This window comes from Tenrec ecaudatus, chromosome 7 (assembly GCF_050624435.1).
Source record: "Tenrec ecaudatus isolate mTenEca1 chromosome 7, mTenEca1.hap1, whole genome shotgun sequence".
In the NCBI taxonomy this organism is placed as follows: domain Eukaryota; kingdom Metazoa; phylum Chordata; class Mammalia; order Afrosoricida; family Tenrecidae; genus Tenrec; species Tenrec ecaudatus.
Genome location: NC_134536.1, coordinates 101,471,229 through 102,047,944, shown reverse-complemented (window position 1 = coordinate 102,047,944; position 576,716 = coordinate 101,471,229). Strand labels below are relative to the sequence as shown.

Below are 576,716 nucleotides of genomic sequence, written 5' to 3'. Positions count from 1 at the left end.
CAGGGTAGTAAGAGATCCCACCGATAGGGAAAACAGCTTTCGCAATGACACATCAGACAAAGGTCTTATCACTGAAATCCACAATACTAACTCTCCACTGAAGAGGTGGACAAAGGAGCTGAACAGAAGTTTCATAGAAGCCAAAATCTGAATGGCCAATAAACATATGAGAAAATGTTCCTGGCCATTAGCCATAAGAGAAATGCAAATTAAAACAAATATGAGGTACCACCTAACACCCTCAAAGAGCCCAATTCAAAAAATCAGAAAGAACAAGTGTTAGAGGAGCTGTGGGGAGACAGGAACTCTCATCCACTGCTGGTGGATCTGTAGGTACGTACAGCCACTATGGAAATCAATCTGGCGATATCTAAAACAGATGGAGATTGAGCTACCATATGACCTAGCAATCCCCCTACTGGGCATATACCCAGAAGATGCAAGAAACAAACCACTGCCAGACATCTGTGCTCCAGTGTTCATCGTGGCAAAGTTCATAATTGCAAGGAGTTGGAAACAACCCAGCTTTCCATCAACAGACAAATGGAACAAAAAACGGTGGCACATACATACAATGGAGGACTACGCATCCCTACAAAGTAGCGATGGACTCGTGAAGCACATCGCCACATGGGAAGAGCTGGAGGAAATCATGCTAAGTGGAGTAAATCAAGCACAAAAGGACAAGTGCAACATGAGTCCATTGAGGTGAGCTTTCAAAAAAGGGGGACATAGATGGAAAGCTACTAAACATACATACATCCCCGGGGTGCGGTCCAGCAACTATGGCAGGGCCCAAACCCACTCCAGGCATACATACGGCAGCCAACTAAATAAAAGGGGGGTTGGGTTAAGAAAAAGAAGAAAAAGACTTGGGTGGGGGGTAGCACGGCACTAACCCACCCATGGGGCGGGTATTGTTTATATCTCTACAGCAGAGGAGAGAGACCAGGCTACAACCCAATGCATCAAGATGTGAATACAACATACATGCATGTACCAGGGAACCAATAGAGAGGTCTGCAGGCGGCCCCAATCCCGACTATGTGGACACCCCACCCCCCTCAGAAGAATGCACTTCAGAGGACAACACTGGGGCTACAGCTTGGGGAGAGGGGCACATCAGATGAGAGCACATGGGAGAAATCAAAAGGGATGGAGAGGGAGGAGAGGACATCCTGGCCCACCAAGCCCCAAAAACGGTGGTCCTACTCAGAGCAGACAACGCCCAGGGAGGACCGTAGGGCCAGCCCCACCACAGGACACGGCATCCCTCACTGAACCATGACACTGCCGGGGACAGCACTGGAGACACAGGGTGGGAATAGTGCAAGGTCTGGCCCCATCACGCTGGGCGAGGCACTGAGGGCATGCAGCAGAGCAACAGGGGGAGCAGAATGATGAAACCCCCGGAAATACCAAAAATAGACGTTGGAGATAGAGTGCAGCACCCTTCCTGCTTTTGAGAGAGCTCGTTTTACACCCCAATGGATGGCAAAAATGACTGAACCCTATGTTAAAGTTCCTATCACAATTGTGAGTTGACAATCACAATTAAACTTGTTACCAACCACAATTAAACCATATAATCTGTCAGTATCTTCCTCCACCTTCTCTTATCCAGACTCATGAGGGAAAAGGTGTGTCGTGGTCGTGAGATACACTCTGACTAGAAGAGCCTTGTCAACGTGCATTGCCACATCACAGTCCCCCTTTCCAGACTGTCCACCACTAGCCACAGACACTCAGTGTCCCTACACGAAAATGTTCTTCCCAGAAGTATTCGAAGTGTTTACCCAGATAACGTACATTTCTCTCTTTTAAACTAAGACTGCTGATCATATGATAACTGCAAACATAACTGAGACCTGATGACCTAGTGGTCCCTCATTGGGCAGATAACTGCAAGGTCAGCAGTTCAAAACCATTAGCTGATCTGCAATACAGAGAGAAAGTTTTCTGCTCCTGTAGAGTATCAGTCTTGGAAACCCACAGGGGAAGTTCTGCCCTGTTCTATAGGGTAACTATGAATTGTTCTTGACTCACTGGCAGAGAGTTTGGTCTGTTTTCTCTAAATATAACTGCCAAAAGTCAAATAACTCAAATTGTATTTTTGAGAGTTTAATTAAATTCTAAAATCACTAAATTGTATAAATGGATAGTAGGAAAACATCTGAATCAAATGTACTGTCTAGCCATCTATAGTATTTTAGTATCTAACATACATGTAAGAATCCTCAATCAGAATTTTTACCCTCCTCCTCCTCAGGGGTAGTAAAAGAAGAAGACTGATCTTTTAAATTGGTTCACCAGACATGCAAAACCAGCAATAGTCTCTCTCTCTCTCTCTCTCTCTCACACACACACACACACACACACACACACACACAGAGAGAGTCACACACACACACAGTCACACACACAGTCACACAGTCACACACACCCAGTCACACACACACAGTCACACACACAGTCACACACACAGCCACACACACACAGTCACACACACAGTCACACACACAGCCACACACACAGTCTCACACACAGTCACACACACACAGTCACACACACACAGTCACACACACACAGTCACACACACAGACACACACACAGTCACACACATAGTCACACACACAGCCACACACAGTCACACACACAGTCACACACACAGTCACACACACAGTCACACACACACAGTCACACACACAGTCACACACACACACACAGAAATTTGTTTCAGTTGTAGAAGTGGATGCTTCCACGCCCAAGTCACGGCTTCAGGTCCCAAACCTGGTTCCCATGCCCTTACTGATGGCAGCAAGGTTCTTTGAACCCTTCTGCCTGAGAAGTGAGGACTTGTACTCATGGTGCATACAACTTCCCTCCCGTCATTTTCCCTTCTGCTAACACAGGAAGCATATTAATTGGCACACATTTGGCTAAGCAGACTCCTATGCAGGGGAAGTAAGAGAGGAATTATGCATTTCTCACACAAAACCCACTGCCATTGGGTCGGCCCTAGTGGATAGAGTAGAACTGTCCTTGTAGGTTTCCAGGACTACAAATCTGTAAGAGGGCAGAAAGCTTCATTTTTTCTCATAAACTTCGGAAGAGAGCAAAAGACTTATTCTTCGGCCCTCTTCTGTTCGCCCTATCAATCCCTCAGTGATCTCATCTGGCTTCATGAATCTAAATACATCTATGAGTCTATAACTCCCACCTCGATATACCCATCCTTTCTGCTAAACTCTAGACACACATGCTTTCAGCTCCATGCTCATAATTGCTTCTTGGATATCTAGGAAGTATCTCACACTCAACATAGGCAAATTGAAATCTTGATCGTGCCCTTTCTCCCAAGCCAGAATTGGTCCATTTCAAGCCTCCCCAATCTCAGCAAATGGTATCCTTCCCCTTCTAATTGCTCAGACAAAAACCTGGTAGTCATCTTGGGTTTTTATCTTTTCCCTCCTCCTAAAACCAATCTGTCAGAAAATCCCATTGACTCTTGGGGGGAAAAAATCAGACATTTGGAACAGGAAAATATATAAATATAATAGTTCAACTTACACAAAATTGCTTTTTAAAATACTTTTTCTCAGTGGAACCACCGGACTGAAATATTGAGGCTATTCACACATTATGAAGAATGCGGCCAATGTCACTGAACAATTGGTGTAGAAAATGTTGATTGAGAACCTAACCTGCTGTGTAAACCTTCCCTGGAAACTTACTAAGATTTATCACAGAAAAAAACGAAACACTTTTTCTCAGGTGGGGAAAACAAACTAGTGCTGGTTATTAAGTTCTACTTCTGCTCGCTTTGCTGTGTAATTTTATATCAGATCTGTGAGCCATCAGATGATTTGGGCAGGCTCTAAAACATAATTTTGAAAATATCATAAATAATTTCTCAATCAGGTGACCCATTATAAAGCCATGATAATATACATAATCAGATCCACATTCAGAAACAAAACTTCATAGAATTTATGGAAATTTTATTCTCTAAGAGGGGAAATGCAGTTTCCAGGGAAAGTTACAGCAGGTTTGGGGGGACTTTTCTATATTAGAAATTTGTTCCTTTACCTAATGGTCACGGAAAGTAAATTTTAAACCCTTTCCAAAAATTCTCAGAACTTTGGAGCCATTTTTCATAAGAATTCAATTTTCTCCCAAATAAGAGATGCATTTTTTTTTCAGGAAAAAGGAGAGAAAAGTACTTTTGCCACTCTTATAAGGTCCATAACTAGCAGTTCCATTTTACAGGAGCTGTGTTATTTGCATAAGAAAAAAGGTAAAGTTGATATCACTTTATCTCAGGTTGTAAATGTTCACTTTATACCTTTTAAAAAGTCCCACAGCCCTTCTTGAAACTGAGATAGTCAACTTTCTCGTTGGCTGTCTGAAATTATTCATGGCAATCTTTAAAACAGATGCAATAAGACTCTTACACGGTCATCTTTACCTGATCCATGGTTTGCCTAAGCAGTAGCATCACACAGAACCAGAATGCATGCTGCCTCCTCTTCCCTTCCTGTCCCCTGGAGGAAAGGATTTGAGGGCCGCATCTGGCCTCCACCAGCTTCACTAGTTTGAGGGAGAATCCAACTCCCCACCTGTATAAAGTCAGCTCCTGCAAGACAGAGTCTAGACGTGCCTCCACCCACCAACCTTCTTTATCTTGCACTGGTACCCGCCGACTTAGCACTCTACTTCTTTGCTGGGTGCAATACTCTGTCTCAGTGGCCACACAGAACTCACAGATGATACTTAGCATTATAGGGGCTTAGTAGGGAAGCTTACAAACATTAAGGATATAGTTATTTTCATCTGCAGTACTTCTCAGTGATGCTTTCAGGTACCTCTCTCAGTCTGGACCACATGAGCGCTTGACCTTTATCCTGCTTGGAAAAGTGTGACAATGCTCCGGAAGAGCGACTAAATGCCCAAAGGGAGCCCGCTCTGCAATTCCGTCTCCTCCCTGAAGACACACAGCTTCACTCACTCCGTGAGTCAGGACCCTCACCACTCGGCGCCCTGGTCCACTGTTGCTGCTCTGCTCTGGCTCATGGTCTGGGTGTTGCCTCTCCACCTCTCCATTCAGGGAGCTTCCTGTACGTCACTCCTGGCTCTTCTTTCTTGGTCAGTGTAGTGATTTGGTTTCTGAGATGGCTCATTTTATATAACAGAAAGACAAAATGAACCAAGCTCCTCCTCAGAGTCCTCCATGCCTTATTTGCATGCTCTGCCAAGTCATTTGGTGGGAGTTACAAAGATGATGGCTAGAAGACCCATACCAAGTCATTTCAGTTCCCTGCATGCATCAAAATCAACCAAAATTTCTCCTACAAGTCTAGCCAAAATCTCAGTCATTGATAACTGAGTTTTCCCTCTTCTCCCCATGAAGGGGTCATCAGTCGAAGGCCTTCTACAGGTCATCTCACTTGATGCAGCTGGCAAGCCTGCAGTATAGTAAACCAGGAGGGATGCCTTATCAGCAACACTTTACACACAATCAGAGTAACATAAAACAAAACCCAGTACCATCAGGTCAATTCCAACTTAGGGTGCCCTGAGGGACAAGGTAGAAATGCTCAACGGGGTTTCCAAGGCTGTGGTTTTTAGAGAAGCAGATGGCCACATCTTCACCCCATGGAGCACCTGATGGCTTCTCACCCCACCTTTCCTTTAGCACTCAGTGCTCCCCGCCCCTGCACCGCCAGGACTCCTGGTGCTTAGCTAAAGCCACGAGGACCAACAGAGGACTGCGGTCACATCTATGGGCCAAACTCAGACGCTCCACAGTATTGCATCATAGCAACGCAGATGCGCATGACAATGGCTTTCTTTTCCTCCTTTGCTTGTTTGAGAGGAACTTGTTCATTACTAAAGACCCCAAATGCATTTCAATTGAACTTTCCTTCTCCTTTTTTTAAGGCCACTCAGACAGCTGGTTAGGGTTGAGGGACAAGGAAACTGGAGGGGTTTTGTTAGTTTACTTGTTGTTAAAGAAACATACAATATCTATTGACACAGCCCATCTCAAGAAATGAATTCGGCAGCAATATCCTATTACATCATCCTTATGTGTGGTTCTTTCCCTTCCCTCTCTCATCCTTCCCTCCCCCCTCAACAACCCATCCTTCCCTTCTCTGTTCCCACGCCTGCCCCTGATCTCCTAGAAGTCATCAAAGTCTTGACTATTGGTGGATCCATCACACTTCCTCATCTTTGTTTTTCCTTATAACAATGGTGGTATTAAGGATTCATCTTTGTAAGAGTGACTGAGTTTGCTAAGCATCATGTTCTCTAGTTGTATCTGTGTCTTTTAAACGGGTTCTCATTGTTTTTATTGATACATAATAGTAAAGATAATGACTGTGCCAGGACTATTTATCCTTTCTTATGTAATTGGGGTTTAGGGTTGTTTCCAATAATGACTTTCTTTTTCAATAAGCATGATTATATTGTGTAGATCACTCTACCATAAATATGGTGCAGTTGCTTAAGAGAAGAAACATCTGTCTCAAAGGACATCGTTTTTTCTATTTAAAAAATTATTAAATACTTTTTGGGGGGACTCTTACAGTTCTTATCACAATCCATACATTCATCCAGTGTGTCAAGCACATTTGCACATACGCCGCCATCATCATTTGCAAAGCATTCTCTTCCCACTTGAGCCCTGATATCAGCTCCCCATTTCTTCCCCTGCCCGCCCTCCCTCATGAACCCTTGATAAGAAAGATATGAAAATAATAAACTATAACTTATTTCTTCTATTTTTAATGGATGTATACTTGTTCTGTCTCACAGGGATAGTGTGGCTCTGGGTGTGCGTGAAAATAAAGAATATAATTGAGACTTAAAGCATAATACATAAAATAAATGTGAGAATTATTTTAATACATGAAATCCTCTGATGCAACAATTCATTGTAAAATGGTGTACCCTGAGGACAGTACGGAATAAGTGTCTTAGAACGACCAGTACTTTGAGGCATGGGTTGATGCATTTGACTGTGGCCTCTGACAGTTTTCCCACAGGAGTCCTCTTTCCTACCCCCTCAGCTCGTGATGGGGAGTATCCCAGGTGACTTCTGTTTGGATCCCAGGCTCTGAGACTCCCACACACTCCATGAGGAGACTATCTCAGGAACTCAGGATTACCTGCAGCCCGGGTTCTCCAGGCCTGGAGCTGTGCCATCCTCTTTAAGGTATAAACTCCTTTCTCGACTTCACATTTGATTACTCTTACTGCAGCTAGAAGATGAAACGGAATAAACCAAGACAAAGCATTCTAATAAATATGCAATTAAAACCTGACATAATATAGCTACTACTGAACCGCTGTTCAAGTTGTTCTCATGTTAAACACAAAAGCTATGGCAGTCAATGCTAAAGCATACTCATCTCGAGTTCATCACGAGAAAGGCGCGCAGTCAAGCCGTCATTATATGCTAAGGACCATGTCCTGAAAAATCGAGTGAATGTTGCACTATCTATAATTATGCTGCTTTCAGAAAACATTTCTCCTAAGATGCAAAAAGTAGTATTCCATCTGGAAAACTAGTCATTTCCAAGCCAGTATATTTGCTACTTATTATGGCATAGGACTTCTAAATATAGTTTTAGGGATTCCAAAAACTATTTTACGAATGATAAATTAACAACAAACACTTTTGTTTGTTACAAATTTCTGAATCATGTAATCTTTGTCTCTTAATGTTATAATTACTTGGAAAATACATTATTTAAAAATACAGATGGGGCTTAAGTTAGACAACTAACATAAAAATTATACAAGTAGGAACTAGAATGTGATTATTTAATTACAGAAAATAAATAAAACCTTAGCTTAGATCAAAGGTAGGCAAACTACTACCTGCAGACCAAATCAGGCCCACCACCTGTTTTTGTAAATAAAGTTTTGTAAATAAAGTTGGCTGCATTCATTTGCATTTTGCCTATGCCATTTTCTTGCTGCAGGGCAGAGTTGAGAAAATGCAACAGAGACCATATGGCTCCAAAGCCTAAAAGACTACCTGCATCCTTTCAGGGAAAGTTTGCCAGCCCCTAGCTTAGCTTTTCAAACAGGAGTGTTTTCAACAGTAGTTATCTCTGGTGAATACAGGAATTTTCTTGAAAAAGTTTCAGTCCACTTTCCCATACCTTAAACAAAAAAAAAAAAGCACCTATTATTTATGGAAGGGGTCCACCTATACATAGAATGACTCCAGAGCTCTGTGGCTTCTTTTGAATGCTAAAGGGCATCGGCTCTTATTCTACCAAATGATGACTGAAGACGCACCGTCCATGAGCCTGCACTGCGGCGTCTTGCTGTAGTTAAGGGTAGCCTGGCTGGTCCTTCCGCAGCAGCATGGGTTCTAAAACACACCGAGGGATGGGGCAGAGGTGACGAGCACACTGGCATTTCCATTTTAAATACTTGTTTTATAATACACACGTGAAGTCCTCTTGCTTCTTGCCTCTGTTTCATTTTCACACAGAGAATCTCCATGACCGGAGCAGTCCAGTCCCCCATCTCTGTGTTCCTGTAGCGAGGCTGCTGGGTAAATGCGACTGCTGGAGAAAAGGGTCACGTCAGGGCATCGCATCACACACTCTTGGTCTGCGACCGAGAACAGGTTCCCTTGGAATCCCATCCGTAACTCTAGTCATGGCTAGCTCCCATTCCCACACATGTTCTTTGACAGCCTTAAGAGTTGAACGTTACCTTCTCTTTTAAATCAACTAAGAACTTCCTTGATGCCTACTGTTACCTCCAGAAGGCATCCTCTCTCCAAATTCCGACCATTTATTACTTGCTTTTTGTTTAACATAGTGGAGAGGGCTACGGTGTTAAATCAGGCTGCCGTAATTCAAGTTCTTATAGATTACACAAAGTTAATAAGAATATCCAGAGCACAGCACCAGGAAACACGGATGAAATAAAGTCAGAGACTCCAGATCGTTAAGCCTAAAACACCTGCCCTTAGGACTTGTCTCCAAACTCACCCCAACAGGGCTTCCTACCAGTTGTCCCCTATTCAGGGGATACTTGGTCACTCACTAATCCTTTTCTAGGAAACCTTCTCCGAATGTGCGTCCAGGGGAAGCTTGTGAGCGTATGCATCCTTTAAACCCAGTGCTCAATGGCATCGTGATGCTGTTCTCATTTCATGCCACTTCCCCCTCTGAATCCTAACGTATAAGCAACTTGCAGAGATGTATTTTATTCTCTGAGCCATTAATAGACTGCCTGGAAAAAAAAAGGCCCAGATGCTTAATAAACGCTATTAGGAGCACACTAGGATAATGATCTCTGCCCCTGGTTCATGATGCAGTCACATGCTCTGAGAACGAGGTGCTGAGAGTGAGATAAGAGATGAGTGCAAATCGTTCCAGAAAGATCAGAGGGAACCCTTTCCTCTGGCTGCACAATCAAGTAGAATGTTGCAGCGGCAGAGGAGAAATAAAGGTACATCTTGAACAGAGAAAGGATTTTGCCAGAAAAATGTGTCAGACAGATAGAATATTGTATCTGAAGTCATTGCCAATTACCAATCTGAATACTCAAATAAAATGATGACGATTAGGTACCTCATGGGATAAATTATTCAAGTTTTAAGCTTTTGTTTAGTTGTGAAAAGCATCTGGTATTTCAGGATTTACAAAAGAAGTGAATTTAGACTAACATCTGTATTACTAGATGCTGAAAGTATTGTTAAAATTAGTGCATAGCTAGAGGACAGATTTTTTTGTGGCTCATTATGCAATGATTATTACAGATGTACTGTGAATTATCGATTTAGTAAGCAAATGAGCTTTCAGACCGGTAAGACTAAATACAAAAGTGTTTTATTTTTTTAAATGATTCATACATCAGAGTACACAAAACAGCTACATTTGGAAGAAAAACAAATATTTGTGTTAAATAAAGATGAAAACAAAATTCTCTGTCGATTGCTCTAAAGTTGATAGTGACCACAGAACTTTATGGTAAAACTTTCACCATGAAAACGGATTGAAAAGAGCTCAGGGTGGGGGTGGGGACAAATGACACACGAACTGGTTTTAGGAACAAGAATGATATTGAGTGGTTGATGCATAAGGGTACATCAGAAAGTATTGTTACTGGAATTTCAGTTCAAACAAAACTCCCTGCCATGGAGAGGATGAAGACCCATAGCGACCCTATAGGACAGGGTCTAACTAATCCTGAGCGATTCTGAGAATGGAACTCTTTGCAAGAGTAGAAACCCCTGTTTCCCTCCTACAGAGCACTGGTAGGTCTGAACTGCTGACCTTGCAGTTAGCAGCCCCACGCATAATCACTGTTCCACCAGGGGTCTCAGTTCACCCAAGCACAGGTTTATTGAAAACCCAACGCGATTAAGCACGTTTCTTCCATTAGCAGATGGCAGTTCTTGCGGTAAGAATTGTCTTAGTCTTGCTAGAGAGTCTTCAAAAGAAAGGCCAACAAAGACTGAAGCTTGTGGGGGATCTGCTAGGCTCGCTCAATCGAAGGCAGAGAAATCCGTTTTAAAGGTTATATGCTAGGGGCTTAAGTGGAGAGTGGATGTTTTGAGAATGATGAGGGCAATGAATGTACAGATGTGCTTTACACAATTGATGTATGTATGGACTGTGATAAGAGTTGTATTGGCCCCTAACAAAATGATTTTTAAAAAAGGCTATAGTGGCTTTTGTGGAGGATTTCAGGGGTTTAGCCTTAATATATTTATTTGATACACGTAGCATAATCAGAGAGAAAAAAGTGTCAAGAAAATTGAAAACTGCACTAATGATAAAATGACCTGGAAAGGTTTGCCGTGGAGTATTTTTGCCACCACAGCCTGTTTATTCTTCCCAGGTGTCAAGGGTGAGCCCAAGAGACTTCTTTGGGAAAACCTTACCCCATCCACACTGTAGCCCTGGCTTTGCTCCTTCAGACTTCTGTTTGTCCCCAGTTCTCAAAGAACATTTAAGAGAAACACAATGTGGGTCACTTGAATATATCCAGACTGCCAGTTTGACTTGATGCACGTGGGAGAGTGCAGAATTCTTCTGAGACGGGTTAGACACACAGAAACCCCACCTTCAGAAGTGTGCGTGCCTAGAGGGAGGCTATACCAAGGAACAATACCTTTATCATTTGGTACTTTTATATAATAAAGATGTCTATGATTTTGTTGCAATACCTTTTTGACTTCCTCTACATCCTTTCACAATTGGAGTGAATTGTAATTCCCACAAGTCCAGCTTTTCTGCCTAATGATCATTCTTGCAATTAAATACTCCTCACTGACCAAGCGTGGTGGACAAGTAGACAGAAGAAGATGTAGGGTGATGCCCAGATGTGATGGATGTTTCCTGCGCCGTAAGTATCTACCCAGACAACTGTTTGCATAGCCTTAGGTCCCTAAAGAAATAGCACAGAGCCCATAGGGACATTTCCATAGTAAGGAGGCCAGGCTCTGCCCAAGAGGATTCGGCATCCCAGGGGAAACCCGAGAGACAAACACAATGGGAAGGATGCTGAAGGTACAGAGAAGTCACCATTACAAAAGCGCAGGTAACATTTGCAAATGTCTAGAAGCACTTGTAATGGTCACAACTGGAGGGCACTACAGTTGTGTATCTAGTAGTCCTGGCCCAAGACACGACAAAACAAGGTACAGAGTGTAGGAAAGATGTGACAACAATGAATTATCCAGTCTTAATGTCAATAGTGCTGAGACTGAGAACTTTTGCACTAGGTTATTACTTATTGAAGTTTTGTTAAGGTTAAAAGCAAAAGAAATAAGGGTACTGATAGAATATCATCAGATTACTTTTTAGATTATAATGGGTAAAAATACTTTGAGTCGTTTAAGTGTTCTTGTGTGTATGAAATATGAAACATAGTGAATCTGGCACATTAAAAAGTTATAAAGGCGAAAAAGATCATTTGCAATCTCATGATCCAGAGATAATCATTTTAAACATTTAAAATTTATTTCAATTAATTATTGGCCTGAAAGTTTAAAGGGCCCTGGTGATGATAATGTACTGGCTCAAAAGCAAACAAACAAACACTGCCATTGAGTTAATGATGACTCATAGTTATTGGGTGCATTGGCTATTGTAGGGCATAGTAAAATTCATTCCCAGCATTTCTGAGGCTATCAACCTTTACCGGGTCAGAGAGCCTCATCTTTCCCAGAGAGTGACTAGTGGTTTCAATCTGGTGTTCTTGGGGTTAGCAGCCAAACACCTAGCCCACAGTGCCACCAGAGGCCAGGGTTCCTGCATTCTGCACTAAAGTGGCTCTGCTGTGTTACAGAAGAGTCAATTATCGGTGAAATACCATGAGAGAAGTTGGTATGCACAAAGAAGACATGGGCAGGTAACGAGACCTTGTGAAGAGGCAAATAAGGACCAGGAGGCTGCACGCTACCTCGAATGAAATGAGTCGCATCAAGGTGTCTGTAGAGGAGCAACTGTGGTCCAGTGGTAGCATTCTCATCTTCCCCAAAGGAGAGCCAGACTGGATCCCTGCCCAGCCATGGTCACAGGCTAGCACGCCTGTCGGAAATGCTCGAGTGACACCAAGAAGCTGGACAGGTTTCAGCTAGGATGCTCAGACTATGATGTCCTAGGAAGAGAAGTCTGACAATGTGCTTCCTAAAATCAGCCAGTAGAAGCCCTGTAGGTCACAATGGTCTGGTTGTCTTGGGCATGACATGGGTTTGTCAAGAATAGGGGCCAGCTCACAGCAGCCACACACGCACTGAGAAAACAAATTAAACCTGTGCCGAATGAAGTAGACAGTAGAAGCAGAGAGAGCTCTGCCACAGTGTGGGAGGGCAGTATGTTTGAGAAGGGAGATTTTGCATTTTGTACACATAAACTGGCTTAACTAGAGCTGTGTGGAAAAAAAGCAAGCAACATTCCTTTAAGGCATGCATTGGCTTCGGCCAGTGGTTTGTCTCAACCAGTGCCGGTAACACTAGCTCTTAAAAGCTCACATTTTTTCACCACTTCTATCTATCGCCCTTAATGCATAGATGACTTACATTAGGGGTTGTCAGGGTGTTTGTCTTCATGGTCTTTGTGAGTTGGTTTAGAATTAGAGCAATTCTAACAGTGACTGCAACAGATCCATCCTGTTGCCCAGAGGGGCTGTGATCACTGAAAGAAGTCATGGAATTGGTCTAAGGAGTAAGAACTTACACTGTGTGATGCACGTACGTTTAAATTTTATTATTCAAAAACTTAAAGTCTGCTTTCTTTCTCTTGGCTGTCCATTATGAGATTTTTCTCATTTCATTAAATTGTCTTCTAAGCAAGATCTTAGTCTTCTAAACACATAGGATTCATCACATGGTTTGCCCATTATTTGTTCAACTAATCCCCCTACTGTTGAATATATAGGCTGCTTGTAACTCTCCTGTCTCACAGAATATACCACACCAAGGATCATTGTATGATAAGTGTCGTTTTAAAAATGAAGCCCACTTGTAAATAAGTGGTATATGGACTAGAAACACATTTGGTGTTTTTGTGTTTAACAGCTTTGAAGTACAATTTACAAATTAAAATTAGTCTATTTAAATATATAATTCAATGACTTTTAGTATTTTGGAAGAGCTATGCAACCATTACCACAATGCAATTTTTAAACATTTCTATCACCCTAAAAATAAATTATGTGCCATTTATAGCTACTCTCTGCTCTATCCAACCCTACCAATCCTAAGCAAATATTAATAAATTTTCTGTCTATATAGATTTGCTTCCTTTCCCCTTTCATATAAATAGAAATATAAAACGCATTGCTTTCTGCGTGGCTTCTTTCACTAAGCATAATTATTTTAAATATTTTATTGAGATTTGGAAGCAAGTTTCCGGACCATATTGGTTTTCCATTCAACAATCCCTTCACCTCCTGTTTTCTCAAGCTGATTGTAAGCCTCACAATGTAACCATTTTCTTCAGAGTGCTTTCGCGTTCATTGTTATCATGTGGCTTCTTTCTTTCCTGTCCCTCCTGCCTTCTGCACTCTCTCCCCGAACAAATGCCGCCCTTTGGATTTTGTATAATTAATTGTTTGAAGGACTGCTACCTCCCTTGGGTTGTTGTTCACCTTGCTGGCCCGGCTGAGAGTTGAGAACAGGATGAGTTGATTCAAGTTCAGGCGTGAAGGGTGCCACAGGGCCCTTGTCTCAGGGGATCTCCCAGTGTCCATTAGAGCAGCAAGGATGCAATACTTAGGACTTCCTGCTTCCAGTGTGCCATCGTCACCTCTGCTCTCAGGGTCAGCGAGACTTAGTCCTTTGGACTAATTGTTTGACTTTGACTTTACGTTTTTTGCTCTGAGTGTGGAAAGGCCCATAGTTACCACCTAGATTGCCTTTTAGAAACGTTTGTGGCCCGGATAGGGTTCAGAATTTTTTCATTTGCTTGGACTGCGAATGTTGCTTCCATGGCTCTTGATGTCTTCTGACACTAGGGTCCTGGGCCACTCCTTGAGGTCCAGCCACGCCTTCCCTACAGGTATTTGACAGGGCTGGGAAGTGTTCATTTCTTTGCCCCCGTCTGCTCTACTATATTCATGGACACATTTATAGCACACACAAATACATATGTAGAAACATCCTCTGTCAGACTTATATGGATTTGTGGGTGTCGTGCCATTTACTCTCACATGTCTGGTCACCTTCTGTGTCTATTTATGCATCAACTCATCATTTTGTTATTACTGTTATTGCAACATTGGATATGTAACAGGATTTACCTTTGTTGCCTTTAGCTTGTGTGATGCTTCCGGGATATACCTTTGCCTTGATCATTTTGTATTGATCTCTCCCTTATTGTACACTTCCTTTCCTTTCATTCAAGTTAATATGCCTCCAGCACCTAGTTATTGATTTACTCTCTCTTCCCCTCCAGCCCCTAACAAAAGGGTAGGATTATCAAGCATGTTGCTCTCAAGTTGCTTCTGAATCATAGCGACCCTAGGTAGGCTTTCTGAGGCTACAGAAGCAGACAGCTCCAACTTTCTCCTAAGAATGTGATGGTGGGTTTGAACAGCTGACCTTTCTGTTAGCAGGCCAATGCCTACCAACAGCCACTCAGGCTACTTAGACTCTGGCTCCTAGTGAACTGGAAAGGATTTTGCTTTCTGCACAAACCTTTTCTTGACTTTTGACAATATGGATTCACACAATATCTGTCCTCTTGATTGACTTATTTCAGGTCCTTTTGGTTCATCCACATTATGATGTGTTTCTCAGATGCATCCTTATTTTAACTTGGCACAGTATTTTCCACTGCATGCACATATTATAGTTTGTTTTGCTCCCCCTGATGATTTCCCCCCTATTGTAGAAAATGCGGTCACAAACATGGGTGTGCTTCTACCTATGCGTGTTATGGTTCTTTTTTCTTAGGATCAACACCGGATGCCACTGATTTTGCTGGGAGTTTAGAATCCTTAGAGCCTATAAAAATGTTGTCTTCATATAGTATTTCTATTTCCAATTTTTGGAAGCCAACCATGTGCTAACATACATCAGCTCTTTATTTCCACACTGGATGATAAAAAAACTACCAACAGCCTATCAATAACATGCACCGTTTTTTTTTGTGTTTGGTTTGGTTTTTATTTTCTCAGATAATTTGATGAGGAAGCCACTGATGTGTCTCATTATCTAGTGTCAGGATTGATGACAGGTCTTGGCGGAGAGCCCACACTCCTCTTCTGCAACAGGACGTGTGGTTAGTGACTTGATTTAATATCAAGATGCAGTCTTGGTTTTCAGGATTTCTCTGTTCCTCCCAGCTGGAATGTACACCACCGGAGCCTATGATCCTTCTTTTCCAAAAGAGTACATCAGTCATAATATGACCATGCTAAATCTAATATTAATTGATAAAAGGATAAAAGATATTGATTTCTGATTTGCAATTGAAACTTAACAAAAATCACTCTGCTGGTAATTAGCCTGGGGTTTTAGAGAGTTAAACATGATTTTTGAAGAAGTCATCTTTTAAAGAGCCACTGATCAAAAGAATGTAAGTTCAAACTTATTGGAGTATAATTGTCTAAAACTTCATAAACAATAGAAGAAACACCACAAAATGGCCCAGATATGTTCCAAGGTGTCTGAGGGAAGAAGGTAATTTAAATTTGGGAATATTACCAAGTACCAGCAGTTCAATGATTCAGTTTCTAGAAAGATTTACAGACTTAGAAGCCCTGTGAGATATCTCTCAGTTGTTTTATTGGGTCACTATGAGTTGGAATCAACTTTATGGCACCGATTTTGGTTCGGTTTGGGAATCCTCAGACCTGGGAAAAGGTTGTCTTTCATGGTAAAATGAACGTGGCCCATGTGATTAAGGGAAGGATCTTAAGGTGGGGGTGGAGTACCCTGGATGATCTAGGTGAGTCTAATGTAATTGCAAGCGTCTTTATAAGAGGAAAAGAAGAGCCAGGAGACTAAACCTGGAAATACACAGTGGAAGCAGAGGACAGAACGATGTAAGGCCACAAGCCAAAAATGCAGGCTGAAGCTAGAAGCTGGAACAGCCATTGAATCTCTTCCAGAGCCTCCAAAAGGAATACAGCCCTGAGAACAACTTGATTTTAGCCCGGTGCAACGCAGTTTTAATTTCTGATCTCCAGACCTGTAAGACAATATATTTGTATGCTTTTAAAATTGCCAAGGAAGCCAAGGTGTTACAATCCCTGTAGGAAAGAGGGAGAGAAGCTTGACCTACATTTGGAGAAGAAGAATGCTGGGTGATCTCAAATTCAGATAGCTTCTGAAAGAGAATCTGGGGACAGTTCTCCTGCAGCTAGACCTTGTCCAGCCAGTGGAGTGTCCTTACAGAACTCTAACTGTCGTACAGCCTTCTCTTCGGCTTCCTGTCCCCACCCTAACGCCTTGCAACACAGACCCTCAACAAAAAAAAAAATCCCCGCCATTGCAGCCATGCTCACTCATCGCAACCCTACAGGACAGGGTACAACTTGCCCTGTGGGTTTCTGAGACGGTCACTCTTGACATGGGTAGAAAGCCCTTTCTCCTGTGGAGCTGGCTGGTAGTTTCGAACTGCTGACCTTGCAGTTAGCAGCCCACTGTATAACCACTATGCAACCAGACCTAGTTACCCCAAAACATCTAACTTCAATTTAACTTCAAGGTGGGGCTTATTGCCAATATAAATGACATCTGGATTGTGTTGTTTCGTGTTGTTAGGTGCCAGCAAGTCGTTCCAGCCCATAGTGACCCTGTGCTCAACAGAACAAAACACAGCAGGGTCCTTCACCCTCTTCACCATTGTTCTTCTGTTTGAGCCCATTGTTTCAACCATTGTGTTAATCCATCTCGAGGCCTAGTGGTTATGCATTGGGCTGCTAACCTAATGGTCAGCCATTCAAAACCACTGGCCAGTCCAAGGGAGAAAGACAGAGCTTTCAACTCATGCAAAAACTTACTGTCTAAGAAACTCAGGGGGTTCGTCTACCCTGTCTTTTAGGGTCACTGTGCATTTGAAGAGACTCAATGCCGGCAAAATATAACTTTGGCTTATATGTGAATAAAATTGGTATAATCTGACAGATTTTGTGGAGAATATTTCTTTCAGCCCTTTCCAGCTGGGTCTTGGTGGGCAGAAGCCTAACATAGCTCATTGTTGATGATTTCATCTTTAAAATGAGGAAATATTAGTAACTATTCATAGGGTTGCTGCTGAGATCGAATGAAATCCAATATTTGTTTCTTAGCTAGATATCAAAAACAGTACCAATTTCCTTATTATCCTCACCAATAGAAGTCACTTAGTGCCTGGCCCATATTTAATGCTACGTTAAGTGTTTGTGGTGAACACAACAGAGGAAGAGAAAACACAAGGAGAATTTCGGAACAAGTGACCCTGAAGACAAGTCTGTGAAGTTCCCAGACTACCCGAAGTTTGGCATTGCTCAGTCCCAGCTTTGCTGTTACAAATACAAGCTCCTCCCAGAGGTATTCCATCCTGCTGAGTGGGGCAAGCACTTACTTCGGCAACCTGTAAAGGAGATAGATGATTTTGAATAGTACTCAAAGAGTGTCCTTAAAGGAATTAATAATCTGATGGGTTTTTTTCCCTTCTGGATGACATTAAAAACGTAGTTAGAGAAAAATTATGACAAGTGTATTTTTGCTGCATAAATAAAATATGTATGTGTGAATAGACTTTTCCTACTTCCACGTATCCTCTCATTTCCCATGCTATTTACATTTAATTTCATATTACTGTGCATAGTCTTCTATCATGCGTTTAGAATTTACTTAGCTCATTTACTGCAGTGGAATGTAACTTTGCTATCAAGTGTATAGGAGCGAATAGGTTTTGTCCAATGATACACGCAAAAAAGCTGGACAAACCAATATGCTTCCCAGAGGAAATGTACTGGTCTAACCATTTGACCTGATGAAAAGAGCTAGTACCTGCTACCTTAGAAAAGTTTCTAATGCATTCACCATAGTGTACATCTTCATGCCTCCCCCACCTCGTCCCTTCGGATGTTGCTCAAATGCTGTCTTCTCAGAACCCCTTATGTGTTAGTCTGGGTCAAGTAGAGAAACACATCCACAGAAATGCATATATGTATAAGAGAGAGTTTCATATATAGGGTAAGTGTACATTCAGAAAGCATCCCAACCTCATCCAGTCTAAGCCCATAAGTCCGACTGAGCCCATATGTCTGACACTGATCTACAAAATCCTCCTCAAACTCACAAAACACACTCAATGACGCCGAATGCAGGAGGATCACAGGCCAGTGGGTAGAAAGTCTTTTAATTTAGTGGCGGTGTAAGCATCTCGGGGCTGGCAGTGGTCTCCACATGGCTGCTCCAGCACCCAGGGTTGCATCGGGGTAGGTCCATGTGGTTTCTCCTCAAGGATGTCTTGCAGGAAGCGAGACTTGCCAGCTAAAGCAGGGAACTGGCTAAGGAAGCTGTACCCTGGTCCAACCATCAGAAAGCAAGAGACCCAAGAACTAGAAAGGCCAGGCTTCCAGAACCATTTATCTCTCCGCCCTTCAGTTAATCCCACATGTGTTTATCAACCAGGTTGGCACAATAAACCTTAACTAGCACACTTTATTACTCAACCACCACATTATTTAATATTTCCCTACTCTGAACTCTTCCTCCATCAACATTCACTCTCTCCACTGTTTATTGTATTTTCTCGGATGTTGTTATATACAATGTCTTACTTATTTGATTACTTTCTCACCTCTCTCTTTCTCTCTCTCTCTCTCTCTATATATATATATATATATATAGATAGATAGATAGATAGATAGATATAGATGATATAGTTATAGATATATATCTCCTCCATGAGGACATAATTCTTATATTTTTTAAAAAATTCTATGTCACTATATCTTATAGCAGTACCAAGCACATTGCCAGCGCTCATAAATATCAATTGAATTAGCCCATTGCTCATTGTGCTCTGTGTTTTGTCTTGCTAGCCTGGTTCTCTATTCCTACAAGTTTGAAGTAACACTGCAAATGAGTCACAACATCATTCAAAGCATTTAGTACACTTTGTTTGAGGGTATAAGAGGTAGCCTGGCCATGCCACTTGTCCCCAAATAAATATTTATAAATCCCTAGGCTACAATCAAGGAATGGAGACATGATTGTCACTGTGCTTCAGAAGCAAGGCAGCCTGATTTAGGTTCCAATAAACCATCTCTGTGTGCCTTTCCTTTGAAGAGTCTATACCTGGAGTCAATGCCTCGCTGTTGTTAGTTGCTATGGAGTTGCTTCTGACTTTTGAAGTGTGCAGAATAGAATTGCTCTATGGAACTTTAACAGCAGTGATCTTAAGTAGATTGCCAGGTTTCCTCATAAGACATCATGGAACCACTAACCTTTCATTTCGTAGTTGAGAATTTAATCGCATGGGTCCGTGTATGGAGGTGTGGCAGTCAGAGGGAAGCTCAGAGCCCACAATAGGCAGAAATGCATACCGGTCCTTTCCTCATGGGACTTTCCTCAGCGGACCTAGTGAAGCCCTCCCTTCCTTCTCCACTAGCACGCTGGGGAGCTAAAAAGGGATGATGGCAGCACTAATGAGTGACACCTTCTGTTTACAATTCCTGGTAAACTGATCTCACCCGTGATTCTCTGTATTTGCCTCTGTCTCTATTCCAAGATTGACAATGTCCCCTGTGGATCTCAATTCATTGATAACTGTCTATCTGTTCCATTGTTTTTCTTATTGGGAAGATGAGAGTGACGTCTAAGCTCTTTACCTGCTAGAGCTGACTTTTGAACTTCTCCTGCAGATGCTAGTCAGTCCAATGACCTCCACAGTGAATTAGCTACCCAGCGATGAGCAGAGGCTCTCAGCATGCATTGATCATATCGAACTAGAGATTATTCATTACAACAGCATATAAACTGTAACCATTTTAACCCAAAAGAGATCCAAACTCACTTTCATCAGCCGATGCGGACTCATAGAGACTCAATAAGACAGGATAAAACTGACCCTCTGGGTTTCTGAGACTGTAGCTCTTTAGGGGAGTAGAAAGCCTCATCTCTCTCCTGTGGAACAGCTGGTGGTTTTGAACTGGTGACCTTGTGATTTGAAACCCTATGTGAAACAACTTCACCAGCAGAGCTCCTGAGAGCATCATTTTAGCTTCTAGAAAATGTTTTGATAAAATTACAGGAATTTATCTCCTAGCCTGGGAAAACAAGTATATTCTATTATTGCAAATAACAGGAGGACAATGATCCATTTCCTTCCAGGCAACTTCGATATTTAAGTAAATTGTACTTTTTTTTAGTTGCTGGATCCAAATACATTACCAAGGAAATCATACTGAGGCCTTTGTAGTCTGAGCACTGGCTTGATTTTGAAATTTTCCTTGGTAAAAAAATACATATTCTAAGAAATATATTTTTACAATTTGAGTATGATTCATCTTGCAGGGATATATTTATCATAAAGGATATTAAAGGTAGATTCTGGTAACCCAGTAAAGCCTAATCTTATGAAACAATGGCATTGCTTATAATGCAAGCTCATATTTGACAAAAATATAAGAGGAAAATGAGGGAAGAGAGAGAATAACGGAGGAAGGCCGGCAGGGAGAGAGGTACAAAGAGCTAGAGCGAAGGTGGGGGAGGGCGAGACAGAGTGTGTCGTTGAAGAGAAGAGGAGAGAAACTACCCTTTGGGGCTTGGACAAGTGACAGCACCAGAGAAAGGTGGAGATCCTGTGGTCTGAACTTGTGCTAAGACCTTCTATTTTCTTTTAATTCAGTTTTTTATTTGTCTGAATTTTTGAAGTTCCCTTGTAAAATCAAAGGTATCTAACAGACTATAGTTAAGCGAGAGGAATGAGGCTGTGGAAGCAAATCCGGGCAGTGAGTGGAGACAGAAAAAAAAAAGATGATTAAATCCAAGTTTGTTTCTGACAGATCATTTTCCTTCTTTCCCTCGATGTGGCTAGACAGCTGGGGGAGGTTGTCAACTGCCTCCTCTGCCCAATTCATTGCTGGAGCTCAAGAGATGGGTGCCAGGCCTCATTAATGAGAAATGGGGGATTGGTGACTAGAGAAATGATTTAAGGGTCATAATGAAATCCAAAGAGTTTCAATACTAGTAATTGTGAATCATACAGAAGCATAGTAATCTCAGACTTCAAAAATTGTCAATGTAACCAAAGCCAGTGGCCACTGTGGGTGAAAAGCAAATAAACTATCGACATTTGGGGCCGAGCATCTGAGGCCATTTTGCTGCTTTCTGTCTCGATTTGTTTTCCTAAGCATACACCACGCTATGCTTATCCATCTACCTCTACACATGGTCCACTATTCTTTTGCGCATGCCTCTGGGTATGAAGGATGGGGCGGAAAATCCGTGGACGATGAAAACTTACCCTGCCTTCATTGCCTACAACTTTCTGTGACTTCTCTTTCCACAGTTATAAAGATCAGCTACCCGCAAGGCCCTGCAGCATCTTCTATTAACTATTGCACATCTCACTTTATACAAACCACTTCAACAGTAAATACTCCTTAGAGAAACACTGTCCAACAGAACTTTCTTTGATTATAAAACATGCTAGAATCTGTGTATATGGTCATCAACATAGTAACCATTTTAACTAAAATTTTTAAAATGAAAAAACTCCTGGTTGTATTAATGACATTTCAAGTTCTCATCAGTCACATGGGAGTAACAGCTAAAATATTAGAAAATGCAAGTATAGAACATGTCCATCTAATGGAAAGTTTGATTAGCTAGCACTGATTATTTCTTATTGGATTATAATCTTTATTGTAGCAGAGTTTATGTGTGTAGTCCTATTTGGAGCAGATTACTCGACACATAGTGTATTGTCAGAAAAATTTACTAAAAATATGAATGACTGAATGAAGGAAAGATGGTTACAAAAGTTTGAAAAGAATGTTTACATTAATATAAAGTGTAAGGGCACCAATAAGAAAACTAGCTTAGGTAAGATGTTTAATGTTGGTTTGATATTAGACATTTTTGTCTTTATGGTGATGGCAGGTTGGGGTTACTCGGAAATGTGGAAACCCAGAAGAGAAAACAGCTGCAAATATGGAAGTCGTTTGCATTGATATAAGAGTTGAAACTGGGAATGAAATCTGTAATATAGTAAAAAGGTCACGTGTTAAAAACTGAATTCCTTGTGCCTCACACAAGATGAGAAAAGGTAAGTGTGAAACCATGGGCAGAAATGAAAGAGGTGGTGATCAGGGAGACGGAGCTACAGTATCGCCTCTGATCATGGAAACCAAGGAAGAAGGTTTTATGGAAAGAGTGACTTTCCAGCAGTATCACATGATGTTGCTGTTAGGTGCCAATTCCAATCGGATTCCAGGTGCCAGGTGAACAATAGAATCGTCCAGTTTCACTTGGAGGAAAATAAGGTGAAGGTTAGCCAGAGTTAATGAGTTGTACAGTCTAAATGGTAGATGCAAAAGGAGGCAACGTAGTCTACAGGGGAGGATTTTATCCCAGGGGGAAAGCCTGAAGGTCAAGGCCATCAGCCGTCACGCCATGTGCAGAGGGAGGAGTAGGCAGTCAGGGACTGGAGAGGCAGATGGGAAACACTGTCCATGAACTTCGGCAGGTGTGGTAAGTGTTATAGGACAGATGGGAGTAAACACTGACATTTCTATTTACTTGCCAGAACTATTTATTGTGGAAGGTTCTTGAGGTCAACATCTGAAATAGACAGGAAAAGCAAACTTTGATAGAGGGAAAAGTTGAACCTTAATACAGTGATTTGTAGCAGCAGTTTCAATCAATCCTATGGGAAAGTCTAACGCCGAGAAGGCCCTTTTAGAATTGTCCCCTAAAGGAACAAAAAGGAAGAGACATTTGCAGGCCTACAGATATTGTTTATGACCTCCCCCAGGTATGGCATAACCTTGGTTGAGGCAACTTCCTTAAGTCAATAGCAATTCCCAGAGATAGACAGGCTATGAGTCATTGGTAGTCAATATTCCCAGCACTTTTGAAAATGTATGCCTCATTCTGAAAAGGAGAATTGGGAGGCATCCTGGAATTAACTTCCATGCACTCTTTATGATGCTTGAATCCACTTGCTTCCTTTAGTAAGTTTACTCTGTCTTGGGGCAACACTTCCAGAATCATGGTTAATCTGCTTTGGGAAGAAATCTGTAAGAAAGTTACTAAAAAGCTGTTGCATTTGGTTTAGAGGATACAAGAGGTATTTTCCATCTCCACATTCTACTACTTTGACTATACTCTGCCCCCCCCCCGCGCCCCGCCACACACACAAAATGAAAAAGAGCTCCACTGGATGGAGCTTTTGTACTAAGCACCCCCACCTTCCCCCCTACCCCCCACTTCTCCCCCTACCCACCACCACTAGGCAAGTACCCAGCAACTCACGCTGAGTTAGTGCACCCAGTGGCTTCACCTAGGAAGATTCTCTGTGGTCATACTGATTTTTATCGTAAAAGCAGTTTTGCTCAAGCCTCATTTTTTTTTTGTGATGGCCTACTTAACCCTATAACACCTGAATTTTTAATTCCAGGAAGAAAATTTTTGGTTTTACTCTTTACTTTTATAGCTATCAATATATATATAACAACCAAAATATATTTAAAAATATAAATTTTGCAATGTATTTTAAATGCAACCTAATTGTCACATTTGTCCATGGATTTATAGTACAAGAATAAAAAAATGCACCTTCATTTATATATTATTTTTCATCTTATTTTATAATTAAATAAAAACAAACTGAAAATGTATTTTATTTATAAAATACAATACACAATTTATTTGTTTATAATTTTAGTTAGTGTGAAATTGAACAAGACATTTTTTTTCCTTTTGTGATACAAAGATGAACTTGACATTTGCTGCAGAAAAATACTGGTGCACTCTTGCAATTTACATTTTTGCATCTTCCTCTGTTTGTGACCTCAAGGAAATGGGGAAGACACTGCCACTAAATTTACTGTGATTCATTGTGACTCTGCATGGAGTTACTGAGAATATAAATTGATACAGTAGTAAAAAATGTCATCTTTTCCCAAGGAGTGGCTGGTGAGTTTGAACCACCGACCTCAGGATTAACAGTACAACTCTGATCCCACAGCTTCACTGGGCCTCCTATATTGATATAGCTGGGAGAATTAGTTATCTCCATAGCTCTCTGCAGGCCAGGATCCCCAGCTGCAGTTCCATTAACCATGCCGCTCCTTGTGATAGCTACATAGACCTCGTTTTTAAAAACTAAGCATCTCCTAGTCTCTTTTATTTTCTGACTCGGCCATCTCCATTGCTCCAGTCCAGTTCTAAGGCGGTCTCTCCAACCATGAACTCTGACCTAGAGCTTTCAAAGACACTTCTAAAGTTGCTGGCGCCCCTTCAATCAGCGTATTCTCTATTGTTTTGGTGAAAGTATTGTTCTTCAGGTTCTTCTTGAGATGATATTTGAGTTTTGGTTTATCCAGTCTTATATCATACATCTATTTGAGCTGGTTTCTTTCTCTGTGCTTTTTTTATTATCCCTCTCTCCATTATCTGCACAGCAGTTCTGCCGTTTCTAATTCACTTATTGTGGTCCAACACTTTCTGTATGCTTCTAAGAGTCAGCCTAAGAATTCTGCTGCACTATCTCCTACACAATCTTTCCTAAAATACCATTACCGTTTATATCATTGTGAGGTAATTGCATATTTATATCTATCAACTCTCCCTTATTCAACTTTACATTTCATTCCCATTGATCGAGGAAGTTCAGAATCGGGTCCATATGTACTCCCCGGGCTCTACTTGACGAGGTTCTCCGCTCCTTCAGGGTGTGGTCCCTGTTGCGTTTTCGTGGATGCAGCATTTCCCCGCTGCAGTATGTGGTGATGTAACCTTAATGATCATTGTTCTGATGACCAAGAAGGAAGAAGAAATGACTCCTTCTTGGGCTACCACATCTGTATTTCAGTAAGGGAAATTCCCATCCTTTACTACAAATGAGTGGGTCACTTTGACTACCACTGGGGACTCAGTCTTCTTGAGTGTATATTCTTAGATTTCATTTTCCCATGTCTGAGTGTGACAAGTCTTCTTAGGTCATGATCTTGATGCAGACGATTTGTTAGGGTTGAAAATGCAATCACCTAAGGGATTCTTCAGTTCTTATCATTAAATCCAGGAACTGAATCTCACCTTTCTATTTTTGGTCTTCCAGTTGGAAGAGGCAAAATTATTTCAATATTCTCCCAAGGAGGCCCTTTGATCTTCACATCTAGGCTTTAATTGGTGATGAATCACTCTCAGACTCTCATTGTGTTTCTACAGCACCTCAGGTTCACACAGTACCAACACAACAGGAGTGGTCTCACAGTCTAAATGGGTTTTCCTCTCGTAGCTCTGAAATGTCTCGTATATTGCATGCATTAATGGCATGTAGTCTCTTGACTCCCTTCCCCGCTCATGCCAACAAACGTTGCTGCTGATTGAGAGGGTGCTTCTGCTCTGCCTACCACCAATAAGGGGCTCTTTATTGTAACTGGTCAGCAGGTGATTCAGCTATAAAACTCCTAAACTTGAATCTGTTTCCTTGGTCTATGCCTGGTGGCAACTGTTGAAGAATGGGTTTCCAGGGAAACAGATTCTATAACTCTGTGATTAACAAACAAGTGATTCATTGTGGTGTGCTTTAGGGAACACCTGTAGAGGAGCCAGAATTAGTGAACTGGGCAAAGGAAAATTGTTAACTGGGACACATTCACATAAGTCAATTCACCAACAGTACACGAGCTCTAAGTTTCGGATGGAACTTCAAAGTTTCCCAAATTGAGGAAAAGACACTAGGTGTTTGTACTACTGTAACACTGAATGAAAGGTTCTGAAAAGATGGGTAACGAGACCTAGCAGCTTTCTTTGACTAAACACTGAGCTCTGAGCTGCAAACCATTAAACTCCCGGTATCAGGGCCAATAAGTTCCTCAATTCTGAAGAGAAATCTCAATGGTACAAGGCAGACTCCATTACAGGACACATGCCCCTGGATGCTGCACTCAGGAGCTTGGAAATACAGTCTATTGATAGACGTTTGATTAAGTAAGTGGCTTGAAGAAAAGATGCAGCAACTTAAGTTTAGCTAATGGAGGTGACATTATCATCATAGGTGCTAGCATTCCTAAGGATTTAGAGAGAACAGTGATTTGTATGACGCTGTGACTTCTTTGTTCTATTACGTTTTTCATTCTATTGAAATAGGATCCTTATCTTTAGGCTCTACTCATTACATATGCTGTACTATTATAATAGAGAAGGGATAAAATCTGTCACTTAAACATTGTGTGCTCCAATGTAGAATAAAATGATGTACCACCCTCGTCATGAACGCCATAAAATGTATCTATCAAGGTTCGCATGCCAGTTCCTGAATCATCCCTGTGGCCAAAGAAATATTGTGTGAACTCTATGACGGGGCAAGGGATTTTATGCTTAGCTTAGCCACTCTGCTCCCAACCCTCGTGCTGGAGTCCTAAAGTTGTGTGATGAAATGGGTGCAGATGAAACACCACTTGAGGAAGACAAGGAATATTATCAATTTCAATATTTATCTTGAAATATTTATAGACTCACGGAACTCTGACAAAATAGTTGGTAGCATCCCGTATCCCCTCTCCCCAGGTTCCTTCAATGGTAACATTGTATGAAACCGATGTAAGAAATTGATGACATTGGCAAAATAGTGTTACTAGAGATTATTGTATTTCCTCGTGTTTTACATGCATCCACATGTGTTTGTGTGTAATCATATCCCATGTAGGTTTATGTAAATGTCACAAAATCAAGATATATAACATTTCTATCACTAGCTTATACTCCACCTACACCCTTGTTTCCGTCCTGGCAATCAGAAATATGTACTCAATGTTTGTACTTTTGAGACTGTTTTATAAACAGAGTCATACAGTATGTGAAGTTTGGAGATTATAGAATCCCTCCAAGAGTCATCCAAGTTGATCCAGGAATCAATAGTCCTACTTTTTAGTTGACTAGGATTCTACTATAAGGGTATTAAAAGAAAAAAAAAAACTCACTGCAATAGAGTCAATTCTGAGTCTTAGAAGCGTTATTACCACCTACCATAGAAGAGCATTTGGATTATTTCCAATTTTGTCTATTATTTATAATTTTGCTCTAACCATTAGTGTACAGGCAGTTCCTTGGTTAAGGGCATTCGTTCCAGAACTCACACTTGTCTTTTAATAGTATGTCAATTTTCCCTACCTTTGAAAAGATTGAACCAACACGTATGTGTAACAGAAAAATTATTCATCACCTTCACTTGAAGCACATGCCGTTTACAATCATTAAAACGCCTTCCAGTCTTTCCTCGCACTAACCCCAAGCAAACCCACTGTCATAAAATTTGTTACAACTTACATCAATCCTGTGGTGACCTCAGATAAGCACAGTACTGTATGGCAGGTAGGCAGTTCAAACCCACCAGCTGCTCTGAGGGGGAAAAATGAAGCTATCTAGCTCTGTAAAGAACTAAAATCTCAGAAGTTTTTTCTATAACATCACTATGAGACAGAATCAACTCATTGGCGATGAATTCTGTTATGACAGATGAGATAGTTAAGGCTTGTTGTGCCAAGTGCCAACCTGGCCAAGAAACACATGTGGGATTAATTGAAGGGCAGAGAGATAAATGGCTCAGTGAGCCTCGCCTTTCTTGTTTTTCTCGGGTGTCTTGCTTTCTGATGGTCAGACTAGGGTGCAGCTGCTTTAGCCAGTTCCCTGCTTCAGCCGGGAAGGCTCACTTCCTGCGAGACATCCCTGAAGAGAAGCCACATGGATCTACACCAGTGCAGCCCTGGGTGCTGGAGCAGCTGTGTGGAGACCTCTGCCAGCGCTGAGATGCTCACACATTCACAGACTCGGCTTTCCTCCTGCAGTTGGTGTCATTGCTTGCGTTTTGTGAGATGGAGGAGGACTTTGTAGATTGGTGTCAGACATATGGGCTAATGTTGGAATTAAGGGCTTAGACAGCACTGGGTTTGGATGCTTTCTGAATGTACACACTTACCCTTTTTAAAAAGCTCTCTCTTACATACATATGATTTCCTGTGGATTTGTGTCTCTAAACCCAGACTAACACAACAGAGTAGAACTGCAATGTGAAATTTCCAAGGTAATGTTACAGAAGCAAACTATCATATCTTTCTTTCTCCTGTGGAGTAACTATTGGGTCCAAATCATACAGCCAACCTACTGGTTAGAACCCAAGTGCTGCAATCACTGCAAGGCTTCTTCTTGCCCCCTTTCCAACTTACTTTCCAACTTGACTTAAAGATGAATTTAGAAGTGGATTCATTCTTAACTCAGGAATTGTCTGTATATGTTTCTGTGTCGGTGTAAGTGATCATTTCTCTGGGCATAATACTCAAGTGTAATTAGTTTTATAAGAAACTGCCAGACAGTTCTCCAGATTACCTCTAACATATACATTTCCACCAACATGCATGCTTGCCAGCATTTGATATTATCATTATTTTCATTCTAGTTGCTCTGATAAGTGTGTAGTGACATTTCATTGTCATTTTATTTTTCTCAACCTTGATAGTTAGTGGTGTTAATTTGTTCAAGTAAATTGACTATGCTATTTCTGATTTTCTTCCATACATCTTTTCCAGTTATGAAATTTACTTCAAAAAGAAATATGCTATTAAATCCTGCCTGGCATATTATTATTTATACCTTTATGTACTTTGTAACATTACAGGCACTAGAACTTTAAAGAACTCTACTTTTTATATAGTAAGACACTGGGTCTAGATATGAGCAATTTGTTCAGAGTTGTCAGGTCTGGAACCACAATGAAGGCCACTCACCAGTTTCTTTGTTGAGCATCTTTTGACCCTCTCATTTCTTGATGTTTGGTTTCCCCAATGTGTTAGGTTGTGTTGTCTAGAGAAACAAAACTAGGAACAGAAAAAAACACCATTATATTAATTTTATATCAAGAAGACGTCCTAGCCCAGTCCAATTCAAGTCCATGAATCCAATCTAGTAGAGCCCTTTTCAGACTCACCTAGCTGCAGGCTGGTGAAACAGAAGCCGGGAACAGTGAGCTAACAGGCTGGTGGAAGCATGCAGGGCACCTACAGCTCCCAGGATAGGCAACCCACATAAGGTGCTGTTCCTCGAAGCAGACACAGAATCCAAGAAAAGGGGAAGGGAAAAGGCAAGAGAACACACACTTCCAGTGTCCTTCTTATGAAATCAAACTCAAAGCAACCCTACAGGTTGGAGTAGAACTGTCCCTCTGGCTTCCCAGACTGCACCTCTTTAATGCCCAGTGTCTCTCAAGCAGAGCTGTGGGTTGTTGAGAAGGCTGACCTTGTGGAGTGCAGCCCAGTGCATACCCACTACCCCATAATGATTCAGCACCACGTGATGGCAGGGAGATCGGTCTGGGTTTCTTATGAAACAACTACACCTCTAAGGAATACATTGTTAAGCTGCCATCGATGGACAGGTTAGACTCCACCTCTGCTTTCACACCGGTACCATCAAATTGGCATAAAATCCAACCACCACACCACTAAACCAGACGTCCAGGTGTGCATGTGGGCCCAGGTGTATATGTGTGTTTCTCTTTACCTTCCTATGCATCTAGTGGATTCTTCTGAACATAACAAGAATTCAAAATATGTTTACTAATAGGCTGAGAGTTAAAAATGCATCTCCTCTAGTATCATTTTTCAGACATTTTTTTTCCTATTCAGATGGCTACCTTGGGAATACCTACATCTTGCCATTCTCGTGAGATTCTTCATTCCAATGATAATCAACTTATTTTGTCTACTCTTTTTTCCATTATCTGAAGATCTATCTAGTTAGATTCCTGGGCCCGTGTGAAGTGGGCCAGGATGAAGAAGGATGAGTCCAGCTGGCAGACACGTGAATGGAGCTTTGAGCTCCTAAGGTATATGGAAGCAGAAGAGTTGGGCCAATGGAGGGCAGAAAGACGCCTGTAAAGTGAATGCTTGGCTGACTGTGCCGCGGGAAGGATTTAGCTCCTTGATGGTTTCTTTTTCAAACGACAGAGTAATGCACAGAATTTAAATTCTTTCCCTCATATTTCAGAAATCATGTTAGTTCCCCCATACTTTTGATTTAGTCTGATAAACACGTGAGCTTTGAAAACTTTGTAGAAAGATAGAATTACAAGATATTGAAAATTTTCCACATATATTTTGAAGCCCCTTTGTGCTCCTCTGTAAAGGTGAAGAAAAGAGAAGAACCAGGAACAAGTTAACACTTTCCCACCTGGGCGTTCGCTTCTATGGACAGGTTCTCATGTACTATCAATCAAGACACTGTAGAGTCTGTCACCTTTGAGTCCCAGTTAATCTTGAAGTAAGTGTACATGAGACAGAGCAGTGTGCCTGTTTCCCCTTCCAAAATTACTAGAGGAAACCCATATGGATGAGGAGAAATAGGACTTTTATAAAAATGAGTCATGGAATGCCATCTGAATAATAAGTAAAGTTGAATCAAACTGAAAGCATCAACTTCACTTATAAATCAGATTATAAATCTCCAAGTTGTCAAAGAATTGGTGGTGTGGTGTTATCATTAGTCAATGAGAGATAGGATTGAATTAACTAATCAAAGACTATGAAAATGGATATTGAATAGAGTGCATTTGAGAAGACTGACCTGTGAAGTGGTAAACATTGGCTCTTTCAATGGCTCTTTCTTATAAACATTGAAGATATTTTTCATAATGGCAGATTTGGGGAACAGGGAAGAATTGCTCTCAAATCTCAGGAAGAGAGGGGGAGTGACAAGGAAGTTGGCAGAATAGTACCAAGAGATAGGAGAGAGAGAGTTATGATAAAGTGCTATAAGCCAAGAAGTAGATGTTAAGGGAAAGACAGAATAATGATCCGGGAGCTGCGTTTAAGATATCAAGACAGATATGGCCTCTACCTCTTGACCTGGAAGAACACAGGAAATGCTGAAGTACAACGATCCATATTGGCCATGCTAAATAGTATCCTAAGAGATGTTGATTGTATCTGTCCATTGTTGGAGGAATTAAGTATGATGATGTCTGAAAGCATTCAGTACAGGCTGAGAAGACATAAACTATTCAGTAAACATTATAATTATTAGAACAGAGCAGGGACTATTTCAAAAAGATGAAATTGTTTGACAGATAAGGGAATGCAAACGCAGGGAGATTGGGGGACTTGCTGCAGGCTGGTTAGTACCAGAGTAAGGAATCAAATACTTGTATCTTTCTATCAGTTTTTCCACTTTGCTGCAGGAGTTATGCCAAAGTAGACAGAAGTGAATGGGCCGGGCTGTGTGGGGCTGGATTACCCTTCATTAATTTTGGAGTAAAAAGTGGGGGTGGGAAAGGGGCAAGAAGACTTGATAGTTAAAAAAAAAGTCTCATGAATTTAAGTTGGATAATTCTACAAACAAATGTTTGAGTTCTCCGTGTTTTAATAAAATATTATCTTAAAAGGAATTAATAAATACTAAAATCTAATGATGGTGTTTTTAAATTTACAACAGCCTTAACTACTACTAAAAATATCTAGCTTTCAATTATTATCCACACCCATTTTCCACTTGGAATGCTTTTAATTTAGAGGGCAGGTAAAAATATCTGGTGCTTCTTACAGAGTTTACTTACCCACTTTATTTAAATTGCATTCACATGTTCACAAAATAAAGTCCCTATATGTGCTTGAGACAAATACTCCATGCTTCTAACATGTTCATTACATGTTTCAATTTTATGTAAATTCAACCTGGTGTACTTTTTGAAACGGATTCATGACAATTAGAGAACTCACTGGTACATTTGGTCTATGTAGAATGGCATTAACACACCAGTATTTCATTATACTAAAAGCAAACTCAAGACAGTACTGGATGAATAAAACTAATAAATAGCTACAGCATCCAAGAAGAAAGCTCTTCCCATCACAAACCATCAAGGTTGAATGATATTCAAGAAATTACTCAATGCAAGAAGGAAACTGGGAGGAGGATACACGGTGGACAAATATTCTTAAACATTGCCAAAAAATCCTTGTAAGTTTGACTAATACAGAAGGTGATTAGGCTCAGAAAATTGGAGAGGAGGCTGTGAGACCTGACCTCGGATCAAGAAAGAAGTATTGCAAGGATCACATTTAAAAAGTAGCTGAAAATATTAATGACTTAAAATAAGCATCCCCAAAGCTTGTGGAACTCATAGGAGAACCTTCCATTTGGTTGAAGAACAAATGCATTCTTCCACATTGATATTTTATACGAAATAAGTGACAAAAGTGGAACTTGACCAAAAATAGGCATTTAACTGAATTGGAGCCAAAATCTGATACCCAGCTTCAGCCAAATATTTTCAGTGAAATCTCCTGAGAGCCAAATGTTCTTTGATGCTAGATAGACCATGTAGTTTCAAATTAATATAATTGTGTCTAAATATGGTGACGGTGTACTTTATCATTTAAACATGGATACTTTTAAGAGCAAAAAGAGATGTTATTGGTATGACTCTAATACCTAATGCACAGCTATAGGTGATCTTGGGCAAACGAGGACATGTGGTCACCTACAGATAAGCCATTCTCATGTCACATGTGGTGGCAGTTCTCTGGGAAATGGGTCATTGTTGTTATCAGGTGCCATGGAGTCGGTTCCGACCAACATTGACTTTATGCACAGCGGAACGAGAAACTCTGCCCCGTCCGGCACCACCCACACAACTGCTCCTATGCTTGAACCCATTCTTGCCACTGCAATGTCCATCCACGTCCTCAGGCTGCCCTCTTCCTCACCACCCCACTGCTTTACTAAACACGTTGTCCTTCTCCAGGGCCTGGTGTCGTGATCACATGTCCAAAGCATGTGAGACAAAGTCTTTCTGTGAAGATAAACTCTTGAGTCAAACTGGGTTGGAGCCTGTGCATTGACCACTATTGTTCAGTAACAGCTACTGAAAATTTTGATATTTGACATAGTCCAAATAATTCATTTAAGTTTTTCTAGAAATTATAAACTGGTAAACAACAATACATTGAGTATAGAGAATTCTAGAATCATAAATTGACTACTTTCCTATAGAAACGCATATTAAAGCAAACTCCTGTGAATTCTCTATTAGAGGGTTCTTCATTTTTCTCACTGTGGAGAGAGGGATGGAAGTTCTGTTAACTCTCAGGGTAATCGTCTACAAAGCAATCTTTAAAATAAAAATCATCTCCATGTATTTGGTTACAGGGTTCAATTAATAAATTAAATTCAAACATAGTTCTCTTTGTAAAATGTTCGATATTAATGGTGATGACCATCATGTAAGGACCTTACCATCTCTCCCACCACACTTACTATCCACACACAGTTTCTATTTCAGTTTATGAAATCACAATCCATTTATTTCTCAGACAAAAACAGGAATCATAACTGATAGCTTTTCTTTTCACATCATCAGTCAGTTGATCTCCAGTTTCTGCTCACAATCCATATCTCATTTGTGCTCCTTTTCCGGCATTTGTATGCCCATACTTATTAGAAGCCAGTGGGATTGCTCCTAGCCAGTTCCTAGCCACTTGCCTCGCTACCATCTAGTCTCTTTGCTTGCTGACAGTGAGGAAGACTTGAAACATCTGCTGATGAAGATCAAGGGTTGGAGTCTTCAGTATGGATTACAATCCAAGGTAAAGAAAACCCAAATCTGTGTAGGAGGCCTGGGCATGATCAAGAGTAATGTAACCAAGAGGAATTACTGAAACCCAAATAAAGACTGAGCATGATAGTGGGACAAGAGGAAAGTCTAAGGAAATAGAGGAAAGAGCTAGGAGGCAAAGGGCATTTATAGAGGTCTAAATAGAGGCATATCTATATGTAAATATATTTATACATAAGAATGGGGAAATAGATTTATGTCCATATATTTAAAGGTTTAGTATTAAGGTAGCAGAAGGACATTGGGCCTCCATTCAAATACTCTCTCAATGCAAGAATACTTTTTCTATTAAATTGGCATTCTATGATGTTCACCTTCCCAACACAACCACTGAAGACAAAGCGGGGGAATAAGCAAATGTGGTAAAGAAAGCTGATGGTGCACGGCTATCAAAAGATATAGCATCTGGGGTCTTAAAAGCTTGAAGGTAAACAAGCAGCCATCTAGCTCAGAAGCAACATAGCCCACATGGAAGAAGCACACCAACCTCTGCTATCACGAGGTGTTGAAGGGATCAGGTATCGGGTATCATCAGAACAAAAAATCTTATCATAGTGAATGAGGCGGGTAGTGCAGAGAAGAGACAGACCCAAAGCCCATTTGTAGGCCACTGAGCATCCCCTTACAGAAGGGTCTTGGGGAGGAGATGAGCTAGTCAGGGTGTGATGTAGCAATGACTAAACAGACAACTTTCCTCTAGTTCCTAAATGCTTCCTCCTCCCCCACTGTCATGATTCCAATCCTACTTTACAAATATGGCTAGACCAGAGGATGTACACTGGTACAGATAGGAACTGGAAACACAGAGAATCCAGGGTGGATGATCCTTTCAGGACCAGTCGTGTGAGTGGCGATACTGGGATGGTGGGTTGGAACCATAATCAATGCTCATGGACTCAGCAGTCAAGAGATCAAATGATATCATTCATTGGATAAATCTACAAGACCTCTGTGAAGTGTTGTAAAGCCAGGATTTGACTTTGAGGACTAAGGTGTGCCTGACCCAAGTCAAAGTATTTTCCATATGCATGGGAAAGTTGGAAACTGAATATTAAGGAAGACCAACGAAGAATCCATACATTTGAATTAGGGTGCTGGCAAAGAACATGGAAAGTGCCATGGACTGCCAAAAGGACAAACACACCTGCTTGGAGCAAGTACAGCCACAATGCTCCTTAAAAGCAAGGATGGCGAGACTTGATCTCACATACTTTGGGCATGTTGTCAGGAGAGTAGTCCGAGGAAGGCCATCATGCTTGGGAAAGAAGTGGGGCAGAGAATAAAAAAGAGACTTTCAACAAGGAGGACTGGCACCATGGCTACCTCCGTGGGTTCGAACAACACTGGTGACGATGGCACGAGACCTGGCAGTGTGTGGTTCTCTTGTACGCAGGGTCGCTGTGAGTTGGGATAGACTGGATCGCACAACGACAACAACTGATCAACCCACGTCATCTTTGGAAAGGTGGGCCCTTGATCCGGCCCCACTTCAATGATTTGCCGCCAGGATGTTACAATCTAGGCTGTTGAGTAAATAGTCAACAAGGTTTCCAATTTTAGAGAGGTTTTGAGAACCAATGATCTGGGCGTCTGAGTGGAAAGGACATAGAAGGAACTTTGCCTGTGTCGCGATTTCTGCCTGGTGTCCTGAATATAATAGTAGTGTTGAACTTAACAGCATTCAATATAAATCTCAGGAATTTAAGGTATTTTTTAACAGATTTCATTGGCTGAGGAAGAAGAATAACATTGGAAGTGCCAATGCTTCATTATCTGATTTCTTTGTCAACCAGACCCATAACCAGATTTTCCACCCCCCACTGTGCTGCCCCCCAAGACTCATCTGAGGCATATTTCCCCATTAGGAGAGAACTTAGTTCTATGGTCAAAGACATTTGGGACATGTCAGGCCAAAACCAGTAAAATAGATTTTTATACAGTTTCCTACCATTATTATTTCTTAAAGTTCCTGGAGCATTTCTAAGAGGAAGGTCTGGGCACAGTTTCCAAATTCATTGAACTTTTTTTTTCTTTCTTTTGTTAACTATCTACAGCAGCGGTTCTCAACCTGTGGGTTGTGACCCCTTTGGGGGTTGAATGGCCCTTGCACAGGGGTCGCCTGATTCATAGCAGTAGCAAAATTATGGTTGTGAAGTAGCAGTGAAAATAATTTTATGATTGGAGGTTCACTACAACATGAGGAACTGTATTAAAGGGCCGTAGCATTAGGAAGGTTGAGAACCACCCATCTACAGGAACCGGTCTTCTTTGTCACCTATTGTGAATGTTTACTTGGCGATCTAAGTGCACATAAATTTTGCTTTTCTTGAAGAGAGTGTATACGCCCATTTACTTGGTTTTGATAAACTGGCTTTGAACTCCTTCATAAGAGATGAGGCTCATGATAGAAGGGGAGACATCCAGGGGCTGCATCATGACAGTCCCTCACTTATTGGTCAGCATATTCCTATATCCCTCTCTCCATTCCCAATTCCACATATACTTACGGAGCCTAGGGAAATAGCTATAAACATAAAGATGACTGAGGCCCAGATTTCTTTTCATGAAGTCATCCGGAGAATACACTTCAATCATCATTTCCCAGAGTAATTCTAGTAAATGGAAATCACTGTTAATTGTTCGTTAGGTACCTGCCCTCGAGAGCTTTACTCGGCGAGTTGTTATGCCCACGGAGCCTTTAGCATTCCTTTATTTATAGTTTAGAAAAAAAATTCTTTAAAACCAGTTTGATTGGGAATCTTTTGAGGACAAGGCCATTGTCTGCAGAACACACCATCTACATTTCTACTCCCCTGTGTGCATACATAATTGAGAGATGGCCTGATGCATCTCTTGGAGAGAGCCAGAAATAAGACAGAAAGGGGAATACCAAGTATTAAGCACTTAGCTGGATGCTTTCGATAAGTCTTCTCATTGTACACTTCTCTTCACCTTCGAGCTAGATAGCCTCACATTTTACAAAAGAGGAAACAGGCTCAGAGGGAGTAAGTGATTCAGAGAACACATGCAATCACCGACAGAGATCATTTGAACTCAGTGGTTTCCCCTCCTGACTATATGCTGGGATGAGTGAAATAAGTATAATTTAACGAAGATGAATCAAAGGTGCCAATTTGAGAATTTTCATTAATTGCTTAATTAGAGGAAAGCAATCCGGCTAGGCAGCAGCTCTTATGGTGAAGCACTGCATGCATCAGTGGACTATGTGCCTGTTTATGGTGGCGGAGTGGGCTTCCAATCCTAAGGTCAGTGGTTTGAACCCACCAGCACTGTTCCCCACAGGAGGAAGATGAGCTTATCTGCTCCTGTATAGATTTAAAGTCGCAGAAGTCCAAAGGGGCAGTTCTATGATGTCCTATAAGGTCACTAGGAGTTAGAGTCCACTTGTTGGCAGTGAGCTTCTGGAGACGTGCTTGCTTCCTTCCATAACATCCTCTTAATTTCTGTGTCTACCAAAAAGTTTAGACCCTTCTTACGTTGAGCCAGTAATAACAACAGTTACTGGGTTTTTACTGAATATCGACTAAGCGCTAGGTGCTGTTCTAGGTTTAAAATATACTCTAGCTCTTAAAATTCCGCAGGGTCCAAGAAAAAGTGTATTCAAAGGCAAGTCACCAAAATAACCCAATGTCAAAATTGTGCCGTATGAACGACCAGCTGGATCATCTGAAAGTTTTACTCTGGAGAAGAGTGAAGAATGACCGGAGAGCTGTCTCGACTAGTTGAGGGATTTACGTACAGGGACGCAATTGATAAGGAGTGAGACTTTCAGGCTGGAGGTGTTCACAGAGATGTGTCCTGATGGAGCAACGTCTGAATTTGATGGTAAGGAAAGTAGGGAAATATTTTAAGTTTCTTGAAACTTGGGGAATTATATATACTTACTCATGAAAAGATAGGAATTTCCCAATTGAGAAACCTATCCACGCTTTCTTCAACATTATTAAGAAAGATATTAGGAAATGATTGTTCAATGCAGACCCTTCTCAACAGCGATTGTCTTGCTACTTTATATTACCAAAATTGCGGCTCTAGGTTTCAAAGCGACATTACCTATCTGGAGTAGATGGTCGACTTATTTTTGTGTGTAGCAGCAAGAGAAGTTCACCTTGGATCCCCATCATTGCGCCAGGGGTTTAGGAGAAACTCATGGAGTAAGGGTTGTTTGCTTCTGGGGATCAGTGTTTCTCCCGAGGTAGAGGCGTGATGATCTCTCCCCAGGAGTCCAGGACCCCAAGAAGGCAAGCCATTTGCAGGCACCAGGAAAGTTCAGTGATGTTCGGTGGCGCAACTACCTAGAGCCCCCAAAGACGAATGAACAGTGTCTTGGGAGATATCTTGGGGGCAAATTGGGATACATGGCAGAACAGTTATAGAGAACGTGGGTCAAGAAAAACAGTTATTAGGGGTGTGCGTGCATGTATCGAGATAATCATAAAAACGATTCCCGTGTGACCATGAGACTTCTGGTGGCAGGGAAAGAAATCAATGAAAAAACAAACCCAAACACCCCAAAGCCAACAAACCCAAAGATGCATGTCGAGGGTGTTCCACCCTGCTGTTCACAACCCTGTGGGTGCTGGAATCATCTTAATGGTCCTGCTGAAGAAGGGAGCCAGCGAGGCAGATGAAGCTGAGGAAGGCAACCCTGGAAAAACAGGGCCAGGGAGGGTGACAGCGCCCAGGGACCCGGCGCGGCCCATGAGTCACGGGCCAGGGGTACCTGGGGATAGGGCGCTGTGGTGTGTGCACGTTGGCAGCGCCGGGGAGCGGCCGCGGCTCGCGGGACCCGGGCGGTGGGCGGGTGGGTGCCCGTGGGCGGAGCGGCTCCGGGACGGCGTGGCCGGCTGGCGGCGACGTCTGCGAGCGCCGCGGCAGCACCCGGGAGCGGAGCCTCGGCGCCGCCGCCTAACCGACACCCCAACGCGCCCAGTGCCGCCCGCAGCCCCCAACCTGGAGGCAGCCGCGTCGGGGCGCAGCCCCGGGCCCGGCCCCGCCCCCGCCCCGCGCGCCCAGCCCGCGCCGCCCGGATCGCCCGCGCCCGCCGCCAGCCCGCGCCCGCGCCCGCGCCCGCGCCCCCTCGCCGCGCCCGCGCCCGCGCCCGCCCCCGCCGGCCGAGGCTGGGCTGCGGGAGGCAGCCGGGCGGCCCCGAGCCTCGCCCGGGCGCCCCACACAAAGGCAGCATCCGGGGCTGGGTGGAGGCTAACAGCCATGCGAGACTGGCTGCTCGCTCTGCCCGGCTCTGCTGCTGGCGCCGCCGCCGCCCGTCCTCCCGCGGCCGCCGGCCGGGCTCCGCTGTGAGGGGGCAGCCGGGGCGCAGCCGCGGGGCGCGCAGCGGAAAGGTGAGAGGCAGCGCGCCGGCGGAGGGGGCGGGCAGGCCACGAAGATGTCCTCGGCCGTGGGGCCCCGCGGTCCTCGGCCACCCACGGGGCCTCCCCCCATGCAAGAGCTGCCCGACCTGAGCCACCTGACCGAGGAGGAGCGGAACATCATCATGGCAGTGATGGACCGGCAGAAGGAAGAGGAGGAAAAAGAAGAAGCCATGCTCAAGTAAGCCCCCCCCCCATCTCGCCCCCACGGGCCGCGCCATCCGCGCCACCCGCGGTCCAGCCACCACTCAATGCCCCCCACCCTCCGGGCTCCGAGTGGGGGAGGGGCAGGGCAGGGTGCTGGGTGTGGGTGGAGGCGCCAGCCTTGGGGGGCCCAGGGCGCTGGACTCCTGCAGGGAGGAGGTGATGGGGCCAGGGGGGAGGCTGAGGTGCCACTGAGCCGGGAGGGGATAGCTTGAGATTGGGGGCCCACGGGAAGATGGGGTGAACGGGGTCCACCCTGGTGGCACATATGCAGAAGCTGGCAGGAGCCGATCCCACCCAAGTGCCAGGGCCCCAGGCTGGGAGCAGGTTAGGGGACAGGGGAGGAGCAGGATAAAGGGGAGGCGGATGAAGAGATGCAGAGAACAGCCCTTCTCTCTTCTTGGAGTTGTTGGGCAGGTTGGGCTTACCCCCCAGTGAAGGTGTCAGTATTTAGATAATAAAAGGGCTGGGCTTTAGTGCTCCTTTGGTACTCGTTCATCTCACCAAGCAAGGTTGGCTCTTTTTCTTTTGGGCAGTTGAGTTGCCATCTTTGGTAACCTGCCTGCCCAGCTTCTCTTTAACCTTTTACCCACAGTCTTCCACACCAAATGCCCATTCGAAGACCAGTTTTCTTACCCGTATAAAATCCATTGCCAATGCAAAGTTTTGTTTTTTGGTTATTTTTAATAATGAGAGAAACTGGTAGAGACGACTCTGGCCTGAAGAAAACAGAGGCTCCTGACACCTCTGGGGCCAGCTGTATTCCCAGTGGAAGCAGCGTAGAGGGGAGGCATACTTGCCAAGTCCCTTGTTAGAGTCAGTCAGCCGGCCCTTCACGGGGTTGCTGGGGATAGGGATGGGACAGGGCTCAGTGCTGGTGGTGCAGGAGTGTGTGGCATGGTCCCTGCTGCTGCTTCCCTAGCCTCAGGCACAACTGCTTACAAGGTGCTAGCATGGAGACTGGGTTTTCCTTAGCATTATCGGGGATGTGGAGTTGAAGGGACCGCCACACTGCCTTCCCTTCAGAGGTCTGCATGTATTTAGGAAAGTTTTCTTCTCTGTAGCATGGGAATTTCAAGTCCCTACCTAGCACCGATTCCTTGGTATCCCCTTCTTAGTCCAAAAGGTGTATCTGGGGGCAGGGGCTGGGCATGCTAAAACAAATAGAACCTGTTGCATTTAGAATGAACTGGCAGCAGAGAAGGGTTGGCCAAGAGGGAATAGAGGTAATACCTTGCATGGAGCTCACCTGGAATGGCCCCTCTTGGCTCCCAGACTTGCACCCTGGGAAGAGGAGACTGCCACAGAAGGTTTCTTCTGCTTCCCCTCAGTGCATCAGTGCCTCCCTCACAGGAGAAGACTGGAAGGAGGCTGCGTTCACAGGCCGAGCAGCCCCTGACCAATGTAGCTGCCACCCACATCTGAGAAGGGGCTCTGGAGGGATGCTGGGATACCTATTACTCAATTGGGTTACTGAAAATAGTGCACATCTATTCATTCCTGTCCTTACACTGGAGACTCAGCTAGGAGACTTCAGTCGGAAGGCCAGAGCTGGCCTAGGCTCTGTGAAGAGCAGCAGGTTTCTGAATTCCCTGCTCCTTCGCATCCCAAACAAACAAACAACAACAAAAACAAAAAACACAGAGAAGGGAGAGACACTCCTTTAAGCTTGCCAGTTTGAGGAAGGCGGTCAGACCCTTCATTATTTGCTGTCTGTCCCCAGTGGAACAGTGATCTCCCTGGTGCTGCAGGCTTCCCCTCTTCTGAGAGTGGAAGTAATGAATGGTGTCTGGTGGTGCTGCTGTCTGTCTGTCTGGTCGTCAGTCTGTCTGTCCTCCCTGGTCGCAGCTTTTGCCACCTCTCTCCTGGACACCTTTCCGCTGGTCAAGATATACAGGCTTCCTGCTGTTCCTTCTGATGTTCACTGCATCCAGCAGGTGGATGGAGGCGTCCAGCAGCCAGAGAAACGATGGCTTGCACTGCTGCTCCACAGCCTTTGGGTAGGAAGGGGACGGCTCAGCGCACAGTGGTGGCTGTCACGACTCTTCATTGGCTGTTTGAGGGATGATGGAGGGTGAGGGCCTTTAATGGGAAGAGGGTGAGTTTTAGGGCAGAGCCCCAAACCTGTTAATTTTCTAAAGACAGCGATGAAAAGACCATAAGGGCTTATGGGGGCAACTAGCCATTAGGAGCCCCGTCTAAATGCTCATACCTAAAATATCCTATTCTATTGCTGTTCCTGTGACTGCTGGCAAATATTGTACTTTTATTGCAAGAATTCATGAAATAATGCAGCATGTGATGGGTTATACAACAGTCCTGTGTAATCCCAGACCTCTGCATTAACTTTCACTACCAGCCTCCTCTGCTCCTGCTTCGGCCTTTGTGCCGTGGCAGAGCAGCGAGTGTGTTGAGACTTCCCGTTTGCTGCCGTGTAAGCATGCCGTACTGTCCACACACGGTGCAGCTGGTCTGTGCACTTCTTTCCCTCAGGTGCCACCTTATGCCTTAAAATATGGGGCCCGTGCGGGAATCTGTAGATGACATGTATGTATGGACACTTAGCGCCACCTGGCCCGAGGCGGTGATCTTGTCTAAACTGCATAAAAGTAGTTTGGAACCCAGGATGGTTCACATAGGACTTTGAACCATATGTTAAAGCAGAAGTAAGTTTCCTGGTCATGTTTGATCTGTCTTATCTTACATCTGAGAAATTACTTTCAGAAGCGGTTCTGTAATGGTAATGTGACAGAGTAATTAGTCTTTCCACTCACTTTTGTAATCAGTGCAAAGTCATCAGCCTGACCTGGATCCTATGCATGGCCTCTCCATGATGCATAAAAGTAGACATTCAGGAGGTGCTCAGAGAAAACGGGTGGGTGACCATGAAAACGCAAATGACATCCATTAAAATAGATTTGTATAGTTTCATAATTCTTGATGGTAAATTACACCTTGAATTATCTTTTGATAATGTCCTTAAATGTATGTCAGTTGAAAAAGTAATCAGGCAACTTTCGTCCCAAGATTTTTTTGGAAAAAATATGTGAAATCACAGTAAAAAATCATTCATTTTGTTGGCAAAGTGCACTCATTTTTAAATAGCGGTGCTATGCCAGTAAAAATAGTTGACTCCTACAAATTAATTTTAATGATTGATTTCATGATATGCATGGAGGAGATGTTTTCTTAATCTCAGTGTCTGTGTGTGTGTGTGTGCATGCATCTGTGTCTGTGTTCTGGTGGCTTTTTGAAACCTAACTTCCTCAATGAATACTCCTTCAGGTAACTGTCACCAGACACCATGAGCCAATATATTACATGGGTTAGAAACTGCATTATCTGAAACTTAAATCAGATAAGATCTCATTAGATCTGAATTATGTTCCTTTTTTTATAAGAGCTTCATAGAAAAAAGGAGTTACAGACTAGTAAGAGGGAAAAAAAAGGAGAGAGTTGAACGAATGGTTTGAGATTAGCACTCAGGAAACACGTGAATGGGGCTTCAAAAATTAGTGGAAATTTTTATTATCTTTCAGTTTTTTGTTGTTCCATGAATATTTGAAGCCCCTTCATAGGAATTGTCAATACAAATAACTGACATTTATTGATTATCTCACACTCAGCCATTAGTCTCGGTGCTATTTAACTTAATGCCACGTAGGTTAAACTTTACTCAATTGTATTTATGTATATATGTATAGTTTTTATGTTAAATATGTTTACATGTATATGCATATACATCTCGTTTGATTTTGAAAATAACTTGAGAAGACAGTATGTCAGGTGATAAATACTCATATGTTCGTCAAGGACTCCGTTCTCATCGTTTTCTAAGTTGGCTCACATAGCCTGGACTAACTCAGATTCATACCCAGACCTTGTTCTGAGTCCAAGGATCTTCCCACACAATGCATTGCCTTTCCATCCAGAGGAAGCTTCCATCTCAGAGCCTCTCCCTTAAATGCATTTTCGGTCTGTCTTCCATGTCAAAGAAATGGTTTGCAAGAGGTCAGGCTGATTCCAAAATCAGCTCCGGATTATCAGAATGCCTGGAACTGCACACACACTCCTTCGTGGAGGCTTCCTGTGCCGTGAGGGGACAGAGATTGGCTTCAGTTGAAAGATAATAAAAAGCCTCACGATGTACTGTTGAGACCATGGACTGTGGAGCCAGGGATTTCTGCATGCTGGTCTAGTTCCGCCACTTACCGTATGAATGTCGGCAAGAACATTTTATTGAGAATGCACGAGCTTCCATTTTTACTCGGAATCTGGCAACCCGTGTTGCTTGATTTATAAAGAATATTGACTTTGGGGATTCTCTTTCTTCTTAGCACGTAATATCGAATCATCTAGAAAGGCCACTTCCCTCGTGGGAGAGGAGACAACAGTTGGAAGGAGTCGGACAACCCTGTAACTTCTCTTGGTCCACCTCCCTTTTCTCCCTGAAATCCCGTTTAGCATCATGTATCCAGAGGCTCAATATGAGAGATGGTAACTAGTAGTTTGGAAAAAAGGGGGGAAAGGAGACAATGAAATTGAAAAGAATGAAGCTAGGGTCTGCAGATATACAAATATTATATTCTTTAATTTTAAAAAAGGCTTGTCTTATATCCCCAAACAGTCCATCATGTTGCATACGCAGGCATGAGTGGGAGGAAAAGGCAAACAGTTGTGAGGAGAAAGAAGGACACAGCTTGGGCAGGCGGCTAGCTACCCGTTCTGAGCTGCTGTACAGTGAACGATGGGATGAAATAAGATAAACATTACTTAATATTTACTCAGAATCTAGTGTCCTTCACATAATTCATGAAGAGGGTCAAACTCAGAGATGGCTCACCCTGCACCCCACTGGGTTTTTCCACTTTCATTTAAACAAACAAACAAACAAACAAACAAACAAACAAACAAGCAGTCTTAGTTAATGTGCATACCCAGTATTTCCTTGAGAGAAAATAAAGGGAAGGGTGGAAAATGAGTGATGTGAGGAGTTAGTAAAGAGAAGAGGGACAAGACATAGACATTAGTTTGGTTTTTGTTAACATCTGGAGTCCAGTTTTTGACTTGTAGTTAATTCTTCTTAACTAGAGGTAAGTTAGGCAAACAGTAGTTTAAGTCAACAGATTAGTAAATCAGAAGTGGATTGTAGAAACCAGTTGAGACGATATACTGCCTCTTTCTTGAATTATAAAAAGACAACACATTGGAGGTGCTCTTTGCTGAGCCTGTTAAGTGGGGTGAGTGGTTTATGTTACACTTGTGCAGTCAGTGAGCTTCTCCAAAAGGTGCCAAATCTGAATTGCTGAAATCATGTTTTCGCTAGCCCACACTTGGGATAAGCCGATGGAGGACGTTTCTCTACCGTGGATTAAAAAGTCCATCGCGCTGCATGCTACTTATCTGTACACACTATTGTAAGTATCATCCACACTCCGTGTGCGCTTCTTGGCCTCTGCTGCTGTGATGTAGGGCGGTTATGTTGTCACGGCGTCCAGGTTGGCCGTGAGGGTTGAGGTAAGTCTGACTGAGGCAGGGCACCCAGAACCCATCGATGTGGACTCCCGATCTTTAGTGCTCTTGGATGGCTTTCCAGCTGTGGCTATTGTGTTTTGCTCCCCTCTCTGCTGGGGAGGGCGTTAGCTTTTACTGAGTGCCAGCTATGTCTCAGCCACTGGGCTGGCGCCTTCGCATTTTATTCTGCCCCTTGCCTACCTCCTGACAGGATGCCTGTCCTCTAAGTTTTCTGTTTTCTAAGTGCTAGTGAATTGTCCAGAATTAGCTAGGCCCCCTTCCTGACCTTTGCTCCTGACCTTCCTTATCTTTAACCCAGGAGGTCCAAAGAACAAAAGGTTCAAAGAAGACAAGAGTTCATCTAGAATGAGCTAAAGGGAGAGGCCGCTAAAGGCCAGATGCCGACTCTAGGATGTTCACATTTCCCACCAATCCCCTCCACTGTGGGGTGCTTTCTTCTCCCAACTAATATGATTTGTTAGGGAAGCGCTTTCTAACCAGCTATTGGGTGATATTAAATTCATCAGTCAGACCATTGTTTAAAGTGTTAGAATTGGGTCAGGCACGGGGATGGTTGGGCAGAATGAAGGGAGGGGCTGCCACAAGCCCGATGCTGACTTAAAATCCCTTAGGGCAAGACAAAAGGAGGCGAGCATGCAGTAGCACCATGGGCCAGATTGTGCCCTCCTGTTAGCACTGCCTACAGGGGTGAACACCACTAAGTCACTCAAACGCCGGAGCCTCACCTCCTGCCAGTGCACACTGGACTTCAGAAAGGAGCCTGCTGACTCAATGGTGCAGCTCTCAGCTGCTAACCGAAAGGTCAGCGAACCTGTGGGGGAGAAGCGACGGTGCTCTTCTTCCCAGAGATTCTCACTGTGCAAGCCCCGCCGGCTATTCGGCTTTACCCCCAGGGTCGCTATGAGTTAGCGGCAACTTGACAGCAAAGTTTTGAAATAGTTAAAAAGAAAGCATGATTTCAAAATGAGAAGCGAAACTGCAGATGGATTTCTTCAACTTTTGCATAAAAAACACAAACACTTTAAAAAAAAACAATCTCTTTAAAACATTCTAGTGTTGTGGGATTTAATAAATTAGTCATCTTAGTATTAGTTGAATAAGGAGCCACATACTTGTCACATAATAGTTTTTATTTCATGTCAATTCTTCATTCATTGGGTGGTGTCATGGTAGTACATGCTTAAAACTTTTTTTTTTTTAATTCTGTGCCAGATGTTTTAGGTATGCTTCATGCAGATTTCCACAGTCTTGCATCAGGATTCTGTACATTTATTTTTATCTAGGTCTGTTTCCTGTGGATGACAAGTGGCAGAATTAATTTTGATATGCCTATCTTTGTTAATGTTTCGTGAAAGCACCCATCCACATAACTGCTTACTTAAAGATGAAATGCAGTTATTTAAACATAAGGTGACCCCACAAGCTGTTTTGCCCAAGATATTACCTCCTCATGCCTATTATCTTGCTATAATTAAGACTAGTGTCCCTTTCTCTCCATTTTGTATTTCAGTCTTGATGATAAATTGCAGGGCTGTCTTCTTTTTAAGTCTGGCTGTCTTTGCCTCAAATTATTTATTTAAAACTTCAGAAAAGAGCCAAGCAATTAAAAGTCGCGCATATAGCTTAGTAGTTAATGCAGGCAAGTTGGAGGCTTAAGAGCTTGATGATCCATGTTTGGTAGCTTGAAATGCTTTTGCCGATGACTTTCTTTCATGGTGTCTCAGTAGAAGGCTATGTCTTACAGCACAGATGAACATGACATTTGAAAACACCTTTTTTTTGCCCCCAAAGGACCGAACCCAAAACCCATTACTGTTAAGTTGGTTCTGATTCATTGCAGCCTGTAGGACAGAGCAGACCTGGCCCATATGGTTCCAAGGCTGTGCATCTTTACAGAAGCCGTCTTCCACTTCTTCGTTCCCTGGAGTGGCTGGAGGTTCGAACTGCAGAATTTTAGGTTAATAGCTGAGTTCTATAACCTCGGTGCGACCACGGCTCTTCTCCAGATGGCAGTAGCTCTTCTGACGTAGCTGCAAGGAGAGTGCTCTCCTCATGGCACTCTCCCGGGGGCCTGACAGAAGAGCATCCGTAGTTAAGATAAGGCATCACTCACGTGGGAAAATTCACCCAAGTGGATTTTAGAATATAATGTTTAGATAATTCCTCTAATTTTTAGATAGCAAAATAAGGTACTTTTATAGAAAGTAATTTCATTCAATTTGTAAGTAAATAACGTACTTAATTAGAATGTTAGCTATTTTAAAGAAGTACAGTGAACAAAAGAGATACCTTTATGTAATATAGAGGATGATACCTTACTAATGATTTGCGTATTATCTAATAGGTAATATGTTTACATTCTTTGTCATTGTATCGGGTACCTCTTATTTAGAAGATGTTATATTTGTACAGAGAAGGTAAGTTAGTTAAAAACCAATGAAGATGAATGTACAATTCTATAGATATTTTGCACTGCTGGGCTTTTAAAAATAGACTGTCATCCGGACTATGTATGCTCAGGCACAGTCGTAGTTGTTGATGGTATCTTTTAGCTGCCTTGGCCAGGCTTTATGTGCCCAGTTGGTTAGTTCCCTGCCTAAATTTCTATATTCAAAGCACTCTTGGTTGAGATTTAAAACGTGTCCCTTTCAGGAGTACTGTTATTTTAACAAGTTCTGGGTACGCAGCATGCGTTGTGTGTCACGCTCCTGTTCTGACCGTGTTCAGCAGGTGGTGGTTGTTGTTGGGTGCCTTCAAGTTGGTTCCAACTCATAGTGACACTATCGACCCCAGAACAAAGCAGTGCCCACTCCTGTGCCAGTCTTACCATCATTGTCATGTGTGCGCCCATTGTTGCAGCCCTTGTGTCCATCGGCCTTCCTCTTTCTCCGAGGTCCTCTGCCTTATCTAGCACGATGTCCCTTTGCAAGGATTGATCTCTCCTAATAACATGTCCCAAGTATGTGAGGCAGAGGCTCACCATTCTCACTTAATTTTCTGCAGAGCTCTTACATGCAACGAGAAACTATTGATGAGGGTGGCTAGCGGTTTACTTTTCCAATTGCATTTTTTACCTTTTCAAAAAATTAAGTAGGGTTTACCAAAATGACTCCAAGGCCATCTCTGACCCCACTTGCCACACAAAGGAGGAAGAGAATTCAACTGCTAGCCGCAAGGCAGGGGTCAGATATGGCTCCACTCTCCATCTCTCTTCACCCTATTCTGACACCGACCATTTCTCCCACACCTCTACCTCCCTATTGGGTGTGAAACCCATTGCGTTGGTCACACAGAACTCATGGGTAATAGTCACAATTCTGGGGGCTTATGAGAGAAGTTAGCAGGTTGCCTCAAGTCAGGACTGTGAAACCGTGAGCAGCCAGTGTATCTCCGGGTCCTCAGCCTCGTGGTCCTGTGCGCCCTTGGCCAGGAAGATCACCTGCTGCTCTGCCTCACAGCCTCAGAGTCTCCATGTGGTTTTATCTCATTGTCTGGGCTCTGCCTTATCTCATTGTCTCCTTGCCGGGCCGCTGGTCTCTGCTGGCCATGGTGTCTGCTGCCTCGGCCACTTCAGGCAGGGATTTTCAATGGTCTCAGCTGGTGCTTCTTTTTTCCCCGGATGGTCCTGGGAATTTCCTTTGCTTCACTTCTGAGATAGCTTTCTTGATCACCAGGAGAACGACCAATCCCCTCTATTAGTATTTCACACACTGCTTGCAGAGTGTCCCCCATCATTTGGTGGGAGTTACAGAGACACGAATGAAAGAGCCATATTACGTAATTTTGCCATAGGTGAAGTATGTAACCTGTGTAAGGAATACATCAAGCACTTGAGCAGGTTTAAGAAACCAAATCCATGACTGTGTAATCAATTCTGACTCATAGTGGCCCAGTAGAACTGCACCATTGAGTTTCCAAGGCTGCAGTTTTTTGTGTGTGCAAGCAGACCGCCCCATCTTCCCCCTATAAAGTGCTTGGTGGTTTCAAACTGCTGACCTTCTGCTTAAAAGTTAAGCACTTAACCACTATGTCACCAGGGCTCGTTAAATATAGGGCAGTAGATCCAAATATAGATGTCTGTCCAGGTCAGAAAGATTAGTTAGGGTGTTGGCAGAAAGAGATGAAAACAAAAGTCAAGTAGCCAAATGGCTTTCTTTCCCTTTTATACTTCACAGAGCTAAACAGACTTATCTTCCTTAACCATGTCAGTATTTCAATATATTGAAACCCGAGTCTCCTTTCCGAATGCTTCCTTTATCTTTCCTAGAGGGGGAAATGGATATGTTGCACACCTGGTGTATGAGTATAATGATATTGAAATGAGCTAGCTCGATGCGGGAATGGAAGGTTCAAAAAAGTCATTTGAAAATAAAATTACAACGCGATGGAATTTTTTTCATGGCTTCTTTGAAGCATTAGGTATTAAGTTTTTGGTAAGAGCAAAAATTATCAAGAGGTGAGACAGTGAAATGTTTCTTGATCATGACCATTTTCAAAGCAACATAATGTTGAAAAATAAAATATAGTAAATAACATCTTTTTTTAGTTTGCATTTGATTTGGATATTTACTTTAAAGAGCTGGGTGCTCGGTCGGGTAAGTCTTGACTTGTTAACCATGGAGTTGGGAGTTCAAACTCACCAGCTGCTCTGAGGAAGAAAGATGAAGGCTATTTAATTTCCCAAAGAGTTCCAAAAAGTCTTGGAAACCCTGTGGGGTCCCTGAATCGCAATCAACCTGAGGGCAATGGATTTGGTTTTCTGTTTGTGGAACTTAGGTTAAATCTAGCCACCCGATAGAATATAAACTTGATAAAAAATAAACACCCCTCCCCTCCCAAAACAAAAAACCTCCCAACTTACTACCGTTTGGGTTGATTCTACCTTCTAGTAATCCCGTAGCCCTGAGTTGACGTGCCCTTGAGGGTTTCCCAGGATGTCAGACTAGGTGAGAGCAGAAAACCTCATCGTCCATCCGTGGCGGATGATGGTAGTTTCAGACTGCTTGCTGATCTTCTGGTTAGGATCCCAGTTTACAACCCGCTACACCACCAGGCCTCTTTACAAGCTTGATCTGAAAGACAATAAGCCGAGCCTTGTTCTAGACACTAGCAGAGTTGAAAGGTATCCATCCCTCAGTATTTGGAGCTTCAAATGCCTGTTGAGTGGGATTATGGTTGATCGTCAGTCAAGTGGATCTCTAGTCCCTGCCTTCCACATATGCAGCGCAGTTCAAGAAGCTAGGAGGCCCACATTGTAGTAAAAAAAAAGTAAAGCAACAGAGAACACAAAGAACATGGTGAGGCAGTGAAAATTCTCATCAAAGTGATAGATGGGCTTTGCAAAAAGACTTAATAGACACAGCACAAAATAGTGCATGTGAATCGCCAAAATGAGTGGTAATTATAATAAGAGCTGAGAGAGTTTGTGAAGCTTTTCACTTGCTACTCCCTCTGTAATGCTGTCCCTTTCTGATTTGGCTTCTGCTTTTCTTAATGCCCCGTTTTGGTCTTCGTATGCCTCTTAAATGTCGATCTTTCCATAGATTCCACTCTTTATCTTCCTTTCTTCCCATTTACATGTAGCTCTTGGTGAATCTCCCACATCTCCCACCATGCTTAAATCTTAACACACCCCAAATCTATATTATTTTATTTGAATCTTCTACTAATTTCTGGGATCCATGTACCTATCCACCTGTAAAATATCACTATCTAGTTTTGAAATGTAAAAATAACAAAAACAAAAAATCCTCTTCAGAACAGCAGCTCTCAATCTGTGGGTGCTGATCCTTTGGGGGTCAAATGACCTTTTCACGGGGGTCTCCCGATTCATAACAGTAGCAAAATTACAGTTAGGAAGTAGCAATGAAACTAATTTTGTGGTTGGGGGTCACCACCGCATGAGGAACTGTATTAAAGGGTCGCAGCATTAGGAAGGTTGAGGACCACTCCATAGAGCCTGCCCATCGCACCCCATGTCTTACACAGTAGAACTGGTTCTCAGGGTTTCTTGGCTGTAATTTTTATAGAAGCGGATCACCAGGCCTCTGTACCATCCAGGCACTGGCTGAGTTAGAACTACTCACCATTCAGTTAATACTCAAGTACACAGCGCTTGCTCCTCCCAGGGACCATGGTAGGCCCTACTTCACATGTAATACAATATGAATGACTTTATTTACTTCTGCCTAAGAAAATTGTTTTCTCTGAGTTTCCTCTCTTTGTAGGTGACATCCACTGCAACTTCCCATTTGGTCCACAGTCAAAAGCTAAACATTTAGATGTCTTTGATGTCTTTGACTGTCTCTGTTGCTTTCCAATTCCATTGTCATTCGCTTAATGTAGATGGTCATCCCTATGCACTTGGATGCTTGCTTTGCCTCCTGATTCACTTTCCTGCTACCTGTGTGTCCTGCCCTCGTGTGAATCTTATGCTGCTGTCATAAGAATCTTTTAAATCATGAATCTGATCAAGTTCTTTCAATGAAATTCCTCTGCTCTCAGTGTACAGAGTGTCATAATCTGGGTCCCTGCTCCTTTGACCAGACTCATTCTGAAGGTGTCATTGGAGGCTACTTCACAATTTGGAGGCCTCGTGTGGCTTTTTCCTTGGTCAGAAATTCCTCAGTAATTGACCTAATTTTTCCCCAGCCTTTACAGTGATCTCCAGTGATGCCTCATTTGATACATTTTCTCTGACTTCCCAGATCAACTTTGATACATGTACTCAATGCACATCTTTTTCTCCAGACCCGTTTCACTTATTCTTTCTTCCCGCAGTATGGCATAAACTCCTGAAGGCAGGGTCATTCTTACTTAGAAATCGTCACATGCTTGTCAGTACAGTGCCTATAACCTAATGCATGCTGAGTTGGTGGTGGTATTTTGGGTTTGTTTTTCTTCCTTTGAACTGTGTTTGAATGAATGGACAGATCCAGGCGATGTGGACGGAGGAGTCACCTAGGGTGGGGTGGATTTAGTAGGTCATGAGTGGGTAGAGAGAGGGGAATGGTTATTCTACTCATGGGAATCCTGTTGGATAATACTTGAGGACAAGGAACGAGGTAAGTGTTTTAGCTATTGAGAGAACCAGGCTGATAAGAACTTAACATGAGGATATTTTGCATAGTGAAGATTAGAAGGAGAAATTGAAATACAATTTTTTGGTCTATTTTACTCCTGATACATGACTTGCTTTTTTAATCGGAGTGATGGTGTTAGATGTCGTCAGATAGATTTTGGACTCATGGTGAGCCCACGTGACAGTCTGACTGCCCCAAAGGGTGTCCTGGGCTGTACTCTTTAAGGGAGTGGCTCTCCATCTTAGCGCTCAAGGCGTGCTTAGAGGGTTCCTACAGCAATGTTTTGATTTGTAGCCAAGTGCTTAATTTTTGTACTGTCAGGCATTCTTATTTATGAGTGTGTGGATGGAGCATTTTCAAAGTGATTGAATACCAATGTGGGAAGTTGTAAAAAAGAACACAATCCACACATACATTAAAAAAAATAATGACCAAGATATGACAAAATAACGATGTATAAATTACCAAGGGCACATGAGGGAGGGGGGAAAGGGGAGGGAGGGGGAAAAAAAAAGAGGACCTGATGCAAGGGGCTTAAGTGGAGAGCAAATGCCTTGAGAATGATTGGGGCAGGGAATGTATGGATGTGCTTTATACAATTGATGTATGTATATGTATGGATGGTGATAAGAGTTGTATGAGTCCCTAATAAAATGTAAAAAAAGAAAAGAGGAGAAAAAAATGATTAGGGCAAAGACTGTACAGATGTGCTTTATACAATTGATGTATATATATGTATGAACTGTGATAAGAATTGTATGAGCCCCAATAAATTGTTAAAAAAAAATAATGACCATGGGTAGATACACATGGTCAATGGAAACATTTCTTTTGAATTAAGCCATCACCAACTTCAGGAAAAGTTGGAAGCATACGTATTTTATGATTTGATATTTAGAATTAGATCAAATGTATATGACCATAAAGGATATCACATTATTACATTTCTCATTTTAAAAATGCACAGAGTTTCAGTTAAGGTGTTCTCTAGAGTTCAACTCCCTGATGGAGGTATCCTACATTAATCATCTTGGTATTTCTGTAACTCAACCCCTAACTGATAGTGGGGCTTTGGTGTTTGCTGAACTGAATTGGACATCCTGTGTCCATAGGACAGCAAAGAACTGGCCTTTAACATCTCACAGCTGAATTGAACTGGAGCGTAGAGACCATCTAGTCAGGAGCAGCACAGTACTAATAAACGGCAGATGCCTTACACTCTTCCTTAGCGTCATGCTCTATAGGTCGTCATTTGAACTGAATGAAAGTCGGTGATCAGAAGGAAACATTTCAGCCACTAAAGGTGTATTCTAACTCCAATTTTGAGACTCTTTCCAGTTTTCATAACCAATGAGTGAGAGAGCTAGGTGTAACACCATAGGGCTTCTGTCTCGTAGTCCAGTGTCTTTCCCATGGTCACACTTGCTCCGGAGGCTTCCATGTTAACTACCAACACACTGGAATAATTACCCCCCTCCCCCGAGTTCACGTCTGATTTGCTTTCTCTATAAATTGCATCCTATTATAGGAAATGCAAAGAGAAAAAAAGAACCTCTAATTACTTTGTTGATTTTGAATTTGGTTCTGTTGAGTGTCATTTGAAATATGTGATCACTGCCAGGGAATAAGATATATTTTATTTAAATATTCTTTTAAAAATGATATTTGTTGTAATTACATTCAATCTACTGGCATTGAGTCAATTCCTACTCATAGCAACTACGTGCATATGATTGAATAGAACTGCCTGCCCCCTTTGGGTTTCTGAGGCTGTAAATCTGCGTGGGAGCAGACAGCCTCATCTCTTGCTCCCGAAGCAGTGGGTTGGTTCGAACTTGTAGCCCACTGTTTCAGACTCTGTGGAGGATGAAGAAAGAAGTTGTAAATGATCGAGGTGGCAAGTGACAGTGTGGATTTGCCAGGGAAACCTAGAGGAAACCACGTTGTGCCATGTGCAAGATGAACCCACAGACAAAGGCATGCAGATCACAGAGGCGCTTAAACCTCTGAGATGCCAAACTCAGTCATTGTGAGCCTGAGAAGCACATTTTTATCTCTTCCCTGTGTTCTCTTGATCTGAGTTAGGCTGAGTAGGTTTCTTCCGAGCAAAAGATACTAATGAGAACTTTAAGCACCTTTATTTCTACATGTTAGAATTAGACTATCTATATTTTGAGTTTTCATGATGAAAGAAAAGATAGGAACAGTTCAATAATACATAAATTCTTTTGTAAGTGTACGTACATGCTTATATGTATTAATCATTTAAACATTTTATTGGGGGCTTGTGCAGTCCATACATACATCCATTGTGTCAAGCACATTTGTACATTTGTTTCCCTCATCATTCTCAAAACATTTGCTTTCTACTTGAGTCCTTGGTATCAGCTCCTCACTTTTCCCCTCCCTCCCTGCTCTCCCTTCCCCCTGAACCCTTGATAATTTATAAATTATTATTGTTTTGTCTTATCTTACACCATCCGACGACGCCCCTTACCCACTTCTCCGCTGTCTGTCCCCCAGGGCGGAGCTTATATGTAGCTCCTTGTAATCGTTTCCCCCTTTCTACCCTACCTTCCCTCCACCCTCCCAGTATTGTCCCTCTCACCACTGGTCCTGAAGGGATCATCTGTCCTGGATTCCCTGTGTTTCTAGTTCCTATCTGTACCAGTGTACAACCTGTGGTCTAGCCAGTCTTGCGAGGTAGGGTTTGGATTCGGATCATGATAGTGGGGCGGGGGGGGGGGTGGGTGGACAGGGGGAGAAAACATTCAAGAACTAGAGGAAAATTGTGTGTTTCATCATTGCTACACTGCACCCCAACTTGCCCATCTCCTTCCCGTGGCCCTTCTGCAAGGGGTTGTCCAATTTGAATACATATATATGTATATATATTCCCAAACACATTTTTTATTTGTATTGTAAATTTTTACTGTATTTTTTTTGAACATTGTATTGAGGGCTCTTACAATTCTTATTACAAATGATATGTCAGTTGTATCAGTTATATTTGTACATATGTTGTCATCATTCTTTTCCAAATAATTAGTTTCTATTGAGCTCTTGGCATCAGCTCCCTTTTCATCTTTTTATTCCCTGCCCTCACGACACGCCCCCACCCCGTGACCCCTTGGTAGATTATAAATTATTATTATTTTCATTTCTCACACCAACCACGTCGCCCCTTTCTTCCCCCATGGTTTCTGTTGTCCTTCCCCCTGGAGGGGTGTGTGTGGTTGTGTGTCTATCATTAAGATCGGTTTCCTCTTCTTCCCTTCCTCTCCTACCTTCTGCCTACCCATGGTTCCATTATTCCCATTCCTGCTCCTGGGTTGCGTGTGTCCTGAGCTCTTATCTTTAATACTGGGGACACACAGCAGGGAGGAGATGCAGTCTGGACACCCCCTCACCCCACTTCAGCAGGACAAACCAATAAGGGAACATAACAGATCAGTAACTGGAGCAAAGCAAAGCCACAAAGCTCCTAAAGAGCCCCCTAAAATAGACGTCAGGCTAGGAGGGGGCAGTTCCTAGAATTCCCCCAGGACCAGTGGGGAGATAGTCCTAAAGGTCAGCTGACAGAACTGGAATTATGCCTTTTCTTTTTACCTTTTCTTTTTTTTCCATCGCATATTTTCTATTCGTTCGGTCTATGCCATTGTTGGTTTGCCTACTCACATGAGGCAGGCATGGGAAGCAAGGTCAAGGAGGGAACAATGGGGGAATTTGGTGGGAGAAGGGGCAAGGGAAGGGTATGGTTGGTAAACAACACCATAACAACTAGGGAAGAAAAATCAATAACAAGGAGGATGTAGCTGAGAGGAAGTACTACGAGGCAGAAGTAGGGATGGTGGGCCAGAAGGAAGGTAAAAGGAAAGAGAGGAATGATCTAGGAAGCAAAGCTTTGGATAGGTATAAGCATAGGTGTGTACATATGTAAATACATTATTCCATAACAATAGAGGGATTGGCCTATGTACATGTATTTATATGACAATACACAGAGGTAGTAGATGGACTTTGGGCCTCTGCTCATACCCTCCCTCAATGCAAGAACACTTTGTTCTAACAAATTGGCAATCTGAGATGCTCACCTTCTCGGCACAATTGCTGAAGACAAAATGGCGAAGTAAATATGGTGAAGAAGGCAGATGGTACCCTGCTATTAAAAGATATAGCATCTGGGGTCTTAAAAGCTTGAAGTTAAACAAGCAGCCAACCTGCAGAGAAACAACAAGCCCACAGGGAAGAAGCACACCAGCCTGTGTGATCATGAGGTATCAACGGGACCAGGTAACAGGCATCATAAGACCCTTAACAATCAAACAAAACCATATGGTTGAGAATGAGGGAGTTGGAGCAGAGACCCAAAGCCCATCTGTAGACAATGGGACATCCCCCACAGAGGGGCCACAGGGAGGGTTTGAGTCAACCAGAGTGCAGTAAAGCACTGATGAAACACACGATATTCCTCTGGTTCCTTGAGGCTTCCTCACCCCACCCCACCCCCACCCCACATCCCATGACTCCAGGGCTGGCTCTCACTTCAGACTAGACCATACACATTTTTATAAAATTTTTAAAATGAGCACTCTTATCATGAAGGTAAATTACTCCTCCCTTTTCATATATAACTTTCACCTATTTAGTGTAGGTTTCTGTCCCTCTCCAAGGTTGTTTATTTAATTTTAACCTGTGAAAGCGTCTGGGGGACACACAGTACAGCCTGGAAGTATTTACTTCAGAGCCTTTCTCGAGAAGGATGACAGTCTGCTAACCGAATGTGAGAGGAAATATTCTGATCATATTATTTTGACTTGCCTCCCAAACTCATAGTTGGAAAGTAATTTAAAATGTTTTTAACAGATTAGATCCTCGAGAAGCTGACTCTGAGAAAAAGATTTTTGTGAAAGAAGTTTATTAGGGCATGCTTTCAACATCAGCACTGGGGCAGAGGGAAGAAAACAGGTTGGAAAGAGGGATCCGTGTGGCTGAAGTATTAAGTACAGTAAGGCCTCACTCGGCCCATTGGGAGCTGTTATGTGAATGAACAGTGGTCATGTCTCAGTATTGGTCAATCACTGGGTTTCAGACACTTGGGGAATAGGACATGACCTTGGGAGATATGGCTCTTTTCAGCAATTTCTAAGGAAGGCTGACAGCTAAGAGTATCCCCAGCAGATGGAGAAGTATGTCTCTTTAGTCCTGAAAAAGTGAGTCTGTGTAAGTTAACATAGCATCCATTGCTTGCATGATTTCATGTCAAAAACAAAACTTTGAAAAATTAAATATTTCTCAATGACCTAGAAATTAAAGGCAGTTACAGGTTAAATATTAAGCCAATTAATAGAGCAAATGTAACATAAGGCTTGCTAACAGAATTGAAGATTTAAGTTGAATGCAAGGGCTGCCTGATTTAGGGCACTCTTTGGGATTGACAGCATCACTCCAAATCTAAAATTATAAATGTATCCAAAGAAGTATACTTGCACACAAGTGCTTGTGAGGCAATGATGTGTAGAAGGTCGTGAAACTGTACTTGGAAATTCATTTATCTGTCCAGTCTACATTTTATGGGAAAGATTCCTTTTCCTGAAAACTTTAACTCTGAGATTTCTTACCACCAATTACTGGTAAGCAAGGCAATTTACCTAGAACTTCAAGCAGGGTGGAAGGTTTGCAATAATGGGAATTTAATTCAGTGACCTGGGATTTGGGGCAGCTATCGCATATAGTCTTAGGGAATGGATCCCTTTCCATTTATAACATTGTTCCAAAATTATCCTTATTTTTGCCCTCTGAAGAACACTGAGCTCTGAAAACTCTCAGGAGGACAATGTAGGAAACATTGCCTTTTTGAAAGCCTATTCAGTGAGTCTGCCTCTACAGCTCAAGTAAACTGAAATTATCTTCTAGTGTTTAAAATTAAGGCACTCAATTTCCACATCCTAATGAAGAAACACAATAACATTTATTTCTTACTTATATAAAGTTGCATGTGGATTGGCTGGCTACCTTTTTCTTGAAGTAGACTTACGAATATATCACCACTTCTCTTTGACCATTGGCAGTTGCACAGAGGAAGAAAAATATAGGCGAGCCCATGGAATGGTTGATGCGTGATAACTTTAGAAATGCAAGGTGAAATAATTCAAATATCTATTAATTCAGTCATCAATTAATGATCATCTTCCTATTTCAAAAAGGGATAGTCTACTTTCTTTTTTTAACCTACCTGTTCTACAAAAATGCTTGTGAACATTTTATTTGCTCTGTGTGAAGGTTGACAAATTAATTTTCCGTTCATCATGCATTGGTTGCATCGGATGCTTTGCGTCAGCACTCTCCCCATTTCCATTTATCTGGTTTCTCTTCCCCTTTCTGTCTTCTCATATTTGTTTTTGGGTAAATGTTGCCTTTTTCATCTCGTATGGTTGATTGCTGTAAGGATACTTGATTGATACAGGAAGAATTTGCTTAAGGAAAATATAAATTAATATTTAGACTCCTGGAATTTGATCCAGAAGAAGCTTCAACATCCAGACCAATGGTTTCATACTGTGATCAATAGAGTTGTGTTAGGTAGACCAAACCGGCAGAAGGCATGTGGGACAGGATTCTATACTTCTGGAATTTATTTTGTTTGGGGGATTTGATTGGGGAACAAAATTTAATTTTTCAGCAAAGTAGATTATCTAAAACTACTTATCAATTCCAAACCTTTCCTTTTATAACAAAGGCACATTTATTTATTCATCAACTCAACAATATTTTTGAGCCTTTGATATGCCTCTGGCCTTGTTTCAGGCTGTAGGATCAGAGCCCCTGCTCTGCTAGAGTGTACACTGTGGCCTGTCTTTGTCTCCACTGGGATAGGAATAGAATCTGGAACCCGTTTCCCGGCGGAACCAGTGTTGCCATAGTGACCATCGTGAGCGTGAACTGGTCATATTCCATAGGCACTGGGAAAAGCCCAGTGTGGACGGAATCATCTGGAAGGTGGCTGTACGTCCAGCGCTGAACGGCTTCTCTTGGAGAAAGAGAGCACTCCTCCATGAAGGGGTCTCATTCAGAAACATGGACATTACGTAATGGGACTCACCTTATTGCCTTTTACCTTTCCACCGTCTAATTGGCCAACCAATAGTGTCTGTTCTTTTTCAGTTGATAGTACGCTTCCTCCACAACAAAGTATTATCATCAACATATTGAATTGGGAGCAAAAAGGACTGTGATATGCACACCTACCGAATTATAGCCCCACCCTGAGTCTTTGAGGTCAGTGGAAGATTTATTGCTGGTATCCTAACTTTAGAGAAAGTAAAACAGAGAAAAATTATTTAGGTCAAGGCCACACAGCACAAGTACTAAAGGTCTCATGGAGCTGGGAAATAAACCTAGCTCTTATGATAGCCAGATAATGACATGTAGGCCAAACAAGAGTTTCTCAAACGTTAGTTGTACCATTGGTAATTAATACGGGACACAAGGAGAGTCCCGGGTTCTACAGCTAGGGAGGTCTGAACTTGAATCCAAGACTTTACCACTTACTGATCTTCGGTGAGTCTTGTATCCTCCGAGGTCGTCCCGATTGTGAATGGGGTGTGTGTTCCAGAGGAATAAGTGAGATAACAGTAGTTACGTAACACCCTCCGCCCAGCTTCTTACCCCTAGGCGGCAATGAAAACCTTGCCTTTAATCATTGTGATGTTTTTTTCATAGCGTGAGTATAGGCAGTACTATGCACTCAGTACCCCATGTCTCAGAACGAAGACAAGTAGCTCTATGCTGTGGGAGCACTGTTCCAGTGTAAATGTACAGGACTGGCTGTGTTGATACTACATAAAGGAACTTTGAATCACAATTGGAGCTTTGCTTTTTATATTGTGCTAAGCGAGAATGCTCTTATTCATTGTAGTGAATTCAGCACAATGCAGTTACCTGAGCTGGGAACACACAGAAGAATTGGGGTGCTTTTTTATCAAACCAGGGTAATATCCCTTATTTTAGCAGCACATTAGAATAGATTTACCCTGCATTAGGCTTGCAGATTTAATCCTTCACTTTTGTTGTTTTACCAAAGAAACATTTGGCTCACCTCTGGTTTGTGTTCTCAGATGAATGCATAGGGATTTACATACATAATTCATAGGGCCTATATTCAACGGAAAGCATAACCTACCTTGAGTTTCTAATATGGAGGAGTACTTCCAGGTACATAGATTCAAACTCTTTTTACAGGAGTACATTATTTTAAAAGCCAGCACATTTTCCCCATAGTATTTATGTACCATTTGTGAGTACACATTCTTAATAAATGCTGAATGTAAGATAGAAGACACCCCATCACAAATATTGTTTAAGTGTATGACTCATGGATACATGCATCAGGGAGCTGCACTTTTGCTGGAATCAAAGGTGTGACAAAAATACCATCAAATAACCAGAGGTATAATAAGAGCAATTAGCCATCGCTGCTAATCTTTACACCTCCATAAGAGCATGCATATGACAGATGTCTAACTCAACAGAGGGTCCAGTTAACATCATACAGGACTGTCTTTTACTGATGGACCTTTACTGATTATTGGGATATGCTTTCTAGAGCATTTAATGTGCATTTTCTTTTCTTTTTTTTTAAAGCCCAAAACCTATTTCCAGAATTTTCATTGTACACCATATTAGCAAAGCCTTTAAATGAATCATGTAACAGAGAATTAGTCTTTAATTTTTTGCCCTCCAGTTTGGAGTTGAGACCACAGTGCTTGCCTTTATCACAGCCAGCACGGCTAGATCTTTCTCTGTGCACTTGTTAGGAGGACTAGATGGTATGAAAGTTGAAGATCATATTTCCATCCAACCTCTGGGGCACTTGGTTCAAGTAGAGAGGTGTCCTTTCCCCACCCAATACAAAGGAGGCTGTTCTTTGACTGCTACTTTCTGTCTTTACTTTCTTTAGGGAAACATTAATGGGCTTTGGGCAGGAACTTAGATACTTCCTCTTCTTGCTTCTTCTTTTTTTCCTCTGCTTCCCCTCCATACAGGAGACAGAAATAGGAGCGCCTCAGTGGGGAATTTTCCCCAAAGAGAGAAATGCAGCATCCCTTCCATTACCATGCGAGCCGTTTCTGGAGAGGAGTGCTTTCTTGTTTGGCCCTTCGGCTCTCCCCTGCCGGGTCACCCCTAGCTTAGTGCTGTCCCTCTCAGGGCAGTTCCAGGGAGACCACTTCTGCTGTGCAGAGTTGTGCCGAGAGGAAGAAGGGAACATTTTGTATGAGCCGCCTCGGGTTGACTCTGTCTTGGCAGGTCAGCCTCTCCGAGAGAAGTGAGCATCTCAGCGCTGCATTACCAGCTGCGCACAGGGCACTTGATTTACTTGTAGGCCCCGAGAAGTTGACAGTCAGAGCTACACTGTGGACGAGGCAGCACAGTGCATTTCGAAAGGAAGAGGCTGCTGCGTCGGCTGCACAGTCGTGGGTACAGTTTGAGCATCCCTGTTATTTTCCCTTCAGCATGATGTTACACTATGTTTTGTTCCAGCTTAAGTGAACCTTTTCATCTGGTAATTAACATTTTTACAATGTTTCTCCTACCACCATATATTTTTGTTTAGAAAATTAAGACCCAGAGCCAAAGTCAATGAGCAAAGTGTTTGTTTTCACAAAGCCTGTGCATTTAAGCCCGTAAGAGATGATTAGAGGGTAAAATGAAGAAATTAAAAGTCATTTCCTTGATTTCCCTGTTTGTCAATATTTTGCGCCTACTGCTCTGCTGTTTATTTATATGTATATTTTTGAAGAGGTTGCTGAAATTGTCTTTTGCTAACAGTGACACAAACAACCCGTGAGAGAGTTTAGTGACGTGCCTCTAGTGACATGCATTTTGGGGTTGATTTGTTTGGAGTTTGATTTCACAAATCCCAAGGTAACTGTGGAATTCCTGGACTGTAGTCCTGATTCCACTTTCCCTCACCTAACTCTCTAGGGTCTCTGTGTCTTTCAAGAATGTTTCATTCATTTTAATTAATTAATTGCTTAATTAAAATTATGTTTTGGCTCTGGCTTACATCAGGAAATACAGAGGTGCACTAAAATTACCAATGATTATGTGATTCCGGAAGTTACTGCTGCGCTTATTAAACTTTCACAAAGCTCTTTTTTTTATGTACATGTCAGAGCTATTTTTTAAAATGTTCTGAACTGGTTTGTAATGAGTGGTAATGCTGAAAATAAAATTTATACTGTCTGGATCACACACACACACACACACACACACAATTAGTGTAGCCTCAACCTTTGATTCAACACAATTTGGATTCTGAACTGTACTTCCTGACATTCCCATATTTTAGGTGTTCTGCTGTCTGCCGTCAGCTCCTACAACACAATGCTGCCCGTCTCTTTCCAAACACCGATCATTTTCTATAAGCCGGATGGTCAGATGAGTTCGGCATGGTTGCCAAGGTTTCTATAAAATGAAGACTAAACGGAGAGTGGATTTAGCAGTGGTCAAGCTATCTGAACGGCTGTGAGAACTAGAGAGCTTACTTCTGTTGTAATCGTTGGTTGTCTGCCTTGGGGGTCTGTTCTGACGCATAAGTAGCAAAGAAGAACTGCTCCGTGGGGTTTGTGTTGTTATTGGTGTCATTGAGTCTGATCAGAAGCAGATTGCGTGGCTTAGCCTTCCAGAGTATCACGGGGTGAGTTTGACACCATCAGTATTTAGCACAATCAGTCGCAGATTGGTTTTGCCTTTTAGGAACCATCCCTTGCCCCTGGCCAGGTGACAGTGAACAATAACTCCATTTGACAGACTCGCCCTCGGAAAAGCGGACCTTCTCAGGCTCTGGGGGAAATGTGAACATTCCACATTTAAAAATGACATTATTTTAGGACAAAGGGGGAGAAAGACACAGCAAAGGTTTTCGTGTATTTGTCCAATGGCGGAAGCTCGGAGACCCAGGGGAATGTTGTGCATTCTTGGTCGGGGCACATTTGAGTCAGTTAGCTGCCTGTGGGAACCCTGGGCTGGCAGCAGAGCCTGGCGTAGTTAATCAGGTCCACTTGGCACGCAGCGTCCACTTCGTCAGACACACTGGGCCGCGTTGGGCCTGTCCTGTATTGATTATTTGCCATTATCTATGATACATCGTTTTCTCATGTTTTCAGGATTTATTTATTAACAAAAATTGAAGATGATGAGGTGAGGGACTTGTGCTAATTAGGTTCATGTTGGCAAAATTCAATTAAATGCCTTCTCTATCAGCCAAATTGATAACTTGAATGTGCTCTTTTCTGACCACTTTCTTGCCTTTATTAAGATTCTGACCCTCTCTGCCCTGCGCTAGATCCTTTGGAGTCCAGGTTAGTTTGTGGAGCCACTGTGCACCCGCTTTTGTTGAGGTGTAAGGCCCGGGTTGCTCTGGAGTACCTTTGTGCATGCACCTGGGCCCTCCAGCGCAGCACAGGGCCAAAAGGAGTCCAGGAGATGTGTGTAAAGTTGTGTAAAATCTCACTGATGACTTGAGAGTTCACCGAGAGCTTAAGATTTTCAGTTCCCTTTGGTCTAGGAAGCAACATAGAAGAAATTGGGACTATTCAGAGAGTGAAATCAAATTTCACTCTGGCTTCAGAATGGAGTCTAGATTAGAGGAAGATTAGGGTGAGAATTTTCTTTTCCCACTAAACTTCCACCAGGTTAAAGATTATTGTGGAGTCAAATTTAATTGGAGTGTTAGGCTCTAGTGTCCGTACGGTCAGGCAACGTGAAGTTTGAGTGCTGTTAAACTGTGTGACAGCCCCTTTGAGAGGATCTACATGGAAGGCAAGCGCACCACCTCTGCTATGTCCTGCAGAGGCAGTCCGCTGACCCTCCAGGATGGAATGAGTCGGCTATTTATTTATTCACTTGATTTCTGTTGTGCACCAGGTTAGACGCTTATATAAGGGCTATGCTAGATGAGAAATATGTAGCTTTGAGTTCATGGTTTACCACAGTCTCAACTTGGAAAGATTCTCCAGGCTGGAGCACCTCCAGGGAACTGAGACTGCTCTTTAAGGGTGGAAGATTCTCAACACCCATCTCCTACTCACTCTGAGCCAATGCTGATGGAGAGAATTGGAATGGTGAGTAGTATCCTGCCCATTAGTTAAATCATTTTGTCATTTCTAGCCCTTTCACGTGGAGACGGTTTTGAATCTCATATGGTAAGTGCATGTGTGATACAGATGAAGGTCTTTGATGTCAGTGGGCTGCAGCAAGGAAAGCTCTTTAGCCCCAGATACACCCATTACTAACCCATCTCTTGGAGAGGTTAGCTCAGCAGAAATACGTTAGACTTGCTCCCACTGAATCTCTTTCACATTCAAAATGTGTAAAACCTTTGTTTACATAGTGCACATCCATCTAAAGTAGAAAAATCAAGGGACACTTATTTATCAAGTCTTTGGAGGCTTGTGAAGTAGAAGACACTATTCCTCTTGACTGTACACCTCTCAAATTTGACCACTGCACACCCGCTTATGACCACTGTGATTCAACTTCTATCAGTGGTGAAGAGAGGAAAGCATCCCCTCACCAGTGTCACAATCTGGTTCCCTTCCAAAGAGGGCAGCCTTCTCCCATTTCTGCTACTCTACCATGGAACATACTTTTTTATTAGATTTTACTATTTTATTAGATTTATACTATATTAAACCCTCAAGTTCATATCCTGAGACTAGTGCCAATTGAGTCCAGAAGAAATCTGGAGATAGACAAGACTTAAAAACTGGGGCTCCCAAAGACCAAGTCTACAAAGGTTAACAGAGAAGTAGGGAAGTGGGAAAGGCCCACTCGGAGGTGGTAGATGGATGGGGTTGCAGATGAAGCAAATGTGCAGAAGTGTTAACTGTAAAACTCACGATCTGCTCTGTAAGCCATCTTCCAATTCACAATAAAATGTTCAACAGACCAGCAAACAAACTTGGGTTCAAAGTTGTATTTTCTATAGTCTATTTTTATATCACAAATTTATGTCAGAAAGAATATCAGAACGTGCTTCAAGAGGGAAAGGCTATTATTCTGATAATAGATTTTTCAGTTAGTCCAAATGACTTTTGTTATGGAAACATTGGCAACCAAATGTTAATACTCCAATTAATTCTTCTCCCCCCACCCCATCATTCCTCCTTTCTAGCAAGCTCCTTTATTCCCGATGTTCCCGCCTCCCCAAGAAAGAAAAAACAAACCACTGATATTTAAAGTACTGAAACAGAATGGAAATAGTCTCCCTTTTCCTTGATGTTGCTACCATATTTAAACTTAATTTAATACTGTTGTTTATTTGTAAAGCCTTTGTGCCTTTAATAACGCTTCTTTTAAGCACTAATATGTTTTTAAAAAATATCATCACAGTGTGTGCAAGAATGGCCCGTAATCTTCCTCCAAGAGTGAATTGTTGCAAGACTGAGAACCTCGTTAGTGGTAACGAAGGTGCTCAAGAGGTCCCGATGAGACATTGGGTAAATATTAGACCTTAGAAATGAACACAAGCTTAAACATTCAATTTAATTGAACAAATATTTATTGGGTAAGTATAATGTAACAGGGACTGGATCGTATTGCCCAGCTGAACAATCTATTAGTAAAATAAATACAGGTCTAACGAGGAGAAGTCTGTGCCATCTTCTGTGGAGCGGGTGGCATGGCTAAGAATGATGTGATGTGTTAGTCTTATTTTGGACACCAAAGGCAGATACTTTTATGACAAATTCCTAGGCGGAAGCAGATGTGAAAATGGACTTCCTGCAAGCTTCTTGAATGTCACACATCTTCCTTTGTTCTGAAAATGATTGGCTGCAATCAGATATGGTTTGAACTTCTTAAAGGAAATGGACTCAGAACCACTGTTTTCCGTGTTGAATCCGAAGCTGCTTTGATTGAAGAGCACCATCTGCTCTGTGCGGTTGCCACAAGGGAACCCCAGAGATTTGAGCTGTGGGTTGTCTGTTTTTTTTTTTTTCATTAAAAACTTGCCCGGGTGAAATACCTTATCATGTCATTAAAACACTCATAATATAATTTTGTGTCTCAAACTATTTTAAAGCATGGGCCTTAGGAATAAAATATCCCTGGCGGGTGGTCCTGGATGATGGCTCTATAGACAAATGGATTAATTGACATACTGGCTAAGAAGCTAAGGGAAAGCGCTGAAGGGTTAGTTAATTGGTGGGCTACTGAGTTCTTTTCACTAAACGCTACATAATTTTTGGAGACTGTAAAATCATATTAGGAAAATACAGTTCTGTTTTAATAAATGTTATGATCTACTTAAATATGATTTAAGATGATTTCTCCTCTCTTTTCTCTCCCTTTCCCTCCCTCCCCTTTTCTGCTTTTGTCTATACTGGGATTTTCATAATGTAACACCTTTAAATAAAGAACAGTTGCTTCTAATCCTATTTCAGATGGTTGCTAAGGAATCATTCCTCGAAGCTTAGGAATGCTGCAGGAGTCAAGGGAAAGAGGGAAGGAAACAGAAAAGGAGCAATTCTATATAGGGTGCACTGTTTTGTGATTTTTGGTGTGTATGATAGGGGAGTCATCTCCAGTTTTTGAAGCTCTGGCCAGCCTTGAGCTTGGCACCTTCTCCCAGTCTGCTTCTCTCCTGCCCTCCTGAGGATTGTCAAGGAAGAATGGCTTTCCACAGTCGGTTTGGGATAAGAGGGGTCATTTCTCTTTCTAGACAATCCAGGTGTGGTCAAAAGTGACCTTCGGATACTACGAAGTTGATCTTACTTCTTTTGACAAGCTCCTTCAGAAGAGGAAGTAGGAAGTGTCATTATGGGGAGGTGAAATGAGGGAAATCAACCAGTTGATCTATTGCGCTCATTTCTTTAAGGTCTATTTTAGTCGCATACAGCATTCTGCAGAGAGCCCTGGTAACTTAAGGGTTACATATCGGACTGTGATGTGAAAGGTCAGCAGTTCTAAACCCTGCTGCTCTGCGGGACAAAGACATGCTTTCTACTCCCACGAAGAGTTACTGTTTCAGAAACTCATAGGTGAAGTTCTACCCTGCCCTACAAGGCTGCTCTGAGTCGGCATCCACTCGATGTCAGGGAGTTGGTTTGGCTGTGCTTTGCGTGTCTGGCTTGTTGTCCCGATTTCAGCATAAGTGTACAGTGTATATTTTTATAGTCATCTCTGGAATGACTTTCCTTTCCTTTGTGACTAGGAAGATACAAATCCCAGGACTTTCCACAGGCCATGTGGATTATGGTCTACTATAAACATTGTCTTTCATTTTTGGCCACTTGCAAACATTTAGAAGCTTATAAGATGGATTTTAAATATCAACCAAGACATTTTTTTAAATGAAAAAAACAGGACAAATCAAAGGAGTTTTTATTTTCTACCAAAAAAAAAAAAAATTAAGAGTGGCTACAGGGGCTTTTAATTGAAAACTCGCCAGAGATTTTTAGAACAAAGCGAGAAACTTTAAAAGCTAAATAATAGGGGGTTTATTTTCCAAACTGAAGTTGGAACTGAGGTGAAAATAAATATTAAATTTTTGCATTAAAAATGTCCAGTGTTTCAAGAGGAAAGTAAAAGGAAATAAAGGAAAAAAACTAGGAGGCAAAGGACATTTATGGAGGTCTAAATACAGGCATGTACATACGTAAATATATTTTCTATAACAATAAGGAAATAGATCTATGTACATATATTGATATGTGAAGCAGACGGGCATTAATGTAGCAGACGGGCATTGGGCCTCTTCTCAAGTACTCAACACAAGAACACTTTGTTCTAATAAACTGGCATTCAATGATGCTCACTTTCCTGACATGCATGATCACTGAAAACAAAATAGGTACATCAGCAAAGTGGTGAAGAAAGCTGATAGTGCCTGACTTTCAAAAGATATAGTGTCTGGAGTCTTAGAGGCTGATAAACATGCGGCCATCTAGCTGAGAGCAACAAAGTCTACATGGAAGAAGCACACCGGCCTGTGTGATCATGAGGTGTCCATGGGATCAGGTATCAGGCATCAAGGACCCAGAACAAAAAATTATGTCATTGGAATGAGGGGGAGTGCAGAGTGGAGACTCAAAGCCCTTCTGTAGACAATTGGCCATCCCCTTACAGAAGGGTCACAAAGAAGAGATGAGCCAGTTAGGGCGCAAGATAGCACCAACAAAACATACTTTTCCTCTAGTTCTTTAATGCTTCCCTCCTCCCCCCACACCCACTATCATGACCCCAACTCTATCTTACAAATCTGGCTAGACCAGAGCATGCACATGGGTACAGATAAGAGCTGGAAACACAGGGAATCCAGGACAGATAAACCCCTCAGGACCAATAATGAGAGTAGTGATACCAGGAGCGTAAGGGGAAGGTGGGGGAGAAAGGGAGAACCTATCACAATGACCTACATATAACCCCCTCCCAGTGGGAAGACAATAGAAAAGTGTGAGACATCGGTCAGTGTAAGACATGAAAAAATAATTTATTACTTTTCAAGGGTTCATTAGGGAGGGAGGGTGGGGATAGGAGGTAAAAAAAAAAAGAGCTGATACCAAGGGCTCAAGTAGAAAGAAAATATTTTGAAAATGATGATGGCAACAGATGTACAAATGTCCTGGACATAATGAATGCTTGTATGGATTGTGATAAGAGCTGTACAAGCCCCCAGTGAAATAAAAAAAAAAAAAGATTTAAATGTGCAATGTTTAAGACTATACAAAATATAAATAAACCCAAACCCACTACCATGTGGTGATTCTGGCATTGGGCATGCTTTGGGCCGCGAACAGCCAGGTCGTCCATTGAATTCCACCAGGTCCTCCGTGGGAGGAAAACGAGACTGTCTGCTCTTGTAAAGGTTTACAGCCTCAGGAGCCCCAAGGGGCTTTTCCACTCTGGACATAAGAACAAGAACATGACAGATATATTCATAAACCTGCACCATAACTGTGCTAATAGTTATATATTGATTAGAAATGTTGACTTTTCACTCCCCAGACCTACCCCCAAACAAATGGGAAAGTTTGTTTCCATCTTATTTTGCCAAATACCTTTGGCAGTGTCGGAGACACATGAATATATCATTTTCCTGTACCTCGTTGGGGGAGAAATGGCCTTCAGTTGCTAGCTTCTCAAATTCAAACAAATAAAACTCTAGGAAGCATAAAAACAGCTACAAATGTCTAGCTTCCTTTCTTGAATTTGTTTATATGAGGACCGGGTCTGACACAGATGAGTTTTCTATTTCCTAGAGTAGTGTGAGTGCTTGAGAGAGAGAAGACCTTCAGAAAATATGTGTTGTCCAAGAAAGTTTCAGCATGTCATCACTTACATTACTTTAATTGAGTTCATCATTTCGGAGCACAGTTCTTATAATATCAATTCACGAGGCAAGCAAAAATCATTTAATTATGCATTCCACCCTTACATGGGTGTGGATTATCTAGTTTTCCATATTGCGCTGGCCCTTACCCAAGTGGATGCCCACAGCTTTGTCCTCACACGCTGCCTGACTGGCGGTGTAGATGTGAACACCTGCTTTTCCTTTCTAGGCCTCACTCTATCCCGTCTCGGTTCTGTCGTCTACACTGCGTCTTTGTTTTCTCTTTCCTTTCAAAGAGGTTTAGGCTTCTTCAAAAGGAATCCAGTGACCTGCGAGCCAACCTGCCTTTCTTAGACCAACGTGGAGCCTAAAGTCAGCGCCACTGAATCTAGGTGCTCTGTGTAGGTGGTCTGAGCTACTTTGCAATTGTCCGCGTGCCTCCCTTTCAAACACAGGGGTGCCTTTGCTCTACAAACTTTGTTTCTACCCCTTCACATGTGATATTAGAACAAAGTGTAGTTATGGAGGCTGTCGTCAAGCAGGCTCTCCATGCCTTCTGATAAAAGTATTTTTAGCGGTTTCCCTGAGTCCACATTTATAAAGCACATCACCTAGTGCTTAGTAGCGCTATCAGATTGATCAAGGGAAAATGGGTGTAGAGAGTTGTTGACTAGTTTCCATGAACTTGATTCTGACTCTTGGCGATCTCCTGCGTGTCGGGGTAGAACTGGGCCCTGGAAGGCTTTTTTAGAAGCAGATCCCCAGTGCTGCCATGGAGCTGGCTGCAGATGCCCCTTGGGGCGGCCTGGAAGGCTTAACCTCCACCATTTGGATTAGGAGCCACGTTCACTAACTGTTTGTACCTCTCGGTGGTGTTATTCGAAAAGTGGGTCAGAAATTCCAGATTGCTAATGAAAGGTAGTTTCAGAGTTCTACAAGCTATAACCCGAGGAAGCTGAAACGAGCAGGGAAAACTGCTAAGCTGATAGTCAAGACATTTCCCGTTAAAGTTGGCCTAAGTAACCAGCATGCAGGAAGATCACTTCGTGGGTGAGACTTGAGGGAGGGCTTGTAATCTGTTTATAAGGCTACAGGGGACATTCCCACAGAGTCCATAACTGAAACTAGATCAGAAATACAATTCTACTTTTCCATATTACTCGGAAAAACCCACTTCCTGTTCTCCTGGTGATTAATGAGTCCCCTGAACCAATTCGTATTCTCATTTCCAAGAATTCACCCTATCTTTGAATAATTCTAAGCTGATTTTTAAATTGCCCTTAGAAAATTAGTATTACTCTAGATTTCTGAGTATAATATTAATTCACTTATCTGGATATTATCCATTTCAAGCATAATGAGGATCCGGGAATTTGTGTTAAAAAAATAATGTCTTGACATGCCAAAAGGGATGTTACGTAGCTGTATATACTTGAGTATAAGCCAACCCGAATAGCCGCTAAGGTACCTAATTTTACCACAAAAACTGCATTAAAAATGTGCTGAAAAACTCGGCTTATACCTGAGTATATACAGCGGTTACAAAATTTACCTCAAGAATTTTATTCCTGGGCAAACCTTTTTGAGGTTTCATATTGAGCTTGTTTATTAGAACTTGTTTAGATCATGCCTTTACTTATTTATCTCTTTCGGTAATAATGTATTCATTTCTGTATTGATTTAGTTCTTTGTCATTGCTGGTTGAGCAGGGGTAGGGCATGAATGGGGACAAGGGCATTCCAGAGGGAGACACATGAATTCACTCGTTACTTATCTGTTGAATATCTACACTTCATGGAATATAACCATGTATTGATCACCAGACAAAGTTTGTGCCCTTGCTGAACTTCCTTTCTGTTGGAGGAAATACAAAGTATGGCAGGGTTGGTGGCATTCATATTCTTATGATTAATGAAGGCTTATCATGGTGGCATTCATATTCTTATCATTAATGAAGGCTTATCATTGTGTGGCCATGGTGAACATTGTAACCAGTATGTGCTTCCATTTATCTATGTTCAAGTGGAAATAAGAACTGTATTTACTTCATAGGGTGGTCGTGACTAGTAGATAAGTTAAGAAAGTTTAAGTGCTTAAGTTGGTATCTACACGTTTGTTGATCAACAATAAGTGGCTCATAGCATTTGTTATCATTATTAATTCGTTACATGGCTTGATGGAAAACGAAGGGAAGAGCTAGAGGTGGGAGGTAAGCAAAGCAAGGAAACAGGGAGAATGATCCATTACCAGATAGTTGAATCAGACTTACATGGATTCTATAGGACAGAGAAGAGCTGTCCCATAGTATTTGTAAGACTGTACATATTTACAGGTAGACAGCTGTATCTTACTCCCATGGAGCAGCAGGTGTGTTTGAAGTACATCCATTTGGTTACAAGGTAAGCACTTAACAGTGTGCTTAGAGATAAACTGCATGCCATTGAATTGATTCTGATTTATAGTGACCCCAGGACAAAGTACAGTGGCCCCTCTGGGTTTCCAAGGTTATAAATCTCTATGGGATCAGAAAGCCTCATCTTTCCCTTGAGCAGCAGCAGCTGCTGGGTTGAAACCCCTGACCTTGTGGTTAGCAATCCACAGCATAACCCACGATGCCTCTACAGGACCAGAAATTCATGTTGAATCACGGGCTGTATCACATTGTAAGGTAAGGATGGAGAATAATACGCCAAGTAACAAGTCAAATGGGATTAATTTGTGAGACCCCAAAGGAGTCGATTGTAAATATTTTAATACAATAGGTAACACCTGAGGCCATGCTAGGTTTAAAGAGGGGATCAGTTCAGCCACTGGCCCTCTATCCTTCCTTTCTCTTTATGGCTACCAGTCCGGAGACTGCGGTGAAAGGACAATGTTACAAACCTCCTCCAGAACGTTGCCAGTGAAATGGGAGCCTTCTCTGCTGTTCAGCGTCTGAGGTCCTCCCATGCGGGGAGAAGGTTTTCCAGTGCTTTTTTTTTTTTAGCCAACAAATGACATTCTGTGTCATTCTGACGTGAACATGCCTGCACGCGACGAGCCTATCTGCTGTCGTCGCTAAAACATATTTTCAGTCCTGCGCTGGGCTAACTTGTACGAAGTTATAGTGTCTTTCTCCCATTCACAGAAGCAAGTGACTAACATATTCCCTTAGGAATGAAAATTCTATTCTGAGGTTCTTTCCTTAATTAGGTTTCATTAGCAAAATCTCATTCACCTGGTCCTCTGTTCAGTTCTTTCGGTTTCAGGGGCCAGCTGCTGAAAGCCTCCTAGCATCCCCACCTTTTGCTTCTGAATCAAACACGTAGACCTTGCAGGTTAATGTAATATGCCCCATTCCTGGTTAAGTGTACATGTCTGAATGATCAAAGCCTTAACAATGTCTGTGTTAAAGTAGCCTTAAAGTAGTTGACTAGCATTGGGTGACTTTCTGGGACTTCCATACTTGCTGCTCCTGGGCCATAGTATCAGCTAATTTATTTCCAATAACGTCCTCAGTTCATGGTTCCCATTTGGAAATGCATACCTGTATCTTAACCACAGCAATCCTCCAAGGTCATTGTAAAATGCCTCACAGTTCTGCTATGTCCCTCTCATTCTTCATAGGAAGAGATAGGGATGCCTGCCCCTGCAGAGGGGCAGCTAAGAGAACCCACTTGAGAGGATCTTTGAGCAACAACCTGAGGGACGTGGGAAAAAGAGCCCTGCTAATACCGGGGGCGGGGCGGGGTAGAGTTCCCGTCTGATGGCAGCGAGGACTTGGCGTGCTAACTACAACAGGTAAGCCTGTGTGATGGGAGTGAGTCCTCCAGGGGGCAAGCACTGGAATCAAAGACGGAAGAACTGGGCTTGGGGGCCTAGTGGAACACAATTTGTGGCCGTGGATTACATTCTAACTAATGGGTGAAGGGCTGAGATTAGAGTCTATGTGGAGAAAATACTGTAAAGACACGAGGGTGGAAGTGGGGAGACGACATAGCAGTCTGTCACAGAAATCATTACAGCTTGAACTAGAGCAGTACTCAGGAGGGGTTGATGAAAGGGGATTGAGTACAAGATTGAATTTGCGTTTCAAAGCTAGATCCAAAAAGATGTTCTTATCAAGGTTAAGGATGGAAGCAATAGACAGGAGCCAAGACTGATTCCTGCTTTTTACCTGCGCCCTCAGATGGTTGAGGAGCTATTGGCTGAGATGGGTGTACTTGGAGAGAAGATTCATTTGGAAGAAGGGTTCCGTTGAGAGTATGATAACTTTGAGATGCTGAATGACTGCCCAGGTGAAGGTACTGAACAGAGTGAGCTGAGGGCTGAGAAGTGCCCACTGGGTAAGGCGGTGTGGAAATCACTGGTACCTTTATCAAGAGCCCCCATCCTTTGACACACCTGGAGTGGGTTCAAGAGAAAATGGGAAACTACAGACATGGCCAAGAGCAAAGACGCATTGACAACATAACCACAGCAGCATCCGCCATAAGACAATATTCTACCGTCAGGGAAGGAAATGGAGTAAAAATATCATCAACATAAAAAGGTATTCATGCAAATTTAAAGCTGTCTGGGGCCAGTTAGTATAAAGATTCAAGAGGGCAACTAGGATCTGAATATACCCTGAAGGAATCCGTGAATCATGGCATAATATAGTTGATGATTATGATATTGAGAGAAGAGGTTTATTTTAAAAGATGAATTCACAACAAAAGAATTGGTTTAAAAATTAGTGGCTAAATGAAAGACTGTTTCCTCAATCGTGGGCGCAAACCTCAGAATAATTGTGAGGATGGCCCAAGACCAGGCTGTGTTTGGCTCTGCAAACACTTCAGGTCACTGTCAGTCGGGTCCAACTGAAGGGCACATGACACCAATAATCCTTGACTGAATCCTGGACTGGTAAAAGGATATTTGCGAGCAAACTGATGAGACCGAAGTGAGGTCTGCAGCTTAACGAATACTCATAGGCCAATGCGACTTTCTCCTTTGTTGACAAATATGCCTAGTGATATAGGATTTAAACATTCACGGGCGCTGAGGAAAGGGTACATGGAAACACTATTTTTTAGTATTTAGGAAACACTAAAGTTACTGTATTTGAAACTTTTTTGGAAACCAAAAATTATTTTTAAGCATGCTTATATAAGACAACTATATGTTACAAAAGGGTGATGCATGTAATTTGTATGTTGTTTTAATTCTCTTAGCCCTAACGTCTTTAACTACTTAAGATACTTCATATTTATGTGTGTTCCTTGCTAAGAATTTAAGGAGCAAAAAGAGGTATGTGCCCACAGTTTACAAATCAGTAAATAAGATGTTCTTTCCAAAAAATAGTGTTATTGCTTCATTTGCTCCTCTGGGGATATATTTCAGCTCAGTGGGTCATGATTTGCGTGGGTAACTCATTTTAACTGAAAAGCAAAACCATTTCTTAGATATCTTGGTGAAAAGATGCCCCTAGAGTCCCTATCTGGTTCATTCAGGAAGCTGAAGAGATCTGTAGTCAAACCTCTGTCCCATAATTCAACTCATTTCACTCTTTCTGCAACTTAGTTGCTGAAGGGTGTTAGCCTATAAAAACCTTGTTTTCCAATAGAACCTATTAACATTTCAAGATATTATCAGCCACCTTTCACAGCTTTCTTGGCATGGCTTGTGCTGGGCCCTGTGATTTTGGTTACTTATAGAATCACATTCACAGAAGTGCATTTTGCTGGTCAAAGTCTGTCAACTGTACTAGCAAATGTATAAGAAAACAGTTTATGAAAAAAGAGAAGGTGGTATATTGTCTAAGGTGTATGCTTTTCCAGGTATTGACTCATTGAATAGCTAAAATTTGTGTAAGTATTGCACATTATCTAGTGGGCATCACAAATATAAAAAGTGTCAAACAGCAACCGAAAGGAACCTGTCTTAGTCACAAATGCAGTTGAAGAAAATGGACACCGTATCACCTGGCATTTAGTTACTGAGACTCTCCGGTTACATGTTTTCTTTATTACCCACTCCTCTGTGTAAGCAGTGGATGATGAACATTGTTGTCTGGGCTGCCAGGAAAATCAAAACAAATTCTGCATCTTACGTTTAGGCCTTGCATGGATTTAGCATCATACGTCATGTATATTGACTCGATTTCAACCTATTTTCCTACTCCTGTTTTCACCTCGTTGCTGCTCTCCTTTGCACTCTTTTTTTATATTTGATGTGTGTCTTTTCTTTCTCAAATCATTTATAATTTTTAAAGCAACTACTCTCCATTACTTCTTCCCTCTGGTCCCTTAAGAAAACAAACACCCTTAAGTAAAAACCACGAATTCACTGCCATTGAGTCACTCCCAGTGCATGGTGACACTGAGGGACAATCGCTCCTGGTGGTGGTTTCTCAGGCTGTCAATCTCCATGGGAGTAGACAGCCCCGTCCCTCCCCCAAAGGACCAACCTGTGATTAAAAGCCCAATGCTTAGCCCACTATCCCACCAGGCTCCTTCCTCCAGCCCCCAGGAATTAGTCTACTTTGCACTGTATGCCTTTGCCTGTTTCAGATCTATAAATAGAATTATGCAATATTAGTCATTTTTTGTATCTGGCATATTTCACTCGTTATAGTTTCAAGGTCCATCTATATGGAAATATTTTCTATGAACTTTTAAAAGACCTCAAGGGTATGCATGCAGATGTATATGTGTCTATCTCATATTGTGTTTGAATCCCTGATTTCAGCTTTGCTGACTGTATCATGACTTTATGTTCATTTAACTTGGAGAAACCACTAAACTTTTTCACAGTCGCTATAGCATTTTACATTTTCCTTACTAATTGACACATTTTCCCAGTTTTCCACACCCTTGCCAACAGGCACTTCCACGAATTTTCTAATCTTTTTGAAACAAGGCAGTGTTGTGAGGAAAAGGTAGCCGGCTAGGTCCTTGCTGCCTTCTTCAAACTCACTACTGCTGAGTCGATTTCAACTCGGAGCCACCCTGTAGGACAGAGGAAAAATGCCCCTGTGGGTCTCTGGGCCTATAACTCTTCCCGGGAGGAAGAGCCTCGTTTTCCTCGGTGGAGTGGTTGCTGGTTTTAAACTGCTGAGCCTCGTTTTCCTCGGCGGAGTGGTTGCTGGTTTTAAACTGCTGGCCTGGCGGTTAGCTGCCCAGCTTGTACCCCGCTATGGACCAAAGCTCCCCTGGCATTCTTTGGAGGGATGAGGGTTTGGGAAGTAATTAGGGATTAGTGAAAATAAAAATTGAGTCATAGCAAAAGACTTGGATTCTAGTTTGAGTCTGCTACTTACCAGGTATGTGATCTGAGAAATCATCATAATTCTCTCAGCGTTAATGTCGCCGTGTGGCTTATAGAATCTAACTCACTGCTACCAAGCCTATTCTGAACCATAGTAAGTGTGCAGAGTTTTCAGGGCGGGGGCAGACCACCTCCTGTTTCTCCTATGAAACAGCTAGGGAGTTTTAACTGCTGACCTGCAATTAACAGTCTAACACATACCCGACAGCCCTGCCTCTGACATAAAACACATTAATGGGAATATGATTAAGATGTAGTAAGTGGAAGGAACACTGGTGACACACTGGATTAAGCATTGGGATCAGTTGTTTCCATGGGGGAAGGATGAAACAGATTTTTCGTAAAGAACAGGTCTTTTCTACACTGTACTGTCGTATTGAGTAGGAATCGACTTCATTGACTTACATGGGTTTGTAATTGAAGTGCCTGATGGCATAAATTAGTAAGTGACAACTAGTGACAGATTGGTGGTCTCCACCTAGTGTTAGTCTGGGAACTTTAGAGAAACAAACCCACAGAAACTCATGTATAAGAGAGAGTTTTATATAAAGGTTAAGTGAGCATAAAGGAAACATCCCAACCCAGTGCTGCCCAAGCCCACAAGTCCAACATTAACCCATTAACCCATATGTCAAATACCAGTCCACAAAGTCCTCCTCCATCCCACAAAACAGACACAGTAATGCCGATTGCAGGAGGAAAACCGAATCAATGAATGTGTAAGAATCTCAGCACTGGCAGGGGTCTCCACACGGCTGCTTCAGCACCGAGGGCTGGATCATGGTAGGTCCATGTGGTTTCTACTCATGGATGTCCTGTAGGAAGTGAGTCTTGCTAGCTGAAGCAGGGAACTGGCTAATGCAGCTGCACCCTGGTCCACCCATCACAAAGCAAGAAACCCAAGAACTAGAAAGGTGAGGCTCACCAAGCCATTTATCCCTGCACCCTTCAATTAACCCCACATGTGTGTATTGGTCAGGTTGGCACAATAAACTACTTCACATCTTGAGGCATTACCAGATGGAAGACCTGCTAATTTGCTATAGTAATGTTACATCTATTGAAAACCCCATAAAGCACAGTTCTATTCCAAAACAGAATACTCCTGTGAGTTGGAATTGACTCAATTACAACTATTTATTTGGTTGTAAATACTCCACAGAGGAGGAGACAGTGGAGCACAGTCGGGCCCACCAGGCCGTGAGGATGATGTTCCTGATTAGAGCAGCCAGTCCACAGAGAGGACAACATGGCTGATCCCACCATGAGACATGATGCCTCTCAGTGACCCATGGCGCTACAGGGGACAGCACCGGAGACACAGTCTGCGAGTTGCACCTGGCCTGATCCCACCACACCGAGGCAAAGCACTGGGGGAGTGCAGCGGAACAGCAAGGGAATGGAGTGGCAAGGTCCCCAGGGAATGCTGAAGGTGGACTTTGGGGCCAGGGCATGGTGCCCCAACAGACTGAACTGGAAAACACTCCTAAAGGCCAACAAAAAATCCTTGAACTAACTACAAGCTTTTCTTTCTTGATGTGTTTTGTTTTGTTCTTTGTCAGTGGTTTGTTGTTGCTGTTTTGTTGTCTGGTTGTATACTGTTGCTTTGTTTTCCTCTCTCTTGTTTTTGTGCATGTTATTATCTCCAGAGGTCTATCTAAATAAGACAGGCTGGATGAACTAACTGGAGGAAAAACAACGGGACCGACAGTTCCGGGGGGACTTGGGATAGGGAGAGGTGGGGTGGGGGTAAGGAAGTGATATTAACAAACCCAGGGACAAGGGAACAATATGGGATCCAAATTGGTGGTGAGGGGGGAGTGGCAGGCCAGGTAGGGAATGATCAAGGGTAAGGTTATGTAAAGAAGAGGTATAGCTGTAACCCAGGTGGGGACAGAGCATGATAGTGGGACAGGAGGAAAGTCAAGGGAAATAGAGGAAAGAGCTAGGAGACAAAGGGCATTTATAGAGATCTAGACAAAGACATGTACATGCAAATATATATATGAGGATGGGGAAATAGATCTGTCTATATTTATAGGTTTAGTATTAAGGTGGCAGAAGGACCTTGGGCCGCTACTCAAGCACTCCCTCAACGCATGAATACTTTCTTCTATTAAATTGGCATTCTATGATGCCCACCCTCCTGACACAACTGCTGAAGCCAAAACGGATGAACAAGTAAATGTGGTGAAGAAAGCTGATGGTGCCCGGCTATCAAAAGAGATAGGGTCTAGGGTCTTAAAGGCTTGAAGATAAACAAGCAGCCATCTAGCTCAGAAGCAACAAAACCCACATGGAAGAACACACCAGCCTGTGTGATCACGTGGTCCCAAAGGGATCAATTATCGGGCATCAAAGAACAAAAAATCATATCATTGGGTACACACCTCTATGATACGATCACCGAGGACAAACGGGTGCATAAGCAAATGTGGCAAAGAAAGCTGATGGTGCCCGGATATCAAAAGAGATAGTGTCTGGGGTCTTAAAGGCTTGAAGGTAAAAAAGCAGCCATCTAGCTCAGAAGCAACAAGGCCCACATGGAAGAAGCACACCAGCCTGTGTGATCACGAGGTGCCAAAGGGATCAGGTATAAGGCATCATCAAAAAAAAAAATCTTACCATAGTGAATGAAGGGGGAAGTGCAGAGTGGAGACCCAAAGCCCATTTGTCGGTCACTGGAGACCCCATCACAGAGGGGTCTAGGGGAGGCGATGAGTCAGTCAGGGTGCGCTGTAGCACAGATGAAGAATACAGCTTTCCCCCAGATCCTGGATGCTTCCTTCCCCCCAACTACCATGATCCAAATTCTACCTTGCAAGTCTGGATACAGCAGAGGTTGTACACTGGTGCATATAGGAGCTGGAGGCACAGGGAATCCAGGGTGGATGATACCTTCAGGACCAGGGGGTGAGGGCGATACTGGGAGGGTAGAGGGTGAGTGGTTTGGAAAGGGGGAACCGATTACAAGGATCTGCATGTGACCTCCTCCCTGGGGGACACAACAGAGAAGGGGGTGAAGGGAGATGCTGGATAGGGCAAGATATGACAAAATAATAATCTATAAATTATCAAGGACTCATGAGGGAGGGGGGGGCGGGGAGGGAGGGGGAAAAAAGAGGACCTGATGCACAGGGCTTAAGTGGAGAGCAAATGCTTTGAAAATGATTAGGGCAAAGAATGTACAGATGTGCTTTATACAAGTGATGTATGTATATTATGGATTGTGGTAAGAGTTGTATGAGCCCCTAATAAAATGCTTTAAAAATAATACCAAAAAGAGTTTTTGACTATGCTGGCAACCAGGGTCTGCCTCTTGGAAAAATGTAATGTGTTCTTAGACCTTTTATGCCCCAGTCTCAAGGTCTTTCTCCCATACCTTGATCCCTGACCCTACTCTTCCAGGTCTCAAGTGCCCTCTGCTCTTTTTGTAATGCCTTTTACAGTCATTTCAACCTGGGTCTAATTAGTAAACCTCTTTCTGAAATGTTCACCATTTATTTTTTTGGAATTCTACTCCTAGACATCCTTTATAGGTTGGCATGAGGTGAGTAAATTCATTTCATGGTATTACTAGCTAACAAACACATTTTAATGTAAGACTCTTAATTGTGTTGAATTCAAAGGAATGAGGATTCTAATGATTTTTAAAAGACTACCTATAAGGTGGTGAACTGGGGATATAGCCTTTCTCAATCTCTGTGAGCTATATTACATGGGAGTGATTGTGTGTGTGTGTGTGCGCGCGCGCGCGCCTGTGCATGCGTGCACTCTCCTTGGTGTGATAAGGACAGTCCCGTCACTAAGAGCCGTGGGCAGTTTCTAGGACACTGTGCAAAGTGTACTTTGGTGAACCCTCCTCCTCTCTGTGACTACTGAATATAAGGCTTTGGGAATCTCATTAGAATGAAGCCCTGGTGGCCTAGTGGGTTGTGAGTTAGGCTGAGAACCCTAAGTTCAGCAGTTTGAAACCAACAGCTACTCCATGAGAGAGAGCTGATACTTTCTGCTCCCGTAAACAGCTGCAGTTTCAGAAACTCACAGGAATAATTCTCCCTTGTCCTAAAGGGTCATCGAGTGTCAGTGAGTTTGTTGTTGTTCTGTGAGAAGTATTTCGATGCCTTTACTGGGGATAAAAGGAACCCCTGACTTGGGTTGGGGGAGATGAGCTGATCCTTTATTTCTCTTGAAATTTCAGCTAATAATCATCTATGTATATCCTTCCTGACCGTCTCCCTAAACCACCTTTCCTTGCTACTGTATTCTCCTCTTAAACTGCCTCCCCAAGCATTTTCTGTAAAATTAATGGGTAGTAGTTTGGTTCTGTTATGCAATTGCTCATTTTCTTCTTGAAGCAGTCTTACTTTACTGGTGGAGAAATTGTTCCACTGGAATGGTTTGGTAGCTGGGCACTAGGCTAGGGCAAGAATGCAATCTTTCAGTGTCCTCACTTCTCTTCAAAGCAGCTGGTAGACCTCGAGTCAAAGAAGTGTCATCCTAAAGAAAGCCAAATGCATATCTACCTTTCCCTTTAGGGACACAGGCTTTGCTGGCCCCGTAAGTAGTTTGAAAATATCATCTGCAGGAATTTATTCTCAGGTTCCTTCCTGTTAGAGGACTAAAGGACTTGCCACTGATTAGTTACTGGTTATGGCCCTTCTAGCTGTAGAATTTGTAATTCTCTCCCAATAACTAGATAGGATGATGCAAATGTTGCGGGTGGTGCAGTGGGGTGGTGTGATGGTATAGTCCACTAAGAGATTGGATAGTTTTCCAGTGACATAAAGAAGGCATTTGGCACTTTTGGGGTGGGATCATGGAGATAAGGTATATGGAATTCCACTGTAAGATGGATCAACTTTGCCATTCCGATATATTTAAAATGAACTATTCCAGGGGCAGAAATTGGGCATCTCACAACCCTCAAGAAAGAAGAGCCCTGGGGTAGAATGTGTCCATTAGACTTCAATCCCTGGGCTGAATCCCCGGGATCTAAGAGACATCTGTGACACCAGACCCGGAGGCAGCAGAGGTGACAGAATGAGTATGAGAGGGGTGTGGTTCCCCCCCACGGAAGAAGAAACCTGAGTGCCTGCAGGCAGGAGGCTTAGTGGGAGAACAGAATTCCCCCTGGGCATTTGGGGAGCTAGAAATGAGTACCATCAGGCTGAGACCTCAGCAGACTGGAATGCTCTTTGGATGTGTATTGCTCTTTGGATGTGTATTGACCGAGTCAAAAGAGCTTTGTACCACTGATCTTGTTTGTGAACCTGTTACTTCCTCCAGTAAACCTCATAATCATGAGTATTGCATGTGAATGGTGTGGCTGTTGACATGAGTTAGCAAACACATCAGGAAAGGAGAGTGTTGGGAAGGAAGAGTTGGTGTCGGCTTAGGTCACAACAAAAAGAAGTTGGAGAGCGAGCCCCGTGTGCCCTCTCAGCCTCACAGGGATGGGCATTGGGCTGACACCACTGAGTCTTCTCTCCACCCTGGTGAAGTCTGGAGAGTGCAGAGGACCACAGCCCCATGCCATTCTTACAGGACTTAATGATTGCGAGTTGATCATTTATCAATCAATACAGATTTGTTTCCTGGTCTTTGCTTTATCATCTTCCTCTTGTGTTTATATGCAAGAAAATATTGATGAAAGTCCCTTTGAGTGCATTGCCTTCACGATAGTGCAATGCTTCTCAGATAAATTTCCCTCGTTTTCAGAACATTCTGGAACAGTCTGAGCTTCTCAATGGGAACGTTGTGCCTTACTCTCTTGGACTATCAATTGCCTGCTAGTCAGTAGGTGCTTTGTGACTGGCCTCTACTAGGTATGCATAAATAGCTGCTTATAGAAAAATTGGACTATATTGTTTATAACGCTAATGAGTTGGCTAACTGGGAATAACTTGGGAGAATTGCTCTTTCTACTTTTGTGTTTCCTCTGTAAACTTTTACTTTGGGATTATAACACCTTTTACTAATTGATTATGTCAGTTGGGTGACTCTGTGTCCCCATCTGAGCTTGTCATACTCCTTGCTCTGCCTCCTTGGCTGCAACATCGTAGCATCTGTCTGATAATATCTGCCAGTGCTCCATCCATTATTGATAAAATGGAGATGGTAAGGTTTTATAGAGCCTTTATGAGGAAAGAAATTAGGAGAGGGTCGGGCATATCATGAATGTTATTTTTCCTTCTCTCTTGTTTGTATTGGGAATTGTAGGGGAAAGACTGATGGGACAAAGAGTTGTCCAAAGACTGCAGAGGAGGACGTTACATTTATAGGTAATTGAGAAAAATGGACAATTGGAGCTCTATTAAGTTGGGATATTTGCATGATGTAGTGTATAAAAACGACTACTTAGGTGAAATATTTAATAACAGTACTGAGTAATATTATAAATTACACCATCCTTGGGCAGAATTTGTAAGTGAGGCAAAAGCACAGAATTGACTAGCTGTTTAAGATAAATGATTGGATTTCTATATAATTTCGTATAGAAAAATTGAGAAAAATGTAGACATTTCAATGAAGTTAGTCTTCCTGAAAACACTCCAAGTGAAGCTAAATTAGCATTTATCAAAGTGGTTCTGACTTTGGTCAGCCGCTCTGTTATTTTATAGATATTATCTTCATTGGCTTCAGAAGTAATACTTATGATGCTTATATATTTTTTAGACACAAGCATAGATTCTATCATGCATTGAATCTTATTGGGGAGATTGATTTAAGTGCCTGATTTATTCAACCATTGTAGACACAAAATATGTATTGTTGACATCAAAATATATTTTCTTCTAGAGAAGCTTTCCATAGATACTGAAACATATGCCTTCCTGCTCAACTTCCTATGAATAATGTAGGCACCATTAAAAAACCCAATATTATCAAGTTTGGAAGGATAGAGCACACATTAAAAACACAACTACGAAGTCACATAAATAAAAGAAATGCAGTCTTTAGATGTCCACTTCAATATCTGGTCAGCAGCGGACAAACAAACCCCCCCGAACCATTTTATCATTTCATCAGCAGAATCTAAGACAATTATTGATCGCACTTCAAAAGCATAGTTCCTCACTGTCACCTGAGTTGAGAAGTCCCCCTTCTCATAGAATGCAAGGCACGGCAGCAGCTCAGACTCTCACCTTGACATCAGCCTGGTACCTTATTGCAGTCACAATGCGAGCTTTCCAGACATAGGCTTCACAGCATCACTTGGATATCACCCTTTGAGCCCACCACCTCTCGGTAGGAGAAACAGGCGGCTTTCTGGCTCTCTAAAGAGGTGCTTCCTCCAAAACCTAACGGGACACTGTGACTCTGTCCTGTAGAGTCTCCGTGAGGCTCAGTCCACTTAATGGTAGTGAGGAGAACGCCTACATCACAGGCAAAGTATTATTAAATCCACTTTATAAGAAAACTGAGTGAAGTTCAAACACTGTGAGGGGTGTGCACATGTTATATATTAAGTCTGTTTAGTTCCCAAGCCATTGTTATTTTGACTTTGTTCTATTGTCTGCACCCCTCCCCTCCCCCCTTCCCCCCCTCCACCGCCATTCTAAGCCTTACTGTATAGGAACTGCTTAGAGGTGGAGAAAGAGGCAGAAGAAGTTTGAAAAAGAGTGGATGATAATCGGTCATTTGTTTTGCATACATTTTCACTCTACGATGGGGGAATGAGGAGAAGACAGACTTCTTTCTCAATCCCCAGAGTGATGTTCCACCTTTACCTTCAGTTGACTTCTCTTTTAAACTGACAAAGCATGGCTATGTCTATATAAATCTGGAGAGTTATTCTGAAGGATAAAGACATTTGAAATGTTTAGACCTGACTGATTCACAATTCCCCTACTTGTTACTGCACAATTTTGTGCAATGGTTTGTAAAATTATTACAGCTAACTGCATAACATAATAAACTCAAAACAATGTTGAATATTTATTATGGTATCCTGTGATGAATAGAGAGGTGCAGTGAATTAGAAGTGAAGGGCTAGTTTTGGCTCACTAAAGGCACATGTTATTAATTGACTGATGAGACAAATCATAAGGGCTTATTGTTAAGATTATGTGACTGTCAGCTTGAGTGACTATTTGTTAGTCTGTTTTTTAAAAAAAATCTTATTACATAGTACAGAAATACACTGGGGGAAAATATGAAAGTGAAATATACTCTTTAATTTCCAGAGATAAATGCACTCAAGTCCCTGTAAAATAAAATTAGACACCAATTTAAAAATATTTGAAAATAGCAATTGAAAACAATTAAAACAATATCAATTTAAACTGCCAGGTGAGCAGAATAAATTTATAAATTGCCATTTGGCTAGCTTTTGAAGACATGACTGAGTTCTATATAAAATTTTACCATTGATTTTTAGTTGGCATCATGAGAGAGTCAGCTTACTTTCTTAAGCTAAGTTAGTGTGTTCTGCAGATAAAGGTGGGTATCTTGGACCCTGAAACTTTGAAATAAAATGGTGCATTCTATTCTTTTAAAAAGCTGATCAATATATGGGGACATGAGTGCAAAGTGGAGCTCTTCCTTCTACCTTAGTCACACCCTGCAGCCATCTCCAGACGTTCTCTGGAGATGGCTTAAATATATATGTTTATATATGCATTTATACATATAAATGCAAGCGAGGGCTAATTTTGTTCAAACTGTTCTGAAACTCGATTCCTTGCATATAACTGTACATCCTGGACATCATTTCTTTCAGAATCTAAAGAATGGCATACTTTGAAAAAATACCCCATTGTATGCACCTAACAGTGCTTATATAACCAGCCCTCTATTGATAGTTTATTATTATTGAAAATAATGCTCAAAAGAACATATTTCTACATATATCCCCTGAAGTGACTAAATTTGAATTTATTTTGTTCAACTGTTACCTGATTATCCTCTGGAGAGTGTATGAAAATCAATATGAATTGCTGCATTAGGGAAAAGAAAATATTCACCCCCAAATACCATTTCTATTGATATAGTGTTTACCTGTCCTACGTACTATAATCCAGCTAATGCACTGTTTCTCCGTCATCAAGTCCTTGGATTTCCATAAAGCAATGCTTCTCAATCTTGGGTGTATGTTAGATTTGTAAGATTTCGATTCCCTAGCTGCTTTGATGCAATTGGAGTCTGGGATGGGGGCTGCGGGTCTTGTAGGTCCTCCAGGTAGTTACAATGTGTAGCCAACTATTGAAAGCTACCTACTCAGAATGAAAGAATCAATTGGTCTGTCAGATGTTTCCTGGAAAGTAGTAGAGAGGAAGTAAAAGAAATTTCAATAAATCGGTCTTTCATCAAGAATATAATACACGTGTAAAAGATAATGGTTTTTTTTATAGGACTGAAAGTTCATTTGGAGGCTCAGATTGGTCAGTGGATAAAAGGGAAGGAATTGCAGCCTGCCACTGCGTGTGCGTAGAACTCAACCTGCTAAACTCCCTTGCAGCACCTCTCCTTTATAGCACTGGTCTCAGTTGCATTTTCTATTTATTAGTCAGTATTGCTCTTCAGTGTTCTGATAAGTCTGCTCCATGAAAGCAGGCCTCAGGTGGTGAACAGTTCAGGGCCACATCCCTCAATTAGATGTAGTGCTGACACAGTGGCACTTCCTCGATACTAGCTCCATGAATTAATGACTAGCATTTTAGTGCTTCAAAGTATAAATGGTAATCAGAGAACAGAAAGACAATGATGAGAGTTGATTGCTTTTGTCTTCCCACTTTTAAAATCTTATTTACCAGATAGAGAATAAATTACATTTTATTTGAAGTATCACACACTCTACACTCACTGCCATCCAGTTGATTCAGACTCATGCCAACTGACCCTGTAAAGCAGGATAGAAATGCCTCAGTGGGTTTCCAAGACTAGAACTCATTACAGGTGTAGAAAGCCTCATCTTTCTCCTGCAGAGAGACAGGCGGTTTAGAAATGCTGACATTGTGGTTAGCAGCCCAGAGCATAACTACTGTGCCATCAGGGCTGGTTTTTATTAGAAACAATATTTTGGGAAAAAGTAGTTTTGCATCATGTATAAAGGAAGGAAAATGTGAGCAGAATGTAATACAAGAATTAGGACAAAATGATATTTTATTTAATACGCTTATAAAATATTCTTTAGGAAAGTAGAGGATTCTTACGTGCTTTTCTATAAGCCTATCATGTATTTAAGTAAAAGATAATTTTATGTGAGACTTGGTTTCCATGAAAGTATATTTTAAATAAAAAGGGTAAATTTGGGGATCGAAGGAAGACAGTATTTAAAAGAATCTGGGAGCGTTCAGTTCAGTGCTGAACAGAGTTAATGAAAACACTAACTCGTAAGAAAATATTCTAAAAATTGTAATGAGACAGTTAAAGATATGAGCATTATGTTTAATATCTGATATTAAAATTAATGGGACTAGCATAGCACAGGAAAGAATAAGAATGAGTCTAATGTGCTCCAGGACTCTGTGAAGCACTGGTGTACGATATCTAATCCTGTCATCAGAGTACGTACAGAATATTTTAGTTTACACTCATAAAGTTCTATTTGTAGATCTATAGAATGTTTTAATGGTCTAAGAAATTATACAGATGATAATGCATATTGTCATATTCAGATAAGATTGATTTCTTGGTGTACAAATTTAGAAATAGGAAATTCGTAAACCTATAGGAATAGAGTGGGAATATATAAAGATATGAAGGTGTAAAATAGAAAAATTTTCATGTTTATAATGATCATTTACAGTAATATATTACTTATATTGATTATTTTTATAATCTAATGCTAATACTCCCAAGAAGTTTTAAATTTGTCATCAGCTAATATGTAATGGTAAAATGTTTTGATTTTTATAATTTTACAGTGTCCTCTTTTTCACCTCTTAGACAGTGTTTCTTTTGCACAATTACGTATTCTCATGTTTATGGTTATCATTATGAACACCTTCAGCTCTTGTGTATTCTTGTCGTTTTTGACATCACTATGAATGTGCGAAAGAAGCTTTATTCTGAATATCTTCTCTCACAGATAGAAGGATCCAGCTTTTTTTTTTTTCAAGTGGACATCTTGAAACAAAATTTAGGGACAGCACTGGCTTGTTAAATGTAATTATCTTCATAAAAAATAAAACTAGATGGCCTACTGAAGAATATTTAGTCAATTATTCTGTAGGATTTGCTTTTTAGTAATTATATCTCTTACATTGTGTCAACTGAGGACAATAACATTTTTATAATGTTAAATGATAGCATAAAGAAAAGTTCTAATTACAATATAGAAACATACTTGAAGACATTAAATATCTATCTTCCAACTTAACTATCTTGCCTTCCAACATTTTGATGAAGAATATACCAGAACAAACAAACCTTTCTGAAGAAATACAGCCAGAATACTCTTTGGAAATGAGGATGGCGAAACTTTGTCTCCTACACTTTGGGAATGTTAATAGGAACCAGTTCCCGGAGAAGGACGTCATCCTTGACGAGGATCTGTGAGAAGAGGCCGAACCTCGGCCAGGCTATGGACACAGTGCTGGCAGCAATGGCCTCCACAGGCCAGTTGTCCTTCAGGCAGTGGTTTCCTCCGCTGCGCGTGGCGGTTTCTGTGAGTTGGGATAGCACCTCATAACAACACTCTTCGAGTAGTTTGCAAAATCAGCCAGCCTAAATTTATGATTAACCAGGACAAAGATGTTTATAAAATCTGAAACCCAATGAAATTTGAATCTGGTATCATTTTCAATCTGATCGTTTCCCAGACTTTAGGAAACCTGAGCTAGCACAAACACGCGTTGACGCTGCCCCAAAGCTGGCTGTTGGAGTTCGCATCCGTAGTAACGGGCTTCACAGTGTAAGGCCCAGCGCTGTGCTTCCCAAACCCTGTGGAGCACGTCTCTGTGCTGGCATAAGTAGGGTCTCCAGCAGTTGGAATCGACTCTCGGGCAACTAGTTTTCTTTTTTTCTTTAAAAAAAAGTAGTAAAATCAGAAGATTATATTTTTACAATGCTGGTATAAAGATCCTAAAATTGTCACTCATTGCCATCAAGTCAATGCTGGCTCTTAGTGACCCACCGTGGGTTTCTGAGACTAACTGTTTACAAGAGTAGAAAGCTCAGGCTTTCTCAAGAGGAGCTGCTCGTGGTTTCTAACTGCAGGACCTTGCGGATCATCACAGTCCCGTAAATAGCCACCTCTCCAGAGGGCTCCTCCAGGAAGGTCCTAAGGACTGGTCGATCCATTCTGTACTAACATGAAAGCCTGAGGCCTAGTGTGTATGACTTATAGCTAGGCTCTCTTGATTTTAGTCCATTGCTCATTGGTATATTTTACTAGTTTTGAGTAAATTGGACCCAACTATTTTATCTCTAAGAGCTCCCCTTTCTTTTTTTTTTTTTTTAACATTTTATTACGGGCTCATACAACTCTTATCACAGTCCATACATATACATACATCAATTGTATAAAGCACATCTGTACATTACCTGCCCTAATCATTTTCTTTTTTTTTCTCCTCTTTTCTTTTTTTACATTCTATTAGGGACTCATACAATTCTTATTACAATCCATACATATACATACATCAATTGTATAAAGCACATCCATACATTCCCTGCCCAATCATTCTCAAAGCATCCGCTCTCCACCCAAGCCCCTCGCATCAGGTCCTCTTTTTTTTTTCACCTCCCTCTGTGCTCCCCACTCCCTCATGTGCCCCCGGTAATCTATACATCGTTATTTTGTCATATCTTGCCCTATCCGGAGTCCCTCTTCCCCCACTTCCCTGCCATCCCTCTCCCAGGGAGGAGGTCACATGTGTATCCTTGTAATCGGTTCCCTCTTTCCAACCCACTCACCCTCCACTCTCCCAGCATCGCCCCTCACACCCCTGGTCCTGAAGGTATCATCCACCCTGGATTCCCTGTGCCTCCAGCCCTCATATGTACCAGTGTACAACCTCTGCCCCATCCAGCGCTGCAAGGTAGAATTCGGATCATGGTAGTTGGGGGGAGGAAGCATCCAGGATCTGGGGGAAAGCTGTGTTCTTCATCGGTACTACCTCGCACCCTGATTGACCCATCTCCTCTCCTAAACCCCTCTATGAGGGGATCTCCATTGGCCGACACTTGGGCCTTGGGTCTCCACTCTGCACTTCCCCCTTCATTCAATATGGTATGTATATGTATATATATATATACATATACACATACATATACATATATACACACATATCTTTTTTTTTTTTTGCATGATGCCTTATACCTGGTCCCTTTGGCACCTCGTGATCGCACTGGCTGGTGTGCTTCTTCCATGTGGGCTTTTTTGCTTCTGAGCTAGATGGCCGCTTGTTTACCTTTAAGCCTTTAAGACCCCAGACACTATCTCTTTTGATAGCCGGGCACCATCAGCTTTCTTCACCACATTTGCTTATGCACCCATTTGTCTTCAGCGATCCTATCATGGAAGTGTGCAGCCAATGATATGATTTTTTGTTCTTTGATGCCTGATAACTGATCCCTTTGGGACCACTCGATCACACAGGCTGGTGTGTTCTTCCATGTGGACTTTGTTGCTTCTGAGCTAGATGGCCGCTTGTTTATCTTCAAGCCTTTAAGACCCCAGTCACTATCTCTTTTGATAGCCGGGCACCATCAGCTTTCTCCACCACATTTACTTGTTCACCCACTTTGGCTTCAGCAGTTGTGTCGGGAGAGTGAGCATCATAGAGTTCCAATTTAATGAAAGAAAGTATTCATGCATTGAGGAAGTGTTTGAGTAGAGGCCCAAGGTCCTTCCGCCACCTTAATACTTAACCTATGAGCTCCCCTTTCTTTAGCAAACAGTATTCTACTGTCATCATGAAAGTCAAAATTAGCCTCTCCCTCCAGTCTAACACTTGCCTGAAGACATAGAAATGGAAATGATGTTAGCATACTAAAAACTTGGATATAGCTTGTGTAAATATTTACAATATATTAAAGCAAAGGTTTGAATTGGAAATGTCAAAATGGATTGAAAACAGAACCAGTATGAGCTGAAACCCAGTAACCACTAAATATATAAAGCAATGATTGGCCATACATTAGTTCTTTTTATTATAAAAATATATAAATCCTAATATTATTAAATTGCCTATAATTGACAATATATTTGACCATGGGAATAGACTTTTGGAATTATAGCTTTATGGATTGTTCCATACCTTCTAAAACTTAAAACTTAACTATTTTGACCTTGTGGAACTTTATTCTCTCCAGTTAAAACATGGAAGCCCTAGGTAATTTTGTGAAAAGGTTATCAGGCTAGCCAACACTCATCTAGGGCCTCAGGAGAAATACTTGCTTAAAATTATACATTTATAGAATATTTATAGAAAACTAATTTACATATGCTCCTGAAACATAAAACAAAGAGCAAAAAGAGAGGATATCTTAGAAGTGGATCCAGAGAAACATAACCTTACTTTATAATGATAAAAGCTATGATAGTTGTCTTTTTGTGGGCTCTACTGTCTATAAAGAATATAGACGTTCACAGGCAAATTGGACAGTCTGTTACTTCCTAGTACTTGGTGACTTCTTTGCTGGTGATAGCTAGTGAATGCTATTTCAAGGTAGATACACTTTGATGTTTAAATGGTCTCCAATATACTGGGTTTTATTTCCCCTTGAAATTCATTTTTAAGTGGGAAGATTATCAGAATAGAAATTGTAAAAATTGTATCGAGCAGTATGTTAACGTTGTGGAAGTTTCATGAATAAATGAAAGAAACATAAGTTAAATTTGTTTTGGGGGCCCTTTATTGGGTGCCTATATTCCTATTTTACAACAGTCTTGATTGGGGTCGTATCTAGATGGTCAGGCATGTTCTTGACAGTGGAGGAGGTAACTGTGACTAAAGAAACACCTCCTGTCCTTGAGCAGCTTAGTCTAATGATGCGCACTTCTCCCTGTTAAGGTGTATCATCAGTGTCTTGCACATGTACTAAAACATTGCATAGTTGGGAGGAGAGTGGAGGAAAATGGGTAGAACAAGGAGTGACAACGAACAAGCTATAGGACAGAGAATGGCTCTGCCCATTGTGGAGCCTTCCCTAACTCCGTTCACTCTCGAGAGGTGCTGCTGTCCTTGGCTACATCATCCATTCCCACCCACTCCTGCCAGCATCTTACTCTGTTTTCCCATCAGTTGCCCCTTCTCTCCACGTTACTAATTGATCTTTGAAGTACCCCTGGGTGCCTGCATATAGTAGGCATACTATGGTATTTATTCAATTAATATGAATTGTAACCACCTGGCAAAGGGTTCCATTTTTGTGAAGAGACGGGTATTTCTGAATAGGGCTGCTGAGAATTGGACCGACTCAACTCCTGATGGCACCAAGAACAATATTTTTTACAGAAACAAACTGCCTCTTCTTTCTCGTTTGAAGCCATCTTTTGATTTGCAGCGGACACTTCAAGCACCACAAGGGCTTCTCCAGGGGTAGTTTAGGGGAGAGAACTGTAGCTCTTTCAGTGCCTTCTCCAATTCAGCTGTCACTTCTTAATCACAAACAATTACAATCAAAAGAGAACCAAAGCACTGCTTGCTTCAAAATATTCCCTTAGACCTTTCTCCCAATAATATTTCCACTCCAAAATAAGCATACAAGACCTATTACCATCAAATTACCATCTCTTAGGGGGAAAAATATCAAAACCTTAAAACCTTTTAATAAAACTTTTAATAATTTATTCATTTTGTGAAAACAACATGGGCCAAACAAAAACTCCACAACTGGAATCGCTCATTTTGTAGGCCTTCCTGATGATTAGAGGGACGTTAATATGGTGGAGGATACGGCGAGCGAAGTGCTTGCATTGTGCATGGAGAGCTCTGTGTTGGTCTCATTAACCTTCTCTGCTTGTATCTAGGTTCTAGTATCCATTGCAGGGGTTGCACACAGCTCACAGACAAGAGTTACGATTCAAGGCTTTGTTATGGAGGTTAGTAGGTAGTAATGGCAGTGAGAAATGTTCAGGATAGTTGTTGATCATCACTTGTCACAAAGTTCTTTCAGGTCTGCTAATGAATGCCTCAAGGGGCACCCCTGGCAGTCTCAGCCTTCAGGCATTCAGCACAAGCTCCATGAGTCAGCAAACCCAGCTCATTGAATTCAGGACCCAGAGGCACCCAGCTCCAGTAAGCCTCAACCTGAAGGCACTGAGTTTCATTTCTGTGGGTCAGCAAGCCTAGATTCCCCAATTAAGTGCCCAGTGACACCTCACTCTACAAGCCAGCCTCCCGCCCCGAAGCCCTCAGCTTTACTTGCTCTTTGGGTTGGGAAGCCCACCACTCTGCTCTGGCTTCTGGTTTTATTGGTCCACCTCTGATGTCACAGTTTATCTTCTGGGTCCACGAGGTTCACTGCACAGGGCTCTCTGGTCCAGAGGACATGCTTCAGTCTGTGCTCTTACTGGGTTAGAGATCCCTCCTCCTGCTCTTCAGAGGGCTCATTTTATATACAGCCGGATGGCACTCCAGGGAACGCCGGTCACAATTTCCCATAGGTGAGACCTCTCAGTATCCTTCCCCACCTTCTTACCAGAGCCATGTAAGGGAAGGTTGTTTGCTGAGAGCTAGGGACTTTGACTAGAAGAGCCACATTAAACAATTCACTGCCCCTGCAAAACTCGCCCACCTTCTTGCGTCTCCATGACAAGTATTGTTTTTAAGTTCTCACACAACTCTGTGCAGAAGATCTGGAAGGTGGGAGTAGAAGCATGAATGTCACTGTGTACTTAGTTCACACTGTTAAAATTAAATTCCAAAGCCCCCCAGAGGAGCTCTCTATCAACTTGACCCAGAGTCGCCTCTGGAATTTACACTGGAAAGATGAAAAACACACATACCTGTTGGCTTTGTGTTTCTAATCAGAGTTATTTGAAACTACTGGTCCCTAACATAAATGCCAGAGATTAAAATGAAACACATTAACACTGAATATAGGTTGTGATGAATCACAGTTTGTCAGCGTTCAAGTATTACAATTATCGACCTAAAAATACCCTACTGTACTCAGTCACCCTTCTTCCCCCGCTGTTTACCCTGCCTGCCACTTTAAACGCTTCTCCCGATTTTAGGTCTGCCTGTAGGTTGCAGTAGTGGTGCTCTTCAATATGTTTCCCACTTAACCATCATCACTTATTTACCATCTGTTTGTCTTTTGAGATAAATATAGTGGTCCACTCATGGCACTAGTTGTAGGTGGGCATTGGTAGTAATACTGAGATTTATAGATTAGTCACTGTGAGGAGGAGAGGGAGTTGATGTTAGTTGGATAATATTAGTGCTGGCTAATTGAAGAGGGCAACGACATAATGGAAACTTTGATTCTGGACGATGAGCCCTAGGAATAGCTGGAAAATGCTGTAACAGATTATATTTAATACCCAACATCTCAAGCATAGCATTGGCTTAGCAGTACACCTCTCTGATTATACGACTTAAAACACAAAACTCCATTTATATCTGCGATGCACTTGAGCTGTAGTAGCAGAAGGACCATTTCTCAATCCAGAATTAAAGTGCAGGTTTGTATGTGTAAACTGGTTTCACCTTATCCAAAGGGATGGGCTGAAACTCAGAAATAAAGCTCTGTGAAATTTAAATTTGGAAAAAGCATCCTGGTAGTACAATGATTATACACTTGGCTGCTAATAAAAAAGGAGCCATTTGAACCCCACTTAGCATCTCTGTGAGGAACTCTGGTGGCCTGAGTAGTGGTTACACGTAGGGCTTCCAACCACGTGGTCAGCAGTTCGAAAGCACCAGCTGCTCTGCAGGAGACAGCCCAGGCTTCCTACCCCTGTGAAGAGGAGACGTCTCAGAAACTCACAGGGGCAGTTCTACCCTGTTTTATAGGGTTGCTATGAGTTGGCACAGACTCAGTGGCAGAGTTTGTGGTTTTAGTATCTCTGCAGATGAGACGTTCTGATACCTCCTCCCATGAAGATTCTAGCCTAAGACACATTATGAGCCAGTTCTTTTTTGTCACATGGAGTTACTATGAATCCAAATTGACTTGGCAAAACCTAAAAATAACAACTATTGAGATCTGTGATAAAGTAAGAATAGACAATAAAAAGATAAGGTGAAATAACTATAGGGAAGTAAAAAAGAATAAAAGGAAAAACAGAATTAACCATTTTCCCTCACCTTTTAGATGAATGCTTAGTTTGGTGTTGTGATGAAACTCTTGAATTCCAACAGAGGCGAGGGGTGAATATTTTATCAAGGCAAGCAGAGTTCCACTGGTCAAATGGATTTTCTTTTCACCAGCCTCACATTTTATTCTGTAAACCAGAAGAAATAATTTATGTGCTAATTATACATGTGTCTGAGCACAATCTTACCTGATTTAAGTGCTATGGATTATTTTTCTGGTACTTTATTATTTCACTTATGAACTGCCTCCATTTTACCAAGAAATAAAGATGTATAATCACATAATTAACTTTTAGAAAAAGATGCTATCAGAAGCATATGGTTCTCTCAGTGAATTTATGCTTGGCCAAGACATGGTAGCCGAATAAACTGAAGGAAAAAGGCAACGTGTTCTTGCTGGGAAAGAACAGAGCCAGTCTTCCATATACATGCATCCGCCCTGACCCATTTGGGTATTTTTTTTTCTTTTTGCTTCTTTCCCATTTTATTATTACATCCTTTTGGTCTGAACTGAAGCCGCTCTGATCAATCCCTTAACAAAGCGGAAACTTACACGCCGTGACTCCGCAAAGCAGAAATTGGCTGCACAGTTTTCTCCCAATCTTGTCAACACCTTATCCTAAAAGTCAGAAGCAGGTCCTTAACTATGAGCAGTTTGGAAATCCCTTCTTCACCAGTTTGTCTCTCCCTGTAAACACAGTCACAGAACTTTCTCGGAGTAATCACTGTGAGCGTCAAGGAATAACAACTATAAGTGTCAGATGAAGTTTTCCATGGCTGTTTCTGGTGGAGATCAACCAGACAACCTCCCTAGGTCACGTGTTAGCCCCACATTCAGCTAAATCCAGTGATAACTCCTGGGCTGTGATGGCGCCAAGGCCCCAGTGTGAACAAAAGGAAAGTTGACCCATGGTTGCATGGTGCCAATAAGTGCCAAGAATGGTGGACTGGGTCTGCAGCTGTGGGTAAGCTGCCCAGTGCCTGCCTGTGCCACCTAACACAGAAATAACCATCCAGGAGGCTATCGTACCCCTGAACAAAGCCAACTAATCAGCTCAATTCTGGTCTGGGAATAATAAGTTAGAACAAAGAGCAGAAATCTCTTGGGAATGAAAGCAGAGCTTCCTTTTTAAAGCCTGCCCTAGATTCTGAGTTGGAATTTTAGCCCATGAACAGCAGCATTTCGAGTTGTGTGGCAGAGGAGGGATGCTCTAGAATGCTGGCGTCGGCTTTAGGGAAACATGTCTTCAAATGGCTCCTCCTGTCTAGTGCGTGCTAAGGCAACATTGCTAGACTCACTCCTCATGGGACGCCTTCAAGGCCCCACCTTTGTTAAAGAGGAAATACTATCTGGACAGCAGAAAATGAAAAGCCGCGCACTGAACCTTCTCTTTCACGCTCAGCTTTACGTGGTATAGTCGCCTGGCTTACAGTCAGGGAAGAATGATGCATTGAGTTTTCAGCACTCTCTAGTTATGCCATTGAATTCCCTAGGATCTGGGGAAGCCTGAACAAAGGTCTCACTCTTTAGCTCACACCTCTGCCCTGTTAGCTTGCATGACTCCGGACTGTATTCCTTTCTTCATGTGAGAAGAGGATCTATGACAATGCAGGGACAGAATCGGGGTGGGGGGAATAGGGAGGTCCACCACATCTGGCCTCCTCCAGTTCCCGTGACTGATGTCATCAGGCAGAGATCATCTTCCATCCCCTTTACTCCTGGGACTAGGTTTAATAACTCATGCCAAGGGCTACATGGATTCCGGGGTTTGTTACCACTGCTCATATTTATGGGGTTTCTTGGGGAAGTTACCAGTTGAGCGCTATTCAGGATATGGTTGGTCTGCCAAGATAATGTCTGCTCTCCAGTGTCAGCAGGCAGGCCTCTTTCTGGCGCTCAGTTTCTTGGCCTGGCATATGCCCTGCTCAAGCAATGTTTCAAAGCTCTTTTAAGGGCTACTAATGAATGCCCCAAAGACCTGCCACTCTTCTATAAGCTCCATGGTTCAGCGAAGTCAGCACTCCCAATTAAGGGCCCAGAGGCACCCCACTCCACACGCTAGCCTCCATCTCAAAAGCACTCAGCTTTACTTCCTGTGAGGCCTGTAAAGCCTAGCACTTTGTCCACTGCCCCTCTGCCCTTCCTCTGGGGTCAAAGCTTTCTCCTGCATCAAGGTAATTCATTCACTTTGCAGGAATCTCAGGGTCCAGTGGGGATGCACCCGACTCCTGACTCTTCTTTTTCGCTAGTGGTGAAATCCACTCCCCCACCCCACCTACATCTCTTTTTCTACCAGCAGGATGGCAATCACAGTGAACTCTGTTAACAATAACTCACCACTGAATCATTAATTCGAATCAGTATCTTCCCCACCTTCTTATTCAGACACAACAGGACAACGAAAGTGATCTGGTGGGAATGAAAAAGGCTACGGCTAGAAGTTGTTGTTCTTCATTGCCATTGTGTCGGTCTGACCCGTAGGAACCCGCATACAACAGAACAAGACACTGCCCTGCCTGCGCCATCCTCACAATTGTTCCTGTGCTTGAGCCCATTGTTGCAGTCATGGTGTCCGTCCACTCCATTGAGGGTCTGCCTCTTTTTCGCTGCCCCTCTCCTTTATCAAGCATGATGTCGAATTCCAGGGACTGATCTCTCCTGATGACATGTCCAAAGTATGCCACATGACGTCTCACCATCCGTGCCGAAAGGAGCACTCTGGCCATGCTTCCCCACGGCAGACTTATTTGTCCTGTTGATTCTCCGTAGTCCTTTCAGGATCCTTCACCGGCACTGGCACGCAAACACATCGAGTCTTCTTCAGTCCTCCTTACTCAGTGTCCATCTTTCACATGCATATGAACCCATTGAAAATATCCTGGCTTGGGTCAAGCACCCATCAGTCCCCAAGGTAACATCCCTGGTTTTCAATACTCTAGCAAGAGAGCTCAATATCAGCAGCAAAAACAAAGCTAGGAGATGTCTGTGGAACAGACAATCGTTTACTCTTATAATAGATCAGGCTGAAGCTGAAGAAAATTAAAACTAAAATACCACCTTGCCTCTACCCTCCCTGAAACTTTGAGAACATTTCAAGATGCTGCATTGAAGGGCTACTGCATTGTAGTTTTCATGAAATATGAGCAGGTATATTAATTAAGCACTCGATGTAGAGCTGTCATTGTTCACATTTCTCCCTGCTAGGGGGTTGATTCTGACTCTTAGTGACCATTATAGGAAGAAGCAGAACTGCCCCTATGAGTAGCCGAGGGGGCATATCTTTACAGGTGTAGAAAGTCTCACTCTTATTTCTTCTGCAGAGCAGCTGGTGGCTGTGAACTTATGATAGTGGCCATTAGACCACCAAGGCTCAGTTTTCATAATTAAGAACAGTGGTTGGATTTTTACCAGTTCAGCAGACTCCATCCCTAATTTTCTCTTGGGTTTGGCAAACTGGTTGTTAAAATGGCACTTTTAATCAGGGTGCTTTCTAAGGTGTGCTATTGGGTAGCTGCCCAATGTGGAAATCACCAGTCTACATTTCTTACACTTTTTAAACATTCATATGAGCAACAACGTATTCTAAGCATCTATAGCAAAGGTCATTCTGCCCATAGGTATAAAAAACTAGACAGAACTCTGCTTGTAATATTTTATTTACTCATTTTGTAAAATTCATTCTACTTTTGTTGAGATACTACATTTTTATTCCCTTGCTTATGTTACTTCAGTAAAGAAGCATATAATGTAAAGGGGGAAAGTGCAAAACAACCAGGGGTTGACACACCATCCTTCATTTCAGCTTTGCATTATACCCCAAGACCCCATGAGACATTATGAATGAATTATGCAATTCCTGAAAATGTTCAAAGAGCTAAAAATCATGTCCGAACAATTGCTGTATGTTCAGCAGAAACACAAAGGGACTTTCACAGTTGAACATATTATGTTCAGAGAAGTTGCCTGTTTCTAATCTGCCAAACACCATGACCATTGTCTAATTGACCTCGAAAGGAGTGAATTTCTACTTCTACAGTGAAAAGATGGTTAACTCACGCACAGTCAGGGATCTCAGCTAAAAGCGAAAAACATTACAGGTGAGAACGTCAGTCAGGAAGCCATATGGAAATATCTTAAAAAGCAGTTGTATAATTTGTTTTTCAGGTATTGTTTAATATTTTTCATTGATGTTTTAAAAATTATTCTTTTTATCAATGTTTAAGTTCACATTTTTTGTTTTGATTTTAGTAAATCATTTTATTGGGGCTCATACAACTCTTATCACAATCCATACATACATCAGTTGAGTAAAGCACCCTTATACATTCGTTGCCTTTGTCATTCTCAAAATTTGCCTTCCACTTGGGTTCCTAGAATCAGCTCGTTTTCCTTTTTTTCCCTCCCCGATTTCCCCTCCCCCCTGAACCCTTAATAGTTCATAAATTATTATTTTATCTTATCTTACACTGCCCGGCATCTCCCCTCACCCATCTTCCCATTGCCCACCCCCCAGAGAAGAGGTTACAGATAGATCCCCAAGATCTGTTCTCCCTTTTTACACCCCCTTCCCTTCCGGTGTCGCCCCTCTCACCGCTGGTCCTGAGGGGTTCATCCGTCCCAGAATCCCTGTGTTGCCAGATCCCTGCTGCACCGCTGTGCATCCTCTGGTCTAACCAGGTCCGCAAGGTAGAATTGGGATCATGATAGTTGGGGGGAGGAAGCGTTCAAGAACTAGAGGAAGGCTTTGAGTTTCATTGTTGCTACACTGATTATTCTTATAATCTACTTTTGTATCCCTTTTTATTCCTATCGAAGTGTTAACTCTATGAAATAATAAACTACCTTTCCATACATTGTTTTTTAATCGTTAATGCTTAAAATGGTCATGAGAGCAGCGAACGAGTTATTCGAATCCCACCACTGCTTAGGAGCTACTCTCATTGCGGTGTGTGCATCTGTCGACAGGCATTACGACTGTCATGCTGGATTCGCCCGTCGAATTGCATTGATGTTCTTGTGTGCCAGCTTTGCTCTGAAATGCTTTCAAGAGAGCATCCATTTCCAAGGTGGCAAAATGCCACTTCCTGCCAGTGGCAGTGCATGCGGAGGCTCTCTAGTGAAGCCGGGGTGCCCCGGAGTCCAGCTCCGACTTTCACATTGCAAAGTCTAAGTCTTGGGATTTCGCCGCTAAAGGCAGGAGCGTGAGGGGTTGCTTAGCAAGATCCCAATAGCTAAGCTGCCGAACCTCGAGGAATGCCCCAGAGAAGCCACTAGTTGAAGCGGAGAGGATGAGCCTGTGCCCAGGTGGTCACGTGGGTCATGTAATTAGCTGCCGACTTGAAGCTTCAAAGGTCAAGTCCACTCAGGTGCTTTGGAAGAAAATTTTGGTGATTAGTGTATGGAAAATAGGCCTTTGAAAACCATATGAAGTACGGTTCTATCACACACACGAGCTCTCCATTATCAGAGTTGACTTGACAGCAATAGATTGATCAGATGAGGCTTACTGTGCCCAAGAATAAAGTGCGAAAGATTCTGGCTAACCTCATTCTTCCTTCTTTGTACCTTGATATATCCATGTACATTTTTTGTTTATTAACAGCAAACTTACTTACTCCTAGCTACTTAAATGTAATTCCCCTTTAATATTTTTATAAACACGTGTGTCTGCTTTAATGTTAAAAAAGTACTGCATGTTTATTATAGAAACATATTGTACCTAAGGTAAGAAGAAGGAAATTAAATGTATCCACTACTCAGGTAAACACTGTTTGCCCTTTGTTGGATTTATTTTCAAATGTAATTGTATGATAATATTATCATAGTTCATATAACATATGCTTGGATACACAATCAATGCTTGCTGAAGCACTTGTAAAGAGATCAAATGACACATTGCATTGGGCAAATCTGCTGCACAAGACCTCTTTAAGGTGTTGCATTGTGACCTAAGGTGCACCTGACCCAACCATGGCTTTTCGATACCCTTCATGCATATAACAGTTGTACACGGACTAAAGAAGCCTGAAGAGGAATCAATGCCCTAGCATTGTGGTGCTGGCAAGGATTATTGGCAGTACCATGGCCCGAAGAACCAACAAATCTGCCTTAGAATGCGCCTTCGAAAGAAGGATGGTGAGATTTAGTCTCAAGTACTTTGGCCATGTGATCAAGAGAGAGGTCACTGAAAACAACATCATGCTTGATAAAGTAGAGGGGCGCTAAAAAAGAGGAAGACGCTCAGAGGGGACTGCAGCACTGAACCCAAACTTAACAACAGTTAACAACAGTTCTGAGGCTGGCCCCGTTCTGCACACTGCTTTGCTCTGCTGTACACTAGGTTGTTATGGGTTGGCACTGACTTGATGGCACTCAGCAACACCAAAAACAAGATCTAAATATTATGTCTTCATCATTGAGTACTCCACTATTTATTTCCATTTCTTTACTTGTGCTTTATTTTTTTAAATTAGAAATGACAAATAAGAGCATTCAATCAATACATAATGATTGAATACCAGCTTCTTAGGTTAAAGTATGTTAACATGCTTAGTAAATTATTTTACATAAATTTGTGTGGTTGAGAAACACATTTTCCCTATTTTTTCATAATTACTTTCTGACTTTTAAAAAAGAGCATTTTATTTGTTAAATAGAATGATGAATCTGGGACATGCTAGGTTCACAATAACAAGCAGCTACTATTATTCTGTAGCTTCATGGGAGGGCAGATGGTAAAGTAGATTTTGCCTTGAGACATTCCAAAATATTGCATAGCGGTTTTATTCCCGGGCATTTGTATAGTCTGTCTAAAGGTTTCATGGGCCACAGACTTCCACATTTAAAGGGATAACAGGTTCAGAACAAAGAGTGATTTTCTCTGGTTTCATTGTTTGTGGATCTGCTTGTCCTCCTTTGAACTTGCTGTCTTTCCCTTCTTTTCTTCCTTGGCAGAAGTCAGCCCTCTGATTTCTCGCCTTCAGAATAGGTCCTGTCCATTGTTTTGAGTCTTTTTGATTTATATTGTGTCTTCTCGGAATCATTTTCCCACATAGCTCGTTACTGCTTCTCTGCCCAGCCTCTTCTGATTAAATGGTTGTTTGAACTGTCTGCTTGAGTTTTTAAGGACATTATATTGTCTACGAGAACACACACACACACTCTCTCTCTCTCTCTTTTTTTTTTTTTTTTTAAGTTTTTGACTTGTTCTCCCAATCCAAGTCCAAGTCTTTTGACCCAAAACAGGGGTCTCAGTTCTGGGGAGGAGATTCATTGTAAGGTGATGCCAGTATTGTCCGGTAAGTGATTATGGTTCGATAGGACCATCCTTTCTTCTAGTTGACACTATGCATTTGCAAACCAAATAAGTCCTACCTTTTTGCATGGACACTGATCTGTCAAGTTACCTTTCCTTATGGGCTTCCTTCACTACCTGGTGAATGGCTTTGTGGTTTGAAAGAACCGACATTTACATTTACTTTCTCCCAGTTCTGGAGGCTAGAAAGTCAAAGTAAGGTCTTAGCCATATTGCTTCTTCCTTACTGGTAGCTCCAGGCTTTCTTTTGTTCCTTGCTGGTCCCTGACTTGTAGGCAAGCCTCCGGTCACATCTGTCTTCCTAGAGAGTTTACCCTTAGGTCTAACCTGATTTTTATAACTCAGATGTGATTAAGTTTAGAATCTACCCCATGCTGCTGTGGCCTCATTAACATAACAATAGAAGATGCCATTTCCAAACAGAATCTATATATATACAAATATACACAGTGATTATACCCCCCACCCCCCCAGCCAAGGGCAGAGTTGAATCCATAACAGGGACTCTCTAGGGCAATGCTGAGGCATGGCATTGTCTATAACCATGGAGCCAGCATGGAAGAGTCCAGAGCACTTGTTTAAATTATGAAAGGCTTTGTGACATTCTTCTCATATCCATGATCACATCATAAGATCATCATCTACTCTGCTTCTTTGTAAGGCCAGCCTTCTTGGTGTCACAGGCAACTCCCAATCTGCTCAAAGCTGAGTCAAGTAGGCAACTCATTCTACAAGTTATTGCTCTGTTATCATTGTGTAAATAAAGCGAAATAATCTTAATCCTTGAGTGGACTATATAACAAGGTTATAAATGGCACTTAAAACTGATCACTCCAAGTTTAATGAAAGATTTTAATAGATTAGATATCACATTACTCAATTAAACAGAGTATTCTGCAAACATGAGTTTATAGATTGTCCAATTATTCAAATTTATCATTTATGATTTTATTTTTTCTTGAAAATATTTAATTTTTTGCAATGTATTTTGTAGTTTCTGTTTTATACTAGATTTCATTGTGGTAGCTATCACAAAATAACCAGGCATAGACAACTTTCTAGATTCCTGGGGGGAATTTTTAAGATGGATAGTCTGTTGCTATTATCAGACATTCTGTGATATTTTGGAGGAGGCATCACAAGGGACAAAATATATATAACTTGGAATCAAAGATGAAACAGTTTCTGAAGCTATAAAATTTTAGATCTTTACAAATTTTACTCTTTTTCTAAATCTCTGTCTGAATGTTAGTGGCTATCCAGAGAAAGTTTATCTAAACATGTTTGCAGTGATTTAGCCCTCTAGTTTCACATAATATATATATAAATATATATAAAGTGCATTTATATATATAAAGTGTAAATGAAGGTGTCAATTAACAATAAACATTTAATTTTTAAAAATGTGTTTAGAATGTTAAAATGTGTATTAAGATTAGATATAAGCACATAGAACTGTTTCCCCACACTCTTATATAAATATGTATGCATATGTACATTCCAGTCTTTAGACCCCTGTAAATACTCTTTGTCACCTAGTTTTTTCCTCTAAAAGCCCATCGGTAATGGGTGAGTGCAGAATGGAGACTCAAAGCCCATCGGCAGCCAACTGGACACCCCCTTACTGAAGGGTTGTGGAAAAGAGATGAACCAGTCAGGGTGCAGGGTAGCAACGAAGAAACATATAACTTTCCTCTAGTTTTTAAATACTTCCTCCCCGCCCCCCCCCCGACTATCATGATCCCAATTCTACCTTACAAATCTGGCTGGACTAGAGGCTGTACATTGGTACGGATAGCAACTGGAAACACAGGGAATCCAGGACAGATGACTCCTCCAGGATCCTTGGTGAGAGTGGCGATGCCTGGAGGGTGCAGGGAACGTGGGATAGAAAGATTGAACTGATTATAAGAATCTATGTATAGCCTCCTCCCTGGGGGATGGACAGCAGAGAAGAGGGCAGGGAGAGACGTCGGACAGTGTAACATATGACACAATAATAATTTATGAATGATGAAGGTTTCATGAGGTAGGGGGGAATGGGGAGGGAGGGGTAAAATGAGCAGTTGATATTAAGGGCTCAAGTAGAAGGCAAATGTTTTGCAAATGATGAAGGCAAGAAATGTACGTATGTGCTTGACACAATGGATGTGTGTATGGATAGTGATAAGAATTGTATGAGCCCCCAATAAAATGATTTTTTTAAAAAGGTTAGATATAAGTCACTGGTACAGATAGGAACTGGAAATACAGGGAATCCAGGACAGATGATCCCTTCAGACCAGTGGTGAGAGTGGCGATACCGGGAGGGTGGAGAGAGTGGGGTAGATAGGGGGAACCGATTACAAGGATCTATATATAGCCTCCTCCCTGGGGAACAGACAACAGAAAAGTGGGTGAAGGGAGATGTCGGACAGTGTAAGAGATGACAAAATAATAATTTATAAATTATCAAGGATTCATGAAGGATGGAGTGGGGAGGGAGGGGAAAATGAGCTGATTCTAGAGGTTTACGTGGAGAGCAAATGTTTTGAGAATGATGAGGGTCACAAATGTACAAATGTGCTTTACTCAATTGATGTATGTATAGATTGTGATGAGTTGTATGAGCCTTCAGTAAAATGATTAAAAAAACAAAAGATTAGATATAAGTCCCAATCTTAATTAAAAAAAACATACTAGTATTTGAATGAGTCAAGGCACTATCTAGGTTACTTGTACATATTCTAATATACTGTCCCTACTCCTAAAATAGTATCATGATGGGATTGTTTCAAAAGATAAAACATTATCTGTCAGTGAATTGTAAATCATTAATTTTAATTTATAACTTGAGCTATTTAGAGGTGATTTTTCACCCTTAAATTTTAACTATAAATTTCAAATATAGCAATTCTCTTTTTCTAGCTAAGCTTAAGTATTTGAAGGCTGGTATTTATGAACAAGCATGTCAAGTTTTCTTAAAGACAGTGTTGCTAGTGTGTGTTCATTTTAATGCATCACGCAGTGAGTCTCTGTAACGTTTTCTTGTCTGCATATTCAGTACTCTTCTAGAGCAGAAATTTGGTCTTGGTGGGGAGGGTGTTCATTTAGGAGCTAGCCACTCTGAAAAGACCAAACCTTTCTCTTTATTTTGTTGAATTTTACCTGTGCTCAAAATTAGCATTGCTTTAGTAAGCAGTGATTCTAATCGTGCAGTGGTTCTGTACGTATCAAAGAACTGCCTGTTACTGTGGATGAAGCATAATGTGAGCTAGTTATTTAAGGGCAGTTAAACTTTGTTCATACAATATAGGCAATAAGCAAGTTTTCCTTCTCAAGAGCAGCCGTTAATTATTCTAAATGTCAAAATGGTAGCTGTCATGGCTGTTTTGTTCCCACATTGTTTGAGCGTATCAGCTTTTTGATGGAGCATGTGAACACCAGAGTTGTAATCTAGTCTTTGAGTTGCAACCCTCCAAATGTAAAATTGCCAACTCAAATTCTTAAATGGTTACTTAAATCCTTTAAATGATGAAAATTGCAAATGGAAAGACTTAAAATATTTTGTTATTCTACACCTGAAAATAGATTAGCGACTAATTTGATTGTACAAGGTCCGGAAGCATATTTATTTGACATTTTTGCTTTTACCTTCATGAAGGACATTGTATCTACACAAATTGTGTGTTTGATATGCTAAACAGTGCATAAAACGTGGGGCTAGTGCAAGATGGAAGTGATAGGGAGTAGGAGAGCCTGTCTTCCTGGGGTGAAACAGACCAGAGAGTGAGGGAGGCTCCATGGGGGGAAAAATAATGGGAAACAATGTGAAAAATGTATTTGAAAAATAGCCCAAAGATCTAATAACAATAAACAAAAACTATACTTCACATTTGAGTATTAACTCTATCTCATTTGATCTACCTAGAAATTATGTAAAAATGTCACCTTGCTAAGGTAATTGCTAAGGTAATACAAAGTCTGAACTAGAATCCAGGTCCTCAGTTATCAACATACCGTCGCTTGTTTTCAAGGATGCCCCACTGGATCCCAGTGACTTATGTCTATGTTCACCTGTGTGGAAGTGGTACAGATTTGGTCACATTGGGAAAGACGTCTATGTTTCTTTCTATATCTGAGGATAGTGTGTGCAAATTCTCAGCATTTCTACCAGAATTGTCTCTTACATCAGCAGTACTTGAGTAGGCAAAAATGCCATGACAAAAATAAGTAATTTAGAAAGAATCTAGCAAAGACTAACTACAAAGGTGCTAACTCAAAATTTTTTTTAAAAAAGCTCAGCGTTATCCATTGAGTTGATGCCAGTTCATCGTGACCCTATAGGGCAGGGTAGAGCTGCCCTTGTGAGTTTATGAAACTATAACAACTCTTAGGGGAGCAGAAAACCCCGTTTTTCTCCGGAGGAGCAGCTGGTGATTTTGAATTGCCTACCTTGTAGTTAGCAGTCCAACCACCACACCACCAGGGCTCCTGAAGGTACAGACAGTGTGTTGGGGGAAAACAAGCAAAAGATGGTGCAATAAATCAAAGCCAGGAATGGACCAAGTAAGGGGCAGCTGTACTACCCTGGGTTCTAGAAACAAAGAGAAGAAACTGTGCTGACGGCAAGGAGATCAGCAAGTACAGGGTCATCTATCAGGGGTTGTGGCTTTCAGTAGAGGGACACCACACAAGAGAGCCCGTTGGGTGCTGATAATGCTCTGAACCATGTTTTTCCCCTCCACCTGCCAGATCTCCTGGGGGTGTCTTCCTTGGGAAATCCAACCAATGCCAGAAAGGAATGAATCCCAGAGGAATGTAGACGGGGTAGACATTGGTTTGAGTGGAGCAAGCAATATGTCCAGCACACACGTCTTATTTGTGTATGTGTTCCATGTTGTTGTGTTTTTCTTATCCCCTCTCACTCCATGAATATAGCAACTTTGTCGTCTTCTTCTTGTCCTTCCAGTTCTCACAGCATTGCATTACACATGGTACGTGCTCAGGTATTTGTTCACCGAAGGAAAATCATTAATTGAACACATAGACTCACACATATACATACAAATATCACTCATGTTCTTGTTGGATGTTGTCTAGTTGGCTCTGACTCCTGTAAAACAAAACGAAACACTGTTAGGTCCCGGGCCATCTTTACAATGTTATGTTGGAGCCCGTTGTTGCAGCAGCTGTATGGATCTGGCTCATCACGGTTACCCCACTCTTTTGCGGCCCTTCTGCTTTATGATGGATGCCTGCTGTCCTTTTCTAGGGCCTAGTCTCTCCTGGTAACAAGTCCAAAGTACATGAGACACAGTCCTGCTATCGTTGCCTCTAAGGAGCTTGTGCTAGCTCTACGGTTCCCAATGTAAATGCAATTGGTCTTCTGACAGACCGTGGTACTTTTAATACGCTTTACTGGCATCATAATTCAAATGCATGTATTCAAATATCATCCAAACACATGTTTAATGAGACCTATATGATTTATATTATTTCTATATGCACAGGTTATATGTGTATCTAGTTATTCTAATCTCTCGGAGACAGGTAATATATATTACAACCAGTTTCAGGATGAATTGTGCCTGATAAACTAATTTACATACAGGTAACATCTCATCAAAATCCTGTTGTAGGATCATCAGTGAACATATTCAAGGTGGATAATTTAATGTATCTTTGGTAGTATAACTAATGGGATTGTTTTCATAAGCAACCAATTTGTCAGTATTATTTGCATAGAGTCACAATTTATATTGTTCATTTACTCAGCATTCATCAAATAAGCCTCAAGTATTTTGATAAATTCTAAGAGTATGAAATAAGATAGTTGTTAGTGGTGTTCATTAAATATCTCTGATTCTTTTTCGGGTCCTCGGAAGCTTAGAATCCTCCACTTGCTTAAGTTAGGCATGGTCATGTGATTTATCTGGCCCTTGAAATATGAGCTGAACTGACATTTAACACTTTTAGTGGAATCCTTGAAGATCCAGTTGCTACCTTCATTCCATATCCCTCAACAATTCATGGTGATCCTAGTTATTGACACTGCCACGTCTTGGAAGGCGAACACTGTGGAGCAGAGGCTCCAGCTATCGGAGAGGTGCATGGAAAATGAAAGTAAACAGCAAAACAACATTGCAGTCCAGTGGAATCAGTCTCAGCGTGACCGTGTAGCACCTGTGATCTCCAGTGCTGTAAGTTGGACAGAGCAGGTCACCACATCGCCTCCTGTGGAGTGGCTGAGGGGTTTGAACTGCCAAACTGTGGGTTAGCAGCCCAGCCCCTCATGACAGTTCACCCGGTTCCTTCACGTGGGACAGAGCAGGAAACAAGCTTGTATTATTTTAAATCACTAATAATTAGCAATTCTTTGTTTCATGATGTAATTTTTCAGATTAGCACACGATAGCAAAACACATGGGATTAAGTATTGGCTCTTGGGAATCTTAAATAGTGCATGGGATTAGCTTAATAGTGAATTATTATAAAACAACAAGTTCTAGCTAGAACCATCCCTAGAGACTGCCAAGATGAGGAAAGTGAAAGCTTCAAGGTGAGTTAGAAGAAATGACATTAGACCTTGGCCAGAAGGAAATGAAAGTGCGAGAGAAGCAGTCCTAAGGGAGGAAAAGCAGGAGGTCATGACGAGCTGGGAAAACGACAGAAAGCGCTGCCTTCCTCTTGGGACACGTGTTTGTACCCATGGAAGGGGGCTGGATCCGACGCGGGGCTTTGAGCACAGTGTTGCGACGCGGTGGAGAGAACGGCCTCCGGATTCAGACTGCCTGGTTTCTATTCAGATTTTGCAGCTATGTCTTCTTGCGCGTGCTACATAGTATGCCAAGACGCAATGTCTTACTCTGTTGATTAGAAAGCATGACAGAATAATTAGTCACAGATGAAGTCATGGAGACCAAACCACAATATCTGTGGCTCCCTTTAAAGGGCTTGACATAAACCTGGGCCAAGTATGAATTTGTAAATGTTAGTAAAACACTATAGGAAAAACTCATTGCCATGGAGTCAGTGCTGACTCCTTTGGACCCCTTTGGGTTTCTGAGACTGAGACTGTTTACAGGAGCGGACAGCCCAGTCTGTCTCCCTCATTGCTGCTGGTGGTTTTGAACTCCCCACCATGTGGTTCACTGCGCAATGATTAACCACTACACCACCAGGGCTCCATAAAAATACTATAGGGGCTAGAGTAATTTCATTGGTGGAGAGGAGAAAAAGTTGGGCAACAGATATGGGTAATAGCACTGACCTGGGTTTTTCATTTTTTTCAACTGCCATTCGGACGCAGAGCGACCTTAACAAAACAAAGTCGAAAGGTCGCTTGTGGGTTATTAAGGCCTTATGTCTTTACAGGAGCACAAAAGCGTCCTCTTTTTCCTACAGAGGAACTAGTGGGTTCAAACTACTGTCCCTGGGGTTAGCAGGCCAACTCGTAAACAAATATGCCACCAGTGTTCCTGATTGAATGAGAAAGTAGGGAAAACACCGCAGGCTCACGTGACGGGGGAACTCCTGGGATGTCCAGTGGGATGAGTAAAACATTGGTGCGGGGGTTTAGACCAGCTATCCCGCATCAAACTGGGTTTGAACTGAGGTGTGTGTGCGGATGAAAGGAAAAGAAAGAGCTATGTACAAAGCATGGGATCAGGAGGACTCCAATCTGATGGATTGAAGTCTCAAGTGTATTTGAAGCTTGATATATATATTCTTCTTACACAAGGGAATTGGTTACAAAACAAACATCAAAGAACTTAAACATTCCTAAACTTTTATCTATGCAAATGTTACTCAACTAGTCACAGTTTCTTAACTTTAGAATAATAAAAGCACTAGGTTCAAAGACAATCACAGGGATATGCAAGATTTAAAAGGCAACAGATATGGGTAATAGCACTGACCTGGGTTTTTCATTTTCTCAAAGAGATCATAAATAACTAAGTTAGCTCTCAATGTTTTTAGCAGCAAAGTCACAAATAACAGTCATTTTGCAATGCCTTTGCCTGCAGAAACACAGAGGTGCAGGGGACTAAATAGTCACCCATTAGTAAACACCTTGACCAGCTGGATGCTTCCTACACATCAGGATTGCTGAACTTGCCAAATCATATTCTCCTGTGTTTGTCGAGGCGTCCTCGTCTACCCCTCAAACCTACACAGAGCATGAGGGCATCAGTTCAGTCAGACCTATCAGGCAGAAGCAGAGAGCATTCACAGGCTGCAGGCACAAGCATCCTAGCCAAGAAAGGCTGCCCTGCCCCTGGTGTTAGACACGTGCCTTTCAAACTCGTTTGAGGACGTTTTGATAGTGTGAGGCTTAGCCCATGTAAGTGTGTATGGGTGTGTTTACATGCCTCTCAAGGGACTGTCTTAATGCAGGTTGGGGCAAGACTGGAATAGAAATTTAAGAATGAACCTGACTTGCAACTTCGATCGGTACCTTATCTTTGGATTGACAATTCCTTTGGAATGGCATTTCTGGGATCACTGGATCAGGGTCTAGTAAGTTAACAGAAAAAGTTTTCTATCATGTGAGTATCCTGTACTCTTTGTTCTCCAAAAGCCAGGAGAAAAGAGAGTGAGAAGCAGCAACTTTGCATCATTAATTATATTTTTAAGGCAACCGCCAATTGTTGTCTATATACTGCAGCAGTCTCTGGAATCAGAATTCCTAGGAAACATTCCTGATTCCTCACTTGTTTCAGGAGGCGTCGTGGTGGTGTAGTGTTTACGTGTTGAACTGTAAGGTGCATGGTCCACAGTTTGAAACCACCAGCAGCTTCGTGGGAGAAAGACTGAGCTTTCTACTCCCGTAAACAGTTTCAGTCTTTACAGTTTCAGAAATCCACAGGCGGGGGTGGGGCGTCTATATGAAGCAGCATTCATCGATGGCAGTGCATTTGGCTTTGGGGGTTGTGGGCAAGATAGCTTCTCTAAGCTTCAGTTTTTGTTTTCATCTGAAAAAATGAGGACACCCCTTTAGCTAAGAGGCAGAAAAATGAAATGAGCCGGGTAAGCACATATTCTCAATAAATGTTAATGGCAGCTTAAGTCAAATGACTCAGATGTTAAGTCATTATATGATCGATCACACATCCCATGATCAATTGTAGGGTTTTCACCTGACGGAGAAGGAAGGAGCACCCGGGACTTCGTAGCCTGCTGGAGGGACTGGAAAATCGCATCCTCACTTGAGGACACGTTGACATTTTGTAATAAAATTAACATACACTTTCTACATGACCCAATATGTCCATGCCTAGCTGTTTACCCAGGAGAAAGAAAATTATATTCATAAGGAACTGTAGTTAATATTCATAGTTATGTATTCAAATATCCCCAAATTACACATAGAAAGTGTGACTAGTACCTGTGAGTAAATAAACAGATTTTGGTGTATCCTTAAAATGGAATACTACTGAGCAATAAAAGGAATTGTTGATACATGTAATGACATAGATACATCTTGAAACCATTATGCTAAGTGAAAGAAATTTGACATAAGGGACTAAAGTCCTTATTGGATGATTGCATTTACTTGACATTCAAGAAAGTAAAAAATGTAGATATTTTAAAAATTGCCATGATGTGGAGGTAGATTTAATAACAAGATGGGATTAACTAGAAGGCCACTGAACAGATCTTGGCTGGGGTGATAGAAACATTCCATAGCTTGATCAAGGTGGTACAGCCAGGACTAGACACGTGTCAATGCATGTTTAACTGTACTCTTTAAATTTGTGAATGTCATTGTATGTAAATTACACCACAGTATGCAGTCTGTAGGCTTTGGCACTAAAATCTGTTCAACGTCTGTTAGAAAAAGAAAAACAAAAATAATAAAACTTGCTGTCCAAGCTTTCTTCCCAAACACATTTATTTTGAAGAGAGAGTTTCTACCTTTGACTAGTAGTTAACTGCTGTACTTTGAGGTTGTCTATCTAAAATGGTAGAGTCACATAAACTTTCTTTTTTTTTAAAAAAAAGGAAGTAAATTCAGAAGGGTGGTTTGCTCCTGTTCATGTTAGCTTTTCATGTTTCCATATTTTATTGGACTGCCTTTAGAAAGAAAGCCAGAAGCCTAAGATAGATAGCATTTACAATGAGAAATCATATTGCAAGTAGATGTAAAATTTGGCATTTACATTCTTTCTTAAAATCAGCATGCAAAAATCAAATACACTGTTGGTTGCCTATGGTAATATTGGAGGATTTTATTTCAGTTGCATCTTAGCTTCTTGTTGCAGCTAATTTCATTGTTATTTCTTTTTTGCAGAACCACCTGGCACTGACCACATGACAGTATTAACAAAAATGATTATATTTATTTAACATTCGCTTTTACATGCAACAAACATTTTTGAAGTACCTCTATTCTAATATCATATTTACAGTGGGTTCAAAGCATGCTTTTTAAAACAATAATATAGAGTATAATAAAACTCCCATGTCTTCAGGGTCTTATGTACACAATAGCTCATTTTTTACTGCTAAGAAGTGTGGCAGAGGGAGTCCAGAAATATATTATTATGCCTGCTGTGTTCAATGATCATGAACACAAAAGTTCCTTAACTAAAATTTCCCAGTCCATCAGTGGCAAGCTAAGCCAGAACCCTTCTGTCTTCTGATTCCTTGCCTTGTATATTTTCTGCTCTATTATATTGCCTTTCTAAAGTAATATCCCTGCTCCCTGCAATGATCATCGGACAGTTCGATTAGGTATGCACTCATCCTTTGTGCATCCAGACCTTCTGGGCTGAGATCAGATGGAGTGTTACAGTCAGGCCAGATTGGTGGCTATGTGGCAATTTCATCATATCCAGGCTTGACTTGACTTTTGCCGAGTGAGACGAATGTATAGTGTTTCATATTGCTGTAGGAACTGGGTGGGAAACCTACATGGATGGTGGACTTCTAACAATCCAGGAGAAGCCTTGTACCTCTGTGAGTCTCTAGCCAATCCTATCCCACCTCCTTTTCTTCTCAGTGCACCAAAGTTCCATAGTACCTCTGCTCCTTACGTTAAATGCATTTAATAGTTATTATGGTGTAACCAATGTTCTACCATATTTTTTCCTTTATTCAACATGCACACACACATATATTGAGTGTTTTTTTTGTGTCATCCAGTGATGTATGAATTTCAAAAATAACAGTGAGGAAAATAATCCATATCCCTGCCTTTATGGAGAATCTAAGAATTCTTGTCCATCTCATTATTAATTAGCTTCAGCTAAAATCAGAAACTGTGTGAGGACTTTCAGAAACCATAAAAGTATAGATGCAAGTGATCCATGGAGATAGGGTGCTTTTACTCTCCGAGAAGAGGTCAGGAATAGGTGTTTGCTAGGGAGTGCCTTGACAACTGGGGCTTAGACATTGAGTAGCCATAGGCTCTGTCATAGGCCTAATGATGTTTCTGCGAAAGAGGGGAAATGAAACATTAAAACTCTGTCGCATAGGCATTTATGAGGTGGTTTCAAAGAGCTCATGGCTTAACAAAAAAACCAGAATTGAATTGAAAGATAATGGCGTTTTTCCACAAGCTTTCTGAAGCCCTTACATAACGCTCAAGTGTTTGTGGGATGGCTGAATGTCCCTGCCAGGATCAGTTGGACTTAGAACTCCAGGTTGTCCGGTGGGTGTGATTTAGTCTGGGCTTGGCAAGGATTTGGGTTCAAGACACAGTGTGAGTTCAAGTTTACTCAGCCAGGCTGGTGCAGAGTCCTGTTTGTTTCAGGATAATGGCAGCTCAAGAAGGTCAATACCAACGCATCGGCCTATTTCAAGCTCTTTCTCGTATCATCTCTGCTAGCATCTCATTGACAAAAGCAAGCCCAAATGGTCAAGTCCAAAATCAAGGGCAAGGAAGTTCACTTGAGCCATCATGAGGCTGGAGCAAGTGGAATAGTCCAAGCTGATACCAAAACAGGGAAGTGGAGTAACTGGAAGAGAGCAACTATTTCTGAAGACTAATTTAATCTTCCAGGAGGGAAAATTAGAACTTAGTTAAGAGTAGAGTTTTAGGTCTGCTGACGTCGAATTGCCTATGAAAGCACTTTAACATTTTGACTGATTTCTCATTATTTTTTCCATTATTTCATTCCTTGCCATTACTACTGTTCTTTTCCGTTTCAAGATGTATTTCATTCCTTAATATAAAAAACACATTTCTTAGCATAAAGGTCCATTAAAATAACGTAATGTAGTGACTTCCAGCTGCCTCTCCAGGATCCTCTAGGCATCGAGGGCTGCGTCTCCACCGGGGGAGGAAGTCAAAGCGCACGCACCTGCTCGTCCATTGAGATCATTGAGTTCCAGCCGCTCTATCAGGATACCACAATTGCATCTCCCAGACTGTCTTCACGCTTCTCCCCAACAGCAAAGGCTGGCTGTAGGAGCGTTGCTTTTCACAGCACTGTGTTCAATTAAGAACATTGTCTTACCCTATTCATGCCTACAGAAGATGTTTAAAGAGTGGAGCACGTAGTGATGGGCAGCTTTCGCTTATTTACATAAATGTTAAAGTCACCGGATTCGCGGTGACTTTCATAACTTTTTGAATTTTTCAATAATTCTCTAATAAAAAATCATTAGAAAAAACCCCTCATTTGAGATGAGATTTTACTCTTAGGAACTGCCATTAACTTGTAAGAATCCCTGGAAATTAAATGCCATGTTGCCTTATCGTTTGACAGATGGCAAAAGCACATCTTTTAGCATCACACAGAATGTAGGCGGAGTCCTTCAGAATATCAGGTTCAGATTTTCCAGCCATAAATGCCAGCATAATTTAGTGTGGAATACTGTTCAAACACACCCACTGGCCTGAAGTCTGTGATCAATCTCAGTGACCCACAAGGACAGAGAAGAACTGCCCTGGAGGTTTCCAAGTCTGTATATCTCTGTGGAATCTGAGGGTCACATTTTTCTCCTGCAGAACACCTAGTGGAGGCAAAACACCAACTATTGAGTTAGCAACCAGGAACTTAACCACTATGCCACACGGGCTGCTTTTGTGTGCAATGCAGAGGCTAGATTGGTCTTCTACATGTAATTTATACAGGTCATTTTTAAAGGCAGGTCTCAGTGCCATGGTTTGGCCTTTTCCTGAACTCTTAATTTAAGAGGGTTTCGTGTACACTTAATAATTCACCCAGATGAAAATACCACTGCAAACATATGCTTAGGCGTTAAACTCTCTACCTTTATCCAGCTGATTATGACAAGGGGTAAAGAAATAATCATGTACTTTGAAAGGCATGTTAATGTTTTGATTTCTGGAGTCAGTCATTGGAATTATTGCCTTCCAAAGCACATTAAAGACGGCCTTCTGTACAGAAGGGAGAAGGAAGAACCGAACTCCATACCTGTGCAAGGATGGTTCCGGATGGGCAGAGTTCAAATTTGCCTACCGCGTCAACTCTCGTTCACTGTATTCCAACGTCCATGGCATGTTACTCGGCTGGATTTGATAATCTCGTGCAATGGCCACCCAAAACTCACAGATGAAAGCCATGATTATGAGCTTTATTGGGGAAAATCGTAGGTTACAAAATGTTAAGGATACAGTTCTGGTGTCTACAGCACCTTTGCTCAGCGATGTTGACAAGTAAGTATGCTTCTCTCTGGCCCTTGGCCGCTCAGCCAAGAAGTCTTTGGCCCCTACCCACTTGGGCAAGAATTACAAACCTCGCTTGGTTCGGATACATGCCAAAGGGCACCCAGTCTGCGTGCCGTCTCCTGGCACCCAGCTTTACTGATTCTGTAGGTGGAGAAGCCCCCACTGCACCTCAGGGTCTCAACGCTGTTCCTCTGCTCCGTCTCCTGGCTTGGTGCTTCTGTTCTGCGGGGATCTTCAGCGCTCATCACTCTGGCTGCTGCTTTCTTGCTGGTCTTGGAATTCCTGGTTCCTGCTTTTGAAATGTCTCATTTTCTGCCTACTGGGATGGCAAAACTGATCAATCCTTTCATGAGAGTTTCATGCATCATTTGGTAGGAGTTACAAAGAGTGACTCGAAGAGCCATACCGAGCCATTTTACTTCACCTCCCACATTAAACGATATCTACTTGCATAGAAGATAACGTATCTTGAAATTGCGAACGTTTTTACATCTTTATTTGAGTGAGCAATCATGTTTCATTTTTTGTTTGTAGACATAATTTACCTACAATAAGATGTTTAAAATGAAAATGCTCAGTTTGAGGATTACCGACACTGGATGGAGCCCCGGTGGCAAGTGGCTTACAAGTGGGGCTGCTAACTGCGGGGAGGCTGTCTTTTCCCTTAAAGATTTACAACCTTAGAAATTCTCTACTTTGTCCTGCAGAGTCAGTAAGAGCCAGAATTGACTTAGTAGCAGTGGGTTTGGGTGGAGAATTGTGTACACTTGTGTTACAACATCCCCTCCCTGAAGATAAAAAGCATTTATGTTTCCCTAGAAGTTATCTTCATGACGTTTCACACTAAACAACACATACTCCTCTCTCTCTCTCTCTCGTCCAGAAGAAACTACTTCTTTTTGGCTTCTGTCTCTCTTGGTTAATTTTTGCTCTGTCCTTAAACTTTACAAAAATTGAATCCTCAGTAGGAATATTGTGCCTGACTTCTTTGTTCAAACAGTGTTGATAATTTTCTTTCAAGCTATCCCATGTGACCAGACTGCTGTCCAGAGCATGGATAGCCTGTGATATTTTTTATCATTCATTTATTTTATTGATGGTGAACACCTAACCTGTTTTCAACTTTAGGCTGTTAGGAATGAGACTAATGTAAAGATTTTTATAGAAGTCTTTTTAAAGACATATGCTCATTTCTCTGGAGTACATACCTAGGGATAACTTTATGCATCATAGGGTAGGTTCTAGTCACTATTGCCTTATAAGAATTTTTAAAATATGTTCTGTATACAGATCTGTGAGATATATGTAGTATAAATATTTTCTTTCAATTGTGGTTTATATATTTACATTTTATGTTTACATTTAGAAATGAATTGTCACAGTTTTATTGAAATATAATTCACATAAATAATTAAATACGATCACATGATATTTTTTCGGAAGTAAACATTTTAATTTTGATACTAATTTTTATCATGAGTGTGGATCATTAACTCAATTTCAAAACTTAAAATCATAGTTCCAAAGGAAGGGATCATTTGAAGTATACAGCAAGTAAGTTATGGGTGAACTGACTAGAGAAGACTGTTATATTTTTTCTTCTCAGTGTTTATACTTTTTGGTTGATTTGTAACTTTATTTAATATATGCGAGATCATAGAACATTTTCCAATAAGGAGTCTTAAGTATTCTCTCAGCCAAGTGTAATGTACAGTTATTCATCTAAAAAAAATAAGCATGTAGATGAACAGTAGAAATGTTAAACACTTCCAATATGTTCTCTCTGCTATCAGGGTAACAGAGAACACCTACTTTCTGCAGTGATTACGTTATAATTCCTACACCTCTAACTTAGATATTGCAAAGAAAATGAATAAGGACACTAGAATTTGTTATGCCGCTCAGTTATCTCCCGTACAGTGTAGAGAGTAAACTGCTTGCCGCTGCTATAAAAACAAGCCAGCAAATCAAAGCAGCAACAGCAAGAAACACCCCTGAACTCTGCACAGAGCCTTGCTAGTTTAAGTCCACCTCTGTCCCTGGGGTGGATTTACGGTGGATGCTTGAAAGTTCATGCAGACTTTATATGTGTCCTCTGTGACGTTCATTTCATAAGAATGGAGCAAAATACATGCTTGAAAACTGTGCTGGTGTCTGAATTGGAAGATGCAGATTCTGGGAAACAAGTGATATATTTATTAAATGAAACAATATGTGAGGTTTTAGCATATGGAATGAGATCATGCTTAAAGACTAAATGGTAGTCAATTAAAGACTACCTACTCAAGTTTAAGCGCTGTATTTGTGATACTCCGCAGTCAGGACCAAGGAGTCCCAATGGCAAAGTGAGGTAAGTGTTGGACTGCGAACCAAAAGGCCGGCAGTTCATACCTAGCGAGAGACGAGGCAGTGCGCTGCTGTCAAGCTTTACAACCTGGGAGCCTTACGGGGCAGGTCTGCTCTGTCTTACCCACTTGCCCTAAGCTCGAATTGACTCCATAGCAGTGGACATAGTCAGTGTCTTCTAGGCTAACCTGGCAAGCTTTGATGCTATTCTTTTGAGAAGGCATATTTTTCATGGTGTGTAATTACTAAATATTATCACCTCATCATTTTTCAAACTGAACACTCTTCTGTGAAAAACTCTTATTTTAGATATCAACATGAATGCCAGCTTAAGGAGTCTGAAAAGTTGTGCCATTAAAAAAAATCCTTCAACTTCTTGAACTCAATATTTCTGAGATTTTCTTCAAAATGTTTATTTGACCCCAAAACCATTTACTTTCTGTGTCCTAATGTTTTGATTCCTATGGAATGTTTCCAGGACATATTCTCCCAGAAATAATTATTTATTATAGCATTTCAACTTTAGTGATATTATCATAAGAATTGCCATTAGCCTCACATCTATTAAGGGGCATTGGTGACTCAGTGGATTAAATATTGAGCTGCTAACCTCAATGTCGGGTTCGAAACCATCAGCCCCTCGAAAGGACAAAGGTGAGGCAATTTTTCCAGAAACATGTACAATATCAGAAACACTGGGGAGCAATGCTACTCTACCCTAGGATCACTCTGAGTTAGAAAACAGTGGCCATGGATTGACTTTTATATACCTATTGGTGCTATGGTGTAAGAGAAAAAAGATACAGGTTTGTATAAACTTTTAACTTTTCTTTCTCTCTCTAATTCTTTTTCTCAACAGGATTTGACATAAAATGTTAATAAAATAGCAATTGAAATGATGGTATGATCTGGTGGGTAAAAATCAGAGTATAAGCATACAGATGTCAGCCCAGTTGCTATGATACAATTATAGTTTTATTCTGAGTGATCTTGCATCTCTGACCTAATGAAATCATGACAAAATTTTTAATAGAAAATGAATGATATTTTTCTGGGTGCTAAATTTTGAAAAAAAATTTAATTTGGTTTTATAGAAAGGACTTAAAAGAGATGAAATAGTGATCTCATCAGTGTGTTACAGTCAGGCAGAAACAGATTTCATACAGCTATTTCTGGTATCGACGGGTCATAGAAGCTGAAGATGGAGCATGGAAATGTAGTTCAGGGAAAGCAGTTTTATGATGGGCCATGCTAGTGCGGTCCACATTATAGAGACTCTTGTGGTTTGGCTTCCTCTAAAGAAAGGATTGCGATGATCTAAGATAAATGGCTCCTTGCTTCTTCATCAGCACTTCTCAGACACCTGACTGGCCACAAAGAATCATCTGGGAGAGCCAATAATATCAAGCATTTCTACGTCCAAACCCCAGCTCTGTAGGTCTGGGCTCGAGCCCACACATTTGTCTCTTTAAAAACCTCTGTGGAGGATTCTGATGTGTGGCAAGCTTTGGAAACCACTCACAGATGATTCTTCTGAATATCACTTCCCTCGTTTGTCGTTGTATGTGACTGGTTACTAGAGACGGTTGTAACGTCTGAATTTGTATGCCTTCATATTGGACAGCCAAGGGAGTCAACTTCTAATTGGTTTATTAACCAAAAGAAGTATAACCAGGGGGATTAATTTCTCTGAAGCACATAGATAAAGGAAGATAACTGTGGGACAGGTAACAAAGAAAAGAGAGGTGTAAGGGACATAAAGCAAAAATAAAAAAAATAATATTAATATAAAATATTTGGAGAGATGGTCTAAAATGTTGCAAACCCATTCTTCACAACTTCGCAAGGGTAGACTAAGGAATCGTGTATGGAAGTTACATGTGGTCGATTTCAGTAAACATTTAAAAAGCAACATTCCAAAGGTCAGAAATAATAATAATTTATAAATTATCAAAGGTCCATGTGGGAGGGAGGGTGGAAAGGGTGGGAAAAAATGAGGAGCAGATACCAAGATTTCAAGTAGAAAGAAAACATTTTGAAAACGGTGATGGCAACATATGTACAAAAGTGCTTGACACAATGGATGGATGTATGGATTGTAATAAGAACTGTATGAGCCCCCCCCCCCCAATGATAAAAATAAATAAATCAGCTATCTCTAGCCTTTACATTTACCTATAATATAAGAATGAGTGCTGTCGAATATAGTAGCCTGAGTGGAAAGAGTAACAACTTCCTTTCTTAACATTTGACAACCGCTCAGGTATTTCTGCAGCCATGATTCTGTAAATCAGCACTGTCTGTAAGTAAAGCACAGTGAATAACGATCTACAACTCTGAAAGTCACAATAAGGAACATGGGGAACAGGAGTTTTATATGACAGCATGACTAAAAGTCATTTCAGAACTCTCGGAAACAGTAAGAGTCGTGGTAGCATATGTGTGGGGCTGCTAACCTTAAAGTTGGCAGTTTGAAACTACTAACTGTTCCTCCAGTGAAAGATGAGGCTTTCTACTCCAGTAGAGTCACAGGCTCAGGAACCTGCAGGGACAGTGCTGCCTTGTCTTAGAGAGTCACTATGAGTCAGAATCTACTCCAAGGCAGTGAGTGATTCTAGAATTTTATTCTGCTAAACAAATATGCCATTGCATGCTTAAAAATTTAGGAGCAAAAAAGAAAGCAGCCCTATTGCATTAATTAATTGAAGACTTGATCTTTTCTTTAACCTGTATTTGAAGATAATTAGTTATTAATATAAAAAAATCAATTTAAGCAACTTCAAGGAGGTAAAACGGCATACTAATAGAGTTCAGCTTGTAGGACTAATACTGTGACAGTTTATATTGGACAAGGCTTCATCAATGCTGCGTCAAATGATGCTTTTTAACCTTCCTACCACATAAGGTTGTTAGGAGGATCAAATGAGTCAGTGCAGATTCGGAGCTTAGAAGAGTCTCTGGCATGTAAGATACACGTGATAGATGTAAGGTCTTACTGTGACTTCTCTTGTTGTTGATGAACAGACCGCCTTGCTCTGAGGTTGTGGTCATAGCACTCAGCGGGTTGCCTGGCACTGAGCAGGTATTCTGCACCTGCTCATTGTGTACAGCAAGCAATTAGGCAGGGATTCGCAAAAAATGTCATGGTCATTAGTGTTTCCCCGCTGGGGCTGCACAACATGTTATTGTTGCATGGCGTATCTCCAAAGCAGACACTTCTTGAGCATCTTTCTCGTACTTGGGCTGCTGCTATTATACAAAGCCCCTCGTGCTTATATCAAACAAAACCAAGCCAAGCTCACTGTCCTCTCGTCAGTTTTGATTCATCTTTTACGGGAGCAGATAGCCTCGCCTTTGGATTGTAAAGGGTCAGAAGGTTTGACCCATCGACCGTGCATTTAGCAGGTCAACACTCACCTGGCAGTACCACAAGGGCTCTATGTGCTCTTATAAACAAAACCAAACTCGCTCATTGAGTCAGTGATGACTCATAGTGATCCTCCAGGACAGAGTAGAACTGCCCCTGTGAGTTTCTGAGACTGTAACTCTTTATGGGAGTAGAAAGCCCCATCTTTCTCCAATAGAGGGGCTGGTGGTTTTGAACTGCTGACCTTGTGGTTAGGAGCTCTACTCAAAGCTGCTAGGCCACCAGTGTTCCCATTGCGAATATAAGACCCATGTTTTTGTAATAGCTTGGTGAAAGTTTCATGAGAACTATTAGTATGGAACCCTGGTGGCACTGTTGGATAAGCATTACACTGCTGACCACAAGGTCAGTAGTTCAAACCCACCAGTCATGCCTTGGGGTACATATAAGGCTACCTTCTGTTGTAAAGATGTGCAGCCCCGGAAACTATGTATAGGGTGACTGTGAGTCTGAGTCTATTCAAAGGCAGTTAGGTTTGGTGGGGCTTTTTTTAGTTGTTGACTTTTTTTAGTATAGAAGGCTTCCTGGAGTTCTGTGCACTAGAGTTAGGTTTTTAAAAGACTGAAAATTAGTAACAATGGAAAATGAACCCAAACTCACCGTTATCTAATCGAAGCCGGCTTATAGTGACCGTAGGGGTCACGGTAGAATGGCCCCTGAATTCCTGAGACTGTAATTCTTTATGGGAAGAGAAAGCTTCATCTTGCCCTGCACAGTGGGGTTGATGAAATCGAACTGCTGGCCTTAAGTACTGCAGCTCAACTCATAACCACTATGCCACCAGGGATCCAGGAAGATAAAAAGGGGCAGGCAATATGAAGTAAGTACAATGGCTAAAGGAATGGAGATGAGAATGGAAAACTGATGCTCCACAACTATGAAATAGATTTACCTGAATTAAGAATTGGAATATATCAGTATTTAGAGGCTTATTGAATAAGGGAAGTGTGTTCTATAAAACATCCTGGAACTAGAGAGCTGTTTATGGATTGGATATGATGAAGAAGCTTCAAATGAGAAAATGGAGGAGCTGTGGAACACTGCTGAAGCCGTTCACATAGAGGACAAGTTGAAGCAGCTTACATAAGTAAGAAAGACTGACCATTCAAGGGCTCCTTCAAAGGAAATAGCCACAGGCTTGATTGGCTTATTGACCATTAAGGAAAGGAGAAGTCAAAATGGGCTCAGGGATGGATATAATTCATTGACTACTGTGCGGAAACTTGAGAGGGGGAGAAACATTAAGGTCAGTAGTTTGACCTGTTCAGGCTCCTTTGTTTGGTGGGAAAGTGGTGAGATAGTCGGTAGATAAGGTTGAATGCTACAGCTGGTATGACAGTGGCTTGTGGGACTGGTAATTGTGAAACCACTTGGCCCACAGTCTTCCAGGTGCAGGGAACGGGGGCAGGACAGATTTTCAACAGTGCTCTTGATTGCTAGTAAGGAGTTGAGGAAAGACCCCAACCAAGTTTCTGAAGACAATTTCATGTTCCTGAGATACTGGGTATTTTTAATATTTTTTTTTCTAAATCTGAGTCTTTAAAACACTACTAGAATAATTCATTAGACATAGATAAGCCTTATACTTAAGTTCAGTTTTTAAGAGCAAAACAAAAACTTACCTCAAATTTGACTTAAGTATTGGACCCAGTCATTAACTTTACAGGTGTGTATGGAAGAATTCATGAGAGTTGCTAGAAAATAAAAGCTTATTTAACTCCTGGCAATTTTTTCCTGCCATTACGTTTAACTGAATGTTGTCCTGCAACAGACACCACCTGTGAACGTAGCCGAATCTTTAGGATGATTTCAGAAGACTTACCTATTGGATTACCACCACCAGGGCTACATTTATGTGGTGGCACGGCCCAGGTGCGGTCCTTTTTTTACCACTCTTGGTGAAATACGTGGACGGAAATTAGACTTGTAATTCCAAATTCTCTGGTGGAATCGTATTGTTCTGATGATAGAACATTGTTAATAATGGAAAGAAAAATACCCCATTGGTTTAAATTAAACAAATCCTGAGACCAGTAGGAAAAAAAAAAGTAAGAAATGTTGTTCCCTAGAATGTCTTTTCAGATGTCAAGATACCCATTAGTATTTTCTTAAATATCTGTTAATGTGTTCATTACTTTAGATAGTGGGAATGAAAAAAATGCATAAGATTTATTTCCTTTTCTTAATTAAAGCATAAAAGAAAATCAAGACAAAGGAAAAACCTTATTCAGGTATTAAAATCACCATTGGAGTGTCAAATTGATTTGGTTTCATCTTCTGTCATTTTTAATTTTAGATAAAGAAGGCAATATGCCTCTTGGCAAAGTAAATATTCATTTATGGTAGAAAAGCGTGTATATTTCTTATATGGCAATGTAATGTTTTTGCATGATTAATGGTCCATATGTAAAACATTTTTGATATCTGATTGGTTCAAATTTCTTTTGCCTTCCTACAAGGTGAATCAGTTGAGAAAGTAGCTACAATTAAATAATTAAATAATGGTTCAAAATAATGCTTGAAATGTTTTATTAATGCTCTTTCAGGTTTTATTTACCCATTTTATTTTGTCCATTTAAAATCCACTTAAATCCCACCAAGGAACTATTATGGACCTTTCAGTAGATATTTATTTAGCTGTTGGCTCCCAGATGAGGGAGGAGAATGAATGCTTTGTGAAGAAAGGACATACTTAGATAAATAGAACTACCCTAAAACCACCATTCAAAAATCTATGTTTCTATAATACAAATAAAGAATAAAAATATCCACAAATTATCCTAAAGTACTGGCATTTATCTTGATTAATATCATCCATCCTCTTCTACCAAACTGCATTCTTTACCCTGGATACCTAGAGTGTGTTGTTATTTTTGTTGGTTGCTGTGGAGTTGGCTCTGACTCACAGTGATCCTATGTACAACAAGATGAAACACTGCCCAGCCCTGCTCCATCCTCACTCTGTTTGTATTAGAGTTGTAGCCACTGTGTCAGTCCATCTGCTTTAGAGTTTTCCTTTCCTTTTTTGTTTTCTTGACCTTCAGTTTTACTAAGCATGATGATTTCCTGCAGGGGCTTCATTTTTCTGATAACATACTTGAAGCCAAGTCTCTCTATTCACAATTCTAGGGAGCATTCTGACTATACCTCTTCCAAGATGTATTTGTTTATTCTTTTTGAAGTTCTTGGCATATTCAATATTCTTTACTGACACCATAATTTAAAAACATCATCTTTCCTTCAGTCTTCCCAATTCATTGTTTCGCATTCACACGCATTTGAGGCCATAGAAAATTCCGCGGTTTGTATCAAGTGCACCATAGTCCTCCAGGTGAGACCTTTGTTTCTAAGTATTTCAAAGTAGGCTTTGCAGCAGATTTGCTAATGCAATAATTATTTGATTTCTTGGCTGATGTTTCCATGGATGTTGATTTTAGATTCAAGTAAAAAATTCTTTGCCAATTTCAGTCTTTGCTCCATTTCTCAGGGCGTTGGTGATGGGCCCTACCTACTGTGCCATGTCTTGTGTTGAGGTATAATCCTCAGGGCAGATTTTGATTCATTCGTGAGTGCTTTCATCCTTTTCCACTGTGAGCAAGCAAGGTTGTGTCCTCTCCACATCGCAGATTGTTAGTGAGGCTATCATCCAGATTTTTGGATATTTGCTCAGCATAAAATCCTTCATGGATTCTTTGCTCAGCATAAATATGTTGAAAGAATGCAACATATTTAAGCATGGCTTTTCTGATTTTAAAGCCCACTATCCCTTTTTCCTTCTTGAACAACTGCTTCTTGGGCTAAGTGCAAGTTCCACATGAGCACGATTAATTAATTCTTCACAATGTCATCCACAGTACACCATGGGTTGCCCTGGTGATATCTGAAATCCTGGAAGGCATGGATCCCTGCATCCCAGAAACACACAAGCCAGCACACAAACTAACATAGGAGGTGGGATTTAAACTCTAGATAGCTGTGATCTGATTAGTCTCTGTGACTCTTGCTCTATACTGACGTGGGCCAAGAGGATGAAAAGTAGAAACCATTGCTTAAAATGTTCAGTTGTAAATGTGTGGCTTTTGCTAAAACTAGAATGAGATTTTTTTGGGGAAAACAAAATTGTTTTTGGAAATAAAATCAAATAACAGGTATTTTTAGTGTTGTATGATTTAAAAATGCACTTTGAGCTTCTGCAAAGAAATTTCAATATTTTACACCAAGCAAAGCCCAGGAGAAGTTGGGTATACACCCAATAAGTCATTAATCCAATTATTGTGTATATAGGTTTATCGATGCTGCATACATATACTGGAAATGATAACAATAAATAAATAAACCAGGTAAACCTCAGCCAACAAATAGTAAATATTAAAAACCAGAACAAATTTAAAGTAGAAGAATCTACTTTCCATTGTTCTCTGCACGATAGCAACGTTATTCATATCCCTGGTCCGTGGCAGAAGGGAATTCACTGGAGGCTCAACCCATGTGTATTCCACTGAAAGAATTTTTCATGTGAAACAATTTTTATGATCAAACAATTTTGATCAGGGAGATCAAGTGATAACATGTTGCATTTTAACTAATCTACATCTGAAGTGTCAGTTTTTAAATCATGCATGTATTATTAAGTATAATAATATGATACATGAGTAAATGAGATGAGCGTACCTCCTGTCTTACCATAGGTACCAAAACTTTTAGCTGATCCTTTTAGCTGTGATTTTCCAGTTTTGTTAGTGTATGCTTTTTTGTACTTATATGCATATTTGCATTTCCTGAAATTCATCCTGTTTTCCTGAATTACCTTTTCCAAGGAATCAAGAGCATTCTTACTTGAAGGAGACCTGTGGCATTTCACATTAATCTGCTGAGCACAAGGTTATTGGTTTGAACCAACCAGCATCTCTTCAGGAAACAGATGAGGCTATCTGGTTCCTTAAAGATTTATAACCCCAGCAACCTAAAGCAGCAGTTTGTTCTATCTTCTAGTGTTACGATATGTACTTGCATTATGAGTTAAACTCGATTTGGCGGCAGTGACTTTGGATTATAAGCTATGAGCCTCTCTCTGGGAATGTTACCACGATGTTTAACCTGATGTTGACAAGCCGATCCCCATATCGCACTCAGTTAAGTCAGCGATCATGCTCTAAGATTAGAGTGTACACTGAGCCTTTCTGGGGCACAGACTCTGCTGTCTAGCCTGGTCTTACTCACAGTGAAACTATAGGGCAGAGTAGAATTGTCCCTGTGGTTTTCTGCGACTGTCTTTATGGGAGTAGAAGCTGGTCATTTTGAAGTGCTAACCTTGAAGTTAGCAATCCGAAGTGTAGCCTACTAGGCTACCAGGCCTCTTCAGTTTAGAGCCCCCCCAAAACAACAACAACAACAACAAATGCCAACCTTAAAAGAACCATGGTGGCACCGTGGTGACTGGCTGGGCTGCTAGCTGCAAGACCAGCAACATGAACCCCAGCTGCCCTGCTGGAGGAAGACGGAGCTCTGGTGCCCTTGGAGAGGTCTACTCTGACCGGTAGGGTCACTATGAGTCAGTGTAGACCAGTGGTTCTCAGTTGAGCTAGCAGGTGCCAATCAGCCATAAGATGTGTTGGACCTGTTTTTCTATGAATGAAAATGGTGCTAATGTTTGTCAATAATTTCCTCTTTAAATAACTTAGGGTTAGTCTTTCAATACTACTGTCATTCTGATTTACGTTTAAGTCAATATACCTACTTCATTAGTTGAAAAGAAATGAGTGGGGGCTTACTTTGTGTAAATAGGAACCAAATTTTATCTCCCAGACAACAGCGCTATCTACTATCGATGTCAGAGGAACAGATCAGGTGGAAGCCACTGATTTAGACTATGTATCCTCCATTGCTAGAAAGAAGAAAGAAAGGAAAGAGAGAAAGAAAGAAAGAAACGATGTTTATTTTTTCACATGTTCTCCCTAATTACTGTCACTTGTCACTCTCCAGGAAAGTGGTTTTTGTTTTTAGAAATCATTCCAATTTTTTAAAATATTAATAAATCTTTTTATTGGGGCACATAAAGCTCTTATCACAATCCGTACATACATCAATTGAGCAAAGCACCCTTATACATTCGTTGCACTCGTCATTCTCATAATTCACCTTCCACTTGGGTTCCTAGAATCAGCTCGGTTTCCCTTTTTTTCCCCCCTCCCTCTCCCTCCCCGCTCCCCCATTCCCCCTGGTCCCTTGATAGTTTATAAATAATTATTATATCTTATCTTATACTCCCCGATGTCTCCCCTCACCCACCTCCCCATTGCCCATCTCCCAGAGAGGAGGTTACACATAGATCTCCAAGATCGGTTCTCCCTTTCTACACCCCCTTCCATCCTGGTGTCGCCACTCCTACCGAGGGTGTTGAGGGGTTCGTCTGTCCTAGATTCCCTGTGTTTCCATCATTCCAATTTTTAAAACACTGAATCTTCAGAGAAGCCTCAAATTTATTTACTTAAATTGCTGAAATGGACATTGCTTAATGAGAGAGTGAAAGGGGCATTAGAGATAAAAGCAGGCAGGACCTGCCTCACCCAGTCCTCCACAGGGGTGCTTCCTGCAGGAAATCTGGAAGCAAGGGAGGAAATGAAAGTGGAATCAAGGAAAGGAGGACCATGTCTACTTCCTCTTGATCTTGGACATGAAGATCAACACACCAGTGAAAACTTACCTGTGAGTGCTTGATGGTGGCAGGAGAGGGCACTCTCAAATATTTCACAGGTAAGGGTGAAAACAGGCTTTCAACAGAAGGCTCTGCCTTTTAAGAGCAGAGTTAAAAATATGGATGCAAGTGGAGAGATGATTTTTCTTCTCCCTAAATTGTTTCAAAAATGGATCTAATGGAGCATTAGTCCCACAGGAATCTTATTTGTAGAAAATGTAGATATGAGCAGTTTGGGTCAAATAATTTTGGGAAATAATTATCCCTGTTCATTTCATATCATCCCTGTCCATCTCCTCAGCAACCCCGTCTCCTCCCTACACTCTTTCCTTTGCAGTCCCCTCTCCTGTCTTACTATTTCTCTCCTTCTCCCTGTGTCGTCTCCTATTCCACTGGCCAATTTCCTGTCCTAGAATTGTGCCTGTACAGATAAAGAAGATCCTTTTTATATGTACCTTCATTATCCCTTTTGTTGATTAAACTCATTGACATCATTGTCTATATTTTTGCTTTCCATTTTTACACTCTCTTTTTTCCCCCATCAACACTCTGGAACTCTTGAGCCTCGTCTCTTATAAGTCTTGGAGAGTTCAAAACATCTCAATTGATGCCTGTTAGGACCCACCTTTTACCCCTCCCTCCAATAAGCATTGGGATACTAGGTACACATGGACACAATCCCATTTTGGAACAGGAGTATCGTTGTGGGATTAAGGAAGCTAGAGCTGTGTACTTTAAGCCAACAATCTTTGAATTATGAACAGAGGAGATTAAGTACAAAGAAGAAGCACAAAGGGAGGGAAAACACATGTCACCTGAAGGTGACCCAAAAAAGCCAGAGGAACCGAGGCAGGGATTTCCCCAGAGCTTACCAGCTTTTCCCTAGAGCTGCTGCCCTAGAATATGAGAACCTAAGCGCTTGTTTGTAAAAGCCACCCATCTGTAGTATTTCTGTTAGGGCAACACTAGCTAATTACATAAGCCCCCACCTTTGTTGTCTTTGGTTCTATTGACCATCCCCTCCCTTTGGAAATTCTTTATTCCCACTAGATAGATCCCTCCCCCACCGGCTTTGTGGAATAAGCAAAGTTTCTCCCATGTAGATTATAACAGGGAATGAGAAGGGAGTGAAAAGCCAAAGAATTTTTCCCACAAACTTATGTAAGCTTCCTTGTACATAGTACTGAGGCTTTCAGCAAGTTGTGTTTTAAAAAGAGCAAGTGGATTTTGGAGAAGGAAGGTAGGTTAGTTAATAGAAGAATGTAAACTGGAAAGTATGTGATGTGAAAGTATGTGTGGGAGAGATATCATTTCATAGGTGTTTAAATATTTCAAGAATTGGTCACTGGAGAAAGTCACTACATTGACAGAAACTGTAGATTGGATAAAAGGAGGTTAATTGGCCCCTACATCTTGAAAAAATATGTTAAGATTTGTAGAACTAAGTCTATTAGCATTCCAGAAAGAGAAAAGATGATAAACCAGGGTAGGTTTGAATAATCCCAAAGACCAGGGACTTGGCTTTTTACGTATTATTTTCTTTCCTATCAGTGTTTGAATGATTTGTTTTTCCCAAGTTTAAAAGCATTCATTAGTCTCTGTAAAGTTCTTTATCTGGTTATTAACTTAGTTTCCATCTGGATTGTGAATAACTTTCTGGCCTCTTCTAGGGAGGGTCAACAGCCCTCATCAGTCACAGTAAAAAATGCCCAACTACCTTTCCTTTCTTCTAATTAGGAGCCTACCTTGCCTGTCCTGCATGTCTTGTTTAAAATAAAAATGACTCGGGTGTGGTCTGTGAGGGTCCGCTGATGTACAGCAGGGAACTACTGGGTTGACTTGTGGTTGGTACGTCTGGTTCTCCAAATAACAGCCATCACTTTCCTCTCCTGTGGGATTTTCACTGTCTTGTCATCTTTTTATAGGTAAGATCATGCTCATTTGTTTACAGTGAAATCGATGTAAACACCAGGTAGTTTTCATTCGTTGAGTTTAAAATTATGTCTTTAACTTTTCCTCTTTTATTATTTGTGAATGGAAATGAGACATCAATTTGAAGACCTTCTTTGACAAAATATTTGAAAAATCCCTATCATTGTATTCCATTTGTCTTGCAGATGGATCTTTTATTATTTTATCTTGCTTGAGAATTTGTATCACATAAAAATTTTCTCTAAGGACCAGATGACTTGCCTTGCCTTAATTTTTTTGTAGAGCACTCAGTGATCTTATGGTCACCTTCTAATTGTCATTTAACCTGCTCAGTGTCCTGCTTTCTCCCTTGTTTTTCTGTGTTTAGAAAAGATGAGAATAATGTTTAAGGAACAATCAGTTATGTGGGCACATGTGAATATTTTCAACAATGTACATATACCATGGCATTCAAACTCATCTGAAGATACTGGCTTCTATCATCTAACCTGTGATTTTTATTAATTTTTATATTAAAATCAAGAGGTTGCATACGGTGGTTTGAGTCCAAATAGACTTTGATTCAAAACTTCTTTTTTTTTTTTTTAAACTATCAACACTTGTTATTTACCTTTGGACAAATAGTTGATCTCCCTCGACCCTCAGTTTCTTCCTCTGCCTCCTGGGACCATCCGGTCAACTATGTAAAACAGTGTTATGATTAAATGAAATACATTTAATCTGTGTAAATTTTGGAACATACAAGTGCTAAATAAATTAGAACTCTTTATTTTCTTACCTGGTTTAGAAAATAAGAAAAATAGAGCATTCATGTTCTCTCTTCACTATTAAGAAATTGCCTCACATGTATTTATTGTAAGGTTTTATTTCTTAAATTCTTGTCATGTGCGATGTTATGAAGTAGCCTACTGTTTTGAAGTAATAATTTGATGTTAAAGAGTCCCCTCCACTGAGTAATTCACATACAATTACCCTTGACAAGGGAAATACCCTTGTCACTGAATATTTCCTGAGGGGCCAATACCCTTTTATGTATTAACAAAGAAAATTAACCAAATCAAACCACATTTTAGTGGTGTTATGCAAATCATAAGCTCTATTGGTTATAATTAATTTATATCTTGCAGTTCTTTTATAGAAACATGCTATAATCTCACAAATAAATATCATCTAGAGATTACTCTAAATTGCATGTCTTAACATGCAATTGAGTTACTCAAGTTCGAAATCAAGTTTGTTTTCCTCTTTAACTTTATCCATTGACAAATATGTAGTGAATGTCTGTTTATGCCAGCTACTATTTTAGATACTTGGCATATGCCAGTGAGCTGAATAATGATAATTGCCTTTGAACAGCTCATAATTTAGCAGTCAGGACAATAAATTTTAGTAAATAATAGTCCAAGGTAAAGCACTAGAAGTATGTGTGATGTGGGGAACAGATTAAAAATTAAGTAGAATGATCAGGGTAGCAAACACCAATAGGTAATATTTCAGCAAAGATTTGAAGGAAATACCAGGTTTCCAAAAAGACAAACTCACTACCCTGGGGCTAATTCTGACCCATAGGGGTCCTATAGACCAGAGCAGAACTGCTCCTTTGGGTTTCCGAGTCTGTAAATCTGTATGGAAGCAGAAAGCCTCACTTTTCTCCCTGTGAGCAATTTGTGAATTTGAACAGCTGACCTTGAGTTGCAGTTAGCAACCCAACCAATATTAGAGAGCAGCGTTCCAGACAGAAAGAAGGCTGGTGCAAAAACTGCAATGCATCATCATGCCTCATAGGTTTGGGAAACAACCAGGCGGCCAATAGGGCTGAAGCAAAGTGGACGTGAGATTTAGGGGAGGCCAGATGCTAGTCTAAGGACTCTCACAATGTATTGTGAACAAATTGGGGAAACCATTGTAGAACTTTGATGACAACAGTCATGAAAAGAGGTATCTTTCAAACAAGTTCCTCTGATGGTGTGTTGAGAACAGTTGCTAGAGGTCTAACCTCTAGGAGGCGCATCAGTGAAAAGGAATTAGAAGTCTGTTATGGGAATCCAGATGAAAGCTGATGTTGACTCCAGCGGGTGAAACACATGAAACAAACAAACAAAAACAATCTCACTGCAGTCAAGTCAATCCTGACTCATACTAACCCTGGAAGACAGGATACAACTGGTCGTGTGGGTTTCTGAAACTAACTCTTTAGGGGAGTTTAAAGCCTCATCTTTCTTCTGTGGAGTGGCTAATGGTTTCCAACTGTTGACCTTCAGGTTAACGGCCCAACACGTAACCCACCACACTACCAGAAATAGTGAAGAGTCAAGAAACGGCGAGACTGTGCACATATTTTGAAATTAATACCAGTCTGGTTATCAAGATGTGGGGGAAAAGGAAGTGTTGGGTCTAACACTGTGACCTGAACAGATGGAAACATGGAATTTGCAGTCAATCAGGTTTGAGATAGTGCTGGAAACTCAAGTTTGGGGGAAAGAGATGAAATGTTTCATTGTACAAACATTAATTTTGAAAGGTGTTCTTAAGGGAAAAAATGCCCTGCATTAAAGCACATTCTATAAAGACCGCTTAACCCTTACACAGGACACTAACAAAACAAAGGATAAGGGGAACCGTCAGCACGAGGTAAACATGGAATCCAGCGACGCATAGCCGTGGTGCTAGTCACAGATGATTGGTCAGCATCCTGACTGGTCACAGGTCAAAGCGTCGCTGTTACAGGAGGCACTACTGAAGCCTGGGGCACACACAGTGGCTGATTTAAAAGCCTACAGGGTTGGCTCTGGAACTTTGCCCACCCAGCTAGTGCATGGTTGGGCGAGCCTCAAGACCAGGTGTTCCCTGATGCTCTTTTAGCCAACACGTGGCTACTTTTTGAAAATCATTGAGGACTCATCCATGCAGGTTTCCAGGTTCTCCGGGGAAGCCTGAGTGCAAAACTATCCCTCTCTGGGCTCTGGCAAAAATTTCCTGAGAGAAGTACTGCCACTTTAGTAGTGAACAGTTGGAAGGGATTCTAGAGCATCTAAATTTACGTCAAAACTCAAAACGGAGTAACGGTTCCCACTGTTATAAACTGCAGCTTCCCACAAACCAAGTACTTAGAACCGAAGGTTTGATACCAAGCTTCTTAGACATCTAAAGGACAAAGGTGGTATTTTTTTTTTGGTAGTTGTAAAAAGAGAGTTGTCCTGGAAAGATCTATTTGCATCTACTTTGGGTAGTTGTGACCTAGGCTCATTGAAGGGCTTGGCGCTCTAACATGGGGATGTGTACAGGTAACGGTGGCCAACTACAGTCTCACAGTCTACTCAGCCCCTTGCTGTGGTTTCCGTGCATGTTTAATCAATGGTCATCAAGTGAGAAGATTTCATACTTGCAAAACACTTTCTCAACCGTATGCTATTTTAACTGCCCCTGAATCCATCTAAGTATGTGGAATGTGGGCTAGTACAATGAGCATTACGGAGAAGCACAAACATACTCTTCTCCAATGGATAATAGCACTCTTGGAAGGTAGTCATCCCCATCGATAATAGACGTCTTAGTAAAATATACAAACCATAAGATTGAGCACAAGAATGTAAACATCGTATAATCTAATGGATGGGAGCTTCGTGTATTTTCTTCACATTAGCTATGAAAGAAAGTAATCAGATAAAGTTCAAATTTTGATAAAGTTGCATAAAATGGGGTTTTTGTTGTTGTTTTAAGGAGGGAAAGGGAAGAGGGAGACAGTGATTACAGGCACCAAAATGGAAACTCAAAAGAGAGAAAGTAATTATGCAAATTGTGTTTTTGAAGGCATTTAGAATTTTTGATTCACATACTCTAAGTATCTGGAAGCACATTTAGTTCCTGTATGGAGAGATGAAAGCCTCACCATCGCCTCATCTGCAGGCGTGTGGCGATTCAAGTTTCTCCCGTGTGTGCGTGCGCAGAAGAGTGGAAGTGGCTGAGTGGGCAGTTGGCAGCCATTCATCGCATTGATTGCACTCATTCATAAGACCCAGCCGCGCTGAGGGCGAAGGCAGGAGGAGCCATCCCCTGAGGTGTTTGCAGAATGCCTCGCATAAATTTTGAGTGATGCTTGAGTGAGAAAGGGATGCTCAACTGTAGCTGGCAGAACTCTAAGAAGCACTGCCTGATAAACCCCTGAGTAATTAAAGACGTTGCAAAGAAAGCGAGGTCAATTTCCCTGACCTCCCTGGTCCATTGCAATTCTGGGAAACGGGCTTTGTGGCAATATTTATGGTCTCTGTGTCTCGTCGTTGAAGGAATACAGCAAATCATAGGTAGAGATAGCATTTTTAAAAAGTACAACATGCTACATACCGTTATTTCCTTAAAGTATGAAGAGATAATAGTACCATTTTAAGTCTAATGCATGGTAGCTAGTAGAAATTGCTGGGACCAAAAAATGTCCATACATTAGAATGGTCAAAACCATTGTATTAGTCTGGGTACTTTAGAGAAACAAATCCACAGAAACTCGTGTGTAAGAGAGAGTTTTATATAAAGGTTAAGTGAGCATCAAGAAAACATCCCAACCCAGTGCTGCCCAAGCCCACAAGTCCAACATTAACCCATATGTCCAACACCAGTCCACAAAGTCCTCCTCCATCTCACAAATCAAACTCAGTGATGCCGACTGCAGGAGGAAAGCTGAGTCAGTGAATGTGTAAATATCTCAGCGCTGGCAGGGGTCTCCACAGGGCAGCTACAGCACCCAGGGCTGCATTGGGGTAGGTCCATGCTGCTTCTCCTTGGGGATGTCTTGCAGGAAGTGAGCCTTGCCAGCTGAGGCAGGGAACTGGCTAAGGCAGCTTCACCCTGGTCCAGCCATCAGAAAACAAGAGACCCAAGAACTAGAAAGGCGAGGCTCACCGAGCCATTTATCCTTCTGCCCTTCAATTAACCCCACATGTGTTTATCAGCCAGGTTGGCACCATAAACTATGTACCTCAACCATTCAGCTTTATTTTTTCTAACTCTGTTATACCAGATACAACAATTCAATTATAATTTTAAAGAAATGTTAATCCACACAGAATAACAGAAATTTGTTTCTTAGGAGTGTAGTGTATTTTCTTATATATCTTCAGTTGAACTTAGGTTGTTTTCTTATACATAAAGAGATTCAACTAGGAAGAAAGCAACTTAGAACGAAAGGTTTATGGAAAAAAATCCGTTATCTTTTTGTTCCATTTTTCCACATGTTGTTTAAGCCCCCTTGTGTACATGCGAGTATAGAACTTAAAGCATGTGTGTGGTAACATCCTTCAAATAAAAAACCCACTGCCACTGGGTTGATTCCGACTTACAGTGACTCTGTCAGACAGAGTTCAGCTGCATCTGTGGGTGTTGTGACTGTATCTACTTAGGAGCAGAAAGCCTCATCTCTGCCTCAGATCAGCTAGAAAGACTGCTGACTGTTCTTCGAGCAGCGAACATGTAACCCACCCCCTGCAAATTGGTGCTGTTTTCCTTCCTTGGTATATTAACGTCAGTTCTCAAAATACTGGTTTGAACAACAGAACCAGTTTATTCTTCTAACTTAATGAAACTTTAAAGTTCAGAAATCCATATGAAGTTTATTTTAGAGTTATTCTATAGTATATGCAGAGTGCGGGAGCATGCAAGCCATTAGTATATTGAACCTAAGCCAGGATGTTCTTGAGAATCAATCACAGTGCTCGTACATAGACATGGCCAACCACTCAGAACAGAGGGGGGAAAACCCAAACATGTCGTATTTAGAGGTTCACTGTTGGTGCTTGCTGGCTTCACACTGACTACAAAGTTTCCAAGGCACCAAGGCATGTCGAAGGACAAGTCTGACCGAGGGACATAGTTCTCTTATTTTAAAGCTTTGTAAATACTCGCGACCTGGGGTAGGTAAAGAGAAAGAAACCAAGAGAGAACGTCTCAAAATGATATAGTTCTTCTAAAAGTTTCCCAAAGTTGGTGTGTTTTCAAATATTTTCATAAACTAGTGCATTGTAAATTAAATATGCCGTTGGGGTACTATTTTTAGTTTGGCGAGACTTGCTCTCAGCATTTTCCGGGGCTGTGAAATTAAAGTCGCTGGCCGTTATACCCTGTATAGGTCAGATTGGTAGTTCCGCTTCCACAAATCTAGATGCATTACTGCTCTCCACCTGCCTCTGACTGCTGATGTCTGAGGGATCTTCTCCCCGTACACTGGAATGAAACCAGGAGATGTTTTTGTTTCTTATAGATGTTTTGATTCCTACCTCGTTACCAATCATTGAGAGTTTAGCATTGGCTCTGAGCACACGTGACCTTTCTCTACTTTGATCCCAGGGGGAAGGTGTGCTAAAGTTTTGAAATGCCACGGTTTTCTTTTCTCGTCCTGTGACGTGGTGGTTTTCCAGCCCCCACCCCCACCCCCCAGCCTTGTTTGGCGTGAGCAGTGTGTGTGTGTGCGTGCGTGCTTGTGCGTCGTGTCCATGTTTCCCTGTATCAGTTCTTTCAGAAGTGGAGAATTTTGCCATGCAGCTTTGACCTTTGGGGAAGTTACCCGCCACTGCCTCACGTGTGATCCACTTCTGGGGAAGCACAACGGGCCCCGAAATTTGAGGGGACTTCAAAACTTCATGGAAAAGTGGAATTAAAAGATACTAGAATTTTCTTACAGTTTTTGAAGTGCCTTCTTGGTAACAGTGTATTCAACCTCAACTCAGCCTCTAAGAACCAAATTCATCTTTTTAGGCACCTGGGGGCCTAAAGACATTCCCATGTAGCAAAGTCTGAGACAGGCTGCAGCTGGATAACCCTGGCTTTTCCGATGCAGGCTCTGCTTGAAAGCTTTTCAGGGGGAGGTAGACGTGGGCATCATGGAAGCACTGCCTCAGATGGGATTGTTTTCTGACATGCTCTTCACGTGAGGGTAAGAGTATTTACTCCAGGTGTATGCCCTTTGGAACTCTCATATTTTGTAACTCCCAGTCCTTTCTTTGTTCGCTGAAAGACAAAGAACTTTTGCCAGTTTTTCCAGTTTGGGAGATACCTTGTCGGCTTACTATACATGTCCTCACATCTACACGGGCTCAACATGCATGCACACACAGACACACACTGGAAATAGAGACGTTTCCTTCCAGTGCTTCCTCCTGTCTTAGATGGAAGGGACTGTTGAAGGCAAGAGGCGTTTTGAAATCTCTTTTTTTTGCAAAAAGAAAACTCTCCCATCTTGGAGTAAAAGAGACCAAGCCACAGATAACTCTGCCCATCTTTTAACATATTAACACAACTGCTCTTTCTGTTTTTAAGCTTGCCTATGTGGTCCAATGATGAGGCCAAAGCTTTCAGTGACAATTCTGCTGTGGAGAAAGCTGCTGGAAGCAATGTTATGGCTGCTAAAAGGAAAATCACACACAGAGCTAGCACAGGCTTGATTTGGGTATAATTGAGCTCTTGGAGACCAGGGTCAAAGATGTCCAACTCTAAATGATTCTCCAGGGCCCCGAAGCTAATACTGCAGGGACTCACAAGACTTTCCTTTAGACTGGGTGTTCAGTACCGTGTTTAATTTCCAGGTGTGTTATACCCTTTTTATAATTAATAGTGCGTTGTGCTGTCTATCATGCACCCCAGGTGTGTTGTCAGGGACATTGCGAAGCCTGCTGCCTGCAAAACACCAAGAAATGCTGAAAACCAGCCCCACCCACCTCCACCGTGAGTATGGCATTAGTTTTCTTGACTGAAAATGTCCCTTTTACACAGATCACGGGCGTTCCAGATTTATTCATTCACACTGCATGCGGGAGTGGGCACTGGCTACCCTGATGTCTGTAAGAGAAAGGCTGCGGTTATAGATAAAATGATCTGCAAACATGAGCTCTGCACGAAGGACCTTCATTACGTGGTGTCCCCAGTGCTCTACTGGAAGGACGCGAATGATAAGAAGGAGGCAGAGTGTTTAGGGCTGCAGAGTGGCACAGTGCTGCAGTTTTGGATTTGGATTTCATATGTCTTTAGAGACTTGCAGAGGCAAAGTAGAAGCGAGGACTGTCTCTAGTGTGGACCAAAACCAAAACAAACTAAAGCCCACTGCTGACTACTCAATTCCACATCATAACAACCCTATATAGGGTTTTGGAGACTACCTATTTATGGGAGCAGACAGCCTCCGCTTTCTCTCGTAGGGTTGTGATAGGTTTGGACCATCCACCTTGAAGTAAGAAGACCTGGTCTAAACCACTATTCCCTAAAAGCACCTGTGAGTGGGGATAGGAGCGTGTAACAGAAAACGCATAGGAAGTCTGTTATCAAACCTCACACTAAGTTGTTTAGAGGCAATAGACATTCTAAAGTAATGGGCTCTCCATCTAGTTTTGAATTCTACTGTTGGATCTTTAAGTGTAGACACTTGTGCGTAATTAAAGACAGCAGGGGACTAGAGGAGCAACCAGAAAAGTAAATTCTGAATTTCAAATGTGCATGTGATTAGAAAAAAAAATGCAAAGAGCTTTAAATTTCTATAGAGAGGGCCCTGTTATATCCCATCCTCTGAATAGAATGATGCTTCCAGTTAGAAGAAGAAAATACTTCAATTTTCTTAACATTTCTTAATAATGGAACTTTTCTTGTTAATCTATGGACTGATTACAGGCTCTGCTTTCCATTTTATGTTCTAGGCATTAGAGGAGTCAAGAAATTTCTAGGAAACTTCTTCAGAGAGTTTATATTGGTTTTAAAATGCTATGTTCCCTATGTAGAGTTTCTATTTTAGCTGATCTCCTTTGACCCGATATTTGTTTTAAGTTGGACATTATTCAGCATGAAGATACAAAACACAAATGACCATCCTCCCTACCCAGACTTTAGCGTATTGTTCACATTACTCTGTTTTAACTCACATTACTCCGCTGTACCTCTACAGCTTGAGGTGGACGGCTATTGCATTTTGTAGGCACCTAGTGGAGCGCTCCTGGTGGCCTCTCACATGGGGTGGCTGAGAAAAAGCTACGGAGTCTTTTAGGAGCCTCCCTGCTAAGAGTCCCTTTGCTAACTGTACACATCCGTAATTAAACTAGTGAGCCTCCTTCCGGTCACAGAGAACTTGAAGTTCACCGTTACTTCTCAATTGCTCCTATAACTCTCGATAGAGTGGTGTTTGTGAATTGAAATCTTCATATCCCAATAAATGCCTCTCTAGATGGATAGGAAACAGGCACAAGAAATTGGTAAGGGGGTGTTGAAGGATGGACTTGAGCCTGTAGGTCAATGTTTTAAACTTGTGGTAGTGATCATTTAGTGGTTCTGAAGATAATTTTAACGGTTTGTTAACCAGACTTCTCTTCTCTTCTACGTTTTCTAAAAAATGAATTCAATAGGAGAAAATATAAAATGTAACAGTTCATCCTGGGGTTAGTATTCTAAGATGAAACAGATTTTTGTTTTTGAGAGCTGACCAAAATATAAAACTTAATAAGTACTGCATTTAGTTAGATAGTTTAAGTTTTAATTAGGACAATGGAACAGTCAGATTTACACTAATTGTATATGTGCATATGTATAAAATACATGTTACTTATTTGATGGAACTAAGGAAAGTGGAGAATGAATGTGATATGGGAAAGAGACATGCAAATAAATTAACAGACTTCTGTTAATTACCAGGGAGCCCAGACATGTAGGTCCTGACCTAACGTAGTAAGAGGAGGTTATGGGGAAAAAGACATTAAAAAAAAAGATATTAAAGTAGCAAATAAAGAAGCAGCCCTTGACGGTCAATTGAATAGAGGCTTAAAAATAAAATATATTTCTTCTCACCAGTGGAAATATAGTTAGAAAAAATTAACATGGGGAGCCGTAAGTAAAACCGGTGCTTAGAGTGGATAAAGAAGACTTCCCAATGCAACTGAGAAATAAGGGTTGAAGAATTGGGAAAACCAGAAGCCAAGTTAGTAGTAAATTCAGATGAAATAGCCAACAGTGTTAAGTGCAGCAGAAACACGAGAAAATATGAGGAATAAAAAGTGTCCATTGGATTTGTCTATATGGAGGTCTTTGGTGGCATCTTGCCATAAACGTTTTAGCATACTCGAAGGTAGAAATATCAGATTTCCACTGTCGTCAGAAGGAATGGGGAGTTAAGAAGAGGAGGCGGCAAACGTGCACGTGACTATTTCACAGAGTTTTACTGAAGAGGAAAAGATAGAGGAAGGCAGTGGACACACAAGAAGCACGGTGGCAGTAACTGTACTTGTGTCCTATCATACAAATAGATTGACAGATCGACATGCCAGTCTACGTCATATTTCACAGCAATGTTGATAAACTACTCAAACCTTCCTTTTGTTTATTATTCTAGCGTCGCTCAGTCATAGTTTCAGTATGATGCATGAATTCTCACTTAATCAAGGTAATAAATAGAACAAAATATCTGCGAAGCTCCACAAACTGAGTCTCATGACTGCTATTCCTCAGGTTCAGATGCAGAGATAAAATGAGATGAACTTTCTCTCTTAAGGGTTCCCTCTCAAGTTAGAGAGAAACACAGTAAATAAATGGTATGAAATGATAAGTGAAACACCATGAGTATGTGAGAATAAAATGGTTACTGTCTGGAGGGAAGCTGGTGTGGGCACAGAAAGATTGACTAAGGCTTCACTAGTTGGCATGAATGTTGAAGTATTTTTTGTGGTAGGCAAGTTTGGAATGCAGCCTTTCAAAAGGGGAGACTATTTGCTTTGAGACTTGAAGTCATTTGAAGCGCGCGCGTGTGTGTGTACAGGGGGTTGGTTGGGTGTACAGGTGTGTGTGTGTGTGTGTGTGTGTGTGTGTGTGTACAGGGGGTTGCTTTCACTACTGTGTTTTACTTTGGTTTTGCCATAACTTTTATGTGTTTTTTTCCCACAAGTGATTATGAAATTTTAAAGTCTGAGAAATATTTGAATGCTTACCAATCCAAGTCATGAATGCTCCCAAGATTTGGTAGGAGAGGTAGGAACTAGGGCAGATTTGATCTGTTTTATGCTTAGTCTTAAGCATGATAATTGTTAGATGTATGAATGAATCAAAAAAAGGAAGGAAATGATAACTTTTTAGTTCAGGAGATTAAGTGAATGTGGTAAAATTAAGAAGGGAAGAAGGGAGCTATTTGAGGCTATAAAGAAAGTTTAGAACCATCATTAGGCTTGATATTACCTGCCAGACCGATTTCTAGTTGAAAAATACCCCAAAGATAGTTATTCAGATCTCAAATTCAGGAGGAATTGTATGTAATTACTTTATGATAAAGGTAATTGAGACAAATGAGATAGAACAGGGAGAAGGTGTGAGGTTAGGAAACAATGTGTAAAAGGTAGTATGTATCACCAGTACAATTTTACAAATAGGAATGGAGGAATTCACGGAATTATTTTAAGTCAGGTAATGACAAACCTGACTCAATTTTCATGTGACTAATGATACCATATCACAGGATCCACCTCTTGTGCCATTGTTAAGACTGCAGTATACTTGGCTAATGGTCGTGATAAACCTGGTGATATAGAATTGAAAATAAAGTTCCAAAAAGAATAATATAGCCCTGGAGAAAATGTTCTCAGACAAATAATGTTTGTATGTTAGTGGGAGGTGATATTATCAAGAATAGATTGAATACAGAGAGGCTAATGGGTCATAGTTCAATTAATTATATTTTGCTCTGTTTCTTGATTTTCTTAGTGATTGCTGCTTTAAAATTTTTATCATTCATACACCATACAATAAACCCTTTCAACTTCATAATCTAGTGGTTTCTATAAAGTTTTCCAAGAACCAGCACTGTTTCCAGAACATTTTCATCATCCTTATACCCATTAGTAATTGTCATTCTCCTATCCATTTATTCCAGCTTCAAGCTCCTGACAACTACTAATCCACTTTCTGTGTCTATGAATATGTCTAATCTGGACATGGAATCACAAAATCTGGGGCATTTTTTACTCAGTAGACTGTTTTCAAAATGAATCCATGGTCTTGCATGCATTAGTGCTTCATTCATTTCCATTTTCCAATAATATTCTTCCATGTCAATATACCACATTTAAAAAAATCTGTTCCCCGATTGATGGGCATTTAGGCGGTTCACACTTTGGGGCTATTATGAATAATGCTGTTATCAACATTTGAATACAAATTCTCACTCCTTTTGAGGATCTCTCTAAGAATGGAAGTGCTGAGTCATATGGTAACTCTGTTGAATTTTGGAGGAACTGTCAAATTGTGTTCCAAAGCTGTGTGGCATTTTACTTTTTTTTTTTTTTAGAATAAAACACATATACCTTAAATAAGTAAAATACCTTTACTACAATAAATAAAATACATGCTCTAGGATGGGAACATTTATTTTCTTGTTCAAACTTTGATTTTCCTCAGCGAGAACTCCAGCTCCTTCCGCTGTAGCACAGAGCCGTGGGCTCAGCCACACTGGCCTGGCCTCAAAGCTTGCCCTGCAGGAACTTCTGCACAAGGCTGCTGGTTTTGCATTCTGTTTCCTTTCACCACATTTCTCCTAAATTTTCCTTGATCGCTTTTTATTTAATATCGCTTCTTCTCCAGGCGTCAGTTTAGCCTCCTTTTTAAGGCCAAGGACAGTGCATCATGGGACTCGTACCACTGCCGGAATGGTGTGCTGACTGAGCACCATGCAGGTCTTCATGAGCATCTTGGTCCAGACTAGCTCATTCCTGGATACGTTGTACACAAGACAACATCGATGATTCTTGGTTGGCGGGTACAACACAAGGATCCCAGGATAAATTCCCCACATCCAGTCTCAGGCCCTTGTACTTGTTGCCTCCTCTCACACGAACTGTGTGGGTGAGGTGGGGACAACCTTGGTGTTGGCCGCCGGGCATCCCACCCCGTGCTGCGGCTTCTCTGGTGGGCTTCCTCTGGCCCCTGATGACACAGTCCTGCGCTGGTTGCACTGGCCCGAAGATCTCATGTTGCATTTCCACCAACAACAGATGAGAGTTTTAATTTCTCCACATTATTATCGATGTTTGTTATTTCCTCTCTTCTATATTATAGCTATGCTAGAGGGAATGCATCAGTATTTTATTTTGGTTTTGATTTGTATTTAATTAACTAAGAATTACATTTAACATATTTTATATGCTTATTGGCTGCTTATGTATCTTTTATGGAAAAATATCTATTTAGATGCATTGCCAATTTTAATTGGTTTCTTTGTCTTTTTATTGTAAGCTGCAAGAGTTTAAAAAATCATTTTATTAGGGGCTCATACAACTTTTACACAATGCATGCATACATTAATTGTGCAAAGCACATTTGTACATCCGTTGCCCTCATCATTCCCCCCAAATTTGCTTTCCACTTAAGCCCCTGGCATCAGCTTCTTATTTTTCCTTGCTCCCTCCATGCTCCCCTGTCCTTCATGAACCCTTGATAATTTATAAATTATTATTTTGTCATGTCTTACACTGTCCGATGTCTCCCTTCACCCACTTTTCTGTTGTCCTTCCCCCAGGGAGGAGGTTATATGTAGATCCTTGTAATCTGTTCCCCCTTTCAAACCTACCCTTCCTCCACCATCCCCGGTATCGCCCCTCTAACTACTGGTCCTGAAGGAATCATCTGTCCTGGATTCCCTGTGTTTCCAGTTCCTATCTGTACCAGTGTATGTCCTCTGGTCTAGCCAGATGTGTGAGGTAGAATTGGGATCATGAGAGTGGGGGAGGAAGAGAGCATTTAGGAACTAGAGGAAAGTTGTATGTTTCATCATTGCTACACTGCACCCTGACTGGCTCATCTCCTCCTCGCGACCTTCCGTAACAGGATGATGTCTAATTGCCTACCAATGGGCTGTGGGCCTCCACTCCGCACCCCTCTCATTCACAATGTTGAAGGATCCTGGATCTTTATCAGATACATAATTTGAAAATATCAAACAAAGCATTTACCAATATTTACTCCCATTTATTTTTTAGTTTTCTTATTAGTGCTTTTGAACCCAGATTTTTAATTTCGGTACTGGTCATTTTATCTATTTTATCATTGTTTCTTGTGATTGTGGTGTTTAAGAAATCATTGCTTGATTCAGGTGTGTGAAGATCTATCCCTAGGTTATGTTCCAAGAATTTTATAGTTTTAGTACTGACATTTAGTCCCTTAACCATCTTAAATTAATTTTTGTATATGGTGTGAAGAGTCCTACTTAATTTTTGAAAAGTAATTGATGTTATAACAACCCCATTTGTTGAAAAGACAATTCTCATTTTTGAATCACCTTGACATCTTTGTTGAAAATCATTTGACCATAAACGCATTAATTTTCCTTTGAACTCACAATTTTATTTACTTGTTCAATGTTTTGCCCTTATACTATCCCATCATTATAGTCACTGTGCATTGTAGTAAATTCCAGTATTGAAACATTTGCATCCTATAACTTTGTTCTGTTTAATATCATTTTGGTATTTTTAAACTTAGTTTACATTTTATATTTTTTAGTCCATTGTTTGTAAATCCTGAATTTAGTTACTAATTTCATTCACTTGACAAAAATTAATTTAGGATGCAGGAAAACATTTGGAACTATTTTCTTTGGGTTTTGCATCACCATCCCCATTGCTCTCTGTTTCTCTCTCTCTCTTTTTTTTTCTTAGCAATGATCTCTCTGTGCAATAATGATACACATCCCTGACTGGATCATCTTGTGCACCATCTGTTTTGAGGCTTTTGACATGCACATGTGTGTCATACTTACTCTTCTTTCACCCTTCTTTATAGCTCCAAATGAGTCAGCTGAGAATTGACAGGGAGGCTGCTATGCAAACATGTTCTTTTAGTAGATATATATTATTTCTGGTCTGAATGTCCTGGCTCCCTCCCCCCAACCTACCCACCCCCATATACAAATTTTGATGCATGTTTGTGTTTGTCTGAGTAGTCTAGAGAAACATCCGGGGAGACTCATGTGTATAAGAAAAGCTTTATCTAAGGGAACAGTTGACTATTGAGAAAACATCCCATTCCCAGTCCAGATCAAATCCTTAGTCTGATATTAGCCCATATGTCCTACACCAATCTAGAAAGTCCTCTTCAGACTCACAAAACACATGCAGTGACGCCAAATGCAGGAAGATCACAGGACAGTGGGTGGGAAGTCTTGCGTATCCAGTGGTGTTGTATGCATCTCAGCACTGGCAGGGAACTCTATGTGACTTCTCCAGATCAGGGCACTAGTGTAGTTCCACTATGCTATGTCTCTCAGGGAGTGATTCTAGAGAGAGGTTGTCTCCCCCTCCGAGGAGGAATAATAAGGAGTTCCCAGACTCCTCAGGAGGCCTTGCACACACAGAAGCCTCAATGACTATATTTGATTAACAGGCTAGACTCCATTCCTATGTAACTACTACTATGTAACTAGTAGTAGTTATGTAACTACTACTATGTTTGCTTATTCTATAGGTATGTATGAGGACCAACACATATGGGAGCAGAATGATTATGTATATGTAAAATGATAGTTTAAATTTAACCTAATTATAAACTAGTCAACTTTGAGTATCAAACATTTACTTATTGAGAAATGTATGATGATATCATTTCTTTCCTGTAGCATTATAGGAAATATTCATATAGCTTTACACTTGAAAAAACAAAATAAAAAACAGTGCATTTTTTATTGAGAAGAATGTTGTAAAGATTAGCTGGGATAAGTGCTTATTCCACAAATCAAAATTAATGGGAATGTCATGGAATTGTACCTCTTTTTCAGAACTTATGTAGAAAAGATGCAAATGGAGATCATTATTGGCAATATTATTATTAGAAAGTCACTGTGCATCAGGCCCAGTCTGGTTAGTCTGTGAGTCACCGCTATTTCCTCTGTTCTTCTACATAGTCTTTTGTCCTCAATGAGAACAGTCTGCCTGTGCCAAGAAAATAGATGGTTGTCGTGCAACAACAGGAAGCTCCTGACCAAAAGATAACCTGTACCCACTGGTTAGTCTCATGTGCGGTATCAGAAGCAAGGCAGTCTATAAAAAGAAGAGCTAATAGACAGCACTCCAGCCAGATTATGCCTCATGAGTGAATTTATATTGAGATTATTCCTGATGAGTGAATTTGCATTGCAACTCTGATAGTAGATTAATGAATGCATTCAACTCTCATGTCTGTAAGAATATGAAACATTGTGACTAGGTCCAGACTATAATGATTTAGTAACATATGCTTGAATTCATTGGGTGTAAGAGTGCAGGACACTACATACTGAAGAAGACCTTTTAACTTTTATTGTTTTTTTAAAAAATTATTTTATTGGTGGCTCATCCAGTTCTAATCACAATCCATACATACGTCCATTTTGTCGAGCACATATGTACCTTTGTTGCCATAATCATTCTCAAAACACCTGCCTTCTACTTGAGCCCTTAATATCGGCTGCTCATTTTCTCCCTCCCTCTCCACTCCCCCCTCCCTAATGAACCCTTCATAATTCATAAATTATTATTATTTGTTATATGTTACACTGTCTGACGTCTCCCCCCGCCCTCTTCTCTGCTGTCCTTTCCACAGGGAGGAGGCTATAGATAGATTCTTGTAATCAGTTCCCCCTTTCCACCCCACATTTTCTCTAACCTCCAGGCATCGCCACTCTCACTACTGGTCCTGAAGGAGTCATCTGTCCTGGATTCCCTGTTTTTCCAGTTGCTGTCTGTACCAATGTACATCATCTGTTCTAGCCAGATTTGTAAGGTAGAATTGAGATCATTATATTTGTGTGGGAGGAAGCATTTAGTAACTAGAGGAAAGTTATATGTTTCATCGTTGCTACCCTGCACCCTGACTGGCTCATCTGCTCCCCAGAACCCTTCAGTAAGGGGGTGTCCAATTGCCTACACATGGGCTTTGAGTCTCCACTTCGCAGTCACCTATATTTACAATGATATGAATTTTTGTTCTTTGATGCTTGATACCTGATCCCTTTGAGTCAGGACAGGCTGGTGGGCTTCTTCCATGTGGGCTTTGTTGCTTCTGAACTAGATGGCCACTTGTTTATCTTCAAGCCTTTAAGACCCCAGATGTTATATCTTTTGATAACCGGGCACCATCAGCTTTCTTCACCATATTTGTTTATGCACTGATTTTTCTTCAGCAATCGTGATATATCATTTTTATCTGATACTGAATATCTGTTGCACAAGGACACTTTACCATTAATCCATTTTTGCTCATTTGTTCAACAAATATTATGACTTAGAAAATGCAACTGAGATCATAAAGGCATGAAGATAAGCAAGCAGCCATCTAGCTGAGAAACAACAAAACCCACATGGAAGAAGCACACCAGCCTGTCCTGACTCGATCACTTAAGACAAAGTGGGTGTATAAGTCAATGTGGTAAAGGAAGCTGATGGTGCCCAGCTATCAAAAGATATAGTGTCTCGGGCCCTATAGGCTAGAAGATAAACAAGTGGCCATCTAACTGAGAAACAGCAAAACCCACAAGGAAGAAGCACACCGGCCTGTGAGATCCCAAGGCATTGAGGGGATAAGGTATCAGGTATCAATGACCAAAAGAGAATCAAGCATTGTGAATGAGGGGGAATGTGGAGTGGGGACCCAGGACCCCTCTATGGGAAATTGGACATCCCCTTGCAGAAGGGCCCAGTGGAGGAGATGAGTCAGTCAGGGTGCAGTGTAGCGGTGATGAGACATACAGTTTTCCTCTAGTTCTTGAATGCTTCCTCCCCCCCACTATCATGATCCCAATTCTACCTTACAAATCTGGCTGGACCGGAGGTAGTACACTGGGACAGATAGGAACTGGAAACACAGGAAATCCAGGACAATGATCCTTTCAGGACCAGTAGTGAGAGTGGCAATACTGGGAGGGTGGAGGAAAGGTGAGGGAGAAAGGGGAAACACATTGCAAGAATCTACATATAACTAGGGGACCAACAGCAGAGATGTGGGTGAAGGGTGACGTCGGATGGTGTAAAATATAACAAAATAATAATAATTTATAAATTATCAAGGGTTCATGGGGGAGGGGAGAGCAGGGCAAGAGGGGAAAAATGAGCTGATAACAAGGGTTCAAGTAGAAAGCAAATGTTTTGAGAATGATGAGGGAAACAAATGTACAAATGTGCTTGACACTCAGTGGTTGGATGTATGGATAGTGATAAGTGTTGTATAAGCTCCCAATAAAATGATTATTAAAAAAGATTCAAAAGGCATAAAAAAGAAAACACAACTAACAAGATGTCGATTATTTGAACTGACAAATAAGCATATAATTAAAACATGATGTGACCATAAGACAATGAAAGAGTTTAGAAATTGAGTTCATTATTGGCATCTAACTAAACATTGAAAGTCAGAAAATATGTCTTTGAGCCGATCCTGTTTGGCATTGTTTCCTACTTACTTTTTTAAAAAAACTTTTTTACATTTATATACTGTCCGATTTTTTGGGTATTGATTTAAAAAAATATATATGTATATATTGAGCACAATCTGTGTTCCAAGTAACATGACAAATGAATGGGTGAAGTGGACAATTTTCCTTTCCCCATAATATAAAGTATAGAATCTGCATCTAAGTCGTTCCTAATTTAGCTAAGGGATGAGAGATGAATGACTGCATGTATAGAGTGATGGTCAGTATTTTGGATGATGGATGGCCACATGGATGGAGAGGTAGTTGATTAAAAAATACAACTTTATAATACAATGATGTAAATTATAAAGATCAAGTAAATTAATTGAAAATAGAGATGGATGACTGGGGTAGTGTGGAATCAGGGTATGTAAAGGGAGGTGGGGGTGAAGAACATCTTTATGACTTTAGCTCTTTTTTCAGACCAGGTTGTAATTAGAAAAATATATTACGGAATTTGTGGCTGAAAAGAGCAGGAGTGACGTTCCAAAGTGAGAATGAAGAAGTCAGGGAAAAGGGACGTTGATCCTGAGAAGAAAAGAATGGTACTGATGGTTCTGGGAGGACAGGAGAGAGCCCGGGAGCCAATAAACCCAGGGACGAGGGAACAACAAGACATCTAAAATTGATCAAAAGCAGGGCATAGAATGCCTGGTGGGGTTCGATCCAGTACAATGTAACTTAGCAGAAGTACAGAGAGCTGAACGAAGGACAAACATGATGGTGGGACAGGAGGATAGTAAAAGGAAATAGAGGAAATAACTAGGAGGCAAAAGACATTTATAGAGGGATAAACATAGGCATTGGGCCTCTACTCAAGTACCCCCTCAACCCAAGAGCACTTTGTTCTAATACCCTGGTATTCTGTAATGCCCACCTACTGACATGATCACTAAAGACTAAATGGAGACATAAGCTAATGTGGTGAAAAAGTTGATGGTGCCCAGCTATTAGAAGGTACATCGTCTGAGGTCTTAAAGGCTTGAAGTTAAACAAGTGGCCATCTAGCAGGAAAACAACAAAGCTCACATGGAAGAAGCACACCAACCTGTATGATAGGTGTCGACAGCATCAGGTATAAGGTATCAGGTATTAGGCATCAGAAAACCCAAAACAAACAACCATTTTGAAGCAAACAAGGGGCATTAGAATGGAGACCCAAAGCCCATCTGTAGACAATTGGACATCCCCCTCCCAGAAGGGTCACAAGGAAGGGACGAGCAGGTCAGTGTGTAGTATAGCACACAACATTTCTCTAGTTCTTAAATGCTTCCTCCCCACCCCTACCCCAGCTCCCCAACTAGCATGACTCCAGTCTGGCTAGACCAGAGCATATGCACTGGTACAGGATAAGAGACACACAGAACCCAAGACAGAGAACCCCCTCAGGACCAATAATGAGAGTAGAGGTACCATGAAGATAGGGGGATGATTGCGGGAAAAGGGAGAGAAACGAGGAACCAATTGCAATGATTGACATCCACCCTTCGCCCCCCCCTTCCCCAGGGGGATGGACAACAGAAGTATGGGTGAAGGAAGACTGCAGATGGTGTAAGATATGAAAATGAAAATAATTTATAAGTTATCAAGGGTTCATGAGGGTGGGATGGTGGGCAAAAAAGAGGAGCCGATACCAAGGGCACAACTAGAAAGAAAATATTTTGGAAATGATGATGGCAATATATGTACAAATGTGTTTGATTCAGGTGATGTATGGATTATTATAAGTCATTACAGCTTCCAATGAAATGATGTATTAAAATGGAAAAAAATAGTAATTAAACACACACTCAAAAGGACATTGAATAGACAGTTTGGTTTGGGAAAATGGTTAGGGGAGAGAAACTTGTAAATGGGCAGTTTGTGAATGTTCTCAAGGCCAGCCCCAAGAGATGAGATTTTCCTCTGCAGGGAGACATGAACTTGTCTGGACTTGGAGCTCTACCCTGTTGAAAGAATGTTTCAGGATGAAGAATATCTGAGATGCCTGATGGATGACAACGGGGCATTCCCAGGGAGAAACTAATTAATGGATTATGAAAATAGTCCAGACCTGGACTATTAATAGATTATTAGATTAATTAATAGATTAAAATAGTCCAGACACGGTTAAAAATAGTCAGGAGAACGGCAGTGGCGACAGAAACAAAAAGAGGATGCCTGAGCTAAGTGAAGGGGATTTCAGTAGGCCTTAGTGACCAGTAAATGTAGCACATAAGGAAGCAAGGAAGAGGAAAGAGTCAAAGCAATTTGAGGGTTTTCCATTGGTGAGTTATCTATAGAACGTTAATGAAAAATACAGAAATGTATAAGCCGTGCAGTTCTCAGAAATTACATTCCCTGAAATGTATGTTGTTCGTTTCTGATTCTTTGGGGAGTCCCATAGGAAGGGAGACTTTGTAGCACAAAAGAGATATGTATCTCTTCTGGAGGCATCAGAACAAAAACAGCTCAGGCCTAAACCTGAAGAACAAAACCCATCTCACCTGCTTTAGCTATGCATATGATTGTGGCAGAAAAATGTCAAGTTTTAGTTCTCTGCATTAATGACCAAAAGGCAATTGTATTATTTCTGTTTTAGGCCTGCCATGTTCTTGTGGCCTCATAAAATGTTTATATTGAACTATTATTATCTTTGTTGTACAGATGAGAAAACAGGTGTGGAAAAGTTGCTTGACCTTGTGCTCCTACTCCATTGTCATGGATTGAATTGTTACGTGTGGATGTGATCCCATTGGGCAATAGCGTTTTCCTTATTATGTTTACACCATTTCCTTGTATTCGTTTTTTAAGCTAATCACTTGAGAGACATAGAGCAGATCCAACGCAGAAGCCAAGAAGCACAGATAGTGAAAATAAAAGCTACACCACATGGAGATCACCAAGGAGCCCAGGAACAAAGCCAGGAGAGAGAGAGAGAGAGAGAGAGAGAGAGAGAGAGAGAGAGAGAGAGAGAGAGAGAGAGAGAGAGAGAGAGAGAGAGAGAGAGAGAGAGAGAGAGAGAGAGACTTCCCTTACACTGGTGCCCTGGATTTGGTTGGAGTTTGTGGTAGTTACATAATCTGGTGCCAATCTGGGGTTTGAGAGGATTGAGAGTGAAGGGATGGAGTCTAGTCTGTCAATTAGGCCATAGCCAATGAGGCCTCCCTGTGGGCATGGCCTTCTCCTGAGAATCCTGGGAACTCTGGTGTTACCTTCTTGGAGGCGGGAGAGACTCTCTCACTATTTCACTTCCTTGGAGACTCTACTGACAAGGCTCACTCCCTGCAACATATCCCTGAGGAGAAGCCACATGGATCTACCCTGATACAGCCTGAACCCTGGACCTGGACAAGCCACTTGGAGATGATTGCCAGCTCTGAGATGCTTATCACGCCACTGGATCTGGAAGACTTTTATCCACTGGCCTGTCATCATCCTGCATTCGGTGTCATTGCATGTGTTTCTTGAGTCTGAAGATGACTTTAGTAAAGTGTGTGTGTGTGTGTGTGTGTGTGTGTGTGTGTGTGTGTAGTATAGGATTGGCATAGGACATATAGGCTTCTAATATTGGACTTATGGGCTTGGACTGAACCGGGTAGGGATTTTTTTTACTGCACAATTACCCTTTATATAAAACTCTCATATATATATATATATATGAATTTGTTTCTCTAGTCTACCCAGACTAGCACAGTGTTCTAGTCTCCCAAATTGTGAGAAAGTAAATTTCTGTTTCTTAAAGTCACCCACTTACAGTATTTCTGTGATAACTCTACTAACAGTCTAACCCACCCATTGGCACCAAGTCATTTCTAGCTCACAGCTATAAATCTTTATGGGAGCAAACAACCTCAAGGTTCTCCCTTAAAGCAACTGCTAGTTTTGAACTGCCCACTTTGGGATTAGTAAGCCAACTCCGAACAGATTTAAGCATCTGCTCATAGTGATGCCTGGCTTCAAAATCCAGTCTGACTCCAGAGCCTATGTTTTAATAAGTAGGCCACAATAGAGTTTTAGAGGAAAGGGTCACCTCTAGGAATTTGTTTGCCTCTGTCAATGTGTGGATCCCTCTTCTTGCTCAATCTTGGACTGCATTCCACAAGACTAAATGACAAGAATGGCACTGGGTCTTCATTCACAGAATTTGATTTAGTTGAGAGTGTGGTGGATATGCCTGCAGTCAGCGACGAAGGCAGAGTCTCTGCGGTCTTCACGGCAAGTTTTAGCACATTTATAGAGAAGATGAAATCTGACAGAAACCCAGAAGATGGTACAGAATTGTCAGTGATTTGCGGCATCTAAGTTTATTTATTTACAAACAAGCAGGCCCATCTTTGCCTCATTTGTGAAAGGGGGATGGATCTTAAAGTATGTTTCTAAAATACTTCTAAAAGTTCACTACTAAGTTGGCAATAAATTGTCCTCCATCTTTGGGTATGTTGTCTCTGCATGCCTTAGTTGTTATTGTAAATTATCCCAACAATTTTTTTCATTTGCTCCAATCTTGACCCTTGTCCTACAGGGTCCCTTCTTCAAGATATCATTTATGAAAGTTTGTGATCTACCTTAATACCTCATACTACCAAAATCAATTGTTCTCTTTCGAGGTAGAATAATTAATTAGGCCCCCTGAGGAAAGCAGGTTTTGGGCGGAAGACATATTCAGCCATTCATTCTAGTAAAGATTATCTGCTGCTTAGCAGGAAAGAGAAGCTATAAAAAGCATAAAGTAGGAATATGGCTTTAAAACAAGAGGCATTTTCTTCTTTCCCATAAACAGAATGAGGGCGAGCTCAGCATCCATGAACCGCTCTGGCTGTTTCTTAGAGAGGCAAGTTGTAAACAGTGACCTGACCAAAAACAATCATGCTACTTGAAAGAAGAGTGAGAATGAATGGTGAAGGGAAAGTTGAGGTTTGGGCCTTGTACCAAAATATACGTTTAGGCTTTGTCACATCACACAAGGAAGAATCCCCCTGAAAAGAAACAAACAAACCACATTCCATGGTATCCAGTCAATACTGACTAATGGCAGCCCCACGTGGGTTTCTGAGACTGAATCATTCACGTGAGTAGAAAGCCTGCTGGTTTGAACTGCTGAATATGCTGAGCGCAGCCCAACTCAGAACCGCTGCGCCACCAGGCCTCCTTATAAGAAGGGATAAAATGTATTTAATAGATTAGTTCCAACCCAGTACTTGTTTTATAGGGGGAAAACAACAAGGCATTAGAATTAGCAGGGAAATACCCAACATTTACTCCAATTTATCATATCTGTTTCCATGTTTCCATTTTTTATTACCTAACATTCTCTCATTCAGGCGTTTGAATTCCTTCTTTTTAAAAAGTCTCTTCTAAAAGTCAGACATTTCAATTTTATTTGCCCTAAGTACCTGATAAGTGCCAGTTGGTAAATAATGCCAACTTTCTCTTATTCGTCCTGGTAAGCCGTGGTCAACACGAGGAATTGGGTGTGTAGACAGTCAGGGACAAGAACGAACGCTTCTTTGCTGTTGTTTTTCTCCCCTTGATTTCTTCTAACTGCCTTTCTCTGAAATGCTAGAGTTATTTCCACCATCTGCGCTGCCTTTTCGTGTTGCAAGTGTTAAATTACTTGAACTGGTCCTTTTCAGTGCCGTGTGCTACGGTTCGTCAAGTGAGCGTGTGGCCACATGTAGAGGAATCGCTCAAGCTTGGCCACATATCACGTTGAGCTATATTTCTGGGTGTGTGCACGACCATAAAATGTGTTGTAGTATTATGATCAGTGGATATTTCTATCCTTTTTTTAGTTTTAGTGAAGAGGGGTATCATTTTTTACTGTATGCTTCCCAGAGGTACTAGCACGGGATCCATGTCTGATATGAATAAAACATAACTGGACCCCACACCCCTTATATCTTACCACACGAAACACATTCTCTCCTGTCCCCACTCCTCTCTCTCTCTCTCTCACACACACACACACACACACACACACACACACACACACACACACACATACACACCCTCCATACCTCTCTTCTATTTATTCCATTTCCATTCTCTCAGTCATCCAGATGGGAATCCATTGAGTCACCTTCCACCCCGCCCTTCCTTGTGCCCCTCCGTCAAACCCATTCCTGTATCCTGTCAGGTCCAATTCTAAATCATTTCTCAAGCCTTGATGGTCCTTCCCCTAGTCTCAGTGCCACCCTGCTGCATTCAAACCAACTCCCTGCTCTTTTGCACGGTGTTGCAAACACATTCGGCCATTTTCTCTCCCGTTTTCCTGGTGTCATTCATCCCACTTGCTTTGCTTACAGTTTTTATGCCAATGCTACCTTTTCCATCAATTACTATCCTACCTGTGCTTTCAGTCTCTGCTCAGATGTGGTTCTCTCTAAGACTTTCCTGGGTGTACCCTGCACCAAAATGTTTTCACCCACTGAGTTTTGGTTTTATGTAACTTCCTCCCTTATTTGTGTGTTTTGTATGCTGTTAGTTTATGAACTCTATTGTAAACATTTCCTACTATTCTTGAAGAAGGCAACCATGGTGCTTAACCAACTACTTGAAAGTGTGCTGACATGCACATACTGTTCCTCTCTCACTCGATTTCCCAGCATTTCTCTTTGGTTCTTAATCCTCCTCTCCTCCTGCCTCTTTTCCTCCCTCCCTCCCATTACTCTGTCATCCAGACAAAACAACTTGTGTTGTTGTTGACAGGAACTTAACTTATCCATTTTCTTTCAACATTGGCAACAATTTAATTCTAAGAAAATTGCAAACCTGGAGTGATGGGTCTCAGTTCCCAAAGCTAATGATGAGGAGCACCCAGCAAGAAAGATGACCACCCACCATGCGTTTGGTGTTTCCTTCCAGACTCATGCTCAGAGGAAGGCCAACCAGGCTGAGTTGTATTTTGCCATGTATAAATGTTATGTTTATCAACTAAAAATAAGTTTAAGTGACTAAATTTTGTCTGACTTTTAATTGCAACAGTAAAATAGCTGTTTAGGTAATAGCCTCCCCCCCATTGAAGACCCCTTTAAAGAAATTCCTTCCTAAATCCCATTTCCATCTTATTGTTTCATATTTTCAAAATGTGCTTGGGTTTGGTACACTCTAGCATATTGAACGAGCAATCTGATGTCTGGATTTCATCTTTAAGTTCTATGAAGGCTGTCTTCTTGGTGGGCTTCTGCATATATTGAATGACATGCAAAACATAAATCAAGTTAAGTTTTACTTGTTTATTGATTATAAGTTGATACACGTAATCAATTTAACTGCTCTCAGCACATGTAGTAGAGACAAGGAGGCTGTATTGGTAACCCAACATTGGGTTTTTGCATCACGGTCACGTCTCAGCTTGAGACACAGAAGGGAAAGGGGGTGGAAGGGTCCCAGACTTGCCCAGAAGGAAACCAGAATGGAAACTAATGCTAGGAGGGTGATCTTTCAGAAAATGCGACGGGTAAAAGAAAGGGGGACAAAACAGACAGCGTCATGCTGGCGTTACACTTACGAAACCAGCGATGTCTCTGTCTTGTACAGAAGCAGCAGATGGGCATGCTCTCCAAAAGATACGTGGGAATTGCAGGTTACTAACTAGAGTTGTTCTGGCAGGTTTACAAAGTCACGACCAAGTAAACCTTCAATCACGTTTCTTCCTCACGAGGACGAACTTATCATTTTCTCCTTTTGGTCTGAGGACGCCCGTGTTCAAGCTCGCTACCAGGCCATGGAAGATTATGCAGAGAGCAGGGCCTCTGACTTGAGTTGATCCTTTTGCCTCATTGCACAGAATGCGAGCTGGGCGCCGCCAGTTGGGCCAAGATGCTAAGAGCCCTCCCTCTAGGCCGCACTGGAGCACAGTTCTGCCGTGGTACACTGGGGCCACCATGAGCCAGAGTGGATTTGATGGCCGCTGCTGCTGCTGTGTAAAAGAAATTCCAAGTGCCTGGACCTGCCCTCGTTTCTCCGGTCCCACACACGTGGCGTTCACACTCCTGTCCTTGTGGTCATTCACAAAATCACTTTCTGTCCCACCAATGCCGACTTTGGTTCACCAACACACAGGGGGGTGGTGGAGTTAGCTCACATTAACCCATGGCAACCAATGCCTAGGTTTTGGAATATTGTGCAAGCTAGTTGTTTTCAAAAACAAGCAAAACCCCCCCCCTATTATTTACAATGAAACTATTTAAATTACAATAAGACAGACTACTTAAAATCCATATAGTAAATATTCTAAATCCACCCCTTCCTAATTATTTTGTTATTACATTCGGTGTTTTCAGATGGTGGGAATATTATATAATGGCATGTGACTGCACACATTTGACTCACTTCCAATTCAATGAGATCACTCTTGTTATTTGAAATTTGCCCTGATGAGAATATCAGCACGCCCTGCAAACCAACACTTTTTTCCCCGCTGAGAGATAGTTGCTAGGCGTATATCAACACACTGATGCAGACACAAGAACTCTATAAAGTATTGAATAGCACAGATGTTACTTTGAGGAATAAGGTATATCCAACCCAAGTCATGGTATTTTCAATTGCCTCATATATATGTGGCATAGTGATTATGCATTTAATTATTAAACATAAAGTCGGCAGTTCAAAACCACAAACTGATCCAAGGGAGAAAGATGATATTTTGTATTCCCATAAACAGTTACAGTCTGGGAAATCCACAGGGGAAGTTCTATCCTACCCTATTGGGCTGCCATGAGTCAGAATTGACTCAATAGCCGTGTACTTGGGGGTTTATTTCCTATGAAAGTTGGTTACTGAATAAGGAAGACCAAAGAAAAATTGATACATCTGAAATCAGTTTGATTTTGAATACTGAATGTACCATGTACTGACCAAAGAATAGACAATCTGCCTTGGAAGAAGTACAGCCACAATGCTCCTTAAAAGCAAAGATGGGAGACTCTGTCTCATGTACTTTGGACATGGTGTCTCTGGGGAAGAATATCGTACTTGGTAAAGTGGGGAGGCAGTAAAGAAGGGGAGAGCCTCAACTAGGTGGATTGACACAGTGGCTGCAGCAATGGGCTCACACTTCAGAACAATTGGGAGGATGGATCAGGACTGGGTGGGGTTTCATTCTGTTATAAGTTGGAACTGACTTGAAGGTACAACTGTAGATACTTTATGCTTTTCTCTCCTATTTCTGTAAATGCTTTCTTCTCTATCTAGAGTTTCTCTTTGTATATCAGGCACTCACATATATGTGTACACACACGGATAAACGCACACATTATCGAATGTTGTTGCAACCTCACTATCATCAGTCACATTTATTGGTCTTAACTCCTTTCCAAAGACTCCTTAGGCCTCCCAGACAGAGTTCATCTCCATCCTATGTAGTAGTTCTGTTATATGAATATATTTATTTCTAACATATATAATTGTCTGTTGTACTAAAGGTTGCCAGATTTAGCAAACAAAAATATAAGACACCAAATTAAATCTGCAATTCAGATTAACAATGAATACATTTTTAGTACAATAGCCCCTTTCAAATACCAAAGTCTATGGTTGTTCAAGACCCTGTTTAAAGTAGAACAGTATTTGCATAAAGTCTGTCCATATCCTTCCAAATACTTTAAATCACTGGGGTTACTTACAAGACCTAATACATTCTAAAGCTATATAAATAGCACTTTACACTCTCATAGCCTCTGAGGAATTGCTTCGACCTTTTCATTGCTCCTCCCTCCTTCCCCCTGAACATTTTCCATTCTTGGTTGGTGAAATTCACGGATGTGGAACTTGCAAATACTTAGAGCCAACTGCATTAGTAGATCCTATGGAATATTTGGGACTTATGCGAAAGGGGATTTATTCTGTAAATTAAATTAAGAAAGTATATTCTGAACTTAACTTTGGTTTATGCTTTATCTGGTTTACATATGTGTGTGTATGTGTATACTTTATTTTCTTAGTATATAGGTACGATGATGTTTTCCCCAAAGCATGTATCTACTGTGTAACAGAGAGAATGGCTCATTCTAGGAAACTTAAAAATATATATATATATATATATATATATATATATATATATATATATATATATATATATATATATATATAAATCTGAACTGCTATCCTCTCTTGTTAGGCATCTAATTTTATCAATCCTACATGTTTCTTTGAATGACACTAGGATGCATTTCTTTATGGGATTTTCAGTGACATGGCAATATTCGTGTTTTATAAAGGTAACTCATGATGCTAGGTGAATAATAGGAAGCCCTGGTATCATAGTGGTTAATTTTCGGGCTGCAAACCACAAGGTAAGCAGTTTGAAATAAGCAGCCACTCTGTGCAAGAAAGATGAGGCTTTCTACTTCTATAAAGAGTTACAATCTCAGAGAGCCAGAGGGGCCATGCTCTCCCTATAACAATCACCCCGGGTTAGAGTCCACTCTGTGGCAGTGCGTTTGTTTGTTAGAAGCTAGGTGAGTAAAAGTTTAGAAAGGGATCATTGTTGGATGACATCGATTGGATTCTGACCCATAGAGACCCTACAGGACACAGCAGAACTTCCCCTTGGCACACATCTATCATCCTTATTGTAGCAGATGGCCAGATCTTTCTTCCACAGAGGCTCTGAGTGTGTTTGAATGACCAACCTACTGGTTAGCAGCCAAACACTGAGGGAGATGGTAGAATCAGGGTGACAAGTTAGGTGACTACGGTGATAGAGTAGATGACTGGTAATATTGGATAAGCCAAAGTACTGACAAGTTACTGACTTTATATGGGAAAAGCACAAATGACATGAGTAAAAATCTAGGAGAAGAGCAGTCAGAACTGATCCCGAGATATAGCTGTGAAGTGAACAGAAAAGAGAAGTGACCCTGAAGTCTGTCATTTGGACAGTGGACTGATGACCATACCATTAAGAGAGAAATACAGGACACGCAGAAGATTGACAAGAGTGAGAATGAATGCTGGTGGGACATATGAACCACGATGCTCTTTGCCTAGGTAGGATGCCAAACATATTCAGCCATCAGTGTATACATTAGATTTAGGTGCAGTGAAAATAGACAAGCACCATAAGCAACTGTCTTCGAGTGTTTCAGAGAAACAGAATCAATGAGAAAAAGAGGTGGAAAGATAAGATATTTGCTTACACAGCTGTGGGGGACTGGGAGGCCTCAACTCCATAGATGGGGTGGCTGGTTGGAGTGTTTGGCCGGGTGTCTAGAGAAGCAAACCAGCAATGTGCATCTATGAACAAGAAAGAGCTCTGTGTTAAGAAGTAGTTTTGCATCCAGAAGGCGCCCCAGGAGAGTGCCACTCAAATCCTGCTCTGTGAATAGAGGAGATCACCAACGGTGTGGGTGAAGACACTGAGTGGGTCAGTGTTTGCAACACGGTGGAAGTAAAAATCATTAAAGGAAAAGAGCAGGTACTGTGTGTATTTGTCGGAGGTGGCTAACCATCTTGCTTCTGCTTTAACTGCCACACTTTTTCTGAAGGCCCATTTACTATGTGAGAACGGAACTCAGACACACCTGGGGGCTTCTGGAAAGTATCACAGTTCACAGGTATTCGGAGGCGTGCCCTTTTGTGCTCTGGAAAGCCACTCTTGAGTCCACCTGTTGGGTGACTGGGGATGCAGCGTTATTATCTCCGTGGGAAGGTTGTTGTTAGGTGCCATCCGGTCACTTCCAACTGCAGAGGGGCCCCGGGGCCAAACAGGACAGAACAGTGCCTAGTCCTGAACCATCCTTACAGTTGTTCTGATTGAGCCTTGATGGTTACCCACGGGCTGCTATGCACGTGGTTGGCAGTTTGAAACCACCAGCAGTTCCTCCTGAGAAAGACGGAGCTTTCTCCTCCAGTAAACAGTTACAGTGTGGAAACCCACAGGGGCCGCTCTTGAGTCCGCATGAGCTGCATGGGAAGAGTTTGGTTTGGTTCTGGTTACTGCTGCAGTCACTGCATGTCAGTCCCTCTCCCAGAGGGTGTTTTTCCCTGGCCCTCTGCTCTTGGGGGCATGATGTTCTTTTCCAGGGACCGGTCTTCCTGAGAACATGCCAGGCAATGTGACAGGAACGCTTTCCCTACTCACTGCTAGAACTGAAAACAAAGATGTTCACGCAGGGAGGAGAGCGGCATTAGTAGTCAAGATGTCAGGACCGATTGGCTGAAGCCAACTCTGATTCCGTCTAGGAAAGGCTCAGAAAGGCCTGGGACTGGAATTTGCTGGTGATGTGTCATTGATTGTGTCCTTAGAGGGCTTTTGCTGTTGTTATATTTCTCAAGCTTGATAATAGAAGCAATTTTGAGTTGATGAGGAAGCGTTTGCATCTGAACAGTGAGAGTTCTTCTGAGGCTCAAGGAGTCAAGGCGGCGAGCGTCCATATGGTCTTGAAGGAACACCACTCTCAAACATGTGTGGGTCAGCAGACGGCTCATTTCTTCTTTTTCCTCCTTGGATTTTGGGGGAAAAAATGCTTAATCATTTGTCTCATTATTTCAGATGTTACAATAATAATTTTAAAAATGGCTCTTTGCTTCCTAGAACAACAAATGTAAATCCTTTCTGTTGACGTTATGGCCCTTGCTGGCCCATTTTCAGGGGATGCACCCACCCCTCGACCAGGACCACATCTAATGCGCCCTTATTACACCCCCAAACACACCAGCTGAATGAGCCTGAGTCCTGCACTGTCACAGGGTACGCTATGTCGTTTCTTCCTACCATACCCTTGTCTGTGACATTCCTCTCACTCACGATCCCATTCACCTTCACATTGCCTGTCAGATTCTTTAGTGTCAACGAGATTTAAACGCATACATCCATGTTCTTTATTGTGAGATTTCTTCTCGAGGTAGCCTGTGTATTACCTGGGAGGGCAGTAGGCAAGACATGTCTGCTAGCAACAGCAACAGGAGAGGATTGGGCGAGTTGAATTCACTTTCCTCTCCACAGAAGGGACATAGTAGTCACTTTACATTCTTGGGAACCCTGTCGGCCTCCCCCACCCCCCGTTCTATGGGATCACTGTGAGTTAGAATTTATTTGACACATAATAAAATGTCCATCGATGAAGCAGTCGTTCATTACAATAAAGGCTGCTGGACTCGGGGGTAATTCTGGCAGAAAGAAGATCCCAGGATATTAAGATATGTGTATAAGCATGTCTACTGCAACACATTGGGAAAAGCCTGAATGCCCCCATCAATTGGTCAACGAACAAATTCTGGTACAGCTGGGTGATGGAATCCTTTTTTTCTTTTGCAGCTATTGAAAAGAATCAAATAAGCTCTCGTCTATCTAATGGGGAAAACAGTATACCAACACCTAGAGGACTATTAGGTTCAATAATTAAATTATAGCATGGTGAATAGCCCACGGCAAACGTGTAAAAAACGATTGGCTATTACTATTAACTATATAAGTATTTACTGTTATTTTTGAAGCTCCATCATATTACTATCATATCTGTTTTTTTAAAATGCATCAATACCATGTTTTTCAGTGACTCAAGCAATTTACATTGCCAACTGCCTGCAGGGTATAATTGTTAATACAGCAACAAAAATGCTATGTATCTGTGCCCAGGCAGGACTGAGTCAAATGACTGAGCAACCGTTGAATTGCTCAGGCAGCTGCCTAGCTGAAGGGACTATGACTCTGAGTTGGACTAGCTTGTAACCAGCTCAGTCTCATTCCTGTACATAAGAATCCATATATAGAGTCAGAAGCCTGGAAGAGTACACCGCCCTTAGCTTAAGCGCTTCCGTTATAGACATGGGATGACGCAGAGGAAGAGGAGCTTATTCTACAGTCCATCTCCTGTGAATTGCTGTCCTTCATGCATTCCTTTGTAAGTGAACTGACTCACATAAAAAAAGACCACCTCTACTACAATGGCTAAGGAGCCAGGGCGGAGCGGTTGCATGCTGGGCTGCGAACTGCTCCAAAGCAGGAACAGGAGCCTTTCTATTCCTGCAACGCTTTACAGTGTCAGAAACCAACAGGGGCAATTTCACCGTCCTGTAGCATCGCTATGCGTTGGGATCAACTTGAGAACAGCCAGTTTTTTTTGTTTTTTTTTAGTACAATGGCTAGCATATTGTAGGTGCTCAATAGTATCATTATGGTTTGCTCTGGGTCAGTAAATTTCCCCCAACAATCGTTTGTTTCTTTAGACAACATATGTAACATATGCAGCTTGCTTACAGTGTTTTTTGTTGCTTGAGCTAAGGTTCTTTTCTTTTCATTTTTTTTGCTCCAAGAGTAGTTTCTTCTAGTTCCAGGACCACATTTTATACTTGATTTAGTTCATCTTATAATACCAGAACATTGAATGACATGCAGAATGTTGAATAACAATCACACATTTATTTCAGTTGGATCAGAATTCATGATTACATTTGCTCGTGATCACTCATTGGATACTCAGTCAGAGACATAGGCTGAACAACTGCTGTGCTACAGAGACCGCACTAGGTGCCAAGCACACAGCAATGGACAATGTAGACAAGGTCTTTCTTGTCAAGAAGCTTGCATTCTAATGGGAGAGACACTCACTAAACAAATGAACCCAAGTATGACGATAACGGCAGAATGTAGGGGGTGGTTCTGGAAAGAACCTGCCATGCCTCTTCTGAATCTACCATTTGGCCTGTAATTTACCCCATTCCAGCCGGTGTTCCCAAACCAAACCCAACTCACTACTTCTGAGTTAATGCTGACTCATAGCCACCCTGTAGAGCAGTGTGACATTGCCCCTTTCAGTTTCCTTGACTTTAAATCTTTAAAGGAGTAGACAGCCTCATCTTTCTCCTGCAGAGCAGCTGGTGGGTTTGAACTGCTGGCCATATGGTTAGCAGCTCACAGCATCACTATCTTACACTAGAGCTTCTTGCACCCCAGATCACCACAACATTAAACACTTGTGTCTGTTCTTAGTTTGCTTCACGGATCATGACTGAGCTGGGTTGAACCCGTTTGAAGCCCTGCACCCAAAGTATTTGTGGTGAAACCTCGTAGTTTCCCTGAGTAGGAGCGCCTCTGCGTTCTTCCACCTTCCTGGGTAACCAGTGCCAATTTGCATCAAGATTGCTATGATAGAAACCGAGAATTAATGCAGAGTATATATGCTTTAGTCTTTTTTGGAAAAAAGGTCATATTTTATTTTAATTCAGTTTCTCTCTCTCTCTCTCTCTTTCTCTCTCTCTCTCTCACACACACACACACACACACACACACACACACACCTGCTTATGAGTGCATTCCAGGAAACAGCAACCCACTGTCACAGGGTAGAACTCCCCTTGTGAGTTTCTGAAAAAGCTCTTTTTGGGACTCAAAAGCCTCATCTCTCTCTAGTGGGGCAACTAGAGGCTTCAAACTTCTGGCCTTGAGGTTCACAGCCCAGTACATAACCATTGTGCCATAGATCTCCTTTTGTCTAAGCACGCAGAAAAGAGTAAAGGAGAAAGTGGCTTTGATAATGTCATTAAGATGTTGATAAGTTCGAGGTAAAGCTTCTTCTTGATGTCAAGTGTTTATTAGACCAGAATGTTCTTTCAAGAGAGGCTTCAATCTTAGTTTTAAAGAGGAGACACATAGATTGCTTTGTCTTCAGTTCTTAGATATTAACTTTGCCACAGGTCGTTAAGATCTCATTGATAGGTGCTTTCATGCAAGGGGAAAAACAAGTTTGCACTATGATGGAAGAGAAAGCTCCAGGTGGACTCTGTACTGACGGTGGTTTGTCCTTGATGCCAAAGTTCATGACAAGCAGGAAAAAGAACAACCCATAAACAGGGACATTGCGATTTTGGTATGATTGGCATCTTGACATCTTGTTGAAAATTTTTAAGTGGAAAGACATCCTGGGTGGAAATCAAGCCCGGTGTTAAGGTCTGTGTTCCTTCTTCCTGTCTTTGGGACAGAAGGACAAAGCAGCTACAAGTCAGTCTGCTTGAGGATGGCCGTCTGGGGCTTGTGCAGAGTGAAAGCCTTGCAGTGCGTGGCAGGTTGAACCTTTGGTTATCTTTGTCCCAGTTGATAGTTAGTTTCACAATGTGAACTTTGCTAGGTAGTGATTATGAAAATTTTCAGAAATTGCTGAAGCAAAGGACATTTCCTTAATGTTTATAAAATTGAGTCCCCTTAGAAAATGATGGCTCAAAAATTCCTATTTTATGTTTCTATTTCTATTGAATGCTCGCAAATTGATTTTTTAAAACATTTTAATCAACCAACTAAAGGGATGACCAGGAAGTTATAGATAATCAATGTGTCTATAATAAACCACATGTCAATGAGAGTAGAGAATGACCAGTGATGACTACAGTTTGTCTTATCGTGGTGACTTATGAAAGCTTGCCAAAGGGTGAATCCCCTCTGCTACTTTTGTTTATTTCCGCCTCCCTTGTCATTTTCTGCATGCATGATTCATGTACAGGAAGCAATTATTAAATTAAAATTGATCTTCAAAATATAAAGCAAAGGAGTTTGGCAAAACATTTTAATGGGAAAAAGAGAAACAATTTCTAGCAAATACATAAAATGGAAACCCTATTTGTTCCTTTCCCCCACCGGGTCCGGTGATGTCTCTTAATTGTGGTGAAGTTTGAGCGTCCGGGGCAGCCACTGGGCTACTCCATCACATGGAGGAGCTGACTCTTTTTTCGTTGACCTTCTTTTTTCATTTACCGTGCACGATGGCCTTTTTCTGGGACTGGCCTCTCCCTAAAACATCCCAAAGTATGTGGGATGAAATCTGGCCATCCTCGCTTCCCAAGAGCATTCCGGTTGCACTTCTCCAAAGACAGATTTGTTTGTTCTGGTAGTCCACAGTCCTTTTGATATTCTTGGCCAGCACCATAATTCAAATGCATCAACTCTTTGGCTGTCTCCCTTATTCATTGGGCAACTTTTTATATGCATACAAGGCTTATTGTAAAGGTGCAACACTTTAAACAGGTCTTATGCAGCAGGCTTGCCCAAATGCAATCAGTTGATTTCCTGACTGTTGAATTCATGAGCACTGATTGATTTGGACATAGCTGCTTCATATTGCTTCCTCGTGCTATCATGCCCCCCCCCATGGTTTTTATCAATATTATTACCTATACTTTAGAACAAAGCAACAGTTACAGCATTACCAATGGAATGGATATTAATCTTATACATAGTAAATTGATGTATTATAATCTCACCCTTGACTTACATTGCCTTGCATACTTATTTCCAAAGCCGAGCCATGAAAAGAAGTGCCCAGATAAGAAGAACAAAACATCATCATTCTGCTTGCGCATTTCACAGCTGACTTCACAAAACAGTCTTCACCTAGAAAATGATTTTCACCTGCAGGCTTTGTTAGCACAAACTATGTTTCCTGAATTATTTTAGGTTGCATCAATATCAAGAACTTGGCTAGGATCATAGAATTTCCTTCACAGGTAAAATGAATACTCTTTCTGTGATGGTTGGCTCTGCCACTGAGAAGAAGGGACAAACGATGTAGGGCAAACACATTAAGCCAGCCCCCAGGTTTTCTATGCTAAAAAGAAGGGAGAAATGGGACAGAACTCTGAAGAGTAAGCTTATACTTATACTTGAGGGCACCATTGAAAATAAAAAGGAAATAAATTTAAAATTACAATATCATTAATTCTAAATTTAAATTGATTTCCTAAACCATGTCTGCATAAAGCTACATTTTATTATTTCTGTGGACTAGACTTTTGAAATACAAACACTCATTTCTTATAAACCATGCAATATGAAGTTAGACAGACTGTTGTAGGTTATTCAGGGTCTGATCTGTAGGATGATGTATGATATGTGTACTGGCTAATCCTAGGAAATTAACATTTTGTTTATAATATATACTAGACCGTTATTTCCATGCTTATATCATAGACTTGGCTACAAATAATATTAATAGCCAAGTTCAGAACCATTTTCAAAATATTGAAACCTCCACTCCTAATTGATGTTCTGTACCTTTCTGTTCTTTGCTTTTATTATTATTAGTTTTCCTCAACTTTTCAACTAACAGACACAAGCATAAACAGACCCTAGAAAAGAGCGTGTACGTGACTGGGGACTCAAGGGTAACTCAAGAATGTCAACAGGACCTGGGATTTCACTTCCTAATTATGGCTTTATACCTTTGTCTTTCTGAAGCTGTGCTTCCTCTGCCAGCAGGTAGATAGATAGACAATGGCAAACATCCACTGAGCTCACGGTAACTCCTCCCCCGAGTCGCAGTACCACTGGTGGATGGTCTAGGATTCACTGGTGGATGGTCTAGGATTCATTGGTGGATGGTCTAGGATCCACTGGTGGATGGTCTAGGATTCACTGGTAGATGGTCTAGGATTCACTGGTGGATGGTCTAGGATTCACTGGTGGATGGTCTAGGATTCACTGGTGGATGGTCTAGGATCCACTGGTGGATGGTCTAGGATCCACTGGTGGATGGTCTAGGATTCACTGGTGGATGGTCTAGGATTCACTGGTGGATGGTCTAGGATTCACTGGTGGATGGTCTAGGATTCACTGGTGGATGGTCTAGGATTCACTGGTGGATGGTCTAGGATTCACTGGTGGATGGTCTAGGATCCACTGGTGGATGGTCTAGGATTCCTAGCCAGAGGGATTCGGCAGGGCTCTGCAGAAGAGGGGCCCAGCCTGTGCAATCCTTTGTAGGGATGGGGATGGAATTACATAGTGCAGCATGACCTCAGAGACCCATCTTGAGGACTGAGCCAATTTTTTGAAACGGAGAAATGTAACTACACAATCTACCCACTAAAATTGCATTCCAGGTGATTAATTCTAAAACATTCTAGTTAGCAACGAAATGAGTGGAGCTGATCATTAGAGAAGGAATAACTAATCAATGGGAGTAGCTGCTCTGTTATCATAAATAAATTACAATGCATGTGGAATGGCAAGTCAATTTGCATCAATGTAGTTTTGTTGGAATTTTTCATTTGTTTTCATAAATCATCTTTTCCTTAGAGCAATGGTGACATTTTTCCTGAAACACTTCTTAATGACTGCTCTGGATAGAAACTATTGTACTGAATTTAAGCACTTTGAGAGGGAGAAAAAGTTCACTTATATTTAATTCTAGAAAAGAGATAAATTTGGTCATATTAGTGAAGAGTTCTTTTTCCTACCCTTATTAAACCTGGACATGAGTTTTAAAGTTAGCTTCATTTTAGAATAATATAAGAGAAAACTCCAGACCATATTTACACGTTAGATATGTGCAGCAAGGTTTCTTTGAAGAAAGATTCCAAATTCCTCCTTATAAAAGGCAAACCAGCTAACATTCAAAAGGAACCATGAAAGAGCCATAAAATAAAACAGCCATTTAAAATATTTAATGAACTGTGAACAAAGCTTTGTACTTTAAATGGTTGTCCCTTTCATTAATGTCTTCCCTGAAACCTGAACAATTAGACTGGGGAATGTAAAAATGACTGCAAAACTTAAAAGGCACTTGGGGGAATGAGGTGTTTTGAAGAAGGTTTTATTGCAAAAAACTGCAGACATGTAAATTTTATATCATCTCACACACAGACAACAAACAAACAAAATACAAGGTGAGTTGTTACTTGGGTTGAGATAAAAATAGAAGAGAATTTTCGAAATAATTATGAGCAGCAAGAATCCGTAAGAGTATTTATAGTCTTAAAAAAGAAGCTGGCCCTTCCCCCTAGCTAATGTAGTCTTTTATTATAGAAACTTGGAATTTTGTAAATGTAAGTAACAATTGATAGAAAGTAAAACTGTAGCTAAGTTTTATTTAACCTGTCTCTTGTCCTGAGAGGAGCCCTGGTGGCGCTGTGAGTGAAGCACTCGGGTGCTGATACAAGGTCGGAGTGCAAGCCCATGAGCTGCTCTGGGGGAGAAAGTTGAGGCTCCCTGCTCCCATGAGGATTTGCAGTCCTGGCAGACCTCGGGAGCATTTCACAGTCTGTCTGTCCCACAGGGTGGCTGTGAGTGGCAGTCACACTCTTGGTGAGGAGTTTGGTTTGGTTAGATTATGCCACTCTGTTCCTAACAAGTAAAGTAAACTGCTTTTCTTGGAAACTTTGAATGGCGGAAATGTATGAAGGGACATAGGAGTTAAAAGATGTCATTTGTTTATCTACAGAGCTACAGGTGAAAAGTATGGCCACTAGGTGTTTAATATCACTGAGCAAAGTTATGATGGACACTATTGTAGGGTACACATGAGACCCCGCATCTCAAATAATCTACAGAGAACACAAATTAAGCCTTAAGCAGGACAAAGACAAGACAAAATGAAAGACATCGTCTCTATGAGGGAAGACCATTAGCAAGAAGTCAGAATGATGCCTAAAGGTTTGCTGAGGTAGAGAGCTTGAGGGGATGGGGGAAGCAAAGGAAACTCCCAAAAGCATAACTGGTAGCAGATCAATAAGTTATACTTTGGGGGGGACCAGGCAGTGGGAACAGAACCATTATTAGGACACATACATTATATTAGACAGAGCTTGCAAGATTCCTAGCAAGGCACTCGGGGCATAACTGATAGGGTTTGATTCTTAACTGCGTGACACCCACTTTGTTGTTCATCAAGACAAACACCAGCAGGCTCCTAAAGGAGCCGCCCCTACCCAGGCTGGCTGGGAAGGGAGTGGAGATAACTTTTTCCTGGTGCTCTCTGCCAGAGCACAAGACTGTTCACATCTTCAATCGGTGGTCAAAAGGCATGTAATGGAGACTTAATCCATGCCAGGACTCTGAAAACACATTTTGGGCTTCCATATCTTTCTGCAAATGGGGGATCAGAATTTAAGCTCTCATACCATCACCCCCTCTGATCATGGATTTTATTGTTAGCAATCCTCAGAAAGCACAGGCTGGTGTGTTTCTTTGGTGTGTACTTAGTTGACATTTTACTTTAGATGGCTGCTTGTTTTAAAACAAGCCTCAGACCCCAGGTTCTGTTCTCTCTGATTGCTGGGTAGCATCTGATTTCTTCATCACTAATATCGTCAGTCATCACTTCATGAGGGCAAGGATATATCACTAATATATATCACTAATATCTTCAGTCATCACTTCATGAGGGCAAGGATAGAGGAGACCCACATCACAAGAACTAATTATGATTCTGCGTGAACTGAAAATTCACTCGTGTATATGTTTACATATATCTGTGGTCTACTTCAGAGGCAGCAGTATCAACTAATGGGAATGGCAGAAGCAACCTCCTCGGGACGTTTGGTATCTATAAAATAGTACCATTAATCTAGCCAATGGTAGAGTGTGCCTTTGATAAAACACTAGTGAGAAAAGGAAAATACATACATGTAAGAAAACTTTTTACACTAAAATACATGGAATGTCCACTTATATCAGATTGAAAAAATAATAAACCTACATGACAAAATACTGCTTAAAAACAATGAGGGTTAAACACAAAGCAACCATCTCAGTAACTCTCATTCATTAAAGCAAAATTATGTGTCTGCAGAACAAACTATTTGTCTGTTAGAAGCATTTATCTACTTGTTTGAATGTTTAATATGTTAGCTTCTTGATGTTAACATATGTGTTCTATTAGGTCTCGTGGCTCAGCCATTTCTTCCCACACCCGCTAGATGCTTCCCCAGCGAGTGCCTGCCCTCCCTCAGCGATCTGTCCCAGCATCACTTGTCCATCCAGGCCTGCCCTGCTGCCTGTGTCTAGAGGAGGAGGCTTCCTCGCTGCTCCTTCTGGTTCTGTTTTGTTGTTCGTTATGTGCCTCGTCACTACCTTTATTAAACTGTCTAATCATTTGTCTACGATAAAATTCCCTGGCTATTCTAATGGAGGGTGACAAAATTATTTGTCTATGTTTTGTCACAACTGTTAGAATGTCCAGGGAATTTTCTCTGTTCACTGTTCTCTTCCCAAGGAGCCCTGGTGATGTGTTATTCATTGGTCTACTAAAGGCGAGATTGGTGGTTCAAGTCCACCAGCTGCTCTGAGGGACTGATGAGCCATTCTGCTTCTATAAAGATTGATAATCTGAATAAATCAGAATTGGATGGTCAGTGGGTTTGGTTTTTTTCTTTGGTTATATTTTGTTCTCTAACAACTAGACCTAACTATTATTGTTTGACAGGGGTCAGTACACAATATGTATTTTCTGAAGCCACGCGCGCGCGCACACACACGAGGGGGTACCAGAAGAACCACGGAATTGCGCGGGGCTGAGCGGGGCTTTCATAGTATGCATTTGCCCTGCTAGGCGAGCATCCAGCAACTCGCGCTGAGTTACTCACCCAGTGGCATCGACCGGTTCTTTGGTCACAGTGAATTCTTTTCATTAAAGCAGTTTTGTTTGGTTAGGGTTATGGTTATGATTAGTAAAGGAAAAAAAGACAAAATAACATGAAAATAAACAAATTAAAAGAAATTTTAAAAAAGAAAAACAGTTTTGTTTGAACCTCATTTTTAGTGATGGTCAATTTCAGAGAACGGCATATGGCTGTGAAATTTTGTTTCCTGCTTGGGAAAAATGTCACATAAACTGTTGTGTTGTTGAACACAGCTGACAAGGACAGCACTGTGGGAAAAACTCAAGTGTGCGCGAGTGGTTTTCTTGTTTCAAAAAAGGTGAAATGTTGGATTGATGACAAACCTCATTCTGGATGTCCATCAACTGCCTGAGAGGACAGAAATGTTGACTTGGTGTGCATTTGGAATTCATTCCACTGGGTCAGACTGTTAATCAGGCTTTCTATTTAGAGGTTCTGAAAAGATTGCATAACAGTGTGAGACAAAAAGCCTGATTTGTGTCTTTGAAAAAGAACTACTTAAACATCAGAGTGCAGTTCAAATATAATATCATTCCCCAATAACCATTTCTCTGTCATCTGTAGTACTTTGTTCACATTGCCATTTAGGATGGATTATATTATTATTTATTGCTACATTTGTCTGTTGGATCCTCACTTCTCCCTACCATCTCTACCTGATAGGATTTGTTAATGATAATAAGAATTCAATACAGGGAGAAGGACAAAGGCAAGTGTTCGTTCTAATGACTAGATTTAATGTAAGATCTTCACTCGTGAAATGCTCATTCTATGGCATCTTTGGGTACAAACTCTGGGCACTACGGTTGTTCGTACTGATGCGAGTAGATTCCTAGGTTTAAATGATCATCTATTTGTTTTCCTCATGGTTTAATGATGGCCATTAACTAAGAACCCTCCGTGGGCGTTCTGGTCAGTAGAAGCATATTGTTCTGCCCAAAATGTGGGGCAGATAACTCCACAAAAAGTGAATAAATGGGTAGATAGATAATAAATATTTAGAAATTCTCCAAAGAGCTCAAAAGTGATTTTTTTTACATACAACTCATTTTATTATTTTCATATTCCTTTATTGTAAGCTCATCAAATAATTTAATAGTCATTAAAAATGAAAGATATTGCAGAAGGGAAAATTGTTACAGTTTACCAGTCTGTCAGAGAGACACCAAGACAAGATCACCAATCCTCCATTTTCTGATTCTCACCTTGGTTCTGACAGTAACCTCAGTTGTAACTTGTAAACATTTCAGTGGGTCGATAACACACACACACATGCACACACACTCGATTTTGAAGAAATGTGGACTATAAAGACTTTTTGAAGTACCGTGAACTCCATACTGAAAGCAGCTGTCACTATATCATATATAGTCTTAGTGACAGCTGCTTTCAGTACGGAGTTCAGTATAGACTGTATATATATATATATATATATATATATATATATATATATATATAGTCACTCAGCCTATATATTATAGGAGGAAGAAATCATGTCATCAGCAAAAAGTTTTTTTTAAATGTTCTCAAACATCCGGACTGTGAAGGATGATATAGCAGCCGGCACCGTTATTGTCAGACTTGGCAATACTACTCTCAGAGTCTGGAAAAGGAATGTTTTTCAAAAAGGGTTGAAAATAGCATCCTAAAGATAAAACTGTTTAAAAATACCCCAGTGGGGCTGGTGAGAATAAAAGAACAAAGTTGCACGGTGGGGGTGGGGGGTGGGCGCTGAGCTCACATCAGCACATCCTCGCAGGTAGGAGATTCTGTGTGGCAGCTGGAGGTGGAAGCGGAATAGAGACAGTCAGATTTCCCGGAGCAAAGGCAAGGAATGGCCGCGTGCAGAGGCAGGATCACCAGCAATGCCCTGGGCACCCACAGAGCTGTGCGAACAAGTAACCCAGGGCAGAAGCAGAAGGATGCACCCAAAAGGGGATTGGGCACGATAATAGTGGTTTGCAGATGCTGGGGTTGAAACTCCAGGCTGCAGGAGAAAATAGAACTCACCTGGAGTGCTCTTACCCTTTTATCCAATGAAAGACAAAGGCTAAAGCTGTATCCCAAATCCTATCAAGGAAGAGACCCAGTGGAGTGAGTGTCCTCTGAAGTTGCAGTTCCGTGTGCCTGGAGTTTCTTGTCAGCTCTCTTTTTTCCCTCATCACCCTGCAATAGCAAGGTCACAGGTGTGTTTTCTCACCCCGGGTGAAACATTTGATTTCTTCCCCTTTTCTTCGCAGCAGCAGGGTGGCAGGGTGGCCGCATCATAAGAGAATCTGCACACCTCAGCGAGGGGTGAGGGGACTCGAAAATAGCTGCTGAGGTGATGAGGTCTGACCACTTGGTGGCCTGGAAAATGGAAGGGATGATCTCATTGAAACCCAGCTGTGTTTGGTCCTGTCGGTTTTATCAGATCCTTAAGGCCTTTGGCTAATATTGCTTCTTTTTAATGCTCTGCTCTCTTGGCATTCTTTCTTACGCTCCCCAAGCCCCTGTTAAAAATAGCTCTTTTACTTTATTGGCGGCCATTAGATTGTCAAGTCCATAAGGCAAGAGGGCATGACTATACGCCTGAGTGGAGGAATGACGAATGAATGAATCCTCACAGCCATCTTCCTACCATGGTTTCTATCCCCACTAACTCCTGATTTATTTATTTATAATTCTGACTTTTGTGAAAATTTATACTACAAGCCTGTCTTCCTTTCAGCCATCCGTATGCATTTTGTTTGGTGACATTAGTTGCGATTTCTTCAGTGTGATAACAGCCCTCCCTACTTCCTTGCTGGGTTTCCATGTTCTCATTCACGCTTTCCTGCCTGCTGGGCTTTCCATTGGCTGCATGCTGCCGTTTCGTCTTTGTGTGGTTTATTATTCTGAAAACCGCATCCTTCATAGGTGTATTGTTCATTTTATAGACCTGTTTTATTGTTATTATTAATTTGGTTGGAAGGTGAGCTCTAGGGAGTGAGTTCAGATCAAGATTTGAAGGGAGTCTAAGGCTCATGGTCTCTGGGATTGCATTGGTCTTTTATCAGTGGAATGGTCTTTTTCCATTATTTTGAATTTTGGTACACATTTTCTCCCACTTTGTCCAAGGCCTTCTGTTGTAATCTCAATCAGAGGAGTTGGTAGTTACACATGGCCACCATCTGGTTCTTCTGGTCTCAGGGTAGTAGAAGCTGAGGTTTACGTGGTTTGTTGGCCTTTGGACTAATTGCTCCCTCGAGTCTTTGATTTTCTCTGTTCTGTTTGCTCTGGGTGAAGAGAGACCAATAGTTGCAGCTTAGATGGCGGTTCACCAGCTTTTAATGCCTCAGTTGCTATCCATCAGGACAATGTCGAACATGGTCTTTGTGGGCTCTGTTAATGCCTATTAGCCTAGATATTCACTAGAACTATGGTCCTAAGTCCCGAAGCCCAGTGCCTCATTGCCTCAAGGTGTGGATATAGCTAGAGAGTTTTCATAACTTTTATAAGTTAGTCTAGAGAAAAAAACCCAGGAACACATCTGTGTATAAAAATGAGCTTAATATAAAAAAGCGATTATATATTATGAAGGTATCCCAGCTCAGTCCAACTCAAGTCCATAGATCCAACGGGAGCAAGACCTTCCTCAGACTTACAGAGATAACACTGAAAGGTGAAGTGGGAAGCAGGGACATCACAGGCTGGTGAGTGCAGAGTTTCTGGATCCATGGTCAGTTCCAGCAGCTGTCAGGGCCAGGTGGCCTACATGGGACCACCTCTGGAGGCAGATAGGGACCCAGTGAAGTCTCAGTGAGGGGGGCAGAGAAGGGGAAGACAGAGAGAGAGGTCATCTTGCTCTTATACAAAAGACTTTTGACATCAAGGAGTTATCATCAGGCTGTAACATGATTGACAGTGTTAACTCCACCCCTATGCAGGAATGTCTAGCTGACACAATCCCTAACCACCACATTGCTCTACTATTTACATGAATTAGCGTCATTTACAAATGCATCGGCATGCTCTCTGCCAATTCCACATATACTCACAGGCATACCCATTTGCCTTCCCACACCTCCCTACTTTTGCACTTACTAAAATTATGTTTGTCATTTTGCTGGTAGATATACAAGTATGTCCTTATGTGTCTGTTATAGAATTCATGTGGGTTATCCATTTATATTAACTCTGTGATACATCTTCCAGAAAAAATGGTCAGCTATGAATTAGATATGTCTACTTACTATAAATAACTCAGATGTTTAATTAACTGTCCACAATGCATTGTTCTTTTTATTCAATTAAATTCTCAGTAATTTTTGGAATAAGGCCATGACTCATCATCATTTCTCTTCATAGGGGTGAATTATACAGCTGATCAGGAAGTTTTTTACCGATTAATCAATTGCTGGGATTCAATTTAATGCTTGAGGTTTTTAAAAATAAATTTTCATTCAAGAAAATTTCATTGATTTTCCTCAAAGGCAGACCCTATCACAGTATGTAGACAAGACACTAGGGAGTGCCCTTCTTTGACTAGACTCTGTACAAGTCTTTCTGGAAATCAGGGCTTGTTGTGTTGATGTGGTAGGCTCTTGTAATCAATATTAATGTTTTTTAAATGGTTCACCTAATAATAAGTGCTTACAGTGAGCGTCACATTAGGGATCAAATAGTAAAACTACATAGACAGCTTGGCATCTGCTAACACATAACATGTATATTTAGGGAGGCAAACATACACAAACACCCTGAAAAAAGTGAATAAGAAATTGATTTACTGTGGATGTAGAACTTGGAAGGATGAAATAAATGGGAAGGCTGAGTTAGGGTTGGTCATGTATACCTGTTTGAGAAAATAATCTTTAATTGAGACAACCTGGGCATGTGCTCTGAGGCATGGAAGGTAGAGAGGTAGTAAGTTATTTCATAACAGTAAATATCAGACTAGTTTCAAGGTGTCGTAGTGGCATAATGGTCAATGGAAAAGATTGGGCTTCCTGCTCCTGTAGAGACTTACATTCTCTGAAACCCACCTGGGCCATTTGACCTTGTTCTATAGGTTTGCAAATGAGTTAGCATTGACTTGATGGCAGTGATTTGAGTTTCAAGAAGTTAGAAATTGAAGATGCCCCAAGTGCCCCTTCCATTTGGAGCCAAGATGTTACTGGGTTCTGAGATTAGCCTCAACATCCCACAGATGCTCACAAAACTTTTGAGCAAATGTCTCACATGGTGGTGGATGCTGTTGGTTAGGAGAAGGCGAGCCAGTGTAAGGTTCACAACCAGTAGCCAAAAATGGCCAAAAGCCGCAGCGGGTCTTCTTGTTTCTATTAAAGCTAAGACCGGGAAATAGAGGTCTGGCCTTCTAAGTGAGGTGATGAATGTGTGGAATTGTATGGTGGCACCATTATATATCAACGGAAAAAAGAGTGGGGCCTGGTTCCATCTTGTCTTCAAGGAAAACGAGTGTGGCTTGGTTCCTTTCTGGTTCTAACTCACTCACTCATTGCCAATGAGTCAATGCCGACCCTTCAGGACAGGGTAGGAATGACCCTGTGAGTTTCCAAGGCTGTAACTCTTTCTTTGTAGGAGTAGAAAACTCTGTCTTTTTCTCTTGGAGTGGTTGGTGGTTTTGAACTGTTGACCTGTGGATCACAGCCCCAAACGTAACAGCTCTGCCACCAGAGTGCCTAATGTAGGAAACAGAGTGTGGCCGATTCACATTCTCTGCTAACCACCGGTCTTACGATACTGTCTTCAGTAGAGAATGCCCTCCGGTATGGGACCACAGCCACAGGCGTGTACAGCCCAGAATTGTAATATAGCGCTGTATTAAACGACTCTTCCTCAGGGTACTTTGGCGTGTGCTGGGACTGGGGAAGAACGCGTTGAAAGCGTAGAGAGTAAAGGCAGTAGGGTTCCTGAAGAAGTTGAAGAGACAGGGGTGGCATGGTTATCAGACGCTCAGGAGCCTTGGTAAGGATTGTATTTAGAATGTGATGGTGTGAAGCATCTGAGACTTTGTAGCCATCGCTCACAATTGTTTGTTGTTTTTAATTGCTCTGTTTATGAGCTAAGGCAGTACCTTAGAGGTGGTTTGGTTACAGGGTATGCTGAGAGCTTCCACTTTATGAAAGCATGCATTCCAGTGCTATTTGGTTAAAGTATATTTTGTAAAGGCAGTAGGAATAAAATGCCTATGTTTAAATTTTGCTTCTCTGTATGCGTAGGTGATATTTCCCCAAATACTACTTTATGTCTTGATTTCTGTGATGGCTATTATTCCAGTGACTCTTAAACGTTCCTTCAAGCAGTATAGCTATATAAATCCATTCACATATAACATGTATATATTTGGCCATGTAGATCTATTCAGAGTGACTAGAAAAAGGAACCAGTATAACTTAATGTCCATCTGAAGATAGCTAACAAATCTTTGACTATTGATCTTTACCAAGGAAAAAACAGCAATGTAATTTGTAAAGATTATCTTACAAGTACAAAATTTGTAATTAAGGATTTTGAATTTTAATTTTGAATATTTCTACATTTAAAAAAATTCACCCTATCTATCGAATGCCCCAAGTCAGCAGTTCTGTACCACCAGCCACTACTTTTGAGGCAGACAGGGATTTCTATTCCCATAAAAAGTTACAGTCATGGAAACTCACTGGGCCAGTTCTACCCAGTCCTATTGAGTCATTATGAATTGGCATCATCGACTATGGCAGTGAGACTTGGAAAATGTGATAACAATACGTGGTGATTGTTCTGTAAAAATACAAGCTGGATATTTTAAATCTGAAAGAGAGGGAAACGGTTTTCCGAAGGACACAGCATTGACATTTATAACCCTTTTGTTATTTTCAGTTGCTCTGAAGTAGAGTCTGATGTATGTGTTGCACCGCAGAGTATGTTAGGTTGTTATCTTTGTAGCAGCAGATTGTCAGGCCCTATTGCACATCACTTGGGTTGGTTGGAAGCAGCAGTTTTAGGCCAGCATTCAGCTGCCAAATTTAGCTCCATCGATGGACTATTTTGAAGCCTTCGTGGTATAGTTGTTTACGAGTTGAGCAACCGACCACAAAGGTCAGCCATTCGAAATCACCATCTACTACGAAGAAGAAAGTTGAGACTTTCTGTACCTGAAAGATTGAATCTGGGAAATCCACAGGGACAGCTCTACTGTGCTGCATAGATTCGCTGTGAGTCAGAATCGATAAGATGGCAGTGAGTTTGGTTTTGAGTGTTTATGGACCATTTTATAAGGTCCACTAATTTTCTTGGCTCAGTTTCTCTGTGGGAAGTATATTGATTACGAATTCAATTCTTTCATTTACTAAAAAGATCTCCAGGTTTTCTTGAGTCGGTTTCCATTACTGGTGGTTTTCTAGGAATTTCCCCATTTGTCTAGGTTGTCTAATTTGTTTACACCTGTAGTTCCTACTTCCCCCCTATCAAGTTTCTGGGAGGTGCACAGGGTTGTGCTTGGCTGGTAATCAAAATGTTGGCAGTTTGCACCTACACATTGGTACCAGAAGAGAGACAGTTCTGGCAATCTGTTTCTGTGAGGCTCACAGCCAGGGACACTCGATGGAACAGTTCTACTCTGTAACATCCTGGGTCATACATCTACAACAAACACAGGAGCCACACGCTCTTTTTATTATAATGCTTCCTGCTTCTGCAAGGTCAGAAATAACTCGCACCCTTCTACCTGTCATTAGATGGTTTTACATTAATAACTACTCAATAACTGTTCTTTTATAATAGCTAGTCAATAGCTCTACTGTTGCGGATTGCCTAGTGTTTATAGCATATTACATATATAAAATATAGTTGTTTTGTAATGCTCGCCTATTTCAAATCGATTTGTTAAAGCTAAAATGAATAATTTTTTTAAATGAGAGAAAAACCAAAACCACTCTGATGACATCAATTCCAAATTGAAATGATCTTACACAGAGTTTCCTAGACTCTGAATCTTTACAGGAGCAGATAACCTCATCTTTCTCTCACAGAGGGCCTGGGAGTTCAGAACTCCTTACCTTGTGGTTAGTCGTCCAATACTTATTCAGTGTCCAACAACAGCCTCAGTAGATTTAGTCTTCTCTGATTTGCTTGCTCTTGAAAAAATATGTACACAGATACATGAAAGTAAATGATCTCACCCCTCCCTTCATGATTATGTCATCCTAAGGAGCTAACTGACTTTACAGCTAAAGTGAGATTTGAATTCTCTCTTAATTCTCTACTGAATGAGACTTTACAGGTAAGACCCCTCCCTTATTTTAAACAATGTCATTGGCATATAATTCACATGTCGTATACTGTAATCACTCAGAAGAGTTATGCAGTCATCACCACCGTCCACCTGAGAACATTTTCTTCTTGAGTCCATGGTTATTAGTTATGGGTTCCCCAGCCTCCATGCTATGCCCCCAGGCAATTATTGATCCACTTACTGTCTCTATAGGTTTAACTATCCCGGATTGTACATGCAGATCATGAAAAATACCAACAGCAAGCAAACAAAAATGGCACTTCGAAGTTGTTTCAATTTTTAATACTTTTCCATTGCAAACAGAAAATATTAAAAACTGAAACAACTTTGAAGTGAGTCACAAGGGAGATTTTTAACCTAACACTTTAAACCTAACTATGTCTGTTATACTTGAGTTTACTTTCCTTATTTTAAAAATAGCTCACTTATTTGTTTCCTTCTATTGAAATTAGAACACATTTCTTTATTGAAGGAAACTGTTATTTAGCACAAATGTAATTGAAGTTACTAATATTTTAGGTATTGAAACTTATGGGTTTGATAAACAAGCCTTGCCAGTGATATATTTTATCTAGTTTATAATAAGGATTTTAAAACATTTATTGTCTCTACTGTTTTTAAGTATTCAAAGGTGAATATGACACAGTCCCTGTCCTTGAAGCACTTGTTTAAACAAATAGGTACTCATACCACCACATAGAAGCTCCGCGATAAACTGAAGCCCCGAATGTTCTGAGGCTTAAAGGAAGAACACGGTATCAGTTGGGCAATAGAGAACACCACAACAAAGTGCCCCAAATAACTTCTCAGCTTCTAGAATGTGGGTAATATTTTCAGGAATGCAAGCTTCTCCTATCCTCCCACTCTTCTTGTATAGCTTTCATTCCCAAGATCACTCATGGTCCCAAGCGGCTGCTTCTGGACAGTTACTGTGGTTGCTGATATGTTATTCTGTGTACATCAAGCCCCCAAGGAGGAGGAAGGGTGAGGGCCAGATTCCCTCTCACCTACTAAGAACAATTTTCAAAAGCTGCCTATTGCCCATCTTGATAGATTGTTGATCAGAAAGTGGGCACATGGCTGTAAGTGTGTGAGGAAAGAGTTGGGAATAATCTTTATTTTAAGCAGTCCTGTGCCCACATAAAATGAGCGCTTACCTACAATAAAGAAGACAGAGATGGAAACAGAGGGCAGCGAACAACTTCTTCCAGAAAAATCAAACGTAGGTAGGAGTGGGAATGAAGGCAATTTTCAAGGTGGTGTTAATAATAAAATAATAGTGCTAGTGAATGACATTTTAATGTATCAGCTACATTGACGCTCAGCAAATATTTACAGAAACTCATAGTCCAATTGAAACTTCATTGTAACAAATGTATAGCCACCAACAGTAGAACATTCAAGTTGCTGGAAAATAAAGATGGAAGGATGTGGAGCGTACTACAGATGCACCTTTGCTGATCTCCCGTTAGGATGGTCTATTATATTTAACTTGCTGAAAATTGTCATACATTCTCAATATTGCCCTCAAATTATGCGATATAAAATTCTAGCGTGTATGGTGGTCTCTGGTTGGACTTCTTATCTCGAAGTCTGTGGGAGAACGATGAGATGGTCTGTACCTATAGAGACTTCCAGTTTTGGAAATCCTGGGGAGCAGTTCCACCCCATCCTATAGGGTTACTGAGTTGGAATCGACTTGAGGGCAGTGGAATATATGAAAGCCGAAAACTTGGTGAGGAAAACAGGTGTCTTAGTTTACTAGCATTTCCATCAGACAGGAAGAGAGGCAAACAGACAGGCACAAGGAAGGAAAGAAAGATGGAAGGGACATGAATGCATTATCTTACCTTTCTGAGGCTAAAAGTTAAAGATCAGGGTGTCAAAGGGGTATCTATGCCCAACCCCCCCCCACTCCAACTCTGTCTCCACTGCTTAAGTTTCTGATAGACCCAGACTTTTCTTTTAGTTCCTTGATTTGTAGGTGAATTTATACATGGGGTTTTGTTAGACCGGGTTGACTAAAGAAACAAATCCAGAGATACTCATATGTGTGTAAGAGAGCTTTATATCAAATTGTATATTAAGAAAACATCCCAGCCCATCCCAGAGCAGGTCCATAAGTTCGATATTAGCTCATATGTCCAATACTAGTCCATTAATTCCTCTTCAGAATCTTAAGTACATGCATTGATGGTGAATGCAGGAAGATCACAAGCCTGTGGGTGAAGTCTTATGGATCCAGTGTAGGTGGAAGCATCTCAGTCCTGGCGTGGGTTTTCATGTGGCTCCGGCAGCTCTCTAAGTGCGGCTCTTCAACAGAGAGATGAAGCAGAGAAAGTGTGGCCCACCTCCAGGAAGAAAGAGAGGAAGTTTCCAGAATCCCCCTGAGAAGGCCACGCCCACAGGAGGCATCTTCAGGCTGGGACCTGCTTCCCAGGCTAGGCTAGACTACTTAACACCCCTTCACTCTACCAATTTGATATGAGATTATCGAGCTACTCCAGGTATCTACCCAGCTATGTAGCAATTTTCATAGCTTGCCTTCTTTTTTATTCAATGACACAGAGAGGATTAGGGTTAAGACTCATCCAAGTCCAATGTGATGTATTTACTTTAACTGATTACAGCTGCAACTTAAAGCTCTCTTTCATGACGCCCCCCCCCCCCCACACACACACAAAGATCCATTCTGAAAGTTGGACAGCAGGGGCTACGACTTTATCATATATTTGGTGGGGACACAATTCAATCCTTGACAGTAGGCTACCAGTTCTATTATTTTCCTGCCCGTGTGCTTATGGAAGAAGCCCTGGTGTCTCTGTTGGGTAGGGGGTAGACTGCTAACCACAAGGCCAGTAGTTCAAACTCAATAGCAGATCATTAGGAGAAAGGTGGTAAAAATATACAGCCTCACAAACTAGACAGGATTGCTATGGTCAGAGTCCACTCGTTAGTAGTTGGTATGTACTAATAATATCCTCATATTTGCTGCCAGTAGAAGGAAAACATACTCAATTCTTTACTATATCATTCTACAGACAAAATATCTACTAGTAACGTAAGTATTAACTAGTTAGGAAATGTGTGCGGATTATTGGGTATATAAATGTTTCCTAAAAAAACAAACAGATTCACTGCCATCACGTCACTGCTGACTTATACTGACCCCCTCTGGGTTTCCAAGCCTATAACTGTTTCCTGCATTTGAAAATCCAGTCTCTCTCCAGAGGAGTAGTTTCAAACTGCTGATCATGTGGATTTCAGCCCAGCATGTAGCCCCTACACTACCAGAACTCTAGTGTTTTAATCATACTTTGTGAAAATTTATTGAGAATTTCTTTGGGAATTGAAATTTGTTATTATTTTTACTATTTAAAACATTGGAATATAAATGCACACTACCTGAAAATCAACTCATCGACAATAAGTTTGGTGTTTCATGGAAAATAATTTTAGGAATACACTAGATGCAAATAAAGAGGAATTATTCTAAATCATGACTCCTGGAACAGAGAGATAGGCTGGAAAGGAGACAAATTAGAAGGGATAAGATGTTCTTCTCAGTGTCCTAAATTTAATATTTTTCAATATTCAGTTGTTTCAGTATTCTAAATTCAATGTTCTGGTTTTAATATCAAATATTAAAAGATTTACTTTCTTTTAACCTTTTTGTATGGATTGGGTGAAGACTTACAGAGCAAATTAATTTTCCACACAACATTTCCTACACATTTTGTTTCTTGCCTTGCTTGTACTCCTCACAATGTCACAGCCTTACCTCACTGCCTCCTGATGTTTCTTTTCCATTTCTCCTTTCCTTCATAACCCTTCTGAGCTTGTCATTGAGGAAATGCTGCCTTTCGGATTCCTTGTAAGACGTGCATACTGTCATAGTGTTATTGCATCCCTTAGAGACAAATTATGTTTGAGTGAAAATTGAGAGGTGGGTGCGTTCTTTTTCCCGCTTAAAAGATGACTAATTTATTCACATTTGGCTACTTATTCCCATGCATGAATTTTCCATCAATTGGAACTCATGCATGAGAATCTTATAAAAGCACACCTCTTATTTTGGCGTGATTGTAATATATTTGCTTTTGACAGAGAAGCTAATTTTCTCTGGAGTGTGCTGAGCCTTTTTATTGTGAGTGGATTTTGAATTAAGTTAAATGTTTATGCTGTACATATATAGAGTATACTAGCAGATTTGACTCATAGTTATATTTAAATATATATTTATGTATGCACATCTTAGCTATCTATACACACATACATAAAGGGAAGTAAACATATTGCTGTGTAGTCATATAAGCCATTATTAAATGCACTTATCAAAATGTGAAGCTGTTATTTCTTGACATCTTTCACCTAGGTCTATACGCTTTTGAGGCTCATTTCCATCTCTACCCCCCCCACCCCAACCCCCAACTCTACATGCTTTGATTTAAACCATATCAAGAATAAAATACCTTAGAGTCAAATAAGATTGTTTCAAAGCCTGCCTTATGACCAGGAGTGTACTAGACATGACCTGTACCTGAACTTATTTAACTCTCAAAATAATTTACTCTTTGCTGAAAGGGAGAATTGAACAATGCCATTTGATAAAAGAAACTTGCCTATTTTCTTCTAAATAACCTGTAATAGAACTGAGATTTAAAACCCATGCTCCTTACATCTGTTTTATACTTTTATGGACATATCCTCTTTGGAATTGTGTTCTTTCAAGGACTCATCTGTAGGCGACTCAAGGGTTCTATGTTGAGCTGCTAACTGCAAGCCCAGCACTTTGAAACCACCGGCCACTCTGTGGGAGAGATTCGGAACTTTCTGTGCCTGGAGAGAGTTACCCAGGCAGCTCTACTGTGCCCAACAGAAGGCTTTCCTCCAGTATTGACTTGATGTCAGTGAGTTTAGTTTGGTTTTGGTTAAGGACTCCTTTTGGTAATAAGTAGGATACCATTTATTTATTATTGCTATTTTTTAAACATCTTATTAGGGGCTCATACAACTCTTATCACAATCCATACATATACATACATCAATTGTATAAAGCACATCCGCACATTCCCTGCCCCAATCATTCTCAAAGCATTTGCTCTCCACCCAAGCCCCTATTATTGCTATTTTTATTGACATAAAATTAACATACATATGCTTCAATAGTTTAGTCATGTTAAGTAGGATTGTATAATCATCACTACAGTCAGTTCTAGAACATTTTTCCCTTTTAATTATTTATTTTTTTAATTAAATTTTTTTTTCACTTTCTTCGTTCTTGTACTCATTGTTATTAGCTCACCATTCCCCTCCAGTCGTCTCTGTCATACCCCCGACAAAGGATTAATACAGCTACTGCCTATATAAATTGACCTTCCTGGATTTCATACGTTTAAAAACATTTTTAAAAAGCAAAATATGTAAAATAATGAAAGCATCAATAACAAAAATAAAGAAGGGGAAAACCTTAAATGAAAAGAAAACAAGAAATATTAAAAACTAGAGCACATTTGAAAACAGATACCATTACCCAAAAACAGACAGCAGAACTTCCATTCCAAAAAGATGGGTGGACTTTGTGGTCAGTCTTGGCTACTTCTCTGGCATGAAGCTGGTGGTTTCTAACAGTTTGTCTGCATCTCTGTGCGTTATGTTGTTGTCAGATGTCGCCAAGCTAACTGACTCATGTACAACAGAATGAAAAATTTTAATGTCTGTTATACTCTACCAGGTTATCATTGACTCAATTTTGTAAATATATGTCTAGTTCTTTCTTCTTAGTCTCTTATAGCCTGAAACCTCTGATAAAACTCCCTACAATGAGGGAGCCTGCTCTTATTTAAAAGGCCAGCAGCCTAGCTTCCAGCGTCATAGCAACACAAGCCACCAAAACATTTTTCTTCTTCCAGCCGTAGCTGAAATGACAACTTCTATATGAAAGCTCATCTCGTTAGGAAAGGGAAGTGTTCTCCCTTGTCCCCACAGCCAAACTATATGATGACACTTTAAATACACCACCTGGCATGACCATTCCTAAGTTCATATCTCTTCAGAAATACATCTAAGTACCTTAAGTACAGATGTAATTGATAAATTATTTTATTACTCCCAAATGTTTTGTTTTTCTTATTAAAGCAAATCATGTTCATATTAAACTATTTGGAAAAAATATAGAAAGTGGGATGGATAAAAAGCAAACCTCTCCATCTCACTGCAGTTTCAGCTTTAAGATCAATGGATAAGTTGAGAATAATACATGGAAGTGTTTTTAATCTTTCATACACATAAAGATGAATAATTTAAATCCATTAATATATTAATTTTGGCCAACTAATGTCCACAGGCAGGTTTTCTTATTATAGAAAGGTAACTCCTAAATTTGCTATGTGTTCTAAGACAAAATTGGCTTTTTGTTTGGTTCATTGTCTAGCCAAAAAAATCATCTTTACATCCAGAATAGATTATCTGAAAACCTGGACCTGGGGGTATATGTAGTTCATTAGTTGGAATTCTGGAATTGCCAAATAAGTCATGTGATCCTGTGGCTGGGTCAAAGGACATCGACTTCAATGAAGTCTTGGGGATAGGCTTGTGGTAAATTGGACCACATATCTACCACCCACACTCCTAAAGACTAATAAAACTCATGTAACCTGGAGTTCTTACTTTCCTCAGAGACTGTAAATAATATAAATCAAAAGCAACTATGCTATTACCTGAAAACTGTCTAGTGTAAACCCCTTCTTTTTTACATGCAATGCTCTTCCATCTCCCCATTGAATACCTGGAACATGACTAAAAAGAGATTATTTTGCACTCAGAAATTTTATACTTGCCTCTCTCTTTGTTAATAAAAGCCATAATAATTTTCCTTAGTCTTAGCATCTTTTTTTTTCTGTTAAAATCATTTTATTGGGAGCTCATACAATTCTTTTTTTTTTAATTTTAACAATTTATTGGGGCTCATACAATTCTTTTCACAGTTCATATATATACATACATCAATTGTATAAAGCACATCTGTACAGTCTTTGCCCTAATCATTTTTTTCTCTTTTCTTCTTTTACATTTTATAAGGGACTCATACAACTCTTACCACAATCCATACATATACATACATCAATTGTATAAAGCACATCTATACATTCCCTGCCCCAATCATTCTCAAGGCATTTGCTCTCCACTTAAGCCCCTTGCATCTTTTTATAAACAATTTCTTACTGTCATGAAGTTATCCCATTAAGCTATTTTCTATGCCCTACTAAATAACAATAACTACTTCTAATTTTTAGGATTTTTTTTAATGAGTAGAGAAGTTATTAGGAATGCTAGGATTATTTTGCTCAGTTTCAGAGAATCTTACTTGATGGATGTTTAAAGAAGTAGTTCTTGATTTTTATCTCTTGCTTTGCTATTGTGGTGTTTTATGTTTTTTTGGAATTAGAAACAGAGGTAACAGTTTTTATTTCCATATATATTTTCTCTTTCCCCAGGAAGAAAAATGTATAAAAATTACTTCTCTTTACAATTCAGGTTAAATATATGATTAAAAAATTAATTACCACCAGACTAAAGATATCAAAATGGTATAACAGAGAGGAGAACGTATTTTGCATTCTGACTGGGTGTGTCAAGTACAGTGATTTCTCGATGTTGTGAAGTCTGTAGAGAAACACAGAACAAAACACTGTCATCGATTCAATTCTGACTCCTTGACTCTAGAGGACAAAGCAGAACTGCCTCTGTACGTTTCTGATACTCTCTCTCTTCTCTGTGGGTGTTGAGAGATTCATCTTTCTCACATGGGGAGACTTGTGGTTTCCAACTGCTTACTGCTTTTAAACTGGTTGGCAGCCTAATGAGGGAGCTCCTACACTAGCAGGGCTCTTCCATGTAGCAAACCAGTCACCAAAAATGGGTCTTGTCTACTAATGGAACATCAATTTGGTAAATGGGAACTTTTAAGTACTAAATCTCTTGATCATAATATTTCGATTGCAATATTTACAAAAGAGATGTAATAAAGGATTAACCTACAAATATGTTATCAAACCATTAAATAAAAGTGACCTCAGAGTCTATATATAATAAGTCGGTGATTATTTTATTGTTATGCCATAACTATGCAAGGATATTTTTGACTTAAAAATGATGCATCTGTACCTCCATAGAAGCTTGAAAATATATTCTGTATTATTTGGCATTGTATATGTAATTTGAGAAGCTGCAACTCGCAGGATAGGCGAACAATTGAGCTTTAGTACTGCTTGACGGTCTTGTCCTAAATCAATACCATTTCAAAGTAATGGGAACTGAAGTGCTTCCCCCTCGGCGTCTGAATTATCTTCACATTGGTGATGAGTCAACGCATTTTCCTGCCACATCTCCACGGGACAAGATAAATGAAAGGAGAAATATCTTGAGGGTCGGTATTATTAGGTGAATTTGCATTTATTGAGGTTGAGTATTTTAAAAAACATTTTAGTAAAATATTAAAAGTAGTCATATTATATATGTGTATTCATTTTAACCAACATTTAGACTACTTCAGCAAATGTATAAAGAATGCTGGTCTTAAAACCATTAAATGGTGCTGCTAACCTAAAGGTTGGTGGCTTGAACCCACTCAGAAACTAATGAGTTTGGTTTGGGTTTGGTTGTGTATGGAGGTTAAAGATACTAAATTTGCTTTGCTTGAAGCAGAAAGCTTTTTCTCTCCGCTAGTGACATAGCCAGAAGCCCTAGTGGCGTGGTGGGTATGCTTTGGGCTGCTGATCAGGAGGTCAGCTGTTTAAAATCACTAGCCACTCCTCGAGAGTGAAGCACGGTCTTCTCCTCCTTGGACGAGTTACAGCCGTGGAAATCCACAGGGTCAGGCCTAACCTGTCCTACAGGGCGGCCATGAATTGCAGTCAACTCAATGGCAGCCCGTGTGGTTTTGAGAGGGAGAGAGCCATTTGAACACACCTGTTCAGAGTTGGTGAGAGCAAAGGAGTTTCTCATTGAATCCCCTGACATGTGCTCTCGAGGGGAAGGCGGCAGAAAGTGTACTGAAAAGGGGGCCTGACAGCACAGGGGGCTAAGCATTGACGAGCTGTCTGAAAGGTGGGTGGCTTGAATGAACCAACTGCTACTTGAGAAAAAGGGGGGCAGTCTACTTCCATAACACTTTGCAAGCTCTCAAATCTTTATAGAGTTTTGTTCCCCCCTTCCCTCCCTAACTCGCCCGATAGGGTCAGAATAGACATGGGAGCGGTGGGTTTGGGTTTCTTATTTTTGAATTTGTTTTTGTCTGTTTAGGTTACCCTAGAGACTTAGCATACAATTTCAAATGATGCACTTATGACTTTTTAAATTTTTTCTCAGAATATTAATATCAGTAATGCCTGCTAACTGCAAAGTCAGTGGTTCAAAAACCAGCAGTCCTTCTGTGGAGAAAGATAAGGTTGCCTGTTCTGGTAGAGATTTATAGTGTCTGAAAAACTATATAGGATCCCTATGAGTGGTAATCGATTGCATGACAGTGAATGTGGTGTGTGTGTTTTTTAATTATTCAGGTAGAAAAGCAAAATTTAATAGATGACGACTTTCGATTGTTAAACCATTTCTCTTCTAAAAATTTCCAAAATCGATCACAGAAAGTAAATTTAGTTTAAACTCTGATTGTTGAAATACTCCCTTGGAAAGGGAGCATAAAAACTAAATAGAAGTTGATGGACAACAGAAAAGTGGGTGAAGGGAGACATCAGTCAGTGTAAGACATGAAAAAATGATGGTTTATGAATTATCTATGGTTCCTGAGGGAGGTAGTGCAAAAAATGAGGAGCTGATACCAAGGGTTCAGGTAGGAAGAAAGTGTTTTGATAATGATGATGGCAATAATTGTACAAATGTACTTGACATAATGGGTGGATGGATTGTGATAAGAGTTGTACAAGCCCTCAGTGCAACGATTTAAATAAAAGAAAGAAAAAAAGAAAATGATGATGGCAACAAACATACAAATGTGTTTGACACAATGGATGGATGTATGGATTGTGATAAGAGTTGTATGTTCCCCCAATAAAATGATTTTTAAAAATGTAAATAGCACCGAAAGAGTTTAAATACCCTTTCTGTGTTTTTCAAACCTTTTTCCTGCTATTTATCTACTGTCCATTTTTCATGAATCTTATGAGAGGGCATTTAAATGTTGTTGGCATACAAGCAAAACTTTTAAAACCATTGCCGTATATGACACGAGAAGTAGGGCAAAATGAGACCATACTCAGGAGAGATATGATTGTATTCCTTTAGGTCACTTATGTGTGATGCTGATGATTTTCATGTGACCAACATTACAGAGCTCACCATCAACAGCAGTCAGGACAAGCTACAGGACAGCAGTTTGCGGGTACATTCAAAGAAGTGCACAAAAGAGATCTCACCCCTGGCTGTCCTGTCTGGGGGAAATGGGGGCTCTTCATTGCAGCACTTCCTGTAATATTTAGCAGTATATAAATGACTGAGCAATGCTTCTATTGGAGCACTACGCTAGTCTATATTTCCCAGCCCATCCATCTAACACAGGAGCTTCATTTACGGCCTAGAATAGCAATTTGTCTATCTGCAGTATACCGTAATTTGCCAGTGATTCTAAATAAGGAAGTGGTATTTTTGCCACTGAGATGTAAAATATAGAAAATTTTCCTCAATATGAAAAAGTATTTATAGAATTTAGTTGCTCTTGAGTTCATGTAAACTAGAATCTGGGGGAAATAATTGAAAAGGGAGAAGCTTCATAGGACTTGACCATCTGGAAGCAAGAAAATCTATGGCGTGATGATCCGGAGCGTCAGGAATGAGGATGAGGCATTGTGAGGTAGAGGTGAGCCTCCCATTCAGTATCCTGAAATCCATTCATTTCCATGTCATCATATATTTATAACTCAGACGTTTATTTATTGAGCATGGCTTGGGGGCACAACAACACCGTCCGCAGTACCACAGGGAGAAAGAGACGAGAAACTTCAAAAACTGTGACAATAGAGATGGAGTACACATGTAAAACTGCATTACCTAACCCAGGTGCATGAGCAGATGATCGCTAATAGTCCAAAGGATGAGATGTAAGAGAAAACACTGAGGCATGCATATTCAAGAGAGTTTGCTTACAAGGGATCACATTGGAAACCAATGATGCAGTCACTCGAGAAGATGAATTGAGACGTAGCCTCGTCTAGAGAGCAGTGTCGGTGAGACGACACATAGGTGTATGTGTAAGAGAAGGGTATGCGTGCATGTGCATGGGATTGCATTTGTGTGGAGGTATGTTTTTATGCATATGTGTATATGTGTGAATGTATTTCTGTGGTCATAGAAACAAAAAATCACCTGCACAGACTATATAAAACTCAAGTTGAACATATAAAATGTAAAACTCACAGCCATTTTGTCTATTCCAACTCACACGATCACTATAGGACAGAGTAGGCGTGCCCCTTTGGATTTCTGAGCCTGTCAGTCTGTACAGGAGCAGAAAGCCCCATCTACGTGGAAGCATTGTAGGGTAGAGCAAAAATACCATGGCGTTATAGTGACCCACGTAACGTGGCTTGTGCGGGTGCTTGTGACTGTGGTGACAAACGGTTGAAGATTTCTACACGAGGGACAATGGGTTTGGTTTCTAAAAGATGACTGGACATTTTCCAGGCATAGAAGAAAAACGACATTGTAGACTTGACTATCTTTTTTTTCATGGCAAAACTGACAGTTAAGGATCTCAGGCTTTGCCCTATTTCCTTGCCTACCTTAGATCCACAACTTCTCTGTCACTAGTGTCTTGCTACCATATATTCACCAACCATCCAGATAGTAGGTCATGTGCCTCATGGTGACATCAGTGATCAGTGTGGCTTTGCATAGAACCTGAACTTTATTTCACAAATAAACTCCTCCGTGATGGTTTCAAGTGAGACATCTAACCGTGGAGTCAGAAGTTCTGCTGGAGACACAAAGGGTTTTCTCCTCCTGTAAAAAGTTACAGTCTCGAAAACCCACAGGGTCAGTTCTACCCTGTCCTAAAGGGCCACTGTGAGTCAGAATCAACTTGAGAGCAGCCAGTTTTGGGGTGTTTTTGGTTTATCTTATCTCCAGAACGACTACAGGTGCCTCTTTGTGTTTCGCATAGACACTTGTAGATGTCATCATGCCAGCTCTGACCCAGAGTGGCCCCGCGTCCCCCCAGGTGGACACTGCCTGGTGTTGTGCTGTGGTCATAGTCATGGGTATGTTTGAGCCCATTGTTGCAGCTACTCTGCCCTGCCCGCTCGTTGACACTAGCCGCTAAGGGAAACCTACCAGGAGATTAAAAAGGACAGCGATTCTGCAAGAATTGATTTATAGTGTGTTTGAAGGGTAACCAGGAATGCACTGTAGGCTTTCCCTATATAAATGATCATTTGTGTTGGGTAGGCAGAAATATCTGAGAAACAAGAAGAAGAAAATGATACCTTAAGCTAGAGCTTTTCAGACGCACTCTCAGTGTTTGTGTAGGTTCAAATTATGTTCTTTTGGTTTTGTGCTTTCACTTCAAATGAATAGTTCATTTGGCTAACCAGATAGAGCTGAGAGGCCCGGTTACATTTAAATTTTAGTAAACATTGATTTTTTTTTAGTATATCTCTAAACATTTTACTCTAGCATACACTTGAACTAAAAACCCATGTCCCCAGTGAGACATACTAGAAGTTATTCTTTTTTATCTGAACTCCTATTTGAAATGGGCATTCTGTACACTTAGGGAACCAGCACTGGTGACGCCATCAGGCAAGCCCAGGACTGCCGACAGCAGGAGTGGTGGTTTGAACCCACCAGCCCTCTATGGGTGGAGGATAAGGCCAGCCATTCCCAGAAAGACATAAATCCTCGTCTGCACAAAGCAGCAGTTCCACTGCGTCCTACAGGGCTGATGAGAGTGTGAAGTGACTTGTGGCAGTGGCTGCTACGCCGGACTGGGCTCAGTGGCAGCACGCATGGATGGACTTGTTGTATATCTACTTGCTAAATCTGGCAAATTTGGTATTTGTCAGTAAAAAGGACTAACTTTACTCTTTCCCCAAATAATTTACAGGTAAAAGACATTTTTATTGTAAAGGCATGTATTTTTTTAAGTTTTATTTTCATAGGAGCGACTATGGAATATTTTTGGCAGTTGTCGGAAATTACATTTTTCCTTGAGCAGGTTTCTTCCTATCGCTCAGAGTTTGAAAGCACCCCGTGTACTAAATGGGGAAACTTCTGTAAAATTATGAATTGCTTTTCCACCATCAAGATACTATCCATCTGTAGAGATTTGGAGCTACAAGGAACATTAAAGGTCACTTAATTGATTTAATTTTTATAGTTAAGAAATTGGGACCTAGATTTGATAAGTGACTAACACACACATTATCAAGTGAGTGAACTGAGACTCAATCCCAAGTCTTCCAGCTCTCTGTCCTATACTATATTCAGGTTTAAAACATGCGAAGGAGTATGCTTTCTTTTCCAATGACAATTAACATGTATAATTGCTATGTAATTAAATGGAGGAAATTAATTTAAACCAATAACTTTCAAAAGTGCATTAACGTGGGCATTGTAGAGCATAACTAACAACTGCCAGCGGCACTAATTGGTTACTCAACCAGTCATCCATCACCAGGAGTTAAGAGCCAGGAGCCAGACTATTTAGTTTAAATCTTTTGCTTCACCATCAATTGGCTGTGTTCCTTCACGACACTTGAACTCTCTGAATCGCAAATCATTATCTGTAGAAAGGAGTTAGGATTATTGTACTAATGTCAAAAGACTATGAGGATAATCCATAAAGTAATCTGGGTAAATAATTTCTAACAAAACTTACACTGGGACGCATCCAGTAAGGGTTTCCAATTGCTCTTGATGGTGTTACAAATCATGTGGAGTAATGATTTCTGGACATAAAAACTGAAATTTAATAGAAATTTTCATGGTTTTTGGAAGATTCATGGGCATAACATAAACCACTGGGTTTTCCCCCCAACAGTTTTATTAGAATATAATTCACATATCATACAATTCAATAGTTTAATCACATCAAGAAGAACTGCACACTCTTTATTAGAATCAGGTTTAGAACATCTTCTTCATTCTTACATTCATTTTTATTAGCTTCCCACTTCCCCCAACCTCCCCTGCCAAACCTCCAAGGAGCCATTCATCCAGTTAGTGTCTCAACACACTTACCTGTAGTAGATTTCATGAAGAGGAAAAAATTAAAACAAACAAAACGAATTATACTAACCAAGTAAAACCGATAAAAAACCCTCCCCACAATTATAGATGTCCGAGTTCCTCTTTTGCTACTTCATTGGTACCTCAAGTGAGGTTTGACTCAACATTTTCTTTCATATTTTCATTATTAATTTGAGAAAAAAATGCTTACAGTGGAAGAGTAGTATGTGAAATTGTGAAGTTTGCAATCATTTTAGGGATTTTTAAAAAACAAAAGCCCGATGGTGATTTTAAGCATTCAGATTCCTTCGGTAAGTTCCCCAGAGACCCAATTATTAACTCATGGGAAGAAGAAATATAGTAGCTTCCCACTTCAGTTTCTGGTAATTTCCATTAGAGGCTTATAACCAGAAAAGTTTGGGATAAGTTTCCAAATTTAGTTGCTGCAGTGAGCTAAATTCCAGCATAGGAACCTGACAGAAGTTGTCTCGTCTCAGGTTCTTTGTGTGGCTACTAATGGAAAGGTTGGTGGTTTGAACCCATTCAGAGCCTCCCCAGCAGAAAGACCTGGCGCTGTGCTGAAGAATAAATATCACAACCTAAGAAAGCCTATGGAACAATTCTGTCGTGGCACATGGGTGGCTATGAGTCAGCATCTCCTCAATGGTACCAAACCACAACAGCGTACCTGAAAAGGCACTGAAGAACTTGCCTATGTATACCTGAAATACTCCGATTAACAAAAGTTGTCATTCTTATGAAGAGGCTTTTCCTCAAGCTAGAAATGAGAGTGGTCAATATGAGTTCACGGAGTGGAAGAATCGCATAGGTCAATAAATATATTTTAGCCCAAACCTCCTCCTAGGAAGCAGCGTCTCTAAATCAGGATCTCAGTCATACCAGTAACATCAACAATGATCGATGCACAGTGGATGAAGACATGGCGTGGGAGGACATGTCTGACCTCTGGCTTCTCAAAGGAGAAGGGGAATCTAACTCAGTATCAGCCCACAGGCAGAGGTCAGGCACACGTCTATCGTCATCCTTCATCACCCTGTTCTGACGCCAACCCTTCCTCCCATGGCACACTGCTTTTCCGCTGGGTCTGACAGTTGTTGCATGGCCACATAGTCCTCAGGAACAATGCTCATGCTTATGGATTTTATTAGGGGATCCAGCAGGTTTCAAAGTGTTAAGGGTACAGTCATTTTGTCTGGAACCCCGTTTCTCAGCCATGCTGGTAGCCTGTCTCTTTGAGCCCCAGCCACATTACTCCTTGACCTCTGCTGGATCCCTGGACCAGGAAGCCCCACACTGCCAGCCAGACACTGTTGCTCTGCCCGCCTCATGATTCCCGTACAGTGGCCTCTGTTACCTCAGCAGCGTCAGGCACTGGTCTCAGACGTGCTCTGCTGATGGTCCATCTTTCTTTGTGTTCCTTCTCAGAGATGGGTCACTCTTACAGCCAGTGGAACTGCAACACGGACCAATTCCACACTGAGAGTCCTCTACACCTTATTTACATGCTTCACTTATTCATTGGGTGGAACTACACCGACTGTGGAGACAACCATGTGAACAATTTTCTTCCCCACAGCGGCTTATTAAGATGAATGTTTTTCCAGTTATCCAGACCAGACCCTTTTACCGTAGCTCCATTTTGATTTGAGTTATGATGGTTCTCTTACTCTGTAGGCAGTTTGGAGGTGGGGTAGGGGTGATGGCAGGCAGCATTCTGTGTTGGCATAGGGCCGGGTTAGCAGCTCGTGGGTGGGTGTTTGGGGAGCAGGTGGCATTGAGAGAAGGAAGTGACTGTCAGGATTTGATGGCATTTGGGGGCGTGTATAGGCAGACATAAAAAAAGAGTTGGGTTCCTAAAAATGATTTGGTATTCTTGAAATTAGAGTTGTGCAGTCCAGGGTTTTTGATGTTCTCAGCCATAGCACTTCAAGTGAGTCGTCATGTGCAGTTTTAGGAAAAGATGACAGAGGGTTTTAAGATTAATAAAAGCAGTGTCTTCGTTATCTAGTGCTGCTCGAATAGAAATACCCCAAGTGTTTCTATTGCTTTAACAACCAGAATGCTATATTTTCACAGTTTAGGAGCCCAGTTGTCCGAATTCAGTGTTGACTCTTGGGAAAGGGTTTTGTGGATCTCTAGAGGAAGGTCCTTGTGCCTTGCCTGCCGTGATGACATAGTTGTGCTACAAACCACAAGGTCTATAGCTCAAAACCACCCCTCCTTTCAGTGGAGAAAGACAATGCTTTTCATTCTCATAAAGATTTATAGCCTCAGAACTCACCTGGGCAGGGCAGTTCTACTCAGTCCATAAGGGTGGAGAGGAGTCGGAAATCAATTCAGTAGCAATGAGTTTGCTTTGGAGTTACAGCTTCTCTGCCCATTTAATTTCTCTTTTTTTCTTATCTCAAAAGAGCTTGATTCAAGACATACCCTATGCTAATTCAGCCTCTTGAACATAACAAAGACAATCCCTTCCTCAAATGGTATTATCACCACAGGTATGCAGCTCCTTGCCATTGAGTTCATGCTACTCATAGGGACACATAGGAGAGGGTAGAGAGGCCAGTGTGTTTCTGAGACTGTAACTGTGTCCAGGAGTAGAAGGTTTGGGTGGTTTCAAACTGCTGACCTATTGGATTTCAACCCTACAACACTAGCGCTAGAGATTAGGATTTACCGCACAGGTAATTGTGAATCCAATCCAATTCATAACAAGTAGTAAGTGATTTTTAAGGTGTATTAAGAAAGCCTGAATGATTTTCATGTTGAGGCAATGCCTTGGCTAATCAATAGTAGGCTTTTACATTATCTTCTCAAACAGTAAACAGCTTTCACTATTTCTATTGTTTGTTCATTTGAATTGAAGCTCTGATACAATGTTCTGAGTGGTACCTTGAATTACTCATCTCTTAAGAAGTCTGGGCAGCGTCATGTGTAATGGGAGAACTCCTTCTGTCCCCTTTGGTTATTGGTGTTTACAATATGATCTCAGTTTCTATTGGGTTTGGGGTTGAATGAGAGTTTTGATTCATTTCTCCTTGGAAGAAACAAAAGGCGCACACAACAAAAGACTCACATCTCCTTTCCTAATTTCTAACGAGACTAGAAAATATGGAGTCAGGAAGGGTAAATGATAACGCTGTGAGAATCCCAAGGACATTAATGACAAACCCATTACAGATCTCTTTTGGGACATGGATGATAAGTATCTTCCAACAAGACTTTGGATAACCTGTGGTCATTTTAAAGCACGCTCATGTCCAATGCAGAAGCGTAAGTCTGGGAGCAGACAATGGCCGAGCCTGGGCTGTGGTAGTCAGGGGCCCTGGGGTCCATGCCGACTCGGGTGGCGCCGTGTGTGCAGAGTGGCACTGCTCCAGAGGCAGTATGAGCGTGGGGCTTTGGGGAACACGCCGTCAGGCCCATCTTCCATAGTACCTGCCAACGTTTGGGCTCACAGTTTAATATTTCACTTCTTATATTACCAGGGACTCCTATGGGAACCATTTAGGAAAGTAATTTTTCTGAGTTTGGGTCACTTCTCTAGTGGCAGCGCCCTGTGCTGCTAAATGAATGAATGAATAAAAAGCAAACTCACAGCCATGCACTCAATTCTCACTCGTAACTACCTTACAGGACAGGACAGAACTGTCCCCTGTGAGGTGTCTGGGATTGTAATCTTTTCTTTTTAAAATAAGTAATTTTATTGGGGACTCAGACAGCTCTTGTCAGAATCCATCCATCCATCCATCCATCCATCCATCCATCCATCCATCCATCCATCCATCCATCCATCCATCCATTGTGTCAAGCACATGTGTACATTTGTTGCCAGCATCATTTCCAAAACATTTTCTTTCCACTTGAGCCCTTGCTATCAGCTCGTCATTTTTAACCCTTGCTCCCCCACCCTCCCTCATGAACCCTTTATAATTGATAGATTTCCCCCCCCCCCCCCCCGTCTTACACTGATCAGTGACTCCCTTCACCCACTTTTCTGTTATAAATCCCCCTGGGAGATGGTTATAGCTAGATCATTGTGATCAGTTCCTCCTATTTCCCCCCACCTTCCCTTACCCTCCTGGTAGGGCTCCTCAATGTTGGTCCTGAGGGGTTATCTGTCCTGGATTCCCTGTGTTTCAAACTCTTGCCTGTACCAGTATACAGCCTCTGGTTTAGCCAGATTTGTAAGGTAGAATTGGGATCATGATAGTAGGGGGGCGGGGGGGGGGGGTGGGAGGAAACATTCAAGAACTAGAGGAAAGTTGTATGTTCCATTAGTGCTACACTGCACCCTGACTGGCTCATCTCCTCTCCACATCCCTTCTGTAAGGGATGTCCAGTTGCCTACAGATGGGCTTTGGGTCTCTACTCCACACTCTACCTCATTCACAATGATATGATTTTTTGTTCTGTGTTTTTGATGCCTGATACCTGATCCTATCGACACCTCGTGATCACACAGGTTGGTGTGCTTCTTCCATGTGGGCTCTGTTGCTTCTGAGTTAGATGGCTGCTTGTTTATCTTCAAGCCTTTTAGACCCCAGATGCTATATCTTTTGATAGCCAAGCACCATCAGTTTTCGTCACCACGTTTGCTTATGTAACCATTTGTCGTCAGTGATCGTGTTGGAAAGGTGAGCATCATGGAATGGCATCTTAATAGAACAAAGTGTTCTTGTGTTGAGGGAGTATTGAGTAGAGGCCCAATGGGACTGTAACTCTTTACAGAGGTAGACAACCTTGTCTTTCTCTCAAGGAGCAGCTGGTGGTTTCAAACTGCAGACCACCAAGACACCAGGCATCCAGGGCTCTTTTTCTGATTAAGCATATCTATCAAATGCTCATGTCATTCTACATGATGGGTCTCATAATTAAAGTTTCCAGTTTGAACTCATGTGTTAGGTTTCTAAGACTAGACTCATTCATTCAATAGCTCAAGGTGAAATGGGGCTCTCAGGGGGGTGGGGTTATCTTAGTTATCTGGTGCTGCTTCAACAGATCTACCATAAATGCATGCCTTTAAACAACAGAAATTTTTTTCTCACAGTTTAGAAGGCTGTGAATCCAAATTGGGGGTGCCAGTTCTAGGGGAACCTTTCTCTCTTGGCTGGCTCTGCAAGCACCTTGTTTTTAAAAGCTTTGGCTCTTGGGAGCTCTTCATGTGGCTTGACACCTCTCTCCCCCTGCTCCCCCCATACTTCCTTAATCTCCGTTTATATTTTTGGTACACTGCCTCAAGACACACCCTGTGCTAATCCTATCTCATGAACATGACAAAGACAACCATTCCCTAATGGGACTATTACCACAGACACCGAGGTTACGATTTGCTGCACATATTGTAGGGGACAGAATGCAATCCATTATGTAAGTAGGATTTAAAATAAGTAATTAATATTTTTATTAATCAGAAATATGAAAGGGAAAAGAATGTAGGTCGGTTATTTGACAAATCAACTGCTGTGTGGTGAAAGCAGTTTGGGTAACAGAGAGCTTTAACTGCCTATTTTTTTTTTTGGAAAGGAACAGTGCTTAGACTTTAAGTACACTGGAAAAACAAGAGCATCTCTTGCTGTGTTGAGCTTTGCGGGCGTCTCCTGGGAATGAAGTGTAGAATGTTTTGACGTATTTTGTGTTGGGATTTCTTCAAGTTATCTGTAATGAGGTGTTTTCCTATTGCCTGGAGATGACTAGACAACATGGGTATTTCTTCTGCAGTAATTGTCTAAAGGAATCTTTCTTTTAGGTGTCTCCTAAGAGGAGTCTCCTAATATATATCTATTTTGTAACTTAAAATAATCGTTTCTTTACACAAGCACTGAGAGATTTGAGATCGCATCGACTTGAAAAGAAAATGACCTTGCTTTGAATTTTCCTGGCTCTCTCAAAGGCGTTTTGCAAGCTCTTTTGTTTGTCATCGTTTCTTTCCCCAGAAAACACCATTCATTACAAAACACTTTCCAATAAAAATAAATGTGAATATATGTGTTTGTAAAGTACTGGTGTGTGTTAGCAACACACCTCTTTTGAATAATGCTTATTGCTAAACATTAGCTGTCATCATCGATGTCAAATATTATAGAAATCAATTTAACAAGAGATTTTTACCTATTTTTCAGCAATAAGAAGCAACTAAAAATGAGGCACATTTCTCTTACTGTCACAGACTCAGGGAGAAAAATGTGGCTTCTTTTCTGAAATGGGTCTTCCTTTCTACGTGACATTCATTTTGACAGTACGAAGAAACTGCAAATGGATTGACCACAGTATGTTGATATTTTAGTGGGTTTCAAAGGATCCTCGGTATTCAGGCAGAATCCGTGGCTTCATCTGCCAGTGAGCATATTGTTGAAATATTGAATTCTTCCCTGCCACTCTGAAAAAGGGTCTCTCATTGTGTTTCCTTGACAAGTCCTGCTTCTCCCAACTCCTCTCCAGGCCCAGAGACACTTAATGCGGCATCCAAAGTAGTTCTGAGATGGACCGTGTGTCTCGGGCACTATGACTTTAGAAGGCTTATGGATTTACCACTTAGAATGCTGATTCCGAAATACTAATGGATTCATTTTCATAGCCCGAATGAAGTTTTAACTCAGATGTGTTGTGTCAAGTAGGTTTGCTTAATGTTAGTACCATGCTTCAAAGCATTCACAGTGCTTAAAATACACACGTACAAACACACACACACACACACACACACATACACACACACCAAAATCAGATATTATTGTAACTAATGGGACCCTTGGTGTATTGGCTTCATCTGCAAATGAGCCATATTGTTACATTGGCCTAACTGGTCAGCAGTTCGAAACTACCAGCTCATCTTAAAACCAAAGTTGGGGCTTTCTACTCCTGTAAAGAGTTAGTTTTGGAAACCCAGGGGGCCATTCGAGCCTCTCCTCTAGGGTGGCTGAGTTGGCTTGCGTGGCAGTGAATTTGGTTTTGTTTTCTTTCTGCAACTGCTAAACCATTCTTTATTAAGTGAACTTCAGGAAACACTAATGAAAAAAATGTGAAAGAAGTAATGGGTGATGCTGATTATCACTGTGTTCCTATCAGGTTTTTAAATTCACTCCAGTTTGCATATCTAAAGATGTAAAAACCACAGCAAAGGATTTAAACCAGATCTGATAACTTAATACTCCCAGATGCAGCAAATTAGAATTGCTGACAGCACATATCCTTTAATATTAACACAAGGAGCATTCCATAGTAATAATCTGGATTTGTTACCGACATTCTCTGTGACATTGGGCGGACTCTTAAAATCTCTATGGAGTTCAGTATTTTCGTCTGCAACAGAAGGGTGCAGTGATAGTTCCATGATTTTTATGCCATTTTCATGTTCCGTTTTGTATTTTGCACGGCAATTCCATTGGGCGCCTATGGAAGACAGACCCTGGTGTCCAGTTACAGCGTCCTACCATCTGTTATTTGGAGCTAAGTGAGAGTAATAACGGGACTTAATGAATAGTAGTACAGACATTCCTGGGCAACATGACAATACTGTGATGTTTAGAAATGTCTGCCTAGGATTTGAATCCTAGCACCTAGCCAATGCTTATATTTCACAGATAGGAAACTTTCTCCTGGGAGAACTCTGCTGGACTCCAGTCGAAGCAGAGCTCTGGCCTTAGCATTTAGTGTATTCAAGGCACATAACTGACATTTTAAAATGCGATCTGCATTCCTTCGTGTTTTAATTATCATGATTATTGTATAAAATATATGGTTACTTGGGTCTGGGCCATCTAAGTGAACCGCAGAATCTATGATATAAGGCGAATCAATGCCTTATGTTGCACCTAATCATTGGACACAATTTACTTATGTAGAGAAGCTAAAATAAATTGACTACATTTTCCCTCTTTCTTCAGACCTATTCTTTTGTTGCTGTTAATGTTTTAACATATTTAACCCATAAAATAAATCATTTCAGCGTAATTTTAAGAAATTTGGTGCTTTGATTTCTTTTTCATGATTATTATCTGCATGCCTTGTTGTCCTGTGCTTTGCCTTATTGTGCTTCACAGATATTATGATGTTTATAAATTGAGGGTTTGTGCCAACTCTGCATCCAGCAAGTGTCTGGGTGCCGTTTTTCCCCAAGTAATGTGCTCACTTTGTGTCTCTGTGTCACATTTTAGAAACTCTTACCGTATTTAACACTTGTTAAGATAATAGTCATATACAACTTTTAAACTTCAAAAGTTTAGCTTGTCCATAACTTTTGCTAGTTTGGTTTATAAATAAAAGATTCTTTTATTGTCTCATCTTAATTTGAATACTCATTTATTTAAAATTTACCTTTAGATTTAGAAGTTGTTTGGATATTTAAAAATATGATATATTTTGAAAGAAAATCTTGATATTTTAACTCTACCTGAAAATCAATTTGTTGTTATCTAAATATCATTTTGGTCCTTTCAAAACAATTTTGGTCCCCTTATACATAGAGATGCCTCTAATATTTTTCTCTAGATTATTCAAACTTCATTCTAGGTGTGTGCGTGTATGTGTGTGTCTGTGTGTGTGTGAGAGAGAGAGGGGAAGAGAGAGAGAGAGAAAGAGAGAGAGAGAGAGAGAGAGAGAGAGAGAGAGAGAGAGAGAGAGAAAGAGAGAGAGAGAAAGAGAGAGAGAGAGAGAGAGAGAGAGAGAGAGAGAGAGAGAGAGAGAGAGAGAGAGAGGTGTATGTGCACTGATTTCCAGTATCCCACATCAACTTCATGTACAAGGTTGGTTTTTAACATTTTTTTTTTGGAAAAATAAAAGAGCCCAGCAGTTTGTACAATTTAAATTTGTGTCAGCTGGCTTCAGCAGAGTTTAGTGAAACCACCAAAGTGAAACATGTGTCTGTCTGTCTCTCTCTTTTAACTAAAAATCAAACTGACTCAATGCATTCTGGCAATGGAGCAAAACTGAACCCCTGGTTAAACTCACCAACGTCAATTGAGACTGTTTTTCAACTTTTACACTAATTCCCTTTCCTGCATGCAGATGCCAAAAGTAATCCTCCTGGATTTTTGTTCAATTTTGACTATTCATAAAAATCATGAAAAATTATATGGTTTTACGAGAAAGTGTCTCTGGATATGAGACAATTCTAAAGTCTCCTAACACACAGGACAGGATAAAATACTTTAAAATAGGCTCACAGGATTTTTCCAAGTGACATTTGAGAGAGATCTAAAATGACCAGTAAAATGACTTGGTCAAAGGAGGAGTCTGTCAATTTAGTGGATGGGAGAAGCACTGTCTTCTATCTACCTTTCCCAAGTACTCAGAAGAACTAGCCTTAACAATCAGAAATTACCTGAACTCTCATTTAGAATGACACCGGATTGAGACATGCAAATCGATGTCGACAGTCCCACTTAGCTTTTTTAGCTCTTACACTACACCCACTTGGTACTAATTATAATTGTTGCCATGTTTCAGTTTATCTTGGAATCTGTACTATGTAATGTCATCGTCATAGAATGCACATGTGTGCGAATGCACGGACATCTGCACAAGCAGACACTTGCAAGATCATCTGCTTAACTGATAAGTGGAATGTAATTAAGAGATTCCTGAAAAGGCAAGTTCTGTCCTATCAAAACTTTGTCAGATAGAGTCTGCCCTCTTAAAAAGAAAGATAGAAGTGAAAAGATAAGGAAATAGAAATAGTAATCATTGGTCATTTTTATATTCTACCCGAGATCAAGGGAAAGTATGCCTGGCAAAATGGAGTGACTGCTCCTGTACACCATGCATATATTATATGGGGACAGCAGAGCATTACCGGTGACCTATGAGTGTGAAAGGGTGTGATTTCACAACTAGAATCACATGCTTAAATTAACGATGTGCTCTTTTAAAAGAGTTGGCTTAACTCTAAAATTCCACGTCTGTTACTTTCGGACCATTCAATTTAACCATTAGATTGTCAGATATCCTTTACATTGCTTTTGCACTATGCTCCAGTGTATCCCCTGAAGTATTCGCGCTGACTTAAGGACATTTAAAATAAATGCACTGCCACTGGTCAGAGAGACCCTAAAGGGTACAACTGCCGGGTGGGGGGGGGGGGGGTCCCGAGAGTAGAACTCTGTACCGGAATTGAGTGGCGTGGCTGGTGGTTTTAATTTTACACCCACTGTAACTGAGGACATATTGAATGCAAATGCCAGTGTCTAAAGTGGACATTGTTATTATGAATACCTGTGAACACATGGAAGAAAATTTTAATTACCCAGGATATAATCTCTGATAGCCTCTGTTGTATATATTTTGGAATATATATACACATTTCTTTTGTCTGTCTGGATTCATTTTCATGTAATATGTTTTTGAATCATTTTATTGGGAGTTCTTATGGATATCATAACATTTCATAGCTCATTCACATCGAGCAGTTTTGAACAATTGCTAACACAATAGGTTTTAAAACATTTTCTTTCTTCTGTAACTTATTGATATCCTGTCATTAAATCTTTTATAAAGGTATTTACCGCAAAGTTGTTTGGATTTCTGAGCTATATTAAAAAGTACTAAAAACAAAATAGGGTTGTCTTGAAATAATTGTGAGGAAGCTACAAAGATGCCAAGATTATTAAATGTTAAAATAATAGCATCGCTAACAGTAGTGGTGAAGTAATTAGATTTTCATATGCAGAAAAGGAAATTTAGATGTGTACCTCACACCATTTCCAAAAACTAAATGGATCTTAGACATAAACGTGGGTGCTAAAACAGATTTCTTGGAATAAACACAAAAAGTACAAACAATAAAATGTTAATTAGATTTCATCGACATTAAATCTTTTATTTGAAAAATATTGTTCAGATAATGAATCAAACCACATATATGATTTTTTAAAATGGTATAACACATTTCAGACAGATGCTTTAGGTAAAAAAAATAACTCAGTAGTAAGATCTTAGTATATTTGTCTTCTCCTAAAATAGATACTTTATCAAAGAAGATAAACAAATGACAAATAAACTCATAAAGGCTGGGCCACATGTGTAGTCCTTGGAGAAATGCCAATAAAAACCATGGTGATGCGCTCCTTCCCATTCCCTAGAGTGACCACTTCCAAAGACAGACAATTCCAAGTGTGAACAAGAATGTGGAGGAATTTGAACATCACATATTGATGCTGAAAGTGAAAAATATCAGGCCACTTTGGAGCCTGTTACTTTGGAAAATAAATCCTGAAAAAAATGAATTTTTATTTAACTTTACCAATTAGACAATTTCTTAAAAGATTAAATGCACACAGCATATTAAAGAGCCATGAACCCCTCTGCTATCTATGCAAGAGAAATAAAACTCATGTCCACAAAATTACCTACCTGTATGCAAACGTTCAAGCAGTTTTATTTCAAATAACCAAAATATACAAAAATAAATTTAAATGCCTATCACCTGGTGAATGGATAAACAACTAGTAGTATATCTGTACAAATAAGGGATCAGAACAAACCACTAAATAATGCAACAGCTTTAAGGAATCTTGTAAGCCTAATGCTAGTAAAAAGAACCCAAGCTCAAAAGACTTCATTCTGGATGATTCTATTTCTATGGCATTCTAAACAGGTAACAATTTTAAGATAAGAAACCCATAGTAGCTGCCAGGATTTGGGGAACAGAGAACTACCTGACAGCAAAAGGACTTAGGAGTGTTTTGGAAGATTGAATCTTGAATGTCAAAACTCATCATACTGTAATTTATATTTTTAAAAAAAGGATTCTGTTAATTATACTTCTGTCAACTTGCCCTACAAAATAAATGTGAGAAACTATAGCTCCCTCTTGAGGATTCATGGAGCACATTAATAAATTAAAAGGCTGAAACCCGAAGAAACAAATCTTTATTTAATTTTAACCACCTGGGGAAATGAAGATATTTCGTTATTTAAAATATGCCTAGAATTTTAGAATTATAAAAAACCCCAAAATGCTAATTTATTTTAACAAATTCAAATATTCTGCAAACATTGAAGCTTTTGCCCTAGAATGACAATTTTCCTCTGGAAAGGCTCTGCCAATTATCCTGTTTATCATAGAGTGACTATTTCTACATAAAAATACTGCCCATAGGGTCCTTGTGGGTTGATTAAATCCATTTCAACTTTATAGGTAATGCTGAGAGGACTCGGGCTACATGATGTCACATTGTAGTAACTGCAGCCAATGAGATGAAACAAAATGAGTAATAATCGTTTAATGGAAAATTGACATGCTCTGTAAACTTTCACTAAATTCACACCCCAAAAGTTAAATAAATAAATTAAAATTCCCTTCTTATCTCATTCTCCCAAGCCCTCCCAGGTGCAGGCAAACAGACTTGCTAATTAGGTACATACAGAACCTGAAACTGGCTAGTAACTTCTGAGCTTTAGAAAGAAATGCCTGACCACTACAGTCACTACCAATCTAGTTAGAAAGCATGGTATTCATGAACCACAATGTTTTCTTGTGCCATACTGGTGGTAGGGATTCTTTAAAGCAAGCCAAGTCTACATTTTTTTCTATTAAAAACAATGTACTTAAAAAACCCTGAAATACAATATAATAAACCATAAATATTTTTCTTTTCAAGCAGCTTGAAATTCAATTAAAAAAAATAGACCCAGATTGTGGGTGGAGGGGCAGCTAGGGGACAGAGAACATCTGTAGAAAATTCAAAAGAGAAACAAATGAAAATGCTCAACAAAATCTGGAAGAATCCATAGTTACAAGTAGTGAGAGAACTTAAAATAACAAAAAAGAACCACTTTCTACTTCTGTTCTGTTCGCCCTTCTTCCGCAATCCTTCACCTTCTGCTTGGGTAAATGCTGCCTTTTTAGCCAATTAGGCTAGGGTCTGGGCACCTCTCTAGTGCTATTGTCCCTCGTATAGGCCTGTCTATTTTTTGCCTAAAAATTGAGCTATGGGCGTGAGTTTAGTTCCAGACCTGAGGGCTGCCTAAAGGCCATCGGCTTGGGGATTCCATCAATCTCTATCCAACCAGTCAGGCTGATTTTTTCTGTGCCTGAGTAATGCTCAGCATTTTTCTCCCAGCATCTCAAAATAACAAAAAGACCTAAACCAAACACTGCCATCGAGTCCATGCCAGCTCGTAGAGTCTCTGCAGGAGAGGGTAGAACTACCTCTTTGACTCTTAATGGAGTAGAAAGCCCCATCTTTCTGCCAAGGAAAGGCTGGTCATTTTGAACTGCTGACCTTAGACGGCTATCAGCTCCACACCTAACCCGAGGCCATCAGGGATCCAGGACCCACTAATGCTATCTCTTTCAAAACAGGTGGTAATGGTTTCTACTCTGTTCTGTAAGGTCAAGGTGGAATTGGCCTGAAGGCAGTGGATTTTCTTTGTTTCTTTAATTGTGCTTTTTACTCTGATGTTTTGTTGTTGAAGGTCATCAAGATGATTTCTACTCCTCCTTCTTGGCTATAATCTCTATGGAAGCAGACCCAAGGTCTCTTTGGAGTAGCCGGGCCAGTTGAGGAAGAGCGGGAACAGAGATAAGACAGGACTCCTTTGGGAGGAAACCTCCAGAGTGGCTCTGTTTATTTTTATGCAGAAAAGCAAAGTGATTTGCAATAAATTATGTATTTGGAGGTGACTAAAAAAAGATACTTTTGAAAATTTATATTATTTTAATTTTATTTATGAAAACAATTCTGGGGAAATGCATATTTACTTTGATATACTCTTTGTTTTCAATATTTGTCTCAGGTCAATAGAGCACATAAAATAAATATTCCAGACCCCTTTAACCAGGTTTACTAAGACCTATATATACTCCCTTGCCCTTGAACTCTAAACTATAGTATTTTGCTGCCCTCCTGTGACTCGAATTGTGGCACGACTTGAAATTAAAAACCAGGAGAGAAAAACAAGTGGGATACCCAAAGGCTGAGTATTGCCTTTTCATGTTATACTTACTTAGGAAGTACATTTTGAAGTTATAAGTCTTAGGAAAGTAAATTCCATCTGTTAAATAAATTGCTTAAATATTTCTGTTCATTGTGGGAAGATTTGCAGTTACAAAAGAATTTGTTTCTGTATAGGGTAAAATGGCATGCTTTCCTATTTAACGTTTTCTGTGTAAAGAGAAGGTGGACATTCTTTTTAAATCAACTCCAGATTTCTAGTTTTCGCTGCTCTTTGCCTTTGTGTGCGGCCCTCCGTACCTCAGAGGCCGATTTTCTATTTGCTCTCCCTTCTACAGTTTTGAGAACCTTTGAATAAGCTCGTCAGCCTTAACTTACTGGAGCTTTATTTCTAAGAAGCCACCTTGTGACACTCAACCATTCAAAATTAAATCTAAATGCAAATCATGGAATTTTCAGTTTCACAATTTCCTCGAAGCCCTTGTAAATACTACAGGATGGAGTTTGTGCTGGAGTAACTCTGCAAATGATCCTCGCATTGTGCTGGAGTAACTCTGCAAATGACACTGCTGAGCTGACATTTCAACTTCCAGTGGCCAGTCTTAAGAAATTTCTCACACTGTCTGATTGAAATAACTTGGTACCCCAAGCTTAAGAGGTGAATATGATAGTCACATGGATATCATATGAATGGACCTAAGGGCAAAACAACAAAAAGCACAACTCAGCTTTCAAAAGTTTATCCGACGTGTCTGCAAAGTGTAGGCTTTAATCAGCAGCTCATTTGGCGAGTTCAGAGTATTGTGGTTAGTTGCCTTTGACTCACTTCTGACTTATGGGGCGCCTGTGTGTCAGGAGGAGAACTATCCCATGGGGCTTTCAAAGCTGCCACGGAACTGTGTGCATAATCCATGCCAGTTGCTTCAGAAACACAAGCACCTCTAAACCAGGTTGATGAGAATTTGACTATCCAAATCAATTCAGTTATTCATACGAGACGCTTACACAATGCTGGCTATTGAGATACAGTGCTATTGAGGCGCCCTGGTGACACATTGGTTAAACATTCAGCCGCCAAACTGGAAGGTGGGTGGTTTGAGTCCACTAGCCATGCTGCAGAAGAATGGTGACACAGTGTGTGTCTATAAAGATTCACAACCTTGAAAGCATTGTGGGACAGTTTCCATGAGTCAAAATAAATGTGATAGCAACTGGTTTATAGATATAGATACAGAAAGGAAGCAATAATTATAGATTTCTTCTAGGAAGCATACTGTAAACAGCAGGAACAGATTTTAGATGAGCCAGTCTTCTACCCCTCTGAGGACACCCCTGTGAGGACAACATTCAGCATTCGGTGAGAGGAATCCACTTGTGTCTAAAAGAGGACCCCCCTTCCCAAATTACCCCTTTCTGTTTCTGTTTCCCTAGGCTTGCATTCCATGGCTTAGACATCAGTGGGTAGCTTTTTCTTTCGATTAGGTACAGTCTGGCCGTGTTTGGCTCTCTTTTTCTCTTCACCTGAGAAGGTCCTGTTTGACTCTAGCTCTTGTACTTGCTGATACAGCTGTGACAGTGTGGGTATCCCCTGTATGGATCTCTCAGCTGTGCTCCATTGAGCACCTCCTCCCCAGAGGGGCCAGCTCTCTTGGTGATGGTCTTCTGATGCACCCACCGCTGCCATCTTCTCTGTGGGGTGGCTGCCCACGGCCACCATCTGCTGGTCTTATGGTTTCAACCCTTTGCCCTGCTGCCACTGTTTCTCGGATGCTGCGCTCGCCTGTGTGCTGCCGTGTCCTGTGTCCTTGGTCTTCGGGCCTTGTCTCCGTGCCACAAGCCGTGGCCTGCGTCACAGCTCTTCCAGGATGTCCTCCGTACAGGCCCTATATTCGAAGAATGCATCCCCCTCCCCGATCCTTCCCAGACAGGGGCCCGGAAGACCTGGCAACTTACTGCTGAAAGGCCTTAACCTACAAACCCCATGAAGCAGTTCTCCTGTGCCTGTCCAGGATCCTTTGGTTCAGGATCGACCGACAACAGCAACTATACACAGAGGTAGAGGGAAGAAGTATATGGCAATTCAAAGGGGATAAAGAGAAGGCATGGCTGATTATTATCAATGTAGCAGGGCAGTGCTGACAGGCACTTTTTGATGTTTGCCTACCATCTTCCAGATGTTCCCAATTAGAAGTGAGTGTTGTAACCCTTAACCCACAGACCCATGGAAGGGGTGCCATTTGGGAACAGAGTTTTCTTTGTCATCACGTGAACAACCTTGTGTCAGCCAAGGTTGCCCCTTAGCCAATCACGTGCGAGGTGTCAAAGGACATTAGGCAGCAGGGGCACAGATGGGGAAGGAAAGTGCCAGGGCACATAATGATGGCCAGGGCGCGAGGGAACCGAAGCTGAGCTGCCAGAGAAAGAAGCTTGCCCTCCACCCCAGGCCTGGATTCTGATCTCTAGCCCCCTACGTTGTGAGAGAATGCGATTTTTTCTTTTTAAATCCACCCCTTTGTGGCATTTCTCTTAACGCTTCATGAAGAAATTAAAGCAACAAGCAGCATCTTTTTGACCTCCAAGGAGTTGTGAAGAGGCTTCAAAAAGTTCGTAAACCTTTTTCATTAGGTTTCAGTTTAACTTTTCTACATAATCTTTGAAGCCCCCTCCTACACTGACCAGAAAGAATACTATCAGACCTACCGTACTTAGTTCTACCCTCTTGTAAAGAACGTGTTCTTGGTGATTAATGACACCTTTATCACTTCAAAATGGGCCTCGCATCTAACATAGCAGGCAGAAAAGATGAACAGAGAGTAGGTCAGCGTTGTGCCCAAATGGAGCAGGGCGCTCGTGAACAAAGAGAACGCACAGACACCTGTGACGAAGGACACCAGCTGCTGGCCTTGCTGACTGCGTCAGGATCTTTCATATCCAGCATGGCTTCAAGGAACCAGATAGAGTTCTCCCTGGGCCATCCTAGCAGCCAGCATAATCTGTACCCAGCTCTGAAAGGGGTGGGCACCGTTTTCACTGGGCGTCAGTCAGTGACAACAGAGAGCTCTTTGGGCACCGAGAATGTCAGGGAAACCTGCAAAATGCTAGAGTTCAGAAACCCATCCTGACCAGCAGTGCCACTGTCATCTTCAAGGGGGTCGACATCAAGAAAAGGACTGAGGGTCTCCCCCAGGCCAAGAATCTCATTGGCTGGTGCACAGAGACCAAAACCCTACCGAGGCAAGCCGTCCTGGGCACCAGTGACCTGGACAAGAATTTTCTAACTGCCGCCATCCGCCCTCATGGCATCTTTGGACCAGGGCAGCCCAGTTGGTCCCTATCCTCATTGAGGCTGCCAGGAAGGACAAGAAGTTTGTGATTGGAGATGGGGCAAACTTGGCGGACTTCGCCTTCATGGAGAACATGGTCCAACGCCACATCCTGGGAGCAGAGCACCTCTCCCAGACTCAGCTGTGTATGGAAAGATCTTCCTCATCACCAATGATGATCCCATTCCTTTCTGCCCCTTGTCCTGATGGGCCTCAACTACCACATACCTTAATGGCTAGCCCGCTACCTGGCCCTGCTGCTGGCCTTGCTGTTGATGGTGGTCTAACAGGCTCTGGAACTGCAGCCCACCTTCACGCCCATGTGGAACTTGCTGGCCGGCACCCACCACTATAGCAGCTCCAGGGCCAAGAAGTTGCTGGGCTGCCGGCATGGTCCCCATGGAGAAGGAGGTGGAGAGGACAGTGCATAGCTTTTGCCACCTGGAGAAAGTCTGGGTGAGCTCAAGCTCTACTTGCCAGCGAGCTGCAGGCACACCTGGCTCTTCTGTGAGCCACCTGGGTGTGACATACTGCCCTCTGTTCCTCGGTCTGTCTCTACCACTGCATGTGTGACTCTCCTTCCCTCCCCTTGCCTCCTCTCCTCTCTCAGACTCCTGAGCACAAAGGTCACCTTGGCAGTTGTCCCCAGTCCTTGTTGGTGTCCTGGTTACAACTTGAAGAGATAAGACCTGTGAGGGACAAAACAGTTCATTGCTAGCCCAGCGGGATTTCTTTCATGCAAACCAATCCTAGAGTAGAAGTTTCCAGATGTTGTTGAAGAAACCATATGTTACAGATCTCTTAGAAGAAAAGTGAAAGCTATAAATGCACATGGATGAGACTTGAAATGTGGTTCATATCTACCCAGTGATGCAAAATGACCTTGGAAAAATCACATGCTTACATCTCGGGGAGGTAAACTTCCAAAGTCTATGTGCCCACAGGGGTCACCTTGTTCTCATGTGTCCACCCACCCTCATCAGCAGAGTCCCGGGGTGTCTGTGGCAGTGTGCAGACCAGCTGCAAGAGCTGGGTGAGGGGGGCTTCTTTACCTACTCGAGTTGGGGAAGCAACCCTTAAGATGTTTTAGCCCAGCCCACGGGAGACAAGAAAAAAGTGAGGATGCTGGACCTATTTCAAAAAGGAGTGTGTGTGTGTGTGTGTGTGTGTGTGTGTGCGCGCGCGCGTGCGGGGTGGGGGGGGCTGTCCTTTGTCAGTCAGTGCTCCCTGGACTATCAAGTGAACAAATAGGCCTGTCTTGAGCGGTATTGCTAAGAGTGCTGCTTAAAAGTCACGCTAGTGAGACTTTGTCTCATGACTATTTGGACTTGTTATCAGGATATCATGTCTGTTAAGGTGGGGGTGCAGTGGAGAGGATAAAGGCCCTCACAAGAAATGGATGGATAGAGCGGCTGCAACACCTGTGGGGCTAGCACAGCACAGGACAGCATTTCTTTCTGTTGTACAGCGCCCTGTCAGATGGAACTGACTCCACGGCACCCAGCCACAGCCACAGGGAGTCACGTCCACAAGCCTAGCAGCCCTCTGAGGTATGAGTCAGTGCCTCCACGCAGGCCACTCTTTCTCCAACTCGGAGCTGTCTCAATGGAGGCTGTTGCCCTCTGATTGGTCAAAAAGGTTGAGAAGGTGATACAGCTACTTCGCATCTGGAAATAGAAACTTCATTAGATTTTTTGTTTAGAATATTTTCTTTTCAAATATCTGAGAGTCAGTTTTGAGGTCCAGGCAATTGGGAGTAAAATGTAAAAAGATTAGCAGAGGGGAAAAAAATGGATTCAATGAATTTGTCTTATACCAAACCCAAAGACTCCGAACCATCAAGTCCATTCTGACTCAGAGTGACTTTATAGGGCAGAGTAGAACTGCCCCTGGGGGGTGTCCAGACTTTAAACCTTTAAAGGAGTACACAGTGTCCTCTCTTCTGCAGAGCAACGGGTGAATTTGAACCACTGACCTTGTTGGTTAGTAACTCAGTGTGCAGCTCACTATGCCACCAGGGCTCGTTGTGTCATGGTTTATTATTTTCCAATTTAAAACAATAAATGATCGATAATGTTTTAAAAAATAGTCTTACCCTGGCTATCTCTTACTATACTTTTTTTAAGTCATTTTATTGGGGGCTCGTACAATTCTTATCACAATCCATACATCCATCCACTGTGTCAAGAACATATGTACATTTGTTGCCATCATCATTCTCAAAACATTTGTCTTCTACTTGAGCCCTTAATATCTGCCGCTCATTTTCCCTCTCCTTCCCCACTCCCCCCTACCTCATGAACCCTTCTTCATTCATAAATTATTATTTGGTCATATGTTACACTGTCTGATGTCTCCTCCTGCCTTCTTCTCTGCTGTCCATCCCCAAGGGAGGAGGCTATACGTAGATTCTTGTAATCAGTTCCCCCTTTCTATCCCACATTCTCTCTACCCTCCAGGCATCGCCACTCTCACCGCTGGTACTGAAGGAGTCTTCTGTCCTGTCTTACTATACTTTTATAACTACCCTTTATATTAAGAATTAAACTTAGTAGGAATTCTTAGCTTGAAACTAAAGTGATAGAAATTCTACAATTCTGAAATTATGCTGTGATGTTAAGGTATGACATTAGAGCTTCTTCTACTTTTTTTTTTTTTTTTGAGGTTGTTTGAATCCAAGGTATTCCCAAGAAAGAAATTGTATGTCTTTAGTTTGGACTTCACTATAGCATGAAAAGTACTCCCAGGACATGTCTTCTGATACTCTTGAATAAGTTAGAGAAGATTGTCCTCTAAGCCTTTGTCTGGCGCCCTTTGACTAAAATAGAATATTTGTCAAGACACCTAAATCTGTGACGATCCATCCAGAGTGGTGAAAATATATGCATAGTTTGAGGTATGGTAATATTTTTAAGTAGGAATGATGGGTAATGAGGCAAAACATAAATGTTAAAAATATCTTTACTTGACATATTATACTTGGAGCTATTCTGACTCACAGTGTAAGAATCTAGCACTAAACTAGTAGCTTAGAGATTCTGGAATCCAAAGTGAAAGGATTCCCCACTGAAACATTTCAAAATAACCAGCTCATTGGTATCTGAGTGCTTCTGTCTCCCTCAGGGGAACAGCCTTACCCAGGTTTATTCAGTGTAGCTTCTGAGTGCCTGCCTCACATGAGCAGAGTCTCCTGAGTGGGCAAAAAGCATATTGTCTTTTATAGTTGACAGTAATATTTTCCTCATTCACCAAGGACTTTCAACAAAGTATGCCTTCACTTCCTTTCTTGAGAACTACATGATAGAGCTTATTTGATCATGTCCATAGGATGTAGGAAAGAAAATAGAAATCCTTTAGAGAAATCCTTTCTTTAAAATGAAAGTTACAGAAAGGAAACAAAAAAATATATTAAAATAATGACAACAAAAAACCCAAACCAATTGCCATCTGGGTGATTCTGACCCATGGATCCCTCAGGTGTTTTCAGGGTGGACTTGCATTGGGGTTTCAATAGATCTGACCTTTTGGGGGTAGATGGAAAAGCATTTCTTCTGAAACATCTCTGGGTAGAGTTCAACCTCCAATATTTGGGCAGTAACTGAGCCCGTAAGCGGTTATGCTATCTAGGATAAGAAGGAATGAACGAGCTGCTGTCTGGGTGAGCCATCTCTTGGCCACCTGTGCATAATAGTAAGCCGTGAGCTCACCCATACTTTCTCCAGGTGGCAAAAGCTATGCACCGTCCTCTCCACCTCCTTCTCCATGGGGATCAGTGGCCAGCAGCTCAGCAACTCCTTGGCCCTGGAGCTGCTATCATAGTGGTAGGTGCCAGCCAGCGCAGTTTGCATGGGCGTGAATGATAGTGGCATAATGAAGAAACCGAATCTGGTGGGTGAAATGCTTCCTCAGTAGCCTACAGGGAATGGGACTGAAGGTAGGATGCTAACGATCATAATAAATTATCATAGCTAAAGTTTTTTTCAGTTTTTTTTTCTTATCTTTTTTTTAAAATTTTAAAAAAAATTTTAACAATTTATTAGGGGCTCATACAATTCTTATCACAGTTCATACATATACATACATCAATTGTATAAAGCACATCTGTACAGTCACTGCCCTAATCATTTTTTTCTCCTCTTTTCTTTTTTTACATTTTATTAGGGACCCATACAACTCTTATCACCATCCATACATATACATACATCAATTGTACAAAGCACATCCATACATTCAGTTTTTTATTATGTTTAAAACTTTAATAATGCCAGTATTTGAAAAATAGAATTAGAGGAGAAAGTAAATTATTGCTCATACTCCAGATTCTCTCCATCAACTTGAATTTCACTGGATTGAATGTCCTTGAAGTAGGGATTGACAGCCATCTGCATGTTTGTAAGCCCCACATTATGTTGCTCTTTGGTTCCTGGCCTGCTGCTGTCATTCTGCTGTCCTTGTTGGGATGATTCAGCGTGTTGGCAGGTGGAAGGAGATAAATAGGGTGTCGTCAAAGGTTCAATGAAGGCGGGAGACTACATATGAGGAAAAGATGGAGGTCTGCCTAGAAGAGCACCAGGAAAACGCTGGAAGGAGGGAAACCCAGCAGTTAAAGTTCAGAATCCCTGAGAAGTGCAACCAACAATCAGGAAGACAGTGGAGGACATCAAGGGTCAAGTACAGGGAATCTACACTCAAGGCAAACAAGCAAGGAAACAGTAGCCACATTCAGGCAGCTTGGGATCCGGTGCTAGAGAATAGACCTTAGAAACTGCTGCTCTGCCACTGGAGAAACAGCTTTCTCTCCTTAAATGTTCGCTGAGTAGAAACCAGCCCTATATATGTAAAGCCTATAATGCAGAAATCTATCACCTCTAAACCCAAACTCCAAATTCACTATGCCCCTGGGCTGGGAATTGACTCCATGGAAGTGAGTCAGGTTCATCATCTCTAACGCAAAACCAACCCAACTCACTGTCTTCAAGCCACTCTGGCGCATAGTGATGCTAGCACAGAGCAGACTTCCCCTGCGGGTTTATTGTCACCAGGGCAGGAAACCAAGTCTTTCTCCAGTGAGTGAGAACTGCTGGCCTTGTGGCTAACAGTCCAACTTGTAACCACTACACCACCAGCTCGACTTTCACTTCTAGTCGTGGTTAATTTTGCTCCTTTGGACGGTACATACCAAGTGGCAGTCATTCACACAGAACACGGGACTACTGCATGGTTTAAAATCAGGAAAGGTAGGTGTCAGGCTTGTGTTCTCTCACTACATTTACTCAATCGGTATGCTGAGCAAATAATTAGAGAAGCTGCATTATGTGAAGAAGAATGTGGAATCAGAATTGAAAGATTTATTATCCATCTTTGATATGTAGATGGCACAGCCTTGCTTGCTGAAAGTGAGGAGGCTGTGAGCGCTTGTTGATGAAGATCAGGGATTGCAGCCTTCAGTGTGGATTGCAACTCAGTGTAAAGAAGACCCAAACCCTCCCAACTGGACCAAGAGGAAATGCCCTGATAAATGGAGAAAAGGTTGAAGTTGTCAAGGATTTTGCCTTGCGTAGAGCCACAATCAATGCTCTTAGAAACAGTCTAGATCACGCAACACATTGCGTTCGCTAAATCTGCTGCAAAAGACCTCTTCAACGTGTTGAAAAGCAAGAATGTTACCTTGAGGACTGAGGTCCTCGTGCCTGCCCCTAGTCATGGTATTTCCACTCGCCTCATCTGCATGTAAAAGTTGGACATTGAATAAGGATGACCAAAGAAAAATCAATACATTTGAACTATGGTGCTAGCAAAGAATACTGAAAGTACCATGGACCGCCCGAAGAACAAACAGATGTCTTGGAAGAACAGCCGGAATGTTCCATAGAGGCCAAAATGGCAATGCTTCTTTTCGAGTGACTGGGACACAGTACCGGGAGAGACCAGTCTCTGGAGAAGGATGTCATGCTAGATAAAGTGGAAGGCCCTTGATGAGATGTGTTGACCGAGTGGCTGCAACAATGGCGCTGACCAGATGGTGTTTCATTCTGCTGTCCATCGGGCTGCACTGAGTCAGCACTGACTGGAGGGCATCTCACAATACAAACACTCCTTAAGACGACTAATCACAAGGCCATCAGTTTGAAACCACCAGCTGCTCTGTAGTGGCCAACACAAGGCTTTCCACTCTCAGAAAGAGCTCAGGCTCAGAAGCCATAGAGGCGGTTCTACCTTGTCCTAGATGATCACTGTGAGTTGGAATAAACTCAGTGGCAGTGAGAGTTGAGTCTGATAAAGAAAAGGCCTTTCTTAAGTGCTTACCCAAGCTAACCCAAAGGTGGGTAGTTCAAACCACCCTGAAAAAAGACTTGCTGGTCGGTTCCCTGAAGATTATAGCCACCGGAACCCTGGAGTGCTGCTCTGTCCCATAAGGTCACTGTGAGTGGAAATCATCTCTGAGGACACACATCAGTACTTTGGCAAAGTGAGGTCAGAGGGCTAAGAACATCCTTTACAGAAGAATTGGCCAGCGTTGGCACCCAATTATAGCTTTTTAATTTTATTTTTTTAATGTAGTGATCTTAAGTGCAAGGGATGGGGCAGGAGGTGGCCTTCAAAATGTTCATGTGGAAAGCTCCATGATTCTTTCGTTCCGTTTTGCCACGACTCATTGAGGTGGCGTTGACTCTCAGTCATAGTCCCATGTGCATCAGAATAGAGCAATATTCCCTAAGCTTTTCAGAAGATGATTGTCAGCAATCTGCCGTCAAGCCTTTCATCAGAGGCACCTCTTGGTAGACTTGAACCTCTAATCGTTTCCTTAAAAGTCGTTCTGATTACAGTTTCCACCACCCCATATCTATTATCTAGAGCTGCCATAACACAAACAGCATGAGCGGGTGCCTTTCACAAACACAGATTTATTTTCTCACAGTTACGAAGCCTGCTGTCAGGAGGACATCAGCTCCAGGGGACGTCTCTATTGGCCCAGGGAAACACCTGGTCTCTTCAGCTTCCATCCCTTGGCTTCTTGGTGGCATGACACCTATCTTCTCCCACCTCTGGCTGGCTTGGTTACATAATCTTTTTTCATAGCTTAAAAGAGATTGGCTTAAGAGACATCCTGAACTAATAAGATCCGTTTTCAAATAGGATCATATCCTCTACAGGGGTTAGTGTTTACCACACATGTGGGGGACACAATTTAATCCATCATACCCAGGGACTCCAGCTTCAGTACAGTGGGATGTTCCAAACCGTGTAGTAGAGTATGAGGAAGTCAGAAAGGAGGAGGAGTGAGTGCCGTTCCAACACGTACGCGGCACAGAACAATTCCCAGATTTGGTCAGTCTGAGTTGTGCCGCGGTATGAGGTAAGGTCTGCAAACACTAAAGAAAATGCTGTGTGTTCTCTCGCTCCAGCCCTACATATACTCCGGGTAGAATCGGTGCTTTGTAGATAGATGACCTTCTCCGTGCTTCCATGTTTGACCCATATACCTATGTGTAGTCATTTATGCCAGTACTTCTTTACCGTTTCCCCTAGAGAAATGGCTTATTTAATATCATAGAGCTAACTACATCAAATCATACAATGGAGGTTGGTGATATCCTATCTGCCAAAAACACATCTCTCTCTAGCTCTCAAACCACTAAGAACCATGGCCCAGTAACGCTGACACACATCTTAACAGCCAACATTACTCTTGCCTGGTACCTTGCTGTTTTTTATACTAATGCACTTCACTAATGCATAAAATATTCACATAATACTAGTATTTTTACTACTTTAAATAAGAAATATCAGATAATGAGATTATGAGGAAGTAGGTATATGTCATTTAAAATAAAGAAAAAAGAACAATAATGTTTGTTTAAGGAACATGCTATCAAAGATTTTCTTTCTTAGTTGGATCCACAATCAATGCTCATGGAAGCAACAGTCAGGACATCAGGAAATGTTTTGCATTAGGTAAACCTGCTGCACAAGACCTCTTTGGAGCATTGAAAAACAAGGGCATTACTTTGAGGACAAAGGTGCACCTGCACCTGACCCAAGCCATGGCATTCTCCATTGCAACATATGCATGAGAATGTTCGTCATTAAAGGAGCACTGTAGAAGATCAGTGCATTTGAATTGTGGTGCGGGAGAAGAATATTTAGAGGCCCATGGACTACTAAGTGGAAAAATTGATCTGTATTGGAAGAAGTAAGGCCAAAGTGGTCCTTGAGGTTAGGACGGCAAGACTTGATCTTACGTACTCTGGACGTATTTTCAGGAGAGACCAGCCCTTGGAGAAGGACATCATGTTGTTAAATTGCAGGGGTGGCAAAAACGAGGAAGGCCCTTGATGAGATGGATTGACACAGTGGCTGCCTCATTGCGCTCAGACATAGACTTGATTGTGAGGATGGCACAGGACCATGCAATGTTACTTTCTGTTGTGCATCAGGTCACTGGGTTGGAGCCAGCTCGTTGGCACCTAACAACAACAAGGAGCAAGCACTATTTTCCCCAGTGAAAGCTGCCTCTGTAAGGCTCAGCAGGCTCTCTTTCCTTATGTAAATCCACCTCCCTTAAAGCCATCTCTGTCCAGTTCTGTCTCCCAGTAGTCACTGTCACTTAATAAGGATAAACTAGAGTTAAATGTGTTCATCTTCTTAAATATGTCAGCCTCATTTTGTTATAAAGTTTCTCCTTTCCACACCTTGCTTTCTACATCTTTGCTTCTTTGTGGGGACCTGTGACCCAGACCTCCAGTGGGGACTTGAGGCCTTGAGAATGTGGGGCATGGTCTGCTCTTCCTTCCTTCCTTCCTTCCTTCCTTCCTTCCTTCCTTCCTTCCTTCCTTCCTTCCTTCCTTCCTTCCTTCTTTCCATTCTTCTGCCCTGGCCCTCTGGTACTGGGCCTTGAAGGCAGGAGAGGGCTAGAGAATCATGCTGCATTGAGGATGTGTCTACCTTTGAGGACATGAAGAACAAGACCCTCTGACTGTGATGTAGAGATCGGATTTCCATTGGTTTAACCCACCATCACCTGCCCAGTAATTTTGCACCATTTTGTAGAAATCTTTGGGAGACACGGCAGTTAAGTACCCGTCTACTAACAGGAAGGTTGTTGGGAAAGTAGTTTGAACCTATGCGAGGTGGCACAGAAGAAAAGCCTTCCAAAAATCTCTCAACTTTGAACATTAAATGGCATGCACTTGAAATGGCATGAACTTGAAATTAGTGGTGCTTGGCTTGTGTTTTGTTTTAGGAGGAAGAAATGATTTCACACCTTTTTACAGTAATATTACATGTATTTGGTGGTCTTATTCTAGCACTTTTGCAAATGAGACCCCCAAAATATGAAGCCATTTATAGAAGGCAACCCAACTAGTCAGTAGCAGGGTTGGATGTAAATCTAGTGAGTCTGGCCCCAGAGGATATGCTTAATTACTCTCTCTTGAAGCTTGCATGATGTGGTACCTGGCCGTGGAGTGTCAGACATCTGGCTGTGGACCTTTGAAGTCAAGCCTGTGAATACACTACTTGCAATGAGACTATCAAGTCATAATGCTGTAAAACCTCTTTAAGGCTTGGTTCCAACTATAGGACAGTAGCAATCACTGACTACTAAAATGGGATGTTAATTAAAACAAAGTATCATTATTTCAGTTCATTCTCCTTTTATGGTCTAATTAACATTTTATTTTGCTAAGTCTTGTATAATTTAGTGACCATTAAAATTTTTCTCCATAACTCGAATGCACCCCTAGGTGATCAGCAGGTTTATTAGGTGATCAAAGAAGTTTTCTACAAATAGGGTGCTAACAGATTACTAAGGAGGCCTGGTGATGTAGTGCTTACGCATTGCCTTGCCCTGTAATCCACAGGTCAGTATTGGATACCAGCAGCTGCTCTGCAGGAGACAGATGAGGATTTGTAGTTCCATAAAGAGCATAGTCTCAGGAAGGTGGCTATGCCTCTGCACTGCCTTGGTGGCAGTGAGGCTGGTTTCTGTGCAGATTCGTAGTAGATGCAAGCAGAAAGGAAGCAAATGAAGGGTTTTCATCTACTTTTCAGGATATGTTTTGCTTTGCTACAGCTTTACAGCTGAGAGTAAATCTCACAAGAATTCTACCACTAGTTATTGGTAAGATCGTAATAAGCATAGTTAAATTTCAAATGGTGAAGAGTATGTAGAATTCCGATCCATCAGGGCTGCTTTCTACAAGTGAAGTGCTGGACCACGGCTTGAGAGTGTGTTCTCTGGCGGCAATGAGAGTCTCTCCTGCTTGCAGCGCTACCAGGGAAGAGTGCGCTGTCTCAGCAGCTTATTTTCCGTGGCCAAATAGAGACCCCAATCTGGACTGCTTAAGAGATACTCGTATCCTAGCACTCTAGTATCTGATCGCTAGATCCTTTCAGAATTGTGAGGATAAGAAGGAAGAGGACCCCGAGTAACAGAAAGGAAAGGGACTAGAGGACCCTGAGAAACCCTGGTAGGTTTTGCTTCTCATCTAGCTTCTAAGCCATTTTGGATAAAGAATTTAAACTAGCTTCCTTATGTGCAAACGTAATTCGCAAATTATAGCGCGTTCGTGAGACTTAAGGAGTCTCTTGGTGGACCTCCAACCCCAAACCAAACTGACTGTCATAAAGTGTATGCTGACTCATGGCGAGCAGCCGGCAGGGCAGCCAGGGTGTAATTTCTCCTGTGAGTCTCTGAGACTGTGGCTGTCTGTGAGTGTAGCAAGTCCGTTTTCAGAGTGGCTGGTCATCCCAACTGCCGACCTAATGCTTAGCAGCCCAGTGTGGAATCACGAAGACACCATGGCTCCTTGGGAGACACTAGCAGTCACCGAAAGGTTGGTAGTTTGAATCCACCTACAAGCACCCCAGAGCACTGGCATTTCTACCATGCCCTATAGTATTGAGATGAATCAGCATCAACTGGATAGCAGAGAGAGAGAGAGAGAGAGAGAGAGAGAGAGAGAGAGAGAGAGAGAGAGAGAGAGAGAGAGAGAGAGCAAGCTAAGAAGCAAGTGTATCATTGAAGTGCCTCTAGTAGGTGATCTGCTTTGAAAAGTCACAATCCAGAAAATCTTGTGGGGCAGTTCTCCTTTGCCTGAGTGGCGTCCTGCTAAGTGGGGGTAAACTCAACACTGAAGAGTGAGGCTTGAGTAAGTAAGGTGCTCCACGTGAAACATCCAAATCACTTGCCCATGTGACACTCTCCCTTGTTATCACATAGTTTCTTGACTGAAATCATGGAATAATTATGCAAGAGTAGAGCACTTTACCCACGCAGGTGTTTGCGAATTAGCACTTTTATTACAAAAAGGGAAACCACAAGGATCACACCAGCAGGCTGGTGAGGCTCTTGTTTCTGTGAGGGTGCAGCGCTTGTTACACTAGATGTGCTGCTTCGTCTTATCTCTAATCAAAGACATTACGAACTCTATGAGCATTGCTTGTGAAACGCCTAACACAGACTCTATGTCAAACACACAGTGATGCAGGAAGATTAGCCCCTCCCCCACATGCACACAGACAATCCATGGAAAGTGTGCCTTTGGTCTGAAACTATTAGTTAATGTAGTAACAGTTGTCCTCGTTGACTCTCTTACATGTCTTCCCATTGAGGCTACTGCCTTTTTCTGCCTTATTTTCTGCTGTTCCCATGAGGTATCGGTGTGCTGGTGACCGTGCCACCACTCCCCAGCTTCTCAGGTGTTCCTCTCCTCACCCCTCTGCACTCTCCCCATCCCAACCCTCATTTGGACACGAAGTGCCGTGGAGGATGGAGTCAGTGCTGACTCATAGCGACCCCTGTGGGTTTCCAAGACTGTAAATGTTTACCGGAGTAGAAAGATCAGTCTTTCTTCTTTCTTTTTAAAAATCATTTTATTGGGGGTTCATAGAACTCTTATCACAATCCATCCACATCCATTGTGTCAAGCACATTTGTACATATGTTGCCCTCATCATTCTCAAAACATTTGCTCTCCACTCAAGCCCCTGGCATCAGCTCCTCATTTTCCCCTCCTTCCCCACTCCCCCCTCCCTCATGAACCCTTGATAATTTATACATTATTATTTTGTCATATCTTACACTGTCCAACGTCTCCCTTCACCCCCTTTTTCTGTTGTCCGTCCCCCAGGGAGGTGGTGAGCTTAGGCCTCCACTCAACTATTTCCTCAATGCAAGTACACTTTGTTCTGTTAAACTGCCATTCCATGATGCTCACCTTCCGACACAATCACTGAAGACAAAGCAGGCACATAAGCATATGTGGTGAAGAAAGCTGATGGAGCCCAGCTATCAAAAGATGTAGCGTCTGGATATATCTTTGACTTGAAGGTAAACAAGCAGCCTTCTAGATGAGAAGCAACAAAGCCCACATGGAAGAAGCACACAAGCCTGTGTGATCACGAAATATCGAAGGGATCAGGTATCAGGCCTCAAAGAACAAAAAAATCATGTCATGTGTGCTCACTTCCCCGAAAGGCCAGTCTTGCTCGGAGCTGGTGGTGGTTTCGAACTGCTGACCATGTGGGTCGCAGCTCTGTGCCACCAGGGCTCCTTCTCTAGGGACACTACCAGCCCTTTATATGTCTAAATCAGAAGATATTGCTGTTAGTTGCCGTCAACTCACGTTCCTGGATATGGAACTAGAAGTGGGAATGTCATGGAAATGGAACTCCAGTTCATGGAATTCCACATCCTGGACTGGCCATGAGGCTGAGCACCACTCCATCAGGGTTGAGGCTGACCTTTTCCGAGGTCCCCCCCTGTGTGTTCCAACTGCCGACACTCCGGCTGGGAAGGTCACATGGGAATTGCATCCCTACTGAATTGCCAGGAGGAGAATGCTTCTTCCCCCCTTTGTACTCATAGCATGGATTTGTCCACCTCCCAAATCACTGAGCTTATATATGCTACATTGAAATTACCTGTGACAAAACTCAACTACAGGCAGGTTCAAATTCTTGTTTGGGTTGAATCCCACATGCAGTTAGTCTAATTCCTCACAATTACCAGATAGTCAGTAATTATTTGTTTAATGATGAAAATTTTGCCGTTGTCCCAATATACTTCATGTAGTTCTTATAAATCCTCTAAGGCAAATATGTTGATAATTGTTGTATTTTTTTAATTAGGTCAATGATATTTTGTGTATTTTAAATCTTTATTTTGGGGTGGGAAATGTGATTATAAATCTAGAGTTTTGTGTAATTAAATATTTGACCTTCATGTTTAATCTTTTTATTTTTCAAAATAACCCCGAGGTAGCTTGGTTAATCTCTCAATCCTAGTAAAATAATTCAGAAGTGTTATAGTACCAATTCTAAACCATAAGTAAAAAATATGAATTCAGAAATCACATTATAACGTTAGGATTCAATGTGAACTCTGCCTGGAAATTTTTTAGTTCGTCAACCTAAGTCAAACCCATTACTGTCAAGTTGATTCTAATGACCAAGAAGATAGGGGCCCTCATCTGGTTTTAAATGATGCAGTCTTAACAGAGTAACAGATGCAGACGGCCACATCTACCTACTGTGGAGCCGCTGGGGGAGTCAGACCAGAGGCCTGTGGGTTAGCTGCAGGGTGCTGAACCACCACACCACTGGGCCCCTATTTCAAAATGTTATGGCAATTTCTATGAAATAATCCTTTACTTTGCATTACTTGGCTTAATAGACTAGACTCGTTGTTGGTCATTGCTCTTAATTCACAAACTAATGCTTACGTTTAGAATTCGTTTCATGTACAGTATGATTTGACAGGCTCTTGTGTTGTGCTTGAAGTCTGTTAACAGACACCTGACAGACCGGCCTGACTTCTCAAGCTTGTTAGACATCTGACTCCTTCCAGTGTCAGATACTTCCAGCTTCCTGATTTCTGATCCGCTTCTGACTTAGCTTCTCTCTCTCTCCAAAGCTTATACTTTGTGCATCTCCCCACTCTTCTTTCCCTTTTTGAGGAGCCCATAGATAAAATGATACTTAGTGTCTTTTTCTTACCAAACCTTATGCCTTAGACATTTCCCCCAGTTCCTCTCCTTGTTTGGAAGAAAGACACAGCGATGGTGCAGTGGGAACCACAGAGGCTCCCCGGTGCCCTGGATTTTCCTCTAGGTTTCCGCTAAGCCTGCCCAGCATTTCAGAGAGAATGCTGAATTTCAAGATGAAAAGAGCTGCTGGAATTGGTTAATGTGTACAGTGATACATTCAAGGAAATATGTTTATTTTCATTTTTAATAATTTTTACAGCAATTCTAAAAAAGATTCACAATGTAATAACAGTTTTGCTTTCCCCCTCGAGAGAAGCTTTAATTGTTTTTAAGACAAACAATTGCCTTCTCATAAATATATTCATTGCAATGTGCATAAATATAATTATTCAGCACAGCTGTGTCAGCAAGAGCTATAGGGAGAACATGTGCTTGACCTTTACCTGAAGTAGAAAACACTTTATGTTAGCACTTAACATCTCTCTATGGAGGATTGCCATGTAAGAGCTGCAATACAATGCTTACTGTACACTAAATAGCATCTAACAAGGCACTTAAAAGTGTCCGGAAATTTTATATTGGGGATTCAGGCTTTTTTCCCCCTGTTTTTTACTATCCATTCTTAGTGGTTCTAATTTTATTAAAAGGAGACAAAGACTAAGAAGGAAAGAGAGTATGACAATTTTGTCCTTCTGACACCACCATGACCTAGCCATTCCCAAATAGTAGTCCCATTTATTAGTCCTATTTATTTTTCATTCATCCAGTTTTACATGCAGTCCACTACATGGATACTAATAACTATTTATGTCATTTCTTCCCCCATACCTCCTTTTCTTCTCTCCCTTTGTCCCTTCCCAAGCCTTTATTAAAGATGAACTATATAGAGAATGTTTTGTTAGCTAACCAGAAGGGTATGAAACCACAGAATGTTCTGTACTTTTTTCTAAAAGATCTCACAAGTTAATCTGGGAACTGTATCTTGCTTAAGGAGATCCGGAAATAAAAATTAGGGCCCAAGTAGCTTAGTTTGGAGATAAAGTCCCCAGTGGTAGGGGAGGAGGGGGATTGAGAAGACAGGAAGAGATGAAAGACGGAGTGTCAGCTCAATCCCACAAAAGAAACCTCAGAAGCAAACGGTGAAAACATGAGTCCTGGAGTTGTCCTACTCAGTGGGACAAGTGGGAAGGATAGATATTTGCAAACCCTTACCCATCATTGAAGAGCCCGTAGCTGCTAACCCAGAGGTCAGCAATTCAAATCCACTCCCTTCTCTGGGGAAGAAAATGAGCTCACTCTTCCTGGAAGAATCAACAGCCTTGGAAACCCAAAAGGGCTACTCTAGTCTGTCTTACAGGGTGACTACGTCTCAGGATCAGCTCCACCGCAGTGAGTGACCCATCATGGGGAAGGAAGTGTAGTCCCCTTTCTTCAGGATTGCTTTCTCTTTCAAGCAGAGCAAAGCAGACCCCAGCAGTCAGAGAACCCCAGTAGACACAGATAGATAAGTGTTGGGAGTCAGACGTTGTAGCCTGTCCTGATGCAGTAAAAGTGAGAAAATAAGCGAGGGAATCCACAGCCTGTCATACTACCTGAAAGAGTAAGTGAAAAACCATGTCACATGAACTGTACTAAGGAAATTCGAAGCAAGTTACATATGGGGATAGCAGATGTTCACCAGAGGAGGGCTCTGAATGGATGTATCTTTAGGTACTGAGGGAGTTGATGATTGCTGTCAGCTAGTGAGAAGTCATCCAAGGAAAGCCAGAAGACCTAAGGGCTGCAGAAAAGGGAGCAGTTCTTACACAACCGAAGAAAGGCAGACCTTCCCGTATGTTGTGTTGCCGCACGCCGGCCAGTTGACTCATCTCTGTGCAGGTGAAAGGCCACATTTCTTCATATGACTTGTGATGATTTTGACACTATTTGCTGCCGGAATCTCTTCTTTCACCTTTGCCTCTCTTGGACTTCACTTCGGCCTCCTCAAGTCTCTCTTGGACTTCACTTCGGCCCTTCCATTTCCTAAACTACCTCACCTTTTCTCTCTTGCATAGGTTACTCCTTAATGCCAGGGAGTCCTCCCCTCCCCTCTTATCAGATCCTAGTCATTCGTCAAGTTCATTCCTTCATCTTATGTATTTCCCTCCTATTCACCCACCACATTTGTTTCAGGGTCCCTTCTGCTCGCTCCTTTTGGAACTCTCTGTGACACTAAGTCAAAAAGTGTTGCTTTTAGGGTTCGACTCTTTTCAGGTGCAGGTTTCACGTTCAACAAATCTTTATTTGATCCCTGGAGGCTGCTAATGAGTATTCTTCGTCATCTGCTTGTCTTAGTCTCATGGGGTGCCTTGAAAACAGATCTTATCAAAGCAGCCTCTTCTAAGAGGAACTGGTGGGCCAGTGCACTTCAAGGCGAAGATAAGCTCAGAAGGTTACGTGACTGTTTTAGGGGGGGGGACCCCAAAGAGGTTATCTAGATATATTTTCTCAAAGGACATAGAACAATTGCAAGTGTCTATTATAAAGAGAAAATTTTAATTTGGAAGATTAAAACTAAAATGTCGAGGAAAAAGTTTAGAAATTTGCACCAAGCAATAATTTTCCATCACAACAATGAACCTGCTTATTCTTTGAGGATGGCAAGGATTAGTCTATGAGAATTCCATTAGGAAACCATAACCCTGTAGGTCTGATCTTTAGCCCTTCAGATTTTTATTTTGTTGTTTTTCAAAAACTCAAGGAACATGTCACAGAAATACAACCTGAGTCCCTTGGGGAGTCCAAAACGGCTGTTGTGACATGAGACACATCTTACAGCCCAGAAGAGAAGTAGCATATGTTCTAGAATATAAGAATAGGTTAGTTAATGAATGATCCGAGAGAAAGAAAGAGTGCAAGAAGATGAGCCCACTTGCTAGAAAGATTTGAATACAAGGCTTTGGCAGGAACATCATAGTCCCCATCATAGCTAGGCGTGTCACTATGTAGAAGAAATTTAATTTTATTGGACGTTATTTGGCAAGTTATTTGGACGTTATTTGATATTATTCATAGTCTCTATTAGGAATATGAATTAATTGTAAGAATAATGTTCACTAAGAATATTTGCCTGTAATGTTCTTTCCTAATCCCTATGATGCTGAAGTCTCTTTCCCTCTCTCAGCTGTTGAGTGTGAGTTTCTGATAAGATCAGCGGCCTGGCCTATGAAGGACCACCTCGAGCCTCTTCAGAAATACAGTGAGAGATTGCTTGAAAGAAAGCGTAAAGGCAGACTTTGCTTGGGAGTATAGTGTAGATGTTAACCCCTACACTGTGTTTCTGTTTGTACTGTATGTGCCTGTGGGAGAAACAGCGTTTGCTGTAACATATGCACGGTGTATGTCTTCTAATACCACAGTCACCTTTATAAAAATAAACATCCGTTATTCATTTCCAGTATTTAGGAGAGAGCAATGGTAAGAGTATCTATTTGGAGGCTTCTTAAATATCTGTTCATGTTTTTCATATGAATCATAGTAATACCATCTGTTATGCATTCTCTGGGGTCAGACTACCTTGGTGGAAAGTCCCTGGGAAGTCTTCTGTGTGTGAACATGGTAGAGCGTCACTGGGATCCCTTTGTGTTTCTGCCCCTAGGAGTGATCTCGTGTGTCTAATGGGCAGCCAACACTCGCCAAGTCTCACCTTTCAGTTATACCCAAGAGGGCCACTAAGTCGGCAGCAGAGAGAATTATTTTGTGGAATATTGTGTCATAATACCCCATTGGGGTCCACTGAAAATACATTTGAAAGCAGAACTGATGATGCCTAATTTGAATAATAAAAATTATAATACTTTTGTCAAAAAATGCTGTAAGTGTGAATTTTGATACTTGTAATTTAAGAACATTGCATCAACTCACTAGTTAATTATTTTATCTTTTCCTTTAGAGAAAGAGGCAAGGGGCAAGTGGTATTTTAAGAACTAGAAAAATAGCCGCAATAATGTTAATCATAGCAATTACCTTTATCGGTCATGTGCCTTATGCCAGGAACTGTTTTAAGGAATTTATCTGTATTATCTTACTAATGCTCAAGTAATTATCTAAGGAAGACTCGGTTATTATCTCTGTTTCAGAGGTGTATTTTCATGAGTGCAGGGGAAGATGTATGGCGAGCTCTTGACCACAAGCTGGGGAAGATTCAAATATAGTTTGTCTGAATCTAAAAACTGTACTGTAGGATATAAAAATTTACTCTAGTCTATAATGTATATTAAAGTACTATGTATAAGAAATAGTTTATTCACACACATATGAAATAGAAAACCAACCGAATTTTATTGGTAAGTAATAACTTATTGAAAGTGAATCAGGAATTATGTTGAAATAAAATTATTTGGATTAGAAGGTGAAGAAAGGTAATGTTGGATACTGATAATACCACTGAATTTGTATTGTGATGGGAATATGCCCGAATTATTGTCCTTTCTATTCAACTCATTCTCAAGGGTGAAGATGTGTGTAAGCAAAAACTATTACACTGGTGCTTAGACAGACTCCTTTTTTGAAATATTTAGGTGCAGCTCAGAGATGCACAAGTGTGGCAGATGCTTCGTGGCTCTTTTCTTGCATATTTATGGATCCCAGTGTTCCTTTTAAATCAGTGGTTAGCCAAGATGACACATCGCTTGCTTCTGTAATTTGCATCAGTGCTTTCCAGGTACATTTGTGGCAGATTTGGAACTGTTGTCTGTGACATGATTAAATATTTCCTCGTGTTCTCCTGCCTGCAAAGCCGGACTCTTCCTTCCTGTTCAGGTCTTCCAGTACTACAACTAAAGCTGTGCTGGAATCGGGGCCAGTGCACAGATTGTTCCGAAATGAGGCATGTTCTGGCTTTTCCTATTGACTGTGCTTAGATTTTTTAGCTCACAACCCCAGGTTGAGAAGTATAGCTATTTATAAAGAAATCCTTTAGGCCCTTCTTGTCTGCTTTGATTGCGTTTCTTTGTGGTCCCAAACAAATTATTCGAATCATTTTATTTTGTCTTTTCTCTTCTCCAACACGGAGCTGACAATGACTGCTATAGCTTAGTCATGTGAGCAGTAAAAAGGCTATATGTTTGTATCTGTAACCTAAACCGTTACTCATTTGGTGTCATCTCTTGGATTTCTCTCTGGCATCTCCAAATCACTCTGTCTTAGGCCTTACCAGTGGCTATTTTTCCCTTAAACAGGATGTTCCTACGATTTTCTAGTCTCAGAAATTCATCACATTATTTGGGTCAAAACTAAGGAGTCATCCTTGATTCTTCTTTTTCCTCCTTTTTGGCCAAACCAATAATAAGTTCTCTGAGCTTAACATTCAAAAGAAACCCTGAATGGGACTGGCTTTCATGGCCTTCCCCGCTGTCATCAAGTGCAAGTCACCACCATCCTCACCAGGGAAACTGCATTCCCTCCCTGATGGGTTTCTTTGCCTGACTCTTGACTCTATGAATAGGTTTTCCTTCCAAAAGCAGATGGAGTGATCTTTGAAATCCTTAAATTAGATCATGTCTTCTCCTTGCTTAAAATATTCCAGGCTATTCCCATCCCGGGAGAGAGATGAGGCTTTTACTGCAGCAAAGATCTATAGTCTTGGAAACCCACCAGCGCCCTTCTGTGAATCAGAATCAACTTGGTGGTGGCAAATGTATTCCCATCCCATTAATAATGAACTTTCTTCATTCACTTACCTGCCTGGTGTTGCTCATTCCTGACTCAGGAATTTTTCACTTGCTCCTCCACCCCACCCCATCTAGAAAATTCTCCCATAGAAATCCCCGTGGCTGGCTTCCTCACTTTGTTTAAGTCTCTTTTTAAAGCTACTTCCACATAGAGAGTCTAAGTCAAGCCTTTTAAAATGACTTTTCTACAGTAGTGAGCCCTGGTGTCATCGTGTTGGGCTGTGTTGAGCTGTGAACCTCAATGGCCAGCAGTTTGAAACCATCAGCCAGTTTTCTGGAGAAAGATGAGGCTTTCTACTCCTGTAAAGAGTTCATCTCAGAAATCCACTATGACAATTCTTCCCTGTCCTGGAGCATCACTATGAGTCAGAACCAACTCGGTGGCAGTGATCTGAGTTTGTCTTATCTAAAACAATCCTCCCAGATCCCCAGCCAGTCCCTGTCCTATCACTCAGCTACCACACACAAACTAGCCCACTGCCATCAAGTCAATTCTAATTCTGAGCAACCCGGGAGCAGGCAGCCTCCTTTCTCCTACAAAGAGGTACCATGGAACTTACTATTTACATGGAATCCGGGAATAGGAATTGGAAGGTAGGGGGGAGGTGGGGAGAGGAGAAGAGGAAGGGGAAACCAATGAAAGTGATAGACCACTCCCCAACCCACCCCCTAGGAGGACAAATAACAGAAACCATGGGGGAAGGGAGACAGCGGTCAGTGTGAGATATAAAAATAATAATTTATCAATGGGTCATGGGGGGTGGGGGAAGGAGATGATACCAAGGGCTCAATAGAAAGTAAAAGTTTAGAAAATAATGATGGCAAAAAAAGAAAAAAATGATGGCAACATATGTACAAATAGGCTTAATATAATTGATGTATGGATTGTTATAAGACCTGGAAGAGTTCCCAATAAAATGATCTTAAAAAAAGAACTTACAATTTACGATGTAGCGTTCCTACTTCATAAGTCTTTTCTCCCTCTAGAATGCACGCACTCCTTGAGTGCGGGGCCTGTATTGTGTTCAACACTGTGTGTTCAGTGCCTGCTATAGACCATGGCACGCGGCAGGTTCTCAATAGAGATGTGTTAAACAGATGAATCAATGAATAGAAAGGACATGGTCAATGTTGCCTGGAGCATACTGAGACCTCATAAACTTATCTCTCACCCTTATACTCTTCTAATAACACATATTAGGACATAAGAACTTATTATATCATCCAGTTATATGGGTTAAGCTATTTTTTAGCGGTATTTGTATATTTTTCACAAAATCTGCCAAGCCAGTGCTCCTGTTTCACAGGTGAGCTTGCTGAGAACTTAGAGCTAGTGTAAGTTGATCGTTGGGAAAAGTTCAGATCCAATACAATGACTGTGAGTAAGGCGGTATAAGTGACAGATAGCCCAGAGTGATGCTTTGGCTGAGACCAATCTCTTGCTGCAACGTGCTCATAATCTGAAAGACGGCAAGCCTCCCAGCCAGCAGGAATTGTTTGGAGATGCAGGGTAGCTAACACACCAGAACCAGACTTGTTCGACTACCCAGTGTGGACCTTCTTTTGGCGCAAGTGCCTCTGAAGTTCTTTTTCCTTCGGGAGAAACATTTCTACTGATTTTCGATCTGTACAAATAGGAACGATTAATTTTTTCAAGCAATTTGAAAGAATTTTGCTCACCAAAATTCGCTGCATTTAAGCACCGGTAGATCAAATCCTTCCTTTAGTCTTACCCCTCATTGTGTGTCTGCTTGGATTGTCTTCAAAGACAGAAAACAAGAGTGGGAGAGAAAGCAGGTAGCAATGGACCCCGCAGATGTGGAAGGGTAGAGAGACTGAAATGAGGGTGGCAGTTTGGAGAATGACGAGAGCATCGGCCATGATGTACACAGGACGGCACCTGAGGCAGCTTTCTGCATGAAATGCTCTGCCAAGCCCCAGTCTAGGGCAGCGCTGAGGGGACGGAGAGGAAGGAGCAGCAGCAGAGAGTGCTAGAATGATGACAAATGCACAGAGTAGCCCAGGCTGTAGTACACAGTGAGGAGTTGGGAGTAATACAATCAGTGAGGTACAGCTGAGGCTAACAGTGTTTGTAATAGCCGGGGAAGTGAATTGCCGTGCTGTAGAGGCATGGATTTAACACTGTACTGAGTGGGGAAGAAACGGGAAGCTGGATTTCATTTTCCCTGCTGCTGATTTTTGTTGCTCTATAAGAGGCCAGAGGCATGTCATAGGTGCTTTGCTGCTGTTAACCCAGCTGTGGGGGCCGGGTGCTGGAATGGCAGCAGCTTCCCTTGTGGCAGTGAGTGCAAAGGGGGACAGCAGCTGAAGGCCCTGCATGCACGGCTCAGCCCTGAAACCATCCTGGTCCGGGTGCTGTGTGGAGGTGTCTGCTAGACACCTGGAGTGGTGTTATGAGGCTGAAGGGGAAAATTGTGTGTGTGCGTGTGTATATATATATATATATATATATATATATATCACACACGCACACACACTCAAGATAAAACAGATGGAAATTATCTGAGGAAACTCTAACTCATGTATCATATGATGATTCTGGTCAAATTATTCAAGCTGTAAGTTCTCAGGTAAAAGGAAAAATCTGTTTCATATTTTATCAAAATGAGGCACTTTCATGAATATTTGCATCAATCATTGTTTCCCGAGTGCATGCATCTGTATAGCTCACCCTGTGACCTTGCTGCTTAAAACCTGCATTCTCCCCAGTGCTCCTGGGGGAAGAAGGGGAGGGCGTGAGGAGAATGCCCGGATGGCCTTGTACAGTTCCAAAGGGCTAGACTATAGGGATAAGGTAGTGGCTCATTTGTTTTGCAAGGTTTTTCATGGCAGTTTTCTCTGTGCATAGGGACCAGCCCCGTGATTTTAATTTTTATACTGGTACACTGAGAGAGATTGAAATGTAGATCAATGAACTCACCCAGGCTATGCCTTTGCTTTTTGTGTGTGTTTGTGTGTTTATTTTGGTTTTCATCACCCTTGATATTACTTGGTGGGTTGTGTGGGTGTGGTCGGGGAGGTGTGGAGGACATACTGCAATCAACATGTACGTGCAATTTTTCGCCTAGGAAATATATACTGCCCTTTAAACGTGCTTTAAAAGTTTTGGAACAGTTTCTTCTGGCATACGTCTTTTAATGATCACATTCTCATTTGCCCCTTTGGAATTTACCAATAGTTCTCATATTCATTTTTTCAGTTAGTTAACTGGAATGCCTTCTCTGTGTCCAGCAGGGTTTGGAGTTCTGTGATGATAGGCAAGCAAGTGTGTGCAAAAATTCATATTTGTAGATAATTTTATAAAATAAGTCGATCTCTGCTAATTAGGGATAAATAAAGCAGAATGGAAATATTAGGAATTACTTTTGATGGAGTTCCATTCACTAGCATCTATGGAACTCTGATTCTGAATGATACAAGGTCTCCATAAAAGGTAACTCTGCAGAGGAGTCTACAAGGGGAGGTACCCTACCTGTCTTACTATGGTGATCTCAGTGCCGCATCATGAAAGGGGTGCTTGTCAAAAGGAACTCTGAAAAATTCTTGTTCACAATATAACCAGGATCCAGAACTGCTGCGTGCGTAGGAAACCGCCAAGGCACCTTCCCACCATCCAGACCCCGGAGTCTCTCTTTTACCTGTGGAACCAGGATTGTTTTTAAACCTTCTGCGAGGTAGTTTTATTTCTGAACTCTGGTCATGAGGGACTGACTTAGAGAGCCATTTCTCAAGACAGGCTTTGACCTAGATCCTGGCCTGAGTGTCACTCTTAGTAAATTTAAATTAGGTGTCAGCAGACTTCCTCACATGATCCGAATCCAGCCTGCCTCACCTCTTTTTGCACAAATTAATGAGTCAAGAATGGTTCTTACCTTTTTAAGTGGTTGGAATCATCAAGGGAAAAATAAATTTTAAAAGAATAATTTTATTGGGGGCTCATAAAATTCTTATCAAAATCCAAACATCCATCCATTGTGGTTGTCAAGCACATGTGTACATTTGTTGCCATCATCATTCTCAAAACATTTGCCTTCTACTTGAGCCCTTAATATCAGCTCCTCATTTTCCCCCTCCCTCAGGAACCCTTCAAAATTCATAAATTATTATTTTGTCATATTTTACACTGACCGACATCTCCCTTCACCCACTTCTCTGTTGTCCATCCCCAAGGAAGAGGTAATACATAGATTCTTGTAATTGGTTCCCCCTTTCCACCCCACATTCCCTCTACCCTCTAAGCACCGCCACTCTCACCACTGGTTCTGAAGGAGACATCTGTCCTGGATTCCCTGTGTTTCCAATTCCTATCTGTACCAGTGTACATCCTCTGTTCTAGCTAGAATTGTAAGGTGGAATTGGGATCATGATAGTGAGGGGAGGAGAACTAGAGGAAAGTTATGTGTTTCATCATTGCTACCCTGCACCACGACTGGCTTATCTCCTTTCCACAACCCTTAAGTAAGAGGGTGTCCAGTTGCCAACCGATGGGCTTTGAGTCTCCACTCTGCACCTAGCCTCATTTACAATGATATGAATTTTTGTTCTTTGATGCCTGATACCTGATCCCTTCTACGCCTCATGGTTACACAGGCTGATGTGCTTTTTCCATGTGGACTTTGTTGCTTTTGAGGTAGATGGCCACTTATTTATCTTCAAGCCTTTAAGACCCCAAATGCTGTATCTTTTGCTAGACGGGCACCATCAGCTTTCTTCTCCACATTTGCTTATGCACATGTTTGTCTTCAGTGATCATATTGGGAAGGTGGGCACCCAATGATACGATTTTTTGTTCTTTGATGTCTGCTACTTGGTAAGGGAAGAATACATTTATAACCCACCAGCATGACATGGCCTTTAAATGTTATGTGGGTGAGTAAAGTTGGGTAGAACACCGCGGCTTGCCTTTGCGTATCTATTGCATATGCCCACTGTCTTGCGACCATCACAAAGGTCTGCGGTCATGGCAGGGATGCACTGGCCTGCAAAATTTAAAGTGTTTACTGTCTTGCTCTTTATGAAGAAAAAAAAAGTGTCCTCAGTCCTCTGGAGATACAGGGACATTCATCACAGTTCTGATAAGATAGGAATTTGAGAGAAATAGTATGTCATATAAGACATCCACTCTCCGAAACGTTCTGGTCACAATGGAATGATGAGCCAACTCTAGCAAGAGCAAACAGACTGGGTAGGATTTTAATGTCCTACAGGTTAGCCTAAATGGAACAGCCACACAATTATGAGCAATTTAGCTTTTGGAAATATAAGAATGTCATGGGAACTTTAGTTGACAGTAACCTCAAGTAAGTGTCAGTTGTGTGATTTGGAGATACAAAATCAGAATGTGATCTGGACCTAGAAATAGAAATACAGTATGTAGAATAAGGAATGGTAAGAGCTACCTAAATAATTGATAGCAGTCTTGAGTGTCCTGATTTCAGAATGGGATAGATAACTGGGGAGCTTTCAGGAGGAGCTATTCAGATGCCAGAGGGACACAAAGTGATGTCAAATGATAAATTATTTAACTTGAGGACACGATTCAGAAGGGACATAGCAGGAAGCAGTCTTCAACCATTTGCATGAACGCCATATGGAACAGGGTTAGGTTGACTTCATGCGAGCTGAAGGGTGAGCAATGTATGGAGCTTGAGCATACAGGCAGGATGGGCTTAATGGAAATAGCTACTCACCGTCCTTATTGTTCACCTACAGAACTATATGCTTCAGAAGATGTGGACAGAAACTGAGCTCTGTGCCAGGGTATTGGTGGAATTCATTAATCAGAAGGGAATTTGGATAAATTACACTGAAGCTCTCTTAACACAGTGTCTCAAATAATCTGTCTTATGATATGTATACATTTTAATGTGAATGAAGCAGTCATGGATTATTGCCCATATGTAGAACATTCTGTCTGTAATGGTGAATGATATAAATGGTCTCTATAATTTGAGAGAAACAAATAACCTTGCAAATAAGACACAAACATGATATAAAGGAATGGGTTAAATAAGCTAGCAAGGACAAAAGGGGAAGCTACATGCCATATGTTCACCAATGTATAGAAGGGGAAGAGACAGCAAAGTGATTTTTCCATCAGAACTAGTGCCCTGAACCTGGACTTCTAGTCTGCTGAACTGTGAGAAAATAGATTTATGTTCTTTAAAGCCACCGATTTGTGCTACTTCTATTTTACCAGCACTAGATAAGTAAGCACAGTGCAAGTGTCAATTACCAGGGACAGACAGGAGGCATACATGGAGGGAAATGCTGGTGGGACAACATGCAGTCTTTAACAGCAAGCAGCTTTTATTCATTCAACATTTAGTGCTCAGCTACTACAGAAATCAAAATACAAAGCAGAGGGGTTAAAAAGATTGAGAAATAAAGATTCCTGCCCTCAAAGGGATCCCAGATCAGTAATAAGAAAATGTCCACATATTTATACAGAGAATTAATTCCTGTTTATTTCATCTAGAAGATGAAAAGCTAGAAATTTCTGGGACAATCTTCTGCCAGTTAAAAAATAACATCATTAACATTCATTCAACAAATATTAATGGAACTTCTGTACTGTGTTAGCTGGGTGAGATATATCAGGGAGCAAAACAAACAAAGCTCTCACACTGAACATATTTTTTTTGTTATTCTCTGGCCTTTCAAGAACATAAAGCATTATTTATTGTTTTACAAATGTTGGGAGAGAAAAATCAATAGAGAAATATAGTTGGACTTTCAAAAGGCTATTTTGAGGCCTGGCTGCTAAGAAAAGGACTTGGAACCCTCTTTGGTGTCTCTCAGTGGATGCTCCTTTCCAGAGAAACATCCGTGTTTTTGTCATCCGTGCCCCTGGTGTGTGTGCGTTTCCTTTTTAACACCTGCGAAATTTAAGCTGGGAATGTTCAGTCTTTTATATCTCAGCACTTGTCACTCCAAACATCTCTTGTTGTGCGAATCAGTATTGGTTCTTCTTACAAATAAAATGCAAATCATCTTCTTGCCAGAACTAAACACTTATCTCAATGAAATCAGAACAAATACTTGAAGGTTAAAACTGAGATTCACGGCTTAGCAGAAGAGAGAAAAGCACTGAATGCAACATGGATTTGCCACCGAGATGAATAAAAAATACAAGCCAGAAATTCAGTTGAGATAAAAATACTTCTCATGCTAAATGATGGATTTTTATTTCTGTAGCTGGATATCAGTCTTAGGCCTTGGCTGTTTGTCTTTCACATGAAATTGAATACTGAGCATCTCATTGATTCCCATTGTTGAACAATGCTGTATTAAATTTCACAAAGGAAAGCATGCTAACTCTGGTGTCTGCATCAAATGCCTATCCAAACGGAGTTAGTGCCTGGTCAATCAAACAGAATCCAGTATTGCACATTGGTGGCCTAGAGGCCTGCGTCTTGGTCAGCTCTGCCTGTATCCGGGGGGCTGGTTTCTCTGTTGATTCAAAGAATCCGTGACTATTGCTGTGTGTAAGCAGTACTTTTGACCCATAAAATAAATATTGGTAGTTTTTTTCTAAAATAACATTCCCCTTATGTGCCCAAGAATTCAAAGAACCGCATATATTGACTTCTTAAACATTTTAATAAAATGTTCACCATAATTGGTTTCATTCATGACTGTTTTTAATTGGCTTTATTGAACCAAAAGGAATACATCATACAACTCAGCAGCTTAATCGTATCTGTTAAAGTGGGTTGTGCCATTATCACCACAATCAACTCTGGAACATGTCTTCTTGTGCCCATTGATGCTCTCTCTGTCTTTGTTGATATATGCTTACAAACACTAATCATGAAATAACTCAGAGACTTCAGAACTCATCATCACGGATTTTACTGCTGAGGCTGTGGGGCACCACCTCTCTTCTAGTCTCTCATTGCTTTTTACGTCAGAATAAGACGTCAAAGCCAAACCTACACAGCAACAGTCATGTGCACACAGGACTATGTCCTGTAGTTGGTATTCCTGGTTATTTTTAAATGCTCGGGTATCATACTGTTTGTTTTAAATCTAGTGAAAATAATCACGTTTAAGTGGATTTTTGACTATCTTTAAGTCAAGCATCATGTCTGTTGGCAACCCACCATTTAGAAAGGAGGGCGATGGTATGGAAGTGGTGATACTGTCTCTTCAGTTGCATTAGCGCTTAGCTGTGTGAGCAGTATTTTCCCCGGGGTCAAAGCGGAGTTCCTCCCACTCATCTGCAGGTTGTCATACTACGGTGGCTTGTGTGTTGCCCTGAAGCTGGTTTCAGCAGAGCTTCCAAACAGAGAATAGACTTTGAAGAAGAACAGACAATGAAGAAGGAGTAGGCTGTTTACTTCTGAGGGATTGGCCACAGAAAACTTTATGAATAACAGTAACACATTGACAGATATAGACAGAGGATGAGCTCATCACATTGGAAGGCACTCAAAATATGACCGAAGGAAGGGGTCTTTTCAAAGGAAAGTTGACATAATGACAAGAATGGAGTAAGGTTTCAGTACCTTCATTTGCTGATGGGGCACGACTCATTTAGTAATAATCAGAACCTGTTCTGTATGAAATGTGTGTCTATGAAAATGAAATGGAGTCCATAAAAAATTGATATCCTTGGCATGACTGGGCTGAAAGGCATTGGTTATTTTGAATCAGACAGTAACATGGTTTCCTGTGCTGGGGCTGATGTTCAAGAGGAATGCCATTGCATTGACTGTCACAGAGACCGTTTCAGGCTCAATCTTGAAGTACAATGTTATTTATAAAAGAGATCCAGTTAATAGAACTATTAATATAAATTTACACCACAACTGCTAAGACTCCAAAAGCCAAAGTCACTGTCATCGAGTTAGTTCCAAATCACGAAGATTCTGTAAACAGGGCAGAATGTTCCTTGTGGGCTTCTGAGGTTGTCACTCTTGGTGGGAGTAGAGAAAGCTTCAGCTTTCTCCTGTGGAGTGGCTGGCAATTATGAACTGTTGTTCTTGTGGTAAGCAGTCAACACATGCTCTACAATGAATTCTACCAGCTTCTTAATCAGAAAGGATCAAATATGCCATCAATATGCATCGATAATTATTGGTGATTGGAGTACAAACGCTGGGCACAAAAATGAAGGAACAATAGTTGGGATTATGGCCTTGGTGATAGGGTCAAGATCACAATCTTGCAAGACCAACAACTTCTTCATTGCAAGTATCACTTATCAACAACCTATCAATGTATAATTTCCCAGAGGGAATGCACAGGAATCAAATTGATTACATCTGTGAGACGAGGTGGTTGAGAAGCTATCAGAAGCCAAAATAAGGCCAGAGACTGACGAATAAGCCATCTAATGCTCTAGCATAAGTTCAGGTTAAAATGGAAGAAAATTAAAACGAATCCATGAAATAAAAGCTGCAACCCCGAGTATATCCCACACCTGAATTTCAAGAACACCTCAAGGATAGATTCAACCCAATGGACACTAATGATGGAATGCCTGACCAGTGGTGATAGGACATCAAACACAAACGCTCTTTAAAAAGGAAAGAAAAGACCAAAGTTCATGTCAGACGACCCTGAACGTTACTCTCGAAACAGAATAGCTGAAGCAAGAGGCACATGCATTATTGCTACAGTTATGACACAGGCTCACCATGAGTTGGAACCAACTATGACATCAACAAACTGGGTTCCTTAAGACAACAACAAAAGGTCTGTAAGCAAATGTGATGAGCACGAAGCCATAAACGGGAAGTCGGGGTACTGTCCAGGCTGTACTTGTAGTTCCCCATTTTAGTGTTTTTTTAAAAGGCAAGGGGGTAGATGACGTCTTCCAAATGTTGAAGTCCACCCTTTCTGAGATAATCTTTAGGGGAAACTCGCACGATCCTTTAAGACGGGGAGTTCACCTCACGCTGTGTCTGGTCATGGTAACTTTCCCTGCTCTCCTCTGAATGGGCTCGGATATGAAGATATTTCATCTTGGCATATTCTGCTTGGTGAAGTTAAGAAATTATTCTTCTGCTTCACAGTGAAGAGAATTAAAACAAAATGTTCTGTGTTTATGAACCTCGATTCTACAGTTCACAGCCGTTCCCAAGCAGATATCTAAATTGCACATTATAAATTAGAACTGTGTATCTGCTCAGTGTTATCAGTGTGAGGTGCTGTGGAGGAGGTTCTACAGCCCTGTGTACAAAAGAAGGAAGCACTACCTGGTCCTCGGTCATCCTGACAACTGTCTGTAGGTCTGAGCCCCTTGGGGCAGCCACTGGGTCGGTCCGTCTTCTTAAGGGTCTTCCTCTTTCTCACTGCCCCTCTGCTATTATTAAGCGTGATGCCCTTCTCCAGGGACTGGTATGTCCAAAGGACGTGACACAAAGCATTACTGTCCTTGTTTCTGAGCAGCAATGCACCAACTTTTTCCAGTGCAGATTTATTTGTTCTTTTGGCAGCCTGTGTTACTTACCACCTTATTCTCTGGCACCATAATTCAAATGTATCACTTTCTCTCTGAGCTGTTTAATATTTCTGAATATATTTCTTTAATTCATAAAGATTATTTTCATAAAATTCTACCAGAAAGACTGTTTTAGGCAATTCTTTTAAAATGACTGTGATAGGTAAGGTTTATTGTTCCAACCTGGCTGATTAATTGAAGGGCAGAGAGATAAATGGCTCAGCGAGCCTCGCCTGTCTGGTCTCTTGCTCTCTGATGGTTGGACCAGTTGCAGCTGCCTTAGCCAGTTCCCTGCTTCCGCTGGTAAGGCTCACTTCCTGGGAGACGTCCCTGAGGAGAAGCCACATGCACCTAACCTGATGCAGCCCTGGGTGCAGCCGTGTGGAGACCCCTGCCAGTGCTGAGATGCTTACATGCTTACATGCTTACTGATTCGGCTTTCCTCCTGCAGTTGGCGTCATTGTTTGTGTTGTGAGATGGAGAAGGACTTTGTAGATCGGTGTTGGACATACGGGATGATGTCGGCCTTATTATGGACTTGGACAGCACTGGGTTGGAAAGCTAACTTAATATACACTTGCCCTTTATATAAAACTCTGTTATAAAATATGAGCGTCTGTGAATTTTGTTTCTCTTGTCTACCCAGACTAACACATGGCTATCCATATAGAGGAAGTAAAGGAGAAAACCTTCCTCTACCAACAACTAGCCATGCTCAGAAAAATACTAGTAAATTTACTTAATTGCTAATGTCATGATAAAATTAAAGATATATTTTTACAATCTTTCTCCTAAATCTCTTTGAGTGTGTGATCTGTGTATTCCCTTGTAATTATCTATGGCCTACATTTCTTATTAAAATATCCATTGGTAAACTCTAAAGATGTTAAAAATGATCATTCCTAGGAATTGATCTTTATTTGAATCACTATGGCTTGAGAAATGTTTAATATATTGATGGTGTATGATATATTAAGCACTGTAACGTGGACAAGGTGCCATGTTTATGTCATGTAGCTCTTAGACAGCAATGTTACCATCCCATCTTGCTGATGAGGAGTTCGGCATTCAAGGCAGTGCTTATAACGGTATAGTCTGGTTCAATCACGGCTGATGAAATGACACCCGGACAGACAAAAAGATTTTAAATGTCGGTGTACCAGACTACTAACCATAATGGGGAAATTTGTGGGTACAAGTCCCACTAGAAATGTAATCTTCCTCCTAGAAAAAAGGGGCCCATGCACATTGTATAGCACGCAGGTCTCTCGGCAGGCTGAGTGGAAAGCAGGCGCCCTGTTCAAAGATGGTAGTTTACATGCTGCTTCGACTGTGGGTTGTTCTCCACAATCCTGTCAATGACCCAGGCTCATGGTCAGGCCCTTGAAATGGCTCCTGGGCATCTGTGGAGCCTCCCATTCCATGGCTTCCCCCTGTAACTTTCCCCGTTACGGTTAGCATTCTGGATCATTCAACTGTTGATGCCATGGGTCTGTTCTAGTTTCATTTTGCAGGCCATCACTGAACCAATTTGAAGCCGTTCATGCTGTTGTGAGGTGCCGTGGAGTCAGTTCTGACACAGAGCTGCCCCACGCACAACAGAAGCAAACACCGCCTGGTCCAGTGCCATCCTCACAATGGCTCCCGTGCTTGAACCCATGGTTACAGACACTGGGCCAAGCCATCTCCGTGAGGGCCTGCATTGTTTTTGCTGCCGGGTTTAACTTTAATGAGATTACATCCTTTGCTTACTATTACAGACTGGTCAACGGCTGAAGCAGAATGGAGCTCCAGGGACTCACTAACAGTAAAAGAAGGGTTTCCATTGGTGTGACCTCTAAAAAGGAAATCTACAAGTAGACTCTGCTTTACCTCTGTCACCACAAACATCCTTTCCGGTACTTCTCCTGTCCTGGACTGCCTTCCAGGCTGCTGTCACAGGGGTCTTTATGATGCATGAGCCTCATCATGACAGTCTGTCCCTGAAAGTCCTACAGTGGCCTTCCACTGCACTTGCCGGAAAATTAGAAGTCCCTTCCCTGGTGGTCAAAGCCTGACATCATTTGGCTGTGACTTCATGTACAGTCCCTCTTCCACCGTCACGCCTCCTTTGACCTGCCATCCTCTTCTCAAGTGGGGCAGGCGCCATGTTTCTCATCAACCTTCTGAACTCTTGTCCCCATGCTCACTGGCTTCGTGCAAGCCATTCTTGGTCCTTTGAGTCTCTTCTTTCTCTATGGTGTTCCCTGTTCTTACTGTGTAACACAGTCTTTGGTGATGTGCACTGCGCACACTTAACTCAATGCAATTTCCTGTGAATTGGTGATCGGGGCAAGAACAAACTCAACCCAGTGCCAGCAGCGCAGCAATATGCAAGCCACCACACCCCATCAGATGCGATGCGTGGGGGATACAAGTCAACCTCTCGCAACAAGGTAAAGAAGCCTCGTTCAGAGATGCTGGGGGCTGTCTCTGAGGTGTCCCAGCACGTCACGGGCAATCCCAGACAGGGATCTAGGTCTTATTCCTGTCTGCGTCCCATTGCACTATCCTTCTCTGGAGGACCCAAGACTAAGAAACAAGCCATTGTGTTCTTAAAGTGACACGTGGTCAAAGGGAATGGCTATTTATGGAGCATCAAATCTGCATGAGATTCTCCCATCCTAAATGGCAACAATGATTATCCTTAATTTACAGGCAAGGAGAAGTAAACAAATGCAGACAAAATCCTTTGTGTGTGATCACCAAGGGGGTCATGGGCAGAGTCTTTGTTCAAATCCTGGTTTGCCCCTGTGGGAGGCTGTTACTTGAGAGGTTCTGAAGCTACGACCTTGGATGGAACACATCTCTGTGGAGTTTTTATTAGGTCCAGAATGGATGGAGGGGGGATGGCTTCACCTTTAAAGCACCTACCGCCATGGAACCAATTCCAACTCACAGTGACCTGATAGAGCTGAGATTAGAAGTTGTTACAGGAGCAGACGGCCCAGTCTTTCTCCCGGGAATAGCTGGAGGGTTTGATCTGCTGGCCTCGAGTCCAACACCTAGCCCCCAGTGCACCCAAGGGCTCCTTGGCTTCATCTTAGATGATATCAAAGTTTTCTAGAATGTACAAAGTAACCCCATTGGCCTGTTGCCCATGAGCTGCATTTTACTACCTGGTTTTCAAGAACTAAAACATCAGAAAAGTGTGGGTTTTGAAAATCATTTTTTAAAATATAATGCCTGTATCCTCCAAACTGAGAACATTTCTCCACGAAGCCTGGCGCTGTTGTGATGTGTTCAAAGGCGCCCCTAAAATGTCTTTTCACACAGGTAATCTAGAAAGGTGAGCAGCAGGCTGCACACGCAGACAGAGTACCGGCGCTCCCAGCCAGGCTGCTCCAATTATTTTAGGCAGAAGACATACTGTACACACCAGGGTTCAGGTGTGAGTAATTAATCTGGAATGGTACCTCTCTCCGCCCGTGCTCACTCAGAGCCTCCTTTATTGCTCTCCCCCTCTCCCTAGTCCTGACCCCCGGCCTGTTGTCTCCCCTGCAGATCACCCTTTTGCGGTGCAGCTTTCTCTTGTTATGTTGCAGGGGGGAGGTGGGGTCTGCCCTGAAAACACTGGCCGTGGCCGTGACAGCCATGCACATAGCTCACTGGGCAGGAGCCCCGTGGCAGGGCTGATGCAGCCACCTCACACTGCATGCCAAAGGTTAGCGCCTATGGGAAGGAAGGGAGACAGTCTGCTACAACTGAGCCCCCCGTCGTCCAGTACCTCACCACGGAGAAACTCCACTAGGTAGCAGCCTCAGTAAATGAAGCTTCTATTTTTCTGAGCTAGACTTTGATGGCAGGTGCCTTAGTAGTATAGTGGGTTACTCATTGGGCTGCTAACTCAGATGTTAGCAGCTTGAAACCCACCAGAGGCTTCATGGGAGGAAGATGAACATAGACAACTACATTCTTGGAAACCCACAGCGACAGTTCTACTCAGTCTGATAGAATTGCTGTGAGTCAGAATTGATGCCAGTGAGTTTGGAGATTTTGATGAAAGTAGCATAAAGAAGGACACACAACAATTAAGCAGACAAACAAAACACCGAGCTGATACCACAGTTTTATTCAAAGAAGAATATCAACCCGAACCAGTTTCCGCATCTTTCATCCATATCCTGGCTCATCTAGTCAAGTTTCTATTAGGTACGTGGGTATGTATGCACCTGTGCCAACACCACACACACACACACGCACACACACACATAGTCACACACAACATACTACCAAACCAAACCAAATTCGCTGCCCTTGAGTCCATGCCAACTCCTATACATACATCTTACAGGTGGAGCTGCCCCTTTGGATTTCTGAGACTATAACTCTTTATGAAGGTAGAAAGCCTGGTCTTTCTCTAGTGGAGTGTCTGGTGGTTTTGAACTGCTGACCTGGAGGTTAGCAGCCCAACATGTATCCACTATGCCAATTGGTGGCTCATATATTAATATACTTGAGGAAGTTCATTTTATTACAGCATAGTATAGGTTTTGGCAACTACCTCAAGGAAGGTGGACCATATTGTAACACCAAACTAAACAATATTTATAGAGACACTGTTAAATAGGTTGTTTTTTTGGTTCTATCACATAACCATTTACTATAAAATCGACTTTCATTTATACCAGGGACCAAAAGTTAAAGGCACTAGACTTGGAATTGGAGCAAGAAAAAAAAATCAAACTTGGCTGGGGGAACATTATAACCTAAGATCCATGTATATGGGATTGATACGTATTCACTCTTAATCTAAATAGACTACATAAATATAATATTAATAGAACATATGCAATAAAGGACATTTCCAGTGATATTAATCCAGAGATTCTATCAGTCTATTTGGGTTCACATTCGTGTTTCAGTAACTGCCAAGCTTTTAAAGTTGGGTAGGATCTGTGGTGTCTTGTGTGATCACAGGTTTTGTGTCATCCAATGCTCCCGAGAGAGAGCTTATGGACAACCGTACATGACTGTAGAAGGGAAATGCATCACTGCCTCTTCCTGCCCAGGAAGTGAACCGATGAATACTGAGTACCTCTTTTGGTTGGGGTTCCATGCATGTGGGTGCCTGGACGTAAGACAGAAGAGCTTCGTGGTTCCAGGGCCAAATTTCCTGGGTTCAAATCTTTCCTGGGAAATTCTTGTGCTTACCTCTGTCACCTGGCAAGTCATTTAACCCTCTGGGATTTTTTTTTCATTTCTAAAATGAGTATAACCATACCTAACAACTTAAGGAGTTTGCGTAATGATTTAAAAAAAACATTATACACACACAACCGCACGATTGGTGAATACTCAGTGAAATACTAGCTATTTTTAATATGGATATAGACAGTAATGGACAAAAATAGATAAAGCATCTGTCATTGCCCTGTGACACATAACATTATTAATAGATGATATGTAAGTCTATGTAGGAACTAGAACTAAGAAATGAAACATCTAGGGTGAAGTAAGATATTTTTTAAAAAGCACCATCAGATATCCTAAATTTAAAATCAAGTGTTGATTATCTGAGGAATATGAAATTTATCCAAAGAGATGCTCCTCTTTTCATTTTTCAAAAGCAGAGAATGACAGGCTTCCTGGCTTTTGATTGTGCGGCGTACAGAATTAGTCAGCCAGCATTAGGTACAGGATTTTCTAAGCCTTTCTGGAGTGCATTTCAAGACAAGTGACAAGATGTAATTTCCTTCCCATTATATTTGCTAATGGTGACATCTGTTTTCGTCCTTTAATTAAAATGCACTGTTAATATGCATTTAAGACTTAACTATCGTCTAAAGAATGTAACAGGTGTTGTAATGACTAAAGTTCTTTGACACTCATGAAAGGAGATCATATGGCAAATCATTCAAAATGTATAACTCGTGCCGAAGCTAGAATTCCAGAGAGTGTCATAAGGATTTTAAATTTATATAAATATCTATGCACTTCTATATCTGCCTCATGACACCCAGAGTCCTGACCACGAGTTCATCAATTCCAGACAACCTCTTCACCCTCCCCAGCCCCTGCCTGCAGACAATCAAGTCTATTTTGGAAATTTATGGTCTTATTTTATATTTAGACACTAAAAATGTGTCATAATCAGCTTTCACTAATCACAGTGCACACAGAGCTAGAAATAGCCCATTTTGTCTTTCATAATATTGCATAGAAAACTTTGAATAATATCTAGGTACTTTGAATTTGAATGGCATTACATTTAATAGAATATGCTAGAACCCTGGACAGAAAATAGTGCAGGGTTTTTTTTTCTTTTCAGTATAATAAGTCCATCAAATTAAGCATGCTTTAATTCTAGCTTAACAATCTCATAATTTTCAAAGCATTTGGTTAAAAAAGAAAATACTTGCTATATTTCACTTGTCCTGTTTTATAAATTCTTTTTTCCCCCTTCTGTGCCTCATTCATCTCCTCCTTAGATCATCTTAACCTTAAAACCTGGGCCCCACCCTGCCTTGCCCAAGTCAGTAGCTCCTGCAGAAACATCATAGACCAAGCAATCAATCAATATTTATTGAAGTTAATTGAACTAGATGCTATTCCATGCAGTGGTCAAGCAGTTCACCATGTCTTTCTTAAGTGCATAAACACTTTTCTCCCTCCCCTTAGATAATCTGGTGGTGTATTGAAAATATTGAAACGATGCTGAGATAAATTCTTGTTTTATCATGGTCTTAGGGCTTTGATGGGTTAAAGATGAGGCTGTTTACTCTCGTCAAGATTTACAGTCTCAGAAACCCACAGGGGCAGTTCTTCCCTGCCTTGTAAGGCCTCTGTGACCAGGCAGTGATTTGATGAGAGTGAGTTTGTTGGTTTTTGAGGGCTTTGAATGATAACAAATGTACTGTTGCTAGTAGCTCCATTCCTTTAATGTTCTTAATTCTGTAAACCATAAATGGAGTCATTAAGGAAGGCCTCGTGGAGATGACAACATTGAGCAAAAACCCCAGGAAGTAACAAAGCAAGTCTTGAAGCAAGTGACTTGTCTGAGGGAATTGGTGGTGTGAAGATGTGTCTCAGGGAAAGCAAGCAGACTGATGCGGCCGGAGATGACTGCCCCGGGGTGGGGGGGGATCAGCTTGTACAGATCTATATACCTGTAGGATTTCTGCATGAATAGGGAAGCAGTGGAAGAGCGTAAGTGGACACATCGGATGACAAGACTATAATTTCCACAGGCTCCCTGTAGCTCCTAAATTTGCACTAGGTGGAGGGCAAGGATAAAAGCAGGGGCGTCAGTCAGCCGGGAGGCCCTGAGACACGCCGGGTTAGTGATAACAGACGTTTGGACTAGAGACGTTTGGACTAGTGATAACAGACGTTTGGACTAGAGCTGTGGAGGAAGAGGTGAGAGGTGTTCAGATGCTTCTTCATGTGCTGCTCGGTTAAACCTTCCCAGAGCCTGTGCAGGTGGGTGCAGTTGCAGTTTCCTGGTCAAAACATTCCTGGTCAAAACATTGCCCCCGCCCCCCCCCCCGTTTGTTTTTTCTGCTGGGCCTTGGATTGCTTTATAAATTTCAGGTATGCATCTTTTCTCACCGTCAAAGACAGTTTCTACCAAGGTGCACCAAGTGCAAGTGTTCAGTGTTCTCAGGCTGAGTGACCCCAGAGAAAGGTGTCTGAAAGGATGGCGACATAATCAGATGGGGATGCAAAGGATGCTGACACGTTATCTCGCAGCCTCAAATGCCTCGATGTATCTGGTGCTCTTACGCAACATGAAGGAAGCACCCACGTAGGCTTGTATATTATCTATAAATAATGTTAGGTGCCACAGGACAATAATGGAGGCTTTATCTGATTTTTTGCCCATTATTGCCTATATCTGTCTTAAAAATAGCTAGTATTTCACTGGTATTCACTAATTATTCAGTTGTGTGAGTATAATTTTTAAAAATTATTATGAGAACTCTATAAATTAGGCCTGATTATTCTCAAAAAGGATCCTAAGATTTTAAATGACTTGCCACGTCGCAGAGGTAATAAAGGAATTTCACAGGAAAGATTTGAACCTAGGACATTTGGTCCTGGAAACACTAAGTTCTTCTGACTCTCCAAATATTGACACCCACAGAGATGGAACCCCCAACTGAAAAAAGGTACTCAGTACTCATCTTCGGTTCACTTCCTGGGCAGGAAGAGGCAGTGATGGAGTTCCCTTCTACACTCCGAGTGTAGACTATGCTCTGTCTCTCTCAGGAGCATTGGATGATACAAAACCTTTGGTCAGATGACACCAGAGGACCCAGCTAGTGCAAAGAGTAAACATTAGAATTAGTGCCGGGAGACAGAATCCCGAGGCACTCTGCACGTGAGGGGACTTGACCCTTCCCATTGCCCCTGATGGCTCTGTGATTGGAGGAGCACGGCAGACGAAGGAGCTTTATGGGACTGTTGACATTAAAATGGCATTACTCTGATCAAATATTACAATTGCAAGATAGTGACTCTTTGCCAAAATAACATTGATGGTTCTCCCATAGCTGCCTCCTCCCAGATCATATTTTAACATCCAAAGGAACAAGCAACCAACTGCTGGTTAAATTGCTGGTAGGAAGTATTTACTTGATGTGTATACATTTATTAGATGCTAAAATTGCTAGGAATTATGTTGGACACATTACCTGCTTTCTGTACCTCATCATCCATCCAGTCCCTATTTCAGAGCATTGGGATCACTTGTGGTTCAGGCAGTCCATCGTTTGCTGTTCAAAAATCACCTGATGGCCATAGAAGACATCAGTGTTGAGAATCCCCGTTGGCTGAGATTTAGCAAAGTCCATGCAAAGTAAATGCTGGAAATGTTTTTCAGAGTATCTCCTATCCATTCTATCAAATGAGGGATCCTTGTAGGCTTGTGTGTCTCTTTGACTTTCATTTTACAAGATGACCTCTTTGCCCCTTATCTCCGGTCTATTGATAGATCATCTAAGTAACTCAAACGGATGTCCATATGCCAGGAAACCCTGCCAGTCCATAGCGTAGGCTGCTTCCCAAAGTTATCGGCTAAGTGTACTGAGAACCTTAAAAGCAAAGTAATTTCTTCCCTCATGTATTATCTATGTCTATGCACAAAAATAATAGCTAACATTTACCGAGCTCTTAGTATGTGCTAGACACGGTGCTAAGCACTTTACATTGATTATCTCAATTAACTCCCCAACAATCCTATGCGATTGCTATTAATATCACCAGTTGGTAAATGAGGAAGACGAAGGACAGAGAATTGAAATATTTTCCCCCAACGTCATGAAGTTAAGAAGTGGAGCTGGATTTGACCCCGAATAAGCTTGATCCACATATGTGCCTAAACTATCGTGCCTAATCTCTTTTAAAAGCGTCCAGCTGCAGAGTGAGGTTTCCTTTTGTCCCTCCTCATAGTAACAAGACACAGCAAGTCTGGAGGAAACCGTAAAGAATAAGACTAAGGCAACGTTGCGGTGCGTCTTGCGTTCTAGAAGATGTCTGCAGGATCCGTAATGCTTCTGCTGGATCACTTCTTGTCAGTTGACCACCCATGGGGTTTCGGTACAGTAATGTAATCCACTCCACACTTGGAAAATGTGGACTGTAATTAGACCTATTTAGTATGTATTGACGGCACCAGCATGCACCGTTAGAATCTGTCTCTTAAAACTTAACTGCCTTCCTTTCATCTATGTCTGTCCTAGTTAGTCTCCTACTCAGTGGTGTCTCATCTTGCCTTTGTTTCATCCCTTCTCTTGACCTGTGCTAGAAGGAGATAGCCTGTTGGTCAGCGGATTAAAATAATCTCTGGTGCTGGTTTTTCAGGGCTAGGCGTCTGGTTCATCTCCAGTAATAGAGGGCAGTGATATTGTTTCATCAGCAGGCAATAATGTTTTCTGTGCCCCGCACCCAGAGCTTCTTACACATGGCGCCTCACAACATTCACGAGCAATGGGAAGGTGGAGCAAAGTTTCCATGTGCGATGGTGGGCCCCAGTGTCCTGCGATGTCCTCGTTGAATGCCTGCTCAGGAGTGGCCTCCTGTGGTAAATGGAAAGCAGAATTAAAAATAAATACTTGACTGAAGGAACAGGCTATAAAACACTGATAGCTAATCATCAGTTACGCTCTCCTTTCCTAAGTACCGTCGCGCAGAGCTTTCAGGGCACTGTGGGACGCTGATTGGATGAGCCGCATTATGGAGTAGTGCTAAGTGGAAGACTGAAACTCAGAAAATATACCCCTCTCCTTTTCTCTTGTGTGAAGGGAAGTTTCAGAATGTAGAATGGGATTCCTCCACAAATGAGCCGAACTTGCCATCTTTGAACTTTGTCTTTTATTCTTTTCCAGGCACCTCTGAAAACACATTTTTCTAATAAGTTACACCCCCTGCAGAAGGTACTACTTTTCTTTCACACATCTAAATGTTTAAATAGATATAATAATAATTTAAATGATCGTGAATTGGAGATAAAATAAAATCTTTAGTGCCATCTGCTGGACATTTGCAATACATGAAATGTACTGCAAGGAGTAAATACTTTTTAGATGCAAACTGAAACAATATCTTCCCTACAATATTAACATTTACTCAATAATATCTGAGGTAAATTTATGAGTAACATGTTTAGAACAAAACCTTTCAAAATATGTGCAGGTAAGTATACAAACCAATCGCATAGCTTTTTCAGGTACAAATATTAATATGCAAGTATCTAATTATAAATTGTAAAAACTTTCCTTATGTAAAAGATATGTACCAAAAATGTTCATGTTTGTTCATTTTAAGGGTCCGATTCAATGACATCACATACACTCAGGAGTGTCCCCACTATTGTGTCACGATCTCAAACAGAAACTCATTGATCAACAACTTCCCGAGTACCACGAATTTACTTCTGCCTCCATCTGTTTGCCTTATTCTAAATATTTCATATAAATAGGATAACAGAATCTTGCTTTCTGTGTCTTCTTTCCTTTAACGTTCTGATTTCATGGTGCACCTGGAGCGTAGCGTGTTTCAGAGCATCATTCCTCTTGGTAACTAAATACTCGTTCATTGTGTGTCTACACCGCATTCTGTTGATCCGATTGTATGTTGAAGGGCACTTGCAGTTTTCCACCTTTGGCTACTGTGAATCTTTCTATAATGAGTATCAGTGTAGACTTCAGAGGATCAGGTTTTTAAAATTTGAAAAATTTCAGTAGCTTACTTATTATTTAATATAGAACTAGCTTTTTTAAAAACCTAAGAACTATAAATGAGGTAATTTTAGCATGTTTAATTTTTCATATAAGATTACAGTTTAGTTGTAGGATGAGGATTGTTTGTTTGACGTGAGGTGAAGGATGTATGAAAAATAAATGCCTTTATTTTAAAGTCTATTGTAGATCTTTGACATCTCTACCAGATTGTAGCACCCTGCTAATCTGCACCAGGCTCACCTGGATTGGCTATTAGAAATGCAGATTCCTGGAATATATTCAGACTTGCTAAATCAGAAACGTTGATGGTTAATCCAAGTATCTGAATTTTAACAAGCTCTGTAGGTAATGATGCGTACTAAGTTTGGGGACCATCAACACAGCATCCCTCTCAAGGCAGTAATTTTCCCTTCCTTCAGCTATCATCTAAGCAGGTCTTCTCACAACAGGATGATTGAGTGGAGAGTTGGACATGGAAGACTGTCCAGACTAGCATAAACATCTTTATGAGCACTGTCCCTTTGGCGGCCTCACTTTCTCATGTGGGAAATGAAGACATTCTAGTATTTGATGATCTTCACTGCTCACAGCTCCTCCTGGGTCTGTGTTTCTTCTAAGTACTTACACTTAGGGCCTTGCAGCCCTTCCTCAAGAAAAAGAAAAACATGGAGCTTAAGTGATACCAAATTGATTAGCCCCAAGCTCTGGCAAAGAAGTGAGAAGACATGATTTCAAACTTGTCCAACTAGATTTCTTTCATTTTAGTAATGATTCCCAAGGGCTGAAGTAGACAACAAAGGTGAAATGTAAAAGAATTCAAACACATCTTTAAAAAAGCAAATCAACATGTTTGTGTAAATAACAGCATACAACATTCCTAAAGATTAGTTTTAAGTAAAAATTTCACATGAGGAAATTTAGAATGTCAATTTTACTGGTAAGTAAAAGTTCAAATAATACTTGCTAAAAATTCAATACTGAAGGAAAATCTACAATAAAAGTGATTTCCCATGAGTTACATCAATTACAATTAATAATTTTTGAAAAATATTGCAAAAATCCATAAAGAACATAACTTTAACATAAGAATATGTGTATAATGTCATTTTTGGGGAAAAAATAGCTAACATTTTCACGAAGACTCATTGCTGCTCTCACCAACAAAGAAAAGTACTCTATTAATTTAGTCAATAATAACAGGGGATGATGTATTTCTTATTTTGTGAATAGATCCTTTAAGGTTACATTTTCCTAAAATAAAACCAGCTGTGTTTTATTTTATTTCATGATCAAATTACATTAGGCATTGTAAACAAAACAAAACACAACGTAGAATGTGTGCAGATAGTTCCAATGTACATTTCTGGTATGTATAAAAAGTCCATTTCTTTCTTTTTTTTTTTAAAGTCCATTTCTGATATTTATTTTAAAAGCTTGAGTAATAAAATTACCGAAGCTCAGTATCTTTTGCTGCATGTGTGTGTCCGTGTGTGCACCAGAACCACAAATAGTGTCTGTTATACAGTTGGAGTTCAAGAAATAAATGTTGATTGAATAGATATTTTATACGTCTACTGTATTCAGGCTCAGCAGGAAAGCTCGCAGCACTTGTAATGAGTGAGAAGCTGAGAGAGAATAGGCAGGTGGGAACAGGGGAAGCTACCTGAATGAGGAGTTAAACTAGGGCAGAGATATGTTTCAGCGGTGGATTTACACGATCAGTTCCGTTTATTAGGAGGATCATCAGGCATTATGAGACTGAATGAGAATAAGGGAACCATTAGGCAGAACGCCTTGTTAGAAAGCGGATGAAATAATTCCAGCTAAGGCTAATGAGCGTCTTGATCACAGGTGTTGGTGCTGTGCTCTGTGTTGAACAACTACAGAAAAATGTCGTGGTGTTTTTGCTGGGTTTTGTTTTGTTTTTGTCAGATTGTATAATTTTGTAAGTGGATTAAATCTATCAGGAGAAATTTCCTGCTGGAGGCAATGTTTCCGTTGCAGGATGTGCGTGGTGCGTGAAGGCAAAAGAAGAGGGCCCGCACTCGGTGCTCCTGTTGGGTGCAGTGGAGGAGTTTGATGTAAGTCAGAGGGGTCACACTGAAGTGGAAAGCTGGCCCTCATACCCAGTCTGTTCCAAACTCTCTGTGGAAAAAGCACTGGGGTGTGTCCAGAAACGCAGAAAGCAAACTTGCAGACTCTCTTTCAGCTAGAACTTCCAGTGTGATTGCAGCTTCGCCAGTCAGATAATTGAATGAATGCTGAGATGGAAAGGCCTGGGAGTTCGGCCATGGTGCTGCACTAAGACTGCTCTGTGGACATCTCGAGCCGGCTCCTGGGACTGAGTGGTGGCTTCCACATCAGCGCACCACCGCTGGAGTGGAGAGATTCCAACGCAGCCGGGTGGACAGTGGCTTTCTGTTTCTGCGACTTCTGACTGAAGAATTTTAAGCAGTTGGTTTTGCTCTGGGAGGGGTCTTCTGTGGAGATCGGGCCACGACCCTACTCCTGTCACATTTCTAACGTTCTTTTTTACCTTCCAACAATTTTTTTAGTGCCAAACTATCTATTCTTTTGCCCAAAACCAAATGATTTTTGTTACTTCCAACCCCACCCCAAGTCCAGTGCCTGGTCAGGCTGGAAGGTGAGGGTTTTCCTCAAGATGAAGAGCGGGTCAGAAACGAGCCTCTTCTACATCCAGCACCTGAAGTGCAGGGCAGTTTGGGGATCTATTGGCGGGAGGACTTGGGTTTTCCTGCTTCTCTCCCCAGCTTAGAGGAGGGCACCGACAAGGGCCCATAATGCCAGGAAGAGTCAGTAAGTTTTAGTTTTTGGAATCATCAGAGAAATGCAGTGTCATTTTTCCCTTCCTCTGTTACAGAGTCAAATCCAAGAGAGAGTTGCACTGAACAGGCAACCATCATTTTTTAGAGCCAAGGAACCAGTGTCAGACTGAGAGCATGGGTTTTCACTCCCCAGTCCGTTATGTCTGATGACTGGGCTAGCGTTATGTTTGATTTCTGGGCTAGCGTTCGCTGGAGCATAGCAACTGGACGCTTATCTGCGGATGTTCTCAGACCCTGAAAAGTCATGGGATTTTGACTACCTTTCTGAAGCTTGGAAGAATTCGTGATTTTTATGAACCTTATCTTTGCATACTTTCCTCCTCCTTTGCTTTAGTCTTCCTATTAACATGTGTATTGTAAATTTCACAGACTACCCCAAATTTGAAATCGGCTTGGAGGATTATTTTGACCATGTCAGTCAAAGCAATGTCCTTGAACAGTCCATTCAGGAAAAAAAAAATTCTCTCTCCTAAACACTTTCTTGTCACTTGGTATACGTTGCCCTAGACTGCTAATTTATGTTTTAATAATTAACTTTTAACACTGAGCATTTCCTAAAGTTAAAAGCTGGGCTTGATATTCATGTTTGTGTAAATTTGAGCCCAACAGTACGGGGAAATATTTTGAAAAATTTAAAGCAAGCTACATCCTCTCAAAAGAGCCCTGGTGGTGTAGTGGGCTGCTAACCATACCAATCATTCCATGGGAGAAAAAAATTAAGCCGAGAGGGCAATTTTATCCTGCCCTATAGGGTTGCTTGCTATGTGTAGCTACAGAATTTATTCCGTAGCAGGGAGTACGTTCTACAAATCCTGTGAAACAATTTCAGTCATTCACAGGACCCCTTCTTTGACATTACACAGGGCTTCTGGACACTCTTAATCAGCACCACATTTTCAGAACTCTTCTGTCCTTAATCTCATGCTACTAGATTCCTGGGCTCTTGTTAGTCCCTTCATCTAAGTATTCTGAGTGATGGCTGGGAAGGGAAGCATGGACCATGCTCCCTGTTTTCAGTGGACATGTCCTCCTACCATTAGATGCACATCCCCAAACTACCCTGCATTTAAGGTGTTGTATGCAAATTACCCACATTTCTGACCCTCTCTCAGCTAAACCAGATTCTTTTTTTTTTAACGTGTTATTAGGGGCTCATACAACTCATCATAATCCATACATACATCAATTGTGTAAAGCACATTTGTACATTCATTGCCCTCATCATTCTCAAAACATTTGCTTTCAACCTAAGCCCCTGGCATCACATCCTCATTTTTCCCCTCTCCCCTCCCCCCTCCCTCATGAACCCTTGGTAATTTATAAATTATTATTTTGTCATATCTTGCCCTGTCCAACATCTCCCTTCACCTATTTTTCTGTTGGTCGTCCCCCAGGGAGGATGTCACATGTAGATCCTTGTAATCGGTTCCCCCTTTCCAACCCACCCTCCTTCCACCCTCCCAGTATCGCCACTCACACCACTGGTCCTGAAGGGATCATCCACCCTGGATTCCCTGTGTTTCCAGTTCCCATCTATACCAGTGGACATCCTCTGGTCTAGCCAGATTTGTAAGGTAGAATTGGGATCATGATAGTGGGGGAAGAGGAAGCATTTAGGTACTAGAGGAAAGTTGTATGTTTCATCGTTGCTACATTGCACCTTGACTGGCTCATCCCCTCCCTGAGACTCTTCTGTAAGGGGATGTCCAGTGGCCTACAATTGGGTTTTGGGTTTCCATTCTCCCCCTCATTCAATATGATATGGTTTTTTTTGTTCTTTGATACCTGATAACTGATCCCTTTGGCACCTTGTGATCACACAGACTGTTGTGCTTCCATGTGGGGTTTGTTGCTTCTGAGTTAGATGGCTGCTTGTTTACCTTCAAACTTTTAAGAACCCAGATGTTATATCTTTTGATAGCTGGGCACCATCAGCTTTCTTCACCACATTTACTTATTCACCCGCTTTGTCTCCAGCAGTTGTGTTGGGAAAGTGAGATTCTAAAGGAAAGCCCTCATTTTTCTTCCAGACCTCTCACTTGGGCTTTTGAAACTTCAAAGCTCAGCTCCATCCCCTGCTCTTCTTGGGAAAATCAGATTAGCATGCTTAGACTTCACACAGGAGAGTCTGGGTGTGCAGGAGGGTGGTGAGACTGACTTCTTTGGCTTCTAGAAATTTTTGGAATTGCTGTAAGAAAAATAAGAAATGTAATTAAGTGAAGTTGTGGGCTAATTACAAAGATTTATCTATTTTCCACATCTTGCTGCATATTTTATGTGAATAATGAACAAATATGAATTAATTTATATGTATATCACTGATAATTTCATGCATAAAATAATTATTTTTTGAGTATGCAGGATGGCATTTTGTGTTTTAGACATTTACAGAATAATGTTTAGCTTTTTAGACGTTCATTTTTATTTCTTTCAAAATCCATACCAATCACCCAAATGGCACAATTGCCGCAAGGATCTTGGATGCACAGTTATTAAAACAATGCAGCAATTATTACTGAGAAAAACAATAGGGAAATGATCACATGCTGAAGGAAAATATGAAGGTTTCATATTAATGTTTTGCTTAGATAGGTTGGCCTAGTTTATAACATTCTCTATTTTCCATGAAGATAATTTAAATTCGATACTGGTGAGTTTAAATTTTATCACACTTGCTTATCAATAATAGTAAATTGTTCATTCTGAAGTTGAAGTATACAAATACATTTTCCATAAAGAGTTTACATTTGCTGTTGCACATTTACGGTAACATCATATAATAAAATATGTGTCCCATTTATAATTCATAATAGACAATGTCATATTTGATATGGACTAAAGTTTTAAAATTTTCAGTTACGAAATAGAAATGGGCTGTTCCTGGTCTCAGTGCAACAGGTCTGACCCCAAAGGCGTGTTTGGTCCTGAGGAGAGCATCCTGGCAGCAGCGTCAGAGAGCAGAGTAATGTAAGGGGAAGATGAACTGAGACGAGGGCACTACGGTTGGTTTTTAAGAGAGCTGTTCAGACCAGCTTTGCAGAAGGTTGTGCAGTAGATAGATTTTGAGAAAGTGGGATTCGTATTTGCCCTTCAATCAATTTCTTCATGCTTACTCCCTCTTTCCTCTCCACACCACCTTCATGCCTAAACCCCCCCGAACATCCCCACCCCCCTTGCCAACCTAGCCTTCCTCCTTGCCTCACTTTCTGCCTCCTTTTTGGTTTTCTTTCTTTCCTTATATCTGCTGCCAAAATAAGTGACACAATAGGAAATAATTCATAGAAGCTGACACGGCCCTGGTACAGCTTTATTTTTCAGTGCAGAACAAGGATGCTTTATATGTGAGTAGGAGACTCTGGGTGTGTTAGTCCAGGTAGAATAGAGAAACAAATTCATAGATATGTGTAGGAGAAAGAGGTTTATATACAGGAATAATTGAATATTGAGAAAACATCCCAGCCCAGTCTAGATCAAGTCCATAAGTCCAATATTAGCCCCTCTGTCCAGCTCCAGAAGCTATTACTCGGGATCTAATAGATATGGCAGCACAGGCTTGGGCTTTGGGCATTGCTGAAACTGGGAGGAAATATCAAATTCACCTAACAAGAGAGTACAAATAGATACAGACCACCAAGACCAGCAGCCAAGAGACTTACAGCCTGACAGACTTTGGAGTGCTGGCCGGGTGAATGGACTGCAGGGCTGTAGAGGGAAAAGTACTTGTTGAAGAGCCGCCCCGGACCATTGAGTGAGCCCATCTAGAAGAGGAACACAGTCCCTGGCAGCTGCCTTCCTTGGGAATTACTTGGTGGACTGGACTTCTCTCGTTTCCCGACCAGTTTCTCCGTCGATCCTAGAAAGCTCCCTTTCATACTGCAGTTGAGAAGCCCTATGGACCCTGGGCAGCTGCAGGCGGGCTCCGGGAGAGGGAATTTGCACAGCCTGCTCCTCCAGCAGGGCCCGGGGCAGGGGTAGGCATATGGCGGCTCTCCCTCCAGCCATGTGCTCCTCCAGCAGGGCCCGGGGCTGGGGTCGGCATATGGCGCTCTCCAGCCATGTGCAGTTCTTTCAGTGTGGCTCTGAAGTAAAACTGAAATGAAGATAAAACTACCATAGTTTCATTTATAAAAATCTTAAAGCATAATATTCAGATAATGGCGATTTCATGTTTTTGTAAAACTCTACTTATGGCCTATGAATAATTTTTAAGTTGTTGTGAGGGAGAGGATTGGCTCTTTGATCTCAAAAGTTTGCGGACCCCTGGCCTGGATACCATATGTTCTAAACTGCAAAGAGCCTGAGGACACCCACAGGGTCACAAATCATCCCAAGGGGATGTTGATTGTTTCAGGAGGATAAAGTAGCTTGAAGTCAATTTGAGAAAAGGACATTGCAGAATAAATATTATGAAAGAGTTTTAAAATGGAATCAAGATATTATTGGCCAGATATAAATGAACTCCTGTGTTTTCACAATATGGATTTTGATTTTCATAGTTAGCTTTTGTTCATGTGTTATCTGTCAGCCATGATCAAGATGTGAGATTCCCTGGTAATTAAAACTTTCCTGATGCTAGATACTTTAATTTACAAGTTGGAATCATATAATTTTTATATGGTAAATATTAAATTATATATTCAGGGATAAAGTAAAAGGTAAGTCCCTGAAGTTACTTTTCTCATCATTAAGCAAGGAATAATAATGTTATCTACATCATGCTTCCTGTGTGGTTTGAGATAATCCATGTAAAGTGTTGAACCTAGGTATTTAAATAACAGTGAAAATGTTAACATCGTTACATGCATGACATCCATGTTTTACCAAAGGCTCCATGATTTATTTAAGTGACATGATAATAGAAATGAATAAAAATAAGCTAAATTAAAAATAATAATTATCAGCTTATTACAATATAATGAAATAGATGCTTTTAATATAGTTGTAAGAAAAGATATATCACACTATTATGACTGGTTCATAGAATAATTTTCTAAATATAGTCATTTATTTTCTAGTTAGCTAATTTTATAAGTATGTGTTTAAACCAGGTAACCATCAGGGAAAATATTAGCTAATCAATTTAGTATATTAATATGTCATCCTGTTTTATATTTAGAGGTGGTAATATATCTTCTTAAGTTTAATTAGATTACATAAATTATTAATTTGCTAGATTTTAATGCTTTCAAATACATTCATCTTTCCTATTATATAAACAGCAAAAGTTCTCTTTTGCTATTCAGTGTTATTTCATGAATTATAATTGAATTTTAATAGAAAGTATTTCATATGTACCCACGAGAAATATATAGAATATATTTAAAGTACAAAGAAAATGAATAAAACATTTATCATTCACAAACATGACTAAAGGATATTGTAATTTTTAAACTCAGAACTCTGGAGAAATTTCATATCTGCATAAGAAAACCTGTGTGTTCTGCTTGGTGCAGTTTTGTATATATAATATTAACCCATTAGATTGAACTTATTAACTGCTTTATTCATATCATTTCTAACATTACTGATTTCATATCTACTTGACCTGTCAGTTATAGAGAGAAGTACATAAAAATATCCTACTATGAAATGGATTCCACACATTAATAACTTTATCAAGTTTTATTTGTTGTTATTTATAGGTAGGTGATTTAGAATCACAATGCTTCCTAATGAAATCAGTATTTTAGTAGTTGATGACCCTCTTTATCATATTCAAAATAATGTTTCTTGCTTTAAATGAGACATCTGCTGTTTGCTGTTTTTGTTCATCTTTATGAAGAATATCCTTTTTCATGCTTTTGTTTCACACTTTCTGTGCTTCATGTTTTAGACGCAGCTCTGTGAAACCTCATTAGTGTACTTTTACAATCTGACTCGTTTATCCTTCACGGTGATTACAAATGTGCTGGGTTATTTCCGCATCGCCTGCGTGCACTCTCTAATTGTGCTGTTTGTCTATGTTTATGGCTCCTTTTTCCAATTTTTCCTCATTGTCGTAAGAATATATGTCCCAATTTAAGGCATATTTAGCTTGCAGAGAGTCACACTTTGACTCTCCTATTTTTCTAAATCTCATCACTAGTAACATGTACCACACGCAGTGTTGCAGCACATAATTTGCTGATTTCATTATCATCAGATGTTCGCTTGCTGATGTGCACTTGCAAGGTTGAGTGTTCAAAGCCCTGCCATCTAGATGAGGGTTTCCAAATCAAGTCAGGTGCTTCCGTTGCTTGAAACCATGGCCCTACGTGCTGATCTCTTTGCTGAAGTCAGAAGCAGGTCTGCGAAGCAGGGGCATGTTGCCGTGCGCTGTGTGAAGAAAGCATGAGCAGGACCCTGCAGGCAACTCTGACTGGTTTCGATGTGAGAGCTACAGCGCCGCCGCCCTCATTCCTAGGAATAACCCTGATGCCCAGAACCTCCCACAGATGGAGTTACTGTGGCAACTGGCCAGTGGCAACACTGCCCGACTCTTCCTCACGCATGCAGTACGTTCTTATGACCTGTGCGTTTTCACCTGCGTGTTAAAGTGTATATGCGATGTTTCTTATCCCGAAAGACGAAGACCTGGTTTCTAAAGGTACTGATTTGAATAACAATGAGGATTTTAAAAAAATGGCATACACTATATATCAAAACTAACTTATGATATAGTCGTTGGAAGCGAACCTAGTCATAAGCCAGAGACTACCTGTCTAATAAAACATTTGCCATTTCAGCATTTAACATATACACATCAGTGATACTTAAGACAGTCATTGGTTGTTCGACCATCTCTATTATCCATTGACAAAAGTTTCCTTACCAGACACTCAACGCTCCACAGTCAGTGAGCTTCTTTCCCCTTTCCCTCTGTCCACCCAGGCAACCCTGCGGGAGCAGTGCTTAAATGCCCAACTACTAAACAAAACATCCTTAGTTTGAGTCTACCGGCTGTTTGAGGGCAGAAAGATGTGGTGATCTACTTCCCTGAAGACATACAGCCTTGGAAACCGCTACCCTATCAGCTTAATATGAGTTGGGGTCAACTTGAAGTCAAGAGAGTGTATTTGGCTTTTCTTGTCCTCCTTGGTGACTACTCATCGACTTTGGCCTCTGTACACCTGCCTAGCCTAGATATGTCATATTCACAATATCTGCCCTTTGGCGTACGATCTATTTCCCTTAGCATAACGTTTTTAAGGTCCATCCATGCTACAGCATACATCGAAGCTTCATTTCTCTGCACGGCTGAATAAAATTCCATTGTACAGGTTTAGTAGAGCTTTCTATGATTTGTAACAAAGCTTTTGGGCTTTGTGGTTAATATACTTAGGGCTAGAATGTCCGGATTTTTGTTGAACTTTGTGAGGAACCACCAAACTGGGTTCCTTAGTAGCGTCACCATTTCACATCTCCACCTGCAGTGGGTGAGGGTTCCCGGCTGCCACATGCTGTATTTGAATTATTTTTGGTGACTTCCTGACAGAAATTTTTATGATCTGTCACTTTTATAAAAGTTAAAACTGGAATTGAGCCTCAGTTCACAGAACCGCTGCAGGTCTCCCAAGGGCAGCTGGCATCTTCAGAATTTTGTGACCTCTCTGAATATTGCTCTTATTTCATCTCTGCTCTTTGGAGAGTTTTCTATACTTTCACCCCAGCACCAACAGGCCTTCAAAGTGATGATTTCAAATATTTTGTCCGGCATTTATAGTTCTTTGTAGAAGTAGGATTTTTAAAGGCTATTTAGTCCTCTCTATAAACTAGTTTTTGTTATTTGGTCAGAATGGAAAGGAACAGTATACTTTGTATTTGGGGACTTTCCAGATCCTAGGTATTTCACATGCACAATTTTTGTCCTGTTGTGGATGGTGTGTTTCCCTTAGCATGATGTTTGTAAGGTTCATCCATGGCGGCAGCATACTCAAGGACTTCAGTTCTCCATGAGGCTGAACAAGATTCTGTTGTACAGATAGACAACAGTGTGTTTGTATCTGGTCACCTGTCGATGGACACTGTGTTGTTCCCAGCTTTTGGCTATTACAAATAAGTAGACAAGCGTCTACTTACATTCCCAATTTTAATCGTTTCAGATACACAAGAGAAGGTAAATAAGTACTGTTACTAGGTTCCAGTTCATACATGTCTGGGTTTATTACAAGCAAAGCATGACAAAGCATGTCTCTGTAATCAGTGGAACTTTGCAGACCACTTCTCTCAGTCATTTAGCTGTTTTAGCTTCGTTACGGCGCCTTCAATAAAGGTTCAATAAATACAGACTGCGTACTACTAAGGAGCCTGATTGGCACACTGGGTAAACAATTGGCTGTTAACCAAAGGTTGGAAATTGGAGCTTTCCAGGTGCTCAGCAGAGAAATACGTGGCCATCTCTTTCCAAGATTACCACCTCGGGAATCCAGCGCAGCTGGTTCTGGCCTTACAGGGTCCCTAAACGTCAGAATTGAATTGAGAGTAATGAGCTTGGATAGAGGTATGTTTTTTAATAACTTTGCTTAAATTGTGTATTTCTAAGACTCTTAACTGCTTGACAGTAAAATGAGTTGTGTACAGAAGTAATAGTGAACCGAGAATGACTAAGCAAAAAGCTACGAGATGACAGCAGTCCATATTTTGCACATACATGTTGTACAAAACTTTCCTTAAATAGATATCATTTTCACTGAGCTGCTTAGGATGGATAAATATCATGTATTTAAATGTTTAAAAGAAGAAACATATTATTAAAATTAAATTGGTTTTTTAAAAATTTAAGTATGGTTGTTGAAATAACCGTATCAGTATAAAGAAAGCACTTAGTAAACTTGCATTTGGCAGCCCTGACCCATGAATCAAATCTAGTTATTTGTGTCTATAAAATTTAATTGGAACACAGCCATGCTCACTTATTTCCCCTATTGTCTATGGTCGTTTTCACTCTAATAGCTGAGTTGTGGCAATAGAGATTGAGTCCCGTGAATTCTAAATTATTTACAACCTGACCCTTCACCTAAGAACTTGGTCAAAATCTGTGTTAAGTCACGTTCTTCATGGCAGAATAAGATTATAGGGTGACTCTCAAGCCTAGCTATCTCTTTCTCATTTATATTTGCTTAAATAGATTTGATCTGGTAGCTATCACAATAAAGATTTATGTGCTCTCTCTTAGCTTAGAGTTTATTTGTTTCTTTGGTGATATTGCTAACACCCCTTTAAAATTAATTTTAATAGAAGTTATAAGATTTCCAATATCATTTTGTGTGGTGATTTTGATAATACCTGATAGCCGTAATTATCTCCTACCATCCTAGAATAATGTACTTAATCTGTTAAAAATTTATTGCATCAAGTATTTCTAAGATAAATTTACTATTTTTGCATTTGTGAAATAAAACCTCACATATATGCTTCTACAAAATGAAATGATTTGTCTTTAAATTAGGAAAGGTTTGAACTCCTTATATGCATATATATATATATATTTCCTTTAGTTGTGAGAATGGGATATTAAAATGTCAATTGGTAAAGCAGAGGGAGATTTTAGAAATGTAAAAGTAATCTTTAAAACTTGATTTAAAAGGGAAGTAGCATGAAATCACACTGACTCAAATACCATCGTGTTTGGATCTAGTTGAATTGATTCTCTTTCCGGAGAAGACTAAGCCCATGGCTGTAGAGTAGTTGGACTAACAGTGACCTGTAGAGAGCTTCCAAGCTATAAATCTCTGTAAGAGCAGAAGACCTCACCTTTCTCATCACCTGGCGGATTGAACCACTGACTTCCTAAGTATCAGTCCAGTGCTTACGCACCAATTAGCAAGTGTTTATGCGAGGTCCTAGAAAAATACCCAAATCTAGCAAACTAGTTAAATTACACAGTTGAATTTAGCCAACTCTTTCCAGAAACTTCTCTTTTGACAAAATAGTCACTAGCTACTGGAGGACTCTCTGAGTTCCCATTGATATAGCCAAGCCATTTTTTTTTAAACTGGGGTTCAGTATGTGGGATGGTGTTCTAGAAAGAACAAACAGCTTATGTCTGTCAATATTCAAGGTTGATTAATTTGGATATGCGTTGAAAGGGGACACTTGAATTATATTAAATGTTCCCATTATTTTGAGAAGTTGTTGATTTTGGTGTCTCCTTCACAATGTCGTCGTTGTTGTTGTAGTTAGGTGTCCTTGAGATGGTTCCAACACTTCGTGACATTATGCACAACAAAATGGAACACTGCTTGCTCCTGTGTCATCCTCACCATTGGCATAATGTTTGAACCCATTGTTGCAGCCGCTGTCAATCATTCTTGTTGAGGACTTGCCTTCCTTATGTTGACTCAACCCTGCCAAACTCAGTGTCTCTCTCCAGGGACTGGTCTTTCTTGATAGTCCAAAGTACGTAAGACAACATCTCACCACCCTTGCCTCAAGAGGCATTCTTGCTGGACTTCTTCTAAGACAGACCTGTTCTTTTGGGAGTCTATGGTACTTTCAATATTTCTTGACAACACCATGATTCAAATGCATCAATTCTTCTTTGGTCTTCTTTATTCGATGTCCAACTTTCACGTGCATGTGTAGCAATCGAAAATACCACGTCATTGTTAGGTGTCATCAAATCCGTTCTGACGCATGGCGATCCGCATAAAGCAAAACACTGCCTGATCCTGCGTCATCCTCACAATGGTTATATGTGTACACATAGTTGCAGCTACGTTGTCAGTCCATCTCATTGAAGGTCTTCCGGATTTCTTGACACAGACTAGTCAGTGCTTGTGCCCATCAGCTTCTTGAAATATTTCACTTGGTATTCTATCAATTTCTGGAGCCTTGATTTTTACTAATACTTTTGACGTAGGTTAGGTTGAACTTATTTCCATACCAATGATTGTTGACTGTGTGCTCCTTCTTGAGATGGTTGAATGTCCAGACATTCATTTTGATCCCATGAGTCTATGTATTCCTTCCCTCATCTTTAGATGCTTTCTTTGTCATTTAGTGCGTTCCCTATGGGATCTTTCAATGGTGCAACTTAGGCTTGACTTTCTCCCTTTAGTTCTTTCAACCTGAGACATGCTAAGTGAATCCCACTCTTTTTGTTTTCTAGCTCTAGAGCTCGCCAATGTCATTATCATACAGTATTTTGTCTTCTTGAACTACCCTTTAAAATGTTGTATTGGCATCTTTCACTTCATTTTTCCCATTTGCTTCAGCTACTCTGTTTTTGAGCAAGATTTCTTCTTAAATCTACTTTGGATTTTTCTTATCCCCTCCCCCCGGCCTCCCCCCCCCCGGCCCCCTCAGTGTTTTCAATTGCTTTTGCTATATTCATGTATGATGTTCTTGATATCATCCCACAACTCACCTAGGTTTTATTCATTGGTGTTCAACACATTAAATCTCTTCTTGAGATGGTCTCTAAATTCAGGGGAAATAAAGTCATATTCTTATTTTGGATCTTGTAGACTTGTAAATGTTTTTTCTTTAGCTTTAACCTGACACTGGATATGAGAAATTGACCATCTGCTTCATAATCCAAGTGAGAATCTGTTCCATAGATGAGGCCTTGTTTTGGCTTATGATCTTGAGTTTCTCCATAATCACTCTCCCAGAAGTACTCAGTTTGATTCCTGTAGATTCTGTGTAGGTAGGCCCATGTGATTAGTCTGTGTAGTTGCCATTGAGTTTCTGGCAAGGGTACTTGCACTAAAGAAGTCATTGGTCTTGCAAATGTCTAACGTAGAGCCCTCGCTTTTTTTTTTCTATCATCAAGGCAATGTTTCCCAGCCAGTGATCCATTTTTTAATTTCAACTTTTCCATTCCAATCATCAGAAATTATTGGTTTATTTTGACCACATGTTTGTTCAATTTCAGGTAGAAGACTGTAGAATTCATCAATTACTTCATCATTGGCTTTAGTAATTGGTCCGGACATTTAAATAATAGCTCAATTAACTCATCTTCCTTGTAGATGTATTGATACTATTTATTCACATAAAGATAGATCATGAAATGTTCACTTTGATAATCTTTGTAATGCCATTCCTCTTGAATTTGTCATTCCCTATATAGTAAATGATAGAATTGTCCAATTCAAAGTGGCCTAGGAAATTGATCATTATGCATTCTATTTCATTTTTTAATCATTTATTGGGGTCTCATACATACACAAATCCATACATCCATCCATTGTGTCAAGCACATTTGTACACATGTTGCCATGATCATTTTCAAAACATTTTCTTTCTACTTAAACCCTTGGTATCAGCTTCTCATTTTTTCTCTCCCTCCCCCACCTTCCCTCCCTCATCAACCCTTGATAATTTATAAATTGTAGTATTTTTTCATGTCTTACATTGACCAATGTCTCCCATCACCCACTTTTCTGTTATCTCTCCCCCGGGACAGAGTTATATATAGATCATTGTGATCAGTTTCCCCTATTTCCCCCCACCTTCCCCTGCCCCTCCTGGTGTGGCTACTGTCATTATTGGTCCTGAGGTGTTTCTCTGTCCTGGATTCCTTGTGTTTCCAATTCTTATCTGTTAACATGTACATACTCTGCTCTAGCTGGATTTGTAAGGTAGAGTTGGGGTCATGATAGTGGGGTGGGGGTGGGCGGAGAGGAAGCATTAAAGAACTAGAGGAAAGTTATATGTTTCATTGGTGCTATACTGCACCCTGACTGGTCGTCTCTTCTTTGTGACCCTTCTGTAAGGGGATGTCCAACTGTCTACAGATGGGCTTTGGATCTCCACTTCATACTCCCCCTCATTCACATTGATAAATGATTTTTTGTTCTGAATCTTTGATGCCTGATACCTGACCTCATGGACACCTCATGATCACACAGGCTGATGTGCTTCTTCCATATGAACTTTGTTGCTTCTCAGCTAAATGACTGCTTGTTTATCTTCAAGCCATTAAGATCCCAGACACTCTCTCTTTTGATAGCTGGCCACCATCAGCTTTCTTCACCACCTTTTCTTATGCACCCATTTTATCTTCAGTGATCGTGTCAGGAAGGTAAGCATCACAGAATGTTCTTGCCTTGAGGGAGTACTTGAGTAGAGGCCCAATGTCTGTCTGCTACCTTAATACTTAACATATAAATATATGTACATAGATCTATTTCCCTATCGTTATATAAAAGTATATTTACATATGTACATGCCTGTAGTTAGACCTCTATAAATGCCCGTTTTCCTCCTCGTTGTTTCCTCTATATCCTCTTACGTTTCTCTTGTCCCACTATCATGCTCAGCCTTCATTTGGGTGTCAGTAATCCCTCTCAGTTACCTTGCCCTTGATCAAGCCTTACCAGGCATCCTACTCCCTCCTTGCTATCAATTATAGATCACTTGTTCTTCCCTTGTTTGTGGGCGTGTTGACAACCCCTTTCATTTCCCCTGCCTCCCCTTCTCATGTGTCCCACGGGAACCTTTGATGCTTTGTTTTCTCCTCTGGATTGTTTATCCCACGTATCTTATGTAGAGAGACATGCAAAGACAATAATAAGCACAAGACAGAGCAAAACCAAACAAACTTTAAGCTACAACAAACAACAACAAAACCCAACGACAAAAAAAATTGGAAAATTCTATAAATGGTTTCAGGTCTGTTTGTTGGCCTTTAGGAGTGTTTTCCAGTCCAGTCTGATGGGGTGCCAAGCCCCGGTCCCAAAGTCTATTTTTGGTATTCCCTGGCACTTCATTGCTTTGCTCCCCTTACTGCTCGGTTGCAAACCCTTAGATTCTTCACTGGTGTGGTGGGGTCAGGTCAGGCACAATTCTCACACTGTGCCTCCAGTATTGTCCCTGGTAGCGCAGTGGGTCATTGAGGGATGTGTGTCTCATGGTGGGGCCAGCCCTGTGGACCTCTCTGGGCAATCATTGGCTGCTCTGAGCTGGAATATTGTCCTAGGGGTTTGATGGGCCAGGATGTGTTCCATTCTCTCTCCTTCTCCATTTCATTTTTAGTGACTACCAATTTCCTTAAACGATTACTTCGTACTTTCTACCTTCCGATAAAGTGGATGTGTGCAGCTGTTTCTTCGCACGTGTACTTGTGCCCATCGGTAAATGAAGGTCCCAAGTGTTTGTTCCATCTATGTCAATAAATCCAACTGTGCTTTAGAAGGAAGCTCTTCCACGGTAATATATTGAATGTCTTCCATCCGGAGAGGTTCATCTGCCAGCAATTTATCAGACAACAGTCTCCTACTTTTCAGAAGGTTTCAGTAGCTAATTTTTCAGAAGTGGCTCTCATCTTTCTACTTCCTAGTTTATTCTTCGTCTGGAAGCTCTACTGACACCTGTCCAACAAGAGCGACCCTTTGGTATTTGGAATACTTTTAGCACCACCACAACATCAAACTACCACAGAGTGACAAACTGAGAAATGATAACCAATAATTTTCACTATAGCATGCTAGCAACCTTTATACATATGACTATGATATCAAGATAAAGTGGGGTGTGTCAAAACCCTCATATAATTTAGAACATTTGATGTGGTGTGGAAGGACTACTGAGCTCCAATATAATACACATGCCAACTTTCTGTGTACTTCATAAAATCAGATACTTGTTGCCAACCATATTGTCAGTCTTCAGAAACGGACGTGAAGAGAACCCGTTGTGGTAGGGAGTTTGTCAAGCAATATACTTTCAAATGGTATTTTTCAAAGCATGGATTATCGTTCACTCAGTGAGTTGGTCATAAAATCAATATATGATGATACACATTTATGAATTGTATTCATCATGAAACAGAATGGGATAGCCAATAAGTATCAGTTCATCATCTGTGGCGTTAGCCTTAGTATTTTGTATAATTTTGTTTCCGTTATATATACACAAGTCGTTATAAGGTGTGGAGTTCCCAGGGAAAACATTCTGAAAGCCATGCAGAAGGTGGAGTGGAATTCCACGACCTAGGACAAACGGCGATCACACAGGGTCTATTTGTGTAGGTGATCTATTGCTCATAACAGGGCCTTGGTGGCCATGGTTACGGATTGGGCTTCTAATCTCAAGGTCAGCTCTTTTAACCCACCAGCCCCGGGGCAGGAGAAAGAGCAGACGCGGCCCACATAAAGAGTTACGGTTTTGGGAACCCACAGGGACAATTCTGCCCTGCTCTATAGCGTTGCTATGAGTCGGACCGGGCTCCAAGGCGGTACGATTGGAGTTCTGGAACGTTAACCAGCAAAGCTGGGACTAGTGGAACGTGTGCTAGTACATTTCTTACCTTTGGAAGTAAGATTGGTGGAGGAGATGGCTGCGTTGGTCCAAATAGCAAGCTCTGCATTGTTAGAAGTAGTCTCTGGCCTTTCGTTTGGAGCTGCCTGCCTTCCAGCGTTTCCTTAGTGCGCTATCCCATTTTCTTCTGCGCAGGAGATTGCACCAACAATTTGAAAGCTATAAGGAACAGGTGCGGAAAATAGGAGAGGAAGCTCGGCGGTACCAGGGAGAGCACAAAGATGATGCGCCCACGTGTGGAATCTGCCACAAGACAAAGTTTGCGGACGGCTGTGGCCACCTCTGCTCCTACTGCCGCACGAAGTTTTGCGCCCGCTGCGGAGGCCGCGTGTCGCTGCGCTCCAACAACGTGAGTGTCGCAGGGCTGGCGTGCCTGCTGCTTCAGTGCCAGGAGGACCTTAGCGCCTCCAAGCAGGAAGGGCATACCTGTTAGCGAGCGGTACATGCGTAAGGTACACATTAAATGGCTCCCCCATTGTTTGTTCTTTTTCGTTTATTTCCAAAAAGGCCTACCCTTCTTGGAAATAAAACAGTAACGGTAATGAAGATAATCTGGTACAGGCACGTTTTAAACGAGTCCCTTTCAAAACCAACACTGGATCACCTGTACGAATCATTTACTCTCTCTTCTGACTCATGTAGCACGTGTGAATTTAGAATCACGAATGATAGGATCTTGAAAATTATCTTGACCAATTATTGCCCCCTTACCCTGAGAGGGTGCTGGGTGTGGGGAGTGTGTGTCTGTGTGTGTGTATGGGTGTGTGTGGGGGGGAGGGGGTGTCTTAATTTCTACAACATTTGTTTCAGACTGGATGAAAATAAAATACAGAGTAAACTGTGAAATGACATTTAATCCCAGATAATATCGAAAACAACTATTTGTCTTAATGAGCAGTTTCATACTTTACATTATGTTAAAAATACCATGTTAAGTATATGCAAAAATTGCCTGAACACAAATAGCTTTCTAGATATTTTCATAATTTGGAAAATTGCAGTAAAAATGAAAACATGTTTTCCAACCAACGTTACATTTTTTAGTGGTCTTTCAGAGTTGCAAGTAACATACTCTAAAATTGTGTTCCATGGAAGGAAAACGCTGAGTATAATAGATATATGTTATATTTCAAGGTGAGGTATAATTAACTCTGTAGCCTTGGCAAGATAATTAACCTCTGTGAACAATTTCTTTTTCTGTGAAACTGAATAATTTCAATTACGTTGTACTTTCTCTTTCCTTCTAAACAGTATTTATTATACGTACCTAAAATCATGTTCTGTGGAGTCCATAGGATAGACCCCTGTGGAATAGAGGAAAGTTGCCCCATATGTTTTCCTAGACCATAGTCCTGCCAGGTCTTTCCTCCCACAGAGAAGCTGGGTGGGTTTGAACTGCCCACCTATTAATTATCAGATAAGCACTTAACCATTGCACCTCCAATACTCCCTATCCCATGTAAACATTGTTTATTCTAGTTAACCCGTACATGCCTACTTAAAGCCTTTCTAGAACAAGCATGGGTATCAAAATACTGTCTTGCACAGAAAGTGACTAAGACTGTTTGGTAGTTTTCCCTTCCTTAGTGTTCCTAAGAGCCCATGGCTGGGACCTAGGGTTGATATCCAGGATATTTAAGGACCCCTATGGTCAGGACTCTGGCCGATCGGAAAAGGTACTGGCAGCGAACCCTGGGCACAAGTTGGCTGGGTGTTGGTGCAGGCTTGTAGCCTGTAGCTGTTGGATGCAGCTGTTCCCGTTATAGATGGGAGGCCAGTCAATAGCAATACAGGTAACTATTGATTGGTTACAATGATGGAGTCAAAGTAAGCTTTTATAAACTATAGATTGTTTTAAAAAATGGAGCTAGGAGGGCCTACATTTTGGAGAATAGTTTCTCCATTTTTTTGAAGTCCATCCAATCTTGGGGAAAAAAATATGTAAAGGAACACACACCAAGAAAGTGCAGCTTAAAATTCTTAGTCTCGGGTTGAAAACACAAGATGTTATAAAGTTGGTTTCCTTACAGCATTATAAATATTGAAATGTATATTACAAATAAATATAACTTGCTGAATAATTCATAACTGCACCAATTAACATATTTCTGTTCCCATTTTTATTTATTACAAACATGTCTCATTCTTAAATGTTTCCAAATTGTGACTATAACATTTTAGCAGAAAATTTATAAAATTATTTATATTTTATGCTTGTATGATATATTTGTTTTCGATGATAGGTAAACTACCTGTGACAGTGTGGTAGTGAATTAATTTTTTTTCTGAGTAATATATAGGTAGAGCTAATAACTCCTAAAAATGGAGAAAATCATGAGCAATACTGATACTTAATATATTCCTGGATCCTAGATGTGCAGTTTCATTGCTGCATTGAAAAATGGCTTATATTTTAGGAAGAGTAGAGAACTATTTCTCAAAAATGTTTTAACACTGAAAAATATGGATTTTTTCCTTAAGATGCATTTACTAATATGTTTTATTTTTGTCTTTCTTTTCTTTCTCTTTTCTCCTTACTCTGCTTCCTTGGATGCATTCCCAAAGGAGGACAAAGTGGTTAGAATCCATGTTTCCTTCTTATAATGTGTTGTAGTGTTGTGAATTTGATTAAGTGAATTGATTAAGTAACTTGGTTAAGTCACCTCGTGTTGTTAATCACCAGATTTCACAATGAATTTACATGCTTCAAACGCATTCCTAATTCTTAGGAAGCAAATTAATATTGACATCCAGGAGCTTTACAGAGTTTTGTATGTACATGTGAAGCCTGGGTAGTTTGAATGCATGAGGCTAGTGATATTTGAATCAAATTTAAATTGTGATGAGCTCATTTTTCCTCTTAGCTCCCTGAGTTTAATGGTTATTTCGTTTGTCTTCGGGAGCAATAAACTCTAATGGGACACAGGCAGGTGAAATGCTTATTGCAAATGAAATGGAATGTACTGATTTAGGGAAGACTGATTCAAATTAAAATAAGAGCTCAAAATAGAATTATTTTTCTGTAAAACACACTTTCAGTTCTTAAGCTGAAGAAACCACATGGGTCATTGATATTCACAAAGCTAGGATCCAAATAGTATATGTAGACATCTTCATGTGGAATAATTACAACTGTCCAAATCTCATAAAAATATGAAACTGAGGCAGAGTGATGCAGATTTAACACATCCACTTGGTTGCCTTTGCTGACTTGTCTTTAAAGTTTAGATGTTGCTCTGCTGTGAATAAGTAGCTAGCATGACATCAAATTAAACATTCGTCTGTGCTTTAAAACTTGACTCTAGAATGAGTTCATGAGTTTTAAAAGGAAAACCAGGTTGAAAAATTATACACACAGTTGATTTTCATGAGATGTGCTACCGGTACCAATGGTGGTATGTGAGTTTGAAGAAATAATGTACTGTATTCAAGAATATAATTACAAATCACATCTGTAGTGTCATGGATATGATTACTTTGGATACGCTCTACATTTGAAGTGTGGATCATTTTAAATTCCTTTAGTGAATAAAAGTTGAATTCAATACTGATGCTGGTGTTGTGCAGACGAGGTGATAAGATTTCTGCTAGGCCTTTGTGACCAGCTAGACTCATTGTCCTTTGAACATTCCCCAGGATGACAGGTTATTTGAGGTTCTCATGATCGTTGCTTGTGTAATGAGAATTCAAGTGATTCTTGTGGTTCTCAGGCTAAAAGTAGAATGGAAAGGCCTACAAAATATGCTCCCTTTTAATTCAGTTCTGAAGATAGATTGAATCTAGACTTTGATTAGGATGTATATATCTAGCACTTTATTTTTAAGTACTTAGTCATAATTTCTTTAAATATCTTTTTAGCCTATTCAAGCTTGAATGAATTGCCTTTCTAGGGCAAAGAAATTGAAGTTGGATTTCATCTTGGTCTCGTTAAAGTGAAAGACTAGACATTAAACAATATCTTATTGACACTCTCTGCCATCTCTCTGCGTTCTCTTATTTTCAGTAGAAAAACTGTAATTTTATGTGTGCTTGTGTGTTAATATAGATGAAAAATGAAGAGGAATAAGGGCAGGTAATTTTCTAAAAGCAATTTCCATTTGGATTTGTATAAAAATCACTTCTATTTAGCCTGTTAAATTAAATTAATGAACAAACATGACTAAAATGTTGCATGGCTAGAAAGACATATAAGGATAGAAAATGTATGAATATCCCCTTTACTGGTTCAACAAAATAATTCTTGATGATCATAATATTGAAGGTCAGCATTACTGTACTTTAAAACTTCACCTGTAGTCCAAATCATCTAATGATAATTCGCAAGATTATACACTTGATTGTAAAGAAACTGGCTGCCACAAAGAATCACTTAGCAATGGACGTGTAAGATAGCCTACCATAGGAGATTATTTTATACAAGTTCATACTCTCAGAAGCATGATCACATTTTTTCACTTTACTGAAAGCCTTTTTCACTCTCTAAATAGTTGCTGCAGATTCTCTGCAGCCTGTGAAATTGCTCTTATCATTGTTTTTTATTCTATTGGGTGGCGGATGATTGAATTTGGGTAACTCCCTTGAAAATGATAATACTTCATTACTAGTATATCGCCTTAATTGAATTCTCCAAATTCAATTCCTTTAGAATTTTCCACAAATTTCATTTTTTTACCCTTCTGCTCAATGAAATTGGTTTATGAATACAGCAACTAAAAATGTACTTTCTACATTTCTAATTTATCCTTTTTGCTTTATAAAGGGAGGTTGGGTGTCATAAGTTAACACTGTTTTTAATGCCAGTGTTACTCTGAAAAAGAGAACCTTGTTATTTACTTATTTTACTCAATTTTGTTTTTCAAAACTTCATGTAGTTACATTTTAAACATCGTGTATAAAAAAAGATACTTTGCATCAAGGTAATAATTAATGAGGAGTGATGGTTAGAGCAGCGGCTGTCAACCTGTGGGTTGCGACCCCTTTGGGGGGTTTGAATGACCCTTTCACAGGGTTCGCCCAATGCACAACAGTAGCAAAATTACGGTTATGAAGTAGCCACTAAAATAATTTGATGGTTGGGAGGGTTTATCACCACATGAGGAAGTATATGAAAGGGTCACAGCATTAGGAAGGTTGAGAACCACTGGTTCAGAGAATCATAATTTCTTAAACTGGTTCTTCATAACATCTCATTCCTGTTTGCTTTTAACAATCATAATAAATGATATGCTGATTGAAGAAAATGCTGTGTTAGGCAAAGCTTATGAAAGTCAGGGTAAGGTGACATCTGAATTTGAAACTGTCTTTATGAAATATGAAATGATTTCCTGGACAAATTCTGAAGAGCATGAAACACTTCTTCACAGACTCTTCTCTTAAATACCAAGAAGACTCCTCTCTTGTTTTGTTCTCTTACTGGGGTTAGAGAAAGGCAAGCATTCAGTGAAATATTAACAGTTTTAAAACATTATTTTGTGATTGTATTCAATATGTATTGTTATTACTCCTACTATAATAGCTATGAAAGGCTATTGAAATTGTCCATACTTACTACATGACATGATGATGAATCGTATGGTCTGTTTACAGCCTTTATCTTTTGAAAGACTGAGTAAGGACATTGGCCTGGATGTGTGCTTCATGTCCTCTTTCGTTCCCGAGGTTTTAATGGATTCTCTCTGACAGAATGTTCTTTCAGAAGTTCTTCCAAAAAATAGAGTAGGCTGGGGTAGAAAAGTTTATAAATATAGATAAGCATGTCACTAAGTAAATGATAGAGTGTATCCAGAGAAGACTTCCCATTAGGCCATTTGCTTGATTAGAGTTTTCAAGGTGACCCATCTCATTTTGCTTTGACTGTCGACCTTGAGTGGAACGTGGGAAGCAATACGTCCCACTGCACCTTGATTTTGTTACCGGACGAGCAGCTTACTGTCCTTGCATCAGTTCCACACAGAGGGTTGCTGTGACTCAGAGGAGACTGACGGGATTCATTTGGTTGTTTTTTTTTTTGCAGGGGGGGGGAGTGGAGGAGGGGAGCTTATACTTTCACTTACTCAATGGTAGGTAATTCCCCTCTCAGTAAGTATATATGAGAAATCATCAAAAGGTTTATGGAAATATTCCACTATCTTTCAGGGCCATTTTCTGGGGAGCTTTTTTACTGCCGCTTGGATCAGCGTAGTCAAAAAGTGCTGTTTCTAGAGGTCCAGTTCACACACAAGCAGACTCACTCCAAACAGCGTGTGCTATCAGTGGGCGGCGGCAGACAAGCTCTCTCTGAAATGCAATTGTCTTGGTCTTGTTAGGATGCTTTCAAAGCAGATCTCCTGGAACCCGGGGCTTGCTGGGGGTCCTTTAGGCAGCTGAGCTTTTAGCCTGAGACATCAGCTCACATCGTTATGGTGATGGCTCTTTTCAGGATTCCAGGGCATCATCTTGTCAAAGGACACAGGACCTTCATGGATGGAGCTTATTATTAAGACATTCTCAGGAAATTCATCAATGAGAAAACGTCTAGGCAAGTGGTGCCGAAGGGCTTTTGGTCCACAATGGCTGTGCATCTCTCATTCTTGGTCCCGAGAGAATGTCACATTCACTCTACAGCCCCTTCGGACTCCTTTGAGTGCCAACCATGAAGAAACCAAAATAATGCAGGAGAGCTGATTTGAGTGCCCCGGTTGTTAAAAAGCCATTTTGGTATGTGGTGTTAATTGAAGCGCTGGGCGTTCTTGGAGGGAAGGAGGAGAGGGAAACACCACTGGCAGAATTCTGTAGACTTAATGGAGGGCTTGTCCAAAACAACCCCACAATTTGATTCTTCTGTTTCATCAAAGTTTCTATGGCTTCATAGCGATATTATTGAAGAGTGAGTGTGTGTGTGTGTATGCGTGTGTGTGTGTGCATATGTGTGAAGGGGAATTTTAAAAAGCTACGGAAAAATGGAACCAAAAGGTAATGGGATTTTTGAAGTTTATATGCAGAATATGATAACAAATGTGTACAAAAATTTAAACATAAACATATATGTACATACTTGCATATTTAAAAGTTCTTAGTAAGTTGGGAAGTGGTGTCTAATAACAACTACGCATGTATATGCACAAAAGCTCCAATGTTTGTGGGGAAAAATTCATGATCTTAAATCCAAATATGCATTGCAACTCCCTTTTCTTTTCAGCTTTTCTTGTTTCCATGGAAATTGTTGGCGATATTACTTGACCCGTGTTAGCTTTTCACTTGGTTCTTCCTTACATTTGTTCTTTTTCTTTCCTACGTGGTGAGATTTGCCACGTAGGAAATCCTCCCCTTTCAAGGGTCCCTTAGTGGCCTGTGTCCACTATTAGCCTAGTGAGACCCCCTTGCTGGAGTGAATGTCCGCATGGACGGTTGTGCCATTAGCTTTATCTCGCTGTCCCCATTGAGTGTAGATGGCATATTTCTTCCAGTAAAGCTGGACCTCTTTGCAAATTCACTGACCTCTGCCGTGCCCTCATACCACATGGACTTCAGCATTCTTGCAGATGGGCATGGACTATGTCTACTCAGTTCCTTGGAAAGAGGGGAAGGCATAATCCTCGTGCTAACGCGGGACAGTGCACTGAAGGGCCTTTGCCCATTTTTGCTCCAGGCCGCAGTCCAAAAGGCTTAAACAAAGTCCTGCTGCCGCGGCCCTGACGCCCTGGCCCCAAAGGGAAAGGCCTGGAGCCCCTGGTTTCCTCATAGAAATTGTCCTAAGAAGCTTGATGTATAACATTTCAAAACATGGATTTCATTATTTTATAAATTATAACTTTAAAATATGATGATTAAAATATATGATATTTTAATTTTGTAAGAAATAAAGTACATGTATTCATCAGAAAACTCCTAAAGCAAAAGCTCATGTTTTGGGTAATAGAATCATCACAACGCCTACCCTTGGTTCGCCCTCAAGTTGTTGGAATTGCATTAAAAACGGATACGTAAAACAGACTAGAAAAGGAGAAAGCCTTAAACGCACCGGAAAGAAAGATCCTTACCCAGTTTCAGATGCTTTAAACTCATCAATGCTAAGGCTTTTTAGCTGTTGTTGATCAAGCTTAGAGAGTTGACACGTAATAGTGGAAAATATAAAAATTTAAAAAGTATTTAGATTTCCTTATTGGTTTGACAACCAAGTTGTTCCCCTATAGGGCATAATATTAAAGCCAGCATGCTTATATTTATGAAAACATTTGCTTTACCAGCTGCCATAAGTTTAAATCCCTTCTTAATCCTTCTGTAATTATGACTCCTACGGCCCCCCTATCAGAAAGGAAGCTATCTCTCAAGTGTGTATTCCCTCACTACCAGAAGTAATTTTTTCATAAGTTTTGGTATTTGTCATTCTTAATATTTTTTACGTTGGTCTGCTGCTCAGAAAAAATAAAAATAAATTAAGCCACACTATACTTACAAGCTTCAGTTTCCCTTTCCACTGTGATTGCATTCTTTCCTCTTGTCAGTTAAGACAGGTACCATATATACTCGAGTATAAACTGACCCGAGTATCAGCCGAGGCACCTAATTTTACCACAAAAACTGCATTAAAAATGTGTTGAAAGACTCGGCTTATACACGGCTATTTACGGTAAGTGCTGTGAAGCCAGCTGGTGTGTTCGTGTGTGTGTTCGTGTGTGTGTGTTCGTGTGTGTGTGTTCGTGTGTGTGTTCATGTGTGTGTTCGTGTGTGTGTGTGTTCATGTGTGTGTGTTCGTGTGTGTGTGTTCGTGTGTGTGTTCTCGTGTGTGTTCGTGTGTGTGTTCATGTGTGTGTGTGTTCGTGTGTGTGTTCGTGTGTGTGTTCGTGTGTGTGTGTTCGTGTGTGTGTGTTCGTGTGTGTGTGTGTTCGTGTGTGTGTGTGTTCGTGCGTGTGTGTTCGTGTGTGTGTTCGTGTGTGTGTTCATGTGTGTGTGTTCGTGTGTGTGTTCATGTGTGTTCGTGTGTGTGTGTTCGTGTGTGTGTTCGTGTGTGTTCTTTCTCCTAATTTGCGTCCGTTGTACTACATGCAAATAGTCTGCTGAACTGTATTTTATTTCGCAGCCTTTCATGGTTAAAAACTCAGTAACAAGTATATAAAGTCAAATGAATTGTCTTAATAAACTTAACTCCAGCTTATGAAGGCTGCAGCATATTCAGTCACAGTAGTCATTGACATTTCACTCTGGAGGCCCCAGAGATGTGCTCTGCACCCTACCGAAGCAGGACAGAGGCTGTGTGGTCACCAGCTTCACACTGGCTACCTCAGATAATCTCAGGAGGATCTATGCTGGCCCTGAATCACGGAGATCTTTGAGGAATCAAATCTCTCGTGCATCTAGTCTAGCTCCTCTATGTATACATCACAAACATCTTAAAGACTTTTCCAGATGACTCGGACCTTGTCCACAATCCACACATACATTTCTGCAATCCTCATGGCTACCCACCGCCAGCCACTTCAAGTCTGGGGACATTTATCCAACAAGCCACTTAATACCCTCAATGCTGTCCCCACCATTCTCTTATCTTCTAGGCTTCTTCTCATGAAATCCAGAGTGTGCCCTACTCTATCTTTCTGACTCTCTATCTTACCGTCTTGCTAGCCCTGAGAAAAAGAAATAGAGAATAGTTAGCCTGATTTGAATAAGGTTTGGAAAACTGAGGAACAAAACCTGCAAATGAGTATCTTAGTAAATTACTTTTTTAATATGCTCAGCATTATTTTTATTCAGCATAATTATTTTTATTTATACAGAACTGACCAGATACTGTTCATTGTAAGAAATTTTATTTGTTTTCTTGGTATTAAATTCACATATCATACAATTCAATATTTCAATCAAGACAATTTTTATGAGAAAATATTTCTTTTGTTTTTGGCACCTGTGCATTACTAGAGTCTTCACTCCCATAATATTTTATCCTTAACATTGTGGCATTGTGTGTGATGATTCCACATGTTTTGATGATATTAAATTTATAGTCTGCACCATAGGATGATCATTGTTTCAATTTTATGATTGCCTTTGGAAATGGTTCTATCTCATATGAGCTTGTTTTCTTCACAAATGTGTTCATTATCCTTGGTTCACTCCTCTAGGTTCCAGGAATTCTGTGAATATGTACACTTCTTGACTTGAAATGTTCTCCAATAAGTTAAACATGTTCACGGCAAGTTCACGTGTAGTTCCAGCCTGCTTGTCATGTTAATTCTAACTCATTGTGAACCCGTGTGCATCAGAGTAGAGCTGTGTGCCATTGAGCTGTCAAAGGAGCTCAGATGATGTACTGGTTTACATGTTGGGCTGCTAACCACACCGTTAGCAGTTCAAATCAACCGGGCTTTCTGTAGGAAGAAGGCGAGGCTTTCTGCTCCCATAAATAGTTCATCTAGAAACCCACTGGGGCCATTCCATGCTGCCCTGTGGGGTTGCTAAGAGCTGGAAATGATTCAGTGAGGTTTTTGTTTTGTTTAATCATTTGGAAGTAGGTAACCAGATCTTTCTTTCAGCTTCTTTTTGGGTGGGTTTGACTGGTCAACCTTTTGGTGAGCAATCAAGAAATTTCTTATGAGGAAATAACCACATGTGATCAGATAACCATTTATACAAATTAACTATTTATGAAGCATCTCAATATTTTATAACCATAACTACATTAATAGGAATTAGTGCATTTCACTATGCAATGGAACAAGCATGATCACTGAATGTAAAACATGGCCACGTTTGGGGTCGTAGTAATTTTGATACAGTAGGAATTGATTTAAGTTGCAGCTCTCCTACCTGACAAATATATTTTAAAAATAATCTTTGTATTTATTTTTACTTTCAAAATAGGAATAATATTATCACCCATTATATATGTACAGAGTTATTGATCAGATAGAAATAGTAATAAATGTCTGGTGTTCTAAAGCAATAATTAACAATTATCTGGTGTTACTCTATTCATATTTTATACACAGGTTTCCCCTCTATCTGAAAGCAGAGCATTCTTATGGGCCTTTCATAAAGTAAAATGGCATTTAGTGAAGAAGCAATGAGCATTCATTTCTATGAGTAAACTACTTAAACGTTCTCTGACAAAAAGTAAACTACGGAAACAATCAGATAGCAATGGTGTTGTGTTTATAGGCATAGTTCACAGTCATGACAACTTGATACTGAGATGCTGAGTGTAGTTCTTGGAGGAAGGAACTTGGTGAGCCCATTCCCGCTTCCTGTGTTTTGCCCTACCTCTATACCGGCTTGCTGCAAAACAAGGGTCTACTGTGCTTAGTTTTACTGCTTTCATCATAAAAGCAAAAATCTTCCTTGGATTTCTATTAGTTAAAATTGATATTAAGGTAGACGGCCAAAAAGCAAACTCACTGCCCCTGAGTGATTGACTCATAGTCACCCTTTAGCACAGAGTAGAATTATACCTATTTTTTTAAGGCTGTAACTCTGTATTATGGAAGTTGAAATCCTGAACCTTTTAGAAAGCATGGTAGTCACCTAATCTCGTGTCAATTTATGGATTAAGAGTGTAGGGTTGGAGTCTAGGCTGCCAATCCGGATATAGCCAATAAGACTTCTGTGTGGGCATGGCCTTCTCCTGAGCATTCTGGGAAATATGGTACTTCCTCCTTGAAGGCAGAAGATACCTCTCTCTCTCCCTCTGCTACTCTCTGGGAGACATTGCAGAAGACAAGCCACATGGATGCAACCAGACCTCGGAAGCCGGAGAAGCCAGAGAGACCCCTGCCAACACTGAGATGCTTACAGCACCACTGGACCCAAAGACTTTCTACCCACTGGCTTGTGACCGTCCTGCATTTGGCTTTATTGCATGTGTTTCATGAGTCTGAAGAAGACTTTATAGATTGGTATCAGACATATGGTCTAATATCAGATTTATGGCCTTGGACTGGACTGGGTTGGGATGTTTTCTCAATGTTCAGTTCCTCTTGTATATAAACCTCTCCCTTATATACATATGAGTGTTTATGAATTTGTTTCTCTAGTCTACCCAGACTAACACAGAAAGCTAAACAGCATACACTGAACTTTTGAAAAACAGGGATACCTGAATTAGAACAAGGTACTAGAGCTTAACTGAAGGAACTAGGAACTCAATTGAATACAGATCGATTTTGGTATTTTTCCCTCAAGATAGATTTAACTATACTTACTTTACTTGTTGTAAATTGTAAGAAGTAAAATTGGGATAGTCAACATTGTTAGCCTATAATACCTGTAGTAACGTGTAAGTATTAATTTTGTGACAGCCTAACCAAATGTCTTCAGGAGCATGTGTGAATTGTAGTGAGTAAATAGGGTCTGGATGCTCACACTGTAAAACTAAGCTGTTGGTTACCTATTTTTCCTGGTCAGATATTGGGATATATGACATTTTTATGATTCCTCCTTGTCAAGTATTCTCTTATCCACAGTAGTTCAGAGCGAATAGCTCTCCAGTAGGGTCTGGGAGGCTGTAAATCTTGACAGAAGCAGATTTTTCACTCACACACTATCTTCAAGGGAGACCTGCCCCTGCGATTCTGAGCCTGTAACTCTTTACAGGAGTAGAAAGTCTCATCCTTTTCCCCTGGAGCTGCTGGTGGTCTCCAACTACTGACCTTGTGGTTCACCATGGTCCAATACATAAGTTAGCCCCCCTCCAGGGGCTAAGTTTATAACCTACCCTCCCCCTCCAGGGACTCAGTGCATAACTTACCCTCCCCCTCCAGGGGCTCAGTGCATAACTTACCACACACCAGGAGAGGCTGCTGGGTTTGAATGGCTGACTTCTCTGTTAACAGTGCAACATTACCTGACAGCAGCACCAGAGCTCTTTGACAAATAATCTGGAAACATTAAGAACATATTAACTGGCTGATTTATTAGACATTTTTACAGATTTTATTTGGGGTTATTTTTGAGTAATTATTTTATTGTTTACTATCCAACTTTTTATATGTTTTACATGTGAAGTTATTTTTCACTGTACAAGGATCAGTTCAGTTATTTGTGTCAAAAGCTTTGTAATTTGATATCATTCAGTGATGTTTGTATGTGATGCAAGCCATTTTATTACCTTCTTCATTTGGTATACCTGCTTTATTTTCCAGCAAAAATCTTTGTTTAAATCCATATTCATTTATTTATTACTTTTTCATATTAGGTCAATCTTTTATTATTGTTACTGCTCTTCATTTAAACATAAACTATAAATATCCCAAACTATTAATTAAAAAAAATACCAAAGTAGGAGCAGATTATGGAAGGAGGTAACAGACTAGATAATCATCTGAGAACACATGATTTGGGGACATTCTGCAGCTGGAGCCTCTGTATTTTTTTTACAGATGCTAAAGCATGTTACTGAAGATTTGCATCTCATTGAATACTTTGCTGTTGTTGTTAGGTACTGTCAAGTCTGTGCCAGCTCCTCATGACCCACATAGAACAAATAGAAACATCACTTGGTTCTGCACCATCCTCACCACTGTTAACCTTGTGGTGCAATTACTGTGTCAATCCATGTCAGTGAGACGCTCCTCCTTATCTCTGACCCTGTAACACACCTGATGCCTTTGGTGATTGTTCATTCTACCAGGAACAGTACATTGTTAAAGCATATTTCGGAATCATATCTTAAAGTCAGGTATTGTGCTTGGGTAAAAATCAGTTTCCCAGACTATTTAAGAAATTTTATAAGTGATTATACCATTGAAACTTTGATCTTAAGGAAAATAGCCAAAGGCACTAGAAAATAGTATGCACAAACCTAACTTAAGTAGTAAAAAGACCAGGAGGTCTTGCTTTCAAAGCAAGAAAATTTGAAAAATATAAAACATTGAAAGAATGTCCCAATATATGAAGGGTCCTGATTATATTTTAAAGACATGGCTGTAGTTCAGAAAGCATAGCTTTAAATGAGATAGGACATGCAAAGAAGGGGACTTGATCCATTTTTTCCCTCAGCCATCAATTAATTACCTCTGTTCTTCTTAATTTGACTTTCTTAATATAACTATAATATTTCTCATTCAGTAGCTTTCTTTTATTTTAGAATGAACTACTCCCTACATGTGATGGCAATGTAAATTGTGATTAGCAAGAATTTCTTCATTCTTTAGTCACAGATGTCAAGGGTGTTAGAATTCTACTGTGCTAAACACAGCGGAAGCACCACGGAGCCATGACCCGTGTACACAAGAATCAAATGGAAATAGCCAATAGAGAAGCTCAATATTACCCACTAAACCAAGACCAGCAGCAACTGTGGAACAGATCATCAATTGCTCATATGCAAGTTCAAACTTAAGCTAAATAAAATGAAAATCATTACAGGAAAATCAATATAGAAGCTTGAGGATATCTCATCTAAATCGAGAGACCATTTCAAGAACAGATTCGATGCACTGAATATTCATGACCAAAGACCAGAAGAGTCTGGAATAACATCAAGACCGTCATACATGATGAAAGAAAGCACACGGTCATTAAAGAAAAGAAAGGAAGGCAAAGCCGAGCTGGATCTCCAAGAGACCAGAAAGTTGTTCTTGAACATCGAGTAGTCAAAGGAAATGGAATGACAAAGCAAAAGTATGTAAGAGAATACTTCAAAGAGAGGTGAAGACAAAGTAACACATTATAATAAAACGGGCCAAGATCTATAATTAGAAAAGTCAAATGGAAGAACACATTTGGCATTTCTCCAGTAGAAGGAACTGATGAGAAAATCAAGCCTTGAGTTTCAGTAACAAAAGATCCCATGCACATAACACTGAATGATACAGAAAATATCAAAAGGGGATAGAAAGAATGCAGTCAGTGTACCAAAAGACTTGCTTGACATTAAATCGGTTTATAAGGTGGTGCATTATCAAGAACCAATGGTACTGAAGGCAGGAGTTCCATCTTCACTAAAGGAATTGGACAAAAAACACAGCAACAGGGATTGACAATACCAATTGAACTGTCCAAAGCCTGATGCCACACTGGAAGCACCACGGAGCCATGACCCGTGTAACACGCTGGGTCCAACAGACCACCTTTGGTCTAGCAACAGCACGCTTAATCACTGCTGCCAGAGCTCCTCACTTCGTGCAGGTTAACAGTTTGTTATTAATTTAATTTGCATTTATTTGTTTTAAGTTTATTATTTCATATGTTTGGGGCTTCCAGGATTTATTTTTCCTATAATTGCTATTAGTTATTTGCCTCATCTTTCTGGATGGGTATTTCTTTTTCTGTCAGTATTTTGAATGTTAAACATAGTAGCATTTCTTCTTATAAACTGTCTTAGAAATTACATATGTAATTGTTCCAAATCTATGTTTGTGTATTGTTTTTGTTTTGCATTCAGAGGTTATTGTGTTGTTTGTTCTTCTGATCTAATGTTACAGTATATAAATTTATGCTGGACTGTAATGGTATATGATTTTAGTAATGCAAAATAATATGTGTATATAATATATGAAATAGCTAGACTTTACCTTAAGACTATTGGCTAACTTGTATGGATATCCAGGATATATTGTTATTTGAAAAAACCTTTCTGAATAATTTGTATATCTCTGTGTATGTGTCTTTTTATGATAATATATGTGTCATAAAATGTAAACCTTTCAAGTATAAGATTCCAGGAGTTTGGGTAACTCTACCTTTACCAGAGAGTTTTTGAAACTTGATTTGCAGGCTTCAACATATACAACCATCATTGTAAATTTGCTTTAAAATATTTCATACTTCCTGTAAGATCCCAGCTGCCCATTTACCATTAATACCCATTCCCACCCATAACCCAGAGCAACCACTAAGTTACCTCTCTCCTCACATGTTAAATAAAGGAAACATGAACGTATGCATGTGTGAATAAGTATCCACGTGTCTATATGAACAAGGACAAAGCTGAGGAGAGATACACATTTGTCTGTTCACATTGGTTAATATCAAAGGCTGTTAGCTAGTGAAGTAAAACAACCAAATCATAACTCTTTAAAAAAATCCAATATAAATATAAACAGAAAACTCACAACATTTAAAAACATCTTTCCTCTTGACTCAGCAATTCTATCCTTAGAACATTGTGTAGCAGCACTGTTTTGTTTTGCGTGTGTGTAGGGGAGGTTTTTTGTAATAAAAGCAACCAGAAAACCTCCTCCATGCAAGTACGTGTACACAATCAGTAGTGTGTTGGCAGTAAATGTGCAAGGCCGAAGTGAGGTTTGAGAATTCTCATTGTGGACTTCTGGCGGTGTCCCTACTTTGGTTCATGCCACATCTTAGCGTGTTGCCTGTCCTACAGGTTGTTAATTGCTGTGTAGAAATCCCCTTGACTGGTTCACTCAGAGTAGGCCACACAGACCTTAAATGGTCCCACTAGGTCCCCGGGTGGAACAAATGGTTTGTGCCCGACTACTAACCTGAAGGTTGGTAAGTTGAACCCACTCAGTGGCATCACAAAGAAGTTTAAAAAAAAGGATGATTTGCCTCTGTAATTATTACAGTCCAGAACAACCAATGGAGGAGTTCTGCTCGGCAGCACATGGCGTTTCCACGAGTTGGAATTGACTCACAGCAGTGAGCTTTCTACAATGCTTTCCTAACTTTAGATCATCCCCTCTTACAAACCCCTCACCTGCTCCACATTGCATGCACGCGTCCCTCTGTTGTTCATGAGCTCAGGGAGCAGGGCCTTTGCTCCTGTAGTTTCCTGGTTCTAGGGAGCCTGTCCTTGATACAGCAATGTCCCTCTGTTGTTCATGAACTCAGGGAGCAGGGCCTTTGCTCCTGTAGTTTCCTGGTTCTAGGGAGCCTGTCCTTGATACAGCAATGTCCCTCTGTTGTTCATGAGCTCAGGGAGCAGGGCCTCTGCACCTGTTGTTTCCTGGTTCTAGGGAGCCTGTCCTTGATACAGCAATGTCCCTCTGTTGTTCATGAGCTCAGGGAGCAGGGCCTTTGCTCCTGTAGTTTCCTGGTACTAGGGAGCCTGTCCTTGATACAGCAATGTCCCTCTGTTGTTCATGAGCTCAGGGAGCAGGGCCTTTGCTCCTGTAGTTTCCTGGTTCTAGGGTGCCTGTCCTTGATACAGCAATGTGACCCAGGCTGTGCTTCCACTCAGCATGGAGTAAAAAAAAACCTTTCCTGCAAATGCCCCCCCCACAAATGAGGTTCCCCATTACCACTTCTGCCTGCGTGTCCTTTGCCCCGTCTCTGCTTTTTAGCGCTCTCTTAGGCAGTCTATGCTGTGAGCACATTTGCATTTGTTTATTGTTTGCTTCGTCCGACTAGAATACATACTTGATGAGAGTGGAGACTTGTTTTCCTAAGTCCTGATTAGGGTCATATGAGACACCCTCATAAGGTTTGGTGAAAGTTAAGTGAATCAGCTAGATTCTGATAGTTAACATTTCTTGGACTTCAGGAATATTCCTGAAATAACTTTCTATAATGTATTATTCTTGAACAAAAGAGTAGCTCTAACTATGCGCATTATTATTTGCTTACGTTATATAAAAAATTACCATCAAACGCAAATTTTCAACCTTGCTGAATTAATCCAAGCAGCATGTTTTTAATTGCTTTGTTCCCAGCTAACTACAAGTCATCCCTTAAAATGAAGAATTTGATCTTAGATAAGGTAAGATCTGTGAAAGTTGATTTAAAGTATTGTATGAATAGTTAGCGGGGAAATAGCAAGATAAATAGCAAATTTATCTCTTTGTATGAATTTTCTGCATTGTGATAAGTGTGGAATTGGTTCAAAAAGACAAAGACAGCTTCTATTCTCTCAGCTACTGTGGAGGAGATCATGTTCCTTTTTCTGTGCAGTCTGATTTCTAAGTGGATGGTTTTAGTTGATAAATTATTATTACCAATGTTGCAAAATAAAAAGTAATGCCTTCCTTTATCATGACCTTTTGGTTAAAAAAATTATTCAATTGAATGATTAACTTTTCTTCTAAAAATTTTTTTACGTGCTTTTATTTTTTATAACTCATTTTGCATTCGTTCGTTGTTGAGAATATACATATGAAAATATATTGATTCAAATTTTATGAATATTTCAATGACATTGATTAAATTCTTTGAGCCGTAGAAACCATTCTCATTCTCCTTTTGTAAGTTGGTCCTCCAATAACATACACTCGCAACCCTCTAGTTTTCTGCCTAGTCTTTTGAGTTTCTCTTGTCAGTTTGATCCCAAATAGATCTTAAAAGCTCAAGACAAACAACCTTTACTCAGTTGTTGTTTTGTTTTAAGAAGACATAATTTTGTGGTTTTTATTTAAGGTTTGTTTGTTTAAATCATAATTACCTACAAGAAGCACTGTTGTTTTAAGATACATGTAATCCTACCACCTAGGAGTAACAGAATTAAATGCTAAAACTCTGTTGGAAATATGGATAGTTAAACAGAGGTAGAAGCATGCCTCTTCTATACTGAGGATTCATGTACCTAATTATTTTCACCTAGGCTGCTCTCTATGACAGCTGACGCGAGGGTGCCCAAACAGTGCCGATGCAGTTAAAACCTCTATAGGCTTCTGAGAGGAAAGGCATAGAGATCTACTTCCAAGAGTCCACAGAGATTAAACACCTTATGGAACAGTTCTCTATTTACATGGGGTCACGATGAATCAGAAAGAACTTCATGGCAATTGGTTAATCACTTTAATTTTTTAAAATATATGTATACCCTATTTCCCCGAAAATAAGACAGTGTCATATTAATTTTTGCTCCCAAAGATGCGCTGGGTCTTATTTTCAGGGATGCCTTCTTTTTCCATGAAGAAGAATATGGTACACATTTATTGTTTATTGCTTTGTTAAAGAGAGCTCGCACTTCCTGTCTGCTCGGGCTGTGCTGCAGCAAACAGTGGGCTGCGCGTCAGCGACCGCTGCTACGGTCCAGAGTCCAGAGTTGCGGTAGCTGCGGGGGGCCTTATTTTCGGGAAGGTCTTATTTTTTGGAGGGTGCCTTATATTTCAGCAAGAGCCAAAACTGTAATTGGTCTTATTCTCAGGGGAAGTCTTACTTTTGGGGAAACAAGGTATTTGTTAATAATATTTTAATATTTCATTCAAGCCTCTTTGAAATTATGAAAGATTCTATAGGCAAAACATTTAATGATGTAGGAAACATCAAGCGAAGATGGTAAAAATACACAGAGTCCCTGTACCAAAAAGAACTAGTTGATATTCCACGATTTCAGGAAGTAGAAAATGAGCAGGAACCAGTGGTGCTGAAAGATGTTTGAACTGCACTGAAGGCATTAGCCAAAAACAAGGCTCCAGGAGTTGATGGAATTCCCAATGAAATGCTTCAGAAGGTGAAGAAGCACTCACTCATCTAAGCCAGGAAATTTGGAAACAGGTCCTTGGGCAACTGGCTAGAAGAGATCCATGTTTGTGCTCATTCCAAAGAAAGGGGAACCCAACACAATGCTCAAACTGTAGAATAACATCGTTGACAGCCCAGGCAAGTAAAATGGTTGCAGGACTACATTGTCAGGGAACAGCAGAAGATCAGGCCAGATTCAGAGGAGGATGGAGAACAAGGGATGTCATTGCTGATGCCAGATGGATCTTGGCTCCAAGCGGAGAATGCCAGAAAGATGTTTACTTGCGTTTCATTGACTATGCAAAGGAATTCAACTCTGTGAACAATAATAACCTGTAGATAATCTTGAGAAAAATGGGAATTTCAGAACACATCAGTGGCACTTGTTCATGGATCATGAGGCAGTTGTGTGACCAGAACAAGTGAATTGTGCATGGTTTTAAATCCTGAAAGGTGCATGTCAGGGCTGTATCCTCTCACCACACTTGCTCAGTCTGTATGCTGAACAAATCCTCAGAGAAGCTGGGTTATCTGAAGAAGAGTGTGGCATCAGCGTGGAAGGAAGGTATATTAACAACCAGCAGTGTGCAGATGGCACAACCTTGCCTTCTGAAAGTGAGGACGACTTGGAGCACCTGTAGATGAACCTCAAGGATTGTCGCCTTCAGGATGGATTACAATGGAATATAAGGAAGGCCTCACGTATGATAAATGGAGAATAGGTTGAAGTTGTCAAGGAGTTTGTCTTAACTGAATGCACTATCAATGCTCATAGATGCAGTAGTCAAGAGATAAAAAGATGTATTTCTTTGGTCAATTTGCTGCCTGAGACTTCTTTAGAGTATTGAAGAGCAAGGAGGTTACTTTGAGGACTAGGGTGCACCTGACCCATGGCATGGTCTTTTCCATTGCCGCACGTGCATATGAAAGTTCAACATTGCATAAGGAAGACCGTAGAGGAACAGATGCATTTGAATTGTGCTGGAGAAGAATACAGAGAGTACCATAGACTGCTGAAAGGATAAACCTGTCTGTCTTGGAAGCCCTGGACTCAGAGTGCTCCCTAGAGGCAAGGATCAGGAGACTTCGTCCCACATACCGTGACCGGGATATCGGAGAAGAGTTCCTGGAGAAGGACACCATGCTTGGGGAAGTAGAGTGGCCACACCAAAACGAGGACGACCCTCCAGGAGATGGATTGTCATATCAATGGGCTTAGACCTAGGAACCGGAGGGAGGATAGCACAGGGCCGCGTAGTGTTTTGTCTTATTATCACTGTGGCTCAGAGCCAATGCCACCGAACAGCCGACTCAAAGTTGTGTTCTGGCTCTGGGGACTCGGTTTCATTTCCTACAGCTTCCACCTGAACGTACATGTGAGCAGTTGGTGGTCTGTTCCACAGTCAGCCCCGGGCCTGGTTTTAGCTATTGCTACTGACCTTCTTCGTTGTCTAGAACAGAGATCTTTATGCGTTCCATTGCATTTTTAACAATTAATACTTTTCCTTGGTTCAGACTTCATACATTCCGAGTTGCAATTATTAATTGGTCTTTGCAGCCATTTATTCTCATTTTGGTGTATGCCCCATCATGAAAGGAAGGCCCTGAGGCTTTAGTCCTCTGGGTTTCTTCTTTCTGCATCATTTTGGTTGACTCTACTTTGAGAAGGCAGCCCTTGGTCAACCTTCTGAATGCCCTTCAACTTGAGGGCTCCTCTTACGGCACCATTTCAGACGATGTGCTGGACTGTGCATGAGGTTTACCCTCTCTGGAAATTGTTCACTGCTGTCAGGAAGATTGTCATTGGCTTAAATTCCTGACCACAAGGTCTGAGTTTTGAAACCACCAGCTATTCCAAAGGTGAAAAACTGGATTTTCTACTCCCCCAAAGAGTTTCAGACTCGGAAACTCAAAGGGGGGCAATTATACTGGGTTATCATTGACTCGATGACATTGGGTTTGGGTTTGGTTTGGGATTACTCAGTAGTAGACAGTCTGTTTCTTCTTCATTGTCTGGCCTTAGTTTGGAGGCTTTGCTGAAGCCTGTTTGCTTTGGGTGACCCTGTTGCTATTTGAAATACCAGTAACATACTTTTCAGGATCACAGCAACACACAAGCCACTACAGGACGACAAACTGACCCACAAGCGGTAGCTGTGACTCACAGGCATGCTTACAGAACAGAGTGGACCTGCTGCTTAGGGTTCCTGAGACTCTAAATCTTTACCGGAACAGAGAGCCTTACCTTTCTCCTACGGAGCCGCTGGTGGGTCTGGACCTCCAGCAACTTAAACTCACTGCACCACCAGTGCTTTTTAAATGAAAACTTAGTGTATAAAATTTCAGCGGAGGTGATTATTACATTTTAAATGGAATGCGTTAAGCTCTTCCTCATTATTTTTGTTTTGTTTAGTTAGAGAGAAGGCACCCTCATTTCTCCAACGTAGAGATAGACTTATTGGAATAAAAGAATACAACTGAGACACGCCTTTCCTGATCTTAAACCACGCGGTGTTCCTGGCTCTGCCCCAGCCACTGCCTTTGGGCTCTGGACAGTCTCTGCTCTGAAATCTCCATTCTTCTCAAAGCTGTGCTTAGTTTGTATGATTCCCACAGCTGAACGCCTTTTCACAGCCCATAAGACACGCATTGGTAGAATCCCTTGTTGTCACATTGAGTAAACTTGAGGCACAATTTGAGGCAAGATCTACTAAATGCCGACTGCCCTGCTGTATGGTCCTGCTGAATGCTGGCCGGGATACCTAGCAGCTGAATGAGTACAATTTTTCTTCAAGTGCTATAGGAATAGGAGGGTCTAATAAATGTTTTCTTACCTTTTGGTATGTTATAAAGTTACTTAAACGTTATCCCTCAATTTTCATAAGCTCTGGAAGAGTAAATGCTGAAATGATTAATTGTAAAATAGGTATTGACAAATAATGAAAAAATAGTGTTATATATTTGCAAGCTTTCATTTGGTGTGCCTAGTATTGACATACATCGACTGATAATAAAATCGACAGATCTTTATCCTGGAACTAAAGTGATTTATTCTGACCTCGGCTGAGCTGCTGATCAGTTGCTTCTCCTTGTGCAAATTACCTAAACTGAGTTTCTTTTCCCGGGATGTGATGAACATTAGTTATAACATTCTGGCGATATAATGCTTATAGTTTTAATTTTTCTTGACACAGCATATCATGCTTTTAAAGTATAAGTGACATTCTTTGTTGACCTTCATTATTAGCAAGAGTTAAAAATATCCATTATTTTTAAATTATAAACTAAATATATAAGAGGAAATCAATTTAATTCTCATAGTTCCTAAATACCAAACACCATGCTAGTCACTTCGCATCCATTATATGTTTCAGTCAAAAAACATCAGGTCAAACATTGCCGTGCTCAATTACAGAAAAAGACACCTCATCTTAGAAAGGTAAATTGATTTTTTCTGCATTTCACTGAGCAGTACATCAGTTCTGCCGAGGCCCACAGACTATATTTTTAACCACTCTGTCTTTTAAATGTACATTCTTTTCCTTGCAACAAAATACGACACTCTTTTTCTGGAATTTAAAAGTGATATTCTGGGAGAAAGCAATAGAACATTAAACATTAAAATAAGCTGTGTTCATATGAATAGGTTAGATAGTAACTTCCTCTTCCATAATATTATATATTTCTTTTCCTGGGAGAACCAAACAATAATTTATAACTTATACTCTAAAACCTATCAGAGTTCACATCCAGTTCATTTATACAGTACTACCTGCAAAGAACAGAACCTGTGTAAAGCAGAAAGATGTTGGAGAAGGAAAACACAAACATTTCCACCCAAATAAGTAACAGAAAATTGTGTGCCTACACTCTGTCAAAGAAAGGAATCTCAGGAGACCAGAAACACGCGGCAGACCCTTGTTGAGTACCAGCCCTCACTGGTTTCACAGTAGCAATAATGAAGATGTTGTTTGGGGGGGGTTATAATAAATGGTTGTATATGTATTTTTCTCAGTGTGATACCTCTGTTAGAAAACATTCTTCCATTATGTATGCAGAAAGAGTTTAGTGCCAGTTTAATAAGTAGGAATAATCTTGTGGTGACAGGTGTTTCCGCTATATTATGATAGTATTTCTATGGCAACTGAACAGAGCATCGTAAATGAGGGACAGTGTTACTAGGTTGAGATAAGCAAAAATAAAAGCAAAAATTAAAAATATGTTTGTGAATGTATCTTAAAAATAGATGACATATTTGGTAAATATCACCACTAGCATTAATACATATGGAAATAAGGAGGAAAGAAAAAAGTTACCTAGTATGTTAAATAGGTGGTCAGAACTACGGCAAGTCAATATTTGTTTATTGGAAAAGGGTTACTTCATGATGCAGTTTTATTAAGATGCTTTAACCAGGTATTTGATAACCATGATCACATTAGGTGTGATATTTGGTCCATACTAGGTACAAATTCTTCTTCCCTTTTTTTCTTTCACTACAAACAGTTTTAGTTTATTTCTTACATACACGTAAGCTAGTCACAAAGGCTCCTGATTATGTTTTTCTGAAGCCCGTGGGCAGAAAATGCATACAGTTTCTTTTACAGTAACATTTTTCCATATGTCAGTGGTTTCTTCGAGAAGGAAAGGCGTTTTGAGAAACTGGAATTGGAAATGTTTCCTGTTTTATTGAAATTAACAAAATGTGGGAAAGATCCTTATTTTTAATTGCTTCATGGGAGCTGGCATCATAAAAATTTCCCAAAGCAAAATATTGGATTGACCACGTCTGGGTCTGATGGCCCTGCTATCTGAGAAGGTTCCTAAGAAGTTTCAGAGAGTATCAAATCTGGAATCAGGAGGCTGCCAACAAGGGACTGTAGAAATGTGGGGAGAACAAGAGCTTCAGAGAACAGCCAAGGAGGCGTACCTAATTTCCCGCTATGCAATTGCATCCACATTACCACTTTTCTACACCGACTACGAAATCACAACACTTGCAAAACCAATGACACTGTGATAGATAGAGCACTCTTCGAAGCCATCAACAGCTTTGGGGATTTGGAAGTGTTTTGCGGGGGAGAGGGGCAAACTCTTGACTACCTAATACCTTCCACTGCACAACTGAGGTCACTGACATGCGTGAAGCAGCAGATCAGCACTCAAGCCTTGGTAACACACACCAGCAACAACAAAGGTTTCCTTATACATTCATTGAGAGTGAGGAAGACACCCAAGCCTATTGCCACTGGGTCTCACGCTGGCTCCTAGCCACCCTGTTTCAGGGGGGAAAGAATTGACCTTTAACTTTTCCAAGAGTGTAGTTCTTTGTGAATGTAGCGTACCACCTCTTTCTCCCAGCTGGCAGCTTCAAACCGCTGACCTTGGAAACCCTTAGCCACTGGGAGTCAGTACTGATGCCTGGCCACTGCGTAGCACTGAGTAAAACTGTCTCACCCAGTTCCTGCGACTAATCTCTTCTGAAGCAGACACCCTCATCTTTAACCTGTGGTGGGTTCGAACTGCTAACCCTTAGGTTCACCAGCAGGGGCTTAACCACGGGAGCACCAGGACTTTTGTAATTAAGAGGCTCACTCAGTTCTGTTGAGTTGATTCAGATCACAGGAGCCCTATGTAGAGTTTCTGAAGCTGTACCTCTTTAAGGGCTCAGTCAGCCTCCTCTTTCTCCTTTGGAGTGGCTAGTGGATTTGTACCATTGGCCTTGCTGTGCGCGATTAGCCGGGGCACGCTTACCTGGCAACACCACCAGAGCTTTTTATTCTGATCATGGAAAAGCCAGCTATCCTGTTGTAGAGTGGATTACTACTCAAAGCGACCCTATAGGACGGAGTGTAACTGTCTTTGTGGGTTTCTGAGACTAAAAACCTTTACAGGAATAGAAAGCCTCATCTTTCTTCTGTGAAGCAGCTGGTGATTTTGAACTGCTGACTTTGTGGTTAGTAGCCCAACATGTATCCCAATACACCACTAGGACTATAATTAGGCAGTCCATTTTAAAAGCATGCGTATTTAAATCAAAGTTTATCATTCCGGATTAGTTTTTATCATTGAATCACCATGGGGAGCCCTGGTGATGAAGTAGGCTATGCATTGGGCAGTTCAAAACAACCAGCCCTTCAGTGAGAACCACGAGCTGCTCCTCTAGGGAGAGATGAGGTTTTCTGCTCCCGTAAGATTATTCAGCCTTGCAAATCCACAGAAGCGGTTCCACTCTGCCCTGAAGGGGCACTATGAGTTGGAATAGACTCAATGGCAGTGATTTTTTAACCATCATTAGTCTTATTTCAGAAAAGGAACGCATGTATGTTCTTTGTCAGGGAGCAATTGGGAATGCGGATCTCTTGAACTCTTTTCTGTAAAAAGAAGGGATTTGAGTTGGTACATCTAAGGGATGTACGTGCTCATGAAATGCCAGGAGATGAGGTATATAAGAAACTAGCACTTGAGACAGGAAGACCTTTTCTCATGCTTATCCATAAGAACATGAAATCATAAATATATTTCATGACGTCGGAATCTCAGAAGCCAGCATCATCAGGATTGGGTGTCTTATAAAATCTAGTTTTGTTAAGACATTATGCAGGAACAGATATAAACAATCATGTAGTAATTGCCTGTTGTTTTACTTTATTCATCAATCTTTACAGGCCTCAATCCCTAACACAGCCGTGGAAGAAAACTGTATTTCACTTTGCTTCTCGATCTTTCACTCATGTTGCTGCCGTCAAATGAACGACATTTGCCCGAAGGCCAGTGAACAGAATTTGCTCATGTCATCAGAAAGCAGTTTCTTCCTTTTTAAAGTTTAGTAACCTAATAATGACAGCCAAGAATATTGACATGTTAGGTTTGATGGATCTGGTGACAATCATAATAAATACAGTTGAAAATCTAGGATTTCTGAAAAAGAAGTTGTAAAGACATCGATTGTGTTTCAATGGGAAAAAATAACCAACTGAATCAGGACAGGTGTTGAAAGAAGTGTTCTGAGAGATTCAAAGTTATAAAGGGTTCTTGGGAGAGGTTGTCTGGTTTACAACCTGCTCAGATTACTATACTGAAATACTCTGTAGAGAGTGACAGCATTTAGTCTCGACTGTCTGACCTACATGTGACATCTTACTTTCGACAACTTCTTCCTTGCATCAGCTGTTAATCCAGGCCACTGCAGTGTGCGCTCCTTGTCTCAGATTGCCTTCTGTCAGGAAGTGTAATCTCTCTCCTTTCCCAGGCCTCTCCATTCCTCTGTTCTCTCTCCTGTCTCACTCCTCCTCCATCTTTAGCTCTATCATCTCTCTCTTTGGTGCTCTGGAATAATACACAATTACACACAAGATAGACCTTTTCACTTGAAGCATAGCATGGGTTGGGTAGGAAATGCTCACTTTTAAAGTCCATGTTACATGTTATATTTGCTTAACCCACATTTTTATAGCATTTATTGTGTTCCAGACATATTTCTAAATGATTTGCTTCTATTAATTCAGTCCATCTTCACACACACACCCCCAGACTATGAATGAGTCACAATTGTTAGGGTTTGTTGTTCCTAGGTGCCTTGAAGTGGTCCCCTCAGCAGCCCTGCATACAAAAGAATGAACTATCGCCATGTCCTCGACCATCTTCACAGCCTTCGACACATGTTACCCCATTATGACGGCCACATAAGGGTCTCAGTGGCTGCTTTCTCAAAAGTGGGCTGCCCATTCCTTCTTCATAGTCTGTGCTTAGTCTAGAAGCCCCACCAAAACCTGTTCCTTGCGGGTGACCCTGCCGGCATATGACATGCCAGTGACACAGCTTCGAGCATCACGGCAACACACAAGCACCGCAGTACAATGAACAGAGAGACACGGGTGAAGTAGAAGGGCAGGGAGACAGGCAGGCTCTCAGTGGGATGGGCTCCCACAGTGGCTGCAACAATGGGCTCAAGCACAGGCGCCTTTGTGAGGCTGGTGCAGGCCTCTTGTTTTGTTCTATTGGGTACAGGGTCACTGTGGGTTGGAACTGAGTAGACAGCACCTAGCAATAACGTTAGAGCCACTGTGTCAGTCTATCTTGTTGAATATCTTCTTCTTTTTCAGTGAACGTGTTCTTTACCACACATGGTCTGGCTCCTCCTGATCACATTTCCAAAGTATGTGAGAGGATTTCTCACCATTTTCAATTCCACAGACTGTTGTAGCTATATTTTTTCCAAATCAAATTTATTCATTCTTTTGCCAATTTATGGTATAGTTAGTATTTTTCACCAACACTGAAAATCAAACACACGAATTCTTGTTCATGGTTTAGCTTTTGCATAAATGAACATTAGGTGGTTGAAATGACCGTGTATTATGTTGTTGTGCCCTTGGAGTGCTATGGTGGTTCCAACCCATAGCGACACACTACACAACAGAACAAAACCCTGCCCAGTCCTGCCCCAGCCTCACAGTGGTTCCCATGCCTGAGCCCACCATTGCAGCCAGTGTCAGCCCATCTCCTGAGGGCCTGCCTCTGTTTCCCTGCCCTGCCCCTTAACCAGGCATGATGGCCTTCTCCCAGGACTGGTCTCTCCTGACAATAAGTACAAAGTATGTAAGATGAAGTCTTGCCCTGCTTGTCCCTCAGGAGCACTCTGGCCTTATTCCAGTACAGAACGCTTTGTCCATTTAGCAGTCCAGGGTACTTTCAAACTTCTTCTCCAGCACCACAATTCAAATGCATCGATTCTTCTACAGTCTTCCTTATTCAATGTCCAACTTTCATATGCATATGATCCAATGGAGAATATCATGGCTTGGGTCAAGTGCACCTTAATCCTTAAAATAACATCCTCGCTCTTCAGTACTCTGAAAAAGTCTGTGTTGCAGATGGACCTAATGCAGTACATCTTTTGACCTATTGACCGCTCGCTGCTTCCATGAGCATTTATTGTAGATCCAAGCAAGACAAATCTATGGTATGTTTGGTGAATTCAAAGTGAATTTTTTTGGAATACTTTAAATAGGTCGTTTGCAGCAGATCTGCCCAATGCAATATGATGTTTGATTTCTCGACTGCTATTTCCATGGGTCTTGACTGTAGATCTAAGTAAAATAAATCCTTGACATATTCAATCATTTCTGCATTCACCATGGTGTTGACTACTGGTCTAGTTATGAGATTTGGGTCTGTTTACATTGAGTTGTTCTCCATACCGAAGGCTGTGGTCTTTGGTCTTCATTAGTAAATGATTCAAGCCCCGGTTTTCTGCTTGCTTTCAGGAAGCCAGGTTGTGCTGCATTCTTCATCTTGCCCCGTTTCTCAGGTTACGTGCTCAGCATACGTATTGAATAAGTATGGTTGTGGGAAAAGGATACAACCCTGATGCACACCTTTCCTGGACCAGAATATGCAGTATCCCCTTGTTCTGTTCCAGCGACCAGAAATGCTGCTAGTATGCTTATATTGCAGGCAGAGAAACCAAAGTACCGAGAAGATGGATAAACTGTCCTTGATGGCAAATGGTAAAGGTGGTTCGTAACCATGTGCTTTGTGCTTCTCCGTGAAATAATAGACATATTTTCTCTGGCATCTGACTGTGCTTGCACAGTACAATTGCTTTTTACACCACGAACTTTGAATTCGTACTGCAACGTTTCTTAAGGTTCTTCTGCAGCACATATACCATGTGTTTGCATGTTATGCATGCATGCATGCACAGTTATGTGTGTTGTGTTTTTTATTGGTGCCAGGATTCAGGGAGATATGGTCACCAATAAAACCTTGAAATAGGTGAGGAAAGTACTCTGAGCTCATTGGATTCTGAGATCTTGGCCGTTCATGAGTCTCTGAGTCAGTTATATCTCCGCAGTATCAGAAAGATAGATTTATTTATTTATGTATGTTTAAAGCTTATACCTGGATTAGAATGTAGTATGTTGATTTCTAAAGCAGTCAATAAGGGTGTTTCTATTCAAGATCACATTTGAAAGAACTGCATCGTAGGACTTCAATTACATGATGGGCTGCTAACCACAAGGTAGGCAGTTTAAAACCGCCAGCCACTCCCTGGGAGAAAGAGGAGGCTTTCTATTCCATAAAGAGTTATAGTCGTAGAAACCTACAAGGGCAGTTCTATCTTATCCTCTAGCAGTCATTACCAACTCAATGGCACTGAATTCTCAACCTTTGCAAGAACCAAAATAACATATTGATTTCATGACCAAATACAGTAAAAGATAAATGAAAATGTATATGACCATTTTCTAATCTCTATAGCACTAAAAACTTACTTAAGAAATAATATCTATTTTTATTGAAACAAATATGCAATAAAATAATTATAGGGTACTTATAGATATATGTCACCAATGACATACTCATAGTCAAACAAGAGTTGATTCATGCACCTTCTTGCTGCATTGAGGGAGTCCATGCCAAAGGAAACATTAGGAAGACTGCTGAGGAGGGGCATGGGAGAGCGAAATTCATTTAATTGACCAGTTTTTAATATTCATGCAACAATTATTTTGAACTAAGTTTCTGAGGATTTGAGCTAAGTCCTGCAAATCTTTAATGCTGTCTTTTTAAACATGTCTTTTTTTAATCTGAAGAGAATAATAAACAGTTGTATTTGTGTGTGTGTTTGTACAAGTAATTATAATGTTACAGACATTTTAAAGAATTATTTTAAATGATTCAAAATTTAAAGTGTTGAAAATGTCCTGTGCAGGAAAAGAGAGAATAGGTTTGTGTACTCACCAGGCTTAAGAAATGGAGGGAGACACTGTTGAGAATACAATTCTCACCTAATGAAGAACTGATAGAATAAGCAAAGTCACTGCCTTCCAGGCAATTCCCACTTAGTGACCTTACAGGACGAAGCAGAATGCTCCCCTGGGGTTCCCGAGTCGGTAAAACCTCCCAAAAGCAGATTGCCTCTCCTCTTGTCCCCTTGGTGGACAACTCTAATGTTTCCCTGAACAACTGACTGATTTAACTACTGCACCTCCAGGACTCTCTCCCCAAATGAAGTCACAGAATTATTAGCAGGTGATTGTACTGCTTTGCAGTGTTTCTGCTGCTCTGTGAGAAGAATTATCATTGTAGTCTGATGGCTCAATGGCTGGAAACACACATATATGCATATATGCACATCTATATGTGTGGGTATGTATGTATGTGTGTGTAAATATATATATATGTGTGTGTGTGTGTGTGTGTATCCCTTAGAGTTACTGGTGGGCTCAAACTGCAAACCTTTCAGTTAGCAGTGAGCTCTTTAATCAGCACACCAGCTGGTCTCTTTCATCTGTATATATACGAAAGAATTATACATCTGAATCTGAGATGGTAATTATGTATGGAATGATTTATACATTTTATACAAGGCAATATCTTTAGCTCTTTGTCTTGATGTTTTTGGCTTCTTCTAAGATGCACTGTATTGCTGGACTTACTATGGAAGTGACAGAGTTATGTATGTATTGACTGTGAGATGCACAAGCAGCCAGCACCTCAGTGGAAATGTGTGTGTTGAGCATCAGGTGTGTCTGGGGCATCATACACTTGCCCCGCCCCCCGAGAAAGAGGAAAGGAAGGAAGCACAGCAACACAAAGCTGGCGACTAGAGTGTAAGTGCAGAAATGTGTCAACACCAGGCTTTGAAGAAGGTCAACTAAGGGGAAAGGCATTAGAGACTAGGTTATTGTACAACTCCTTATAAAAGTATAAAACTATGTCCCAGTGTTGTTAAATATTTCATTAATTTACATTCATCTAAATAATTAAATGTTCTGAACAGAGAAGACTGCCAGAAAATGCAGGGCATATAGTTGCTGTGATTTGTTTTTAAGGGATCTTATACCGATTTGTTTTCTAGAACAGATAAAAATTATATGCCAAATAATGTAACTATGGAATTGGTTTGGTAGCATCGATGCTTTGAAAAGCCATCTGTTAAACTGCAGTAAAACAGACTCTGATAGTTTTACTTTTCTTCAAGATTTTCCAGGTCCTGGCTGTCCTTTTACAATATCATTATAATTTGGGAAACACTTTGTCCATAGCCAGAAACACTTGCTAGGATTTCTTTTGTGGGGAGTGGGAATTGTATTGAATATCTACAATATTTTAGAACCACCAACTTACACATATAGTATTGAGCAAAAGTTATACATATATATGTGTGTGAATATATATACACATATATGTATAGTGTCGCCTTTTATTGTTTTCCTATATCCTTAATGATTTTCATTCTACATGTTCTGTCAGTTACTAGAGGTGTGTTTAAATTCCACACTATATTGCAATTTGTCTTTTTAAAAATTTGTCAAGTTCTGCTGTAGCTGCATTAAGGTTATCAATGCTCATAAATTAGAATTTAATATATTTTTATGGATTACTAATTTATCATAAGGACTTGCCCCTTGATATATCTAGTAAGGTTCTTTATATTAATTCTACTTTGTGTGATATTGGTACAACTACACTAGCTTCTGGTTGGTATTTATTTTCCTCTCTTCTTTCCTTTAATCGCCCTGAATCCTTATATTCAAGAAGTAGCTCTTCTAATTAGTAAGTGTTGGGGTAGGTTTTTCTACAATCCAGTCTGATTGTTTTAAAAAATTAAACTGAAGCATTTTGTTTTTTTCCCATCCCATGGAGATGATATCAAAAGTGTACGGTTATTCAATTTACTCTCTTGTTTTATCCTTCCTTTGCCTTCCTTGACTACCTTATTTTTTTGCCATTTTAACCACTTTTAAATGTTCAGTTCCGTGTCATTAGTGACATATTCCCTGTATTCCCACAATTACCACTCCATGAACATTATTCCAAACAGAAGCCAAATATCCTTTACAATTTCCCATCTATTCCTCCACCACAGCTTCTAACCGGCTTCCATCAAGTCTCTGCAGGCCCACTGTGTCATTATGTAGGGTTTCTGAGGATATAAAGCTTTGTAGGACAAATAGGCCTCATCTTTGTCTTATAGAGTGGCTGGTGGATTTGAACCATCAACCTTGTGATTAGCAATCCAATGCTTACACAACACTGCCAACCACAGCCTCTGGCAACCACCAAAAGACTTTTCTCTTTATGGTTCTCCCTATTCTATGTATTTCAAATAAGTGGGATTATAAATATTTGTCTTTTTCTATCTGACTTCTTGTAGCAACTGTAAGAAAGTGGAATGCCTCCAGGTTTAATTTTCATTTCTCCCCAAAATTATAGTGTAATAATTTTTAGAAAAGTACTGATTAAATTAGAACCAATATAATTTTTATATGGAGAATATAGCATTTCAATATTCATCACAGGATACTTTGTCTTTTAAAAAAGCCTTCATGCTTACATTTATTCTTTGTTATACTATTAAATACCTCACCTGGATTCTTATTAAAACACATTTGTTTCAATGTTAGAATCCTGTGCCCCTGTGTCATGCGTGAACTCAGCACCATCACCAACTGTTGATCTAATGCACATTTCCTTGCCTCTGGAGCTCAGGGTGTGTACACACTTCATTCCACTTGACCTCCACTTCCCTGCCAAACTCACTTCTACCACAGAGTTCTCTGTATATTTACATTCACATACATACGCATGCATACACTTACCTATGCGATAAGAAGTGTAACAGACTTTATTTTTGTGGATAAAATGTTCATGTATGTTTCATGAGACGGTCTTTTGAGGATTTCTTAAAGATGGGCAAGCCTGCGTGTAAAGTATTAAAGCAAAAGCTCAGAGGAAAAAGTTGTTCATTTATCAATGGTCCTTTTTCTAATGTATGACACAGAGTTTCAGAGCCCCTGCTAGATCACAATAATATTTCATTTGAGTCTGTATTTGGTTTGCTTAACATCTGTGGATCATAAAGGTAAGTTACTGCATACACAAGCTTTAAATTTAGATTAGTTTGGATAACATCCCAGAATATCTAATCAGGGTATAATTTCTGCATGATGTAAACTCTAGAATGGGTGTGTATATGTGTATGTGAATAGAATTCTCTAAAGAACTTGTTATGCCTTAAGCCCTTTTAAAAAAAATCTAAGGATGCACCCTACCCCACTTTTGAATTATTCATAATTGCAGGCAAGCCTAAGACTTAAAGAGAAAAACCTTAAAATATGTGTTACTTATTTGCATTTGGCTTACCTTTGTGTATGTTCCTGATGAACAGTGTTGAAAAGTGTATAAATGAAATTTATAGTCTTATAAATTTAAGAACCTTAATAGAAGCAATTTCTTCTTCAGTGGTAAAATAAAATGGCATGGATAATTTATAAAACAAAAGAGATCTTGAGAGGTAGCGTTGTAATAAAAACATGTTTATTGTCATTTTTGTTTTAAATTAGACAAGAGCTTTACCATGCTCGTTCTTTTATTGTAGTAAAATTATGTTACAAAAAAAGAAGCCAAAACACTGCCTGCTGCTTCATCTGGTAATAAGTCTACAGTTCAGTGGCATTCATCTCATTCATCGCACTGCACAACTGGGACCACGCTCCAGTTATAGGTTTTTCCCATCACCTTTAACAGGAAGAGAGGTACCTTTGGCCGATGGTGATGTTAAAATGCTTGCAGCTGTCCATCCGCGGGGAGCTGTCGGAAAGTCAAGCTCCATTCTGAAGAGGATCTGGAACAAAGGGTGTCATCGAAGATGTCACATGAAATTTGGCTGAACGTAGCATAAACTACAAAGATTTTACCCACTGCCACGTAGGCAGTTCAAATTCAGCACAACACTACACAGGGCTTTGGAGCCATCTCTTCGTATTGGAGCAGACAGCCTCACCTTTGTAGGTCAGAGGGCCTGCTGCGTTTGACCCACCGTCACTGTAGTTAACGGTCTAATGCTTATGAAACTGCCCAGAGCTTTTTGAAAATATGATGACTGGGTTTGTTGAGTAGGAAAATGCATTTGACTTGATGGGTCATAAAATACCATGGAGACATTGTAGAGATGGGAACCTTGGGACACTGCACTGGGCTCATGCGGAACCCGTACATCGATCCAAAAAGCAGCCGTTCCAACAAAGCCAACAGATGCCATCAAAGCCCATGGAAACGGTAGCCCAGAAATCCAGCGATGTATTGTACTGGTAAAATCAGCTGCAGATGACCTATCTAAAGTCATCAAGAGAAAATGTCATTTTAAGACCTGACATGCTCCTACCCCAAGCCATGGCAATTTCATATTGGCATATGAGGAGATTGAGAATATCATGAGCAGGCACCCCATAGTCCTTGAAGGGACATCATGTGGTCTTTAACACTTCAGGTAGGTCGGGGGAAGTCAGTTTTCCCACTGACATGTGACCCACAAACCTTTCCTGATTTTAAGCCAGGAAGTATTTTTTGTTCTGTTGCAATGATTCTTGGTCTGTGTGGCTATTCTGCGTGACCACGATGAAATGCTTGGGGATTTTCGTTCTTTGTAGTGTTATCCTTAGTTTCTTCTGACTTGCAGTACTTTTCGATAGAAATCGAAGTATACGGCCTTCTGTATGGATTGCAAACCAACGTCGTCTGATGCATCCATGAAGCCAATAGGAGCGCAAGCCAATGTCCCTGCTATTCGTTCCTTTCAGCCAGTAACCGCTTGACACCATCAGTGATATGCCTGTTCTAGTCTTAGAGGAGGACTTGGACCGAGGGACGTTATTGCTAATGTCAGTTGGATTTTGCCTCAAAGCAGAGAATACCACAGAGATGTTGACTTGTGCTTCAAGAACTGTCCAAAGGAATTCAGCTGTGTGGATCATGATAAACTGCGGATGACCTTGAGTAGAATGGGAATTCCAGAACACTCCATTGTGCTCATTCAGAAGCTGTATGCGGATCAAGGAGGAGTTGTGTGAACAGAATCCAGAAAGGTGTGTGTCAGGGTTGTATCCTATCACCGTATTTGTTCAATCTGTATGCTGAACAAAACAGAGAAGCTGGATTATATGAATCAGGATTAATAACAACTGTGTGATATGCAGACGACACATCCTTGCTTCCTGAAAGTAAGGAGGAATTGAAGCACTTGCTGATGAAGATCAAGGGCTGTAGCCTTCAGCATGGATTACATCTCAATGCACGGAGAGCCAAAATCCTCACAACTAGACCAATGGGCAGCGTCATGAAAATGGAGAAAAGGCTGAAGGTGTCAAGGATTTTGCCTTACTTGTATTCACAACAAGGGCTCATGGACGCTGAAGTCAAGAGGTCCACGGATGTATTGCAAAGGTTAATCTGCTGCAAAAGATCTCTGCAGAGTATTGAAGAGCAGAATGTTACTTTGAGGGCCATGGTTGGCCTGACCCAACCTATGATGTTCTTTTTTGCATCGTATGCATGTAAAAGTTGGACATTGAATAAGAGAGGCCATAGAAGAATAGATGCATTTTAACTGTAGTACTGGAGAAGAATTTGAAATTGCCGTGGACTGCTAAAAGGACAAACTGATCTGTATGGGAACAAGTAAGACCAGAGTGCTCCTTAAAGACAAGGATGGCAAGACTCCATCTTACATATTTTGGACATGTTGTCAGGAGAGACCAGTCCCTGGAGAAGGACATCATGTTTGATAAAGTGGACGAGTGGCAAAAAAGAGGAGGGCCCTAAATGAGCTGGACTGACACAGTGGCTGCATTAAACGGACTCAGATATAGGAACAATTAATTGTGAGGATGGCGCAGGATTGTGCAGTGTTTAGTTCTCTTGTGCATAGGCTCACTCTGAGTCGAAGCTGACTTGATGACACTTAATAACAAAAATATAATCTTCTAAATATGGCTTGAAGTCTGGCCGTTCCTGTTGATGTATTTCTGCAATAATTTTTAAATTATTTTAGAAAAATAATTTGTGATATTAATGATATTGTTTGATAATTTGTGCATTCTGTTTGATCACCTTCTTTGGAATGGGCATGAATGTGGATTTTTCCAATCGGCTGGTCAGGTCCTCCAAAATTCTTTGCATAGAAATATTTAAATTGTTACGCTACCAGTTTCTGGAGCCTTCTATTTTCCTAATGCTTTTGGTGTATATTGACTTTCTTCCTTCAATACCATTGGTTCTTAGTCATGATCCATCTCTTGAAATGGTTAGGGTAAACTCATTCTTTTTATTGCAATTGTGTTCCCTTCGTCATCTTGTGATGCCACCTGGATTATTCAGTGTTTTGAAATCCTGCAATATTGCACCTCTAGGGTTGAATTTTCCTTCTATTCTTTCAGCTCGAGAAATACCCGGGTATCCTTCCCTTGTGGCTATCTAGCTAAAGCCTTCTTTCTGTCTGATGTTCTTGATATCTCACAATTCACTAGGTTCTATGACATTAGTGTTCTCCACATAGTGTCTGCTCTTGAGATGGTCTCTGAATTCAGATGCGATGGACTCAGGGTTGTGTTTTGACTCATGTGTACTTGTTTTCATTTTTTTTTAGTTTCACCCTGAACTTGCATATGAGTAATTGATTTTCTGTTTCCCAATTGACCCCTGACCTTGTTTTGGCTGATGATATTGAGCTTCTTCTCATAGTCCATTTGATTCCTGTGTACTCTCTCTAGTGAAGTTTGTGTGAATAGTCACCATTTATATTGTTGAAAACAAATTATTTACAATGAAGATGACATTGTTCTTGTACATTTCTGTCACAAGATCTCCACCTTCATTTCTATGGTCAAGGCCTTGTTTAAATACTACCTACTGATCCTTACTTTGTTTCCAACTTTCACATCCCAACCACCAGTAAATCAGTGCACCTTGTTAATTAATTTCCTGCTGAAGAACTTGGTAGAATGCTTCAGTATTTTAATCATTGGCTTTAATGACTGGTGTATACTTTTGAATAGCAATTTTGTTCACTTTTCTTCCTTGTAGGCCTATTTAGATCTTGAAATGTGGTGTTGGATGATGAATGTGACACCATTGCTTACTGATAGCAAACTATATGATTTTCTCATTATAGATGTCCAATACCAGTCCATTTTAGCTCAATATCAATCATTGTGTATTCCATTTCTTCTTGACAAATTCCAAAGATTTCAGAGATTCATTCTTTTCACATTCATGTCCTGCTATTAATGGATGTTTGAAACTATTTCTTCTCATTTTGAGTTGTTCCTTATGCTTTCGACAAATGTTTGCTATTGTGAATATTGCTTCAGTAAGCATTGGTATAAAATTATCTGCTTGAGCTCCTGATTTCAGGTTTGGGGGGCATATTCCCAGGAGTGGACTTGTTAAGTTCTATGGTAATTCTATTTTCAGCTTTTTGAGGAAACACCAAAATTTCTCCATAGTGATGATACTTATTTGACATGCCTATCAAACTGTGTGAAGGTTCCAGTTTCTCTACATTCTTTCCAACATTTGCTGTATTCTGTTTTTGTTTCTGACAGTAATTACCATAACAGATAGGAAGTGGTATTTTCTTGTGCTTTCGGATGATTTATTTGTAATGCAGAATTTTTGAGTACACTAGGAAATAGGACACAGAATTAGAAATTAATATTTTTAAAAGATATTAGCAATGCATAGAAGGAAGGAAACAGTGTCCATTTAAAGAGATAGGCAGTATTTTAAAAATATGATTTAAAATAATGCTGTCTGGAGTGCCACTGCTCTGGTAATTCCCAGCTAGCCTAATGACTAGGACATTGGTAGTCGAGTCAGTGGTAGGACTCTCACCTCCCCTGCAGGCAACCTAGGTTAGATTCCTGGCTATGGCATCTAATGTTCAGTCACCTCTTTCTCTCTCAGTAGAGATTTGGATATGGCCATCCTGTTGAATAGGTTTGGGTGGGACTTCCAGACCACCACAGGTCAGGAAGGCTTGGTAATCTTTGAAAATCAGTCACTGGAAACCCTGTGGCTCCAGCATTGCCTTCTTTGTACAGCGGCTGCATGAGCTGGCTGTCTCCAATGGCTCCGAGCGACTGCAGTGCTGCTTCCACCTACCAAGTACCCCCAGTGTGGTGAATAAAGTGTCATTAAAAGCCAGTTCATGATACAATTTAAAAATAACAATAATTACATATTTGTTTTATTTACTTCTATTAATCCTGTAGTAAGTTTGTACATATTCAAAATTTGGAACTTGCCCAAATATAGTATTTCACTGACCCTTTTATATGTCTTAAAACATGCAAAGTAATCAAAATAGTATTATAAGAATCATTTTTAAGAAAATATTCAGATAAGCAATGAAAACAAGTCTCCTTTTTTCTCTGGTTAGTAATTACTCTAGTTCTTTTTGTCTTTATTTAACTCCATTTCTAACCTTTTAGAAAATTGTATATTTTATTAAATTTTACAGTCTGTCATAAAGGAAATGCTTATTTGTCCTAAAGTCTCATTGGCTTCAGTGGATTCCAGTTCATGGCATGTGCCCTTGATTGTCCACTCAGGATGTGGCTGTCCATTCTGTCATAAAAGAGAGCAAGCCGTGGCTGATGGAGCTAGTGAATTACCACAGTACGAAACCCGCCATCTCAGACTGAAGGGAACTGAGGAAGAATGAATGCAGAGAATGTGGCCTGCCACCCACTCCTAGCTCAAAAGAGTGGGGCCACAGCTTTCTGCATTTCAGAATCAGCTCTTTTCCAACTAAGTCCCCTAGTGTGAGGCTGCTGTTCCAGTTTGCCAGGGGTGGGGTCGTGCTCAAAGCTGAGGGAGGGGGCCACCTGCCCAAAGAGCAGAGGATCTGGGAGGGCAGGGATGAAGCAGTGGGAATACTGTTTGGATGAGGTAGAAGAATGAGGCCTCACAAAGCCCAAGGAGCAGAATTGCCATCACGGAGGGCCTGGAAGGTGGAGCTGGAGCAACAGCAGAGGATGCCCCGCCCAGCATCCCAGAGGTGTGAAAGCGAGGCCAGGGGCGAGGCCAGGGAAGAGAGAGCCATTTCCAAATCTGAAGAGTCGCTGCGAATCATTCTACTGGGTTTGGGGACCTGTTTGGTGTCCATCCCTGTAATGTCTCCCATTTGCAATGGAACCATCTGCCTTGTGTCTGTTCCAACATTTTATTGTGCATTTTGGGGAGTGTGAATCCAGTCTCATCACTGCGGTTCCAGTTCATACATTCATAGATTTATCTCAAACAAAAATGCGTGTAAACGTGACCCTACAATCAGTGGATGACTGCACTCAACTCTGCTCAGTCATAAACTTGTCGTAGACCCTAGCAATGCCTTCCCAAAACGGTCCTGTCAAAACAGTGGCTTCAGAGGCAGAGAGGTAACTGAGCTCAGGGGGTAATGGTGACTGTGTTTGGGGGTCATCTTAATTGATTTTATCAAATGATACAGGATGATCAGGGGACTTATTCTGAACATTTTCTAATAAACTTGAAAACTGCATGGGTAAATAAAGGCCTTGGGAATTATACCAAAGATTGTTTTTTCATCATGACAATGCTTCTGCTCATTCTTCCAATAAAGTAAGGATTGTGTTACAAGAATTTTACTGTGAAACTAACTCATCCAACAATCTTGATTTTAATCCTTAATCCTAAAACTCAAAACACATTTCTAAGGAGCACAATTTGAGTCCCTTGAGAATACCAAAATTGCTGTTTCGATGTATGCTGAAAATTGAGGAACACAACTGTTCTTCTGGGGAGATGTAGAGTTGCAAGCACCCCTGCAGAAGCTGTAACTGTAGCTGGAGGATCTGCCAAGAAACAGCACTTTCACAGTTTGATGTGTTTGTTTAATGTAGGCTTAATACATGCTTAACACAGGTTTCTGTGATTTTGTTTCAAAACGCTGACTCCACAAAGGAGAAAGAGAACCCAGTTCTACATCTGTCCAAAGATATTCCTATATAAGGCAAGCATTAGACATGCCTCTATCCTCCTCCTTTCTCTTCTGACCCCAGCTGCCTCTCCCTGGGACTTCTCCTCTGGTGGGTTTAATAATTCATTGTAGTGGCCACACGGAACTCACAGACAGTACTCACATGTATGGCTTTATTGAGGAAGCTAACATTATGAAATATTAAGAATATACTTACTTTTTTGTAACACCTCTTCTGAGCCACGAGGGCCAGCATGTCTCTCTCTGGTCCTTGGCCTCTCGGACACATTGTTCTTTGGCTTGCGCCTCTTTTTGTGGGCCAGAAAACCCACGCCCACTCGGCCTCACAGCTCAGTGCTGCTCCTGTGCTTAGACATGGTCTCAGCCCTGCAACCTCTGGAGACTGCTGCTGCCTCTACTTCAGACAGGCATCCAGCATGCGCTCCCTGCAGACTCTTCTTTCTGGGTGACCTCCAGATTCCTAACTTCACTCTACCACACATTCATACACTTTGTAGTCGAGGTTTCATATGTCCTCAGAGGAAGAGAACTATCGGCCAGGATCGAATATGCCTACAGTCTCAACCGCATTTGTTTCGGGTGATGAGATTTTGGACCTGGAGTTGACTTAAGACTTTTAAGATAATGTGATGGGCGGATGTATTGTTCACGTGACAAGGAAATGAATTTTTGGAAGGTTAGCGTTATGAATTTAATTACCCCCCTCCCCCCAAAAAAGTGTTATAAATCCTAGCCTCAATGACTGTGGTTGGAATTCAACTTGGATATGGTTGTTTTGCTATGTTCATGAGATAGCATTAGTGTTGAATTTGTTTTAAGTCCATCTGTTTTAAGATACAAATGGTTTAAAAGCAAGGGAAAGCAGCACAGATGGAGAAAGCTAAGATAGCAACCATTTGAAGATCACTTAGGAGGCAAGTGATAAGGAGCCCTCCTAGAGACCTGAGGAAGCCTTTCTCAAAGCTGAATTGGGTCCTCTGGGTGACTGAATTGTGTCAACGAAAATTCTGACACAGTCACCCACTTGGGGCGTTTCTGGTGTCGCAGCACTAGGTAACTAAGCCACTGCCCCATCTTATTTCCCACTTAGTACATCAATAATAGATTTACCTTTGTGTAGTAGATTTGGATGAGTCAGTATTTGTGAAAAGAATGCTCAGGGTTTGGTCATCAGCATCCTGCGATCACTGCTTCTGAAACACCAAGACGCACTGATGTGCGGTCTGAGGAAGGCAACGGAGGCAAGGGGAAATCATATTACAAAGAAGGAGAGCGACTGGTGATACTCAAGCTGGTCTTTGCTATGTGGTTGTCCCTCGATGTTACGACTGTTAACTATTTATACTGCCATCGTTCCCATTATTGCATTCATTTCAAATGCCACCACCAGTAGCATAGGTACATGGGTTCTTTAGGAATAGTGCTACAGCTTATAATTTATTAGTGGGCATGACTCTCAATTCTGATGCCATGCTACATCAGTCAGCTATTGCTTTCATATGATATGTGCATGAAAAGTTATTTCATTACATAAAATAAACTTGGGGCTAGTGTATTCCTAATGAACTAAAGAAAATAAGGAGCTTGACCTTTTCCTTTGTGTTCACCTTTTTGGTTGTTCGTTCATGAATATCTTTTAATACTGGCTTCAGTAACAGATGATTTTGAGGAAACAATATATTCCTAACTCATTACCCCTCAGGTTTTGGTAAATAAATAGCAATTTTCCAGCTCTTTTGTAAGGTTTCTCATTTCTAATCAAACAAGCTGCTTAGAACATTTCTACTACTAGACACAGTGCAAGTAGGCCCCAACTTGCGGGGAGGTTCCCTTATGATGCCTGCGTCATCAATCAGGTCTGACCTAAGTCAAATAACTAGCTTTTTAAAATTCTAATCTTGTTACCAGTACCTTTACAAACAGAGTCTTTCGACATCTTCAAGTGAATATCTGAGAACGATCACATCATCAAACGATGGGTCGCACCATTACATGTCGTGTATACTGCTCACGATACAATGTAGAGACCAGTAGCAGAGGTGGTAAGTTTGACTGTCCTGACTTGAATACGTTGGAAATCAGGACCACCTGCATTTGAATGAAACTTAAGATGTAGTCCTACAGATTGTCCAGGAGGTAATGGACAGGGAAATGCATAATCATAGAATTCGAGATGGCCATTCAGTGTTGCTGTGGTTTCAGATGATGGGACCGAGCGCAGGCATTCGTGGACTTGACCCTGGCGTATGTAAGGACTGTTTGCACAAGACATTGACAAGAATGCATGAAGATGACATCCACTCATTTTTCCTTCATAGCTATGTTTTGTGTTGAAAAGAAACTCTTTCTAGATAGCATAGAAAATTCATCTCTCCTTTTCTTCCCCAAATAGGTTATGTGGGTGTGCAATTTATGTCGAAAGCAACAAGAGATCTTAACCAAATCTGGGGCCTGGTTCTTTGGAAGTGGCCCTCAGCATCCAAGTCAAGATGGAACCCTGAGTGACACAGCCTCTGGTGCTGGCTCGGAGGTGCCCAGAGGAAAGAAAGCACGACTCCAGGAGCGATCGAGGTCTCAGACACCCTTGAGCACAGCAGCGGCCTCCAGCCAGGAGACTGGCGCCCCCAGCACACAACCGGACAGGAGTAAAGGGGCTGAACCCTCACAGCCAGCCGTGGAGGCAGAGCAGAAGCAGGCTTCATCCAGGTCTAGAAGTGAACCTCCTAGAGAGAGGTAATAGTTCCTCAACTCCCCAGGCAAAAGGAAAGGCTTTGTTTGATACTTTTTTTTTTCAAGAAGTTCACTTTTATTAAGAGGCCCTACACCAAGGTAAAAGGTGGCCTGAGGCACTTTATTTATCTCTAGAAAGTATTACACCTTAGGAGAGCTTTGTTGAAAAGCTCTTCTTCCTTATAAACACTATAGTGAATACAAGCTAAGCCATCTGTGTTAGGCCGGTTTGACTAGAGAAACAAATCAAGAGACACTCACTATGTGTAAGAGAGACCTGTATATCATATCGAGAAAACATCTCAGCCCAGTCCAATTCAAGTCTAAAAGTCCAATTCTAGTCCGTAAGACCCTCTTCAGACTCACACAATCACATGCAATGATGCACAAAACAGGTCTGTCACATTGCACCGGTTGGTCCAAAGTGATGGGGATCCAGTGGTGGTGTTAATATCACAGGGTGGGAATATCACAGCCATCATGGTGGCCCACAAGCAGGAAGGTAAAGGCAGAAAGGGGTGAGGGGATGTGGTCCCAGGACCTTCCTTATGAGAAGGCAATGCCCACAAGGAGGCCCCATCAGACTGTGACCTGATGGACAGGTTGATGACCACACCTAGACTTTTATAAATCTTCAAGTTGACCTGAACTTATGTAACTACCACATCATCCAACTGCACGAACTTCCTACATGGCTCTCAGAAAAGCTCTCAGATAATTTATCCACATGTAGAAATGATTATTTAATCAAAGTTTCCCTTGAGAACGTAGGATGGAGAAACTTCACTTACCGAAAGGGATATTGGGTGCATCAGAGCAGGCTTATTCTGGAGGGCATTTCCTTTATTCTGAGCTTCAAGGGTGACTAGACATGAAGCAGGAAAGGGGGTCATGCACAGGCATGTAGCCCAAGGTGACTCGAATGTGCAGAACCTGAAGATGCCTTTGGGGTACAGTGCAAGTAACTGAGGGGAAAAGAAAAGTGATGAGATAGAAGCCAGGCCATTTGAGATCTTTACTCACATTGACATTTGTTGATTTTATCCTGGTGGGGGAAAAAATGGAAAGTCAGTGAAGATTTTTAAGCATGAGGTAACATTATTTATTTTAACTGGTCGGTTGATTTCATTAGAAAATATAATCTACATTGGGCAACCACATTAATTTAGAGAACTTAAAATTTGTCTACACGAAGCTCATAGATTGGGAACTATAGTTGTTCTGGAGACAGGAAAGGACATTTTCAGAAGAGAAAATGAGGGTATATGAATTAAATGGAGAGAGAAGAGGAAGGAAATTTGACATCTACTTCAATGAAGGTAGAATCAATAGCATTTGATAGTTATTTGTTGTGGAGGAAGAAGAGACAAAAATAATGAAAGGGACATTTGTGACTAGTCATACGTGATTGCTTTAGTGGAAGTGTGGAGAGCGAGTTCTTTTTGATTAGGATGAAGAATTGAGAGGAACAGAGGCAAGAACGACGACTGAGAAGAAGCGTTTTGCTTTGACCTTTTAGGGAACGTCCCAAGATAGTGATAAGGACAACTGTCTGTACTGGTTACACATAAAAGCATGTGATGAAGATACCACTGGGGAAATGGAGGGTGTGGAGAAGAAAAGCAAGGGATGGATTGTTGACGTTATGGAATCGGTTCTCTTTTAAAAAAGGGGAGAAGATCGAAAGAATGGTAGTTTATTTGTTGTAAATTACTGAAGAACATTGGAGAGTTATTTCTTACAGTGAGTAAGTAGAAATGGGATAATTAAAGGGAGAGATGAGCAGGGGTAGTCAGTGCAATGAAGACTCAGAGGAGACAGGGAATGCCTTCCATTCTCTTACGGCTTTATCCTCGTCTAAAGCATTTTCACTGGGGGTATCTTGAATCTTCACAACTCTGCCAGACGTTACTGATCATCCTTCCCAGTAAAGTAGTTTCTGCTTTCATATAAACTTCTACGAACAACTATTACAATTTGATGAGTGTGTTAGTCCGGTTGACTAGAGAACAAATCCAGGGAGACTCGTATGTGTATAGGAAAGAGCTTTATATACAAGAGCAGCTGAATATTGAGAAAACATCCCAACCCAGTCCAGATCAAGTCCATAAGTTCAATATTAGCCCATATGTTTGATACCAATGTATAAAGTCCACTTCAGACTCATGAAACACATGTAATGACGCTAAATGCAGGAAGATTACAGACCAGTGGGTACAGCATCTTGTGGATACAGTGGCGTTGTAAGCATCTCAGTTCTGGCAGAGATGTGGCTCCTCCAATTCCCAGGGCACAGGGCCTATCAGCATAGCGCCATGTGTCTTGTCAGTAGTGCTTCTCTCAGGGAGTGAGCCGAGAGAACCTATCTCCTGACTCCAAGGAGAAAATACAGGAATTCCCAGAATCCTCAGGGGAAGGCCGTGCCCACACAGAGACCTCATTGGCTATACAATGATTGACAGGCTAGACTCCACCCCTTCACTCAATCCTCTCAAATTGACAACAGATCACATAACTACTGCAATGAGCAACAAAAATTTTGCAATTATTTACAATTATTACACTCCTTTATAAAAACGACTTTCCACTTCTGAAGAGCTACAGTGCTGGAAACTCACCCTGTCCTCATAGGGTCTCTACCCTGTCCTCAGAGGGTCTCCATGACTCAGAATCAACTCTGGCATGTAGTTTGGTTTGGGTTTAGGAAAGCTACATTTGACAATGATTATTGCCATGCATGTATATTAGACTGTTCGGTTGCTATCAGTAGGAATTGATTCAGTGGCAATGTGCTTTGGCTTAGGAGCCCTGGTGGCATAGTTGGTCATGCGTTAATTATATTAGACTCCTTATATTTTAAAATTCCAGTGCCATCATTGGGATTATTTTCAGCTATACATGGCAAAACCTCAAAACCAAACTCACTAGCATCAAGTCAATTTTGACACATGGTGACTGCAGAGAACAGAGTAGAACTGCCCCCATTGGTTTCCAAGGCTATAAATCTTTACAGAAGCAGAACCTCACCTTTATCCTTTGAAATGGCTGGTGGTTTCAAACTGCTGACCTTGCCGTGAGCAGCCTACCTGTGATTCACCTAGTCATCAGGACTCCTTGTAATCTGACATATGCAGAACTGCCACGCTGCTGTTTGACTCTCCTATAGCATTTGAAAACCTTTACCCGTTCTCCCTAACATCGTCAACCCTTCCTCAGACTGATTTTATATTGCTTGGGAGCTCATAATAAAAGTTGCCTTATCGTTTCCCAGTTTGTATTTTGCTCTTGTGTCTTCCAATCAAACCAGGTACCCACTGAAGAAACTATCTTAGACTTGTTCAACGACAAAATGTCACTGCCATTGAGTTGATTCTGACTCACACAACAACCTTACAAAACAGAGTGGAACTGTCCCTGTGGGTTTCCAAGACTATAGGCGTGGAAGGTTTAGTCTTTCTCCAGAGGAGAAAACTGGTGTCTTCTTATTGCTGACCTTGGCTCCTTACGCTCCTTAGTTTACTCCAGCAATTGGGCATTCAACAATGCAATGTGGGGAACACAGAGTGAGCACATTAACTTTTTTATAATTTGTGTAATACTTGCTGGACATTTCCAAAATTAGGAGTGTTTTGTGTACAGAAGAGGGCTGAGAAGCAATCGAATGATGGACCTAACTCTTCCATCATTGTCAATGCCTTGAGTAGAAGGGAGGGAATGAGAATTCAGAAGGATTTTCTTCTAGTGAACCCTGCCCTAGAGGGAGGGCAGGGGTAGGAAGGGTGAGGGAAGGAGAATGCATAAGAGTTTTTGAGTCACACACACAAAAGTTAAAAGTAAACAAACAACAAAACCCTGCCTGAAGAAGTTAAAGCAAATGTAAGGTTCTGAACTCTTATTTATCCCGTAGAAATACTTAGGTGGAGATGATTTTTGTTCTTCCATTGAAGTGCCATTAGCTTTGATTTCTGACAAAATTTCCTTTTAACAATGAGAGGTAAAGATGGACATATTGGCCAAATAAACCGATAAGTACATGCAATCTTTAGCTTGTGTACAACTATCCATGTGATTTTCATCAATTTTGCTTACATCTTAGAGTCACAGATGGAGGTGAGCAAAAACTTGCTGATTTGTTAAAAATACATTATTGAGAGGTTAGCAAAAACTTGCTGATTTATTAAAATACATTATTGATGGTTTCTATTGATATGGTTAATTTGCAGAGGATGTTAAGATGTGAAAGCAAGCCTTTTAAGTTCCTGAAATATCATGATGCCGAGGAGCCATGTTTAGGAAGCGAACTGTATAGTTTTAATGTGATTCTTTGTCATCTCAAGTTTTAAGTTGGAAAGGGCTCCAATATGGAATTCATTGAGGGAGTGTTTGATGTTGGTTAAGCCTGGCCTTCCCTTCAGTCTTTGTCAAGAGCTCCCTTTTCATCAGCATCCCTTTGATTCCATCCCAGGAAGAAGACTGCGGGGCTCTCTGAGCCCAATGGCAAAGGAGCCCTGAAGGGCGAGAGGAAGCGCGCGCCCAAGTCCTCCGTGCAGCCCCGGGAGGGCGCCGCGGAAGACCGGGAGCGGAGAGAAAGGCGGGAAACGCGCAGGCTGGAGAAAGGCCGGTCGCAGGACTACCCCGAGGGGCCCGAGAAGCGCGAGGAAGGCCCCGCGGCGGAGGAGGAGAAGCACCGCAAAGAGAAGGACTACCAGACCCGCTACCGCAGCGACCCCAACCTGGCGCGCTACCCGGTGAAGGCGCCGCCGGAGGAGCAGCAGATGCGCATGCACGCGCGGGTGTCCCGCGCGCGGCACGAGCGGCGCCACAGCGACGTGGCGCTCCCGCACACCGAGGCGGCCGCCGCGCCGCCCGACCGCCAGCCCGGCCCGGGCCAGCGCGCGCCGGCCGCCGCCAGGGCCTCGCCGCCCGGGTCCCCGCGGGCTCCGGCGGCGGCGGCGGCGGCGGAGAGGACCGCGGAGCCCAGGGCGCCGGGCGCCAAGCCGCTAGGCAACCGCAGCCCGCCGGCGCCCCGGCATGGGCCGCCCCCCGCCGAGGCGCCCGAGCCCCGAGCCCCGGAGCCGCTGCGGAAGCAGAGCCGCCTGGACCCCAGCTCGGCCGTGCTGGGCCGCAAGGCCAAGCGCGAGAAAGTGGAGACCATGCTGCGCAACGACTCGCTCAGCTCCGACCAGTCCGAGTCGGTGCGCCCGTCGCCGCCCAAGCCGCACCGGCCCAAGCGGGGCGGCAAGAAGCGGCAGATGTCGGTGAGCAGCTCGGAGGAGGAGGGCGTGTCCACGCCCGAGTACACCAGCTGCGAGGACGTGGAGCTGGAGAGCGAGAGCGTCAGCGAGAAAGGTAGGGCGGCGCGGGGTCCCCGTGCCCAGACCCGGCCCCAGCGAGCGCACGCAGCCGACCGCGCAGGGCGGAAACAAACCCAAGTTCAAATGGGGGCTGCAGGCCTGCGTCACCCCCGCGAAATTCAAGAGGCCGTTTGCGTGGGGATGTGCATGTGTGTTTTAGGGTATTGTTCAGGATAGACAAATAGATCTGGAGGAGGGGGAAAAAAGGTTTTCCCTAGAAAACCCAAACCGTGCCTGGTGAAGAGAAATGTACCCCCCCTACCCTCACCCCCTCACTTTACCTTTCGTGGGATAGGGTCGTTATGAGTCAGAATGGACTCAGTGGCCGTGGGTTGGGTGCAATATTCCAGTTTAAGGGGTAGTGTTTCCCAAATCTTTGTCACAATTTGTAATGAACAGACCTTGTATCATCTGCATGGATGTGGACAGGACCGATGGGTTGCTGACCACTTGGGCCTGCCCATCTCCGAGCTCTGCTAAGGAGTAAACTGCCATCACCTTTCCTCAAGATTAAAACAGGAAAAAGCACACCTGTTGCCCTCCCTGTGAATCTCCTGCAGTATGTGGGTGGCCTCCCGTGGATACCTGCATCAAGGTCAACTGCGTATTGCAAAGGAAAAAAAATTGGAGAAGTAGCACCGAGGCCTGAAGTTCTTTTACTTTTTACATGTGTGGTTTGAGGTCCGTTTTGAGGTGACTGAGTAAATTGCATGCTAGGCCATTTTTCCTTTTGTTCTGCTGCATACCTGCTCTGTACTACGTGGTAGCCAAGCACCACATAGCATCACGCTATTTAACGGAATTAAAATTAAGTACTTTAAAAAACTTGTCTCCTAAGAGCTTTCTTCATTGAAAGTTCTATTAACGGCAGGGTAGGAAATATTTCTATTTGGTACTAAAATGAAAGATTTTGAAGAGTCTCTTCATTTGACTAATATTCACTCAATGTAAATTGACCACACTGGCCTAGTTGTGATTAATGGTGGTAATGAGTATATATGTGTGTTCGTGGCGGGGAGTGTTGAGGGTGGGCTTTTGTATGTTTTCCAAAAGTATCTGGGAAGAGTTGTTTACATTTTCACTTGTTTGGTAATCGCTAAATTACAGAAAAAGTCACCTTGCGTCCACATCTTCTGTCTCCAGACTGCCTGCATATCTTCATGCTCTTCTCTTTCCCCTTTTTCTGTACATAAGTTGTGCTCTGCATAATGTGCACTCAGGCATCATCTTAAGCACATCTCCCCCTGCGAGCCCAGAAGGATATTCTAGAGTTTGGAACCCCAGTAGGCAAATGCAACCTAATGAATGCAGCAACTTCCTGCACACACGTGTTCCATGTCTCTTGTACACAAAGTGGTTTTGTTGCCAGGGATATAATGATACTGTGTGTGTGTGTGTGTGTGTGTGTGTGTGTGTGTGTAAAACTAGTAATACATGTCTTGATACCCACACTGAAGTCCAATGGCGCTGGCTTATGTATGTCTGTACTGTACTAACCTAAGGGCCTTCAACTGCTAGGCAGTGGCATCCTGTCTCCTGTATGGAGCGTCTCGAGTGTTCAGCATTGTCTCTGTTTGATGTTCCGTAGGAAATGACTGTGAAATGTGTTACGGTTTCCAAACTTAGCAAAACCAGTTCTGGTGAGAGCAGCACCAGGAGGCAAAGAAGTGGATTAAAGAAAAAGCGGACCTGCCTATTATAGGGCGCTCACAGAGTTTCCAAATCACCGTTTCTGTTTCACAAAATGTATTGTGGTTGCTAAGTGGCACATGACTGCATATAAATACACGTATATACCCCAATAATGTCAAACTTCATAGACTAACAAGGAGCCCCAGTGGCACTGTGTTGGAGTGCGAATTGCAAGGTTGGAGATTCAAGTCCACGCACCCCGTCCTCAGGAGAAGTGAGGCTATCTTCTCGGTAAGAGATGTATCTATACAGAGTCACCTTGAGTTGAAATGGATTTGATAGCAGTAGCTATGCGCAGGACCATTCGGAGAGCTAATTCGGTCATTATTACTACTGTAACTCCTCTTGAAATAGTTGCCTTTGGACTGTAGAGCCTTGACTCTGCTAACCTTCGGATGACTTATATGTAAAATTGTCTATTTTCTATGGACTTTTGTAAAGTCAAGGAGACCTTGTGGTGTTGGTTAACGCCGTGGGCTGCGATCTGATGCGTGTTTGGCAGTTCTAAAGCAACAGCACCTCTGAGAGAGAAAGACCGGGTTTGATCTCCCATAAACAGTTATAGAAACCCACAAGGAGGTCGCTGTGAGTCAGCATTGACCGTATGGCAGGGAGTTTGGGTTGATTTGGTTTATAAAGTCAGTTGTTAAAGACATTCTTGATAGTGTTTCATGGCTTAACATTTTATGTGACCACATACGTTTTCCCCTGAATTTATGAAACCCAAACTAAGTCAAACTCAGTGTCATGGAGTCGATGTCGCATGACTCCTAGTGTCCAGGGTAGAACTGCCCTGTGAGATTCTGAGACTGTTGACATCTTCCTCCCTCAGAGTGGCTGGTCGCTTTCAACTGATGACCTTGCACTTAGCAGCCCAACATGTACCCACCAAGGCTACTCCAGAATAAATGACGCAGGTGCAGTGTGAAAAACGCGTGAGTGAGTAATCCTGGACAGGCCATAGACTGCCAGAATTATAAACAAATATGTTTTATAAGTAATAAAACTTTAATGTGCCTTAGAATGTAGGGTGATGCAACGGTTTCCCTTACTTTGGGCATGTCATCAGGAATGACCTGTCCCTAGGAAAGAGCATGACACTTGGTGAAGCTGAAGGGCAGCAACAATGAATCAAGCATAACAGAGACCATGAGCAAGGTGCAGGAGCCGGCCCCGTTATGGTCTCTTGCACACGAGGAGGTCTCCAACATGGGAGCTGATGCAGCAGCAGCAACAAACAAGATGATTGTACACTGAGGTTTTGCTTTATGTTTCCTTTTAAGACAAATATGTGTCCCACCCTCATGGAGCTTATATTTTGTTGAGAGCAATAAAACATTACACATTGAAATACAATTTAAAAATATTCTAATGGGAAATTTATCTGAAAAGTGTTCATATCATTTGCTATGTCTTGCTCACTCATCTGGACGGCAGCACAACCTTTATACTTAACAACCTCCTGTACTTGTATTTAAATGCCAGTGAGTTGAGATAAAGGAAACAGAGGAGGAAAAGGGAGAATGTAGACAGAATAAAATAGCCAGAACTTGATCAGTTGATAAAAAATTAGAATCAACAAACATTTAACTAGATTGACAAAGAAAAAAGAATGCAAATAACTAAAATCAGAAATGAAAGTGGTAGCATTGCTCCTGATCCTGGAAAAACGAAAAAGGTTTTTAAAAGAATATGATGAGCCATTGTACATCAACAAATTAGATAACCTAGATGAAATGTACCAAAACGCATTGTGATCGTGACCTTCTAGGACAGACTAAAACTTCCCCTGTGACTTGTTTAGTCTTAATCTTTCCAGGAGCAGAAAATCTCCTCTTTCTCAGCAGAGCAGCTGGTGGTTTTGAACTGTTTGTTTTCTCAGATGGGAAATAACTCAATTCTTGTCATCACATGAGAAAGAATTCACACACACACAAACATGTGCGCGCCTGAGACCAGAGAGACTGAGGCACAGCCCAGTGGAAAGCAGAGAAGAAACAAAAGGGCCTGGTGGTCTCAAGGTCCTGGTATTTCTGGCCTTTGGCTCGGAGGTGTGGTCGAAGGTATTGGTTGACCCTATTGGCTGAATTAAGCCCACCTGGCCTATCCAGGTATGCCGCCCACCTGGCTTGGTCTTGAAATGGTGCATGCCTCTTTATGGCTGGCTGAGCTTTTCCTGGTTCTCTTCAAAACCTCCTGTGGGGGTGGGGATGGGGGGTAGGGGGGCTCCACACATGGAGAGGGACACCCTATATCTTTTTCTAGCTACTTAACAGAACTATTGGCCTTACCATTAGCAGTACAACTTAGGCTGGCCTGCTGCAAGGACTATTTCAGAGGAAACATCCGGATGCCTATAAATCTACAAAGGAATGTTCAGATGAAATACACAGATTCCCGTAATGCCATAAAGTACCTAAATTGACTCAGAAATAATGTTTAAACATCTCAGTAAATCATTAACAACTGAGGAGACTGAATGAGTAATCAAAAACTTCCCAACAAAGGACAGCCACCAGATGGCTTCCTGTGGAATTATATGAAACATTCAAAGAATTTATGTCATTCCTACCAAAAAATAGAAAAGAGGAAACATTTCTTACTCATTCTATTAGCTCAGCATTACTCTGATACCAAAGCCAGATAAAGACATAAGGAACAAAAAGTTATAGAGCATATCCATTCTGAACATAAGTATGAAAATCCTCCACAAAAGACTAGCAAATCAAACGTGGCACCCTATTAAAAAGATTCTTTACCATCACCATGTGTAATTTATCTCAAAATAAAGGATGTTTCAGTATTAGAATCAATCAACATGACATACCACATTAATAGAACAAAGAAAAAGAATCAATCATTTTAATTGATATTGAAAAATTATTTGACAAAATCCATAGCTTTTTAATAATTTATCTATTTAAAAACCCAATAAACTAGAAATAAAAGGGATATTTCTTAACATGATAAACAGCATTTACAAAAAATTAACAGCTAATATACTCAATGGAGATGGACTGAAAGAATTTTCTATAAGATCAGGACCAACACAAATCCGATTTCCACCACTGCAGGTCTACATGTACTGGAAGTCCAGTTAGAGGAATAAGATAAAATCATCGTAATAAAATATATCCAAATTTGAAAGGAAGAAGTAAAATTGTATCCACAGATGGCACGAGGTTATATATAGAGCATCCCAAAGAATTAACAAGGGAGCTGCTCACTCCTTCCCATTGAGGCAATTCTGACTCACAGCAATTCTACAGGACTAAATAGGAATTGTTTAAGAGACTGACTCTTCGCAGGAGTAGAAAGCCTCCTCTTTTCCCCATGGATTGGCTGACCTTGCACTGAGCTGCAGATTGTGTAACCCATTATGCCACTGGGACTCAGAGCTGATGGAATCCGCTGAATCACAGTCATGGATGGCTTCATTCTGTGCTAGAGAAAACAGAGGGAGTCATCCGGAGATTAAGAGTGGCAGCAGGCCCCATGGGTGCAAGTGGGGCTATAGAAAGGGACCTTGACTTCAAGATATACCCTCATAATTGCACGTTAAAAGCTTACAGCATTGGTGCTGGGTTCTTATAGTGTCGATTGCAGCCAAATGCTTTCAAAGTGAGGTTCTCATGTGATACCACTTATGCAGGACCTGGGATTGATCGAGTTTTATGAGTGATTATTAGGGGTGGGGAGAGGTGGGTAAGTGAGTAATTATTTAAGAAGTACTGTGACTGTGTTTCTCTTTAGGGAGAACTTTTGGAAATAGCTGCACAGTGGTGAAATATAATTAGTATCATTGAATTGTGTACTTAATGTGATTAAAGAGCAAGTGTTTTCTTTCTGTGTGTATGTGTGTGTCTGAGGGGGATAAAACACATTAAAAATAAAATTAGCAAGTAAAATTTGAAGAGAAAAACTAGTAAAGAAAATCTTGGCTCTGAAACCAGAAATTTTATTTGCCCTTTATTTTTGATCCTTGAAATATAGATCTTGGAATTCCCTAGCAATTCGGGTATCATTATGATGTGAAACCTATACACCCAGGCGGAGAGTGGGCTCAAAGAATGGGGGCCACCAACACCAAAGGTGGCAAGTACCCCAGGAGAGGAAGGTACATGATTACAATCATGCATGCTCAGTAGTTCACTCGCTTTTGACTAAATCATAACTCAAAGAAGCTCTGGTGCGGAAACTCAATTAAGCATTGCGCTTAACAAAAAACGTCGGTCCAAACCCACCAACTCTTCTGAGTTAGAGTCTGTCAGCTTCCAGAAACATTTACAGCCTAGGAAATTCTAAAGAGGAGTTCTACTTTGTACTATGAATCTGCCGGTGGTCTTGGGCATTCAAGATTGTGGAGTCAAAGATTGTGGAGGGGAGGAAGCATTTAAGGTAGAATTGGGATCATGATAGTGGGGTGAGGAAGCATTTAAGACTTAGAGGAAAGTTGTATGTTTTATCATTGCTACCCTGCACCCTGACTGGCTTGTTTCCTCCCCGAGACCCTTCTGTAAGGGGATGTCCAGTTGCCTACAGATGGGCTTTAGGTCCCCACTCACACTCCCCCCTCATTCACAATGATATGATTTTTTGTTCTTTGATGCCTGATAGCTGATCCCTTTGACACCTCATGATCACACTAGCTGGTGTGCTTCTTCTATGTGGGATTTTTTGCTTCCCAGCTACATGGCTGCTTGTTTACCTTTAAGACCCCAGACACTGTATCTTTTGATAGCCAGGCACCATCAGCTTTCTTCACCGTATTTGCTTATGCGTCATGGAATGCCAGTTTTAATAGAACACAGTGTTCTTGCATTGAGGTAGTACTTGAGTGGAGGCCCAATGACCATCTGCTTCCTTAATACTAAGCCTGTAAATACATGTACATAGATCTATTTCCCCATCATCATATATAAATATATTTACATATGTACATCCCTGTATTTAGACCTCTATAAATGTCCTTTGCTTCCTAGTTCTTTCCTCTATTTCCTTTTACTTTCCTCTTGTCCCACTATCATGCTCAGCCTTCATTTGGCTTTCAGTAATTCTTCTAGGTTACATTGCCCTTGGTCACGCCCTACCAGGCCTCTTACATCCTCCCCACCACTGATTTGGATTACTTGTTGTTCCCTTGTCCCTGGGTTTAACACCACTTCCTTCCCCGCTTCTCCCTCTCCCATGTCCCTCCAGAACCATACGTATGGTTGTTTTCTCCTCCAGATTGTTTATCCAGCCTACCTCATCTAGATAGACCTTCAGAGATAACAATATGCACAAAAAAACGACTGCAAAACAAAGCAACCAAAGAAAACAAAACAACAACAAACCAATGACCAAAAAAAGAAAAGCCTGTAAATAGTTGAAGGTCTGTTTGTTGACCTTCAGAAGTGGTTTCTGCTTGAGTCTGTTGGGGTGCCACAAATCCGGCTAGACCAGAGGAGGATGCACACTGGTACAGATAGGACCTGGAAACACATGGAATCCAGGACAGATGAACCCCTCAGGACCAGTGGTGAGAGTGGCGATACCGGGAGGGTGGAGGGAAGGTGAGGTAAAAAGGTGGAACCGATTACAAGGATCTACATATAACCCCCTCTCTAGGGGATGGATAACAGAAAAGTGGGTGAAGGGAGATGTAGGACAGTGTAAGATATGACAAAATAATAATAATTTATAAATTGTCAAGGGTCCTTGAGAACAGGGGAAATGAGCTAACACCAAGGACTCAAGTAGAAAGAAAGCAAAAAGAAAGCAAATGTTTTGAGAATGATGATGGCAAATAAATGTAAAAATGTGCTTGAGAAACAAAAGAAACAAAAAAACAAAAAAAAAGAAACAAGTCTATGAATATGTCAAACATTTATTCTTTTAATATTTTGAAAACTGTATGTCAATATAAAAAATGATAGTAGAGGCTGGTGTTGGTGTGGTTAATTAGTTCTTTAAGCGAAATGTTGACTTGAATCTTTTTTTTTTTGCCTTGAATCTCTTATCTTCTTCACTCATCTTTGCTCCAGAGTGGTAGAGACCAGGTGCATCTTCCCACACCCTTTGCCCTCGGTGTTTTCAGATTGATTCTGGCTCATAGCCACGGTTTCTGAGATTAAATTTTTATGAGAACAATGAGCATCCTCATCTTTCTCTCAAGGAGAGAATGGCTGGTGGGTTTGAGCCACCGGCCTGTAGTAGCAGTCCAGTGTCTGACCATAGCACCACCAGGCCTCCTCAGGTGTCTTAGGTTTCTCAGGTGGGAAGTACCTCGGTTCTTGGCTTCGAAGGAGAAAATTCACACCAAAGCCTGGTTTCTGTTCCAAGAGGGGTTTTGTAAAGGACAGAAGTTTCAGGTTTACAGTCACTGAACACCACGAGCGACCTTGTGGGACTGCACACCCACACGTGGTAGCCTGAGGCCAGAGAGACCATGGCACGGCACAGGAGCCAGGGACAAAGAAGGGAAAAAAAGGCTGGGGTCTCGAGTGGGGTAATTGAGGCTTCTGGCTGGGAGGCATGGCTGAAGGTCTAGGTTGACCCCATTGACTGAATTAAACCCACCTGGGCCTACTTTGGGCTGACCAGGTGTATGGCCCACCTGGTTGGGGCTTGAATTGGCACATGCCCAGTAGTCTTTATGGCTGGCTAAGGACTTGCCTGGTTTTCTACAGCAACCCCCTGTAGGGGCCTTCAGGCATGGAGAGGGACACCCCCGGCCCTATCCTGTTACCCGACAGTTGACCCTGAGGTGGCCTCCAGCAAGTTTTAAGATTCCAGTTACTACTCACCAAAGTAGGATGTAGATCATTGTCTTTTCCCTGGGCCCTATCCTGCTGCCTGACGGGTGGATCTTAGATGAATCGACACAGTGGCTGTAACCATGGGCTCAGGCACAGGAACCATGGTGAGCATGGCTCAGGACCCAGCAGTGTTTGGCTTTGTTGTGCTCTGGGTCACCAACCTGGTGGTGCCCAACAACAGCGGGTTGCTATGAGACAGGAAGGACTCAATGGCAGTGAGTTTTGCATTAATATCGCTCGGCGTAATATCCTCTAGGTTTGTCCATGTTATGAGGTGTTTCATAAATTCATTGTTATTCATTTTTATTCTTTACTGTTATATAGTATTCCATTGTGTGTGCATACTGTAGTTTGTGTACTCATTTGTCCTTTGATGGGCACTTAGGTTGATTCCTTCTTTTTGCTATTGTGAATAATGCTACAATGAACATGGATGTACTTACAGCTGCACCTGTCACACCTCTTAATTCTCTAGTCCTGGGATTGCTGACCCACGTGATATCTTTAGTTCCAGTTTTAAGGGAGTAATATACCATTTTCCAAAGTGGTTGCACTATCTACAGTCCCACCAATAGTGACAGGCTGCATTTGTTATGCTCTCGTTCTTTGAACTTCTCTATTAATGCTGGAGTGGAATGACGCCTCGTTGTTTTCATTTGCATCTCACTAATGACTGATGATCACCAGGACTGTTTCCGGTATTTGTTGGCCACTTGACTGTCTTCTTTGGTGAACTGGTTATTCATTTCTTCTGCCCGGTTTTTGAAATTTAATGTGTTGATGATTTCTATAGATTTTAGAGATTACTCCTATTCCTATATGTTGCTGCTAAAATTTCCTCTTGATTGTAGGTTCTTTTTTTTAAACTTTCTTGGTAAATTTGATATACGTAAATGTTTAATTTTTTTTCACATTTTTGTTGAAAGGTATATCCAGTTTTCCCAGCACTGTTTGCTAAAGAAACTACTATTTCCCATCTAATGAGTTTGAGATCTTTCTCAAAAATCAGCTGTCAATAAGTAAATGGATTTATTTCTAGCTCTCAATTATGTCCCATTGGTCTATATCTGTCTGCCATTGTACCACTTTGAGGCTACTTTGACCACCTTGTTGTGTAGTATGTTTTGAGATTGTAGACCGTGAGGCCTCCTACTTGTTCTTTCTCACTAGTGCTTTGCTCATGCACGGTCCTATCATTTTCATATAAAATGCATGGTTAGTTGTTCCAACATGTAGGTGGAATTTGGTTAGGATTTAATTATAGGTAGATTGCTTCGGTAATGTTGACATTTTTACAATAAGCATTGTATATTCTTCCATTTAATTAGGTCTCTTGATTTATTGCAGTGGTGATTTATAATTTTCTTGGTTAGATTTATTCCTAAATATTTCATGTTTAGCATAGTTATTGTAAATGGCATTACTTTCCTGATCTTTTTCAAGTTTTTCTTTGTGTAAAAGAATTAGATTAATACTTGTATAGTGATGTACCTTACCACTTTGATTAATCTTTCTATTAAGTCTAGTAGTTTTTTATTGAGTCTTTGGGATAGAAATTTCTATATGACATTCCTTTTATTAAGTTAAGGCACAGGCACTGTGGACAGTATTGGACTACTGAACCTGCCATTCCATGGGGGAAGAATGAAGTTCTCTGCTCAAGGAAAGATTTACAGTCTCGTAGTCAATTCTCAAAATTCAGAATGTGCAGTGAGTTTTTTATTTAGTTTTGGTTTTTAAGTTGGAAGTAGGCATTTTGGGTGTGTCCTCACACTCCCCTTCTTTGTATATTATCCATCCCAACCCATTGCCATTGTTGATCTTGACTCATACCCAACCTATTTAGGGTTTTCCAAACAATAAATATTTATGGAAGCAAATTGCATCGTCTTCTCCCTTAGAGTGGCTAGTGAGTTTGAACCTCTGACCTTACTGTTAGCAGTCCTGTGCTTACCTGACAGCTCTATCAGGGCTTCATCAGAATCCCAAATGAGAGATGGATCTACATGGAATCCAGGACAGATGTTATTCATTAATTTTTATTGAGTTCCTACTACATAGCTATGTTTATTAAAGTTTGGGACTATAATGAGTAAGTAGTACAAAATTCCTGCCCTAAGAACTCTCTCAGAAGAGCCTGCCTTTTTCTATTGTCCTTTCCCGTATGTTTTCCTCTACCTTGACCTTCATCACATAAAAGCTCATGATCACACTTTACAGACCTACCAGCACTACTAAAGGAGTTCTGATGGGATCGTAGTTAAACACTGAGCTGCTAACTGAAGGGTTGGTTGGTGGCTTGAATTCTTCAGCTGCTCCACCAGCGCATGCAATGATGCCCAGGGCAGCCTCTAGTGCTACTCTATCCTCCAGGCTTGCTGTGGATTCCAATTGACTCAACAGTCCACAACAACCACCTCTATTACTTAACCTTCAATGGAATGCTTTCTCTTCTTTCATTTGCTCTCTTAATGGAAATAGAGGAAATCGACGTCGGACCTGCAGTTGGAAGTCTTAGCAGTTAAGCACCAATGCCCACCGTTTTATTTGGCCTGATTTTCCTTGGTATTCCAAAGGACATAAAAGAGAAAGAAGACTACTTCCCTGTCCTGAATTGCTCAAAGAAAGATAAATTTTATTCTCTTCCCCTAATACTGAAGGAAAGAGGTTGCAACATTTAGGATAGGTAAGTGCCAGAGAGAAAGAGAGAATTTTCAAACTAACTTCTTTTTACGCTGGGTATCTGTAATGGATGTTCACATTTTTCATCATCTGTGCAATTGAAATGTTAAGGTATTGGGATATATTGTAACTCTTGAAGGATGGAGAAGAGCAACTTCCTGTGTGTATCGTCTGAGTTGACATGCTAATTTCTAACTTCCTCCAAGAGCGTATGTTAAGAAAAATTGGTTATGATCGTGATGAGAGACTGGTTTGACAGAGTTAAGAGAGTCTATAATTGACTGAGGCTGTAAGAAAAATCCAACAAAACAAACAAAAAACCTCCTTGATTCTAAAACAGAAATTATGACTAAAATGAATCTCTATAAAAAGGAAAGAAATTCAGTCTGCAAATAGGGCATGATTATATCCAAGAACATGTCTTCTAAATTGGTCCATAAGCTAGAAATATGAGTATTTGTCATTTAGTTACGTCTCAGAGATTCCTATTATTGACTCAGGAGACAATGAAGTAAAATCTGGGCTACGTTTCTTTTAGAAAACGCATCTGAATTTTACATGTAATATATGCTTAGGATTCTTTTCTTTACAGTGCTTATAATTTTAAGACAGAAAAAATTAATAATGTATAAGAATAGGTCATAAGAGGAGGCATTTGTGCTGCACAATCCATTTAGAAGATAATTGATATTGAAGATTACTGTTCCACACATTTTTATCTCAGTAAGTTGTTCTTCACTCTCCTCCTAAAACGCAGAATCATACTGCAGTGTTTTTGACCCATTTTATCCAGTGAATGAAAAGGTTGTCCTTACTTTCGGTTCAATTTAACAGAATCACAGGCTCTCAGACCTGGGAAAGACTTTAGAAACAAATAGAAATTTCCTATTTCCACACACCATTGAACCGAGAAGGAGACATTACTAGGGTTAACATCTGCCTGATTTCCTGCCCTGAAGCCCCTCGTCCCCCAACTCCAGCCAGACCTTCTGAAGCTAGTCCGCCCAGCTACTTGGTCTGTCTACAATCTGGGCATAATTTTAGCAATCTGGTTTCTGATCTGTCCCTGAGACTAGGTCCTGAATATGAATGAAATTGTTGTTATTAAAATCTATGCTCCTAGGTCTACCATACTTTGGCTATATTGTGAGAAGAAACCAGTCCCTAGAGAAGGACATTATGTGGGGTAAGATAGAGGGCCAGCATAAGAGAGGAAGGTCCTCGAAGGATGGGATTGACACGTGGTTGCGACGATGAGCCAATTGTAGGAATAGTTGTGAGGGTCGCACAGGCCCAGAGGGTGCTTCTGTCGTTGGTACATAGAACTGGTGTCATCAGAACCAACTCGACGACACCTACCAGCCGCATCCCTGGGTCCTTCGACTGTGCCCAGCTCTGTTGTCTACATCCCTCTGCCCCACTCATCTGTGAGCTTGCAGTTCTGTGGGTCCTGTGTGTGGCTGGGATTCTGGAAGTTGTGTCACTGGTATTACACATGCTAGCAGGGTCTCCCACAACGAACATGTTTCAGCAGAGCTTACAGACTAAAAACCCAACCATACCAAATTTACTGCGCCGAGAGGTGTGGACGCATAGCCACTAGAGGACGGGCTAGAGCTTCCCCTCTGAGTGTCCAAGACTGTAATCGTTTCTGAGAGTTGAGAGCCCTGGCACTGCGCTCAGAGAGGCTGGTGGTTTCAAACTGTGGACCTAGGGGATCGCGGCCAAACGTATAACTACTCCACTAAGAGGGCCCCTAGACTAAGAACAGACAGTGAAAAAGGAATCAATTTCCCACTTTGCTGGGAAAACCTTATGCACAGCTTCAAAGCACTGCCAGATTCTGCAGGCCTCCTGAATGGAATTGGAACATTGCCAGATGAAGTGCCAGAAGGTGAGCCCCTGGGATCAAAGGACCCTCAGAGGCCCACTGAGGAGGGCAGCTTTCTCAAGCAAAGCCAACCATCCATCGTGACATGAGCTGCAAAGTCTGTGCTTTACCTGTTCTGTTGGGAATAAGGTTGCTGTGGGGTGGGACCAACTCGATAGCAGCTAACAAGTTCCTTCAGAGCAGTGGCTCTCAACCTTCCTAATCCGTGACCCTTGAATACAATTCCTCTTGTTGTGGAACCCCAAACCATAAAATCACTGTCATTGCCACTCCTTAACTGTCATTTTGCTACTGTTCTGAATCAGGTGACACAGGAGGAGAACTGCTGCTCTAGGATTAAAATCCGACACACCCTCACCTATTCTCACCCAGCAATTAGAAGCTGGGTCCCCCTGACAATGACTTCCCGAGTGCCAGCTGCTTGGTTGGAAATTCACATTTGGCCTTCCACAACCTTCTCCGTCCTCACGCATTCCGGGCCATCTCTGAGTTAGTGCTACCCTGTCCAAGCACTACCTGCTGAACTGAATCCCTGCCCTTGAGTCTTTCCCCAGTTCCTCTTCATCAAAAGACAGGTCGACATTGATTTCCACTAAATTGCCCTGAGGCTGGTGTGTATAAGATGGGACCATAATATTTAGGGGAAGGGAGAGACTAAGACCTCGACATGTCTGTATGCATACATGATAAGTACTGATTTTTGGCATGTGTTACTCATTCTCGGCTCCTCTAATGAAACATAGAAGCTTATCAGTGCTATTCATGCTTGATCACTTCAGTACGATTAGTGGAACAATTACTCCATGAAGAGGATTGATATCTGAGGCTGTGAGGACACACCGTTGTAGGCACGCCTAGATGTTAGAGACTAAACACATTGGGCCTGTTGCATAAACCCTTAAGTTCCAACATTTTAGAAACCGGAAGTAGTCATTTTACACACCCTGTGGAGTATTTGTAAAGAGTAAATGAGATAATATTTGTATGTTCCTACATGCCACAGATACTTGATACACAGCAAATGTTCAACAGATACCATTTTTTTCATCGGCACTAAATCACATGTGTAGGTAATCCATGTTATAGGACAGCCGGCGTTTCCCGTCGAGGCTGAGGCAGGTCTGGGTAGGAAGAATCAAGTGGCTTTCTATTCAGGGAGCCTAGAGAGAACAAGGCGAGGTAGTGGCTTCACACTGTGTCAGTAGTGGTGATTCCATGCATCTGTGGAAGAGAACGTATGGGAGTAGTCACGGCAACAGATCATAATCCGTTTAGCAAGCGTTACCCTACTGATTTTTCACTTTCTCACATACTGAGGGCATTAAGGAAATGGTTTCTGATCTCCTTCAACATAAATTATGGTAAGACAAAAAATCACTGCCATTAAGTCCAGTCCAAGGCATAACAGCCCTACAGCAGAACTGCCCGCGTGGGTTTCTGAGGCTCTCCGTCTTTATGGGAGCAGAAAGCGTACCTTCCTCCTGGAGAGGGACTGGTGGGCGCGAGCTGCTTGCCTTGCACTTAGTAGCCCACCACATAGCCCAGCACACCGCCAGAGCTCCTTAACGTGTGCTAAAGGAGAATATAAGTTCTAAAGCTGTGAAGTACAGGCTCATTATCAAAGGGGCTTTGGATATAGAAATAAAAGCTTTCAGCTGAAACTGGTGAAGGATAGATCTGGCTTTCTCGGTAAGAAATGATGAGCATGTGTTTAGAGCGAGGCAAGCACACTCTAGCTCTCGAAGCACGTTGGTCCAGACACGGGTGTAGAGGTCTGTGAAGCATCACAAGTGTGGCCACAGGACCTTGTAGATCTCGCCCACCTGAGATTCTGTGTAGATCCCTCAGTGCAGCTGCTCAACACCTTCCTTAGGTCACAGCTTGAGGTGAGTGGGCTAGATTACAACCTTATTCTCCAATGCACTTGAATAATCTTCTGAGAAGCTTTAAGTACATGTCAGGGTAGCAACATAAGATTATAATTTAATAGCGTGGAGTCGCACCCTAATTTAAGTTAGTGAATAGTTAAATTGAGGAGTATAGGACTTGTTCAGTGTACTCCATAATCAGCTGGGGGTACTTTCAGGAGTCCAGTGATTATGATTTAATTGTCCTAGAGTATGACCCAGGGATTTTACATTTTTAATGGTCTCTTCAGGTAATTTCAGTGAGCAGCATTGATTATGAGTGGGAAAGCTTGATGACCTTCAGGAACTTTTCCTAATCTCAGACCTGACATGTCATAAAAATCATAGACGGCTACTTCTTGTTTCATGAATGCCCCTTGAAGTGAAAGAACCCAGATGGCATAGGAGGTATGCGTTGTGCTGCTCTCCACAAGGCCAGCAGTTCAAAACCACGAGCCACTGCAGGAGAAAGAGGAGGCTTTCCACTCGCCTACAGAGTTACAGTCCTGGAAACCCACAGGGGGAGCGGCTCCTTCTCCTGTAGGGTCGCTGAGAGTTGGAATCAACTCAGTGGCAGTCAGTGAAACAAACAGTTGTTATTTGGGAGCACACATGATTTGGACAAAGGAATCAAGATGAATCAGTTTGTATTTTTGAGATGGAATTAATTTTGAGATGGATGAGTATGGCTATAATGGTATGTCTATAACCAAGCATATTTTACAGTTCATACCCCAGCATTTTGAATTGATTTTCTGGCTGACAAGTAGGTGTGGACTCTCCCTGAGATGGGACTGTTGCCCATGCAGGAGGGGCTGGTGCAGAGTAGAAGAGTGGCCTTGCCAGTGTTTGGAACAGAAACCGGAAAGCACTCCTCAGAGTCTGTACCGTGTGCAACTGTAACTGTTTGTTACTGTCCTCACACTGCGTTCCAGTATGATGCTGGGGTGTTAGGGTTCGCTAGAGAAACAGAACCAGGACACTTAGGATGATATATGTATGGATACAAATATACAACATGAAAAAAATAAACAGCTAATTGTTCCACAGAGCAGTACAGAGGGTTCAGTTCAACTCACGTCATTGAGACAGTTAATACACTGGCAGACCTTCAACTCACGAGGGCTGCTGGGTGCAAGTCAAGGAAGCAGACAGCTGAGTCTTCTGTAGAGCAATACTGGCAGTTCGGCCACAGGCGGCAACAGCAGGGTGGGTCACCAACAGTCAGCCAGATGACAGGGTCTGTCAGTTCCCAGATAAAGTGATGTACACACCAGCAGTGTGGCGAAGCAGCACTCAAAGGAGCTCAGCCTATAGCGACACAGTCCATGGGTTGGGTGTCCCCCAGATAGTGTAGCTTGCAAGTTGAGGCAGAGAACTGATCGACAGAAAGGCAAGGCTCACCAAGTCATTTATCTCTTTGCCCTTCAATTAAACGGCAACCTCATTAATCCCACATGTGTTTATTGGCCAGGTTGGCACAATAAACCTACCTATCACAGCTGCTAGGCGCAGAACTCCTGCAGACTGTATCATTCTATGTTTCAGAATGAAATTCAAACGCATCCGTCAAGTGGACAAGCCTTGCAGTTTATCTTCAAGGACTCACCTTCCCACTCTCTCTGCTCTTCTTGGCCGATGAGCAGGGACTGCTTAGATTTTGCAGGTTCCCATTTCTGTTGCCTCTCAATGCCCTTCCCTTTTAAATGCCTGAACTCTCCCTCAGTGATTTAAAAATTAAGATCAAATCTCACATCCTCTTTTATTTTCTTTTAGTGTTACATGCTTTTGCCTGTTTCTCACAAAATTTACCAGGAACTCTAGTGATAAAATTGTATTTTATGCTTATTACAGTGATAGCTTACTGTTATATACATAGACACACATCTTTGGATTAGGTTGCACACTAGTACATTTTAAAGTAAATAAATTAAAAAATTTGTAGAACTTAATAACCCAAATAAGATACTTATAAACAATTTACCTGAATTGGGAAAATAATAAATCTAAAAACTTCATTGAGTATAATTGAATTTGTCAAAGGGTACATTTTCTTGTCTTCTGATTTTTGATACATCCTTTTAGTGGTTACACATTCAGAAAAAAATGCTTTAGTCAATGGATGACGAATAATTGTGTTTTGTTTCTTGAGTGATGTTAGTTTAGCCTACTTCTCTGTTGTCAGTTTGTTTGTTTTTCCTCTTATGGTCTTAGGAATTTGGACACAAGTAAATGTTCTGATTGTAAAGATGAAATCAGAACAAAATAACTTAAACCCAGCCCTCCTCTATTGCGTCTACTCTGACTCAGTGCCCCTGGAAGGCAGAGTCGACCTTCTCCATAGAGTTTCTGGGGCTGTAAATCTTTCTGGAAGTAGAGAACCTCATCCTTCCCCTGTGGAAGGATCATTGTGGAGTCAAACTCCTGATCTTGTAGTTAACAAACCAGTAAGAAACCCACTAAGCCACCAGGGCTTCTTTGAAACTCATTTAGTGTACTTTTTTTAAATTAGAAAAAATAGACAATAATCCTCAAAAGAAATTACAGTATGAATTACCATAAAGAGTTCCCATTAGATTTGATTAGAGTATGACAACTGAAAAACAAAAATTCTGACTGATAGTTGATGGGTAAGAGGTATATTATAAAATTTGTTATTTGGGCATAATCTGCAACACTGGATGTGAACTCTAAATGAAGCTTCAGGAGGTTATGAGAGAGAGAACTATTTCTTTGGGGAATCATGAGCTAGTTTAGACACTAAGGACCTCCAGGGAGACCAGCAGGGCAGATTAAGCATTGAAGTGCTTACACTTCTAAATGAATAGAAGTTGTCATAATGACTGGAACTACTCAAACCCAATCAAGCCAGATGGCTGGAATGGAAACCAAGCGAGGACCTTTTCATAGCCCAATTAATGAGTAAGCTAATTTATGTAGTAGCTCGAATCCTTACCTCTAATGGATCTATTTGTGTTTAGGTGATAAAATGTGATTGCCTCTCAAAGTGTATCATGGCAGAATAAATACATATGATGCACAACTCTTGTTATTACAGTATTTATCATATAAACAAATTGGAAGCTAACTTAGTTTTTGACACTAAAATGTTGATTTTAATGCATTTAAAAATAATAGGAATTATTTTCCAAAAACCAAAACCAAACTCACTGCCATTGAGTAATTTCCAATTCAGGGCGACCGCATAGGACAGGGTAGGATAGCCCCTGGGGGGTTCCCAGGGCTGTAACTCTAAGGGAGTCGGAAATGTCCTCTGTCTCCCTCAGAGTGGCTGCTATTTTTTGTCCTGTACAACCCTATAAAAATTGATACGCTCGCCTAAAAGTCTTTGAAAAGGACAGGGCTTAATTGTTACACTTAATTTATATATTTATTTGCAGAAAAACAGACTTACAAACACACTTTCATTTTTACAATAAACAAAAACACACTCAAACTCACTGTCATTAAGTCCATTCCAACGTACAGGACCCTATAGGACAGGGCAAAACTGACCCTGTGGGTTCCACGACTTTTAAGTCTTTCTGGGAATAGAAAGCCTCATCTTTCTCTTGAGGATGGTGGTTTGGAACTGCTGACTGCAGATTGAAGGTGGCACAGATGGTTCAAAGCTGGTCCACCAGCCCCACAAAGGACTGGCAGCTCAAACCATCCTGGGTGAGCATGAGAAGACAGAGCAGATGGTCTGCTTCCAGAAAATGGCAGCCTTGAAAACCCAAAGGAGAGTTCTCTGCCCAAATCAGCAACCTACAACAACAAATTAAAGGAACTCGGAGTAGCCACGAGGCTGACCCTGCTGGTGTAGTTGGTGACATGCTGGACTGCTCATGGCAAGGTCAACAGTTGGGCTCCGGGGCAGAAAGTTTAGGCCTTTTGCTCCTGGAAAGAATTGCAGCCTCTGACAAACAAAGGGGCCATTATATCCTGCCCCAATGGCCCGCCTTGAGTTGAAATGGATGTGATGAAGTTGCGATTTGGAGTCATCATGAACTCCGTTGCCTCTGTTTCTGTTTAATGACATAAAGGAGTGATCCTGGTGGCAGAGCAGGTTGCATGCTGGGTAAACTGCAGGGTCAGTGAGTTCACTCTCTCCTCCGTAGGAGAGGGATGAGACTTTCCACTCTTGCAAATGTTCTCAGTAACTTGCAGTTCTTCCCTGCCCTATCGGGCCATGTGAATCAGAATCCACTTGATGGCAGTGAGAGTGATAAAAACCTCCTTTCCAGTAATTCTGTCTGCATTAGGCAATAAGGTATGCTTTTGAAAAACATGTTTACATACTTGCTGAAAGGAGACACATCAAAATGTTGAGTAAACATAACTGAATGGTAAGATGAGAGGTGTTGTTCAGTTTCTTTTGTCTTCTTTGTATTTTTAAAAACGCTTTCCATAAACATATCCCTTAGCAGAGCTCGGGTGGTGTAACGATTCTGCCTTGAGCGTCTGACCACCAGGTCAGCAGTTTGAAGCACCAATAGTCACTCTTCAGGAGAAAGTCCAGGTTTCGACTCTTGTAACAGTTACAGTTTACAGTGCCTGCAACAATGGGCTCAGTCAGGGTGGCCAGGACCATGTGCCCATTCATCCTGTTGAGCACAAGATGGGTCAGCACCGAGTTTATTGCACCTGAAACCACAGTCACAGCCTCAGAAGCACATAGGCTCGCTAGGAATCGGAATCAACTTGAAGGCAGTGCGTGAGTTTACATTAGCTTAGTTCAGGTTTTCTATTTGCCATACATCTCTTTGTTTTGCTTTTTTCTTCTTTCATTGCTTACCATAGATCTTGTCATTCCTTGAGCCAGGGTCTAGTTAGATAATATTAGTTTATTATGATATTTTGAATGCTATTCTATTTGATTATATAACCAAAGCTTTTTCTTTTCTATTCATAGCTTGCTTGTGCTTTGTTAAGTCAGAGATGCAGTACATTTCAAGTGACAATTGCAGGAGGTTGGCTGGAGTTACTACAGCCGCAAGTAACTGGAAGAACTTCAGACAGAGACTAAGTAGGACAGAATGTTCCAGGTCTACTTGTTATCTGGTCTCACTTGCCATGGTTGGCTAGCTGCAGAATTCTCACCACTGTTTGCTATAGATTTCAACTCTCTAAAAACAAAAGAAAATGCAAAGTCACTGCCATAAAGTTGGTTCTGACTCATACCAACCCTATAGGGCAGTGTAGAATTGCCTCTGTGGGTTTCTGAGGCTGTAACTCTTTATAGGAGTAGAAAGCCTCCTTTTTCCCCTGAGGAGTAGCTGGTGGTTTTGAACTGCCAACCTTTTAGTTAGCAGTTCGAGATGTGACCACTATGCCACCATGGAACTCCTTGTTTTTAATTATGCTTTGTAATATGACTGTTTAAATAAATATTTTATTGTTTAAAGTAGAAGAATTTGGTTTATATATGTGTATATATCTTGACTGGAAGCTCAAGTATCATCTTTATAAGAAGAAATTTTGAAAAAGTGTTTGAGGGATAAACAAAACAGAAGAACTCTGGTCTTTGTAGTATGGTATAAGCCAGAGAAAATGCTAAGCCTTTTGTAATTTAATTATGAATTAACTTGAGTTAAAAGAAAATAAATTAAATTGAATTAGTAGTTTAGGAATTCTTTTATTCTGAAAAACCATTTGCTTCTGGTTTGTTTCATTTCTAAAAGATTTTAGAGCATATTGAACAAAATAAATATCCAATAAATAAATAAAAATAAATAGAAAAGTGTAAAGAGTTGTGAAAATAGGATATTGAACCATAAATTTCTTTAGGGTATTTAATTACTTGTATAGTATGTAAAAAGGATTCTTCAAACTCTACTTGACCGTGCTCTCTTTAGTAACTTTCTGGGTGCAGTCTTGCATTTGGCCTACCTCCTTTTCTTGGCTGTCGGAAGCTGGGTTCAGGGCGGTTTGTAAAGGGCACTGTCATGCAGCAGATAGCATCGCTTGAATTTTAGTCCACAAAGCCTGCCAGCATATCAAAGGGTAAAAGCTACCCTGTACAATATTTGAAACTGTTTCCAATTACAGTAACATAGCAGCTCAAGCTAAAAATATTTTGTTCTAGAAATCATTTGTGTGCTTGCCTTTAATTTCTTAGGAGTTCCATTGAATGCAAGCTCAGCTGTGCTTCCCCCCACCCCCCCCCCATCAAATGGAAATCCTAAGTGCCAGTTAAAAAAGAAAGCCCAATCCTGAAGAAAGTGTGGTGATACTTCAGCAGCACTTCTGATTGAGTCAAGATTTGTAATGGCAGAGGGCTTGCGTTTTAAAGCACAGGCCATGAGCTGCAGCTTTGACCTTCAGTGAGGCAGGAAATGGACCTGACGTCTGTGTACAATGCCAGGACTCTCAGAGTGGTGCTCCCCAATGTCAGGACGAAGAACAAAACGCTTCAGGCCAGCCAGATAAATGAGTAACCTTGTTACCGCCTGATCCCTGGGTGAAAACAGTAACTCTTTTGTAGGAAATTGATCTTCCTTTTAAAAGGAGCTGTAGTTACACATTGGCTGCTAACCACAGCACGGTCAGTATGTTGAACCCACCAGCCACTTCGAGGGAGAAAAATGAGGCTTTCTGCTCCCCTGTAGCATTACAGACTTAGACACCGAGAGGGGCAGTTCTACTGCTTTTTGGGGTCTCTAAGAGTCTGAATCAACCTGATGGCAGTGAGAATTTCTGTTTCTCAAGGAACTGTAGCTGGATTCGAAGCCTAGAAATTAACATTAATTTTTTGAGGGAGAGGTGTTGTTTAAAAGGGAGTTGATATTAAGGAATTCAAGAAGGAAAAATGTTTTGAAACTGATGTGATTGCCTGTGTACAATATTCCTTGATGTGATTTCTGTATTAGCTCCTAAAAATGGTTTTGAAAAAATTTTTTTCTGATCCTTGATCAAGTCATGCTTCATTTTATGTCATTCCTGCCAAATTTCAAGGTCAAAACTTTTCCTGTTCCCTGGGACTCACTGACTTAAGTTACAATTCACAGGTAAGCATTGATCGATGACCCATCTTGTATTCCTTTTTTCTTTTTCTGACCTGTCTTCTACCGGAGAACTACAGTAATGCCTAAAGCTTTTGTGTCAAGCTTCATGCAGAAGCAGGAATGATCAACTTTAGACTGTCCTGTGAATATTTCATCTTAAAACACAAAACTCAATTTCAAATTGTCTTACTTTACCACATTTTCTTTAGGAACTTTGTAGGATTCAGTAAAGGGTGTAAGTTACAGAAACATTATAAGGCAGATGAATCAGGTACTCAATATTATAACTATCTATTAAACTAACATTTTTTCCCTCTCTCTTGAATCTCTCTAGCCCAGGCATCTTTTATTATTATTGCTGTTATCCTCTATGTAATTTGTCAATCTCATATTGGCCCATATTTGGTCCCTAGCTAGTATTTTAGAATAATTGCCATTTTGTTCTCTATTATTATATACTAAGTTTCAGCTCTTTCCCCAAGTTATTCAGGGTCTGGGAGACCTGGGACTCCTAGGTGAGAAGACTACGTAGCTCAAGGCAACTTGTACTGACTGCACATATCAACTATAATTTTTTTCTTGGTGCCTCTGTTTTAAGCCTGCTCCTGGAGTTATTTCAGAAAATTGCATAGGTTGGACAGCATCAGCTCTAATTTCTTAGATAAGGTGTTATATTATATTTTTGGCTATAAATTTATACTAATTTATTAATTTGTCATCCTAGTTTTAAGTATAAGAAAAGGTTCAGGGGAAAAAAGAAGAAACGTTTAGGTTCACAAATTACAGGATAAGACCCCCAAAAAGTGTAACAAATATTTGAAAATGAATGAAAAATTAAGGGATTCCTAAGGGAGCTGTATTTGGACCCATCATGACCAGTTGGTTATCCATTGAGCACCTAATCATAAGGCCAGTGGTTTGAACTCACTAGTCATCCTGCAGACTTTAAAAGCCTTAAAAGTTTGAAAACCAAAAATGGTAGCAAATCTGTTCTACAGGATCACTGTAAGTTAGAATCAATTAGATAGCAATGGGATTTCTTTTTTATTTTTTGGTCATGGGAAGCTGTGCAACAAACACAGAGACATGTTGGCTTCTGCAAAGCCAGAACACGGCTTGAGGAGAGTGGCGCATGAAAAGACAGCATTGGAGAGGCATATAGAGAGAAGGTGTGAGGCCCGTTTAGGGTGTGAAAAATGTAGACTTCAGAGAAATTTTCATAAATATTTTGAAGATCTAAATTTTTCTTCAAATTATACAGTAAACATTTCAGAACACAATATATAGAAATCAATGCATGATTTATGTTACAGGTTTCAGAGGTACATTTTACTTCAGGCTTGTTTGTTAGAAAAATTCTAACTTTTCTTTTAAGGGTTTTTGTACATAGAAGAAATTAAGGTGAAGTTGTACCATACTATAATAAGACTGGAACATTTTAATTAAAAAAATCATTTTCCTGGGGCTTTTACAGCTCTTATAACAATCCGTACATCAATTGGATTAAGCATATTTGTACATATGTTGTCATCACATTTTACAATATTTTCTACCTGAGCCCTTGGTATAGGCTCTTTTTAGCCCCCTTGTAAATCCTTGATTAATTATATCTTGTTTTATATTTCATATCTTATACTCCATTTATCTCCCTTCATCCACATTTCTCTTATCCATCTCCTTCAGGGCAGCGCCATCTATCCAACTCTGTGATGAGTCCCCTCTTTGTCCCCCGCCCCTTCCCCACCATCCTCCTACCCTCTTGATATTGCTACCCCCATTACTGTTACTAAGGGGTTTGTTTATCCGCCCTGAATTCCATGGCTCAAGAGCTCTTAACTGTACCAACGTGTGTTCTCTGGTCTAGCCAGATCTGTAAGGTAGAACTGGGTCATGGTAGTGGGATGGGTGGGGGGAAGCATTCAGGAACTAGAGGATTTGTCGATACTATACTACACTTTAATTGAATCATCTCTTCCTTATAACCCTTCTGTGGGGGGATATCTAATTGTCCACAGATGGACTTTGGGTCTCTACTCCAAACCCCCTCGTTTGCATTCATATTGGTTTGTTTTGGAACTTTTTTATATCTGATACCTGATACTGACAACACCTCATGATCACACAGACTGGTGTGATTCTTCCATGTGGGCTTATATGCTAAACTGTTAGATTGCTGCTTGTTTAACTTCAAGCTTTTAAGACCCTGGACATTGTGCTATATCTTTTGATAGCCAGCCACCATCCGCTCTCCTCACCACATTTGCTTATACATCCCTTTTGTCTAAAGCAATTGTGTTGGGAAGGTGAGTATCAAAGAGTACCAGGTTATCAGAACAAAGTGTTCCTGTGTTAAGGAAAGCCTTGAGTAGAGGCCCAAAGTCAGTCTGCTATCTTAATATTTAATATGTAAATATATGTACATTGGCCTCTATCCCTTTGTAATGAATCCCATTATAAATTAATATATTTATGTATATGCAGCCCTATAGCTGCACCTCTATAGATAGCTTTTGCCTCCTCTTCCTTTCACCTTCCTCCTGTCCCACTCTCAAGCTCACCCCCATTGGGTTCTCAGTAGTTCCTCTCGGATCTATTGCTCTTGATCAAACCCCACCTGGCTTTGGACACCCTCCTTGCCATCAATTTTGGATCTCTTGTTGTTCCCTGATCTCTTGAGTTTGTTGGCTCCCCACTCCCCCTACCCGCACCTGCTCTCCCATGCCCCCTACCACCACTCCGGGAACTGCCAATCCTGTTGTTTGCTCATCGTGATGGTTCATTCTACGTATCTTATATAGCTAGACATAGGGCAAAAGAAAAGGAAACAAAAAGAAAACACAATCAAACAAACAATACAAAACAAAACAAGAAAAAAAAACAATAGATAGTTCCAGGTCTGTCTGTTGACCCTTACTTATGTTTTCCAATCAAGTCTGACGAGGTGCCAAGCCCTGTCCCCCAAGTCAAAAGTCTATTTTCAGGATTCCTTGGGGACTTGGTTATTTTGCTCCCAATTGCACTCCCTTCGCGTTTTTGCAGCTGTGCCTGGGGCACACCGGACACACGTTCCACACAATGTTCTCCAGTGCTATCTCCTCTAGTGCTCAGGGTCAGCGAGGGAATGTCATGGCCCTAAGATCCTCTCTATGCATTGGCTACTCTGAGCAAGGATGTGGTCCCTGGGGCTTGCTGCACCAGGATGAGGTCCATTCTCTCTCTACCTCCCTCCCTCCCTCTTCGTTCGCTCCCATGTGGTCTGTACAGACCTGCCTCTTTCCCTGAATTATATCTTATAAATGCTGTCCTCTGTATGGCCCTCTTCTGGGCAGCAGGTAACATAGCTTGGCTTGGGCCCGGCCCTGTCATCCTCTTTTAGTTCACTGCTCCATGCCAGTGTATTGCCTTCGAGGCTTGGTGCTCTGGCCTGGGGTCTGGTCCCTCTCTCCCTTTCTTGGAGGCATAAACAGTACCCCCCCCCCATGGGTGTATTAGTGCCCTGTTCTCCATCACCCTATCACCCTTGTTTTGTTCTTTTCCTTTTTTCTTCCCCCGCTCTTTCCCCTCCTTTGTAGTTGGCGTCCATATTCATCCCTGAGTTGGGTCAGACCCCTGCTAAAGTGCCTGGACCTCAACCCAGGATTTATGTATTCAGTAGCTTATCCTCCATGCCCATTGTACTTTTTTAGCTTACTTCATTTGACCATGTTGTACTTGTCCCTTTGTTCTTGGCTAACCTCACCTAGCATAATTTCCTCCAACTCTTCCCATGAGACATTGTGCTTCATGTGTTTGTCACTGCTTTTTAGGGCAGCATAGTACTCCGCTGTATGTATATACTAGAGTTTTTTAATCCATTGGTATAGTTGATGAAAATCTTGATTGTCTTCAGGTCTTTGTAACTGTGAAATGTGCCACGATGAACATTGGAGTGTGGTGTCTAGTTTTGATCTGTTTCATATGTCTTCTGGGCACATGACCAGTTAGAGAGTTTGCTGGACCATATGGTAGCTCAATTTCCACTTGTTTTAGGTATCACCAGATAGATTTCTATGGTGGCAACACATATCTCCAGGACTACCAGCAGTGGATGAGAGTTCCTATCCTGCCACACCCTTTCCGGCACTTGTTGCTGTCTTATATTTTGAATTGGGCTATCTTTGAGGGTGTTAGGTGATATCTCATAGTTGTTTTTAAATTTGCATCCCCTTATGGCTAATAATCCGGAACATTTTTCATGTGTTAATTGGCCATTTTGATTTCCACCCTTGGGAAACTTCTGTTTAGTTCTTGTGCCCACTTGCTCAGTGGACTCTGTATTTTTCGTATTGTAGGCTACCAGAGTACTGTATATTTTCGTAATAAGGCCTGTGTCTGATAATGTCATTGCTAAAGATGTTTTCCCAGTCTGTGGGCTCTGTAACTGCTCTCTTGGCAAAGTCTTTCGATGTTCACAGGTGAGTTATCATCAGTATCTCCCACTTGTCATTTTGTGCCTCCTCTGTGTTTGTGTCCTTCCCTAGTTCCAACAGTCTGTGCATTCCCTGCAACAGAATCCTTAGGTTTCTCTCAATTCCCTCGCTGATGGCCCTAAGAGTCTGGGGTTTTACTTTGAGGTCTCTGGTCCACCTCGACTTTATTCTTGTGCATGGAGTGAGTGAGGCTCTTGCTTCACTTTTCGGCAGGTAGATATTCATTTTTTTCCAGCAACATTTATTAAAGAGGGCATCTGGTTCCAAGATGATATTTTGGGGGACCTTATTGAAGATCGGTCGTCTGTATGCTGATGTTTTTATTTCTAGATTTTCTCTAATTTTCCATTGGTCTGAGTATATGTGCTTATACCAACACCACACCGGTTTGACCACAGTGGCCATATAGTAAGTGTTAAAGTCAGGCAGAGCAAGCCTTCCTACTGTGTCCTTCTTCTTGAGGAGTTCTCTGCTAACTCTGGGCTTCTTCCCTCTCCATATGAAGTTGGTAGTCAGTTTCTCCAATTCCTGGAAAAAAGATATTGGTATTTGTAATTGGATAGTGTGACATTTATATAGTGTCTTGGGTAGGATTAACATCATTCCTATAATTGAGTCTTCTGATCTGAAGCACGGGATAGTCTTCCATTTGTAGAGGTCACTTTTGGTTTCCTGTAATCGTGTTTTGTAGCTTTCCTGTACAGATCTCTTGGGTTCTTTTTTTTGTTGTTGTTAGGTATGTATGTCCCTAGATACTTCAATGTGTGTTTTGCTATTATAAAAGGTACAACCTGTTTGATCTCCTCTTCCATGATATTATTCGGTGTATATAGCAATCCAGTAGACTTCTGTTTGTTGAGAGTCTATCCTGCCACTCTGCCATATTCCTCTATCACTTCCCTCTCTTGTGGAGCTTCTGGGGTTTTCAATATATAAAACCATATTACCTGTGAATAATGATCGTTTACCTCTTCTTTCCCCAGATGAATCCTTTTAATGTCTTTCCTTTGCCTTATGTTGTTTGCTAGGACATCCAGTACGATGTTGAATAAAAGAGGGGACAAGGGGCATCCTTGCCTGATCCCCTTTTCAGTGGGTATGTTTTTGTCTTTTCTTCATTCACTACTACACTGGATTTTGTTTTTTCATATATTGCTTTTTATTATATTGAGGAATTTTCCTTGTATTCCTATCTTCTTGAGAGTCTTAAAAAGGAATGGGTGTTGAGTGTTGTCGAATCCTTTTTCTGTGTCCATCTATATTATTATGTGGTCCTTATCCTTTCTCCTGTCAAGGTGGTAAATAATGTTGATGGACTTTCAGATATTGAACCATGCCTGCAACCCTGTAATGAATCCCACTTGGTCATAATGAATTACTACTTTTATATATTTTTGTATTCCATTGGCTAATATTTTGTTAAGGATTTTTGTATCCATGTTCATTAGAAATATCAGTATGTAGTTCTAAATTCTTATGGGATTCTTGCCCACTTTAAGTATCAGTGTTATACTAGCTACATAGAAAGAGTTTGGGAGTGTGACAGCCCTGTCTATGCTCTGGAAGAGTTTGGGTAGGCTTGCTGTCAGTTCTTTCTTGAATGGTTGGTAGAATACTCCTGTGAGGCCATATGGCTCAGGGGATTTTTCAGTTGGTAGTCCCTTGATAACCTTAGCTATTTCTTCTATTGTTAAGGGTCTGTTGAGGTTCTTGACTTCCATCTTGGGTAATCTAGGGAGGGATTTTTTTTCCAGGTATTTGTCCATGTCTTCAAAGATGTAAAATTCATTGGAGAACAGGCCTTCATAGTACTGTGAAATTGACCTCTTAATTTCATTAGGGTCTGTTGTTATGTCCCCCGTTTCTTTTCTCATCCTGGCTATTGATGTTTGTTCCTTCTTGTCTTTGGTTAGGTTTGCCAATGTTCTATCAATTCTGTTTCTTGCTTTAAGAACCATCTTTTTTTTTTTTTTGCTGCATCGATTTTTTTAGCATTTTTTTTTGTTTTCCCACTTATCTCTGCCTTGACTTTATTATTTCTTTACTCTTGCTATTGGTAGAATTAGGCTGTTGACTCTATTCTAATTGCTGGAAGCCTTGTGACAAAATGTCAATCACAAGTCTCTCTTGTTTTTTAATGTGTATATTTATTATTATCAAACTTTTTCTGATAACTGCTTTTGCTGTGTCCCAAAGGTTTTGGTAAGTTGTGTTTTCATTCACATTGGTTTCTAAAAACTTCCTAATTTCATCTCTGATCTGGACCAGGACCCATTCATTTTGAAGTTGGGAGTTATTCATCCTCCAATTACTTGTCCTTGTTTTCCTAACTGTCTTCTTGCTGATTTCTTGCCTTAGTGTGTAGTGGTTTGAGAGGGTAGTTAAGTGATCTCTATGTGCTTGAATGTACTCAGGCTTGACTTGTGCCCTCGCATGTAATCTGTCTTCAAATATGTGCCATGTGCACTTGAAAAGGTTGCGATTTTTTTGCGCTTGGGTGAAGAGCTCTAAAAATGTTTATTTGGTCAAGTTGCCTTTTGTGTTTAGTTTTGTGTCTTCCTTGTTAATCTTTTTTTCCTTGTGACCAATGTTTCTCAGAGAGCCGTGTATTAAAGTCACCTACTATGATTGTTGAGCCTGTGATTTCTTTTTGGAGAGTTTGCATGATGAATTTCACATGTCTCTCATTTGGTGTGTATATATTATTATGCTCACGTGTTCTTGGTCTACTGTTCCCTTGAGCATTATACAGTGTCCCTCCTTAAATTTTGCGATGGCCTGTACCTTGAGATCAGTTTTTTTGCCAGAAATCAGTAATACAATCCCTGCTTGCTTTGAATTGAAATTTACTTGGTATATTTTTGCCAGCCTTTAATTCTCAGCCTATTTTTGTCTGTAAGCTTGAGATGTGTCTCTTGTAGACAACAGATCAATGAGTTAGGTTTTCTAAGCCAGTCTGCTTGTCTCTGTGAGTTTAATGGGTGAGATCAGTCCACTGACATTCAGACTTATTACATCCATCTGTGGATTCTGATGTTACCTGGTACATTTTGTGTTGGGTATTTACCTGCCTCTGTTCTTATCATTGTGTTGGGTGTGTGTGCCTGTGTGTATGGGGGGTTCATTCTTGCTGTTTTTCAACAGTTAGTTGATATCGTGTGGTCTGTTTTTAATATGTTGACCTCTGGGTGGAGTTGCTCTATGTGGTGGTCTCCTATTTGTGCTCAATGCATGTTCTTCTGACCACAGGGGTTCAGTGGAACATTTTTATTTTAATAAGGGATATTAAGCTCTGATAGATCCATTTTGGGTTTCAGGAAATTGGAATCTGTGTACTGTGCTAAATTCACTACCATCAGTTGACTAGGACTCACAGCAACCCTGTAGGAAGGACTGGAAGGTTTCTGAGGCTGAAAATCTTTGTAAAACAGAAAGTCTCATCTTTCTTTTACAGAGCAACTGTGGGCTCACATAACTGTGGTGAGCATCAAACACATAACCCACTATAGCATCAGCATTCCTTATATATTGTACAATAATCTTATTTCTCGGGCCCCCTTTCAAGATAACAAATTAAAACTTCCTACTATTCAGCTCCTAATAAAGATGAAGTGACACTTGGCAAAAATTTGAAGTTCATGTAATTTACTCATCAACTATATCATTGGATCAAAGACACAAATGTAAAGTATAGGTTGACCTAAATATTTATTATAACACAAACTACTTTAAATAAAAGTCAGCATGTGCTTCCTCTGTCGTAGGCTCCCTGCGGATGATTGTTGTTAGTTATCGTCAATTCACTTCCAACTCAGTGAAACATTGCCCGGCCTTGTGCTATCTTCACAATCGTTTTTACATTTGAGCCCATCACCGGAATCATTGTGTCAGTGCATCTTGTTGAAAATATATCCCTTTTTCACTGCCATTCTACTTTAGCAAGCACGATGTCCTTCTACAGGGGATTTGTCTCTCCTGACAACATGTCCATGTCTTCCCACCCTTGCCTCTAAGGAGCATTCTGGCTGCGCATCTTCAGAGACAGATTGTTTCTTCTTTTGGCAGCCCGTGGTACTTTCAGTTTTCTTTACCACTGCCATGATTCACGTGCATTGCTTTTTCTTTTGTTTTCTTTATTCAGTGTCCAACTATCATGTGCGTATTAGGCAATTGAAAGATGCCATGGCTTGCGTCCGGTGCACGTTAGTCCTCAAAGTAATGCCCTTGCTCCTCAGTACTCCAAAGAGGCCCTGTGCAGCAGATTGAACTAATGTAACACGTGTTTTGATCTATTGGTTGCTGCTTCTATGAGTGTTGATTGTGGTTCCAAGCAAGATAAAGATCCATGGCTTATATTGGGTTTATTCATATCCACTTATGTGGCTATAGTGTAACTAGTACAACTTGAAAACCATTCACCAAAAGCCTCCTTTCAATTCCAAAGTGATTCGGATTGAGAACCTCCTGATAACATCAAGAATCATCTCAGCTTGGGGATGGTTAGATTTTTTTGCCTTTTAATGATTTCCTGGGTAGGCTTTTTGTAGGCACATTCACATTCGGTAGTCAAAGCACCCAGTGGGACAACCACAGACCTTAACATTGAAGGAGGTTGGAGCCGTTGATTCACTAAGTGGCACATGAAGGAAAAAATCTCTCAATCATGGGGTGGGGGTGGGGCAAGAGAAGATGAACTACATTAATTTCTTAAACCCTAATATTTTATTCATTTTCATAGCTTTAGAACTAGCCTTGCCTTCTTCAATGCTATTGTTATCCCACCAAGCGTCTTTATTGCATTTCAATAATAATTTATTCTGGGTTTGCCAAAACTCACTGCTATATAGTCTATTCCAACTCATACCTACCCTAGAGGACAAATTAGAATACCCTGTTTCTCAGGCAGTAAATCTTTACAAGAGTAGACAGTGATTTCAAACTGCAGACCTTGAGGTTAGCAGCTCATTGAGTAACCCACTGTGACACAGGGATCAGGATTCTTGGTCAAGAGGACATCACCGGTACTGTGTTGGGCTGCTACCTGCAAGGTCAGAAGTTCCAAACCACCAGTGGTTCCACAGCAGTGAAAAGAAGCTTTCTAATCCCATGAAGAGTTACAGTCTGGGAAACTCACAGGGATAGTTCTGCCCTGTCCTACAGGATTGCAATGAGTCAGAATTGACCTGATGGCACAGAGTTTTGTTTTGCTTTTGAATACACTATTTGGACATGGATTTTGGTTTGGTTTGTTGGAGCTTCTGTGTGCAATTCTGTAGAATTGAATAAGTGGGAGACTTTAGCAGAGGAGTCATGCCTATGTGGCCGGAAAAGAGATGACTAAGCTACTGCTTTGTGGCAGCAGAATCACGGCTGTGCCAGTCACAGAGCAGGACATGGCCCAGGGCCCGGCAGTCCAGGAGCTAACCAAAGGAGTGCCATGGTCCTGAATGTCTATACTGAATCTTTAAAATGGAATCCAAGATTTTTCTCTTGTTTATTCGGACATAGCAATAAAGCAGAATAAACAATATTAATAATGTACCACTTTCCAATTAATATTCCTATGAAAGAATAGTAGCTTTAATAATGTGCTGCCAAAAATAAGTATCTGTGCTCAAATGCATTTAGCTAATACTAACTTGGGGTACAGATTTCCTTATTGAAGACTCTCTCACCACCTTTAATGTTAATGTACATTGTGACACCTGTAGAAAATACTAAAATGTGCAGATTTCCCTAAATTCATTGCATCTTGGACCTTAACTGCCCAGATGTGTCACTTAGGTTTTGTCATCTAAACCTTGGTTTCCTCTTCTACAAAGAAGAAAGAGTAATCCCATCTACATTAGGAAGGGGCTTTGCCAAGTGTTTTCTTCATTCAGTTTAGTGTAGTTAATGTTCAGATTTTTTGTTAGATTAATGTACAAGTGCAGGAATGATTGGCATTTGCAAAGAATAACAATAAAAGTCAGTATAGAACTACTTTTAATACCTCTAGGGAAATCTCCAAAGTAAAGATCCACATGGTTTTGGTGTTCCTGAAAATGACTCAAAGGAAGTACCTTGAACCTGAATTTTCACGAATATTGTATTCTGCTGTCAGTTATACAGATTAAGAATCTTGGTTTTACAAAGAGGATATGGGTTTACATATGTACAGATTAGAAGTGTATAAACTTTACCCACATCTATTCATAGATTGATAAATTCCAATCCATTAATCATTCTGTCAAAATCCACAAAGCAGATAAAGCTCATCAGTACAATAGCAATATGTTATTTCTACCTGCATGGTCTTCAGTGTGAGCCTCAGAGATCATCAGATGCTGGATATACAAAGGGGCCTCAAAAATTTGTGGAATAATTCCATTACATTTAATTCATTTTTCCATGGACCCTCATATATTCCATCAAATGCTTATAGTCTAGACCTTCTCATTATTTAGAAGTACTTGGTATAATTGCCTGTGTGGAAGTTTAACTTGATTATTCTTTAAGATGAGTTCATGAGCAACAGAGGATGTTGCATTAAAAGGTTTTTTTTAAGTTTTGATATTTATAATAGGTTGTATCCATACTTTCTGTTACTTCATTACCAGTAAAACTCCAACTGGAAATGGAAGCTCCGTGAAGCGGAAGCTATAGAATGGCTAATTAGGGATTTTGTTCCCAGAACAAATTAGTCTTGGTGTATATACGCCATACCTGTTTCTATCTATAGTTGATTCTCTTGTTAATGTTGCCCATCCTGTTTACCTCTCAGATTCCTTTCGAAGACCCCAGTAATATATATACTTTAAAGTCTATTGCTCTCCAGACAATTTCAACTCATGGAGACCCCATACAGTGTTGTCCAGGGCTTTGTAAATCGTTACAGGAGCAGACAGCCTCCTCTTTCTCTTGTCAGTGAGCCCGAGCTGCTGATCTTTCAGTGCTCCTTGCTGAATACACTTTAGGACATACAAAACGCATGCAACTGAAAATGATTGCGTGACAGGCATTATTTATAATACTTTCTGATTAAGATCCAGTAAAGTAATTCTGACCTGCATCATAGTACACTTAATTTAGAATTACATGGGCCTAAGAAGAGACGGTCTATGTTAAGATGTTTACATAATAGGTGAAAATAATGCCAATGTATGTATTATTCAACCTTTAAAAATAGTATAAAATGTTATATAAAGAATAGGAAATCCATTCAAAGCCTAATTTCAAATACTTAAACAAAAACATTTCATTGATGTTATTTGCATTGAACCAAAACAGAAGTATGTTTTAAGAAATCAGCTTATGGGTTAATGGCCAGTTTGTTGTCGCACATATCCTTTATTTAGCCCTCTCCACAAATAAGCTCACAGCAGGCGAAAGGACACTGGTTAGAGTAATGTGAGGGATAAGTCAGCAGAAGGAATGGCTGGGAGCACCGTGTCATCTGGCAGAGAGCTTATTTCCTGAATCCTGTGGATCTGGTTAAAACCCAACCGAGATGCCAATATGCTTCTCCTCAGTAAACGCTACCATTCTCCACCCCACCAGGACCACCAGGGCTGAGCATGCTATTTTATCTGAGCTGTGCTCTGTACAGTGCTTGCAATGGCCTGAGCCAGGCGTGCAAAGAGACTCTCCTATGCTTACACCAATGTTTGCTTGCAGTCTCCGTTCCGCTGCTCCTGACCCACGTGCTGTTGCTGTCCAGACATATCAGCAAGATGGTGGAAGAGGCACTTCACACTCTTACGAGATAGGATCTTGAGCAGCGGAGAGTGGTTTAAGAAGCAAGTCTGAAAATACCCAGGCTGGATTTTTTTTTGTTTTGCAAAATTAGTGGCATGTGTGCACCTGGGATACCGGCCTCTTCGGAAGGGTGGGAAGAAAGGATGCTTATTGATTCTGAAGAGGGAATAATCAAGTCTCGACAAGCAGGTCCTGGTAAGCAACAGATAATGTTTGGGAGATGCTAATCCCACTTCATTTATATCCAAGTTGGACAAAATGTGTCTCTAATATTGCAGGCCAAATATTCCCTTCTCTGCATATCAGGTATGAAGTGAATTTTTTTCTTTTCTGTATCAGAGCCAGATTTCTTAGCAACTTCATCTGTTTATTACATGGAGATTATGGAGTTTCTATTATGGCTTCAAAACTTGTAAAAATAATTAACTTTATGTTTGTTTGGGTCTTTTTTTAAAAGCCAACTTGAGATAGGTTTAAAGATTAGAAAGTTAATGTTCTGTGAAAATAAGTAAAAAATAAAAGTTAGTTGCTTAATTGTGTATGAATTTTGTTTTGTAGTAAATGTTTCCCAGGCTTTTATTATCTCATAGAATGAGAAATGCATGATGAATTTGTCATCATTAGTGGAAAATCAGTCTTAAAGCAGGGTGTTTCTGTTATTTGTCAAAATAATAGCTTTTGGCTCCTCATGAAAGAGCTGGAACCTTTCTTTAAATGTAAGCTCTGACCTAGACCATAACACCACAGGCCAAAGGGGACACTGGAAGCAAGCTCCAAATTGCAATTGAAGATCGGGTGTATATGTTTTTTCCCAAGGGAAATGAGTTGGCTGCAGCTCATAGTGCAGTGTGAGGACTGTAAGCACACAGTCCAGCAAACAGGCACCAGTGGCTCAAAATGGAGAGGGTGGTAGAAATGTTTTAAATAAATAAATGTTACTAGGAAACATTTCTGAAATAGCAAAGTGAAAATAGGAGGATTTTTTTGTACTTGGCTGTGGACAGCTGTTCACGTGCATGGGATCTCTGGGATTATTTCATTTCATTCAGAAAAGAAAGAAAGGAAATTTTAGAATAAGATCATCATTAGCCTCTTGTAATATTGAGTGTCTATTTTATTTGGTGACTTTGAAAACTGTGTGTGCCATTTCTGAGAGCTTATTTAGTTTGTCAAGAATTTTCCGAACTCACTCACTCACTGCGATTCAGTCCTTACCAACCCCTAGTGAGTGTATAGGACGGGACAGAACTGCTGCTGCGAGTTTCTGAGACTGTAACTGTTTATGGGAGTAGGGAGGCCCCTATACCCCCTGTACCCCCAGAAAGCAAAAACTGAAACAACTGGTTGCTGTTGAGAGATTTCAACTGACAGTGGTGCCCCTATAGGATAAGTATGCTGCCCCTTTGGTTTTCCGAGGCTATAGCGCTTTACAGAAAGCAAAGCCTCCATTTTCTCTTGAGGGGGCACTTGGTGGTTTTGAGCTGCTGACCTTGATGTTAGCAACCAAGCTCATCACCCACGTTGACACCAGGGCCCCTTTAGTGCACTGAAGTAAGGCTAAATGAGAGCCGTATGTACCAGTTCCTACCCAGTTACAAATCCCACTTAAAGAAGTGGAAGGTTAGTAAGTTTAAACTCATCCCAACTAGCTTCACCACAAAATACTCCCTAGCTTACAATGTGGGAAATCTTCTTCGTCCACCTTGTACCTTTTTGTAACTGAGTTGATTTTGACGCAGAGTGACCTTTATACAACAGGGTAGAACTGTCTCAGTTGGTTTCTGAGACTCTTTATATTTTATTGTTAATTGTAACAAATTGTAACTCTTTTATAGAATAGAAAGCCTAGTGTTTCTTCTGTGGAGTGCTGATGATTTTGAGACAAGCAACCCAGCTTAGAACCACTCTACCTACAGGGTACTCAAGAAAAACCTGCACAAAACAAAATGGACTGCCGCCGAGTCAAGGCCGGCTCAGAGCAACCTTATAGGGCAGGGCAAAACTGCCCCCTGTGAAGTTCTGAGACTGTGACTCAGGCTGTCACTCTGTATGGGAGTAAAAAGCCGTTTTCTCTAGCAGAGCAGCCGGTGGCTTCAAACTGCTGACCTTTCAAATCACAGCCCAATGCATAACCACTGTACCACCAGAGAGCCTTCAAGAAGTCACTAGCACTGTAATAAAAAAGTGGCATGCCTTTGTAATAATCCACCAAAGTACTTACAGTGACATGGTGGAGAGAAAGGCTGAGGCACAGGCTTTCAGGTCAAACAAGAACCAAGTTCACATTCCTAACTCTGCTGCTTTCCCCCCCTGCAGCTGAGCATCATATGTCACATGGGATAAGTAATATTGATTTTATAATATCCCTGTGGGAAATAAATGAATTAGGTAACTTAATACTCACCATGGTATTTGTCATACAACAAACTTTCAATTTAGTCACCTTTCTCTTCCGTCACAGAAAATGTAGCCATTTTTTGCGCTCAAGTGTGTTTATACCATATTTGTAAGCCTGTAGGAAAGAGAAATTAAGGAATCTAACTAGAGGATGAGCATCTTTGTCAAGAGGGCATACCAGAAGGGCAGGGTGAAGTTGGGGAGAGGAAGGGAGGAAGGGGGAACTGATCCTGATGATCAACACATAACCTGCCCCCCCCACACACATATACACATACACCGGCATGCACGCACGCACACGCACACCGCTGCAGGGGGACAAACAACAGTAACCTTGGGGGTAGGGAGGCAGCGATAGGTGTAATATATGAAAATAATAATAATTTATCAGGTGGAAGGGGGAGGGAGGGGAAAAAGAAGAGCTGATTCCAAGGGCTCAATAAAAAGTAAACTCTAGAAAAGAATGATGGCTACATATGCACAAACATGCTCCATACAACTGATGTATGGATTGTTATAAGAGTTCTGAGTCCCCAATAAAATGATGGTTTAATAAAAAAAAGGAGGGGTAAAATGTTCACATTAGTTAAATTGTTTGAGACTGTTTTATAGTTTATTGGTGATGTTGCGATGGTACGTGTAATCCTGTAATATCCTTATCAGACAATTGTTGAGGCCTGGCGGCAGTGCGTTGCTCACTGAAAGGCCACTGGTTGACGCCACCAGCTGCTCTGCAGGAGAGACAGGTGGTGGGCGCTCCTGTGGCCATTACAGCGTCGGAATCCATGCGAGGCCGTTCTCCGGGAGGCCCTGGAGGACCACTGTGGATCACGGTCTCTGTGGCAATGGGGTTGAGTTTGGGTTTTTGATGTTTTGCTTAGCAAATAATTCTAGACGAAGAATCGATCATTTAAATAACACGATGTATTTCTTTCTTTCTTTATTATTAGTGATCATTTCATTTTCTAAAGCAAATACTTCTTTATCAGAGTAGGCAATGTTTGTGTACAGTTGTTGTTGGAAACTGACTGGTATACCCCAATAAAAATAAAATTAGGGGAGTAACATAATTTTAAAACCACCCAATTCTGTTGTTTTGGTTTTTATATGCAGAGGATATGATAAAGGGTGACTTAATAAGAGGATAAGTATTTATATCTCAGTGAGAAATTTTTGTTGGGCTACAAAATGTGTGTCTATAATTATCAAAGACCTGCATCTTTAAAAGTATTGGAAATGTAAATCTCCTCTCCCGTCCACCCCCTCCCAACACCCTGGCAAAACCTATTTTGGGCTGTCCTTTTGCCCCATTAGCACTCGGCTGATTGTACCGGAACAGCCTGAAGAAGCATTTTTGCCCATGTTCCCAACAATCCCTCCCGCACCCTTGGTGAAAGCATCCTGGTGCCAGCTGTTGTCATTGGGCGGAGTGAGCTTCCTCAGTTAAGGAAACTGCAGGGGATCCACACAGGGCTTGGCAGGACCCTTGCCAGGGACTGATAATGGGACTACAGCTTATCAGGTGAGTTTGCTGTGGTCCACAAGTTGGCGAGGGTCTCCTCAAATTTGTCATCTCTGCCGATGAACTGTCACTGGGCGAATGACAAGAGGAGCCCTCAGAGCATCTGCCTGAGTCATTTCTCCTGAGCTAGCTTTAATGGGCCACTGCGTTTCCTCCTCTGTGCCTGTGGGAAGGGAGCAGCCTCTGTGCGTTGTCCAGGACATGGTTAATTGTGAACCTGCCAGCGCTGTGGGGTGTGCTATGCCGGCAACCTCTCTGGTGGAGCACGAAGCTCTGTAAGTCAATGCAGCCATCAGTGTGACTCTGCCCACTGCAGAGATCGGTTTGGGTGGCAGCAGCACTGAGGGCCTTGCTCTGTGTCACCGTTGTATAATGTTGGCCATTGCAGGCTTTTTCCTTTTTTTTAAATCCCAGAACCAGAGGGACTTTTCTTAACAATTTCTTTTGCATTTTGGTGGATTGATTGTGTTGTATATGCGCTCCCATGTTGAGCCCAGATTGAGGGATTTGATGCCGGCGGTGTGTGCTTCACCACTCCGATGCTGCTGTTATGTTGGCGGGCTTTCTGCAGGTTCTGCCGCTGCGTACAGTGCACTCAGGAGCAGGTAATGTAAGATTAAGGGGATGTGTACTTTAGTTACCTGAGAGTAAGATATTAGAATGTTTCATCTAGATTCCAAGTATCAGTAGAGAATAAGGAATATTGTGCCTTGAATATGGAAATTGAAAAGAAAAATAACCCAATTTTGTCATTTTAATGCAATCGTGAATGTCTAGTACATCATATGAAAAAATGTCTTTACATTGCAAATGCATAATTAAAGTGCATTTTAAGTTGTTTGCATTTCCATATTGGACTTAACGCTCAGCCTGAAAGAGGTAGATATATAATCAATTCACAAAGCAGTTATTTTCCTTTTAATAAAGACAGTTATTTTTTTCTGCAGACTTAATTTCAGCATCATTAGAAGACTTGGAGGTTAATCTCAGTAGGAATGGAAAGATGTGCATTTGTAGGGATTGTTACCTTGAAGTATTTAAACAAAGGCGCTGAGGCTTGGTTTCTTCTCATTGACAGTCTAGATTCCACAGCACATCCATAGAAATATCCGTACTTCTGTGGAACGTTGAGTATGAACTAAAGGAGAAAGGGTACAGATAATCGGGAACAGAGTGCCCAGACAAGAGCAAAGAAAGGGAAATGTAGTCTATTTGTCAAAGATTTCGGTGGGTGACCTTGGACTAAAGGAATAACTAGCTAACTCTTCCCTTCTTAATTTTGTTTCTGTTCCGTCAATTGGGGCATGCGTTTGCCTGCTATTCAGAGTGAACAACCTAACATTTTTCAGGTACCGGACTGGACCTGATGTTGATTTCTGTGGAGAAAAAGACGTCACTGAAATTTAAAAGGGACATAGCTTTTTAATAAAAGGGAATTTTTATACTTGCTTTGTTGTTGTTTTGTAATGTTTTAGTAGCGGGGGCTTTTCCGGAGGGAGCTTATGGTTCGTTTAAATTAAACTGGTAAATCTGTTGGCTTTGTGGTAATTTTTTTTTTTTGCCAACGGGAATTGAGCAGGTTTGGGGTGCCCTGTGGTCACGGGGTAGTTAGCTTACTCTCCTTGCGAAGGGAAACAAGCGAAGCGTCACATGTGTTGCTGCAGCCGGATAGAGCCCTGGATGCAGACAGGAAGTTAGTGCTCTCTGAAAGCCTGCCAGGGACAAGCACTCTCACTGCTCCCTGTCAGATACAGCAGGTACCACTGAGGGCAACTCCCACTGAGGGCAACTCCCACTGAGGGCAACTCCCACTGAGGGCAACTCCCACTGAGGGCAATTAGGGGAAGCCAAGTGCCTGCCTAACTCTTCTACATAAATGACCTTCAAGAGCTCTGCCTCCTGCTGAGGGCGAGCCCAGCCTCCCAGGGACCAGAGGCCACTGGAGAGGCAGCAGCCACCTCCCACTTACCAAAGTGTGAGTCAGATTGCTACCTGTCAAGCACAAATTAACATCCAGGAGTCTAGACTTTTAAATGCTTTTTGTTTTAATGGAAAACAAGGATTCTATTGTAAGCTGAGCCTTATGCGTATAGTTGCTGTTGATGTGTTGTTAGATGCCATCCAGTCTGTTCCAACCCACAGCGGCCAGATACACAACAGAACCAAACACTGCTCGGTCCTGCGCCTTCCCTGTAAACATTCCTGTGCCGGATGGCAGCCATTGTGTCAGCCCATCTCACAGAGAGCCTTCCTCTTTTCACTGCTCCTCTACTTCACTGAGCCTGATGCCCTTCTCCCAGTAGGGTACCAGGAATTGACAGTAGATACAGGTCAGGAATCATGTGTCCATGGTCCTGCTCAGTGGGGTCACCCTCCCTTATAAGAGGAGGGTGCTGAGGCGATGACAATGCATGCTCCCACACAGGTGCACGGAGAGGTGAAAGCAAAGCAGCACATGATTAGTTTCTCTCTCTAGCTCCAAGGATACTGTCTGTTTGATGATATTCTACATGCATATATTTTTGAGGGTAGTAATTTTATTAGAAAAATGATTCTCTACCATCTTAAAGAAGGCTAGCCACTCAGGCTTCTTCCCCCTTTCTGGTTTGATGGGCTACTGTTAATTGCTCATTGTCAGAAAGCTCTTCAGAAGAAATTAGGTATTTTCATTTTGAAGTGTTGCATATGAATATTCCTGTGGAGAATTCCGTTGGAGAAATAAAGGAAGTTATTTGTAAAGCAAAACCATAACTAATCACAGTTGAGCAGCAAGTATATATTCTTCCCTCTCTTCTGCAGATGGACCAGAGGTACATTCACTCTCAGTGTCATCATGTCAGGTCTGATTCTTAGTGGCCCTGTGGACAGAGTCTCACTGCCTCCGTAGGTTCCCGAGGCTGTAAATCTTTACAGGAGCCAGAAAGCCCCTCTTTTCTCTCCTGGAGCTCCTGGTAGCTTTGAACTGCTGACTTCGTGGTTAGCAGGCCAGTGAGGAACCAACCTCATCCCCAGGACTCCTAAGATAGAGGCATTTAAAAAAATAGTTTTATCGAGAAAACCAATAACTAATTCAATGATTTATCAGGGCTGGGAGAGGATGCACTAGAACTGCATCTACTCCTGTGTTTAATGAACTGGAAAACTTAATAGAAACAATAAAGAAAATAATAATAAAATAAAGATGAAAATATAGAGTAACAATGAAAAGACCTTCAGCAATATTAAAATAAGCAGAGAGAAAATTTCTGTTGTGGAACAAGCGAGAAATATTTAAACCAAGAACACATTCAGGTTGAGTCAAGAGGGAGGTCAACTGACCAGGTATCATATTCTACCATAGCCCTATCCCCTGTCATCAGGTTTGCAATAATCTCTGGCTGGTAGCATTGCTCTTCTCACCCCTCCACTGTGGCCAGGGGCTTAATCTGAGTAGGTACTCTGCAGATGGATAGCAGACTCCCACTGCCCTTCGGAGTCTTCCACAAATTGGGTTTTCAGAATTTAAGCTCATTAAAATTTTGGTCCACAAAGAGTAAGGAAAAGTATATTAGTCGATAAAGGCAGAGTTAATAATTATTCTATGATATAAAGTATTAATAACCCGAGAGGCATTTATCATCATTAATAGCATGACTTTTAAATTGTACGCTAACTAAATGAGTTTAGATATTGGATACCCTGGTTCATGTAGTCTGCCATTTGTCTTTAAGACACAAATTGACAAAAATCATATAATGAATGAGTTGATCAATTGTGTAGAGAAAAGTAACCAAAGATTTTGAGTGCCTAATAATTTCAACCTTCTGTTTAAAAGATTTTATGTATTTTAATGAGCTGGAAGATAAGTCCCTATTCTGATTAGAGGTTTTGTTTTTCCACTTACAAATTGTATTTGTATTTCGTGCCTATGCTTTTAATGGTATATATAGTCATTTGTTCTGTTACTTTCCTTTCAGACTATCTTTGACAATGTTTAATATCCTCATTGTGGGAAAGAAATGAGCACATTTTTATATAGTACTTCTTTTGCCTATTCTTTATTAAAAGGTTTTTGTTTGTTTGTTAAATAGGCATCCTGGTAGCTCATGAAAGTGCTTCTAGAAATTAATTCCCTTGCCCTCTGAATACCTTCATAATACTCATTTTTTTCTGAGAATGTTTTCTTGAGTTCTTAGGTAGCTGGGGTAAACAGCAATCTCAATGAAATCACACTATTCAGAGCTGAGGACCTGTAAGAAAGATGAATGCTGGGAGCTAAAAGTAACCTACTTAAACAATGTAGTGATATTGTAGTATGCGTCATTTATTTATCCAGACTCTTCTTTCATGATTTGTTCTCAATTTGGAAAGAGTGTGTGGGCTCATCAAAGAATTCAGGGAAAAGACCTATTCACAAAAACCTGACCTCTACTTTGAAAGAGTATTTGGAACCCCTAATTGCAAGTCGTGTTAAAGGGCTCATGTAAGTCTGTTAAAACTTTGACGGCAAAAGTCCCAACAACAAAGTACCTGTCATTGAGGGGTAGAAAACGTCCCCACCCACAGAAAGGTTAACTTTGTGCGGCTACTGGGGTGGGACTGGTGGCTTAATTGGTTATATGCATTCTGTGCAGCTAACCCCAAGATCAAGGTTCAAACGCACTCTCTGTTGTCCAGGAGAAAGGTGAGTTCTGCTCCCATACAGCCTTACAACCTCAGAAGCCGTCTAGAGCCATGTGGACTTGGAATTGACTGTGTGGCAGTGTGCATTTTGGGTCACAAAGACTCTCTGACATATTCTTGCCTAACCACAATTTCTAATTAATATTTTAATTGGCTCAATTGTTTCACATCATAGTAAAAATAAAAATCCAAAATCTCTAAAAGATTAATAAATTATGACAAGATAAATTGGTAGATGTAAAAGCATTCAGAATGAGTGAAAATTCAAATGTATCCGGGAATACATTCTAAATGAATAGGCCTTGGTAACCTGTACCTGATCGGAGAGCTAGGCACTGCTCCTGTTCACAGCGGCTTGGCAGACTGTATTTTTCCCTAGTTAGAGATGTCTTTTGCCAAATATTGTGTGATTCCCTTACTTGAGAAGCGACCTTAGGTCCAGATTGGCTCTTCCCTCATAGAGCAGCATTAGTTTTAGTCGATGAGATTCTTCTGTTGACAGGACTCTTCACTGAAGACTCCAAAGTGATGAAGAAAAAAAAATTGAACATAGAATAAAACCAAACCGGTTGCCACTGAATCAGTTTCAGTTTCGTGGTGATGTCAAGTGTGCAGGGTAAAAATCCTTAATAGGGCTCTCAGAGTAAAACTACTACTGCACAGGGATCTAGCTCCTTCAGAGGCAGAGTGCCAAGCCTTCTTCCATGGTGCTCTGGGATGGTTTGGGAAGCCTGCTTTCCTTTGGTTCATTGCTCCACCATTTGTGCCCGCACATGCTCCTGAGCCCAGAGTGAGAGCCCCAGTGCTTTCTCAAAGACCTTTTGTTGTGTTCGTGGCATGCACATAGTGAACAGGCTATGTCTATGGGGGTTTACTTGAAACTATTTTCAAGCTCATTATAAAGTCTCTGAATTCATTACTAGTCTTTATCTCTACATTTTCCCTAGCTGGAAAATTTTCCCGAGCGACAATTGCAAGAGGATGCAGTTTTAAATCATTTTATTTTTAAAGCATTTTATTGGGAGTTCATACAGCTCTTATTTCAATCCATACATACATCCATTGTGTCAAGCACATTTGTACATATGTTGCTATCATCATTTTCAAAACGTGGTTTTCTACAAAGGGCCCTTGGCATCAGCTCATTTTCCTCTTCCATCCTCCCTCCCTCATGAACCCTGGATAATTTATCATTTTTTCTCATGTCTTACACTGACCGATGTCTCCCTTAACCCATTTTTCTGTTGCCCATCCCCCTGGAAGGGGGTTATAGGTAGATCATGGTGATCAGTTTCCCCTGTCTCCCACCACCTTCCCCTTATCCTCCTGGTATCACTACTCTCATTATTGGTCATGAGAGGTGTATCTTTCCTGGATTCCCTGTGTTTCCAGCTCTTATCTGTACCCTTGTACATGCTCCCATTAAGCCCAATCAAAGATGCCGTTTTTGTGTACATGCACTAACTATACATCTAGATGTTGGATGTAAAATGCCATGCAATGATAATAACTGCAAAGTTTGTGTAAGGTCCCTGTGATATGTGTGTGTGTTTGTGTGCTTATTTGTCTGTCTCTGTGTGTTCATGCCTGTATGTGCACATTGTGTTTGCTATCAAAACTATTGGAACATCACTTTAGAAAAAAAGTATATTATAGAACCTTCAGGTAGTGAGTGAAACTGTAAAGGCTAGCAAGAGGCTGTATTTCAATGTTCTTATCCCTTTCAAGAATGAAAATGCAAATTAAAAAAACAACAAAACTCACTGCCATTGAGTCATGCTGACTCATAGTGACCCTCTGTAGGTTTCTGAGACAGTAACTGTTTACAGGAGTAGAAAGCCCAGTCTTTCCCCTCCAAGCTGCTGGTGGTTTTGAATGGCTAATAATGAGATTTGAAGCTGAAGTGTAACTACTACAACACCAAGGGTCCTCGAAAAAGCGAAATAGCCAGGCTATAATAACATTGTTTAATTTTTGCAAAAAAAATTCTCTCTCAATTAGATTGTGACTGGAACAATTATCTTAATTCAAAATTTTTACAAATATATTTTCAGCATGAGTAATAAAAATTGTATACCTAAATGTAAATGCTAGTACTTGAATTTTATTGATAAAAACAAATTCAGGTTAAACTTAGAATGTTATTTACTGACCGAGATTAAACTTTTATTTTATTTACAGAGCATATAAAATAAGTGCATCTATGTATTTAAGAAAAATGAAGGTAAACATTTTTATTAATATTAGAACTGCTATAATTGCTATAAGACTTTGGGGTTCAGAGGGGGTCATGCATTATTCTAGCTCAGTCTTTCTGTGATGAATGCAATATCTTAGCTACAATGTGGGTTGATTTATTTGAAAAGCAGGTGCAGTATAATGAATTTATGTTGGTCTTAAGATGGGTAGAATATCAGATTCATTAGGAGTGTGCTTGTTCTTACTGGAAGAAATTATTTTTACTATGAATGACATCACCCTAATAACCTCAATGATGAAAATGTTTATAGGCCTACAAATTTTGCATCAAAATGAATATTTTAATACTGATTGCTGATCACATTCACTGTATTTTTTCCCCCAGTGGAAAAGTTCAGAGTTCAGTTTATAGGTTTAATGGCTAAATAGTTTAGTGACGAGTTCTAATAGCATCTGTTTTGAACTTTTTTCACCATGTGTATTTTAAAATTTCACAATCTGTGTTCTCATTGTCATCGAGTCAATTCCAGCTCATTGTGACCCTGTAGTCAGGAAGCACTGCTCCATAGGATTTTGAGACAAGATCTCAGGAGCTCTCCGCCTCATTGTCCTTCCTTAGAGCAGCTGGTGGATGTGAACCACTGACCATTCTATTAGCAGCCCGACACCCACCCTGTTCAGTTACATAGCCCTTTCGAATAGTTTTTTCTCCTTGCCTTGCTATTCTTTGTAAGGGAGTACTTTTCATTAAGAATCTTTAGAAACATTTGACCATGATTTGCTTATTTTACTGAGAGCACTTAACTCTTTACTTCCTATTTGCTGGATAAAGTATTAAACATCTGACAACCAAGTTGATACTGCTCTGGTTTACATTATTTTAAATCTTTCTCAACAGAATAAAAAAATTACCTGCCTTTGTGTGACTTGGTCATCATAATGACCCTATAGAACAGGATAGAACTGTACCTATAGGTTTCCTAGGCTATAGTTCATGATGGAACTAGAAAGCCTCATCTTTCTCCCTCAACATAGGCTTGTGGTTTTGAACTGCTGACCTTAACAGTTGGCAGCCCAACATGTAACCACTGTGTCCGCAGAGCTTTGAGTCAGAATCAGCTCTGATGGCAGTCAGTAAGTGAGTCCTGGTTTTGGAGGCTGCCGTTGGGTCAGCAGCTCAAGCACACCAGCTATTCTGAGAGAGGAAGGTGAGGTTCTCTGCTCCCACAAAGACCTACGCTCTTCATAGGAATCAACTTGAAGGCAGTGGTGTGGGTTTGTTTTCATTTAAGTTTATGTTGAAGGCCACAAAAGGAATTTCATCACTAACTTCATACACTGTGCATGTTAGAAACAAAGTAGGGGTTTCATTGGTTGGTGTTGCGCTTTGTTCATAGAGCCAGGCAACATATCTGAGTGCCTAGGGCAAACAGCTCCCTAAGTGAGTGACTTCATTTGTTTACTTGAAGATTTTTAGAACTCCCATATACTCTCCCTTACACTATCAATGCACCTACCTGTCCAACCCATTTTCTATTTTGTAGTCGTCACTGTCAAGAGTCCCGTGGGGTTAAAAACAAAACAGAGAAACCATCTTACGATTCGGACTGGAAACTTTGTGTGAAGATCCAGTAGGCTTTTCCAGGAGGAAAGTCCAGTTACTGAGATTTTATGATATTCTCTTCTAGTAGATGAAGTTACCTTTTTATTCGCTTTATATTCCTTGGCAAGTTTCCAAAATGCTTATTAAAATTTGTTTTCTACCAGATTTTGCTGTATATGCTACAGATAACACTTACGTATCAATATACTTTTAATAGTTTTCCATTGCATCAAAGACATTTCGAGTTTGATAGGAAGATCTACATATTAATGAATACAGGATTGTAAGAAATTTATGAATGGGCTTGTTTTGGTGTGTATTGGGTTTTGATCCCTACTTTAAAGTCTACTTTAATACCCAAAGTGATTCAGTGGTATGTGGTTGTCTGATCCTTGATTAGTCCAGATTTGGCGTTTGGCAATCCCGTTGATTTTTGAGGAGACCCGGTGGTGTAGTGGCCTACTAACCAAGGTCAGCAGATTGAAACCACCAGATGAGGCTTTTTAATCCCATAATGAGTTACCTTCTTGGAAACCCAACACAGCAGTCCCTGAGTTTATCTCTGCACACCCTCCTGAAGACCTCTGGCTATATTATGCTTTATCTAAGGGGAAAATACCATGGGGCAATATGTTATGAAATGGGCCCTCTTTGACTTAGGCTGTTAATTATGAGTCTCAGATTTTACAGTCAGGCAAGCTCGGAGAGGATCACCTAGCAAGGGTACTTTTCTGTGTAGTGACCACCTTCTCTTCTCGAGGGAGCTCTCTATGACCATGCTGAGAAGCTAATTTTGGGCACTTTAGACCTAGGCAAGTGAGACTTTTTGAGTTTTTTAAAGTAGTAGTTTTTGTTCTGAATGTGTACACTAAGTTAATGCTATTTGAAATAACCGCATTAACAAAATACGAGGGGGCTTCCAACGGTTCAACATCCAATCAGAAAATAATGGAAATTTCCCACAAACTCTTTGAAGCCCTTCCTATAGTTTCTATAGTTCCTTAAGTATTTTCTTGAGTAAGTCTTGTAGTCTTTGACTGACTTTCTTTGCTTTCTGATGAAAGTGGATCTATGATTCAAGTGCATGGTATATTTTGCCTCTTCTCGCATGCCCTCTCTGCTTCATCGTACTTGAACGATTGGCTCTCTCTTGCAGCTTTGGAATACAGTTAAAGGACAAGGCTTGCACTGCGGCAGAGATTTAGATCAGTGACCTTGCGGTGCTCTGCAACCTAGTTTCCCAGGGCTCTATTTTGAAACTGTGTGAATATGGATGCTTAGCAGTTTTCTCTGGGACAGTGCTGAGACAGAAAATAAAAGGTTCTCCAAATTCCCATGCCTACTGATTTCCAACTATTAGTCAAGGAATTTCCAACAACAGAAACGTCCTTTCCCATATCTAATTTTTGTTTGTTTGTTTACAGCAAATCCAAAACAGAAGCAGAAAGGAAAAACCCAACAGCAACAACATAGGAAAGATTAATTACAATAGCTTACTTTGAGGGAGCTCTGGTATAGAAGCATGTGCTTTCAGTACCAACATTGTTTCCTGAAGTGTAAATTTATTATTATTTGCAAAATAGCATATATATCTATTTAAAAGAGTAGAATGCCTACTTCATAAATAACTTCTATTTTGTTTTATATTCCCTTAAAATTAGCCTCTTTCCTCATTTGGCTTTTATTCATGTGGTTGTTTATTTCATTAAAGTGGTGATAATGAGTCAAACACCGTGTTTTTTATTTATTACTTCCTCGTCTTTAGGGTTTGGAGGCAGGTACAAATTCACTGTTGAGTTTGTTCTTGCTAGGTCGAGCTGCTGGTTAGTACTGTCTGGAGAAAGACTTCCTTTCTCCTTAGCCAAAGACAGTTCCATCTCCAGTGCTTCTTGTAATGCCTTTGCTGTAAACTTACCCAGCAGTACAGTATTCTTAAGCCTGTGGTTAATATCCAGTCCCCAAACAATGGAAGCAAATAAACCCCAATTTTTTCCACAGGGTTGCCTGGCTGGTTATTCCGAGCTTTGCACGTGACAACCTGTTCTCCCAGTGAATGGAATGCTCAGTGTCAATGTGGAAGCCTGGTCAGTTGGAAAATTGCTGTCAAATACTTCCCTCCTGTACAGCACTTCCCAAGTTCTTATTTCTGAAGAGTCATGACTGAGGAGAAAGCAAAGTTCCCCTCAGATTTTCAGCTTTTCTGATTTGGTATCCAGACTACTTTACTGTTCTACGTTTAGATTCTGGGGAGAAATATTTTAGTTATTTGCCTGAAAGCCACATTTACATGTGGAATCTACTCCTTTCTCTCAAGTATTGTGTGTGGAAAAGCTTCTCCTGCCCATTCATCAATGACCTTGGGGATTTTTCATTTTTATTATCATCAGTACAAGTAGTACATATAGTCTTGTACTAGGTTCCCTGAGACCAAGGTGTATATTTTATAAGGCTAAGTCACTGTGTGTTTGTGTGTTAAAAATGTTGTGGTTGTTAAAAACTTGAGGGAATTTTAATTTTACTGCTTTCTCTGAGATAAGTGCAGTGAAGGATTCAGATGCCAGCATATGTCATAGTGTTTTAGAAGTTCTTCTGCACCCTGAAGCTTGTTGGTGTCTAAAACATCTAAATTTACATAACTCTCCACATCAGGAAAACTCAAACCAATACCTGGTATGTTCCATCTTACATAGCTTTATCCTGCACAATATCTAATAGCTGATGGTAGAGTCGATACAAAATGAGCTTTCACATACTCAAGGGTCTGATTCTTTTCTCAAGACCATCAGTCATTCATATAATCTTGATACAAAAAATTTAAAACTCCAGAAATCTCAGTAAAGTAAGGATCTTATACCACATTAGAGTATACAGTCTAAATAAATTTTAGGGTATAACACAAGTTGTTTTCAGTAAAAACTTTTCAGATATATCTTGAGTAATGAGAAAAGGGTACAAAGGATACAAAGGAAATTTTCATGGCACAGAAAAATTCAGTCATTTATTTTGCTTACACACTATGCATTTTATTCGCATCTAAAAATATGACCATATGAAGGAGAAATGACAAAATACTTATTTTAATATTAAGGTTGAATGGATAAGTTGACATAATTGATTACATCACATTCGTTAGAGATGACCAGTCACATACATATCTGAATCCTAGACAGCGTGAATCTCTGAGACCTCTGTTATTTATGAGCTATCCTGTGAGTCCATTGCTGCTAATGTACAAATACCGCCCGTGGATGCCTTTAGCAAGCAGAATTTTATATTCTCAATTGTTAGGACGCTCACTCACTTCCCTCAAGTCAGTTCTGGCTCATAGGACCTCTGTAAGACAGGGTTGAACTGCCCCTGTGGACCCCCAAGGCTCTCGATCTGCACGGGAGCAGATGTGAATTTGAGCAGGGAACCTTGTGGAAGACAGAGATGTGAATGTGAGCAGAGGAGGAGGGTTCCTTCTCTGTCGGTTCTGCTCTTCTCAGCTGTTGTCTGGACCACTGGAGACCTCTCCGTGTGGCTTGGCATCGATCTTCCTGCTTCTGTGCTCTGCTTACTGCTTACACTTTACATTTAGTTTATATCCCCAAAGAAGTTGACTTAGGCTTACCCAACACTACTCCTACCTTATTGACATCACAAAGATGCTCCATTCCCAAGTGAGTTTTTAGCCACAAGCATAAAGATTAGGATGTACCACAAATATGTGGGTGCTGGGACACTGTTGATATGGAGGAGACCTGGTGGCAAAGTGGATTTACTAGTCACATGGTGAAACCACCAGTCAATCCCCAGAAGAAAGAGGTAGCTTCTACTCCATACAGATGGGCAGTCTTGGACATAGGTGCCCAGTTGCACTGCAGAGTAAGCTTTGGACGCTGACTGGTTAGTCAGTGGTTCAAGTCCACCCACCGCTTCATGGGAGAAAGAGGAGATGATCTGTTTTTGCACATTTTACAGTCTCAGAAACCCTCTATGGGGTCATGATGAATTCTAAATGAGTTGATTGATGACAGTGGGTTTAATTCAGTCCTTAACAGGAAAAATGGATATTATTATTTCTGTATGTGATGACTCCTTTCCCTATCCTTTAATGAGTGGCATTCAAACAATACTGAACTGAAGAAACTCACTGCCATCAAGTTGATTATGATGCCTAGTGACCCTATAGGGCAAGACTCTATAGAAAAGGGTTGAACTGACCCTATAGGAAAAGACCCTATAAAAAAGAGTTACACTGGCCCCGTATGTTTCCAAGGCTGAGAATCTTTATGAGAATAGAACGCCTTGTCTTTTTCTCCACAAAAGGCTGGTGGTTTCGTATTGCTGACCTTGCATTTAAAAGCCCAACGAGTACCCACTATACCCCACCAGGGCTCCTCAAACAGTACTCATTCCAAATTCTTGAACGCCTATGTGGTTACCAGGCCAATAATTGATTATTATCAGCAGAATGGTTTCAATGCTTTCTAAGCCTATTTAAAAAACATATTTTGTGAACATTGCTCATAATATATATTTTAGCATGACACTTAATTATGACTGCTCTTTAGCTATAAATCTGATCTCATGGACTGGGAAGCCTGCCTGTCACTCTGTCTCACCAACTGTCTCATAGTCTTGGTCCTGCTTCTCTTGCTCTGTCCCATACGCTTCATGCCATGCTCTCAGGCACCTCTGGCCCCACCACTTCAGACAGAGAGCTGGGCCTTTGCTCTTCAGAGGACTTGGGCTTTCTTTCTCTAGCCCTCCTTCACAGTGCATCCTTCACCCTATAGCCATGGGATGTCAGCGCACACTGACCAATCCCTTCTACGAGGGTTATGCATGCCCTGTTTGCATGGTCTCACCCAGTCTTGTGGTGGGGGTGAGAGGGTTGAGCAAAAGAGCTATCTTAATGCACTTTCACATAGTATTTCATTCTAGCCTGAAAAGACCAATGTATTCTATAACCCATACAGCAGAATCGGTTGCTGTCACATAGATTTGAACTCATCGCATCTGTAAAGTAATTAATAAAACTGGCCTATAAGTCTTTCCAACATGTAAATCTATTTGTACAGAAGCAGCCTGCCCCATCTTTCTCTGGAAGAGTGGTTGGTGGTTTATAACTACCATTTTGTCAGGTAGTGCCTGAGCTTTAACCACTGTCCCACCAGAGTCCCAACAGATGCTACACGCAGCGGCTGGTCATGACCCCTTTGGGGGTCGAATGACCCTTTCTCAGGAGTCGCCTGATTCACAACAGTAGCAAAATGACAGTTAGAAGTAGCAATGAAAATAATTTGATGGTTGGGCTCCCCACTACATGAGGCACTGTATGAAAGGGTCGCGGCATTAGCAAGGTTGAGAACTGCTGGGCGATAGGAAGTAGTATCTCCAGAGCGAAATGATAATCAGACAGTGTAGAGTACAACCAGAAATCCTGATGCCGAGTTCCATGTTTCGTAGAGTTGTGTGGTGGTAGTGTTGACATCCCCAAACTTGGCTCTCAAATTAACCAGAGATATGTAGCCAGGAAAATACCAGGTATTCACCAGCTAACAGTTTCACCAGGTAATTGTATGACCTGCTTCACCAGGTAACAGTTTCACCAGGTAACTGTAGTAATGCCTCCTTCCTGGACCTGCTTTGGACAACACCCCCACACCCTTTTTACCTCCAGATACCAAGCCTCCTTTCCTGTTTCCTAAATTGATAAAATAGAGAGATGACACCACAGTCCCTTGAACAAATATTTAATCTCAATCTCTCTCTCTCTCTCTCTCTCTCTCTCTCTCTCTCTCTCTCTCTCTCTCTGTAATTTGACACCAGAGGTTCCAGTAAGTATAAGTAATTTCTGAACACAAACATCTTTGACACCTCATTAACTTTATTAAGAGTATCTGATCCATTTTCTTGACTCAGTAAATTTACATGCCAAAGATAGTGGTGTTGGTTCTATGGTGGAAGGGGATGATTTGGTAAATAAATGGAACTTAACAGGTGAATTTTAGCTTGAATTTATAGGACTGCCACTCTTTCAGAACCTTCATTGTTGAAGATAAAACAGGTTATCAAGGGGGAACACAATTTTCCTCGTTCTGTCCTGAGCTGAAACCAGAAACGGAATTTTTAGTTACTTAAAAATAGTTGTTGAAGGTCTCTAGTACTGCCCAGGATGTGCGTTCAAAGGACTTAAGTCTCCATTTATGCAGGGTTTGCTTTCAGCTAGCTTTTGTGGGGTGAATGTCACATAGATTTTGAATGAAGTCACTAAAAAGTATTTGAAGAACCTTATATATTTTTTCTGTAGCAGTAACATTGAACACAAGTCAGCTGTCAACCAGAATTACTGATTTCACCATAGTGTAACCAATTGCCATGAGTTGGTGCCAACTCATATGAACTTGATGCAGCCCGTCTGTCTCTTACAGATTGCAAGAGTAAACCTCTGCAGAGCAGACCACCTCATCTGTCTTTCTTGAAGCGTGTGGTTTTTATTTATACAATGTACTGCAGTATTTGTAGGTTACATGGTTAAGATTAACAAGTACATTTTCCTATTGTCTTTTCACGCCGAAGTATTGCTGCTCATGTTGGGACCCTTGGTTCAGTCCCATTCATAGTGACTCCATGGGACTGTCATCTCCATGGACCCCTCCTGATGTAGTGGTTATGAGTTGGGCTGCAGTTGACATCCTCGGCATTTCAGAACCGCCAGCCTCGCCATGGGAGAGAGCCTTGTAAACAGTTACAGACTGGGAAACCACAGGAGGGGCTAGGAGTCCGCATTGACTCGAGGGCAGTGATTGGGGTTTTTGATTTGGGGAATCTCTGCAGAAAGACTGCCAGCTCTTTTACCACAGAACAACTGTGGTTTCTAACCCCTAATCTTTTGGTTAATAGCTGGGCACAAAACTATTGGCCACTGGAGCTCCTAGCCTATATATTTAAACAGGAACCAAACCTCCAAGACAGTTTGGATTCTGACTCATAATGGCCTTAGATGACAGAGTAGAACTACTCGTTGGGGTCTGTGGGGCCATGAATCTTGGGAAAAGCAGACTGCCTCGTGTGGCTCTTGCCCAGCTGCAGGTGAGTTCAAACTGCCAGTCTTCCTCTGGCAGCCAAATGCTTAGTGCACTGTACCTCTTGTGTGCCCGTGCTTGGATCGTGAGCGCTATTAAATATTATTTATTATTGATGGCTGCTAAATGAACTTGGGTGAAATTACATTTCATGCAGCAATAATTACCAGGACGATGCAGGACTGGGCGGTCTTTTGTTCTCTTGGCCATAGGATATCTACGAGTCGAATGGACCTGACAGCACATCCAGCTTGTTGGATTCGATAACACAGAAAACTGCTCAATTAATTCCTAAGTTAACTCAATTATTATTTTCAAGCCTGGGTTGCGTAGTGGTTACGCATTGGGCTGCTAACTTCAAGGTCAGCAGTTCAAAATCAACAGCCCTTGTGTGGGAGAAAGACATTCTACTAAAGGACTTTTATTCCCATGAAGAGTTAGTCTCAGAAATTCACTGTTCTACCCTGCGCTACAGGGTCACTATAAGTTGACAGAAACTTGATGGCAGTCAGTCAGATATTTGTTGGGAATGGGCTAACTTGCCCTTTGCTGGTATCGAACTATTTTTTAAATAGTCTTTTAAAATCCTAAAAAGTTTTTTCAAAGTTATATGTTTATTATATTAATTCAGAGGCAACATTTTTATCTTAATTCTTAAATTTAAGGTTTTAATACCAGTCTGTGAAAAGTGTTTTCCAAAGTCATATCCCCAGAAAGTATTAAACTGTCAAACTTTCTTGTCAAATTATAATGAGAGCAACATTTAGTAACTTGTGTGTTAGTCTAGCACTTTATTTAAAATGCTCTGCCTTATCGGAACCTGAAATCTCTCTCTTACGACTGCATACACTCAATCAGCATAATGTATCTCAATATTTAAATGTCTCCTTGTTGTGTGCTACAAAACTGTTGCTTAAAAATTCACCTAATTTGCATGTAGTGCCGCCGAAACTCAGAAACTCTCAGGAGCAGTTAGTGCTGCTCCGTCCTGTAGCATTGCTCGGATCGGAATCCACCCAGTGGTGGGAGCAGTCTACTTTAAGCATCTTCTGTAGAAGCTCTAGACACATAATTTTCAAGATACAACAAATTTCGTGGAGTGTGATTCTGCTCATTTTTATTCTGTGAATTTTTAAAATGTCAGTCATATTTTATTGAGGAATAACTATTTTATGAGATGAAAAATAGAATAATTATGGATATGCATTAGGAATTTGGAGTTAGTCAAGGAATTGGTTTGAGTTCTATCTTTTATCACCATTCATTATAATGACAAGAAAAATATGCTGCGTGTTTTTGCTGGAAAAAGCTCAAATTTGGTACTTCTGTAAGACTTTCATATAGATAATGTTTCCGATATTGACTGTTCATTCGATACATATTTTATTTGGCTAAGTATAACTCATGTAACTGATATTTAATAGGAAGGTCATGTGAGAAACTGGAGAGTGGCGCTCTCCTTTACAACTTTAAAATCAGTGCCCTCAATCATGCTTCTGTATTATTTAGAAGTTACTTTATTCAGTTGTTGATTGTTCTTTTAATTCTTTATACTTTTATTTTTGACATTCTACAGCACAAAATTCTTAACAATAGAGGTGCCCTTTATGGATTATTCATACTCTAATCACAATGACATAGGTTTAAGAACAGCTGGCTCTCTGTATGAGAAAGCTCGAGGATTTCCGCTTCCGTATTGCTGGGCAGGAACCCTGGGAAACACAAAGGGGTGGCTGTACTCTGTCCAATGGGGCCAGAATTGACTGGTTGGCAGTGAGTCTGTGAGTTACTTCTCTTTAGATAAGCTCACATGTCACTTAGCTGATTTTTATTGGTGCCTAGACAATTTGGTGTTTATTTATTAAGTTTAAATCAGCTACGTTTCTCGCATTATTGCAAGAAAAGGCTGCTTTTAAAAGTCTTTAAAAATAATGTTCAAAATTTCACTGACCTTGTCTAGTTAGGAACATGACCCATTTTCGTAAAATTAAACATCTGGTAACATTTTCAGAGCCTAGTGGTGAATTGGTATCTTTATAGTGATATTAAATATAAAGGCAAAATTTTTCTATCAGTTCTATAAGAAAATACCATAAAGTTATCATTTTTACCTATGACACCTATAAATAAGTATTTTAATTATCTGTTAGAAAAATATTCGAAGAAAATGTTTGTATTGATGAAATACTAGGTTCTGGATATTTTGAAAGAAAATTATTAATCTTGATGGAGAAGCATGAATTATAAAGAAAGCAATGTATGTAAGTCAGTACATTCTTTTAAAAATAGTAAATACATGGTGTGTTAGTCTGGGTAGCCTAGAGAAACAAATTCATGGACACTAATATGTGTATAAGAAAGAGCCTGATATACAAGAGCAATTGAATATTGAGAAAACACCCCAGCCAGGTCCAGATCAAGTCATATGTCTGATATTAGCCCACATGTTCAATACCAATCTATAAAGTCCTCTTCAGACTTTAGAAACACATGCAGTGACGTTGAATGCAGGGCAATCACAGGCCAGTGGGTGGAAAGTCTTGTGGATCCAATGGCAGTGGAAGCTTCTCAGCTCTGGCAGGGGTCTCCAAGTGGCTCCTCCAGCTCCAGGGCTCTAGTGTAGCTCCATGTGTCTTGTCAGCAGGAATGTCTCAACAGGGTGTAAGCATGTGTCCCGCCTCCAAGGAGCTATTTATCTCTTTAGTGTCTCCAAATTAGGTTATCAAGCTGTGACCTGAGTGACAGTCTAAACTCCACCCCTTCACTTATAAGTCTCAAATTGACAACAGATTATGTAACTATCACACAAGGGAATGAGAACAAAGGTAACTTAGAACTGTATATTTAGATTAAAAATTAGTTTTCTAAATACTTAAACAATATACTTTAAAGACTGATAATAAAATTAGCAATAAAAACTCTTAGAAACTGTTCAGAGCATGAAGGGATTTTAATTGTATAATAAATATACAACTATTATTATAAGTGAAAACATTGAATGTATTAGGAAGCATATAAAATAAAGACCCCCGGGTAGCAAAATGGTTTCTGGTTGACCATGAACCTCAAAGTACACAGTTTAAATCCTGAAGTGGCATAGAAGGAAGGCCTGGCATCCTTCCTCATTAAAGATTCCAAACCCCACTGACGAAACACGCAACACTCCTCTAGTTCTTCAGTCCTTCCTCCCCTCACTATTATGATCTCACACCTACCTCACAAATCCTGCTCGACTGGTGTACATACATTGGTACAGATGGAAGCTTTCAGTATACAGAATTGAGGGTCAACAAGCCCTTCAGAAACAGTAATGCGAGTAATGAGGCCATAAGGGTAGGGGAAAAGAAGTGGAGGGAAGGGGTGTGTGTGAGGGCGAACGGATAGCAATGACAACAGAATACCGTCCTCGAGGGGGGCAAACACCCGGATTGTAGGAGCAGGGATAGAATGATAGTAATAAAATACATACTATATTAAGGGTTGGAAAAGGTGGCAGGGCGGGCGAGGGAGGGAATAAAGAGGAGCTAATAACAATGGGCTCAAGAAGAAAGATAATGTTTTGAAATTGTCAGTGGCAATATTTGTACATGTCTGCTTGATATAATGGATATATGGGTTGTTATATGCAAGGGCCATCAATAAAACGATTTATTTTAAAAAAAGATTCCAAACCCCAAATCCCCTTCCAAAGAGTCTATTCTAACTCTTAGCAATGGCAGAGGGAACAATGGACCGGCTTCATAGGGTTTCCAGGGATATGAATATCTAAGGTAGCTGAATCTTTCTCTAGGGAGCAACTGATGGGTTCGTATCACTGATGTTTTGCTTTGCATCCTAGCGCTTAAACCTCGGATCCACCTATGTTAAAAATGACAGTCAGGAATACTCTATGGTGCGGTTCTTCTTTGAAGCAATGCCTGGAATTATTATGGGTCAGAATCAACTCAGTGGCGAGTTTAAAAAAAAAAACAAAAACATTTTTTTTCACACTGAAGCTTCTGTGTGTGGTCAGAATTTCAAAGTGCTCTTTTAGATGTACAATCTGTAGCATTCATATTCCCATTCTTAGGATAACATAAGAACTGTGATGGCAGCACATTAAGATCACTTGGTGAACTCCTGAACTCTGGGGAGTGGGGGTGGAATGGGGTGGGGAAATTGGACGTACACCTGACATAAATACAAGAGAGCTTCAATGAGTTTGTGGAAATGTTCCATTAGTTTTTATTAAAACCCTTCCTTGTATATATATATCTCCAAAGCAGTTAAATTAGTCTCCCCTTTGAGATCAGTGCATCACAAAAGTGATGCTGTCGTCGTCCTTCGCTGCATTGAGTTGGTTCTGACTCGTCACGCCCCTGGGGACAGCAGGGCGCAGTGTGTCCCCGTCCTTTGCCCCTGCACAGTTGTCCTGATGTTGGAGCCCACTGTGCATCATTGTGTTGATCCACCTTGCCGGGGATCTGCCTCTTTGCCCTCTTCATTAACAAGCATGATGTCCTTTTCCCAGAGACTGGCCTCTCCTGATAACAAAGGTTATAGATGATGGAATTCCACCGTCTGCAAGCAATGTTTCCATGATAAAGAATATGCTGGAAATCATCTCCCAAATTTACTAGAAACCCCAGCCTTGGCTTATCTTTGCATAAGAGGAGTACCTTTTCGGTCAAGAATCACCAGATCTGTGTATCTTGATCTGTTTAACATAAGACGGGTAAAATTAAAGACTGTGCCAGCATGTGCCATGACCTGTTTGTCAGCTTATTGAACGGCGGTGGCTTGTGTGTTGCTGTGAAGCGGAAAGGGATTCTCCAGTCTGTCGGCGACCATCAGGGTTACCCAAGGGGAAGAGGTTCCAGTGGAAATTCTAGACTCAGCACAGACTATAGAAAAGACTAGGAGATCTGCTTCTGAGGAGTTAGTTCATCCCCCAAACTCTCACAAAGAGCAGTAGGGTATTGTCAGATGCCGTGCTGCGGCTGCCCACTTCTGGGGGAGTAACCACTGGGGGACAAGGAGGAAGTTCAAGGAGAAGGACCAACAGGGATTGACAACAAGGGCTATAGCCCGACATGGCGAGGGCGGCACAGAGTTTCCTTTTGGTGTCGTTGGCCCCTTACAGGTTAGAACTGTCTGACCCTGACAGAGACCACCATAAGAGAAACTGAGACATGAACCCGAAAGGGATGTCAACATACACAGCTTTCAAGATGTGAATCCTGTTATTGGGGGATGCAGTAAACATATTCTTTTCTCAAAGGGTATATAAGATGGAGTTTTGTCATTTTTAAGTCCAAAGCCTCAAAGAAGTTTCAACTTAACACTACCATATATACTCAAATATAAGCTGGCCCGAATATTAACAGAAGCACCTAATTTTACCATAAAACTGCATTAAAATGCTGAAAAATGCAGCTTATACACAAATATATACAGTAATTTTCTTGTTGTTGGACAGCCTAGTAGCCCTACCCACCAAATGGGTCTACTGATTGCAACAGCATTTAAATACAGATGAGCATTTCAGACTTCCTGAGGCCTTATCCCTAGATGTATGAAGCATCAAAGAGAAAGCTTTATAAATTCAAAGAATGGTCTTTTGAATAATCAATAGCATTTCTTTTTGCTATTTAGTAAAAGGTGCATTTTTTATTTTGACTAAGTTACACTCTGAAAAGCAGCGGTGTCCTAATGCTAAAGGCCTTAAAGATAAACATGTAAAATGATTGTAAATACAAATCAGAATGCAGAAAATTTTTGTTTCACAACTTTCTTGTATTCCAGTAGTTGAGGTAATCATGTAGATTAAAAATTGATAATCTTTAGCATCCAAGCCAAAGTCTATATTTTAAATATGCAGTTTTCAGACACATGGATTCCACATGGCCTACATTTTAACAGCATATATGTTAATGCAGTTTAATATGTATCCCTTCATAGTGCATACTGCTGTTATAGACATGAAAACTTTGAAGAACATTTTAGTATTAATTGTATGATAGTGAACATTTATCTCAACCCTTTTTATTATTATGTTAAAAAAGAAGCAGCTACTAAGAAATGAGGCATGTGGATTTTTGATACCTGGTGGATTTAAAGTACTTTATTTTCTGTTGCATTTCTTAGATCAATATGCCTATCTTTGCCATGTCTGATACCTCCATGAAATTATTTACCTATGATTTCATGTGTTTCCAAGCATACGTTTCCAGTAGTCGGCTAGATACCGCATTGTTGACTGGCATTCTTTGCTTACAATGTTGTTGTTTTTTCTTTCTCGATCCCTAAAGAGAAATTGTTCATTAAGTTAAGCTGATATTTGGATAGGATAGATCATTGATCGCCTACATTCTGTGCTGTTCTGTCCTCCGTGCCTGCTTTTTCTCTAGCCTTTCTTCCCGTGCACCTGTTAAGCACTGCTGCTTTCTATTCAGACTTCTCTATTGTGCCTCACATGGTTTCTTTGTGGTTATATTTTAAGCTAAAAAGTAACAAAATAAATACTTATGGATTCATGTTTATGTTAGAATTTTTATTGCCTTCATCGTAGTAGTAAAACCAAATATTCTATTATTTGCGTGCACTGTTGCTCCAAATGTTATTCATAATAAAGTACACACCATCATTTCATGTTTCTTAGGTGAGAGGGAAAGGGGATAGAATCCAGAAACACATACTCTAGTTCCAAACAGAGGACAAGACACTGACTGCATTTGAGTACTTGAGCTCAATGAATGCAGTTCTCCGCAGCTGCACTAGGTGGCAGGCCGAGCCTCCTGATGAGCAGCCCAATGCGGAAGTGGCACTTAGGCAACTCTTTCCAGTATTTTACATGTGAAAATGCTCAAGGACTATTTATGTTAAAAAAAGGTAGCCCTCCATTTGTATAAAGTGAATTTGTCACACATAATCTTTAGTTATTCGGGTCACCGTCTTTGCAGTGCAGATGTGCATCATTCTTGTATGCACACCTTAAGATTGCACCTTTCCTAATCCTTTATTATAGATGGAAGAAGTCCTACTTCGAGTGGAGCATTTCAAATGCCAGCACACTGCTCACCATCCCTTTCCTTTTTATCTTGTGCAGGTGACTTGGATTATTACTGGTTGGATCCCGCCACGTGGCACAGCAGGGAAACATCGCCTATTAGCTCGGTAAGCTTTCTGGGAGGGAGTGTTTGCAGTCAGGTGTAGTGTTGGCATCCTTCTTTGTACTTAGTCTGTTGTATTATAAATCATCATCTTATTCTACTACATTGTACATTTTATTAGAGAAAATACAGTGCAGCTATATACTGTACAGTTGTATTTACAGTACAGCTTTGAAGAAAATGCAATAAAATAGTTATTACCAAATAATTGTAATTCATAAAATATAATTAACAAATAACGAATATGAACAAAAGAGACAATATATAGCTAAGGATGAAGAACAACTCCAAATGCAGATTTAGATTCCTTTATATACAATATAGTTATATTTTAATTAACTTTATATTAGAAGAAATTTTTAGGGATGTATAATTAATTGTTAATTATCTTCAGTAGTAGTATTCAGGGTAGGCAGCATTCTGTGTAAATAAAATATACCTCTAAATGAATTATGATAAGCCAAGGACAAATCCCCCAGAATGAAAATTTCACTGCACAGTGGCTTTTATCTGAGGAAACTGTACCTTGATACAATTCAGTGTAGGAAAGGAAGCATTATGCAGTTAAAACGACATCAACAACTTTGACAATTTTTAATAGCATCCTGTAACGTGGCAACCGTCTAAAGAAGGAGACCGACTAATTGGACGTGTTATTCTTAACAAGAGAACAACCATGCCCAAAGAATCAGGTGCATTACTGGGTCTGAAAGTAAGTATGCTGGTTTTAAATGTTTTTAGAAAGATGAATTAGATTGCAGATTGCATTAAACAAAATTTCTGACAATGATTTTTCTAAATAAAATATCTGCAGTGAATATGTCTGTGTTTACATATTGATGTTTTATAGCAGATTTATCAGGAGTTAATTTCTACAAATCATCTTATTAATGTAACGTATAAATGTGTTAGGAAAATACAGTAAATTAATCGGTAAACTAAATTGTTTTCTCTGACTATGAAGTTCAAAGATGATGTTAACAATTAATAGAATTCTAATAGGGTCATAAAATTAGATATTGTAGATCTCATCATTTTATTGCATACTTGGAAGCAATATAAAACATCATTAAAGAGATTGCTTTCTATTTTCAATAGCATTTGCAAAATGTTAAATAATAAAATATATCTAAGATATTTATGAAAATGTTAATTTAATTATAATAAATAGAAATAGTCACTAATAAGGTTTGAGTGTTCTTTATTTCATACAAGTATATGTGAATATAACCCACTCATTACCATGGATCCTGATTTACAGCATTCCTATATAAGTATTAAAGTTTCCACGACTGTAACTATTCACTGGGACAGACAGCCTCATCTTCAGTCCCTGGCTTAACCAGTGACCTTATGGTTAGCAGTCCAGACTTGACCCACAGGGCCACCAGGCTTCCATATATTTTTACATGCTCATATAATCCTATAGCAATGGAGTTAATGCAACTCACAGTGACTGTAAGTCAGAGTTCAACTGACCCCTATACTTTCCATGTAAAGAAGCTGAAGGCTGTGGCCATTAGAGTTTAAACTGTTGGCTTTTTAGTTATCAGCTTCATGCTTAACTGCCAGGCCTGCAAGGGTCATTATAGATGATTCATTTACTTATGGAGACCTAGAAATGTGTTCTGAGATGTGCTTTAAAATTATTGTGTGTGTGATATGTATATAAAGTGTGTGTGTGTGTGTATATATATATAGAGAGAGAGATAGAGAACCAAAAGATTATGCTACAGCAGTGAGGTTAGACCTCTTCAAAACCATTGACCTCCAATCCAACAACAAAAACAAAGACACAAAAAACTCAGTGCACTTAATAGTGTTACCTAATTGATTATTGCTGTTAATCTCTCTTGCTATAGGGTAATTTTGATTACTATACTGATGGTCATGTCCTAAATCCTGTGAACCAGATTCAATCATGGATAATACCCTCCCCACTTTTAATTTTATATATTTGAATTCCTGCATTGGAATACATTAAAAATTTGCAGTTTTCGGTGTGGCAGGAAATACAGGTGAATGTGCTACTCAATAATATAATTCAGACTTTAAGTGTCAGATAGGAACAGATCTATGTGTGTGTATCAGTAAGGAGATTATTCAGCTGCTTCGTAGCACAGGGAAGCAGATGTATACTATTGCTCTTTATATCATGGTAGACAGGTTTCTCAAATTGTCTTGTTCTTGGCATGAATTCCTAGCCCATCGAGTCTTACATGTACATATCCCTACAAAGACGTGGCACCTGCCTTCCAAGGGAATGGACAGTCCCACAAGACAAAGATCTAGCAAAGGAAGATGCCTGTTGGCCACTTAACCTAGTTCTGCCATAACCAACAAAGTGAAAGAGAAAGTTTTCTTATTAGGCAGAGTCAGCACGGTACGCAGAACAGGAAAAATCCCAGGCCCTGCAACAGGAGGCCCCGAGAGCTGTAGTGAGCCTTCTGGGAGGGCGGCGTGTGAGACTGGCTTGTAGGTAGGACTCTAGGAGGAGGATGCTGTGCCGTCAGCCACTGTCTGAGCGGAGCACCACCAGCTTGCAGCAGTTCAGCTCTGCTCCTTACTGGGCTCCAAATTCAAAGGCAAGAGATTTTCTTTCTGTGCAATGCGCACGCCACCTTTCTTGTCTAAGGCCGAGATTAATTTCTAGCCCAGTTTTGACATTTCATTGCCAGCTCATCTGATCTGTGGAAATTCAGATCTGTTCCAGTGATACTTTCTTGGCCAGACTGAACTAGGCAGAAGCTGTCGAGCCCCCTGACAAAGTCTTCAAGGGTTTGGAATGGTTAGGGATCCATCTGGTGATCTGGAACTGCCTGTACCCATTATCCGTGGTGTCTGCAGGTTTCGGATCAGTAAAAGAAACTAGTATAGAACCTTCTCTCAAGTGGAATGAGGTGTAGTGTTTCCTTCTCCAAACTCGACTGCCAGTTCTTTGAATCAAACCCAGTTTTGCTCCATTACTGTCTCTGCACTGAATTGTAAATGCATCCTAATAGGGCTTTGGGATTAATTCCTCCAACTAACAAACTTCTGATTCAATGGGAGCCTTTATAATTATAATTTTCCAGGTTGTTGGTGGAAAAATGACAGACTTAGGACGCCTGGGTGCCTTCATCACCAAAGTGAAGAAGGGTAGCCTCGCGGATGTAGTCGGACACCTACGAGCAGGTAAAGTTTCCGCTTTCCCACTTCAACAGTAAGTTGTCTGTGCATGAGTTGGTGGTTCTCAATTTTGGGTAAGTTGTCTATACATAAATTAAAAGGAGAACTTATTTTAATGTATGGCTAACATTTGTTTTCCATTTGGAAACTTAGCTTTATAGCAATATGTTAGCACTGTAGATGCGTGGCAATTGGAGGGAAATAAGGACAGAACTTTTACTCATACAAAAATATATTGAACTAGAATACTGAAGGATTTCTAATTGTGGGTGACTTCATAAAATTGTTAAAATTTCTTGAAAATCATAAACATTTAAGCTTTGTGAGAGAGGAAAAAAAGGAATCAGGATCAGTATTTAAGCTTTTAACCTATGTTGAATCTGCAGTAATTAGTACTTTCTCACAAACTCATCCACTGCTATACAGTAGGTCTGGAGTTATAAAGGCCCTGGAAGACAGAGTAGCCTTACTCCACTGGGTTTCCAAGACTGTAAATCTATACACAATGATACTTCCACATTTTTATCCAGTAGAATTGCTGGTGGGTTTGAACCATTGACCTTTCCCTCAAACACCTTCACCTCTGTACCACCATGGCTCTTTGGTGGTTTTTCAGAGTAGCCCCAAACACTTTGTGAGGAGAAATTTCTTTTAAAAAAATCATCATACTTCTATTTCTTACACATGTCATGTGATAGCATATTTTAATTTATATATACAACACCCCCCCTCCAAAAAACAACCCTGCCATTGACTCTATTCTGATTCATAGTGACCCTTTAGAGCGGCGGTTCTCAATCTGTGGGTCGCGACCCCTTTGGGAGCTGAATGACCCTTTCACAGGGGTCGCCGGATTCAGAACAGTAGCAAAATTACTATGAAGTAGCAAGGAAAATAATGTTTTGGTTGGGAGGGTCAGCACAACATGAGGAGCTGTATGAAAGGGTCTCAGCATCAGGAATGCTGAGAAGCAGAGCTTTAGAGGGTTTCTGAAGCTGTAGATATTTATGGAAGCGGACAGCGTCATTTCTCCGCACACATACCGCATCTGTTGTATTGTTCGGATGTGTCTTTGCATTTGGAAATGCTCCTTACATTGCTTTTTTAGCTTTATTGTAGCACATTAAAGTAATTCATTATATTCAAATATATCATACATAAAGCATTAACTCTTTATTAATCTATCTTGATAATTTGTTTGCTCTTCCTTACAGATAAAAAATCATAAACACTGATTTTGCTTCATATTTATGACTTTAGAGTTTAGCAGAAGCTTTTAGATTAGAGTGCTTACATATGTGACAGCTGCGTTTAACTTGAAGCAGAGAGAACATTGTAGGCTAGCTTTTAAACTTTATACCTAAGAATATAAATCTTGAGACCTTTCAAAGGAATATATTATAAGACATTTTTGATATGATTGTTCATATTGTATCCGTTTTAAATAAGTTTAGATTTTTTTTTCTCATGGACTTGCTCTGTACATTTTGTTTAAGCAGAAAATCCAAGTCAGAGCTCATTCTTCCATGTTCAGTAAAGTTTTGAAGACCTGTACTAGTATACGCTCATGTTGTTGTGAGGCCACGGAGTTGATTCTGATTCTTCAGGACCTTGTGTGCAACGCAAGGAAACACTGCCGATCGATCCCACCCCGTCCTCGCCGGCACCCCTCCGCTTGAGCCCATTCTTGTAGCTATTCATTGAAGGTTTGCGCTTTCTCACCGACCTTCTGCCCGGTCAAGCCGGATACTCTCCAGGGGCGGTTCCTTCCTAGTCACCTGCCCATGGTAAATGAGACCATGCCCATCACCTTACTTCTGAGGGGCCTTTTCACTACTGAGTAGGCAAGTTTGTTTTTCTGGAAGTCCGTGGTATTTTACATATTCTTCACCAACACCGTAATTCAAATACACCGTTTCTTTTGTAAATTCACAGCCTTTCTGTCAGTCTGACTCAAAGTGACCCTGGGTGGGGTCCCCAGGGTTTTATGAGAGCATCAAAGCCCCTCTTTCCTGGAGCACGTTGTGGCCTGAAGGGCAACAGCCTAAAGGAGCATAACCCTGTGGAACCAACACTCTGCCCTGGTGTTGCTCTGGAATTCCAGGCTCTGCAGGTCTTCAGTGATTTTCTGTATTCGTTGTCCAGCTTTCGCCAGCGTAGGAGGCATTGAAGACCATGGCTTGGGTCAGCTGTACCTTAGTCCTTGAAATGACCTCTTTGCTCTTTAACATTTTAAAAAAAGGTTTTGCCACAGACTTTTCCAAGGCGGCCGTTTGATTTGTGACTGCTGCTCCCATGGGCTTGATTGAGAATTAGGCACCAATTTTGATTCAACAAGAAATAAATGCATACTTAACCGTCAGTGCTCCTCCCAGTGACCTGAGTCTGCTTGCTCACTGACTTAAATATAAGCCTCACGTAGAATCACTTCTGCTGACGGTGTAGAATATATGATCATTTGGAAGACATGAATTTGCACATCAGATTGTGTACATGATGGCTTTTGATTTTTTGTCTCTGTATTAATACAAAGATTGCTTAAGTTGACCAAGGTATTTTTGTATTCAAAAATGTTCCTTAGTGAATCAGTTCATTGTTCAACAGCTGTATGAGCTGGAAGCCTGAGAAGCATAAATCTAAAATGTTAAGCACACAGCATAAATATCTACCCAAGAGATATGTGTCCTTTTCACTGTAAGTAAGTGATGTGTTTGGGAAAAAAGCACTTTTGTAAATTTGATGACGTATTCTTGTTTTCCTTATGACTTGAGAACTATTTTTTCCTATTTTGATAGCGTCCTCGGGGGCTTATAAAACTACACCTTGTTTTTGTTTTTTTTAAACAGTATGACCTTTATTCAAAATTACGATCTTAGTTTAATATTGCCGACGCTTTGTCTGCTCATAACCCCCACAGGGCCATAAACTCTGTCATTCAGTTCAATCATTTAAAACACAAGATTGATGGGGACACTACTCATTCAGACCACTTGTAAACTGTTGATTGAAGTCAAAGTTCAACAGGCTCTGTCTTTTCCTAACTCCCCAGCTACTTCCACTACCCTCCCTTTCTTTAAAATTTCTGTCCATCCTTCCAAGTTCATCTACGGTTGCCTTAATTCTGAAATTGTTTTCTGACATTTCCACCCGGAGTAGGGATTGCTACTGCCCTGGCCTCAGTAGCCCTTCTGTTTTTGAGATGAAACTCCTTTGCATAACTCTCGACTTAGGAGGCGTAGGCCTATAAAGAATAATAAATGTATTCAGTTACGGTGACACTACAAGCTTTGCCTCAAGGTTGAGATCTTTCAAAGGAATAATTTTATTATGAGGCAGTTTGGCAAAATGCCATCAACAACTTTGTCACTGGATAATAACATCAATTTAATGGTTTTCATCCAGCAATGACACACACAAAAGATAGAGATCAAAATAGAATTAACAACTCCCAGTATCATATTAGAATAGCAATAACCAGTGAAAGTATTGCTCTTTAAAACATTTTATAGTGTTTAAATATATATACACATAGATATCTGCATGTACTGAAAATCATAGTATAATTTTTTACAAAATAAAATATTCCTGTTATATGCTATATTTACAATTATTTGTATTTTGGTCTTTTTGCCTTTTTTATTGAAATGTACTGATTTGAAAAACTCGGTTAGGTAACTGCTCAGGCCTATTAGAAATAACTTAGTAATGAAACTCCTTTATTAAGCCAAATTAGCATCATGTGCTTTTCAAATGCTCACTCTTTTATTTCTGCATAAATCAGTACAACTGGTGGGAAAGAGGGAGACTGACTTTAAAACACTCGTAGTGTTTTTGTTTATAAAGAGCGACCTTTCATCTGAAAAGATCAAGTTAAGATCTGAAAGACTTATGTTTTTATTCCTGCTTTAAAATGCCTAAGGGCGATGTTGCTCTATTTAGTGAAACACCCATATCCTTAGCTGCTGAAATGGTCCAGACTTCGTGAGACACAACATAAGAAGGAACGTAAATGAAATTAAGACAGATCAAGTTGCCACTGAGTCTGAAACTTACCTTTGTATGTTTGACCTAACAGTAATCAACACATTTACAGATAAAAAATGTATGAAACCAGAGTATTTTCCCTAATGATCTAATGATGAAATATCTAGTAACAAGATGTGATTAGCCCAATTATTTTGATACTTCATCCTATTGTTATCTTTGATCAAACTCAGAATATTAACCAATTAATGAGGACTGTATTAATTTTTATATTTTGTAAGTAGATTCTACTTATACCTTATACTCACAAATACATACTGTGTAACAAAATGTGTGTTTTGAACATCTGGAAGTGGGTTAACTGTCATGCAACAGTTTTACATCTGCTTGCTTTGTAATCTTGCCATTAGCTACCTGCGTTCCCCTATAGGTGTGAATTCAAATCCTCTCATGCATTTTTATTCTGTTGTGCATCTGGTAAAGGCAATGAAGCATAACTTATAATTGGAAGATTCATGCTAACAAACGTGAACTTCTGTCTCTGCCAAAAATAAAACAGGATGAATGCAAAGAGTTTAGTAAGAATCTTTCACATACAGAGCCGCCTACATTTACTATACGGAGGGCATGCTGCTAATTCTTATTTTTTAATGTTTCCAAATGGGCTGTGCTAATACCATCCCATAGCATGAGATCCCCTTATATTTTTTTCTGGTATATCTCAAAAAACAAAGGTAGTTTTCTATTGTATTGTTTTCAATGTGCAGTAAATTTCTGGGGGAAAATCAAAAATTTTTAAAAAATCAAAAAGTATTTAGAAAAGCCATTTAGCTGACATTAGATAGCAATCAATTGGCTTTTGAGCGCAAAGCCTAGGGGCAATTAAACTATTTGTATATGTTTTGCATTTCTTTGTTAAAAAAGAGAAAAATAAGAAAAAAATAATATATAAGGTAAAAAAATACCCTTTTTTTTAAATTCAAGGGGATGAAGTTCTAGAATGGAATGGTAAACCCCTGCCGGGAGCTACAAATGAAGAAGTTTACAACATTATTTTAGAATCAAAATCAGAACCTCAAGTTGAAATTATTGTTTCAAGGCCTATTGGGTAAGGCTAAAAAAACTTACTTCTTAAGTTTAGTAAATGACATGTATTAGCAGGGTTTTAAAAAGAAGTTATACATGGATAGTTTTTCTTCAATTATGGGCAAACATTTTCGTTTTTGAAATCTTAATTTTTTACTTTTGAATACTGGGATTTTCTTCACGACATTTTAGAAGCTCCACAATTTGACGGTTGTAATATCAAAAGGTATTAATACACATATTTGTGAGTAAAATATAACATCAAAATATATTCTTTTAATGGAGAACTATTTTTATTAATTCTTATGTAGTGAGTAATATTTCCTTAAAAGGAACTAATGGCAAATTCATCTTATTGTGGTTTATAAAGTAGTAATAATTTTACATGTTTACATCAACTTTATATTATTCTACTAAGAAACGAATATTTATTTTTAACCCAAAGGTAGTTCCAATTTTTAATTAAAAACCACAAAAGACATGTGAAACATTTTTAGCATTTTAATTGGACCTAATATTTTAGCATATTTTAAAAACCTAAATTTGAAGCATAGTTTACTTGTCTATAGAAAATGGGATTTTTTTAAATATTTATTTATAGAGTTCTCTGTATTGTTAACATTTCCTAGCAAGCCCAACTAATCCAAAGTAAATATTCATTTTTCCAACCTATAATTTTTGGAAGGCATTTTCAACTGTTTTATTATATTTTAGTGTTTGGATGTATTCTTGGAAATAATTTTTTCTTATATCCTAAATATGGTATAACTATTAATTCAGGCATTTTATGTTGAAAAAGTGCTAACCTTAAAATCTTTGTATTGTTCTCATGAATATGTCAGTGCAAAACATACAAGAAAATAAAATTATCAATCCTAATTCTCAAGAAACTGGAAATATCTGATCATATATTCCAAACAATAATAGTAATAGTAATATATACTTATTAAAATTCTAAAATAAAAGCTAGCTTAAAACCAATATCTAAGTGGTGCTTACTAAGAGTAAAATTTGAAGATATTCTCAAAAGTACTATTCATTTCCATGCAGATTTTTAAAACAACACCATTAAGTAATTTATGCTAGTTTTATATGACATATGTTTTAGTGCTCAGGTAAATATGAGGCTGGAAAAGAGGTAAGTAAATTAGAATCAAAAGTATAAAAATTAAAATTTAAAATCAAGTGTGTGCACATTGCCCAAATACATTCAGACATATAGTGGATTTAAAAGGATTCAAATAAAATATAATTGATTCTTGTGACCTAAATCTTCATGGACAATTAAAGCAGACTGGAATAACATTTTGTTAGGTTTCACTTTATATGGAATTATTTTGAATATTAATAATATGCATAGCCAAACCTTAGATTGTCATGATTGGGGAACTGAAGGAATCTAAAGTACAAAGATTACATGAAACTTGAAAAACCAGATCTGGCACCAATTTTCCTGTTAGTTGAAAAATTTTAGAATAATCCTAGCTGGGTTTTAATAATATGTTTAAAGTACTTCTGTTCTGCACGTGCAGTTCATTGAAACAAAAGGCTAACGTGAATCCGGAGTTTATTTCTAGAGCGACAGTAAGACATCGATTTCTGTAACAATCTCCAGTGCATTGTGTGTGGCTCAGCACAATCTCAGAAGCAGCAGACATCTGGGGTCCTCATCCCTCTGTCAACCTGTCCGATAGGCTCCCCTCGACCTTCGTGCTCATCCTTGTCACATTGAAACGGCCCTGCCACCTCTCTTGTGACTTACCAGTTTGTAAGGCTTGCATACACATCAAGTGGAAATATATTCTTGAAAATATTAGCAATTTATAATTACTAATTTATAATAATAGTAATTTAGTAATAATGATATTTTTCAAAATCATTTGTAAACACTTTAAAGAATGTTTCAGTTTTTCTTTCACAGGTACATAAATGCTGACACTTAGAGCTGATTTTAGCATTGTACATCCTAACTTGCATAATTAACTTTGAGGCTTTATTTCAAAGAATTTATTACTATCTAAAAGGTAGTTCTTCCAAATTGTTATTAGCCTAGATTAAGTTAGAAGAGGCTTTGTTGTTATTTGCCATCGTGAAATTCCATTCATGGCTTAAAAACAAAACAAACAAAAAACTCACTGCCACCAAGTCAAATCTGAGTCCAGCAACTCAATAGGACTGAGTAGAACTGCTCCTTTAGGTTTTAGAGATTGTAATTCTCAATCTTTCTCCCTTTGGAGCTGCTGTGGTTTCAAACTACTGACCTTTCCGTTAGCAGCCCAACACATAACCTACTACTCCACCAATTTAGGTATCACTAATTAGTCTCTTAATTATCTTGCAAAAAATTTTAGTATAAAATTGTATAATTAAATGTGTTTCCTTAAGTATACATGATAGCATGTATTATGATTTTTAATAAGTATAAAATTAGGTGACTGTGAGAATTGCTTGAGCACAAATCTGAAAATGAGAATATAAGAAAACAATCAGAAATAAATTACTGTTTTCATTGCCCTCAAAAGTAAAAGGAAAATCAATGTGAATTTAAGGCACAAGGTAAGTGGTTAGAAATCCTTAAATCATTAGCTAATAATATTATTTGAATTAGCTAACTTCAGTCTGCTTTAATATGTCATTTAATACTGTTGCTATTGCTTATCTTATTAAATCTATACTAAACTATATTTGGCAAAGCAGAGATAAAGCACTTCTATGCAGTAGAGTAACCAGAGCCCATTTGCAGGGTCCGTAAGTCACCGTGGCTGATGGACTGAGCGGAGGTGATATTCTTGGTTTAGAGTGCTTTGGGAGTGTTCCAGAGTGATTGTCCTCACAAGCCACTTTCCAATCACATACTAAACAATCATTTGTGGAGACACTGCTCTCTATATAGGGTATATATGTGCATTTATTCACATATATAAAACATTTTGGCTTTTCTTTTGTTGCAAGCTTGAGCCATTTTTAATTTCAAAAGCAGCCCATCCTTTCTGTTTTATTAACTTTGCCCATGATACGCGCCCTATCATTTTATTACTCAGACATGTCTCCATCCTTTTCATTCAGTAAACTCTTTCAGATGTGTTTGTAAAGCATATTGCTGATTTGTAAAATCTGTGTCATTTTGATTTTGTAGACTTGAAGTAAAATATTGCCTTTAACATGTTTTATTTCCAAAACAGACTGTTTTGGCACTAAAAATATTGTGGCAATTTTTGCCACAATATTAATCGTATTGTTGTCATACTAAAGTGTTTTGCTATTAAATATATGAAAAGTTATTCCTACTGCAGTTTTTTTTTGTATGTGTGATATTTAACATTCATGCACATTAGTGGTTATCTTAGTAGTAACTCCGGTCCATTTCCACCTCTGTAAAGATCCGAGGGGATTGTTTACACTGCTGACCCCAAATGTGGCTGTGGTTGGCTCGGACAGTGTGGTCCAGCTAATGGGATTTTTACCATGCCCTGTTTGTTACAGTGACATCCCAAGGATTCCCGAGAGCTCCCATCCTCCATTAGAGTCCAGTGAGTATACGACTGTTTCGTCATTATAAAATATATTGAATTAAATTGAAGCTATGCCACTTTCTTGGTTATTTGTTGTCTGTCAACTGATATCACTAAATAAGTCAGTCAGTGACTATCTCCACTGACTTCACAAAGGTAGTTTGGAAGCCAAAAGAGGTTCTGTTTTATACAAAACTTTTTTCCTACTCTTTTTCTTGGTGGCTACTCAGTATCCACAGGGGGTTAGTTCCAGGATCCCCTTTCTCCATGGGGTACAAAATCCACAGGTGCTCAAATCCCTTAGATAAAATGTCATAGTATTTGCATCTAAGGTACACACATCCTCTTATATTCTTTAAATTGTCTCTGTATTATTTATCATACCTAATACACTGCGTTATATAAGAAGCAGTTTATGCTCCCTCTTAGTCATGGAGAGATGGCTCTGTCCTCATAACTACTCTGTCCACATAACTCTCGTTTTTGCCCTGTTCAATTGGGCCCACAGATACAAAACCCAACCATGAGGAAGCCAAGGATATGGAGGGACTACTAGGTATGAAAATATTTACTAAAAAAAAAAGAAAACATTTACCAGCAGACTTTCACCCATTAACACATCGCTTCAGTTGTTTCTGAGTTCCAGTGACCCCACAGAACAGAGTAGAAAGCTTCCAGTACTGTCATCTTGACAGACGCCGTCTTCCAAATCTGTGGTCTGTGCAGAGGCTGATGGCTTTGAGCCACTGATCTTTTGGTTCGTGGCCAAAACCTTAAGTACTTCACCATCAGGGCTCCTTATGAACTCAAAAAATATACCAAATACTGGTAATGCCCCGAAACTATGGTCTGGTTGATTGGTAATTGGCTCAGTTGCATAAACAATCTCATGAAAAAGGTAGGCACTTCAACAGATACTGGTAAACCACCGCTATGATCATGGAAGTGAGTGGTTGAAGGGATACCCTGCATTGGAAGAGATGAGGCCAACAGAGTGCAAGGATGAGGATTCCAAGAATGACCTGCCATGAGCATGAAAATTCCATCCATCAGCTGGGAGGAGGCATACGATAAAGTAGAGACACACTCAATTTGAGTATGGAAGTGACAAATAAATTTACTTTGAAATGGATTGATGTAAAATTATACAATTACCACTTGGGTTTGATCTCCAGAAGGTTTTTACCCAGCTTATAAAAATAGAAACTACAATGTGACTTAAAGGGAAAATAAGTAATGGTGGTAGGAAGGAGGAAGTTGAACATGTAGGATAAACAGAGAAAGGACCAGAGATTAGGTCAGTATTTTCAATGGCATGCCATCTGCATAGCCACTAGAGATTCTGCATATTCTTCATAGCTACTAGAGATTCGCCCCGATTAGGCGTTGAGCATTTTGATAATCAGTACAGTGAGAAATAAGACCAACTCCACAATTTATAATATTTATACAATTAAAAATTAACTGGTCTACAATGATAGAAACAAATTGATTATTAGAAACACCAGTGTTCTTGTACTAAATACAATGCAGCACAATGTTCTGGTATTGAAAGAAAGGGGTGGCAGGAATTTTTCTTAAAACGTGTATAATTTAACAGTTTAATTGTCCTGTTCCTTTTAATTAAAAGATTTATTTCGGTGATATAGAATTAGGCCACTTGACTAATATAAGCTTTAGTTTTAGAATACAGGGAGAAATACATGGCACATTGTCATTCAAGATTTCTTAACGAAGCTAGTTTATCAATAGCTATGAGTCAGGATGATCGTCACATAACATTTTATGAAAACAATGAAACAAAGGAAAGCACATTAATAAGTTGATTCTGACTCACAGCAAGCTTGTAGGATGGAGTAGAAAGTCCCTGTGGGTTTCCAATGCTGCGAATCTACACAGGAGCAGGAATTCTCATGTTCCTCCCATGGAGCGGCTGGTGGATTTGAGTTGCTGACCTTTTGGTTCGCAGCCCAGCTTGTAACCACTGTGCCACGAGGGCTCCTATTATATTCTGTCGACATTGTGAAAATGGAACAAATCTCCTCGCCTTGAAGTGCAGTTCTGACTCTTAGGGATTATATAGGACAAAGTAGAACTGCCTGTGATCTTTATGGAAAGTCCGCCAGGTCTCCTGGGGAATGGCTGGTGCGTGTGAACTGCTGACATTTTGTGGCCAAGTTTTAACCACTCTCCCACCAGGGTTCCTGCAAACAGTTCACTGCAGATGGTGTTAGGGTGCAGGAAGGAAAGAGCTTCACTGAGTGGCTGAGTGTAGAACTGGCTTCCTTCACATAAATGAAGAACAAACTCACAGATTCTGGCGCATAATGACTTTATGGGACTGGGTGGGTTTCTGAGTCTTTTAATTACACAGGAGCAGAAAGCCTCATCGTTCTCCCACGAAGTGATTAGTGGGTTCGAACCGCTGACTTTGTAGTTAGTAGCTTAACATGTAGCCCATGACACTGCCAGGGCTCTTATATAAAGGTAAAGTCACTGTGAATAACTCGAGATAGCATACTCCCTGGATCACAGTTGGGATATCTGGTAAAACTATTTTGAAACTATGACATGTAGGCTTAGGTTTGGCTCTTAGATGATGCTCTGTATACGTTGACACATTATTGTCAGTCCCGTGAGGACAGTTCACAATTGATGGTCCCGTAGGCATGATGATTAGCATGACAGGTAGTTTTATTTACCAATACAAGCAGGAACCCCTTAGCTGTATGTGAGGTTATAGGAGAGTCCATATGCTACGGCGTCCTCCAAAAACATAAAAAGTAAGTACTGACAAATAGAAAAGATAGATTCAGCGTGTCATCATTACAACCACTCAAGACAAAATGATAACCTTCTAGATCTCCTCTACTCAGGATATGTTTGTCTATTGTCTGTGGTACTTTATCATGATTTTATATGAATGCTGTGTATTTAGTTTGTTATTTAAAATGATATGTTTCCTGTATTACATATATCTTGCTAAACTTACTTCAGCATTCTATTTCTCATTCTAGGTTCGAGTTCCTTTGAATCTCAGAAGATGGACAGGCCTTCCATTTCTGTTATTTCTCCAACAAGTCCTGGAGCTCTAAAAGATGCCCCACAAGTCCTACCAGGACAACTTTCTGTATGTATTTTTCTGTACATATGGGAACCCATTAGTCCTTACTCATTATCCTGAGTTTCTGTTATAAAATACCTGGCCCTATTATATTCCTCTGATAAATATATCGTGTTTTGATACCAAAATATGCTTCATTACTTCATTATGCATTTCTTCATTTTTTAATTCATATGGTTATTAAGAAATATTTATGGAGGGGCTAAATGTGCCCATTCTGAACATGAACATACATGCCAAAAGCATAAAAAATAAAACGTCTGTTCTGTGGGTAAGCATAAGGACCTTGGATCCTAGTGCTTACCTATTGGGTTAGGAAGTGCAAGGTTGACAGATTGGAACCACCAACTGCTGCACAAGAGAAAGACAAGGCTTTCTTCCCCGCCAAGTAGTGCAGTCTCTGAACCCACTGACTGTCCTATTGGACAGTGATTGTACTAACCACAAGGCCAGAGGTTCAAACTCACTCGCTCTTCCAAGGTGAAGGCTTAGCTGTGTGCTCTCATAAAGATTTATAGCATCAGAAAGACTACCTAAGGTTGCCATGAGTCAACATCAGCTTGATGGCAGTGAGGTTTTTTTGAAAATATCAAAGTTGCTAAGGTGAGTAGTTAGTTAGGGGTAATAATCTTAGAAAGTTTGGTTCTATTGTCTTTATAATATGATTAGCCTGGAACCTGAGAAATGTAAATTACCCCTGTTCATTTGGGAGGCTATTTGGTGATACCTCATTGCTGCTCATATTACACCATCCACTGTCATAGACTTGATCTGACCAGAGACACCCTGTAGGACATAGTAGAACTGCTCCTCAGCTGTTCTCTTTACAAGAGAGCACAGCTTCATCTTTCTTCCAAAGAGGAGCTATTTGGCTTTGAACCACAAACCCTGTGGTAAACATCCCAATTCCTAACCAACCACACCACCATGCCTCCTCACATATCACTGGGCTCAAGACATCAAAGAGCACGGAGCTGGCAGAGGCCTGGGCAACATTGCTTTCTGTTGTACCAAGTACCTTTCTTGAACCCACTTGCTGGCAACTAATTCAGCCAGGATGTAACCATTAAGTCACTTCACAAATACATTTTAAAAACAAGGACACAGATGTTGAATGTCCCCCCTCATCACTTAGGGTTTAAAACTTGTTTTGTTAGTTTTAAATTTTCAGCACGGTATGATATAAAAAAAATAAAAACAGGCACAGTAAACCTGATTAAAATGTTATGCTTCGAAATGGATGTTTTTTAAAAAATCCACAATTGAAGTGCACTGTATTTAAAGTTCATTTTTTAAAAATACTAAAGTTAGCAATTGTGTGAAATTTTAATATCTCATGAATTTCCTGAGTAGTTTATTTTTGTATTGCTCACAGGTGAAACTGTGGTATGATAAAGTGGGACACCAGCTGATTGTAAATGTTCTACAAGCAACAGATCTACCCTCTAGAGTAGATGGGCGTCCCAGGAATCCTTATGTGAAAATGTATTTTCTTCCAGATAGAAGGTAATGAATCATTTTAGGACATAGTCTGCTAATATCTATCTTGATGGGGAAGCTAGACCATCTTCTCTTGGTCTTGAATTTTTAGAAAAAATAATTATTTTTGAGAGAATAAACTGTATTCCTGAAAAAAGAAATCCCTCAAGCTTTGTATTGGAAAAGATTCTGCCAACTATATGTGATACCTTATTTATACATACAATAATCTTTGATAGCTATACATTATTTAGAATGTACCCTGTGTGCATGCCTGCCATCATTGCTATCACTTCAATTGTTGTTTGAATTAGGATTGTTTTAAAATGTATAGCCTCTTATGTTTTTAAAGTGCAAGTTACAAATTTTAAATTTTTGAGAATCCCAGTTACACATAATTACAGTAGATGGCAGTATATACTTGCTTTTGCAAAACACTGCATTTACAGAACACTTGTTTTTTCAGTGATAAAAGTAAAAGGAGAACCAAAACAGTAAAGAAAATACTAGAGCCAAAATGGAATCAAACGTTTGTGTATTCACACGTACATCGTAGAGATTTCAGAGAACGGATGTTAGAAATAACTGTGTGGGACCAACCAAGAGTTCAAGAAGAAGAGAGTGAATTTCTTGGAGAGGTGATGTATCTTATAAAGATTCAAGTCAAATATTTCATGAGGTCTTTTTTTAACTCATTAATTATGGGTTCCTAACATTGTGTTTGGGTGTAATGTGATTTCATTTGATAAATGAAATCCCTTGCAGATCCTCATAGAGTTGGAGACGGCACTCTTAGATGATGAACCGCATTGGTATAAACTTCAAACCCATGATGAATCCTCGCTACCTCTGCCTCAGCCGTCGCCTTTCATGCCAAGGCGACATGTGCATGGAGAAAGCTCCAGCAAAAAGCTACAAAGTAAGTTCGAGTGCGTCAAGGGGAGATGCATTCTCAAGACAGGGTTTCAAAGGGTTTAGAAGAGATAAGAATATTAAAGAAAGTTAGATCCATCTGCACAGACATGGCAAATTATATTATACATTTTCCCGGTGAGAGTGTTCTATAATAGACGTAATTTTAGAGTTGGGAGTTGAAAAGCTGCTCATTATACTCTTTGCACAAGATTGATCAAGTTGTTGATGGGTTTTGAATGTAGTAATTTCAATAATTGTGGAAGGTTTCTAAAATAAAGACCTAATAGCTTTATTATACTTAGATATTTTTAGTATTTCCCTTGGTATTAAGCACTTTTAAATCTTTGTGAAATATGTTTGTTGCTGTTCATGAATTGGGAAAATGATTGAGAAATTAGATATTTTTCTTTATATATCTATATACATAATAATCTTTGAATTTTGAGTAAGCCTCTTAACAAAAAACTGAAACAGAGAACGCGTTTTGTAATCTGGAAGCAAAAAGTCTTTTTCCTGTAATTTTGTTCATATTAGTGTTTCCCTGCCCAATGATTTTCTAAATTCATGTCTTAATGCAGTATAATAACTTTTGAAAATGAAACAAATATTTTATGAAAGCATAAATGTTTCATGTATACTCATTTGATCTGTAGCCAGGAAAGCCTCTTTGGGCCTCTTCACTCAGCCCATGCTCTCTGAACGTAACAGGACATTCGATTGAGCAGAAAATGGTACACACCCCCTACTCACTTACCTCAGCCAACATTTTACATTGCTGACGAGGATAAAAAAATCTGCTAACCAACCATTTTTCACATGAATGATGTGTGTCTGGCAGTAACCAATGGTGAAGGGCAAGGGGAGAGTAACTCAATTTGATAGTTAAGGTTATGTATTCAGTTTGCCGAGCCGTGATTCTCAGCTCTTTGGCAGTTATGTAATGATGCAGTTTGACAGTTACGTGGCACTTGGCATTTATATATTGATAGCGTCATTCATTCTTAATTTTGTGATCGGTTGTAGTCATCTTCTGTTTTTGCCTGACACCCGTTTTTATGTGATGACCCATCTTTGGAACCTACCATGTCAATAAATGAGAAGCTATACTCTTTTATTACTATATTTTAATTAGCAAATTACTTCAATCAATTTATGAGGTCCCCTTGTTTCTATATATATCTAATGGCTTTGATTAGAAATATTGAGAAAATGACATTTTTTAAATACCAGTTCAGTATTTACTTTGTATTATTGTTCAAAGACTTGTGTAGTAATGTAATGGCTTTTGTAAAAAAGAAAAAATCACCTCGTCCTTAACTTTTCACAAACAACAAGACACAGCGCTCTCTGTTTGCCTTACTGCTGCCAGGATCTCAGCGGGTCAGTGACAGTGACGTCTCAGACTATGAGGTGGACGATGGGATCGGAGCCGTTCCTCCAGGTGCGTGGCTGAAGAGCATGGCTGGCTGCGCTGTGCTTCCCGGCTTGTTTGCACTGTTGACTCCCAGGATTCTTCGGGATACTGACCTGGAGAGTTAGAGTACAGCAAAATCAGTATGAATCATTCCATGTTGACTTGGATGCCAATGTTTTTAGTTTTAAAAGGACAAATACAGTCATGTGTTGCACAGTGTCCATTTAGGCAGCACACAACCACATTGACATGTCTAGTCCCATCTCCTCTGAGGTCTGTTATCTTAAAAATCCAAGGTGTATGCAGTGGTTCATAATGATAAACAGGAATTATTTTACAATATGTATCAATGATTGTTATTGTTCCCATATGTTAAAGACATCTGAAAATATTCAGGCATAGAACAACACACCATCTACTGTAAATGAAGGCAAGCATTTGACTAACTGATGTAAGATATGATTCATACACAGCCATTCTGATTTATGTACAAATCTGACTCAAAGACTAAGCACTGAATTTATTTGTAATCTGGAGACTTCCTGTATATATTATGGCATTGGAACAACATCCAAATAACATCAAATCCTATTTCATAGAATGTGTCACAGATATTAAATAATGCATGACAGGACCGTATCTATTAAACAACATCCCATACATACTTAATTTAGTCAGGTTCTTCCTTAGAAGCATGGCTAGCTAGGTTAAACAAATTATTAATTAACAATGCGCTGAGCATAAGTGAAAACATGAATTTTGAAAAGCTGTCATTCAATTTTAAAAAGTAAAAATGTCCTTCTACATTGTCCATGATTTTCCTTCCATGGAATATACTGCGAAAGGTGCTTGGTAGGGTTTAAATCGCATGTGGCATGGCTATAACTTGTAATGCTTTCCTGATATATTTACCTACCACTAATTATAATCTATCATTTGTGTGTCTGTTTTAAAATAAGGAAGTGCTTTAGAAAGATTCAATATTCATTTGAAGTTAACATAATTATGTTATGCTAAAAGCTAGAAACATTTTGTCACATTATACAGCTCAAATTTATTTCTCTATTCTTTACTCACCAAAACTTGAGTAAAATCAGGTAGTATGGGCTAATTTTATGGACACTAATCTTATATTGTTTCCATAATCTAATAAAAGGTAAGATATTCAAGTAAGATGAAATTAAAAATACAACTCTGGAACTTAAAAATTTGAATTATTAAAGGCAATTTTTAGGACAATATTGATTTATAACCCTGTGGTTCAGGTAATTTCACAGCTGGGGTGCATTTAATTAAAGGCAATAATTTAGTTAAAATTAATAGATTCTACAAAGACAAGGTGCACATAGTATTATTGAAACTAGGAGAAAATATGGAGAGTTCTGGTTTTAGTTCTTTTCTGTAACTTGGAGACTGTGTTATTTAATCGTATTTAATCACTACATGAAAATAGCAAATACCCTTAAAATAAATTTGGTTTATATCCATCTCCATAATTAATCAATACTTTTTGATAGCATAGCTTCACTGACAGTTTAGAATTTCTGATAATGGTATGTAACATCACATATTTACCTTCTGGTGTTACTTACTATTAAAAATCTTATAATTAAGTAAATTCCCCTAGAACATTTTATGAAAAGCTTAATAGCATATTAGTATTTTATGAAACTGAAATTATAAAAATAACTATACATTCAATTCATTGCTATATTCAAATAGAAATCAGATATTTCTTAGTTGGAAAATCCTCAAATCTTTCCAATAAAGAGTTTTGGCTATATTCCTTTCTATGACGGCTTTACCAGGTCACTTAAATAGAATAGGCCTCTGTGCGGGGTTCCAACCTTAGTCCCCCCAAAGTTTTATAGTTTGAATGATGAGACAGCATAGTGAATGAATGGCTAAATGACCTAATTAAATTAATGTATACCAAAATATTGTGTTTTTTTCCCCCTTTTCTCTGAGCAATTACATAGACAACAGCCTCTAGGAAGACAAATGATTCCTGGTGGCCTAGTAGGTTATGTGTTGGACTGTGAACCTTGAAATGAGCAGTTCAAAACCCCTAGCCACTCCGCAGGGGAGAGTTGAGGCTTTCTGCTACTGTAAAGAATTATAGTCTCAGAAACCCATAGGGAAAGTTCTGCCCTGTCCTGTAGGGTCACCATGAGCCAAAATTGACTCAGTGTCAGTGAGTTTAAGAAGACAAAATTGGTCCCTGAACAAAACCACCAAACATTGAATTCTAAAATCATTTGTATTGTATACCAAACTGTCCCTCATAGTCTGTAAATATGCAGTCTCTTTTTTAATGCAAAAAGTGTGTAAATTGTCATTTTAGCAGTACTGTTTATTTTCATCTAGTTTTAAAATATGCTATAAACATTTCATAAATTATATAGAATAAATTACATAACCAATAAGAATTTTTTGTTTTATTTTGGGGGTCTCTTTATAAAGGGAGCATTATGATTTGTGTATCTTTTCAGATATACTCAATTGGGCCAAACCACATAGAAGGTAGCTTGTAAAATATTTATATGGCAAATAAAATGTTGAAGGAACACATTGATATTCAAGCATACAATGGTAAAATAAGGATCTGGGGTTATAAGTTTAAATGAAGAGATATGTGAATAAATAAACACACCAGGCAGTCCTCTCGGGGTGACTGCAATTTGTTTCTATGACTTTTCGAGTACGCAAGATGAAGAGCCTACAGTCACACGAGTGTCTGTCCTACGTGTGCTTACTGCGCTCCCTGAACTACGCCCACCGGTTGCGTATGTCATGAGCAACTCCGTAGCCTCATTCTCAGTTGGAGTTCATTTCTCCTATAGCTGAACTTCACAGTTTCTGCTAAAACTTTGGCCTTTTTTTTTTTTTTGACTACAGAATTTTTCTTTTCCTTTTCATAATAGAAAACAATGACTTTTTGGCAAACAACTTATTTGCTCTCAGTTGTTCTTATGGATTGGAGATTGCTGTTTTACCTGTATAAAATCAGAGATGATACAAACATTTTCACTTCAAGGGAAAAGTGATTGGTGTATCTCTAAATGTAATTATGGTAACTGTGTCAACGTAATTATGTTGCTAATTAATGTGATTATGTAAGCGTTTCAGGTGCCCAGGGTAGGGTTGATGATTGGTTCTTTATCTGGGTTAAACATATGCACTGTGGCCTCGTCATCTTCCCTCATGCACTGCATATCTGACCATTACAACACTCTCTGCACTTTGAAAAATCTAGGACCAATAATTTTAAGCGTGTAGAGTTGCTATACTTTTTTTAAAATTAATATTCCTGTGATATTTAATTTTTTCTTATTAATGAGATCAGCTGCAATTCAGTGAAAATATCCTTTGAAAGAAAAGTTCAAATAGCATTTAGAGACTAGATTCCTAAGCATTGACTTGTCTATTAATTCGAGTACACTGTCAAGTGCTTTATTTCTATTGTTGAAAACTACTGACTTGTTCATTCCTTAAAATTAAAATGGTATTCGAAGTCATCCTGCGACCTGAGTCCTCATCTGTCATATTCGTATTCACTACTACCATCGTGCCTCGATGGACGCTGTAACCTGTTCTCATGCATGCACATGGCACTCTGTGCACTTACACTTGATACTTTTGACAGTAAAATGAATAATTGCATGGCCTTTCATCTTCCTAGGTCAGTGGGAATGTCTTATGTCCTAATTGCGTGGGAATAGTTGTCTTGTGTCCTAATTCGTTGTCTTGTGTCCTCCTGCCAGTAGGCTACAGGGCTAGTGCTAGAGAAAGCAAATCTACAACATTAACAGTCCCGGAACAGCAAAGAACGACTCATCACCGCTCGCGATCAGTGTCTCCTCATCGCAGTGAGGAGCAGGGAAGGCCACGCTCACGTTTACCAAATGTGCCATTACAGAGGTAGGTGTGAGCTTAGTGCTCGTGACTGTTTCACTGGAAACAAAATGATATTAACTGACATGAGTTGCAATCAAGTAAAATAATGGGCTGGTCAGTCACGATTTTCAGGATCGTTTCCAAACAAAGGACCTTGTGTTACCTCACCGATACCACATTTGGTTCCTAATAGTTCTCTAAACTCAAGACTTGCTATCATCAAGTCAATTCTGACTCAGTGACCCTACAGGACTGGGTGGAACTACCCCTGTGGGTTTCCAAGTCTAAGTCTTTACTGGAATAGAAAGCTTCCTCTTTTTCTGTGGGTTGGCTGGTAGTTTTGAACTGCGGACCTTATAGTTAAAAGCCCAACCTGTAACCCACTGCACCACAGGAAGTGGAAAAAGCGTATGTTCCAAGCAGTTTTTTAGTAGCTATTGCATTTTGTTTGTTACTCGTCTACAGTGAAATGACAGAGGCAAAATAAATCTTCCGCAAGTTCAAGATTGCCTCCTTTTCTAAACTAGTTCACTGCCATCGAACAGATTGGGACTTGTGTAGATTCTATAGGACAGGGTAAAACTGTCCCTGTGGGCATCTAAGGCTGTGATTCTTAATGGGAGTAGAAATCTGTCTTTCTCCCATGGAGCAGTTGGTGGTTTTGAGTCACTAGCCTTAAGGTTAGCCACCCAAAGCATATCCACCCCACCAGGGCTCCTTAAAAGTATTTTCAGTGTATAGGGGGGGAAATGTGTAATTTATTTTTTAAAGTATTTTAAATGCATGGAAAAAATAAAATCTGTAACTCAGCTGTATTTATTTCATACACTTAAGTGTCTGTATTTCATCTGACATCTTAATGCATTTAGATAAATTTTTAATTAGCTATGCATATAAAAAGTATGGTCCTTTTCAATTAAGATGCAAAAGAAAATTAGCAAGATATAGCATACACAAAGTTCTCCCAGGACAATAAATATCCTTAACTCAATGACAAAAAAGGAATTTTGTTCATGACGTGAACACATTTCAAATAATAGTTGTTTAGCCATTGGATGGTTGTGGATTCTTTATCTTTCCTCTCTCTGCTCTTTGGGACATGAGGGTCCACTTTGAGTTGTATGAATTTTTATTCCATATAGGAGTTTAGATGAAATTCATCCAACCAGAAGATCACGTTCTCCAACCCGACACCATGATGCCTCCCGAGGTGCAGCTGATCATAGAGCCAGAGACGTGGAGAGTCAGTATTTATCAGAGCAAGACAGGTATTTGTGCAAATCGTGATCTCAACATTGTGAATTCTCTTTTGCTGTGTATTAGTAGACTGGTGTGCAATCACTGAAAACTGAACTTATCACAAGGAACAACTGCTAAAATATGCAGGTAGAAATACAATACTAGGAAATATGTGGGTAATGATCTATTGTAGATTTGATTTGATTTTTCAAAATATAAATTTACAAGTAACCAATTTAACATTTTCATTGACTGTAATGCTGACATAAATTGTTGATGGGCGCCTATATAATCCGTTTTCAAGTGTCTTCTGTGAGTTATAGTGTTTTGAATGTTATTTAGGTAACTATCAAGATCGTTTCAGATTCAGGTCATATGAAAGATAATTAATATTGCAGAGTTAATGTGAGAACTTTGGGGAAATGTGTTTGTTATGTGCTTCTTTTCCATAAAATGTTTTTACAGGAAATGTCTATAAAGTAGACAATATAGTGATGAGATTTTTCTTATATGGATATGTATTTAAGTTCTGCACATATTTATGAACCAGTGTTTTGCAGACACAGTTGATGTAAGTCTATGTTGTGACTCTGTTGCCCACAGACTTTCTTCTCTGAATAACCACATACTCATACAATCTGCCTGATCACCACCTCAGTATACTCTGCTAGGTTTTATGTGAACACCCCCCCCCACGACCCCCCTTGTGGACTATTCTCTGTTAGTTTGTTGAAGTGGAAAAGCATTAGGTGATGAGTAAGGAAGTGATCAAAGTATAAAGGAGTTAAGTAATTGTAGCAGAGAGTAGAGATTCACATCTCCCTAATTACCACCCCTCTGTGGGAACTGGTGTCCATCTCTCACAATCACAGTGGGGACTGGGACAGAGGACTGTTCTTCATATTGCTCAGCTTGAGTTGAGTGAGGGGTCACTGTGCATTGAAGGACTTGGTGAAAGAAGGAAAGCCAAGACCATTTTAGTTAGGGTACTCAAGGGAGTGAATTCAACTTCAGTGTAGAAAAAAAGTATTAATTTTGAAATTTAATTATCCGAATCACTTAAAGATTGTGGGTTGGTCAAAAAATAATAGACCATTGCATGTTCAGTGGCTAAACAAGCAACAAAAAAAAAAACCCTACCATGCTTTTAGCTACTAAAGAGAAATAAAAAGGTTTAGACTTCCCATTAATATCAGAAAGGCCTTTTGAAATATATTAATAGATCCACCAAGTTAGATTTCTATGTTTTATTTAGGAAAGGCTATTGGTATGTTTTTTTGTTTGTATGTTTGTTTTGGAATTCTATAAAATAATTTTAAAATGCAACAGCAAGTAAGCAACAACTAGGACTTCTGCTGTAATGTTTGTACTTTTATTGTTTACGTTTTAAAATACTGTCATGTTTATTTTTGTTGAACCTTTCGAGCAAATGTGCTAGTGCAGACACTCTGGTTTCTCCCCTTTTTATGTTTCCATCGGCGTACCATCGGCATAACCCATGTCATTGAATGCCTCCTACTTGACCTCTGTTTCCCTCACCATCCATCCTGTCTGTGCAGTGAGCTTCTTATGCTGCCCAGAGCAAAACGAGGACGGAGTGCAGAATGCCTACATCCGACCAGGTAAATACAGGGATTTGGTGACAGTGACTGTTGTGTGGTGATTCTCTCCATCTACTATCCTCCATCTCTCCCTTACTGGTATTGCTACAAGCAGGTACAAGTCAATCTCCCAAGTTTTGGAAATTTGTTTGGTCTTCCCATGGGGAGGCCTCATAAACAGGCCCAAGTATATTTCACTTCTGCTCCATGAAACCCACTTTATTATTTGTATATTCAAAGTCCAGAGCCTGAAGAACCTTTTGGAATGGGCCCAGTTTCTACAATTAACATTCTGAGAAGAATCTCCTTTTATGCTCACACACACGCACACACGCGCGCACACACACACACACACACACACACACCTGTCTAGTCACTAAAGCTCTGGCCTGTGCATGGCGACGTAATCGTTTTTCTGATTGTGATTTTATTTTGTTTTCAGCCTTTTACTTTTCCTTTTGTAATTTACTGTTATTTATATTCTCTTTGTTTTCAATTAAATCTTTACCAGTTCATTTTTAATGGTGACGTTTCTGCTTCCTTCTTGATAAGGAATAGTGAAGGTATTTAACTTGTTAACTTATAAAATTTTTGACCCTGTCCACCCCTCCACCCCCAGTTCAGAAATGCTGCAATTCAATCTTTCCCATCAAGGTAAATGCCAGCCTCACGTGATCCCTCTGTAAAGTCAGTGACAAAGAGATGTAATAATTTCCTCTAAATGGGAGCATAGAACTAATACTTTAATGTTAGAGTTATTTTATCTTCAATTGGATATTCCAAACAAAATCCCCTTAAAACTATTCATCGCTACAGTGTATAAATAGCTTTATAATAATTTTTATTGATTAGAAACTCATGAAATATTAAACTATTCAAACAAGCATGTTCTATATTTTTAATTGTCTAGTAAAAAGTGAGGAAGGAGCTACCAGCGAACGACTTGTGAGGCCAGGCCAAACGCCGGGTTCTGTTTGCCCTTGGTAGCCTTGGTGCTCTGCTCGCTGCTACGAAGATGACTGGGCTCGCAGGAATCGCTGTATTGTCACGGCAGGATATTTTCTCCTGCCTATCGCGGCCATGTTTCCTTTGGGCGCCACAGGAAAACCTTAGTTACTTACTACTAGTTCTACTGGCCAACCAAAGGACAAACTATAACATCAAATCATATATATTATAAAAGTATACCCCAATTTTTATAATGCTAAACTGTCCAGTCATATACTGTTTGTTGTTCCTTCTTACAAATATAGTTTAGCCAAATGAAAAATTTGCTTTAAAATTCAGGAAGTGTTCTCATAGGCCTGTTAATGTGACTACAACTTAAAGAGAAAAAAAAACCCCAAACCAAACACTTTATTTGGTTTCTGATAGTTTGTGCAGAATTTTCTAGAAATCAAGGATAGTATCATTTATTATCAAGTTCAGTGTTAAGCCTTTAACATATTTATCTGTTTCTTGAAAATAATCATATGAATATTATTATCTTCATTTATAAATGAGAGTGAAAATACTGAGCAAGTTTAACCTGATAAGTAATATTTTAAGGAATTGGTGCTATAAGATACTCCATCTGTAAGAGTCTGTGAGTCGAACTAGTAGTAAGAATTTTTCATAGATAAGTCCCTCCTGGGGATTTACATTGCACCATTGCATGTTATATTAAAGTCAAGCACTACGGAAATTGGTTTCATATTACTTGATCTCTTCCAAAAAGTGTTTGAGTATCAAACTCTTTTTTAATGAAATGCATTCTAAGACAGTAACATTGTGCAAATAAAATGCTGTAGCTGCCTTACTATGTCTCAGGTACGTTATAATTGTTATCTCATTTAATTGATTATAACAGCCCAGTGAGCAGTTATTTTCTCTTGTAATGTAGTTGTATAAACAGGATGAAGTGCGGAAGTTTATTAGCCATGTGCACAGCCAGTAAGAGGCAAAGCCAAGGCCTTAATTTAAGCTTCCTGATTATGAGGTCCTTGCTAGTTCCCATTCCATATTCCATTCTATGCAGGCCCTTCTTAAAGAATTCCTGAAGAAAAAAAATCACTTTGAGCCATTTGCTTTGAAAAGTTATATAGCAACTTCTTACTAAAGTTATTTGACCAAAAAAAAAAAAAAGTTATTTGACCAAGGTTCGACGTGAAAGAAGAAAATCTGCTTTAGTTTCTAGAGCAGACAAAATGCTGTTTCCAGTAAATCTGCCCTCACGCGTGCCGCGATATGGTGCTCTGAGGCAGGAATTCTCTGTGACGTGTCCGGGGCCTTTGCTTACCCTGAGTATACCAGTGAAGTGTCTGGTATTTAAAATGTCCTTACCAAATAAAACCCCCGGTGCCATTCCGATTCATCAGAACCCCATGTGAGGTTTCTGTGACTTGATCTGTGCCCTTAGTATAGACAGTCTCAGAGATCTTTTAAGAAATTTAGGTAACATTAGGCTCTGTTTCTGCTGGTTCAAAATTCCAATTTTAGTTTGCCTGTAATGCCCATCTCACCCAGTTTTGAGTGGTACATGGACCCTGTGGTTGGGTTCGGCACCCGGGGCGATGATGTAGAAAGAAAGTCCTTGGCAATCACTTCCGGACACAGTGCTCTTCCATTCTCGGATGCTATCCCATCCGAACCCAGCCCCACCCTGAGAATGCTATATTAACTCTTTCTGTCATTTCTCAACACCCAAATCACATAAATTGTCTAGTACTTTTAGCTCTGAGTTGTTAATTCCCTACAAGCAGACATGTAATTAAATCAAGGATTGAATAATATATTTAAATATTATTTAATAGTATTAAGATTTAGTGTGGAAGTATGTATGCTCATTAAGTTCATTGAATTATAATGAATAATTCTGTCCATGCCTACCAGTAGTCATTGTGATAGCCTCAAGGAAAGCAACACAGACAACCAAAAAGAGCCCTGTCTGAGCGGTACAGCTCTTTCATTCCTTTCGCAGCTTTCTAAAAACAGTTTCCTGCATGTTTGTGCTGCCATGTTCCAGACTTCTTGTTAGGTACTAAAAAACATTGCCATTCCAGATGGCCCTGTTAGGGAATGGTTCTCACTGGCAGAGATACAGGTAAGAGCTGTACCAGTGAGTCCCAATCAAAAACTAGCCCCTAATCCTTCACTCTTTGCCTCTCAAAATAACATATTTATATGCTAATAAAACATTGGCATTTATCTTTGAAGTTTCTTGCATGCCTAATAACATTAAATTAATGATATCTAGAGGTAATTTTTATGCTAAAACTTGTTATTTCTAGACTATCTCTAAATAAACCATATTTACTCAATTATATGAATTATTTGTTGTCTTCTTTGGTTGTTTTACCACTTGTTTTTAATTTTGAGACTTTTTTTAATAATTTAAATTTTTGCAATCAGTTTTGCCTGCACGTACTAAAACCCAATCAGTGACTAGACAGCACATGTCCCTTCATCATGAATACTTTAACTCAAGAGTATTGAGCTATACTGATGACACATTGGTTAGATAGGAACGTGTGGAAGTGCTGCCGTCCCCCACTTCCCTGGTCTCATGTTGTGAACCCAGATAGCTGAGCTGTACAATTAATGGTTCTTCCTCTGATGTCCTTCATTTTGTTTTGGTGTGGCATCTGTTTTGTTAATGGAACTGTAGGTGTTTTCTGGTAGTGCTTCCTGTACCCGGTTTTTTTCATAAGTAGGTGTGATTAAGCCTCATTTTTCAGCCTGAGACGATTTAACAAAATTAAATTATGCAAAGCAATTCAAGCATAATCTTTGTTTAGTTTCTTTCTCTAAACAAACTGTTGCAATGCCATCCTGTCAGCTCTCTCACACCCTTGTGAATGGAATCACAGTGGTTCTACGTGTTATGTCAAGGGGACATTACTTTATGCTTTACTCTCTAACACGGTCTTCCTTTCTTTCTTTGTTTCTCCTCTGTCTTTCTCTTCTACCACTGGATGCAATGCACTGGCACTAGTGAACTGCAGCCCTCCCTTGACAGGGCTAGGAGTGCTAGTACCAACTGCTTGAGACCAGATACTCGTTTGCATTCACCAGAACGAGAAAGGTATCAAATAAGGCTTTTCTTCATTTCTTGTCATTTGTGCCAGTGATTTTCCCCATCCCTTTGTGTTGTTCCACACGAGTCTTTCATAGGTTTATTCATTCATGTTCTCTTGGCTGTCTGCTACCCCCCGCGCCTTTACTCCGTGCGTCTGTGCAGAGATATGAGTATGTGGAAAAGCTCATGGGTACACATACACGTATTCTGTGTACGCTGTTGCAAATGGTGTGATGTAAATTGTAACTGCTTCTGGCTGCTGCTTTCCCCCTTTTGTTGCTCTTACATAGTTTCATTTGCAAACTGCTCAGGGAGCGCTCAGTATGCTGATAACGTTACAAGGGCCAGCAAGTTACCTATGTGAAGGGAGATATTGATTTCCTATAGTTCCATCAATACTTGCTATTTATTCATAGGTTTAGCCGAAATCTTTCACAAACACAGCGAGGAATTATATTTAGATAGAGTGCTTCCCTTATGCATCTGTTTTTAAACCACCACACTCTTTAATATATCTCAGATTTTTTGCAGTATATTCTGACACCTCCAGCCAATAGGATGGTCATGATAGATACCCTGATGCTTAAAAAAAATGCCCTTTGTACACAGAGAATTATCCATTTGTACACAGAGAATTTTGCTTAAAATTTTGAAGCTGTCGCTTAACAAAACACTCAGATTTAAAAAAAAGAAAGCTTTCTGATTTTACTTCATATGCATTCAATGACAACGTGTTACATTGTCACCTCATTGCGAGTGGCTGGTTTTCCCATTATAATAAAATGTTCTGTTCCAATAAGCTTTTTTATAATTTATAGTTTTAATTATAATTATTATCTCATTTTCATTAGAAGTCATTCAGGGGAAATTTGCAGACTAGCTTTTTACAAATCCTGAAGGGAAAAGAACCCTTCTTTGGGGCCAGCTTAAATATTTTCTTTAGTAATCTTTCTAGTCTGGTATCATTCATTTAACTTTGATGTCTTTTAATTAATTATATGATTAAATAATAAAGGTAGGTAAATGAACCTAAAAATAAATTTCCAATTTTTAACGTGTAGCTAAGGTCTACTTAAAAAATTATTCCTTAATATTTGCAAAAATTTAGTAGAAAAAAGCTGAAGTTTAATATCCATTTTATATAATTATTTAAAGAAACTTACAACTCACGGCCATTGAGTTGCTTCTGACTTTGGGTGGTCCTGGAGGACAGGGTAGAAATGTGCCTACGGGTGTCTGAGACTGTCAAGCTTTCCAGCAGTGGGAAGCTTCCTCTCTCCAGGCAGCGGCTGCTGGCTGTGACTCGGCTTCCCAGCAGCCCCACGTGTGACCCGCTGTGCTCCAGGGTTCCTGCACCCTGGAAGAGGAAATCAAACCTAGTGCTGTGGAGTCGAGGCCGACTCGCAGCATGTGCGTGGGTGTCCAAGGCTTCCTCAAGTTTTCTAGGGGCAGAGAGCCTCCACTTTCTTCTGTGGAGTCGCTGGTGGTTTTGAACCACTGTCTTGCAGTTAGCCATCTCGTGCTAATTGGACAGCGCCTCTATCAACTTCTAAAATCAGTTAAAGTTGTTTTATTATCTTTTACTCTATACCAGCGCTTATCAACCTGTGGGTCAAGAAGGAGTCAGATGACCCTTTCATAGGGGGTCACCTAATTCCTAACAGTAACAAAATTTTACTTATGAAGTAGCATCGAAAATAATTTTATGGTTGGAGGGATCACCACAACGTGAGGAATTGTATTAAAGGGCCGTGGCATGAGGAAGCTGGAGAGCCGCTGCTCTGTACCACCCCATAAAGAAGACAAGTGCTTCAATTCTTTTAGTTCTTTAAAGAATTTTCTTCTTTGGGGGGTGGTTTGGAGAGGCCAGTGCCTGCAGAGAACATCATGCTGGGTCAAGTGGAGGGACAGTGAAGGAGGGGACAGCTGTCAACGAGATGGACGGACACAGTGCTGCATCCATGGGCTCAGGCAGAGGAACAATTCTGAGGATGGCCCAGGACTGTGAAGTGTTTCATTCTGTTGTGTATCCGGTCACAGTGGGTTGGAGCTGACTCAATTTCACCTAACAAGAACAAAGAAGAAAATTAGAGAGAAGAAAGGCAAAACTAGTAACATGTTTCAGTTATTGTAACTTGTATTTTTCTGGTTTGTTTTAAAACAGGGTGGAATTTCTTGACTCTGTTGCAACCTTAGTATTTTAAATGTTGATATCAGTATTGTTTAATAGAAATATAATGAGAACCACAAGTGTAGTTTTAAATTTTCCAGTAGCCAGATTAAAAAAGCATACAATTAATTTTAACAACTTATTTAACCCAATAAATCCAAAATAATGCCATTTTGACAATCAGTATGAAAATTATTAGTGAAATATTTTGCATTCTTTTTTCCCACGTTGAGTCAATGAATTTTGTGTTTGTTTCATACTGAGTAGACTTTTCAACTCAAACTAACCATGTTTCAGAGCTCAATAGTGATATGAGTCTCATGGCTACTCTATTGGACATTATACATCTCTTTCAGTGTGTTAACATATAACCCTGAAACTAGAAAGATCATAAATCTGTGTGTTGGTGAACTTAACCTCTTAGATTATACACTTGAAACAGCTAAACCTGGAGACAAATAGACTCCGATTATTATTCAGGTCAGTAATTATTTCGAGTGTTATTTAATTTAGAAAGTTTGAAAACCCAAATCCATACCTCATATTAAATTTATCATTAAAGATGTCAAAGGGTCAAGATTGGAATTATAAAAGAGGTAAATTTATTTGGGTCATTTTGTTCCCAAGAAGAAAATAAATGGAGATAAAATTTCAAGTATATTACACAATTTGTAATATTATTTGTTTGAAATAAGGGACCACAAAAATTCCTTTTGTGTACACACATATGAACAGCTTCAGAGCGGAGCATACCAGCATCATCCGAGGCAATTCTCTTTATGGAAAATAGGTTTTTAGACACAGGGTATGCAGTTTGTCGGGAGAAGAAAGCTCAGCAAGTTTATAGACTATTTAGTTTGGTTCCTTTCAGTCCTTGAGGTGGGTTCTGTAAATAAAAATTTTTCTTTAAAAACAAAACAAAAATCCCTCTAGCGTTCTTATTGCTCAAACCTAAATAGTGGTTTCAGAGGCTTTTAAGAGAGAGAAAAATAAGTTTGACATGGACTTGGAGTCTAATGACAAATTCATCTCAGACAAGCAAACAAAAAATAATAATTTCTTAGTTGACCTTAGATTACTAATGTATGCTGATGGTTCATAAGTATGGTTTTACTGTCATCAAGTCACTTCTGACGCAGTGACATTGTATGGCGTCTGTGAGACTGAGCCTGTGCTAGAGCGTCTTGCTCTCCCAGCATGGCTGTCTGTGGAAACCAGTGCAACTTCAGAGCTCCTGACTGACTGTGTGCACAGTAAAAAAAAGAAAGAGCAATATAATAAAACACTTTCTGTTCATAAAACAGTATTGCATTTCCAAGTCCTAAATAACTTACTGATTGGAACATCAGCATATGTTTATGACATCGATAAGCTGTTTTGCCAACCTAGCCTGTTTCCTGAAGTGTCCTCACTAGCGTTTAAAGCAAACGAAGCGCTGTGGCAGCAGTAACGGAAGCAATGTCCAAAGTAGTGGCCGTACCTAACACTGACGCTCACCAGTGAGTCAAAAGGCAGAGCAAGCGCCGGACATCGATGGAGCAATCTTTTGCGACGGGAGCCTACTATTAGATATTAGATCCATCTTTTTTGGCTTATTGCTTCTCAATGTAATATTTTGTTGATTACACAAATCGGAAAAACAAATGTTTACAGATTACTCATCCCCCATTCCAGTGATTCCCCATAAACCAAGAAGTCTCTGGCAAATGCTCAATAAACTATCTAGGAAGACCAGTTTATGGGGCACTAAACACTGTTTATAGATAAGCGCTCTGTCATCATTTCACTAGCAAACACCACTGTGTCTGAGCAAGGGCACCGGCCGAGTCCATGCACTCCCGACCCTGCTCATCAGGCCTGCTTGAGCTTAACCGTACCTAGGTTTCCCTGCTGCAGAAGGAGGGAGTTAAAGGCCTATTGAACCCTTTCCCCCCAGGTTTTGAAACAAAATGTTTAAATATTTGGAGACAGGAATTTTAGAGCCACTGACAAATAGTTGCTTTTCTTAATTGTGGTGTCTTCCTCCTTGATCTTTAATAACATCCGTAGACCGGCAGAGGCTAATGAAAGGATAGTCTAGACGTCCTGCCTGCCTCTCCCTCAGGAGCACCGTTCTTTCTGCAGCCCTACTTCTACTGCCACCCTCATCCCCACCACTGTGCCGGGACAATCTGCAGGTCATGTGCGACTTCCTAATTAGACAGCAGCGACTGGCTGCATCTCACAGTGACCATCCTCGGTTGAGCCTCTCGCAGCGGTTCTCAACATGTGGGCCGCGACCCCCTTGGTGGTCAAACAACCCTTTCATGGGGTCACCCGATTCATAGCAGTAGCAACATGACAGTTATGAAGTAGCAATGAAAATAATTGATGATTGGGGGTCACCACAACCTGAGGAAGTGTAGGAAAGGGTCGCGGCATTAGGGAGGTTGAGAACCACTGGCAGGTTTTCTTAGGCCTCTGTTATGAGGCAGTTTCCCTCCCTCTCCTAGCCCGTACTGATCACTATTGCCCGAACTCCATACCGTTTTCCTCTCCCTTCGAGCCTCACCTCTACTCGCCCTTCAGTTGTATTTATAATGAAGTAGTAGTTGCTCGCTGCCGCTGACTCACTGCCCAGCCTGCCACCATGCCACGTATAAAGACAGCCCTACCCAGTCATCTGCCAAGCCAGACATCCCAGATTGCTAAATAGATGCTAGATATGGAATATATCAGAATGTCCACACCAAGTCCCTTATCTCTCTTTCCATCGTTTTAAGAGAAACGATCCCTCCTTTAACATGTCGGTCGCTTTCATGGACATGTTTGCAGCCAACCACTGAACTGAAGACACTTCGCCTTCTGCGTGCTTCCCTACTGACTGACTCCAGCAGGCCTTTCAGCTCATCCCACAGAGACCCTTCAGGATATAAGAGATACGGTGGAATCCTGGCGGGGACCACTGCCCCTTTCTCTGAGTTGTGGCCTCCCCATTAATTTCTTATAAGCTCAAATCTCTACTCGATATTGTCTCAAGTTTCTTTCCATTGAACTTGAGATACTCTTCCTCCTTGTCTGGCTACTTGCAACTTCTACCCTTTCCTTAAGATGAGCTTAGATGTCATCTCTTTGGTGAAAATAAATTTCCTCAACCCTCCCATGCCTTCTTTGTGCCTAGTCATTTCCACAAATGTTATAGTGTTCATTATATTGATAGATTGTACATTTGATACACTTATATTTTAGAAATTATATGTCAAAATTGATGGATAACTTGTTGCTTTGAGGCCATACAAATGCCATAGGCCTATTAAAGCACACATTTTACTATTATTAAGTCTGTTTCTTCTGCTGCATTGTAAATGCTTTGAGAACAGGCATTATATCCTCTCTCTTCATCAACTGTATGGACCACATTACTTTTTTTTTTAAACTTACTGAGTGCTCAGTCCCCCCCCCCCCCTATTTTCTCTTCCCAAATTGGATCTTTGTGAGTCAAACCCTACAATCAAAAAGATGAGACTCTATATAATACAAAAATACAAAAATACAATGAACAACTATGGTTTTAGTTCTTCAGCCTTGCAAATAGCTCACTGCTGAATAAGCCAGATTCCCTGAAACTCACGGGGTGCCGCCATGGTTAGGGCTTAAACTCTTGGCCCGTGTAAGAGCATTTGGTCTGCTGCTGGCTGGCAGCCTGTTTTGGAACGAGAAGTCTGGGGAGGTTAAGTCACCCACACACAATTCTTTAACTCACACGCCCGGATCTTGTAAGGAATTCCTCCTTCCCTTGGAGGGACAGGGGGAGGCTGGAGAGATGCCCCAAATGTGGCGCTAACTCATGTCTTTCTGCAGCGCTGCAGGAAATCCCACTGACAGCTCCACAGTGCAAATTGAATTGACGTGGATATTATAAACCTTGTTTAAGATAAGGACATTATTAAAATCAGTGAAATTCAGTTGAAAAGAATATAGGGGAGGCTTTAAAGGACTAGCTTGAGCATTGGCAATAACAATAACGCACTGCATACAATGCTTTTCAAACTCATTTATGTTTGTATTTTGATCTTATAGTACTTCACAAATACTTTTAATTGCTACAATTACTGGAAGGAATGGTGTGAAATAAAATTAAATTACATGTAGTTTATCTTTTCCATAATTCAGCTACTTAGCTATATTGTGCCTGGAGATTAAAAGATGAGTGCACTAATTACATGTTTAAACACATGCACATTTTCCATCATTGTATATCAGTGCCGGGCAGAGTGGCAGGGGCCACAGTGTACAAACCTTTCAATTGCTTACTAAGGTCTGCCTATTCTAATTTGTTACGTCTCATGAATGTATCTCATTTTACCACCACAGTTCATTCTTTAGTTGAGGCTGCCATAATGGCATACCTGGATTACTACAAAACCTACAATTTTATCTCGCTATTATTCACTTACATATTCACACATTTATGTATTGTTTACTCTGTGTGATGCATAAAACATGCAATTGTCAAAACCCAAAAGAAAGGAAAAATATCTGATCCTCTTCTGCAGCAGACTCAAGACTAGAACACAACCACTTGGGCCATCACAAATCCAACGGAAACTCACTGCTGTCGTGCCACGCCGACCCCTAGCAACCTGTAGGCTGGTTAGAACTGCCCCTGTGAGTGGTAGAAAGTCTCCAGGGGTAGAGCTTCTTGTCTTTCTCCCTGCGAGTGTCTGGTGGTTTGGACCTGCTGCCTCGCCTCCACAGGAACCTGTTGTTCAGCAAGTAGATGTTCCCGAATTAATAGATACAGAGTGCCTGGTCAGAAACCACTCGGAGCGTAAGGAATGGAGTCACTTGTAAGCTGCAGGCAGGCTAGTTTGGAGAGAGGAATCCAGAATGGGCTAGTTTAGTATATAACTTGATCAGATCTCACTCAACCTCACCAGCTCTATTAGTTTATACTATGAAAGGAGAAGTTGATTCTGCATCTATTTCTCAGTCATGGGATAAAAATTATAATCATAATTTAATTCTATGATATGAAAGAAATGATACAGTTATATATTTAAATGTACACAGTATGCTCATGGACTTAAAATTCATAAATATGTGACAGTCAAACTTAACATATATTCTTTGAGGGGGGATAAATTGGATGGGTATAAATTGATCTTACCCAATATAAGAAAAAAAAACCCCAATATTTCTTGTTTTGGTCCTACATATCAGCATATTGAGAAGGACTTTGAGTGTATTAAGCTATAACATTTGATTTATAAAAGTTATATTTTAGTAGCTTGCATCTTCAATTGCTTGTTTCTAAAAGTACACTTTCTCAGCTTTAACTGCATGGTTTATAATTTATAGCATTTTGTCTTTCTTTAATTTTATTTATGCTTAAATAAGCACAAGGACTGGAATTTTGCCTCAGGAAGCAAGGTCACATAAGCCTGTCAGGCTAGTATCACGAGTTCACAGTACGGAAAAAAGATTTTGAAAGAAAAATATGTAAACTCAACTTTCTTGTTTTCAAATCACAACTAAATTAACAAGTGAGTCTAACTTCATGTAGGTGACATTATAGCTGTAATTATTTCAAGCTGTTTTAGAAGTATTTTTCTTTATTTAATCTGCAAAACAAAAATCAGGAAAGGAAAAAATATTGCAGATTGTATTGATCAGCAATTTTATACATTTATATTCAATGCAAAGTATTTTTAGTTTTAAAAACATGTTTGCACATTTAAGAGAATGTCCACGCAGTTTTCTCTAAAGGTCCAAAGGCTGCTACTGAATATCTTCATTCACCCCAGGACTTCCTGCAAACCCAGCTGGAGCCCCGGGTGGCCGTGTTCTGTGTAGACCTGCTAGAGGAAGGATAGGTTTTCCAGGGACTGGCAAAATGGAGGACCTGCAACCTCAGGAATCCAGGTCCTATGCTGATAGCCCAGGTCATGGCTGCTCTTGGTTGTCATTGTTTATTAATTCATGTCGCCAAGGTATAATGACAAGAAAGGTGACTTTTGTCTCTTTTATAATATTGAAATTAATATCCTTTGGGTACTCATAGTCTTGTGGCTCTAATACTTGTTGCAGGTGAGAAAGTCAGTACCAGAGGAATTACCTTGCTAACATATGTAAAAATTTGCCTTATCTGGCTTGTGTTTTCTATCAGCCTTTTGCAGTTATTTTCATTGAGATACTATTAATTTGTAGTTATACACAGATTTTCAGTTTGATCAAAAATATGGACCAAGTTTCTAACTTACACTTACTTGTTAATCATAAAAAAATGTTATAAATGCTAAAAATTTTAAGAAGAGCTCTCTAACAAAATTAAAGGTTTTTGCAATGAAAGATTATCAGATTTTTGGAAAACTTAAAGGTATTTTGCCATCATGTATCTATGTTCACTAGTATTATTCATTAGTGCTTATACTGTCAATTTTCTTTATTAATTTTAGTGGTTGGCTCTTCATCGTTTCCTAAAAATTGGTGTTAAGATTTTACTATTTATTTATACCATTTTTCTACAACACAGCTTTTTATATTTTCCACCAAACTCTGTTCCTATTATTTAAATTTGCTAACACTACCTTGCACCCTTCTCAGTAACTGGTAGGGCCACAGGATTTTTGGTAGTCTACAGAATGCATCTCATTAAAACACAAAGCCCTTAAGGATGCATCCTTCTGAATTGCTGGCTATGTGCAGACATATGTATATGTGTCCCTTTAAGTACATATGCAAACACTAGGCACTTAGATGGAAGAAAATGACACAGAGAGATCACAAACATGATCCTAAATAAATAGCTCATACTTGTCTTTAAGATAAGTGTTTTTGTTTTCTTCCAGTATTTTACTTTAAAACCTTTAAAAGTAAAGAGTGAGAAATGGATTTAAAAAACCAAAACTAATATACTTTGTCTTTTTGGGGTATTTTTCCAGTCCTGTTTTCCCTATATTTTATGTTGGGAGTTACTAAATGTCCTGTTTTTTCCTGTCTTGTTCATTGGGCAAACAGGGGTAGATGGTCCCCCTCCCTAGATAGGAGAGGACCTCCTAGCCCCAGGATTCAAATCCAGCATGCGTCTCCGGAGAATGACAGGTACTAGTCACCCCCTCCTCACAGAATAGCCCCTTTGGGGATGTGCAGACCACAGAGTGAAGGATAACCAAGAGAAATGGTGGTCGTGACATGCTTCCTTTCAGGATCCATAGCCAGTTATGTTGCGATTACACTAACGAGTGGGTCCAACAAGAGTAAAGCACCTCAGAATGCTTACTGAACAGAAGCCAGCCTGCATATGGTTTGACTTAGCAAAGTTGGAATCCTCTGGGAGAGTTTCTGTATTAATGAGCACTTGTTTCAACTTTTTGGATTCTGTAAACATATATAAATACTAATTTTTGTGCATGTGTGAAGTAATAAAAATTCTCAGGTGCTTTATAGTGTAATAAAATAACAGACAACTTTTTCTTATATTGGTTCATGGTTTCATCTAGTTTGGATTGTTTTGTGACTACATAAGCTCACGAATAATAAAGTTTTACTTGGGGATATATTAAAAAATTTTCTGGGTTGAAGTAGTAGGCTATCTGATTCTGATACAGTTTATGAATACTGTGCTTTTAAAGAGAGTGTTGTCAGGGCTAAGGCCAGCGCAGTGATCTAAATCCGCTTCACGGCTGTCGACGAGAAGGGCTGCAGTATATAATTCCCACGGCTGTGTCCCCGTTCAGTCGTGGTTGGTTCAGTTTCCCTGTCATGGTGACTCGCATAGATAGTGTTGGACTTCAACTATGTGTACCCTAATCACAAAAACACTTTGGGCATATTCTCTTTCTGGTATAAACAGAAAATCAGTGAACACATACGTTAGTATTTTTCGGGAAGATAAATAGATGACATATTTCAGAACAATTAGAACAACTAGTTAAATGGCTGTACAAGTTTCTTTTGACAAGGGGAGTGCAGGTATCTGCATATATGATAGACTACTGAGTTATGAAGTTTATTTTCTTTAACTGTAAACAATCAGAATAGCTTCAGGATTTAGATTTGAAAGAAAAGCAATGCTACCACTAAGTAGAAAATCGATATAATTTTTAAAATAGTGAAAAAGACCTAAAACTTATATTTTTAAAATTTCATAAATATGTAACATGTGCTAGTCTTGAAGACGTTCTTATAAGAACATATTTATATTTGGAACTTAAAATCAATTGCTCCTTTTAGTATCTAATTTCTAGGATGGAATTTCTAGGAGTAGGAAAAGCAGTAAACTATTCTATGTAAACATTTTACAAGTGGAGTCTTTTCCAGTAAGAGGAGAAAGTAACTGTGAATAAATGGACATCCACATTTACAGCATTATCGCACAAACGCTTTGTGCGATCTGCATGAGGGGGAGGGTCAAAGACCATGATTAAGAAAGATAGGAATGTTTGGCAATCCAGAAACTTGGAATGTATTTTAGAAAAGATAATTCTAGAAGCTTTTGAATCTATCGCAAAACAAAGCAAACAGTGGGCTTCATCGTGTGTAGTGACTTTGAATGTGACTGCCCACAGAAGTTTCTCTGTGAGTAGGACTTTCTAAATGGGTGATGCAAAATGAAACATCCTGCAGTAGCAGTTCTTACATGCCTGAGTTGCCATGATCTTGGTTTGAAGGTATTTAAATTAAGTTCATAACCTGATCTGGCAGATTACATACATAGCTATAAAGGTGTATTTTAGAAGAAGAGATGGGCCTTTAAAATGACTTGATTTGGATGGTTGGAAGGGGAGGGAGGGAATAAAGAGGAGGTGGTATTAGAGGGCTCAAGAAGAAAGATAACATTTCAAAATTGTTGATGCCAACATTTGTACATGCCCAATTGCTATAATGAATATATGGATTGCTATAATATATGTAAAAACCCGTACTAAAATGATTCATTAATTTTTTCAAATTTTAAATAAATAAATAAAATTATCTGGTTTGATAATTTTACAGACAAGAAGACTGAGAATAACCTAACTTCTCAAAACCCAAGCCACTGCCACCGAGTCAATTCTGATTCACAGTGTCTGTATCTTTTTTGTGTGGGCAGAGAACTTCAGGTTCTTCCTCCGGAGTGGAGTGGCTAGACGGGAGCCTTGATAGCTTAGTGGTTATGTGATGGATGCTAACTGCAAGGTCAGCCGTTTGAAACCAGCAACCGCTTTCTACTGCCATAAAGAGTTAGTCTCAGAAACTCACAGGGGCAGTCCTATCCTGCACTATAGGGGCCGCTGCGAATCTGCATTAACTCCTAAGAGTGAGTTTGGAGTGGCTGGAGGTGTGAGCCGCTTACCTGTTGGCTGGAGACGCAGGGCTTACTCCGCAGTGCCAATAGGCTGGCTAGTCTACCTTGCCCAAGGTCTTGCCATTGTGCACTTTAAGAATGTCAAAGGAAACTCGTTAACTTAGAATGTACACTTTATTATCTTCTTATTATTTATAAACAAGTCTTATGATCAATCTATAAAAGGTTTCAAAGAGCTTTATACTGTAATTCATTACAGTTTGGCAAAGAAATTAATTACAACTTTTAAATTATCATAATAATGTGTCTATAAAGACAAGGTAGAGATTATAACATAGTGCAAAATTCATGGGTAACTGGACCAAATTCTTCATAAACATAAAGAACTTTGTATTTCACCTAGCATCATCTTTATTTACTCTTTGAAATACTTTTATCAATTTTTAAGTGAAGCAACCTTGGCAGCAGATTTGATCATAGTTAATGTTCATAAGGATTGGACTTGAGTAACTAGCCAGAAATATGTTCTAAACAGCAGTCACAGCTTCCCCCTTCAGCACACCTGAGTATTATTATTATTATTTGGGAAATAACATGATAATATCAAAAATACATTCTTGCTTAAGCGAGTGCTCTAGTTCTCTTAAAAATTCAAAGAACTTGATAAGTATTTTACTGCCTAGTCTCATGCCATACACATGCACACATGTCTATACACATACAATTCTGTAGGTACCATTTCTTCACGATCAATTTAACTAGTAAGTATTCTTGATGTTGCCGCTAATGACTAATAATTCCATAGTTCATTTGAAATTAATATGGGGGCACATTTTTTAGATTCATGTATATTGCCTAGGAGTTGTAGAACATCTAAAACAGAGATGAGGAAGTGAATATATTTCAAACTTTAGGGGAAGATAGAAAGTCTTTTTATTTTCTTATATTCATAACCTTCTTATTATGTATGCTTCCCAAGAATGTTCTTCATTTGTAATGAAAGAAGTTTATCCATGTAGTAAATTAATATTGATTCTAAGGGTCTCAGTCTTAAATATCAGCCTTAAAAGGGAGATATGTGCGTTGAGGTTTCCTACTCCCGTTAGTATTTAACAGTCTCGGAAACACAGGGGCAGTTCTACCCTGTCATACAGGATCACTATGAGTCGGCATCGACTCGATGGCAGTGAATTTTGTTTTGATAAATATATTTGACATTTTAAACAGAATTGTGGTATTTGCGGAAATATTAATTAATAATGTCTTCAGGGAATTTTTAACAAAATATTTTATACAGAGGAATCAAGATTAGCATATTTACTTGAACAGTTATTTTGTATTACTACATTTTAAATTCTTCATACTTATGAAAAGAGAATCAATACAATGAAAAATGGAAACTGAAGAAGAATGTTTAATTGAGAAATCCCCAATTTTCCAATGATTACTCTTCTTCAACTTACTAATAAAATGACTGTTGTTATGCTTTACATTCAAAGATACTTTCGTAGCTCTAAGAGGTTTCCATTCGTGCCTGTGAACTAAGATGCATAAGGATAAAGACAATCAGCTATTAAATTGAAGAGAGAGACTCAGGATTTCTGTTTCTTACATATTTAAACCAAATAGGGTTTAGAACACATCGACATTTTTCATGATTAATAAAATAATGATAGAAAGGTTTTGAAATGCTAGGCAGAAGTGGATAAGACATGTGAAAACACTGTACCAGTGGCCTCTTTCTTGCTCATTTCTGTTGAATAATTTCTCAGAAAAGCATCCAATCCTCCAGTGTCACAGGAGAGCAGCTTGTGCAGTGTCTCAGGCTCACTGGTGGCGTCCCCCCAACAGTTGGCGCCTCTAGCCTTGGATTTGTCACATCAGCTGTGGAGCCGTCTTCTCACCTATACATTCAGGGCTATACATTCAGACAATTCTTATATAAGGGATTTTATCCTATTGATGCTGAGAAAATAATACAGTTTTATTTTTAAATCTGTGTAGTTTAATGTAAGTTGGATTGCAGACAGCAATTCCAACCAACCAGATGAGACTTTCTACTCCCTTAAAGATTCACAATCTCCACTCACAAGGTCAGCTCTTCTCTGTCCTATTGGGTTGCTAAGTGTCATAATTAACTTGGTGGCAGTGAGTAAAGGCTTACTTGCTCTATTTTGATATTACTGTGGTTTCATCCACCTCAACATGCAGATGGAAAATACTGAAGTACAGAGAAGGTGAAGTAACTTGACTAGACAGAGAGAACTGAGATTAAACCCATTACCGTTTACTAAATCCATAAAGCTCACTCCGAATGTTCTTAACTTCTATGTTGCAATGCCACTTGTGCCAGAGATGCAGTGTGCCCGTTGCTGTTGAGGTTATGGACTCTCTGTTTGCATCCTCTTTTGACACTTAAATGATGATGTGAGTTAGAGCTAATTATTGATCTTCTCTAAGTATCAAACTCCTCCTTTCTATAAAGGACAACAGGGGAGTTTTGTATTGTTGAAAAGTTAGATGAGCTAATACAGGTAAACTAACCAGGCTAGTACATACCAAGTTCTTAATAAATGTGCTAGATACTGGTATCATCATTATTGCCATTGTCTTCATCATCATCACTTCTGTTATAATCCAGCTGGTCTTTGGATCCATGAAGTTTCAGAAGGTGAATTTGGGCATTTGATAGATAAGGTGACCTTTCTATTAGTTTAAGAAAGACTAACAGAAATTACTAGAAATAAATGGAAAAACAGGAAAGTTCTGAAAAATGCCTATGGCCGTTTTACTGTGCAGATATTGAAGTCCGTAGAAAAGTCTACCCACCACTTTCCACACCACTGTCCCACTCACCTCCCCTGGATTTTCTGATTTATGCCTCTGGTCTCCTGCCTTTCCGTGCTCCTTACTACTCCTTGAATAAGCAAGCACATACCTGCCTTAGGGCCTTGGTGCTTGCTTTTTCCTTTGTGTGGGATGCCGTTTCCCAAGATATGGGGATCATTAACTCCCTTGCTCAAAGTGGTTGCTAATTGTCACAATCTATTGAGTATTTTCCTGGCCCCATTCCACCCCTAGGTTTCTAATATTTACTTACATTTTGTTGTTGTTGTTGTTGTTATTGTTAGAATTTGCCATTTTCTAACATGGTATATAATTTACTTGTATGGGATTTTCTTGTTGTTGTTAAATGTCTTCTGTTAATAAGATGACAATTTCTTGAACACGGAGATCTTTGTTTGGTTCACAGTTATATTTGAAGTATCCGTTTCAGTCCCTGACAAAATATATGCCCAACAAATGTTTGATGATCGAGTGAAAACCCATAGGACAGCAAGGTTACATGAGTCTTCCCGAAACCCTGGACTCTTACTCTGGTGACGAGTGAAAGAAAGTTTGTTCTCCAAAGCGGGTGTCCCAAGCAGTTTGGGAACTAAAATAATAGATCACAGAATGTTTCATTTCCTTTTCTTCTGAGGTCAGAAACCTCCTGACCCCATAGATCCTCCCTACTCCTTCCTTCCCTTCCCCTCTTCCCGCTGTGGAGATGGCATGCTACCTTACAGCACAGGAATGAGTTTCCCCTTTCCTTCATCCATCTCCCACTCATTTCAGCATCCATCTGTGCTGTGTACAACTCTACTCTCATACTTACATCTGCTGTGTGCATCTCTTCCGCAAGCCACCCTCCTGATCATATGAGTCCTAAAGTCAACAGTGCTCCTTAATGTCAGAGGGAGGTTTATTTCTTAGTACTTTACCAGGTCTATATCAGATTTCAGGGCTCCTTCCCTTCTGGGATGCACCACAGGGCACCTGTGTGAGCCAACTTCCTCTTTGTACCAACTCTTTATAGGTTTCCCTCCACTCTTTGCTAGGTGATCTGTGATAGAATCAGTTTAGGAGCCAGACAGACTTAGATTCTACACCCCGATCTGCTCTGTACGGACAGTGACTCTGCCTTGGGCCTGTTTCTTTTCTGTAAATATTTTCTTAATGGGTTGTTAAATGGTGCTTTAGCACATTGGTGCCTCACTGAGTGCCCGGCTGACTTATCTTTCGATATGGCTTCTTTTCCCGCTAGTATTGGGAGGCAGTGATTAAGAAAGCCTCCTTGCTCTCTTTTCTAGAGAGAAGAGCAGCCCTGAAATCGCTGTCTTCTGCAGGCTGACTGTGCACTCACATACTTGTCTCCAGTGCTAGGCAGACCAAACACACATGCATTCCCAGCCTGTCCATTCTGACGTAGAACGATACTGTAGGACGAAATAGCACCCAACATCAGGTTTCCAAGGCTGTAAATCTTTATGGAAGCAGACCTCTGCATCTCTCCCCTGGGGTGTGGCTGGTGGGTTAGATATGCCAGCCTTGATTCTCAGCCTATTTAGCTCTTACACCACCAGTCCTCATTCTCGTGCCTTACACATCCTGCCACACTCTAGACACTCAGACTGTGTGAAATCAGTGAAAGCAGACACCTATCTCGGTCAGATTATTGTGGAGAATCAGTAACCAATGTAGAAGTAAGCATTGTATGTTGTAGTGTATCTCAGCTTCTGTTTAAAATGTGCCTTTGACCACGGTATTTTTTTTCTCAAGACCCAGCAGTCTAGACACATTTGAAGATAAATAGACAAGTGTGCATGAGCTGCCTGAGTCCTATATATAAGATACTCCCATGGGAAAATATATTTCAGGTTCCATATATTTAGGGTACAAAGGGACTTTGAGAACATAAGGTAAACTGAGAACTTTATTATTGTTTCCTTGTGGCATGTGATTAAGATTGTAACACGCTATATGATAACAAAAGCATCCTTCCTACAATGCACTATAATTTAGAGGATAATTTTAATAGTTGATTTAAGAAGCTGTCAGTTTTCTCAAACCTGTTTCACTAGAGAGGTTTTTCCCACAGTTTTGTGGGTGGGAACCACAAGGGTAGCACTAAACTTGACTTTGGAAAAGTGAAGGCAGTGTTGCCCATCTGTGGTCTTTGGACGTGTAAGCCGTTGTCATCTCCATCCCTGTGGGTCACTGTGCCATTTCACCTTGGAATGCGTGTGCTCTTCCAGGGAGGCAGAGCTGCTCAACAGGGACCCGTGTCTATGATTCAATCTGACCTCAGAGTCTTAGGTCACCTGTTGGGCAGCCTATGCCTTCCACACTGCCATGATTCTGCGCTTTTGTTTTTGTTTTATTTTATGTACTAACTTACAAAGCCACTTACATAAGAGCGTTGCCATTGTTTCATGTCTGTTTGTTAAAAGTCATTGTATGGTGTTTCCGTGGCTTTATTCATCATATATTCTGTATTTCTTGAACATTTCATCCCACAGGCACTCCAGAAAGTCTGAGAGAACTAGCATCCCCAAACAGACTAGGAAGGGTACTGCCTCCGACGCAGAAAGGTAGGCTTGGTGCTGTGCTGGGCGGCCGGGGTCCGTGTTACTGACACACTCGGGTCTCTGCACGCTCATGTTCTGTCATGCTTAAGCACAAGCGTGATGGACAAAGAAGTACAAGTACTCCGAGCTAGGAAGGTTCTCATTCAAGAAGCAAGAGCAAATCATCTGTACAGCCTTAAATCTTATGATTTTTGTGATCATCCTCGTGACTAAAGGTAGTTCAATAACTCACTTGTCCTATTATTTTGTTTCTGAGATAATTAAATGATCCAATGATTATACTACCTCGAATATGCAAGTATTTTGCGTGTCTATCATTTACTTGAAAAGTGTCATTTTTTCTTTAAATCGCTTTTCTACAAATGGCTAATCAAATCTACAAGCAAATCTCAACCAAAGATATATTCTGAATCAAGGTATTACTGACTTTGATGGCTTAATAACTCAATTCTACAGATTTTTTAATTATTTCTAGGTTAAGATATTAATACTTATTTGGCATGATCTAAGAACAACTCTAACTCAAGTGCTGTATACATTCATGAGCCCACTCGTTGATCCAGCAGTCACGGAGACAGACAAAATGAATGAGTGCAGCATGCCCCAGCTTGTATTGCCGAGGGGAACCCAAGCCACAGTGAGCGCTGAGAAGAAAGTGCGGTGAGAATGAGGTTAGGAAACAGATGTAACAGGTAGATTATTTCATGAGAGAGAACAGTATCAGGAAACACTGAGACTTTAAAGCTGTTCTCCAGTTTGAGAAAGCTGCCACTTTGGGGGTGGATGCAAGGACACTGGCATTCAGGGGATGGGGAGAGAAGGCCAGCAAGAAATTGGAGAAACCCTTAGAGCGTGTGCTGTTAATGACCTTGTGACCTTTGAGCTGCCACTGTCCTTAGCCCTGAGAATTACAAGCATAGACCATTTAATAACGTTTGGTAAGTTGGACTGAGCAGGGCCCCAGGGCTGCTATCACACCGTAGGCTCTGCTGAGACAGACTACCAGAGAACCGTGCAGTCAGCACATGTACGCCAAGCCGGCGCTCAGTGCCAGGACTACACTTGTGAGCAGGCAAGAGGAGCAGAGATTACCTCTGGGCTTCCAGTAGTGCCCATCATCTGTTCCGACTCTCGGTTCCCCATCCGTGTGTGCGCAGAGGAGCCACCCCCAGGGTTCTCAGAGCATGTTTTCTCAGACGCACATTGCCAGGTTTGTCTTCTGAGAAGCTGCTGAGGGGGCTCAACTTGCACAGTAGTCAAGTGCGCAGTCATTTCCACCACCCCGGACTCCACGTTTTATTTAAGATCTGGACAATAGGAGGCATGGTCAAAGATGAGGGTGAGGGGGGAGTGGGCGGGTTTCCTGGTTAGTGGTGTGAGAAAACAGTTAGCAGTTCTTAAAACCTCACCCCCACCAAGTCAATCCCAGCGCATAGCAACCCTGTAGGATATGGTAGAACTGCCCCTGTGGGTTTCTGAGACTTTAAATCTTGATGGAAATTGGCAGCCTCATCTTTCTTCTAAGAAGTGTCTGGTGGGTTCGAACCTGTGACCTTCAGTTAACAATTCAGTATATAGCTCACCATACCATTATTTAGTTAATTAGAACACTTTATGTCCATTGACAAAAGATTATAAGTAATATACAAGTGATGCGTACAACTTTAGTTTTATAAAAGAGTTGACGGATGAACTTTCAGTAACGAAATACAGGGCTCAATTAAATATGTAAATGTTATTATGAAAAATAAAGGTTATCCTTCCAACTATGCATTTTGAAATCTCAAAGAAAAACAATTTTTCTGTAAATAACTCAAATCCCTTGGGCAAGTTTTCAATCTCCAACCGTCTTTCCCAGCTCACCCACACATGATTTCAATTATTTCAGCATCATTGAACATTTTCCTCAAATCTTTATGCCTTTGATTCCATTTAGGCTACTTCCATTTCATAAACAAATATTATCTCTGAGGTATCCATGTAGTTATGGATTTTAGATTTTCTCAATAAGCAAGTTTTTGACTGTAGAATATTGATTACCAACGTGTTTCATGCTAAATTTTTAGAGCCATCTAAAGTTGATGACTCTAGATGAGTAATATTTGGGAATCTTCCTGTGACAGTTATCTGCAGACAAAGCAAAAATCCATCAATAAAAATAAGAAGAATTTGTTGACTACTAGTCTCAAATATTTGTGCCAGGACTGTATTAATATTTTCCTAACTTTAGTTTGCTACATGTAAGGTTCAATACATAAATCTTGAACCTTTTCAGGTGTTTGGATTTCTTTGGTTGTAATTAAAGCTCTTCATTGAATTTTATGAGAGCAAAAATTATGTACCCAATATTTAAATAAACTGTTGAATAACTAGTTCTCAAGGAATTGGCCTAGCGTTTCAGTGTTACTGTTAGCTCTCATTACTTCAGGAGAGTCCTTGAGTCATCTTCTTAGTGGGAAGTACACTGAAGATAGAGTAGGAATGGTGCGGACCCTGAGTTTCGACCATTGGTAGTTTGCATCCTTTCCAAGGGAATCCCGCACAGTCACATGTTGGCTTCGGGCAACCTGTGTTCTGTCATGAAGGTAATATCGCAGGCCCTTCGTGGCCTCCAACAAGTCTTCTCCTGTAAGGAACAACCTTGTAAGCAAGTATCTTGAAAAATAAAGTGACAAGTTTAGGTGGTAGAGAAGAAAGACTGACTCTGTCTCATGCACAAGCCTTTAGAAGCAGTGCTTCAGATTATCTAGGAAAGGCCTGCATTTCACCCTCCTGTGCATTCAGCTGCATGAGCTTCAGCAACATTTCTATATTTCACGGTGGTGACCTTTCTTCCTCTCTCAGCTACAGTCTGCATTCTAACCAGGTGATGATTGGCCTGGATTACTATTTAGAACTCTCCCGGGTGCATATTCAGCTTTACTGTTGCCATTGAAAGGGCCGGTACTGGCCTGCAATGAGGCATTTAGGTGTTGCTTAGTCGGGAAGAAACATTTACAGACTTGATCTTAAATACCTTGTGTATGCATATCCATGCTGACTCACAAGTCGTTTTAGAAAACTCAGAACTGCAGTTGGTAGCTGACGAGATTCCCTGGGAGTGAGAGTGTAGCAAAAGCAAAGTCGGACTACAAACCGCAGGTTTTGTGGAGGAAACCATTTTACTTTTGGCCCAAGTCAAAATACTAGTCTTACGTGAGAAGAATAGGCGTGGACGTAGTGGTAAACATGTAGATAATCATTTGGAAATGGTAAACTAGAGTCAGCACATTTAAGTTTGGAAGAAAATTTTGCTCGATTCATTTTTAAAACATGTTCCTAATTTCACCTTCAATTCAAAATTAAATCAATGGGACCATTAAGTGAGATTTGACATCTGTATTCCTTATATACATGTATATGACTATGCGTGTCATTTTTGGGTGCCACAGAGTTGATTACGGCTCACAGCAGCCTGTGTGACGGTGGAAGCACCCCCTCCCCAGGTTTTCCAGCTGTCACGTGTATGGGGCCCATAGGCTGGTGTTTTCTAACCGAAGCGACGCAAAACCAAGCCAAACTGGCTGCCACGTGCATTTGTTTCCAAGACTGTGAGTCTTGACGGGAGTACAACGCCTCGTCCTGCTCCCCCAGAGGGACTGGCTGTTTCGAACTGCTGACCTTGCTGTTTGCAGCTTGACACATAACCACGGTGCTAGCAGGGCTCCACAGTGCCACCACACGGGTTCAGAACACCATCCTTCTCGTTAGCAGCTGAGGACCGAACTGTTGCACCCCCAGAGATGTATCTATCTACGTAGCTACTTGCCAGAGTAGGTACTAAGTACCGTTTTTTATTTTATTTCTACAACTTCTCAGAATGCAATATGTTAAGTATTGACATGATATTTGCTACATAGGCATGTATCTATATTATGCACTCCACGTTTAATTCACACAGATATGTGAAATTGCCGTGTGTCAGTGCATCACGTAGAAGCAGAACCTATCTTAAATGGAAGAAATGAGAGCAGATGTGGAAATTAGAAATGCCTGTATAAATTTCATCTCAGCGTGTTTTAGCTCTGTCTTTTAGCACGTCACTCTATGACCTTCAGTTTTTCTATATAAATAGAAATAACACTTCTCAGGCCTCTTAAAAGAGCACAAGAAAAAAACACAAACAGATGTGTAGGCACTTATACATGCGTGCAAGGCCTGTGACTGAGCCTCTGAAAAACAGAGTCTCAGGATACTTGTTAGCAATCATTTTACTGAACCTGGGTTCCCTCCCTGTTCCAGCCTCTTTAACTTTCTACTCCCAGCCTTCTTCCTGTAGTGGGTTATGTGTTGGGCTGCGAAATGCAAGGTTGGCAGTTCAAAATCCCATCTGCTCCTTGGGAGCAAGATGGGGCTTTCTACTCTGTCAAATAATCACAGGGGCAGTTTTTCCCTGTCCTGTGGGGTCCCTGTGACTGGGATTAGACTCGAGGACAGTGAGTGTGGTTTGTGTTTTTGCATCCTTAGATATTTAAAACTTGTCATTGCATTGAAGAAGTCAAGGCTCTAAAGCAGGGGTCCTCAAACTTTTTAAACAGGGGGCAAGTTCACTGTCCCTCAGACCTATTGGAGGGCCGGACTATAATTTAAAAAAAACTATGAACAAATTACTATGCACACTGCACATATCTTATTTTGAAGTAAAAAAATCAACGGAGCAAAAACATCCAGTGGGCCGGATGAAAGTCGTCTGCAGGCCACAGTTTGAGGACGCCTGCTAAAGCATGGACGTTCTCAGCGTTGCGCCCCTGTACCTCAGAATGTCTGTGGACTTCTCCTTCCCTCTTAGCCCAGACACACCGCACATTCATCTCCAACCCTTGCTTATGTCCTTCCAAATTACACTTTTTCGCTCTTCCCCAGTTTCTACTCCTGTAATCCCTCCTCACCTCCTCGTTGTTCCCTCCTGCCGTCCCCCTATAGCGCACCCTCCTCTGCCCTGGGACAGCTTCGCCTTGGACCTGTGTCTCATAGGCGTCCCAGGCTGGCCAGTGCAGAAACTGCTCTTCTACTTGGGAGACTTCTAGTTCCTGTCAAGGGGGAAAACCCACCTTGTGCTACAGGATTCGTCTCTAACACCACAGCCTGTCCTTTCCAGGCCTCAGTGCTTGGAGAGGAGACACTAAATCACATATTCTTGAGTCGTATGGCATTCACTCCAGAAATAATTTACCCTGCAAGGGCTTTTTATCCTTGTGATGTTTAGTTTGGTTTCACATAAGTTCCACCAAAATTATTCACATTTCCAGTCATTTTTAAATGGTCATTAAAAATTTTTTTTAAAGCACTGGCAAGTCAATTCCAACACAGCAACTTTCTAGGACAGAGTAGCGCTGACCTACGGGATTTCCAGGGCGCTCACTGCAGCTCCTCCCACCTTCCAGTGAGCTGCCCAGAGCATAGGAGCATCGTCTCTGGGCCACCCGTGGCCCTTCCGTCGACTTGTGGTGTTTATGAATGGCCTGAACATTGAGTGACATGCCAGCACCTTAGAATTTACCCATACTTTTCTAATCATTAACTTTCAAGATACATTTAGAAATTATACTCAGGACAGGATTGCTTGAAGTTTATTCTCATGATAGTGATTTCTAAAGATGAATATGTTAAAGCTTATGTTCGTGATTGTTGTAGAGGATTTAGTCATATAATATCTGCCATTTATTTGAAAAAGCATAAGCACCGTTAATATGGAAAGTGAATTCAGTATGACTGAAGAGTTTTCAATACATGGAGCATATTGGCAGTTTTTTTCTTTAACTTGGAAATTGAAGTGGTAGTCAAAGTTCAAATCCTCCGTGAGGGTTTCATAAAGCATTAATCCACAGCTCACAGAGATAAAATGCTTATTTATCAAAGACATAAATGTACCATATTGTTCTCTGAACATTGTCATGTGCACATTTTATTGTTCTGAGATGTTGACACACCCAGAATCGAAACCACACTAGTTGTGGAAAACTTTTCTTTCCCCCTCTTGCTCTCTCAAAAAGGCAACCTTCAATCTGAATATCTCAATATTTAATGGCCAGTTCTTTGAGAGAGGGCAGGGGAAGCAATAAGCTAGAGGTTAGACAGGTGAAGGCGAATTAACTCACGTGAAGGGGAAAGACACTGTTCTTTTACAAGAGGGAGAAGACACCCAAACAGGGTGAGGACCAAGTAAGCTCCTGCGAGGTTTGATAAGTTGCTTAAATTGTTGATTACAAAAATGATAAGCTGAAGTGTAAACTCTCACCTAATTCACAGTAAAAACTTTTTTTAAATTACTGCATTTCTGGTGAGATTCCGCAAGTTCATACATTTTTGATCAATTAATAAGTGAAATTCCCATGATCACTTTAAAAAGGAGCAGGTCCAATACATTGCTTCTATCACTGAGAAAAGTCTAACATTGGCATTTTAAATGTGCTTTATATTTAAAATACATACTGAAAATGATGAAAAAAGCTAAAGCGTGTATCTTGTAACCAAATATATGTGTATGTACATCAGTTTTTAAATAGTTGGTCCTTAAATTTTAAGTTGGTTTTACAATACTTTTAAACAATATAAGATAATGTTAATGAACACATTAAAATGCTTTTGTATTCAGGAGACTATGTTTTTATCCACAACTCAGACATTTCCATTTAATACATTTTTTAAGAAAGCATTTTCCACCTTATTATATTATTCTAAATCTTTGGCTTACTTAAATTAACCCAGCAGCCATTTCTGTTGTTACTCAACAAAGGTGGATTTACTGCCCAGTGAAATTAAGAACCTTGTGGAAATAGAGTTCTACAGTACATTATCTCATCTTGAAGCAAGTGCTTTTAATAACCCTTTATTCGTTACTGTAATTTTAGTCACTCGTTACGTCAACATTGGTTTGAGTTTATTGAACTCTTTCCCTGTGCAGCTTTAGGCTCTGGAAATAACCATTCAGTAAAAAGCAAGAGTCAGAAGAAGTCTCTGTCCTTGTGGAATTCATAAGTAGTTCATTACATGAAAGGGATCGCAGCGCTTCAGGAATCACGCGTTATGCACACTGGGAATAATAACTTGTCAGTTTGCTTTGAATTCCATTTCAGTAATTGTGGGATGGGGTTTCTTCTGGTTTTTAACATCACTGTCTTTTGAGGGTAACCAGCCTTTTCTTGGACAAATGTATGGTATCAAAGTTAATGTGAACCTGCTGACTCAGATTTTTTTTAACCCTAACGTTTTAGGGTTCTCCCACCATGTCTTTCTAGAAGGGGACACGCAGCCCCACGAGCGACTGATCAGCCAGTCATTAGGGGGAAGCATCCCACTCGCTCCAGGTCGAGTGAGCACTCTAGTGTCAGAGCACTGTGTTCAATGCACCACCTTGCCCCCGGAGGGTCGGCGCCACCTTCTCCGCTTCTGACAAGGTTGCTATTCAGTGTCCAGCCCGGCATTCATGTCCTGCCTCCGGGTGTTGGTGTGGTGTTGTACCTTCCTGAGCTCTCGATGCTTCCACTCATTCTAACACCCTAGCATTGAGTCCCTTCTTTGTCACACGTCCCCTTTCACACATCCTCTCTTATCGCATCTACTTTCACTGTGCGGCTGGTATTCTGTAGTTCCTGCCAACTAACGACCATTGAAAGTTAAACCTGGCCGTGTTACGTCCTTCCATCTGTTTGTGGCATTTTCATATATACAATTCTATTAATTATGTGACTTTTATAACAAATTACTTGAAATTGCAATGTGTATTTGCATTTAAAAAGTATAAGAGGAATAAAAAATTAACCTTTCCTATGTATTCAGTGAAGCCCTAAGCATGTTCTAGAATTCTCCAGTTAAAAAGAGAATAATGTTTGCGTGCCAGCAGATGGCAGTCAGCTTAATACTGAGCAGTGGCGATGTATTTTACACTCTACTCAAATGACCATCTGGATTTTGACCTCTGCACATAGGGTTTTTGCATGTGTCCAAGGGTTATTTTAAAAATATCTTTCAGTTTTTTTCTACATCAAATAAAGCCATAGGTGAGCGGCCATCTGTGAGAGTCTATAGTTGGAATTATTCTCATCCATGAGGATATGTTCTAGAATATTTCTTGTGGTGGTAGCAATTTAGGCAACTGATTTCGGCAGCCTCAACTAATTCATTTGCATTATTAAGATGCAGAGGCTCCGTGGTTCAGCTCTGCCACCTGCAGAAAGTAAAACTTAACTAGAAATGAACGAAGAGGAGTGAAACTGATTCTGCTCCGTTCAAGAGCTTATGGCGCAGAACTGTGCGGGATAGAGATGCTCTCTCGCCCTTTGCCCCTTTTCGAGTCCTTCCTTTTACACCTATCACCAAACTTACTGATTCTGCTCCCGAAGGTCCAGTTGGGGGTTTTATGTAACAGAAAGAAGGAAAAGGCTATTGTCAGACTATAGTGGAATTTCATCACTAAACTCCCCCCTTTGTGTTTTGCCTGCAGAATGCACCGACAAGGAAGTCCAACCCGGTCTCCCCCAGCAGACACGTCCTTCAGCAATCGGAGGGGAAGACAGCTCCCACAAGTGCCTGTGAGGAGCGGCAGTTTAGAACAAGGTATTCCTCACAGAGAGATCTTTATCCAAACACCTTGGGGTGGAGAACCTCTGCATTTTACACCTCTTTATACGACGAGCAGTCTTTCTGTCAGATCTGCATATGGTTTGTGGAAGGACACGCGTGGTTAAGCTGTTGTCTGCTAACCAACATTTGGTGATGGGAAATCCACTAGCCACTCTGGGGGAGAAAAATGTGACACTGTACTTCCACAAAGATGTGTAGCCTTGGAAATCTCCTGGGGAATTGTTACCTCAACCTATGGGTTCACCATGAATTGGAATCCAACAGACGTGTTTCTTAGGATTTTCCCTCCAGTTCCTGCGTATAGTTAGCAGCGTGCTGCTCAGTTCTGCCGAGCGAGTAACGAGTGAATTCTAGATAGTAAGTGAAAGGAAATCGCCGTGCCTAGAAATGCCTTTTTTCAACGAGACAGAGGAAAGAATAAAATAAACTTCAATACAATATGGTATTTTATGTATTGACTTACTTTACCCTGATGTAGAAACCTTTTTAAAATTAAACAGCTAATCATATTGAAGACTTTACAGGTGTTCTCGATCTCAACTTCGTTGGCAGTATCTTGTTTTCTAAAAATAAGTTTGATGGTGACAAAGGATCACAGTACACGTTCCATTGTTATCCCTCAGCGGCGTCTATTATTTGAAGGTTCCCTTATTGAATGTAAGCACACGAGAGAACGTGGTGTGTGGTGTGTTTGTTTTGATAGTGGACACTGACGTCACTGAAGGGCTAGAGCTGGATGCTTGAAATACTGGGGTAGAATAATCACGTACGTAAGGTACTACCACAAATTTCAGTAGATAAAAATGATTTAGCATCAATCTTTGTTATCACATGGTTCATCTTGAGTGTGTTAAACAATGTTCTGGGGTAATTTCTCATTCGTGTTTCATTCTACATACGATGATCTTAGACCTAATAAAAGATGTACTGAAATTTTATTTCTGTGAACAACTGAAAAGTTAACATTTTGAATTCTTTTTCCCCACAGTGTTGGTTGTTGCTGATGAAAACATTTACTTTGTTTGTTCTTAATTAATGATTCTGGGCATGGGTAAATGGTAACATTGCGAGCCTGTGTTGTACTCATGAAATTCAAGTACGTTCCCAAATGCCTCACAGAAATGCTAGAGACAAAGAAGATAAACATACAGTTTCAAAGTTTGTCATGAAGATTTCTTGAATGTGATAGAGAAAGTTAATGTTGCAGCTAGGAGGTATCAACTGATTAATAGAGAAGTACTGGTGCAGTGAACTCTAGATTTGTATTTTTTAAAACTCTCCATCTTGTTGGTGAGCCAGGCTTTAATTTTCCGGGTTGTTATAGGGTGTTCCTTCAATTAACAATAAAAATATTATGTCTTGTGAAACACTGACTTTCTTTTCTAAAATACCAATTAATTCATCTGAATAATTACTTCACGTGCTTAATAAACCTTTTCTTCTCTATCCTGTTAATATTTTGAGATGATTCAAAATGAATTCTATTGAAACTGTAGTTAGCAATAATCCAGATGAAACTATTTTAAAATTTACTTTTTAAAATATAAAAGTTGGGTGTTATTTGAATGATCCATTAGTGAACTCCTGTTGCACAACTGAAAAATAGATGCAAACTGTGGGATTCAACCACAACTCTGCATTACTGGCCGCATTCTGCCGAGGACGCTGCCTGAAAAGGTGTTTGTTCCTAAAATTCTTTGCATTTCCTCCAATCGCAAATAAGCATTCTTCCAGGTTCAGTAGCATATAAAAGTACTACATAACAGGTTTTATGCAGTAAAATGATAGTCCAAGTATTTATGTAGAGATAAGAATTTCTTCTACAAAGTCAATTAGAATGTGTTGGATTTTGTTTTTTAAGAGATCCTTTTTAAATGTCAATACCAGTGTTACCATTTACATTTGTATTCACAGTTGTCTTTCAGCGCAATCATCAAGTTGTAAAGATTGACTTGAGGAGGGAAGAAGGGGATGGCTAAGAATGAAACTGATGGAGTAATTGTTTGGATATTTAATTGCAGAAATACACTCGTAAACACTTTTTGTTGTTTCCCTAAATCTATGCTCTCAATAGTCATATAAGTATAACCATTTAAAAATGACAAGATCTTTATTGCACCAAAATATTCTTTTATAATTAAAACCAATCAGATGTACTTTGATAAACCTGTACTTTGTGACTTTTGGTAAATGGTGATACTATGTGCCATTATCCTGTTTTGGGCCTATTTCAGACTGAATAGTTGAAAGGACAATTTGTGTTTGTCCTAAAAAATTTTTATAAGTAAAACTATGATTCACAGGATTTAGCACTTTTTATTTAAGAATGATTACATTATTGTTCTTAGGGCTATAGGATTACATAGTTGTTGAGTTCTTATTTTTTCTCCTTTATTATTTAAAGTGGTAAAGTTCTCTCTCCTATGAAGATTAATGCTGGCTGTAATTTATTCCTAATTAAGCCTCAATTACATTTGACTTTCTTCCCTTCTTCCTCCCTTTCATTTTTATTTTTAGCAAAAACAATTTTCTTTATTTAAAATAATTGAGTTGATAAGCAGCTGACTGGTAAGAGAAAGTATTTCAAAGGGTTTCGATACCTGGGTAGATACACAACCTTTTAATGAACTTTATTCATATGCCATTTCCAGACATAAGTATCGACGTTATTGTTTTTAGGATATGTGTTGGGATGAGTTCACTTGTGTGTCTGGATTTGTTTCTCTTGTAATTTATATTATTGCCCATTTTTTGTACCATGCAAGACAATTTTATTTTAAAGACTAAGATGTCACTTCAAAAGAATATCAGGTTAATTTTGTTTAAAAATGCGAAATTTCCTCTAAAAATTGAAAATGTTATCCCATTTTCTACATGGAATCTGATGATGATGCTGGAGTATATTTTGGGGGAAAAAGAAGAGAAGTTGTTACAATACAGATTATGAAGTACAGCAGTTGAAAAAGTAGCCTGGTGTTTTCGATAGCTTGAATAGCCTGTGGTCCTTGGGAGCAGACTTCCAAGAACTATCTGTGGTGACAGGGCACAGCTGGATTCCGGTGTGCCCCTTCTGTGGCATGAGACTGAACACAATGGAACTGGGTGTGCTAAAAATATATATGTATGTGCCTTTTTTAAACCAGCCGTGTGTTGGTCTTTTATACTCAAATGAATAGCTGTGAAAGAAGTCTCTAGACATAATTCATAAACTAACAGTTAGCAGTGTGCCAGTAATATTGTTGTTTTAGTCAGTTTGCTAACTGTCACTCTACTGATGCTCCATTTCAGAAAGATCTGCGTAGGCTACTCTTTATCAGTACTTGTTACATGAATACAGAGGTTTATGAAATATCTAAGAATTCTCAAATCTTCAGAGAAACAAATCACTTCACTTGGGGGTATTTTAATGTAATTGAAAGGGAAGAAAGGATTGCTTAAACTGCTTTATATAAGGGGCCTTCAAAAAGATTGTGAGAAAATGGGATAAAAAGACAATGGGATTTTTTTGGTAAAATTTTTGAAAGCCTCTCTTTTGGGGGGCGGCGGGGTGCAAAGTGTTACAGTATGTTTTCCACGGTAGAAAGAAAATGCCTACTACTTAGTAAAAAATGAAATGTGTACTGTAACTCATTATATGAAATTTTAAATTATCAGAAAGGCTATAATTTTATAAAGGTAAACATTTTTATTAGCATTAAATATTACTTTAAATACATTTACAATGAATCACAATGGATTAAAATTAAGATGATTTAGCTAATTAAGCGCTGGAATAATGCAATTCTGGAATGGCAAGAAAAAATATCCTCTTAAACTACCACTCATTAATTTTCTAGTTTTTCTTTATGATTTTACATCTTTAAATTATTATAATCTTTTTTTCTTTTGATTAATTTTAGTGACATATTTGAGACTTCCTCCTGATTTGTCATTGTAACTTACCATGTCACATTTACATGTTATGCACTTTTATTGTTCATGCCATTGTCTTAATTCACAATTCCATGTTTAACTATAAATTTGCTGATTTGTTTCTTTTGTTTCCATCATTATGTGCATTTAATTCATTGAAGAGCAAGAAAAATGTAACTCTTCCACAAAAGGTAAATATTAATGTAACTTTTTAACATGTTAATATTGTTACTTTTTTGTTTTAATCTATGAGGGTTTTATAACTGTAATTATTGAAATAGTGAGCAGAATTATCTAGCAGGGAGTTATTTTCCTGAAATGACACTGCAGGTCATTTATTATTAATTATTTCATATTATGTGCCATTTATATCAAAGAGAAAATTATTAAAATCACAGTAGTTTTTGTTTTTAATTCTAATTGGCCATGCTGACAACTAGAAAGAAGTTCTCTTTGAAAAATACTGATGGATGTTTCATTCGTTTGTTAGTTCGTTCATGTTTACCTGCTCTCGTAGACAAAAGGCTTTGTCACCCCCACTCCGTAACAGCTGGGCTCAGAAGTGGAACATCCCAGGATTTACCCTTTGAGCTGCAAGTGGTTTTCTTGAGGACGCAGCCTCCTCTGTCATCACGCATGTGTGACATGGCTGCCTCAGTATTCCTCCGTTGGGCTTGAACTTAGCTCAGCTGTCCATTTAAGTCCACCTTCCTGGAGGGTGTAGGAAAAGCAACCGTGGGTCCTCGCTGTTGCACATTGATCAGGGGTCGCATTTTCTCCTCGGTCCTTGCACGCGGAGCCCATGGAGGCCCGCGGCCATCCCACTCTCAGGTGCTGCCCAAGCCACTTTCCATCCCATGTTACTGTGAGCCTGGTGATCAAGTCCTTTATCATAGGAGTTTGGGCTTGATTTAATATCATAAAATTCTTAAAATATTTATAATTTTCTTTGGTTTTTAAACAGCATATTTCCTCATTATTTGCATGTGGAGGAGTGGCTGGCAGAATTCACTCACCTGAGTAAGCCTTAAAGTTAGTCCTGAGAGTAGCATCGTCCACATTTTAAAAATGAAGAAACTCGGGTTCAGAGAGATGAATTGCTCCTTCCTATTGCTAAGCAGTAGCTCATTGCTAGTGCCATGGTTGAGTCTTAGACCACAAGAGCAGGGCTTTATTCCTTGGACCTCCTTCTAAGATCCTTTGGTAGTGCATCCCATTTGAGTAGACACAGATTCCAAGCATAGGTCTTTCACTCTTACTATTACATGTTATTCCCCTCAGTATTACAAAGTGAAAATGGGAGATAATATTCAGTCACATATTTTAGTTTTAGGTTATTACAAATAATTACATTTATATTCTGGAATACTATGCACGTATTCTGGTGCTAAGATGTTCTTTGGTTTATTGCTGACAGACTATACATTGTAGTAGAATGACCGATTCATTTTGGTACAGACAGACATTTTCCATGAAGCGAGACTTTCAGTGTTAAAAGCAGAACAGCCCTGGGAAAATGGACATGGTTAATTACTCTCACTCCGGCCTGTAATTATCAAGTGATTAGGTGTTAGACCGGAAATTCTGTCAGATTTTTCTCGGCACAGGTTCACACGGTGCCGCCATGCCCCATGCAGGAGCCCTGGCGGTGCATCGATGAAGCCCTTGACTGCTACCGGGACAGTCATTGGTTCAAAGCCGCCCGCTGCTCCGAGGAGAAGGGTAGTCTGCTCTCAAAACAGTCCTTCCTGGGTAGTTGTGAGCAGGATGTGACTAGACTACGAACGCAGCAGCAGCAGTGCGGTCACACTGAACCGGAGGGCCCGTCTGTTAAATGATCAGCGTGTGTGTGTGTGTGTGTGTGTGTGTGTGTGTGTGTGTGTGTGTGTGTCACTGAACCGGAGGACCCGTCTGTTAAATGTTCAGCGTGTGCGTGTTTGTGTGTGTGTGTGTGTCACTGAACCGGAGGACCTGTCTGTTAAATGTTCAGCGTGTGCGTGTGTGTGTGTGTGTGTGTGTCACTGAACCGGAGGGCCCGTCTGTTAAATGTTCAGCGTGTGTGTGTGTGTGTGTGTGTGTGTGTGTGTGTGTGTGTGTGTGTGTGTGCGCGCGCCCACAGAGGAGCAGGCGTACCATACAGTTTCACACGACTAGCCAGAATGGACTCGAGGCAGTGAGGAGTCTGGAGTAGCCGATAGACGCCCTGAAAGAAGCTTCCGATCGCACTGAGGAACTTGTGTCCCAGGTTTAGTTTTCTTTTGTGGAGTCACCGGAGCTGATAAGACAGCTACTGATGCCCTCCCTGTGCGCCTCGGAAAGCTGAAAGCGTGGCTCCTGACCAAGCGGCCATCCGGCCCGTGCCGGCAATTAGACGAGGCAGGCCTCACCCAGAGACCCTGTTCTTTACTCCTTTGCCCGGCGTGCTTGGCAGCATTTGATGTTAGGAAACCAAGCGTGCTCACTGAGCCCGTACTGTGCACAGTCAGTACACACAGCTTGAAAGGAACAGCTGCACGGAGGGTATTTTCAATATTGTCTTAGAGAAAATAGAGTGAAAGAGGTCAGGCAGATGGCCTAAGGTGACAGACCAGATTCTTATTCCACGCGTGCTCTGCCCACTGCTTCTTGTTGCTGGAACACCAGGATCTTTGAGAGGCCGCTTAGGTGTCCTGCCTCCCCCCAGAGTCCCTTTCAGTCTCGGTCTTCTGATATCTAGCTTGCCTCTCAAATTCATGCAACTTGACAAAACAAAGCCAATGCATTAAAATTAATACCATTCTCAGGCACCTATAGAACTCACTGGGTTACAATAGATGTTCAGACTGCCGTGTTTACCTCCTACTCCCTCTATAATGTTGAAATCTAAGAGACCTTAGTTTAGGTGCGCATACTGCTTTATAGGCATATTTTAATTCATTCATTCTGAAAATAAGCCGGTTTTTCCCTCTCTGCTACATTTCTTGGACAGTTTTAAAGAGCCCATGAATGTAGTTTGGGGGCATCGAAATAATGATATAAGAAGATCAAAACTGAACGAGAAATTAAATGACGTCCAGGTGAGAAAAAAATGTTATTGTCATAACAGATTTCTAATTTCTATGACTTTATGTAACTTTTTGGATCTTGAAACTATTTTGTGCCATTAAAAATCATGATACTGCCCTTCTCTAAGTATGACTTCTATTTATCATGAAAGATGTTTAATTTACACACATGAAAAACAAAAGGCAAATGATTAACTGATATGAAAAGGAACAGAATACATGGGGTTTTGTGGCTTTATTACTTTCCCGTTTGCCTGATAAAATATATACTATTGTAGCCGTCATAGGAACTATTTAAAAGTTGTAAGCACTGTGTAAGGTTTCCATAATAAATTGCCTGCACTTTCCTTCTATAAATATTGGGAGGAACAATTAGAATGCTAAGCCACGCAGTGTTATAGTTATTATGAATCTCATGAAGTATTCATCTTAACTAGGGAGAGTTCACATGAAAAAGTGAAAACATTAATTTGAATTATTTCCAGTTATAGTATGGATGATATTTGTGCATTTATTTTTAATAGTAAACTATAGTTGTGAAACCTAGGAGCAAATTATGTAACATTGCTAAAATAATAAACCAAGCTAATTCTCTGAGTCAAAGTTATTTTAGCCAGCATTAAATAGCAAAGAATTTCGATTTTAATTACTTTTGCATTGTTATTTAATATAAGTACACTTGAGTCTGTGGGTAGCACCAAAGGATTAGCAGGGCCCTCCGCCACCCACTGCCTTCTGGTCACACTTCCAGAAGACCCCAGCCTTGGCAACCTTCCAGTACTCCGGGCTGCACTATCCACGTGGGTCACTGGCTGGAGTTTTAAAAATATATTCATATTAGACCAGGTAACAAGTTTCGTGTTATGATATGCTAAGATAAAAATGCCTTAATCTTCCTAGACCTTGCTTCTCCTGAGCGTTTATTATGAATATTTATGAACCATCTTCATAAATATTTAGAGCTCCAAGAGTAAAAGTATCTAATTTATCTTTTTTACCACATACCCATACATATAGCTGTCATTCTAACTTCTTTATACTTAGAAGACACAGAGAGTGAAGTAACATAACCAGAACAGTGCAGACGTTGATCTCACCCTGTTTTCCTGATTCACGTGTGCTCATTTATAATATTAATATAAATTCCCTTTAACTTCAGAGTATTCGACACTTGCCCCAGCCAAGCCTTAACTTGCAGGAGATAATTACTTGGGGGAGTAAATCATTAACCTTTTATCCCTGGACTGTGTGGGAAAGAATGTCAAAATAGAAGTCAGACATGTGGCTACATTCTTGGATGCTTTTTCTCCAGGTGTGTGGACCGCCTCACGATGACATGGTAGTTATGCATTGAGCTGCTAACTGCCAAGTCAGGAGTTCAAAACCACCAGCTACTCAAGCTTTCTACTCCCCTGAAGAGTTAGTGCCTCGGAAGCCCCCAGAGGCAGTTCTGGCCTGTCCTATAGGACAAGTGTGGCTTTCTTTTATTTATTACAAAAGTTAGGGGAAAGCTATAATTTAGAAATGATGACATTTCAAGTTATGTTTCATCAAACCGTTCTAGTCACCATATTAGTTAGAATAAATATATATATTTATTTAATACAGATTGCTTGGCATAAAAAACATGGCCCCATCAGTGAGTGGTAGGCTTTCCCTACATGGACTGTCTCCCAAGTGGTACCTTGTAAGGAGAGGGTAGTGCTCCCTCTCAGAATCTGAAGACTTTTAAAGAAGCTCCTTGAATCTGTTGAAAGCAAGTCTGGTAGTGTAACAGTGAAACACTGACTGATGCTCAACAGATTTGGAACCCCACTAAAAGTTTTGCAGGAGAAAGACCCAGGGGTCTGATCTGCTCTAGTAAAGATTCCAAAGCAGGGGAGGGGAGCAAATAAAATTACATCCCAGAAAAATCCAGTGGGACAGTTCAATTCACCTGGGCTCATGAGTCTTATTGACTCAGTAACCCCAAACAATTCTTTCGCAAAGGATCTGCCTTGCTCAACTTTGTAGTCAGTGTTTTCCATATCAGGAATGTTCACTCTGAGAAGTGATGTTGGCCAGAGCTTTGCTTTACACATCCTAGAATAAGAGAGGGTCTTGTTGTTTAGGTTGAAGTCAGATTTTAGTGATTAGATGTAGTGGGTGATTCCTGCTAACTACAAGGTCAGCAGTTTGAAACCACCAGCTGCTTTGCAGGAGTGAGAAGGCTTTCTACTCCCCTTACAGGGTTACTATGACTCAGATTCACCTCAGTGGATCTGAGTTGACTTTAATTGAGTTATATATACGAATTCCCCTTTTCACCTATGCCAACATTGTATATCTATCTACTCCAAATAACAGATTTTTTTCTTCAAAAGCCCATAAAGGAAAAGGCTGTTCATCAGATATTTTATATTTAATGTTCCTTATACTGAGATGTTTTCTTCTATTGTTTTTAATATTAAAAATACCCCCTAACCTCATTGAGAATCATAGAAGGTCCTGCAAGATAAATAACTTAGAAATTTTCTTCACTTACTAATTGAAATTCATTTTATTTTAGGAACTTGAGCCAGAACTTGGATATCTCTATATAATCACAATATTTTAAACATTCCATCTTTTTGTTAAATCATTTTATTGGGGGCTCAAACAATTCTTATCACAATCCATATATACATCCATTGGATCAAGAACATATGTACATCTTTAATGTGTGTAGAGTGTAAATGTACATGGGAGATGGAGGGTAAATAAGTACTATATCAACATTTCTTTATACTCTATACCTTCAATAATAATAATAATAAACATGAAATGAATATTTTTAATAACAAGACAGAATCACAATGTATAATAAGACTGGTGGTTTTTTTCTTCATCATGCCATTCCATAAGAAAAAGAAGAGGCTTTCTACTCCAGTAAAGAGCTACAGTCTTGGAACCCACAGGGGCAGTTCTACCCTGCTTTCTAGGGTTGTTGTGAGTCAGAAATGACTCATGGAAGTGAGTTTGTTGTGATGGGTGTTTTTGGTCTATGATTTTGGTAAATTATCAATTTTTTAATGTTGAAAATTAGGTATTAGTGAGAGGAAATAGGTCACTGTAAATTTTGATGATTTGCGAATGGAAAACAATCAAAACAAATGACCAATATTGTACTAAAATGACACAGAATTATAGAGCGTGAGGGCTGGAACTTACTGGAAGCAACCGCCTTGTTTTCAAAATGCAGACTCTATGATGGCGAGATACAATAAGAATTCCCCATAGGACCATGGGTGAATTGTCAGGTGGTAATAGGACTAAGATTTAAACGGTGCCTTGGCCATTTGCAAGGCCGCCAGGTGGATGGGGAATTTTTATCCACCTTTATAGTTCTTATTCCTCTGAAGTCTAAACGAGTGTTAGTGGAGATTAGTGGCTTTTAATAAAGTATCAAACTTTAAGATTTCATTTTTAAATTAAATAATCATATCTTTCTATTCAGACTTTGAATACCGTATTTCATACTAATTATAGAATCAATTAAGGATATCTGGTGGCTTCATTGGTTATGTGTTGGACTACTTACCACACGGTCAGCATTTCAAAACCACCAACCTCTCAGTGAGAGAAAGACGAAGCTTTCTACTCCTGTAAAAAAATTACAGTCTTGTAAATTCACAGGGGTAGTTTTCCTGAGTTTTCTCAGGTCAGTTGGAATAGACTCAGTAGCAGGGAGTGCATATACTCAGTTTTCAGCTGAATATTTTTATCTTTCTTTACTGTTAAATCCCCGTGTTCCATATTGTATTTTCTCCGTTACCAATGAAGTTACAGTTTACAGGAAAATGCTTTAAATAGGTTAGGTCACTATAATTACAACTAGAAGCACGGTCTCTAGTAATTTTTCTTTTCTCCCGACTCCCTGCCTTCTACCACTAATTGATGAAATGACATTTCATTGGTTCTTCGTTCCACTTGACAACGTCCGGCAATGTGGTCAGTTATCATTGCCCTTTCTCAGAGCTACACTGGCACCAAAGTGTGGCCCCACTATCATCCAATTATTTTTGTTTTTCTGTGAAACATGGAAGCAGAGACACGTTCTTTCTATTCAGTGTCATAACACACCCTAGATAACCAGAGATGCTTAACTATCCTGTTCACATGGTATCATATATCACCTTAGTCTCATATAGTTCTTAAACTGGCGAAATATAAAATGCTTATCATCTTTATACTTTCATATACCTAATAGAATATGGTACTGTCTCTGTTTCTTTTGCACTATATTTAACCAAAAACTAAAAAATACTGGAAAGTTTAAAAATAATATGGATTCTATTTTGTCTGTAAATGCAGGCATTTAAATTTTCAAATTCGTTTTGATTTATAGATACATTAGTGGAAATATAAAATACTTAAAGAAATTAATTGGTAATCAAAATAAGTGTATTTTATATAGATATAAATTCAAAATTAATATTTTGGAACATTTTTATTGGTGCTTAAACCACGTATCACACAATTGACGAGTCCAATCATATCAGGAAGAGTTGTACAATCATTACCACAATAAATGTTAGAACTCTTTCTTTCCCCCCCCATGTAATCGCCCCCTACCCCCAATTAATCTGTTACGGTATCCTATGAAATCTTGATGTTTAATTATAGTGACAGTAAACTATAAACAAGCAGAGAGTCAAGTAATAAATGGGAAGCTTTCCCTCAATAGGATAACTGAACACAATGTTTTCAAAACTAACTTCATTGTATAAAGACCAGACAGCTGATGACCAGGAAACATTTCATTCTCAAAGGTCACCTTTAGTCAGAGCCAACTTAATGGCAACTAACAATATACTTCTTAAAGTTGTTTTAAGCACGTTACGAATGTCTGGTAATTGTGGAGACAATCACCTTCTCCCGGGATGCTGTCGAAGTTTTGCAGTGATGGTTTATAGAAGTTGTGTTAAAGTTCATAAATTATTGATGTTGTTTTGTTGCCTTTTGATAATCTTATGAAATGAATAGGTCTAGAAAAAATAGATGCTAACCTAAACACAATATTTTCTACTGATTTTAACCTGCTCATAGGCTCATCAGAGATGATCCGCATAGTTTAAGCCTGTGGGAGGAAAAATAATTATTTTAATCTGAGACATTGGTTTTGATAAGATCTAATACTTTCCATTAGGAAATTATAATAAATTACAGGGCTTTGTAAATTATTTTTATTCTTCTCATCTTCCTGCTCTGGTCAAATTGTGCTGCTTTGAGTTTTAGAGGATGGGAAAAGATTGCAAAAGTATTGCTCTAATTTAACCCCTAGAGATAAGTTTCAGCTCTGTACTTTCTTAATTGTAATGTTGAATTGAGTTTTGACATGCAGATTCATCTGAATAAAAAACAATGCAGTCTGGAAATGACATTGTATATAGAATAAAGCAGACCGAATGAAAAGTGATCTTGTTCTGTGAATCTTTGAGATATGTTAATGATTTTATTAAGTATAATGTAACATATAATTCACCTTTTAGAGGGTATTCTAAAAGATTCCAACTTTGAAATAGTGTTTCTAAAATTACAATGTTAATTACAGTGTAGGAAGGAAGGGAGAGAAATTGTTTAATATGTTATAATACTATAATTATAACTAGATAGTCCTTTGTAAATGCCCTTATCTTTTGACTACATCGTATTTAAGTGTATCATTTTAATTAAATGACTACAGGGAATTACATAATAATTATAGTTTTTGTAGAAAAATGAGAGATGTTATTTAGTGCTAGTTTGTGACCATTATTTCTTAAAAATAAGCCTAAAATTCCCCTGATATTTAAATATTTTTACAAAGAAATCATTTTAATGATTTGATTAGTTTTGGTAAGTTTACAACATTCAAAAGGTTCTGAAAATGTAAATTTAATTCAGGAATTTGTGAGATAATTGAAAATATTTTATTTCCTATTTCCGTTTTTGCTATTGCCATTAACATTGTTAATCATATAAAATTTAAATAAGCATCAGTAGTCATTCCTTTCAAAGCTTTATACTTAGACTCTTTGAGCTGTGATTTCTTTTTTTATTGTAGAAACTTGACAAATGATCATAATCCAATGATTCAATTCATTTTCAATCATTACTGTCTATTTTTTGGATTATATACGTATATATTTTCTGGTTCCAGTGTGTGCTGACTACTCTATTTTTCCAGAAATTTATCCTATTGTTTAGATTGACATATACAGCAGAAATGGTGCATTTTTATTTCTCAATATACAGTTATCAAAGTTTGTTACAAGTAAAATATTTAGCAAAGTTAAGTAATTTTCAGATTATCATGAAGGGTCTCCACTGATGTTTATTTTGCAATTTTTACAAACATAATTTGTATAGACATTTATTTCAGAATACACATTAATGTACATGTCATTGACAAATTATCAGAAATATAAAAAATGTGTTCAATGATATCTAAGTATCTGACCTTTTCTTATGTAAGTAGATTATATTCAATTTGGTTTTTGCTTTGACTCCCCTTGGAACGGCACAGCAATTATATTATTACTGGAGAATCAAAGGTCTAATAATTTTGAGTCACAATATTAATATTTGGAGATTTGTTTTTGACAAAATAAAAGATGGCAGCTTTACCTTCTTCAAGAATAAGGACAAGAATAATTTTTAAAGGTAAAAGTAAAACCATTTGAAAGACTCAATATAGTTGGGGTACCATTGAATTTTTATGATTGAGTTTTGAATTTTTCAAAATTAGTTTTAAATGCAACCGTGTTATAATTCTACGTAGAGAGGGGAGACGCTCTCCTGACAAAGTTTGCTCCAGGCTGTGTGGCTCTTCAGGTTCTCTGTAACTGTCCTCCACAAGAATGGCATGACACTAGATAGAAATGTCAAAAACCTGTGGCCTAATATGATGTGAAGAATTTCTTAAAACTGACATCACTTACTGAGAATTATGAGGCTAACTTTGCCATTTAAATCTGTTTCAAGTTAAAATTGATTTGAATTACTGTAAACTTTAATTAAGGAGTCTTAACTGATTACAATCCATTTGACTTCCTCAAACACAAAGCTGTAGATAACATCAGTTCAATCCATTTCTCTTAATTCCTAATTACTCTCAAGTGCATTTTGCTGTGTAATGTTTCCTATTATGCACTATTGTCAGGTAATTTATACATTTCTTAATCTCATTTCTCAAGCTCTTCAGAAAACCTATAATATTGTAATCATGGTCGCCATTTACTGACTGCAGTCAGGATTTGCAAAGCAAGTTTGTGTCCTTGCATAAGTGTGATGTTAAAAAATGACTATTCCTTTGTCTAATTGATAGGATCCAAACACAGAAAACCATTTAATAATTTGTTGTAAAAGTATGATTGAAACATCTAACTGAAAATTCAAACTTTGATGTACGTATTCCATGGCCTATTAGTCTGTCCTGGGACACACACCAAAAAGTTACCCATGTGGTTAACTTTGCAATGCCTATCAGTGTCTTTTATAAAGGATGAGAGAGGCTGTGCTTAGTCATTACCGTGGAAACCGTTTTCAGCAAGTGCTTTTATAACACTTTTTGCCTACTTGTGGTTGTTAAGAGAGGAAATCAGATGTCAAGTCAATCTGATGTACCAACATTGACGCTAATCTTTAATCCCACAGAAGAGTCTCTAAAACACACATATGCACACACCTCAAACCATCAATCTTAGCACTTCTCTGCCAGGGGGAAAGCAGCCTGTGAAACTGAGAAAAATAAGTTCCAAAAAATAAGCAAACTGAGACCTTGAACTTCGTGTGTGTAAGTTTTGAAGCGTTTATCCTACATAACTTCAACCTTAGTCCTTCCTTCAAATAAAAGCAAACACTAAAGGCAGGTTCTTGAGACGAATTTCCTTTGGATGGGATCTGACTTTGAAAGTAACCAAAATATTGCCTTGTCGCGCTGAAGGATGAAGCCTTCCCTTTTAAACAGTCAATTTAATCAATGCTCAACTGGGATTTCTTTCCAAACCATGAAGAGATGCATATTTTTAATCTCATTTTCAAAGCTGAACAAGTCCCTATGTGTTTCTAAGATGGCTAACTAATAGAGATTAACCCTTTATCTTAGTAAGTCCATGTTTTAGAACTGGCAAATACTCATGAGAAGCTACTGAGGAATTAAGGAGTTAAAGAATGCCTTGGGGAAGTTAGCTGCTTACCAAAACAGTGTTTAGATGACTGCTTTAGTTGAGGATGTTAATTGGACATGTCCAGTTTCATATAAGCATGTGCATATATGTGGGATGTGTTAAGGACACATATTTGTTTTCTCTATATATGTACATGCAACTGCTGGTTGCTTAAATGAGAATATATATTTTACAATAGCACTTGGCTTCACATAGTCATATCTGAAGGGAGTTGGAAACGGCTCACATCGATGCCGAAATAGAGTACTTACCATTTGTTACTAACATTTGTGTTCTCCATCCTGTGTAATTGGAACCATGCTCATCTCTAGATGCAAAGCTGCTAGTATTGTATATACTGCTGCTCTCTGTTTAGTGTAGTCATCGTGTGTTATTTTAAAATTTCTTTTTATTGATGGCATATCAAAGCATTGAAATCTTAAGCCATTCGGTTCATAAAAGCTGCTTCACGTGTTTAACAGGCTTCCATTGTGTGTTTTTACAGCAAGCTTAGTAGTGGAGGAGCGAGCAAGACAAATGAAAATGAAAGTGCATCGATTTAAGCAGACAGCAGGGTCTGGTTCTAGCCAAGAACTTGATCGCGAGCAATATTCCAAGGTAAAACTAGTAGTAATCCCATCAAGTTTCCCTTTCCGAAATGTACGGTGTGTGTACTAGGCAGGACTAGCTAGCACTTATCCATATAAATAGATGATCATGAAAATGCCAGTCAGGCATCATCACTTCTACTGAAGCTTAACCTCTGGATATTATTTATAAAATATAAACTTTGTTTATTAAATTAGCGTTCATTAACTTACTTTAATTTTCTTTCTAAAAGAAAAGTTGTAAGTAAATACTTGCTATTAAAGACAATTAAAGAACAGTTGTCACTAGACAAATTTACATAAATAAGCAGTGTATATATGTGTGTACATATGCATGTTTCAAAACTTTATTGCTTGGTTATAATAGCATAATTATAATAGTATTAAATATTTCGGTATATTTTATTGTCTTGATGCTAGTTATATTTTAGATTGGTAGTCTCAAAAGATTTCTTAGTGAATGACAACCCTCATGTGAGATGAGATTGTTTTAGTAACCTATGTTTAATTAGACAAGTAGCTGCTTTCAAACTGTCAGAAACTGAAATTTATATTTTCATATGGCACTAAGCATTTAATTTTAATGAGCATTAAATTCACATATTTTCAGTGACAATAAAGCAATGATATTTTCTAAGTAAACACTAAGACTTATAAACTGCCAAGTAGCATTTGATCATTTTAATTAAAGTGTGCATAGAAATGTTATACTTAATGAAGTCATTTTGCATGTTATTTGATCTAAAAATATTTGGATTAAAAAATTATAATCTACCCAAAAATGGCAGCAAAAATGATATGTCAGTCTTTGGTATAATTTGATGCCAAGAATCCCTTTTGTAATTAAATAAAAACTACACTAAATCAATACCAACAGCATAAAATATTGATCTAGGAAATTTATTATTTATAAATAATGGTGATAGTTCACTATAAAACGAGGTATTTAGAGACTGATCCAAGTTTAGTGGTAGTTAACTAAGTGCAATAAATTTACCACATACGTTTCCATGCTCATGTGTTGCTGAACGCAACCTCTCACACCTCGGGTCAGAAGCAGAAGAATTTCCAGTTGAGATAATTCTGAGGGTGGTCACTGTTATTCAGTTGAGACCCAATGTCCTAAGCCTGAACACACATTTTAAAAAGTAAAATCAATAAAACCACACACACACAAATATCATTAAATAGAATCTCTTAATGTTCTTAGAGTTGCCGACTCTTGCTCTGTACATCAGTGCTGCTGCTTATTCGTTTTGAATTATCCCCTTCCTTGTCTGGCTTCTCTCTGAGTGGCATCATCATTTTTGTTTCTTTTACTATAAGCCCACTAAGAATAGAAGACAGGGTAAGTTAGTGTTTGTGATCACAGTAGCGTGCAATTCTTTTGAAAGGTTCTTTAAACTGGATCTGTTTCCTTAAAGCTGGAAATACCTCATAGACTTCTTTGCCTTACTTACATCATAGGATGAGGTTCAATAGAACAGCAGGGGAAGGGAAAGTGGGCCAGTTTTAGAAGCAAGAAGGAGGTAAGTAAAGAAATGGAGTAAAATAGGAAAAGCTATGGATCATTCTGAGCTGAACTCTGATCAAGCAACCGGAAAGGGGAACAGAAAAGAAAATGATGTGCTCTAGATGCCTAAATGACCACTTAGGACTAATACGCATAATCACTCAAAAGTAGGTTTATATTTGGGGGAAGATTTCCAATATACATAAAGTGCGTAATTGCCCATAGAAAGGTAGAGCTTGAAATAATCTTCCATTCCAGCTCCCATCTGGGCAAAATATGACAAGTGAGGCTTAGAGGAAAGGAGGTGGTTTATTCACCAAAGGAAGTACGGCCTCCTTAGGGGGTGATGGCCCACAACTCCTGACCTGAGACATGGGCAGCACTTTGGCACTACTTTTTCCTCGACTGAAATGATCGCATGACTCCCGCTCTTCTTCTCTCACTGTGTTTACACAGTCGTTTCAGAAACCTTTCACTTTGAAAAATATCACTATGGATCTCATCACATAAGTTAATGCCACTGTCTTACTTAAATAAGATTGTTATAAATGCTATCAAAGGCGTAAGCATAAAATACAAGTTAAAGTCACATACATGATGATTTCAGGAGATATTTTAGGTTTAAGATTTAACGATTATCTTAGGCAGGTGTTTCAGGGTTTCTCCTTGCCTTCATGGCTCCAGAATCTGACAACTTCAGGAATCTGAAATTCTCTTCTGCACTTTCCTCGCTTTGGTCTTGATTCCTCTGTAAAATCTGCTGTGAGCAACCTGCTGAGGAGTGGTAGCTGGGGACTCTCCAGTTCTTTGATCTCCTGACAAAGGGGAGGCAGTTGTTAGTGAAGACAGTTAGAGATACCTTCCACTTCCTCCTTTTATTACTGACGCTTCTGTGATGTTACACCAAAAATATATCTGCAAGTTTTCTAAAAGCCAAGCAGTAGCTGAACTTAACTACGAATGACAGAGCTTCATGCTCCTGAAGATCTATCTGTATGGAATCAAAGTAACAACGGCTGCTGGAAAATTAGACAAGAGTCCTGAGTTTATATTAATGAGAGGAACACTTCAGAAAAGAATGGGAGAAAGGTGGTACAACTTAAAGAATGCAGTCAGTGTCACTAAATTATTCATGTAGGAACTATTGAATTGGTATATGTTTCATTATGCAAATACTTAAAAACAAAATAAAAAATAATAGAATTAGCTTATTTTGTATATCAAGAAAAATAATCTATAATCCTACATTTATATCATGGCATAATTTTTATGACAGACATTTTTAATAATTTCAGCAGCCCAGAGTGGCATAAATAGTTACAGGTATGACTGGGAAGGTTGGCATTTCAGTCCCACTCAGCAGCTTCTCAAAATTCATGGCTGGCCATTTGCTCCCCAAAGATCACAGCCTTGAAAAGCCTCTGGGTGAGTTCTGCTTTAGGGACACAATGTGTCAGAATCAACTCAAAGGCAACTGACCCCTACTACTACTACTACTACTACTACTACTACTACTACTACTACTACTACTACTACTACCACTACCACCTTTTTAAGTTCATGCACACTTTTCCTATGTATTGAATAGTTTCCTGTTGTATCCTTTTACACCCAGATTTTTATAGCTTATAAAAAATCTGTTTCTATTGCAATAACATAGAACCTGTATGTTGTAGATTGAGTATCCACAATATAATATAGAAATTTTGGTTGAAGCAATCTACTGGGGTTGCTATTCTTCCAAAGGTTAACCATTTAAAAAGGTACTGACAACCAGTCGTGGACCTAGACTTTTTTCAAGTGAAAGATTGCCAAACTAGTGTAGAATACTTTCCGAGACGCTGTTTAACCCATTGACCTCTTTTTGAAAGGTGAAGGGCAGCAGCATCCATGCTGACTGAAGAAGCAGCCCTCACTCTGCTTTTGAAGGAGCGCAGTGCTTCTTAGGTGTCTTCACAAGGCGCCACCATGCCTCCCCTCCCCATTGATGTTCTGCAGAGTTGCATGCCTCCGCTCACTGTCGGAGTTGAATGTGCACTGAGACCTCACACTCAAAAGGAATGTTTCTGTTGGGGCAACAGAGAAGCATGACCAGTTTAAGTTTTGTAGGCTGTTTAATCTTACGTGCCTCTGAAATTAGAAGCCTTGTAATTAGAGCACCCTCCCACATCATCAACGACTTATTTCCCCGCTGTTGGTATCACTATGAATTTCTCTTGAGATAGTATGTCCCCCAAGGTAGAATTCATTTGCATTAAAATACGTCATTGATTTATTAGAAATTCCATCAATCATGCCTGATGAAAGGAAGTAGAAGTGATTAAATTTTTAAGCAACGTTTGAGCATATAATTCACATCTCGTACACTTCAGTCGTTCAGCCCTATTAGGAAGAGTCACACAGTCATCCCTACAGTCCATTTTAGGATGTGTTCTTCTTTCTTGTACTCATTGTTATTAACTCATTTCCCCCCAACCTTCCTGGCTTTGCCCCCAAGAAACCATTAATCCAGTGACTGTATGTGTTCATATGAAAACACATACATTTTTTAAATGCTAGCATTTTTAACAGATATCTTAAGTCATGTAGTCATAATAATCAAATAAATAATAATAATTCCTATAGTCTCATAACTAATGTGAAGAGGAATGTACTCTTGTCAAAATGATGGATGACTCTACCCTGATATAGAAAAAAAAGGCTATAATATAGGGTCTTTCAAAATCCCTTGGTTTGCTCTTTCCTGGAATCTCAAAGGCTGTAAGTAGGAGTCCCGTTTAGACAGCTGGCCTGACTGGGTCAGTAAAGAAAGTTCAAGAAGGCATAGCCCATAGAAACCGACTGTTCCTCCCTGGTGTATGTGCATATTTCTGTGCTATACTCTGTATTGGTAGTTATGATATTATCAAAAAAGAGGAGTGTGAGCGTTTACTCCGTGCCAGGAATATCCCACAGTTGGGTGCCTTCCAATGGCATGGTATCTAAACTCCTCTTCTCACGAGAAGCTGCTCTTTCAACACACATAGAACCATTATTCCTAATAATATGATACATCTCTTTTGACACAATAGTTGAGAAAACCAGTTTTTTAGGAGCTATGATTTCACATTAGCAGCAGCATTAAGTACAGAGTATACTCTTAAAAGCATATCAAATCTTTATTTACCACAGAGATTCAGTTCATGAAAGGCAGTTCTGATTTAAATGAATCATGTCAGTCAGGGTCATGGTATGAGCGGAGGCCAAGTTTTCTGTGGCTACAGTGCTTTCAATCACATTTTATTTAACAGTGGACGTGGTATAGATAGCTCAGTCTGGGACACATTAATCTGTTATTTCCATTTGATTTTTCCAAGAAAAATAGAAAAAGTACTTTAGAAAAATAAGCCAATAGATATTCTATAAATAGAGATTTTGCTTCTTCCCTAATGTGAAATTCAGGAGGTAAAGAATTAACACTAACTCTTAAATGTTTTAGCGTAAGCTATTTTAGATCATTAAGAAAAATGAAAACGTTGATCTTTTCTCTAGGCTAATGCTTTTATTCTATTTTATGAGCTTTAGACCAGGCAGTGTTTATTTCTGCTGTAAGGATAATGTTTTTTAGATATTAATGTCTTATGCTATTTTTGGTCCATATTCAGGTTATGGCATCGTTCTATGTAAACTAGTTCAGCAATAGGATTATTTATACAATTTTTTAGGAATTGCTCCTTCATATTCATTAAAGCTTTGATAAGGAGCGTGAATGACTTTTTCATAAGTTTGACAGATATTGTATGTTTTTACCCCTTTTGTACTCCTATTTTAAATTAAATTACTTGTTCAGATACTTTAAAAACTCAAGTATTTAGTTCTATGTTTTTTTATGGTCCACAAAAAAATTATATTACCTTTTGGTCCCTAAGAGGATATAACCATATATTAAATACTTTTAAATTATGTGTAGCTATATAATCTCCCTTTTTATAATAATCGTTACATGTACATTGCTGTTCATGTGTAATTACATAGAAAGCTGCCCCGTCTGTTACAACAAGACAGTATAATAAAGACAGTATAATGGAACAGATTCGGTGATTTGACAACTTGGAATTCCCTTCATGAGCCTTCCTAAAATCTTAGGGAATAAAGGCCAAAGACAAATTTAAATATATGATCTAGTATATAATAAAATTTTAATAGGATTGGCATTTTTTTCTTTGACATAGAGTTTATAGTTTACGTCTGGAAATATTTAATGAAATCATACTAGAAATAAAGGTGAATTTTAATCTGTGACTCGGTTGCTCTTGTCAGAGTCCCTGAGCTTGGATGCCAGCCCCTTCTTGTGAAGGGGAACATTTTTTCAAGTAGTATGAATGACAGTGGGAACTTCTACAATAGAGATCGAAACAGTTAAACCGAGTGGCTTTGGAAAGAATTACGAATGGAGAGATGGAGGCAGTGTGTACCATGGGCAGAGAGAGTAGAACATGATTAAACAGGAAATAAGAAAAACCAAGGAAAAAGAAGGTGCTGCACTAGAAAACATGAATAATAGAATGTGAAATGTTTTATATATGAACAATTAAATTAATGGACTTCCCATCCGAGTGTTTAGTTTTTACATTTACCTTATAAATCAGTCTTCCTAAACCACGGCGTAGGGAACGAATGCCCTCTGTGACAGGCAGGATTCTTCCGTGGGCAATCGTGTAGGGTGTTCGTGGTTTTGAAGGGCTCTGAAGTGTCATTACTGCATTGTTGTACCTCCGCCCCTACTTTCACGAGGGACCCGTGTGCTGGTGTGGCTGAAGTCCATATTCACCTCACCATGCATGCCTCTGGTTTCCCATGGCCTGGGGTGGACCTCACGCGCTCTTGTTTTCCATCTTCAGTATAACTCACAGAAAGATCAGTACAGAAGCTGTGATAACGTCTCTGCCAGATCATCAGATAGTGATGTGAGTGATGTGTCTGCCATTTCCCGAACCAGCAGTGCCTCACGCCTCAGCAGCACAAGCTTTATGTCAGAGCAATCTGAGCGCCCCAGGGGGAGAATCAGGTGAGTTGCAACTCGGTTTATATAAACTGCATCTTTATCTTTGGCGTAAAATGTGAAGAAGTAAATCGGCTTCTTAGACACAGTTTCGGTCAAGTAGCAGAGACATCTCAATAAAATGACTAGGACTGAGGTAGGTCAAGCATCCGCATAGCGTTTGGTAGCACCTGCCATCAGATAGGGAGACAGTGGGCAGGCACTCTGCTGCCAACCCAAAACCCATCAGTTCAAACCCGCCCGCTGCCGTCTGCGGCCATCGAGATTACAGCCTTGGGAAGCCTGGGGCCAGGCTGCTCTGTGCAGTGGGGTTGCGGTGCAGTGGCACTGGCTCGTGGGAGTGGGTTTTGCTGGGACTGTGGGTTGCAGCCTATAGCCATAGTCATCGTGAGAGACTGTTCAGAGTCACATTCGTAGGAGTGACTTACGGTGTGATTAAATCCACAGAGCATCTTCAGCACATGACAGGATAGCTTTTTTGTAGAAAGGGCCACGATATTTCATGTTTGGAAGACCACAACTCTGCCACTGTGGAATGACAAGGTATTCAAAGAAGTGAGCAAGGCTGTGCTTCAATAAAGGTTGTCCAAGCAGTCAGCAGGCCAGACTAGCCCCATGGGTGATAGTTTGTCTGCCTCTTCAGTTTCCTAGAATCACTTCACAGAATAGTGTTTGCTGGGTCTGACATCAAAATAGACATCCCCTCGTACCAAGTCCCAGAATAGTGCAAATAGTTAAACAGTCTTGGCTGCTTACCAAAAGGTTAGAGGTTTGAATTACCCAGAGGCAATCTACTTCCAAAAATGCCAGTTGCTGACAATTCTGTGGAATACAACTCTACCCTCATCCACGTAAGGGTGCCATGGATTAGAATAGATTTGCTGGCAGCTGGCAGTAGATTTTTGGTTTATCTGGGTATATAACTTGAGTAATAAAAAATAGATACAAAGCGTGCTTATATCACCATTAGATAGTGATTTTCTTTTTTCTTCTAGCTTTTTAAAAATCATTTTATTGGGGGCTCATACAACTCTTATCACAATCCATACATACATCCATTGTGTCAAGCACACTTGTACATTTTTTGCCATCATCATTCTCAAAATATGTGTCCTTTACTTGAGCCCTTGATATCAGCTCCTCATTTTTCCCAGTGATTTTGCTTTCTTATAAAGCAAATGCTCTGCATTAAGAGGAAAAGCAAAAAACAAACAAACCTGTGATTGAGTCCATTCGAACTCATAATGACCCCTTGCAGGACAAAGCAGAACTGCCTCTCTGGGTCTCCTACACTGGAAGTCTCTTCAGGAAGAGACAGCCTCTTCTTTCTCCTGTGGAATCTCCAGTGAGTCCCACTGCTGGACTCGTGGATAGCAACCCAGTGTGTAAACCTCCTACACTATAAAAGAACCCCCCACCAAAATCCAAAAAATACCTCACTGCCATTGAGTCGATTCTGACGCATAGCAACCCTAGGGGACAGAGTCCAATTGCTCTGAGCTTTCCCGCTGTTCACTGGAGTCCACGCCCAGTCTCCTCCACAGAAAAGGACTTCAGAAGTGTGTGCCGCTTCTTAACGAAATCAGACTCATTACTGACAAAGCGTCTTGTGCATTTTTTTTCTTTTTAGCCAGATTCCCGAAATAAAAGTTTCATCAAAAAAAATGTTGTGGTTGATGAGAGACATACAACATACAATGCATATAAATGTTCAAAAGAGAAATAATTTTATTCCACTCTTCAGAAAGTCTGATACTTTCATATACTTGATAATGTACACCAAATCCTCAAATCATCTTATAATACAAAGGATACTTTAGTAAACACCGCTTGGAGTAAACTTTATCCTAGAAGTCGATAAAAGGATACAAAAGACCTTATAGTGTTGACTAAACCAAAACTAAACTCACTGCCTTCAAGTTGATTCCAACGCTGAACAACCCGATGGGACAGGGTGGAGTGGCCACTGGGAGACCCAAGAAGGTCACTCTCTATGTGCTAAAAATGTGATTAATGCCTCACAGTCAGTAAGGTATGCAGTAGTTTCAGGAAGAACAATAGAGACAAACCATATGGCATGGTCTTATTCTTTGTTACATGAAACCATGGTATTGAGGCACGCAAAATACCATTTGTAGTTTTGATTTTTTCTAGTCAAGTGTTTGGTGAATTGAGAAAATGCCTAGACAAGCAACGGAAATGAAGGCTGGGTTGTACAGCCTTTGCATGTTTTACAGACCAGTGGTTCTAAACCCTAGCTGTTATGTGTTCCTGTTAAGAAGTTACAATTTCCATTAGTGTGTTTAATTCTATGGAAACAACTCGTTTAATACAATATATGCCAAGTTTATTTGATTCTGGAATGGTTCATTCATCGGACATCTGTTAATATTTTTCAGAATCCCTGAGTGCTTTGGGGAGAATTGGTTTTAACTAATCATCTTTTGTTCTCTAAAAGATTAAGGACTACAAGATTAGTTTTTAAAAGTCTATAGGCTAGAAAGCAAATGAAACACATATAAGATTTGTGTAGATTGGAAGTATATTTATAGATGTTTATTGTCAAAAAGAGGAGCGGTGGTGGCACAGTGATTGTGCAATGGACTGCTCATCACAGGGTCTGCAGTTCTAAACCACCAGCGGCTCCCCAGGAGAAAGGCAAGGCTCTGTACTCCATGAAAGAGTTACAGTCTCGGGAACCGACCGGAGCAGTTCTACCCGTGCTTGGAGGGTCGCTGTGAGTCAGCATCAACTTGATGGCAGCAGGATTCTCAGAAAGGAGCATTTTCAAAGATTGTTAGAAACCCTTAGGCTGTACCTATTTTTTTATGTATGAGATAATTATGCAGTAAATGTCCACTCACGGATGCTACTAGCTAACCCAGAGAGCGATTTTGTGTGAATTTTAAAAAGAACATCCTTTCCTCTGAATGCTTTAATCCATGGTAGGCTGCCTCGTTTATAGGAGCTGACCTGTGTTTCTTGTGGATTAAATGATAATTAATGTAAAACAATATAAACCATGCCCCATGCTTTCAAAGATTAAGCTTACAGGAGATCTGTACAAGCTACCACATTTGTATCAAGGTAAATAACCTTTTATACATGCAATGAATTAAAATTATTCTCAAAAATTGTTTTCATGGATAAAAACTATTTACAAATTTAAGCAAGGGATAGGATGATCCTTGCAATATAAAATCAATGCCTAATCCTTCAGAATTATAAATACTGGGAGTAATTAGAGATAAACTGGTTTTGAAATTTGGTTTGTATTTGCCTTGAAATTTGAATACACTTTAATGGAAATATGCCTCAAAGGATGTTTTCCTCTCCATGTGTAGAATATGCACAGTATATGTACACATACTAGTAAATATGACAAATTGGCAATAAAATTAAATATATATACTAGAATCCAGAAAGAATGTGTTGGATTTCTGACTTCTGGTTTTTGTTGTTTTTAATCTAAAAATTAGTGCTCATCCCAAAAATGACCTGAATTCCCTTAGTATAGTTCTGATGTTTTTAAATTTTTTGTTTTACTTTATCACATACTGATTTTTTTCCAAGCAGGAATTTTTAGATGTTTGATACAAAATTAAGCTTCAAAAGTAGATACTAATCTATAACTGCTCTCACATGCTACACAATTTAGAAGTTTTGTCACCCTCAGCAATTTTCCACCAGCATTTAATGTTGTCACGTTTTCCCTTGGCTTTACCGCAGTTGGATTCTTTAAAAACCGACTGCTGTGGAGTCTGTTCTGGCTCACAGTGACCCGACAGGACAGAGTAGACCTGCGTAAAGGGGGTGCAGGGCTGGTTGGTTCAAGCCATACACCTTTTGGTTTCTAGCTAGTGCTATCGCCCGACCAGCAAAGTTTCCCTGGGTTTTCCTAGGTAAGTAAATGGTGATACACTTGAAGAGCATATTTTATGTAGATTACGTTTGGACTCATTATTCCCTTCTCAAAGAATATTTTTGAAAGCAACTCTCCTTGCTCTCTTCCTGCATATTTTGAAAAATAAATATGAAAGTTTCTTTAAAAAGAAGTTACTTCATATAAAGGAGCCCTGGTGTCACAGTGGGCAAAATCCTGGGCTGCTAACCGAGAGGTGAACCGTGCAAACCTACCATCCATCCCCTGGGGGAAAGCTCAGGCCGGCTTCATGCATACAGATGTGTGGGCTCGGGAACCGGAGGGGATACTTGACTCATCTACTCAAAGTGGTGAGTCTTTTATGGAGATAAACAGACTTGCAATTATAAATATACAAGAACTTTCCAAGAAATAATGAAAATCCTAAAAAGAAATGCACTTATATTTATTTGAATACTTAAGACTTGGTTAAATGACTTGGTGTATTAAAATATGATCGAGCATAACACATAGGTTAATACAAGGGGCTTCAAAGGCTCGTGTGGGGGAAACAATTGAGTTAAAAGATAATGGACTTTTTCCATGAACTTTTTTAAGCCCCTTCATGTATTCTGAAAAACCAATGTTGATAATACAATTAGGCTTGAAAAATACAGCAAAAACAAACAAACCAATGTCAGGCACCTTTATTTCACAGTGTTCTTCAGTAAAGGAATACAGGGCAGCATCAAGAAGTAATCTTTGGACTTCTGTGAAAGTACATGACAAGTTCTTAATTGCAAAGTAATTACTTAAATTAATAGTCTAAATAAACAAAGTAAACATCCATTTTATATAAAACCGAATCACTGCCCTCAAGTTGATTCTGACTCATAGCCGCCCTACAGCAACTCCAAGGGAGAAATCTTCACAGGAGCGGATCCTTAGCGATGATCACACGCGCTGTGACATCGAGGGTGGTCAAGGGCCAGCAGGAAGGGCATCACTTTCCTTCCTTCTTACCTTCTTCCCATCGCTGCCCTTCCCTTCTCTTCTTGTTCTCTTTTGTAGCGAGCCACACTCGATTTGTTCTACAAATTATTTCACAATTATTTTACATTTGTTCTACACATGATTTTCCAGCATGTTGTAATTACTGAAAAATCAACATCTATTGGGAAAGGGCGCAGCCCTGGTGGCATACTGGGTAAGTGTGGGGCTGTTAGCTGCACAGTCAGCAGTTCGAAACCACCTGCTGGTCTTCTGGGGACGGATGGTGCGTTGTACTTCCACAGAGTTACAGCCTCTAAACCTCAAAGGGGCAGTTCTACCCTTTCCTCCAGGGTCATTATGAGTCGGTGCCGACTCCATGATGGAATATTTTTTAGTTTAATTAGGAAAGAAAGAAAAAATGTCATGAAATTACAAGACAAAGGGAAAGATTAATCCAAGCACAGTGAATGATAACTGAATATTGGAGATCTGGCAAAGAGGGTAATTTAGTGCTCTTCTACTTCCTCGTTTCATGGTACCTTCATTTTAATGGCCTAAGGATAATTTGTCATTGCCATACTTCTCTTCTGTGACTGAAGTCCTAAAGAAGTAGAATGAATGAGCCTTTTAAAAAGTTGTTCCCTTTATGGTAACAATATAAACAAATTACTGTGCCATACGTACTAATATAACATGACTGAAGCATGTAATCATATGATCAATTTCTTAAAACATGCTGCATTCATAACCATCAAAATCTTGCCCATGGTCAGCTACAGAGTTCTTGGGGCAGATGAATAGCAGGTACTGATTAGGCTCTTCCTTGCAAACCATTAGGCCTGTTCATTTGAAAGGAGGCAGCTCTGGGGTAGCTGAGAACAGCTGCAGAATGCGCTGCTTGTCGCCTTTGCGCTCTCTGAGCCCACCATAGACACACTAACTTGCAGTTAGTTTACAATGCAGGAACGACCAGTAGCATATTAGATCATTTCTCACTGTCTAACAGACAGTGAAATGGTTAGTTTTAATGAAATTTTCAAACTAAAATAGGAAACAGGAATAGCTTATCAAGAAATGGTTATTTATCAAAATGATATATAATTAGATCTTAGAGGCAACTTCTACCTAAAGAGAAAATTAACTAATTATACACTATTCATGGAAGTTAAAAAATAGATTGTAACACTTTATTACTTGTACATATCTACTGCCCTCAAATTTATTTTTTTCACTTGGGTTAAACAAGAATATTTGTAATTTAAATTTAAAAGATATATATATATTCAATTGAAAGCACAGGTAATGATGATCATATAATTAAACTTTTAAAATAATTGCCTTTTATTAAATATTATTCTATTTATACCTTGTCCAGTCACTTTTAACAGAAAATGTAGTTATACATCTGCACAGCCAAAAAAGGGTAACTGCAATATTTCATCTTCATGGCTGGCATTATGCATGCTTGTAATCTCTAGCTTCTTCATTTACTACAGCCTGAAAATTTTCAGCTTCTACTCGGCCAGGATAACAAGCCAATGCATACACATGTTGAGGGAGCTACTACTTATCACAAAACATGGCAAAGGGAAAATCATGATATTTCAAAACTACTCTGGATAATTAACTATATTGCCAATGTTAAGATATCTGTTCCTTTATAGGAGATATTTACATTATCTCATCCATACAAATTCTAGACCCAAATTCAAACCCATAATTGTTGATTCCAACTCATAGTGACCTGACACAGGGCAGAGTAGAAGCGCCTCACAGTGTTTCACATGGGGCGTGTTTATGGACAAACTGTCCCATCTGCCTCCCACAGATCAGCTGGTGAGTTTAAGCTTCTTACCTTCTGATTAGCTGCTCAGCCCTTCCTTCACCCACCTCATCACCAGGGCTTCGCATGCAAATCCTACTTCCCTGCTCACCTGGTAGTTTGCCTCAACTCATGAATGAAGGCTCTTTCTCATGAGTGAATTATACCTTCAATCTTGTTTTTGTAAAATTATACAAATGTCTTAGGGAGTCTTTGGAATATCATATAAAATTTGTTCACTGTGAAATAAAATCTCAAATTTTCAGAAATAAGCAGTACCAATAGTTTGCCTTTAATACACTTTAGTTAACTTATAATGTCACCTAAATTATAGTTGATTATATCTAAATGACTATAATTTTTCAATTTGATCTCATTATTATAAAAGAATTTATAAATTTGCTTTAATATCATGTTATTAAACACAATTAGAGTGTAAATTTCCCTGCTTAAGTATTTTCCCATAATATAAACTAACATGTACTGCGAACAGTACATCTTTAGTATACCAAATTATTGGTTAATAGAGCTTTTACTTTCAAAGGAAAAATCTTTTCTTTGGGAAAACATTCATTGCTGGGACCATGATTATTTGGAATGCATGCCATATTTTTTCACTATGAACAAGTGTTTACCAAATTCCAGCTATTTTATGTGTAACTTGGGTAGTTTTAACCATAATTCTTTTCTTTTAAAATTGATCGTATTTTATGTGTAACAGATCTTCTGGTAGGTAATTAACATGTAATATCATGGTTTATATCACAAACCAGTAGTATAATTGTTAGTAATCTTATTTTACAAAGGGAGGGAAAGGGAAAGCAATCTGTTGAGTTCACATGGGCAGTAACTGGTGGAGCCAGAACAGAGAGCCTACCAGCCCATCCTAGTCCCTTTCCTCCAAGTAACCAGGACTTGTAAAATACATTTGTAATATCTGTAATATACAAAAAGATAAGTCCCTAGGTGTCCACTACTAGAGTTAGAAGTAAAATATTTTCAATATAGGTGAATATCTTTGACTATCACATCCAGTTCTTTCTCCATAACTACCTCCCAGAACCATATGTATATCAAATATATCTATATTCTGGATCAAGATATAATAATTTCTATATCTTTACACACAGACTTTAGGTTTCTGAGATTAGCATTCTTTATGGGGGCTGTAACTTCATCATTCTCTCAAGGAACACCTGGTGAGTTTGAACTGCTGCCCTTGTGCTTAGCAGCTCAACACAACCCACGGAGCCACTCGGACACACACACATACACACACAGGCATTCCTTAGAAGTTTTTAGGTATAGATTTTTTCATCTTTATTAGCTACTGTTGGTTTTTACATATTCTGTGGAGGTAGGATTTGATTTTATTATATTAAAGGAGCCCTACTGACAAAGTAAATTGAGCTTTGATTTGAATTTATTGTGAGTTTTGATGCATTGGATTTTGTTCTACTATCTTATGTAATGCTTTCTGTTTTTCTTACTCCATTTTCCCCCTCTCCTAATCATTTGTAATTGAATTTTTATCCCACTTCTCTTATTATGGAAATTATATTATCCTATTATTTTAGCACCTGGTTTGTTTTGATGCATATGCACATTTTGCTAAATAGTAGATCAAAATTTAATAATTAGCTCAACTCCTCATGGGGGATGACTTGTGCACCTTACCTCTGCTACCTCTCAACACCATGTTTTCTGTCCAATGACTTACTTATATATTGGTTTGTTTCTCAGGTTTGGATATTGTCTTTCTTTAAGTGATGGATGCTTTCAATTGAGCCACATATATTCCAGTTTCTTTGCTAACCTGTGTGTGTGTGTGTGTGTGTCTTAGATCTTTATTTGGGGATAATTTCTTCTTTCTAAAAGTTATACACTGTGCCACCACTGGGAATTAGTTAGTACTTAGAACAAGACATAGCGTATATATGGTTGCTCTTTGAGAAATTCCTGCCTGGATTTCAGTTCTAATTCCGTTCTGTAAACTCAAGTGTCTAAATTACCGATCTGAAAAATCTCCCAAAACATTAGTAGTGGACATATCAGCATCTTGTCAGTTCTCTCTTGTTTTTGTTTTTCCTATGCCATTTCCTTTTCTTTCAGATATGTATTTAACAGATATTTTTATAATATTATCATCAGTTCAACACCACATTGCCACTAACAGTTTGTATTTAATGCTATCTTTTAAATTACTTTAAAATAATTTTAAGATAAGTTAAGAATAAATTGTCATTGTGGAAAGTCAGACTCATGGCATGAATGAATGTATCCCAAGTTAGAGGGCAGATGCCAGCCAGGCCAGGGCAAAGACATTTGGTTCTTGAACTAGCAGGGAGTATCTAAACTGCTTAAAAGATAGCAGTCAGGGAGAAGGTAAAGGATCCACAGACTGGAGAATTCTCAGGAGAGAGGGGAATGCCCACCAAGGAAGGACCGTTTGAATTGTGAGGAATAATGAAATTTGGGGGGTGGGGAGCAGATATGCGAGGTAAAGGTAGATTACAGCTCAAACTAAGACAGAATGGTAGGGATTTAGATTGTAATTAGAATTGGGGTGGGTGGAGGCAGGGAGAACCTGAGTTGAATGGACTAGTTCTTGATCACTCTATGAAAAAGCATCCTGCAATTAGAGCTTTAGTGCCAGATGACTCTGCAGGTGCTACCTTGTCCTTAGGTAGTGATGTCGACTGTATCAAACACCAAATGATGGTTCTGTACATGATGGCCAGCTTGCAAGACCCCAAACATGTCAAACTGGGCACAAGTCACTGCTTGAAGCCTGTATTCAGTGAGAGAGGCTGAATCCCTAAGAGGTTTGTCCAGGTCCAGTACAGGTCACTGCAGGTGGTTTCCATCTTTCTAACCCTTCCCCAAAGACATGTGTGCACTCTTATTGCACCTCATCAAAATAAGTATTTGAGCATCCCTGGGGGACTTATTTAGTGTCCTTTTTAAATCCTCTTTGAATTTGAGGAGCAAATAGAGGAGGGGAAAGACCAGGGCTCTGGAGTAGATGGTTTCCTAATGAGTGAGTATTGTAGTTTTCCAATGAGATTCCTGTTGTACAGCCCAGGCTGCCTTTGAAGAATGGGCAGGTATATCACTGACAGACAGAAAAATAATATTATTTATTACAACTTCCCTGGTCTTTTCCTCACCATTGTCAATTCTAGTTTTCTGAAAATAACATAACAAGCTTCTGTGATCATCTTGTATCCTTTGATTAACTCTACCATGATTATCCTTTGAAAATTAAAAAATATATATCTCCATAACCTCTGAGCTAACTCTCTGTCTTACCATCATCTTCCATCTGAAGTTGATCAAATATACAGTCAAGATTCATTGATACTTATTAGTGATTGGAATGTGAAGTTGGAAACAATGAGGAAGGAACAGTTAGAAAATATGGTAATAGTTAACAAAACCAGAGACCACATGATAGAATCTTGTTTAAAAAAGCAATGGCTTCTTTGTTGTAAAAACCTTTTTTTTACAACACAAAAGAAATACACAGAAATCAAATTGACTATATCTGTGGGACTATCAGGCACTATTAGGAGACCAAGGGCTAACTGTGGAACAAACCATCAATTGCTCATGTGTAAGTTGTTTCTACCACCATTAAAAGAAAGCAGACAAAACAGTATTCTCAAATTACAAAACAACATAATTTTTACCACATGGAAATAAATTTACCTGAAGATCATCCAACAAGAGTTACAGCAGTATATTGACAAGGAGCTGCCACAAGTTCAGGCTGGATTCAGAAGAGGACTTGAAACAGGGATTTCATTGCTGATGTCAATTGGATCTTGGCTGAAAGCCAAAAATACCAGACAGATACTTAGATATGTTTCATTGATAATGCCAAGGAATTCAACCACGTGGATTGTAATAAATTATGGATGCCCTTGAGAAGAATGGGAGTTCCAGGGAAACTTCACTGTGCTCGTGTGGAACGTGTATGTGGATCAAGAGGCAGTGTGCTAATACGACAAGAGAATACTACATGGTTTAAAGTCAGACAAGGAGCTTGTATCCTCTCACCATGCTGATTAAATGTATATACTGAGGACCTAATGAGAGATACTGGATTATATGAAGATGAATGCAGCATCAGGATTGGAGGAGGGCTTATTAAAAACCTGCCATATGCAATACAAACTGGCTTCCTGAAGGGGAAAAGGGCTTGAAACAGCTGCTGATAAAGATCGAGGATGGCAGACTTCAATACAGATTACAACTCAAATGTACAGAAAATAGAAATGTTCACAACTGGACCAAAAGGTAACTTCATGATAGAGACAGCCTTAGTGTTTTCAATTGCCTCCTTGTATGAAATTTGTACATTGAATTATGTCCAAGTTATTCAATACTGTTCTTATTGAATAAATAAGACTGAAGAAGAATTGATGCATTGGATTATGGTGCTGCCAAAGAATATTGAATGTACCATGGACTGCCAAAGAACAAACAAATCTGTTTGGAAGAATTAAAGCTGGAATTAAGGAAGAAGTAAGGCTTGTGACAGGCAAGGATGATAGGACTTCATCTCGTGTACTTTGAACATGTTGTCAGGAGAGACCAGCCCTGGAGAATGATAGCATGCTTGCTAGAGTAAATGGAAGTGAAAATCAGAAAGGCCCTGGGCAAATGGGTTCAAACATAAGCACATTGTGAGGATGGCTGAGGACTGGGCTGTATTTAGTCTGTTTTACATAGGTTGGCTATAAACTGGAACCTATTTGACAGCAGCGAAACACAATGACAAGCTCAGTTTAGAGCTAAAAAAAAATAATTAAGTCCGTGAAAGCCAAAATACAACCTTCAGTTAAAACCACTTGAATTTTGAGGACATCTCAACACATTTGATACATTGAACATTAATGACAGGGCAGCTGATGAACTTTGGGATAATATGAAGCATATCATACAGTAAGAAAACAAAATGTCGTTAAAAAGACAGGAACATAAAGATCAAAGTGGATGTCAGAAGAGGCTCTTAAACATAGTAACTAAGGCAGATGGGAGAAAAGATGAAGTCAAAGAGCTGAATAGAACATTTCCGAGAGCAACTCAAGAACACAACATAGAATGTGCAAAGACCTAGAATTAGAAAACCAAACAAAGAAGAGAAAACGCAGGATATCTTAAACGAAAATAACTGAATAAAAAATTCAAGCCTCGGGTTGCAATATTGAAAGATTCAGCGGGAAAAATATTGGATAATGCAGGAAAGGGGAGAAGGTGTCAAGGAGATCAGGAAGAAAAAGAATGGAAACCTATTGTGATAGCAATTGTATAATTCTCCTTGACGTGATTGAACTATGAAATGATATGATACATGCATTAACTCCCAATTAATAATACTTTTTTTAAATCCCCTATGTGATTTTTGGAGACATAGTTAGGATGCAGTTGACCACCCTGCCATTGGCTTTCCCTTATGATCCATTTAAATTTGTTCTAGTTTTTAATTTTTTTCTGTTTTGTTTTCAATTGAGAATTCTGTATACTTTGGTATTGTCATTAGTTGGTTTGGTTTTTTTTTTATGTTTTTCTAGATACTAAATCCAGGGTTGATAAATCTATAGCGATGGTAACTGGATAACTGGTTCCTTGGGGTGTGGCAGGGGAAGGTGGGAAAATGGGAGTTAATAACAGTGAATACAAGAATGAAGAAAATGTTCCAAAACTGACTTTGGTGAGGATTGTACCACTCTTCTTGATGTGATCACACTATTGAATTCTAAGATGTGTGAATTATAGGCCAATAAAACAAAAACAAAAAAGAGAGATGAAAAAAATGCAATCACTGTATCCAAAAGAACTAGTCATTTTCACACATTTCAAGGGATACCATATGATTCCCATGTACCATCCATTCTAAAGAAAGGAGACTCAGTAGAATGCACAAATTGTAGATCCATATTGTTAATGTCACAAGCAAGTACATTTTGCTGAAATCACCAGCCACTATCACAGTAGATCATAAGAGAGCTACCAGAAGTTCAAGCAAGATTCAGAAGAGAACTTGGAACAAGGGATATCATTACTCATGTCATAGGGATCATGGTTGGACACAGAATACCAGAAAGATATTTACTTGTGCTGTGTTGCCTATAAAAAGGCATTCGGCTGTGTGGACCATAATAACTATAGCTAGCCTTGAGATGAACGGGAATTCCAGAACACTTCATTGTGCTCATGCAGAACCTGTACATGAATCAAGAGGCAGTTATGTGAACAGAACAAAGGAATACTGCATGATTTAATATCAGGGTTGTATCTTCTCATTATACTTAGCTTTATGCCATGCAAATCATCAGACTCTGGACCTATATGAAGAACAGTACAGCATCAGGATCACAGGAAGGCTTATTAACAACCTGCACTATGCAAGCTACACAGCCTTGCTTGCTGAAAGTGAGGAGGAGTTGAAGCATTTGTGGATCAAGACCAAGGATTGCACCTTTTAGTGTTGATGGCAACTCAATAAAAAGAAGACCAAAATCCACACAATAGGAGCAATAAGTAACGTCATGCCTAATGAGGAAAAGATTGGCATTATCAAGGATTTTGTCTTGCTTGATCCACAATCACTGTTCGTGGAAGCAGCAGTGAAAAGATCGAAAGAAGAGTTGCTTTAGGTAAATCTTTTACACATGACTTCTTTAAAATATCAAAAAACAAGAATGTTACTTTGAGGGCTAAGGTGTGCCCGACCCAAGTTATGGCATTTTCACTTGTCTCATATCAAAGTGAAAATTGGACATTGAACAGGAGGTACTGAAGAATCGATGCTTTTGAATTATGGTACTGATGAAGACTATTGAAAGTGCCATGGACTGTCAATAAAACCAGCAGATCTGTCTTGGAAGAAGTACAGCCAGAATCCTCCTTAAAGGCAAGCATAGAGAGACTTTGTCTCGTGTACGTTGGACGTGAAGTCAGGAGAGACAGTCCCTGAGAAGGATAGCTTGCTTGGTAAAGTAGAAGTGAGCAGAGAACGGCCCTAGACAAGACGGACTGAAATAGAGACCACAGCAATGGGTTCAAGCACAAGAGCCCTTGTAAGGATGGCCCGGGAACGAGCAGTATTTGTTCTCTTGAACCCAAGGGCTCTATGAGTTGGAGCCAACTGATGGCATCTAAGACCAATGACAACTATATGGTGACCCCATAGATTACAGAGTAGAACTGTGTGCTGTATTTCTTTTTGCTGTCATTTTTAAGGAAGCTGTGTTAAACTCAGTTGGCTAGAGAAGCCAATCCAGAGACACTCATATATGTATAAGAGAGAACATTATATAAAAGAGCAATTGTATATTGAGAAAACATCCCAGCCCCATACAGATCAAGTCCATAAGTCCGATATTATCCCATATATCCAATACTAATCCATAAATTCCTCTTTAGACTCACGCAGCACATGCAATGATGCCAAATGCAGGAAGATCACAGGCTGGTGGATGAAAAGTCTTATGGATCCTGTGGTAGTAGAAGTATCTCCAGGGCTCTGGCTGCCATCAGCTTAGCTCCATGTGGCTTGTCAACTCAAATATATAGCAGAGAGAGAGTGAGTGACCCATTTCCAGGGAGGAAAAAAGTTCTCATAATCCTCATGAGAAGGCCATGCCCACAAGGAAGTATCCTCAGGGTGTGTCTGGTTCACAGGCTAAACTCCACCCTTTGCATTCAATTTATCAAGCTGACATGAAATTATGTAACTACCACAGAAGCAGATCACCTTTTTTCCTTAGTGCCACTTGGTGACTCAACCTTTCAGTTGGTAAGTGAGAACAAACTGTTTTGATTATCTAACAACAAAAACAAGAACAAGACAAGTGTGTTGCTCAGAACTTGTTTGTGGTCACCCACTAATAACAGATTCGTTACACTAAGTTCATTTTGAAAAAAAATCCATGTATATGTATGCTGGAACCCTAGTAGCAATACTTTTTAAATTACCCTTGTATTTAGTTAACAATTGAGTATATTTTAATAAGATTACTTCCAGTCCAGGCAGATGTTTCTCTTTAGTTATAGACCAGGTATCCAAAATGATCTGCCTTTACTATCTTAAAGCTGGTTTTTTTTTGTTTTTATCTTTTCCTCTGAAAATCTGCTTTTCAAAAAAACTAACAAAGTTTTAAAAAGCATAAGTAGAAAGTCAATTTCGGCATCTGACAGAGTTTAAATAATCAGATGGTTAAAGTCACAAGCTTCTCAGGGAATTTGAAGTGATCTTTGCCCACCTGGAGCTTAGTTGTGTTATGTCAAGAAGTATGGAGAAGAAACATAGATAGGTCTCCTTCCCTTGCAGTGCCACCAGTCAAATTGCTAGAAATAAGATTCTGCAACCAAACTGCAGAGAAAGTCAATGAAATTGTCTTGTTGGTGGTTGACAGAGTCTAATTACTCTTTGGATGTTTGTCTAAGTTGATGTACTGTTTATACTCATGTATAAGCTGATTTTTTTCAGCACATTTTTAATGCAGTTTCATGGTAAAATTAGATGCCTCAGTTGATATTGGGGTTGGCCTACACTCATATATACATTGTAATTGTCATTGCTAACCACAAGGTTAGAGGTTCATATATGAAACAGAAAGGCTAGGTTATGCATCTGAGTCAAAATTGACTCCATTGCCACAGGGTTGATATTTTTGCTTTTGTCTTCATTAAATTCCTGACTTAACATACCTAAGCTCCATTTTTACAGTTTTGAAACCTAAATTTAATAAAATTAATTACTTTTCTATTAATTATATTTTGAAATTGTACTTCCTGTATATCCATTTCTGGGCATAGTTAATGATCAATAAGTAAGCCAATTATTATCATAATTAGTCTAACTAGAGCAATTATTTTATGCCAGACAGTAGAATTAGACTTCCAATTGATTATTCTTGCTTAGTGACTTCTTGATAATTCATCAGTTTTATTAATAAGAGTTTCTAGGTGAGAGAATGTTATCGCTAGCATCTTCATATTTTTCTGACCAGTATAACCCTGCCCTCTAGGCTAGAGAGTTGTGAAATGACAAAACGGCCATGTGTCTTACTACTTAGTACTGCTTTAACGAAAAGCTGTGTGTGTGTATGTGTGTGTGTGTGTGTGTGTACACACCACAAGTGATGGCTTTAACAAAAGGGAAAGAATTCTTTCTTACAATTTAGGAGGATGCTGGAACCATCAAGGCAGCTGCAAAAACAGTTGATCCTGGATCAAGGGGTTTGCAAACACTTAATCCTGCATCACCGACCAGTACAAAAGTGTTTAAATGCCAGAAAAACACCAGAATGGTATTTCTACTTATACTGATTGTAATAATTAGACCAGGTGGGTTTGGGAGCCACTGCTTTCGGGGAAGGCTTTCTGTGGACTCTTGGCTTTTCAGAGCTTCTGTTCTTGGGAAATCTTTGTGTGATTAAGCATGCTCTTCCCCATCTCCGTTTTCTAGTTTAATCTCTTTCATTTTTCACAGTACACCTAATTTTGCCTCATTAACATAAAAAGACAGCCCATTCCCAAATGGGATTATAACCACTGGCATAGAGTTTAGGGTTCACAATTCAATCCATAACATCATATAATGACAATCCAAAATGCCAGCTATCTTACTGCTATTTTATGTTTTCATACAGTGAAAGGTGTTTTTTAAACCTTTCTTCCTTTATCAAAAGAGACTCTGGTGTTGGTTCAATTGGTTAAGCACTGACCTATTGACCAAAACACACAAATGTTTTTTTTTCTTGCTTTCTTGTCTTGCTACAAGATTGGCCTATCCAACCAGCTGCCCTCGAGCCATTCCTGACTCAGGGAGCCTGCTTAGGGTTTCCAAGGCTGTACATCTTCACCACAGTGCAAAGTTCCATCTTTCTCCCTCAGTGCAGCTGCTGGGTTTGAACTGCCCACCTATCAGCAGCCCAATTTGGCTTACCTGACAGTGCCACCGGGGCACCAGCTGTAAGATTACACGCTCTCTATTATGACAAACTTATGACATTGTATGTCGATAGGGACTAAATTTCCTGTTAAATTTTGTCATTAGTGAACTTAACCACATGATCGTTTTCTTATTTGTGTTATCTGCTATGAGTCTAAAATCAAACCCTTCAGCTAACAATATTCTTGACATTGTTTTATTATTATTATTTCTAAGAGATAAGAGATATAACCCATCTGGACCCTTTTATGAAGAATGACAGCTGATGATTTTTTAAATAGAGATCTCTGCAGGATTCACAGATCCTCTCTCCACTTGTATATTTGAGATCCATGGGCATTGTATTTTCCTAAGGAGTCCTACTGGCACAGTGATTAAAGGGTTCAGCTGCTGACCCAAAAGTTGACTGTTCAAACCCACTGTCCTACTCCACTGGAGACAGACTGCTTCTGGAAGGGTTTACAGCTTTGGAAGCCCTGTGTGCGACGTAGAGTCACTATGGAAAACCTGTGTATTTGCCACAGGGCAGTGGGTTTTTGGTGGACCACTGATTTACAGAACCTCTGTGACACAACAGTATGGTTTAGGGCAGCTACTGAAAGATGAGCAGTTCAGGTACAAAAGGCTTGGCAATGTGTTTCTGCAAAGATTACAGCCCAGAAACCCCGATGGGGCTACACGTAGTCACTCTGAATCCAAATCAGCTCAGCAGCACCTAAGAACAACACCTTTAAAGCAAATGTGAAAATTCCTGAAAAATACTTAAAGAACTGCCCCCTTTGAATTTGCAAAACTGTACCTATTTACCCCATCTTTCCCCTCAGAGCTGCTGGTGGTTTCAAACTGCTTACCTGACAGATCACAGTCCAATTTTTAACCCCTACACTACCCAGGCTCCTCATAAACAATGTAAGAAGGAATTAGAATATCTGAAAGTTTTATATCTATTTATAGAAAGGAATCCATAATTGCTTTAAACACCCCACACAGAAAATTTCTGACCTAGATGGATTGACTGGTAGAATAGTAAATTAATAAGTTAGTAAACATCAGACTTACACAAATCCTTCTAGAGAATAAAAAAGAAACACTTCCATATTTTTATACAGCTTTACTTGAGAAGCTGATAAGCACATGGTAAGACAAGAAAATTACAGGCCAGATTATTTCATTAATATAGATAAAAGGGGAAGAAACATATTTTTGCAAAATTTTAATCCAGACATGCAAGGATATAGCCCCCCCCAAAAAAAATACCCAGATTTTTTTCAAAGCTATGTATTTAAATTTTTTCCAACCTATCACCTTCAAAAAAAACTCTCCATTACACTTAATACATTTGCCAAATATGCTGTTTATTCTTGGAAACATTTTTTTGAACTCATCTGTGTGGGTGGCTGAGAGCACCTCCCTGGTTTTTTCCTCACCTCTTCTACGCTGTCTAATCACTGTTCTTTCATGTCTCTCCTCAGTCATGGAAACAAAAAGAAGTCTCAGCGTGAGGTCAGGCGAATCAGGTGCACAGAGCAAGAGAAGCATGCTGTTTTTTGCCAAAATTTTTCACAATGAGATGGCTGTGTGCACAGGTGCATTGTCGTGGTAACAAAACCAGTTCCCCATCTGCCACACATCAGGCCTTTTTTGTCGCACGCTGTTACACAATCTTTTCAGAACATCTAAATAGAAAGCTTGATGATCAACAGTCTGACCTGGTGGAAGGAACTCCAAGTGCACTATCCCTCACATTTAAAATAAACAAATGAGCATTGGTTTTGTTGGGGGAAGTACCCCCTTGAATATATAAAGATGATATATTGTGACCAAGACAGCTTTGTAAGCTTGGTTTTAATACTCTATGTAATTCACTATAGAATAAAACAAAGACATCCTGTGATTATATCAATAGATACAGAAAAATGAACATTTGATGAAATTCAGCATATATTTATTATTTTAATTACTGAGTAATTTTTCCCTAAGCTCATAGAAGTCTCTTGTCACAATTTTGATTCAGCATCGTACTGAGAGCCTCGCCAGTACAATTTAGCAAGGAGCTATAAATGAAGGAAAGCGATCAAGGTTGTAAATCGAGAACTAAACTTGTCCTTTTCAAAGTTAACATGATCTAAATCCACATATGAAGTACATCCACCATACCTAAGTGGTTGGCTTGACATTCCTGATTAAATGAAGACAAAGTCATCTTGTAGTAATGTAACATTTGTCTACAAAGGACTCCAACCGTTTTTTTAAAAAAATTAACTGATGAATAGCTCCTTCAAAATGGATACAATGTTTTGACATGTTTTCTCGCTTTTCAAATATACACGTATACAAACACAACAGGCCAAGATAAGTCATTCGTTTTCCTTAAATCTTCTGCAATGTAAACTATCTATGCAAGGTCTGTCTTTCATTAAAGCCATTCAAGTCCCTAATGTCTTACGTTAGTAAGGTTTTCATCTATTTTTTAATCAATAAAATCTCATCTCTTATCTTAAATAGTCATATATTTGCTACTGTTTTTTCTGGTTTAGAATCAACCTCTTTTCTAAATGACAACTTTAAGGCAAGTTACTAGCTTCCATTTCATAGAGAAGACTCTGAGGTATATACTGTATATACTTGTGTGTAAGCCAAGTTTTTTAGCACAATTTTCATGCAGTTTTTGTCATAAAATTAGGTGCCTCAGCTGATATTCGGGTCGGTTTATACTCGAGTATATATAGTAATTGAAATCAGGTTCTCATTATAGCATCCTAGTAATTTTATAACAATATATAAAGGGGAATTACCCCCCCCCCAAAAAAAGGAAAAAGCTCCGCTAGGCAGAACTTTCATAGTACACATTTTTCCCACGATGTGAGCATCTAACAACTTGCTCTCAGTTAGTGTCCCCAATGGTGTCGCCTGGGAAAGTTCTCTCTAGTCACAGTGAATGTTCTCATAAAGGCAGTTTGCTCAAAGCTCGTATTTTGTAATATCCAATTTAAGAGATCTGTGTATGGCTGTGAAATTTTGTTTCTGCTCAGGAAAAGTGCCGCAGAAACTGTTGTGAGGTTGAACACTGCTTAAAAGAATTGCGCTATCGGAAAAACGCAAGTGTAGGAGTGGTTTTCTTGTTTCGTAAAAGGTAAAATGTCGATTGATGGCAAACCTTGTTCTGGACGTCCATCAACTTCCTGAACAGATGAAAATGTTGACAAGACCCATGTGCTTGTGCTTGTTAGACCAGTGAGGGACCAGTGAAGATATGGGGACGTCATCTGTATGGTCTTGGAGCTCGGTTCAGGGAATTTTAATGGATGATTTTGGAATAAGAAGGGTTGCTGGGAAATGTGTGCCTCCAGCTCTGAGGCACAGGAAAAAGAGGGAAAAGAGTGTGGGATGGAAACATGCCTTGCTAAGAAGAAAGAACAGCTCCAAAACAAGCCAAACTTTTCCCCAAGGTCATTACTGGTGATAAGACCTGGTGCTGTTCTTACGACCCCCAAAAGCAAACATCAGTCGAGTCAGTTAAAAATGCTGTCATCACCTCACCCCCAAAAACTCATCAAGTGAAAACAAAGATCAAGGTGATGCTCATATGCTTTTGTGATGTGAGGGGGAGAGTGCTTTGGAGTTCATTCCACCAGGTCAGACTTCATCAGACTTCCACTCTAGGGGTTCTGAAAAGACTGTGTCACAGGGTGTGACAAAAACGGCCTGATTTGTGGCAGAAGGGGGACTGGTTTTTGCCACCGTGACAATTTCCCTGCTCATGCAGCCATTCAGTGTGACAGTTTGACAGAAAACATCATGCCTCTCTTGCCTCACACACCTGATTCAAATACCCTCACTCCGTTTAATTTCTTGTTTCCACGAAAGGAGAGGGACATGCAAGGCCAGCTATTTGATAACGTAGAAGAGGTGAAGAGGAAAATGAGGGAAGTCTGCCAGCCATCCGAACAGATGAGTTAATGTTTCCAAGATTGGAATCACAAATTTGACAAATGTATTAAGTTTAATGGAGACTACGTTCAAGGTGATAAGATGTTTTGTAAAAAATTTAAATATAAAATTTTGGAAAAAAATTCTGGGGTTTTTTTGGGGGGTGCCCACCTGCACCTGTGGTATTTCTTGCACATTTTCTCTCAAAATATAAAAAAGCACAAATTTTTGCATGCCAGTCCATAGGAACAGCATAAGAATTCCTTGTTCCCATAAAATGTCATAGTCTCATAAATCCACAGGAACAGCTCAATCTGTACCTGACTCAAAGGCATTGAGTTTCCTTAGACATTGCCCAGATACTCAAATAATTTTATTAATAAAACTTAACAATAATTTAAGGTCATAAATTCATATTAAAACATGAAAGTTAGGTTTAAGCTGACATAATTTAAGCAAGACAGTTACTGCTGGTGTCAAAATTTTTTAGAAAGGCAACTCTTAATCTTAAACATTTTAAATAGAAATGTTACCTTCTCCAATAAGTAGAACTAACTTGTTTAAGAATTTCAAATTATCTGAAATTTCTCAGCCTGCCCTTGAGAAAACCAATTTAAATTTTAAAACATAGAATACGTTTTTTAACTTAAATTATAAACCACAATGATAAAACCTGGGGAATGCATTTTACTGTTCTTGTGTACCATCAAGTCTTATTCCCACCTATAAGGACCCAAAGGCCAGAGTAAAACCGATCACCAGGTCTCTCCCCCACGAGGCCAGTGGTCGAACCACCAGCCTTTAACTATTGCACTTAACCATTGCACCAGCAAGAGGCCTTCCCACTGGGGCCTAGTTGATTCCAACTCACAGGGACCCTGTAGGACAGAGGAGAACTTTCACAGAATCAGACTTCCATGTCTTTCTCCCATAGAATGTCTGATCAACATGAACTGCCAACTTTAGAATAAAAAGTCAATTCTGGGCTCCTTAGAAAAAGCATAAAGCCTGAAAAATACATACAGTTCACACATCATAAAATTTACCCTCTTTAAAGTCTAAATTTCAGTGTTTTTAAAATATACCCATGAATTGTGCAACCACCAACAATATCTAATACTAGAACATTTCCATCAACCCAAAGAGACTGTACCCCATTAGCAGTTACTCCTCATTTCCCTTCTCCCACTTTACCCTGGACAACGACTAATCTATTTTCTGTGCCTATGGATGTACCTATTCTGAATATGCCATATAAATGGGGTCATATAATACACAGGTTCTAGGGTTTCATATCTTCAGTTAGCCTAATATTTGTAAGGTTTGAGGCATAATCAATATTTCATTTCTAATTCAGATTGGTAATATCCCGTTGTATATTGTATACCACATTTTGTTTCTTCATCAATTGATGAACATTTCAGTTCTCACTTTTGGACTCTTATAAAGCTTGTGTATTTATATCCATATGCAAGTGTTTTTGTGGATATATGATTTTCTTTATCTAGGGTATATACAGGGTTCAAAAAGTTCATGGGAAAATAGAATTGAAAGAGAATGGAATTTTTCCACTAATTCTTTTACTTTGCTTCATATCTGTGAGAGGAGTTGCTGGGCCCTGTGGTAACTGTGTATTACCCTTTAGCCAGATTGCTTCCAGAGTGTTTGTTTTACATCCCTCATAGTGCTGGGTGAGGAGTCCAGTAGCTCCGAGTCCTGCCAGGGTTTGTATCGGCAGTCTTTTCTCGATTGTGTTCATCCCAATTTTGCTCTGTTGTATAAAGCGTTCTTAAGACTCAGGTCCAGCGTGACAATTCCTAATAATAACAAAAACAAATAAATGTGCAGTGCTATCCCATTGTGGTTTTCATAAAACTGTTTTTAACTTTCATGGCCTGTGGGGCATGTCACTCAGCACTGTGAAGCCTCTCCATTTTCTTCTCAGTTGTTGTACCTGCTACTTGCAGGGACAACTTTGTGAATTGGAAGAAATGGGCCCCACTCTACCAATCCTTCCACCAGAAACCACTTGGGACATATGTTCCCCACATAATTGCATCAAAATCCATATTATTTCAAAATTAAAAATTCCCCTTGATTGTCAGCATGCCTTCCTTTAATGAAAACACATGGTATCAACAAAAAATTCAAAGCAGAAAATAATTTGGGGTAAGACAAGGATTCATTTTGTATATTGTTTGTATTCTTAAAATAATAGTGCATCTGAGTTAGTAAATCTTGAGGTTGTATTTTTCTTAAAAGTTTTCATATTCAAAGTATTTGAGGTTTAATTTTTTCCTTGTCTTTGGGGTTCCTTAGCTACTCTTTGTTATAACTATATACCACATATTAATCTATATCTTCCTATCCGAACAGAAGCTCTGATAAAGTTCACACTACCAAAGAATCTGTCTGTCTGGAGTAGCTATTACTAGGTAGACACAAAATATATAACACTTTTATGACCAAATCAAAATTCTTTTTGAAAACACTCAAAAGAACATCAAAGCAGCTTCAGTTTTGGAACAAACACACGTTCAAAATTAACTCAGAACTTGCAGGGCTGTTCTTTCAACATGTATGTAATATTTTCTTGAATTAATGAGAACTTTGGGGAGTATGGAAGCAATCAGACTGTCAAAAGGACTCCCATCCATATATCTGTCATCTTTTCCCCAATTTTCAGCATGTCACTGATACCTGCCACCTGTCGAATTTCACCAACACACAGATTTCCTATCATTAATCAGAAGGAAGCAAAATCAGAGCCTCTTGCCAAGGTCTATAACCCAAAAACAAAAGCACAAACAAAAGAAAGAGAAAAAAATAAACATAGAATAGGCCAAATTTAGAACAGACAGAAATAGAGAATCAATCACAGAAAGCCGTATATTTAAAGCCAAGAGAAGACAGACTTGGGTTTAACCTGCCTATAGTGCTCCTTTTGGACAATGCAGCTTCATTGGCTGTGGCTGCTGCATCCACTCAGTTATCTTTGATTGGATATCTCAAAATGCAAAACAATACTCAAAGCCGATGAGCACAAAATAGATAGTGCATCCCAATGTTGTCCTTAACCCATAAGTGAAGGAACCAGCAGGATGGCAAACTGGTTCCACAGATGATCAGAGAATTTTAATTGTTACGTGGTGGGGAAGAAAATGCTAGGATAGTATTACTCAATCACATGAATGATATCATCTGAATAATGTGTCATCGGGCAATAAAATGATAAACTTTGACATTACCTTCTTTACTAAATGGTAATCTTGTTTCTTAGCAGTTTTGCTTAAGGTAGCATCTATCTTTACAGAGCTACAAAATGTTTCCATCCTAATTCTGAATCAATAGTACATCAGTCACCAGAGTGTAGGAGCTATGGCCAAGTGTGACATTAAATTAAAGCAATATCTTTTCTTCCTTTTTTCCCAATTTGGATATATATTCATATTTGTTCTTAACACAAACAAAGCAGTGATTTCACTAAGCAGTTGAGTGGATGGGGTATCTTTAATGTGATCGTAAAGATTAAGGAGAGGCCGTTTTTATTGTGTTGCTGTCCTTGGGTTGAATGCAGTGTTTGAGAGCTTTAAACAAACATCCCAGCAGGGTTGTCTAGATCTATGAGTGTGGAGGTCAGGGGTGAGGACCAAGTAGAGAACTGAATTTAGAATCGGCAGTATGTAGATGATAGTTAAAGTCGTGGGGTCCAGAGACATCTATGAATGAATATGGATCAGAAATCTAAACACTGCGAATCTAGACCGCTTACTGATTAAGTTGTTGCCAGCAAAGCACTAGGTAGGAGAGTTCATGGTAATAAGGTGTTTTAAGACTTAAGAGAATGTAGTGATTTGTCAACTAACATTTAGAGAGGTATAAATAGAATAGATAAATAGATACTGTGAAGAAACTAGGTGGAATAATCAGTGAATTTGATGAATATCATTTGGGCATCATGGTAAGGACAAGCTGATTTAAATGCGGTCAGGAGAGAGGGACGAGAAAGGGGCACATGAACCGCTGTGGAAGGATTTTCAGCAAACCAGCAGTAGTTGGAGGCACACACAAAAAGGAATTAACACGACAGTTGTGTTTTTTTGTTTGGTTAGCTTTTCAAAGAGAATTTCAGTGACACGGAAGGCTCCTGGTCCCATTTCTGCCTCACAAACCATCAGTTCATTCAGCTGCAGGAGGAGCGCTACAGCACATGTAGTGTTGCCCAAGGTGCTTGCTAAGATGAACTGTAAGCCTCTCCATGTAAGAAGACAAAAGGGAAAACTAAGTACCGGGAGACAAGTGGTGATTCTTCCCAGCTACAGAGATTCTGAATAGGTTCATAAAGCGGAAATCCTTAAAGTGCATGTTAAAGATTTAAGATGAACATAAATGGCAGGAATAGTTTTCCAGGCAAGGGAAATAGAACAAATAATAGGTAAATAAACAGGGAGATAAAAGCATATTAAGCCAGAAGTGTGGGGGGTTTTTTGTTTAGTTTTTTTATCCTAAGGACAAAAAGGAAACTACTTAGAAGATAGGTCAAAATGATGGGTTGAGTTTTCTCTTTTAAGTCTTAAAGAAATTTGCTTTTTGAAGCTTTTTATTTTGTACTAAATTTAGATGAAATAGAAAGATGCAAAAGTAATAGTCTTTCTTAAAATAAGATTTTTAAATTCCACTTCCTCAGTTGTTAAAAATCTTACATAAGCATAGTGCACATATTCAGAACTGCAATTAACATTGGTATAATGCTACCAACTAAAGTAAACATCCAAAATTTGCCCCTTTTCTTCATTAATTTTTCCCCTTATTCCAGGATCCTAACCATGATTACATTACATTTAGTTGGTACTTTTCTTTGGTTTTCTATAGTTCTTTGGTCTATAATATTACTCAGCCTTTCAATGACACATTTTAAAATATGGGGTTGACTCCGTAACATTTCTTTAAATTAAAAAGAAAAAATAAGTGCAGATTCACAGGAAATCCCAAGTCCCCAAATCCACGGGGAGATGCTGTGCACCCTTCACCCAGCATTCCCCAGCAGCAACATGTTGCTTAATCACCTTACAATGTGGACCTTGGCATGATCCACAGAGCTTATTCATATTTCACCAGTTTTATGCACTCGTTTATGCATGTCTATGTGAGTATATATTATTCTTTGCAGTTTTATCATTTGTGTAACCTCTGTATAACTTCACCACAAGCAAGATACAGAAGTACAAAACAACAGATACAGCTGTCCCATCACCACACTTCCTCCTACTCCTGGCCCCGTAGCCCCTTACCCCCGAGTCAGTTGGAGGCTTGTTTTTGACTTTTACAAATGCACAAGTCTGTGATTGGTCAAACCCAAAGCCTCACTGCCATCAGCTCAACTCTGACTCTTAAGTGACTCATTCCACTCAAGCAGCCTAGTGGGGTGGAGGGTGATGGCAGTGGTCTGCCAGCCAGAAGGTCAGCAGCATGAAACCACCCATCAGTCGGTGGAAGAACAAGACGACTACTCACAAAATTCACAGATGTAGTTCTACTCCGTTCCATAGGGTTGCTATGAATGGTAGAAAAGAAAAATTCGAGACAGCGCAGCAGTAAAACATATCAAAAGTGATCTTGTTTGCCATGCCAAATTATGTTCCTTTGGATCCAGTGGATTTCCTGAGAGTCAAATGATTTCAGAAACGTTAGGTTGGTGTTTTTACTTAATATTGTTTGAATACTTTTAAAGGTTTTAAAGTGAAGTATTTTAGATTTGGGGAAAGAGGTACTGGCTATCTAGAAATATCTGTGTGACATGTATTTGATTATAGATGACAGCTTTTGGAATAACTACTCATATAACTCAGAAATCCTGACTTTATACTTAGGGAAAAAACAAGACTTTTAAAGAGTGCTCTCTTAAAATAATTAAATTATTTAATTATTAATATTTTATATTTTAAAATAATATTGGAAATATATTTTATTTTTAAAAATATACGCATATACCTTAGCAAATGATCATATGCATGAAACAAATAAAGTAATTTTGCTTTATAATTTAAAAAAGAAAAACAACGACAATAAAATCAGCACAGTGAGTTGAGCAGTGGACAGCTAATCAAACCCAGCAGCCACTCCGTGGAGAAAATTGAAGCTGCCTGCTCCCATTATGATATGTCGTCTCATGAATCATATGGAGCAGTTAGATCTACTCTGTCCCCTAGCCCCAGTGAGTTGGAATCAACTCTGTGGCAGTGGTTGGTATGTAGAGCCAAGGGGGGTGCAGATACATCTACAAGGACTGAGAACCTGCAAAAAATATCACTTTGCATTGTAGTTTCAATGTGACATAAATGACACAATTCAAAGTAAAATTTCCACAGTAATTTTATTAAGGTTATAAGGCATCCACAATCTGTGTTGACAGCTATCAATAAGGGAAAATGCTAACTGAGGAGAATTGATACAAAACCTGTTTCTAAAACAACTAAATCATGTGCCTAAGTCAAAGAAAGTTCTGTGTTTTGATTTAAAATCAAAATAAAGGATTTAGTTTATGCATAGACCATATTTTCTAAAATAATAAACTGCAGCATCTAGCTAAAATTTTAATATTGAGTTCATGTCTGAAATCTTAGAATCATAACCCCCCATATTGCTTGAAAATCATAGAGGAAGCAAACTCATTACCACGGGGGTGATTCCCACTCACAGTGCCGATGGCATTGCCCTGGAGGGTCAGCCCCTAAAGAGACTCGGTGCCACTGAGCCCGTTCTGATGCCCAGCAACCCTGCAGAACAGGGCCGAATTGACCCAGTGGGCTTCTGAGACTGTAACCCTGTAAGGGACAGAACGTCTCTTTCTTCGGTGGTTTGGAAATGCCAGCCTTCAGACTAGCAACCCGACTGGTAGCAAACTCACCGTGCCAGGGACTCTCAATCTTTAGGTGATCAGGAAGCTAATCTTTTCCTGAGCTGGTAGCTTCCAACTACCACTGTGATCAGTAGCCACATGCATAACGTATTACATCACAAATTAAAGAAAACAATTAAAATGCTTATGGAAATTATATATCAAATTCAGGTGTTTAATGTCTTGTATAGATTCTGTCACATGTGCAAAGTTGACATTTTGTTTCTGTGCATACTGTAATTGGGTTTTCTTAGTAAATTAAAAAAACTACGTCCAAATAAATATTCTACATTTTATAAAACACATATAAAAGTTAGAACTCTGTAAATCATTTTGACAGTCTTTAACATAACCTAAAATTATTTTGCATTAAGAAAGAATAGTGGTTATTCACTTTGTATTTGCATAACAATGTTATGACTAGCAACCATTTCAAGATACCATTTATATATACATTATTTTATAGCTTTATCAGGACTACATGGTAGTCTCGTCATAGCTCTTGAGACAGACCAGAAATGTAAGTGTGGGTGAACCACAGGGATAACTGAGCAGGAAAACCTGACAGGACTAAGCTAGATTCGCAGTCATCTCTTAGAAACAAGGGCAGCGTGTGAGTTGCATCGCCACCAAATCTCTTACCTGGCTGGACTCAGCCATGTTGCTCAAAGGTGGCTGCCAGCCTGGCAGCCTTTGAGCGTGTGTCCCCCTCCACAGTCCTGGCAAGTACTAGGTGTTCCACATCAGGTTTCTAAAAGGGCTCACAAGCCTCTTCCAAATATCCAAGGGAGGGGATAGTAAGGTCTTCCGTTTTGGGCCACTGAAGTTTAAAAATTGAAGTCTGTTCTGATTTTGCTTTGTCAGCCATGACTGAAATCACTTGAACCTGGTTCATGAGGATTGTTTGCTAGTGTGAAGGATCCCTGGTGGTGTCCTTACTTAAGTATTTGACCACTGACCACATGGTCTGTACTTCAGACCCACCACCTGCCCATGGGACAGTCTCAGAGAGTGAGTGTCTCAGAGAACCCTATGGAGAAGTTGCACTCTGTCCTGTGGGGTCATGATGAGTCAGAAATGACTTGACGACTAAACAAACCAAGCAAACTCAATTACATCAGTCAGTTCTGACCAAGAGCCACCCCATAGGACAGGGTAGAATCACCCCTGTGGGTTTCCAAGACTGCAATTCTTCCGGGGAGTAGAAAACATCAAGGTCAGCTCGTGGTTTTGCACACCTTGAGGTTTGCAGACGAGTGTGTGACCAAGGCTCTGAACTGATAACAATGGAATTCATTAACTGCAGATTATTTTTAGGTTTCTTCCCTAGCTGCAATTTGGCTATAATAATGGAAGTTAGCAACAAATTAAGTAAATGCTAAAACATTGACCTTTGGGTTGATTAGAAATTCCCATAACCCATTCCCACCAATAAACTAGTAATTGAGGCAAACAGAAGCATTGACGATGCCTTAGCATGTTCTGACTGAACAGTAATTTATTTCTACATCCTTTCGCAAGGCATATGGGCCCTTATATAAGAAGGTTTGTAAGCTTTTAAACAAGTGATTTCCTTTTTTAGGGGAAATTGTAATAGTTCACAAAAGCATGAGTAATATACTTTCTTACCTTAGCATCCTCTAATGTAGTAATCACCAGACTGACACGTTTCTCTAATTCTGACAGATTTTCCTAGTTCCTTCCCAGTGTTATGGTCAACACTATAGAAAAACTCATTACTGTAGATAAATACCCATTTAAAAATTGTGTGAATTTTCCTACCTTACCTTGTATGCTTTTATATGATCAGAATACGATAGAACATATTTCACCTTATTTTAAACTTCTGAATAACCTACAGAACGTTGCCCAAAATTTTACAATACTCTACTTGTGGGAGGATTTTAAAGATGCCAATTTATGGTTGCCGTAGAATTTTATTTTTTAGAAAGAATGGGGAGAATAAAAAGTATACATTCATTCATCTATGTGGTACTGTAAAAGCTAAAGTAAAATCATCAAAAGAAAAATTTTCAATAATTACTTTCGGGACTGTGTTAAGGAGATGGAAAAGATGCACAAGAGTTGGAAAAACTATTGAGTCTCAATATCAGGTGTTCGAAGCACGGACAGCATGTCTGGGAAATTGACCGAATGCTGACATTTTCCGTTTCCTCCTCAGAACACTGCAATGGACTATTATAAAAGCAAGCTGTCCAAGTATAATTCAGGAGAGGTAGAAGATTTAGGTGTTGCTACCTACACGCAGTAGCATTTGACCATGAGAATCACAGGAAGCCCTGTTGTGGAGGGCAGTGGAAATCACACAGAAGCCCGTGTTGGACGGGACACACAGAATACTTGCACATACAAATGTTTTGTGTAGTGGATATGTTGCAGAATGTCTACTCAAATGGTGTGCCCCCCCCGCCTATAAATATGCCTGGATTATTTCAAGATAGATTAGAATTCAAGTTTCTGCTGTGCTGACCTGTAATTTATGTGTGCGTATATGTTTTTACTTTGTAAATATAGTTCATTTACCCCTAAAATGCAAGGCAGACGGATGGGGAGTTCAGGAAGAGCCATCACAAAGAGCACCAGTGTGAGTGGAGGGATATACGCCCTGGAGCACAGTGACGGCAGTCAGTCGGACACGGCTGTGGGCCTGGTGGGAGCCGGCGGCAAGAAAAGGAGGTCCAGCCTCAGTGCCAAAGTGGTTGCCATAGTGTCTCGAAGGAGTAGAAGCACATCTCAACTTAGCCAAACAGGTGAGTGGCGTGAATTCAGTCAAAACACCTCAAGTTGTTGCTGGACAGGCAAAGGTGGGCTCCGTGCCATGGCTTGGGATGGATGTCTCTATAGAGTGCATTTAGTTCTTTGCAAAGAAAGCTTATTTTCCTGTCTCTAAAATAAAATCATTTCGATGTATGAGTTTGCTCGTTTTATGACGGGAAGCTGTCAACACATGTGCATCTGTCAAAGGACCAAATACTTGGAAGTAAAAAGAAAATTAAAGTCACGTGTACAGATATGCAAGGAAATGCAAAGAAGTCATAGAGATCCAAATTGATTTGTGTGCAAGAAAAGCAACAGGATTCTCCTTTTCAAAAGGTCCCATAATTGAACTCGGTGTGTTATAGACCATGTCTATATTTTACAGAAAAGAAGGTCAGTTGTGTAACTTAAAATGCAGTCTTCGCTGTGTTACATGAATTTAACAGTTCAACCGTGCTTGCTACTTACCAACGAAGCTGAATCCAGCTGTTCTTTTTACTTGAGAAAAACGGGTCAGTAGATTCGTGTAAAAGCTAATGTTTTAATACAAATGTGAGTCTCACATATGTTCTTCTGCCTAATCCTAAAAGCTTTATGTCCTCCAGGTATATAGGAAAGAAACACAGAGGAGGGATGGCTCCTATCATATTGTACATTGTGAGATATAAAAATTATTACCTCCGGTTATATGACATTTAATCAGACAAATGGCTCGCTCCTCTGCTTGCAACCTCAAAACCGCACCCACTGCCGTCGAGTTGATTTCAACGCAGTCACCCGACAGGATAGATAGAATGCGTGCGTAGGGTTGCTCAGTGTACAGAGCTACGGAAGCTGACTCACCGCTTTCTCCCAAAAAGCAGCTGCTGCGTTCAAGTGCCCAGGCTTTCCCTTAGCTCAGTGCTGTGACCACTGGGGCCCAGGGCTCGCATGCTCAGGACCATAGAATCCACAGGTAAGTGAGGGAGCCAAATTATTTAACCTGCCAGCACCTGTTGCTCCTCTTTTAAATATTGATTCCAGTTTCTTTTTTTTTAATTTAGATCATTTTATTGGGACTCATACAACTCTTACCACAATCCATACATACATCAATTGTGAAAAGCACACTTATACATCCGTTGCCCTGCTCATTCTCAAAATTTGCCTTCTGCTTGGGTTCCTGGAATCAGCTCCTCGTTTTCCTTTTTTCCCTCCCCCTCCCTCCTCCCTCCCTCCTCCCTCATGAACCCTTAATAATTTATAAATTATTACTTTATCTTATCTTACACTGCCCGGCATCTCCCTTCACCCACTTTGCTGTTGCCCATCCCCCAGAGAGGAGGTTATATGTAGATCCCCAAAATTGGTTTCCCCTTTCTACCCCCACTTCCCTCCCGGTATCGCCACTCTCACCCTTGGTCCTGAGGGGTCCATCTGTCCTAGATTCCCTGTGTTTCAAATCCCACCTGTACCACTGTGCATCCTCTGGTCTAACCAAGTTTTCAAGGTAGAATTGGGATCATGATATTGGGGAGAGGAAGCGTTCAAGAACTAGAGGAAGGTTGTAAGTTTCATTGTTGCTACACTGAACCCTAAGTGACTCATCTCCTCCCCACTACCCCTCTGCAAGGCATGTCCAGCTGTCTACAGATGGGCATTGGGTCCCCATCATGCACGCCCCTCATTCACAATGATATGATCTGCCTGTGGTGCTGGAAACCTGGCCCCTTGGCCCTTCATGATCACACATGTTGGTGTGCTGCTTCCATGTGAGCTTTGTTGCTTCTGGACGAGATGGCCGCTTATTTACTTTCAAGCCTTTAAGTCCCCAGACGCTATATTTCTCAATAGCCAGGCACCATTAGCCTTCTTCACCACACTTTCTTATGCACACATTCGTCTTCAGCTTTACGTGGGGAAGGTAATCACACAATAATGGTTTTTGTTCTTTTGTATCTGCTACCTGATCCCTTCAACACCTCGTGTTCACTTGTGCTTGTGTGCTTCTTCTCTGTGGGCTTTGTTGCTTCCGAGCTAGATGGCCGCTTGTTTGTCTTCAAGCCTTTAAGACCCCAGACACTATATCTTTTGATAGCCGGGCACCATCAGCTTTCTTCACCATGTTTGCTTATGCACATGTCTGTCTTCAGCGATCATGTCGGGAAGGTGGGTATCATGAAATGACCACTTAGCTGAGCAAGGCACACTTATATTGAGGGAATTCATGCAAGGAGGCCCAATGTCCACCTGCTACCCTACTACTAAACATATAAATATATGCACATGGGTCTATTTCCCCCATATTCATAAATATATTTACATATGTACATGACTGTATTTAGGCTTCTCTGTATGCCCTTTGCCTCCTACTCCTTTCCTCTATTTCCTTATGCTTTCCTCCTGTCGCACTACCATGTGAAGCCTTCATTCTGGTTTCAGTAATTCCTCTGTTACCTTGCCCTTGGTCACTCCCTACTAGTCCTCCCATCTCCTCCCTCCACTGGTTTTGAACCACTTGTTGTTGCTTTGTCCTTGGGTTGGTCAACACCTCCTCCCTTCCCTTACCTCTCATACTCTCATGTCCGTCCAGGATTGTTGGTCCCGTTATTTTCTTCTCACATTGCTTGTCCAGCCTATCTTATCTAGGTGGACCTGCAGATGTAGTAATATGTGCATAAAAATGCGGATGGCTTTGAGGGCACCAAAGTGGCACATAAGAACATGGTGTCAATGGCAGCAACACCGACAAGCTAACAAACAAAAAAAGCCATTGAGTTACAAAATTTAAAAGAAGAGCCAAAAGAAAAAAAAAAAGCCTGTTAGTGGTTCGAGGTCTGTTTGTTGACCTTTAGGAGTGTTTTCCAGATGAGTCTGATGGGGTGTCACGTCCTGGCCCCAAAGTCCATCCTTTATTCTCCCTCGGGACCTCCTTGCTCTGCTTCCCCTGCCGCTCCATTGCATGCCCCCAGTGTTTTGCCTCAGTGTGGTGGGGTCAGCTCAGTCACACATCCCCCACTGTGTCTCAGATGCTGTCCTGTGTAGGGCCATGGGTCAGTGCAGGATGTCGCATCTCGCCGTGGGGCCGGCTATATGGTCCTCTCTGTACATTGGGCCTTTCGAGCTGGGCTATTGTCCTCTGAGCGTGGTGGGCCCAGGTGTGCTCGGCTCCATTTTTCCTCCTGCCTTTGCTTCAGCTTTGTTCTGGGTGTAGTGTGGTAGGTCACTTCCTTTCCCACACCAGATGATGTATTTTCATTTTCTGTGGTACTCCCTTCGATGGTGGGGGTTGGGCTAATTCTGGTTGGGGCCTGCATATGGTCCAGTCTCTTTATGGATTCATACATGCTTTACGTTGCCCTCCTGGTTTGGCGTGTCGTGATGGGGTCCGTATGCATGTTCCAGTTCTGTGGGGACACAACCAATACTCTCCCCCGGGTGGATTAGTGCCCTGCTCCCCCTATGCCATCCACTCAGTTTCTCCCCACCCCGCTTCTCCCTCCATCTGCCTCACTTTCCCCTTCTTTATTTTGGGCTCTCATGTACCTCCCTAGGTGTGGCCTGCCCTCCCTCCAACTATCTATGCTTCCACCCGTTTATTGTGAGATAGGTGTTTATTCTTCTATTCCTGGCATGCTGATTATACTTACCTCAGGGGACTGGTGTTATACCTATCCTTTTGAGTTTGGCTTACCTCGCTTGACATGATTCCTTCCAGCTTTTCCCACGAAATGTGTTTTATGTGATCGTCCATGCTTTTCAGTGCTGCATAGTACTCCATTGTGTGTATATGCCAGAGTTTACTAATCCACTCATCTATCCATGGAAACTTAGGTTGTTTCCAAGTCTTTGCATTTGTGAATTGTACCGCATTGAACATTGGTGTTCAGATGACTGGTCATGTTTTATATACCACAGGGTATATGCCCAGTAGAAGATGGTTGGGTCATAAGGTAGATCAATTTCCATTTTATTTAAGTATCGCCAGATTGCTTTCCACAGTGGCTGTACAAATCTACACGACCACCAGCAGTGGAGGAGGGTTCCTGCTTCACCACAGCCCCTCCAACACTTGATGCTCTCTGATTTTCTGATTTGGGCTAGCCTCGGGGGTGTTAGGTGGTATCTCATAGTTGTTTTGATGTGCATTTCTCTTATGGCTAATGACATGGAACACTTTCTCATATGCTTATTGGCCACATGGGTCTCCTCCCTAGTGAAAGTTCTTTTCAGTTCTTTTGCCCACTTCCTTAGGGACTTAATGGTTTTCCTCTTTTAGCAGGTCATGTTTGTGCTGTAGATTTTAGTAATGAGCCCTTTGTCCGATATGTCATTACTAAAAATCCTCTCCCAGTCTGTGGGTTGTCTCATCAACCTCTTGGTGAAGTCTTTCGCGGTACACAGGTGCTTTATTCTTACTAATTCCAATTTGTCAATTTCCAGTTCCCCTGTGTGTGTTGTACACTTCCCTATTGCAGTGAGCCTATGAGCTCCCTGGGCCAGTACTCTGAGGTTAGTCCCAATTCCCTCCTTGATGGTCTTGATGGTTAGGGGTTTAACTTCTAGGTCTGTGATCCACCTTGAGTTTATTCTTGTGCATGCGGTGAGGTAAACATTTTGTTTCATCCTTATAGATGTGGATATCCATTGTTTCCAGTATCACTTGTTAAAAAGGGCATCCGCTTCCCACTTGATGGTTTGGGGACCCTTGTAGAAGATCAGTTATCTATATGCTGATGGTTTTATTCTTGGGCTTTCTATTCTTTTCCACTGATCTGAGGGTCTGGCGGTGTGCCAGTACCACACTATTTTGACCACTGTAGCTGTGTAATAGGCATTAAAATCAGGTAAGGCGAGTCCTTCAACTGTGTCCTTCTTCTTGAAGAGTTCTCTCCTAATTCTGGGTTTCTTCCCTCTCCATATGAAATTGGTGGCAGTTTTTCCATTTCTTTGAAGAAGGTTGATGGTATTTGAATTGGTATAGCATTGAACTTGTAAAGTGCTTTAGGTAGGATTGTCATCTTTACTATGTTGAGCCTTCTAATCCATGAGCAGGGGTGTTCTTCCGTTTGTGGAGGTCGCTTTTGGTTTCCTATAGTAGGGTCTTATAGTTTCCCTTGTATACGTCTTTAGTATTTTTTGTTAAATATATTCCTAGGTATTTCAGTTTGTTCTTAGCTACTGTGAAGTGTAATTCCCTCTTAATCCCCTCTTCCATGGTCCTGTCTGATGTGTATAGAAAACCTACCAACTTCTGTTAATTGATCTTGCATCCTGTTACTCTTCCATATTCCTCTATCGCTGTAAGTACTCCAACTGTGGAGCTTTTGGGGTTTTCAGTGTACAGGATCATGCTGTCTGAAAATAGCGATAGTTTCACCTCCCCCTCTCCCATTTGGATCCCTTTGATGTCCTTCTGCTGCATTATGTTGTTAACCAGAACCTCCGAAATGATATTTAATAAAAGTGGGGACAGGGTGCATCTGTGCCTTGTATACTTTTTCAGTGGGATTCTTCCTGACTTTTCTCCATTGACTATGATGTTGGCTGTTGTTCTTTCATTGACAGCTTGTATAAGCTTCAGGAACTTACCTTCCAATCCTATCTTCATGAGTGTCTTGATTAGGAATGGGTGTTGGATGTTGTCAAAGGATTTTTCTGCATCTATGGATATTATATAGTTTTTTTATCCTTTTTCTTCTCGATCTGATGTATAATCTTCATGGATTTTCAGGTGTTAAACCATCCCCGCATCCCCGGGATGAATCCTACCTGGTCGTCGTGGGTGATATGTTTTATATACTTCTGTATTCTATTGGCCAATATTTTGTTAAGGATTTTTGCATCTATGTTCATTAGAGATATGGGTCTGTAATTCTCTATACCTGTGAGGTCTTTGCCCTATTTGGGTATCAAAGTAATGCTGGCTTCTTAAAATGAGTTTGGGTGTTAGCCATCCTCTTCTATGTTATGGAATACTTTGTGGAGGATCCGTGTCAACTCTTCCCTGAATGCTTGGTAGAATTCTGTTGTGAAATCATCTGGCCCAGGGGCTCTATTTGTTGGTAGGTTTTTCATCGCCATCTCTGTTTCTTCTTTTGCTATGGGTTTGTTGAGGTTTTTGATCTCTGTCTGAGATAATCTAGGGAGAGACTGTTTTTTGAGATATTTATCCATTTCTTCCATGTTTCTAAATTCATTAGAATACAGACCTTCATAGTCTTTGTGATTATCCTTTTAATCTCATTGGGGTCTGTTGTTATTGCCCCTGATTCATCCCTCATCCTGTCTATTGATGTTTGCTCCTTTCTATCCTGCATAACCTTTCCTAGAGGACTGTCCATTTTGTTAATTCTTTCATAGAATCAGCTTTTAGCTGCATTTATCTTTTGCATGTACTCTTATCTTCCCACTGGTTTAACTCCACCCTGATTTTTATTATTTCTTTTCTCTTGCTATTGGAGGGGTTGTTCTGCTGATTCTAATGTAGTTGTTGGAAGTTTTGTGTTGATGTATCTGTCATACGCCTTTCTTCTTTTATCGTGTATGCATTTAATGATATCAAGCTACCTCTAATCACTGCCTTTGCAGTGTCACATAAGTTTTGATGTGTTGTATGCTCATTCTCATTAGTTTCTAGAAACTTCCTAATAGTCTCTGTCATCTGGGTGTTCATGTCACATGAGGTCATTGTTCATTCTCCAATTGGTTGCCCTAGCTTTTCTGGACCTCCTCTTATTAATCTCCAGCTTTATGGCATGGTAATCTGAAGAAGATGTCTGGATAATATCTATGTGTTTGAATTGACTCCAGCTGAACTTGTGTCCTAGCAAGTGGTCTATTCTTGAAAAAGTTCCATGCGGACTTGAAAAGAATGTGAAACCCTTTGCTTTTGGATGGAAAGCTCTATAGATGTCTATTAATACCTGTTGCCTAATTGCATTGTTTAACTCTCTGGTCTCTTTGCTGAGCTTCTTTCCCAGTGATCTGTCTTTCTCTGATATTGGAGTGTTAAAGTCACCTATTTGATTGTTGATTCAGTGATTTCTTGTTTCATCTTTTTAATAGGTTGTTTGATGGAATTCGCCGCACCATTATTAGGAGCATATATATTCAATATGCTAAGCCCTTCCTGGTTTACTGAACCTTTGAGCATTATGTAGTGTCCCTCTTTGTCTCTTTTTATGGTTTGGATCTTGAGGTTCGTTTTGTCGGAGATTAAGAGAGCCAACCCTGCCCTTTTGGAGTTACCATTCGATTGGTAAACTTTCTGCCAACCCTTTATTCTTAGCATGTTCTTGTCTGTGCACTTAAGATGTGTCTCTTGCGGGCAACAGATTGATGGGTTATGTTTTCTGAGCCAGACCTCAAGCCTTTTTCTTTTAATATACAAATTGAGTCCATTGGAATTCAGAGTTATTATCACTATCTCTAGATTCATAGTTGCCATACCCTGTTTTGTGTTTTGGGTCTTTACCTATCTCCCTTCATATCAGTGTGCTGTGTTTGAGTGGAGAGTTTTTATCTTGTCCTCTTTTCCCTCTGAGACCCTGTTGTCTTGGTAATTGTTGCTGGCATATTGGCTTCTAGATGGAGATGGGCTATATAGTGGTCTCCTGTTTGTTCTTGGTGGAGGTTGATCCATTGGCCATAGTGAGTCAGCCAGTATCTTCCGCAGGGTCAGGTGACTTGCAGCATATTCTTTGAGTCTTTCCTTGTCCTGGAAGACCGTTATCCTACCATCTGTCTTAATGGATAACTTGGCAGGGTACAGGATTCTGGAGGAGGCATTTTTTTCGTTCATCTTTTGGAAGATGTTGCTCCATTCTCTCATCCACTACACGGTCTCTGCTGATAGGTCTGAGCATATCCTTACCTGTGCTCCTTTGTATGTGACTTTCTTCCTTTCTCTTGCTGCTCATAAAATTTTCTTTTTCCTCTAAGTTCGATATTTTTACTATTATATGTCTTGGCGTGTTCATCTTGGATTTTAGTTTAGCTGGCATCCTTTCTGCTTCCTGTATGAATGCCTGGTTTTCCCTTGTTAGGATGGGAAAGTTTTCTTCCAGATATTCCTTTGCTATCTTGGCAAAAAATCAGTAGACCAATTATTTGAATATTATTCCTCTTCATAGCATTTGTCATTGATCTCAGACTATCTTCTGTTTCTTTAATTTTCCTATCTGACTGTCTTTCTCATTTGCTTAGGTTTGTTTTGAGTGTCCTCGAGATCACTGATAGAGTTCTCTGCCTCCTCAAGCCTAATCGTAAATTCTGTGACCTTGAGTGTGACTTCTGCTACCTCCTCTGTTATCTCTTGCAGTTCCCTTTAGTGGGTGGATTTCATCGCCTCTATTGTGAACTTCATCCCCTCTATTGTGGACCTCATCTATCATTTCATCCTTATTCTGGGTTGCATCCCTTAGCGCCTGTATTACTGGGAGCAGACTTCTGAAAGATGTTAGCTCTGATACTCTGTATCGTTTCTCTGGAATTTTTGTTGGGATTGATGTGGTCTGTTGATTTTTTTCCTCCATCCTTTAATAAGCCCTATGCTTCTGGAAGGCCAGGGTAACCTTATCTGTGTTATTGTTAAGGATTCTTTCAGGCGACTGCCTATGACCTACTATAGGGATGGGTCAGACTGCTGGGTAGGCCAAGTTCCCCAAAGGCTTAGTGACCAGCAGTGGTGAGATAAGATGTTCAGCAACTAGAGTGGGGGCTGGAGCCTCAGTGAGTGCCCTCAGGCTGATTTTATTTAATAATAAAAATATATATAAAAAGTTAAAAATTTTAAAATATTTTAAACAAAATTTTGGGTGGAAAAAGAAAAAATGGAAAGGGAGAAGGAGAAGCTATAAAAAGGAGAGAAAAGAAGTGATAATAGTAGAAGTGGAAGGAGAAAAAGTGGAAGGAAAACCTATAGGGAAGGGGCAGAAGAGAAGTACTAGCAATAATGATAAAGGAGGAACAAAGAGAGAAAAGTACACAAAGTAAAAGAAAGAAAAGAGAAAAGGCAGTGTGAGTTAAAATATGTATATATATATAAATTTCCCCCCCCCCCTTCTTTTCCCTCCAAGTTCTAGCGATGCCTAATAGAAGGTGGGGGTGTGCGAGTCCTCGCTGTCAGGGGATGTGGGCCTCATCTGGGCTCCAGAGCCGGGCTATGTGGGGGTGGGGGGGAAATGCTCTTCAGATCATCAAGCTCCCAGGCCCCTGCAAGTCTGTAGACTTGAGCCTGTGGCCAGAGGCTACCAAGGCGAGAGCAACCCCCCAAGGGCAGGCCTTCTGCATCGGCTGTAAAAGACTGGGACAGAAGGGGTGCTGAAGAGACAGCCCACAGCACCCTCCTCCTATGCCAGCTCGGAAGGGCTGGGTCAGGCATAGATGCTGGCACTGGGGACCCTGCAGGGCCCAATGGTGGTGAGAGCCGGCTGGGGTGCACAGACGGTTCCGGCGGTGACCACAAAGCCACGTCCTAGGCTCCCTAGCGGGAGCAGGGGAGTGGGCGTTTATTGCTTAATCCGCCAGCCCTGTGAGCAGCGCAGGTTCTGCAGCAATGTGGTAGTGTGAGCCAGATCGGCCAGCGGTGGCTCTGGCGGGAAACTGGGCAATGGCGCCTATCCTCCACCCAGGCTCAGAGTTGGGGCCGCTGGAATCCCCGCAGCGTACGGTGGAGGGCAACGCCACTCCTGCCTGGCGCTTTTGGTGCTGGAAGGGGCGCCCTCAGCAGGCAGGCTTAGTTTCCCGGGCGGTGGCTACAGGTCTCCGCGGTGGCGCAAGCCAGCCTGAAGTGGCTCTGGCAGAAACGCAGTGTCGGGACTAGTAGCAGGATGGGCTCTGGTGCAGCTTGCCTCTGGCAGGAAGTGCTCAGCGCAGGTTCCCGGACCATGAGTGGAACGGGCGCTAAGCTGACTGGGGTGGGTGGTCGGGCAAATAGAGTGCCAGTGGAGAGGTCCCAGGCAGCAATGGGAGTGGATGGTCCCACGTGGGGGTCACCAGGCAGCCCCAGACCTTGGATGCATGGAGGGAGGGACACAGGCCCAAGGGCAGATCGCTGCCAGTGGGTCCAGGGGAACCGTGGGAAAGGGAAGCTTCTCTTCTAGTGGAGTCCCCTGAGTGGCAGCTGCTGTAGGGGGTCCCACCACCTCTGCGGTGTCTCCGCAGAACAGGCAAGCGACTGGATTCAGGTCCAGGTCTGGGGATGGAGTGGGGCTGTAGTTAGTCGCAGCCGCGTTGGCGGCAGTCTATGATCCAAGATGTCTCATGAATCTGGTCCTGTATTGCCAAGACCCCTGCTCAGGACAAATGTGTGGGGTTGGGGTGGGGTGCTGCCCCGGGGGATATTTCCCTCACCAGACTCCTGCCACTCAGTTACCTGGACACCAAACTGGCTTTGTTCAAAACAGCTCTCAGAGTACATGGGTCCCCTGTTCCACCATCTTCGCAGAACCCTCCCTTTTTTTTCTTTAACAGAGAAAGTCTTGTTACAAAATTGACTTATACCCAATTCCTGGATAGTACCCATTTTTAAGCTATAAATTCCATTTGTTATATTGATGATCAAGGTAGGAAATGGTGAGCCCAGCAGACATTGAGCTAGTGTGTATAGCTATTTACTGAAAGATAGGTCTGTCATAGAACTGGAAGGACCTGACGTTAGCAAGCAGCCTTGGAGTCTTAAGAGCTGCCCACTGCGGGCCATTGCAAGGGGCCCAGCTGTGCTCGCAGTGAGGGAGAACCACTCGTTCCTACGGATCAGCCTTCACGGCAGTGTCAATTGGCATTAGGGATTCTAGCCCCTTCTTTCTACAGTCATTCTTTTTTTTTCTCACCCTCTCGTTACTTCCTCTCTGTTACTCACTAGTTAAGCAGAAATTTGCTGTTTCAGACCAAGGAACCACAATGATATTGTGTAGAAACTATTCTTGTGGTATATCAGAAGCAAAGAAGCATACAAAGATGGGACAAGCAATTTTGCACAAAGTAAAACACAAATGCATATTCTAGTAATCTCAGCACATGGACACAGTTGCGGAGAGCAAAGGCATAAGAGAAAGAGAAATAGTAGAGAGCACCTTTAGAAATCAGATCAGTGCCAGGTCTTAAAATCCCTATTAGGAACTTTCTAGTGAACCGGTCTCTGTGGAGTCCATTCCATGTCATGGGCCCCTGGCGTGTCAGGGGGAAACTGCTCCACAGCATTTTGAATGACTGAGTGTTTGGGGAAGTAGAATCCTAGGTCAGGCCTTTCTTTCTCCCGAGGCACCTGAAAGAAGGCACCTGTGATTCTTAACCATGTGCACCACCCAGAGATCCGTAAGTGAATCTACTCAATTGAAACCTGTATTAAGGAATTTGCTCCCTACTAATTGGGAACTTTTAATCATGGAAATTGAGCCCTGGTCGCATTGTGGTTATGTGTTGGTTGCAATCCTCAAGGTAAGCAGTTCAAAACCACCAACCAGTTCTGAAGGAGAGAGGCCAGTCATTCTACTCCTATTAAAGACTTACAGTCTTGGAAATTCACTGGAGCAGTTCTACTGTGTCCTAGAGCAGCAGTTCTCAACCTGTGGGTTGCGACCCGTTTTTGGGGATCGAACAACCCTTTCACAGGGGTCGCCTGATTCATAACAGTAGCAAAATTACAATTATGAAGAAGCAACGAAAATAATTTTATGGTTGGGGGGGTCACCACAACTTGAGAAACTGTATAAAGGTTGGCGGCATTGGGAAGGTTGAGAACCACTGTCCTATATGGTCACTGTGACTCTAGTCAGTGAGTAAGAATCATGGGGATAAAAGAACTGCTCCTGGAAGCAGTTATTGTTAGTTGCAGTTGAGTCATTTATGAGTCCTAATGCATAGTAGTGTTGTCCAGATCCACCTCCTTGATCTCTGCCAGGTGGGAGCCTCCTTTCATTTAAACCAGGACTTGACCAAGGAGGCAACAAAACCAAAGAAATGGTTGGAAAATCAGTGAGGAAAAATACAAGGAGGTCATTTTGGAGCGATACACTGGATAAAATGAAAGATTATGAGGTAGTAAGCCAGAGAAGTAGATATGGAAAAGATTGACCCTAATCAAGAAAGCCCACTATTGGTGGAATTGACAGAAGACAAAGTGAAATGTCCCCACTGAAAAACAATAGATGAGAAAACAAGGGAAATTTCAGAAAACGGAGAAGATACACTGAAAAGATCAAGTGACTACAGAAGAGTAATATTTTGGAGCCGCTGATTATTCCTATAGAACAATTACAGTGGTCAGTAAATAATTTAAGATAGACCATTGTATGTGAACATTGAGCCGTCAGTCATTCCTGACCTCTAAGTCTGCTACCGTGGAGAAGGGATGAAGACAGTGTGCCCATGTGTAGGGCAGGATTTAACCATGGGCTGTAGCCGATTTCACCCTTCATTGTCTTTCACCTCACTTTCCCTTGCTAACCATCTCCCTCCGCCCCATCCCACTTTAATTACACCCTGTTGGATTTGAGGTAGTACATGTCATGAGTGGGAGGAGTTGGGACAGTTAATGAAATTCCAAGGGATTGGAGATAAGTGAGAGTGAGGCTTCCTCTCACCAGCCAGCCAAAAAACAAAGCTCAGATAACGCTGAAGGATAAATAACCAGAAGCCACTTTTGTTAACTTCTCATCAGGATGTTTAGCATTAAGGAAGGGAGAGAGCAAATGTAAACATTCCTTCTTTCCTTAATTCTAGCAAGATTTATTAAGCATTTTCAATGTACCAAGCTTTGTGAGAATAGAGCATTAGTGGTAAATAAAGTATGTATGCATATGTTAGAATAAAGGGGATCTTAGCATGTTCCCTGGATGATATGTGAAAGTGAGATTGAAAGATACAATGCATTTTTTTAATGACTAAATCAAGTTCTGGAGAACAAAGTGGTTCATTCAAAAACACACTTTATTCTTGGGACCTGGGAAGGATCTTTGTGTTTTGTTTGTTTGGTTTGGTTTATTTCCTGTGGCCTTATTAGAAAAGAAATAATTAAAATACAGAGGAATACTGCCATGAGAATATTGAGTTGGTTTGAGCCAAGTGCTCTTGATCTTTGTGCAAACAAGGCAAAGGAACCCGGAGGAAAGATACAGAATGTGGACGGTCCTTGGTATTGTTGGGTGCCCTTGAGTTGCTTCCAAGTCATATGTGACTCTGCGGACAATGGAATGAAGCCCTGCCTGCTCCTGTGCCATCTTCACACTGGCTCTTAGGATTCAGCTGCTGTGTGAATCCTTCAAAGATCTTGCTCTTTTTCACTGCCCCACTATACCAAGCATGAATGTCCTGTTCCAGACTTGTCCTTCCTGAAACCATGTGCAAAGTACATGACAAGAAGTTTTGCCATCATTACCTCTTAGGAGCATTCTGGCAGTACTTCTTCCAAGACATAGTTCTTGGTTCTTTGGGCAGTCATGGTACTTTCAATATTATTCACCAGCACCATCGTTCAAAAGCATCAATGTCTAAGTTTCACAGGCATTATCATGGCTTGGGTCAGGTCCACCTTAGTCCTCAAAGTGACATCCTTGGTTTTCAATCCTGTGAAGAGCTGTTGTCCTGCAGATTGTTCTCTTGACTGCTGCTTCCTTGAACATTGATTGTAGATCTATGCAAGACAAAATTCTTGACACCTCCAACCTTTTCTCCTTTTATCATGAATTTTTTTCTCCATTTAACAATGAAATGTTCTGGAATTCCCATTCTTCTCAGTGTTATTCATAGTTTGCTGTAATCCACAAATTCATATGCCGTAGTGTACTAAGTAAAACACAAATAGACACCTTTCTGGTATTCTCTGCTTTCAGCCAAGATGCAGCTGATATCAGCAGTGATAGCCTTGTACCACGTTCTTTTCAGGATCCAGCATGAATCGCTATCAGTGCCTTATCAATGTAGTGCTGCAACCATTGTTGGATGACCTTTAGCAAAATTTTACCTGCATGTAATATTAATGATATTGTTCTAGAATTTGAGCATTCTGTTGGTCACCTTCAGAATGATACAAAGATGGATCTCTTTCAGTCAGTTTACCAAGTCTTTAAATGTCTTGGCACAAAAGAGTGAATACTTCCATTGCTTCATCAGCTTATTCAAACATTTCAATTGGTATTCGATCAATTCATGGAGCATTATTTTTGGTTGATGCTTTCAATACTCCTTAAACTTCTTCCTAAGCACCATTGGTTCTTACTCATATGCTACCTCCTGAAATGGCTGAGTGTTGACTAATCTTGTATGCGTGTGTGTACAATGACTCTGTATATTTTCCTTATCTTTAAGGTTCCCTGCATCACTCAGTGTTTTTCCCATAGTATCTTTCAGTATTTAAATTCAAGGCTTGAATTTTTCTCTAGGTCTTTCAATTTGCAATATGCTGAGCATATTCTTCCTGAGTGTGGGTCCCAACAATCAATAGATAACCTAGAGAAGAATGGGACTTCCAGGATACGTTACTGTGCTCATGTGGAAGCCATGCATGGATCAAGAGGCAGTCGTGAGAACAGAGCAAGGGCACTACGGTTTAAAGTCAGGAAAGGTGTCTGGCAGAGTTGTATTCTCTCGCCATACTTACTCCATCTGTATGCTGAGCAAATCATCAGACAAGCTGAGCAAATGAAGAACAATGTGGCATCATGATTGCAGCAAGGCTTATTAACAACCTGAGATATGCAGTTGACGCAGCCTTGCTTGTTGGACCTGAGGAGGACTAGAAACACTTGCTGAAGCAGATCAAGGATTGCAGCCTTCGGTGTAGATTACAGCTCAGTGTAAAGAAAAACAAAATCCTTACACCTGAACCAATATGTAACATCATGATAAATGGAGAAAAGGTTGAAGTTGTCAAGAATTTTGTCTTGCTTGGATCCACAATCAATGTTCAAGGAAGCAGCAGTCAGGGGAACAAAAGATATACTGCATCTTAGGTAAATCTGTTGTACAAGACCTCCTTAGAGTATTGAAAAGAAAGCATATTGCTTTGAGGAATTAGGTGGACCTGACCCATGCTATGGTGTTTTAATATTCATGTGAAAGTTGAATATTGAATAAGGAAAAAGAATCGATGCGTGAAAGTTGAATATTGAATAAGGAAAAAGAATCGATGCATTTGAATTACGGTGCTGTCAAAAAATATTGAAAGTACCATGAACTTCTGAAAGGACAAACCAGTCTATCTTGCAAGAAGGATGGCCAGAGTACACCTTAGGGGGAAGAATGGTGAGACTTTTAGTTAAATACTTTGAACATGTTATCAGGAGAGACCAGTCCCCAGAGAAGAACGCCATGCTTGGTAAAGCAGAGGGGAAGCAAAGAGCAGGAAGGCCTTCCAGGAGAGGAATTGACAGAGTGGTTGTAGCCATGGAGGAGAGCATAGGAGCACTTGTGAGGCTGGTGCAGGACCAGACAGCGTGTCCATCTGTGGTGCGTGGGGTAGCAATGGGTGGGAACCGACTAGGTGGCATCCAACCACAGCAGCATCCTTCCTGAGGAAAAGTATAGGGAAGTAATCAATAACAACAAAAGTACTACTGAGCACCACTAGAGTTCCAGCTAAGTTTGGATAGTAGAAATCTTTAAAAAATAACTTTTTAAAAGCTTAGTACCTTTAACTGATTTCCATCCTCACAATTGTTGGGTTTGAGTGCATTGTTATAGCCACTCTGTCAATTCATTTTGTCAAAGGCAGTCCTCTTTTTTGCCAACCGTCTACTTTACCAAGCATGATGTCCTCTTCCAAAGACTTGTCTCTCCTGACAGCATGCCTGTTACCTTTCAGGAATCTAGTTTTCATTGGCTCTTCTTTTGGATTTCAAGGCCATCCTCCCTGCCTTAGTTCACCTACAGTGCTCTTGCCTTGCTTTCTGAGAGGGCCAGGGGATTCTTGAAGATCGTACTGCCATGTCCTTATAGGATTCTGATATAAAATTCAGTTGGGTTCAATTTCTTTCCGTTCTTGCTCATCAAGCTTTCCATTTATTTTTTAAAATCATTTTATTGGGGGCTCATACAATTCTTATCACAATCCGTACATACATCCATTGTGTCAAGAGCATATGTACATCTATTGCCATCATCATTCTCAAAACATTTGCCTTCTACTTGAGCCCTTAATATCTGCTGCTCATTTTCCCCTCCCTCCCTACTCCCCCCTACCTCATGAACCCTTCATAATTCATAAATTATCATTATTTTGTTATATATTACACTGTCCGACACCTCCCCCTGCCGCCTTCTCTGCTGTCCCTCCCCCAGGGAGGAAGTTATACATAGATTCTTGAAATCAGTTCCCCCTTTCTACCCTATACCCTCCAGGCATCGCCACTCTCACCACTAGTCCTGAAGGAGTCATTTGTCCTGAATTCCCTGTGCTTCCAGTTGCTATCTGTGCCTATGTACATCCTATGGTCTAGCCATATTTGTAAGGTAGAATTGGGATCATGATAGTGGGGAAGAGGAAGTATTTAAGAACTAGAGGAAAGTTATATGTTTCATCATTGCTACCCTGCACCCTGCCTGATTCATCTCCTCCCCACACCCCTTCAGTAAAGGGTGTCCGGTGGGCTACCCTTGGGCTTTGAGTCTCTACTCTGCACTCACCCACCTTTCCAATAATATGATTTTTTGTTCCTTGATGCTTGAACTCTCTTGGGCTACCATGTACTATTTAGTTTGACTCTAGCATATGCCAGACCCCATAATGTTGTGTTGTTGTTGTTGTTGTTGTTGTTGTTAGGTACCCATTGAGTTGGTTTTCTCTTAGCAACCTCACATTCAGTGGAATGAAACACTGCCTCATCCTGTTCCAGCATCACAATTGTTGGCTTTGAGCCCATTGCTGATCCACTATGTCGATCCATCTCATCATGAATCGACCGCTTCACTAACCGTCTAATTGACCAAATTTTATGTCCTTTTCCAAAAACTGGACTTGATAACATGTCCAAAGTATTTAAGACAAAGTCTGACCACCTTTGCTCTTGAGGAACTGTACTTCATCCAAGACACATCTGTTTTTCCTTCTGGCAATCCATGCATGATAGTTTCAATATTCTTCACAAGCACCACACTCCAGATGCGATCATTCTTCTGTGTTTGTCTTTATTCCGTGTAGAACTGGCACATGCCTAGGAAGCGATTGAGGACACAATGAATTGGGTAGGAGTATCTTAGTCCTGAAAGTGGCGTCCTTGCTCATCAGCACTTTAAAGAGGTCTTTTGCAGATGTATCCAGTGAGTGCCCCACCAGCATTGAACATGTGACCAGGCGAGAAGAAATCCTTCACGAATTCTCTTTTCTCCATTTATCATGATGTTACCTATTGGTCCAGTTATGATGGTTTTTATTTTCTTTACATTGAGTTGTAATACATATTGAACGTTCCAATCCTTGATTGTGATCAGCAAGTACTTCAAGTTTTCCTCACTTGCAATAAGCAAAGTCGTGTGATCTGCAAATCACAGGTTCATAATCCATCCTCCAATCCTGATGCCACTTTCTTCCTGACATAGTTCTTCTCAGAGTATTTGATCAGCATACAGATTGGGTCAGTATAGTGAGAGGATGCAGACCTGGTGCAGACCTTTCCTGACTTTAGATTGTGCAGTAGTCCTTTGTTCTGGTCGTGCCATGCCTCTTGATCCATGGAATGGCTCCACATGAGCCCAGGGAGTGTTCTGGAATCCCCTTTCTTATTACACCTCTACACAGTTTATTATGGTCACAGAGTCATATCCAGTAAAACACAAGTAACCATCTCCATGGTATTCTCTGCTTTTAGCCAGGAACCATCGGGTGTCAGCAGTGGTATCCCTTGTTCCACATCTTCTCCTAAATCTGCCTTGGTTTTCTGGCAACCCTCTGTGCATGTACTGCTGCAACTCTTGCTGCGAGATTTGAAGCAAAATTGTACTTGCATGAAATGTTAATAACTTGATAATCTCCACATTCTGTTGAGACACCTTTCTTTATAACGGGTTCAAATATGGCTCTCTTCCAGTCGATTAGCCAAGTCTTCTAAATTTTTAGGAGTAAGTGAATGAGTGTTGGAAACCTTTCTGTTGATATTCTGCTGATTCTTGGAGGTTTGCTTTTCTTTAAAGCAGTGGTTCTCAACCTTCCTATTGCCGCGACCCTTTAACACAGTTCCTCATGTTGTGGTGACCCCCCCCCCCAACCATAAAATTATTTTCATTGCTACTTCATAACTGTGATTTTGCTACTGTTAAGAGTTGGGTAACCTCTAAGAAAGGGTCATTTGACCCCCAATGGGGTTGCGACCCACAGGTTGAGAACCGCTGCTCTAAAGCCATCAGGGCAGCTTGGATTTCTTCCTTCAGTAACACTAGTTCTTGATCATACACTGCCTTTTCACATGTTGGACATCACATATTTCTGTTTGGTCCAATGACTGTGTGTTCCTTCCACCTTCCTTTAATGCTTCCTACATTGTTGAATATTTTTCCCAGGGAACCCTTCAACGTCGCCAGCCAAGTATTGAATTTTCCCTTCTGTTCTTTCAGCATCATAAGTGCTGAGTGTGTTCTTCATAGCTTTCTATCTCCAAGTCTTTGCTTATTTCATTATAATGCTTTTTATCTTCTAGATTTGCCCTTTGAAATGTTGTTCTGCTTCCTCATTTATTTCATATAATTTAGCAACTCTGGAATCAAGAACAAGCTTCAGAGTCTCTTCTGACATCCACTTTGATCTTTTCTTTCTTTCCTGTCTTTTTAACGATGTTTTGCTTTCGTTATGAATTATAGCCGTGATGTCATCCACAGATCATCAGGGCATCTGTCATTAATGTTAAATGAGTTGGTTTTATTATTAATATTTTCTTTAAATTCAGAGGAGGTATACTCAGAGTAAGATTTTGACTCTTGTGGGCTTGCTTTAATTTTCTTCAATTTACATGTTAGTAATTGATGGTCTGTTCCACAGTCCACCGTAAGCCTAACAGGCGTAGTCAATGTGATTTCTGTATATTCTATCTGATGAAGACCACATTCATATTGCTTTCTATGTTGTTGAAAAAGTGATATTTGTAGTGAGTGAGTCATGTGTCTGGCAGAATTATAGCATGTTATCTCCAGCTCAGGTTCTGTCACCAAAACAGTGTGTTCCAGCTACTGTTCTTTCCTCCTTGTTTTCAATCACCAATAACTAGCAATGTGTCTTAATTGCATGTGTGATCAATTTCAAACTGAAGATGTTGACAGAGTTGTCCCAGAGTTGGTGTGTAAATTTGAATAATAATTGTATTAACTTGAATTCCTTGAATGGGAACAGATACTGTCGTATCACAAATAGCATTGTACTTCAAGATAGATCTTGAAATGCCCTTTCTGTAGAGGAATGTGGCACCATTCCGCTTGGATTTTCATTCCTGCCATAGTAAACCATAGGATGGTCTGATTCATAGTGGTCAGTACTTGGCCACTCCATCTCACCAGTGCCTGGAAGATGATCTCTATACAGTCTATTTCACTTTGACAACACATCCATGTTCCAATCACGAAAGTTGTTTGTCTACAGCTGGTTCTTCGCATGTTTATTGGGCCTCATCAGCAAATGTGAAGCTCTTGAGAGCTTTACTTCATCCGCCTGGTTACAGTGGACGCTACTTTGAGAAGACATCTCTTTCTCACCCGTGTGAAGTTGCCTCTGGCCCAAGGCACTCACCGCCCAGCACTGTATCCGCCGGTGTTCCGTTACGGTTCCTAGGGTTTACTGTGGCTCATTCTTCAGAAGTAGCTAGCCCCGTACTGCTTTGTAGCCTGCTTGCAGTGCAGAAATGCTGCTTATCCCTGCTCACTGTGACTGCCCGTGCTGGCATGTGAAATACTTACTGGTGACCTGGCTTCCAGAAGCACCCCAAATGAAACCTATCAGAGTACGCCAAATTGGGAGGCAAGTGGGGGAATTTGTATTAAAACTTGGTTATTATTCTCCTGATGGAAGAAAAGTGAAGCTCTGTTTTCTCTCGTTGATCTCTTAATACTGCATTCTTTCAAGCAGTGAGATCCTTTCTTATTCTCACTCTAAAAATAGTTCTGAGAAACTTGCTTTGCTCTGGCAATCCCTCTCTCAGAAATGAAGCATGGACAGTCAAGTCATGAAGGGAATGAAACATAGGAGCTAATGGTCATAGTAAAAAGTAATCATTATTGCAAACATTGTGAAAAATACAAGATTATTAAAGAATTTTAGTTAGAATTTGTGGGTCTTGATTTCAAAAAAGCTCAGTGAAAGAATTTATGAATATTCAAGGCAAAACTAACTCCTCAAGGTGATGTCACAGGTAGAAGCTAACAAAACTGCCCATCTTTTAATGATAAGAAGTGAGTAATACTCATCAATAAAAGTACAATTGCAATCCATTTATGCTTAACGAGACAGTACTTGAACCTAATTCCCCACGAGTTTAAAATTTTCCATTTTTGTTTACAAAATCGTCCTGTCAACCAAAAGTTTGAAATATTAAATTTGCTCTTAAAGTTGTTCAGTTTTTATTTCTTTAAAATCATAATGGTAAACCAAAATATATATGAAATACTAACAACTTGACAAAAGATCAAATTACCCAATCATAAAATGGATATGCAAAGGTGTCAAGACCTATTAGTCATTAGAGAGGTGTCAATCAGGCCTACAAGGTGTTATCATTTCACTCCCACTATGCTGGCTAGGATAAACAAAATGAAGAAGGTTGACGGGGATGCGGAGAAACTGGAACGCTTATCCGTTGCTCGTTGGAATGTAAAATGCTGCAGCTGCTGTGGAAAACGGTGGCAGTTCCTGTAATAACTGAAAAATAAAACTATATAACCATTCAACCCAATTCCTAGATAACCACCCAAAAGATCTGAAACCAGAGACTCAAGTATTGGCTGGTGTACCAGTGTGTGCTCCAGCAGTGTTCACAGTGGCCAACAGGTCGAACCCTAAATCCCTATCATTCGTTGAATGAATAGACAGAACGTGGTGCAGACACAGTGGAATACTACTCAGTAGAAAAAATGAAGTCTTAATACGTGTGGATGGAGCTCAGAGACATTGTGCTGTGTGAAATGAGTCAATCACAAAGGGATAGCTATTATATGACATATTAAAAGACATGAAGGCCAAAGTGGAGAGACTGACGTTCATTCATGGTTTCCCAGGCACAGGAGGCGGAGAGAAGGAAATGAGTGGTGAGGGGAGTCACATTGGTTAAAAGCCAGGTTGCACGGCCAATTACTGTGATTGTCACTGCACTGTACACATGGAAAGAAGCTGAACTAGAAAAAATTCTGAGATTTTTTTTTTTTTAAGTATCTGCTAAGGCTGCTCATGCACAACCAAAAATCTCATGCGACCTGACTTCCAAATCCTTGATTTGGGAGGTTTAGGGTCATGGTTTCATGAGACATCTTACAAATTGCCCTAATAACATAGTGCCCTAATAGTGTTTCTATTCAGTCCTGTTCCTTGCATAGCGCCTGGGCTCCTGATAGCCTGCAGAGCACAATGCGGAGCACAGGCATTGGGCGCTAGTTCCCTAGAGCCACAGAAGACAGAGAAAGTGAGGAATAGGAGGAAGATATGGAATGTGGGTGCCGCTTTGTCCTCATGAAGACCTGCCTTTTTGTCATGAGACCAGGAGAGCTGAACGATGCCCAACTGTCATTTCTGCCCATTTTGACCAAAGCTCTGTAGAAAAACCCCAATTAAAAGGGGGAAATACAAAGCAGAAATTTGAATTCTCATAGACTCCAGATCTTCTGGAACCATGCAGACTGGATAAACTCTGGACACAATGGCCCTAAGGTAATATTTAAAACACAGGCCAAAATTATCCCTTCATGTAAGGCTTCTTCAAGTAGTAGTTTAGGTTAACTAATATAAATGTCTGCCTTGAGTGTCAGGCTCTTTTAAGCACTACGTATGTGGGATCAGAGTAACACTAGCAACTCAAAAGATTAGGTAGGAACCTGAGGGGGCAGCGAGTCTGTGTTAATAGGGGAGGCAGAACCCAAACTGAGAATGGATGTCCAACTGGACGAATTTGATCAGTCACTAGCTGGTACATGTAGAAACGGCTGAATGTTTTGTTGTGTATGTTCTCAACAACAGCAAAATACATTTTAAAATATTTTTAAAGTAGTCCATAACAGAGTATTCCTTGGATGCTGGGAAAATGAATATCTTCAGTTTGTCATACAACTTCTTAGCTTTGCTCCACCACTCACTCAATATGTGTCCAGTTGACTAAAATATTTTCCAGAGTTTCAGGGTGCCACTGCCTTAGGAAGATCGTCTGCCTTCTCCTTTACAAGAATTAAGTTTACAGTTATGGGAACAGAAGGTTAAGGTGCTCTCTTTAAACAGTTTAAGCTGTGTTGGCGCTGCTAATTATGAGCCGTGAAAACCAAAAATGTTTACAAAGTATGCGGGCAAGATGAGTTTCAGAAACTGAAAGTCATGGTGTATCAAAATCTTGCTGAAATCTACATTCTTTATTCGTACCTCATTTATTTGATTTGTTTAATGGTGCAAGAAAAACATTCCGAGGAACGTAATGTTTCATGTGCTGTGTTTCCTGAACGCAAAATGATGGTGCCAGAAATGATTCCTGGGTCTGCACAGCCATGAAATGAATGTAAGCACGAGTTCTTTTATTTACTGTTGCTGTCTGGCTGAGGAATTCACTACTGTGAATAGAGACTCAATTCAACTATAGTAACTCATCTTCTGAAAAGATGCCCTAATAAGGATTAGTATTTTCAAACACAGTCCCGCTGGTCTATTTTTGTTCTTTTCTTTGTTTTGAACTATAAATTTTGAGTTCAGCTAATAAACAAATGTACTTTTAAGTTGTGTTGACAGAAAAATAGTGATTTGAATATAATTCACTTTGTTCAATCATTTTATATTTCAGGAAGGAGAGGGCAGAAACTAGCCTTTATTAAATGCCTTCAAAAGCATTAATACTATTGTATAAAAGATAATTAGTTTTAGTTGTACTAAGGTAATTTTTAAGCATAAGATTAACTGTAGAATATTTGTTATAAAATATTTCAGATTGCCAAAAATTAATAAGAAATATCTGATTATTTCTGTAGTATATGGCCAGTTTTAGTGCATCATTAGATAGTGGTTTTCAGTAGATACTTTTGTTCATTTCATTTACTGGTTATTATTTTTAAATACAGAAAAGCAAAGGGAAAAATATACAACATTCCTGCCATCTCACCACTCATTGCAAATTTAATGTGAAAATACTATTGGCTAATCTTTTCCAGTGCCTCAGTAATAATAAACAAAAAAATCAAACTCACTACCATCAAGTGGACACCAACTCAGAGTGACCCAGAACATGGTAGACTTGTACCTGTGGGTTCTGAGACTGCAACTCCTTACAAAGTAAAAAGCTTCCACGTTCTCCTGCGGAGAACGTGGCTGGTGGTTTAGAACTGCTGACTTTGAAGTTAGCAGCCCAGCACCTTCACCACTGCACCACCCAGCCAGTGACTGTTAATCTCTTTACTCCTCAAAATATAACCTTAAATCACTCGTGTTATTCCCATATTCTGCCAGTACTTTAATCTGTTCACCAGGTAGGTATAAAGTGATTAATAGTGTATAAGTGATTGATTAATAGTGGATACATTGTTAAGATTTAACTCTTGAGGCATCATGCATCAGCAGTTTTGAAAGTTCCCCGTCATACCTTCTTTTCCTGATCTGAGGAGCACTGTGACTCCTGACTTGGCTCATAAACCACTTTATGCGTTAGCTTGGTGGTAGTTTGTGAAGTGTTTCTTCCCAAATTAGGCATAATCTACAAGAGAGTTGTCCACGTTCTCTCTGTACCAGCTTCCTCCTCCTGCCCGATCACTAACCTTTTTCTATACTAGGCAAGACGTGAGCAAACTTCTGGCCCAGAGCCTGCTTTTTACTGGACCATGAGCAAAGAATGAGGTTTTTTCCCCTTTCTTCTTTAATGTTTGAGGGGGGGGGTCAAAAGAAAAGTCATATTTTATGACACATGAAAGTTCACGAGAATTCCATTTTGGTATCATTTGTGTTGTCTTCATGCTCTCATGCTACAAAGGCGGACGGCACGTGGCCTCCCAGCCCCCGAATCCTCATTATCTGCTCCGTGAGCAGAAGTCCCTGTTCGTGCCGTGGACCTGGAATGTAGTGGTGCCTTCAGTGCTGAGTGCCAAAGGACACATAGCAGGCAGGGATCTCTTTTTCCCCCCTTTAATTCCCAAGACATTATATTCTGAGCCCGGCTATGATTTATATTACAACAGTGAGCAGTTCTACCTTGTCCAATAGGGTCTCTGAGTCCACATCAATTTGATGGCAGTGGATTTGGTTTGGGTTTTGAAAACACCTTTATACATAATGGTTCTCTAGAATAAGAATCTCCAAGCTTTCAACCTTGCCCTAAAAATTGATCCTTGAATTAGCTCCTTGCATACGCTATTGTTTTTAACCTTAGTTTTCCCAGATAGTTCAAGGCAGGGCCATGTCTGTTATTCCACTTAGAAATCTCTCTCCAGGCTCAGCACTCTGCTGATGGAGTAGGTCTACAAAGGTTTCCTTGAATGAGTGAAACTTGTGAGACTGTTTTCTCTGTTGCTAGTCTCTATTTCCTCACTCCACTCTGAATTCTGCTCATCCAGTCACCTCAAAATGTTCTTGGTAAGGTCAGTGAATTCCATGCCCACGAGTTTGATTCAAATACAATCTAAAATTATGATCATGCATATACATGAATAAAATTTAAGTATAAGTAAAATATGTCTTTTTTTATTCAACATTATGGATTCCTATTTGTTCCCATCACTTAGATGTGTTTCCCCCTTATTCAGCCATACTTACCTTCTCAGATTCCCAAAACACACCTTACAGCTTCTTTCTGGCACCGTTGCTAGTGCAAATCCCTTTGCTTGGAATGATTTTTCTCTTTCATCTTGAATGCCAAAATCCTCTTCCCTCTTTCAAGCCCTACCCATCTGCTAACTCCTCACTGGGACCAAAGGTGGTTTTGTAAACTCTTCTAGCATGTTTTTGGTTTGCATGTAGTGCTATTTAAACACTTCTTTGCCCCATACTTGTCGGTGTACAGGTCTTGTCTTCACATGGACTTCAAAGCTCCTCAAGGGTAGTAGCCGTGTATCGGGTACTTGGGTCTGAAGAACCATTGCTCCTCACGCAGAAGGTTCTCGGTAGAAGTCTACCACGTAAGTGAGCGTGAAGCAACCTCAATCCGAACAGCCTGCCAAGGCAACATATCATGGAATTTTACTTGACACTTCCATATGCTGTTCTTAGCTAGATAAATGATAAAGGACCCCCCCCATATATTGAGTTTGTTGGTTCAAGAAAATTAGTGCATCCTTATTTTTTTCTTAATTTGTACCACATAGAAATGTGTTTTTGTTATATATTTATTTCTCACTTTCTTGTTCTTTCTTTTCCTTGCTTATATATCACTTCAAATGTGCATAGGCATTGATCTGAATCAATTTTACATGTTAATTTCACATTTGTTTTAAATAATAGCACTTCTAATAAGTCTATAAGCAAGAACAGGTGAACACTGTTTTAACATCTTGAAATAAATGAACTGTTGTTTATAGGAATGTTTCTATCAGTTAAATAAAGTAGCCTTTTATAAGAAAGCTGTAGAAAGATTAAAATTTGTATTTGTGAAGAACAGATGCTGACGGGTTCGGAACTTACCTTTCCAAACCTCCTTTTGCATACACTGTATGATGGGAGTCTAACGATTAACCGTAAGACAATACTTAGGGAGGAAGTATAAACATACCCAGAGTTTTGGGAACTCTGTCTTTTGTTGAAGAATAGAGATAGGGGGTACCTGGACCTAAGCGATCGAGCCTGAACTACTTTTCAAGTCAGCCTAGTGAACTCTTTGTGCCATGAACTGCTGATGGCAGGTGAGTACTTAATGGACCAAACCAAAACCAACGCATTGCCCCGGAGTCAATACTAACTCATAAGAGTGATCCCGTAGGACGGGGGAGAGCTTCTGTGATTTCCAAGGCTGGACATCTTGATGGGAGCAGAGAGCCTTGCCTTCCTCCCTGGGAGCAGGGGGTTTGAACACCGGCTTTGTGGTGAGCAGGCCAGAATGTAATCCACTATGTCAGGAGAGATCCTTGTACTTTAGGGTGCTCATTACAAGTTCATTCACATTTTGAGATTATTGTCGTAGAGCTGGGGATTGTGACGCAGACAATTAATACTCATGTTTTTAAGGACTTAGAAGAATGTATGCCCTAAAAGCACAAGGAGACCATGGCATTTGGTGTTCCAGATTCAAACCTTAGGTTATTTTTGTACGTGAGAATAACCACATTGCTCTTAATGTGAAACTATAAACTTTTGACAGTTAAGCAAATAATTATACTTAAGGGATATTCAAATAAAAAGATGAAAACCTGTAGTAATTTAATAAAGCCATATTTAGACCAGACATCTAATGCTTTGACACTGTCTAGTGAAGTAAGTAGAAGTATTTTCGCTGGAAAATATAAACAAGTCTGTTAATATCTTAATACTTTTGTCACATCTGACTTTGAAACTGTAAAAGAGTCTTTGGCATATCCATCATCATCATGGAAACTGAAATTTATGCAAAGCCTTTAGTGAGGGAGGGTACTTGAGAGGAAAGGATATTGATTCGCAACCCAAAGGATAAGTAAAACCAGGAGACAATCAATAGACTGGTAGTTGCCCATCCTGTGTTTCTAGCTGCTGCTCAAAGGGCCAATTCCAATGTAAATCTTCTACCTTAAAAAAGTTACCCAAACAACTGTTTAGTTGTTATTTTGTTTGCTGCTTGTTGGTTTTGAAAAAGAATAAGATATCCTTTAAGATATACTACCTAAAGGCTCGTGGAGGTCATTTATAGATAATTGGAGGATTCTGAGATCATCAGCAAACCACAGGAACAAAAACGTATACTAATCGATATGGATAATGGAGACTTGTTGTGAATAGCAAGATTAGAGTTGGGGAAAAAAATCTACCTTCAGGATAAGAAATTCACTTTCAAGTCAGTTCTTTGACTTTCTAAAACACTTATTAATTTTGTCTTCTCATAGATCATTATTTTTCACAGGGGAGACTCACAGTATTTATATTATATGAGGAAAAAATCTTTCATAAACCACTTAGCTTTTTTAAAGCAATTCACTATTTGCACACAGAATAAAGTGAGAAGAGATGAAACAAACAACCACACCTGAATTCACATGTTTTGACATCGTTTTAAATGTATTGGCAGGAAAAATCATATTATATCCCCCCCCCCTCGGAGACGCTTGAATTTGGTCTGTGTAATTGCAAGTATTGATTTTAATTTCCAAACTGCATGTGGCTTGAATGATGGTTCCCATGGTGAGCCAGGCTGACTCAGATCGGCTCTAATGATTGAAACTTTTGGCTCCCTTCAGCTGATGAGGCCGGGGTCAGACATGTGTCTCCTCAGGGCCTCTGTCTGTCTTTCCCTCCCGCACTCAGCATGCCCCAGGTCTGCTGGCCCAGATAGCACACTTCAGTGTGCAGCCTTTTGCTTTGCAGATGGCTCACTTATGTTATTAAAGTCATGTCAGTAGTCTGTTCTTTTGTTGTGTTTTTATATTTTTACGGTCGTCACCATTGAGGGCCCTCTCTACCTAAGCATTTGAGAAGAGCCTGTGCTATTTAGAATTGTGCATTCAATGTTCTTCCCAGACCACAAGCAGAAAGCATTTCCCTGGCGTTGTTTACAGCTCATTTGCCGTACCAACAAGCAGGCTATCTGACAATTTTATATAACTGACATTTTACAAAGCCATCCAGGCTTACCTTCAGATGAGCGTAAATGGTTGAACATGTTAAAACAAGACCTTGATCTAATTAGCAGAACATAGGACTATATTAACTGAAGAAGCTTTCCTGGTAATCTATTAAGGTACATAACATATAAATGTGTGTTCATTATTCCTCAACGTTTCTGTAACACTTGCCACTGTTTAATAATATTTCTTCCCCATCCAGAAAATAATTGTAAGAATCCAATATAATTTTATGTTGTTGCTGTTGTCAGGTGCTATCAAGTTGACATAAACCTCTAATGACCCAGTGTGGCCGTTACAGAACTCTGCATAAGAGTTCCTGAGCTGTAATATCTGTAGGGGCATGTCTTTCGTCAAGTAAGCTCTGGGTATAAGCTACCAATCTTTCAGTTAACAATTGAGTACTTAGCTCCTAAGTACAGTTTTAAAGGGGTACAGCTATTTTAAATTGTACTTACATACAATTTAAGTGCCAGCAGTTCAAGTCCAACTCAGTGACCTTGTCTGTCAGAGAAAGACGACCCCATAAGTTTCCAAGGCCATAAATCTTTATGGAAGCAGACCGCCACGTTTTTCTCCCACGGAGCAGATTCTGGATTTGAACTGCTGGTCTTTTAGGAAGTAGCAGAGCATGTACCCACTGCGTCACCAGGGCTCTGTGTTCACTTACCTTGTGGCATTAGGTCCTGTGGAGTGGGTTCTGAGTGAGAGCGCCCTCAGTGAGAGCGCCAGTTCTGTGCCATCCTCGCAATTGTAGTATATCTGAGCCCATTGTCAGCTATTATGACATCATTGATATCTCATTGGAGGTCTTCTTCTAATTTCACCCTCATAGGAAAACACTATGGTCTATAAGGTAGAATGCCTTCCCATAGTCAATAAAACACCCGGGGAACACCTTCTAGTAATCTCTGCTTTCCAAGATCAGATAACATCAGCACTCACCCCTTATTCCATAGCCACTTCTGCATCTGGTTCAAATGTCTTCATATTTCCCTCATGAGGTACTGTTGCAATTATGTTTTGATGATCATAAGCAAGTCAGTTTCAACCTATTCATATTGTTCATAATTTCCACATTCTCTTGTATCCCCTCCATTGGGAATGGGCAAGAAGGTGGATTGCATTTAGTTAGTTGTCTAGGCAGCTGTCTTCTCCAAAAAGTTTGGCTTAAGTGAACGAGTCCTTCCAGAACTGCATTTGTTTGCTGAGCCATCTCAATTGGTACTCTGCCCGGTCCTGGAACTTGTTGTCACTAGTACCTTCAGGGTCACGTGGGCTTCCTCCTCCAATACCATTCAGACTTCATTACATGCTATCCCTGAAAGGACTAGACGTTGACCACTTCTTCTTAACAGTGACTGTGGTTTTTATGACAAGAAAAGTCATTAGATTTTTAAAAATATATTATTTATAATTGTGTGGAGAAGCTCTTTCTCTAGGGCTGGACTAACCCCATTCCTGAAAATGGAGCTCTTTATGAGCTCTTTACTATCTTATTCACTGATTTGTTTTTGAAGGTTGAGCTTGCTTGATGGGTAATCTGCAGGCAGGTTTTCAGGGACAAGGCAAAGTCTTGGGCTGAACTATTTAAGGGGTTGGGAGCTTGGTGTCCTGGTTGGTAGCAAGATGGGGTCGACCCTCCAGGACGGGAAATGGGGAAATGTAGCATGGAGGAGAGGTGAGATTCCAGGGAAAAGGAAGGGAGATGGCGGCAAGAGGAGGGGAGGAAAGAGAAATAAAGAGGGTGAATAAGGAGGAAAGCGAAGCAGGGCCTGCCTGGGGCTGAAGTCCAAAGCAGACACGGTCTGGTGAGCAGCAGGAGAGACTCAAAGGGAGCCTCCTGGGAAGTGTCGGCATCCAGGAGGACCCCTGTCTGCTGATCACAGGCCATGAACATCCCCACATGCCAGAGGCCCAGATGGGGAACAGAGGGCGTGAGCCAACCCTTGCAGAAAGCCCAGGGTCTGTTCTAACAAACTGGCATTCTGTGATGCTCACCCACCTGGCACAATCGCTGAAAACAGAATGGGTGCATAAGCAAATGTGGTGAAGCTGATAGTGCCTGGCTATTACAAGATATAGGGTCTTAAAGGCTTGAAGTTATACAAGCGGCCATCTAGCTGAGAAGCAACAAGTCCACCTTGAAGAAGCACACTAGTTGGTGTGATCATGAGGTGTTATTGGTACCAGGTAACAGGCATCAGAAGACCCATAAAAACAAACATACATTATTTTTAATGTCAACTTTTAAAAAACGTTTTATTGTGAATTAAGTGAAGGTTTATAGAACAGATCCGTTTCCATCCAACAATTCATACACATTTTGTTTCATATTACTGATGTGATTCCCACAGTCTAGCATCACTTATCCCACTTCATCTGTTTCCATTTCCGTTGTAATCCTCTTTCTTTCCCAACCTTTCTGAAAGTAAGTCTTGCTCCTTTGATCTCAAATTGTTGAGGTATATGTACCTCCATCATGTTATCATTCCCCTATATATTGCTTGATTCAAATATGAGCCACGGAGGTAGATTAATTTCCAGACGTGGGTGACTTAGTGGGACAATCTAGAGGATTCCGTCAGTCACTCTTCAACCAGTAAACCTGGTCTTTTGTTTATAAGTTTGAGTTTTAGTGCACGTATTTTCCCCACTCTCTTCAGAGTAGCTCGACGCCATCTCGTTCTTCTGGGCTTCTCTATGTGGAGGCTGGTGTCCAGGGGTCAGGTGGACTGTTTCCTTGCATCTGTGGTTTGCCTCACGTAGCTGTCCTCATCAGCCAACACTACCACACAGTGTTCTACTGCCGTTCATAGGGTTCATGGATATATATTTTTAGGACGCTCACCAGGTCCTCAGTCTGTCTGGCTCTGGGTGCTCTGCTGAAGCCCGTCCACCATGGGTGGCTTGCTGCTGTCTGTGAGCATTTGGGGCATAGTTTCCAGCATCGCCAGCCTTGCCTTTAAGGAGCATGCCGGCTCTACTTCCAAAACATATTTGTTTGTTCTTTTGGCAAACAGTTCATAGTACTTTTCAACATTCTTCCTCACCACCACAATAAAAACACATCTACCATATTAATATGTGTCTTGTTTACTCTCAGTTATGCTCTACGTACTTCTCTAAGATATAAAACCAGAAGTCACACTCATTGCCATCAAGTCAACTCTGACTAACAACTCTGCTAGACAGGGCAGAACAGCCCCGTGTTTCCAGGTCTATGAATCTTTACAGAAGCAGACTGGCCACCCCTGGCTTCTGCAGCTCAAACAGTGGTTCATATTGGCAAAATTCAGTGGCAGCAACATGCTAGTTAAGTATAAAATTTCCCATGTAAAACAAAGAACATGCAATATAATTATTAACGTAGTCTACAGAAATTTCTATCAGTTTGTGCAGTGGGTTAAGCAGTGGCCAGTTTACCATAAGATCAGATTTTCAAACCCACCAGTTACTCTGCAGGATAAAAATGAGGCTGTCTGCTCCAGTAACTCTCTACAGTCTCAGATATACAGTCTGCTCTGTTCTAGAAGGTTGCTAAGACACCGAATTGACCCGAGAAGAGTGGGCTTAATAGGCATAAATAGATTGATTTGAGTGTTCATTTTCAATTACAAGGGGAAAAGGATTAAATATACATCTCTGTCATTTTATACCATGTGTATAAGCTTATTTTCAACTTCTTTGATATACTTCTTTCTTCTTGTTATTGTTAGTCCCACTTTAATGGTCAGGAAGCTGAGAAATGTCTTGGTTCTCGAATGCTGCTGTAGTAGAAAAAGCACAAGGAGAGGGCTGCAACAAACTCAGGTTTATTTTCTTGGTGCCGGAGGCTAGACGTTCTCATTCAGAGTGCCAGCTCAAGCAGAAGGCTTTTTCCCTGTGTGCTCAGAGTTTAGGAGATGGCTGTTGGCCTTTCATCCGTGAGGGACTGGCATTCCTCAGAGATGTCCACATGTCTTGGCATAAAGCTTCTCCAGGTCGAGAACAGTAGTTCTCAGCCTAGGGGTCATGACCCCTTTGGGGGGGGGCGGTCGAACAACCCTTTCACGGGGGGCGCCTAAGCCATTGTAAAAAACATATTTACGATGGTCTTAGGAACTGAAACACCACTCCTCTATCCATCTCCAGGTGGATCCGCCCACATGCAGATCCACCCAGTGCCCAGCGTGAAGACTTACCTGAGCTACACCATGCTTCAAGACAAAATTTCATTTATTTGTAATTAGAAATAAATATTTCACAATATAGAATTACATATTGGTTTTGTCTACCTCATCCTGTAGATTGCAGCCTGCCTTGTTAAGACAACTGCTTCTGATCCTGCCTCATTAACATCAAAGAGTTAGGTGTTACAAAACAGGGTAATTAAACCCTTCAGGAACAGGAATGGGAGTAGCTATACCAGGAGGGTAGGGGGAAGTTGAGGACAGAAGGGTAAGAAGGGGGGAACTGATCACAATGATCGACACATAACTCCCTGCCCAGGAGGACAAGCAACAGAAATGTTGGTGAAGGGAGGCAGCGGATGGTATAAGATAGTGAACAATAACAGTAATTTTTAATTTATCAAGGGTTCACGAGGAGGGGAGGATAGAGGAGGGAGGGAAAAAAAGAGGAGCTGATACCAAGGGTTCAAGTAGAAAGGAAATGTTTTGACAATGACGGTGGCAACACTAGCACAAATGTGATTGACACAATGGATATATGGATTAGTATAAGACCTACAAGAAGCTCCAATAAAATGATGAAAAAGAAAAAAAGTATTTTTAAAACCCAACAACAAAAAGAGGGTAATTGTATCAAATCCTAAAATGGAGGACAGTGGCATAATACTGCAAACATGGCTTTGTGAAGCACATTTTGAGTGAACACAGTGGGATCCAAAGGAGAGGTTAAGTAACCTACCCAAGTTCACCGAAGGGAAGAGTTGGAGCTTGCAGCCAGCTGTTGGGATGCTGAGTCTGTATGCTCTGGTGGCATGTCACTGACGTTTCCAGGGGTGTCTGTACGCTGGTGGCATGTCATTGACGTTTCCAGGGGTGTCTGTATGCTCTGGTGGCATGTCATTGACGTTTCCAGGGGGGGTCTGTACGCTCTGGTGGCGTGTCACTGACGTTTCCAGGGGTGTCTGTACACTCTGATGGCATGTCACTGACGTTTCCAGGGGTGTCTGTACGCTCTGGTGGCATGTCACTGATGTTTCCAGGGATGACTGTACGCTCTGGTGGCATGTCACTGACGTTTCCAGGGGGGTCTGTACGCTCTGGTGGCGTGTCACTGACGTTTCCAGGGGGGTCTGTATGCTCTGATGGCATGTCACTGACATTTCCAGGGGGGTCTGTACGCTCCAATCGCATGTCACTGACGTTTCCAGGGGTGTCTCTACGCTCTGGTGGCATGTCACTGACGTTTCCAGGGGGGTCTCTACGCTCTGGTGGCATGTCACTAACATTTCCAGGGGTGTCTCTACGCTCTGGTGGCATGTCACTGACGTTTCCAGGGGGGTCTCTACGCTCTGGTGGCATGTCACTAACATTTCCAGGGGCGTCTGTACACTCTGATGGCATGTCACTGACGTTTTCAGGGGGGTCTGTATGCTCTGATGGCGTGTGACTGATGTTTCCAGGGGTGTCTGTATGCTCTGATGGCATGTCACTAACATTTCCAGAGGCGTCTGTACCCTCTGATGGCATGTCACTGACGTTTCCAGGGGGGTTTGTATGCTCTGATGGCATGTCACTGACATTTTCAGGGGGGTCTGTATGCTCTGGTGGCATGTCACTGATGTTTCCAGGGGGGTCTGTACACTCTGATGGCATGTCACTGACGTTTTCAGGGGGGGTCTGTACGCTAGGGTGGCATGTCACTGATGTTTCCAGGGAGGTCTGTACGCTCTGGTGGCATGTCACTGATGTTTCCAGGGGGGTCTGTACACTCTGATGGCATGTCACTGACGTTTTCAGGGGGGGTCTGTACGCTAGGGTGGCATGTCACTGATGTTTCCAGGGAGGTCTGTACGCTCTGGTGGCATGTCACTGATGTTTCCAGGGGTGTCTGTATGCTCTGATGGCGTGTTACTGACGTTTCCAGGGGTGTCTGTACGCTCTGGTGGCATGTCACTGACGTTTCCAGGGGGGTCTGTACGCTCTGGTGGCATGTCATTGACGTTTCCAGGGGTGTTTGTACGCTCTGATGGAATGTCACTGACGTTTCCAGGGAGGTCTGTACGCTCTGGTGGCATGTCACTGACATTTCCAGGGGGGTCTGTACACTCTGATGGAATGTCACTGACGTTTCCAGGGGGGTCTGTACGCTCCGGTGGCATGTCACTGATGTTTCCAGGGGGGTCTGTATGCTCTGGTGGCATGTCATTGTCGTTTCCAGGGGTGTCTGTACGCTCCGGTGGCATGTCACTGACGTTTTCAGGGGGGTCTGTACGCTCTGGTGGCGTGTCACTGACGTTTTCAGGGGCGACACTGTCAGCCAGCTGTCTGGCAATAGGGCCATTCTACTACACTGCCACCAGTACGTTGATCAATTAGTTGGGCTTATGCTAGCTGTTCAAAAGCATAGACTTTTGAATACAATAGAAGTTCATCTCTTGGTCATTTGTCAGAAGGTATTTGGTTGGGCGTCTGCAAAACAGTACATTTTACCAGCGTTTCCTCTGCGGGTGAGGGTTTATGAGGAGAGTTTCTATGTCATTTCATATAATTTTCCCTCAAAGAAGTAAAGAATGTTGAGCATGGCAGTGGGTTTCTTTGCAGTTGTTCATTTGTGTTTTGCTGCCCTGTGGGATTATTTTCTGATCCCTAAGGGTGCTATCTAGAGAGGAAACGTTCCTCTGAAATGCTGGGGCAGAGTGATCGGCGAGAAGGGGGTCGAGAGACTGGGTTCACTGACGTGTCACTTGTTGCAGTATGTGAACTGTGTGCAGTTAGGCACTTGGAGTGTGGGTATAAGGAGACTGTCAGGGACTTCTCCTCAAGAGTCACCTTAGAAAGCTAAGTTCAGGACAAGGTGGTTGTGTTGGGGTGGAGATGGGAAATCCTCTAAGCAATCTACTCATATATTGAGATAGCATTAAGAATATCCCCATAGGTGACATTACAAGGAAAAAAGTTAAGTCAATACCTACTCTGGTCAAGACGGGCCGTTTAAACAGGTACCATTAGTATCACCACTGTCTAGATTAGGAACCTGATTCTCAGGATGACTTACTTGCTGTTCATTGAGCAACTTTGGATGAACCTGGTGATGGTCAGCCCTCCTCCACGCAGTGGCACAAAGAACTCAGGTTCCTGACATGTTATGGTTTCTCAGGGTCCTCAGAACCTTTTCATCCGAATCCATTGAGCAGGAGAAAAGAAGCAAGACAAAGGTCCGTTGGCTTCTTAAAGGACTTGTTTGAGAAGCCCCTCAGCACATTTCTATTTGTGTTCTATTAGTAATAATGAGCCACGTGGCCGTGCCAGCATGCAAGAGGTGGTTTCTGAGAGAGAAAGTTCTTGGCTCTGCCACCAGTTTATATCAATTCTATACTACCCAATACAATTCTACACTGACCAAAGCCTAACATTATTTAAAGTAATTTTCATAATTGTTAAATCTCTTGAAGGCTTTGCTTTTTTAAAAGTCTGAAAACGCTAGTGCTCTCTTAGGTGCCATTGGGGGGAAAAAGGATACTGCCAATTAAATCGGGAAATCCCTGTGTCCCAGTTTCAAGGATGGGTGAATTCTCAAACCAGCCCCAACATGGCTATTCCCTTCTCAGCCCTAAGTATTCCTGGGCTCTTCTGACTCTTGGACTTCTGCTTGCCTTGTAACTTACTACAAAGACCACCATGACAGACAGCTCCTTCTTCACTTCTTAAAACTGAAGCAACAGAAATGATGCGCATGCTCCGCATTTATGAATTGTGGTGACAATTCTTTTGGGGCATAAGGAGGTTGGAGAGAAGGGAGTGGTTGGCATATGGTCAGATCAGGAGGCACATGAGATTTTGCCATCTCTCTTATCCATTCTACAAATCCCCTGCCACCTTTGCCCCTCACTTACCTTCTCCTGGGCTCTGCCAGTTTCTCTAAATAACAAACGTAAACATACCCTCTAGTTCCTTTATGGAAACGCATTCACTCTTTGAAGTAGGCCAATAAGTAGGCCCTGGTGCCAGTGTTCCCGCTGACCAAGTGAGAAAACTAAGTTAAAAGAGAGAAGTGGACTTAGGCTGGGAGCCCAGGCTACTCGGTTGTGGAGTACTTCTCTTAACTACTCACGACCTCTCCATCCCCCTGAGGACAGTTTTATCACGGAAGAATTCTTGCGTCGACTTTTAAGGTAACGTTTCATTTTGTTACATTCTGATATGAAGCTACTTTTTAACGCAACTAGCTACTGCAAACATAATTGTAATGACTACTGGGCACTTCTTACACGTTGATAGGAAAGTAAACTGCGATACGCAGTCTGTCACTAGACATGACACTGCCTTTGGGAGCGCCGTAGTACATGCTCAGTGTGACTTTAGGAGTGAAAGAGTGCATGTTGATTGTTTTAGCTACAGAGCATTTGATTTATCTTATTTTTCTTAAGATCCTTTGGCTAATTAGAAAATAGATATTTATCAGCCACAGTATTAGTTACCCGGAAATGTATACCTCATTTCCACGTACTTGGCAGTCTCTTCAGTTCTTTCGCTCTCTTTGGGGGCTCCTTACCTGATTCTGAGCTCACTGCCCGAGGGCCGCCCTGCTGCCCCTGTGCACACAGCATCACGTGTCTAATGTCGACTTTCATGTTTATTTGTTATTTATTTTGAGATTAGGAGCCCTGGTAGCGTATTGGTTATGCCTTGGGCTGCAATCTGCAAGGTCGGCAGTTGTAAACCTCTAGGGGAAAGATGGGACTGTCTACTCCTGTAAATAGCTGCAGCCTCAGAAATTCACAGGGCACATCTGCTCCACCCTAAAGGGTCGCTATGAGTCAGGATTGAGTCCATGACAGTGAGTGAGTGAGATTAAGCCCAGCAAAATATATACTGATTCAAAAGTTTTAACGTGTATAATTAAGTGACAACTTTCACTCCTTTTTGAAGATTCATTATTTTTCTGCTCAGAGACATGTTCAAATTTTAAATGAGTAAGGAAAATGCATGGACCCGTAGGGTCTAATACAGTGGTTCTCAACCTTCCTAATGCCGCGACCCTTTAATACAGTTCCTCATGGTGTGGTGACCACGCAACCTTAAAATTATTTTCATTGCTACTTCATAACTGCCATTTTGCTACTGTTACAAATCAGGCGACCCCTATGAAAGGGTCCTTCGACACCCCCCCAAAGGGGTCATGACCCACAGGTTGAGAACAGTTTGTCTAATAAAAAAGGCAGAATTGTTTGTGTTGTCATTGGGCACCCAAAATGCTACTGGCTATTTCCCAGTGTGGAACACACACTATGGAAAGAAGGATGCGTGTTCCACTTGACACACTTAGCTAAAGTTTCCATTTTAATTTTTTAAATCATAGCTATGAGTTAATTTATCATTTTCTATGAAAATGAAAATATCAGGGAAAATGTGAATGGAATGTGTTTCTAGTCTATATGTAATGGATTTGTATTCCTTCTCTAAAATGCAGGTAACCGTCTTTTTCCCCCCAAGCCTTTTATTATAAATTAAGTAGGGTTTACATATCAAATCATTGAGCATTTGCAATTTAAACATCCATTCCACGGATGGGCATTTAAATTGTTTCCATTGCCTGGCTGTTGTGAATAGTGCTGCAATGAACATGAATGTGCGCATATCTGTTCATGTGATGCTCTTTGGTTCTGTTATAGCAGGGCAATTGCTGGATCAGGTGTTATTTCTTTTTGTAATTGTTCAAGGAAACATAATACCACTTTTCACACTAAATCACTTTGGGTAGCTTTAAAGTAGTGTTTTACAGAATCCTATAATCTTCAGCCCCACCATCTGGGTATGAGGGCTCCAATCTCTCAGCACCCCCTCTAGCTTTTATTATTTTCTACTTTTTCAACATGTTGCTACCAATTTGGGGGTGAGATACTTTAATTTGCTCATCATTGTTTGAATTTCTCAGACTGCTAATGATTATGAACATTTCTTCATATGTTTGTTGGCTGTCTTTGGTACACTGTTCATATCCTCTGTTCATCTTTAATTGGTTTATTTGGCATCTTCTTTTGAAGTATTGAAGTTGCCCATAGATTTTATAGATTTGGTCCTTGTTCAGTACATCATTGCCATCCCCACCCCCCTACCCCCAGTCTTTGGCTTCTTTTTATACTCTGATGAAATGCTTTGATGCACATAGATTTCTTTTTTTTTTTCAGTTTTAGAATTTTTATTTTTGTAAAATTAAATCTGAAATAAAATTCAATTTATTTTTAAAATTTAGTCTATACATCTATTTTTTTTCTTCTTTGCCCATTTTTAAAATTTATTTATTTATTTACATTTTATTAGGGGCTCATACAACTCTTATCACAATCCATACATATACATATACATACATCAATTGTATAAAGCACATCCGTACATTCTTTGCCCTAATCATTTTCTTTCTTTCTTTTTTTTAAATCTTTTTATTGGGGCTCATAAGGCTCTTATCACAATCTGTGCATGCATCAAATGAGCAAAGCACCCTTATACATTCGTTGCACTCGTCACTCTCATAATTCACCTTCCACTTGGGTTCCTGGAATCAGCTCGGTTTCCCTCTTTTTCCCCCATCCCCCTCCCTCCCCGATCCCACCCCTGGTCCCTTGATAGTTTATAAATAATTATTATATCTTATCTTACACTCCCCGGCGTCTCCCCTCACCCGCCTTCCCCTTGACAATCTCCCAGAGAGGAGGTTACACATAGATCTCCGAGATCGGTTCTCCCTTTCTACATGCCCTTCCCTCCTGGTGTCGCCTCTCCCACCGCTGGTGTTGAAGGGTTCGTCTGTCCTAGATTCCCTGTGCCTCCAGATCCCCACTGCACCGCTGTACATCCTCTGCAATGAAACTCAAAACCTTCCTCTAGTTCCTGAATGCTTCCTCCCCTCCCAATCATCATGACCCCAATCCTACCTTGCCTTGCGGACCTGGTTGTACTAGATTTCTTATTTTAAGGAGACCCCAGTCATGTATTCCCTCTTCGGTGTGTGTTTTCCACACACAGAATTGGATAGTGTGTGTATGTGTGCTGTGTAAGGCAGGTTGACTAGAGAAACAAGTCCAGTGACACCAATATATGTGCAAAAGAGAGCTTTATATCAAAAAGTAATTCTATATCAACCAAACATCCCTCCCGGTCCAGATCAAGTTCCTAAGTCTAATACTAGTCCCTAAGTCCAATACCAGCCCATAAATCCCTCTTCAGAATCACACAGCCACATGCATCCTTACAGGATGCTGGAGGTCACAGGCCAGTGGGCACAAAGTTGTGTGGATCCAATGGGGTGGCCGCATCACGTGACGCACAGCAACCATGGCCTGCCAACAGGAAGGTGAAGGTAGAGGTGGGGGGAGGGGACCCATTCCCAGGATCTCCTCCTTATGTGAAGGCCATGCTCACTTGGAGGCACCATCAGACTGTGACCTGATTGACAGGTTGAACTCCACCCCTACTCTTCTCTAGATCTTCAAGTTGACAGGGATTTTTGTAACTACCACACCTGGTGTTAGAGTCTATAAGTTCATCCCTATTTTTTCAATGATGATCTTTATTTCTAGGATTTATATTTAGGTCTTCAATACATTTTAATCCATTTTTGCATATGGAGTGGGGTATGGGTCTTGATTTCTGCAAATGGAAATCCAATTTTGTCAGCACTTTGTTGAAGAGACTACCTCTTTTCTATTTAATATATTTCGGTCCTTTGTCAACAATTAGTTGTCTGTCGGTGGGTGGGTTTATTTCTGAATTCTCTATTCTGTTTCATTGTCTGTGTAACTTTCATTATACTAGTACCAAGCGGATTTGACTACTGTGACTGTGTAGTAGGTTTTGAGATCAGGAGGTGCTTGAAACTTCCTTCTCTGTTCCTCTCTAGTGATGTATTGCTTGTCCTGGGTCTCTTTCCATACAAAGCTGGTGATAAGTTTTTCCATCACATTAAAGAATGATGCTAGGCTATGGAGGAGAATAGCAATATATTTATAAATCACCTTGGGTAGTACCAGCATCACAATGGTGAGTCTTCCTATCCGAACATGGAATGGTTTTCCATTTATGTAGGTCTGTATTAGTTTCTTGTGGTACTGTTTTGTAGTTTTCTCTGTATGTGTTTTTGTTTTTCTGGTGAGGTTTATTCATAAGTATTTCATTTTTGGGATGGCAATGTAAATTGTTTTTGTTTGCTTGATTTGCCTTTCATGAACCTGTATAGAATATAGGGACCCATTTGAATTTTTTATGTTGATCTTATACTCTGCAATGTTGCCTTCAATTATTTCCAACATTTTGTTGTTCAATCTTTACGGGTTTCTGTATATAGAATCATATCATTTGCAAATAGAGTTTCACTTTGTCGACTCAGATACCTTTCATTTCTTTATGTCCTCTAATAGCTCACGCTAAGACTTCTGGGACAGTATTGAATAAGAATGGTGATAAACATATAACCTTCTCTGGTTCCAATTCACAAGAAGAATGGCTTTCGGTTTCCCTTCATTTTGTCGCTCAGTACTGCTACATTTTAAATTTTATAGCTCGGCAAACCTTTTAAAAGTAGTTTATAATAGAGAATTTACCTGATGCAACGATTACAATTAAACTTTTTAACTTCTCAGAACAAGAAAATGCATGTAATTGCCAGACCTAAAGAAAAAAAATTATCCAGAAGCCCATAACATTAGGACATATATGGGCTTGAGAACATTTATTTATTCTTTAATGCTTGCTCTGGATTATTTCATTTTCCTTTGAATCTAAGTTCAAGCTAGTTATTCGTTATGTGAAAAGGACATAGTGAGCAATTGATTTTTCATATTGATTAATCATGAAGTACTTATGTTATTGAGTTAGATTTTGCAACATTGAAAAGCACTGGGTATTTCTGGCTCTGAGGCTGCATGGCGTTTCCATGAATATTGCCGCCATGCGTGCTTTCATAGTAGTTCATGACTGTCATCAAGTGCATCTCTGGATTAGTTATCCTGGTCTTATATCTCCAGGTATAAAATTAAACTAAACATTCCCATCCCCAAATAATATTTATCCTTCCAGAAAAAAAATTGAATCATGATGAACATAATTTCATATTTTCTGATTAAGCTCTTGACATTTATTTTATCCACTTAATGACTCTGGATATTGATTCTCAAATGTACTGGGTATTTCTTTTCTTGGGAAATGTCTGAAAAGACATAAAAGTGATAGAATATCATCATTGTGATAGAATTTTTGCATGTAATCTTGATGGTGAATCCATTCCACATATTAGCCTGTTATCTCTAAATAGGTTGATGCTATGTGTTCACTCGAGTGACACAATGATCTCTACTACAACCCCGTTGTATGCTACTAAAAAACATATTTATGCTCAGCTACTAATTTCTATTAAGATTTGCTTTCTGACCCCTACCAGGGATTTGGAAATATGCTGCTGAAGGAGATAAGGACATCCAATGTTTCTCAAACCCTTTCATAGACGCACTTCTTATGGAAAAAGAGAATGGTGCATATCCCCAGAGCGCAGATGGGATAGCCTGAAACAGCAGCCAGAGCACGACTTTGCTTTGCACTATCATAGACTCATATATATTTACTGAAATTTACTCCAAAATCCTTTTGTAAATGTAAGAATGCTCTTTCCAGATCCCATGCGTATCCTTTAAGCACACTTCAGATATCCTCTATGTCATTGTTCAGCCCTCCTTGACCATAATCCAGTGTCTAAGGCCATGCTTTTCTGTGGCTTAGACAACAGAGATTTCCAGTTTGGAGTCAGGCATAAATAATCGTATAACAGAGAGGGCATACTTCTGTGAATGAGTTCAATAATTAATACAGAGTTCGGTTTAGCCTGTGCATTATCAAAATAAAGATTCCTTGCCATGGATTCTCCAGATAGAAAACATCTCTTCAGCCTTGCTGGATCTAGGCTGCTTTGATACTCAGTTGGGCTGAGTTGAGGAGTCAGGAGAAGAACCTGCTTTGAGCAGAATGGGGCTCATGAGAGCTGAGAGCCTTCTGCAAACATCCTGCACTCTGCTCAGTGGAAGGACCACTTCTGCAGAATGCTAGCGTCACACAGACAAGGACAAGTAGACCAGCCCATGAGGTTGGGCTAGGAGTACTCTACAGGTGTGTTCTCTCTGATTTTATGTTTTACATCTTTGTTAGAGTGATGTGAAGGTTTGAATTGTGTGTCCTCCAAATAAGTCTAGTAAACCCTGAACCCAGTGGCATTTGCATTTCCATTTTGGAATAGGTTTTATTATGTTTATAAGGCAGTATTCCTGCAGCATGTCTCTAATCTTTTTTGAGATATAAAAAGTACAGTTCCAGTGGAGTTGAAGGAAGATAGATGCATGCTACACACAGAGCAGCCAAGGTGTGTAACTGAAAAGGCCAGGACCTCCCTCCAGAATGCCGAGAGAGCAAGCTTCCCCTTGAGCTGGGGCCCTGAATTTTGACTTCTCAAAAACAAATTCCTGTTTGGTAAAGCCAACCAAGTGTGGCATTTCTGTTATAGCAGCATCAGGGAACTGAGAAGAATGGGCAATCTGCTGAAGGTCAGCAGGCCTGGGTTTAGGCTTTCTTCCAGAGGCTGCTGTGTGACCCTTAACAACTCACTGCACATTTCCAACTTCAGTTTTCTTTTATATATATTTAATTTCTTGTCAGTTGATACATGTACCATATCATTCCATAGTTCAGTCACGCCAAGCAGTATTATAAAATAGCAACCACAATCCATTTTCAGACATGCGTTTTCGTCCTGGTCTCCTTGATATCGGCTCCCATTTATCTACCTCCCCCCACCCCCGACCACCACCACTGTACTCACCCCCACTACCACCTGTAACAAGCCCTTATTTTACTTGCTATCCTTATTGGTGCATCACACCTGGATTTCATATGCTGAAAGATAGGAAGACATAAAACACAACTTCCAGAGGGTGCATCTTCAGCTTTCTCAGGGAAAAACACTAGGATTGGGCTCTACAGGATCTCCAGTGATTCGGAGCTCTTCAGACTGTAGTTCTTTAACTTATGTTTGCACCACAGTGACTTTAATCAAAACTCCTTTATGCATGCATAATATGCAACGTTTAAAAATTCTATAAACTTTGAACTAACTTCATATTAACCCTATTGCAATCATAACCTCGCCTATCTGATGCTAACAGTTATTGTGCTCACAGCACCATGGAGCCTGAGAATCTTTATAAACACACACAAGAAGTGTATTGGATGGGTTATTTACAGGGATTACAAAATCAAGAAAACCAGCCATTGACAGATTCAGGTAAAGTTGGGCATCGGCTTCTTGGGGTGATGTTCGTGAGGTCCTGAGCCCCACGCGGGTGCACTAATTCCCCTAAAGTACAGCCGCTGCTGGTGAGAAAGCAGTTCATTTCCAGCAGTGTCACTACCTTCTCTGCACAACACCGTGCAGTACAAAACCTACTGCTGGATTTGTACAGAGATGTGAACATGTCCTCCTGCCCCTGCTCTAAGTCAGTAAACAAGAGGGAAATTGAAGGAAGGAAGCACAAGTACCCATACTGATCAATGACAACATTAAATAGAAATGAGTAAACCGTTATCAAGGAATAGGCATGAAGGAATCGTGAAAGTGTTCAAGAAATATTTACTATTCTAGTGAGGATTATTAACTAAAAGGATTTCAGTGAGTCTTTCTGATGCAAATTAAGGTTATAAGTCTGTATGAAAATTGGGAAAATATATTGAAAAGTAGCTTTTAAGATTCCAGAAATTCTGATTTCTGAGAAATTCAAGAGAAACCTTTGCCTATAATAATAAACAAACAGAGATCATGTGAGGACAGATAAAGAAGGCACATCTGTAAAGGTCATTCTTGAAGATGGAAACATGAAAGTGGACAGAGAAGGACTGGTTTAAGTCAACCAGGAAGATCACAGGATGGGGAGAACTCACAACCCCTGGGGAACATCTTGGGACAGTTTCAAATTCTGGAGACACATCAGGTAGACCAATGGATTCCACACTCACCTCACAAATAGCAGCCATGTGGCGTGGTGGGTGGGTGTTGTGTTGTGATCCATGTAGTCTGCAGTTAGAAACCACCAGCAGCTCCACGGGCGCAAGGCTAGACTTTCTACTCGGGTAAACAGTTAGAGTCTCTGCGAGTCAGCATTGACTCGCTGGCAATGAGAGAAAGAATCCAGAGAGGAAACAGGAAAATCCTGGGCACAGGACTTTAATGGCACCAACATTTAAGAAACAAGCACAGCGTCACCCCTGAGATTGACTGGCAGAGAGGTGTTGTTGCCATCAGGGCTCTTCTGACTCAGTGGTAGCAGGTGGAGTGGGGGAATCTGTTTTCTTACCTTAACCAACTTCAAGGCCCTGCCTATGTTCCTTGACTCATTGCCCCCCACCCACACACACACACACATACATACACACCCGTACATCTTCACAGTCAGCTTTGCCTGGGAAAGTGCTTCGCAGGTCACGTCACTCTCATTCTGACCCCCTCTTTTTCTGGTGGCCCTTGTGTTTACACTGGGCCCTCTCAGACAACCCAGGTAACCTCTTTAGTGTTATCCTATCAATAGCCATAACTTTCCCATGCGCCATAATATCTTCATAGGCTCTTAGGATTAGGTCATGACATCGTTGGATAACCATTGTTTTGCCTCCCACAGCCAAGTGTACATTTCATGGAGCTTGAAGTTTATGAAAAGGCCTCTTAAGAAAATGAATATAAAATTAGAATTACAAAGTTAGATATCAAGACCGGAGTGGGGGGTGGGGGTATCTCTTCTAACTCAGGATGAGCCCATGTGTGTCAGGGTCCAGCTGCTCCATGGGGCTTTCAGTGACTGAGTTTTCAGAAGGAGCTGTTACCAACCCTTCTCTGGGGTCACTTCTGAGTGAACTTAACGCTCCATGTATCAGTAGAGTGCCCAGAGAGTGTGCACCCAGGAGACACCAGACAGTCACAGTTTGTGCCACCCAGGAAGACTGGCGACACTCAAATGGGTATTTATAATGGCATGACAGCTGTTCTGTCGCACACAGTACTCTGTGTTTTCAGCCTGGCTATCCCCTACAGTTTTTCTACTCATCAACGAGGAGGTTCGATAATTCATTGCAGAGATCTTAACGAACTCACAGACAGTGCCCATGATTACGGAGTTTATTGTGGAAGTCAATGATTGCAATCGATGTAGAAATGCTTAGGATGGAGGTGTTCCGTCAGCATGTGTTACAGAGTTCTCTTAGAGCTGCTGATAAATTCCCCGGAGGCATGCTGCTCCACTCAAAGCCCAAACCAAAGGCACCTCAGTCCCCTAATTAAGTGCCCAGAAGCACCTTACTCCATAAGTCAGTCTCCGGCCCCCAAACAGAGCTTTTATTTGTTCCTTGAGCTGGAAAATCCAGGCATCTGCCTCCGGTTCTGGATCTTAGTTCTGTTGCCGCCCCTCTTCCACTCCTCTGGTGCCAAAGCTGTCTCCTGTATCAAGAGGTTCGATGCACAGGGACCTTGGAGTCTTAGGAGTCTTAGGATCCTTCCTGGGTCATTTTACCTTAAATGCAGTGCAGCCCCTTGAAGGTGTGGGTGCTATTGCAAGTGTGGTGCAAAAGCAGCTAGTGTGTGGCTATCAGAGAGAACTGTCTGTGGTCTTAAGGGCGTGTCTTAAAGCAAGATAGAGAAATTGATAGAGACACACTGGGTTAATTTCCTAGGGGGCTGGAAGGGAAGCTTGGTGGGAAATGGGGAGATAATAACAATGAGTACAAGTAAGAGAAAAGGTTTTACCTAAAATTGATTTTGGTGCTGAGTACAGTCTTTTGTATATGATTGAATTATTGGAATGTGTGACTTGTGGATTATATGAGGGGTACCCCCAAAAAACAGAATTGTACTGAACGGAACTTCCATAATACACATTTTCCCCACTAGACGAGCATTCAGCAACTCTCTCTTAGTTAGTGCACCCAGTGGCATCACCTGGGAAGTTTCTCTCTGGTCACAGTGAATTTTTTCATAAAAGCAGTTTTGCTCAAACCTCGTTTTTCGTGATGGCCGATTTAAGAGAACAACATGTGGCTGTGAAACTTGTTACCTGCTCGGGAAAAATGCCACAGAAACTGTTGTGATGTTGAACACAGCTTACAAGGACAGCACTATGGGGTAAACTCAAGGGTACCAGTGGTTTTGATTTCAATAAAGGTAAAATGTTGATTGATGACAAAGCTCATTCTGGATGTCCATCAACTTCCCAAACAGATGAAAATGTCGGTTCCTAGTGCATTTGGATTCATTGCACCAGGTCAGACTGTTAATCAAGCTTTCTGTTTAGCGGTTCTGAAAAGATCACGTAACAGTGTGAGACAAAAAAAGGCCTGATTTGCGGCAGATGGGAGACTGGTTTAGCCACCAAGACAATGCACCTCCTCACACAGCCATCTCGGTGTACCAGTTTTTGGCAAAAAACAGCATGCCCCTCTTGCCTCATGTACCTTTACACCTGACCTTACTTCGTGGAACTTCTTTTTTGTTTCTGAGAATGAAGAGGGACATGAAAGGATAGCAACTTGACGATGTAGAAGAGGTTTTAAAAAAAATTAAGGCAGGTGCTCTCAGCCACCCAAACAGATGAGTCTGAAAAATGTTTCCAAGAATGGATAGCAGATTCTACAAATTTAGTAAGTGTAATGGAGAGTATTTTGAAGGTGATAAGGTTGTTTGGTGAAAACATATAAATACATAACTTTGGGGGGGGATCCACTTTGGGGGGTACCCCACGTATGTTAATAAAACATTAAAAAAGAAAATCAATAAGCAAAAATACCAATGGAGGAAGAATCTATAGATTAGAAGTTGCATAAAAGCCATTATCGGTCAAATAAGAAAAAAGAAGCATCATAAATGCTATCACAGGTCGGGGGCTAAGATGTAATGGCTTCAGATGAATAAAGAAAGCTTTCCTCGTATGCTTTTTGAAAATAGAGCAGAAGAAAGGGGGAAAGTCAAACAGCTACAAGTGTGTCATATCTACCCTGTCATTGACAGTGGGCTCCTTTTAAAGAATTATTGACTGATCACTATCTAAAGCACACAAAGATAATAGAGACCATACCTGATTTGGTCACTTCTTTGCTGAGACTCACTGTAACATGGTCTTTCACTTGGTATTTGTATTGTTCTCTAATTATATAATGAGCACCGACCTGCTGCCATGGAGTTGATTATCATTCACAACAACCCTACAAAGGGTTTCCAAGACGCTCAGTCTTTACAGGAGCAGACAGCCATGCCTGTACGCTGTGGGGCGATTGATGGCTTTGAGCCAGCAGCCGGGCAGTAAGCAGCCCAATGCCTAAGCCACAGTGTCACCAGGACTCTTTATAATGAGCTGTTTTTCTAAATAAAGGCATTTCAGGCATCAGCAGACTGATTGAGAGGATAATGAGAGCGTTGGAAGGATTCTCAACTCATACCCAGCCTTCTTTAGCTGACTTAAAGGTTACCTGATTTATTACTTGTTATTGGTGTGGGTGAAGATTGGCATCCTAACTCTGAACATCGAGCCACCAAGCAACGTCCTCACGGGGCTATATAGAATATGCCATGTGTAGACCGGTCTATTGGCATCCAAGCCTCATCTCTAGACAGCTCCTTTTTCTTGTTCAAGCCTGGCCATTACCCAAGCCTCTTGTCTTATTGCTATTAATGTAGCTCTATTCTGGCTCTCCTGTTTTTCTGCCCTAAGGGTCCTGGTGGTATAATTCAGGCTTTGTGTATGATTCTACTTACCTCTTGACTAATTTCATCACTTCTTGTGGTGATGATACTCCAGGACCCCGTTGGATATAATTTGTACTCCTGTCACATTATGACAATGAAATGTATCGCTGGGTTACATGTCTCTTGATCTAGCTATGATTATATCTTAAAATTGGTCAAGGTGGATAGTGAAGTGGTTTCCTAGGTAACAAATTGCCACCAGCTGGGTAATTTGTGGTTTAAAATGACAGAGATTTATTTCCTCACCATTCTGGAGGCTGCAAGTCTGAAGTCAAGATGTAGTGAGGACCATGTTCTCTCAGAAGACTGCAGGGGCGAGTCTAGTCCATGTCCTTCGCTTAGTTTCCTGACCTCACTCCAGTCTTTATCTACATCTTCTTGTGGTATTTTCCCTGCATGTCTGTCTCTGCCCTTCCTAAAACACATAGTGATATGGGAAGAGTGTCTGTTTTTATATGGGCTAAGCACACCCTGCATTTTGAAGGAGTCTTCCACCAAGAGTTGCAATAGTGAGAAGCTTTCCTTTTGAGTGCTCAGGGGTGTGGCCAGGGACTCACAGCTGCTCCAGCATCTGCCTGCTACCCAGGAAAGCCACCGAGCTATCCAACCAAGAAGGTGCCTGCGAAACCATGAAAGCTGGTGTTATTTCCCTTGTCCTAACGTAGCAGGCATCCGGTGTGTTGTTGCGAGGCTCTTCTTGCGTGTTCTCTCTCTCTCTCTCTCTCTCTCTCTCCTTTCTGTTCTCTATTTGTGTCCACTGAGAAAATGTCACTCCCAAGCATATTTAATTGCCACACCATTATGGCCTCCCTTCTGTCTCACAACCCTCCCAGTGTACTCTCTGACACTTTGTAAGCGTCCAGTAAGGGTTAGCGCCCATGTAGTCCCCAGGTCCTTTGGTTAGTTACCTACATTAGCCTGATATTTTGGCTATCACAGGAAATGAATGTTGCAATGTAATTCCCTAAATGATGCATGAAGGTGTTAAAATGACAACAATATCCTATCATGCCTTTACAGCCAATTACATTTTACTCAAGGGATGAAGCTTCAGTAAGGGTGTTTCGGGAGTCAGTAGTAGACAAATTGTACATAGAGGGGCTGTGACTTAGAGCAGACGTGATGGTACCTACCAACAAATGGTCTGCTTCCCTGCACATTTCCTGAGGGCCTCCAAAAGAGTAGTCATGGCCACCCGAGAGACTGTCACTGTTACAAAATACCACGTGTCAGTTTATATTGGAAAGCTATATTGTGATCACGTCCCTCTTCATTTCCTCTGGCCTGACTTTTAACTTGCTTCAGCTTTGCTGACAAAGCACTCTCCAGCGTGTACCAATGTTTCCTGGTGAAAAAGAACTGGATAAATGTTTCCAGTTTTAAGTGGAAGATCATTTGTTTATTGAATCATCACTGGATGGACCTTTTGAGTTCCAGAGTTCAACCCCTTTCTGTTTCCATATTAATAACACTCTAGTTTAATTTAACTTGTATACAGCGTGACAATATGCTTTGTCATCTGAAGGAGTAGATTTCCTTCGAGCGGAAAAGGGCACCACTATGAATAATACACCAGAGCAACGTGGATTGTCCTGGAGTAGTCAGGCCCGGTGCTCCTCATCCTGCAACCACTTATCCACTCATGCTGTTGACACCATTGGAGGAAGACAAAAAGGGAACGGGGGATATGACTCGGAACTGCCATCTATTTAATGCCGTCGTGCCATTATGACAGGGAGGGCACCCATAGGGAAAGCAAGACTGCCTGCTTCCCTCCCTCCGTGTTGAAAAGGGCTGACTTCTTGGTCTGTGAGGAGACAAGCCTTTGTTCAGATCTGGTTTTGTCCAGTTGGGTTTTGCTTCTGTCAGCAGCACTTAGCTCGTAGCAAGCTTCTAGCTACTATTGAACTCTCTGAACCTCGGTTTCTACACTTATACAAAACAGCAATACTGATGCCCGGGGATGACCATGGGGACTTATGAAGGTGTGTGGGAAGCAGAGTAAGGTGTGGGAGGGTTCACAAACGGGTTATCGCAGCTGCTGCCAATCAACAAGCTCAGGGTTGAGCCTAACCAGAGATGCCTCAGAGTCAAGACCTGGCAATCTGCTTCCAGGGGAAAACCCAGCTGCTGAAAAGCTTGTGGAGCACAGGTTTCTACTCTGACCACATGATGGGGTCTCCCACAGTTGAAATCAACTTGATAACAGCTGTTTGTGTGTGTGTGTGTGTGTGTGTATGTGTGTGTGTGTGTGTGTGTGTGTGTGTGAATAGGGGGTGGGACATCAAAAGTGTTCAACACATATTAGGGTCGCTCCCTTTCCTGCCTTTCCCATATATTACCCTTCCCTCAGTGGTTGGCTCGTGACTGAGAACGGGGAAGTGAGAAAGGATGAAGGGAAACTATTAGAAACCTACAGGCTTGTGGATGATCGTGGTGACAGTCATAAGTGTGCACCAGCGGGCAGGGATGACTAGGGTGGTGTTCTTGCCTTCCGTGCAGGAGACCTGGGCTCTTTCCTCCATCAGGGATGGTGTGCAGCTACCACTGTGGGCCTGCGTGTCGTACTGATGCTGAGCAGGTTTCAGCAGAGGCCTCGGTCTAAGACAAAGTAGGCGGAGAGGACTAGTGACATGAACTTCAGGAATCAGCCAGTGAACGCCCTGTGAACCACGACGGTCTGATCCCTTTATGCATGGCTTGCGTTGACTAGGGGCCAATTGAACAGCAGCCAGCAATAATAAGTGTATTACAAGTGCTAAGTGTGTGTAATACAGTGTAAGAGAGCAATACAGAGGCCTTCTCGTCACCCATATAAAAACTCCTGAAACAGGTTTAGCCTAGAAACCATAATTAATCCTGAGTTATTTTCTCTCACATTTGTTTCTTATAGAAGTTTTATCTATTTTAATAAAAAATTAAGAGATATTTTCATTTTATTTGGTTTAAATGTCTTTTCTTACATATATTTACATTTTTATATAACTGTATAGTAATCTTCAAATTGTGACTAGCAATTTTCAAACTTATGAAAATTAAGGCAAGTTTTCTCAGTTATTTTGCACTTTGTGGCTTTATGATATAATAAACTACCCCAAAAAAAATCTTCTTGACAGAAGCAATTTAATCATACTTAGTAGTCTTGTGTATATGTGTGAAAGAGGAGAGGAGGAGGGCAGAGGAGGAGGGGAAAGAGAGAGAGGAGCATTTGCAGAGAGCTCCCATATCATTCCATCCAGAGACAGCACACGTTATTTAAACCAGGTCAAAGCTGCTTTGGCTTTCAGATGTTCACCGAGGACTATTTTACTGCTGGTTCTAAATTTTCCAAAACAAACAAGGTAAGTCTGCGTTCCATGTATGTTTTTACAAAGTCCTAACAAGAGTGTGTTCATTTATAACTTTTTGTACCACGACAGCCAAAAGCCAAATTTCTGTATTTGAAGCTTTCAATAATGTGCTTTGTTAAGTAACAGTTTTCAAACAAAAGTGGTGTTATACTTGAGATTATTAATTAAATGAAAGTCACATTAAAATGATTATTCAGTAGATAAAGTTCTTATAAAAGGATGTTGCTACTACAGGTTTTTAAATAATTATAATTTCTAAATATGACTGACTTAGATCCAGACTTACTGGATTTCATAGTTCGATTTGAAATTTAATTAAACTCTTGTTATCAAAACATACAACTTAATGTTTTTACAAAGTTATATTTTTAAAATAAAATGAAATTTTATTTCCGTTTAAAATTACGTCAGGCAGTCTGCATATGGTGTAGCTCTTGCCTACACAGTTAAATGCATAGGGCCAGCTTTTCTGGAAATGCAGAAATGTACTTATATTACCTTTTGAAATCATAAGTTGTATTTTCTCTTCCGGCTCTGGAGGCATTACATATCATTCTGCTAGGTGCCGGCAAGCATCATAGAGGCAACATTTTAAACAGCTACTTACCTGAACCCCGTTAACTCCGATTTGATAGTTGCTCTGTTTTTTTCTAAAGATTGCCTCTGTGATGATCCTCTCATCAAAATTTCAGAGAAACCAATTAAAACTTTCAAATGAAAAGGAGGTTTTAACCATCTCTAGTTCAGAAGCACACATACGTGGTACTTCTTTTGAAATGAAAGCTCAAAAATAATCTGTTTTGTGCCTTCAGATCATTTGGGAGATAGGTATGTTTCTTCCTTTAATTCACTTTTAGTCCCTCCTATGCTGAGGTCACAGTCTGCTAAAATTAAACTGTTGTCATCATTAGAGTTTGTGCCAAAGTCATCCTGAGAATCTCCTGGGAAAGGATGGATTTCAATATGTATATTCAAAAACAATTCTATTCACCTAAAAGTTTATGAGGGTGGCTTAAAGAATTCATGGGAAAATGGCTTTGTCTTTTTACTTCATTTCCCCACAAACTTGAAGTCCTTTCATGTCTGCTCTGTGGGGTAGAATCAGCGTTTAGCATGAGCTGCTTCTCTTCTTTCTGAAGGATTTTAAATCAAAATCAAATGGAAGGCTTGTTTGTGCTCCGCCAAGGAAGAGTCTTCTAGATCTTTTGTTTAAAATTTTTATTTTATGGTCTGCGTAATACATGTATGGAATGAATTCTTAAATTTAATTTCTCTTAACACTTAACATTTACCTTTAGAAGCAAGGATTATGGATGGAAAGAAATCATAAATGTATTCAGGGTAGACGATTTGCATCTTTCTTGCCCTTGATTGTGAGTTCAGTTGCAGTCCTTTGTCTTTAAAGGAGTCTTAGGCAGGCACTTGGTTTTATTTCATCATCGTGTCTACCGAACTCAGTGCAATGTCTTAGTTCTCTTCTCTGCCCATTACTAAAGGCAGGAAGAAAATACTTTTCCATCTGGGTAAAATCATTCCCTTTGCTCCCTCGCAGTCTAAGTAAGATGGGAAAACCAGCAGTACAGCGTCAGCGTGATCCTGAGTGTTTTCTGCTTGCCTGGGCGATTACTAGGACGCCTTTTCTCCTCTGAGAAGCTGTGCTCTGTGCATGCTCTAAACTTAATTCCGCGCGGCCTGCAGTCAGTGAGCGTGCGCAGAGCACGGCCCCTCCTTCGCTGCCTGGGATCAAGTGGATCCCTCCTCGCAGCCGCCCTATCCAACAGGGTAGATCAGCTGATGGTTTCTAACCCGCTCCCCCTTAAACCGACAGCGCTCCCTAGAAGCACATACAGTCCGATGAAAAGTAGAGATTTCATTAAAAGTGAAGTCCATTCATCTAAGTGTTTTCTTAATTATCTGTTTTCACTTAGAAAGAAGCAGTGCAGGAGTGTACGGAACAGGGTCGCTGCAGGATAGACTGACCAAACGAGGCTGTCAGAGAGCGGCTTTGAGGGGATAGTGAGTGATCAATAGGGAATAGACAAGAATGCCACCGCAGAGAGGTGGGATGATGTAAGGAAAGTAATGCAGGGGTCCTCAAACTACGGCTCGCGGGCCACATGCGGCCCACCAAGGACATTTATACAGCCCGCTGAGTGTTTTTGCCGTTTTTTTTTTACTTTAAAGTAAGATATGTGCAGTGTGCATAGGAATTTGTTCATATTTTTTTAACTATAGTCCGGCCCTCCAGCGGTCTAGGGGACAGTCAACTGGCCCCCTGTTTAAAAATTTGGAGGACCCCTGGTCTAGAGAAACCTCCTCTTATGAAAAGGGAGTACAGTTTAACCAGCTTGGTTGTAGCAGAAGGGTGCTAGTAAGGAGGGTAGGGGGTGGCTCGCTGCCCGTGTGACATAGTCGATGCGCCCTCTAGGGTTTCCTAGGCTGGGCTTGGGTGGAGCAGAGAGCCAGGTCTTCCCCCCCCCCCGCCCCCCCCCGCGGAGCTGCCACTAGATGGTTTCCACTGGCCGGCCTTTTGGTTGGCAGCTGAACAATTACCCACTGAGCCCTGGGGCACCTTTGGTCCAGGGTAGAGGTTAGTAAGCATAGCAGAGTGGGCGGGAACTCCATATGGGAGGGCTTGCCTACCGGATCAGAGGGCCAGTGCATCATCAGTCTTTGTTCCCTGCTGCTGCCACAACAGAAGTACAACGAGGACATGGCTTTAAAACTGGGGCGGGGAACCGGACCTCACTGCCATTGGGTCCATTCCGACCCAGACCAGCCCTATAGCATAGGCTCGAACTGCCCTTGTGGGTTTCAGAGATTGTCAAACTCTGTCCAAGAGCAGAAAGCTGCCCTTTACTCCTGTGGAATGGCTGGTGGTGCCAAAATGCTGACCTTGGGGGTAGCCGACCAATACATAACCATGTTCTCTCACCCTGTTGAGTAGGCTATCAGTGTACGGTCGAGATACCAGCTCTGAGGGAAGGTCTTTGTGTCCTTACAGCGTTGTGGGCCCAGCATTCCTCACCCATCTGCTTGTGACTAGGCATCAATCCTCCCCAGCTTCTCATCACAGACCTTGGGTCCAAAAGATGTGCTCTGCTCTCCACACTTAGCACATGGTGGTACCAAGTTCCTTGCTCTCTGCTCCCTTCTTTCAACTTTCATCTTGTAAGATAAAGATAATACAGGTCATGCCCATGGAAAACTCCTTTTACACCAGGCGTCCGAGCACCTACCAGAGCACTGAGAATATGGCCCAGCCAAGTTGACACATCTTGGGGGATGAGAGACACAATTCAATCAATGACATCTCCATGAAAAAAAAAATCTTTCATGATTGTTCAAATCCAATCAAAATAGTGACCTCTATTTTGAGAAAAAGTTGAAATAAAAAGGAAAGAGGAGGTAAAGGAGATAGGGCACTCTGAATAGCAATGATAATATTTTTAGGGATATTGAAATATATCTCATATGGTATTGTATGTAAGCGTTAACACACAAAATTAGATTTCCATTCAACAATTCATGCACAAATAGTTCCACGACACTAATTACTATTCCCACAATTCCACAATCCTCTCAGCATGTCCACCCCTCATTCCCCATTCTCTACCATTGAGTTAACCTGCCCCACTTTGGCCTTCTCATAATAGTTTTTGGGTAAACACTGAGTCTTTGGCCTAATCTGATTGATTATTTATGGGGCATATTTTCCGTGGGGGTGATGTTTGTTTTCTAAGTCCATATATTCTGTGGCTTTTGGTGCCCTCCAGGAGTAACTCCGCTCTAGGTCAAGAGATTATCTGCGGAGGAGATTCCCAAGGTTCTCCTAGTCTTTCATCAGTCGAATGAATCTGACTTTTCTTTCATTTTAGTTTTGTTCAACATCTCCCTCCCCTTCACAATGGCACCTTCTACTGTATCTCAGGTCAGAATTGTAACTAGTGGTAGCTGGGCACCATCTAGTTCTTCTGATCTCAAGCTAGTAGACTGTGCTAATAATGTTTTGATTTTAGAAAAATTGCAGCTTAACAGAAATGGGAAATTAATGGAGAAGGCCAGTTTGGGTTGGACCAGAGAATAATAATCAGTAGGAGATATACATTGAGATTACAAGAAATTGGCTTACTTATGGGAGCTGAACAGAGAAGTCCAAACTCCTTGGACAGACCCGTGGGAAGGGGAGATGGGAACCCCCAGCCAGACTGAAGATACCATCCATGGATATGATTTCATTAGGGAAGACTCAGTCCTGCTCTGAAGGCTTTTCAACCTTCAACTAACTGAATCAGATCCACTTGGGTTATTCTGAATAAGCTCCCTTATTTACAATCTACCGAGGGTGGAGTTTAATCACACAGCGTGCACTTGAGGGAGGTGGAGAGGGAGAGGAGGGCAGGGGTGTGATAGCAAGGCCGCAGAGCAGCGGAGGTGCACCAATCCAGGGGAGATGCGGAGGGTGCGCTGCGATGTAGGTAAGAGGTTAGGAGGGAACAGAGGAGGAGGGGGAAAAATGTCTTCCCAGAAAATAAAATCAAATGAACATGAAAGAAACATATGCTCTCTTCAAGAAGATGAGATTTATCTTCATGTGCAAAGCTTGACGTTTTTCAGCTGTTTGTCAATTTAGCTTCAACTTAAAGTATTTGTAAAAATGAAAGCTGCTGTTATTTTCTCTTAATTTTGTACGTGTGCATGTGCACGCGCAAATCTGATCTATGATCTGTGATGGGTGGTGCTCTTGTTTCATTGAAATTCCCCCTCTGTGGGTCCCCGCCCCCCACCCCCCAGCCATATGCTGTCCTTGTGTTGATTACAAATGATAGTAATTAAAAGTATGAGTCCTGGGTAAAGGCTCATAATTTAGTATTCTGATAACCTTTTATTAAAATATTCAAATAAGAGCCTTCTCCTAGAGGCATCTGCAGATGCCAAGATAGAAAACAAAACTGCTCATCCTGATTGTTCTTCCACAGATAAGCTGAGCGTTATTGAAACTACTTTAAGACTATGATGCGTGTACCTTGGCAGTTGACTGAATTATTTCCCAAGGACTCAGAACGCTCTAGGCGTGGAGAGAAGGTGGAGGAAAGGGAGTCAGGCAGCACTAAAGAAATGTAAAGCACTGACAACCAGGAGGTAGAGCACATGGATTTGAGGTCTGGTTCTGCTGTTCACTGGGTTACCTGATTTTGACAGATCATAGGATCCGCTTCTCCGCTGTTTCCTCATCAACAAAAATCGTTTCGCAAAAGCAGAATTCTCTGACTCTTATTTATGATACTGTGCATTGGGACAATAGCTGGGGACAATCTTAACTGCCTTGGACTACTGGCAGGTTCAATGGTAGGGTGTGAGCAATCATCATTACATTGCTCCCAAACTCAGAAGCTAAAATATTGGGGCCAAGCATACAGAGCTGTGTGATTACCAGACTTCATCCTCTTTGTTGACTACGTCATGGATGTATGTTGGTGACAGTGACCATCTTGGCATTGTGCTGCAGTGTCTTGGAGAGGAAAGTATGAAGGTTGACAAACAGTATTCCTTTCTAAAATTTAAACGAGTAGAATATGTATTTCCAGGACATTTACTGTTCCCAAAAGTAAACATCACTTCTCATCAGAATTGTTAACTTATTTGTGTTCCTAAGACAGTGTGTTCACCTGTACCTTCTAGAGTTCTACATTAAAAAATTTCCCTTTAACCTAGCAAATGATAGTTATATATACATATATGCAATCTGTATATTGCTTTTAACCTTGCAAATAGTTGATAACACTTCTGAATCATTTGAAATGCCTTTCCCCTTAAAATTGATTTAGAACTTGATTGCTTATTATCTTTCAAAAGTGCGAACTCACTGATTTTGTAAAGAAATATTGCAGACATGAAGTTACGGGGGATTAGAGTCCGGGCACAGAAAGCACTTGCATTCCTTTTGTATTTTTTAGGGCAATTTCAAGAAATGTTTCTGAAAGCTTTTCACGACAGTAAGACAGAATTATTTTGCAAATAAAAAATCATTTCCCCAAAGGGCTGAATCCGCTGCGATTCGGTCCCTATTCATTCCAGGGAGACTAGATGGCTGTTGCCGGGCTTCATCACCTCTGATCACAAAAGCTTATCGCAGCAGAGAGGTGCGGCACTCCGTGGAAAGTGCTAGCACACGGAGTGGGGCAACACATGTTCCTTCTGAGACAAACAGTCCTGGAACTGAAGGCCAGAGGCCCTTGCTTTCCTGGTGCCACTATTTTTTCAAAACGTCTGTGTGGGTTGGCGGGGGGGAGAGGGGGACTGAAGTTTCGTGTACTGTGAGGGCCAAGCAGACCGGAGTGGACAGATTCAGGCTCTGATTTCCACTGGGACTTTAAGGAGCTGTGAAAATTCAGGGTGCGGATTTAACCTCTCCACACTTTGGGTTCTTTCAACAGAGTCGGGATGAGACCACATTTTTATAGTTCCGTTGCTAAGGGTCAGATCTGTTCCGTCTTAAAAGCGCACTTGGATGACTTGAATCTACCCGTCTTTAGTATTTAGAGGTTTTCACCTCACAGTTTATTTTTAATATATGTTAATCCTTAATCCTCACTTGATGTGCACGTGAAGTAAACAATGGTCAATACGAAACTAACTTGATGCCTTAACAATACACACCGTATATACACGTGTATAAACCAGTGTTTCAGCACATTTTAATGCAGTTTTTGTGGTTACATTAGGTGCCTCGCTGATATTTGGGTCAGCTTATCTCACGTCTATATGGTAAGGTTCAAATACATCAAATGAAGTCTTTAATCTTAAATTCTTAGTCAAGTATCAGACTTTTGTTGTGTTGTTGGCTTTTTAGCTGTGTAGTGATTTCTTTCTGGAAAGGGACTTAACTCCATAAATGTAGCCGCTTTCGTTTACCCCACTTGTTGAGGCGAGGCTAAACAGGGTCAGGCATGCTGTATGTGCAGATAACACCTGATGTTCCTGTAGCCCCTCGAGCTCCCAGCTCTAGCCTTTCTTAAAGTCAGGTGCAGACACAGTCTTTCAGTCAGTTGTACTGTTGTTGTACAACAAGCTAGCAGCCGCCATGTGTGCATTAGTTTGAATCCCCACTCCGTGAACACAGGCTGCTGGTGTGTAGGCCTCTGTTTAGAAGCCTTCCTCTTTCTCCCACAGAACCTTTAGTGTGTACTTGACAGGATGCAGTGGATTACTGTACAAGTCCTCCATGCGATATACGTAGTTCTTGTATAGAGATTAGGGCGCTGAAATCCACCATTTCCCCCCTTCATCTCTTTAGCCTCTTACTGATTTGCAGACTGTAGTCTCTATTCTCCTAATTTTCTGAAGATGGAGGGTCCAAACTCACTGCCACCTTGTCAGTTTTGACCCACGGTGACCTTCCCAGGGTTTCTGAGGCCGTACGTCTTCTCCCCCACAGAGCGGGCTTGGTGGGTTTGAACTGCCGAGCATGCACTTAGCAGTCCAACACTTAAGCTGCCAGGACTTCTTTAAGATGGAGAGTGGCGGGGCAAAAGTTAAAGGACCACGATATTTTGACCATTCTGATTGGTTCATTTTCACTGAGGAAGATTTTATTCCTACGTGTTTTCTTTTGATCCTTGGCTATGCAATTGTCTGTGTTGTTGGGAAACACTGATTCTCACCCTTCTAACTCAGAGCCCAGCTGACACAGTGGGTTAGGGGCCAGCTACTCCCTGGCCATTTGGGAGTTTGGACCCACCGGCCACTCCAAGGGAGAACAATGAGCCGCTGCAACAGTGAAGACTCGCTGCCTCAGAACCTTCTGGAGCAGCCCTGCCCGCCCTCTGGGATCAATCTGAGTGGGTGTCCACCCAACAGGCAGTGAGTGGAGTTTGCTTCTGGTCTAGCCATCATCGATGGGAGAAGCTAACAGTGTCCCATCTCTCTCATGCACTGCCTTAGTGAACCTTTTTATAAATTCTTCCCCATTCCAGAATTATTCTTCAGCCCCCTCCGAAAGTCCTTCTCCAACCTACCTGGCTAGTCCTCAAATGACCACAGTTTACTTCATTTCTGCATTTCTACCTCCTTATAATGGTCAAACCTTTGTTTTGGTCAGATGGCTCAAAAAACCAGATTTGCCACCATCAAAGTGATTCCAATTAAAAGCCAGCCTAAAATGTAGCCAAAGCATCTTGTTTACAGGGACTGGTTGGTCAGAATGACCATCCTCACTCTGGTGATCTTTATGCCTCAAGAAGGTTGGTGGTCTGTCTGCATCTCCACCACACACGCACACACACGCATACACATCTGCTGCCCACATATTCATTTGTTCTCATGTCTCCATTTAAGATCTGCAACGTTTTCTTGAGTTCACCAAGTTCACTGTGATGCCTTTGAGTAAATGTTGGTACCTTGCCTCTTCTCTAAAGATATCACTACTTCTTTGCTCTTCTTAATTCCCATTTCTTTCTAAGTATGTCATCTAGACGTTGGAAAGAATTCGTGGTTTTTAGAAAGCTAAAGAACTAACTCTGCCCACCAGATACATGTGGTAATCAGAACCAGAGTAGATCTCCAACTGCAATGTAATAACACGAAGTGGATCGTTTCCAGATGGAAGTGTTCGGGGAAAGTATGTCGCTTTAGCTAATTCTTACACTTCACATGAGTCAAATCTCATGTCCGGGCCTGCACATCTGTCTGGCAGGGAAGGTCCAAGTAGAGCAGAGGATTGTTTTATAAATGGTCCCACCTCTTTGGGGTCTTGGAACTATTTCTGACATGGCTCTCTGAAGTTTCTAGTGAACTTTTTTTGAATCTTTGACTAAATAGATTTAAAGTATCCAGCCCACCAATAAAACTCTATTAATAAAATGAAAATTGTATTGGGGGGAAAAAAGCAACCTACTAGCAGTAGAAATGTCTCTCTGACCACTTGACTTCTCACGTCTGGATTTTGTAAAAGCAAGAGAAGAGAGATGGTTTAGTGCATCTGTGCTTACTTTTCTGCCAAACTTCTGTAGTTAGAGAAGGGGACTGCGTGATTTCCGATGTTTGTGGTTTTGAAGGTATTAGTCCAGGACTCCCACTTTCTTTGGAACCTCTGCCTCCAGCAGATCCTAGCAAGGAATACTTTCATAGAGCACGGGGAAACCCCGTGGAGAAACACCCACCCTTCCGAGGAGCATGAAACAGACAGGACAGGATGTGCTTTCACCCTGTGGAGCTTCGGTTTTGTGACTGTATTATCTCCTCTTCCTTCTCCGTCCCCTCCTCAAGGGCTAGTGTCTTCCTCTGTGCAGCCCCCTGCATGCCAGCAGTTGATGCTTATCTCCTCCTCAAATCATTTAGGTGATTCTCCTCCCGCCCCCTCCGTCCCCCAGGCTCTTAATTATTGTGAAGTCAGCACATCTATTAGATAAGAAAAGCAATGTAGAGTGCTAATGTAACAGTACTTGCTCCCAACACATAATTTGGAAGTGCTGAGGCTGTTAATTCAAATAATGAACAGAAACGAGAAGTTAAGCATTTGAATGCCACTCACTCATTCACTCACTTGACTTTTTGACCAAAGCAGAGTGTCATACAGGTGGTATGTTTCAGAGACCTGTAAACCTCTTTACCTAAATATTTTCTGCCCATCTTTCAAAATTTTAATATGCATATTATTTTAAAAGTTAAAAGGCCATCCCAACCTTGCTATTGCTTACATTTGTACCAGCTTGTCAAGAAGAAAAGTCAATGTCGTATTAGCAAATATGTTACAGAATAGATCAAATAGGTGACTGACCGAGCTGAGCAGGTGTGACAGGCGAGGGCTGTACAAGAGTAGCTGAGCAGTAGCCTAGGAGAGTGGACAACATAAAGGCCTATGTTCCGCACAGATTATGTTTCTCCAGTGGGGTCTGCAGAGGACGTAATGTATGTGTCAGCAAAAGAAGCTTTTCTAGATGATGAGCATGGCTTATACGAGGATAAATACATCCCTGGAAAAGATGTCAGTACTCTCGTGAAGGAAATACCGTGAGTTCTTTTCATCCATCGCACTAAAACATTCTGAACAATCAGATGTTGGGCTTCTTGACCACTTTATTATTATTTTCCATGAAAATGGATAAGAGGGGAAACTTTGGGGCTTTAAAATTTATTGTATTAGCTTAGAGAAAATAAGAGAAGCTACAAATGTCAAAGAACAGTCATGGAATTTTCCAAAAATAATCCTCAGAGTGATTAAAATTTTTACAAGTTATATTTAAGTGGACTTGAGATGGAATCAATTTTTTATAAAAACTTAGCACAACACAAAAGGAACATTTTTTCTTTCTTTGTTTTAAAAAAAGTTGTGACACTCTTAGGATCCACTATCTAGATACAGCTTGACTACCTAGTTACCACAACATAGGAAGGGAGCTGGCGTTCACTGAAGAAAACACTTGAATCTTGCATTTGAAAGACTGATTGTTGGAGACGGGTGCTAATGTGACTACTCTATTGTGCACATGAAGTCTATGAAGGGCTACCCCCCCCAAACAGAATTGTTTTTCAAAACTATGTATTTAAATTTCTTTTTCAAAACAACCTTATCACCTTCAAAGTCCATTCTTTGAAACATTTTTTCCAGCTAATCTCTGGATGCTGAGAGCACCTCTCTCATTTTGTTCTTCGCCTCTTCTACTGTGTCAAGTTGCTGCCCTTTCATGTCTCTCTTCATGCGTAAAAGCAAAAAGAAGTCACACAGAGTAAGGTGACTTGAGTCAGGTGCATGGGGCAAGAGAGGCATGCTGTCTTTTGCCAAAAATTGGTACTCTGTGACAGGTGTGTGAGCAGGTACATTGTTATGGTGGCAAACCCAGTCTGCCACAAATCAGGCCTTTTTGGTCACACACTGTTACACAATCTTTTCAGAACCTCTAAATAGAAAGCTCGATTAACGGTCTAACCTGGTGGATCCAACTCCAAATGTGCTACAAGTGAACATGTCCGTCTGTTGTGGAAGTTGGCGGACATCCAGAATGAGGCTTGGGCTTCCTGATAGGGTAGCATTGGTGTTGGGAAGATGACTACCTTGAGAGCACTCAAGACGCCGTCAACAATAACACAGATTTTCACGGGCAGCCAAACTGCAATGTAGCCGCGCACTTTCAGAACCGTCTACCCTCCCTCACTTCTCTGCACTCCTCGCTGCCTTCAGGCACCGTTCCTGGAACTCTAGCCCTGCCCTCTCGAAATGAAGTTCTCTCAGATCCGGGGCCCTTTCTTGCCCTGGAATGCAGCTTCTTCACCATCTGCAAGGAGTTAGAATTGGCCTTGAAAACTGTGATTTTATTTACCCACTTTGACTCTATTGCTGCTGCTTTTTTTGAAGCAACGTTGTTTAGGGAGTCGTTTTTAGAAATCATCATGAGCATCAGAACGGGCTGCAGAACTGAAGCAACGGGAGGAGGAGGTTTGCGTTTGGCACCTCAGGCGGCCGGGTGAAGTGCGCCTGAAGGTGGGGACTAGCACTGGTGGGGACTAGCACTGTTTGCTCAGACTGCTCTTCCATCCCTCTCTCCCCGCCGTCACAAGTGTGTGACACAAACACACAAGCTAAATACACGTAAAGTACTGTACAGCACCTTTGCTGCTAAGGTGCCACAGTAACACTGCTCCTGCCCCTCTCTCCTGGTGGAGTCCAGGGCCCCTTTCTTCCCCTTGCCTACTTACACTGGGACACTAAGGAAATCGGAGTTGAAGGAGTACATAGGAAAAGGGACCAAACAGATCGTATTAGCCACAGCAACTGTTTTTCAGCAGTCACTGGATTTTCACACCATTTAGGAAAAAAGTTAATTTCCTAGCTGATCCCAACTGCTACATTCCTAGTTATTATTTATTTAATCTTTCCTTTTCCTTTATGAATTAACAGAGCATGGCTTTTGGCCCCCGTTTGTCTAATCTGTTAAGTGAACGTCTTTTACTGGTGGGATTAGCCAGTTGTTTGGGCATTAAAGAATTCTTTCACTGGAGGATGAGTATCTGACATCATCTACCTATCCAACCTCTAATAATAGATCTGATATCCTCTGTGAACTCACCAACATCGACTCAGAGCTACCATATCTCATGGGACCCTCTAAGTACTCCTCACAGTCGCAGCCAGCCTTCTCCACAAAGCCATGGGAGCTCTCTCATCCACCTGCCATCCTTCCTGCGCCGTGGCCATTCCACGCAGGCTTCCAACCCTGCCACTGCAAGGAGTTTGTGCCTCTCAGGTTATTCATACCCATGGAGCCAAGCACATCTATCACTGTGAAATCCTGCTTCTTAAAACAAGTTTCTTTTGGTTTCTGAGCCATCATACTTGCCTGCTTTTCTTCAGATCGCAAAAGATCTCCCCCATCATGCTCCTGATCAACCTCATTTTCTTCTGAACCTCTAAATGGTGGCGGTGGTGTGTGTGTGTGTGTGGGGGGGGGGGTGTCCTGTCCTTTGTCTTGCACACTTATTCATTCACTAGGGGATTTAATTTAGTACACAGAATTTAATCTACCTGCAGGTCACCATAGCTTGTCTGTTAGAATATCTATGTGCCAGAATCAATTCAAGGGCAGTAAAATTGAATTTTATTAATATTTGAGGTATATCCAAAAACTTTTGGTTAAGGTTCCATTATTTTTTAGTGCCATTATTCCATGAATTTTTTAAATCCCTTCGTGTGTGTGTGTGTATGTGTGCATTTTTCTCCTGAGCACTGACCTCTTACCACTTGACTCAAATGTTTACTCCATACTTTTAGGAAGTCTCTAAATTTAATTTGTCCAAAAAATAGAGATTTCTTAATTCCCATCACCCACAATATTTTTCTCTCCTTTTGTAGTAAATCACATTACCATTCAATTCGGGTTTCCAACCGGTTCATTCTGGTTTGACACCTGCTGATGAGTTGCATTTCCGTTCTAGTTTCAGTCAATGAGAATCTACATTTTAACAAGATCTTCCTCAGAGCATCAGCTGGAGCTCTTGTTAAAACATAGATTCTCATACTGTGTTTCTGTGGTGAAAATACAAATTCTCAGCAGGTCAAGGTAGAACAAACCAGTTTGAAGCCCTGACTTCTTATAATTTAAAGCTTAAAATTTTCTGATATTTGTCTCCCAACCAATACACTTACACCTAATAGAGCAAGTTCTCTCAAGATACATTCAAAATGCACCTTCACTACCACTCTCCTATCTAAGCCATTAGCACTTCTTAGGTAGGCAAGTAGCTTTATCATGCGTCCACTCCTAGCTCCCCAAATTTATTTCCACACACAGCTGCAAGAGTGATCTTTTGGAACTATGAATTTTATCCCTTTTGACTTCTTTTCTTCCCCCCCTCTCCCTTTCGGGCTTACTACAGACTGTTGGCTTTCTCAGACAAGCCAAGCAGGTCGGTTTCTCTGGGACTTGCTCGTTGTGCCTGAAACGTTCTTCCTTCAGACCTTTGTGTGGCTTGCTCCATGTTTACTCTGCAGAAGTGGCCCAAACGGGTACGAAAAGTAACCATCCCGCTGACCAGCTTGCTCTTCTGTTTACTTTCCATGTCGGTTACCAGTGCCTGAAATCACAGTGCCCATTTTTAACTTGTTTATTCCTACTCAATCTTGGTACTGCGGTATATCCTGATTCTAAACAAGGCCTATTATAATATTATTATTATTTGATTCATGATGAAGTAATACATTAGTATGATACTTGTAAATACAACATTATGTCTAAACATGACGACTGTGAATATAGGGCACGTTAGGGAAGCTTCCTTGAAAGAAAATTTCTTCTGGAGCATGAGTTACATATTGTCCACGCATTATAGAGTTCACTAATGCTGAAGAACTCAGCTCAGGGCTGCAGGGTGACTAGAGTGAGATCCCGCAGGACAACTCTCCGAATTGACCCTGCAGCCTGAGCAGGGGCCGTGTCGTGGTGGGAGAAAAATTCCTGGCCACACCTTTCCTGGCCTTTTAAAAAATAAGTGCTTTTCAAGTTTTTTTATTCAGTTTTCTTAAAATTTATTTATAATATGTGTCTGTGATTACCTTGTACCCTTCAAGAAAATCTGTCAAGATTATACCATAGCCTTCTGAGCTGACCTCTCTGCCATGAGTTTCAATGGCCAAGTATATGCTTTGATGGGACTCTTTATATATATATATCTTGTTTTATTGAGGGCTCTTACAGCTCTTATAACAATCCACACATCAGTTGTATCAAGCACATTTGTACATATGTTGACATCATCATTTCCAAAACATTTTCTTTATACTTGAGCCCTTGGTATCAGCTCCTTTTTTCCTCTCCATTCCCCATGCTCCCACCCTTGTGAACACTTGCTAAATTTCAAATCTTACACCATCTGCTGTCCCCTCCCTTCACCCATATTTCTGTTGTTTGTCCCCCTCGATTGGGGAGGCATTATATGTTGATCATTGTGATCAATTCTCCCTTTCTCCCCCTTCTCCCCTGCCTTCTCACTACCCTCATGGTATCACTACTCCCGTTGTGGTTCCTCAGGGGTTTATCTGTCCTGGATTCCATGTTTCATAAGCTCTTATCTGTACCAGTGTACATGCTCTAGTCTAGCCAGAGTTGTAAGGTAGAGCTGGAGTCATGATAGTGGGGAGGAGGAAGCGTTAAAGAACTAGCGGGGTGTGGTGTGTTTCATCAGTGCCATAGTGCACCCTGACTGGCTCATTGATGGGACTGTTTTTAAGACATCCCAACAAGATGAAGAGAAGTGCATTACTAAGACAACTTGTTACAGCCACCTACTGATTAAAGGGACATATTTAAACATGCTTCTTGTGTATGTTTAAACAAACATACATGTTTAGACATGCGCCCATGTGTGGGTGAATGGCAACCGTAGTGGCAGTACTTTTCTACTTAGCTTTCTCAACGTGGGAAGACTTGCCTCCTCCAAGTACAAAAAGCAAAAGCAAACTTACAGCCATCAAGTCAATTCTGACCCATAGCTACCCTAATGGATGGAGGAGAACTGCCTTGGTGGGTTTCTGGAACTACAGTCTTTTTTTTTTTTTTAACAATTTATTGGGGCTCATACAATTCTTTTCACAGTTCATACATATACATACATCAATTGTATAAAGCACATCTGTACAGTCTTTGCCCTAATCATTTTTTTCTCTTTTCTTCTTTTACATTTTATTAGGGACTCAAACAACTCTTACCACAATCCATACATATACATACATCAATTGTATAAAGCACATCCATACATTCCCTGCCCCAATCATTCTCAAGGCATTTTCTCTCCACTTAAGCCCCTTGCATCAGGTCCTCTTTTTTTTTCCCCTCCCTCCCCATTCCCCCCTCCCTCATGTGCCCTTGGTAATTTATACATCGTTATTTTGTCATATCTTGCCCTATCCGGAGTCTCCCTTCCCCCCTTCTCTGCTGTCCCTCTCCCAGGGAAGAGGTCACATGTGGATCCTTGTAATCAGTTCCCCCTTTCCAACCCACTCACCCTCCACTCTCCCAGCATCGTCCCTCACACCCTTGGTCCTGAAGGTATCATCCACCCTGGATTCCCTGTACCTCCAGCTCTCAAATGTACCAGTGTACAGCCTCTGTCCTATCCAGCCCTGCAAAGTAGAATTCGGATCATGGTAGTTGGGGGGAGGAAGCATCCAGGATCTGGGGGAAAGCTGTGTTCTTCATCGATACTACCTCACACCCTAATTAACCCATCTCCTCTCCTAAACCCCTCTATGAGGGGATCTCCATTGGTCGACACTTGGGCCTTGGGTCTCCACTCTGCACTTCCCCCTTCATTTAATATGATATATATACATATATACATATACACATATATACACATACATACACACACTTATATCTTTTTTTTTTGCATGATGCCTTATACCTGGTCCCTTGGGCACCTCGTGATCGCACTGGCCGGTGTGCTTCTTCCATGTGGGCTTATTTGCTTCTGAGCTAGATGGCCGCTTGTTCACCTTCGAGCCTTTAAGACCCCAGACACTATCTCTTTTGATAGCCGGGCACCATCAGCTTTCTTCACCACATTTGCTTATGCACCCATTTGTCTTCAGCGATCCTATCATGGAGGTGTGCAGTCAATGATATGATTTTTTGTTCTTTGATGCCTGGTAACTGATCCCTTTGGGACCACTCGCTCACTCAGGCTGGTGTGTTCTTCCATGTGGACTTTGTTGCTTCTGAGCTAGATGGCCGCTTGTTTATCTTCAAGCCTTTAAGACCCCAGTCACTATCTCTTTTGATAGCCGGGCACCATCAGCTTTCTTCACCACATTTACTTGTTCACCCACTTTGGCTCCAGCCGTTGTGTCGGGAGAGTGAGCATCATAGAGTTCCAATTTAATAAAAAAAGGTATTCATGCATTGAGGGAGTGTTTGAGTACAGGCCCAAGGTCCTTCCGCCACCTTAATACTTGACCTATAAATATAGACACATAGATCTATTTCCCCATCCTCCTATATATATTTGCATGTACATGTCTTTGTCTAGACCTCCATGAATGCCCTTTGACTCCTAGCTCTTTCCTCCATCTCCCTTGACTTTCCTCCTGCCCTACTACCATGCTTCATCACCACCTGGGCTAGAGTATACCTCTTCTCTAAGCAACCTTACCCTTGATCGTTTCCCACCAGGCCTGCCACTCCCCCTTCTCTACCATTTGGGGTTCCATGTTTTTCCCTTGTCCCTGGGTTTGTTAACACCACTTCCTTAGCCCCCCTACCCCCCCACCCCAAGTCCCACCGGAACTGTCTGTCCCGTTGTTTTTCCTCCAGATAGTTCATCCAGCCTGTCCTATTCACACAGACCTGTGGAGTCACTAACATGCACGAAAACTAGACAGAGGAAAACAAAGCAACAGTATACAACCAGACAACAAAACAACAAAAACAAACCACTGACAAAGAACAGAACAAAACAGTTCACAAGAGAAAAGCTTGTAGTTAGTTCAGGGATCGTTTGCTGGCCCTTAGGAGCTAGAACTACAGTCTTGACGGGAGTGCAAAACATCTTCCTCTTGAGAAGTGGCTGGTGGTTTTAAGCGTCTGGCTTTTCTGTTAGCAGCCCACAGTTGACTTTAATGACACAAATGGAATAAATCTTTAAGATTTTCATTTACTGATATGGTCTTGCTCAAAATGAAAGGAAACAGAGCTGCAAATATCCACGAATAACCAAAGCATGGAATGTATGAATCTAGTAAAACTCTTAGTCATCAAAGCTGAAATGGATGACATGATCAATATCATGGGCATTAGTGAGCTGAACTGAACTGGTATCAGCCATTTTGAATCTGACAGTCATATGATCTATGCCAGAATGTCAGGTGACATGTATCAAATGACAAAAGGACATATGTCAAAAATTAAACTTCAATATCTATTCTGGACCAGTAGGTAATATCTAGATAAATAGAGAAAAGATTGAATTGTCATGGATTTCATCTTGACATTCAATGCTCATGGAAGCAGCAGTCAAGAAAGAGAGCAAACAATGCCGTGCATTGGGTGAATCTGCTGCACGAGACCTCTCTAAAGTGTGGAAGAGCAAGAGTGTTACTTTCAGAACTAATGTGTTCCTGACCCAAGCCATAGTATTCTCCGTTGTTTCGTATGCATGTGAAAGTTAGACGTTGAGGAAGGGGGACTAAAGAAGAGTCTACGCTTTTGAATGACGGTGCTGGGGACAAACTGAAAGTCCCATAGACGGGTGGCCCAGAGACCAAGCCAATGTGTTTGCCTTGCAAGAGGTCCAGCCAGAATGCTGCTTAGAAGCAAAGATGGCAAGTCTTTGTCTCGTAGATTTTGGACATGTTGCCAAGAGAGGCCAATCCTTTTAGAAGGGGATCGCTTGGTCAAATAGAGGGGCAGTGAAAGCAAGGAAGACGCTGGGCAAGCCAGATGAAGACGGTGGCTCCCACAGAACAGCAGTTGTGAGGGTGGCATGGAGGGAGCGGGCAAGGTTTCATTCTGTTGTGCGCCTCGATGGCACCTGGCAACAACACTAACAGCATCGGAAAACACAGCACTGTCAGTGAGAGGATAGCATCCACGTAACTCGAAGGAAGGCAAGTTGATAAAACGCGTTTAGTTAGTATCTAACTCTGCTGTAACCAATTGAGATGTTTCACTCATCTGTGCCAAGAAACTTGGAAGACAGCTGGCTGGCCAGTTGCCTGGCATTTGTGCCAATTCCAAAGAAAGGTCAGCCAGCAGAATGCAGATGTTATAAAAATACCATTAATATCACACACAAGTGAAGTTTTCCTGAAGTTTACTCAGAAATGGTTACAGCAGTACCTCAACAAGGGACTTCCCAAGCTTCAAGCTGAACTTTGAAGGTGACATGGAATAACAGATATCACCAGGTGCATCTTAGCGAAGAGAAGACAATAACAGTAAGATGTTTACTTGTGTTTTATTGACTATGCAGAGGCATTCCACCGTGGTGATCAGAATAAACAGAAGTGGATAACATTGCATAAACTAAGATTCCTAAAACAGTTTGCTCTCGGGCCCGTGCCAATATGCAGTCTTCTGAACAAAGCAAGGTGTTGAGTGGTTGAAAGTCAGGAAGGATGTGTGTGAAGGTGTATCATTTCACCACACTTACCTAATCTGTTTAAGGATCTGGGCGAGATAAAGACCGTGACATCAGAGTTGTAAGAAGACTCATTAACAACCTGGAACGTGTAAATAGCAACCTAGCTTGCTGAAAGCACTCACTGATGAGCTTCACATTCTCCTTAAATCGGTACCAAGAAGCAACAACAAGAGAAATCAGGAAATATTGGAATTATCAAGGGTTTTGTGTTACTTCAATCCACAATCATGTCCATGGAAACAGCCATGAAAAAAGCAAAGGATGTATCACACTGGCAAAATCTGCTGCAAAAGACCTCTGTAACGTGGTGAAGATGCCACTGTGAGCGCCAAGGCGCACCTGGCCCGAGCCGTGGTGTTTCACTCACCTTAGACGCATATAAATATAGACAGTGGATACGGAAGACGAGAGAAGAACTGAAGGCTTTGAATTATGGTATTTACAAAATAGAGTGGAAATGCCATGCACTGCCAAAATGCGCCTTATAAGCAAGGATTGCAATGTGTTGTTCTGTGTCCTTTGGGCATGTTAACAGCAGGGACCAGTCCTTGGGGAAGGACATCATCCATGTAAAGTACGAGTCAGTGAAAGAGACAGACTTTCGACAAGATCCATTGAAACAGTGATGCCGCAATGGGCTCATACAATGCAAGCCATGAGAGAATGGCGAGGTCGTGGGCCTTACCGAGTGGTTCTGACCGAACAGCGACAGTAACAACCCAGCTTCTGCAGTTAGGTCGTGGGGTCTGATTAAGCTCTCAAGTCCACTGGAAGGCGAGCTGCAGGAGGGCAGGGCGTTTTGCTCAGGGTGTTTATTGCTGTGTCACGGCATCCCGAAAGGGATGAACTCACTGCGGCTGCTCAGAAGTAGTTGTTGTCGGAATGAGACTAGGACTCAGCGCTTTCCTGTGTACAGCATTCCAGAGTAACACTAATACCACTCCTAACAAATGAGACAGGTCTCTGGATGAAACCGCTGACTCACCTTCCACCTGGTGGTTTATATTGCTTAGTTCAGCAAAGTGCTTTCCGTGAACTATTTTGTAATATAAATACAAAATAGCAAAGTTTCCATCTGTAAATATTTTCTAAAATCAGTTAGAATTAGGATAAAAACTTTAAAAGTAAAGATGTGTTTCTCACAATTAACAAATTAAGTATAAAACTAATGGGGTTTTTATTTTAAATATAGCATTTGTTCTTTGGGTGATATTAAGGCATAAACACTTGTCACAATTTTGGAGCAGTCTTAAACACCCTCTTTTTTAAAAGGAAGCATGAATAATTCCCATTAAAGGTCACAAAGAAATTAATGAATACTATTTTCTTTGTAATATATATATCACAAAACAGTTGCCATTTTTGATGTGTACAGACTTGTGGCATTAATTACACTCATCATTTTTGCAGTTGTCACCACAGTCTGTTTTTTTCCCCATCGATCCATAACAGAAGTCTGCCTCTACACAATGCCGCTCATCCCTCCTGCCCTGGTAACCACTGATAAATGTTGCTCTCTGTGTATTTGCATCTCCTGAATGTTCCATAGAAGTAGAATCATACTTTATTTGTCAATACTGTGTTCCTGCCTTGTTTCACTCAGCACAAGGTTTTCAAGCAAGTGTATATTTTTCCTTCATTGAACAAATACGTACCCAACAGCCTCTGTGAGAACCCTGCGTTCAGAAATGAAGAGCCCTGTTTCTGGCGTGCCAGGCATGTGAGAGTCCGGTGGTCTCTCCGGCAACAGAGCCTCTTGATCGGAATCCACAGTGCATTGGGAAGACTATAAAGGAGACCTGGGTGTGCAAGACAACTGCTCCCGCCCTGGCCACCAGTTTGCAATCCTGCATCCAACTAAAAGGTCCTTAGGACCAATCCCATCCATCCTGTGGGACTTCCCTACTCCCTCATACCTTGCCTCCTCTCTTCCTCTGGGCTCCTGCTTCTTGAGATGCAGCCCGCTGTTTTCATGACATCCCTGCACCTCTGCAGCTTCACTCTGTACTCTTACTCTAGTTTATTGTTTTGCCGTAACACTTCATTCGCACCGGCATGTATTTGGTTACTGCCTTTCTTTTATGTGCACTAAAATGTAAGCCCCATAAAAGCAGGGAATTTGGCGTGCATCATTACATTGCCAAACACCCAGAACGATGCTGTGTAAACATTGCAACACACAGTATTGGCTCAGGAACTCTTTGTTGGATACTTGAATTTGACAGTAATGAGCAAATGCTCCCACGTGAAACCTTTATGCTACTGATCCTGGCTCCTTCCGTTCCAGTCCAACTTTCCACTTAGCTCTGAAGCGTGCCCGGATTTGGGGAGCTGCAATCCTGGTTATTTTCGTTGTTCCCCTCTGACTTTGTTGTTTCCCACACCTATGTGTCCTCTATCTACTTGGATTGGGCATGATTGTAACCAATATATGTGCTAGGTTGGAATGTTGTTCTTCCACAGTGGCTTCATGAGTGAAGTACACCTCATGAAGAGGCACAGCATACAAGGGGGTACCCAAAATGAACCGCATTTTTCCCCAAAGTTGTGTATTTACTTTTTTATATATAAAAAAACAACCTTGTCACCCTCAAAGTACTCTCCATTACACCTAATACATTAGTCAAATCTGTGATTTCCACTCTTGGAAACATTTTTCAAACTCATCTGTTTGGATGGCTGACAGTGCCTCTCATTTTTCTTCACCTCGTCTACTTCCTCAAATCACTGTCCATGACATACCTCTTCATTCACAGACACAAAAAGAAGTCATCACATGGAGCAAGGTCAGGGAAGTCAGGTACCTGGAACAAGGGAGGCATGCTGTTCTTTGCCAACAGTTGGCACAGAGATGGCTGCTGGAGCAGGTGCATTGTCGTGGTGGCAAAGCCAGTCCCCCGTCTGCCACAAATCAGGCCTTTTTTGTCTCACACTGATACACAAACTTTTCAGAACCTCTGAATAGAGAGCTTGATTTACAGTCTGACCTGGTGGAATGAATTCCAAATACACTATCTGCCTCACATCAGAAAAACAAATGGGCATTGTCTTTATCTTTGATTTTACCTGATAAGCTTTTGGGGGTGAGGTGGCAATAGCATCTTCCACTGACTTGATAGATGCATGCTTTCAGGGTCGTACTAATAGTACCATGTCTCTTCATCAGTAATGACCTTGGAGGAAAACTCTGGGGTGCTTCAGAGCTGTCGTTTCAAAGCACGGCATGTTTCCAGTCAATGCTCTTTTTCCTCGTCAGTCAGTACCTGAAGCACAAATTTCCCAGCAACCCTTTTCATTCCCAAATCTTCTGTTAAGATTCACTGAACTGAGCTTGCTGCAAGATAATCAGATAACTCCCCGTCTCTTCAATGGTCCGTCATAGATCTTTGGCAAAAGTGCACACATTTTGCCAACATTTTTGTCCATTCAGAAGTTAAAAGGACATCCAGAATGGGGACTGTCATCAATCGACCTTTTCATTTTGAAACAAGGAAACCACCCGTGTACTTGAGTTTTCCCCATGGCACTGACCTTGTAAAGTGTCTTCAACATCATACAGTTTCCATGGCATTTTTCCCGAGCAGGAAACAATTTCACAGCCACACACTGTTCTCTTACATCGGCCATCATAAAAAACGAGGTTCGAGGGAACTTGCTTTTACAAAATATTCACTGTGACCAGAGAGAACCTTCCCAGGTGATGCCACTAGGTGCACTAACTCAGAGTGAGTTGCTCGATGCTCGCCTAGTGGGAAAAATGTGTCGTATGAAAGCTCCACTCAGCAGAACTTTTCTCCAGTTTGGGAGGGGGGCACCCCCTCATATAAATGAATGAACTAGATGAAGTAACCCTTGAAGGTGGTCCTACATGAAGTCCCTGTCTTCAGTAAAGGTACAAGTCTTATAACAGCAAAGCAAGTAGTAGGCCCGATAATGACCAGACAACGGAAAGATAAGTGATTTCCCAAGCTTTAGGTAGGAAAATGGGTACATTCACATGACTATTGATTGGAGAGGTAATTGCTACCGTGTTTCGAAGGGACAGTTTAGAAATAACTATTGAGATTAAAGATCTCTATCCTTTTATTAGTAATTCATGAGCTCTGAAATGTAGTTAGGTACCAGATTATACACTTGATGTTAGCCAAAAAGTCGAGAAGCAATGCATACCAGATTATATGGTACCTTACAGCTCATGAAAATTTTGGCTTTGCTTTTTGATTTTGATGATGAAAAACACTGACACTTTGAGCTAGGGATTGACATGTTCAACTCTATGTTCTTGAGATTCCCTAGGATTATAATGTGGAGATGTTTTCTGAAGAGGAGAGGAGTAGAAGGACAGCAGCTTGACTGGGACTGCCATGGTCTTGGTAAATGAGAATTGTCCCTTGACCTAAGCATTCCTTGCCAGCACCATAATTCAAGTGCATCCATTTTTCTCGGTTTGCCTACTTCATTGTCCAACTTTCGCATGCAAATGAGACCATTGAATATACTATGGCTTGTATCAGGTGCACCTTGGTCCTCAAAGTGACATCCTTGCTCTTCAGCACTTTAGACAGGTCTTCTGCAGCAGATTGAAACACCACCTTCAGAAATGTATAGACCTAGGTGGAGGAGGATGTCAAGAAACAATAGCTTCATATTTTGAAATTTTATTTAACAAGTGTGTAGATGATCTGTAGTAGAACTTTAAAATCTCTCTCTGTGTCACTCTCACTCCATGTGTGTGTGAGTGTGTGTTTATTACAAGGGGCCTTTAAGGAATTCATGGAAAAATGCAATGGAAAGATAATGGGAATTTTTCTATGACTTTTTTGAATCATCTATATAGATGTATTGATCCATGGTGGTGCTGTTGGTTGGACTTTGGGCTGCTCACAAGATGCGCTATGTAAAATGACCAGTCACCTGCAGAAGAAAGATGAAACTGTCCCCATAAAGACTTAAGTCTTCAAAATCTATTTAGGGTTTCTGTGCATCAGAATCCAATTACTGGCATTGAATGTACGCAGATAGATTGGTGGGTAGGTAGGTAGATAACGTGTGTATACATAGATCACAAAAATAAAATCAGCAGGATTAACTGATGACTGACAATAGGATGTGTTGGACAAATCAAGGATGATAATGCGGCTTTAGGCCTGAGCACCTCCTTGAATAGAGAGGTACCATTTACTGCAGAAGGATGCAGTTGGGGTAGGTGGTGATGGTAGCAGTGATCAACAAAGAGTTCTGATTTTCAATGTTAATGTTGAAATGCTTATTTGATTTTAAACGAAGCTAATAGTTACTAACTCTAGCCTCAAGAACTTTTTCCTTGGGAATACATTGGGAGAGGGTGTATAAGACATGGACAGATTTAAAACTATGACACAGTCACTTAGGAGGTAAGTGTCAAGAGAATGGAGAAGATGGAATGACTTAACTCTGTGGCCTTCCTACACTTAAAATTATCTGAAAGTGGAGTTTAAACCCAAGACAGGGAAGAAGCAACCAATAAGAGGAAGATTATGAGAATATGAATCACAGAAATATATATGTGTATAAAGAAAATGTGACAGACCCTAATTAATAACCATCATACTCTGTAAGAGTTACAATTATAGACTGCTCAACTTTTAATATTTCTGTAATTCTTGGTAATGTATATCATATATATATTGTCTTTGTAAACAAAGTAACAAAAATTGTTAATCAGTAAAAACAAATGTTTGATAAAAGTTTTGAAATAGCATCTGGGAGATACCAATGGAATATGTATTATCTATATAATATTATCTATGAGGTCACTATGTGTCAGAATTGACTCAATGGCAGTGAGCTATTGTATCTGATTGGGCAAGTCATCAAAGGGTTGCAAGTGCCCAAAATAAGAAAAATTCAGCTTTTCATATGGATTATATAAGTGTTTGGGGGAATTTTGTTCACAGAGGTTTAATGAAGTTTTAAAAGTTTGTGTGTGTAAATATATACATCTGATGTTAATATATATAGACAGAGCCTTTTGTGCTATCAATGAATATTAAGTGATATTATTCAAAAAAGAGGGGGAAATGAAGTAAATGTAGAATGTCTGTATAGGGAAAACATGCTCAGGTATTACAAAGTGTAAAAGTTTATATAATCTTTTGATTTTGCCCAGGCATATAATCAGTAAACATTTTAGAATGGCATTTTTATGTGTATTTCAAAGAGGCTCAAATAAGTTGCTCTGAACTTAGAATTTATCAAGAAAATTATTAGGTAATAAAATGCACACCACCACTCATCTGTCAGTTTGTTGCACTGTGGTAATCTTCAGGTTGCTGTAATGCTGGACGCTGTGTCATTGGTTTTACAAATACCAGCAGAGTCAATACCTGCTGAGCAAATTTCAACAGAACTTCCATGCAAAGACCAGACTAGGAACAAGAAATAGTCTGTCCACATCTGAGAGATTATCGAACTACAAATAGCAGTGAAACCTCGTCAAATAGAGTGCTGGAAGATGGGTCTTTGATGTTGAAAGGCACTAAACATATGACTGAAGAAGAGCTGCCACCTCAAATCAGAGTCACCCTAAATGATGTGAACACAGTAATTCTCAAAACTTTTACTTGTTGATGGACATGGCTCAAAATGAAAAGAAACAGCTGCAAAAATGTATTAATAATTGGAATTTAGAGTGCACAAATTATGAAGGCAGGAAATTGGAAGTTGAAGATTGTAAATGGAGCACATGAAGATCAATTAATGAACTGATGTGGATTAGCATGAACCATTTTCAGTCAGACAATCATATTACTTAAGAAGCCGGAAATGATAAGTTTAAGAGAAATGGTGTCACATTCATTGTAAGGAAGAACATTTCAAGATTCACACTGTCTGTGAGTATTACCAGTGTACCTACAAGGAAGTCCAGGTACACAGCCTACTCAAAGATACTTGCCCACAGGACGAGATCACTGAAGGGATGGATGCTACAGTAAAGCACGATGAAGAAAGCAGCTGGTGTCCACCTATCAGAAAGAATAACATCTGGGGTCTTAAGATATTGTCTTGAAGCAAGCAGCCAACTAAATGAGATTCCAGCACTCTATCTGACTCTCTTTATTCTCACTCAGAAAAAGCAAACCAGCCTGTGTGATCCAAATTATACATAATAAAATCCAATATCAGGGAGGGAACTGTATTAGAGCTTACATTTTGAGCACCGGCTTTGCAGAAGGCTATGGATGACAGTGTACCCCCAAAATTCATTTGTAGAAACTCCACATGGAGTAAGTGTCTGGAGTATTTCTTCTGACCATTGACAGGAGATGTGAATAGGCTTGCTTTCAGACAGTGCGTGGGAAAGTGGATTAATGCGATGTAGTTAACATTTAACCCTTTATCATTTGTTTTCCCTTTTGACCCATTAAATTACAATTGAGTTATGGTTCTATTATTTTCTGCTTTCTTTTCAATTGAGTTTTCTGTGTTTTATCTTAGTATTTTGAGAGGTTTGTTTCGTATGTTTTTCTTTAGATGAAATTCAGGATAAATAAATCTATATAGAGAGAAAATAACGGGGTTAATTGATTTTTAGGATTATGGCAAGGAGGTAGGGGTGGAAAAAGCTAATAATCATGAGTACTAGAATGAAGAAAATGTTATAAAATTGTGCTGATGACTGCACAACTCTTTTTAATATGTGTAAACCTTTGAATTGTATGAAATGTTAATTATATGTCAATAAAACTTAAAATTTCCAAAAAAACTCTAGTACAATTATTCAGATGTATGTACCAATCACTAAAGCTATTGATGAAGAAGTTAAAGAAATTTACCAATATTTCTTTTGTCTGAAAGTGATCAAATATGTAATTAAGATGCATTGATGATTACTAATGATCTGAAATTAAATTTATAATTTTTTTAAAGTAAGAGTCAATCAGTAATTGTAAAATACGGCCCTGGTGATGGAAACCAATCTGGAGATCATATGATGTAATTGTATAATACCAATGACTTCTTCAGTACAAATGCCTTTATTTCAGCAACAAATGATAACTAGACACCTGGATCTCACCAAATAGAGACTGACTTTGTTTGTGAAAACAGGTGAGGAAGAAGCGCAGACAAGACAAAACCAGAGGACACCGGTGGGGTAGACTAGTAATCTGTAAGTTCAGGTTAAAAATAAAGAAAATTAAAACAAGTCCACGAGAGTCAAAATGCGACCTCAAATATATTCCACCTGCGTTTAGAGAGCATTTTAAGTACAAATTTGACGAATTGTACGCTAATGACAGAAGACCTGGTGAGGTGTAGGATGAAATCACACCATTCATGAAGAAAGTGAAAGGTTATTTTTTTTATTGGAAAAAATAATAAAAGACCAAAATAGATGTCCAAATAACTCTGAAACTTGCTCCTGAATGTATAGTAGCTAAGTCAAATGGAAGAAATAGTAAGCAAAAGAGCTGAATGTAAAATATCATAAGGAACTATCAAGAATACCAAGTAAATTATTACAATGTAGTCTGAAGGACCTGGAATTAGAAAAACAAAAGGAAGAACATGCTTAGCATAGCAAGCGGAGAAAGAAATTGGGCATTGAGTTGCAATATTGAAAGATTCTATTGGCAAACTGTTGAGTGATGCAGGATGTATCAGCAGAAGGTGGAAGGAAAGCAGAGTCTCTGTACCAAAACGAATTGGTCAGTGCCCAACCACTTCAAGAGACAGCATGTAATCAAGAACTAGTGGTGGTAAAGGAAGAAGTCCAAGCTGCACCAAAGGCATTAGCAAAAAAACAAGATTCCAGGGATCGACAAAAAAAAAACTGGAATTGGAATGTTTTTAACAAGCTGATGAAGCACTAGGAACATTACTAGTGTATAGAAGGAAACTTGAAAGACCAACCAACTGGAGAGATCCATTTTGTTCAAAAAAAAAAAGTGACCAGATTGCAGAAATTGCTGAACAAAAGCATTATTGTCACATGCGGGGGGGGGGGGGGTGAAGAGCCTTCAACAACAGTTGCAGCAGCAGGCCATCAACATGGAGCTACCAGAAGCTCAAGCCGATCCGAGAAGAGCGATCTCATTGGTGACATCAGTTGGACCTTGTCTGAAAGCAAGGTGTACCAGAAAGACATTTCTTTGTGTTTTGTTGACTGTAAAGTCATTCAACAGTGTGGATCATACCAAGCCATGGAGAGCATTTCGATCGATGACTCTAAACACAACATTCCAGGTGGAGGAAATATGCAGATGACACACTTTGCTAGCACAAAGCCAAGAGGACTTGACACTTACCTGTGAATTTCAAAGACTGCAGCCTTCAATGTAAAAAAAACAAAAAAGCTGGGCCAACGGACAAAATTATGATGGAGAAAAGGTGTCAAGGATTTCATTTTACTTAGTTCCACAGCCATTAGCTATGGCATCAGCATTCAAGAAATCAAATGGCATTGCATCGAGCAAATCCACTTCACAAGAACTTGTTAAAATGTCAATGAATAAATATATCACTTAAGGACTAAGTCACACCTAACCCAAGTGTGTGTGGTATTTTCAGTCACCTGAGTTGGATAATGAATAAAGAAGATCATGGAAGGATTGATGCATTTGGATGATGATGTTGGCAAAGAATAAGGAAAGTATCATGGACTGCCAAGAGAACAAACAAGTCTCTATTGGCTGAAATAAATCCAACCAGAATGCTCTACAGAAGGGTGGAGAGTGAGACTTCGTTTCAGGTACTTTGGACATGTTATCAAGAAAGACCAGTCCCTGGAAAAGAACATCATGCTTGGTAAAGTGGGTCAGAAAAGAAAAGAAAGACTCCCAGTTAGATGGATGGATGTGGTGGCTGTAACAACAGGCTCAGACATAACAATTGTGAGGACGGCACAGGACCGGGCAGTGGTTTGTTCTGTTGCACTGTGTTCTGCGGTCTGTGGTCGCTGCGAGTTGGATCCCACTGAATGTCATCTAACAACAATAATGTAAGTCCCCACGCTACCAGAGACTCCCTCTTCCAGAACAACCAGTGAGATATCATGCTGCTAGGAAAAGGGGTGGGGGGGGGGGAGATTGCTGGGTCACATTGGAAATTAGACTAATACTTATTATATCTACCTAAGTAACCTATGTGCTATATAAAATGCCTCTTTCTCTTAAAACTTTACAAAATGAGATGCCTTTTTCTATTAGATTTCTCTATATGTGCAGTGACGCCAGAGCTTAGTTCCAAGGACCACTTCTCCCATCTGTTAAGTTTATTCCCATACCTCGGAGAATTTCAGATGAAGAAGAAGGTATTGTCACTGCGTTGTCTTGCTGAGTGAAAGCTCACTGCTTTTCATTGACTCGACCAGCTGAGCAGCTTTTCATTGACTCGACGGGCTGAGCAACATAATGAGTGTGTTTCTTCAGTCAAGTTTAGCGAGTCTGGGATTGTGACACTGTGCACCTCCCCTGCTCTTCTCTCCACCAAAGCTCATTTGGATGAAGAGACGTACTTAAGCAAAAGAATGTCTGGCATTGTAATGATGTTTACTGAACTTTGAATCCTGTGTATAACTATGCTGTCTTCAGAAGCAGTCACTATGGAAGGGAGAACTGTCCAGATGAAATTTAGAGTTCCTTTCACTCTCTCCACCAGAGTCCGGCCACAAGAAGTTGAAAAGCACTATACAGAGAAGCACAGAAACCGGAATGGCGGCTGAAATGAGGAAGATGGTCAGGCAGCCCAGCCGGGAGTCTACCGATGGCAGCATCAACAGCTACAGCTCTGAGGGAAAGTGAGTGACTCCGCACGCCCGTAGCCCTTTCCAACCATAGCTTGTTGAGTAGTTGGTAAAATAACAAATGTCGCGAGGACTACTGTGCCAGGTGTGTTGTTTCTTGGTTTTCTAACCAGTATCCAACCATCTCTTGTAACCCCTCCTGACCTCTTATGATAAGCACTTCTAAATCTAAATGCTCCTACATTTCAAAGGGCTAAGGAAATGTTCCATTAATAGGAGCCATTTATTTCTGTCCACTGAGGGAGGAAAACAACCTCAAAATTGTTCTTCACTGTATGTTTAATATAGAAATGTCACGTTTGCTGAGTTCTGTGATACGGGAAGTTATCTTCACCTATAAAGACTCAGAGCCTCAGAAGCCCTATCTCGGCTTGCTCAGAGTTGAAATCTGCTTGCCAGCAGTGGATTTTTACATGGGAAACTCAATCTGGCCATTCCATTACCATTACTTGAAAACTTAGAAATGAGGAGCTGGTTTCCCATTTTCCTAACTCTTTTGGAGTCAAAGTTGTAAGTCTAACATTTTCATAATGAAAATTTTCATAGTAGATTAAATTTCTTTTGAAACATTGATGACTCTTTTTTACCTTAGGGTGAAAATAAAAGAATCTGTCTTCCTCGTTGTATTTTTCTCTATCAAATTTTTTAAGTTCTACAAATATGTAACTAGAGTTTTGTTTTTATTTTCTTGGTTGCTTCTTCCTGTTTGATAATGTTGGCTAGATCCTGCACATAGCATTTTACTATGCTAAAATTTTTCTTGCTAAAACTATACTTTTCGTGATGTGGTGAGTTTCACAAGGGAGTAAGTATGACTCTCCAGCTGGTCACACATTTCACCTCGTTCTTTGCGTGCCAGGGTTCAGATCCCTCATATTCTAGCTTGGTAGCTACGATTTCTTTTCAGATCCCTCATATTCTAGCTTGGTAGCTACGATTTCTTTTCAGATCCCTCATATTCTAGCTTGATAGCTACGATTTCTTTTCAGATCCCTCATATTCGAGCTTGATAGCTACGATTTCTTTTCAGATCCCTCATATTCTAGCTTGATAGCTACGATTTCTTTTCAGATCCCTCATATTCTAGCTTGATAGCTACGATTTCTTTTCCCGTTACTTTTACTGGCAGTTTTCTTTTCATTTTTTGGTTTAGAAAATTAAATGAAATTGTGCCAAGCTACCATGTATGATACATCTTTTTACCATTCCTGAAACATGGATCCTGCTTATTTGATCTAATGATGTGTGTGCTTGCTGCTAGCAGTTACACAAACTAAGAGCAAAGATTACTAGGCATGAAGGTTATGCAGATGTACTTGCTGACAAAATGCCATTATTTGATAAAATACCACAAAAATCTAAGACTATTCTTTTTTGTTATTAAAAAAAAGTTTTGCCATAATCATGGAGAAGCCCCTTAACATCTCCAAGATTAATTGTGTCGTCTTTAGCTGGGATAACATTATGTGCTCTACTTCCCATACTTTGGATTAAGATACAGAGGTGAAAACACATTAGAAGCAATACACTCTTGCAGCTATCGGGTCATTCTTAGTGAGTGCCAACTAAGCATCAGCGCAGTTTTGTTGCCCTAGGATTCCATTACAGTTGATGGGAGCAGAGTAAATGATCTGCAGAGCTATATCCTAAGTGTGTCGTGCAGTGTGATCACTCATTTGCTTCCAGGTGGACTAAATAAAAGTATTGGGCAATGAAATTCACAGATAAATAAATATTTTTATTTATAAATAGGAATCTGCACTTTGCTACAATATTGAATCAAGAATCAGCCCCATTTTAAAACGTTAACATTAGCATTCATGATCAATTTTCCTTATAAAGTATATGATATGAAACTTTTCATAATACCTTATATATCAGTATTATATTTATAAAGGCACTTGAATTTTCAAGTATCAAAAAGATGTACTATGTTAACAGAAGTAACTGATCCCTCTTGAGTAGAACGTATAAGGCTGAGGTCTTATGTGCTTGACCCAGTGGCAATATAAAGAATTAGTGAGTAGACAGGTTATTTAAGTAACGTTTATATTTCACGATATGTGTTAGGAGGCAAATTAAAATGAACCTAAAGAGTTGTATGAGATCTAATTTTGGGGGGGTTGTGTTTCGCTTGTTTTTCTTTCATCCTTTTGCTGGTAGCTTGATATTTCCTGGAGTGCGGCTGGGTGCTGACAGTCAATTCAGTGATTTTCTCGATGGACTGGGGCCCGCCCAGCTTGTTGGCAGACAAACTCTGGCCACCCCTGCTATGGGTAAGGAGCTCTGAATTTCCTTCCTAAAAATCTAATGTTTCATGGTTGGAGGGGCCCTATAAATTGCCAGAATAGTGAGAAGAAACTTTTTGGTTCGGGTAGAACTGTCCCTGTGGGTCTCTGAAACAGTAATTCTTTATGGCACTGAAGAGCCTCATCTCTTTCCTGAAGAGCAGCTGGTGGTTTCGAACTGCTGACTTTGAGGTCCAACACGTAACCTCTGAATTACTACCAGAAAAAAGAAGATGTACACTTCAACATCTGATTTGGAGATGGGAAAAGTAAAGTGGGATTGAGGAGGGCACTAGAGACGGTTGGGTTTCTTGTTTGGTTTGAATCAAGATGATAAAGATTGTACTTTGGAGTCTTTAGAAGCCCCCCGTCCCTTTCTTCTGTCTTTCCCTACACTCCATGCATCTGTCAAAAGGCGGACACTCTTTTGGCTTCCCCTCCTCTTGCAGGTGACATACAAATTGGAATGGAGGATAAAAAGGGCCACTTAGAAGTGGAAGTCATCAGGGCACGGAGCCTCACGCAGAAACCTGGCTCCAAATCTACCCCTGGTAAGGAGGAGGGTTGCTGAGTTTGGGCAAGAGAATATTAAATAGACAAAAAACTCAACACACTCGAATTTGAATTTAACTTGGCATCATCTGCTTGATTAAATTGGCAGCTTTTCTTTGTTGTTTCTCTGAAAAAGGGATCCTCGTGTTCCCGTTGCTCTCAAACTATGAGGAGGAATATGGTCGTGTTAAGGAATGTCGCTGTGGTTGTCTTTAGCATATCAGTCATCTTACTTTTGCCCATTTCAAAATCCAAACACGCCAAGCGCATTGCCGGGCAGTCCATTCTGACTCATGGAGACCTTGAGGACGGAGCAGAACTGCCTCTGTGGGCTTCCAAGACGGGCCCTGTGTATGGGAACAGAAAGCCTGATCTTTCCCAGAGAGTGGCTGAGCGGCTCACGTGCTGTCCCTGTGGTTTGCAGTCCTCCATGTAGCCCGCTGTGCCGCCAGGGCCCATGTGAAGTTAGAAAGATAAAGGGAAACAATGCTGTCTTTCTTATCATAAGAGGAAACCATGAACCTAAAGATATAAACCTCCACTGGGGTGGCAGCTGAAGTACAAGTCTTATGACCACAGCCGTGCTTGTTTACTTGCAAATGACAGTACCTCACCTCCACCTCGACTCAGCACAGGGAGACCTGCCCCTATGGTCTCTGAGACAGAAGCTCTTCACTGACGTGCAAAGCTTCATCTTTCTCTGCAGCATGGCTCCTTGCAGTTAGAAGCCCAACACAGTCCACTGGGCCAGCAGGGCTTCTTACAAAAATGACAGTGGTGGTGGCATGTGGATGTTAACCAACCGCAGAGAATGTAGATACATACTGGATGCATTCTAGTAGGGTTTAAGTAGTCAAAAGGGAAGCATTCAATAGGCACCTCTAATTCGCTCATACGGCATTAATTCAGTGATTAACTTCTTATACTCTACCTTTGTTCAGCTCCTTACGTCAAAGTATATCTTTTGGAAAACGGCGCCTGCATTGCCAAGAAGAAGACAAGAATTGCGCGGAAAACCCTCGACCCTTTGTATCAACAATCCCTGGTTTTTGACGAAAGTCCGCAGGGTAAAGTTCTTCAGGTCAGTCATAGGTTCTTCTTTTTTTTAATCATTGTATTGGGGGCTCATACAACTCTTATCACAACCCACACATCCGTCCATTGTGTCAAGCCCATTTGTACTTTTGTTGCCATCATCATTCTCAAAATATTTGCTTTCTCCTTGAGCCATTGATATTAGCTCCTCGCTTTTTCCCCTTCCTCCCCGCTCCCCATCCCTCAAGAATCCTTGATAATTTATCAGTTATTACTATTTTGTCATGTCTTACACTGTCCAACATATCCCTTCACCCACTTTTCTATGCCCTAGATTTGGAACAGAAAGGAGAAGGGAGGGACGGGAACTCTGTGCGGAGGCTCGGTTATGGAGGTATCGCTGTGTGCTACATGCAGTAGTTCGTTTAAGCTTTGTAATGGCTCTCTGAGATAGGTCTCATTATCCCCATCTTAAAGATTGTGTCAAAGGATCACACCAATTAGACAGTTTGGCAAAGGTGACCAGTAGATCGAGCCACGTGGATTTATCTCTACCTGCCTTTGTACAGCAGTGTGTGGGCTCATGCAAGACGTTTGACAAATACGCGAAAGGTGAGAATCGAGAAGCTGGGCATGAGGACAAAGGAAAGCTTGTGTCACCCCAACTCGAGGTGACCAGAGGTCACTGACATACTGGCCAGTCGCCCGATCAAGTCAAAATTGGTTTAAAAAGTTATCGAAAGTGAGCGGCTTACAATAACTTTTCCACTTTCCTCCTTGCACACAAGCCATCAATCAATCATGCTCCGTCCATCCACCCCGTGGTGCACGCGCGCCATTGTGCACAGCCTTGGCTGGCTCGTGGTGCCCGCGCGCCATTGTGCACAGCCTTGGCTGGCTCGTGGTGCCCGCGCGCCATTGTGCACAGCCTTGGCTGGCTCGTGGTGCCCGCGCGCCATTGTGCACAGCCTTGGCTGGCTCGTGGTGCACGCGCGCCATTGTGCACAGCCTTGGCTGGCTCGTGGTGCACGCGCGCCATTGTGCACAGCCTTGGCTGGTTCGTGGTGCACACGCGCCATTGTGCACAGCCTTGGCTGGTTCGTGGTGCACGTGCACCATTGTGCACAGCCTTGGCTGGTTCGTGGTGCACACACGCCATTGTGCACAGCCTTGGCTGGTTCGTGGTGCACGTGCACCATTGTGCACAGCCTTGGTTGGCTTGTGGTTCACGCGCGCCATTGTGCACAGCCTTGGCTGGCTCGTGGTGCATGCGCTCCATTTTGCACAGCCTTGGCTGGTTTGGCTCATTCCCCCCAGGCTCACACATGGTAGTTGTTCTATCACTGGCTCCACACATCGCTTACATGATGGTACTCAAGAAACAGGTTACACGTCTATGCAAATAAACATGCACATTTTTTAACATGGAGTGTAGAGAATACCTCTCACTGACCAGGGAACTACCATGCGGATGTCATTAAGTCTAAAATGATCTGTTTTGTCTTGGAGATAGAGAACGGTGAGTGTTTCGATTCGGATAGATCCTTACTTATCTGCAGCCTCACAGCGCTCGGTCCAGTCATTTCTCCTCCTTCGTTTGCTGGGCCACGCTGACCTACGTTTCGAATGTGAAGCAGAGGAGGTGGAGTGACATTGTGTTCCTCTGTCTCTGCAGGTAATTGTCTGGGGGGACTATGGCAGAATGGACCATAAATGCTTCATGGGCGTTGCTCAGATCTTGCTGGAAGAACTCGATCTCTCCAGCATGGTGATCGGATGGTACAAATTGTTCCCACCTTCATCGCTGGTGGACCCCACTCTCACTCCCCTCACCCGCCGGGCTTCCCAGTCATCTCTGGAAAGTTCAACCGGGCCACCCTGCATTCGATCATAGTGAACGCAGACCAGAGTCATCCCAGGAAACTTGACTTTCAGGAGAATAATCAGAACCAGATAGTTCAAGATCAAAATGCATTGTTGGAGACAGACAATCAACCTGTGTTTTGCTTGTAGTCGTTTTTCAATACTATGTCCCAATTGTTCTTTGAAACCTGGCTTCTTATGACAGAACATGGCAGTCTATCAAATCGTGTAAGAGTCTGTGTGCTGGTGAGAGTCACTGATGCTGCTGGCAAAGAGAAAGGAGAGGAAATGTCAAACACACAAACACTCACACACACACTCACACACCCCACACACCGCACCAAATTGAACCAACTGGAAACTCTCACGCTGTGAAAAGCCGTGTCCTACACGTTTCTACTCAGACCACAAGCAGTGTGAATTCTCTGGTGTTCGTGAAGTTTCGTTCTTGTGTACTTTGTGTGTGCATCGTTTGGTTTGGGGTTCTGTCTGGGTTTCACTGTAATGGTTAGTTCTGCTCGTTTGGGGCTGGGCCGCGACAGGCCTCATCATGGTGACAGAGACCCTTCCTTTCTTTTTCCAAAAGCACCAAAAACACAAAAAACAACCCAAAAAGGGCTGAAACTGTCTCTGTAGCATCTCCCCAAAATGTGTTCCAGCCAGACGAAGTGAGGCCAAGGAAGGGCTCCGCTGGTTTTCATTCCATAACCCTTCCAAGCCTTCTTTGTGGAGACCCAAAAGAAAACCCCACGGAAGCAAAACAGAAAGCTCACTTCCAAATTAAAATGACCACCAATTCCTCTCCCTCACGAAGAGCATATCTGTTGGCTTTCTCCAAAATTAGTTTACGTTTTCCATTATTTTGCATGGAAGACTTTCAAAGAAATCCATCTGCAACTAATGCTGGGGACGGAGATTTCCTGCATAACTGTGCTTCGCAAACGCTCCTGGTCGCGCCTGCTCCTTCCTGATAGCCGAAAAGAATCCCAACTCTGCTCATGTGGATAAGCACCCTTCCGACCTCCTGAAACGGGGCCTGGGAACGGAGCCTGGGTTACGAGCCCATGGCACGTCTAGCGATGCCCGGGCTTCCGGGCCACGTCTCCACGTAGTCTTCCTCATCTGCCCTGGAAGGAACACGGACGGTGTTTCACTGGAGAGGCCGGGGGAAACAGTCCGCACTAAACTAATGTTTTGGGGGTTTTTAAATCAAATTTTAGTTCACGTTTCTTTGAGATGGATGCAAGCACAACGCTTGATTTTTTTTTTTTAATGCAAAGACACACACTGGGGGGCGCAGCACAGGCGGGGGTGGGGGGTGTCAAACAAAAAGTCAAATCTCAGTTTACGTTTTCCTCCTTTGAGTTTTCCTGGGCCTTGGGCTCGCTGCCTAGTGACGGCTCTGTGTGTCCGTGCTCCAGCCTGCAGCCTCCGCAGGCGCACGGCGTGTCCCCCTCCTCCACGGACGAGCACCACGACCCCGTGATTACACACCTGGGGCGGCATGACTTGGAACTGTTCAAAGCTGCATGCACATTTTGTAAAAAAATAAAATAAAAATACAAAAACATAAATAGAAAAAGAAAAGAAACAAAAGGTGATTTAACCGTGTATGTTAGTTCTGCATAGGCCAGCTTGTCCGTTGCATGTACCTGTACAGTTTGCTCGCTAATTACTATACTGAAATAACCGAGAAATCTAAGCCATCCATTTTCGTTATAGACATTTTGCAAGTTTTAGCCAGGCTCGGTCTGTGAGTCCGGTGTGAAATGTCTATAGATGGACGTTATTTTTTACCCTCTGGAAAACGTGATGTAGTACGACGGACCAAATTCCTTCTAATACATACTTTGGTGTAGATTCCTACTGTGGGGCTGTAACACATGTAGACACTGTGTACACACCGGGTTTTAATCCATAGACATACTGCCTGCACCAAGTGGATTCTTTATTATCATTTCTACATGCCAGACTTCTCTGCCCATCATTCCACGGGGCGCAGATGGAGCCCTGCTCACGGCGCTGAGCAGGAGGAGCTGAAGCATCGGCGCACTTCTCCCGGATTCCCTTCTGTCTTAGTGGCCAGCAATCAACTCATATTAATTGGGTGGTATCTTTCTATTTGGACCGCTTGTCTTAACACTCCCCTGTGCTTTTCAATGAACTTCCAACTCATGTTATGTAAACATGTTGAATAAAATTTACTTTTCATGTCAGCCGGTAGCCATCCGTGTTCTATGTTTTGACAGATTTCCATTGTGGGTTCTGTGGTGCACCCTGGGAGCCAGCGCATGGGAAGGGGAGACTGGAATGTGTTGTTTGTGGGGGGCATTGGACTTGACTTGTCACTGCACTCTGTATGTCTTCCTCTACGGCCCAAATGGTACTTTGCATCACATACAAGTTTTCACTTTGTCAGCCTGTCTAAGTGAGCACATGACTACACTTCTGAAAAGTGGCATTCTGAAAAACAATAAATCTCACTGAGAATCAAATGGAAGGCTGTCTTTCTGCTGCTGTTTGTGCTAATAAAAGAGGCAACCCTGTTGTCCAGTTGTCAAATCATTTCAACTAATGTACCAAAGCAAGGTACTGTGTGGTGGCGTCTCTCTTCCTGACATCTGGTTCCATTCTCCATCTCTTCCTTCTGGGCCCTTCACTGGTTTGTAGAACCTTACCTTAGCGGGGACAAACTTAACAAAAGCAAGCGCAGTCTGTCTGAACTATCGTAATGGAGCCTTGGTGAATCAGCATATCAAGTATAGATGGATTAGCCCCTGAACGTGACATCTTAGAAGAAAGTATTCGCTTTTGGCATTTCCTATCGCAGCTGCACATGTTGCGTCTGGGAAATCGCAGTCCTTTGTTTGACGGTACTTGGGGAGCACCAGTTGGGTGCTGTGTTGCGGTGGGTAAAATAGCCAATGCTGCCCTCCATCTTCTAAGCACTGCTGATTTTTTATTGACTGCTGGCTTTGACCTGGTGAAGCAAAATAAGCTAAGCTAACCCAAAACCAACTTTGAGACAACAAAGCAAAGCATCTCACCCACCCACCCACTTGTTTGCAGCTTTCAACACGGGTGACTAAGCCTTAACCTAAGCAGTTGTTTGATCCACAGACGTGACAGAGCCTGTTCGGCTGAGGGAAGGGGAGGCCAAA

General features: G+C 40.7%; 2 protein-coding genes and 1 pseudogene across 12 annotated transcripts; all 3 read left to right on the top strand.

Moving 5' to 3' along the window:
• Nucleotides 1-39,710: 39,710 nt before the first annotated feature.
• On the top strand, nt 39,711-273,293 carry LOC142453521 (regulating synaptic membrane exocytosis protein 1-like). Of its 3 annotated transcripts, none has more exons than XM_075554910.1 (4): nt 39,711-39,893; nt 138,342-138,422; nt 270,828-271,038; nt 273,255-273,293. In XM_075554910.1, the coding sequence occupies exons 1-4, from the start codon at nt 39,730-39,732 to the stop codon at nt 273,291-273,293; spliced, it is 495 nt and encodes a 164-aa protein (XP_075411025.1). In that variant the 5' UTR covers nt 39,711-39,729. The 3 variants fall into 3 exon arrangements, with proteins under 3 accessions (XP_075411025.1, XP_075411024.1, XP_075411026.1); XM_075554909.1 differs by having other exon boundaries at nt 270,825-271,038; XM_075554911.1 differs by lacking the exon at nt 138,342-138,422 and having other exon boundaries at nt 270,825-271,038.
• Nucleotides 209,861-266,924, top strand: LOC142453099 (sterol-4-alpha-carboxylate 3-dehydrogenase, decarboxylating-like; annotated as a pseudogene).
• A 45,202-nt stretch (nt 273,294-318,495) lies between the features above and the next one.
• RIMS1 (regulating synaptic membrane exocytosis 1) lies at nt 318,496-576,090 on the top strand. 9 transcript variants are annotated; one of them, XM_075554901.1, is made up of 26 exons: nt 318,496-318,915; nt 379,649-379,716; nt 380,314-380,424; nt 382,787-382,886; nt 387,849-387,972; nt 391,434-391,480; nt 394,480-394,592; nt 395,962-396,092; nt 396,532-396,703; nt 396,831-396,984; nt 398,350-398,421; nt 402,162-402,315; nt 403,434-403,559; nt 405,090-405,152; nt 409,105-409,194; nt 425,969-426,040; nt 434,520-434,632; nt 438,733-438,762; nt 450,289-450,401; nt 456,785-456,951; nt 486,953-487,188; nt 567,673-567,811; nt 569,981-570,093; nt 570,555-570,656; nt 571,599-571,738; nt 573,368-576,090. In XM_075554901.1, exons 1-26 carry the CDS (start codon nt 318,720-318,722, stop codon nt 573,584-573,586), a joined length of 3,165 nt encoding a protein of 1,054 aa, XP_075411016.1. In that variant the 5' UTR covers nt 318,496-318,719; the 3' UTR covers nt 573,587-576,090. The 9 variants fall into 9 exon arrangements, with proteins under 9 accessions (XP_075411016.1, XP_075411015.1, XP_075411018.1 ...); XM_075554900.1 differs by having other exon boundaries at nt 318,497-318,915; nt 402,159-402,315; XM_075554906.1 differs by lacking the exon at nt 318,496-318,915 and adding an exon at nt 367,523-367,572 and having other exon boundaries at nt 402,159-402,315.
• The last annotated feature ends 626 nt before the right edge of the window (nt 576,091-576,716 follow it).

What these genes read in the sequence shown, in the direction of transcription:
- LOC142453521 (XM_075554909.1), top strand. Translation starts at nt 39,730, where the DNA reads ATGTCCTCGGCCGTGGGGCCCCGCGGTCCTCGGCCACCCACGGGGCCT. An exon ending in AAAGAAGAAGCCATGCTCAA is followed by an intron (nt 39,894 to 138,341) that starts GTAAGCCCCCCC and finishes CATGCACCCCAG; the next exon opens with GTGTGTTGTCAGGGACATTG. An exon ending in CAGCCCCACCCACCTCCACC is followed by an intron (nt 138,423 to 270,824) that starts GTGAGTATGGCA and finishes TCTTCTGCGCAG; the next exon opens with GAGATTGCACCAACAATTTG.
- RIMS1 (XM_075554900.1), top strand. Translation starts at nt 318,720, where the DNA reads ATGCTGCGCAACGACTCGCTCAGCTCCGACCAGTCCGAGTCGGTGCGC. An exon ending in ATCGCGAGCAATATTCCAAG is followed by an intron (nt 450,402 to 456,784) that starts GTAAAACTAGTA and finishes TTCCATCTTCAG; the next exon opens with TATAACTCACAGAAAGATCA. An exon ending in ATCTCAACTTAGCCAAACAG is followed by an intron (nt 487,189 to 567,672) that starts GTGAGTGGCGTG and finishes TCTCTCCACCAG; the next exon opens with AGTCCGGCCACAAGAAGTTG.